The sequence below is a fragment of the Phyllostomus discolor genome, chromosome 3, assembly GCF_004126475.2.
Source record: "Phyllostomus discolor isolate MPI-MPIP mPhyDis1 chromosome 3, mPhyDis1.pri.v3, whole genome shotgun sequence".
Taxonomy (NCBI): Eukaryota; Metazoa; Chordata; class Mammalia; order Chiroptera; family Phyllostomidae; genus Phyllostomus; species Phyllostomus discolor.
The window spans coordinates 173,645,309-174,222,024 of NC_040905.2; the positions used below are offsets into that span (position 1 = coordinate 173,645,309).

The window sequence follows — 576,716 nt, forward strand, 5'->3', positions numbered from 1 at the left end:
CGGAATCTCCCAGGCTCCGGGGAAGCCCGGGCAGGGTGCAGGCGCGGCGTCGGTCAGAAGCCAAGCTTCCGAAAACCTCAGCAATGACCGCAGACTAAGACCAACAGAGAAGGTTCCCGCTGGTGCTTACGGCTCTAAGTGCCAGGAGGAGGCGGAGCGTCTCGAACCTGCAACCCTGGCGTCTGCAGGAGTTGACCTTGGGGCACATCAAGCGATGGCGAGTGTGGGCGAAAGGGGCGAGGAGCTGGAGTGCGGACCCGCGGGTGGGGGCGGCTAGTGTCTTTGGGAGCAGCCCCCACACCTGCCTCCCTCACTGCGGCGGTCCCAGCGTGGGGAGGGCCTCCTGCCGAGGTTGCGGTGACCACCGCGCTCTGGCCTGCTCCCTGCTCAGATCCGGGTTCCGACAGGTGAGAGTTTCACTAACTCCCAGCCGCAACCTCCTCCCAGCTGCAAGAGGAGTGGAGGGAAGCCAAGCGTCCGCCGCGGGACACAGCGTACCAGAGACTAGGCTGAGCTCTCTACATTACACACCCTGGTTTCCTAACCCGGCTCCTTCAGCTTCCCGGAGGCCCCAGCCCAGCTCAGGCTTGGTCAAAGCCCACGGTCAGCTCGGTCGCCAGGTGCGGCTAGCCCTTAACCCGCTGGCACTGTGCTTAGAGAAGCAAATGCTGTTGGGTTCAGTTAAATAAGAGAAGTCCAAGAGCGGAGAGTAAATATCCTGCCAGCCCTTCCTACACTACCGGACGAGGAGGGCGGAGATGTGCGGCATGGAAAACGGCAGGCTACTTTGCATTTATGTTGGGGAAGACTCCTGCTTTGTAGAGAGAGCTGAGACGTCTCCAGCAACACCTGCAATGCTCCCTGCCCCAGCCCTGAAGCCTGACAGCCGCCTGGTAAAGAAAGGCGTGTCCTCACAGCCACGTCGGCCTGGCTCCTGGATCGTCGGGAGCGCGTTTGAGCTGCATTTGATAAAAACTTAAAGATTGAAAAGCACCTCTTTGTACTCAAATAGCTCTATAGAATGCAGCTTATATCTGATTTTGTGTTCTGCGTCGTTTCTGAAGCAGAGAGCAAACAGGTTCACGGGGGCGGGGGGGGGGGGGACAGAAAAAAGGAAGGTGAGGAGAAGGGATCCTGTCGTTCACTGCGATGAATGCTTTTTCCCCCCTCTCCTCTTTTTCATGTCAGCATACATGCCACTTAAACCACTTTATTGGCGTTAGGTAATTAGCTAATGCGTCCTCTATTAAGAGCAAGCAGCAGTGCCTTTCACGAGTCGCACACATTTAATCAATTCAAGCACAGGAGCATATTGAGTGGAGAGAGTAGTAGGCGTCGTTAATAAAGAGCTTGGCACTATGATGCTATTTGGCTGAAGGTCTTATTTATTTTTGAAGTTTAGAGAACGTAGACAACTCAGGCATTAAAAATGAATGAGCATACCTTCTTAAATGCATGACTTTATTTTCATTTCCTTGCAGGCCTAAGTTGACAGTAACAGTGACCCCTACAGGAAAACCCGGACACTTCCCATAGATCCTTCACATTTAGTCATAGGTTTCTCCGCCCCCTCCTCCCCGCCCCACTTCACAGGTTCACCTACAATATGAGAATAAGACTTATCTTTTCAACCTAATAGTTGCATCATAATTGTTAGTATGTTTAAATGAGTGAAATTAGGGCAATGTTGAACTCCACATTATCTAGAATAACTGTTTCAAAGTTGATAATATTTCAAAAAAGATATGAAACATTACTTGTGGCAAGTCTGTATAACTTTTCTGGACTGATCAACTTGTTAGTATGTATCAGAATCCTTAAATGGGCTCATCCCTTTTAACCAACCTGGTATTTCTCCCCTTATGAAATAATCAGAAGTTTTCAGTCATATTTGACTTGGGGTAGTGAACATACAATGCAGTGCACGGATGATGTGTTGTGAAATCATGCACCTGAAACCTGTGTGATTTTGTTAACGAGTATCACCCCAATAAGTTCAATAAAAAGGAAAAAATGAATCATCAGAGAGAAGCCATAATTTAGGTGCAAAGGTTTTATTTCTAGTAACAACAATAACACAAAGCAAAAACTAAATGCCCAGCAACAGGGAATAAGTCCAATAAATTATGGTATAGCCATACAATGGGAAGTTGTATAGTCACTATGTCAATATGTCAGTGACAAATGTGTAAATAACAATACAAGATTTAGGGGGAAACCTCAAAATGTATTTAGTGAAAAAAGCACAATACAAACAAACAGTATGATACAAGCTTTATTATGGGCACATGTGCTCACATTTTTAAGAGAGCAAAAAGGCATACACTAACAAGGGGTTTGCTCTGAGTCATAGCTTTTTGGTTGGTTTTAACTCTCTGCTATAAAATTATTTTGGGCAGCTCTGTTAGTTATCTTGGCCCCACTTTCCTCAACTGCAAAATGAGAGGGATGAACCAGATTAGGCTCAAAGGGATCTTTGTAGCTATGTTTAGATACACAAATACTTACATTGAGTTACAATTGCCTACAATTTTCAGTACAGTAACCCAGTACAGGTCTGTGGCCCAGGAGCAATAGGCAGCCTGGGTGTGCAGTAGCCTGTGCTGTCTATGTTTGTGGAAATGCACCCAATGATGTTCACGTGACAAAATTGCCCAATGAGATGCATTTCTCAGAGTGCATCCCCGTTGTTGAGATGTATGGCTATATGGACAATGAAGCCTGTCTTCGAACACACACGACTTTGGGTGTGCAGGAATATCTACTGTTTTTAAATTTGAATTTTCATGGGAATTAGGTGCCTCCAGAACTTAAGAATAAAAATCTTTGCTATAGGAAGGAGATTTTATTTTGTTTTCCTTTTTTACATAAGTCTTCCTCTGCACTCATATCATTCTCCTCCAGAATGAACCAATTTTAACAATCTAGTATGTTTTCTTCTCTATTTTGTTATGCTCTTGTAATGCTTCATAAGCATAAAAACCCCATAAACATATATAAGCACAAACAGAAGGAGTTTGTCACCATTAGTTTAAAATGAGACCATATTACCCGAACTCTATATTTTCCTTTCCCCTCCAACAATACCTTAATGGGAATCTAAGTAAACTGATTACCTCAGATTCAGTCTTTCATACATTCATACGAGGGAGAACCAAAAAAATCCCAGAATTATTTTCTGAAGGGTGGGTCCCTTGTACTACAGGCTTCTCCCACTAGGTGAGTGTTCTGGGAACCCACCTGTGTCAGTGTACCAGCTGGTGTTGTTGTGAGAGGCTGTGTTTGGCTTCAGTGAATTTTTTTTGAAGACTCTCAACACATTTTCCCATTTCATGATGGGTGACTTACAAGTTTCCCTGCCCACACCGCACTGAGTGCAGCAGTTTTTGACCAAAAAAAGCATGATCCCTGTGCCCCACCCTCTATATTCACCTGATCTCCCCCAAGCAACATTTTTTGTTTCCTGCAATCAAAAAAGTCCTCAAAGAGAAACATGTTGCTGATACGGAAGAGGTGAAACAAAAAACAGCAGAAGCACTAAAAGGCACCCAAATCGACAAGTTCAAACACTGTTTTGAGCAGTGGAAAAAACACCTCGATACATGTATTGCATCAGATGGAGAGTACTTTGAAGGGGACTGCAAAACATGTAAGAATAAATACACAATTTTTTATAAATAAATTCTGGGTTTTGGGGTATCTTCCCTTGTATATTCATAGTATTTTATAACATAAAAGGACCATATTTTTTTCAGCTTTTCCCTTTTGAGAAGCATTCATTTTTATTTCCAATTTTTGGCCACTAAAAACAAACCTGCAATAGGTTCTCTGTATCTAAATTCACATGCACTAGTGCCCTTATTTCTATGGGATAGATTCCCAGGGGAAAAAAGACTGCATAATTGAAAGATATGATATATACATTTTTCATTTTAATAGATGTGACCAGATTCCTGTTCCAAAAAACTATAACAATTCATATTTCTGCCAAAAAATATGAATATCCATATCCCTACCAGCAATAAACATCACTCATTAATTTTTGGCACCCTAAAAAAATACAGACAATGCTAACATGTTGTCTTACCTCACAGTTTCCTGACAGCTCATGAATTTGTATATTTCTTCAAAGCATGTTAGCATTTGCACTGGCCACCCTGTGAATCGTCTACTTACATCCTTTGCCCATTTTTTAAATTAAGCCACTTGTCTTTTTCTTACAAACTGTAAGAACTCTTCAACATTACATATCAACTTTGCCATCTGAATTACAAATTTTCAAATACATTTTTGTCCTTTATAATTTTTTTAAAAATTTTGAAGGTTTTATTTATTTGTTTTTAGAGGAGGGGGAGGAAGGGAGAGAGGAAGAGAAACATCAATGCATGGTTGCCTCTCAATGTGCCCCCCACTGGGGACCTGGCCTACAACCCAGGCACGTGCCCTGACTGGGAATTGAACAAGTGACCCTTTGGTTCTCAGGCTGGTGCTCAATCCACTGAGCCACACCAGTCAGAGTTGCCCTTTATAATTTTTAGTGGAATCTTTCTCCATAGAAAATATTTTATTTTACATATCTAAATACCTTTAATTTCTTGCACAGCTTCCAAAGTTCCAGTCTTTGCAGGATGATCTCCCCATTTCTAGATTGTACATGCAGTATCTTAGATTTTCTTGCAAGCACTTTTATTATTTTCTTTTTAACATTTAAATATTTAGTCCATCTGGTGTTTATTTTTGTAAAATGTGTAAGATAGGAGACTAATTTTATTTTCTTCCAGATGGATAGCCAGCTGTACCAACATCATTCACTTATTGAACAGTCCATCCTTTTCCCGAAGAATTAGAGTGTAATCTTTGTCATGTATTACAGTTTCATTTTGACTGAAATCCATTTCTTCGAGTCTATACTGTTCCACTGAGCTATGTATTCCCATATCAATACCATCTTGGTTCGATTACAGGAGCTGTATGGAATATGTCAATATCAATGAGACATATCACCTGTCAGTGTTATCAAACACTTCTTAGTTTTATTCAGATATTCACTCTTCCACATGAACTATAATGTCATTTATCAATGACTTCTTCCCTGAATTTCAAAGCATAACCTTAACCCTAACTTCAACTCTCTTCTTGACATATTGGCTTGGATATCTAATCAGCATCTCCATCTCAATTTAACAGTCCAAAACCGAAACAAAACTTGACTTTGTTTTCCCAAATGTATCTTCCTTCTACTGTTTTCATCTCAGCACCCACCAAACACCTATTGATTGCCTCTTCGCTCCACCTCCCACACAGACCTTCGCAATCACAGATGAGACCTCTAGCCGCATCCTGAATTCTTTGGAAACCGCTGCATGCAGCCACCAGTTCTGCAATTAAGCAGCTGGGGGATGTCACACACATTTAATCTTTATGAATGAGGTCCCTGAATTGTCCTCTGTTGTGTTACATGTGGTCCCCAGGTATATTCATTTCTATTTTTGCTGCCATCGCTTCTGACCAAGCCAACAGCACCTCTGACCTGGACTAAAACAAGAGTTTGTTACTGGTCTTCCTTCTTTCTACTCTTCATCCTCTAAAATCCACTTGCCACAGGATGAGACAGTCAGAATGGAGCTATAAAAGTCCCAAACAGATCCCACCATTCTCTAGCTTAAAATCCCTCAATAGGTTCCTATTAGAAAACAAAATTGAATGTCCTTGTTCTCAACCAGGGGGCATAGGCCATTGCCTACCTCTCCAGCTTCATAAACATCCTCCCTCCTGTTTCAAATACACTCTACTCCCATGTATATATGACTCCATATATGACTTTCTTTAAGGATGGCTTAGAAATGGAAAAATGTTAACAAATTTGGCAATTGCCTGGGGTCTCTCACCTGACATTATAAACGGCTGCTCCTGCCCATCCACACAACACCAGGCCTTCGCCAGGGGTGTGAAATCATTGTCACCTGGGCCACATCAGCCTCGAGGTTGCCTTCAAAGGGCCGAATGCAATTTCAACTCCTTAACAGTTAAGGTAGTTACATCTATGCAGTTGTAAAATTATTTTGGCCCTTCAAAGGCAAACCGTAGGCTGATGTGGCCCCCAGTGACAATGAGTTTGACACCCCTGCCTTAGACAAATGAGACTGATGTCATCTTGAGCTCCTCATTGATCTTCACCCTGATTTATTAGAGTGGAGGCTTGTTTGAAAGAAAACCACACCATGTAGATCGTCTAAAATTAAAAGCATTTACACACATGCACACACAAGAGAAACAAAGCACTTGCCCTTTTTTTTTGGACATAATGCAGGCCTTTGCACTATCTGCTCTGCTGACTGAATCAGCCTTTCTCTAGACCTTGAAACGTTTGGTTTATACTAGGCATGTAGGTCTCAACTTAAATGTGACTGACTAAATGCAGGCTTCCTTGACCCCTGGGCCTAAAGGAGCCACTCCTCCCTGTCCCATCCACTTCGTATCATCACACCCTTATGTTTTCACTGCAGCATTGGTCATTGTCTGGTTTCTTCCTTCCATCTTCTTTATTTGTCTATCGCCTTCTCCCATCAGAAAAAGAAGGTGAGTCCCATGAGAGAAAGGATTCTAACTACCTTATTCACTACTGTATCCCTAGGACCTGTGCTGAGAAAGCCACATCATCTTAAAATTGTACCACCCAACTCTGTTCAGATCCCATTCTCAACAATGAGGTTCAGTCCTGGAAAAGTCAGCAATATGAGATTTGTGGCTGGACACTGGCCTGTTTTATACTATATTATGTAATACCAAGGAAAACAAGACACCCCTGTGGACCCTTGATTTGTGGAGGTTAAGACCCTGCCTGTAAGCAACAGCAACCCAGTGTAAATGGGTTAAGTTACAAATAGAATTTATTGGCTCTTAGGACTGAGAAGTTTAGGGACGGTCCTAGCTATAAGCTCTCATGGCTGCAGGTGCTAAAGCAATGCCATTAGGAAGCCATGTAGTGCTTGTAAGTATTTGTGACATTAATGAATGAATGACACCTACCTCGTTGGATTATTGGTAAAGCTTAGAAGAGGGTATGTATATAAAATCTTTGGTTCCTTGCCTGAAACTAGTATATTCATTCATCATAGACAGCATTACTTTTAAAATCATATCATCACCATCAAAACTTCATTTTCAAAAAGCTGTGGTACATATATACAATGGAATACTACTTGGCCATAAAAGAGAATAAAATCTTACCATGTGCAACAACATGAATGGACCTAGAGTATATTAAGCTAAGTGAAATAAGTCAGAGAAAGACAAATACCATATTATTTCACTTATATGTGGATTCTAAGGAACAATATAAACAAAACAGAAATAGACTCAAAGGTATAAAGAGACCATTTTGACAGTTGTCAGAAGCGAGTGGGGGGGGCTGGGTGGAAAAGGCGAAGGGATTGAGAAGGGCAGATGGGTAGTTACAGAATACTCACAGGGACCTAAAGTACAGCATAGGGAATACAGTCAATAATGTTGTAATAACTATGTGTGGTACCAGGTGGGTGCTTAAAAGACTAGGGGGACCCCTTTGTAAAATATATGATTATCTAACTACTATGCTGTATACCTGCAACTAATACAAGACAATACTGAATGTAAACAAACAAAAATACTTCATTTTCCCACAACAGATACTTCCACTATTACTCTGATACTATGGGTATAAGAAGGAAGAGTTCGCACAGCCATTTGGAACAATTCCGACCGTCTGGAAGCAGCAGCAGATGAGAATCACATAGCAAGGCTTCCCATCAGAGGAAGAGAAGCAGAAGAACGCCTTGCATTGCCTGTCCAGTCCAGAAAGGAATTTAGCCATTGAGTTCTTGCAAAAGTAAAAGTTGATTAAAAACATCTGAATCCAACATCCAGTTTTTTAAAGGTCTTCACAAATGGAACAAACAACAGAGTTCTCCTCTCCTAAATATTATATATTTCACTTAGTATTTCTCTTCATAACTTTAAGATTTGTAAACTTGGTAAATATTGGTCAGAAATATGGAGTTAAGAAGAAAATATATAGTTGCCTTCTATCTTGTTGAGTACTCGAGTCCCTCCTTGAGGCCTCTAAACATGAGGAAGTCCACCTGCCCACTTTACAGTGCCATTATGGTGGGTTCTGATGGCCAGCAATCTTTGCACACACCTTTTTTTCGAGAAGTGAGACATGTTCCCTCCTCTTGAAGCGAGGCGAGCTATGTGGCTATTTTGACTGATGAAGGAGAGTAGAAATGACACTGGGTCAGTTTCTAAGTCCAGGCCTCAAGAAACTAGCAGCTTCCATCTCCTGTCTCCTGAATCATTCACTGCTGGAGCCCTGAGCTGCCTCTTAAAGATTTGGAGAGATCACCTGGAGAGACCCTGTGACTAACTGGCTGAGCTTATCCTCCCAGCAATACCCACCCAGGCGTCAGGGATGTGAATCAAGGATCCAGGCCTTCCAGCCTAACCCAGCTAGAGCTCACCAAGGGACCCTGAGGCAATACCACGTGGAGCAGAGAAGCCACCAGCCAAGCCCACCCCAATTCCTAGCCCGCAGATTCCAATATATAATGAAATGGTCATTGTTTTAAGCCACTAAGTTTCAAGTAGTTTACTAAGCAGCCACAGATAATCTGAACTCTTTGGTAATATTTTATATAGTTCAATGGTTATTCATCTGCTAAATCAGATTATTTCTGAACTGATACAGGATGAAGTAAGCACATCAAAACTAGCCATGGGAGAGCCCTTGAAGCAAGTTAGACATTAAGTGGTTTGTTGGCCAAGAAAAACTATATTACAACAGTTTCCACTTTCTGGAGAGTTTACCTTTTTCTTTTGGGTGCCTAGAGTATACAGGCACTGTAATGTCAGTGAGCTATGGAAGACCCAGGACACGTAAGCAATCCAGCTTCTTGAGCTATGTATTGAACACTGGTATAATAACAATTGTGAGAAATGGGAGTTATCTTTATATATCTCATAATCTACTGGAGGAAATATTCAGAATTATTTGACCAGTGATTTTGGAGAAGGGGGTTGGTTGCAGGGGAAGAGCAGGCTATATAATCCTATGATTGTACTACTGAACTCTGCCCAAATTCCATTTCCACAATACAGTTTAGTCTTAGAAAAACCAACAAATTGTGGTGCCATATATATATGATTTGAAATTTGTTTTATACTGTATCATGTATAGTATACATAATATTATGTATATTCTGTAATAGCAAGGAAAACAGAACACCCCTGTGGACCCTTGATTTGTGGAAACAGGGCATGGCTTGTTGATTGCAAACAACAGAGAGACCTGATATGAACTGACCTTAGTGAAAAATGAAATTCATTAACGATTAGGGCACAGAAATTCAGGGATGGCTTTGGCTTTAGGATCTGCTAGACTCAGATGCTCCAGCACGTCACAAGGAAGCCGTCTCTCTCCGTGTTTTTGACTGGACTTGCCTCTGAACTCTCGTCTCGGGCAAGTCTCGCCCAGCCTGACTGCCAGAAGCTCCGCGCTTCTTGGTATCTATTGGCAACCTCGACAGAAACGAATATCCTTCTTTACAATATTCTAGCAAAAGTTCCGAGATTCACTCTGATTAACTGAGTCTGAGTCACTGGTTCCTCCCTGAACTGATTCACGATGGGCAGAGTAACAGAGTCCTCTGACTGACCAAGCCTAGAGAATACATCCGCCACTGAAGGGTGGAATTGATTTTGGTCATTTATTTTATTCAGCCCAATATATTGTCGACACATTATCACTTGTTCAGTATTACAATTTCTAGTGAATTTTTTATTTCTATTAAGCTGCTGTTTACAGTGTATACTTTATATTTATAGCAATCACCATTGAGATGAGCCACACTTCAAATGTTTTATAGCCACTAGCTATGTTTGACTGGGCAGCTCTCAAGATTCAATGAAGTATAAAAAGAATGGTAATGGAATGCAGTGGAATGAAATGTAGTGAAGAGGAGAGGAGAGGAATGGAATCGAGGTGATTGCAGGAGAGAGGGGGTATAAGGGGGTTAATGGCAATGGGGAAATCTACAATAATTTTTTTGAAGTTAAAAAAATAATAGAATAGAAAAAAATGCCACTTGGAACATGCAAGGGAAGAAACCTGTGATCCTATGGCCCTAGAGCCCAGAAGAGGAATCTGAAAATTGGTGTATCCTCCTGAGGAAGGTTCAGAAGTGGGCAATGGAGCTGGAAGGACCTGAGGCGGGGCTGTGGGGACCTAGTAGGTGACACCAGAATAAAACACCGCACTTAGAGCCAGGGAAGGGAATCTGCACATCTCTGTAGATGCCACAGAGAAGAGGTACCTTGACCCAAGGTGGAGAGGAAGACACTGTAGTGGAAGCTGTGGTCAGATGAGAACCTCGGGTCAGACCTCTCTCTGACCCCCACCCTCTTCCTTCCTTTGGAATTCAGGGTAAAGGAAAGACTTGAGACCATGAGTTGACTGAGAAAGATCTGATCTGAGTTTACCCTGAGTTGAAAAGCTTGTAGAGAGAATCTCAAGAAAGGAATTAAGTTTAGATTGAAAGAAAATAAAGTTACATACAGTGCATATCTGAGATTATTAGCCTGAAAACATTACGCCCCAAACAAATCTCAAAAACCCTTGTTTGCTCAGCAAATAGAACCACACTCCTTTCCCCTGGGGGGAGGGAACTTTGGCCGTCATCTCAACATGCTAAGATTTTGTTCCCCACCGCCCACAAGGGACAATTGGCAGTATCAGGAGACCTTGTAGGTTGTCACAACTAAGGAACCGAGAACTGGTGCAGGCGGAGGCCAGAGGTGCTGCTGAACACCCTATGACGCTCAGCACAGCCTCCCCGCACAGAAGGATTACCTGGCACAAAATGTCAGTAGTGCCCAGGAGGGTAACTCTGGACTATGTCATGCTGAGATTCTTCAGAAGAATGTGGAGAGAAGAAAAGCAAGTTTTTCCCTTCTGTGTTACAGGACACCTATAGTAGAAGGGAAGGCAGGCCCTGGGGCTGCACATAATGTTGTTTCTACGGTAATGGAGGTAAATAAGTCCTTTGTCCAAGTAGCAAGTCCAAGGATGAATAATAGGCTGAGTCTGGTTCAAAGGCTGAGGCTGCACAAGGCATTTCATTTTCCTTCCTTCATCTCCCTTCTCCATCTTTCTCCCCTCAAAGGAAGGTTTTCCCCAGGCTGAGGTGGGAACTGAGGCAGAGAAACTGAGGTGGTAACCTTCTCAGCCCTCTGCTGTCTCTGCACTGTACTTGCACTTTTTCACTGGAGTCCGTGTGCCTGAACTCTGTGTGTTTAAAATAGATTCACATGGTTTTCCTAGCAACAATGATGGGGATGTCTAATGACAACTTTGAGGCTGCACTGAACACTAACTCACCATTGTTTGTAGCATGCTTTTAATCCAAAAAAAAAGTAGGAGGTCATATTATGAGTGACAGTTATGTTTGCTTGGCATCCATTTTAGAGATAATCATTCACCATTCTATGAAAATTCAGTCCCATCCACCTGGTTGACACAGGACTGATATTGCTTCTGACTGAGGAGCACAGGATACAGTTCTGGCCTATCAGAGCACTCCATCTCCTCAACCAATAGATTGGTTTAAAGGTGTGCACATGACCCGAGCTTGGCCAATGAGAACACCCATCTTTTAACCACAGAGATTTGTCCAGGGGATGCTAAACTGAATCCCTTCCTGAAACTTCCCTGAGCCATGTGAACGGCTGTGTTCCGCTTTCTCTAGGATAACTAGTTTGAAAATATGAAATAACCTGGGGCCACTGGGGGTCATCTTTGCGAAGATATGGAACCTCTCCCCCTGCATAAAACACAAACATAGACAGAATGCAAGCCAAGAGATGGAAAGAAAGAGAACCCACCTCCTATGATCTGAACTCCTGAATCCAGATTCACAATTACTTGAGCCAGGAAGGGTCCCTGTTTTACGTTTAAGCCAGTGTAGATTGTCTTTCTGTCCCTTGCAATCAAATGAATCATGGCCAATGTTTCTGAAGAGGCAGATATTAGTGGGTGGGCAAAATTGAATACCTTGGATTCCATTAATGATTATTTTACAGTCTCCTAATGTTTTAATACCTACTTTATTATCTTTGTAAGATAATAATGGTGAATGGCCATCAGATTCTTTCTACTTTGTCACAAAAATAAGCTGAAAATGGACTAAGACATAGACAATATAAATGAGCAAATAGGTCTTTTTATAGCTAGCATGAGGTTGTGTTTTGGCTTAATTTTCTATCAAACTTTATTTCTCAATTATGCCTTTAGTTACTACTTAAATCTCTGTAGCCAGATAGGTTTGTTGGTTGGTTGGTTGGTTTTTTAATGCATGTGTTAGTAAACTTTTTGGGTGGGGGTGCAGCAAATTTACAAAATTTTCTAAATATCTTGGAGAATCTTTATCTGTCAAACTTCTGAACCAGCATCTGTACTTGTATCAAGAGTATTTAGTTTAATCGAAAGAAATAAGGGTATTGCTAAAAGGACTGGTCAGTCCAGCACTATCCCTGTAGAACTCAGAGAGCAAAGGAACCCTGGTAAATAATTACATACTCAAACTAAAAGACTTCGCCTCAGTCTGAGTGGTTTTGTTTGTTTGGATGATTATTTAAGAGTGACATGGTTTCCCTCCGGCCCTTGTCTTCATTTTCTTCGGTGCCTAATTCATCTGTACGCTCTGCCCTGGCTTGGAGCCTGAAGTCAGTAAGCGTCTGGGAAGGCACCGCTCCAAACGACCTGCTTGCCAGTGCAAACCCGTCTGGCAGGTTTATTGACTCCACTGTGCACAGAAGGAACTAGACCAGCCGGGCACAGGCTCCTCTGCAGGGGCCTGCCACCAAGTCTGAAGTTGTTCCTGATCTCAGACCTGAATTTGGCTTTAAGGCTATCTTCTCATCTACCCTGACCTAGGCTGTCAGTCAACTCATGCCTTCCTTCTTTCACTTGTGCTTATTAGGGTCTGGCCTGGGTCATAGAAATAAGTCAGTCACAGTCTCTCTGTCTCTGTGTTTCTTTCTCTCTGCCATTCTGACTTTTAGGGTATAATTCAGTTGTGATAAAATGTGTTGTCTCATACACAGCCCATTAACTAATTCAAAAAATACATTTCCAATTTATTTGTTGCTACAGAAGCAACTAAATTTGAAACTATATTTTTCTTACTTATTTGTCTGGCTTAATTAATTTATTTTTTAACTTTGAAAACATTTAAAAATTACAATTGACATTCAATATTGTATTAGTTTCAGGCATACAGCTTAGTGGGTAAACATTTATATCATTTACATACAAAGTGATCCTCCCGTGAGACTCTGTCTCTTCTTTGACGGAACTTCTAGTCTTGTCAGGGAGACAGATCTATCAATAAATGTACAGCGCGCCCTAACAGTGCTCAGATGTATACTCAGGCTCTGGGGTCACTGAGGAGGGGAACTTTCTGGAGTAGAGAATATTTCCTCTGTAGCAAACATTTTCTTGATGAGTATGCTAGTGTGTAATGTCCTTCCTGGAATACTTCTAAATAAAATAAAAAATTGATTCCTAGCTCTATGTGCTATATACGACTAAAGTTTCCCTACTTGTTACTTGGAAAATTTTCCAATGTGCAGAAAATTTGGAAGTGTGACACAAAGAATGCCTGTAAAGTCTTCACCGAGATTCACCAACTGTTGATATCCCCCTGCATTTGTTTTATCCTTTTTCTCGCTCTCTCAAAATCTGTGTTTGCCAAGCTGGTCAAAAGTAAGTTGCAGGCATCATAGTCCCTCTCCCCTAAGTAATGCAGCCATGTTGCTTAAGAACACGGCATTCTCCTACAGAAACCCAATATGATCATCACACCTAAAAATGTTAAAAATTTGATAACATAATTTAATACATAATACATATTTCAATGTACCCCATTGTCTCAAAAGTCCAGGATATAATCAGAGTTTATGCACTGCATTTAGTTTTTATCTTGACAGAGTCCTTTTAATCTAGAACCATCCTTCCAAGTTTTGTTGTTTTGCATGCTATTGAGTTTTTGACAAATTCCGTTCACTTATAGGATGCCTCGCAGTTTCCATTCATTTCATGGTTCTTCATTATTTGATTTCAGTTTAAAAATACAGTCAAGAATATTATAGGCCATTTGGATAGTTCTTTTAAAGTCTTTAATTATTTATTTGTAGAGAGAGGGAAAGGGAGGGAGAGAGAGAGGGAAAGAAACATTGGTGTGAGAGAGAAACATTGATTGGTTGCCTCTTGCACATGCCCGGACTGGGGACCAAACACACAACTCAGTCATGTACCCTGACAGGGAATCGAACCAGTGATCTTTCACTTTTAGGATGATGCCCAAGCAACTGAGCTATATCTATCAGGGCTAGATAGTTCTTATGTCATTATATTAGTAAGTATGCAGTGGGAATATGACTTAAATTGTAACCTTGTACATTAAAACAAATCAAAAATCAAGAAAATAGTCAATTTCTTTTCTGATTAATGAGAAAATCTAGTGATTTAAGACCTTACTATTCAAAGTGTAGACAGGACATCTTAGATATTAAAAAATCCAGATCTCTCCCCAGATATATTGAGTCAAAATCTGCATTTGAAACAATATTCCCAGGTGACTCACATGCACACTAAAGTTTGAGAAGTAACATTCAAACTACTAACGAGACACTAGAGCATGGATGTCTGGCATACCAGGTTTGTCAAATCACAGGGTAATTTGTGGCAGACACTCTTGGGACACATTATCCATTTCCTCTTTTTCCTAACAGGAAAATTTTATACCTAGCTGAAAAGCTACATTTTCAATCTCTTATGAAGTTCGAAGTTGCCATGTGACAGTTCTGGCCCATTAGAAGGAAATAAGAGTCGCCAGTGGAAGATTTACGAGAAGAACACAGACTCGCCTGGCACACACTGTTTGCCCTTCCCCTCCTTTCTTCCTGGTCCATGAACATGAAGGTAGGGGTGGAGATGCTACTTGTGACCCTGAGGCATTAAACCACATACTAAGGATGGCTGTGTGGCAAGACCCTCAGAGAGCCAGGGACTGCCTACCTCCTTACCTGTTTCATGCAGGTGAACTGAAGCTTCCAGTTTAAGTCAGTGAGTTTCCGATTATACACAGTAAAACTTAACCCTTAACTGATACACCGTTGAAAAGATTTCTTAACAGAAGATTTCGTACTTCTGGTATAGATTTTACTACCTATGTTTTCTTCTAGGATTTTTATGGTTTCAGGCCTAACATTTAAGCCTTAATCCATTTGAATTTATTCTTGCCTGTAGTGTAGGGAGGTGGTCCAGTTTCATTTTTCTGCATGCATCTGCCCAATTTTCCCAACACCATTTATTGAATAAAACATTTTTATCCCATTGCATGTGCTTGCTTCTTCTGCTGAATATTAATTGAATATAAAGGTGTGGATTTATTTCTGGGCTCTCTTTCCTGTTCCACACATTTATGTGTCCTTTTTAATGCCAGTGCCAGGCTGTTTTGATTACTATGGGCTTATAATATATGTTGATATTAGGTAGCAGGATTCCTCCAACTTTATTCTTCTTTCTCAGAATTGCTGTTGCTATGCAGGGCCTTTTGCGGTTCCACACAAACTTTTGAAATATTTGTTCTAGTTCTTTGAAATATGTCATTGCATGGACATTTCAATGATGTTAATTCTTCCTATACATAAACATGGTATACACTTCCACTCATTTGTATTTTCTTCACTTTCTTTCTTCAACATCTTTATAATTTTCCAAGTACTGATATTTTACATCCTTGGTTAACTATATTCCTTGGTAATTTTTTTTTGGTTCAATTGTAAATGGCATGGTTTTATTAGTTTCCTTTTCTGATAATTCATTATTGGCGTATAAACATGCAACTGATGTCTGGATATTAATTTTGTATCCTACTATTTTGCTGAATTCTTTTATGAATTTTACTAGTTTCTAGGTGGCATCTTTAGGGTTCTCTATGTACTGTATCATGTTCTCTGCAATTAGTAACAGTTTTTACTTCTTCCTTTCTAATTTAGATGTTTCTATTTCCTCTTTTTGTCTAATTGCTGTGGCTAGGACTTCCAGTACTATCTTGAGTATGAGTAGAGAAAGCAAACATCCCTGTCAGGTTCTTGATCTTAAGGAAAATGCTTTTAGATTTTCCCCCAGCAAGTATAACATTGGTTGTGGGCTTGCCATCTATGGCCTTTATTATGTTGAGGTATGTTCCCTCTATTCCCACTTGGCTGAGAGTTTTTAATCATTAGTGGATGCTAGATTTTGTCAGATGTTCTTTCTGCATCTATTGATATGATCATATATTTATCCTCTATTTTGTTTGTGTGGTGTATTATGTTAATTGTTTTGCAGATATCATACCAACCCTGCATCCCAGGAATAAATCCCACTTGATCACACTGTATGATCTTTTCGATGTATTGCCGGATTTGGTTTGCTAATATTTTGTTGAGTACTTTTGCATCTATAGTCATCAGGGATGTTGGCCTATCATTTTCTCTCTTTGCAGTGTCTTTATCTGGTTTTAGAATTAGGATAATGCTGGCCTGGTAAAATGAACTTGGGTGTCTTCTCTCCTCTTGAGTTCTTTGGAATAGTCCTGACTGGCTTCTAGCACTGGGGTCATACTTAGCACAGTGGTCTCTACCCAAGATTATTGACACACTGACTAAAAGAGCTTATTTTTTTAAAAAAAAATATTGTATTTATTTTTAGAGAGAAGGAAGGGAAGGAGAAAGAGAGGAAGAGAAACATCAGTGTGCGGTTGCCTCTCACACACCCTCTACTGGAGACCTGGCCCACCACCCAGGCATGTGCCCTGACTGGGAATCGAACTGGCAACCCTTTGGCTCACAGCCCACACTCAATTCACTGAGCTACACCAGCCAGGGCCTTTTTCTTTTCTTTCTTTTTTTTTTTTTTACTGATGATCTCCAATCCATCTGGAATTTTACTTTGAAATAATCAAAATGCTGTTTCAGATAAAAACAAACAAAAATATGTGAACTGACACAAAAAAGGCATATATTGTAATGTTTAATTCATAGGAAAAGTCCAGAATAGATAAAGGAACAGAGAGGGAGCAGACCAAGGGTTGCCAGGGGCAGGAGGAGTGGCAAGTGAGTCCTTCTGGTGCAGGGTTTCCTTTAGGGAGGTGGGACATCCTGCAAATAGATAGCGGTGGCAATGCTTGCACAGCATCATGAATGCACATCATGCTCGGGAATGGCATGATTTAAAATACAAACAATACCTTTTATTTAGAATTTAAAATGAATCACACCATGGAAAAACAAAGAATTAAAAAAGAAAAGGATACAACACCCCCCACACATACCTCAAAGAACCCCAGATAATAAAATTAAAGAAACAAAAAGCTGAATCACGTCATGGAGAAAAGAAAAACAACAATAAAAGCAAATAAAAGAAGAAAGTCAAGGAACAAAGGTAAAACAAATTTAACAGGTTCACCAGGCCGCTCTAGAGCTGGCCCTGATGCATCTTCCTGAGGCAGCTCCTCTGCGGCAGGAGCCAGGGCAGGTTCGAGGGAGGGCTCCTCAGGCAGGGGTGGTGGGGCCTCGGTCAGGTCAGGAGATGCTGCAGTGGGGGCCCAGCTCCAGAGCTTCAGCTGGAGCAGCCGCTGGATGTGGCACAGCCACTGAAGGTAGACACTTCTCCAGGTCTGGCACAGCCTCCTGGTCTGCCCCTGCATCAGGCTCCTGGGGCTGTACGACAGATGTTGTAGGAGGAGCTGGCTCTGCCTCCTAAGCTGGTGCTAGTGTTGCAGGAGGAGAGAGGGTCACCCACATGCCTGTATTTGCATGTACCCCCAAAGTCAGAACACAGCCAGAGCCCAGGACCCACCCTGGACACCCTCCCCACGGGCAGTCCAGCTCATGGGTAGTCTGAGGTCAGTCTTTGCTCCTGTCTAGCCTCTGCAAGTGCTCCCTGTGTTTCTGGCACCCACCTCTCCTCAGAAGCTCACATGTGCCTCCATCCCCATGCCACCCCCACTGCCCCCAACTTCTCACCCTTGGGCTCTGCCTCCTTCAGCTCCAGGTCATCCTGCTCTGTGTGTACAACGTGGGCACCGTGCTCCAGGCTGCAGTCAGAAATGGTGAGCTGGCTGTGGAGCCTGGGCAGCTTCGGGGATGATGTCCTTTTCCAGCAGTCCACTGGCCTTGGTTCCCCAGATCCCCAGGTAGCCACAGTCTCCTTGGGCCTGCTCTGGCCCTTGGTGATGCGGTACACCTGCCCCTCACTGGTGGACATGAGGTGGGGGTCTTCATTCACCACCTGGCATTCCTCCAGGACCTGGGCTGAGCTCTGCAATGACAGTGACCAGCAGCCTGTCCAGTGGCCTTAATCCCTGCCTGTCCCTAGTCACTGCTGCTTCTGCCCACTGGACCTTCTGCTCCCGGATCAGGCCCAGGCCTGTGTCTGCCCAGCCCTCCACCCAGGGGAAGTGAGATTCAGCTCCAGGGCTCAGGGTAAACCTTAGGCGGAGGGCACCACCCACAATCTAGGTCCACCCAGCCGGCCTTGACCTGCCCACCAGGTTTCTTTGCCCACCCCTCTCAGCCTATTCCTGTTTGGGCACCCCCTCCCCATGTGAACCCCCTTACACACAAACACACACACACACAAGGGGAGGGGACATAGGGTTGCTCCGGTGGGATCAGAATGGTGGCCTGGCTGGAATGAAACCACACGGAGCCACCCTGTGTTACCTCTGGGTCCCTCTGTGAGAAGGGCCACAGGCATCTGGGATGACTGTGGACCCAGCGATGACTACAGTGGAACATATTATCATCACTGCCTCTCTTGAGGCCACTGCCTCTGGACACGGGCAGACAACAGAAAACATCCTGTCGGGTACAGATGTCTATAGCCAAATGAGCCGGGTAGGGGCAGTTTTAGAATGTGGCTGCCCGGTTACCAGGGTTCCAAGCTCTCTTGGGCTCTATTGTCAAGAAGTGAGGTCACCGCTCAGTGAAGCTCAGTGTAGTGAGGTTACTGCCTGGACCGCTACCCCCAGCCCCTCCTCAGACAAGAGCACCGACTCCACTTTATTTTCCTGCACAGTTCTTTTTTATTGTGTTTTTTTCATTATCGTTTACCCCCCTAAACTGCCCCTCCCCACAGTCACCTCACTGTTGTCCATGTCCCCGAGTCCTTTTTCCTTTTTGCTCAGTTCCTCCATCCCCCAACTCCCACCCCCATAACTGTCATCCTGCTCTCCATCTACGAGTCTGTCTCTATTTTACTTGTTAGTTCAGTTTGTTCATTAGATTCCACATATGAGTGAAATCATATGGTATTTGTCTTTCTCTGACTGGTTTATTTCACTTAGTGTAATGTTCTCCAGGTCCATCCATGCTGTTGCAAAGGGTAAACATTTCTTCTTTTTTATGGCCAAGTACTATTCCCTCGTGTAAATTTCCCTCATCTACTGATGGACACTTGGGCTGCTTCCACATCTTAGTGATTGTAAATGAACATAGGGATGCTTATGTTCTTTCAAATTAGTGTTTTGGGTTCTTTTGGATGTATTCCCAGAAGTGGGATCGCTGGGTCAAAAGGCAGATCCATTTTTAATTTTTTGAGGAAATTCCATACTGCTTTTCACAGTGGCTGCACCAGTCTGCATTCCCACCAACAGCACAAAAATGTCTCCCTTTTCTCCCCATCCTCGCCAGCACTTGTTTGTTGACTTATTGATGAGAGCCATCCTGACCAGTGGCTGCGGGGTGATACCTTATTGTGGTTTTTATTTACATTTCTTTGATGATTAGTGATGTTGAGCATGTTTTCATTTGTCTATTGGCCATCTGCATGTCCTCTTTGGAGTAGTGTACATATCTAGAATTTTTAAATGAGCAGAGGACTTCAGTCAACGTTTCTTCGAAGACGATATGAAAAGATGCTCAACATTATTAGTCACTGGGAAAATGCAAACTGAAGCCACAATGAGCTACCACTTCACAACTATTAAAATAGGTATCATTTTTTTAAAGGAGAGTAAGTGTTGGTGAAGGTGTGGTGAGGTTGAAACACTTGTGCATTGCTGGTGGGGACATAAAATGGTGCAACTGCTATGTCAAACTAGTGGGATGTTCCTCAAAAGGTTAGACATTGAATTGCCTTACTACCCAGCAGTTCTGCTGCGGTAACCCAAGCATCCTAACTGGTACATGGACACTTTCCAAAGCACTTTCATGTTCGTCACCTCCTTTAACTCTCAGCACCTGAGGCCGGCGCAGAGTGAGGGCTGGAACCAGGTCTCCTGCATCCACACTTGGTCCCCTTGCCATGTTGCGCAGCCTCATGGAGGGAGCCATTTGGTGCAACCATAGGCTTTGCTATAGGAACAAATGTGTCAGGCCTTGACCAAAGTCAAGGACACTCTCAATGCTGGAAGGAGTTTCTTCATGATGCAGCCAAATGCTGAGGACTGGATCCAGAGAAAACAAATGAACAAGGAAAGGCTATTGTACATTAATGGGAATCAAACTGCATGATTTATTTGCTTAATGGTGGCTGAAAAAGAATATGGCATTTAACCATTCCCTTCTTCTCAAATGCTGTGTCAATCTTTTAAAATTCAACCAATGAGAGAATTAACCAGAGAATCGTTTTGATTTTCACTTGCTACTAGTGATGTAAAAATAAATCAAGAACAAGCCATAACACCAGTGACAAAAGACTACGCACTACTGTATGATTTCATTAGTGTGAAAGGCCCAGAACAGGCAAAGCCAGAGAGACAGAAAGCAGCTTGGTGCTTGCCAGGGGCTGGGGAGCGGGAGAAGGGGGAGTGGCAGCTGTAACAGGTACGGGTTTCTTTTGGAGGTTATAAAGTGTTCTAAAATGAGATTATGGTGGTGACTGCACATAAATATACTTAAAAGACACAGAATTGTGTACTTTAAACAGTGTATTCAATGCCTTGTAAATTATATCTCAATAAAGCTGTTAAAAAAAAGAACTCATAGGAACCATCATTGTTCTGTTTCATAACTCTATCTTCTAATGTTAATAGGAAACACAAATAACTTTTATTCAACATCAGCAATGCACCAGTCATTACATTATTTAATTATCCCAACAACACTCTTGGGCAAGCATTTTTGTTATCCCATTGTACCGATGAAGAAACCGAGGCTCCAACACATCCTGTCATTTGCTCAGTGTTACATTGCTACCTGGGAGATTGTACCCTAGGGCTAAAATCCAGACCTATCTGACCCCAAAATGTTGGGCTTCAATTTTTTGTTTATTCTCTCATTATTTTTGTTGTTGTTGTCATGGTATGTGTGGTAAAGACTGTTTACCAGAACAGGCAGACACCTGCTGGTTTCTGAAGCACCCTGAAATACATGTCTGGGTGAAGGAGATACTCACCGTGTCTACTAGGATTACTTTACCAAAGGCTCTCTTTGTGGGTGGGCAGAATGGCTGGATCGTTTCACTAGAGACTAAAGGGATAAAATGATACAGTGTCCCCGGCATGCGCCAGTTTTTTAAACACTCAATTCAGTTGCCTACGGTTTTTATCTGAAAGTCAGACTGTGGACTTTGGGTTCCACCTGAGCTCATAGGTCTGGGCACTTGGCTCAGATAAAACGGTGCTCTCAAGGTCCCTTTAAGCTGGACACTTTGTCTGGCCTCTGCCTACACCAAAAACCTGCAAGATCTCTTTGTGTTTCAGAGATTAGCTGCTTTGGAAATCACTAGAGAGCCTCCCCCATAGCGTGCATTTAAATGTGTGGGTTATCTTTTTTCTTTCTGCAAAATACAGACTTGGGTTTACAAGATGTAAGGGGTACTATTTGGCAGAATGTGAAATCCGCCTTAAATCTCCCCATATTTGGCAAAGAAGTTCTCTCTCCTTCAGCAGATTTCCAATTGCACTTGATAGATAGATTTCAGTTGTTCCTTCTCCCCTGCTATATAAATTCCAGAAGGATTATTTGGACTACATTTCAAACAAGTCTTCCTTGAACTTCAACCACCAAACACTGCTAAAAATGCACCAGAAACTCTAACTGTAATTCCTTGCCAGGGTTCAGAAACACCACTTGACACTTTTCAATGCCAGCATTTCCATTCTTCTGTCTATAGATTGTTCAGACTTAGAGATGCTCCTTTCTTCCTGTGTATGTCTTCTAATCTTTTTCATGGCCTCATTGCTGTCATTACATAGGGTAAGAAGAAAGAGAAAGAGAGGTGAGCTAGAAAAAAGGCGGGTATGCCCTGGTTGGGTGGCTCAGTTGGTTGGAGCTTCATCCATGCACCAAAAGGCTGCAGGTTCAATTCCCAGTCAGAACATATACCTAGGCTGTGAGTTCAGAGCCCAGTCAGGGAGCATACAGGAGGCAACCGACTAATGTTTCTCACATCGATCTTTCTCTGTCTTTCTCTCCCTTCCTTTCTCTCTAAAATCAATTAAAAATATGTAAATAGTTTTATATCTCTATCTATCTATCTATCTATCTGGAACTCAGCAGTTTGTTTAAAAAAATAGAGAGAGTTCATATTAGTGATCAAGACTAGAGGGAGACTCAGCCAGTGTCCACCAATGGGGAAACTTTTCAAGTGTAAGCCACTCAGTAGCTGCTGAATAAAGAATGTTCATTCTAACAACTAGTTGCTAAGCCAAAGATTTGAGGAGTAGTATGTGTGTGGTAGGGGGCTAGGAACAGTTTGATGTATTTGCTATCATTGAATAGAAGCCCCCTTATTAACAATCACTGTCTATTTTGCCTCATGAAGCTTTCCAGAGAGGCAATTCATGCTTATATTTTTATCCCTTATTCCCTAATACATTTCTGCACAAGCATGACTTCTTGAAAACACTGTAGACAGACCCCACGCTGTTTATCCCCTGGGATTACATGTTTTGGTGAGTTAAAGGAAGGCTGATTTTGCTGTATACAAATAAGGATAATAGTACAACAGACCCGCTGTGCCTCAGGGGTGAAAATCATTTGCAAATTGACAGTGGAGAGATTCTGAGAACAGAGTGTTTCAGACTCCCCACACTGTTGCTTGTCCGTGTATGTTCTCCCAGCACTGAGCAAACTTGTTAAATTCCCAGTTGTTCACTGAGGCGGACAATAAATTCAAGCAGGTATATATTTATACCTTTACAGAATTTTGATGAAAGTGACTTCTTTTCTCTGCTAGTCCTATAAAGCCAAACTTGGTAACCAAAGTAACTGTCATATAAAAGTGACCAGAAGAAACTACTGGAATTATAGAAGGGTGGAGCGCTTTTATTTTAGAGATGAGGAAACTGAAGCCAAGAGAGGTAAGGTGACTTGCATAAGGTCACAGACATGGAGAGTGGAGGGAAAGCCCGTGGAAGGGGCGTATTCATTTGACTGTGCTGATTCCTCGCTGGATTCCCGTATGGAGGCAACTGGGTCTTTCAAGCCATTTAAAGCAGACAAACACTCAAACCAGTGATCCTCGTGTCCGAGAAGGGCCTTGGGTAATGAAGGGAGGAAAGTGGGTTAAATGCGCACAGTGGGAAGGGGAGAACTGAGGAAGAAGGCCTGGAAGCAGCCCCAGAATGGTAGAGAGGGGAAGGGGAGCAAGCCAGGTAGCCGCCAACAAGGTCTGCTGGATCCCTATCAACACCCATCTGCCATCGCTTGTCCCTCACAAGATAGGGTTGTAGAAATATAGCCGTACATCAGAGATATTGCAGGTTCTGTTCCAGACCACCACGGGAAAGCAAGGATCACAATAAAGCGAATCATAATATTTTTGCTGGTGGAGGGTCTTGCCTTAAGTTTGTAAAGAAAATGCAACATTTATGAAGCACATAAAGCGAAGCACAGTAAAATGAGTTGTGCCTATATAAAAAGGCTAAAGAAGCCTTTAGGTCAGTGGCTGTGAACGTTGGCTGCGCTTTAGAATCACTTGGGAAGCTTTAAAAAACAAAAAAACAAACAAAATGATGCCCTGGCAGGTGTGGCCCAGTCGGTCGGAGCATTGACCTGTAACCGAAAGGTTACAGGTTCAATCCCGGATCTCGGCATGCATGGGAGCAACCAATCAATGTTTCACTCTCACATCAATGTTTCTCTCTCCCCCTTCCTCTCTCCTTCAAAGCAATGAAAAAAATGTCCTCAGTTGAGGATAAAAACAAAACAAACAGAAAAACCGATACCCGACCTGCACCCCAAACCAGTTCCAGCAGTGTGTTTTCAAGGCGGTCTCAGTGTGTATGCAAAATCGAGAGCAGCTGCTCTACATAAATCGTGTGGCCCCTTTACAGGAATGACGGGTGTGGTTTATCCCCTGATTCTCGAGGCCGACCTTCCGCCTGCCTTTCACAGGTCCTCAGAGCCGATGTCCAACGTGAAGCAGCGTCACCCATACGGGTGGGGTTCTTTGTTAGCCGCGATACAGTGACGTGTCGGACCTGTGCTGAGTTTGGGCCACCGAGGACTGGCTGCTTTTCTTTTTACCCGATTAACTACTGCTGTGTAAGAAATCACACCAAAAGTGAGTGATTTAAAACAGCAATGACTGTTACCTCTCGAAATTCTGTAGGGCATTTGGGTGATTCCTCTGTTGATTTTGCTTGCGTTCAGTGATGTAGTTGCTTTCAGCTGGAGGGTGGCTGGGCTGACAGACATGAAGAAGCCTCACACCCACCTACAGTTGCCATTGGCTATTGGCTGGGGCACCTCAATTCTTTACGTGGTGTTCCAGACCAGCATTCCAGGAGAATAAAGGACCTACAAGGTCTCCTAAGGGCAAGTTTTGGAAATCACATCGCTTCACTAATGCTGCATTTTCCTGGTCAAAGCAAGCATGGTGAGTGGCCCAGAGAATGTACTGGGTGGGCCAAGTCTGTAACATATTTTTCCATAAACATCATGGACTTTTTTTCACTTTCACCAATAACTTCATTGATTTGGATATTATTAAGTATTTCGACTGTCTCCAGCATGGTATAATGTTGATTGTTCTCAATGTCTCAATTTGATCACTACCAACTTTAACTGGTCTACCCCATCGTGAGTGTTGTCCAGTGAGAAATCCTCACAGCACAAAACTCCACAAACCACTTTTGACATGGTTGACCAGTCACAGCACCTTCTCCCTACACCACACAAATCTTTTCTTGTGTTTCAGTTGCATTTTTACTTTTCTTGAAATAATAAAGCATAATATGCCAAAAATGTTGCATATCTTCTTCCATCTTCAATATTAAAATGAAGGCACAAGAATTCACCAATTTTGATGTCTTGTTTTAAATGCACACTGAGCTGTCCCAATACAATCGAACAAAACTGTTTTGAATGAGGTTAAAGATAACTAAGCACTATTAGAGCCATCTTAGGGAACACAACAGACTTTTGGGCCAACTCGATAGATAACCTGCAGGCCTCTCACTACAGGAAATCTAACTGACTGGAGGCCTCAGCTACTATGCTTTGAAATCCATTGCTGAATTTGCAGAGGCTGCAGGCTGGATATTAAGTCAGACCTATTGCTGGGAGACATGGGATTTCTTTTCCAGCCAACTTTGGCTCAAGGATTCCCCAATGGCTTTGCCGGATATTTCTTAGACACTGTTACCCATCTGTCTCTTCCTCTCTCCTTCACTCAGGATTGGACTTGTGTTAGGTTTGATGGCTCTGAAAACTTTCTCTCCAGAATTCCCTTCACACAGGTGCTTCCCCTAACAAAATCTTCGCATGTTTACTCTTGCCTTGACTTGTTTCTCAGAAAACCTGTATTAACCCAGAAACTTCTCAGATTCAACAGGAGAGGAAATAGACACCCTCTGCTGATGGGAGAAGTAGCAGTCACACTACAGACGAACATGAAAAATTTTCCCACCATCTCTGCATACAATCTACCATGGTTTCCCCTTGGGAGCTGCCACCACCTTCACTCTCAGCATAGGTGCTTTGGTGGAGTTGATTCTATTCCCAGCTCTAACATGGGCATGTGATACCGATGGGGTGATATTAATAGGTGGAGTCTCTGTGAGGTAATTAAGTTCATGTGAGCCTTGTGGGTAGTGCCTCTGTGACATAATTAGTGTTGTTTTAAGAGGAGAAAGAGACTAGACATCACTCTGTCCACCATGTGAAGACACAGTGAGAAGCCAGCCATCTCCGAACTAGCAAGCAGGTCCTCACCAGACATCAACTCTACAGGTACCACGAACTTGGACTTCCCAGACTCTGGAACTGTGAGAAGTAACTGTTGTTTAAGTCACCTGTTCTATGATATTAGAACTGACTGAAGCTGACTGAAACAGGAAGTAAAAAATATGACTAATAATCTGCAAATTGATTACATGTTAAGATAATATTTTGGCTATATTGGCTTAGATAAAAATATGTAATTTTAAATTAATTTTACCTTTTTAGTTTACTTTGCTAACCAGAAAATATAAAGGCTCAAATCTGTGACTTGCTTGATATTTGCATTGGATAGCACTGCCTTCAAATACCACATTTTCAAGAAATTAAATCAATATTTCAATTAAAATACTTCTTTTGAAATAATTGTAGGTTCACATACCATTTTAAGAAGTAAAATAAAGAGATCCCTTGTACATGAATGTTTAGCAGTTTTATTTGCAAAAGTTTTCAGTTTTCCCAATGAAAACTGCTTGCAAATTTAGAGCCTAATCTCACAAGGATATTGACATTGTCAAGAAACAGAACATTTTCATCATCATAGCATCCTTCATGCTGCACTTCCAGCATCACACCCATTGCCCTATACCCCCTACTCTCTTGATAACCCCTGGCAACCACAGCACTGTTCTTCATTCTTATTTCTATAAATCTGTCACTTCAGTAATGTTATGTAAATGGAATTACACTATATGTAAACTTTTGGGGTTGGTGTGTTTTTTTTTTTTTAATGTAGCATAATTCCCCAGGGATTCATCCAGTTTATTGCATATATCAACAGTCTGTTCCTTTTTATTGCTGAGCAGTATTTCATGATCTGAATGTACCACAGTTTGTTTAACCTTTCATCTATGAGAAAAGACATCTAGGTTGTTTCCAGTTTGGAACTACAGCAAATACAACTGCTCTAAACATCCATGTACAGGCTTTCGTGTGAACCTATTCATCCCAGAGAGATGAATGCAGAAGTACAATTTCTGGGGAATATGGTAATTGCATGTTTAACTTCTAGGAAACGGCCACACTGTCTTCCAGGGGGACTGTACCAGTTTACATTCCCATTGCAAGGCACGAGTGATGCTGTTCCTCCAGTTCCTCCATGTGTTCCTCAGCATCTGGTGCTGCCACTGTTCTGCATTTTAGCCCTTCCGACACATGTTGCATGGTATTTCATTGTGGTTTCAATTCACATTTCCCTAGTGCCTAATGATGTTGGATATCTTTTCATGTGTTTATTTTCCATCTATGTATCTTCTTTGGTGAAACATCTCTTCATGACTTTTGCCTATGTTCTAATTGTTTGCTTTTTTACTTTTGAGTTTTAAATTCTACAATGTTATACATACTAGTCTTTGGTCATATATGTGATATGCACATATTTCCTTCAAGTTTTATCATTAGGGTCTTATTGTAAGCAAAAATTTTAAATTTTGATAAAGTTTATTTATCAGTTTTTTAAATGCATCATGCTTTTGCTTTCAGCCCTAGAAATTCTTGCCTAAGCCTAGATCCTGAAGATTTTCTTACAGCTTTACAGTTTACTTTTGAGTCTGTGATACATTTTGAGTTAATATTTGTATGACATATGAAACTGAAAGCTGGAGGTTTATTTATTTTTGCCTATTGACGGCCACTTGGTATAGCACCATTGGTTGAAAGGGCTATATTTTCTCCCTTGATTTGCTTTTGCATCATTGTTAAATATCAGTTGAGCATATTTATGTTAGTCTATTTATGGGTTCTCTTAATTCTGATCCACACCACATGATTTTAATTATGGTAGCTATATAGTGCCCTGAATCTTTAGACTGATTCTTCCCACCTTGTTTTTTACAAGTGCTTAGGTTATTCCATTTTCTTTGTCATCCTAGCACCCTATATAGAATAATCCTATCTACATCTAAAAAAAATCTTGCTGAAATTTTGGTAGGAATTGTATTAAATCTGTGGATAAATTTGGGGAGAGTTGACATCTTTCCTATGTTGAGTCTTCCAGTCCACGAACATGGTATGTCTCTATGTTTGTATCACCTTTGATTACTTTTATCTGCATTTGTAGTTTTCAGCATATACATTCAGTATATATTTTGTTAGATTTACACCTAAGTATTTTTAAGCAATTATAAATGGTATAACTGCTTAAAAGCACTATTTTAAATTTGTGCATCCGTTTCTAATATATAGAAATACAATTGATTTTTTGTATATTTATTTTGTATCCTGCCATTTGATTAACTCACTTATCATACCTAGGAGATTTTTGTAGATTTATTGGGATTTTCAAAAAATAATCCTGTCATCTGCCATTGGGATATTTCTTACTTTTCAATGCATATCTTTATTTCTTTCCAGCATTGCACTGGCTAGAATTTCCAGGACTGTGTTGAAAAAGAGCCATGAGGATGAACATATTTGACTTTTTCCCAGTCTGAGAAAAAAAGTTTAATGCTAGCTATAGGTGCTTTTAGATATTCTTTATCAAGTTGAGGAAGTTCTCTATTCTTATTTTTGGAGATCTTTTGCGGTGAATTAATGTTGAATTTTGTCAAGTGTTTTTATGCACTGATAGATGTAACCATGTAATTTTTCTTTTTTTAAACCTGTATATATGGTGAGTTAGACTGACTAATTGACTTCCAAATATTAATCCAGTTTTGAAATCCTGGAATAAACCTCAGTGGGTCATGGTATGTGATTCTCTTTATATATTGCTGAATTCTGATAGTATTTTGCTAAGGAATATGCTGTTATGCATTGAAGGTTTCTGCTGTACACACCCCTGAAATCCACATGTTGAAGTCCTAACCCCTAGTGTGATGGCATTTGGAGATGGGACATCTGGGAGGTAGAGTTAGATTAGATCATGTGAGTAAAGGCTTTATGATGGCATTAGTGACCTTAAAAGGAAGAGATCTTTGTTCTCTCTGTCCAGTCCCCTCCCCCCTATGTATCACAGGGTTTGTACCAGCTTGGATGGCAGAGAAATGCGAGAGATGACACAACCTGCATTCCCATCGCTCACAAGAATGCTAGATTGAATGTGTGGACTGAAAGGATCATAATGCTCCCTGGAGTTCTCTAAAGGCAGCAAAATTGGTTATAAGAAGGAATTTTAACAACAGGGTCATTTAATGCCCTTAAATTTTATACTCACGAGAAGAGAGGCTTATAACTTTGAAGATATAATCTGCCTGAAACAAACATGTGAGATGATTTGTTTGGGGACAGGAAGGAAACGTATCTACATTTCATTTCTACATTCTTCAATTGTCTTTGTGGTCTGAGCCCTAAAAATCCTCAGTGCCTTGGGGTCCTCTCTCTGTGGTGGCTAAATTCCATTAGAAAAAAGAGGACTTGGGGTGAAGAGTGACTTCTTGTCAACACTACAAATATTCCTGATTCCTTCTGTGACTTATGCCTAGCTTCCATATGCCCCCTAGATGAGGCCCAGTTTGGGAAGCTGGTATTTGAGTTGTGTATGTGGAACACATGTACTGTGCAAATTTTACAATAATAAAAGTCCAACTTTATATTTGGTAGGAAGATAGGAGTAACTCAAAAAAAGTTGGTTGGTAAGAGTAGGATTTCCTTCTCAAAGATCTAGACTGTTGACTGTGTCAGGGAATCTTTAATATCTTGTATTCAAGATAACTGATTTCAAGAGGCCAAACACGGTAGAAGCAATATGCTCAAGAAAAGAATGTATTACTTCTGCTCTCCACTTGGGTTTTATTTTATTCACTGACAGACACCAGGAAAGAAAGAGTTACAAGAGCTGCTCATAGTAACCAAGAGCGAGGCCTGTGTCACAGTGGGGCAGCAAGCCAGGACAGAGGAACCAAGTGCACGCTTAGTCCAGCTGGTGTTTCATCACCGTTCAGATATACTGATGTAATGCTTAAAGAATGTGTTTCACATAGTTTGCTTTCCACATCTTTTTATTTTCCCAAAACACATCTATCTCTTGGAGAATTCTCGGCTTCCAGCTTTTACTTTTGGAAAGTCTTGAGTTATTTAGCAACCACAACTCCATCTGCGGAAGATTCAGGCTAAGGCCCAATTCCTGCTCTCAAAGTTCTGACTGACACTCTTCCAAGCAACCTCAAGGATGGAATGATCCACTCTTGGGCCAGCCACCCAGTTGCTGATGGGAAAGGAAGGGGATAGTCATTGTAGCATTTGGGAGAAGTCTCAAAACCATCTCTGCTTGTGAGCTTTCAGTTTGAAGAATGTGTTGATATTCTTGTAGAATATCAAGGCTAGGGCTCAGTGGGATGCAAGAAGTGCTGAGAAGTATGTGTTAATACCCCTGAACTTGGAAGATTCCTTAATAAAACATTGCTGTAACAAGATTTTCAGTAAGGAGTTACTGGAAGGCTCAAGGAGGTATTTGCCATGTGACACAACTGTAACTGATTAATGCCACCTCTGTTCTGCGAGGGGACTCACCAGTTAGTATATTCAAGCTGTAGCCAACCATGCAAATTAGAAAAGGCTTTTGATCCTGTATTAGCTTCCTGTTGCTGTGTTAACAGATTAGCACAAATTTGGTGGCTTAAAACAATGTAAATTTAATATCTTACAGTTCTGGAGATCAGAAGGCTGACACAGGTCTCACGGAGCTACAGTCAAGGTGTGGGAAGGGCTGTATCCTTTTCTAGAGCCTCTAGGGGAAAATCTGTTTTCTCGCCTTTTCAAGTTTCTAGAGGCTGCCTGCTTTCCTTGGCTCATGGTCCCCTCCCACCATCAATGCCATCAATGGCCAGTTGAGGTCTTCTCACATCACATCAACACTGACAACTCTTCTGCCTCTAGTTCCACTTTTAAGGACACTTGTGATGACATTGGGCCCACTCAGATAATCCAGATTATCCCTGTCTTGAGGTCATCTGATTAACAGCCTTCATTTCACCTAAAGCTTAATTCCCCATTGCATGCAATATGCATATAACATGTTCACAGGTTTTGGAGATTAGGTGGAAGATGTCTTTTGGGGAGCGGTTATTATAATACCTATCATGATCCTACTGCCCTTGGAGGTTCTTGTCACAAATGTTTAGTAGTTTATAGTTGTATTTCCACTCAGATAAGCCCTCCAAAGGCATTCCTCACAGCCTAGTTTGATTTCCTAAACCATGTCTTTATCGTTGTCTGGAGCTTTTGTTTTACTTGCAGCTTTAGAAGGAGTTCCTTTCCATAGGACACACAGTTTTATTTCTACGGCTTGACAATCTGGGCATAATGTACCACACAAGACCTAGTTCTCTTCAAAAAAGGAGGTAGTACTAGTGAGAGAGAAGGGAATAGGAAAATAGAAACTAAATGTCTGTTTATGAAAGCCTTCCGTTTACCCAAATGTATGCATTTTTTTTCAGTCAGTATTTATTGAGTGCCTGCCATGTGCCTGGAAATGTGATTAATACTGGAAATGCATTGGTTAGCAAAAGCAGTCTAATGGGAGATAAAAATAGTAATCAAATAGTCACACAACCAAATGTAAGGCTTGTGTTCAACTAGTGCTATGACAAAGTGTGTGGCACTACCACAGACCGTAGTAAGGGGACTGGAGCTACCCACAAAGGCCAGGGAAGGCTTCCCTGAGGAAAGCAAAAATAATTCTGAGAGTTGAAGCTCATGTAGGGAACCAGTTTGCGTGGAATGGCAAATGTAGCCCAGCCCTATGGGAAAGCCTATAAGTGCATGGTGGCACACAGGATGCCAAACCCACAAGTCGGTTCTCCCATGGGAAATCAGGGCTGCATTATACCTAGGCTGCTTTGTGACTTGCTCTTGCTAAAACTCCCTCACCCTGAGTTCAGACAGCAAATGCTTACTGCATATCTTTAAAGTAACTTCCTAAGGTCTGTTCTAATTCTCTCAAGGATTGAAGTGTAACCAGACCTGTTACTCTTATTGTTCCCTGGCATTTGCAAGATTTTTTCCTTGTTAATCAGTAAGAAGTAATCAGTAACATCCTTCCCATTGCTATCTGTAAAAAGTAATCACCTAAAGCAAACCTAAGTGTAATGAATGAAAACTTTCTTTGATGTATACTATCAGAAGGCCAATAAAAGCTTGTCAAGGCAAGGGTCCAGGTGCTCTCCTCTTGATAGGGTAGCCATTCTGTCCCTTTTCCTCCACAGGACTCAGTAGTCCATGTGAATTTGTCTTGTATCTCATCCATAGCGCTGCAGATTCTGCGGGCCGGTGACCACGTCAAGATCAAAGGGAGGAGTTAATCTAGTGATGTAAGAGAAGAATACTTGGGGAAAGGCGACTAGCATGTGCAAACGTCCTGTAGCAGGAAGAGGGACGTGAAGAAGCCTGAAGCAGCAGGAGCACAAAGAAATACGGTGAGCTTGCTGCTGGAAGAGCCTGGTCCTGCAGATTATGTAAAAGGCTCTGTCTTTACCCTAAGAAGTCATTTAAAAATTTTAAGGCAGGGGAATATGGGATTATGTTTTGTGTGTATTAAAAATTTCTCTGGCTGCTTTGAAGAAAACAGATTTTAGGGGACCACTGGATGCATGTTAGGTCAATACAGACCAGTTAGAAGGTTATTGCCATTGTTCAGGTGAGAGATCTTGGTATCCTAAATGAGGGCAGCCATGAAAGAGACAAATGTGCATTAAAGCAATATTCGGCAGGTAAAATCCTGGTGACACGGTAATGGATTAGGTTTAGTTAGTGTGGGAGAGAGATGAGATACCACCAGACAGAGGAACGAGAGTAGGTTACACATTTGTTAACTTTGAGCTGTCTTTCATCTACTGATATGTCATGAATATATGATTCTGAAATGAGGCTAATAGACATTAACTTAGGAGCAATTGGCACATAGGTGGTCATTGAACCCTCCCTTCAGAGAGTTAAGAGAGGGGCTAGGAGTAAGCCCCAGGGTTCTCCAACATTTAATGGCTTGGCGAACCTGTGGGGGAAGAAAATAGAAGACTAAGGAAACAAGAAAAGCAGGGAGAGTTTTGTAACAGAAGTAAAGAGTTTATTTCAAGAAGCAAATTGTAGTCCATGGCGTTAAGACTCCTGAACTGTGAGATAAATGAAAGCCTGAAGACCGTCCTGTGTGTGTAGTGACATGGGATCGCTGCCAAGCTCAGTGAGGGCTCTTTCTAAGCACTAGAGGAGGAGGGTGAGGGAGAGGAGGAGCAAGGAATAAAAAAGACTATGGACACTTCTTTTGAGTGGTGGTAAGGAAGAGAAAAAAGATGGTACTGGTCATTGGAAGAAAATGAGGGGTCAAATATGAATTAGATTAAGTTGGTGGTGGAGGTGTACCGTCTTCTACATCTTTTTGACTGATTTTCTGTTGATTTGTTCTATCAGTTACTGAGAGAGGGGTACTGAAATCTGACAACTGTTTTTTATTTTTCTATTTTTTCTTTCAGTTCCGTCAGTTTGGCTTCATGTATTTTGAAGCTCTTATTAGATATTTACATATTTAGAATAAAATCTTCTGGATGAATTGACTTCTTTATGATTATAAAATGTTCCTATTTGTATCTGGTAATATTTCTAAAGTCTACTTTTTCAACTACTAATATAAACAGCTTTTTTACTATTTACATGGTATATTTTCCTATCATTTTACTTTTTTTAAAAAAGTAGACTTTATGTTTTAGGGCAGTTTTAGGCTCACAGCAAATTGAGCAGAAGGTGCAGGGATTTCTCTTTCACATGCCTCCAGCCCCCAAGCACACACCGCCTTCCCCACTGTTGGCGTCTCCCACCAGAGTGGTCCATTTGTTATAGCTGATGAACCTCTACCGATACAGCATTAACACTCAAAGTCCATAATTTACCCTAGGGTTCACTCTAGCTGTTACAACTTTAGTGGATTTTGACAAATATGTTAGGACACATATCCACCTTATAGAATCAAACAAGATAGTTTCACTGCCCTAGAAATCCTCTGTACTCTGCCCGTTCATCCTCCCCTGTCCTCTATGCCCTGGCGCCCACTGACCTTTTTGGTGTCTCCGTGGTTTTGCTTTTTCTAGGATGTCGTATAGTTGGAGTCCAAGAGCATGTAGCTTTTTTCAGATTGTCTTCTTTCTTTCACTTAGTAACATACATTTAAAATTTCTTTATCTCTTTTTATAGCTTGGTTGCTTAGCTCATTATAGAGCTGAAGATACATTTCTGTTTATGTTCACTTATTTCTTCAGTGCTTCCTTTCTTTATGTAGATCTGAGCTTCTAACCTGTATCGTTTTCTTTCTCTCTGAAGAACTTTTCTTGCAAGTCAGTTTTACTATCAACAACTTCTCATAATGTTTACTTTTAAGAAAGTCTTTCTCTTTTACTTTTGAAGGATAATTTCAAAGGATTCAGAATTCTAGGGTGGCCATTTTCCTCCCTACAACACTTTAAATGTATTACTGCACTCTCTCTTGTTCTATGGTTTCTGAGAAATTGATGTAATTCCTGTCTTTGCTCTTCTATAGGTAAGATGTTTCTCTCCCCTCCATCTTCTTTCAAGATTTTTTACTTTATCTTTGATTTTCTGGAGTTTCAATGTATTAATAAGCTAGGTGTAGAGGGGTGTTGTTTCCTTTTTAGGGGAGTATTTATCCTGGTGTTCTCCGAGTTTCTGGGATTGGGCTTTGGTATTAATGTCAGTCTTGCTCATTATTATATCAAATATTTCTGGTCAATTCTTCTGATGTTCCCATGACTTGTACATTGTAGCTGTGGCACTTGTTCCACACTTCTTGGGTGTTCTATTTCACTTTCCCCCCAATCTTTCCTCTTTGCTTTTCACTTTTGGAAGTTTCTACTGAGATATTTTCAAGCACAACTTTTCTTTCCTCCCCTATGTCCTTTCTCCTAATAAAAGTCTTCATTTTTGTTACAGTGCTTTTGATTCCTAACATTTATTTTGGTTCTTTCTTAAAATTTTCATCTCTCTGCTTTTGCCCATCGGCTCTTGAATACTAGTGGGTAGAGGCCAGGGGTGCTGCCAAACATCTTCCAATGCACCAGGCAGCCCTATAGCAAAGGATTATTTGGTCAAAATGTCAATAGTACAAAGAAACTTCACAAAGCACTTTTGACCAAGCACCTTTGATCGGTCACAGCACCTTTTCCATACACTGCACAAATCTTTTTTTGTGTTTTTACCTTTCTTTAAATAATAAAGCATAACACACTGAAAATGTGTATTTTCTACCATCTTCAATATTAAAATAGCCACACAAAAATTCACCAATTTTGATACTTTTTAAAAAAAAATGTACACTGATATGGTAACTGTGATAATACAATCTAACAAAATTGTTTTGAATGGAGTTAAAGACAACTAAGCACTACTAAAGCCATTGTACAGGGAAAAAAGAAGCTAAATGAACTTTTTGGCTATACAGATACCATCGGGCGTCGGTCTTTTAGTGAGCCCGTGCCTCTTGGTCCCTGAGCTGTGGGCTTCACAAGTGATTCTCAGTTTTTTCCAGACTTCAGCTCGGACTGAGGGCTGGATGGTACTGGGGTGAGGCCTTTTCTCCCAGGTCAGGCAGGCTTTCACGAAACTCCCATAGTGCAGGCTCTGGTAAAATAGTTTCTCTTGAGGGCAGAGGGCATTTTTCTCTGATCTTCACTGTGAGAACCTGGTGGAGTTCTAGGAAGTAAAACTCACAAAAGTCTAGCCCTCCACAGCACTGGGCATCTATAACCCACAGATTTGTCTACACCGAGCATCTGTTCATTCATCAATTACGTTTTGGTTTTACAGTTTAGGTTTTCCAACCCTGGTATGTGTCCCCACCGATGCTTCTGTTAACAGATTTCAGCTCCAGCAAGTTGTGATTCTCTGTCTTTCCAGTTTTGAGAGCAAGAATTATTAATATTTCAGCTTGTCCAGCATTTCATTTGTTGGCTGGGCTGGAAACTAGAAGTCTCCTCGTACCATATTCATGTTTATATTTACTGCGTGTTTCTTGTAAACAGCATTTTCATGTTGCTTTTTAAATTCAGTCTCATAATTACTGCCTTTTGAGTGTTTGTCATTTATATTTAATGTAATTATTGATAGAATTAGGTTTAAATCTATCCTCTTGCTGGGTTTTTTTTAATTGAACCTATCAGTTCTTTTTCTTTTCCCTCTTTTTTTCACTTCTTTTGGATTAATGAAGTTTTTTTTTTTATAAAGATTTTATTTATTTATTTTTAGAGAGGGAAGGGAGGGAGAAAGAGAGAGAAAGAGAGAGAAACATCAATGTGCGGTTGCTGGGAGTCATGGCCTGCAACCCAGGCATGTGCCCTTGACTGGGAATGGAACCTGCGACACTTTGGTTCGCAGCCCGAGCTCAATCCACTGAGCTACGCCACACAGGGCTGAAGTTTTTTTTTTTTAAATTTTACTTTGTCTTTTCTCTTGGATTATTAGCTACATCTCTTTGTGCTGTTTTGTAGTGGTTGCTATAGCGTTTATCATATGCATCTTTAACTCATTACAATCTATCTTCAAATGATATAAACTACGTCACTTGTAAAAACCTTAAAAGATTATACCACCATTTTATTCTCCTGTCTTTTGCTATTGTTGTCATACTTTTCACTGCTACACGTTATAAAGTCCACAATCTATTATTATTTTTGTTTTTAGGTTAATTGTCTTTTAAAGAAACAAAAAAAGAGAGAAAGGAAACACATCTTTCATGTCTCCTCACATATTCACCACTTCCAGTTTTTCTCAGTCCTCCCTGAGAAAGAGATCCGGTGTTCGTCTGGTACATTTCATTTGTTGGAAGAAATCCCTTTGATATTCATCATAGTGCAGGGCTGCTTGTAGCACATTCTGTCGGCAATTTTTTTGCTCCCCCAAAAGTTTGTATCTTTAATTCTTAAAGGATTTCTCCTATTGGATATGGATATCTAGGCTAACTTCATGTTTTCTTCAAACACTTGAAACAGCATTCCATGGTCATAACAGTTTCAGATAAGACGTATCTGCTCACTTTTATCTTGGTTCCTCTGGAGATGATGTGTCTGGTGTCTTACACTACTTTCAAGTCTTTCCCCTGTTATCACTGGTTTCCGGTAACTTTGATTATGATGGATCTTAGTGTGATTTTGTGTTTATCATTCTTGGGTCTGTTGAATTTTTAATACTATGAGTTTACAGTATTCATAAATTTTTTAAAAAAATTGCCATTATTTCTTTAAATATTTTTTTTCTTTTTTTCCTCCCATCTCCTCCTTTCCTCAGCCCCCACCCTATTCTGGAAATCCACTTATGTCAATTTGCTCTAAATGTCAGCCATGAATTTTTTATTTCAGGTATTGTATTTTTCATTTCTAGTATTCTCATGTGATTCTTCCTTTTTTTTCCTCATTACTTTAAGAGGTCCCCCACCCGCCCTGCCACCGCTGCAACCCCGCCAACAGATTTACTTATCTATTTACTTTGGAAAGGAATGGATTTTTGAGGAGAAAAACCATGAGGCAGAGAGATATGGAATAGAAAATAAATACAGATGTAAGCTGTTTTGTTAATTGTTTTATAAGCACAACAGTGAGCACACCAAATGCCATGTACAAAACAATACAATAAAGGTTCAAGGTCAAGGGCTTCCTTTAGGCAAGGCTGAGGATTTCAGCTCTGATATTCAGAATATGCCCTGCAGTCTTTGTCTTGGATGCATCACTGGGTGTGTGACAGAGTCCGTGCTTTAGCCAGGTTGGGGCAGAAAAATGGTGAATTGGCCCAGGCAGAAGCAGAGGAAATGTTTGGTTTCATGTGTCACGTAACCATCATAGTTGACCCCCGAGATATGGTGCCTGGTGCAGTTGTACTTCCTGTCAAACCCCTGCACTTGGGGCCCAGTGTCCTTCTCTGTGTTGTCCTTCTCCAGCGCCTGAGCAGCACTCTGCCCTGAGGCCTGTTGCATTACCTCCAACATACTGGCGTTTTTATTTTAGTTTAGTTTTCTATTACAGTTTACATTTAATATTATTTTATATTAGTTCCAGGTATACAGCATAGTGGTTAGATAATCATGTACTTTACCGAGTGAGCCCCCTGTTATTTCTGGTACCCGCCTGGCACCACACAGGGTCGTTACAATATTATCGACTATATTCCCTTTGCTGCACTGCACATCCCTGTGACTATTCTGTAACTGCCCTTCTGTATCTCTTAATCCCTTCACCTTTTTCGCCCAGCCCCTGAATCCCCCTCCCATCTGGCAACTGTTAGTGTGTTCTCTGTACTTTTGGGAGCTCGCATTTCCACTTCCATTTGTCTCTAGGTATTTTGAAGTTTCTTTTTGTATTTCTTCATTGACCCATTGGTGCTTCAGTAGTGTGTTGTTTAATCTCTGCGCATTTGTGCTATTTTCCTGTTTTCTTCTTGTAATTTCCTTCTAGCCTCATAACATTATGGTCAGAAAAGATGGTTATAATTTTTGATGTGATTTCAACCTTCTTAAATTTGTGCAGCCTAGTTTTGTGGACTAACATATGGTCAATCCAGGAGACTATTCCACGGTCACTTGAGAAGAATGTGATCACTTTCTATTTAAATTCTTGAGCATATTTATAATACTGATCCAAAGTGTTCGTCCGCCAATTCTGTCATCTCTGTCATTGCCAGGCATCTTTCCAATGACTGATTTTTCTTTCCTGGTTATGGATTCTATTTTCTGCTTGCTCACCTGCCTACTAATTCTAAATGGGACATTATGTACCTTATGATTTTGAGTGCTGGATTTGTTGTATTTCCTTCAGCAGTGTTATATTTTGCTCTAGTAGCCTGTTATTTGTGGGTCAGCTTAATCCTTTCAAGGTTTACTTCTTTTAAACATTTGCTAGGGTGGGTTAAGAGTAGCCCTTACTTTAGGCTTAATTTAACCATATTTGTAAGGTGTGCTCAGTGAGAAGGCTATGGTCTGATTGGTTGGAACTCAAGCCTCTACCAACTCTGTGCGAGCTCAGGGAGCTGTTGAGCTTACCGTTCCCTGGTAACTCCTTGCCATGGACCATGCACTTTCACTGGGTGCCTGTGTGCTTTTGTACTGAGCAACAGACCCGGTGCCGGGGCCTTGCTGCAGTGCCACTCCCTTCACTCTGGTAGCATGGCCACAGATCCCAGCTCCCGCAGCCTTTCTGCACTCCTATCCTTGAGCTCTACTTATGATTCCTGCTCCTTTACTCTCGTTCTGAAAGAATTTGTAGGGAGAAGCCAGATGATTGTAGGGCTCCTCTCCTTTGTCTTCTTTCTGGCAGGGATCGAGGCTCTTGACTGTCTGTCGTCTGACATATGAAAACTTTTTTTCCAGTTTCCTAGTTGTTTGCACTGGGAAGGTGAATCTGGCTTCATTTACTCCATCACAACCAGAATCTCCTTTATTCTTCTCACTTATTTTCATCGTGAATAGAATTCTAGGTTGGTAGTTTCTTCCTATACTTGAAAGCTGTCATTCCATCGTCTTCTGGATCTGATTATTTCCGTCGAAGAGTCCATTAAGGGTAATTCAGTTTTGATTTTTTATTTCCCTCTAGCTGCTTTCACTATTTTTTCATTTGTTTTTCCAGCATGTTTAGTAAGATATGTCTAGGTACATACTTCTTTTTATTGATCCTTCTCAGGGGTCATTGTACATTTTGAATTTGTGACTTCATGTACTTCATCAGTTTGGAAAAGCTCTACTGTCTAAAAATTCCTTCTTTACCACAGTCTCTCTTCTCTAATGGGATTTCATATGTACATCTCTATAGGTGTGTATGTGTGTATATGTATAATATATAATCTTCTCACTGACACCTGTGTGTCTCTACCCTATGTATTTTACATTCTTTTTTTCTTACCACACTTGATCCTATGTGTCTCACGGTCTGTTTTCAAGTTTACTGTTTTTCTCTTCAGCAGGTCCTTGAATAACATCGTTTTGCTATGGCTTTGATTAGAAAAAGAAATTCGATCCCCTGCTAGGCCCACCGTTTGTCTGGAGTGTGCACATCCTCCCCATTTCTGCACAGGTGTGCTCTGGCTGATGGGCCCAGCACGGGGGCAGTGTGTGCGTGTGAGTGTGCTCTGTGACGGAGTGTCGGCCTGTCCAGGCTGGGTTCCTGTCTTGCCTCTCGAGCTGCCAGGATGCGGTCTGGCTACTGGCAACTCTGAACTGGAATAAGCAGGTTGGAAAATATCTTGTTTTTATTAACCTTTCTTAAATGTATGTGTAGCTCCCATTTATTTCAATGCTTGATATTAGAAGTGTTTTGGGTCTTTATTTAGATGTTTGGTGATGTTTTTGTGACCAGAAACATGCCATAGGAACTTAATCCTTGTTTATATCAATTAGCCTATGGTAAACTTTGTTTCATTATATATTATTTCATTTAAAGTCACAGTTTTGGAGGACCTGTTGAGGATGCTAAGTGAGGACTTACTGTAATCTGCAAAGGAATCACATCCTAAATTCTTAATTAGGTTATTGACCTTTTTTTCTCCTTGAATATTCATTAGTTTCTTTTCATAGTTACCAGATGTCTTCCAAATCCACTATCTTTTTCTTGTATCCCATTTTAGTCCAAATTCATTTGGAAGATGCACTTCAGGCCCCATGCGTTTCTGGTCCATCATTGTCCTAAGGCTGTAGTCCTTATACCTGCCATCCCAACGTGAGGTACTTCAGCTGGACCACACTGCCTAGCAGGCACTGTGCCCCATCAGGTTTCCTTTTCACTGTAAAAGGCCAAATATTGCACTGTTTCTCAGCTTCTCCTCGGCCCTTCCTGGAACTATGAATGCTGCCAGAGGCAAATGGACCCAAACACAGGACTCATCTTGCTGGGTGTTTGTTTTCCTCTGTATCCTGGTCCAGTAGCTGTTCACTATCCTGTCAGCTTGTCTATGCCTTTAGGAAGCTGTTTTTAATATTCTATCCAGCTCTTCTAAGGTAACCTTGCTGGGATGTTGGAATTATCTAGCTTGCTAATTTTTTTTTAGAGAGAGAGAGGTGGAAGGGAGGGAGAGAAACACCAATGTGTGAGAGAAACATCAGTCAGTTGCCTCTCACACGCCCGCAATGAGGAACCTGGCCTGCAACCCAGCTGTGTGCCCTGACTAGGAACTGAACTGGTGACCTTTTGGTTTGCAGGCTGGCACTCAACCCACTGAGCCATGCCGGCCAGAGCTAGTCTGCTATTCTAAGAAATAAATGTCTCAAGGGTCAAGGTGAGGTTGCATTTATAGTGGAACTAATCTGTTCTATTTGGTCATTCTCTGCAGCTTCCTTCAGCTTTACAAATGCAGGCATGGAGAAATAAGTTAGTTGGCTTCATGTCTGCAACAAATAGACTAGTTTTTTCGGGAAAGAGTAAGTATAGAGTGTTTCCAAGTTTGTTATTTAGTTCAGGAATATGAAATCTAAACCTAGATAAGAAAGAAAGTGAAGAAGAGAGAGGGCTGATGCATTGGGAGAAAGGAAAGTGGTAAAAATCCTGAAGAAAACCCTAAGAATTGAGAAAAATTGAGTGGAAATATCAGGTTGGTCAAAAAATAGTCTATTTAGTTTTTTTCTGTAAAATAAGACATTTTTCATTTTCACCAATAGTTTTATTGATTTGGATGTTTTGAGTATGTCGGCTATCTCCCATTATTGGCTTCTAGTGGGTAGGAGCCAGAAGTGCTGCTAAACATCTTCCAGTGCATAAGGCAGCCCCACAGCAAAGGAGTGTTTGGCCACAATGTCAGTAGTACCAAGAAACTCTGCAACCCACTTTTGACACAGTTGACCTGTCACAGCACTTTGTTCATACACTGCACAAATCTTTGTGTGTGTGTGTTTCAGTTGCGTTTTTACCTTTCTTGAAATAATAAAGCATAATATACCAAAAATGTTGCATATCTTCTTCCATCTTCAATATTAAAATAGCTGCACAAAAATTCACCAACTTTGATAAGTTCTTTAAAAAATGTATGCTGATATGACAGCTGTCACAATACATCTAACAAAATTGTTTCAAATGGAGTTAAGGACAAGTAAGCACTACTAGAGCCATCATACAGAAAAAAAACTAAATGAATAGTTGAAAAAAAACAGTTAGGAAGCATAACTGTAGTCAGATGCTTGATTAGTGCTTTATAGGTAGAGAAGCTACAGATTCAAAGATCGAGCATGGAGATGGGTGGCTAGGGTGGAGTAGAGAAATTGATCCCTGGAGATGAAAATGTAGAGCATCTGAAGTCCAGGCTGCCAAATGGGCTATTCCTGTGTATGCTGAAGCCACCCAGGGTAACGTCAGGGGAGGTTAACAAGTGGTAGGAACTAGGAGGGAACCAGGCACATTTATTTTCTAGATCATGGATCAAAGTTTTGCAAAGCCTTGATAAAATCCTATGTTCTCTGTAAATGGCCTAATCATACCATCTGATATGATTCGTATTCACCTACTAAGACTGATGTATGTTTAGTATGATTTTTAATGATTTCAAAGCCTGGACTCATGATATAAGAGCCTGCCCAGTGACTGACTTGACTCCCATTCAGAACCTTCTCCTTAATTAGCTTCTCTCTAGAGTTGGCCATATGATGCATATCTGGCCAATGGGTGTCAGCAGAAATCTGCTCTGTGGTGTCTGGAAAAGCTCTTGCTTTCCTGACACAGGTACCCCCATCTTTTTCTTCAGTCTTCCATTGCATGTAGTAATGATGGTTGGAACTACAGCAGCCATCTTGTGACCATGAAGAAGAGGTCTGAAGACCTTGGGGAAGTCAGCCACATTGAAGGTGAGTCCTCAAAAAGTAAGCAGCACTTACTCTGGACTTCACTTACTCTGCACTTGGTGATGTGTGAGGGGCAAAATTGAACTGTTGAAGTCAGTTAAGCAGACTTTTGTCTCCAAAAAATTCTTAATATATGTGGTATATGACAGGTGTAAGCATAAAGATATAAGTTCATGGTAATGAGCTGGCTGCTTCTGATGCGCAAAACTGTGCCCTTCAGTCCATACCATACTGTTCAGTCCCCTGACCTCCTCCAACTGTAAACGAGAGTATGAACAGATTTCAGGTAAAAAATGCCCAGGGTTAAAATAATGGGAATAGATCACTTTCTCCCTAGTCTATTCCATTTTTGGTGGATTATGTGTAATTTAATCTATAATACTTGCAATAAAATTTATCCCCAATATTAATATTTAATACCAGTACATTCACAAGTGAGTTTATGGTAATAATGTCCTATTTAAAGTGATAAGTCTAAGTCATAAAGATGTCAAAAAGAAAAACTATCTTTCCTCTCTTCGGTGGCTCTGTGGGAGTCCCTAGTCCTGGCATTCCTGGCAGTCTTGGAGGTGTGAGAGCTACCTTGGAAACACTAATAAGTAACAATGGAGTCAAAGGTTAAGAAACTAGGAAGACGCCTCAGACTGCCATCTGAGTAACTGAAATGAGGGCATGTTTTAAAAATGTATAAATGAGCCCTGGCTGGCGTAGCTCAGTGGATTGAGCATGGGCTGGGAACCAAAGTGTCCCAGGTTCGATTCCCAGCCAGGGTACATTCCTGGGTTGCAGGCCATAACCCCCAGCAACCGCACATTAGTGTTTCTCTCTCTCTCTCTCTCTCCCCCTCCCTTCCCTTTCTAAAAATAAATAAATAAATAAAATCTTTAAAAAAAAATAAAAAATAAATAAAAATGTATAAATGATGAAGAAAAAGGGTAAGAAATTATTACACATTCCTGGTGGTTAGTTAGAATGGGAGAAGTCAGTTTTGTTAGAGATTTCCCTCAATCTTTCATATTTCAAACCATTAAATTAGTCTCTTGGTACCTAAGTCCTCAAAAGCAGTGGATTTTCTTTTTACCCTAAATTTTCCCCTCTTAGTTTACCTAAGTTGTTTTCCAAGTTCCAGACATACTGGTACATACCTATTCTTTCATATGGATATTTTTGAATAATTTTTCCCTTGAAATATATTAAGCCATCATTGGATTTTATTGTTGTTTTTTCTTTCTGGAAATATCTTCTCATTCTTTATAGAATTATGCCCAGAAAAAGTGTTTGGGTAAACAAAATCTGGTCTTATGAAATAACTTGGAATCCTGGCAGTACCTTCTAAAAAGATAACAGCATTTGATTTTGAATGCCGTCTTATTTAGCTTTGAACCATCTCAAAATTCACAGGCATGCAACCTCTACCCCCAAACTCATTCCTTTACAATCCAGTCCAAGGGCTGACTTAATAATTAGATAGCTAAATACAATTTAAGCACATTCCAACACTTCAGAACAATATATCCAGACATTAGTACTAACAAAATTGTGATATAATAGTTTTTGCATTGGCAGTGAGCCTCTCATTCTTAAGTCCTGTTTTATCAAAATTGGAAACACAGTTTCTGTGGGGGGGCTCCACCCACAAGGCACCCCCTGGCTGCCACAGATGAGAATAAGTCTACCAAGACATGATCTGCTTGGGGAGGAAAGGTGGCCAGTCTCTCAAAGGAGAAGTGCCAGGAGCCTGTTCCTCAATAAAAGCCTGGGCTTTTATTGGATTCATTTGCACAGGAATACAGATAAAACTCATTAATTATTACCAGGCAGTAAGGACCAAACAATAGAGAACAAAGAACTCTGAGGGCCTATTTTGAGTCAGGGTCAGATAGCTAAAAAGCTGTAAAACCTTGAGGAACAAACTTCTTGCTTGGACCCTTATCATTTAATTGAGGGCATTCTAAACAAATCAGGTTTCACAGGATTTTACATATTCTTTCTTAGGCCTGATCACCTGGGGAACCCACCCTTTCCAGCACAGGGCTGCACCACCCTCTGTCATTGTTTCAGACTTAGGTGGAGCAAGGCAAGTAAGGCAACCAAGAGATTAGGAGATTTTCTTGCAGACAATGAGCACTCAGGTTTTGTCAAAGCCGAGGGGCGGGGGTCCATCGCCCCCTTTTGCTGTAGCCCCCCAAAGTCCTTTCTTGGGGGCCTCTCATGTGATCGTGCCTGTCTTAGATTGTTCCCCCCTTTGGGGAATCTTACCCATCATTGGCTAACCAACCAAGCATTGGGGGCCAGACAGGGTGAAGTAAAAGGAGCAGAAGCAGCGCTCCTGACAGGGAGATAAGCTTTGTCTCCTCAGTGGCTTATGGTCCCAAGGTCACTCATCCAGCCTTAGCCTTGGAGGGGATTACAGCTTCTGAAATCAGGCAGGGTGGTTCCCAACAAGTTTCCTTAATTAATTTTTTCTAAGGACATGCCTTTATCAACCATCAAAAACTTGAGAAACTTACTTGTTTTAAAGAAGGCAGACACTCTTTCAGAACAGGGCCTAGATAATGTTCCTTTTTTTTTGTTATAGTTTTCAATATATGCTCCCTCTCCTCTGAATTTCCTCCTGGCAATTAAATATCACCATATGTGCCAATTGTCTGATGGAATAATCTTTCCTCTCTGCCTCTGATTATATTAGCACTGTCCACTGGGCAGGGGAGTAAGACAAAAGTGCATTCCCGTCTCCAAGGAGGCAGCTGGCCTGACCTGTCTGGAATCGATTAGTCAGGGCTGGTGTGAGGGCTCATCCTTCGGGCAATGGCCAGGGCTGGGCAGGTAGAGGAAAGGAGTAAAGAAGCCCTCCAAACAGAATTGCAATAAGGTTGAAATGTCTGCATTACTTTTCTTCAACAATTAAAAATTATCATCTTTGAAAATGCTCTAAGTGGTAGCTTCCAGGAAAAGGATGAATTTTTTTCATATATGTTATTGATATATATATATAGTCTCTCACTGTGGGCTCTGGTAGCAGAGTCATTTCATGCTGGGGTTCCAGGTGCTAATCTTGAACATCAGCTCTCAGCTGCAGTTCAGAGTGCATTGAAGGCCAAATGTTTCTTAGCTTTAACTGTGTTGCCTTCCTGACCAGTCCCTCAGGTGCTTCCCCACCCAAAAGCCGCCCCTGGATGGCCCTGTCATCTTAACTGGGCTTTCTTTAAGAGGTGACCCTGGAAAGCACAGGGGGAATGTGGAAGTGTGGCAGGGGAGGGAGGGAAACCAATAAAGGTTATGTGAGTGAGTGGGTTCCAGCAACAGCAAGTGGGCTCCAGCCCACTGGGACCCCCTAAAAGGGTGTGTTGAGCAAGCTTTGGGTTTGCCCACCAAGGATCAGAAACTGCAGCGTATACCCACCACTGCCTGTCCCTCACGCGTGGTGTGTCATTCCTGAGGAGTTGACTTATGGCTTCTGGTCTGGGACCAGAAAATGCTGGAGGGGTGCAGGTAGCTCCTGACCCAAAAGAGAACTGTCTGCAGTAACCCTGTGCGAGTCAGGGGACATGGAAAGGTGGTCACCTTCAATCAGTCTGAGAATAGTGACACAGAGCCAGCCAAGCTCCATACCCCGTGGAGTCGAGTATGTGGTTTTGTGTATGCATTTGTGTGGTGTGAGCCTAGAGCTGTGGGGATCCATCATCCTTCATGGCGAGTGAGCAACCCGCACAGGGAAACTCACCTCAGGAATGGGAATGACAAAGCCCGAAGTGTTGGGCACTGAATCACACAGGCCTCACCTTTGTGATTTAGAGATTACATCCAGCTTCTGCACCTGCCAGGAGGCCCTCCCTCCTGTTCTCTGCTGGAAATACAGCCCCTCATCACTCAAGATACTGAAGCCCCTGCCTAGACTCACCTGCCCTTTTAAAAACATTCCTAATGTGCCTGACTAGGTATTCATTCACACATATGGCAGAGCTCTTGAAGATGGCACCTGGAAAGACTGACATGACAAATTTTAAAGCAAACATTAAGCATGGATTTTGTGATCTTTTCTGTCTTGTGTCGGTATGAGTTCTTTTCTGTGAGTGGAAAAGCTTCTGATAACCAAGGGATACGCGAGTCCTATTGTATGTGCTCATGTATATGTGCACACATCTCTGTGTGCACAACTTCAACAAAGTCAAACCACTTTTAAGTTCTACATACAACCACACATATAGAAATTAGTTTCATAAAGCACTTAGGATTAATGATGTCACCTAACTGATACGAACATGTGTACAGGCTTTTTCTGTGTTCAGTAACACCAGAGCTGCTTGGAGATGTGGAGACAGTTCACGCGCACACACTCAATCTCACAAAGTGTTACATTAATCCAATATCCAAATTGGTTTTGCATCCTCACTCCCCGCAGCTTCCTGGCTATCCCTGCCTGCCATTCTTTTTAAGAGTTTATGTATTTCGTTCTTCTGGCCAAGCTGCCCCTTGGTATCAGCCCGAGAGCACAGGGGCAGGCAGGCATGTGCTTTGAGGGCAGTGGGTTGGGTGGGCGTGTCCTGCTGCCAATTCCCCAGGTTTACAGGGAGTCGTCTTAAAAAGACTGAGGGTGCCGGGCAGGTGCTGCTTAGGAGCACTTATTGTTAGAATCTTTTCCAAACTCTGAGTTCAGTGACATCACCAATCAGTAGCATAAAACTAGGCAGGGTGGAAGTATTAATTTACATAGACGAAATCAGCACACACTATACATCAGTACCACACTCCTGGATGTCACCCCTCTCCAACTGTCAACCATTTACCAGGATACCACTGGCAGTGGCCCTTTTGTATTCCAAGAAAAGGAAGCAGGCCCTTTTGCCAATGCTGTGGTGATCCTAGGTATATACTTATTGCTGCTGTAACCCCTGGTCTGGCCCTGCCTGGCACGCCAGGGCAGAGTGGCAAGCAGTATGGGATCCAGGCCAACAGGCCTGGTGTCCTGGGTGAGGCGCACCCCAGGGCAGACAAGACCACGGTCTGGTCAGCAGCTGTGTTTGCCTCCCAGCAGCTGGGTTGCGTGGTGTGCAATTCCCACTTGCAGACTTAAGTAAAGGGTTTGCCACACCCCATCTGCCAGCCTACCTTTCCCTGGCCCCCTCATTTCTAAAGATACTTGAACTACCCACCACACCCGTATACTGGGCCAACTGAGAACAGAGGGAAAGTCCCAGTGGCCCTTCTCTGTACAGTCCTGGGTGGGACAGGCCCACCGTCCTCTAAGAGCAACACCTCCTCCAGGACTGAGGAGCTTGAGCAGGGCTGGGGAGGCCCCGCCAAGGGATTCCTGCCAGCAGCTCTTTGTTATCATTTGGTTTAATTACCCTCTTAATTGAAGGGGGTAAGTTGCCTTATTGTACTCACGGGCTAATGGGGCAGAAAAATACTTCTGCATTCTTGGAGGAAACAGGATGTTTCTCTATGAGAGAAAATCAACACAGACCAGATTTCAAGTCTTGAGGCGTTAGAATTCAAAGAAAAAAGAATCTTTTCAGAACTCCCTGTGCGCAGCTTAGATTTTAAAGAGACCTCCATTTCATAATCAAGACTTTGTTTTGCAGTGAGCTGGGAAGCTTCCTTAAAATAGTCTGTTCTGTTCCTTGTAATAGCTAGATCTGCACTTTACTCAGTCCTGGCAGTGAAACAAAGGAACAATGGTGATGCACAGATAAGTTGAAAGAAAACAAACCACCTAGAAGCCCACCCTTCACCGTGGCCTTCAGCTCTCCAGCCCTAAACAAAATTTCGATAAGGGCTTTAAATAGGGGGTAACAGAAGAGTGTGGTAATGACTCAACATTATTAGCAAAAGAAAAGCAACTGGCTGATTTACCATCGGAAATTGCCCTGTACACTTTATCACTGAATGGTTATTGTTCCTCTGCATCAAGTTCCACCCTCACTTTTGGCTACGGTTTCACTGGTTCCTAAAGAGGCAGCCCTCAGGCTATCAGATGAAAAAAAATGGGAGGAGGCAGGGAAGATGAAGAGCCCCGCAGAAAAGCTTTCAGACCAACTGAGTTTTTCTTCTTCCAAAAGAATAGGACAGAAGGTAGTCTGACTGGGCAGGCTTGCTCTAGGAGTCAAAGGTCCAGTAAAAATATTTCACTCAGATCAAATAATGTTCAGTGAGTTCGTGTGTCTTCTGTGGACTGAGGGTCTTCAAGATGGTGACGCAAAAGGACACAGCTCCTAGGTTGCTCAAGCCCGGGTCAGAAGGCCACCGGGTGGGGGGAGCTGAGGGCAGCTTAACACCCTGCTTCTCCGAGAGAGGCTGTGGGACCGGATCACTCCAGGCCTGTTCCAAGTGACAGTCCCCAGTCACACCATCCCCTTAACCGGCCGATCCAGAAAGAAGGGAACACCATCTATTGGAAAGGGTCTCGAGGACGTGCAGGAATGGGATAGGAGAGCCTTAAACCATAAGTTTTTCAGTAAGAATGAAACTTTCTTTTCTAAAGTATTTAGATGGAGCAGTTTGCTGAAAAACACAAAATTCCCTAAGAGCTGGGCTGTCAATCAGAAAGACCTGATTAGAAGTAGCAGGACCAGCTTTTGTTTTTGTTATTGAGACCCTGCACGGTACAGATTCTCTAGCAAAGCACTTGCCACCATGAACCCCAACTTCACAAAATTGCTAGCCCCCCACCCATTCCCCCCACTACTTTTTAGCTGATTTCAAAAGCCTAGATGAGCGCTTCTAAAAGGCATAGACACAAAAGACACCTCCACAGGTCCTGTGCCCCTGTGGAGTGCGCCCTGCCCCTACACTGCTCACTGGGGAAACTCCAGGCTGAGCACTGCTCCTGGAGGCCAGCATTCTTGCTCCTTGGCAGACACACTCAGGTGGAGGATGGGCGGCCCTTTGGAAGTCTTTATTGAGCAGCTATATAAACTGATTTTTACAGTTCCTTGCAACTTAAGTCAGGGCAAGTTTTTTGTTTTTGTTTTGTTTTTTAATCAATATGAATATTCCTACTAAAGAAGACCGAAATTTCTGCTAATGTACAGAAGGGAAAAGACTCTTTTTTCTTTCGGTTGGTTTAATACTACTGAACCCAGTTTGGAGAATGCATGTGCAGTATGAAGTGTTTTAAGGAAAAGATTTATTCCAGTACTGCTCATAATAAAAAAAACATTCTGAGAGAAGCTTGAGCAACTTCAAAGGCAAAACTCAAGAATGAAGAATACTGTAGTACAAATTATGGCCAAAAATACTGTATTTTTAACCAGCAAGATCATTGGGGCATTATTATACAACATTAGGTGTTTTCTTTTTTCTTTTTTTTTTTGCAAAACTAGTTCCCGTCCCCAAACAGTAGACAATACATGCATTTGAATGACATTGTAAGAACAGTAAATATGATTTTTTTAAATACTGCAAGTTAAAAATGTTTTCTGACCAAACTCCCTAAATACATGGGTCTAGGAAGGGCTTCCCAGTGTGATGATGGGCAAGGAATCCAGCAAGAAGCTGCATTTAGAGAGTTCTTTGAGGAAAAGAAATCCACCAAAAACGTGTTTCTGTCAAAGTAACCTGAACAAAGTTACATAGTAATTTTCTATCTTTGTATCCCAACTTAAAAATATTCTGCCAAATATCATCTTCCCTGTTGCTTTACTGTCTACTATAGTTTCTACAAAAATCGGAATTCCCTTATCCATGTAAGATCCAATTTTACCCAATAGGTATCTTAATAACATGTAAATGTCATTTTCTATCAGTAGGAATCATGTGGGGAAATGAAGATACGTGAGAGCAAAGGGAACTAAGAAGGAAATGAATATCTGAGCACCTACTATGTGCTAGGTGTGTATGCATACTTGGAACATGATTCTAGAGGCAACAGTGTTATTGAAAGGGTGTCAGTAGTTGGGAAGAAGGCAGGAAATGGATTTTCTGTGAGAAACGAATGACAAGTTGAGACTCTGTACTAAGTAGCTACTGAACAGCAGGTGTGTGGCTCCAAAAATCTCTAGCTAATCACGTACAACTAGGCCATTTCTTTTCCTAATTTGATGGAACCAAAATGAAATCCCGAAGACACAGTTACCAGGACAGATCTATTAACACTACGTATGCTGGAAATATGTAGAGAGAGATAAACATACAATATTACTCACTTTAATTTTTGTGTGTTTCTAACCAAAGATACATCTTTGGAGGAAAATATTAATGTATACCAAGCACAGCTTATTTGTATCAATTGAGATGTTTTCAATTACCAATTAAGTGGTTTAAAACCCTTATTTAATTTTAAGAAGAGCAGCAATATACATTACAATATTTGGGTACACTTTATTTTTATATGGGTTAACATTCTGCTATATTTCATTTCATTCATTCTTTTTTTAAGAAACTGAAAACAAAGGGAAATTGAAGGTAATTTGAAAGTTATTTCCAACCAATATCTGAGTCTTGCAGTATTTCATTATGCAGCCCTTTCTTCCCATTATTTTAATTTTTTTTTTGCAAATAAGTCATTTTGACCCAAATCCAGCATAAATAGCATTTCACCGATTCCTAACTTAAGACAACTACAATTTACAATCATGTGGCAGTATAAATTTTAAGATTACAGTTCGTACACCTTGACAATCAAGATAGTCTGAAGTACAAAAAGTAAATTGTCCTTTAGCTGAATTACCTTTTTAAAATATTAGACCTGCTAGTGAATCTACAAAAAAAAATACAAGTTTCAGGTGTTCTTCAAATACCTTCTGTGGATGTCATCGGCTAGTAAACAACATAGGCAGGTTCCGAAGAGGATTTTCCCCGCAGTTTATTCGTGACATTCAACAGAGCTCTTTCTATGAAAATGTTTTTAAAAAAACACTAACGACTTTGAGGGGACGCATTTACTTTTGGATGGGTGTGCTATTTCCCTTTGTTTCAGATATGAGGCACAAACTTCTGAATTTAAGCTCTGTAAGGCATAGTACAAACCTCCAATTTACAAATGAGGATTTCTCGGTGGGTTGGAACTGCCGTGTCACGCAAAAAGGGGGAAAATCATCTGTAAACTGGTACACTGCGATGTGTTGAGTGAGTCATGAAATGGCTGCTTGCCTTGGTATGCTGAAGAAAGGTTTTTTGTTTTTGTTTCTGAATAAGACATGCCCAAGTCACCATAAAACTTGCCACAGGCCTCTGTTACCTAGAGCATCGACAGGAGTCCAGTGGTACACGCTTATAACGCTTGCAATCACAATATAATATAAAGCATGAGTAAACTTTGTTTTTATACAAAACTGAAAAGAATCCCTTCCCGCCCCGAGCCCCTTCAATAAAACCCCGAACAAAGAAACAAAAAAGGAAATCCTTTAGCTTCGACTGACTAGTGTGGATACAATTAGGTTTCTAGGCATCACTGCAGCTAGGGTGATCAATGTTTTCCTTTCTCAAGAGAAGGGATCTTGTCATGCACCCTAAGACGAACAGTGAGGCCACGAACCTCAATTCTGCATAGCAATTCCATCCCAATTTCATAAAGACAAATATAACAATCTTTCCCTGTTTTGCTCAGCTTCTTCTGAGCTTTGAGATCAGGTTTAATCGACTACAATCTACTATAGCTCTATTAAATAGAATATCTTGATTCCCTACAACTGTAACACTTATGATCTTGTGATGAGGTTTTCTCTATACACTGTAGGCCTTCAAATGTTGTTTACTTTTTTTGTCTTTTTCTTTTTTTTTTTTTTTTTTGCTGCACCAAATTTAAGGTCGCCCTTTCAGGCAAGCAGTGGTCTCTAGCTGTTAAAACATCTCCTTAGTGGGTCACAATAGCTTCTAAAACTGCCTTTCTAATAAAGGCCATCAGAGAGGTAATACTAAACTGTGCATTTGCCAAATAAGAATATGAATTGTATAAAAGCTCATATTCCAATCCTACATCAAATGGCAAAAGTTCTACAAAGTTGGTTTCCATGTTTGTATAAAAGCTCCAGCTGATTTTATGTATTTTGCTATGAAATTACCTTTGGGTCTTATAATCAGTATACCTCTGCTCAGGAATGTGCAAATGGTTTTAGACAGCACGATGCTAGTACCGCTCTGTACGACAGTAAGGTTTTTTTTTTCTTCTTTTCTAAATGGAAAAAAATAATATCCCTAGTCAGAAATAAACTGACAAATTTACATTCTCCTCTCTTAAAAAAGTAAATAAAATAACATTATTCAAAATGTGAATTAGCTATAAGACATACAATTACATAGATACATATCAATACAGCACATTCAATCCGCCAAAAAATTAATGATCACAAAGCCAGTATGGATGCTACAATATCAAGAGAGAGATGTATGTACAATGATTAGAGCTTTCATAATTGCACTATACCTACAGGCAGTCTGTTTCTGAATTAAATTACAGGTGCTTCTGAGCAAGGAAAAAAAGTAACCTGTGTTGTTTGAGGCTGGGAGAGTGAAGAATGAGAATATTTCATTACTGGTTAGTAACTCTGGTAACTCACCTAATAAGCCATTAATCTTCTCCCTCCCCTTTGTTGTTCCAAGAGAGTGATTCATATGGAAGTTTAGACTTGTGCCAAATAGTATTACAGTTAAAATGAGACCAGTGTCATGGCCTAGTTCTAACTTCCCAGCAAGTTTAAAACAAGCCATGGTTTATTTTCTTAAACCATGTTTCACCTAAAGTCGCTTGATAGAAGAGTTCATCAATGTATGTACTGTATTTTTTGCATTTGTTGAAAATTGCACATAGAGAACTCCAAACATCTCTCTCAGTAGGTTCAGTTACATAAATACACGTTTTACAGAACAATGAGAGGTTACTTTTGAGTTAAGTCCACAAATCTTCCTCAAGTTCAACGTAACTAGTCACCAGTATAAAAAGATCCAAAGATGGCAAACTAGAATAGCTTCAGATTTTGCAAACTAAAGTTTCAGAATACTATCAATCAATGTTCTTGGCAGACCTACTCAACTTCAAGAATGTAAAGAGAGTAAAAGTGGCTTCAAATGAAGAGAGACAAGCAAATTCCACGTTGCATCACAGCGGACACTGTCCACACTGCCGATTTGGACACTCGACATGGAACGTGAAGACCGAACAATGTGATTAAGGTCAAAGAAAAGAATGGACCGTGAGAATCAGATTTACAGTTACCAACTGTTTGGCAATTGGTGTTTCAGGTTCATTCTCAGCCAATCACTTCAGGCTTCACAGTCTTGTTCACCTGTGTGTTAAGATACCGGCCTTTATCTTTGAAGTTCTTCTTATTCTGTTTTACAAAAAGCCAGGTTTGGCAACACATACCCATAATAAAAGTCATCTAAAAATTGTGGCCCAAACACTAAGGAAAAAAGGGAGAAAAAGTCTTAACCAAAAGAAAAAATGAAGAGCAACCTATGAAAAAAAGGGCCTGGGTAGCAGCCATTGGGGTAATGTAGTGTCTGTTGGCATCTTTTTTGGCATCTGCAATTTCAAGAACGGGGTGGGGGAAAAAAGAAAAAGCGAGGAAAGAAGGACTGACAATGGCACGTGGCATTCCAAAAGAAAGAACTCCTCCTGTGTGTCTCCGCCCTCTCCTGACTGACTTCCACACGTTTCTCTGAGCAGCGACCAAGCTAGGGCTGAAGGCAGAAATCCAAAAGAAAGGAACTTAACCATGAGATGGGCTTCCAGCCCAAAGTGAGGCAAGACAATATATTTATATAAAAAGCTCTATGTGTGTATCCAGAGCAATCAATACATTTAAAACCATAGTATTAATACTTATAATCCTTCAGCAAAAACTACAAACTGTTAAGCTGATATTGATGGCTTAAATCGAATGACGTCCTGACAGTTTCATTCGAGAGAAAAACCTGACCAAGAATGGAACTAGGATAAAGGCCATTGTAACTAGGGAAAAATCAGGAGGGAAAAAGGAAATCAGCTTCGTTTTGCTCAATAGAAAAAGAGGGAGAGGGAGAGGGTGGGGGGAGAGAGAGAGAGTGAGAAAACTCTTTGTGAGTGCATGACAGAATTTAAAATACATTGAGTCACGAGATTTTGCCTAAAAAAAAGATAGAGAGGAAATGTGCTGGGACTGTACTTCAGCATCCTGTTTTTCCTCTGAATAGTTTAAATAAAATCATAATATTTACTACAAACTCTGTGGACACGCTCACACAGAGTCCAGGACGGCAATAAATTAGTATTATGCAAATTGTTTTCCACAGAAATACAGTCCCTCTTGTATAGCTTCAACAGCCCACCAAGGAAGGGAAGGGCGGTGTCGAGGAGGCACAATTAGACCAGATTGTACTCCTTCAGGTTCAACTGGAGGATGGTGTCCTTGACGGCAGCAAAGACAAAGCGGATGTTCTCGGTGTCTGTGGCGCATGTGAAGTGGGAGTAGATGATTTTGTCACTGTCTGGGTTCAGGTCCACGAACATCTTCAGGATGAATTCTCGAGCTGCCTGGGCATCTCTCTGGGGTCCTGTTGGGCAAGGGATGAGAGGAACAGTTTGTTAGTTGATGCATTAATGCATTTGCTCAATAAATACTTACTGAGTCCATGCCCATGAAGATGACATCTGTATTGCATCTTTTTAAAGTAAGGTACCTGTATCTTTTTTCAATTCCAGTTGACATATAATATTAGATTCAGGTGTATAACATAGCAATTAGACATTTATATAAGTTATGATGTGATCACTCCAGTAAGTTTAGTACCCATCTGACACCACACACAATTATTACAATATTGTTGACTATATTCCCAATGCCGTACTTGAGCATCCCTGTGACTATTTTATAACTGGTAATTAAGTACTCTTTGATCTCTTTACCTTTTTCACCCATCCCCCAATCCACCTCCCATCTGGCAACCATGAGCTTATTTTCTGTATGAATTTTGTTTGTTTGTTGTTTTTTAGATTTCACATACAAGCAAAATCATGTGGTCCCTGCCTTTCTCAGTCAGACTTATTTCACTTGGTATAATACCCTCTAGGTCCATCCACGTTGTTGCAAATGGCAAGATTTTGTTCTTTTTTGTGGCTGAGTCATATTCCACTATATAATATATATATAGAGAGAGAGAGATATATCTATATATCTATATATCTCTCTCTCTCTCTATATATATATGAACCACATTGTTATCCACTCATCTACTGATGGACACTTAGGTTGCTTCCATATCTTGGCTATTATAAATAATACTGCAATGAACACAGGGGCGAATATATTTTTCTGAATTAGTGTTTTGGATTTCTTTGGATAAATACCCAGAAGCAGAATTACTGGGTCACATGACAGTTGTTTTTAATATTTTGAGGAGCCTCCTTACTGTTTTCCATAGTGGTTGCACCAATTTACAATCCTACCAACAGTGCATGTTGTTTGTTGATTTATTGACGGTATTCTGGCAGGCGTGAGGTGATATCTCACTGTGGTTTAAATTTGCATTTTCCTGGTGGTTAGTGATGTTGAGCATCTTTATTGGCTATCTGTATGTCCTCTTCAGAGAAATGTTTCTTCAGGTCATCTGCCCATTTTTTAATTAGATTGTTTGGGTTTTGGTGTTAAGTTGTTAGGAGTTCTGCATGCAGATTTGATTGATTACAATCATCTTCCCCCAAAACAATAAGTACTGACAAGGAAATAGAGAATAAACAGATCCATTGGATTTCATCAAAATTAAAAACCTTGTATATTAAATGACATTATCAAGAAAGTAAAAGTGCAACCTAAAGAATGAGAGAAAATATTTGTAAATCACATATCTGATAAAAGGTTAATATAAAAAATATATCTATAGAATATAGATTTTTCCTGCCCTGGTCGAGTAGCTAAGTTGGTTGGAGCTTCGTTCCAAAGCACCAGGGTTGTGGGTGTGATCCCGGTCAGGGCACACACAAGAATTAACCAGTGAATGCACGAAGGGGTAGAACAACAAACAGATGTCTCCCTCTCTCCCACCTCTCATGCACTCCCTTCCTCTTTCTGAAAAATAAGTAAAAATTTAAAAAAAGAATATATATTTCTCCAGAGAAGATATACAAGTGGCCAATAAACACAAGATGCTCAACATCATTAATCATTAGAGGAATGCAAATCAAAACCACAGTGAGATTACTACTTCCCATCTATTTGAATGGCTGTAATAAAAAAAGTAGAAGATAACAAGTGTTGGCAAGGATATGGAGAAACTTGAACTCTTGTGCATTGCTAGTGGGAATGTAAAATGGTGCAGCCACTGTAGAAAACAGTTTGGTGGTTCCTAAAACAAAACAAAACAAAAACAAAAACAAAAACAAAAACCATACTATTACCACATGACCTGGCAGTTCTATTCCTAGATATACAAGGGATGGCAAAAGTAGGTTTACAGTTGTTTGTATGGAAAAAATACAGGAATACACTCTGTTTCCCATACTGACAACTGTAAACCTTCTTTTGCCCCACCCTGTGTATCCAAAGGAATTGAAAGCAGGGACTCTTACGCATACTTATACAACACTATTCATTGCATATTCAGAATAGCCAAAAGGTCCAACAACAGAGGAATGGATAATCACAGGGTAGTATACACATGCAGTGGAGTATTATTCAGCCACAAAAGTGAAGTTGATGGATTTCACAACATTCATGAACCCTAAAAACATAAAACCAAGTAAAATAAGCCAAACACAAAAGAACAAAAATAGCATGATTCCACTTACACAACCTACTTAGAAATGAAATTTTGGTCAATGATTAACAAAGCTGGTCTATTGATTTAAAAAGTGCTATAATTAAAAATGGTATTTTATATATGTAAACAAAATTATTTACTGTCCTTTTTCAATGTATTATGGTTAAGTTACTAATTTCATAGTAGTAATAAAAATGTAACTAAAACTAGTAGATTATTAGAGCTGGGAAAATTTCTCATTTTCATCAATGAACACTGTCTTTCTACCTTGTGAATGAATGAACTTAGATTTTGAACTTACCCCATTTGAAAAAAAGGGTCCACATATTTTTTTCTTTCTTTTTGTTCTAAAGAATATAAGAACTAGACTCAAATTCATTAAAGAGCACTTGGAGTGTGTTATGTTTTTAAGTGTAAGTTATGCTATTTGAATAAGCATAAACTACAAAGATATCATTAGAGATACCAAAGCAGGAACAGAATTCCACAGTCTCTGAACAATTTTGCAATTCAAGTGCATGTGGAAATGATAATTTCCCTCCCTAAAGAGAAATATAGAAATGGCATTCATTATGATTAAGACCTTGTAAGTGCAGAAATGTGGAAGTGTGAAATTTACAATACTATAAACATGTTTATTATAAAAACATCACTGCAGTGTGAGTGGCCTGGAGTTTTTTCAGTCTTAGCTCATGTTCCCAGGGCTTTGAGTCTCGGGAAATGACAGCTGCCTCTGCTTTGTGGATAACACAATGTATTTTTGCCACAGCCAAGTCCTATGTGCATTACGTGGTTCTGGGGGAGATTTAAACATCACCTTCAGATTTTAAAACATTCACAATGGGCATATGATGGAAGGAAAATACTCATAGTGATGAGGAATGTGAGGGAAATATGACGAGATCAGGAAGATGTTGCACAGGGGGAGGAGAGAGAATAAAGTTTTATGTTTTTTGCAAAAAAAAAAAACAAACCACAAACAGTGTATGATGTGACTACACGTGCTATGTGGAGCAGCTCGAGCCTCTGGGGGCAGGCTGTGCTGGGCCTACCCTCCACCATCCTGAATGCAAGCCACCATGACCTCGAACTAGCCCACAGCGGGGTGGCTACACATGGGGGGTGGCATCACTTCTCATCTGCGATTCTCACCGAATTCCGAGAAAGATTATGAATCTCTCTTTCCAGGGGTGTGAGGCAAGCGCGTGTGTTTCGTTGTAAGCCAGACGCTTTGTGCCAATCTTATTTGGGCTGATGTCGTGTTTAAAGAGCTAGCCTGTTGCTGCGAGAGAGCATGTTAACGACACACTTAGTTCCTTTTGCAGTTTCCTCAGGGAGCCTGAGGGATACAGTTTCAGGTATGCATGATTCGGTGGCAGGCTAGTGGCAAATTGAAAGAGGTAAAAGTGAAAACACTGCTGAAGCTAGGAATGTTTTTAAAGAAACAGCACTGCACAAAGGAGTGTGTACTTGGAGAAGGGGTGGGAACACACTGTTAACGAAAACGGTATTATCGCTAATCCCTGATAACACCTGCAACAGTTTCTCCTTTCTGTTTGTCAACTTTCAGAATCTTACAGGAATTTTGGGAAGGGACTTTCAGTTCTTTAAACGTGTACCTCTTCTGAGGGTGGCCCAGGGCCAGAAGCGCGGGCGCGGGGGACAGGGGGTGATGAAAAGATGAGGAAAACGCCATTCCTGATGTGTTTGTGTATGCATAGAAAGCTGGGAAGCCAAACTGAATCGTCGATTTTTGAAGTAATTACCTTTCTGAGGGAGCTCTCAGAAGTACAGAAACACTGTTCAACTGATATCCATCCCAGATATCATGTTGATGAAGCAATTTTTAAAACACTCTGTTCTCCTCCTGTTAAACACCCTCTATAATAGGCACTTTCAGTTTGTGCTCTTCTGTGGCAGGCGCTGTGCTAAGTGACTTAATTATATGATTCCATTCCATTCTTTTTTACTTAGGAAGAAAGCAGGCATCACGGCCAGTAAGTGGCAGGGCTGGAACTCGGTGGAGTGAGAGCCTGTCCCCTAACTGCTATTCTAACTGGATCAAAGTTTGGCAAACTTCCTCTGTGAAGGGCCAGGGTAAGTATTTTAGGCATCTGATCTCTGTCCTGACTATGTAATTCTGCTGTTGTAGCATGAAGGCAGCCACAGACAGTGCCTAAATGAATGGGTGTGGCTGTTTCAATAAAACTTTATGGGCCAGCGGCTGTGATTTTTTTCACCTGTTTTAGAGTGGCTGTGTGTGGCTGCATTTTGTTATCAACTGATCAAGTATTTCTCAGGATGGGCTGGATGTCATGTCCAGCTCAGGATTTTATAGTCTTGGAGAGGCAAGATCTGTTTACAAGAAGGAAATAAATAATGCAAAGCCAAATGAATACTGAAGTGAGTACTATTGATTCTAAATGCCAGAGGAAGAGCTTAAAGGACAGGTACCTTTCCTGAGGATGGTACTTCATCGGATCACGAAGCCTCTCAAAAGTAAACATTTCACTATGTGTTTGTCAGTCACCATTCTAAAATGTCACACATACTCTATGCATTACAGTCTATAAAATAACCCCTTGAACTTGGTCCTAAGGCCCAGGGGAATTAAGGGACTTTACTGTGGGTCTATATAAAGGGTCTACTCAGAATCTGAGTAGATTAACTTCAGGGCATGGGCTCTTGACCACAGAACTGTGCTCTCTCCAGACAGCGGTGGAGGCACACCATCTCCAAATGAAAGGCAGATACAGAGGGAATTATACTGGTTGATACACAACCAGTCAATGCTGATGGGTCACTCCTCACTCTCACAGACTTATTTTAAAACATGCAAGAAGTTGTTTTCTTTTCCTGTAAGTTGCACATCATTAAAAGACAGAGCAAGCTAAAACCCATCCTTCCTCAGTCACAACACGCACACTTCTGAGGGCAAGGACAGCAAGGGCGCCCCATGGAGGGTTAGTTCCTGCGCTCGTCCGGAAGGGAAAACGCCGCCCCAGCTCCTGGGCCAGCTGGAGGGCTGACTCACCGTCGTATTCCGGGAAGTAGTCAACTAGGTGGGAATACATGATTTTCTCCTCTAGAAGATCTTTCTTGTTTAAGAACAGAATAACTGAGGAGTTCTGGAACCAGGGGTATGTGATAATTGTTCTAAAGAGTGCTTTGCTTTCCTCCATTCGGTTCTGGGGAAAAAAAAAAACAAAAAACAAAACAAGGCATGAATTACTTGATTATTCAACCTGTGAACTGTGTTTATTTCAGAAGTCCAGTTCCGTCTTCCGTATGCATCTGATTTTTGTAGCCTTGAGCTGAGCTGTGGTAACTTTGGTCAGGATTTATGCCCATTGGTTCAGGACACGTACACATATGAGCTGTTCTTATAATGTAAACTCCCAGGGTGATAAGCACAAGAGAATAATAATAAATATGATGAGATAACTTCTTTGACCTTAAGAGAAAACAATCAAAGCCTAGAGAATCATGCTGTATCTGGAACACTATCATACATTTCACCAAAAAATTATTCATTCATGACTAAATACTTCCAATCTGAATTAAGAGCTAAATATAATACTAGGTTTCACTTTTGTGTTGCCTAATCTGTGTTTAACTCGAGGCATCAGAATTAATTTTATTTTTAAACAGCGAGGACAGTTTAAGGGACGTGGTCTGTGCCCCCACAGGGAGGGACATGGAAGAGTGAAGTGGCCACAGAACCCGAGGACAGGCCGTGGGCAAGTAAGCACAGTGGCCTGGCTGGTCTCCACGCAGTCACCTTGCCTGGGGTAAATGTGGTCTCAGAAAAGTCAGCTCACCCGGACCACGTTTGTTATGGACTGAAAGTGTGTCTCTCCATCTCTCCAAAATTCATGCGTTGAAGTCCTAACACTCACTGTGATGGTATTAGGAGGTAGACTCATCAGGAGGTGGGTGGGATTGGTGTCCTTACAGAAATGACTTTGGGGAGCCCCCTCACCCCTTCTGCCACATGAGGACAGAGCAAGAAGACAGACAACTGCCTATGAGCCAGGAAGCAGGCCTTTCCGAGACACCAAAACTGCCTGCCCCTTGACCTTGGCCTTCTCAGCTTCCAGAACTGTAAGAAATAAATGTTTGCTGTTTATAATGCACCCAGGCTATAATATTTTGATACAGCAGCCCAAATGGACAGAAACCATGGTGATCAGGTAACCAACCTGCTTCCCATGGGATAGAACCAGTGAAGGGGGAGAGCACTCAGCTGGGAAGTGCTTTACCCAGATCTTTGTTCCCCAGAAGGCATGCTACCTGCTCCCCACCTTGTACCCACAACGGACCATTCACTGTCTTCTCTTGTCATTTGCAAAATCCCTGTTCAAGCCATCAGTGTGTGTGTGGGGGGGGGGGGGGGCGCGGGAGAGGTCTCATACCTCTAATCTTTAACATCTCAAATCCATTCTTGAGATCTCTACAGAAAACACTGCTGAGTGACGCAGTCCCCTGCTAACACGACCGAGGCCGCCTGTAGGCCCACATTCCTCAGTTTGGCCTCCAGGGCTGTGCACCACCTGACCCCAGTGCACACCTTCAACTGGAACCCGTACACAAATGCTCTCGTCACTATACAACAAACTCAGCAGTGTCACTTTCACACAAGCATGACTGAACTCTCCTGACCTGTAATGCTGTCCTCACTCCTAATCCTTCGAGGCTCAGGTCAACCTGACATCCCCAAGAAATCCTTCTGTGAGCCCCCGATGGGCCGGCTCCCTCCTCACACGTCCCCAGCGCACGCTGGCCTCGTCCTGCTGTGCCCGGCACTCAGCAGACACACGCTGAGTGTTTGCTAGAAGCTGCGAGGACATGGTGGGGATGAGGTCTGTGTGCCAGAGGACCCGCGGGGACCGGAGTGGCGATGTGTAAGTCCAGGCCCACGTGAGGGCCAACAGAAGAGTGGGGGTCACACAGGAAAGGAGGATTTGACTTAAGAACAAATGTAGTTTTGAGGTGAATCTTGATAGAGGGAGAGATTACAAGGAGGAAAGGGATCTGTGAAGAGATCAGCCCTGTAAAGAGATCTGTGAAAAGGCTGCTTCCCTATTTCCTCTCAGACACAACTCATTGAAGAACACCTTATAAATCACCTTACTAAAGGTCATTATTATCTTAAAAGACCAAGATTAGTTACTATTTTAAAATGTAACCCATAATAATATAAAGTTTGAAATAATATAAAGTTCAAAATTATTATTTGTAGCTTATCAAACCTTGATACTTTAAAAATTCACATACATCCTTAAGATGGATGTTAGTGACTTAGGAATATACTCCTTCAAATATTTATTTCATTTCCATATCTCAACTAGGTAAATAAATACAATGACTCAAAAGAAAAATAACTCCAAAGCCTTATGAAAAAAAATTTGCAAGCCTGGTCTTCTGCATATGGTTTTCCTCCCTCAGTTATTTAGGAAAAAGCTTAGTGTATTTGACTTTGTCTCTTCATCAGGATCGCATTGTTATGTGTCCTGTCTGATGTCAACACTACCAGAATTCAAAACACATTCAGTGCCAAGATCCTGTTGTTGGATTGAGAGGGGAGAAGGGAAGGGTCAGGGTTGTGAGCTGGAGACTTTCGTTGGAAACAAAGGCTCTGTCTTAAACACTCCGTGTGACCTTGGGTGAGTGACTGAACCTCAGTATTCTCCTATCCCCAGGGTCAGGGAGGACAGAATGAAATAATACATGCAAAGCACTCAGCTGTGACCCCAAAGCACTGGCAGTAGCTTTCACTGGCCGCCACCAGCAGAGCAGGCAAAACGGCTGTGTAAGAACCTCTTGGTTAGGCAATGCTCTTACCTCCAATTTCTGACCTAACTGTAAATCCAACGGAGTCTCTTTCTATTCACTGGAATTGTACAAAGTGAACTTATTCATGATTTCAAGTCCAGATATATCTAATTTATGAGAAACTGGAAAATCATTCAGGTGTCTGCCAATTTCATTTATTCAATACTTGAATGTTTCTTCAAGTATATTAAAAATCTCTAAAAATGTTTAATACTCTTAACCCCAGAGCAAGCTAAGAAAACAACAGTTACAATATATAAATGAAGTCGTGGAATGAGCAATAATTAAAGACATTCCCTAGCCATCCCACCTCTGCTATCCAAATCAGACAACAGGAATAGAAATGAGAAGAACACCAAACTCAGCTGGACAGATATCATTTCCTCCATGATTTACTTAGTCTTTGCAAATCTTTGCAAAGTGATTATTTGAGATCAAATTTGGCACACGCTCTAGGCTTGAAGAGAGCTCCTGAATTATAATTCCTGCCTGTGAGCCTGTGTATTCTACCTGTAGAGGATGTTTAGAGAAACAAAGACATGGAACTGATTTGCCTGTTACCTCCAGCTCTAAGGTTCCTCGGTAATGAGATGAGATCATACAGCAGGCCCTTGAACGTGAACTAGCGCAAACCAGTGCATATTGTAGGAGGCGCGGAGGAGGAAAAAGAGAGGGACAGAGAAAGAGACTGGGAAAGGGTCGAGGAGAGGCGGTCACACACCCTTAGGTAAGGAGAGTGGAAAGCCTCCATGTGAGGGACAGAACATGACACATGGGTAACCTCTGACGCAGAAACCCACAGTCCTAGAGGTTAGAGCAAACAGGACTGCTTCCTTAAATATCTGCTAGAACTTTAGTCAAGCAATCAAGTAGCAACCTCTCAAAGACTACTTTACAACATGCTGATCTTTCTACTTGAAATTAGCCTATTCTCCATCTTACTAATTTTATGCTTACATGCCAGTGAGCCAAAGCCTATCCTTATATACATGAACTCCTCCTCTTTGCTCCTAACCCTGCTCATGCCTTGAGTATTCACATCATTGACTTTTCAGTTCACCTACCTTCCCCTTATTTTCTCCCATATCTATTCACACCTACTGTTCTGTCATCATCTCAGGCAGTTCCACTGGTGCCCAGGTGGTGATCACAAGGCCTGCAGGCCGAATCCAGCCCTCTACCTTGTTTCTACCCAGTGGCAGCACCGTCCTCTCGCTTAACTCTTAAGAAGGAGTTACATTTATACAGTCCTAAAATTACCTTCAGCCCTTTGAAGGCAACCTCAAGGCTGATGTGGCCCCCGGTGAAAATGAGTTTGACGCCCCTGCACTAGCGGCTCAAGAGGGATTACCACCTGCTTGCTCTGTGACGTGGAATCTCATGCCTAAAAGCAACAGTCCTCCCCTGCCTCTTAACTTGCTCTATCACACTGCAAACTTAAATTGCATGTGCTGTCACTTTCATTGTAACTTTTCTCCCTCCATGAAATATCTGGACACCAGATTATTTCCCTCAGCTGTTTCACTGGAAATTTCTTCCAGCCTGAATCTCATGAGGACCAATCTCTCCCATATTTGAAGCTCATCTAAATTGATGGCTATAATTTGTTTCCACTGGAGCTAAATGGAAAAGACTGTTACATTTTTACACATAATTAGCCCTAGCTGGGTGGGTCAGTTGGTTGGAATGTTGACCTGTACACAAAACAGACTGTGGGTTCAATCTCCAGTCGAGGCATGTGCAGGAGGCAACCAGTCGACATTTCTCTCTCATACTGATGTCTCGCTCTCTCTCTCCCTCCCCCTCCCCCCATTCCCCTCCCTCTGTCCTTTCCTCCCTCTCCAAAAATCAATAAACATATCCTGGGGTGAGGATTAAAATTTGTTTTTACACAATTAAGAGGGTTTACCCTCAGAGTTTAGACAGAAGAATAACATTCCAGCCTATCATGAACTGCTCCTGTTCCCAATCGCATAAAATATTTTTGCAACAACCAACCAGATGGCCATGCACCAAGGCAGCATCGAAAGAGCCAAGGACACAAGCAGACAGATCTGCAGAAGGTGGCTGATAACCTGAGTGGGTGGACTCTAATCAGACCACGATGGACCCATTGGCACTGTGTCAAGAGTCCAAAGACAAAACTTGGCGGAACAGGCATATGTCCCCATGGCACTGAGGCCACTGCTTGTAGAAAAAGCTGATTCGCTGAGGTCCACTTAGTATCTTTTTGCTAGATTTAGCTAGAACCAAACCCAAATTAACTTAAAATGGACAACAAAGAGGAAAAATACAGATTATCTCCATAGACATGAGTGATTCTTCTTTTTCTTAAGTATCACTGGTAATGCACAGTAAACATTTAATGTTGACTTCAGGGCAAAAGTTCAAGCTGAAAGATTCCATTTTTTTAACCCACTTGTTTGGAATTGTGAAGAGCATCAGTAAAAGAAATGGGGGTGTGGTCATTTCAAATTACAGTTATATGCAAACTCCTCCAAGACTGAGTACCAATTTGATGCCCCCCCCTCAATTTCCCTAAGGACCTGAGTTTCTGAAATTCTGATCTAACCTGAACAAACACAGCAAAAAAAAGGAAAGAAAAGAAAAATAAAGAATGGGAAAAAAAAGAACACAAGAAAAAAAAAAACCCACCCTCAACTGTGGAGAGTAAATTTTAGCTGGCTTTCCCCAAGCTATACTTGTATTCGTTCCCCATACATTTTTATTATTAAAACAAAGTTCAATGACCCATATATGGTCATGAAAGAAAATTTAGAGAACAAAAGAGAAGGAAGGAAATAATCCCCATGCTTAAATTGCCCACTTAAAACTATTGTTTTCTGTTAACTTTTATTTTTTTCTTGTTTATGAATTAGGTATGGTTTTGAAGGTTATTTTATATCAGCACTATCCAAAAAGACTTCTTTTTTTTGTACATATGCTGTCCTATTTAGAAGCCAACAGCTACATGTAGTTGGCTATTGAATGTTTGAATGGTTGTTAATACACCAGAGAAATGATATTCATTCATTCATTCACTCATTCATTACTCTCCTAATGACATTTTTTTTCATTGCTTTTTAGAGAGAGAGGAAGGGAGAAACATCGATGTGAGAGAGAAGCATCCTTTGGTTGCCTCCGTATGCACCCAGACTGGGGATGGTACGTGTCCCAGCTAGAGACTGAACCCACAACCCAGGCATGTGCCCTGGCTGGGAAAGGAGCCCACCATCTGTTGGCTATGGGACGGTGTTCCAACCCACTGAGCCACACCAGCCAAAGCTGAGAAATGAGATTTAATCTAAATAGTCACATGTGGCTTATAGCTACTATATTACTGCAATTTTAAAGGGCTGTGGTTATGTTGTGTATAAAATTTTATACACTGTATTTTGTTAACATTATGTCCTAAGAGTTTTCTGTTTTATAATTCATACGTATTTTGAATTGTTTCATGAAGTTTGAGCTTAACTAAATCCCTATAAGAGATTTTTAACACTATTATAAATAGCACTGTAATTTACAACATTGTGTATAAAGATTTTCATAGTTAAAATCTTCTTTATAACAGTCTAGCAAAGCACAATGGAAAATTTAAGGCTCTTGACACTGGGGGGGGTGGGTTGAACTAACTCACGCACCCTGGAGTCATGTGTGATTCTGCTCTTTTCACTGTTCCCCTCAAGAAGGGAGTTTTATCCTTTCAAAATCATTTTCATATCAAATTACATGAGGCAAGAAATGACACATAGGGTGAAGACATGATAACTTACTGTCTTGAATTGAAATTTTTAAAATATCAGTCAAGCTAATCATTTTGCAATATACTTGCTAACTTGCAGTATTTTCCTTGGTGAATTATCTGCTCATGTCTTTGCCAGAGAAAACTGTCTGTCTGTATTTTTTTTTGCTCTTAATGCTTAGTTATAGTTTGTATGAATTTTTTAAAAAAAATTTTAATTATAATTTGTTGATTATGCTATTACAGTTGTCCCAATTTCCCCCTTTGGCCCCATCCACCCAGCACCCCTCTACTCCCTGAGCCAATCCCCACACCAAACAAGAGGAGAGTGGATGAAGCTCAGAATCAAATCAGTGATTTGGAACATAAGTAAAAACAACAACAACAACAACAACCAGTGAGAACAACAACAAGAAAAAAGAATCCAAAAAATGAGGATAGTATAAGCAGCTTCTGGGACAACTTTAAGCATGCCAACATTTGCAAGGAGAAGAAAAAGAGCAAGAAACTGGAAACCTATTTGAAAAAATAATGAAAAGGAACTTCCTTAATTTGGTGAAGGAAACAGACATGCAAGTCCAGGAAGCACAGAGTCCCAAACAAGATGGATGTAAAGAGGCCCACTCCAAGACACATCATAATTAAAATGCCAAAGATTAAAGATAAAGAGAGAATCTAAAAAGCAGCAAGAGAAAAGCAGAGATTCACCTACAGGGGAGTTCCCATAAGACTGTCAGCTGATTTCTCAAAAGAAACTTTGCAGGCTAGAAGGGGCTGGCAAGAAATATTCAAAGTCATGAAAAGTAGGGACCTACAGCCAAGATTACTCTTACCCAGCAAAGAAATCATTTAGAATGGAAGAGCAGACAAAGAGCTTCCCAGACAAAAAACTAAAGGAGTTCATCATCACCAAACCATTATTACATGAAATGTTAAAGGGGTTTATGTAAGACAAAGAAGATCAAAACTATGAACAATAAAATGGCAACAAATATGTTATCTATCAACAATTGAATCTAAAAACCAAACTAAGCAAACAAGAAGAACAGAGAGACAGAATCATGGACATGGAGAGCATCTTGACAGCTGCCAGATGGGAGGGGTGTGGGGAATGGGTGAAGAGGTGAGGGGATTAAGAAATACTGACAGACACTCATAGAATACCCACAGGGATACTTTGTACAGTACAGTATACTGTAAAGTACAGTACAGGAAATGGAGTAGCCAGAGAACTCTTTATATACTGAAGTTATTGACCATTATTTTAGTTTCCCTTTTTGTCAAATTTTTAATTTTGGATATTTCAAAGAGATTTTCTGGAGCATTTTGAAATTAAATAGCCTTGATATTCCTAACTTAGACAATAGTTCTACTTTATAGCAAAAGTCAAATTTCAGTTTCCTAGTGGGGAACTTTTCCTTAAAGCCAACTTAGTTTCTAGTACTAGCTAGCTTGGCCAACATAAGGCACTGTTCAACCTGAAAAAGTGTTCTGCAAACTGTATTAGAGCTGTTAGCAAGCAGAGGTGTGCCTGAATGTCAGCCTCTGTTGTTTGGCTGTCCACCTTCTGCTTTCACAGCTGATGAACAGGGACTTGGTCAAACTGCTGAAGACTTTGGACAAAGAGATACAGAAGCAGACTGGGGAGGCAGAGGTAGGGATTAAAAAGAAAACAGACCTGATGACACAACTGTGTTTGGAAACCCCAAATACCCTGAAAAAGGTCCAAGGAAGATTTGATCTATCCACACAAACCAAGTACGTACATGTCAGTACATCTCACTGAATCTGAGCAAATTCCTGGTGTGTTTTTCCAAGAAAGTCTAAGTCTGGGGAAGATAGGGATGGGATGACATAAGCTAGGGCAACTCAGTAAAATATTTCTTTTATTGCCTCCAAAACTTTTATGGGTCAATTTGGGTCCAGAAACACGTTGTTGTTTAATTCTTCAGCCAACACAGTAAGATGTTGGTGTTAGGATAAGAATTTGGTTTGCCTGTGTCTAAAGAGAGAAACTCCAAGGGCTTGTATGGATTGCATTTTGGGGCCCCGTCAACTGGGGTACCACCTGACCTGACCCAGCCATGATCATATGCACACCAAAGTTCTCATCATTAACTCTTGGTACCCATATCTTTTCCCTCCTCTTTCTTCCCTCCCAAGACTGCAGGCAGATGGCTAGAATTTCCACTGAACAGATCCGGACAGTAGGTAACACTGGAGAACTGAGACAGGGAACCAGACTAGGTGTGAAACTAAAGGGTCTCAGTAAGTAGGTAAATTGATCATATGACAAGAAAAGTAAGGAGAAAGGAGGTGTAACTTCTTGATTTAAAAGTTTTCTCATACAAAATACAGGGATGGGCAAAAATGGGGTTATAGTTCGTATACAGAAAACAATACAATAATACATAGTAACACAAGAATAAACTGTTTCGTGTACTCACAACTATACATCTACTTTTGCCCATCCCAGTACATAAAATATTCTGAAAATAAGTTGATTATTAAATGAGGCAGGTGCATACTCCTAAAGCATTTTTACATTTTAAATGGTAATTTGTCATATAATTAATAAGGTTTTTTACTTTTAGTCCTATTTTCAGGAATAATATATTATGAAACTTTTCAGACTGATGTATTTTTAGCTCTATGCTATTTATTTCATATAAAACTTAAGAATGATAATAATTAACATTTATTTAGTGAGAATATATACCAGATTGTTCAGAGTACTTCAGTGTGTAAAACAGGTTGGCAAGCTCTTCTGCAAAGGACCGGGAGGAAGCGTCTCGGGCTTCACAGGCCGCGCCGTCTCTGCTGTAATCACTCCTCGCTGCCGATGTAGCGGGAAAGCATTTATGGACAGACAATTCCTGAGTGACTGTGTGTGGGGGGGGGCTCCAATAAAACTGCCTTTCAGACACTGAAATTTGAATTTTTACACGGTACAAAACACTTATTTTGATATTTTTCAACCACTTAAAAGTTGTAAAAACTGCTATTTGCCTGAAAACTGTACAGGAACAGGTGGAGGGCTGGGCTTGGCCTGGGGGCCACAGTCTGCTGACCGCAGGTGTGGGACGGCATTTAGTTCTCACACCAACTCGAAGGAGTAGGCATCGCTGTGATTCCCACTTCCCACGTGAGGAGGCCGATAAAAACACAAGTCATGAAACACGCCTAGTATTTAGTTAAGTAACTATCATAGCTATTTGAGTTATAATTTATTTTCCTTTTTTTCCCTTTCCACAGCATGTAAACATATGAAAGAGAAATCAATGTTTTAATTCAGTTGCTTAATTTTCAGTGTCAGGACAGTAGGTCTATTTAACCCAGGTGTCGCACACATGTAAAAATGCCTTTCCCGATGTTTCAATGCCCAACATCTGGCATTTTAAACCAATAAAACTATTGAGAAATAGTGCTCATTTGAAGATGAAGATAATAGCTTTCTTATTACTTTAAGTCATTTTTTCAAAAAAAAAAAAAATTCTACAAACGTTCCTAGTGAACAAGGTGCTAATAATGACCTGTGTGGACTTCCCCTGTCCCTGCCTGCATTTTTCACTCCCCCAGAGGACGGACAGTGTGGAAGAAGGGCAGGGAACATAAACATGAAAATCTCAATCCACTCGGCTTCTGTGTGTTTGCTAAAAGGTTAGATTATAGGATGTGGGGGTAAGCTTTTGGCAAAATTTCTGTTGTTTTGCATTATCTGCAGTGATTTATTAGACCCTTGTCCTATTATCAGTGGTTTTATTTGACAGTGCACACTAGGACACAGTCTGGCATCTTTTAAAAGTCATGTTTACTGTCTGATTAAAAAAAATCAGGATCCCCAGCTTGAATGGCTTTTTGGTAGGTACAAGAAATTCACCAGAATGCTTGTGGGCTGATTCAAATGATCCCTCCTTGGAAAACTATAAAGTGCTGACATATGAGTAGGCTTCAGACTAACAAGCTTTGAAAAACAACGGGCTTCTCCCTGCCTTTTTTAAAACCCCAGCATTCTGTATAATGTGTATATGACAGTAATTCATATAGAAGGTACAAGGTATTACAAAATTTCCAAAGAGCCTAAGTGTTATTTTTTCAACAAAAATGTACTGACCACCCCAGTGAAAAACCAAGGACTGGTTGTAAAGTGTTAAGATGAAAAGTTTTACTATTTTGCCCTTGAGAAGAGTTTTCTCCTCTTTGCTCTTTATTCTGAAAAATATTTGCAGATTGATTTTTAAACATTTTAAATAAAATATATTTTTAAAAGATTTTATTTATTTATTTTTAGAGAGGGAAGGGGGGGGAGAGAGAGAGAGAGAGAGAGAGAGAGAGAGAGAGAGAGAGAGAGAGAGAGAGAGAGAGAAACATCAATGTGTGGTTGCTGGGGGTTATGGCCTGCAACCCAGGCATGTACCCTGGCTGGGAATTGAACCTGTGACACTTTGGTTCGCAGCCCACGCTCAATCCACTGAGCTATGCCAGCCAGGGCTAAATAAAATATTTTCATAAAACATTTGCAATATAACCTTATTACTAACTTAGGCAGTCCGACCAAACCAATGCAAAACTATCGGTGTTCCACTCTTACAGAAAACTGTACTCTGGGTGTTCTGCAGGAAGTCAAATGTCTCTTCCATAAGCCAAGTGAGATGAGAGATGAAGTCCAACAAACACCTTTAAAGACAACTAACAGAAATATTAAATTCGCACAAAATCAGCTTCTTCTATAGTGAAACGAAGGAGGTGGAAGCGGTGTGCGTATGTGGATAATTCAGGCAACGTGAAGAAAGCAGACAAGTTGGAAAGACCTGAGGGAAGACCTGAAATGATCAGCACACGAGCAAAATGCCAGTAATTCACATAAAAAATCTGTGCTTCTAATCACAGACACGTGGTCCTTAGACTGCGTCAGGCGTTCCTAGGAGATCGAGCCGGGTGGGGGAGCACACAGCCTTGAAAGAGTAAATCCAATTTAAACCCTTTGAGATGAAGTAACTCTTCAGGTGCCTAGACAAAATAAATGTGTTGGAAAATCGAGGAACTCATGAATACAAATGGGCTGGAGACTAGACTATCCGAACAAAGAAGGAGGGAACAGGACTAATGCTGTGAAATGGAGCAGATGAGGGAAACGAATGCCGCAGACCTCAAACTGCCGGAGGCAGAGTGAGACAGCAGGAGTTCCACTACTGAGGACAGCCGTGTGCTGTAAGTGGCTGACGTTCCGTTTATGGCAGAGGCCCGCTTTGGCTGAGGGTCTTTTCTGATCAACTGGTAGCTATGCAGTGCTTGTTAAATATTTAGTGCATTTCTAAGGGTTTGTAAGTTTGCAAACTCTAAGTTTCATTAAACTTGAAGAAGAGCTGGTGAAATCCCCAATCTGTCCTCTCCACCCTCACCCACATTTTCATCTTTAATGCTCCTGAGCTAAGTCTGAACTACCCAGTGGAAGCTCAGAAAGTGAAAGTAGAAGGCATTTGGGGTGACAGTGACCATGTGCTCCTAATAATGGCTGCGATAACAGAAAATGAGCACAGGTCTTATACATATATTCCCGCTGACTTAAGGAATGTGATTTAATAACAACTAGGATCAGGGTGCAAGGTGAAAATCACAAAGACTTTACATTAGTCTTTAAAGTGTATTTTGAAGGTATCCACTGGTGGCCTCAACACCATCGTTCTGCACCATGAACCCGCCACAGCCTGCAATCGCCCCTAGTGGCAGAGAAGGTCACGCCTCCTTCAGTGAGCACCAGGTAAAGCTCGGTTTGGGTGTGCAGTCACGTAAATACTTCGTATCACTCACTGGACAGCACAGCAGGTGAGGTGTGCAGGAGCTGAGACCAACTGAGGGGACAACTGACCCTATTCCAAAGAGCTTTTTGCATAACTCAGTTTTTCTTTTTCTCTCTCTTCATCCTTTCCCCTTTGGAAGTGCTAAACACTTACATCTACATTTTCGTAAACCCACTTTTGATGCGACTCTACTATGTAATTCCACAGCATGTGTTCAATGGTCACACTGACCCTAAAAGTTTAGGGACTCCCAAAGATGGGACCTGAACCACTTAAGCCAATGTATTCTGTGGACGGTGCAAAGAGACTTCCAAAATCATCATGGATGCCAAGGGAGCTTTCCCATGACCCAAACTTTTGAAAAGACAAAATGGGGAACCGTGAAGAAAATCACATAACCAAAGATACTCAGGTAATGTGAGGACTTGAAAGAATTACCATCGGGTTCTAGGCTTAGTAGGTACTCAAAAATTGTTAAATAAATGGAAGTAAAAACTGGAAATAACAAAAACCCTTACAAAAATGCCAAGAGCAACTTAGATTTCAAAGAATTTCTTAGCAACTTCCAAGAAAAGCATATTTATTCGATTCCCTGAGTCTCCCCCCACCCCCCAAAATAAAACAATAAAACCTAATGATGAACAAACTGGGAAACAACTCCAAACCACAGATGTGGAGGGATTTCTGCCAAATATGTGATATCCGCACTGACCCCGAAGAGCTGCCAAAAGCCATTAAACACCTTTCCATCATTCAGTCAGGCTGAGAGTTGTGTGTGTAAATGCAGGCTGTAGAGACACTCGAGTCATAGCCTTCCACTCAGAAAACAGAGGACTGGTGGTGTGAACTGGCCCTTGGAGGAGCACACAAAAGGTGTATTTCCTCAACTCATGGCTCTAGAGGAGGCAGGACTGATGAGAAGAGCAGGTGGGTTATGCATCTTCATTCTCTCTGACACCCGCACTCCTAACCCCGCGAAGTGCCCGGAGAGGATGCGGCGAAAAGAAAGCTGTGTGGTGCCTGCTACACTACTGCAACACACCTAGGAATTCCAAACTTTTGAAGAAAGTGTCTAGCACAAAAACAAAGAACATAAGCAAACAAATCAGAGAGAACAGATTAATGCAGAAAAATTATAATACTTTGAAAAGGAAAAGAAAATCCCCAGAAAGATAGCCTTGAGACAAAAACAGGATTCTGGAATGAAAAAGTGAGTATCTGAAGAATAAAAAGAGCTCTTAAGAGTTTCCAAAAAAAGAAAAAAGAAAAAAAATCCATGAAAGCCAAAATACAAACAAAACTAATGGCTGGATGATGTGCCTAGGAAATTTTGGGGGTAGCAAAAAAAAAAGAAGTAAAAAATTGTAGACAAAACTCGAGAAAAAAAGAAAACAACCAATCAAGGCCCTCCTCCAGCCAAAAGAAGTTACAGCAAGAGAAAACGGAGAGGAGAAAATCTGAAAATGAGTACAAAATTAAAATTTCTTATAGTAAATTGAAGGTCTCTAGTGCCAAGGGCCCCAGAAGAGGTAAGAGAGAAGAAAATCTACACCAAACAGATCCTCTGTTAACTTTGAGAATATCAAACAAATGTTTCTAAAACTTTCCACAGAAAATGGTGTAGCCTATGAAGAATAAGGAAGCAGAGGAGTCATGGAGTTTTGAAAGCAAACATTAGCAGACAATGGAATAACATTTTCAGAATTACTTATACCTGAGAATTCGATACCCAGCCAAAATATCAAGTTCGAGGGCAGAATATGAACATTTTTTAGACGTAAGTGAAAATTTAAAACTATCTCTCCCCCTTGAACCCTCACTCAGAAAACCACAGAAGGATATGTCCTAGGACAAAGAAGAAAATAGACCAAGAAATAAGACAACGTTGTATCTGGAAACAGGGAGTTTAACACAGGAAAGAACTTAACTCCAGGATAATGGTGACACAAGGCCCCAGGATGACAAATGTGTAAGATGCAAGAAGAATAACCAGTCCTGATTAGGAAAAACAAAGGATTCTAAAAGGAAGTCTTCATTTAAAAAGAAAAAGCAATTGACATATTATTGGAAATGTTCACCGAGTTCTGAAGGACTTCGCAGATCTGTTTATGAAGCAGGAAAGAGTCAGCTAGTGATATACTCACCTGCCCACCTGCCCCACAAGACAGTTATTAACCCCCGAGAAAAAAGCTGACCAAAAAAATGACTGAAATCACAATTTACTATTTAGCTCATCAGGGAACAACATTTATCCTGTTCTGTAGCATAAACAATGAATTACAGAAAAAGATGTGACATAACTAGGTTGAAGGGATGGGAGAAGAAACGGGTGAGAGATTAAAACACCATGCTCTTTATCCACCATAAGAGGAGGGCAAACACATTTAGAGATATGAAGGAAATAACAGAAACCAAGAGATAAGAGTTGGGAGTAGTGTCTCTCATTATCAGGACTGTGGAGGCGTAGCTGCTGAGGAAGTACCGTTTTAAAAACTGTGGGTGTGTATATATGTGTGTGTATATTTTAATCCTCACCCAAGGATATGCTCATTAATTTTAGAGAGAGAGGGAGATACATAGAGAGAGAAGCACTGATGGGAAAGAGAAACATTGATCGGTTGCCTCGCATACACACTGCAACTGGGGATCGAACCTGCCCCCTAGATATGTGCCCTGGCTGGGGATGGAACCCACAACCTCTTGGTATACAGGACAATGTTCCCACCAACTGAGCCACCCAGGCAGGACAAAAAAACTGTGTATCTTTAAGTTTATTTGGCTTTGTAAATGATTATTTGATTTAAAAATAACTTAAAAAGATGTACTTGTTCACAGGCAGAAAATAAAGTGCTGGGAAGACACACAAAAATGGCGGCAGCAGTTACTCACATTTGGGAATGGAAAAGGAAGGGTGAGAAGATAAAGGAATCTGTACTCTCTTCGACACAGCCTTCTACTTAGGATTTTTAATAACGAACATGTATTATCTTGGTTATTAAAATAATAAAATTAATATTTTAAGAAATTAACTTTTACATTAAAAATATATAAAAATCAAAAGGCAAGACATCCAAGGAAAAGACAAGCCTACTGCTGGAAGCAACACACGGTGCAGAGCTGACAAACGTCAGGGACTTACTTTGTTCCTAAACACTCTGTCAGTGGAGACTTCCGTACTGAAAAAGGCCAAGGGAAGATTGGCAAGAAGTAAGACTGGTAAGGGGATTATAAGAGGTTACCCTAATTGTTCTAAATGACATCAAGACACTCTAAGGCAGGACATCAATCTCTAACAGTTTCAGTCATTACATTTTTGGTGAACATCAGTCTGTCTGATGACCAAGCCAGAAGGGAATGGGTCCAAGGATCCTGAAGGTGGACGGGGAAGCGGCACAGAAAGCGATGGTGCATGGAAGGAGGCTGGCCCACACTGGACTCGGGAAACCCTAGGTATTGCTGGAAGGACAACACACATCTGTCTAACAGCACCTCCTAGACGAAAGCAAGGGTAAGTGAGAAGGCCATAAGGACCAACCTTGCTGACTCTAGAAATGTGTCCAACCAAAGCTTATAATTCCTGCATGGGAACTTACTTCGTGAGCATCTGCTCTGTGCTAGGTAGTGGACATGTCACCTCAAGTAACTCATGCAACTTGTGAAATGAAGTGTTCATTTCTCCCACGGTGCAGATGGTACGAGCTACGGCTTAATTGTGCATTTCCCTGTCTATAAAGTCCATGTTTTTTTCCTACTAAGCCATTAGATAATAGCAACTGGTGAGGACCTTTTTAAAAAGTATTCTCCTTCAGAACAAGCCACACAATTAAAATGTTGGTGAAAATTCCTAAGGTTTCATTCCAGCAGGCCAGTGCAGCACAGAGACGGGTAGCTGGGAGAGCTTAGTTCCCCGCCTGGTCCCCAATGGCACTTCTGGAGAAGTCTGTTCACCCCTCTAGGCCTTAGCTTCCTAATCCAGAGATGAGATAAAATCCAGAAGAACTACTTCTTCTAATAGGATAAATATTTTCAACTATTATTTTATTTGAAAATGGATTACTTCAATATTCACCTTTTAAAAAAATCCTCACCTGAGGATATGTTTTATTGATTTTAGAGAGAGGGGAAGGGAGGGAGGGAAGGAGGAAGAAAGGAAGGAAAAGGGAGAGGGGGATAGGGAAAAGAAGGAAGAGAGAGGGAAGGGTAGAGAGGGGGGAGAGTGGAGAGGCACCATGAGATAAGAGAGAAACATCAATAGGTTGTCTCCCTCACACACCTCAGGCGGCGATGGAATCCGCAACCTAGGTATGTGCCCTAATTGGAGGGGGGGGGGGGATCAAAACCACAACCTTTTGGTGCAGAGGACAAAGCTCCAAATAACTGAGCCACCAGGCCAAGGACCGACTTTGTTTTAGATCTACATCTCACTGCAATTTAAACAATATTTTTTTTTAATATTAAAAGCTGACACTGAAAGGTACTAATAATCTAAAAAACCTAGTCAATGAAAGGAGAGTAAATGACTGAGTGAGGCTCCTAAATACCCTTGAAAGATCAAAAGATTCACTACTGTTCTGGGAAATGGATGTTTCTAGCACTCACTCCCCAGAAACTCCAAATGAACTTTAAGGACAAGTATCAAGCTTTGTAGAGCCCAATGCCTTAAGTAGGTACTACAGTAGATATGGGGCACCCCATTGAACAACTGTGGAGGGATCAGCTTCAAACAACAGCCTAACCCAGTAGGCTAAGCAGTAAAACCCATCAGTGTAGCTCAGCATTTTTGAAAGTTCTGGGTAATCAGAAAAATTACTTAACCCTTCTTGGCTGAGAGAGGAATGTCAACTGTTCTTGTCAAAAAGCACATGGGAATCAATGGCACAGCACGCATAAAACAAGTTTTCAATAAGATACAAAGGAAATGCAAATGACACACATGTAATAGGTGGATACCGGCTCACTGGGGCAGGGGAGAAGTGAACCAAGTGGTCCAGGCCCCACCCCTGGGAGAGTTCCAGGTGTTTTGTCAGGGCTTCTGTTACTGCAGTCAGACTCCGCCAGTGTCAGAAAGCTGTGCACAGGGATGGAGTGACTCAGGCTGGAGGAGGTTCAGAAGAAAGCATGAGAGGAGGGCAGGTCTCCTGCTTGGACCCTGGCTTCTGAAATTCCCATGGTGGGCCGCACCCAGCACTCCTAGCTTCTCCAATTCTCTGTGTTCTCAGCTCCAGACTTTGGGAAGGACATGGGGTCTCCACTTCCCACTCTGCCTGTCCCTAGGTTTTCAATACTGTACCTGGTTTTGACATTTTCTCCCAGGGCCCCCAGTCAGACCCTAATGGGGAAGAGACTCACCTGTATGGGAACAATGAGCTGACACCAGCTACACCTTCACAAAGTGAGGGCAATGGACAGTCACCTCAATGTACCCCTTATTGTAACTCCTTTAGCCAGGTAACAGAATATTTTCAAGGAAAACAGGCAGAAAGCTTTAAATATGTCAGCAGACCCTTCTCAACCTTCCTTTTCTCTTGTCTAGATTTCTCCGGACTGTGTCTATATGAGCATAAGCTTCTGACAGGAACTGATGCACTTGAGAAACATTTATTTACACAAATGATATATTAAGTACAGGTGATTTTTCTCTAGTCGCTAATACTTGGATGGATTTTCCAGGCCAACAGCTGTTCTCGTAATTCCATTTATTGTGTACACAATTGAGAGGAATAAATCGGCATTTCTTTAAAAAAATGTTTTTAAACTCATGATCACAACCCACAGTGAGAAACACAGTTTACAAAGTAATTTGGTAATACATGCATATAAACACACAAAGCTAAAACTAAAGTTTAATGAAATGATATTTTTCCTTATAATATGCAATGTACTCTATTTTACTCAGTTGAATTTTATCCTCCCTATGCTATTCCAGCCACTTATATTTTAAATTTTATTTGTATTTTTGATTTTAGAGAAAGGGGAAGGGAGGGAGAAAGAGAAGGAGAGAAACACTGATGTGAGAGAAAAGCATCGATTGGTTGCCTTTTGCACACACCCCTACTGGGGACTGAACCTGCAACCTAGGGTTGTGCCCTGACCCAGGAAGGAACCAGTGACCTTTCGGTTTGCTGGACCACACCCAACCAAGCCATGTGGGCTAGGGCTCCACCCACTTGTATTTTAAATATAAATGCTGAACAGCACCTATTACATCGATTTTGTACCCAGTAATGGGTCTTGAGTGCTGAAGAAAAAGGTTGTGGATAGTCTATTTATTCACTAATTTAGAGTGTCTTCTCAATCACACTACAATAGTAAATATTTTGCAAGACTGGGCTTAAAAAGTCCCTATAACCAAGTGAATAGAGTTTTGAAATCTTGTGGTAGAAGTCCTGATTGGCAAATAGTATTATATTACTCACATATAGTAAATCTTTAAAAATTATTATCCCCATTGAAAAGCAACTGCAAATTTTCCTTTTATAAATGCCAAATATTAAAAAACAAATCACAGAATTCTTTTCCATCAACATAAAAAGATTCCTAATTCATGAACTAACAACTTCAATTATACTGACCCTTGTTTTGTTACAGAGTTATTAAGAACATATGTTTTGGACAGTTATTTTAAATGTAAAATATGCAAAGCAAGCAAGTAAAACTACCTCTTCCCAACAGTGTTAATCTTAATGCAGTTTTACTTAATTAGCAAATATAGATGAGGCCTTAATAAAAATACTTTAAATATACAGAGGTTTTTGTGATAATATCCCATTATTAATTATTAGGTTGTCATCATTAAGTAACTTAAAAAAAACAATCCGAGTTAGTCTAGGTCATTCCCAAGACAGTTTGCAGAGGCTGACCCCATGCCTTCTATTCTGCAGCCAAATGGAGCAGCTCAATCTCCTCCAAAAATGTCTGTATTTTTTGGTTTTACTGACTTTACTCTCACCCTTCTCTCTGATGGGAATATCTTTAATCTTTACCTTCCTCTTTTGAGAAAACTGCCTATTTTGAGTCTCAGCTTAAAAGCCACCTTTCATGAAACCTCCCCAGTCATAAAGCTGGAAAAAAACCCTCTGAAAATCACACTTAGTTTGTGGACATCACTTGTGGTATTAATCCCCTTGACTTTCCATTACAATTATTCATGTTGCATCCACCCCGAAAGACTGTGAGCAACTTGAAGGGGAAAGGCTGTGTTTATTTCTCCCAACACCCAAACATAAGCTTGTTGTGGCAGGTGATGGGGTGAGTCAACATTTTGGATGAGGATGAAAAATGTCATATCTAGAACAGTGTAATAACATGTAGTTAACGCTACTCTAAGGTGATTTAAATGCATATGGACTCAGGAGTCTAATAAAGGCAGACGCAGTACTGCTTTGCCTTTCCAAGGTTTCCCCTTCTAGAATATTCCTTTACAAATTGGTTCGCCTTTAATAGTCTAAATAGCATGCATCACATGTAGTCAGCAGAATCCCTTTTACCACTTAAAGGTGATTAAGGGAGCTATTAGGCATCTGCTTTCCATATTATTCCAAGCATGGGAATCAGTAATATCCTACCTTTCCTCCCAAGCCACTGCTTAATACCTTGATTTTGGAAGGGTCAGTTCAGGTTGCTTTGTGGTTTTGCTTGCTAGGGTCTGCAGTACTTCCACATGTTCTGTGCAGGTATTGCCAAAAGAAGAGAAATAGTCTCGAGTGGTCTGAGTGGCTACCCAGACTGACTATGCAGGCCAGATAGTTCCGTACGAAGAATGCTAGGTGAGCCTGGCACGTAACCAGTGAAATGAACAGGCTTTTATATAATATAGTTGAGTGTGTTTCATGGTGCCCAGTGAAGACAAGACATGAGTATGTGTGGTTAGCCCAGGAGCAGGTGGAATTTTATAATGGGGGTTGGAGGACTGGGGACATGGTGGGGGGGGAGAAGAGCTGTGGCCTCACTTAAAGCAGTGGGTCACCCTTTGGAAACCAAGAGGCAGAACCTGTATCTGAGTCAACAGCTCTCCCCTCTCCTTAGTAATAAACAAGGAAGACCTTTCACTTCCTGTAAGTTCAATTTGATGGCTGTTGCCAAGACAACTAGGAAATGAGGCAAGGAACAGAGAGACCTCCAAAAGAAAAAAAAATAAAAAAATAAAAAAAAGTAGGTCACCGAAATAAAGTTATTATATTAATTCTCTCGGCCCTGCCGAGGGTGATGTAAAAATGAATGTGAAACGAGGTGCGACCGTCCTGACACGTGCCAGCTGCACACGCGTGTCCAGGCCGTGTGAGGGACTCACATCACAGAGGGCTTGTACACGCCTCCCTGCGGCGGGGCTGACAGAACGACGTTCTCTAGCTCTCATCACACACACCATGGGAAGGAAAAGCTCACTTCTAAGAATCGGTAGTCCCTTGTATAAGTGTCATCGCTCTGGCAAGCACGTGTCTGTGCAGCTGAGTTGTCAGACAACAAAACAAAATGAACACGGTGTGCCCAGGTCCTGAGGCAAAACTGAGCTAAGGCACCTCGGTGAAAATGTCAGGAACATTCAAAAGGACCACAGAAATTGGAAAAATTGAAGAAAGCGTTTCAAAGGTTCACTAACAGCCTTATTATAAAGTGATTCTATCTGATACTAAGGAGTGTCTCACTGATGCCCTGGACAGGTGGAGCTGGTCCTCGTTAAATGTTTGCTGAATCAGTGGAAGGGCCAGGCTGAGAGACGCGCTGATGTGAACGAGTGCTTTACACTCCCGCCCGAGCACTGAAAACGAGTGGGAAGGGAACACCAAGTGCATCCAGACCCCGTCTCCTCTGTGTACAGCAGATCAAAACGCAACCTGCAGAGGTTGAGGAACTTGTCCAAAACCCACAAAAGCATTTCTGGTAAAGCCAAGCTGAGAATTCCGTTTTCTCACCCTGAAGCACAGAGCTCTTTGTTTCCTTGTTTTGCTATATGGAGCTGCCTCTCTCTGTCTGTTGTTAAACTGAGTAACTCTGAATTACTTGTGCAAACTCGCTGGGTTTCTACAGAAATTATCACTGCCTACAAATTTTGTCTTCCTCCCAAGTGATTTTAAATGGAGGGCAATTGCAAATTTAGCTTTTTTATAGATGGAAATTTAGTGGCCTTTGCTGAGACTTTGTTTCATAAATGGGTAGTGGGGAATTTTAAGTCACACTGCTCAGACATGTACGTACCTGAGACACCCTTTCTTCAGTGTGAGCATCAAGAGATGGTATACTCATTTATATTCTCTCTCTCTCTCCCTCTCTCTCTCTCTCTCTCTCTCACACACACACACACACACTCTCTCTTAAAGGCAAAGGTTTCAGGATACAATATAAAACAGCTGCAGAAGGCACACCTTCATATTCACTTTTAAAAAGTCATGTTTTCTTGCCTTAAAGATGATAAATAGTCCCTCTGTGGAAGTGTCAGGCTGCTCACTTTGCCTGTGGATGGCTGCACATGGACACCTCTGCCTTCAGAATGATGAGGGTTAAGGCTAAGACTGTCTCTTTAACTGAAGAGCCTAGATTCAAGGATATGTACAGTCACCCAGACTCCAATTCAAATAAAATGAATTTTTCTGGAAGGATTCTCGGGAATGTGGTGATATGATTGGGGCTGATAAGGAGAGGAAGTATAATCTGATAATTTGAACAGTACTTGTGATATCGGCTAAACTACTTTTCTGTTCCCCAGAGAAGTACAGGAATACTAATTCGGTGCCTGATGATCATGTTTATTATTCTTTAGCATGCCTCCTAAAATCATTACTGCATAATATGGATGATAGAAAAGGCACTGGATACTCTCCTTTGAAAAGCCAATATATCAGAATTAATTAAAAAGTTCATGAGCCAGTGGGATATTTAACAATGTTGAATTACTCTATGAATTTACTAAATGCAGCAACAATTTCCTAATTGAAATAGTAAAGCAAAAATTTCCAGAGCTTTCCGGTCATGATGGCATCTTTCTCAAATCACTTTCCTTTCTTCTGTGTGGGGATTGATTTCACAATGCCAAAGTCAAGGGAAAAAATTTCTGCTGGAAGCGAAAACCTTGGTCTCTTCCCCGTAAGCCCTGACAGACAGAACGCTGAGAAGTAACATTGGAGGAGTGTGGAGAGACCAAATTAAAAGGGGTCTGTTTGCTGGCAACCTCTCACCTTTTTGTTTGCTGGCAACCTCTCACCTCTTGTTAGGCACCAGCCTAGTCATGCTTCCTCAGCACTGAGTCCCTCCAAGACCTTTTGGTCCTGTTCCCATAGCACTGAGACAAACTGCTGGGGGAGCGCGTTATCGCATAGCAGTGTCTCCTCCATCGGACTAGGAGCTTCTAAAGAACAGGAGTGGTATCTTGTAGACTAGGGCATCCTAAACATTCTAGCACAGCTCCTGCAACACTCCACAAATATTTCTTGACAAACAGGCATTTTATATAAATCATCTCACTGAATATTCATAACAAGTTCCAAAATCACAACAGCTATTTTATTTTAATGACCCCAGCAAAAAAGAACAAAATAACCAAACCAAAACAAAACAAAGTGAACATTACTGAGCTGCAGAATTCCTTTGTTCTTTCCATGCCTTAGATTTATGGTAATAACAGGACCTAGATGCCACATAGTCTTGGGCAGTAGGCATGTTTGACCAGGTAAGTGATGCTTTTTGCTACATTAAGTGTCTTGCACTGGATTGGGTGACCAATAAGAATCACTAACAGGGAAGACAAGTTCCAAGACCTGCCCGGTATTTCAGACTAGGAGACCTACTTCAAGGGCATGTTGCAACCTGAATGGAAACCACATGGTTCAGTTGTGGATTTCGGAAAAGCCAAAACTGCATACAGTAAGCAACCTGACTGGGAGTCCGGTCTGCCCCTACGGCAGAGATTACTCACTATCGATCCAAATGGATTTCTCCCCTTTTCCTATAATAATAGAAGTGGAGCCAGAGAAATGACTTCCCAGCTAGACTTTGTGTCCAAGCATCTCCTGAATTTCTATGGGACCAGATGACTAAGTTCTTACAAGTGGACTGTGAGCACAGTGATGGGTGCCGCTGTGCATCTGGGACTTGAAAAGGAAAAAGGAGACATAGACAACTGTGTGGTGACGGTGGGGAGGAGCGGGTAGAAGGGGACTAAATAAAAGGTAATGGAAAAACACAATAAATTTTTTTTTAAAGCTGGCATAACCCTGCCATGCTGTCCCCTACTTTGAGCAAACTGTCACTGATGTGTCAGTGACTCAGCTTCAATGCCCCGCAGGAGAACCCTGCCTGAGGGAGCGGTGGAGCGATGGCCTGAGGGAGCCCTGACTGGCCTGGAGGAGCACAGCTGCTCTGCTGAAATGAACTGCTTCCTCAAAGGAGACATGGATGTCTACATTTTCAGGACTCTGGTGCAGCAGCTGAGCTTTTCCCTAACTAGTAAATTCTCTAAGGAAAAATCTGAATTAGGAGGAGATGGTGGCCTCATCTCTCCTTCACATTTCTGAACCTCAAATGTCCTTATCTGTAAAATGAGAAGGGTAATTAAAATCCTTTCTGGCTCTAAAATGCTATGATTCACCATTATTCTCATTCCCACAAGACCAATCTGATCCCATTCTACCCTGCACCTGGTTCCCTCCAGTTTGCCTCCCCGCTCTCCCACCCTGCCCTGTCACCGCCCTCACCCCCTCCAGGCTTTCACTCCCACTGATAACAGTGCACTATCTTAGCTCAAAGCTTTGGCCATTTACAGAGGACCAAACCCTTAAACTCAAGGACTGAGCTCCTATTTGAAAGTTCAGGTACCAAGTGGAATTGATGAGATTTTGGAAAGGCAAAGACTGTTCCTGAAATGATTCCAGTAAAACGGAACCTTCAAGTTAACCTCTGCTTGTCTGAAAACATAAACATGCTGAAAAATTGTTGTAACTGTATTCCAACAGATAAGAACCTAGCCTCATGAGTACTACAGACCAGGCCCCCATTTTTTTTTTTTGAAGCCAGCAAAGGAACCACCCTCAATGACCCAGGATCACATAATTTCTGTCACGGCTACCCTAATATTTAGCAAATAATGATCAACTTTTTATCAGGTTAAACATCTCTTCCCCGTATTTCTACAATTACTCCCACATCCACTAAATATTTTTCTCCCTTTCCACCTCCTCCCCAGCTCATAAATACTTCCGGTTACTTCTAATGATTATTTCTAATACTTTTTATTACTGATGATACAACTTTCACATCTGTATCTCTTAGAGCCCAGTATCTGAGCTTCCTGCCTCAGGTCTCCAATTCTTAACAGCACAGAAATACCCACTGTAATATTTTCTCCCACTGCTACCAACCCATCAGCGGTCACCATAGAGCCCTCTCTATGTCTTGGATATCGGCTTGCAGAAGAATATCAACACTGATTGCATTTCTGTCTTCCAACAGCACTGCCAATTCTTAGCAACATAAATGTCCTCCAGTTTCACTCACTGTAACCAAATCTCCCGCTGGCACACTAGTTGTTGTTTCAGCTTCCAGGGTCTAATATCTAGCTTCAGCAGCACTTGAAAGCCCTTCTACAGTGTCCCCCAATCAACATACAGCTCCCTGACATGGAAATACCATGCACATCTGAACTGCCTTGAAAATTTCTAAGCCCGAGAAATCTAGGTGTATCCATAAAGACAAAAGCAAAATTCTGAAAGATACAAGCATCAATCATCCCCACTACAACATTTCTTGATTAAACACTGAGTCTAAAAGTACTATATAAATTTAAGCCAATTCAAATGTCAAAGAAAAGTTTATCTGGAAACCTCAAGTATAAAAGATTATTTCTCTCCGGCAGGGGGGCCATCTGCAACTGCTTGTGCGTGGCCGTGCAAGGACACGTGCCCTACATCCGCACTCAGAATTCTATTTTTACCCATCCTCACGTTATCCACTTCCCTCCGGTCACCCTTTGTAATAACACCTCTTTCCTCCAATATAGGTTGCGTATGTGTTTGACATGATTTTCTTTAAGATTATTTAGCACAAGTATTAACATGTAAGAGTTAAACCAACAACTCAATCAAAAGGTCTGAATAACATTATAAATGTTCTAAGACACAATATCAAGGAATACATTCAAGAAACATATAAAGAAAAAGCAGATGTAAATTTAGATGGCACAAATGATATGTACGACACATGTGTTTTAATGGGTACTAAATGTTACAGTGCTAATTTCTAAACTTAATTGCTAGCTTTTAAAATGGAAATTACATATACATGGTAAAAAATCTGAACATAAAAATGTAGAAAGAAAAATGGAAATTCCTTTCCCTCAGATTCATGTTACCTTTCCATGTTCTTCTGTATCATTTCAGAAAAATGTTATGTATATACAAACATATGTATTTATGTATAACTTTTAGATAATGGAAGTATACTATACCTACTGTCTATGCTTTCCTTTTTTCACTTGATAATATCGTTTTGAGACTATTCTATGTTGGCCCAGGTAAATGCAGCTTATATGTTTCTTACAGAGTTTGAGTAATTTTCAGAATCCGTCATCTTCACATCCTTTATTTTTTCCAGTCTTTCTAACCTCTGCACACAGGCTTTGCACAGATAAATAAAACCACTGAGGCAAAGGACATGCACATTTTAAATTTTGAAAGATATCCAAAATGCTTTCAAAAGAGACTGCTGTATGTTTAATTTTAAAAACAAATCATCCTGTTTGTAAGGACTAAAAACAGCCCATTGAAATATACAGATAAAAATAAACAAAAGGACTCAACAGACTGGCCTTAGGGTATGAAACAATTTGGATACCTACAAGCCTGTACATTCTTGGCAGAATTCTGCACCCATGAAAATACGTGTTTCAGATTTCAAAGATCAGTATTAGTAACATAAACATGGTACTCAAAACAACATCATGCCTATTTTGTCAATATTGATCTGAACCTAATGCCATTATGTATAGAGCAAAAATCATAATTTCATAGCTCTCTAAAAGCTTTAAGTATTTTATTTAGCAAAGCATTATTTTGGGACTTTCAATTAATAATTAGAAAACATCTAGATGCTGAATGAATATAATAAATCTAAAATCTTTTTAAAAAAATTTCTGTAACATTCAATCATAACAAAAGCAAACTCTTTTTATTAGGCCGTTCTCAAAAACCCAAAGTGCAATAGTCCCTTGCCAATCAGAATTCTGAGATAACATGTTTTTCAATTTATATGCCAAGTATTTAAAGGCCCATGTTCAGTCCAGCTCCCTTAACAAACACCTGCAAGACTGGCTCTAGTTACTGTCCCCTCTGCGGCAGGCAGACCCAGATGCAGGTCTGGGGAACCGGCTGGGGCTGGAACGCTCCCTCCTTCAATACACAACCCAGGAGACCACCCTTCAGCCCCGGGCTAACTTGTGAAAAGGCCAGACAAGGACACAGACATTCTGTCAATACCTAAAGGATGAAAAAGGCAAAGCCTGGTGACAAAGGCAGAGGAGCTGGTTGGAAAACTCTAACAATGTAAAACAAAGCTCTAGGAAGCACCATGGTACTGGATAGGGTAATCCCAGAAAAGAGAACAGGGTTTTCGCCTCATTTTTCCTTCTAGAAATATTATGTGCTGTGATAGTTATATTCTATGTGTAAAGCCATTTAAACCATATTCCCCCCACGTCTCCTCTTTGTGAGGCAATGATCTTGCCTTTTGTGATTTTGCTAATTGCTGTACTTACCAGGCAGGTATGATGTTGGTGAAGGTTTACAGTACTGTGAAAATGAGGAGATACTATTTACACTCATTACTAGGGTAAATAAAAACTGTTACTCTGAACATGACTGAGCTGTACAAACACAGCAAGTTGAAAACGTCCTTTCTGGTGGGATGCTTGTGTAAACAGAGACACAGATAGAAAAGCAAAGCGCATGGACAATATAGGCCATCTACTTAGGGAAAAGACAGGTGAGAAACAATGTGAAGAAACAATGTGTGAAAATCTGGAAGTGATTAGCAGCCCAGAGCCTGCAAGCTGTCTAGGAAGCCTATGTGAACGTCCCACATCGGTGCTATTCATGTACTTTCTACAATAAGTTGCTACAAATTAGTTGTATTTTGTTAGTAGCTCTGATTTAACTGCAAGCTTATATATTATTGGTAAGAATTAGCACCAACACTAAAGAAAGTGAAAACTGCAAAAGTTAAAAAATAGTTAGCTGGTGTCCAGATTTCATCCAATGCCATGAGAAAAGGTAAATAGCAATTTCCATCATTTTATGGTATAAGAATACAAAGCTATGCTCTCAAACAAGAAAGTAAGATTCAGGCAGGGAAATATCAGGCTTCCAGTATCAGAATTCCAGTCTCAGATGAAATTTTTACATAATATCAACTTGAGGGTAAGCTGCATAGATTTAATGCAACCTCTTAATTTAATAGGGATGCTAAGAGTTGGATGCTATAAATGGTTTCCCCAAGGTTAATAGGTAAATTAGTGAAATTCTGTTTTCCTTATCTGTAGCCCAAGCTGTTCCCAACCCAGCTTCCTTTAGTCATGAAGAAGGCATACTGGCCTGGGCCCTGGCATACTCGTGGGCATTCTGGGAAGACGTTTGAATAGTAAGCAGTGACAACGTGGGGAATTAGACGAAGTGTGATTATGGATCAGGAGTAAAACCCCTGCATGGAAGCTTGGCTTCCTCAGTAACTAACAGGGGGTGTGTGTCCTTGGGCAAGTCACTTAACCTCACTGGATCCCAGTGTTCTCATTTATAAGGAGAAGGTTGAAATAGATGAACTCAAGCCTTCAGTGCTAACATTTTATCAATGTGATTAGTTTTTCAACTTAACACAAACACCTTATTTTTATGAAGCAGTAAGTCTTTGTCAGGACAACTTTGGAATTTACCTTAAGCTTTATGTGAATACTTCATGCTGCAGTTAGAGTACCCCCTAGTGGACATTTGGCTCACTTGACTGGCCAAGAGTTAAAATTTCAGTTTCCCCGCTAGAAAAAACTATCTGTTACAAAAATTAAAAAAAAAAAAAAATCATCGAAGGATTGGAAGAACATCCAAAGCTCATATAACTCATTCTCCCTGACTTTAGGGGGGGTCAAAAAATAACCATCTTTGACACATGAGAATCTCTTTATTCACTAACGTGGTTGAGTGCCATTATCTGGTGTGCTATAAAAATAGTATCTTCAAGAAACTGACTATCACCTATGGAATGAGAGAAAATATTTACAAGGCATATATCTGTAAGGGTTTAATATCCAGACCACATAAATAACTCTTACAACTCAACAACTACAAGAAAAAACATGATTCAAAAATAGCCAAAGAAAGAGACATTTCTCCACAGAAGAGATATGGATGGCCAGTAAGCACATGACAGCACCACTAATCATGAGGAAAGTCAGAACCACAGTGAGATACCACTTCGTATCCATTAGGAAGGTTATTATTAAAAAACAAAACCAAACCAGAAAATACTAAGTGCTAGATAAGGATGTAGAGAAATTAAAATATTTATATGTTATAGGTTACAGCCACCATGAAAAATACTATGGCAGTTACTCAAAATATTAAAATAGAACTACTTTCCCTGAATGGTGTGGTTCAGTTGGTTGGGTGTCATCCTGCAAAGTGAAAGGTCACTGGTTCGATTCCTGGTAGAGCACATGCCTGGGTTGAGGGTTTGGTCCCAGGTCAGGGCACATACAAGAGGCAACCAATCAATGTTTCTCTCCCTCTCTTCCCCTTTCTCTAAAAATAAATAAATAAAATCTTTTTATTACTTTTTACTGTTGTTCAGTTACAGCTGTCTCCAAAATGTTTTTTTAAAAAATAGAACTACCATATAATCCAATAATTCTACTTTTGGGTTGAAGAAAGACTTGAAAGCAGGAACCCAAATGGAAACTAGAACAAATACCTATATACCCTTTTTCATAGCAGTATTATTTAAATAGCCAAAATGTAGAACCCATGTGTCCATCAATGGATAAATAAATTTAAACAATGTGGTATGTCCGTACAATGGAATATTATTCAGCCTTAAAAAGGAAATTTTGATACATGCTACATGAATAAAACTTGAAGACATTATGCTAAGTACAATAAGCCAGTCTTAAAAAGACAAATGCTGCATGAGTCCACTTATATGAGATATCCAGAGCAGTCAAGTTCACAGGACAGGTGGTAGAATGTGGTCTGTCGGGAGCTGGGAGAAGGGAGAGTGGGGAGTTACTGTTTAACGTGCTCAGAGTTTCAGTTGGCCAAGATGAAGAAATTCTGGACAATATTCACAGCAATGTGAGTACCACTACACTGCACACTTAAAATGGTAAATTTTATGCATATTTTACTGTAGTAAAAAAAACCCTGGTTATCAGTCTAAAGTTAAAAATGAAATCTCTGTTCTTAGAGAAGAAAACTCTTGTTTCCTTAAAAACTCAAAAAAATTTTTTCTTAGTTACTTTCCAGTGGTTTAGAGTTCATGCATAAATACATTATTAACTTAATGAACATGACTGGAAAGAGTGAATTGTTCTTGATAATTGTGGAAACACTTTAAAAAGGGGGATGTGTAGTTTTCAGAATCTGGGAGGAACAAAATAAACACCACTGTCCCTGGTGATCTTTGACTAATAATGCACGTTTGACGAGACCTCTGGGTGTCTCTGATGTTCCTGAGTTTGACCCAGAAGGGAGAGGTGCTAAACGTGCAAATGTCCACTCCATTCCAGGGCTCAGTGTGGTGAAGATTCAGACAACGGTGTGGCATTCACGGCCAGGGATGCTGGCCACAAGTGGGTGTACACTAGTGACAGCTGGAGCTGCCTTTGACAGAAGGGACTGGAACTCTATTGGGAATGAACGACTGAGTGAATGCCCTTTGCTCTTGTTTTCGAAGAGGTGACTGCATGGGCCCTCTCTGGGGAGCTGCCAAAGGTATGGCTGTCCTTGCAAAACCTGATGAAGCTAACTGTTGCTTTTGGTAGGCCCTTCCCCGTGTCTTTCCTTTCTAAATACTCAATGTGCCCTGCACTTAATCCATCTCTACAAAATCTACCTTTGGAAAGACATATTGGGTAAATGAAAATTCCTTTACATATAAATACCAGGGGAAGCTTACTGTGCATTGGCATTTTAACAGGGTCTGACAAAAGCCAAATGCGTGACCCTCCAACTTACGAATTCTCGGTGTTGGTCTGCCAGCACAGGACTGGGGGGAAGGTGCATATGGCAGTCTTCTGGTTCTCCTGAAGCAGGGGTTTTCAGCCTCTGCACTATGGATGTCTTGGGCAGGATAATTCTTTGTTGGGGGTTGGGGAGCTGCCCGGTGCAGTAGGGTGTTTAGCAGCACCCCTGACCTCTTCCACTACATGCCCAGAGCACCCCTCCAACTATGAGATCCCCAAGGTGTCTCTAGACATTGGTCCTTTGCTGTTTCCTGGGGGGCAAAATAGCCTTCCCCCAGCCCTGTTGAGAACTGATCTGAACATGGCATGTAGGTGGTCAGCTGCTCTACCAATATACATCACTGATCATTCTTGCCAAGGAGTTTATAGTCTCACTGAGGAATTCAGATCTATTCTGAAAGTATTGGAAAGCGGTACAAGCCAGGACATAAGAACAAGTGCCCAAAGGTGTGAACAATTGGACAGTAATTCTTGTCAGATTTGCACAAGAATTCCAGTGCAGTTTGATAAAATGGAATGAGAATAGTAGTATCTGAAAAGGAACCTCTTTTTTTCTTTAATGAAAAAACTGCTTAAAAGAGAAGGAACAATATAGATCTCAAATTGGTCTGTTTTCACGGAATTTCATAAGCAAAATCTTTCACCTTTATCTCTCCTCAGCCCATCCAGACATTTACTCAAAACTGTTAAATCTTTAAAAAAAAAAAACAAAAAACAACCCTCATCTGAGGATATGTTTATTGATTTTAGAGAGAGAAATACTGATCAGCTGCCTTTCACAGGAGCCCTGACCAGGGATCAAACCCTCAACCTTGTGGTGCATGGGATGACACTCCAATCACCCGAGCCACCTGTCCAGGGCAAGACTATTAAATCTCCAAGTCAAGGTGCCCCTATCCCTACTTGCTCCTTCTACAAGGAAATAGCCCTAAAATATCCTCCAAATGCAGGGAATTTGTTGCATGTTAATGTTTTGAAGTTATAGCTTTTATACTCTGAGCCCCAGTTAAGCAGAAAATTTCCAAAGGGAATATTGTTAGACCCCTGGATTAGGGATCATTATCATCATAATTAGAATAACCACTTTTATAGCATTCACTATGTGCCAGGGACTCATCTAAACACTTTGCATACATGAAGCTACTGAATGCTTACAGTAACCCTAACACTGTTGAAGAAAATACTGTTATTATCCCTACTTTACAGCTAAATACACTGAGGCCCTGAGGGCCACAGGGTCAAATGGTGAGAAAGTAGCAGGTCTAGGGTGTCAATCCTCTTTAGAATTCTAAGTACTTTTTGCTAAAATTGCTAATGGAAAGTTAACTTTGAATAAGCCAGGATACTTATTTTCTTTAGGCCTGAATTCATCCAGCTGCAGAGGTTCAATAAATATTTAGCCCTGGGATTTTCTGCCGTGAGGTAGTCCACTAGGAGACAAGAATGTCCCCACCGCAGCCTGATACTGAAGCATGGTGCTGTGAAATACGGACCGGGCCTGCGACTTGAAGACATAAAATCAAAGGCTTTCCCCTCTCTGCCGCAGGATGCACCTGCTCTTCAGTTTCACCTGCACAGGTTAACTTGAACGGCAAGTAGAAGAGCAGTATACACGTTTTCTTTGAGGTGTACTCCTTTACATTGACAGGTTTTCTGAAGAAATCTCTCTCTAAACTTTCAGTGAAGGAGTCAGTTCTATCTCTATTACTAGAAATAGAGTTGACTAGAGTCAACTCTAGTTCTGTTTTAACATAGCCCAACACTCAGAGGAGCCTAAGTCAACCTGGTGGATTCTGCAACCTACGGGGAACTTCAGGTAGCAGTAGTCAGACTGGTGTTTGGCATCACGGAGACCTCCTCTCCTGAAACATTAGTTACGGTCTAATAATGCTCTGCAAGGTGTTTTGAATCAATAGTGACTTCTGGATCGCCCACTTGAATGGTGGCCAGGTGGAATGAGACACTAACCCAGGGAATCCTTTAATGCAGGCCAGTGATGTGCAGAGGCTGATAAAACGGTGTGTCGTCCCAGATACAGAGAATGGACTTAGTCTTTGTTCTTTGAAACCCACTGGAGTCATGCCCTGTATCAAACAGCTAGGCAGCTGTTATAAGGGGGGCACAACTGCTGGGAAGAAGAAACAGGAATTGCAAACGCCCTTCAGTGTTCACATAGCTCTATATCCCAGGCGGACAGAAAGTCTGATAAGGATGCCTGGGTTTCTTATGTGCTGACATCATGCTACTCAAAAGAGGAACACAGATTGTAATAATTCCAACAAGAATGACCCGTTCTCTTGCTATGAAAGGTAAGCAGAATCTAAGGAGATTGTTTACTTGGTTAATAAAACAGCTGCAAGCACTAGTTTCTCCTCAGGATGGGACTGAATAATTAGCAAAATGACTGGCACAACTGAGAAATTTCAGTTTAGCGTTAGAATTTAGTATATGGCCTGAAATATGAAGAATCCTAAGTTAATTTTAGTATTCAAAATGATTATGTATCATTCCACAAGATTAAGTTTAAAAATTTATTCTTTGTTTTTTTTTAAAAGGCAGTCCCTATTGATGAGAGGAGATAAAGGAAGACCACAGCAATCAGTGAAGGCTCATTCATTGTCTAGTAAAGACTAAAATGGTTTTTATCCAGTTAGATGTTGGTTCATTTTTAATGTGCTCAATGCCTGGGAAATCTGTGAAAAGGCAGGTAAATACTTCCTATCCCAAGACCCAAAAAAACAATCTCAGCCGAAACCAGAGACCAGAGCCTGCCAGATTCAGAAAGACAGGGAGCTCATTATCAGTGTCAACAAAAGGCCTTTGTCAGAAAAGTCCTCCCCGGGTGATTTTATTACTGTCTTTCCTTTTGGAAAGAGCTCTACTTCTGTGAGAGCTTGCATCTGAAATTCCAACCTGTGAATCATGTAAGCCGGATGGCTCAGCCCCCCCTAAATTCCAACATCTCTGGAGCTTTTCCTCTTGTTTGACAAGTCTCACAGCAAGACCTCAGGCAAGATGTCCCTATTTAGGGGGACAGGAACTAAACAGCACAGAAACTCTGGTCATTTTAGAGAATATGAATTAAAACAAAAGATTATACATGTTTCATATCTGTGCCAAAGGAACGCTTACTGAGCACGGGGCAATTTGGAAATTGAATCACAAAACACAGATAAACTGTTTTAAAATTTTTCTTTTTCAGGTTATGAAAATCAAAACATGGCTCTACCTGGTTGGTGCACGGTTTTTATAAGTATTTGGTTTTTGGGAGGGGTGGGGTGGGGAGGGCAGTGAGCCAATCCATTCCTCCAGTTCAATGGGCAACTCCAGGATGAGCAGAGAGGGGAGCACCTCCATACTAACATAACACTATAGGCTAGAAATTCAGTTTAATGAATACGTAACCTGAATGTGAGCTCTTTTAAATTCCATGCTGTCTCTTTCCTTTCAGCAAGTTGACAGCCTATTTAAGGGATGTGGGGGCATTGAGAGGGTGGGGAGAAATGGGGAATACATTAGCATGAGTTTGGGCTGCCAATGATTAGTGTCTGACCAACCTCACTGGGCAGGTCAGCCTGGCACCACTGGGGAAGTGAGGCAGGACATCAGCTGGTAATACAGTACGCATCAGCATGCTTCGAATTACACAGGAGAAACACATTTAGTGTCATTTCTTTAAATGAGAATTCAAACTAAGAGGCATCAGGTGATACTAAATTTAACAGAGAACTGAAGATATATCCCCCCGTAGGCATCGTGCACTGGAGCACAGGTGAGCGCTGAGGATGCCCACAGTACTCTGGGTGCAGGCAAGAAAATTCTAACGACCTATCACTCAGTTTAGTGCATACTGGGCGGGCCTGGCTACGTAATTCACAGGCCTCATGCAAAATAAGAACATGAGGCCCTTATTAAAAAATTAAGATGGCGACATCAGAGAATAATTAAACCAAATGTGGGCCCTGTGTAGTTGCACAAGATTGCACACCTGTGAAGCTGGCTCTGTTAGTGGAAGACTGTGTTATGTTAAAATAAAGAAATCGAGTGGACCTTACGCCATAGCTGATGATTATTTATCTTAAATTGAGTCACGTAGAGAAAAAATAAAAACCTGCCCTCCAGATTCCCTACCCAAAGCAAAACAAAACGATAACCCAGCCCTACCCTGGTGACTGGGAGGTGAGGAGCAGCTCCTTCCCCATCTGCCGCTGTGCTGCTCCGCACTCGCTAGTCTTCCCAACGCCTGGGGCGGATCCCAGGGCCGGGCGCACCACCTTCCCACTGGCGGCAGCCACTGACCAGGGAAGAAGAGCATTGTGCAGTGCAGACTGGGAACCTTTCTAGACTGGGATCCACACTGGCAAATACATTTCAGATTGTATTTAGCGTGCACACACACATAATATAATGGAAACAAGAGCTTCATAAAACAGTAATTCCAACTATGACTCCCTTTGATATTTTCTGTTCAATTTTATTTAAATCTGTTTTTTTTCATTTTGTAAAGATGCTATGGATGACTTAAATGGAATTCAAAACCCAATAATGGTTCCCACTTCCCAATGTGTTGAAACCCACGATTTGAAAACACCACTATAGTAGCTATTGTTTTCCTCCGACAGGTGTGCTCTCTTCCACGATGCCCAGTATTCTGGAAACCCAAGCTGCCTCTGACCCCTGGGTCAATATTAACTTACATGGAGACAATCAACACACTACATCCCTTAGATTTTCAATTTGGGAGTGAAAACTCCCCTTCTCTTGCATTGTTATGGTGGGAAGATGTGATTCAAGGCTGGAAGGGAGAGAGAGAGATGCCCAACAAAATGCCAGGTTCCAGGAGCCCCTAAGATAACTTTCTGGTTGCACGAGTTACTCTGTGCTTGGGCTACTTTGTAAGAGTTTTTGTGTTTTTCAACCAAAGGCATGATTAATATAAACACTATGATAAATAAAACATGTAAGCAGATAAATGTTATCTGAATAGCTGTATCTTAAAAGCCATACTGATTTCAGTTCCTTTCTTTGCATTTTAAGACCTTTTCCTTCTGTTATTCCAAAAAGAATTTTCTTAAACCAAAGCTTTCTGGTTTTTCAGCATTTGCACAGATAACAGTTTTCCCCACATTTTATCTTATTGAACAAATATCAGTTAAGTCTATTACTCCAGCTGGAAAGCACAAATGTCAAATCAAAGAGTTCTCTTATAGATGATGTTGTTTAGAAGTAAAAGTCATCACAGTGTCTCTTTCATTATGAAGATTATCGGTACTAAGAACTGTCATTTACTGAATGTCTCTGTGCTCCAATAATTTTACATGTTATCTACTCTAATAATCCCCATAACACTTTGAGACAAATAATATCCTCATTTTGTACATCAAAAGGGAAGCACAGGGATATTTTGTTCAAGATTACCCAGTCCGAAATGAGTGGAGATGCGATTCAAACCAGAACTCTAATTTCTCTGTTGTCTCTGGGGAGGATGTCTCAGTCAGACATCACCGTGGCCCAATGTCCTTTAAAAGAGATCCCTGTTCTCTTATTCTTGTTTTAAAGTAACAATTCACATGACAGGGATTGGCAATTCAAAAAACCTACCGGTTTTATTCATTTATTCTTCACTGGCTCGTGTGTGGAAACACATGGGAAATAGCCCTGAAGCAGGTTTAACTGAGGCAGCAGCAGAAGAAGCCTAGAGAAAGACAGCTACTCATGCCCCTGAACCTTACCTAATCTCTCAGAAGAAAATTCCATGCACCTGAAGCTCCATCAAACTCGCAAGAGTGTCCGGCCTGTGGGTGCTGCATGCAGCCCAGGATGACTATGCACGCGGCCCAACACAAAACCACAAATTTACTTAAACATCATGAGATTTTTTTGTGATTATATGTCACAATGTATTTAATGTGTGGCCCAAGACAACTCCTCTTCTCCAGTGTGGCACAGAGATGGCAATAGGTTGCACACCCCTGTGAGAATAACAAAGCCCCAGATAATGATCTTAAGCTTTATAAAAATGCAGATTCCCTGCTAAAGGGCAAACTCTTATTTTTTAAAAAAGGAAGAGTCAGATGGTACTCAAGAAAGACCCCAGCTGGTTAAACTTGGCCACCAAAGCGGTCCAGATTCCTTTGGCGCTGGGCCCACAGCATTTCCACTCACTTGTCCACAGCGCAGAGCTTTCATTGACTTTGAGCTTTAAATCCCCTGCATTTGCTCCTTCTAAGATGAAAAACAAGGGCTGAGATAAATCCTAACCTCATAAAACTGTCTCCCTTATTTCAATAACTCCCTGACTTGCATGATTTCTGCAGGCTGTCTCAGTTTGGAAGACACTCTGAGCAAACTGATGGACAATGGGTGTTTTCTAATATTGCTAAGCTTCTGAGGCTACTCATTTGTACAAATTTCTTTATTCACTTGTGTCTCCATCTTATCCTTCCTAAGGCAATTAGGAAAATAGAAGGTGACCAAAAAAGCTTACTTTTATTTAACTAGATGTTAATGGACAAACTTTTAAAAATTATTTCTTACCTTCTAAAATAGCTATCATTTCTTTAATCCAGAAAATTAGAAAATAAGTAAAAAGATGTAGAAAATTAGAAAATAAGTAAAATGAAACATACAAACATTGCCCCTAACCAGCCATTCAGATAATCTCTGCTACCAGCTCATATTAGCCTTCCAGACATTACATTTTTGTATGCATTGACAACAAAGACCTGTGTTACACATCTCTGAAGATTAGATGCATGCTTTCTATATTATTTTGAAATCATTTCTTTACATCAATATATAATGAACTTTCTAATATTAACTATACATAATCCATATTATCATTTTAGTATTTAAGAAGTATTTTATTATTTTAAATATGGTCTGAGTTTTTAACCAATTTCCTACTGCTGAACACTTCAGTCACTTCAGTGGTTTTCAACTATTCACAACTGTATACAATGCTGTGATGGACTATCCTCTACATGTCTTTGGGACATGGATCCAATTAAACAATTAGCATAAATCCCTTAAAGTGGAATTATTAGGTTAAAGGGATTATTAGTATAAGTCCCTTAAAGTGGAATGACTGGATTAAAGGGCATAAATTCATACATACAGAAATGTTCGTAACAGCACTGTTTGTAACAGCCAGAAAAGTGTGATCGATCCAAGTAGCCATCGACGGATGAATGGATAGATAAAACAGGGTCTTTCCATAAAACGGGATATTATTTTGCAACAAAAAGGAAGTACTAAAGCATGCTGCCACACAGGTGAAAACAAAAGGCCACATATAATATGATATGACTTACATGAATTGTTCAGAATAGGCGAAGCCATAGAGACAAAGCAGATCAGTGGTTGCTTAACACTAGGGGGTGGAAGGGAGAGTGACCAGTAAGAAGGATGGGGTTCCATTTTAGGGTAAAAAGAAGTCCCCACATTAGAGAGTAGTGAGTTCCTGATTCCAGTCTAGCATATATGAAGTCTGGAAGTTGCTGCTTCACCGTATCAACAACTAAAAATGGTGAATAATATGAAAAATTAACAATTCTTCTTAGAACTGAACGGGTCCACCGAATACAAGAATTTTCTTTCAATAAATATGTACAGTACTATAAATGTATTTTTCCTTTTCTCTAGCTTACTTGACTGTTAGAATACAGTAGTATATAATGTATATAACAAACAAAATATATGTTAATAGACCGTTTATGTTATCGGTAAGGCTTCTGGTGAACGGTAGGCTATGAATAGTTAAGTTTTGGGGAAGTCAAAAATTACACTTGAATTTTCAACTGTACAGGGGTCAATGCCCTTAACCCCTGCATTATTCAAGGGTCAACTGTGCATATAAATGAAAAAATTAGTGGCGACACTGTGTATGATTCTATGAATACACTAAAGTCCACTGACGTGTATACTTTAAAAGGGTAAATTTGATAGTGTATGAGTTTTATCTCAATAAACTGTTAATTAAAAAACTCAGCTTACTCTTTTCTACTTCCTGTATAGCTAGGCCTTCTGTCACCGTCCTTCTGAAACTCCCTTTCCTCCCCATGTGAGTCATGGCCTGCTGACTGACCTCCTGCCCATGTCCTCTGGCCACCGCCGCCCCCACCCTGCTGCCACCACCAACTGCCTCCACTGCTCGGTCCCTAGCCCTTGTGAAAGCACAGCCTTTTCTGCGGCCTCCCCCAGACTGAAGGCCGGACACCCCACTGCTGGTGTGCTGCTTCTATAACTCCTTTATTTCAGCAAAGAGCATACTTGACTTTAAATGAACATGTAATTTATATCCTTCCCTATATGTGTGTATGTCAATAAAAACATTAAAAATAATAAAAATAACTATCAATAATTGATCAAGCAGACAAGAAATTAGTAAGGCCATAACAATTTGCATAAGTCAATTAACAAGTTTGTTATAATAATAGACGTAATGTAGAACCTTGCACCCAAAAATATAAAATCACAATTTCAAGTGCACGTGGAACATTTATAAAAACTGGACACACACAAAGATATAAAGAGTATTCTGCATGATACATGGTGAGCTGTACCCTGTTATGTTTATGGGTGGTAAAACTCAATTCTGTGAAGTTGAAAAACTAACCTCAAATTTATAGATAGATTTACTAAAATTCCAACCAAGTTTTTTTTTTGAATTTGATAAGCTGAGCTTAAAATTCAAATAGAAGAATAAAGGACTAAGAGTAGCCAAGAAAATTCTGAAGAACAATAAGGGAGGTAGATTTGATGCACTATATGTAAAGATAATTATAAAGCTAGTGGTTATGTACCTTTACATTGGGCACAGGAGTACTAAATAGATCAACCAAACTGCCCAGAGAAGACTCGTGTGTGAAATAAAACCTGGCACACATCACTGGCGTCACTAATATCATGGGAAGGAGAACAGTAAAAAGAACTAACCAATAAAAAACATTTACACTTGCTTAAATGCCTAAGAGCTAAAAAGCAATAAAAAATTACGAGGCCAGAATCTGGGAAAGGACAAATCTAGAGAAGTGGACCTGTATTTGGTGGCACCCTTCCCACGAGATACTTGCTAATTCTGGAGGTGACAGCTGAGAGGCTGACACAGTGGGGCACTCGCGAACCATCACTGCTTTGCACGAGGGCTGTGCACTAGGAATGAGGGAATGGCCGCGTAAAGAGGCACACACAGGGACTACAGCTTAGCCCTTAGTCACCAGAAGGGTTAAAGTGAAAAAGATTGACAGTAACAAGGGGTGGCAAAGATGGGAAGTGACAGAAACTTTCAGACATTGCTGGGGGGAGTGTAAGTTGGTACTTTCACTTTGGAAATACTTTTGCCCCACCTACTGAAGGTGAAGATAGATACTCCCTATATGTCATGATTCTACTAGATGCGCACCCAACAGGAAAGCATGCCCACATGCACCAAGACACATTTATCTGAATATCCACAGCAGCATTATTTGTGATATCCCCATACTGGAAAGCTACTGAGAGTCCATACAGTAGAACGGATAAACAAATTGTGGTATTTTTTTCATGTAGTCAAATCCTACATGGTAATGGAAATAAGTGAATTATATACAATATACAATGTTTCTACCTTGCAAACATAATGTTGAGTAAAAGAAGCGAGACACAAAACTTTATGTACGTTCAAAATAGCACACCATCTAGATAAAATAAAACAAACCACACTGTTTGATTCCCTTGGTATAAAAGGTAAATGTAAATAGAAACTAAACAATAGTATTTGAGGATGCATATTTAAGTATTAAAATAAAAGAGAAAGCAGAGGAGTGACTGCCTTAGGGAGCAGCAGTCGCCCGCTGGGGAGCGGCACCAGCAAGGCTACAGCGGGCTCAGCAATGCTCTGTTTCTTGCCAGGGGTGTTGGATACACAGGTATCTGGGGACGTCAGTGTGCTGTACATCTTTTATCTGTGTACTGTTCTTTATGTGTATGTACGTATTTCATAATTTAAAAGGCTGAAAACCATCAGTGAAGATGAATGACGGCTTTACTATTCAATAGAATAGTATTGGGACAACTGAACAGAACTATGGCAAAAAATATTAAATCCTTACTTCCTATCATATACAAAGACCAAGTATAAGGTGTACAGAAAGCCTATGAAAAGCAAAACCTTGTAGCTTTTCACAGAAAATGAAGGACATACCTTCATTTTCTTGGGGAAAATAAAAAAATTCTTGAAGAAAAATAACAACACAACTAATAAAGGAAATGAGTGAATGGGCCATATTAAAACTCTTTTGTAAGAAGAAGTGAAAAGACAAGCAACACACTGAAAGATAATGTCTGTATGTGTATAACCTGCAAACAATAAGAATGAGAATATGTTTAAAACTGTGTCTATATCAGTTTTTTTTTAAGACCACTCCATTGGGGATTGGGGTAAAGGGGAGGATAGGCAAGGATAGGAAAAGGTAATCTGCATTAAAAACCACCTGACTGGCTGAGAAGCATGTGAAACACAGTAGGGCTTTTTCACATGATGGAAGTATACGATGGACTAAATAAATGATTTACGAGCCATGTGTAACAACCTGATAAAAATCTCAAAAACAATCCTGAGTAGAGAAAAAAACTGCAAAGTAAAATCATTTAAATAAAATTTAGAATCATGCATATCATTTAGAATCCAATATTAGCTATTCTTTATCAGCACATATATATGTATTGTGTTGGCCAAAAACTTCATTTAGTTTTTTCTGTACGATGGCTCTAGGAGTGCTTAGTTGTCTTTAAGTTCATTCAAAACAATTTTGTTAGATTGCATTGTAGCAGTTGTCATATCAGTGTGCATTTAAAAAAAACTTACCAAAATTGGTGAATTTTTGTGCAGCCATTTTAATACTGAGGATAGAAGAAGATGTGGAACATTTTCAGTGTATTATGCTTTACTATTTCAAGAAAGGGAAAAATGCAACTGAAACACCAGAAAAGATTTGTGTAGTGTATGGAGAAGGTGCTGTGACTGATCAAAAGTGTCAACGGTAGTTTGTGAAGTTTCTTGGTGCTATTGACATTTTGGCCAAATAATTCTTTGCTGTGGGGCTGTCTTACGTATTGGAAGATGTTTAGCAGCACCTCCGGCCTCTACCCACTAGAAGCCAATAGCAGGAGGTAGCTGACATACTAAAAATATCCAAATCAATAAAGTTATTGGTGAAAATGAAAATTGTGTCTTTTATTTTACAGAAAAAAAAACATGCAGACATTTTGGCCAACCCAAAAGTATAAAGGTGAAAAAATAAGCTAGGAATGACAAACGCCAGCTTGAGGCCAGTGGCTTCTTCTGGGGAGGGAGAGAAATCAATCAAGGAAGGTTACACAAGGTCTTTAATTAACTGTACCTATCATCTTCTTCCTGTGAAAATAAAGATTTAAAGCAAATATATAAAAATGTTAAGTTCTCTATAATTTTATAGTTTCCTGTTTCACTGAAATCGTGTACAAAAACAGAAGTAAACAAAAGCCACTTCCCCCACTATTCTCAGTTTTATTCTTACATCAAGCTATGTGGTTAAGACAAACGGTATTGGCCGATCACGAACCCCAGTATACGGCAGTGCCTCACAATGAGGGAGGCTTTGACAGCCCTTGTGAATTCTGGTATTCGGTTTACTGGAGGGATACTGTCGTGGATGTAATTCACTGCCTCCCACAGCATCTCCACGTGAGTTGCAGGGCCACTCAGGCTGAGTACCAGGAGAAGCTGACTTGTTGTAAAAACACAGTGAATCTTGTAACACACTATGATTACCTCCTTTCATTGACTGCTAAGAGACGTTTGACTAAATCCTGGACTACCACTAGGAAAGGTACCTGGTGGTGTGATTTGTATTTCTTTCCTTAATTTCAGCCTCCAATCCTTACTGCCCTTTCACCCAAATTTTTCAGGTGATTTGTGTTATCCTACTGTGTGTGCAGTTATGTAAACAAACATAAACATATAACCATAAAGGAAAATTATGATAGATTTTATTATATTAAAACTCACTACTTCTATCGATCAAAGGAGAATGGCAAGCTACAAAATAGAAGAAGATATTTACAATACATATGATAAAAGGCTCACATCTAAGAATATAAGAAACTCCTACATATCACTAAAAACAAGATAGATAATCCAAAAGAAAGATGGACAAAGCTGGTAAATAGCAGAGCCAAAATCGCAATCTGAAGTCTTACTTTGTTTTACTTAAAAAAAAAAAAAAAAGAGTTTCAGTTATTTGTAAGGGTATCATCACCTAGCAACAATGGCCATTGCTTTCCAGGAGTGTCCAACCTACAGCCCACGGGCCACATGCAGCCCAGGCCGGCTGTGAATGCTGCCCAACACAAAACTGTAAATTTCTTTAAAACATTATGAGATTTTTTCTTGTGATTATGTGTCATAATGTATTTAATGTATGGACCAAGACAACTCTTTTCTCAGTGTGGCCCAAAAACACCAAAAGGTTGGATACCTCTGGTTTATACTTTTTCTTGGTATAAAATCTTCCAAATTTTTTTCTTTTTGAGGGCTAATAACTATCCCTATAATTTCATATATATGTAATTAGTTGTGATTACAGAAATCAGATTAAACTAAACATACTATTTCATAATCTTTTTAATGTAAGGTAATTTACATTTTTAAAAGATACTATTGCACAGATTGTAGTAATAAGGGTTCAATGTAAAGTCTTTAAACGATTTCCAACACACGTGCACACAAAACGCATCTGTGTATGCCTCCTTCCCCACACCCTTACCAGCACTAAGGTCTCTGGTTCAAGGGCATAACTGGTGATCTGAAAACTTCCTCCTAGCTTCCGGCAAGCAATGCAAACAAAGAAGTAAAACCAAGGAGGAAACATAAATGGTGAGCAATGAAAAGGGCGAGGGAAGAAGTCTCAAATAGGGACAGGTAGCAAAATGAACAAAGGAAAGAGGAAATGGAAAAGGGGTTAAACATGAAAAAGTAGGGCGTCTTTCAGGAATATCTTTGCTAATCAGGCCATGAATCACAGACAAGTATACCAAAGGCTGAGAAGCAAAATGTAGTTTCTGATTTCATAAGCTGATCAAGAGTCAATAAAGAAGGGTCAGAGTTCACCTAACTGAGACTGGATATCTTAACCTAAGCTCTCATTTTTATCTACTGCTTAAAAGTTTCCTTTGGAGTTCAATTTTTCTTTCTCCTCATATTTTAGTCAGTTTTCCCCTTAAAGCTGAATTTGATCTGAAAAAAATTCCCAAAGTCCCCTTGGAGTTTTTAGAGTAGAACAAAATACATGTTTCACACTTTTAAAGAAAACATTCAAACTTTGGTTGTAGCTGAGTAACTTCAGAATGGCTTCATTTTAAAACCAAGTAGAGGAGAAATATCCAAAGGAAATTCGTATTTTAGACTGTTTTAAGATAGTTCAAAATCAAATAAGCAATACAGGAACTCTGAATTATGGGTAAACCCTACTGTCACCTATGAGAATAGTAAGAGCTTAGAGGCAGAGGAGAGGTGTCTCAAGTCCTTGAAAGGGCAGGATTTTCATTCTACTCCCAGGCCCTTGTCCACCTTTAACAGCTTCTCTTGCTACTCCTCTGAGTCTGTTCTAATTTCTGGAAGACACTGTAAAGGACAGGTGAGAAAGCTGGTCTGGAACGGCAGAGGATGGAGTCCTGGGAAGCCCTGACCATGGGTCTCAATCTCTCCATACTGGACCCTCGTTGTTCTGATGCAAGCCTTGATCTAACCTCACAGGGAGGTCAGCTGGTGAGATTCAAATGAGTAATGGTGTTGAGCAAGTTTTGAACAGGCATGAAGTGCTTAAGGTTATTATAAATGTTTACTTTCTTCTTTTACAATTTCTTAGAAAATATACTGAGCAATTCCAAGAATGAGGTTTGAAGATAAAAGGTTGTGAGAACCAATGTTGGGGAATCCATCTCGGTTCAAAAAGGGGGCTAGGGTATGAGAAATTCTTTTAATATTTTCATAAAACTAATGACCATTTCAAAAGAATTAATATAAGCAGGAAGCACACATTCAAAAAAGAACCAGAGGGGAAAAAATAGTCTTTGGGATTCTATAAAGTGGTTGGTCTGTAAGACAGACCCTGAGTCACTAAGAAAGCATCTTCGTATTATCAAGTGTTCAGATATTCATGTAACAGAAAACCAGGAAAATAAAAGACTAAAAGACAGAGTTTGGATACACACTGATAAACTGAAATATGTTATGCAAATGTCTTATTGTGTGCTCTGGGCTTTCAGAGGCACTGAAATAATATGTGCATGAAAAGATTACAGCAAAATAGTTGGCTTCCTGCTGATGTGTTATCACAGGAAAAATCAGGCAGTAAAGAGAATATGCAAATCAACACAACTCGACAACCCTGAAAATTCTCACCCACTATTTGATAATGTATTTCCTTCTTTGGATAAAAAAAAATAACAAAAGAAGTGCATTCCCCAAACTCTAGGAAGGCTGAGAATTTCAACAGACAAAAGCAGATCTACATAAATTTTGAAGATTAATAAAAAAAGTTTTAGAAATATTAAAAGCAAAAGCAGCAGTCCCCAATACTTCCCAGAGGAGCTCTGGCTGGTGGTCTGCAGCGCCTTCCCACAGTCTCCAGAGAGAAAGGGGGCTGTCTGTGGCCACTCTCAGACAGGCACCAGGGGATGTACCACAGAGTCTGCTTTGGATTAAAGTTATGAACTTCGGATTTCAAAACCGAAAACATAAATTATGGGCGTACTTATTTCAGTTTTGTCTCATCAAAACCATAAAATTTAAGAAAAGCAGAATTCCGCATTGTCCAATTTCCTTAATGATTTAAGAAAGTAGAGAGGCAATGACATTTTTATATATTGGCACAATTGGGGAAAAAAAGAATAATGTCACTATATCCCAACATTAAAAAAATACTTTCAACAATGTTTCCTGATTACCAATGCTGCCAACTGTGATGGCTACAGCTAGCATGGATGAAGTAATTAAGAAGCAGTATTTTTCTTATTATGCTCAAGATTATCTGCAATGCTACTATCAGGATTGACTTGAGGTCGAAAAAACGAACAACATAAAAATGACTTTTATCTCACAGAATTACACATTAGGTTTTAAAAATATTCACAAATGATTAGGGAGTCCTAGTGAAAAAATAATAGATTTGTTATTTTAACTTGTAGCATAATATATGTCACCAAAGGAATCAAAAGAAACTAGAAAAATATTTTTAGATGTACATAGTGCCTATACATTGAATGGCTCATTACTGTAGAAAATGTAATTATGGTTATCTGATCATCAAAACAATGTCATTTTATTCAAATTAAAATAATACACTTTTATACAAAAACCTTATCTCCACAAGCAACATCATATGAAAAATGGAATAAACGACCTGTAATGTCTAGATAACAGAAGAAATGGATTAACTAGAATTAGCTGATGAATGGCCTAGGAAATTTACCTTCTTTTCTGTTTTGCAAATTTTAAAGTAGTAAACTGATTAGCATTAAATCACAACATATATTTCTTTATAGATATAGTACATTTATCTCATATACAATGGGTATTGATAAACACATTTTTCCTGCTGGCTATAATGTAAATAGTGACAAAAATAAAAATTATGTGTGTTTCTTACATCTTACAGTAGCATATCTCTTTTATGAGGTCATTTAAGGCAAAGTTTGCTTTTTTAAAATTTCTGTATCTCTTTGGATTCCCTGGTACCCAGTACACACAGTACACAAGACTTCAAATTTTTTTGTCTTGATTCTACATTTAAAGACATCAGGAATGTTGTTACAGGTCTGCTTCTGAAACATGCAGTGTGTTAAAAAAACTACAACCAAGGATTGTGGAACAACGAACCAACACAGGCAGAGAGAGACAGAAAGGCACATGGCAGTCTCCCTGTCACCTGCCAGGAACGTGTTCCAAGGGGGACACTGTGGAAAGCACCAAACCCTACAGAGACTAGGTTTTTCCTGTACGTGCATACATACCTACGATCAAGTTTAACTTGTAAGTTGGGCACAATAGGAGATTAACAACTACAAATAAAAGAGAAAAACTGCAGCCAACACTGCAATAACAGTCCTGTGAACCGAGACTCCCTTATTAATTAGGGAACGTTCACCTTTTCACTTAAAGAAAGCACTTCACAGCTTCTCTCTGACACATCCAAGCTGCCAGCATCACTACCTTGTGCTTTGGGGCCATTTTTAAGTAAAATAAGGGTTACTTCAACACAACTACTGTGACACTTGGTCTGATAGCAGAGGTAGCTGGCTACTGAATGACTAAGGGGTGGGGAGCGTCGACAGCATGGATACACGGGACAAAGGGATGTGTCATGCTCTGGGTGGGTCAGTGTAAGATTTCATCAAGCCACTCAGGATGGTGCACAATTAATAACTTATTAATTGTTTACTGAGTTGTTTATTTCTGGAATTTCCCACTTGGTATCTTTGGATTTCAGCACCTGCAGTAACTGAAACCACAGAAAGCAAAATCAAGGATAAGGGGGGGACTATTGCATTGAGATAGCATAGGTAAAATTCTGATGGCAATTGATTTATTTAAGTTTTGATAAGTGACTTTCAAGCACGTTGCATTACAGCTATAGAGGGCAAATGGCCAATAAACTTCACTCTTAAAAAGTAGTTTTCTGATTGATTCAAAGGCTTGCACCCAGGAAAGATTCTGAAATGTATGAATCAGCTCTATATGAAATAATGGGTCATGAACTCTTTATCAATCTACATACAAATTCTACATACAAAAGAAATACTATGGGGGATTAGATGTGTATGTTAATGGAGATGAACTCTTACAGAAAAATAAAGTACTTAAAAGAACCAAGAAGCCAGAATTCTTGTATACCTAACAGATACACAGCAATAAAAGTACATCTGAATATGCCACATTTTATTTTAATCAGCTTTAGCGATATCTCACGTCCTTCTCTTTATTTCCTACCCTATTAGAAGGATATTTAATACTTGAACTATTGGCATGTCAATCTGCATCTTTGCCTCTGCCAGGGTATCGATGATATCGTCTCTGTTCCTCCAACACTACACTGAATTCCAGCTCAAAGTCAGTTTTCCACGCCCTTTAATTATACTCTCTACTCGACTCTGACTCATCACCAAGCCTTTATTATCCTCGAAATCCATATCTATACCTATTAAATTTCCATGTAATGGGGAGGAACTTGTATTAATGAATCAGTTCTCCAGACAGGCCTACCATTCACTCACTGATCAGTAGAGACAAAGTTATGCAATAGCATGTAGAATTCTTTAATAGCAGAAAGGCCACGTCACCAAGACACTTCATGGCTCCACAATGAACTGATTTAGGGCCCAGCTGCAAAGTCGCTCACTTTTGCCAAGAGAGGTTTTGAGTTTTCAGTACTCTTTGGGACCCACCCAGCACACAAACAACGATCTAGACAAAACGGAAACAAAACACAAACGGCTGACTCATTCCACCACTCCCCGACTCCGGCCTGCAGGAAGAAGGATACCAAACGATCTGATGATTAGCCTAAGACTTCTGTTATTTTCATTTTCAGAGCCTCTGCAGAATGTTAAAAGTACTAAATTGCATCTAATTAGACCTGAACACACAGATCTGCTCATACATCTGACAAAAGAGCTTACCTTTCTTTCTGAGTGCACCATGTGTACCATACAAGCTATTTTTGGTTCATTTTAAAATCCCCCAATAATCAGTCAAGAAAGCAATGAAGTCAGTTAACTCCATACCCCACACCCTACTTCCTATCATTTATTTGTATCCGATATTAAAATGACAAACCACTGCCAGTCCAATGAGCACTCACCTCGTTGTCCGATTCCACGAGAACTTGATCATATTCACTAAGCGCTACTAGAAACATGATAGAGGTGACATTTTCAAAGCAGTGTATCCATTTTCTTCTCTCTGACCTTTGGCCCCCAACATCGACCATTCTGCAAGGTTAACAATATTCATATTAATAGCATGAAAAGAAAAGAAAACAAATCAACATACATAGCTTTACTTACAAACTTAGGAAAAATATTTTCTAAAAAGAATGATCACCCAAGTAAATTCAATTAACTTATGGAACATCTACTAATTTTCTGTTACCTAACAATCAAAGTCAAGTCATTCTGGGTAATAAATCACTGTAGTTATCAGAAAGTTACCAGATGTGTACGAAAACTATAACTTTGTAAAAAATAATCCTGTGCTGCGCCAAGCAAAATGGTGTCTTTTTAAATCAAACATTGAAGAGTAAACAAAATGAGTTTTATTTGTATTAAGCTCTAATGGAAAATACTGGCTTCAGTCAGTTTGTGCTCCTATAGAATGAGGATGATGAGCCTCATATATTTCTCAAAGATGCTAGAATGACTGCAAACACATTTAAAAGACGGAAGATACTATGTATTTCAATATGGTTGTGTGTAATGCTTCAACTAAATCCAAACACAATTCCCTTGAACCTTTATCAGTAGGGTAAGCATTATGGGCTGTTTCCCCCCAGTATTGACAATACTTATATTGGGTCCAGTCATATTGGGTAACACAGATGAAATTAGCTTGTTGCACAAAACAGCTTGCTAACCTTCGATAAATACTGTATGTGCTACAAGAGGCCATCACATGAACTATTTCAAGGATTTGTTTTTAACACTTCAATTCTACACTGAGTTACTACTCAGGAACCAACACTGATATCAATCAATTTGAGTGATAAGGTATACATGAAAATAACCTAGTAGTACTTGGCACTAAATCTAAGTTTCTTCAAACTGTTGTTCCATATCTCAGTGAAAATGTGCAGGATGTTCACAGGTTAAAATACTTTCAGAAAATGAGAGTCTTGGGTACAAAAGTCTGTGTAAGGCTCTGTAAGCATTTGTTGAAAACTGCAGTTGATTCTGCTGTTCTCCTGCCTCTAAGCCTTAAACCTACACTAAGAAATCCAGGTTCTTCCAGGTGACTGCTTCTAATAGTATTCTAAGGCATGGAAGAGGTATCTGAGGGGTAAAACAATGGACCCAGGGAGCCTTATGAAGTATGGACATCAAAACTAGAATTCAAAAATTAAAATGCTAGCTCTTCCCTGATGCTGAGTGAAGAGTATGCAACTCATTTATATAAAATGCTCATTCCATGAAATCCTGTCACACTAATCTCTACAACACACTTTTGATGGTGGTGGGAAGTTATTTTTCTAAGTCACTATTGTTGTAGAGGCAAACATGTCCTTTGAAAGCTGGTGCACACAACAGAGAAAAAAATAAGATGTAACAGTAACCTGGTTTCAGAGGTCACTACTTATAAAATAAGAAAGAGATGAAAATCTCCATGACATGCTGTATGTTTTCTGAAAATATTCTGTAAAACTTCTGTAATATTCTGTAATATGGTTTTAAGAGGAAGAAAATTTAGGTGTCTCAAATTAAAGATCTCTAAATGCTATGAACTCAAAATTTAAGTAATCCAGAATCCTGAAGATATAAGGAACCCTAGCGATCATCGAATGCAACGGTTTATAACAGGAGAAAAAACTGAGGCTCAGAATTATTTCCAAAATGTTACCACCCGTTGTTGGGTATGCCTATTAGAAAGCAGTGTATGGCAGCCAGCTGCAACCCCAGGTGCAGAGAAGGATTACAATGAGACGTATAGTGCTTTGGCAGGGAAGGACCAGGGGCCACTCACGGGGGTCACAGGGCAGAGCTACATAGAAAGAGTGAGACTCATGCTACCCAACCCTGTAATGTATGTAGTTTTTCTTTCTTTCTTTCTTTCTTTCTTTTTTTTTTTTTTTGCCTCTTTTTGTACATAGTTTTTCTTCACTGGGACTCAACTAAAGAGGAACTCAACTCTCCCTGCTCTGTCTCCATTTCTCAAAGCACCCTGCGGCTTGTATTCCCACTAAAAGTGCAACTGAGTGATGGTGTAGTAAAAGATTAAATGAAAGTAATCAGTATTGTTTACTTTTTCCTCACCTTAAAAGAAAAAGACAATACCTCTGCTTAAATATTACTTGGAATAGCAGCTGCGAGGGAGGAAGTAATACATTTTCACTCTATTGTCCTACATAAACTTAGACTAGGTTAATCAATCCATATTCAAAACCATGTGTTTTGAAAAATTTTAAGCAACTTATATTAGGAACACAAAGCATCCCATAGTTTTACTGCTACTGAAATTTTTGCATTGGTTCCACAGGACTTGAAGGAAAAATGACCTGAAAGCTTCCATCAACATATAATTTCTATTATTAACAGGGTCATAGGATCATTCATTTCTTACATAAATCTAAAAATATACCCTCTGTCCTTATAGGTAAAGTGATTCCTAAAAACTTATAATCAGTACTAATGTTAGAGTAACTGATTTTGTTTAACCATCAGCAAACAAAGATTTCATTGATTCCCTGGTGATTTAATCTGAAATGAGAAACCCGCCCATACATCTTTCCTCTGCCTCCTCTTCCAGGACCACATTACTTCATTTGTGTATCTAATGACAATTGGTGTAAGGTGATACTGTTTTAAAGCCTACATATGATTTCGATATTTATAGAGTTCATCAAATGTACACAAGGCAAAAGAGCTCAAAAGCGGGTTGTACAGACTCAGTTACTACCTGAAAATGACACTTTGTAAGTCAAAGGGGTATTCGATGATCCCTGTGGTGGGGACTCGAACTCTAAGCACATCTTGTTGCGTAGGCAGGTAGGCGGGGTCGGCAACACGGTCCAAGTCATTGAGATAGCTAGAGGAGGGAAGACAACGAGAACGTCAGTGACACTGTCACGCCACACCTGCCTGCGGAAAGAGAAGGACAAAAATGAATCGTAAGAGAGAAGTGAAGAATAGAAAGAAAGATATCAGAAAGTGCCAAAGAAGTCTGGGAACTCAAAAGTCAAAGTCAACTTTCCACTGGTCAGAGCAAGGTTACCTGTCTGTGGATTACCTGGTCTCACTATGTTTTTTATTTCCTCTCTTACTGTCAATTATAACCAATACAAGAGGAAATGGGGAGAAGAAAATAAATCAAATGAGTCTTCTACCCTCCACTTGTTTAGAAGGTCAAACAGTTTTTGAATTATTTATATAAATAAGGCTTGTATAAATAAACAGGTAAGAATTACATATCACATCCGAAAGCCTTTTTGTTTTTCTTCCTTTTGCAGAACATCATAGCGTCTTCCTGGAATATATCTCCTTATTCCAAGAGCGAACACAGGACACCATATCCCAAATTCTGTTTAAAGTCTAAGTTGTTCACGATTCTCGAGCCACGAGATTAGCAGCTACTGAGGTAACAATGGCTGAGGTCACATATTCCCTGTGTTTAGGATCACCACCCCTAAACTTTAAATGTATCGGCTTATATTATATTTTTCTATTCCTTTGGAGAAAAACACATTATTTCATTTTTAAATACTTTTAGACTCACAAGATGCTGCAACAATATTACAGAGAAATCTCCTCTTCCCTGCACCCAGCTCCCCTCAATGGTAACATCTTAAGTTCCCACAGTACATCATCAAAATTAGGAAACTGACATTGAACCAGCACTATTAACTGAACTACAGACCTTTAGATTTCACCAGTTTTTACACACACACACACACACATTTGGGGGCACATAGCTGTATGAGACTTTATCACGTGTAGAGATGTGTGCAGTCACCACCACAACCCGGACACAAAATCATATCACCACAAAGGAACTGCCCTGTGTTACCCATCCCAGCCCTGGCCCCTGGCAGCACATATGTTCTCCACTAGCACCATTTTGGCATTTTTAAAAACACTGTATTCCATTCACTTTTCATTCTTTCGAAGTGTGAAAAATAATGTGCAACCTTGAGAATGACCTAATTTGATGTAACTGATGACACACAGGTGAAAACGACTGCTCTACGCAGCAGCTTCACGACTCAAAGAGTCACAGTGCTCCCTGCCCATGGGGTGGAGCATGGATATGGGTTCAGAACACAACGACAAGGTGTAAACACGGAGCACTTAACATGTGAATGAGATTTAAAGAAAAGATGGATTCATTAATAGAACTGAAAGGGGTTAGATCGGCAACACCTTTACGCTCATAGATAAGAGACAGTGAGTTCTGAGATGTGTAACAGAAAATGCCTGGTACAGAGCATGTTGTAACTCAGCAAACACAAACATTCCGTCACCGTGACCTACAGTGAGGACTTGGTCTCACTCGTCGTTATTCCTGCATTAGTGCCTGCAGGGTGCCTGGCAAAGCGTACTCGGTGATATCTGTTGGTTGCATGGATGCACGGATAGGTTTCCTGTGTTGAGATTTCGTTTTAGCGCTATTTAAATACCATTTGTATTAGTAGTGTTTTTTCATATTATATTATTAAATTTAAAACCGGTGTTGAAAGAAATGTTACATTAAGTCTCTAAGATTCGTTGGATCCTAAAGTAGTAGAGCTAAGTCTGACTTTAACAAAGAAATAAAACCAATAAAGGCCTATTTTGAGGCCTATCGATAATTTAAGACAAAAACATATCAGCCTAGAAATTCCTACACCAAATCAACTAATTAGTATTCTAGTGGCCTTATCCCAAACACATGAATGATTCTCCAACTGGCAATTAGCTCTCTACTGGCTGATCAAAACCAGCCTGCTATCTTTAATTATTATTAAAGACAATAATGGCTGGAAGATAAATAAGGGAACAGGCTGGGAGAATATGGGCATGAGAAGCAGGAAGGAAATATGAAAATGTACTGGACCCCAACTTTTGGTCAGTATCTTGGCACAGCCTTGGAGTTGCCCAGTAGGGTTAACAAGCCATGTTCTGGAGCTGGTTTGTGTCTCAATCTACATATAAATCAGACCACCACAGCACAAATGCACAATCAGCTGGCTAATTTGTATTGATGGGTTTTTCTGATTTATCAGCTCCTTAAGTTAAAAAACTTGAAAAGAATGCACATTTTGAAACCTACAAGATCATCATTTAAACTACTATATACAGAAATTTAACTCAGAGGAACCAGAGAACTTCTAATTTACACTGCCAAGTTTGCTCAGAAATATGCTGCCCAATAAACCATTTCTACTCATTTAACTCAATACACGGGAAGTCAGAACAGAGGGTGACTAATTCTTGTACACAAGGTGCTGTTGTGTTCCTGTGGTGAAGAAAGATCTTGACTTTCTGTTCTCAGAGATGAACAACACAGACTACTCACTGCCACTCTACTTACAAACATGTATTTGCACAGGAGAATTTAAAGAACCAGCACATGCAGTGGGTAAATATCTGTCACTCTGCACAGTAGGACCTGGCTAGTCTCTCTCCAATTCAGAGGAGAGACCTGAGCTCCCTGATAAACATGCTCAGGTAAGATGAAACCAGGGCACCCACTTGTCATTGAAAAGCACTTACAAGGGATGGCTATGAATGCGGCCCAACACAAAATCATAAATTTACTTAAAACATTATGAAGTTTTTTTGTGATTTCATGGTGCAGCATACTTAATGTGCACACCAAGATAACTCTTCTTCTTCCAGTGCTGTCCAGAGATGCCAAAAGGCCGGACACCCCTGGGAAGCTGCCCTAAAAATACCGTTAGCAGTGTCGCTCTGTGAGCTGGGCATTACTGAGATATCAGCCGAATATCTACAACATTTGTTCTTGCAAGAATATTTTTTTCCTCTTCACCTTTCTTTTGCCTCCTTTCAACGTCAGTGGGGTTCATAGAGAGTAACAACAACAGCATAACAACAATGAACTTTTACTGAGTGCTTGCTGCTTGCTGGGCTATGTTCTATCTGTTCCTTGCTCAGGTATGGACACATTTTTATGGCAAGGGAATGGCTGTTAAAGATATTCCATACATTTCTGATTCACTTGAAAATGAACTGCAGTTCTTGATTGACATTCTCTTTACTTTGCCTAAGTTGGATGGTGGAGAGAAAGGCTCACTTTACTTAGAGAAAAATGTTAATCTAATGGAACAAAAAATACTGAAAGGTACTGTGTCAAGGCCTGCTAGTTGCAACATATATTATCTAGAAGCAAAGCCAGACCCAACCCAAACACCCCAAAATAAGGCAAGAAAAACAATACAAAACAACAAATGCTCGAAACAAAAGATGCAAACTATTTTCTACTAGAGAAAGGTCTGGTAGACTCAGTAGCTACACCAGAAATAAAGATATGCTGCAGATAATTTGCAAAGCAGGTTAAACCTACAGGCAACAAAGGCCAGCCTTTTTCACAGTCAAGGAGAGGCCAGGGTGAAGAGCCTCTGCCTGTGAAAGTCCCAGCCCCGCGTGCGCCCTTACTCTGAGCTCACAGGACACAGAGGGACCCCCAGCACTCTGCATTTCACATCTGCTTGGGGGAAAAAACTCATTCTGTTCCTTAGAAATGGAGTCCTGGCACAGTAAGACCAGAGCATCCTCATTTGTTGATTCTCACATTCTGAGAAAAGGTAATGAAATAATCTCTTAACTGCACTGCACTTTCCATTGCAGCATCTCATATTCTGAGAGAAAATGCTGGTGGAATATTGGGAGGATGAGTTTACGTTGGATTATTCCATTCATTTAACCTTTTACAAAGAAACACAAGGTCTGAACAAATTTATATTGCAGAGTAAATTCAGAGAGTTAATTATAGCTATAATTGGTTTTGTAGAAATGATTTTGAGTGGCTGCTGAGGTCATTCTCAGGGTGTTGCTATGGTGACAGGCACACGGTACATTTCCAAGGCAATGTATGTTTAACAAGTGGCTGCCAGTAGCTGTCTCCTGGTGTCAGGGAAAGAGAGCTCCCGTGGTATACAGGAGATCTATTTAACTGTGGCGAAGACAAGACATGTTAAGTCCCATAGAAAATGGGACTTAATGACTTGCCACTGCTTTGAGACACGAATAACTGATAACTTCATAATTGATTAAGAAAAAAAGTAACATTTCCCCCCATATGGTTGCCCACAAAGGCCTCTGACACCCCCTGGAATCAGGGAGCATGATACTATTGTCCATGGCTGGTCACCATCACTTACTTAGCCAAGGGCCTAGAACATAGCAGGTGCACCACCTGTGACCCAAATTAAAACTACTTTATGGAAAATGCTGTAGTTGTTAGAAAGGTGGTTATACCTTTTAGAAGCAAACAAAGGAGGAAGGGGTTTGTTAGCTACCCATCTTCATGCAATAACCTCTCAGAGCTATTATTGGCCTGTATTACGTAAGAACTAAATTCGGAATTAAAATGCCTCTGATGAATATAAAGACAGCACAAAAAGGAAAAGCAGCATTTGTTTAACTTCATTTAGTAGATATGCTTCCTGCTCTTCTTTAGGTCCTGGCCACAAAATGGTATAATTTGTGTATCTGTTTTGTGCCTCTTAGTATCACACTTTCAGGCCTTGGAATTCACTCTCATCCAGGGTACATGAAGGGAGTGCATGGTACCTTTTCAACAGACAATTCTGACACAATCTCTTTAATGAAAGTAGTATTTTTCTGATGGTTTTCAGTGAAAAGCAAAGCAACAAAGAGACTCATGTAGTAAAATTTCAGCAGTTCCTTTCCTACCATGAGCAAAATGTGGAGTCATCTGGAATTCAACAACACTTTTTGACCATGACATTCTGTAGTTGCTAAGGGTTTGAAGATTCCCAGCATGTGATCCCTGCCTGCAAAAAGCTGACCAGCTGTGGGAAGAAAAGGATTTAGTGAAGGGGAAGAAAGGCAGCGTTTTATGGGGATGAGAGGAACAGTTGTACTTTTCGGACAGTCATTTTCTGGGAACCTGCTTGAACTGCCTCTAATCCTCTGTGATTATCCACAAAACATCTTTCTGTAGCATGGCTGATTTGAATGAAAGACTTCAGGAAATCAAGCACATTCATTTATAATGATACCTTGTAATGCTCATTTCTTTACACATTTAAGTTCAGGATCATCTCTGGCTGCAGAAAAAAAAATTCAGAAATGGGATATAATCCATTACTTTAAATGATTAAAAATATACGAGAGGAGCTTAACCATCACGAAAACAATATGTTCAAATAAAAATTAAACATGGCATTTTCTCTATGTTTTTAAAAGACATGCCAATTGTTCCTTAGTTTTGACAAGTTTGTCAATAACATTTTTGAATTAACCTTCAAATTTAACTTGTCCTGCAATTTGACATGGAATGAGAACTTATTATTAAAATTTTTCATTAGCCGCCCCATCACGTATGACTAGAAGGGTAATTGAAATTTAAACCAAGAATAGCACAGAAATTACAAATTCAAGTGGCTTTTTTAAAAATGAAGGGAATACAAATAAAACAAAGACAATTTTGCAAGTAATCTGTATCACATTACAGTTTGGGGTCAAATGATTTGTAAAAATTACAGACATGTTACAGACATGCAGTCCTCGGCAATTATACCCAAAAGAGGGAAAAATGGGCGTTCAGTAGAAAAAGAAACCTCTGACATTTAGTATAAACCCAACCAAACACAGTATGAGAATGGAAACAGCATCTTGGGGATTCATGCAGCATTCTGTGGGGATGTGTTAGGTTCTTCAACTCCTGTGTGTGAGGGCCTCCTAATCCAGAGGTGATATTTATAACAGATTTGCAGTTCAAGTCAGATATTAGGATGAAGTTCTGGCACAGAAAATATCATCTGGATAGAATTTCACATTTTTAATTATTGAAAAGAAGGTTAGAAAAACTAGGTTGACTTCATTAAAAAAATTAAGAAGACCTTATTGTAAGAGGAACAGTCTTGGGGGATTTGAAAGCTAGATCATGCTATGAGATCTTATCCGACACTATCAAAAGCAGAAGGAGCTAAGGAGAAACCAGAGATACCTGACAGTTGCTATGTGAGCACAGGATTCAAAGGAAGAAAGTACAAGAAGTTGTCAAAGTGAACCTAAGAAAGGGAGTTAAAGTAACAGTTCTGCAAAACTGTCATCCTGAGAGTCAAGTAGAGGTTTTGGTACCAAGACCTTCACTACCCGAGACCCCACTCATCTGACAGATCCTGCTGTTGAAATGAGCCTGACTAGTAACCTGGTTAGGCTGGTCAGCCAGCCGCATGGGATTACTCATCACACAAACACTTCCATCTCCTGAAAAGCTCATTCTGTGGAGGGCAAATCAACTTTCCTCTTTAACACCTGGCACAACATGATTAGTGTTCAAAGGCGGTGCAGCATTTATTACAGGTATTTTGTTCATAAGAAGTTATCTGTTTTTAATTCAAAATTCAAGTTTAAAACAAAGATCACTCAGTGGTAGCAGGTAGGTGACAATATCATGGTTCATGAAAACTACTCAAGGAAAAATATTCTATGGGATGAAAGAGAAGTCTAAGAGATTGTACATTTCTGTTTTTCATTCAGAAGAACTAAGTTAATCCAGAAAAATCAAATTTTAAAAACTAAACTAAATATCTCATAAGAAGACCCTATTACTGTATCTGGTAAACAGTTTCAGTATCTTAGGACTGAAGATCCAAACATCTAGGAGAGACCACTGATGACAAATGGCGAATGGGCTGAACAACCAAGTGTCAGGTAGGCACCGGGGCCAGGGCCAGGCCTGGGTCACAGAGACAGATTCTTAGGTCTGATGCGCAAACAAGTAAATTGGCCTTATAATTAAAAACAAAACAATGATGAGAGAGCAAGATAGATGGGTGGATAGATGAACAGACTGATACTGGATGAACAGACGGATAGATAAAGGGAAGAAGGAAGAGAGAAAGAGATTTTTTCAATTTGCCTTATTTGGTTCTGTTAGTTTATTCGTCTGTTATCTGATAACTTTCAAAGTTGTTGAATAATTTGGACACAATTTTTATATTTCTAAAACATCCAAAACAACAGCAGAGACTGCTTTTGATTCTAGTCTGCCTCTCTTGAGATGTAATGGCAGTGCTTAATTCAGTCAATTTACATATATTTACTGAAAATCTGTTGTAAGTTAAACTCTAATGCATTTATGTGTGCTGAGGGTTGGCACAGGGAGCTGGTACAAAATACTTAAAAAATGTATATATATATTCTTGGCCTTTGGGACATCAGGCTCCCTGGGAAACAAAGATAGCACAGATGAATCAATTAAGAAATAATTAAGTGCCAAATTGTGAGCTGCTAACTATGAGCACAGTAAGAAGGGAGAGATGATTATGAGCTGTAGTCACTAGAGAATAGTGTCGAGAAGATGTGGGGGATGAGTTATACCATGCAGGCAAGACAGAGATGAGAAGAAATTTTAGCAAAGACAAAATTTAGGTATTCTTTTATTACTTATTCATTTGACACTTTCACTGAAAGCCAGGCACTGTGCTTAGCACTGAGTGGGAACCACAAAGCAAAAAAGGAAGGACATGATTCTGTCCTCGAGGAGCTTATAGTCTACGGAGATAAAAATGCTGTAAGCAAGCACACTACAATGCAAACAGTATGTGGGCCACAACAGAGGTTCCAGTAGTCATAGCCAAGAGTTAGCCAGGAGCAAAAGGTTACTGATTAAAGCAGGTTTCTAGTGGTCATGTGACCCTAACTTGGATACTGATTCTATTGTATCAGAAGTTTCATTTTGACAAGGGTGATAAGGTCTGAGGAGCTGGTCATGCCAACTAACCTTATTAAACTAATTTTGGTCAAAATTCAACCCATAACTTTAAATCAAGAAGCCAAAATAATGAAGAAGAACATCAGGGTTGGCCAATCAGAGTGCAAAGGTTGTCTGGTAGGCAGGAAATAAGAATAAAGGAACCTAAATGACCTTAAGGGTTATACGAGGATAACAAGGTTCTTAGGCTCACCTGTAACCACGGGGGGGGGGGGGGGGGTCTCCTAGTCCATTCTAGTTCTAGATACAGCAACTATTTGTGGGCGTTGTTGCAGCTATCCAACTCTGCTGTTGGGTGCAACACCAGCTATGGATAATACATCAGCAAGTGAGCTTGGCTGTGTTCCAATAAAACTTCATAAAAATCAGCAGCAGGCTGTATTTGGCCTGCTAGTTTGCCAATCCCTGTTCCATAGTAATAGCACTCTGGTTTCAGCTGGGTACAAAGTCATCCTGAGTAGACAATGGAAAGGACTATAAGGAGAGATCACACTACTGAAGGTGCAAATGCCAAAATATGAGCAAGCAGCAAACTGACAATGTGAAGTATGTCTCCCATACCCACTGCGCCCTTTAGGCAGAGAGAATGAATGGGCACACAGGTACCAGGCAAGCCCTTTCCTTACTAGGCTCTGAAAGGTTAGAGAGTGGCTACGCTTATCTTATTTCCAACAGCTCCTTAGAATCATCAGTGTTCACTGTGGAAGACAAATACAGGGTTTTTTTTTGTTTGTTTGTTTTTTTATTAAGCAAAAGGTTATTTGGCTCATTAGATAACAAAATAAAACAAAAATAAAAGTAAATATGTCACTTGAAGTGACAGCACTGATATGCCATGTTATTACTGTCACTCTAGAAAAGAGCAAACATATTCAAGATCATTACCCTCTTCTAAAACAATACTTTATTTAGCCACGTAAAGAGTAACTTCTCTCTTCATTACATTTCCAGGGAATTTGGGGGTGCCAGGTTTTCACCTGACTGCACAGGGCAATGGCTTCTCAGTTAAAGGAAGTCCGCCATCACAGACTCAAAGGACTTCAGGATGTAGAAGGAAATTTTCAGGTTTCAGGCTTTTGGCAAAAACCTACTCTGTGTACAACTTATAAGACCAAATAATTCCTAATCTCACTTTACTGAACATCACCCCAAAGAGTTTAGTAGATCAGACATTGATTTCTGAGGCAAGCAAGGGTCCTACTTAGTCAATGTCCCCAGAAGTGACAGAGGAAATTCGACTGCTGGACCTGACCCAATGTTTTTGAACATACAAGGGTCTTGTCCACCTCCAAAAGCCTGCAATAGGCTTACACTTCTTTTTCATCATCAGATCAAGAGCAAAGTCAGAATGGCTGCGAGACACAGAGCCACCATACCTGGACTTCAAGTATTTGGATCATCTATAAAGAACTTTTTTGGCAAGACACCTCTTCTAGAAGGATTTGGCCCTAAATCAGGTGGATGAGCTAACTTACCTCTGAAACTCCTTTTACATTTTAAATTGAACATTCAAATTGTGCATTTAAAAATTAAGTTAAAAAATCTAAACATAAGTTAGATGTGAACTCCAATGCTACTTATGCCCAAAAGCCAATTCACTTATTTACGTTGGATTTATGGACTGGAGCATGTGGAAATTTCAAGAAGGTGCCTGAACGGACACACAGATACGGAGAACAGACTGATGATTGCCAGAGGTGATGAGGGTTGAGGGACTGTGTGAAAAAGGTGAAGGGACTAAGAAGTACAGACTAGGAGTTACAAAACAGTCAAAGTGATGTAAAGTACAGCATAGGAAATACACATATAGTCAGTCATACTCTAATAACTATGGATAGTGCCAGTTGGGTACCAGAAATATCAGAGTAGCACTCTACTTTATCAAGTATGTGACTGTCTAAGCACTGTGCTGTATACCTGAAATCATACAAAATAATACTGAATGTAAACTGTAATTTTTAAAAAAATTCAAAATTAAAAAATGGTGTCTGATCTACTACATTTCTTGGAGGGGACTGCCGTAAAGTGAGATCAGGAATTATTTGATATCACAAGGTGTACATGGACAGAGTAGTCTCTTGCCAAAAGCCTGCAGAGTTCGAACTTTTCTCATTATATGCCAATGTGATTGAAGTTTGTGTTCTCTGGCTAATGTCAGGGAGCTTTCCGTACTGTAGGCAGTGAACTCATTTGACCTGATGTTTCAGTATATTAAAGCAGGTGGTAAACCCCAGGGAAAAAAGTAAACCTACAGCCATCTGTTTATCATGCTCTTTACCTAAAGATATTCAGAGCCCTCAGGCTTTTTCACCAATAACAAAAAAGTTAATAAAGGAATTTGCAAAAACTCTTCAGCATTTTAGAATGCTTTTATTCTTGCATTAATTTAGAATTGGAAGAATGTACCACATGAAAGCCAACTGCCAACTTATCCCAAACTGCTTATCCATCGTCTGGAATTTCTCATCTCCTCGTTTCTATCAGTGCTGCCTGTCCTTTGAGCCATCTGATTGCTTATTATGATCAGCAAGTTGGCTAATCAAAGCAGAAAAAGGGAAGCTCAAATCATTTTATTGTGTCCTGCTTACTGGCTTTATTTTGACTACAGCAAAAAGTTACTGCGTGGAGTGAGGAGGGGTGGGGTTGAGACTGTACACTAACACTGAAATTATCTGTGACTCAGAACATCTTCCACGCTGTATGAATAACTGATGCCTTGTTAAACAAGGCTAAGATTTCTAGATGCAAATCAAAACACTGCTGGGTCTGTTTTCGTGTAAATTTGATATGAGTTTCCCTCTTGCCTTTATACTTATGAGATTACCTATAGGCAACACTGGTAAAAATTAATAAATAATTTGTACCTTTCTTGGAAAATGATTTATCTAATCATAGATATTTATCTATTAGTCTATTATATCTATCTATCATTTATCTACCTACCTACGTACCTATCTAGTCTGTCTCCCATCCATCCACCCATTCATCCTGTATGAGGCTGTATTTCACTGTAGTTAAAAGCTTGGGGTTTAGAGTCAGCACATGGAAATTCAGCTCCTACTCCTATCACTTACTAACTGGGTAACCTTGAACAAGTTGCTCAACCTCTCTGAGGTAAGTTTTCTTCTTCTGCTTAATGGGCATGATAAGAATTATCTACCACTTTGGATAGCTTTAGGGATTAAATGAAATAATGCATGTAAATGCTGAGCACAGAATCTAACACATAGTAAGTGTTCAGCAAATAGCAGCTATTGTTTTTGATAACAGAGCTTTCCAAATCCCAGACCTTCAAACACAGCAGGAAAAAGATATGACTTGAATGCTTTCAGTTCTGAAACTTCATAGTTCGTCTATAATGGCCATAGAAAGATAGTGCCTCAATCACAGTCATTGAAATACTGGAAATTACCTATCTATTACTTTATGGAACAATCATTTGTGAAGGTCAAACATGAGCAGTCACTGGTAGGCACTGAGGGGAGAAGAGAAAGTTTAGCACACATGGTAACATATAACATAGATATGTACGAAGTGTTAAGATAGATGGCATAGTGACTCACTAGCTGTGGTGTTGGGCAAGACTTTCAGTGGATGTGCTTTCTGAATTGGGTTTTGAAGGATGAATAGGAACTCCCCAAATAGAAAAGAAGAGAGGCATGCTTGGCCTTTGCTCTCAGCATTCCTGGCAAGGGTCCTGCACTGACTCTCACAACCAGCAGAGTCCTCGGAGAGAATAACTGCTCTGATGCAAACTTTAAACTAAGCATGTGTGCTGGGCAGGCCCCAATGCTCACCGTGCTAGAGATTAGATATCTACGTGTTCTCTAAATCTAAACTAAGGAACCACAACTAGAGACAGTCAGTATTCAGAGAATTTGGTCTTTTGTCAGACAGATTTCTATAACGTGATGATATTGTATAAGAAAGCAGGTCTATCAATGAAGCGTTTTTTTATTTTAATTATAAAGATAGAAAAACAGAGGAACCCCACTGAAAGGAAAGGGAGATAAAATAGTAAAGATATACCAGCAGAATGTACACAAAAAAGTCAGAAAGGAAAAGGTGGAACTACCTCAAATCCAGAGAAAGAAATTGAGTTCTTCGGTGCAATCATTAATGCTATCCCTGCAGTTCACAGAGCATCTGCTGGGACTATGCTGGAGAAACATTTGGAACACAGCGGCAATTGGATGAAGCCAAAAAGCCACCTGTCCTACCTTTGTGCTGGGAGGGTTTTCCTGGCTCAAGACAAGGAAAAGTGCCTGGGACTAAATGGGGAAGAATAAAGTGACTCTAAAACTCAGGCCTCCTGGCATATTGTGACTGAAGGCAGGTCAGCCAGGCTGCTTGGGAACTGATACTAAAACATCCCAGGGAGAGAACAGAAACACAGGGCCAGCCGACTCAGCTTTCCACATCCAACTCTTTACCTGACTAGCAGGAACAGATCGGTTCTATTCTCCTTAAAGTACGTAGGGTCTTCTTCTAGGGAAAATGAATGGGGAGAGAGGGAGAGGGAGAGAGGGAGAGGGAGAGGGAGAGAGAGGGAGGGAAGAAACAACAAAATACTTCCCTAGGTTTCATTTAGCTAAGGTGGCAGCTGTGCATACTTGACCAGGAGATTCCCAGTTTATGCTGCTATCAAAATTATTCATAACAACCCCTTCCTTCTCAAAATGTCTTGGTTTGGATGAGTAATGGTACCATCACCATCGGCTTAGTCTATGTCACAAATTACTATAACAAGAAGATTAAAATATATACCTTTCAGCAGAAAATGTATTTCAGGATAATCAAAGAGCACCATTTGAGGAGAAAACTTTGCACTTCATGGAAGAACGCTTAATGCAGACCAACTGATAAAAGCAGAAAGTCGTTTTTTCACAAATCCTAATGGAAGTACTAAATCAGACAAGAATTATCCAGTGGAATCCCAACTACTAGGTAAAGAGTTGATGTGGGACTGAATGCCCCTCAGTGACATCACTCTGTGTCTAGTGGCAGGAGGAAAAATGTAAGTTTATAATGGGGGGGGGGTTGGGGCCTGATAACGTGATGAGCCCTGACTTCACCAGTGATGGGCACCCTGGTGCACAACATTGGTTTTGCATTCTACTTGGAGGGTCTCTCTCAGGAGCAGGAGGCTAACGGTGTGCTCAGAGGGAGCCCAAACTCTGGTAAGCCTTTATTATAGATATTGGTGGTCTGGTGACCCAAATAGCAAGACCCTCTGTATAGGGAGAACAGATCAGGGAAGAGGAGGAGACAAGATCGATGATAACAGTAAAAGATAAGCATGAATATTATGAGAGGTGGAGGATTTATTCACAGAAACATACCTTTATAGTGGAGGATTTATTCATCAGTAAAGGCTAGGAGAGACATCATTGCAGCAAAGTCAGGAGTAAGGAGGCGTTGAAGGGGAATCAAGGATGAGAACAGAGGGGTAAACACACAGACAGGAGAAGACAGAGTGAGCAGGAACAGGGAATGAGGGATAAAACAGAACAACAATGCGGGCAGATAGATGAAATTTGAAATGGCAAAGGAAACAGAAGGACAGAGGGGGCAGAAAGTAAAAGACAGCTGGTCAAAGGTTGAGGGGGCAGAATTGGAACACTCAAGGGCTGAATGCATCTTTGTCATCTCTGTCCTCATGGAAACTTAAATGTTAGGCACTCAGGGGAAAGGAAAGGAGGGAGGGAGGGAGGGAGGGAGGGAGCGAGGGAGGGAGACAGGGTAGATGGGGCAAGGCAGGCAATCAGATGGCAGAAGAGAAAGACTGGGAATAGGAAAAGTGATGTGAAGAAAAGAGAAAGTAAGGAATGAGTAAAGCACACATTTCAGAAGCACACAATGGGGAGTAATATTAGATAATTAGATAATGAGCATTCTATATCACATTCCAGAATTAAGTAATTCAAATTTACTTTAAGAATACCAGAACTGTTTTGATCAGCAACCATTTCTGTGGCTGACCTGAACCATAACTTATCTTATACAAAGGCCTGGAACTAGGGTAAAAGCACGACCAACTTCATAGAAAAAAACAAAGCTGAATAGCTCCTGGATTTTCTATGCATAACTGAGTGAAACCAATCAGCCTAGGGGGCTCCTTACTTTCCCCATGGTCCTGCTCTCACCCAGAGGGTCATTTCAGCACACGAACTGACCTGAGGCAGCTGCGTATTTTCCACCCATTTTCCTGTCTGCCCAGAACCAGCACAACAGGCAACTGCTGGTTAACATAATTAATGTAGACAGAAATCTGGCTAAATACTACAAAAAAATACCATTTTTCAGGCGCCTCATTATCTAGATTGCTGACTGCATTGATTGCATTCATCCAATGATGACCAAATCTTTACTTTCTTTTCTGTTAGGCAAGATTTAATCTAGAAAACTCATAAATCTCTCTAGGATGCAAATCTCTCCCAGGACACATGATTTTGATTGACAGCTCACAAAATAACTTTGGCATGCATGCAAAATTAGATTCACACACATTTTCGTGCAAAGATAAACCGATCCATCACATAATTTTGGCTCCAAGAAAGCAATCAAGGTTTTGTGTCTGGAAACTGGAAACGAGGAAGTCTGATGTTTTAGAAGCCATAATTGAATACATCTGTTTGCAGTTCTTACTGTGTGTAGGTGTTTTCTAGCACATACATAGGATTATATATTTGTATTAGGAGTTAATATTATAAGATTTCAAGTGACAATGGGGTATGTGTAGTATGTGTTTGAGCATTGATGGTTTGATATTTGGGGGAAGAAATGAGTTGGTGAAATCAGATTCCTCGAGTTTTCAGTTGGTTTTTCACACAGAAAACAGTAAAAGAAGTACACTCCCTAACTCGTGATGCCAGTCCCTTATGAGGCTGGCCCAAGTTTAATATCTCTACTTCCTAACTTTGAAGTTTGAATTAGATACTTTATACAAGTCACGGAACACAGACATAAGTTATCATTGCAGAGCACCTGCACATGAAAAGTAGAAAGAAAGATCCAAAGGGCCTCTTGAATGAATACTCACTATTTGGTAGAGTCAGATAATTGATATTCTCGTCGTCTATCATAGCATTCCTGGATTCCAGGATCATTCCATAAACTCTTATTGCATCTACGTATGGATTCTCAAAAGCAGACACCTTCTCCACATCAACTTCTCGAACTAATTGTGCATGAGCCTGTTAAAAAAAAAATAGCAGTTTTAATCTCCTTTTCCATCACTGATCATTGCCTTTGGCCCACACATTATGCTGAACACACAATGAAAGATGTCATGCTACGCACACGACTGGTTTTAGGTGATAATAGTAATCTAAGAAATTAATATTATTAAGAGAAAGAAGACAGAAGTAATTATCTCCTCTATAGTTCATTATAATCAAACACATGACACACACCCAAACCACAGGCGTTCCGTCTTAGCGGAAACTCCATCAGGACTCGTGTCCACAGTTCATGGCGCGTGAAACCACTGCAACAACAGTGAACAGTGATGACTTACTGTGAACGACAGAGGCCATTCCCCCTCCATTCCTACACACCCCAACTTCTAAAATATTTATATCTGCCTTATCTACATTATAAGATTGAAGACCCCAGTCAATATTTCAACAAAGAAAAGGACTTTGTTACTTCATTATACAACATATAGCAGGAAAGAAGTAAGGTGATTAAAAAATGTTTTTCAGTAAGACTGAAATAAAAGGTTGTATGGTCAACTTCCAAATGAACCAGAATGTACCACTGCTTAACAATCCCAACTGAAATAGATTTCACGGATGTACTATATATGTGAATTACACATATACATAAATATGCAAATAAATATAATAAATAATTACCTTGGAAATTAGAGACAGATAATTAATCATTGATTTAGTCTTGATTTTGTACAAAAAATACAAACTTCTGAACTAGGTTAGTGAATGGCTATCATAATCACATAATGACCTAGTTGTTCATTTCGTAGAGTTATAGAATTATAATAAATCTAATCCATGTCAGACCCTGTCTAGTTCCCAACCTTTACCATCCTGCTCCACCCATAAGTGATAGGGGCCCCAGGTCATTAGTCTAATCTTGACTTTAATAAGGGTTTAAAAAGTCTAACATGCTAAGACTGAAGGAACCATCTTTCTTGTTAGCTCTGTTCTGACCTGGACAGTCAGATCTAGTGATGGAGAGGTGCCAGCTCCACAATGAATCTCAATCTTGGAACACAGGTGCCTAGAGTTGCTTTCTGTACCTAGTCCCTGCCCAGGAAATCTGCTGTGTTATCCCACCAGCGGTCCTGCCAACCTGGAGTCCCGTTCCTGATTTCCACTCCAGATGGGCCTACCTGGATCACAGTTCCCCACAAGATTCGCTCTTTGAAAACAATTATCCCTGGCTCCCCAGTGAATCCCTAGCTGTGCTCCACTTGGCTCTGGAGCCCTTGTTTTTCTGTGTTGATACCAAAGGCTGTACTGGACCCACCTTCTCTGTCTTGGGCCTGCTCCATCAGAGCTCCTCCAAACATAAAATGCTAGATGCAGGGGTCTCCCCCACCCCACCCAACAGGGATGCAGAATGTTAACTTTCAACCCTTGCCTTTCTGCCGTTGCTCACTGAATAGGGTCAAGCTCTAATTCTTTGTTTCCCAACATGTGACAATGATTATCCTGGCTAGAATCCTAGATTAGAGTACTCATCGCTGCGTCTGTATTCCAGGGTTCTCTGCAGGATTCCGTGGATCTTGGAGGGCTGCGGGGGGCAGAAACAGGGACATACAGGGTGGTTTCCTACAGGATGTACTCTAAAGACAGGGTTTTAAATCTGACTCTGCCTCTTCTTAGGACTCCAGGTAAATTGTGTAATCTTTCCAAATGCCATTTCCTGGTGGGAACACACTGCCCCACTAGCCTCACGTGGCTTTGTATTGTGTTATAATACTGTAGGGTCAGTGGTTCTCAAAAGGTGGTCCACACACCAGCAGCATCAACTGAGAATTTGATAGAAATGCAAATCCTCTGATCCAGTGTCAAAGCTTTTGAATCAGAAACTCTGAGAAGGAGAGGCTGGGCCACAGACTGGCTGTGGGAAACCAAACAGAAGAGGCCCACGGAGGCAGCAGTCACTCCAAAGGGCTAGGAAGCCATGGAAGTAAGTAAAACAGGCAGGAGAGATGCAATGAAGACTGCTGGGGGCTGTGGCATGCTGAGAAACACACTCGCTATTTAAAAAAGGCAGCTGCTACTGAGCTCCAAACAAGTGCTGCCATTGGGAAGGTAGGGCCGTTGTTGCCAGATTGGCCAGTTTTTCCAGGGAAGTCAAAAATCTAGCTTTTTCTGGGAAATATCTCTAATTTTAAATCTTAGCAATCTTTTAAAACATTAATAAAGCATATCTGTGTCCAAGTTTGACTGGGGGCCATTCATTTGCAGCATCTGTTCTAAAAGCGTCTTCTCCGTTTGCTCCCCTACTAAGCTTTACCAGTGACACCGCGTCCTGCGTAGAGCCCAGAAGACAGTGGCCGGACACTGGTCAAATCTACACATGCTAACAAGTAAGGGATTTCCAGAACTTTTCTGCAATAACCTTAGGCAAACTATTATAATATCCATAGGGATAAATGGTTGAGAACTTTCTCTGAATTGGCTAAAAGCTACCTAGTGACACAGGTTAGTGGAGGCAGTATTTAAAAATGAATTTGATACGTACTACACTAGGCCAGCCATGTCATTTGGAAGGAGTTCTGTTTCTGTATCTAGAGAAGTTAGCTTCTGCCAGAGAAAATAGTTTCCACATACCAGACACTTTTCACCATGATAATGAAATGTTTACTGGACCGCACTGCGACGCGAGGTAATACAGCAAGCAACCAGGGAGCTAGGCAGAGCTCCCACGGGGGGACAGTCCATATGGTGGCAACCAAACAAAACACAGGATTCCGTGGTGCAGGAACAAGAGGGAGTTCTTACGTTTCATCCTTCGTTTCAGCTGGCTGTAAGGGTATTTAAATAAAAGCAACACTCTCAACAGTGTATTGTAACTTTCCACTGAGAGCCTGCTCCTGTAAAATGAGACTACTCTCTATTGCCAGAAAACTCCAGCAGTTTCCTATCTGGCTATATCTGTGTGCTTTTTCTTACATCTGTAATGTCTCCCCTCTTGCTTTCTCTACCTTCCTTTGCTTTTGTTCTGGGGTTTTATCACATATCATCTCTCTGATTTTTCTTCTCTCCCCCAAAATCTAATCTTTGTGTCCTTTGAACCATGGAACTTCTGCATTTTCCTTTATGCTAATGGGTATGTCTTATTGCCCTCCTGTAGATTTTACACTGAGGGAAGGGGCTGTAGCTTACTGACTCTAATTTATTTTGGGACCCAAGACAGAGTAAGCAAACAAACATCTGTCTAATTTTATTGCATTTAGAAATACATATAAATACTATGCCAAGTCCTACAAGTCAAAGTCAGTTTCTCCAGGAAATTTTCCATCCATTACCTATTCTCACAGCACTACATAATCCTTAACGGCACTTATCTCAGTAGCTGGTGTACAAGTTATTTGTATGATATTTGTTAATATCTTCCTCCCTAATTGCAGTATAAGTTCCAAAACAGACTCAACATTGCAGTATCAAAGCCTAGCAGAATGCCTGATAAATATTTGTTGAATGGAGAATGCAAGGAAGGAAAAAAAAGAAATTGTATTAAACTGGAAATCAGGATATCTAACTTCTAGCCCTGACTTTACCTCTAACACTAGCCATCACCCTTAGGAGAAATTACTTTATCTCTTTATAACTTCATTTTTCTAGTCCATAAGATGGTTCAGTTGGAGTAAATTAGAAACTTCATCTAGCCATAAACCATATAATATGAACATATAATAAATATAGCTACAATGCATAGAGGACCAAGAAGCTATAAGTCTTATTTCACTGTCCCTCTAGGAACACACAGTATCACTTATTAAAATAAGACTTCACTATTTCCAACAGTACCTAACAATACAGGACAAATCGCAGTTCAGTCTGTACATGAGCAATGCCACATGTGGACTCAGCAAGTAGAACTTGGTGTGGACAAAGGAGGTCAAACAAGGCCTCGAAGAGAAGACAGGGTTTGTCTGACAGGTGGAGATGAAGACTCATGACATTTCCAAGGAGGAGGAAGAGACGGATAAAGTTCACTGGACAAAATAAAAATGGCACTTCCTTTAAACTGTGAAAAAAAAGTCTAATGAGGAGTTTTGTGTTAACTATTAATTCAAATTAACCTCCACAGTGAAAGCTATAACATAGATGATATCCCCTATGAACATTGAGGAATCAATGTTCAATCAAATCAATCCATTTCTCAGCATTCTGAGAAATCAACCTCCAGTGTTCATGGAAGTATACTGCCTTATTTTATTTTATTTTAATCATTGTTCAAGTACAGTTTTCCGTCCTTTACTCCCATTCCAGCCCACCCACCAATCCCTCCCCACCTCCCTCCCATTTCCACCCCCTCCTACTTTTTGTCCATGTGTCCTTTATATTTGTTCCTGTAAACCCTTACACTGCCCTTAATAACACACAGATCAGCACTTTGCCTGCATCCAGATCAGAATTTCTAAGTCATTTTTACTGACTCTTAAGCTTCATTGTTTAATTCCATCCTTGTTGTTTTAGAAAAGAGAATTCAAATATAATCAGCTATAATCAGCATTTATGTAAGAGCTTTCAACTGAAGTTCTCTAAGTTGTTCAAAATTATGACAGCATCTTACAAAATACACACAGAATTTTAAAACTGCCTATACAGATGACTCCAATGGAAGTTCAATCCTCTCACTTTTTTGGCAAAAAATATTCTGTATGTGGAAAGAAATTTTTTTAGCATGCTAGAGTAAGAAGTTAAATGAGACCCTTTTCTATTTGCCCAAATGTCAAATGTAAATAGTAGTAAAAATCACAATTATGTGAAACTAAACAATTACTCATAAAAACTATGATAAAACAAGTAATTTCTAATATAAATAACAAATCAATCCCAATTCACTACTTTTTATTTTGAACATTGTGCAGAGAAAAGCAAAACAGATGAGTTAATCATATAAACAAAATGTAAAATATAATTCTATTTCATTTTAAGTTAGAATTGTACACACTGGATAAAAATATTTAATGGTGAATGCTAGCTTTCAGAATGCTTACCAAGCTGGTGGCAAGCCTTTGAGGGAACATTGTGAAAACTAAGTAGCTACTCTTAGAAACTCTGGCAGAATTCTAGGGAAAGACCGCATGGAAACCGCAAGAGGTGCCAATGCGGTAATGTCTTGTTTTAGTGATTCGGGGGTCATAAAACTTAGGTAAATCTTAGACGTGTTGATATTTCCATGGTTGCTTAGGCAAAGGGAAGGAAGAACTGAGCTCCCACCATAGTGGGCCTTACGCTGCCCACAGAAGGCCAAGGCTTCAGATGAAACAGAAAGGATTTTATAGTCACTTTGGAAGGATTTTTAAAAACTCATTAACACCTCATGGTGGCTTTGGGCTGGAATGTCACACCTATTCCAGTTCCTATAATCCAGAAGTAGAAAAGCAAATGGTAACTCCTACATTTGTGGAAGCTCTTCCACACAAGTATTTAGCTCATTAGGCCTGCTCTGTTCGATGGGATGCTCAGCACATGGAAGGCCTCTAACTCAGAGAAAGTCCCAACCACTGTCCGTTTTAATTCCAAACCAAGGCTCACAGCGTCTCATTCTTTTTCCTTAGTCCTTATCTTTCTTTTGGCATTTGACTCTAGAGAAAAAAACCTGCAGACCCCTAAATAAACTGGAAAAAAAATGCCAGGCTTTTGTTTGTTTTGTATTTTTTTCTGCTGCTCACAGGAAGTACAAAGTAAAATGAGGGAATATGAGATCAGATTGCTGTGTTGTAACCCCACCTCCACCCTGCACAAATGAAGCATGACCTTGGGCAGACTATTTAACATCTCCAAACCTGTTTGCTAGTCTGTGAAATGAAGGTAATAATAACACTTAGAGGGTTCAAGTATAGAATGCAAGTGCAATATTAAAGGCAGAGCCTAACACCTAAAGGTACTAGTTATTTAAAAAGAAAAAGAAAAGGAAAACAGCACAGAAAGCATAAACCATGGTATACACACCTACTAGCTTCTGTGACTTGGGCAATTTGCACAAACCTTAATTTGCTCAAATGTGAAATAACATTCTGGAGGTCATACTGGATAATGAATCTCTCTGGCTCCTCAAATTTACAAGGATTCCTTAGCATAAAATTTCCTACAGAAAACTTGGATAAGAACTGAACACCTCACCATCTCTGACTTCATCACAATTTGAACAGCTGACCTTCATTAAGGTGCATTATACACAGAGTGACAGTCAATGCTTTTTTTTTGAATGAGCATTACTGCATAAATGACGAACACAGCAGTGTCCCACCAAGCTGCCGCCGGATGGGTTCACACAGCAAGTGATTCATTCCCACAGGACAGCCTCTGCATTCTTAAAATTCAACTCACTGCTCAGCAAAACTACAAATTACTACATGACACAGCCTTTTGGAGTCCCTGATGAAGATGATAAATCCTGTGTTTGGAATCCTTCAGAGCCAGGGATCTGCGGACTCTCTTTTACTAAGTGCCAATGCCCTCTTCACCCCAGTATCAGCAGACCACAGCCTTTCTCAATGAGAAATCCAGAGACCAGAGGAGAGAAGAGGAAGGCTGAACAACAGCTTGAGATCAAACCAGGTTTCCATCATAACTGTCACATTCCAGCCTGTGCCTTCAGGCAGATCTCTCAACCTTCCTGAACCTCAGCTTCCTCATCTATGAAATGCAGGAGGAAAATTTAAAACCTTGTTAGTAAAATGCCTTAAACAATATTATAATTATGAAATCTTGCATTTTCTCAAAATAACTGTTAATATTAATTATGTCAATGACTATTTACCATGTGTCAGGCAATGCACTAGACACTGATAAATCAGATAAATTCTTTTTTAAAAAGATTTTTTATTTATTTATTTTTAGAGAGAGGAAGAGAGGGAGAAAGAGAGAGAGAGAAACATCAGTGTGTGGTTGCCTCTCATGTGGCCCCCATTAGGAACGTGGCCTACAACCTAGGCATGTGCCCTGACTGGGAATCGAACCTGCGATGCTTTGGTTCACAGCCCGAGCTCAATCTGCTGAGCTACTCCAGCCAGGGCGATAAATCAGATAAATTCTGATAAATCAGAATTTATGTTAAATAAAATGTTCCATATAACAAAATATCAGATAGGACAATTTACCAAACTGTCATATATTATTCTATGTTTACTACAATTTTACAAATTGATTTACTATCCCATTATTAAGTTTGCTCTTCCATCATTCTATTTTTACTTTTAAATCTCCATCATGGTATTTGCCAAGGCAATCAACAATTTATAAGGCACAATGCCTTTCCCAAAAAACATTTTCTGAAAAATTATTTCTCCGTTTGGCTTTGTTTCACTATATAGGCTGTATTTGCTTATTCTAACATATACTGGATTCCTTCTTGAGAGAAGGAAATACTCTATTTTATTAAAGATTTTATTTATTAAGTTTTAGAGAGGAGAGAAGGGAGGGAGAAAGAAAGGGTGAGAAACATTAATGTGTGAGAGACACACTGATCAAGTGCCTCTCACATGCCCCCACCTGGGGACCTGGTCCCCAACCCAGTTATGTGCTCTGACTGGGAATCAAAACAGTGACCATTCGGTTCTGAGGCTGGCACTCAATCCACTGAACCGCACCAGCCAGGGCTCCATTTTTTTCAAAAATACTATTTTTCTTTTAAAGGACTCAATCTCTTTCTTAGCCCTACCACTATTATTTTCCATGTAAAATATTCTTCTATTTAGTTCTTTGCTTACCATTTTCCTTTGTCATGTTCGTCTGCCATGCCATAATGATCAGTATCAATGACCTGTGGGTCAGATGCTTGATACAGAGTGGCCAGCAGTTCCAGAGAGACTGGTTCCATCACACAGAACCCCACCCTCAGGACTGTAAAATCCAGGGACGCAATGTAAAATTCTGCACTATTTGAAATGCTTCATGATTATGATGATGATACCATAAATGTAAATATATACATACGTAATACTATAAAAAGTTTACTTTCAAATAAATTATACAAAGTCATAATGATAAATTAGAAAATGAGACTCTTTTAAAGATATATATATTCATAAAGATTTGAAATAATTAGGTATCCCCGTATGGTTGCCTTCAAAGAATAGTTTGAGGAATGTTAGTTACTTGGGATTTTAATGGCTACTTATTTGAAAATGGGTTCTAAACTCAAAATCAAAGTGGAGAATGATGGTCATAAAAAGTTACACAGATGCCTGTACTACAGAATTCGGGACCTTCAATACGGTAACGGTGCTGGGGACCCAGAGCACACAGTAGGGCTGGAGATGCCACTGTGTTTTTCCAACTTTTTTGATCATGGCAGCTTTCCTCCCTCAGTTCAGCTGATGAGACTGGTCTTCTCATGGATCATATTATGCAAAACACAGACTAGAGACTGGGACTCTCAAGAAAAAACAAGGGGTTGATTTTACGTAAATGCAACAATGAATTAACTTACTCTCCCTGACTCTGGCACCACAGGTAAATGCCTGCTTTACGGATTCACATCTTCCTTTATGAGATCACGGTTTGCACGGGGCTCATTTCTTGACGATAGTATGTCTCAGAAACCTAATCGTTTACTCCTTGCAGTGTCTGTGCTCCTACAATCTTATTAACTAGAAGAGCATGCTGCTGGTAGTCTGGGATTTTATTTTGTTTGACAACAGGAAAAACAGATAGAGAAGATTCCCCTGTTCATCTTGGTAGACTTGCAAACAAAGCCAGAAAAAAAGAAAAAGAAAAAGAACAAGCTCCTTAATGAAGGGTGGCCACGATGCTCCCGGGAACTCCAGAGTCCCGCACAGGGAATGAAATCTTTCTGGGATGTACGATGTGAAACCTGACCAATGCAGCTTCAGATCCTGTGGCCAGAACCGAAAGTGAAAAGGGCTCTCAGTCTCCAAACCTCACAGGAAAAAAAAAAGGTTCTTAGAACACTTACTCAATTATCCCTTTAACTCAGAGAGCAAGAAACGGCTCCAGTGGTTAAGAATGTAAAAAGAAAGGATAGCGATGGTGCCAATGTGTCCTATCCGGAAGGGTGATGAAACATTTAGGACCAGAGGAGCAAGAAGGAAAGGGAAATAAAGAGAACCCACATCTCACTAGGCATTTTTGTTTTTCATAAATTTTTTAAAAATTGGGGGGAGTAAGTTAGTTATATAATTTGTTGCTTTGAGAAAGGACCCAAATGTCAGAAAGAATACAGGTAAGAATCAGTTCTAGAACGATTCGTGGACCAGTACTGAGAAACCTGAAACTTGCTAAGTGAGCGTATGATGGCCTAGTCTACACACACCACTTCTGAGTCTGGAAATGGTTTGAGTTTTAAAGTTAAAGTACTAAAAGTTAATGTTGTATATCTTTGAAATATTTATTGACCAACATATCAGTTTTATTACATTGGTACTATTAAAATATTCTCAAATATAAAATTCTTCCCCAAAAGTAAAACTTTCATATAACTGTATAGGGTACAAAAAAATGAGAAGAATTTTTCTTGGTACATTCATGAACTTTAACCATGTTCTTAGCTATATCTATTCCTAATATCCTGTCCCTAACAGTTTTCAGAAGACTATGTATTTTTTTAATACGAACATATTATATACTTAACTATCTTATAAAAATGCCTGCAATATTCTTCAAAATTGTATTAACCATTTTAGGCTAATAAATTTAAGTTAACATTTTCAGATGGGTTCTTCTCTGTGGACCTTAACAATTTTAATTCAGAAATGTCCTCTCTTTTAGGGACTGACATAGACCTGTGAAGCCCAAAACAAAATCTGCTAACCGGAAGGTGTTCTTAACTCTATTATTTTTCATATAAAAATATGTAAATATTTCAGTTCAAATATTTTCATAGGAACTATATTTTTTCCTATGAGTTCATAATATTATTCTTTCACAAATACTTTTAAGAGATGAAACTCATGATTGGTAGATTATCACAGCTTGTTTAGACAAAATTAGGACTTATGTGTGAGTCATAACTAATTCCAAGCACATGTCTGCTCCATAAGCTTCTTAATTTAATAAAGGTTTTATTTATCATGACACCATGCATCCTCAAGAACTATATTCATGGCATTATCACAAAATACCTTTATTTTCAACATTTTTAAGGAATCAAAAGCATTTATCATTGAATTTTATGTGGTTGATGATACCACTATAGCCACAATGGTGGATGTTAAATATCAACAATTTTGTACAAGTTACATATTCTTGAGGCAATACCTCAAATTACCTCATTACCTCAAAATTCAGCATTTAATTTTTCGTTAAACATGCATTTTCACTTTTTTTGTTTAAAAAAGCTTATTACAGCTATAGGGATTTACTGCAAACTAAAAGCATGATCAAACAACAAAACAAACAGTAATGGATTTGTGCCAAACAATAAATGACAAGGCACAGAAGTGAGCAAGACTCTCAGTGCTGATTTTCCACACACACCTCACACCATTTCCTGCAGACCCCGCTCAGCGAGGGCCTGGTGTCTTAATGGACCTCACAGCCCACAGACGAGGGCACAGCGTGCCTGGCTAGTCATGTCACACAGACGGTAAAGATGGTGGCACCACAGCCTTCTCTCCTGTCCTAAGGGCCGAAAGGAGCTAACTGTCCCTGTCACTCTTGCCCAGGCTCACTCTGTGCTAGTGCGGGTGCCTATGCACCCTCTTTGAAAGACAGGTACAGTTACACTGCATCTGGGAAGGATTTGGAAAACCTTTCAAATTTAATCAAGTGTTAAAGTGAGGAATCTGTTCAACTGCACTGGCAGTATCTGGAAATATAAGATGAAAGTCTATCAAATCCAACCCTGGTCTTTCAGTGCAACTATTAATCAGAATGCTTCCTTAAAAAGTAAAAACTCCACCAAACACTAAACCTGCAGGATGCTAGGACAACAGGTGTAAATCACAAGCATCTCGGGCAAACCAGGACTCTGGACCGGCCTACGCATGGGAAAAAGACTTGGGATAGGGAAATCAAGAAGCCCAGGAGTTGGCTGATGGTCTACAGACCTACCTGGTCTAGTACAAACAAGTTTTTTTAACAGGGGCACCACCTAAAACTGAGAGAATTCCCATCAAACAATTAATTTCCTACTTCTCTCAATAAATGGAAGATCCAGTAACACTATGCCCATATTCCAAGAGGACAAGAGGCTATAGCCAAGTAGGCTACCATCTATGCCTCACTATTGTCAATAATGATGGGAGACAGCATCATTCTTCATGGAAGGGAAGAATATTCTATGTCTTATAATGCCAAAGCTAGCTAACTCACTTACTCACTCACTCACTTAAAGGCTAGAGCCTGGCTGGCTTCGGCTTGCCTGCCTGGCCCTGAAGTAATCTGATTTTGCACCCCCACCTCAGCCACAACTACCTTCTTTGTGTGCTCTCTGAGTAAGAGGAATTGAGAATTACACTGAATATGACTCCAACCAGTGGAAATTTTCTTAGCTTCCTGGTCAGGATACATTAAAAAATAATGTACACACAGGATGTTCCCATGTTTTCTGCTCCCCCGCCCCTTAATTTATACTCTAGAGAGGTGGTTACACTGAACCTCAGACATGTGTGTTTGGTGTTGTAGTCCACCAGGGGGACCAGAGCCCGCATTAGGGACCAGTGCTCCTTCATGGTCTGTGTCGTTAGGGGTCATCACTATCTCAAGGACAAGGCACTGGGGCTAAGGGCCTGTGGCTCTGCGGTCAAACAACTGACTTTTAACCATGCTCCCATTTACTTGCTTTGGGCCGCTCCAAGCCTCAGCTTCGTTAGTCCTAAATAGAGGAAACGATACCCTCGCCACAGCATTTTATAAAGCTCAAATGTAATACTACACATAAAACAGCAGAGGAACAAGCACGCAATAGGGGCTCAGTAAATAGAAGCAACTCTGCGTTTGTATCTCAGGGGTGATCCAAAGGGAATGATGGTGAAATATCCTCACCTAGCTCTTTTCTTACATTCAGTGAACCAACTCTTTTGAGGATTTCAACTTCTGGAAGCCTGTTCTAAAAACTATAAAATAATTTCTATGATTCCTTCCAAACTGCTGTATAGCACTATCAGTTTTATATCTTAAGGAAATGCTGTTCTAAACTCTACCCTAAATTATGGGTTACTGATGATTATTTTACAGTTACAATGGTTTTCCAACTAGAAGCATGTTGACTTAAAGTAATACAAGTTTTTTTCCTCCACAAGGAAATCCAAATCTCATTATATTGCATTCACTTCAATGTCATGTTTCAAATGGGCAAAGTCCACAACTTGATTACAACCTTTTCTAAGACACCCAAATAGATGCCTGTGAAGATTTTACCAGGGATTATACATCCAGAGATGCTCTTTCCCTTAAATTCTGGTGAGCTTCCCGTGAAAAACTAAAATGATGGGTGATATAGCGTGGGTCATGGAATAAAACCAAACCAAATCCATCTCGATATAACTCAAAAGGGCTTAGCATATTTTATTGCTTTTTCAGGAAGACAAATACGCATATTGCCTCTTATATGTATTCTTAGCTATATATCTATTTTTGAAAAGGTTTCATGTAAGTTCCAAATTTAGCTACTTCCTTTTGTTGTGCAATCTGAGCTACAGTCCATCTCTGATAACATTATAATCTTCACTCAAAGGCACATTAACATTATCCAAATGTTATTATTCTCATCTGATGGCATAGAAACCGTCTTTCAGAAGGAGGATAACCTTTCACTAACCTCTTTTATACTTGTGGATAGTACAAGGTGACCTTTAATTCCAGTCTCCAGCTTCTATGACACTATTATTTTAAATAGTATTTTAAAATTCCCTTTATTTGGTAACAGGAAATTTCAACCTTTGTAGAGCTTCACCATCTTTTATTAAACAGATCTCTTGCTATGAAACTCTGAGTTCAAGGAAGAAATTCCGAGAAGGCAGAGGATGGAGAGGAGAGAAAACAGAAGCGGCAGCAGGGAGCAAGTCGGTGTGCCCGCAATGAGGCGAAAAGCAATGGCACTCACAAAGGCAGAGGTTTCAGAATCGTTTGCCTGGGTTAATTACTGTTCTATGAAAATGCTCTTCTCTTTTTATTTTCCATTCATTAGTATTAACATAAGAAAGATAAATTATACAGAGATAAAAATCCAGAGGTGGGAAGGGAAAACATTAAGTAATATATTCAAAATTATAAGCAGAAAAAACCTGAGTGCTCAGCAGTAAACGCAGCCCAGAAGCTGTGCATTTACGAAGGAAATCATTCGTCACAAAGAGCAGTAGCCCCTAGTCAGAAAGCTAAGCAACAGATGTGATAAGGAAAGGATGTGGAGTGAAGCCTCAGTCTTCCAAGAATTCTATCCATCCTTCCAAGTAAGCCTTTCCTAATAGTCTCACCTCACTGGGCACTCTCAGTCTTCATACACCAGTCGTCGGGCACAAGGTGTATATATTGCTGGCACTGCTATTTGCTCCATGTTTGTGTACACAGAACTTCTAACAAGGCACTGTTTAATATTTCTTATATTCTAGCACAATACTAGGGCTATTCAATAAATACTTCTACAATGGAACAAAACTGCCTACTTTTCAATATATGTGTCCAGAAATGCGATCTAACAAGACTGTGGATATGAAGGAATAATGACAGAGGAGGTAGTCCAGGAAGTTGGGAGGCCTGGTTGGGTCTCTGGTATGATCTTAGATGAGTCTCCTAGCCTTTATCGGTTAATTGTTGACTTCTGTAACTAAATTACTGAATGAGAGAATGACTCTAATAATTACATGCTCAAACATAAGCTGGGGTGAGACAAAAGTATCTAACCAGTGGTACGCACGCACACTGGCAAACAGAACAGAGCAGGTTCAGGACTCTCCTAGTCGCGGCTCACATAGACCTTTTTACTGGCAGACTCCAAAGACCCCAGGAGCATCCCAGAACAGAGGCAGGGCTGCTGGGGTACCTCAAGGACCTAGAACAGTGGTTTTAAAATATTATAATTAAAATTTTTTTAACACTGGGCTTGGCTGGTGTGGCTCAGTGGATTGAGAGTGCCAGCCTGGGAAGCAAGGGTTGCTGGTTCGGTTCCCAGTCAGGGCACATGCCTGGGTTGCGGGCCAGGTCCCCAGTGGGGGGGGGGGGGTGTCCACGTGAGAGGCAACCACACACTGATGTTTCTCTCCCTCTCTTTCTCCCTCCCTTCCCCTCTCTACAAATAAATAAAATCTTTTAAAAAGTTTTTTTTACACTGGTACAGTGATATCAATGGGTAAGAGCTGAATAGTAACTCAGCCAATAAGTAGTATCTTTGAGACATAAATGTTAATTTTATTCAAACGTTATCATTCTCATTTGATGGCACAGAACTGCTTACTGAGCTGACCGATAAAATGAAAGTTGAAAGTCCTACCAACGCTTTGCTAATGTATCTTTTGATTCTGTTCCTCCCCATACTTCTAACTCAACACTTTTTGGAGGTAGCCATTCTTTAACTCCTGACTTCTCCTCAACAGCATTTGATTATTTTACAATGAGAAGCACAAACCATGCTATGTTCCCTGCTTTGCTTGATACGTAAAGCATGAAGTCCAAGGATAGACATAACCACTGTCTTGATTCACAGATGAGGAAAGGGTTGCTTTTACGTTCACAATAAAATTCCCTGTGACAAGCAACAGCAATCATGGTCCCGTGTAGGAGCCTGTGGCATCTGACGCAGCTACAGCTCGGGGCACCCAGGCAGCCTGGACAGCCCCAGAGGACGGTGCAGCCACAGTGCGCAGGGCTGATGTAACTCTTGTACTAAGGGTATGAAGTATTACTTAGTAGTAGTAGGTATCGGTACTTGGATGAACATTAGAATCTCCTGGGGAACTTTAAAAAACACTCATGTCTAGGTCCTGCCGTTGGGAGTGTCTGATTTAACTGGTCCGAGAAGTGGCCAGGCTTTGTCAATGCTCCTTGCATGGTCTAACGCAGAGCCAGAGCTGACCGCCACAGCGGACACCTTCTGGTCTGCATAGTAGGGGGCACACAATCACCCACAGGGTGCAAGACAAACTATCAAAATCTACATGTTTAATCTGGAAAGAAGAACAATAACAGGTTTTAACTGTACTCAGTGAATGGAGAAACAATGACACCTCACTCACCTGACGGCCATGTGGGGTGTCTAGGAGTCCTGAGGGAAGGGCAGGAGGTTCCTGAGGAACCCTGTCTCTGTCCCTTTCTGTGTTGCTACTTAGCTCCATTTATGTGTCCCCAGTTAGTGCTTCACTGATTCTCTTATCTTAAAGAGCAGATCCCTGGCAACGGTGTACAACAGTGAGAAGAGGGATAATCAGGGAAACATTTTCGGTCATGAGAGGTTTCCTAATTATGTGGTGGCAAACTACTTACAAGAATTGTATACCCTTAAAGAATGCAGATTTTTCTTTTACAAGGTGATGTGATTCAAATATGCTGACCTTTTTTTTTCTGTCATGACAAGGTAGTGAAGATATTTTAAAAAACATAAACACATTTAATATATCTCTTCAAGGCCAAGAGCATTTGAACAATAATGAGAGAAAAATTGCTAGGAAACTTGTGCTGTGAAAATGGGTATTTGGAAATGTTTCCATAGTGATGTGATTTTGCTGTCAAAACCAATGTAAGGTGTGACACTAGGAAAAAGAAAACTAACACATGTATAAACTTAAAAAAATTGGGGGGAAAATCTTTTACAGAAATAGTTTCAGTGGGGTATTTAACCCATTTGTTAAAGATGAATAATGTCAACCACTTCCAATTAATTTGAAAGAAGAGCTAGCTGGGATCAGTGAAGATGGAAATTTACTAGCAAAATTTGAGTTAAAAACTTTTGCATAATTGGTGAATAGAACTGAAAAGGAGCAGTGTGATTTAGTAGGCACAGCCAATGATATAGTACTTCATTTACAACCCCGTATCCTGTGTGATGCCCTTTTATTTATGAGACATTAAAAATAACAAATTAGCCCTGGCCGGGAGACTCAGTTGGTTGGAGCATCATTCCCCTATACCAAGAGGTTGCGGGTTTGATCCCCTTCCAGAGCACACATGGGAGGCAACCATTTGATATTTCTCTCTTACATCAATGTCTGTCTGTCTGTCTCTCTGTCTCTCAAATCAATAAACATATCCTTAGGTGAGGTTTGGGGAAAAAAGCATTAAATTAAACTGGACTTAGAACCAGATCAATGAATCACTGTTACATAGAATTAAATTTTTTAAAAATGTCTTACATTACAAAGAACTCAAAATGTTGTCAAGCATAATTGCAATAAAAGTCAAAATAATTTTTTTTCAATGGAATACATGATCAAAAAAGTTTGGCCCATACTCTGTATTCAGTCAGCCACTCCAAAATCAGAGAAGTGAAATGAGAGAAGTCTGCACTGGACGCTGCAGCCACTGGTTACCCGTTGAGATGGGAGTGTACTAGAGGGATGTGTAGAAAAATCAGGAATTCTGTCCTACAGAGTGAGCCATGAAGGAACTTCTGGAACTCTGCTAAAGACTAGTTTAGAGATGAAGCATAACTGCTTCAGCAGGCAAGTATACATTTCAGCAGTCAAGTTCCTGGGGAGAAACTGCGCCTCCTACTTTTATTCTCCCAGCGTCTCATAGTGTGGCGTTATATAGTGGGTGCTCAATAGATACTGTTGACAAAAGCTAATTATTTGTTGGTGGAAAAAGCGTACAATCTCAGCATTGCAACAACAGGATCCACTTCCACTAATGCAACATAAAATCACCATTCTTGTAATTGATAATGGGTTCTGCTGACATAATATCTACAATGATCAGCCACTGGGAAGTGGAAAAATTATTAATTAGTATCACCGCATTATAAAAAGCCTCTGTTAAATATAGTGCAGTGGAAAACTACATGACAGTGTTCTGCGCCCCAGAAGACACCCACTTTCAATCTGTTAGAATTATCTGTTTCACACTCCATGTATTAATATTTGGTTTAGTTGCTAAAATCACTGAGTATCTTGATCTTAATATTACTGTGTCTTGAAAAAATGCCCATGTGATATAGTGGAAACTGTTACATAGACATTAACTCTCAGATGATCACAAAAACACTCTTTCCACTTTTGCGAAATATCCTGAAAAGCAAATCTTTAAGGAAATGGATTAACTACACGCAATAAAGTATTCATGAACAGTTTTACGTATTCATATAACTCGCCTTCCGTTTCCTTACACTGCCAGGGCCTCCTGTGGCCTAAACTAGTTGTACGCAGTCGGCCCTCACCGGCTCGCCTCTCAGAATGCATTAACCAGCAGAAGAATCCTCCACTGGCCCCAGACCACGTGCTGCTCTCACCTGAGCTGCCTCTGCCCTGGGTAACTGAGGATATAGCACATGTAGGTCAAAGACATCCTTTGCAGAGATTTAAACCTATCCCACACCGCGGGCAGCATTTAGAGCATTTTTGCCCTGCTCCCCTTTCACTGCTTTTCCTATTTTTCAATATGGGGCACACAAAAATCTCATGCTTCTTAATGTTTTCCATGAAGTAGCCATCACATGCAACTGTTCTGGTCATTTTATTTTGCTCCCTGCTTGCTGATTCATAAGGGAGAGGAGCTGGAAAAGGAACAAAGTAAATCCACCCTAGGTTTCGCCTACCAGGACACTGTTTTTTTCCTCAAGCCCAGATGTCTAATAACAAAGTTCTTGCTCCGATTATTCACAACATTATTTGGTTTAAAAGTTACGACAGACTGGTACCAGGTCTGCAGAGTTGTATGTATATATTGCACTGCGGTGTAGCACCATGGTGTGTGAAGGAAGGGACACAGGGCATGTGGAAGAGGATTCTGGCAGGAGATGCCTGGGGGCCAAGTATATGGTTAAAAAAAAAAACGTTATCTAGGTAGGTGAGTACCCAGGGCACCCATAAAGTTACTGTTAAAACACATATTTAGTAGAGCACCTAGGAACCCCCAAAAAACCCAGATCCTGGGAGCACCCAAGCCTGTAATGACAGGTGTCACCTGTCCCCTATGTTAAGGTGAAGAGAATATTTATTTCCCCTCCTTTAAGACTATTTTACCTTTAACATTTTTCCTCCCATCATTTACAGGGTATGTGTGAAATACTTTATCCTATGTAATATCTAAGCACCTACTCTGTGCACAGCACTGTGATGGACATTTTAAGATACAAAGATGCAAATGGTTACTTGAGGCACTCATGAAGACAAATAATAGAAGGAAGAAATGTGGAAAAGAATGCAAACAAAGCAGAGTTCAATTAAGAAGTATGCCCCACATGCACATACTGAAGAAATACGCAGATCTTCCTGAGAGCTCTCTGCATGCCCATCCTCACATTTAAATCTGTGATGCCCAGAAGAGGAAGCTACGTGTGAGTAGTTACCTTGTACAGTTACATTATTTACTGTACAGAGCCCTAAGCCAAGGGGGCAGTGGGAACTAAAACCCTGCAGCATGCTGGTAGCCAGGTACATAGTGCCCAACACAAGAAAGCCTTCTGCATTTCACACGAAGGCACATTGCTCAGATAAGGGCAGGCCCGCAGGAAAGGTGCCAACTGTACCAGCTCACAGATATTTCCGTTCTTTGCCTCCAAATAGCATTTATGGCACACACACTACACAATTTAACAGCTAATGATATACTATTATATGCTGTTCTTGTTTTATTTTATATTTTTAAATATCATCTAACTAGACTTTCCCCATGGGGTAGTAGCATGTCTCTCCCTTGGGCAGTTCAGTTCCCTGGGGCTCCCTTAGTTGGTCCCAAATTTCTCTGTTTCAGATACCTGTTTGGACCATAAGTAGCATAAACTAGTGGATTGGCATCCAGTCACTTTAGGTTAATGGCAGACAATTCCCCCGGGTTGTGTGAGAAAAGCTTCTCATTGCTCTCTCGAGTTATCTGGTTCATACCTTTGCACCTGACCATGTAGAGACATGAAATCATTCTTGAAAAGGTAGGTGTATATGGACATAAAGCTGAGTTTCTCAGCTTTAACTATTAATTTAATTTATTTTATTTCATTCTTCTGATGCTCATGCTGAAGCAAAACTGGGAATTGAGAAGTTTTTCTGAGAATAAGTCTCATAAAATATAACAGTGGCTTTGAAGCACGAGGAAGCCAGCAAGCTCCATTTCCTCTTTAGGCAGTGAGTCTGGTCAGACACACACCTATTTTTAATCCTGCATCCTACTGCTAAGCAGGCAGTTTGCTCAATAAGGCAAACTGCAAATGTTTTATGTAGCTCATACAGTTGCCACTCTTTCTTCTGCAGAGAGGGCTCTACATAAGGAGAAGCTGATCCAACAGGTAAAGTATGAAAGACTTGGCTGTTGTAGAAAAAAACATTTTCTTCCCACATCTAGGCAAAGGCGGTTTCCAAAATTCCTACAGTCTGATAAAATTAAAACCACATGGAAAATGGTGTCGAGGGCTTTTTTAAAAATAGAAAACATTTTTAAATATGTAATAATACATTTAGAACTGAGGTACTGGGAAGCAATGAATACTATCATTTTAAAATGGAGTGTCAAAATTCTCTGTGTTAAAAACAAAATAAAGTAATAATAGTTGTACATAATGACTGAGTATGACATTACAACTATGCGCTTGTACCTGCTGAAATAGAGCAGTTTGAGGTTTTGTTGTCTTAGCCCTTTAAATACAAAGCAGGTGAGCTGTGATGGACAGAGCTCTGTATTTCACACTTCCTCATTTTGCTCCCCTGTAATTTATGACTATTTTTGGGAAATATGGGCTGAGAGATTATTCATGGCACACATTAGGAACTGTTAAATAAATGTGGTATACTGCTTTTTGACTCATTTGTTTAAGGTTTGTGATTTTCAGCAGGCCTGATTTTGTAACTTTAGGCCAACTAAAATTGAGAGTCCATGGCTTGAATGGCTTTTGGCAAATAATTTTTTAAATATACTATCACTTCACCTTTTTTTTTCTTTTTTACAGAACACTGTGGAGAGCTAATCATTAGCAAAAGTTAATGCACCATATTCTGCAATTCTGGTTGGTTTTAGAAAGAATTACAAACCTTACTTTGAGACAAAGCCTGGCCCACATGTGTTTAAAATGACCTGAGGCATCTGACTCCTGGCACACATGTTCGCGAGACAAGGAGCTTCCTTGAAGACGTCACAGGTCACAGGTACAGGAAAGGCAGTCTCTGGGATGGCCAAAACCCCACCTCCAATCTGCTTTTTTTTAAACCTGACTAGGGCGATGGGAATAAGGAAGATCTACTTTCGCGTCCTTGAATTAATTGAGTTTCAAGAACATTACATAGGCAAGTTCAGTTATGTTAGTGATTATTTAAGTTTTTAACTTCAGATTAGCAAAACAACGCATTACTGGGTGATGTGGTTCTTTTTTCAGTTGTTAAACTTCACCAAAAACGACAATTTGTTTATACACTCTTCAGACTAATAGCAACTAGTGAGGAGAGGGAACCTAATATTAATACTTGAAATGTAATTAGTGACTTGAAGAACTGGGATAAGAATATAACTTTTATATTATCCACTGACAGTTCTTGGAATAATGAATTCAGTCAACTTGAGAAAAGAACACGTAGTAAAATCCTGTATATATTAAGCCCCCAACTAAAATTAAATTGTGAAATTTATGCTTACAGACCACACTGTGAATGTTATTCATCTTGATGATGTAAAAAATATTGCTATAACCATCACATATTGAAAGATGGTAGAAGGAGGGGCAGGTTACAAATGGTGTCCAATTTCCTATCTTCAACAGCAGCAAGAAAACAGATGAGGCCTATGTTAAATGTACAGTTTTTAAAACCCTAATGATTTCAAAATTATTGTTTTATAATCTTCCACTTTCAGTTGTAGGAGGAACTACTAGGAACTATCCTTTGTGAAGAAATGTTTACCTAAAATTTAGCAACTTTTTTTTCAGTGTCTCCTTAATTTCTTTCTACTTCTTATATGAGTAAAATTAAGTTAAATAATTATATATAATATTTATATAGAAAGACAATAAGTTTTTCTTTCTATGCATCTGGAATGATGTTCACCAAATGCTGACAACAGTTGTTTCTTAGGGATTCTGAGTAACTAAAGTTATTTCTTCATAATGACTGACTTTTAAAAAAGTGTGTAATTCTTTGGAAAAAATTATTAGACAAAAAGTATCAAAATAAATTCTAAATGTATTAATTGACATGAAAAGATGCTAAAAACACAATTGGAGCCCTGGCTGGTGTAGCTCACTGGATTGAGCGCGGGCTTGGAACCAAAGTGTCCCAGGTTCGATTCCCAGCCAGGGTACATGCTTGGGTTGTAGGCCATAACCCCCAGCAACCGCATATTGATGTCTCTCTCTCTCTCTCTCTCTCTCTCTCTCTCTCTCTCCCTCCCTCCCTTCCCTCTCTAAAAATAAGTAAATAAAATTTAAAAAAGGAAAAAAAAAACACAATTGGAACTAAAAGGTAGACTGTAACATAATAAAACACTATTTTTATTTTAAATATCTACATGCATAAATTCCCAAAAGAAATATGGCAAAATATTAAGGGTGATTATATCCAGTGAAATACTGAGTGATTTTAATTTTTAAATTGATCGTTACCAGCATTTTCTGATTTGTCTATACAGAACAGCACTACTCATGTAATTTGATATAAATAAGCGTATACATTCAAAATAGGATGCCAATAATTTTTACTGGGGTGTAGCTAAGATTTTAAATGGAAATTCTGAAAAGAAGATGATTTCTAGAAAGGACTTCTTGATTCAAATGAAAAAAAAAAAACAATCCTATTGTGAAAGAAAGCTTTAATTTCTGAAAGCTGACTCTGTAAGAGATATACGGGCTGAACCCTCTTCACAATGACCGTCTTTGGGGTCCATACTGGCTGAGCTGGAGACTGCCCTTCTTCCTTTGAGGCTCCAAAACTTCCATTTCTGGTTCTCAGGCTGTCTCTCTTCCTCCAGGCCTCCTCTGGTGAACAGAACTATGTTATAGCAGGTGAATAAAGTTCTTTCTGAACCATGTGTTAACCCAACGTGGAAGTCAGACTTCATTCTCAAGAAATCTCATCAAGAGTCTCAACTTTTACAGTAAAATGGGATGGCCATTCAAATGCTGCTTTATTTCAGACAATCCTTCATTAGTTTATTTGGCACTGAGATAACTAAAGGATTTAGAGAATAATTTCTGAATGGACTGAAATCTGCCCCCCACATACTGCAACATTATCCGGGAATGAAGAACTTACAAGCTACCGAAGTTCTGGCTGAGCATGCTGGAGAAAGAAGAGCTGGAATTTGACACGTTCAAATTACAGCCTTCATACACAGACCAGACTCCGCTTAGGACTACTCATTTGATTTTGTTTTAAATACAGGTCTCCCCCAACAGATCACATTTCACATTCTAGCAAGTGCTGCCGCAGAGTAGTCGAAACCATCCTGGGACTGCCAGGGACAGCGAGGGACTCACGTGCTTCTGCCTGGCCCGAAACCTCACTTGGGCCTCAGCCTGAATGAAGCTCCACGAACTGACAAGAACCAGAAGGGCAGGGAGGTACAGTTTCAATGCTGAGAGTGGGCTCCACTTTACTCAGAGAAAACATCTGATTAGATCTGGAGGCAGCAAATTTTTTTTATTTAAAAATAAATACCTTACTCTGTGTCGTGGGTTACAAACCCGAATGTTATTCTCGCCTTTCTGATAAGACTAAGAAAGCTGAAAAAATACACAAGAACTATGCATTTAATTAGAACATTAACCAAAAGATGCCTTCCCCAATACGTTAGCATTCCTATGCCCAGTTTATGATGACAGGAAGCTTTGTTTTTTTAACATGGCTGAGATTTCTGAGAGGGCAAAGTTCAGCTTTTGACTGTCTTATTTTCACCAGTAACTGAAGAGTACAGCTTTTCTGAATGACTCAGTGATTCATCTTGAATTCATTTTTCCTGTCTGGGAACCTGGACATTTTTCTCTGCAAATACCCAAGAAGCACATGTTTCATTTTTTAAAAGAAAATGGTACATTTCTTCCTCTGCCCTTTTGGATGCATACTTCACTCAGTGAATGGCTGACTGAATAATGATTTTTTAAAAAATACATAATCTGATGATATGAAAGAATTCATGTATTTCTAAATAGAACATTTCCTTCTTTTTAAAAAGCATGAATGGATTAGCATGTAGTTAGGTGCAAGTCGTTACCTCTGTTCCCATTCTCGGTTGGATTGGGTGTTTGGTGCAGATGTGTGCATTTCATTATGTTTTATAACTTACATATTATGTAAGTCTTATGTGTGAATCAAATATTTGAAAAGAAAAAAGTGAATGGGTGAAAGTGGATGGGATCAGCCTTTATCATTAATGTTAGGTCTAGGTCCTGTCAATGTGCCAGTCTCAGGGGAGGGGGCAGGCACATAACTGGCCCATGCGCCTCAAGTTGGGAGGCGCAGTCCCTTCATCTTTGAGCCCAGGCTCACAACTCATACTCTCCCTTTCTCTTCAGGGATGGCAGTGGAGGGAGAGGGGCAGAAGGTGGCAGGCACGAAGAGCAGGTCAGACATGGCTGCTTGCCAGTACTGTGAAGGCGCAGCCACTGTACTCTGGTCAGAGATGTGAGTGGGAGCAGCACCGCCACTTCTGCAGTGGCTGTTGAGCCCCATCCTGTTACTCATGCACCCCCAGACATCACGCCTCATGCGTTCATATTTTTAAAAAATCAGGCCCAACTGACATGGACCGAAGCATGCGCACACGCGCACGCACACACACAAAGAATTTTCAGTAGTATTTTCTGCCCCCTATGGGAGTTTATGCTGACCTATAACAGAAAAAAAAATCTCTGTATATACAACACACATATTAGTGAAACATTCTTAACTGCTTTGTGGTGACAGAGTGGCATTAAAAATAGACATTGGAAACATTAAAGTAAAAAATCATCCAGCATCTCACGGTAATCTGCATTGTTTCCTACAAGGGCAAATGGGATGAAAAAAGCCCAAAGCTTTCAGCATATATTTAAAACAGCATGGCCACAGACCAATGATTGGCAATGGAACAATTACCATTCTGCAATTTTCACAATAAACTGGGCAAAATCATTGCAATTTGTTATAAATGTTCTTTTCAGGTATATTTCTCAGAATAGGCATTTTATTTTTTTATTCTAATGTTCCTTTTCCCTCCTTGCCTCTAAGTTGCATTCTAGAATTTCTATTTAAAAGGCATCTACAACAATCATTATTTGCTTTAGATTTATCAAGTGTCATATCAATTATTAAGTATATACGTAAATAAAATTAAGTGAAACAAACCACATGTGAATTATGCCAACTTTTTAAAAGACAGCGTGGCACTGGTCAGAGTCCTCTGACATTGCCTTCCTTACATGACAACTATGACTAGGCACCTTCGGTAACAGTGAGATTTCATGTTTAAAAAGCAAGGAGAAACCGAGTCAGAGATAAGTTCTTAGTAGGGATGTATAGTGGTTTCTTGGGGAGGTAAAGAATTATATTCTCTGTTTTAAAGTTGGGAGTGCCCTCTATTGTGCAAACCCATGGCTTTGGTTATGTTATTCAGGAAGCTCTGCATAATATAAGCAAAATCATTAAAAAAGAGAGTATTTGTATTGCTTAGAAATCACTTAAGGACTATATGACCCTGGAGTTTCATTTTCAATAAATCAAATCTCCCCAGGGGGAGTTCTACACCACAACAAATGATACTAAGTTTAACCCCTTGGTATCTCCCCCAGCCCTGAACACACACAGATGTTATCACAATTCAACAACAGGAGCAACAACATGCTCCAGCCCTGTCCTCAGGCCCGCTCTCAACTGCCCTGGGGAAGGGGCCCACGTAGCTCCTACTGTGAAGTAGATGGAGCCACAGCCCAACTCCAGTGCTCTGATTGTGGTGAGAAAGCTGGATTAAAACCATCAAATGAATTTCCTTTTTCTAGCCTGATCAACCCTGATGGGACCACGTGAACAGAAGGGCACTCAAAAATCAACATTCCGCCCTTGCTGGCGTAGCTCAGTTGATTGGGCGTGGGCTGGGAACCAAAGTGTCCCAGGTTCGATTCTCAGCCAGGGTACATTTCTGGGTTGCAGGCCATAACCCCCAGCAACTGCACATTGATGTTTGTCTCTCTCTCTCTCCCTCTCTCTCTCTCTCTTTCCCTCTCTCTCTCTCTCTCTCTCTCCCTCCCCCTCCCTTCCCTCCCTAAAAATAAAGAAATAAAATCTTAAAAAAACAGATTTCATTTAAAAATCAACATTCCTCCACTAACAAAACGGATCTGGTTTTCGCCAAAACCAATTTAGACAAGCTATTAGGTAGAATTTAGGAAGAAACCCTATTAATATTTGGTGACAGAAAACACCTTGTTTTGGAGAAAAGAGATTTTTCTTAATTCTGATTTCTAGTCTCTAAGTATTGGAGATGTTTTGTTGAAGACTGCCCAGAGAGAAAGAACAGTCGAAAGATACGTGTCATCATGCTTTTAGCATGCTTTCCAAGGTGGGAGATGCTGGGACATGGGAACACTCGCCTGGGCCCCCACATGCTGCTGACTCCTGGGCCCTGGGAGTCTCTCAGTCATGGCAGGACAGCCCCTCGGCTGCCCAGGCTTAGGGTCCGAACAAGCTGAGCTGCCTTTGGGGCTCCTGGGATACTCTGATGAGTGTATACATCTTTTGCAAGGCTCCTAAATTTCTCTAAATAAATAAAAAACGAATAACAAAAATGAATAAAATCTCTAAAAAAAAAAACCAAACTTAAGATGGAATCATAAAACTCCCTTACAATCTACCTGGCATAAAAAAGAGATGTAGGTTAAACTGGCAAATACAGGAAACATTAGAAGATCTAACAAGTTCCTTTGTGGACATTATTTTCAAAAGCAGTTTCACCTGACCAGGGTTATGTCCTCACATAAATGCCCAAAATGACTTAAGGTAACCTCCAGCTCACCACATAATTGCAAGAATAAATCCACCCCTGCATCAATCCTTCCCTCCTAGTCTCACAGATGACCTCGTCATCCAGACACACAATAAGGAGCAAAGATTCTTACTATAAACTTTTATAAGGTATAAATCATATGGGATGGATGAAGAGTGAGGGGTATGAAAAGTCACCCCACTGGAAGAAAGCAGTATCTTAGAAGGCGTAGCACCAGGAAACCCAAGAGCAGAAGGGCCTAGACTGGTATAAACAGGAAGGTTCTAAAATAATGTCATTGCCAAGGAAAGGCAGAGCCGTTTGCCTGGGGCGGGATCTACATTACAGGGGATCTAAGAGAAACGTGGCTTGGCAACACTGCAGACCGGCAGAGGCGGGAAAGGAGGCTGGCGCTCTAGCTGAGCACCACATCAGTGTGCATTACTCTCTCGAAAGGGAGGCCCCTGTCACAATGTGCTCCAGGACCTAGGGAAGGTCACAAACCTGCAGCAGCCCGGCTAAACACAGCTCGGAAGTATGTTTTTGGCTATATTCTGTTGATGTGCAAAATATTATTTAAAAATACTGAACTAGCTTCCAATATTAAAAATGGAAAAATTTCAGCTAAAAGTTCCAATTTCTGCCTTCTCTTGAAACGGCAGGAGATGCCTGGCAGGTCAGGACCTGCAATTCCACAATAGCTGCCTGAATCCGGGGTGCAGCTGTCTGCTCCCAAGGGTCGCACACCCTCAGTCTGGAGGCTGGCGATCCAGGAAAGGCCAGAAAGACCTCTTCGATGAATGAGGCAGACAGAGAACTAGCTAGAGGGGTAAGTCATCTAGAGAGCAGAGAGATTATTGGACTGTTTATCATCTTATTTTCTCCCTTATATGAGAAGACGCAGCAGAGTAAAGCACATACCCCCCTTTTAATTTAAATACTGTGAACAAGGCTCACTCCTTGGTCAATCTTCCTGCAGACAGCAGCATCCTTAAAGCCTACCTAGTATAACAACACTTTTATGATGCTTTAGAGTTAGCAAAGCACATTCACACACATTTCCTTTCATGGACCCCTCAACCACAATTTTGCTTGCTATACTAGGCAAGTGGTCTTCTTACATGTTCGAGATGAGGAAACGGAGGCTCACAAACTTGGGTGAAATTCGAAATGGTCTTTTGCCACTAAACCCACAGACTCACCACTCCTCAGCAATGACCTAGCCTGTACGGCAGGGAACACGGGACCACTTCAACTTGCCTGGAGCCGTGGTCTCGCAGACACCACGCTGGCTAGTGATTTAGGAGATTTTCCCCTTACTAGGATAATCTCTCCCTAAGCAAATCCATCCCCTAAAACTCAGACAGCCAGGAGTCTGCTCAGCCAGCAAGGCAGTGGTCAGTATGTCCAGAACCATCCCTTATTTGTTCACGAAAGTCCAGCAAATATTTTGGCAAATAAATTCAGAGAGCCGGAAACGCTAATTATTAGGCAGAGACAAACCCACAGTAATAACATAAACAACAAAGTGCCTTTTCAGCACTGCTATTCAATGTGCCTTCCTGTTGCCAGTGCCACGAAAAACACGCCGGGAGTGGCCTGGAGGAGATGGAAGGGGAAATGACTCCTTTAAAGACCACGTCCTGTGGGCAGGCTGTGGCCTTACCATTTGCTACAGCAGATATCAGAAAGGAAGGGTGGGCAGTGTAATTTGTAAGGAGAGAAAAATGGCCTAAGAAATGGGGTTCCTAAGGAATACTGCTTAGGTGGGGCGCTTCCAATTCTGTAGTGGATGAACTTTTTTGTTTTCAGGTTGGGAATGAAGTGAGCAGGAGATAAAGATTCTGCTCAACTGGTTGCAAAGCATGTGAACTGGTCTCCTGTCCAAACAGGCCTGTCTAGATCCTCCACATACACTGTGTGTTTTGTGCCCCGTGCAAAGAAGAGTGCAGTGGGGTCAACCTGGGGCCTGGAACCCTGCAGGCATTCTGCTCACCAAGCTGTGTGCCTTGCTCAGCTAGGAAAATGCCCCTTTTTGTAGCTGGATGCCCTTTTTTATTGGCACAAAGATATGCCATGTGCTGGCTGCAGCCCTGAGCCTGGGCAAAGGTCTGCCCATTTTAGCTTCTGGCCATTGGAATCCACATCATTTTGTGTGTCAGGCAACACAGTCGTGTTGGATATCCTGGATTTGAGTACCAGCCTTGTGCAGCCTCCTGCAAATCGAATGATTTTCTGCTTTATTTTCTCCAGCTAAAGCAATGAAAACAGCGCCACCCCCCACCCCTGTCTCCTTAAGGTCATTGTGAAGCCACTGACAAAAGTTTAATCACATGTCCAGAAACATCTTCCACAGCACCTTCTTCCTGTATATTAACATCACCGTCTTCTTCCCCATTTAAGTTCAAAGTCAATAAAAGAATAAAGATTACAAATTCATTGATGTGCTAAGTGGCAAAGGGCCACAGGCCCACTTTAAATAGGGCAACTTCCATTTTCCAAGCAAATCACCCACTCCCAAGTATCTGAGCCCCAACCCCTCTCACAGACTCACAAATCATTTCACTAGAACACCCTTAACAAACAACTCCGTTGCTGGCATCTCCAAGGCAGCGAATCAAAACTCAAACCCCCAGTTGGCTTGCTTCCTCCGACTGCTGGGATGCAGATTCCTGGCCAACTGCAGAAGAGCTGGCAGATCCACACCGTTTTCAGAGATGGCTTGGCCAGGGTGGACACAGGAACAATCGGTCTCATCACCATCTGAGATGACAATTAATTAGTGTGGTGGGAACAAGGAGCAGTCTCTCCAGGGAGACCAGCCTTCGCCCTTCTGAGGTCTGTGGCACTGGCCTCTCATCAGAGCCAATGTCTGTATTACCAGGTCACTGGGGACAGCTTCTGGCCTCCCTTAGGGCAACCTATAGGGGCACAAAGGACGAAAAACCTTCTGAGGACTTCACTGTTGAAGGGAAAAAAGGAACACCAGTAACATTAAAAATCCAACTCAAAACCAGAGACAAATATTGATCAGCAAAAAACAATCAAGAGAACACTACTCTAGATGTAACAATAAAGGAAAAAAGGAGAAATGTTTCAATGAGAAGTGCCTCAGAGCGTGGCATGCAGAAAAATGTGTGGTGACAGGAATCCAGCCCCATTGAGGAAAATTCGAGCTCAGTGACAACATCCTCAGCAGGCTGTATTAGGCACTTGTACCAAGTACATTGCTCAACATGCTGTGAGTGAGAATGCATGAGTCACAGGATAGCACCCCCCAACTCCAGCCGACAGCAAAGGGCATCACTTATTTAACTGCAGAAGAGGATGATGAATGACTCCCAAGGGCTCTCCAGAAAGGAACATAACATCTCATCACAGAGATGGGTGAATTAAAACAAGACTCTCAAAACAAGCTTCCAAAAACTATTTTTGAAAAAAACAGAACTGACAAGGGAAGTCACTGTCATCACAGTCAGATCCACCACCACCTGAAGCTCTGGGACCCTCTGCCTCGCCACCCGCTCCCAGCCTCCAGGGCCATGCCACAGGAGAAGACCTTCAAACAGCACCGCACTTCTCGAACAAAGAGTAGGCTTATCCGAGAGCAGCATCCGACCAAAATCCCCGTGACAACAGAACGATACAAAGGTGAGAAGCAGCTTCCTATCCTGGATAAAACCAAGTCTCTTGTACCTGTTCATGTCAACGTGAGCGAACTCGTCAAGATAATTAGAAGGCACTTACAGCTCAATGCTAATCAAGCATCTCCCCGTTAGTGAATGGGCACAGCACTGTGAGTGTATGAAGTGAGGAGGATGAAGATGGACTCCTGTATGTGGTATATGCTTCTCAGGAGACATTTAGAATGAAATGGTCACTGTAAGACTGGAAAAATACGCTTGTTCTGGAATTTTTAACCCCCTTACCAATGAGAAAAAAAGGGATGTTACCAACTACAACTAATCAGCTCATCTAATCATTAAAACAATAGTATCCTGCCCAGGAGTTTCAGAAAGTTGGTTTTGTGCTTCAAGCAGCAAAACGGAGCTCCACATGAGCACACTCAGTTTTGGAAAACTACTCAGTGTATCAGTTAACATGGGCTGTCTGGTTTTCAAACTTAAAAGCTTGAAAAAAAATATATTGCATCCTAAGGTACCAATAAAATTTTTTTTAAAATTGAATTATTTAGAAAAAAGGAATAGTTTTTTACTAGAGATTTTATATGCTCCACAGAGTACTTCTGTTCCTAAGCTACAGACAAAGCCGGATATTGGAGTAAGGTCAGGAGTTCATTTAGTAGCTATACAGAGTCTAAAAATAAAACCTTGACTTAATTCTGACCTGCCAGACACCTTCCCTGCCAGTGCCTTGTTTCCTCCCTCAGCCGAACTGAATTAAAAGGGTCACCCATATGGGCTTTTCAACCTGTAACTCTTGTCTCTCGGCTCCTAGCTGTTGCAACCTCCCTTCCCCCACTCCTGCTTCACCACCACTGTGCAGGTCAAGATGATCAAATCCAAGGGGCTCTTTGCAGGTCTTCTCTTACTTGTCTTCCATTCAGTATTCGCTAATACCAACCACTCTGTCTGAAATTACGCTCTCTTGTGATTTTCTGGTACTACATTCTCCTTTTTCTATAATACCAGTCACCTTACCTTTCTGGTTTGGCTTTTCACCTGAGCCCCAGGTCAGTACTTCCAAATGTCTGCTAGGCCCCTCCACCGGATGTCCACAGGCACCTTCTGTTCCAACATGTCCCAAACACACTCCTTGTCTGCTCCCCCCAACCCCCTCCCCAAAGCTGGTCTTCCTCTTTATCTGCCAGGGCTAACGGTACCCTTATTCACCCAGTCACCTCAGGCAGAAACTGGACAATGTTGGCTCCTCCCCGTCTCTTGATTCCCACCACTTCCAATCCACCAACCATTATTCAATCTCCTTCTTACCCATCTCTCACACTTTTTGCATCCTCTCCATCTCTACTTGTGCTGCCCTGCATCTGGATCTCATTCTCTCCTACTTGGACCACAGCAAGAGCTTCTGAACTTATCTTTCCGCATTCAGGGAGCTCTCTTTGAAATCCACTCTCCATACTGCTATCAAATGATTCTTCCTGAACACAAACTCAATCACATCACACACCTTCTTGAAAATCCTCCCCTGGTCTCCTCACCTTCCACTCTGCACCTTTAATCTTAACCAAACGGACCTCCTTTCAGTTCCCCAAGCCTGGCAAGCCCATTCATACCGCCATGCTTACTCTCTTGAGGTTCTCTTTGTCTTACGTGCCTTTTTGTCTGTCCTTAAACACTGCTTCCTGTACTTCATGACACAACTCAAATGCCTCCTTTTCTCTAAAGACTGTCCTGACCCTCCTCCTCATGCCCATCCCCAGGCAGGCACTCCTGTCTCTTCACTTGCAGCAAATGTGCATCTCCACGCCCCTGTCTGGGTCACATGGGCTCTGGGAGTGTCCTGGGGACAGAGACTACCACTTGTCTCCTCTCCGCTATGAAGCTCCTAAGTAAAGTCTCTGCACCTTGTAAGCACCAATACATTTTTCCTAGGAAAAAAAATAGATGTCACTCTTTCCTAGAACTTCACTGGTGTGTGTAATTTCCTAGCCCTTCCTCCCATTGCAAACCTATGTTTGTTAATGTGCACGGATATTTATTTCACCCAACAGGGACATTTCCACTGTAGGGAAAGAGTGACAAAGTTGTATGGCTTACCTACAAGCTGAAAAGCAAAGATTCAGAGACCCAGGTTTCCAGATAAAAGACCCCCTTTCCCCCCTCTATGATCAAAAAAAATTTCTGTAATAAACCTCCCTCAAAAGAGGATGTCTATTGTTTAAGATATGCCTACTCCTCTTCTGCCACAAAATTTTAAATGTTCAATGACAAGTCTTCTGATGTGTATCATTAGCTTGGAATTCTGGGTATTTCTGTGTGGGGAGCCAAGATCTGTGGTTCTCTAGAAGGTATGTACATAGGACTGATACACTAAACTCATTTGTGCCTATATATAGACATCTCTGACAGGGACCCCAATTCAGCACAACAGGTAAATGATACCAAGCCAATCTTAATATCACTGTTCCAAGTGCCCTGCTTTTTGTTTTGATCTCCATGTGTTCACATATACAAGTTTGTCCAAGTACCTCTGCTTTAGTAACTGTGTCTCTGCCAGATCCCCCTTGTCAATCTCCAACTTGGTAATTCCCTCCCGGTCCCCTCCACCCTGGAGGTTATTACAAACACTGGTGGCAGCAGGTAGTGGGAACCTTGCTCCACCTACTTTAATCGTTGCTGCCCTACTTCCACTTGCTACAAAGAACCCTACTCTCCACTCCATCATTTTCCAGCCTCATGCAATGTTCACCCCCACACCAACTGAGCTGGCATTTCCCCTTCAATGTATTGTTTCAGTGGAAGGTTATTTTTTCTGGCTTAAGAGGCTTTCTCTTCCAGCTCTGGGTGAAAAAATCAGCAGAGATTCCTGTTCTTATCAACTGAGTGCTTAAGTCAACAGAACAGGTGCCAGAGTCAACAGGATATGGAAAACGAGATTTTGCTGAAGATTATTTGTCATGGGCTCTACTGCCCTGGCGACACAGAATTAGGAGTTCACACTTTGTAAAAAAAGCAGAAAGGGGAATGAGCCAGAACTTCACCAAGGGGGCAGGGCCGCTTTGCCTGTGCCAAAGTGACCAAGTAGGGTCCATGATTTTGTGTAGCCAGACAGAGCTTCCTCCTCTCTCTGGCAGAATGCTCATGTTTGTAAACCCAAAGAAAGAAACACTCCATTCTGCCCTGCCCTCATTTCAACAGATTCTCAGTGTCCTCTGTGCCACCTGACCACTTCACCCACTGAGGACAGTGCCCCCTTTGCCTGGACTCCGAGCTCAGAGCACAAGTGCTTTGGAAGAGAGATGAGGAACAGGGATGGAGTGGAACTGTATGAACTGTGCAGGGGTAGAATAACCACAGCCACCAAGGTTTCCCAACCCTCTCTGCCCTGCCAAGCCCTGGAAGCCCCATGCCCGCTGGACGGGGCACGCTGCTCCTGGCTCTCGCACTCTCTGCCACCAGCAAGATTCAAGGGGTTGGCTGTTCCAGCCCTTCACCGCCATGTGAATCTACACCCTTCTTCCAAATACACATGTCATCTCCAGAAAGCATCACTGGTCAACTCTGGGGCGATGGGAAGACTCCTCGCACAGTGCTCTTTCTCCTGTTCTTCTCCTTTGTCCTTCAAAACATAGCGCCTTTTGCAGGCTGCTCAGGGATCTCAATATCTATAAGGAAATCTCACAATTTTGAATGATATGTCTGACCCAGAATTTACAATGATATTTTCTAGAAAGAGTTGAAAGAACTTGACGTCAACCCCTCGGATTAGGACTTTGATGGCAATTTCATCTCCATTTTACCAGTAGGGAAATGGAGACGATAAAATTGAAGAATTTACATGCTGGCAGTCAGTGATGAGACTCTCAAAACCATGGCTCTTTGAGTGTACATTTTCAAGCATGTACTAGTGGAGGAAAACTTTCCAGCAGGCCATATATTTTCCCTCTTCTCTTCCTGTAAATATTGATGGTATCTTAGAAAAGGACAAGAGGGAGAGAAAACTGGGTAGGAGTTGTTATCGATCAAAGTATGCCAACAGGAAGAAAATTTCAGAAGAGTACCCTACATGCCATTTTCCTACTTTATGGTCTTTCCACCCTGAAAAACAGAACTTGTCAGTAGCTGTTAGGAGTCAGATCTGAGCCGACGTAACACTACCGTGTGGCTCCAAGCATATTTAAAATTTTTAGTTCCTCATCGGAAAATGAAGACAGGGGAGATTATCTTAAAGGGATGCTATGGGGATCACATGAAATGATGCATATAAATAGAATTAACAGGGCCTGGCATGAGGCAAATGGTTGTGAAGTAGGTTAGTTGTTATTATGCATACTACGAGATGAATTGCAAGCAAATCCTTACTTCGGTAATTGTGAACGTAATTTTCAAAACCATTCATTCACCATGAAAGCAAACCATAAAAGCCATTCTCTTGACTAAGAACTTGACAGTCTTCCTGACAACACAGTAGAGTCACAATAATTCTAGACTTTCCATCAAGCCCTGAGAAATCTTGATCAGTGGCAATTTCACAGTGAACCTATGATATGCACCACCATAAGTCACGGAGACAGGCATCCTGGATGTAATACAGAACAGTGCGCCACGGCTACTCCTGAGTGCCCTATTATTCCATTAAATTTCAATTTAGGATCTCTGTAAAATTATGACAAAAAACCAAGGCACTATTTCATTAGAAAAAAGCAATTACCTTATATCCACCCTGTCCCATTTCTAAGAATCTTTTCCACTATTACATAAACCACCTAAATGAATTTTGGAGCGCCTCCAGGCAAGAGGACAGAGCTTGCAGAGATCTGCTGATACGATAATGACAAGTCGCTGCCATAAGGAAAAGAATGAGTTAGGGGTTCAAACTGTTTTAGGCAGAATCTCCTTCGTTTTTTTATCCTGAAACCCAACTATAAAGGCACTATTGCATATGGGTCACATGTCTCGCTTACATCCTGTATATATTTTTAACTCTAACTTATACACATAACTACATAGTATAGGGGAGTGTTGAGTTAACTTCTGGAAAAGGACTCGGTTTTGTTTGTGTTAAGTTATTTGTAGCCCAGATGAATGTACTTAAGACTATTATAAAATGCAATGGCTAAAGAGAAATGAGAATTTCAATCACGAGAAATAAGACAAAAATTCCATGATTAGACAAAATTCAACTCATAGTCTATGCTTATTTCTTAGAAATTACTGATCACATCAACTTTAACATCAAAATTCTGGAAATTGCTACGAAAATTATCAGGAAATATTCGGAAGAAATGACAACAGGAGGGCCCTTCACATGGCCAGACTAAGCTCAGGTGAAGTGTCAGTGACATGCAGGCTCAGGAGTTAAGTGTGCACTCCCTGCTCCAGACATGGGGTGCCCATGCTCACTCTCTCTTTTAAAATGGCCCCTAAAGCCAGAAACAAATCAGCAAGACATGAAAACACCTGTTTTCTCTGCCCTGGACTGCTCTATTCATTCATGAACAAACATCCAAATGCCTTTTAAAGAGATGAGGCCAAGGCAGGCATTTTCCCTCTCTCTCTAGACTAAGCCAGTGCATCATACAATGTGAGCTCTGTTGGAACCATGCACCTAATGCAATGTATAAGCACAAAGGTGCAGATGATATAATTTATAGGTGGGTATGATATGCAAGATAGTGGTATCAATTTTGCTTTTCCATTAAGAGAGTATAATTTGAACATGTAAGACTTGTTCTCCTAGAAGCTCAATGTGTTGAAATAGAAAAGTTTTATTTATTTGAAAAAGAAAACCCTATACATTCAAAGAACAAATAACCAGTCTTTCTGGGAAATGGATACTTCAAAAGTAGGAACAGAGAGTATTTGATAAAGCTCTGCAAATAGTTCAGTAGTTATTGCCTTTTTTCCCAGAAATGACTTCAATAACATAATATGAAAGTACCATTTGCCTCTGTCCCAGCCTAAAAGAATTTACACAGACTTATACCTAAGAATGGTTGGTTGGCACCTTAGTGACAAAAGTTCTCTGAAAATACAAATAGGAAACAAGAGATACAAAAATTAATATAATGAGAGGATGAGCAGGAAAAATCAGGACCAACAAAACAGAAGCAATTAGAGGATACAAATAAATTAAGAGGCACAGAGAACCCTGTTAAAGACCAACGAACAAGATTTTTGTTTTTGCAAAAAGTTGCCTTTCATAAAAAATAAAAATTTATAAAAGCCAACTAAAGTATGGCTTCTTGGCTAGAGATGGAAGCTATGGTTTTAATTACAACCCCAAAGAATGATTTTCTAGGCTTCTATTTTGATGATGCTTGGTATACCTATAAAATAAGCGTATTATTTCACCATTTTTTTCTCTTTACTGGCTGAATTCTCTTTTGTATGAAAACACAGAATATGTCTACCATTGGAATAAAGAGCACATAATTACACATGCAGAGACAAATATGATTATCCACAGCCAGAAAGCAAACGCCACCATTGGTAATGTTAATTTATTAATACATTTAAGGGCAAAGCTACTGAGTTTTCATTCCCTAGTGGAAGTCACCTCCACTACCTACCAATAAAAAATACAATACAATGAACCCTAGGGAGAAACCTCTGCCACTTGCTATAAATGTCATGAATGTGTGGACAACAGTGGGACAGTTGCTAGCTGGAGGGGGTATAAGGAGACTAAGAGGTAATGTAAAATACAACAAAAAAGATTAAAAAATAAGATTAAAATGTCATGAATGGCTATGAGAAGTGAAAAACTAGTGAATCAATCAGAAGCATCCGTTGATATTTTATGATTTCATTGAACGCAGAAAAGCATTTAGTTCAGTTCTTATATTTAATACATACTTCTATTAAAATATACATACAATAAAACTTCCAGTCTAAGGAAAAATAACAAAAGCTACAGCTTAATTCCTGGCACAGGGCTTGGCTCATGGGTCCTGTTTACCAAATATTTGTTGAATGAATAAATAATCTAAATACCATTTAGATTTGCTTTATATTTTGGCATGGGAAGTGCCTGCTTTTCAGTGGCAGGCGTTCCTGTGCCTACACAAGTATTTCTGTTCTCTGACTAATGTGGGCAGAGACTATGACTTAAAAATATGGTTTACCCTATAGTAAACCTCCAACTCTGGAGGAAATGAAGAGGTGTCTAGTTCTCAGTGTTGTGAATGCAGATGCACCTTCTCCCTTTGAAGGCCAAGTGCAATAAACCAGAGTAGAGGAGACAAACATTTTATATTTGAGAGATCAGTGTGTTACATTATATAAAGAACTGGAATATATATATATATATTCATATATATACAAATAATTAAGTGGATTAGCTCAATCTTTTAACACACTGACACCTGGGGTTTCTTTTTTCTGGAGTAAGTGAACATCACTGTTTCATACAGAAATATTTTATATTTGGCAGCATGTAAGATCTAAGTGATTGTTTTCTGATGGAGAACCCCGTGAAATGGTTGAACCTTACCCCAAACTTCCACTTCTATGGTATCCTAAGATCATTATAGAAGCACAAATTAAACTCTCAACATGATTATGGCAGAAAGGAAAGGACAAAAAAAGACTATAAAAATTGAGGCGAGTTCCTTATATAAATACTTTAAATTGGTTTTATGGTATATACTGTGAGTACTTCCTAAATGGGTCTGCTCAGCAGGCAATTAAAATTATTTCTGGAACAATCAGGCTGTGTGTCAATTAAGCCTTTATGACCATTTCATTATTTTACCTTGAAAACCATAAACATGAAATACATAAGAGATTTAAACATAACTTACCACCAGTTCTTTTAAATATTTGTTTAACTGAAAGAGACTTTTGTGAAGAGGGTGGAAATAATCTGTGGCATCGTGGTGTCAGTACCATCTGGACCCACACCCATTCTGACTTCTCTCCGTCACTGAAGCCCTCCCTCCATCATCATGGAAAACTGAGAGCTGCGCTTCTTGATAGTATGACCACCACTACCTCTAAAACCACAGAAAAGCTGAAGAGGTAAGCAAGGCACAGTAGACAAAGCAGAAGAGCAAAATTCAGACCCATCGGATTCAAAACCCAAACCCAAACATGGAACTGGCTGGGCATAACTCTTGCTACCTCAGTCCCTTTCCTTTACCAAGCATGGACTTCTCTGTTGTGAAATTCAATCACTTTCAATAGTCATCTTGAACTTGACCCACATCTCTCAGCTTTGTGAGATTAGTAGTGTACAGTTCCCTGAAATACCATATTTAACAATATCACACTTCCTATCTAGATCTCTGTTTAACCTACAGGGATCCAGGTCCTCTGTAGTTAGCACATACACTGTATTCCAATCCAAAGGAGGGGTGGAAGGGCGATCTACCTAAATTCCTGCCCTGAACGTTAATGCTTACTAATAATGAAAGAACTTTATACTGTTTTTAAAAGACAATTTTATTCTCTGCTGTTTAACTTAATGAAAAAACAATTTATAGATAAGGCATGTCAAGAAGGCTAAATAAAGGCTTTTTGTGTGTGTAGTTTTGAGTTTAGGTTACATGTTTCACATAGCATTAGGCTTCTTTTTATTTCATTACAAACTCCCCCAAAAGCTTTTTTAAACAGAGCTGTCAGCTCTGTTTGTTCCAGTCTCTGATTTACAAAGAGCCCATGGATAAGAGCAAGAACCAAGTTGGAAAGCTGTAGGATTTCCATTACAATCCTGCTTTTGAACCCACTCTTCCTGCTTTCCAGCGCAGGGCTCTCTGACCCCAACTCTGGCAGGTTGCAGGTGAGGGGGCATGGGAATCTGGTGGCGTGGGGGCAAGGGTATGGTTTTCAGCTCATGGGATTAAATCCCCAGACCCAACAGTAGTGTGGATTCTATGCTTCCTCTTCCAGCACTGAGATTCTCATTCCAGAGACATGTAACCAGGGCCATATAGCCTGGGAGAGCTTTTCAACACAGTGTACACATAGCTTGTCCCACTTGAGGACCATTGCTCTAAATCCATAGCAATGAGTGAGTCAAAGAAGGTAGGGTGTTCTGCTAAAGTCAGTCTTCCTCAGTCACTTGGTGTGACCAAAACTACCTTTTTTTTTTTTTTTTTTACAGTCAGACCAAGGCACAGAATCTCCCTTTTCACAATTCCTTAATCTCCCTCTTCTCCCAGTCAATCCTCTGCTCTCAGTGGGCAGCTGACATGGCCCTTTCAGGTCCCCTACCCATGGCCTTGTCTCAGTCTTTGTCCTCCTCTACTGTATGGGACACCATTAATTACCTCTTCCTTCTTGAAACTGCTGGCTGGTTCTCTGCCAATCCCACTAGCTACTCCTCCTTCCTCTCCTTGGCCATGATCTCTCCTCTGGATGGCCCTAACATGCACTCACTCCCCTGGAATTCTATACTAGCTCATCTCTTCATCCTATTTAGGTCATTCCTGGAGCTGCAGATGCCAGCTTCATGCAAGTTAACACCCAAGTCTCTCAATTCTCCAGCCCATTCCCTCTTAAAAGCTCAGGAACCTACTCTATAATAGCCTGGAGGCATTTTAACTCCTCTAACCTGGAGAGAATGATGGGGTACCTCAGGTCAATTAACTCCTTCCCTTGGCCTCCTCCTGATTTTCCTGTGCCTGTTACTTTCTTTACATCTGTATGTACACTTGGATCTCCTCACACCAACTATACATCTCAGTTCCCTGGACTGTTTCTGCCCACTGCCCTACCCACCAACCAGTTAACAGAGTCCCGCCTCCTCCTTCCCAAGATGGTCTCCCGTGAACATCTCAATCTCACATTACCTGTGTGAGTGTCTGCACCTGCTTAAAGGCTAACTCCTGGGACACGTTTTCTCCAGTTCCCTTTGAGCACACGGCCTCTCTTCCTGCCATTACTATCCTATAACACAACTGTGACACTTCCCACACTGCTGATGAATAACAAAATGAAACCCAGGAGCTAAGAGCTCCTGCAGGTATATCTTTGCAGTATATTCAGAATGGTTACCCTAGTCTATCCCTTCATGGGTTGTCTGCTTTGCTTCCATTAAAGAAGAAGGCAGATGTGAAATACTAATTTAATGATATCATTTAACCAGTCCCACACTTTGATCCACTTATCTGTCTGGCTATGTGGCAGGAAAAGAAAACCCCATGAAAAAGTTTCTATGCTCTGTAGCTTCTTTGATAAGCAGCGCTCTCTGTAGCACTTGCAAAATGTCACAGTGCCTTTGTTTTTATATGACGAGGAGCTGACTAGCAGCCATCACCAAGGTAACAGTTATCTCAAGGCCAAAACACTGACCTTCGCTTTAACATAAAGATATCAACTCTAAGCCCTGGCCATTATAAGTTCCAGAGTTATAATAAGATCCAATGCTCAAGAAAATTAGCTCCATTCAGCTTTTCATGTGTTTACAGATTTGGACTGACTGTACAACAGCATTTTTTCAATGGAAGGCAAGATTTTTAAATGATACTTCAAAGCAGTGTTAGGCTGGCACCAGCCATACAGAATGCAATGAAGTGTGAGGCTGACTGTGCAGGATGAAGCATAACTGCATGAACCCACCTTGCAGCTATTCTGGATCTTCAGAGTGAAGCTCTCACTGGCCTCAGAAAGCCACTTTGCAAGCTAGCAAAATTACAATGTTTTATGCTGGATTTAGTAAAGTATGCAGTGGTAAAAACATTTAACTACTTGAGCAAAGAAAGAAAAACCCCAAATAAACGCACAGACAGGCATCTATAATTCATCCTCTACATTAGAAAGGTCAGGAAAGAAAGGATTAAGTGTGGTTTCATGCAACAATTTTCAAAGAAGGCTGACTTCCTATTCTTCCACATTGAACAGAAGCCATAAAGTATTCCTAGGCTGAGATTTCATATCAAGGTTGCCCTGAGCAGAATCAATACCTCTCAGGGGCCCAACCCCTGCCCCAGGGGCATCTAGGCTGAGTTAGGGAGCTCTGCTAGAGTCTGGTGTCCAAGTGCTGTCTCAGGCCTGATCCCCACCTTTCTGACTGGTTTCCCTGCCAGACAATGCAAGCACCTCACATACATCACCACCAATGCTGCCAGTGGCCTAGAGAAGTAGATATTATCCTTAAATTACAGATGAGGAAACCAAGTAACGTGCCCGAGCTTCAGGATGTTGGTTTGACTCCCTTTTCACTAGCAGTGGATCTCAGTGGTGGCTGAGTGTCCCCCTGAGGGTATTCTGGTGGCTACAATGAGTAGGGGATGCTACTGGCATTGAGTGAGTGGGGACCAGGGATTTTTAACATTCTATAGCACACTGGACAGTCCTCATCCAAGAGAGGATTTCCCTGCCCCACATGCAACAGCACCCAGCAAAGAACAATGCACCACAATGGAGCATGCAGAGAGAGACGCCACCTTGAAGGGCCTCACTAATTCATGTCATCAGCAGGCTGGGGTGGCATGGGGGCCGCAGGGAACATCCACTAACACTGGTGTCCACGTGAACATACATGGAACTTTTCTTCATTAACAGCATGTAGCTAGCAAAAGATGGAGCCATTTAAAGACTTTACTAAACACTTGAAGATAAAAAGGAAACAGCAGTCAAATCCTGCATTATTAAACCACATTAACATGGCTTCTCCTATCCCAGCTTCTAGCCTTGACGACAGCCACCTCACTTTCCCTGACTGCTCAAGACACTACAGCAGGACAGTCTTCTGGGATGCGGACAGTTCTTGTGGGGGACAGGTTCAGTTCCCCCTGCGGATCCCCCTTCTCCCTTCTCCCCTGCTCTCTGTGGGGAGTGTGCTGCATCCACAGTGCCCCTGCACCTCTGGCTTTCCAGTGGCTTTAGCCAATGAGGCGCACTGGCCAGAGACTGGGAGGAAGAGCATTTACCATATGTTGCTGTCTACAATGCACACCCACGTTTTGTGTGCATTATACACGGGATCATTATGTCCATAGTAGGGAATCATTATACCCATGTTTTCCCCTCTCAAAAATATGGGCAAAGACTGTGCATTATACACAGCTAAATATGGTATTTCCTTGGCTCTTCCCATGCAAGGTTACCTCAAGTTCATGGCTCGGCTGAAGGTAACAAACCTACGCCTCTCTCACTCTGCAGTGGACAGAATAATGGCCCCGCAAAGGTACCCATCCTACTCCCCAGAACCTGTGAATGTGTTTCCTTACATAGCAAAAGGAAAATAAGGTTGCTAATCACCTGATCTTAAAACAGGGAGGCTTCCCTGGATTATCCCAACATAGTCACAAGAGTCCTTCAAAATGGACAAGGGAGGCAGACGAGGTCCGAGTGGTGCCACGTGAGGACTTCGCCGACTGCTGGCACTGCAGACAGAAAGAGGGGCAGCACCAAGAATGCAGGAGTCCTCTAGAAGCTGAAACAGGCGGGAAAACTGGTTCTGCCTCAGAGCCTTTATACAGGAAAGCAGCCCTGCTGATACCTTGATTTTGGGCCACAAAACTCATTTCCCACTTCCGACCTCCCAGAGCCTTGTGTTGCTTTAAGCCAGTTTGTGGTAACTTGTTATAGTAGCAGCAGGAAATTAATGAAAGCACTTTTTTCAGGTTCAGGTAACTAACTACTCATCCTCCGGTCAGGCCCAGGCCTCTGAATCTCCGTGGTGGCTCCTCCCCATACCTTTCCTTGGTCAACGGCCTCTCACCAGCACACTTGGCGCACTCTGCCGGCACCCGGGCTGGAACCAGAGCCCTGCACTCCCCTCCCACCACGTTATCTGGCCTTTTTCTCCTGAAAGAACATCCCTTTTCACTCTTAGATCCAAATGGAGCCCAATTTGTCAAAACCGAGGACTCCCCTACATTTGTCAGTAATCTGTCTGTTAATTTATTTCTTTTAACTTAACAGTTCATTTTGCTCCTCCACATTTCCACCCCTTTCTGAAAGGCCACCAGGCCAACCTCCCCTTCAGCGTCAAGCATCAGGTCAGTTCAAAACGGTGACACCTTGCACACTCTTCTTCTTCAGAATATCATTTCAAGAAACTGCATAGACTTTATGGTATTATGAAAATAAAAGGGTTCTTCTCTCATTCTTACCCATACATTTCTGTAAAATTACTGAACTTACATAATAAGAAAGGTATCTGCTTCATATACTCTGTAGTCTGAAACTTTAGGAACTTTCCGGCAATTCCAGCCTTGGTTAGACAAATGTTATTTATTTCAGGATAACCTAATTAGACACTGTAAATACCAAGGAGCCAAGTTGTTGAACGATACACGGGAAAAACAGCATCGCCAACCACGCAGAACATGTAACTGTCGGGGAGAGATGGCAGAGTGGCCGGATGGGCAGGGCGGCAGGGAGTGGCAGAGGGACGGGGCCTGACTGCACGCACGCAGGGCTCCATCCGGGTCCAGCTCTGCCCGTCGTGGGCTCTGGGTCCTTCGTCCAGTGAGCTTTTCCTCCGGATCTCAGCTTCCTTCCACCATAATAAAAACAATCAGATCTCCTTCAATAATCACTCCAGCTCTCACGGTCTCTGGCTCTACAAGATACTGAGTTGGAAAGTGCTACCAAATGATAACAAAGAGTGGAGTAACATGTATTATAACTAGCCTTAGCAATGCTCACTCAATCAATCAGTCAATAGTTAGTGAAGACTTACTCTGCCAATACTATTTCAGGGGCTGGGGACAAAATGGTAATTAAGATACCCGTCCCTAGTCTGGAAGCACTTACTATTCAGAAGAGAAACATATTCAATAGTTAAAATTGTTATATTAGACATTTACATGAGGTTCAATAGGGGCACAAAGAATTGGGTTTGATTTTAATATTCCTGGGAGGGACAAAACAGTAACACTCCTGGAAGGGGTGGGAGCAACTGTGCTTGATAAATTCAGCATTATAATAATTACTTACCATTAGAGCTGGTAAAACAAAGGTGGGCAGTGATTCAAAACAACAACAAAAAATAAAACCTCATCATCACAACCAAAATGGCTAGTCGTGATATCCGGTCAATCTTTGCCAACTGCCGTGGCTGAGCCAATTATCAGTTGCACGAACTATCGATGCAGTCACCACATGGACAAGATACATCTTATCAGAACTTCTCTAGAAATGTCACACAGTAACTGAAAAGCCGCATTCAACAATGAGTTATAAAAGGAATATATAAAAACCTGAGTAGTTCTTAAAATGTAAATTAAGCATCACTATCTGGAGTTAAAGATGAAGGAGGCATATTATCTTTTCTATTGAAAGAGAGTAGTCTATGATATTATTTTCTAAAGTTAATTAATACACTGTCTTGAAAAAATAGATTCATGCTTTTCATTTTAAACAGAATTAAAAATATACTCCATATTGGATTTTAAAACAGGTAGCCCCTGAGCTGGGAGAATGTGCCGTCTGAAAACAGAGCTCCTCTGGTAAAACAAAGTGCGTTCTGAACATCCTCTCTGTATCTTTCCTCTGTGCAGACATCCACGTTCATCACCTTCCCTGGGCCCCATTTCAAGCCCAAGCACGGGCCCCACCTCTTCCATACACCCTTGCCTGAGCATCCCTGGGAACGTTACACCCGGACAGCACTACCTGCCTGTGCCACTCATTTGGGCTCTCAACACCTAAGGGCCTTTTCTTGTTGGCTTGAGTATTCGCTTGTGTTCCCCCAACTAAACTGAAAATTTCACAGAAGCCTGCACCAGATTCCAAAATTCCTTGCTAGCAGCAGATTCCAAATTCCTTACATCACACATACTGTTTTCCTTTTCTAAACTACTTTCAATTTATGTTATTTTACTCCTTGTAAACCACTTAAAATCCTTTTTGTATCAAGACTGAGTATAAACAAAGAAGTAAAGGATCCCCAATAAGGACCAGAACTATGGCCTAAATATGGTGGGTGATTGAATTATTGATTTAAAATGCTGCAGTCAAATCACTGCATTTAAGATTATGTATTTATCTGAAACAAACTCCAAAGTGAGCAAGTAAAGTCAAGCGGAACAAGAGCATCCTTGGGCTCAAGTCCATGGTGCAAACCCATCTCCAAGCGGCCTTCAGAAAGACAAAGGCAATCTTCTTTTGTGAATGGGAAGAAAACTGACAACAACTGGGTAGGAAGCAGCATATGCACCAACAAAACATTCAGGAAAATATTCCTGATTCTAGACGGAAGTCCTTGCTAGGAATTAAAGGTGCATGACAGGAGAACTGGCTCATCTGGTCTGGATTGTCTCTAAGCAGTATTCTGGTAGATGACCAGAGATAGATTTAAAAATGCACAGAAATAATTAAAGCCTTTCAAATTTTCCATCATCATTAAATCCCTTGAGAAGGACTCAAGTAGCCTATGGGCACAAATCACTTATCAAACTAGACTAGTAATTTATCTTTGAGATGTAAATCTATATAAAATCTACCGGCCCCAAGCATAAACATTATTACACTTCCGTACAGCCAATTTTGCTTAAGGGTAGTTGACACTTACGAGGTACCTGACCTCTTGTCACAGTAAGAAGCACCAGCATGTATCATGATATACTTTTGTCGTTGTCTTTGTCTGAGCTGGGAGAATGTGCCGTCTGAAAACAGAGCTCCTCTGGTAAAACAAAGTGCATTCTGAACATCCTTTCTGTATCTTTCCTCTGTGCAGACGTCCACGTTCATCGCCTTCCCTGGGCCCCATTTCAAGCCCAAGCACGGGCCCCACCTCTTCCATACACCCTTGCCTGAGCATCCCTGGGAACGTTACACCGGACAGCACTACCTGTCTGGTAGTCTGAGCTCCAGCATGTATCATGATATACTTTTGTCTTTGTAAGTATGTATCATAGCCTGTAGTATGTGAATACATAATATCTATGTATTGACTTAGTAATAAAAATAGTAGTAAATTATATTACTGAACCAATTCAGTCTGTGAGCACTTCTATGGTAACACTTTTCAAAATAACCCACTCCGTCCAAACCAAAGGAGTTCGATGTTTTGTTGTTCAGTGTACATGGCCACCTACTTCTTTTCCATCTGCAATAAGCTTTTCAAAGAAAAAGCCAACTCTCACTGAAATGGGCCACACTTTATGAATTATGAGTCAGAGGATACTTAATGACTTGTGGCATAGTTTGATTTAAGAGACTACCTTTAAAGGAAACTACCTGTTTCCTTTAATGAGGAAACAGTTTATTAAGTTTCTTCTTAAATAATGAAATTTCCCAAAACCTAACTCTTCAAGAAATATAAATGCTAAACATATCAACATCATTTTCAACTGTCTCACCGCTGTCTTTGTCAGTGTTTACTGACATAAAATCTTCTTTCTAAATAAACTAATCATGTAAGTAATTTATTCATTCCATCATCATGTTGATAGGGAAAAACAAAACCAAAAAAAGAACAAAGACCTGACATTCGGGAGAGGAAATTTAGCTGTATAATTTGTAGAACAAGTATAATTAAATGAAGTCAGAAAATTGTATTTTCTACTCTTCAATGTTAAGCCATTTTCTTCCACAATGGGAAAAACAAGCCCCAACCCTAAGGATTTCAGGCGAAAACATGGAAGGAAGAATGGTAAAATTAACAGGTCATGGTTGCCTGTGTTTATCACAGCATTTCAGGGACATATAAAATATTTATAAAAGAAGACTGAATGTATAGTAACATAAGCACTTGGGTCGAGAAGGCTAAATAAGTATAATCCATTTACAGAGAATTTTGAATTATCCCATTAGAATAATTTAGTTACCTGAATTGGTAAACAGCATATTTACTACATACATATGTAGAGAATAGGATAGAAATAGAATAGAAATTACATCTTCTTGAATACGACTTTAATGACATCACTGCCTTGCTGAAAAATCCCCAACTGCTCTCAAATGCTTCTAGGATAAAATCCAAACTTCACCGCGCAGCCTACAAAATGCTCCTTAATTTGGCCACTTCCTACCTATACGACTGTAGAAGCACTACTCCTCAGCAGGGCCATGATTCACTCCACTCTGAATGGGCCTAACCGCCCTCTCTGCGCTCAAACCCGTCCCCTTCCTGGAATGCCCTCCCCCCTTCCCAAAACTGAAGGCCTCACACAAGGTCGCCTTTACCACTAGCCTTGTTGGACCACCCAAGCCACAGAGAACACTAAAATGTTTTCAAATTTCTAATTAGATAGCTAGCTATATAGCTAGCTAGAAAAAATTATGATTTGAATATCTGTGTACACAGAGAGAGATTATCTTCTAAGTAGTGTCATGATAGTAGGGGATTTTGTCTTTGAGATCTCTGAATCACCTGCAGTCAGAAACACAGCTAGAACAGAAAAATAATGACTTCCCTTCATCGCTTGGTTCTTTTTAATAATCACATGCTGACATAACAGTTTTTAAGACTAGGATAAAATATGACCTTCTGGCTATGAGAGTTTAATCAGCTAATGGAGAATTTCTGAATAGTTTCCTTGGGGGATAGTTCAATTACATGATATTGTATATCATGTAATATATGTTATATGTAAATAAGGTTAGAGAAAGCAGTTTGAAACGTATGTTTGAAACATCAAAGAAAGTCTGAAGCCTTTTTTAGGTGCTAGCTCTTTGCTCACCCATGGTACAAACTTTACTCCAATCATAAAACCTCAAGCTGTCTACTTGAAATGGATATATTTTATTGAATGTAAATTATATCCTAAAGTTAATATTTAAAAAAAAAATTTAAGTTCAGGCCCTGTCTGGTGTGGCTCAGTGGACTGAGCGCTGGCCTGCAAACCAAAGGGTTGCTGGTTTGATACCCAGTCAGGGCACATGCCTGGGTTGTAGGCCAGGTCCCCAGTAGGGGACGTGTGAGAGGCAACCACACATTAATATTTCTTTCCCTCTTTCTCCGCTCTTCCCCTCTAAAAATAAATTTTAAAATCTTTACAAAAATTTTTAAGCTTAGTTATGACTCCCCTTACAATACATACCATATTACATGATCTACATGGTAGCTAAGAAACTAAAAAGCAGTTGACAAAAGACAACTCAGTTTCTTTTTTTCTTGTGATACCATTCTATTTTTCTAAAGACAAAACCTTTGGGGTCTTCAGAAGTAAATCACATCCCTTCGCCCAGCACTGTACTCATCTTTCCAACTCACAGCCACTGCTCATTATCAGTATTATGCTTAGGGACCAGGGGTGAGAGCAGCTGCCCCAGTGATTTGCTCAGATGAGATGGGTTAAATGTACAGCTCAGAAAAGTTATTTTCCAAACACCCAGATTGGTTTAAATTTCTCCTTCCTTCTCTAAAGCACAAACAGAATTTTTGATTTTTGATTTTGCGGGAGGTTGGAGGTGGGTGGGGGTATGTTATGAAATCTCAGAGCGGTCTTTAAGAGCCATGGGCATTTATGATCATTCCTTGTGAAGTCTCCTTCAAAGGCAAGGCATTCCAGTGCTGCTTTTTGGTGGTGTCCTCTCTCCCTCACTTTTCTTTGTTCCCAACATCTGACTCCATGATGAACTCCAGATAGAGTGATGAAGATGTGTCAGTTGTGCAAAGGATGCTATAAAAATAGCACTCTTTTCTGATCTCTAATACAACTGCAGAATGTTACTGCCTAACAGGACAACTGGAAACCTATGGTTCTTTAACATCAGAGACCAGTTGCCATTTTAAAAAAAAAAGGACTCCTATAGAATGACTTGTGATTTTCTGATTATGTGAGTTCAACTGAACTCTCTCCCCGGGGTGTATGTGCGTGTTTGTATGTGTTTACATAAATGGCCATGTGCAAGAGGCAAGAGTGGAGACTGAAAGTTTGGACCAAACACTGCTATGCCCTAAATTATTTCATGTTTGTTAAATGTAAAGTTATACTTTACTCCAGGGCTAACACAGACCACATTTTAGTAGTTCCTCCAAATCAAATAAAAGGCAGCTTGTGTGTCCAGAATTTCCTAAACAGCAAGCAAATGTTATCACTTGTTTGTCAGTCTTATAACTTCCTTCTGTATTAGATTTGACTACATTACATTATATATGACTAAATATTCCTTGAGCACCCACTCAGCATGGAGCTAAGGAACTAGAACTGTGAAACGGAATGCCAATGCACTGTGGTTTGGTGGTAAAGTGTGCACTTAAAGTAAAAATTACATGTGGTCAAAATTAACTGTGAAAATTCCTAAAATCACTGTCAAATTACTCTTAAACTACTAGGATCTGAGTTCTTGGTAGCTTAACAGCCAAAAAAATAAAGCTGTTTTTCCTATAAGCACTTCAGCTGTGGCTTTCCCTCCCCTGGGTGGATGGCAGCTGGGGCTTAGCTTCGGAGGGGTCGTATGTGTGAGCTGACCTTGCCATATGCTAAGTCTGTATATGATACAGCTCTAGCGTGTACCACACAGTTTCTGAGTTCAGGAAACACATACTGCAAATGTAATCTCACATGAGGCACACAGATTACAAAGCACATTTTAACCCACTTCAGCACATTCAGTTCCTGACCGCGAATTTGTGTGGCTGGCATGGAAGAAACCATCCTCCACTTCACAGATGGGCAGACTGACGCCCAGAGAAATGGAGACAAAGTCCAAGATCACACACATGAAGTTTCTGACTGTTGGCCCTGTGCATTTTATAGTATATACCAAGCCTCTTTACATGTACCATGCACAGACACATGAAGAGAGCCTATATGGACAAACAAAGCAACACAATACATCTGATGGTCATGTACACTGACTGGACACTCTCCCGGGGGTAAGAACAAATGCAAAAAGAACAGAAACTCCAAGGTGAAATCTGGCAGAAGGAAGATCTGGCTTAGAGGAAAGTAAAAGGATATTCCAGGTCATGAGAATGGTCCCACAAAGGCACTGGAGGGAGGGAACAGCAAGCAAATTTGCTTTGCTGGAAGGAGGAATGTATTGGAAAGTACAAGAGAATAAGGTTTTGTATTCCTCCCTTGGGGTCTAATCCTGAGGACGTAACAACACTCCAATACCCCACTTAGCTGAAGCTAGCTGGAAAACAGAAATGGAATTGCAGTAACAGTGGTGAGCAGATGTTTGCCTGAACAATGAAATAGCTTTATCTGTTTCCACATACAAGGTATAACAGCTGATACTGACTGTGGTTGGGTACAAAAGGAAATGAACCTTATTATACTTATTATCCATTGCAGGCTTGACTTTACCCCCAAGGGAAATAAATGCTTATGTATTCACTAAAAGGGCTGATGGCAGAGATGCTTATTTATTTTGTATTTATTTGCAGTGCTCCCAGGAGTTGAAAATTTCTCCCCAAATTATATGTAGGAATCAAGTCATGAAGCTGCTCTTCTCTTACTGCAAAGAACGCATTTAGGACTTTGTTGGCAGGTATTTTTATTTCAGTGGCATTTTCTGAGACACAAGGATAAGGACAAGGTAGGAAGGGCCGGGGGAAAAGAAATGTCTGGAGAAAGACGATGAAAGGCAGCCACAAGCACTACTTCTGGGCCAGGAGCAAGTGGATGCAAGATATCCAAAAGCATCTGTGTGCCCAGGCATTACACAAATTAAGGGCAAAATCCCTATTGCAGTGGTGTTCAGATTGAAGATGGTGGGTGGTGTGTAGATGCATCTAAAGCCCTCCATCATTCCTTTTTCTTAAGACAGAAAACATCCAGGCTGCAAGATGTGCTTCACATCCTACCTGAGGCTCAGACTTGCCTTGGGTATGTCCATAAAGAAGGTAAAATGAGTTTTTCTTCACGGCCTCCCTCCCCTTTTCCGGAATCTTGTACCTGTTTCTGGCCTAGGCATGAGCTTTTGGGACAGTGACCCAGGTTCCAAGGTGCTCTTCCTGTCACCTCATCCCATCATCCATTCCAGCTCAATGGATCCTATCTTGACACACTACTAGCTCAGGGATTTGCAGATGAAACTAGATACCAGGAACTTCAAAAGAAAGGAACAGGTCATTTCAAGGAGATAGCCTTTGGGGCAGGGGACTTTCCCCATGTCTCCCAGCGCCCCTTGATTTTGGTACCCACCATTTCTACCTATGTTCAGGGTGGCTGAGAGAAGCAATCCATCTAAAGCTTAAAGTTCAGTGTGATTTCTTTGACCCACTAAGATTACTGAAAACCAAATTCTCTGGTTAGTCTTGAATAAACAGCAAAGGCAAAAGTAAAAGATGACTTCATCTCTGCCTCAGAAAACTAGTGTCCTTCACAGCTCTCCAATCTAAAAACAGTCACTGGGGTACCCTATATCCTAGAAGTACTTTCATTTGTCTTAGAAATTAAATCTTCTACACAGCCTAAGTGAATCTCTTCAGTCAAAGGGCAAGGGGTTACATTAACCCACATCTTGGCTATAAGAATAAGTGTAAACATAAATATAATGTAACTTTTTACCAGGCTCAGCAACAAGCAGCAGTGCTACCTTATCCCCAAAGAGGCAGGAGCACCAGCCAAGCCCACAAGCTCTTGGGTCGAGAGTGTGAGTGTTCACTACTGGCAGGCCCATCTACTCTCATCTTCTAATTACTTGATGGATTCGCTTCCCGCAAGTATGATCTCTATGGAGCTCTTGGAAATGGGGAATTGCCTTGGAAAACATCCACTTTCACAGATCAGAGCCCACTTTAATGCCGATAAAGAGCCTCAGAAGCTGAACTCATAAACTGGTCACCCCTTTCCTGGTAATTAGGAGAATCACACAAGCCACACTGCCGAAGGCATCACCTTACCCTTCAATCATGCAGACAGTAGGAACTTCTCGGAGTGATGAGGCAGGAAGGCCGTGATAGACAGACAGCAGAGTTCATGGAAGCCAAGTAAAATAAAACAATCTTAATCCCAGTCCAACCACCCACTGGCCACCCCACAGTCAGACTGACTAGTTTAACTCACATTATTATTTTTCATTGTGGGGGGAAGAAAGAGGTTGGCTGAAAGAGGAAGAAAAAAAGAAAAACTTACACATAGAAAGGCACGTGACACACAGCAGTTTCTCAAAATCCAGCCACCCACGTAACAACCGCACAATTCTCTGCCATATCTGTATAGCACCAGGATTATTACCTAATTCATATTTTTAAAAGATACCTTGTATCATGGCTATAAGTGAAAAATAAATATATTCTACAAGGCCTGTCCAGAAGGTATCCAGCCATGTAATATGAAAAATAGAGACACTTATTGATGAAGATACAAGGTATAAGAAACATTGTACACAGGATAATGATGCCTCAGTGTCTTTCAAAGCAGGCACCTTGGGACCTCCCACAGTTCTCCCAATTGTCATCAGCTGCCCCACTGTATGTTTCTGAATCTCATCAACAGTCTGAAATCTCTTCCCTTTCAAAGGTGATTTTAGTTTTAGAAAAAGGCAGAAGTCACAGGACACCAAATCTGAGCTGTACGGGGGCCAAGTCACCTGGGTGATTTGATGTTTTGCCAAAAAACTCTGCAAGAGGCTTGATGCATGAGTGGATGGGACACATTGTCATGATGAAGCTGCCAGTCACCACTGCAGCCTTCTGAATCATCTAAACAGTTTCGGTGGAGGAGTGTTCAAGCTTAATGCAAAATTTGATGCAGATCCATTGCTCTACTCACTCAGTCATTTTTTAACATGACAGCCACACAGTATGCATGCTCACTCAATGGCGTCTACTGCTTCCCCTGACTAGCACAGTGCAGTCATCATTGTTCATGCATGGGCATTCCAGTCCACCCTCCTTGGCTACCAGGTTACATCGATGTGGCACAGACTGCTTTTGTTTATATTAACAGTGGCTGGACTTTTTCTGGACAGGCCTCGTATATGCAACCTTCCAATAAACATCTAAAATATAACTATTGATTTTCAAAAACCATCAGCCCCGAATGTGGAAAGGGAACAGGTACAGACTCCAAAGAACTGGGCCCCAGTGAGCAGAGGCACAGAAAGGAGTCTGGTCGCCTCCCCCAGGGAACACGGGGCAGGATGCAGAGCTCTGCTCCTGCGGCAGCGGTATGAACTACCTACTGAGGAAGGGGGCTTCTCAGACAGGTCCGGGTTAAATTTCAAGTGCCAACCACGGGACAATCTGGATGAGTTTAGGCAAGTTACTTAATCACCCTATTCAACAGACTTGCCACAAACCACCTTTTCACGGTGGTGGTAGAGAGCAAATGAAATAATGTACTAGCACTTAGCACTTCTGCCCAATAAAAGGTATCTATTATATTATATCTATTATAGTTGTTGCTACTGCTGCTGTTATTTTAACTCTAAAACGAGGACAGGCACACATAGCTCCTCTACAGGATTATCCTAAACCCATTATTTTCAGCTAAGGTGTATTAAAGAATTTGCTTACTAGGTGCCAGGCATTATGCTAAGCACTGGATGTTAATTCTCATTTGATCCTTATCTTTTTTGAGCCTTCCAATAACTGAATAAGGTACGTATTATTAACACCCCTACTTTACAAGAGAAAAAAGTGGGACTTGCCCCAGGTCACTGAGTAATAAATCAGCTAGCTGGCTCCCACTCTAGTCTCTGTGAAAGCAATTAAACGCTGTGGAGAGCTGTAGGAGTGTGAGCTATCTACAACACAAATACCCTCAACTTGACTTTCATTACTTCTTAACCACATAATATAACCTTAAAAGGCCAAAATTCTCCACAAAGAGTAACTGAGAAAAAAAAATCAATCGAAATAGATCTTCACGTCTATTATAGTATGAAATGAAATGTAATAAATCCTTTCAACTAAATTTATTTTCAACATACCAGCCAAAAAACTCATACTTGGAAGCACTCGAGATTAACCGTTTTCAATACTGACATTCCCGAGGAGGATGAGAACATCGATGAATGGGCGGCTGCGACTGCCCTGTAACGTTTTCCTCTCATAATGCTTGCAGTGCTTGTCTTACGGTCCTCCAAAGGATATCCATCCTGTGGCAGCTACTCAAATGTTCTGTGCTCTCATGGGATTTGTTTATATTCCCTAGTTCATTTTATAGAAGCTGTCCTTATGAGGTTATTATCAAGATCAGTTTTTCATGAAATTTGTTTTAGCATCATGAATACCAAGTACAATGGTCTTCATGACAGAAAAAACTCGGCAGTTCTTTTCAAGGGGCACTTGAAATTTGGAGCAGAACCACAATTCTGTACATTTGAGAAACTGCTGTTTTTCCAATTTTTCAAATTAAGGGACCCTGCCACGTGGGAAAGCACATGGGTGAGGAATAAACGAACACACACAGGTGAGTAATAAAAGTGAGTAATAACTAGAGTAACCTGCTTTAAGATTTTCATATGAAACTATTATGATCCCATTTCATTTAATCAAACAGGAATAACCTTTTTATTAAGACGGGGGCAGGAGAAGAGGGGCTTAAACTGCCCTGCAAGCAACACACCTCACTACAACACCTGCTTCCCTGTGGCCATAATTCTATATTGCCCTGCAGTTTAAGCTATACTAGCTCCAACACCTGTATCCCAACTACAGGCGATCCTTGAACAACAACTGGTTTGAAATGTGTGTGTCCATTTATACGTGGATTTTTTAAAAAATAAATAACTACTGTTTTCAATCCACACTTGGAAGTCCTGGTGTGGAGGGCCAACTGTATGAACTGACTACCCCATTTTATATAGGGCACTTGAGCACCTGAGAGTTTTAGTCTGGAGAGGGGCAGGGTCCTAGAATCAACCCCCCGACACCAAGAGAAATGAAGATTTGGAGAGTCAAAAGTTATACGTGGAATTTTGACTACACAGGACTGATGCTCCTGATCACAGTGTTGTTCCAGGGTCAACTGTACTCCCCTCTCTGAACATTCAACGCCATTTCAGTCCATTCCACTGACCGAAGCTTACTTTCTAATTCTCTCCCGCAAACTACTTGCTTTCCCCTTCAGCCTGGTCACCACACTTTCAGTGTCCTTTTTTCTCAGGAGCCTGGGTGTGCCATGAGGACAGAGGCAGGAGAGTCTCATTCTCCTCTCTAACCCCAGCACAGAGCAGTTTTCAGAACATGGCATATGATCAATAACTGCTCGCTGAGTGAAGGGCTGTTTTTGTTTAGTCTCTACCTTAACTTACAGTTTCCAAGAGTATTATTTGAATAAAGTTCTAGCTTGCTGGTAGGAACTTTGAATAAAGTTCTAGCTTTATTGGTAGTTTTTTTTAAAAAAACTGCAATCCAACTCAAAATTTTTAAATTCAACCTAGGGATAACAGCCCAGGGAAATGGCAGAAAGAGAAGGAGAAAGAGAAGATTGATAAGCTATGTGCTTTTAATTGACAAGAGCTGGCCTGAATGCCAAATCTGTGCCTTACAGGATATGTGGCTTGGGCAATTTAACCCTTGTAGGCTGGGTTCTTCATCTCTAAAATGGGGACCATAATATACAAATGGTTTGGGGGATTTAAATGCATTGTACATAAAATGCTAGCAATTTCCTGGGCCATAAACTGCACTAAATGTGTTGGTTTCCTTGCCTTTCCCAGAGTCCCTTTTCAACCTCTAGTTATTTAATTTAAAGAAATCACGATAATCAAACTCCTAAAAAAAAAAAAAAAAGGATGTAAAAATTAAGGCCTGTTTCAGTGCTATTAGGCTAAACATTTGAGGTAGAAATTTTGATGTTTATGAGATTTAGGGTGTATTTTAATTTAAGATGAACAAAATAATGAGTCTGAAAAGTAATGGCAAGTGAAGAACATCTGAAAAATCTGCAAGAGATTTATCTTATTCTTACTGGACACATGCCTTTGAGTAATATCTGTTCAGGTTCATTAGAAGACCAAATTGGAGCCCTGATGATCATTTTCTTGACAAATAACCACTCAATATCTAAGAGATATTTGTGGAAAGGCCTAAAATATATTAAAAATTATATATAATGCCTTTATTTATTAAAAATGTGTTCTTGCCACGTTGCCACCAAAGAAGCAGATCTGATAGAGTAAGATTTCATGGATTAGGTTGTATCTATAAACAAATCAGACCACACTTGAAAAAAATCTCATTTAACCCAGTCACTGAGTTTGAACTTAAATTCTGCCCTTGCGGTTCTACTATGTTGCTGAGTTTAAAAACGCCCAGTTACAGGTGTTTTACCAGCTACATCTGGTTTTTATGATTGGTGCATCACATTTTCCTTCAAGAAAAATGCAAAGATCAGTAATCCGTTTAGTGTCCAAAGCGTGCCACACAGCTCATTGACAAGCAGAAAATCAATGACCACCTCAAGAAAGGGGGAGAGGAAATTATCTCATAACTGATGGAGTTTAGAAGTGTACTTATCAGTCAGTCCTTCTAATGCATCAGGAAGCCTGATGGAAGCACAGTAGCCCTGGGACAGACCTGCCATGCGACAGAGAGGGTACAGCTTTGTGGACCAGGCTCACAGCAGTGCACTGGCGAGTTCATACCAGCTTAAGAACAAGCCCTGGTACCGCCTGTGCCTCATTCCCTCTGCGGTACATTGGGAGAGAGCTGAGAGAGATGTCCTGGCTGATCCTTTTGCACTTAAGAATTCATAATAATTTTTACAGTTCCACTAAAATCCAAATGAAATTATTTTTACCTTTTTGCACATAGTTTAGACTACCACGAATAAGCTTGGATATTTTACCAAAACCGTATTTTCATTTTCAAAAGCCTAATTCATTAATTTGATGGTATTCTAAGTTTTATTTAGCTGAGTGTGACAGACAATGGGCATCCATCATGGAGAGTGTTTTGTTTCTTCTGGGATTGACTGTTTACCTTTAGTTCATCCTTGTACCCTTGGCGGTGCAGGTGGACATCAAGTGTGTTTTACACTTTTCATTTCACGAAAAGGACATGCTACCTAGGGCCTGCCGGTGCGTGACAGGCCTATGGCTGAAGACAGTGCTCTACAGGACCACAGGAACTGGGCTGAACACATTCTGGGTTTGTGTGTATTGGATGTGCAACAAATAGCTTGATGGCCAAGAGAGACCCTGAAGTCCTGGACCGGGGGCACGGCCCTGCCAGGCTCACTATACGGGTCAGTCAGCGTGCTCACTCCCTTCCTCCTGCAGGTTCTGACCCAAATGTCAGCATCTCATTGAGGTCCATTAGCTCCCTTCATTCTTTACAACATGTCCCACCCCTCCTACACATACTACTATCATTTCTGTTCATAACTTCATCATCTCCTAACATGCTATGTGAAAGGTTGTGTTGTTTTTCTGTACCTCCCCCCACCCCCCGCCACACAGCTACAGACACACATACAATGTCACCTGCGTACAGGCAAGGGCTGTATCTGAGGTACTTTGAGCACCCCGAACACCTCATGGCATGTCAGAGGGTCTCAACACCTCTGTGGTAAATGAATGAATGATGTCTCCTCAGCTGATTTTTTTTAACAGATACAATAATACATGGCTGACCCCTTCACTCACAGCCCATTTTCTGCACAATGATTGTCTTTCAGTGAGTTTTTGTGAACACCAACCAAAAGTGCACAGGGTATCCCTACTGTGAGAACTGCTGCTGGCCAGATCAGCTACCAAGAATTGTTTTAAATAGTGTTGTGAATGTATGGCCTGTCTTTATACATACCAGTTTTGTGGAAAACAGACCCTGCTAAGACATAAATCAATTTGCCATTCTTTTCCCTTTCCCCACACGATGCGCAAAATGGGAGAGCAGAAATGCTGGTCCCCATCTTATACTTAAGTGACCTAAATTGAACCCAGAATTCTAGAAAAGTAAGCCATCTGGGAGTGCGATGTGGTAAAAGCTTCTGACCCAGCAAATAACACTTCTGGGAATTTACCCAGAGGTTGCGATCAAGCAAATATAAAAGGTTTTCGAGAACTGCACCACAGCATTGCTTCTGCTAGTGAATGACTACAAACAAGGTAAATGTCTGACCATTTGGGCGACGGTGCAGGCTGTCTGCAGGCACACAATGCGACCCCACAGCCACCACCACAGGGCTGGAGAAAATGGTCCAGTGACATGAAAAGGCATTCACAACGAGGGTCCCAAGAGTGGCATACTGAGATCCAATTTTTGATGAGAGAAAAAGGAAAAGCCTAAGAAAAAAGATTCCCAGTCTTTTTTCCACAAGTGTTCGTGATTCATGGTCTTGGGAAGTGACACCTGACAGAAATTTCTCTTCTTTTTTGCTCATCTGTATTTTCTATATCTTGTCATTACTTTTGTAATAAAGAAAAACTATTTTTAAAGCGCCTATTTGCAGACAAGAGGCATAAGAACATCAGACTGCGTCAACAGTGAAACAAACCGAACATCTGACTTAATGATTTTCAGTCTGGTAAATCTATCGTTCTTATCATTCAGTTATCAAAGCCATGCTTAACAGAGAGTTAGCGTCCTTCTGAGAAAAAAGCAAATTCTTGCAATCAAAATGCAAAGATTTGCCCTGGCTGGTGTAGCTCAGTGGATTGAGCTCGGGCTGCGAACCAAAGTGTTGCAGGTTCAATTCCCAGCCAGGGTACATGCTTGGGTTGCAGGCCATAACCCCCAGCAACTGCACATTGATGTTTCTCTGTTTCTCTCTCCCTCCCTCTCTCTCTAAAAGTGAATAAATAAAAAAAGTGCAAAGATTTCAGTTCACAGCTTATTGACCTAAGAAACTACTGTACAAGAGAACAGAAGTGATTAATAACATCAATTAAGATATTTAGGTGACCAGGGAAAAAACACAGTAGCTGGAAAGAGAAGGGGCATGTTTTGCCCATTTGAATTCCATCAGTTAATGGAAATGCAATTACTATCCCCAATATCCACCTCAAAGTACAAACACAGCCTTTACCCTGACTCGATCCACAGAGTGCCTCCTGCCTCTGCCTAATGTGCTAGCCTCACCTTTGCAGTGGCTCGGGAAGTGACATCATGCTATACTGTATATTAGAGTCTCAGGACCTTTTCAGCAGCATCTAAACATCCGGAGAATTCACTACCTGAAGTCTCATTACCTAATTCACAGACAAGAAATGAAGAACTGGGTAGACTGCTTTTCTAAGAAGGCTGACAAAGAATGGTTCTTTGCCATAGAGAGAAAGAAGGGGCTGGTTCTTTCTGATGCTTGGGTTTTAATATACATGCTTCTGCACTGAGTCTCTGGGTCACTTGTCAAACCAGGTACTAACAGTGTTCAACTTCTGAGGAAAATTTATTTACCTTCCATATTGTCCTACTCCCATCCTTGCTACCTCAACTCATTCCAACCGCATACTGCCCAATTCCTGCTGCCGGCCTACCCCCACCAAAATAATTTTGACAACTTGTGAAACAGCCACTACCAAGTTTGTTTAACACTGTCATAGGCTCTCCAGATTTTGGTGTCTTAGAGAAATGAGTTCAGCTAGAGACAAGAGGATGTCTTTGACTTAGCAATAGGCCCCCAAAACAGACATGGAGGAAGACTTCCCTGAAGACAGATAAATCTCTGGATGGATGGTTGCTCTAGGTGAGAAGCAAATCATACAACTTTGCAAAGAGATAGCTGGCCCAAAAACATGTCCAAAACTCCTAACACTTCTGTAAATTCCTAAGTACTCTAAGGGTTGGAACTGGGTGCGGGGATATGTGTGTTCCCTCCATTAAGTTGTGTAGGTGATAACCTCTCACACTTGCTTCTAGCAAGTTCCTGTGGGGGTGTAAAACCTTTCTCTCCTCCTATCTTCCTGGAGAGCCAGATGCCTCCAGGATGCTACATACCAGCTGTCTCTAATCAGTGTGCTGGCCATTTGGCCCAAAATCTCCACTCTGCTATCCTTCAGAGGAAGAGAACAGGCAAAGAATTACAAAATGCAAAGGGGGCTTACTTGAAGTGGGGAAAAATTTAAAGCATGAAAAAAAACAATGAATGAAGCAAGCTAATACAACAAAAGTGAAACTTTCCATAATGGTGAATAAGGAGTTAGGAATCTCAGTTCTTTCTGGCTGCAAAGACTGCAGATGCCTGGAGAATATTTTCTGCACCCTCCCCCACTGCCATCCCATAAAATGATGCGAATCTCTCCTACTGTATAGCACCTCATGCGATGGATCGGTGGTCTTAGGAAAGGCCACTGTTCCCCCAACAAGGGCAGGCTGTGGCTGTTCAGTCCTGAGGTATGTCTGGCACACAGTTCTCCTGCTAATACACCCTAAATTCTTGTCAGCATTCCCTGAACTGTAAGTGTCTCCTTTTACTACGGAAGGACTGCTGCCCCAAGGACACTGTGCGTTGAGAAACGTCAGAATTAACCAATAGGAAGCAGGGCTCAGGGTCCAGAGAGGGAAACTTTGGGGAGGAAGTACTACTCTCTCATTTGGGGCTTTGTTACCACAGTTCAGTTCTTTAATGAACACTGACTGTGAAGATTCCCCCCAAAAGAAAGCCATAAATGCTCACAGTCTTTTACACAGTGGCTACGACTTCTACTCTATCGCTGGCTGTGTTTTCTTTAAATGGCAAAAGACTGCCATTCCGTTCTGTCTTCTAAGCTGTGCAGAGAGCAAAAGTCATGGCAGCTGTTTCCAAGAAGGGAGGGAGTTTTTTAAGTGGGAGGAATTCAATAAACCCATCTGTCAAGATGTCTTACTCTTGAATCAGCCCTCTACAGGTTGTGCACTTTAATACCGCACTGAATCGGACCTTGTTTTGGAAGAACGGCAGGTGTTTTACAATAGGGAGTTCATTTACAACAATGAGATGCTATGTGTTCAACATTTCAAAACCCCATTTTCAAGAGTTGGCCTCTTACCCGTGCTTTTGTCTTACAGCTAGCCACACTGCTGACAGAAGAAAGCGCCACTCCCTGGTGCGGTAGCCCTCAACCTTGTGACCCTACATGAGAATCACCTCTAGGCAGACCAAGTTTATTACTGTGAACCTCAACTTCCACATCTACAAAACTGACATAATACTTACATTGTAGAACAACACGCAAAGAGCCTAGCACTCCCCTGGGCATACAGCAAGCCCTCAATGAAAATGGCAGCCACTGATTTTTCTCTTTTTGGAGGCGGCAGGCATAGTGGAAAAAAGCACTGATATCAGACAGCCAAGATTGAAACTCACTGGTTCTGTAATCCTGGAAAAACACACCAACTTCTCCAAGCCTTATTTGTAAAATGGAGAAAACACCGGTACCTATTTGCTGGGTATCTAAGGACTCAGTAAGATTACATAAATCTCCGGCCCATGACACGCTGTCTAAATCTAGGGGTCACAGTAGCACCAGAGCCAGAGTAGATTTCAGGGATGGTGTAGTCCCACATCTTCATTTTATAACTAAAAAAAACTGGAGCTCAGGGAAATGAAGACATGTGCCCAAGGTCTTGGCCTTTTCCTAAACTCCCCAGTGCTGACTTGCATGAGCACAGTCACACAACTTAAGCGTAAATTCTGCTCTTTCTCGGGAGTTATCAGGCTCACGGAGCCAAGAATGCCCAACAACCCAAGTGCAGAGCGAAACAGAGATGACGAAAACAAAATCCCAAGAACAAACTGAATTCTAAGAGAGCTCTGCGGAGGGCTTAGCAGGTTTTCATGAACTATTTTCTTTCTACTTGTGAGGGGTTAAGGAAAAGAAAACACACACTACCAGAGTCTTCCCTCTGAAGCACAGCTTTCCTGAGGTTAACTGTATTTTAATAACTGAGCTGGGGAAAAAAGAAAAAGCATAAAATGTATAAATTGGAATATATTAACTTTTCCAGGAGCTATGGTATCCTACACTTACAGCCCACAAAGACTATCCTTTGCCTTTGTGATTCTGAAAATACCAAGTCCCCAAATCTAAAGCCCCTTTTCTAACTTCCTAAAATCATTCATGATTTTAGACAACTTATATATCCCTACAATTAATTTTTTAAAAGAGAGAGAAAGAGGGAACTTCTAGGAAGACAGAAAAATTAAAGGATGAGGACTACAACACTGAGCTTCAATAATAAGAAATAGATATTTGGTCTTCATCCCTATTCTTGGCACAGAGTTCCAAATATTTTTAAATTTCCTAAATGATAAGAACCACAAAGGTGAGAGTCTTTTGTTATTCATAACAAGCCTCTCTGAACCACACCAGAGTTTATGTTAGTAAGTAATTTTGGGAAAACACCCAGATAACTATAAGATGGGGCTGGGTGTTAGAGTGAACCAGTGACATGATTAGAGAGTTGGGACTTTCAGCCCCTCAAATGAATCAGTCACCACTGGCCAATGACTGGATCAACAGTACCTATAGAATGAAGCCTCCATTAAAATACCTGAAGCACAGGGGGTGATGAGTGTCCAGGTTAGTGCACACACAGAGGTGCTGCAGGTGGGATGCACCTGGAGAGGGAGGGCAGGGAAGGTGCTGTGCCCTTCCACATACCTGGCCCTGTGTATCTCTTCTGTCTGAGTGCTCTTGAGTTACATCCTTTTATAATAAACTGATAATCTAGTAAGTAAATTTTTTCTGAGTTCTGTGATCTGTTCTAGCAAACTGTCAAACTCAAGGAGAGGGGATCATGAAAACATCTGATTTACAGAGAGCTGGTCAGAAGCTCAGGTAATAACCTGGATTCGTGATTGGCATCTGAAGTAGGGGTAGGAGGACAGTCTTGTGGGACTGAACCCTTAACCTGTGGGTCTGATACTAACTACAGGTACATGGTGTCAAAATTCAGTTCATCTACAACATCCAGCTGGTGTCACAGAATTGATTAGTGGGGGGGGGGGGGGGGACCCACATTTGGTGGCCAGAAGTACTGAATGCAAAGCAGAGTACAGAGAAGAGAAATGAGGGTTTTTCCTTTAAGGACACAAAGAAATGCTATTATCATCTTGATAATTTATCTTTTGTTGAAACTAGATTCAAAGTCAATAAATGCTGATATTAAAAGAACATAAAGATCTTCCCCTTGAGGTTTAAACTTTGACTATGATTTAGTGACCTACTAAAATGCTCTCATATACTACCCTCAGCATTTAAAAAGAAAGGCAGTACCATTTTTATTTGTAAAATTAAGTAAATCTGGAGAAGCTTGTCAAAAAACATATTTACACAATTTCATTAAATTGAACTTTTTTTTTAGCAGTAATTATATTCTTCCAGAAAAGAGAAACATCTTAGTAGCTAGTTGCTAATATTCCAACCATTTCTTCCCGAAAGTAGGAGCATTACGGATTGCTCCAGGGCGGAAACAGTGCCCCATAGATTCCTGGAATAAATTTTGAGTGCTTTTTAAAAATGGATTCCATTGGCTTGAAACAAAGGGGGCTGATTAGCAGGAAAGATTTTGGTCGGTGGTAAATTCAAATATGTATCATCCTATAATAAGGTGTTTACAAGACAAATGAAAGAGTAAATAATGTAAAATAAACTTTACTGAGAACTGAATACAGTCTGTGGCTGTACAGTCAATCACAACAAAGAAAGTGCTGCAGAAGCGACTACCCCATGCACCTTGTATCTGCCTGACTGAAACTATGGGTAAAGTTTAGCAAAGCTACCACTTTGGCCATCCCCATGCACCTCCCCCACCAAAAAAAAAAGAAAAAAAAAAAAGAATAGAGAAGCTCTTCCCTATAGAAGCTGTTTTAGGTCTTCCATGTTTGGAAAAGAGCTTCAACTTTGCTTTAACAAATAAATGAATCATGATGCCTGAATACTGGAAGATACACTCAATGTTACTAAAAACTGAAGATTTTCCTACATTTCAAGGTAAAGGTCTTAAGGCAAACTTACCTATTCTTTCAGTCTATAATTTTAAGCCAAAATGAATCTAATATTCTTTTTTTGCCTTTATCAAAGAGAACAGGTTTTAGGGTTCAGCCATAAACTGATTATTAGACTTGAATTAAATCATCAGACTGTTTCCTATTTGCTTGCTTCAGTCCCTAAACTTCTATCTGCCCCAAAGACAAGACCAGTTTTGCAGGTTTATTTGTAGTTTTTAGCCCACGTATATAGGTAAGGAATGCCAGCCAAACTGGGGACATTTGCTGGGGTGCACTTAGTCTTTTCTAGACATCACAGCTAGAGCTTCACAGAATCTTAATCCAACAGTCCTCCCAGTTAAAGAAGAATTGTTATCCTTATTATTATATAAATTCCTACTAATATACCATTAATATATTATATATTGTTATATCCATGTTCGTATATAACTTTAATAGTACTACATATTATAATAATCATATATAATATATACACAATATTATTTTTGAGGGCTTCTGAGGTTCTTTTACTGAATTTCATGTCACTATTGGCATTATTTCATCCATACCCGTTCAATAAGCTTTTACTGAAGACTTATTATCAGCCAAATATTGGCTCTTTGGCTCATGTAACAATTCTGTGTCTTAATAATCACTCTACATCAGTAGCTCTGAGTGATCTGGGGGCCCCTGGGGACTGCTGAACCCTGGAAGAAGGTCCAGAGGCACAATCACTTCCACCAGAACACCGAGGCCCGCTGTGCCTTACGGCTCACTCCCTCTCCCGCCTGTGCAGTAGAGTTCTCCAGGGGCCACAGGCATCCAACGATGCCATCGCTCTAATGGCTAATGGAATGTGTGCTGATGTTTTTGACAGTGTCTCAATTTTAATTTCTAATAAGGTAAGTATCAGTAGACCTAACCCAGAGAAACAAAAGCCCACACTGGAGTCCACAGTAGTTTTTAAGAAATTAAGGAAGTAATGAGACTAAAAATCTGAGATTCCATTCTAGGTAGCTGGCATTTAATTCTTCCTGCTAACTATAAAGACTTTGGAACACTGATTTTGGGGTAGCTTCTGGAACACTTACCCTTCAAAATTAGTGTTCCCAGAGAAAATATATAATAAAGAAAGTACAGCAATAATAGCTACACTGAATAACTTCACTGGGGGTGGTGAGGCAAAGGCAGGAAGGGGGCAAGTGGTTAGCTGTTTAAATGTCCAGTAAGTGTCACCAATCTTCTCATACCTCAATACGAGATGGCTCTATAATTAAACCTAAAAAATACTGGCAAGTTACCTTGTGGTTGGAGTTCTGCTTGCCTTCAAAAAAATATAAAAAACCCTCTATAATTAAACCTAACAAATACTTACTTGGGTTATCTTGTGGCTGGAGCTCTGCCTGCCTTTAATAATAATAATAATAAAGAATATACCTGAATATAAAACAAATCAGCACTGAGTCTACTTATTCTATACAAGAGATACTGATGAAGAAGAATTCAGCTTTCTAGAAAGAAGTTTTTTGGCCTGGGTTTACGAGAAAGATGAAGAAAAGAATTGTTCCCGTAAATAAGAAGAGCAGAGTGGGAGCCTCTAGATTATTCACTAACAATTAGCCCAGCAGAGTCCCTTGAGTGCCTGATACCATCACAACACTAACGCCACCTGCTCCCTCAGAGAAGGCAGAGAATGGGGGAAGTGCATAAGATTCATCCTCAGCATGGAGTACACAATCAAACTCGAAAACCAGAGAAATTTTTATTCTGTCCATAATCCTGAATTCCTCTGTCAGCCTACATCCTCTATGCCTTACATTTTCTTTAAAACACCATGTATCCTATCTTCAACTAAGCTCCTCAGAACAATGTTTGATTCCTTCCACTTTACTGAAAATATACATATTGAATTAAACATTTCAAAAATGTACTTAATCCTATCTAATCTTTTAAAAAGCTGTTTATTCATTTCAGATCTGTGACTAGCATCTTGCCTTTGTAAATATGGCATTCCGGGCATTTTCAGAATATTTTCAAAGAGGGATCATTCCCCTGATGCTTATGGACATGATGTTGGTCCTTCCGGATCCCATGTCATGCTGCAAGCTCATTTCCAATTTGCTGTCTATGCTGGACCCTTGACATTGGGCAGAAACGTTTCTTGCTTTTTTTCCTCTCCCCATTATTACCATAGTCTCTAATGAGTTTTGCTTGCTGTATTAAATTAGCTTGCTTCTCTTTGTCAAAATAAATCACCATTTATTTCTTACCCAATGAGCTTCGATCTCTACATCTATTCTTTTGTTATTTTTCCTCAGAAACTTAAGTTATCATAGGCTATGATGTTTAATAAATGGCTATGTCATCTCGTTTTGGAGCTTATGTCTTGAACTTCAGAGTAATTTTCCAGTTATGAGATAATGTTTTTGTCAAAGTCAATTTGTATAAATTTTACATAGAGAAATTCTACAATACATGAAATCCTGCCTACCTACTGAACTGAAAAACAAGTAAAGCCATAAGTTAGTTGTTTCTTGTATCTATTCCTAAAACACAAACGAATCCTCCAGATAGACTCACTGTTTTTTTTTTTTTTGCTTGACAAGCTTTCTGCTTTGTTCCTTAGTTTTTTACTGTAACTTTTATTCAAAATGTGTTTTCTTCTAACACACAATATTCTCATGGAAATACAGATACAATTCACTATTTGCACATATCTTTGCATTGGTTATTTGGGTAGATAGGCAGAAAACTAATACTCCTAGAATCCCCACGGCCCCTGTGTCATGTGATTTGACTGGTAAAGACTAGAAATTCACCTGAGCCACCCCACATTAGTTAAGCTATGCCTAGGTAAGGTTTAATAGCAGTCATTTCCTAAATGCTCTTACTTCATTCTGAAAATACAGGGGGCAGAAAAATAGGAGAATTGGAAACAAGTCATAAAACAGTGTTTAAGTAGTAATGAAAGTGTAACAAAAATGCACTGAGGGGAGATGATCAGGACACTCACACTCACGCTCAGTTCCCAAAAGAGCCAACATCTCTGTGCAGAAGAACCGGGGGCCCAGAGGCTGCTCAGATGAGAATATCTCATTCAAAATCACAGGCGTGGGGGCGGGGAGGGGAGGTGGAGGAGGGTATAGGGGGGTAAATGGTAATCGAAAAAATATAAATATTTTTAAAAAGTCATAATAAAAGAAGAGAATGCTTTAATTTCCATGATCTGTTTTATCCTTGTTTCAGAGTTTAACTTTCTAATTCATTAACACTCAAACATCACATGCACTTAAACTGGTGCTTCAGCAAAAATGAATAGCTTTTTAAAAATATTTTATTTATCTATTTTTAAAGAAAGGGGAATGGGAGGGAGAAAGAAAGGGAGAGAAACACCGATCTGTGAGAGATATATCAACTGGTTGCCTCTTGCATGCCCCCAACCGAGAACCCGGCCTGCAATCCAGGCATGTGCCCTGACTGGGAACTGAAACCAGCGACCTTTTGGGTTGCGGGCCAACGCCCAATCCACTGAGCCACAACAGCCAGGGCAAAAAAGAAAAAGGAAAAACAGCTTTCCTTATTTTGATTTTTTCGGTAACCATTTTGCCATTTTTAAAATCTTCATACATATTCTCAATCAAGTCATTCTTATCTTGCCAAACCTCACTGGCTGAACCCAACACACATCCTCTCCCTTGCTATCTTTTACAACAGCAGTTCTTATCTTTTCTCCTAATAAGTAATTTCTGTATATTTTTGCTGGATTCTTTCCCTTGCTCAAAATAGGGTCTTTGCTGGGTGGAAAGTGGGGGTATAAGACAATAAGGAAATGGTTATTTTAATCTTAAATCTTAAAAATACAGCAATTTACTCACCTTACCTCAGTGTACAGATTTAGAGAAAATTTAGTGTTCAAGGGAATTTTGCTGTGCTTCGGACACCCACCCTGCTACTGCTGCCTTTCCGCGTGAGAGCTGCTGGGGGTTGGCAGGGGGGCTCCAGCAGTGCTCTGCCTCAGGGCCTGCCTTCCCCCGTCTGGGAGACCCACTCTCTGCCCCTCAGGGTTGGAAGAAGGGGCCCACTCTCTTTCCACATTGCTTGCTCTAATGGATATGTCAGCTCAGAGCTTTAAAAACACACTAGTTCTTCTAATGGGAGCTTCTACACCAGTAACACAGAACATGCCAAAACATGCACTGCTGTTCATTCTTCAGTGTGATTTGGTTAGAGCAGATTCCAAAATTCCTTTCCTCTCACTTCCCAGATTTTTTTTTCCTTCCAGCACATTTTAAACTCTGAGCAACTGATTCTTGTGGACAAACCCCTTCGAACCAGAGCTTTGAAGCCAGGTCATTGCCCCAGGCATGAAACGAGATGAGCAATAGCCTTTTAATTACTAATTTCACCATCCCAGCCTTCTTTTCACAGCTAGGGTTCTGGACCCAGAGAGCCCCCTGCCCTTGCTGTGCTTTGGGCATTGATTTTGTTATTTAAAAACTTCCTGGATTCTACTTCTACTTGTTCTTCTTTGGCATCTAGAGAATCTTAAATCCAGCCTTATAAATCGATTTCAAGTCCACTGGGTTCTCCAGAATGTTACTGGACACACTTGAGGCTTCTATCCTCACCTCATCTTCACAGTCAGGCTTTCTCCTGTGGTCAGTGGCAAACCCTTCTCCTCCCTCCCAGCCCTGCTGCAGGCGCTCCGCCCATCCCTGGCTCCTTCTGCCACTCCAGATGCCATGCAAATAAACACGTGAAATGGGCTCAAGATCCTCGGCCACCACAACCGATCATCAGTGCAAAATGGATGGGAAGAGGGGCATCCTCTTGCATCCAGAGGCTCAGGGCTGGCTGCCACGCTGTCAATGCTAGTTTCTTCCAGGCCAATGCCCTTTTGCATGGACAGTGTTCAGAGTGATACGATGTTCTATCTTACAACAGGGAATTTTGTAATCACAGCCCATTCGGTGCTAGGAAGTCCCTCAGTGTTGCAAAGAGTGATTTTTGTTTTAAACAATAGTTATGAGCAATGTTTTGTTAAAAACTGAAGCTAAAGAGTGTTATTGAAAGGCAACATGACCTGGGTTTTATTCTATGGCATTACTGATGTGGAAATGAAACATATGCTTGCTATTCTTACCGGACAATGCTTCATTTATGGGGTTTAGATAAGAATCTATGAGTAGATTAAAAACAATGAATGATCCCTTCTGGAAGTAATACAATTATTTAGTTAACACAGATTTCGAAAAGAAAGAAAACCTCTTGTCATATTTTGCAATGTTCTTTTCTTAACCTCTCAAATAGAAGAAAAATTAAGGAGAAGTAAATAGAATAGACACATATTTGAACGTAGTTACAAGAAAATTCCACTAAAATGGCAAACAGTCTTCTTGTTCTATGCAATTCCGAATTATTTGAGGGTGAGCTGCCCACTTTACGGATAACCTGTGAGGCTTAGAAACCAGCTGGGTCATGAGGTAAAGAGGTGAACTAGGAGGTCACACGAGTACTTAGAGTACAAGGTTCAAGTAAACATATAGGTTCTTGTTTATTTGGTACCTTGTGAAGAATTCAAGGAAATCTGGCCCTGGCATTTGAGCCATTAGACTTCCCAGGCTCAGCATTCTGCAGAGGTGAAATGTGGTCTCCAGCAGGGGTTCCCCATCCTGTCTGCTGCCCCTTCTGCTCCGCTCCTACTCAGCACACTGTGCTGAGCTGCCATGACCTCGGACTTGTCCGCAGGGTGCCTCCTACATACTGGGCACGGAGTGAGGGTGTCACAGTCCTCCTAATCCTCATAATGGCCTTCGGAGTAGTCTTTATGTTTCCGCATTTCAGACTCGATGAAAACATGGCCTCGAAAAATTACTCAAAATGGCAAACAGGAACAACACTGGCATTCCAATCCAGGTACGCTAGCCTCTAAGCTCCAGTTCCTTCCAGAATGCCATACCACTTGAGTGCTATTTCCCTATGTTAACTTTACTGTAACGAATAGTAAAAGTAATATTGCTGTTGAGTAGAACTGTTTTGTGATTTTGTGATAAGATGGGGAGAAAAAATAACAAATTACTTTTTTCATTGCTCATATAAGCATTATTTTCTAGATATATTTAGTAATAAACTCAAGAAGAATAGTAACAAACATTTATGAGTACTTTGTAGAAAGTACTCCAGCTATGTTTATTTCATTTGACCTTCACCCTGTGAGTTAGGTATTTATTATCATTTTTTCTTTAACCAATGAAGAAACTGAAGCACACAGAATGTTACTGGTCTGCCCGAGATCATGGCTGGTAAGCGGCAGCACTGGTATCTAAATCCTGGTGATGAGGAATCTGACTACCAGGCCATCCTGTGGCTACCTGACCTCCAAGCACTGACTCGGGTTGCACTGACAGGGAAAGGAGGTGCCAGAGCAGAGAGGGGAGGATGGAGACATTTGGGGAGACCAGACCCTGGGTCTCAGGGCCTCACACCCTCAGAAGAGTAGGAGCAGACCGGCACAGCCTTTTTGTGGGAGCAGAGCACTTGATACCCTTTCTTTCCCCTTATGGGAGGTGACAAGGAACAGAGAAGACCGGACAAAGAGCAAATACTGAAAATCCTTACATCAGGAAACACCTGAAATTGTGCGATTTGTTGTAGAATGGTAGAACATAAGAGGCAGTGAGGCATCTTCAGCAGAATCCTGCTTTTGCAGATACTAATTTGAGGGCAGAGAGTTATTAGCATTTCTTTAGTTAATAAATCCATTATCTCCACTTAAAAATATAGGGATTTACAACCAAAGAAACTGAACTGGAACGTCTATAAATTATTTAATAAAACTCAGTAGCTATTTCCTTCTGAAGAACTTAGAATTCAGTCACTTAAAAATACCACTATGAAAAATTTCAAACAAACAAAAGTTTAGGGAATGGTAAAATTAATCCCCACAAACCCTTCAACAATCACCAAAATCTTACCATACTATACAATTAACTTCCCTCATCCCGCCCTTTAAACTTGTTCTGTTCAAGTATTTCACAGAAAACCCCGTTTGTCCTAAAGCTGCCATGGATTCCTGCAAGCTTTAACAGGCATCTCTAAAAATGAGTATAAATGCATATAAAAACAAATTTTTGTTAACCAAAGTGTGCTTTCTCAAGGCTGACAAAACTAAAAATAATTTTTTGTTATCTGGCCTGTCCATATTCAAATTTTACTGGTTACCTAAAAACTATCTTTATTTTTACTTATTTTGTTCAAAACGGGACCCGAACAAGAGACACACACTGCATTTGGTCTCTTTAGTTCCTTTTAATCTGGCACAGCCCCTCCTCAACTTCCTCTTCTTACAGCGATTTAAGGAAGAAATTAGCTCCATTAAAACCATTTTTATTCATTTCAGGCTCCCAATTATTCACTATGCACATCAGAACACAGTGGACCTGATTGATACCTTCCAGCCTCAGAGTAAGTTCTTCAGTTCCCTTGCTTTCTGTCTTCAAAGAAGAAAACAACGACATGACACATCATCGGGGCAGCTGTGTTTTGTCTTCCAGAAGTTATCTACATTACTAACGACTAAACATGTCTGTTATTACAATGATACTTAATTGCAATGGGAAGCACACTGAAGTCCTATTTGAGAGACTGGTAGGAATCCAGCCAACCCACCCCTTTGCCCCGTTACAAAGGAGGCACCAGTGCCAAACCTGGGTAATTCTTTCAAGAACAGAGCTGCCCATTGTTAATTATGGAGTTGGGGAATTAGCAGGCTAACAGACGACTGTGATGCAGGGGGAAAATCAGTTTCCTCTATCACAGAATGTACTCGGCTCATTTTCTCTGTCAGGGGTTTTTAATTATTTATGATGAAGCTCCATTGCATGTTTTGTAATAATAATGAAGTCTCAGTAACACGAAACCTCACTGCAGCAGGGCACAGCTATTAAATCTTTGCTGGGAGCAGGGAGAGGGAGCCAGGGCTTCTTACCAGCTCCTTTTTGACTGGTAATGGCTATCAGTTCTGCAGACAAAAAAGGGAGAATTGGCCAACTCTAAATGGCAAATCCAATTTTGTCAGCTAAGCCCCCAGAGGCCTCTTTGCAGTTGTCAGCTGCAGCTCTTCCCCACTCTGCCCTCACTCAGCTTGCCTTCAGCTCTGGGCTTGAGCCAAAGGCTGCTGACCCCAGGCCGAGGCCCCAAGCAAAGCTTCCTGTGCTTAAGTCCCCTGAGAGTCTCTCTCATAAAGGCTCTCTCCTTTTTATGGTCCTGGTTTATACTCTATGAACTGAAACACCAAAAAGAGGTGTGTGTGAATGAAGTGAGGCCACTCAGGATATGGGTGGCTGCCGCAAGCACCCAGGTTGGCCAAGCCCACAGTGTGAAGGTGGAAGGCGCTGGGAAGTCCTCCTTCCCCCTCCCTGGCACTCCATCATTACTTGTTCAAACCTATTACCTCGTTTCAGAAATTATCGTGATTTAAAAAAAAAATCACTTTAAAAGGCTTTCTCTGAAGAAAATGCAATCCAAGACATGCTTCATTTAGAATAAAACAAACAAATGTTTAGAAGGGTTAGGAAGGGAAAAACTATCCAGAATTATCATGTACCCTGCCTCTTAATTACCTGGAGGACAACTGTTCTGTCTCTGGATAATCTAGGCCATTCTGCCTCCTCCTCTGCAGTGTGAGGTTATTATCTCACAAGCTGCGCATCTGTGTTACTCGGTGCTCATAAAAGGCACAGCACATCACACACTTGCTATCATCTTCTCCAACAGCATATGGGTTCCTGGGGGACAGGGAGCATGCTTAAATCAGACCAGAGGTTTGCACACAGTAGGCACTCAATAAGGAACGGTTTTAGCAAAAAAGTCCCAGGGAGGCTTATTGTCCCCCTCACCCATCCAGACTCCACTGCCTGCCCAGGGTATAACGTAGTGCTTCTGATGACAGCACTTACTACGCTACTTGTAAATTGGCCATGGCCTTCCCTGCTTGTGCCCCCAGCTAGCGGTTCAATAGCTCAAGAGCATCTTCGTCGTTAGTTATATATAATGCTTATCACCAATGCCTGCCACATGGGTGTTTGTTAAATATCTCAAAGACTAAATGAATGAAGGAGGCAGTAAAAGACATCTACAGCCAAAAAACAGCTACTTTTTTTCAAGTAAATTATATACAAAATAAAAATTGAGTTTTGATTCCATACTCAAAAATCAACTTCTCTGTTGACCTACATTCCCTCTCTTTGAAGACAAAAGTAAGGGAACTGGAAAACTTCCTCTGATGCCAGAGGGTATGAGGAGCTTATTGTGCATCCATCTAGTATTGTTTGCTATTCACTTACAATATATACATTTCAGGGCATTTACTTCCTTCCTTTGTGTATTTTTATAAAAACAGGGTTACATTATGCATAATACTTTGCAACTTGTTTTTTGAAAAAGACATGATAAGTATATCATGCATGACTTCCCGGATTAGTACATACAGTTCCACTTCACTGCTAATTTCAGCTGCATGGAATTCCTAAGAGTGGCCATACCATAACTTATGTCTTCACTAATAGATATTTAGGTCATTTCCAAGTTTTCACTATAGGAACAATGCTGTACAGAGCCTAACTCACAGCTAATGTCTGTGTGCACGTGTGTACGTGCACGTGTGAGCACCTAGACCCTGCTTTATACTGGACTCTGTACTAGCTAGGCCCTCAGGATACAATGGTGAGCAGGTTCTAACCCGCTCTCAGGAAGTTCAGAGCTTGATGAGAGATGAATGTCCTTCAAAGAATCACATGAACAAATATGTAATCACAAATGGGATAAAGGCTCAGAAAAAAGGAGATGACAATTATATGGGAGCGTCTCACAAAAGAACCTGGAAGAGCAGGGAGACGAGCGGCACGTGCAGAGGCCCCATGCAGGAGGAAGTGTGGCAGCAACACGGACGTGGAAGGCTTTCTGTCTGGGCCCCAGAGAGCACCGGAGGAAAAAAGTGTCTTTGCACACCACTTTATGAGCATTTCTGGCCCATATTTTTAACAACTATGTCCTGAGCACACTGCATGTAAGAACTGTGCTAGGTGCTGCCGACTCAGCAGGAACAAAAGATCTCTGCAGAGCAGAATTGCTACCTGAAACAGAACACATAATTTAAATTGTGTTATATGCTGCCAAGCTGCCCACTTTGGGGTTTGTTCAGCCCTTCCAGGGCCCACTCGGTCACTAGGTCAGCAGACTCCTCAAAGCTATTTCTCGACTTAACTGGGTTCCTTGGCTCAACATAGCTCTTTACTAAGTCAGTGAGTGATCCTGGGGTCGCTGAGCTGTTGGAGGCCACGTGGACTCCACCTTCTGACAGAGCCACACATACAAATACCACAGTCACAAAAGACACTTCTGGCACTCCACTGGGGGACACTAAGATATTTTATTGCAAAAGAAGTTTATTGCTAAATGAGATTTGGGACCTGGCTGGAGATTTAAATTATTCATGTTATCCCTGTTCTCTTATCGTGGAAAATTAAGTGATGACTATGGGATCTACTACTCAGTAGGGCAGCTGATAGCATCTACCTGTGGCTAGCTTTGGGCTGCTCAGCAATTCTGCACAATTCCTCTTGGGTTCATGTTCTTTTCACTACTTCCCAATTACCTGCACCTCGAGCAACTTTTTCCTTCATTTTTCCACAATCCTAATCCTCCTGCTTTACTCACGACCCTCGTTCCCAGCAGGTGATCCCTCCTACTAAGTCTGATGAACTGATCAGGGCTGCAGTCAAAAGCTGCCTTTTCTACTGGAAACTTTGAACTTCAACGATTCTTTTCACTTCTAACAGTTTCAGAGCAATAGGTAACCTGCTTCTCCTGAACTGTTTTATGTTATGTTCTCCCTAGTGTCAACAGTCTCCCTCTTTCCCAGCAAATTTCCACTGACCCACCCACACACTCAGGTCTCGTCTTAAGTTAAAAAACTAAACAAAAAAAACCTTTTTGAATTCTGCTTCTAGCTTGCTCCTCAAAGTGCCATTTCTCTCCCCCATCCATCCTGTCGGCCCTGAGGGGACCCTCATCATCTCTTTCCTGGGTGTCCCTCCTGCCTGTAGAACAGGGCCACATGCCACACTCTGGCCTCACCTGCATTCTGAAAACACAGACTTTCTGCTGCCTTCTTCTCCCATGCTGGGCTCTGGATAGCCCCCAAGACAGCTGAATTTAACCTCAGTAGTGTGGAAAATGAGGATCTTCACAATCCAGTTCCCCTGTACCTTTCCAGCCTGACAATCCACCACAAATCTTGCCTCTCTCTGCCACCTTTGGTCCATCATATTAACTTATTTCACAGCTCTATTTTACTTCCCTTAGCTCCTCAACATGAATCTTAGAGTTTTTGCTTTAATAATTTTGCAATTTGGCCCACACTTCAGTATTACCCCCAGTTCATAACCACAGGAGGAAGTAAAATTCATAGCTGTTGCTGACCTCCAGGCTGACATCATGGTCTATCATGTGGAGAAATGATGTGAGCAAGGCCAGGAAAGAGTGGCCAGTATCTGAGCTGGTCAGGACCGGGACTGGAAGGTATCATGAGCAATGTGGGTCAGAGGTCATAGGGAGAGAGGTCAACTCAGGGTGACAGGGTCAGGCACTTCTGAATGAGAAGGAGACTGGATACAAGAGACTCATTCAGGTCTGAGGAACTCGAGGTCTGTCTCCACCGAAGTGGGGATGGTCACAGACACAGGATTTGGGCAGCAAGAATGGAGCGGACGGTCCGGCTGCCTGACAAAGGCCTGGATATTAGATTCATCTACAGATGTTGAATACCCACTTTGCAACCCTGGGTATTATTTCACCTTGAAAAGCCTCAGTTTCCTTATTTGTGGACCGAAGAGAACAGTAGCACGGAGTGTGAAGAATAAAATGGGACACTAAGATGTCCTGGGACATCTGGTACTTGGTAGGGACAAATAGCTGTCTGAGAGCAAAGCGCTCATTAAATGTTAATTCCCTCCCTTTCCCCAGGGATCAGGGTGGCTCTTCCGCTCAGGCTCTAGCTGGTTCACAGGCAGGCAAGTGACCCACCCTGGGAGAAGCCGGGTGGGGAGCAAAACAGTTACTGACACTGGCTTTTCTAGGCCAAACTTATCATTAAAAGCAAGTGACTATAACTTATGTTTAAAGGAGAGAAAAATGTTGTTCAAAAGTAAACTGTCATTTTTCTCACTGCAGCTCCAGGGCCGTAAGACTTGCAGAGGTCACCTAAATATCCGTGCCTCTGTTTCCTCACACCTAACAGCCAGGGGTACAGGTATCTTCCCTGTTTCAGGAAAAGACTAAGACAACACAAAAATCCCAGCAAATCATCTTGAAATTGAAGGCAAAATGTAAATGCCCTTACAAGGACAGTAATGGGATGGGTGACTTTTGACTCTCTGTATCTATTTGGATAACATGGCAAACCAGGTCAGACTTGCTGATCTCAGAGCGGAGCCCTTTCCCCTGCTAGGCTGAACGTTTACTGGAGCAGGTTCATAGAAGATTAATGATATGTCTTGCTTCTACAGGGACAGAATGCCTCTCCTATTACATTTTGGCATACTTTTGCTTTTAGTTTAGTAAACAGCTGACTGCAGAGACCACAAATAATCAATTTCCAGAACACAAAGGGATCTGGATGATGGAGCTGATGGAAGTTCACACTTGATTACGTTTTAAGAATAAGGCTCATAAAATAATTAGTGCTTAGGTCAAATAATTAGCAAGTCTTTTAGGGTGACCCAAATTGCAGCTGGTGTAAGCTAACATTCTTTTACATTTGTCTGACTCCAGAATGTTGAAATATATCAATGTGTTGGAAAACAATGCAAACTTTTTGCTTTCTTGCATGAATTGTTCAGAACAATGTTTGTGATAGGATCTCCCAGGAAGCAGCTAGATTCTATACAGGCTCATTTCAAAAAAAAAAAAAAAAAAGGCACACACAACATAAACTGTAAGGAAATGAACTGCAAACTTAATAAAATATACAATAGTGAGATAACGTCAACAGGAAAATTTCTAGTTTGCCTGCAGCATTCTACTGCTCACCTAAAGAAAACTAATCTCCTTCCTAAAATGATTTGTCATTAAAATGCTACCCATATGTGTTTCCTCCACATTCAAAAGTTAAGAACGGCCCTTATTTCCCGTACTCATTCTCTATCACCAGGAAATAAAATTTGATCAGATATGAAGGATGACAAATGTTCCTCATTCATTTAAAATAAAACTCTGACTAATACTGAGTTATCAGATATATTTACGGCACTGCTAACAGTACCATTAGTAAGAATTTTATGATGATCTGTATTGCTATTACAACAATTGACAAGTATAATAATCACTTCTGTGGTTATTACTACCATTATAATAAATCTAACCAAAATCAGAGCTAGGCTACTTTTCTCAAGACCTGCCTGCTCAGGTGTCTGCTGGTAGCTGGGCTTGAGTATCTGCCTGGTAATTAAGCTCCCCAGGTGATTTCAGACTTTATGAATGTCTGAAAATCACTGCCACAAGCTTAGGGGAAATCTTTTCAGACCTATAGAATGAAAGAATGAAACATCAAACTTCCTCTTCCGAACAAGCAGAGGGACCACACCACTTTACATCTGTCAGAAAATTGCAGGATGTAACTGCACAGGATCATTGGACATAGACTTACTTAATGTCCCCAAAGGTTGATGGTATGACTTGGAGAGATTTCAACCTAAACCCTTCAGATGAGAATGTCATTGAACACTCCCTTTGCATTCAGAAAATTTCTGTCCAAATGGTTCTTGAAAGAGTCCTCACCATTTATACTATTATACTTGTCCATGCTAAACAAGGGGACACTATGATAAGCCACAGCTGAGAATGAGCACAACACACTAACCAGGGATTAAACACATATCTGGCCTGGAGCTTGCTGACACCTACAGTGACATTTGTTCTTCATCACAACTCATTTTTAAAATGAAATAACCAAGCAAGTGGTCATACCAGACATAAATTAATATAGCCCCATTTTATATGATTTTAAAATGTCCCAATCTCTGGAATGAATCTACAAGAAGGTCTATGTCCAATTATGAAAAGAACATCATTAATATTTTTTTAAAAAGTAAATTAAAATATCACTTTCACTTATTAGATTGGAAAGACTTAAAACATCAATAAAATTCAAAGTTGGCAAGAATGTAACATTATAAAAACAGGCATACTCAGACCCTACACAGTGAAGTGGTATGATCTTTCAGGATGGCAATTTAGCAATCTGTATCAAAAGCCTTAAAAGTATGTATACATTTTGACCCAGCAATTCCATTTCTAGCAGTTTATCCTGTAAGGATGTTCATTATAGCACAAGTGAGAAAGCACAACAGAAAAAAAGTATCTGTGGTATACATCTAATAAAAGCAATCTGTATTTATATATAGGTCCACCCACACTCCCTTATCTGTAATCTGAAATGTCAAAAGTTCCAAGAACTGAAAGGTTTTTTTGTAATTCATTTAATTTTATTCATGGTCATTAATGACTTGCTGCAAGGCTATTTACAATCTTTATTCCACTAATTGCAAATATTAACGTATTTTGCTACTGACATGTCAACAGTGAACCTGTATTTATATGCACATAATTAAATCTTACCGTGTTTACATATCATAATGTTCACCCTGGCTTTCTCACATGGTAAAATTATAAGTGATTTTTACTTTCCTCCTTTGCTTTTATATGTCTGAAACACACAGACAATGTTATGTAGTAGAAAACAGTTATAGTGGCTGCAAGAACTCCACATGCTCTTTCTCATAAGGAAATTAAATAGTAAGTGTCCTCATGCCAAAGGTGTTTATGGAATCAAGTTCATGAGTTGCCTTTTGGGAACTATTAAGCCCAACTATAGTTTTAAAATTCAGCCCCATAAACTTACAAACTGAATGATTTGGGAAACACATTTTAACTATTTTTTGCCTGTGAAACTAGAATACTACTACCTACACCTTATACTTTTGAGCAGACAAATATGTGACATTGCATCAGGTCTAGATCACGGAGCAAAAGTTCTTTCTCTCCCCTTTCCTTCCCCTACCCTTCTCTTTTCCTCACTGGACTGGCTGCCCCCTCTAACCTGCAAACACCCTGTAGTCAAGATAACAAGATACCTTGGCTAGCAGGGAATTATCAGTGCTCCTTGTTCTCAGGAGTAACAAGGACCGTGAACCCCTTCACTTACTTTCCCCACCGTCACTCACCTTCTAGACTGGCTATCTCAGGTCCTATCAGAGGCCAGGCCCCTGCTTTCGGGAAGCCCCTGGTGTACCTGATAATGCGAACCCATGCCTCATTCTGGGGTCATAGCCTCTGCAATATCGTTAAGCAGTCAACAATTTCTCCTTAGCACACGCGGCACTTTACCCAAAGGCCTGTTCACTTCCCCCTACCCAGCACTTTTTGGGAAGATTCAACAACCACAATTTAGTGGACACAATACACTGATGTTATCACCCTAAAAGTTACAGACATTCTCTCTCTATTCTTTCATTAATGCCCACATCAACTATATGAAATGGGTACCATTTGGCCCTGTTAAGGCCAAAATTCCTAAAACTCTGCCAGTATTGGTAACACCAAATTTTCCATTACAACATGGAATATAGTATCAAGGTCAATTAAGAAAAACTGAATCCAATGTATTTTAACACTGACCTTTAGTGAGGGTTTGGCTGCAATGTACTATAACCAAATAGCTACACGCTCTTACCCCACTTTGCCATGGCAGGGCCTGTTAACAGACAGTAAAAATAGCTTAAAAACGTCGAGAGTGAAGACAAGGCTAGTCTTCAAAAATGCACAAAAACAAGCACCTGAAAAACTGAACTCCTACCGCAGAACCACTGACTGTTTACCACTTCCCAGACATGCCAATGTCACTACTGTCCGCACGGCCTTTCTTTTAGTTCAGAACCATCACACTTCTTACCACAGAGGGGATATGCACATCGAAAGCAGCACACAGCCTACCAACACAATCTAACACTTCTGCTTGTCTCAGCAGTGATGCCAAGTTTCTTGATATATGCCAGTAATACCACTCCTTTAAGTCGTTTCTCATTTTAAACTAATAATTTCTTACAAAATTGTAAGAAAACTGCATAGTCACCTTACAAAATTAGTGGTGGCAACAATAAAGGCATTGTCTTAGCAAATTCACTTTAAGAAACATGAAATAAACATGTTTGAAGTATAAGTTTACAACATAACCAGCCAAAATTAGTAATCATAGCTTTTAATAACATACTTTTTTTAATCCCTTAAAAGACAGGTGTCCTTATGTAACAGGACACAAAAGAAGTCATTATTTTTTTAAGTATACCTGCTTGCTGATACTTATTTGCATACATACATATGTGTTCGCGAAGATCATGAGTATGTAACAATATACTATTTAAAAGCACAATTATGTAGCAAGTAGAACTTATTAAGGGCACAACAATATAAGGAAGAATGAGAGTACAGTTTCTTAGAACCAATAAGATTTTTGGCTTGATACACATGACTTAGATAAGGAAAACGCCTGCTTTGCCAAATACTAAGAAGGCACTACTCTACATGTCTGCAAAAGCAAGAGGTAAGCCTGGAACTGAAATTCTTGCTCTGGTGGGGTGAGAATGAGAAGGAAAAGCAATAGCATTTCTCATCCCCTCACTAGATCGCTTCAGACTTCATTAGGCATTCACTTTGCTTGATTCCAACAAATACGTTCTGCCTCTCTAATTGAAAGTAGATGTACTGGTTTAAAATCAAGGGGAAAATCAAGCATTACTTGGTTTAAAATAAAAAAGAAAGTATTTATGTGATGCTTTGCCAGCAGTTAACGAAGAACAGCTAAATGACCAGGTTCACAACTTCCTACTCAAATGTGTTAATCTATGCCACATGTTATTTTATCAATATATGGCGGCTGTCAGTGCTGGACATCCAAGGTCTGAGCTGCTGAGAGAGGTTTAGGGGGAAACTGCCTAAGCAGAGTTCTGTCGTGTGTTTGGACAAATCAGTAATGTTCCTTAGAGCACTTTTTAAAAAACAGCCAAATTGGTTAATGTTAATTAGCACATAAGAGATACATTCATTCATTTATTTTACCAGAGTAGAACTTTGTGCCAAATACTGGGCTATTTTAAATAATTAAAGCCCTAGCTCCACCCTCAAGTGTGAATTTTCACCCTTTCATCCAATTTAACCAATGTGGATTAGCTGAAGACAGACACATGAGATGAGATACTTCCAGATGAGATGGGCTGCAAAGTGGAAGCACTGGGGAAGTGAGCTAAGGAAAAACCTTCTCTAAAGAGAGTCATTATACATGTACAATGTGCAGAGGATGCTGGTCTTCCATCAGTTTCATCGCCACATACATAAAGTGTCCGAAAGTCCTATCTAATACACAAGATAACAATCACACAGGAGTGTGTGCGCATATACTCGTATATGTATATATGTATATGTGTGTGGGTGGATATATAGGTCTGGTTCTGCCTGTGCGTAATATTCCTACTTCACCTAAATGAATTGCTACCCAATATCCCCATGAAAACATAAATGAATAAAAAATTAACATGAGAGTATTAAAATACTGTTAACAAAAGGGCAAAACCAGCTTGCATTACCTTCTTACCTAACTATAGCCCTCACACTAGCCACAATAGATGGTCTATTTCCACAAAAGTTGGAGACCACAAAACAAGGAAACCCAGGTGAGCCTGTGCAGTCCTTCTAATAAGCTATAGGTAGTGAACATATAAAATCAGACGGGATTCTGGTGTCAAATCATCCAGATCTGGGTGGTGCAGGGCAATACTGGCCAAACACGAGTTAGGGGAAGGGTACTTGGTAGAACCCCGCTGCATTCACAGCCCAGCCCCCACTCTAGTTAGAGGAATACTAAAGTGAGAAAGAGCATGACCCCAGTGAATAATGATGAAGCCACACAGCAGCTCCATCACCCTTCTTAATACAATGTCATGTTGTTAATCTAGCAGTAGACGTCCTTATACTGAGCTAGGCGGCCAACAAAGACCGAATAAAGAAATAAACTAAAAGCCCCAAGGAAAGCAAGATGTTTGCATTGTAGAGAACAATTATAATATTTGGATTCACCCTGGGAAATCTACCCCCTAGTAAAAGAAATGTTCTTCCTTAAAGGTACCTTTAATTTAAAGTGAGTACATAGAGTCCTTGTACAATCTTGAAGAAGAAATCTTGAAGAAATTTTGAAGATAAAAGCTGAATGACTTATATCATACAATATAAAATTCACCACAAAGCTTAGTCATTAATACAGTGTAGTAATGACACAAAGGCATACATAATAGACCAATGGATCACAATAGAGAGTTGAGAAACAAATTCACACATAGATATTTACTTGATCTGTAATGAAGGTGACAGACACTGCATTGTACTGAGTAAAGGATGTCTTTTTGATAAATGAGTTGGATTAATTAGCTATCCATATGGAGAAAAGAAAAGGTGACCCCTCCCGCAACTCACATGTACTCTACAATTCACTTGAAGTGAATGTTAAATCTAAATACAAAAAGCAAAACAAAGAATTTAGAAGAAAAGATAGCAGATTATCTACATAACCTTGAAGAAGGCAAATTACTACAAATGGATACAAAACGCACTAATCAAAAGGGGAAACAAATGATAAACTGGCTTATTACAATTAAGAACTTCTTTTCAAAAAAAGAACCAAAAAGAAAATAAAAATCAAGCCACAAAAGATATTTGCAATACATTTACTCAACAGAGATTCATATCCTTAATACACTGTATAAATAACTCCTACAAAACATTCAGAAATCAGAAAATCCAAAAGAACAAAAAAGGCAAAAAGTCCATTACGTGTTTTTCCTTAAAATAAAAGACTTATTTTTCATTTTCACCACTAACTACTGATTTGGGTATCCTGAGTATGTCAGCTATCTCCCGCTATTGGCTTCTAGTGGGTAGAAGCAGGAGGTGCTACTAAACTTTTCCAACGCATAACATAGCCCCAGAGCAAAAAATTATTTGCCAAAATGTCAATAGTCCCAAGAAACTTCGCAAACCACTTTTGACACATTTGATCAGTCACAGCACCTTCTCCATACACTGCACAAATCTTTTTTAGTGTTCCAGTTGTGTTTTTACCTTTCTTGAATAAAGCATAAAACATTAAAAATGTTGCATATTTTTTCCATCTTCAATATTAAAATGGCTGCACAGGAATTCACCAATTTCAATACTTTTTTTAATGCATGCTGACATAATAACTGTCACATACTATCTAAAAAAATTATTTAAAATGGAGTTAAAGCCAATTAAGCTCTACTAAGAGCCACTGCATGGAAAAAATAAAAACTTTTTAGCCAACCAAATATTTTATGAAAGATAAGCAAATGGCTGTTAAAAATACGAAAGGGTGCTCAACTTGCCTACTTATCAAACAAATGCAAATGAAACAACTATGTGATACCACTATCCAGCCATCAGAATAGCTAAAATGAAAAGACTAAGAATAAAAAGTGTTGTCAAGGACATGGAACAACTGGAAGTCTCATGCTACAGGTAACAGGAGTGTATATTGGTGCAATCATCCTGGAACATTCTTTGGTAGTCTCTATGTCCTGAAACTGACTCAGCAATTCTAAATCCTAGGTACATACTCGAAAGAAGTGCATGTTTATGTTCACCAACAGGCAAGTACAAGAATGCTGTATATTGGCATTATTTATATTAGCCAGAAACACACAAAGTTTTATTAACAATAGGATATATAAACAAACTGTAGCATATTCATAAAATGGAATATTCTACAACTGTGCTGTCCAATACAGTAGCTACTAATAACATGTAAATTTAAATGTAAATTTTTAAAAATTGAATGAAAGTAAAAACTCAGTTCTTCAGCCACACTAGTCATATTTCATGGGCTCAATGATCACATGTGGTTAGTGGCTACTTTACTGTACGGTACAAACATAATGCATTTTCACAAGGTTCTGTGGGGCACTGAAATTTCAGAACAACGAGAATAAATACATTACAAAGACAAGTAACAACATGGGTAAATTCCACAAATGCTATGTTGAGTGAAATAAACCAGGTACAAAGGAATATATACTGCATACTTCCATTCACACAAAGTTCAAAACTAATCAATGTTACTCGAAAGCCAGATGATGACGGTCCCCCTTTGGGGGCTAGAAGTCCTGACTGGGAAGGAGCACAGGGAGGCTTCTGCACTTCTGGTCATGCCGATCCAGAGCAACAGATCTAGATGCAGATGTGTTCACAATGGTAAAATACATGGACTCAACAGTGGCGATGTGTGTGCTTTCCTGTATATAAAAATTACATGTACCCCCACCCAAGAGAAAAGAACACAGCTTTAGTCTTCTGCCAAGCCTTTCTTTGCTGCACAGTCTCCTCTGATGAAACTGAACTCAAGATTCTTGTCATTCTGGATAAGTAATAGCATGCCTTGGATTACAGATTAATTTTAGCCAAGAAAAAGGAATTTAAAAAATCTCATATTCATTGTCTATTTTTACATGACTGTCATGGATATAAAATGAATAAAGAACTGCAACGGGGCATGGATAGAGTAAGGAGAAGAAAATGTGGCTAGGACGTGTTTGTAAGGTACTGAAAGAGAAAGGAAAGTATTCAAAGTGACAATGAATGCTGATATAGGTACTAGGGCATCAGTGATGAGTCAGCTCCTAATAAAAGTCCTAAGAGAAGGAAGAAAGTGGTATTCAGCAAAAAAGGTGGCTGCCAGACCAAATCAGTCATGAGAAGTCTGCAGATTCCTTTAAACTATTTACTAGCACACACACACACAAAAAAAACCCTCTCAAAAATGTATGGAATCAGGAGTAAAAAGTTTCCCTATGAAAAAGTGCAGGCTGTCTTTGTTGGCTAGTTGACAACAAGCCAGTTAAAATAACCATCACTAATAATACCTGCAAAACCTGCATCTGATTTTCAACTTTATCTGGTCATGCTATTTAAATTATTTTCTATTTGTTTCATTCTAATAAAAATGGAAGGGTCATAGTTTTCATTTTCTTCATGGTGACAATTCATATTATAACTTCCAAACTGTCTTTTAATCACTGATAAAACATTTTCATATACATTATCTATTTAACACTTAAAAGAAACCCATCATCTGCCCCATTTTAAGATGAGGAAATTTAGGCACAGGGAGGAGATGTGACAGACCCAAGGCAACTCAGCTACATGATTCCTTCATGTACAATTGCTACTAAATCACTAACTCCTCACCCTCCTTTTGCCCCCCACACTGAATAAGCCCTGAATAAGCCCAGAACAAGCGGCTGTACTTTAGGACAGGCTTAGCAAATGCTGAGCAAAATTGAAGGGTTTGCTTCTACAGAGAATTCACACGCCAATTTATTTTCTAAGTTGATGGTGTGCTTTTGCAGTGGATAATTGTGATTTGTACCAGCATCATTCCCCTTCTTCTACTAATTGTACCCACATCTCCCTCAGGGGCTGTCAATCAAATTGCCCAGCCTTGTCTAGACAGCAACAGCACAGAATCTAGATTAGGCCAATCAGCCAGGTTTTCCCAGGAATTTGAGTCTTGAGTGGACTGACAGAAGATTGAAAATGGTCAGAGTTCATATGTCTCACAGATGAGTTCTTCAGACCTGCCCTGGTTTCCAATAGTTAGTCCTTCGGTGTCTCCTCCATTCTCAGGGACCTCACCGTCCCCCAAGTTCTCCTGCTTCAGTTCACCAGTGTCGGCTTCTGTTGCTTACAACAGAGAACCTTGACTGATACAACTCTTCAGAGGAACAGATTAAAATATGTACTGATTAACTTCTGCTTTTATACAGGAGAGAAATGCCAACATGAAATCAAGCTCTTAGCATTTTGTAAACTAAGAGAATTCCCTCATGGTGAAGAAAGAAGTATAGTAGTTTCTTGTTCATCTGATCAAAGGCAGGGATAAGTTGGCAAGTTCTCCAGAATCTTGGCTACATCTTTCTTTTGAAAATGGCTTCTGGGCTTGGATTTCTTAGGAACCACAGAAAATTCAGAAAGCTCTAAATGTGTTTAAGGAGGTACTTGCCTTGAGACAAGTCCTATCTTATTAGAGTGTACGGAGGAGAGGACAACAGGTACTGTAGCAACATGTGCCTGGGCCTGTGCACCCAGGAGAAAAAGGAAACCGTGCGAGGCCTGCACACTGCTGGCCAGGCGCTCAAAGAGCGCAGTCACGAGTCTCAAAATAGGAACCAGAACAAAGGAGGTGACGCTGGCTCCCCAACACAAGCGTGAGGCTCAGATCTACTGAATAACTTCTTGAAGAAGCACCACATCAGATTCTTTTCTCTTCCTGGGATTGGCAAAAGGCCTGCTGATACTTTGAAATAACCATAAAAACACCTTGATTTCACAGTTCACAGAAATTCCGAGGCAACAATAAAGGGATACCAGGATCTGTATCTGGAGAGATCCACTCAGTGAACAAAAAGCTCCTACAATGTTTGTGGCCTGTTGTGGAGGAAACAATGAATCATAAAACCAGAAGCTCACTTACCGAAAGGCAATTTGCAATGTGACTGACAAAATAGAGCACATGCATGTAAAATACAGCAGTCGATGAAGGAAGAATGCCCACTGCCAGGTACAGACAGCAAGTACATAAAAATCAAGGGTCAGAACCTTATGAGCTACTTCCCCAGGTAGACCTTCAAGGTAGTTCTTAGCCAATTAAGCACAGAAACTGTTCATCTCTTCCTTTTTATTAAGAGCTGATTTCAGCATCAAAGCAAAGATCAGAAGAGTACATTTATATAAGGCAGAAAAACGGAAAATAGTAGTAATGAAAACTCTCCCTTTTGGAAAGTAAGGAATGATGCAATAATCTCACCATCAAGTGCCTTTCACCTAGTGGCACCTTAAATGTAATGTCTGGTTTGACTAAGTGACAAGTATTTAGTCCCTTTCAACATCAGCTATCAACAGTTGTATTTAGGGAAACCGCAAAGTGCCATTTAGGAATAAACAAACCCTAGCTCATAACATATCAGAAGTTCTCTCATGTGTGCTGAGTCAAGCAGCTCACCTACAAACATAACTTGTTAGGCAAAAAAATCCAAGGCCAGGATGGTGCATACACACTCGGGAAATAATTAATCTTTATTTTGGTAAAATTTTGAAATTTATCAAAAGCCATTCCCAAACTGGTGATCCCTGGAGCACTGGGTAAGGTCTACGAAAAGTTACGGGGTGCCATACCACCTCTCAGGGCAGGGGTTGCAGTCTGCACTCCCCTGACCCCCGCACTGGCATCCCGGCCAACAAAAGGGACTCTGGAGTCAGTGCAGGGACACACAGGAGCGAAGGAGACTACAACATTCTGGGGTGGCATTCGTAGCTGGAACCATTTTCAAAACAAACAAAACTGGACATAGTTTTCCAGTTCAGAACAAGCCATATCACTTGTAAATTATGTTCTGCCTTATAAAATAGATGAACTTAGAAGCAAGTACAAAGTTAGGCTGGACAGTACTGGAAAATCTTTGCTTTTATTCATGTTACTACCATAGGTTAGGGCCATGTGGCAGATGGAGCAAAGAAGCTTTTCAAAAAATGAAATGGTTATTTTTTTTATATCTTTTGTACTACAAAATAATATAAATCACAATGCACTGCTTTCCAGCAATTGCTAATAAAATGCACACTAACCCCTTAAACTATAAAATATAAAGCATACTGTAACCAAAAACTTCTGTAGAAAATTCTAACCAAAACATAAAATATTATTATGAAGTATCATAAACATGAGAAAATAAAATTCAGATTTCTTAGCCTGGATTCAGAACCTTTCACAAGCACATCCTCTACCATATTTTAGTTCTCATTTTCCACTTCTCCTCTGGAAGAATTCTACTCAAGGTAAACTGGCCAATTTATACACTGCATGCACATTCCTTTTTCTGAACATGCTCTTCAGCCATCCCTCTTCTCCTGGGAGCCCCTCCCTCGTCTCTTCCCGAATTGTCAAGTTCTGCCTAGCTCTGGCTAGACTTCTCTGCATCCCTGACAGCACAGGCATTTATTCTGTTATGCAGATAAACGATTCTGACACCTATCTGTTGATGTAAATAATCATCTCAATCACTTCAGAGGTGAAAGAAGAGATTTTCTGTTGTTTAAGCTTACAAATGATTCAACTGTTCACACAACAAGAAATTTTTTGAGCCTCTACTATGTATAGGATACAATGCCAGGGACAATGAAGAATACCAAGATGGAACTAACATAATGTTCACTTTCAAGGAGCTCAATAGAGTCTAGTCAGGAAATCAGAGCACCACCAAAACTGTCATAATTAACACAAGCTAGACAATTATAAATAACCCATGACAGGTTCTGCTGAAGGAGGGTGGGAATACTTAGTACTAGGGGGAGAGCAGAGAAGAACTCTGGGAGGCAGCCGCAGAGGGGCTGAATAGGGAGGAAACAACAGAATTCCTCAACAAGCATTAACAAAGCCAAAGGGCAGGCCGAGCTCAGGAAGCCAAATGAAGCAAGGGGAGTGTGATGCATTAGAATATAAATGTTGCAGTGAAAATGGGACAAATGTGAAAGTAATTTACATTATGACTTAGAGGGGATTAAACATAAAAGGATGTTTAATTCACAGGTCAGCATAATGTCACATTTTTAGGAAGTGTGTTGAAAAACCAAGAGACATAGGAGATTTCACAGGACAATTATGGTATTTCAGAAAAAATCATATTAATATAATTTTTATGAGGTTGATTTCTCACTGAATGGTATTCACAGTAAAGTCTGCTTAACTAGAATTCATACAAAGAGCTCAAATAACACACACTGTTAGGTATTCTTCAAGGTGTTTTTTAATAAGGCATAAATTCCACACCATTTTCTACAACTACATGATTTTACAACAAATGATCTTCATATGAAAATCTAACATCAAGGCAAGAGCCTGAAGGATTCTTCCAGAGCATCCAAGAAAGATGACTTTTTTGGTATTCTTTAGGGAGACTATTATAAGGTGTAAATTGGCAACATGTGTCTGTTGTCTCACACACACACACACACACACACACACATCAATCACAGCACACATACAGTAACTCAGTCAAAATTCATCAGGTCATCACATTATCCACCAATTGTACTTTGGAAAAGTCACTGGCATTAAAAAAGTTTTTTGTTTCCTTCAACAGAACTGTCTCACAACTGCAACAAAACAAGCATGTTGTCTATTTCAGAAATTCATTACATGAGCTTTCAGGGAAAAAATCCTGACCCTTTTCAATTCAGGCTCAGATATCCGTGCAGTCTCATCCGGTTCAGGCGTGATGGCCCCAGGCTCACACATGCTCCCAGATCTTTTCACTCTTGAGAACAGAAACAGGAAGGAGTATTTGTGGAGGGTCTCTCCATTATTTGTGGACAGACTCTTGTTGCCATAGAAAAAATAAGTGTGAAGATATCATTAGATAAGAAACAGCCAGTTAATTTCAAGGAACTGTTCAAGAAACAGAAATGCCTGATTTGAAGATGATTCATATAGTTAGAAACTTCTAGACACTAACAGAAGTGAAGGTACACAAAACTGCTTTATCTTATCTATAATTCATTTTTGTGAATTAAATCTGTTCTTCAGTCACACAGAGCATGCCAACAACTCCTTGCTGTTAACTACTGAACCTGGTATATGGGACTATCCTCCAGAGTACATTACTGATAATACTGACAGAATGGAAGTTCTGATGAAAGACCCTAAACAAACTGTAGGTAGAAATACAGTGTTGTGTCAACAAGAGGTAAGATTTTGCTGGCTGACTATAAGACCAGCACCCATATGCCCTAAGGAGCAAGACTGCATCCAACAGTGGAAGTACTGGCGGATGAACAGAATGGAAGAAATCAGACTATAAAGACATTCCCACAAATTCCAGAAAGTTCCCTTCCCTCGGGATGGGGGCCCTGCACCGGGGTCACTCCCTGGTGTAGCGACAGTTGTTGCCTCTGAGCTTCCGCGGGGCACCTGCCGTGCCACTCAGACCTGGGGCCGGCGCCACACGCAGCAGCAGCCTCGCTGGAGATCCTGTATCTGCAGCATCCGCAGGGTGGGCAACGACAGCATGTGTTTCCACCCAAGTGTAAACCTGGTCTTCTATTTCAACTGGGAGAGTGTGCTGGACACGGGACAAGTGTGCTGGTTTTCTAGAAAGCTGCAGATTTCAGTGTTTTTTTCCTATCTCTTTAGCAAATGATTTCAGAAGTTTCCATGACTTTAACACAACTACAGAGAAACATGTCTGAAAGGTTACTGGATATGGCAGATGGACCTATTCTGAAATAAAATAAAGCCTGTGGTACTTCTGAAAGGAAGTCACAACATCCAAAATTAAACTGGACAGAATGGCCTTCTGCTATTTTCATTCTGTTTTCAAGGAAGCACAAGGAGTGGGAGGTTGAAGCAAGGCTACCGCCTCTTCTCTGCATTCCCTCACTTTGGTCAGCTTGTCTTGAACTTACAAACTGTCTTCTCAGTGCAATGTGCGCCCCTAAATTTTAAACCTCCATCTATTTGTCATCACACATCCAAGTACGTCCTTTGTCGATGACTAAGAACACAACTCCAATTTTTTATATATGTGACTTTAAATATTTAAGAAAAACAACTAAAAACAACTTACTGGACCTTTAGAAGTCCCATTTAGGATGAGGTGAAAAATGTCCATTGCAAAAACCCACCAGGCATCCATCCCAGAGGCGCACTGTGGCCTGCTTGGCCGGTGGTTGCCATGCAGCCATGCCTACCTTATTGTGCTCGTACTTATAGGGGATCTTGAGGGTGTCCATGGCTCTGATCATGGCCTGCATGGCCGTGAAGATGTTCTGGTACACCAGCTTGGTGAAGCCCCTTTTGTCTTCATCAGAGTATCCCGAACCGTGGATGATTCTCATCTGCTTGATAAACGTACTCTTGCCACTCTCTCCTGTCCCTGAAAGATGGACAACAGAAATTCATCAGACCATGACACCTTCCCAGTCTCCCAGACCACTAAACTAGAAACGGCAGCTTGGACTTGACGTCCCCCAGCAGCCTGCTCAGAGGAGCATCCCAGGACAGCAGAGTGGCATCACCAGAGGATGACATGCCACCATAGTAAGCACTTGGCAAAATTAGAGAACGAGAGTCCATTTCAGAGGCAGAGGAGCTTAAAAAAATTACCTGTCACCCCTTTGGAAGCCAATCAACATGAATTTTGATGGTGATGTGTAACCATGTATCTTCTAAGAAACACAATGGTAACAGCATCTTCTGAATAGAATAACACTAGATAACGCTCTCTTCCCTAAGGAATACCCGAAACACTCCCAGGAGGCTAGGTTGTTTAGCCAGGATCTGGACCTGGGAATGACAATGCACTTACACAAATGCTGCTCAGACAGTGGTAAGAGAAAAACACCTGAAAGTTTCTAGATACTTTCTCTTATTTTAAAATGAGGTATGCAGAAAGCACAGTATCCAGATAAGAATGAAGATGTTTCTGGACATCAACTGTATTGATTTCTAGGGGTGCTGGTTGGCAGAATATAATTCCAGCTGTGAATACTGAAAAAAAATATCTAAAAAGCAGCATCTCTAATAGAAATAAAGCTATGAAATCATTTCTCATTATCAGTCAACAATTTATAGAAAGAAACTAATACCTTTACTTTCCCAAGCAATACAAAGTATGTAGTAAAAAAAAAAAAAAACAAACTTTAGATTGCTTCTTTGTATATTATCCCTATCACTGGAGGCTTGCTCTGAGAGCCCAACCACAGACCTAATCATCTAGTGAGAATCTCTGTGAGTTTCTTCCCACAACAATAACAGAAATCTCAGTGTGTGAGGTTAATGGTATGCAAAGAAAAGGAAAGCAAATCGGGCAACAGTACCTCTTTCTCCTGGCCACCAGAGAAACTTCTGTGTACTCATCCCCCAAAAGTGAAAAAATAAAAACACAAAGTAGGAGACGAAATATAAACTACATTGGCTGGTGTTTCACTGAAAGCACGCAAGAGTAGTTAGTCTGTACTTGGCAACCCTTTGGACCTACTCACTAAGCCCCTGGGCAACACACTATCACAGACTTCCAAGAATGTGAAATCAGTGAATTAATGGGAAGGAAATTAACAGTTAAGAAAAAAGAATCCCAAAATCAACTTCAAAGTAAGATAATTTCCTGTTGCTCCAGACACCCAGAGTTCCTCTCCCAATTTTCTCATCTTGCTTGGTGCACCAGGAGGCCAACCAGCAAGGATTTCATAACATTTCTCTTGTCCTCAGTCTTCCACTTGGATTTAGTCCATGAGAGACACCAGGAGACCAGAGAGCAGGAGAATGAGGAAGCAGCATTTATTCCCCCAGCTCCCTCACTGCAAGAGCACCAAGATATGCTGTGTCCCCTCTAAGAAGGCCCAGCCCCAACTGGGTGGCCCTCTCCAGGTCCCTATAACTCCTCAGTCACCCAGCTGCAGTGTGCCACATCACACTTGGGACCCTGACTGCTACAACACCAAAGAGAAAGACAGGGCAGCTTAATAAGATGAAGGAGCAGGAAGGCAAGGGAGTGGAGGGTACCCTCTTCTTCCTCTCCCTTACTTTATATATCTTATTTATAAAGCACTGGCTCCTAATCACTAACTCACACTCTTAACACTCTTCTGAAGGCCAATCACAATGAAGAAATCACAGGGCCCCAAACAGAATCCAGGCTCCTGACTCTCCCCAAAGTACTAATAAATCCAGCACTGGTCCCCCAGAACATGCACGTGCACCCGTTCTTCTGTCCCCTCCCAAGTCCCATCTCACACAGTCAGGGGAGACAGTGGCCTCCATCTCCTGAATATCCTCTCCTCTCTCTTTCAAGGAAACCAGAGAAATCTGTGTTCAATCCATTCAGCATTGCCAAACACTTTGAAATATACTGTCATTTTAACCTCTCAAAAATCTGTGAGGGAGATGTGTTCCTCCTCATTCCATGCAACAGAAAAGGCCTTGGGAGGAGAGGCACCGTGGCCAAGACGACACAGCTAGTAGCAACCAGCATGGAGGGCTCAAGCCCAGCCCTCAGCTGCCCAGTCTGGATTTGTCACTACAGGTGACCCCAACAACATGGGTTTGTGCTTCGCAGTCCACTTACAGTGGAGCCGTTCATACCCCACCATTCGAGGGTCAGCTCTGGGGCTGGGAGTCTGCGTTTGCAGAGGGGAAGCTGTAGTTCTGCATGGAATGTCAGTGCCCGAAACACCCGAGATGTTCAAGGTCCCACTGGTCAGAGCTGGTCACAGCTGCCACAAATTCAGATAATTAATTTCTACTGCCCACAGTCCAAAAATGTCTCAACCTGGCTTTGTCCACAGCCGGCTTTTATCCATTTAACCTGATTTTGAATTTCTGAATGCTGTTTTATTAATGGGGACCCATTTTGAATCTTGGTGCCACATTCCAATTGACTGGCCATCCCTGCCAGTAAATTTCACTCTCGAGCTTGCTGTTCACACTTTGATTTAATTATACAAATGCAGCAAATTCAAAATGAAGCCAAAGCTTCACTTAGGAGAAAAAATCTATGTGATGTAAATGTTGTAGGCAGAATGATAAAAGTAGTTAACTAAAATAGCATTCTGTACTAATACTGGATTTGATTCAAAAGAAAGTATCTAACTTTCTTGATGGTATGAACTAAACCATCAACCAAGCCAAAAAAAAAAAAAACCAAAAAACTCAACTTCTTTATTCTGCAGAGATTTTTATCACGGAAAAAATAAATGACTGCTTCCTAACAAATGTATAATCCAAAGAGCATGGATTTCTCCTATTTTTATAGACGCATACAATATTCTCAGCAGTTTGAAAGGGACATTTTAACAGTCTACTAGGGATTAGTACAAAAAAGATATTTGGTACAATAAAAAGCCCCAGCTATTCCCAAATTACATAAAATTATGTTTTTTTCTAAGGCCACATGAAAGTATAATGAGAGACTTCACAACTCTGCAACTCTGAATGAAAGAAAGCAGACTTCCCCGCCAGGAGACTGCTTCATGAACGCAGTGATGGCTAATCTCTTTTCACTGCACAGGGCACAAGGAACTCCTGCCCTATCTAAAGAAACAGAAATCTGTTTCCAAAGCCACTTATAAAACAAAATCCAGCGAGGAGCCCTGACATAAAATGTACCTGTCGGGGCAGGGGTTGGGGATGTTTCACTTTTGCTAATTTGAATATATCTCCTACCTAATTAATAACATTAATAGACATATCAATACAGACAAGGGCATGAGTCCCACAAAACTCCTGCTTTTCTCATTCAGTGGCTGAAACCCTCCCCCCAGAAAAGTCATGTGTAGTTTTGGGCAAGTACTCTGCCTTTTCTTATCCCAGCTCATCAAAACACCCAGAAATGAGACTATTTAAGAATCATGCTATTAAAAAGACCATTTCATACAGCATGCACAATTGGCTTTGAAGGATACTTAACTTTTTTTCCTCCCTACACAAAATAAAGCACAGAGATCAATCCCCGGTTCACTTCACATGTCCTTCCATCGGCACATCAAATGTGAATTCACTACCCTACTGTGGAGCATCACTTTGTAAGCAGTTAGAATACAGCATACCACTAGCTAGACATACAAACTCTCACACACAATCTGATGCTTCCATTTTAGGCTTTGCCAAAATCTTTCAACACAAGAGGATTTCCACATCCAGCCTTGGCCACAAATCCATACTTACTCCATGTATCCTGCTCACACCTGTGGGTCCCTCCATCAAACTCTCCTGTGAAGCTGGGAGTTTCTCCCTCAGCCACAACCCCCACAGGTTTATACCACCAGAGGTTTTGAGGCTTTATTTCCCTGTACTGGAACCCTGGGTTGTACCGTCTGTCTTGCTCCCCAGTTGTTCCTCCTAGTTTATCCACACGAAAATGTGGGACCTCCCACTTCACCTGCTGCCTTGCTGTGCGTCCTCTCTGCCCTGGCTGCGCATCTCCGCCCCTTCTACCAGTCTGAATATTTCTTCTTTAACTCCTTGGTTGTCAGACTTCCATACAGTTCAATTTTCTGGCAATTCTGGGTTTTTTTGTTTTTAAATTTGTTGTTGTCCTTCTTTTCATTATTGGCCAGAAGAGTAATACATTAACTTCTTAATGACAATGAATTATTATTTATTGTTGAAAGCTATCATAGACTCACTGGTTCCTTCCTTCCCACATAATTTGGCTTCTTGTACCACAATTTTATCAAAAGAGCCATCAAATACAATCCATGTAGAACTGCTCTGTACCCCTGACACTTCAGTTACTACTGTCACCGCCCTGAAGAATGCTGGTGTCCCCAGTTTCCAAACGAGGGCCCAGGAAAATGATCACTGAACACTGCACTGTCAGGAACTTCAAAGGCCCTCATGGTCCATTCTCTTTATCCTGAAAAAAGGTAGAAAATACACCTTTCCCGGGCCTTTTACAAAGGCCCGGAGACACCCACACCACTGCCACTATTTTTAGGCTCTCAAGAATAAGAAGAAATGCAAAGCGGAGTTATAAAAACTGTGGTATTTAAAGTTGTAGAATGAAAATACTCATTTCATCCTGAAGGTGCCTCTGATGACTGAATTTGGTTGGAGATATCATCAAACCATCAGAAGCCTCCCTCTGAAGCCTTTAATGAATGTGTGGGCTCAGGCCAAGTGACCTGGTCCTGCCCTCTGGATTGGCCAACACCCAGACAGAGAACGGTGAAGAACAAACCCAAGTCTCACAGAGCTCAATTATAATCCAAGTGCTATACTTTTAAGGTCCACTGGTTTGGGCCAAGAGTCTACAATATGGAATCTCAGCACCACCAAAGCTGGACTTGGGCTACTTCCACAGAAACTTGGATACAGCAGAACCGGAATTTTCAACCCACAAGCACATCATCAACCCACACCTGCAAAAAATTAACAGCACTGAGATAAAAATGATTTAATAACACTGAACCAAAATACGATCCATGTGTTGTCCACGTTCCAGGCCACATACTATAAAATGCATGTATTCAGCCCTCTGCATATTTTCTTCCATTTAAATTACAAATCTGAACCTCAAACTGAGTGGCTCTAATACCCAAGTCACCATAACTTTGTCTCCTTTAAAGACTGTCCTTCGAGGGCAAGGGTTGGGGACACTTATCCCTTTAACCCCAGCAAGGTCTGGCAGAAAGTCATAGTTTTAAAAGTAGCATGCACTTAGTGAATGTAGTCTCTCTAACTGTGAGTGAAAACTGAGTAGATGGGTAAGTGGGCAGTAATCAGGATTATTAACAACAACCTATCCAGTTAAGTTGTTTTTAAGAGAATGACAGGCAAACTGCACTGAAAATGCAACTGTTAAAAATATCCAGAAAATCATCTAGTCCTGGGCGTCTCAAAGTGGTCAAGTCCTCCTGGGAAAGTCCCTGATAGTGCTTCCAAGGTTACTCAAAGGTGAAACAGCATTTTCTTGCAAAATCCATTTTACCATGGAGTATCCCTGGCAAACATCTCTGTATTACATACTGGCATTGGTTGGTTCTACAGTCTTCTGAATTTACTAAACAAACAAACAAAAAAAAACCATTAAAATGTACACTTTAAAATGGTGGATTTTATGGTATATAATTATACATCTAATTTTTAAAAAATTTAAAAACTAACATGAGTACAGTTTGGTGAAGAGAAGCTCACATAAATTTTCATGCTAAAACTTTTACAGGGAGTGACTTTGAGCCAACTTGCCCAACCTCCTCCTATCCTTTCCTTCTTGAGGAGTGAATGTTTACTCTCTTCTGACTCTTGAGTGTGTTTCAAAGAAAAAGTTTGAGAAGTACTGAATTCACTTACTTTACAAGGAGGGAAAGTGACTTGTTCAAGGATTCTGCTGGTTGATAACTAATTAGGAAGAAGATGCTAGACTCTACCAAGGTCTCCTATCTGCCCGGGGCTCCTCATCTTCTGTCCTCACAAACTTGCTTTTTATAAATCTCTTTTCAAACTCATAAAAGTTATAAATGTGCACCATGCATTAAATGGAGGAGTTACAGAGATTATTACTGGAAGACTTTCTAATAATGATAGAAATGCTTATTTTACACTATTAATCCTAGAACATTTATTTAAATATTTAAAAATAAAAGCCAACTCTGACCTAAATAAGTATTTATTACAGAAAATTCAGAAAAACGAGAATTTTCAAAACTGCTAAAATTTAAACATTTTATTATATTTCTTTCCAATCTCCTTTTCTAGGCAAATGTACTTTTTGTGTTCTTTTTCTAAAACTGAAATAATGCTGTGTTTTTTTTTTCACTTACCATATTATGATAATTATTCCAAGATAGTAATTATTCTTCAGAAAAAGTTAATGAATGTGTGAAAGACAATCATAAAGGTGTGTGATTACTGAAGAATTCCCCTGTCAAAACACATTGTGAGTATATCTTATTTTTCAATTATAAAAAATGTGATACACATATTCACAAAAGATGAAGAAAAGTCTTTGCCTGAACTTTCACCTCCTTAGAACGACACACAAATGGAATGAGGTGAATGAGTCACTGAGGGTCCGACCCTCACAGCTGCACCAGCTGTCACATCCATCAGAGTCTTCTTCACCCCACCCCTACCGTTAAAGCAGCACTATCCTTTTTACCACTTACGATGTGGGAAACAAAAATAAACTTTTGTTTTAATTTACATCTTTCTTATGAAACTTGTTTCCTATTTAAGTCATCTGCATTTCTTCTACAAACATACCTCTTTTTTTACATTTGAGGACTCTGTCTTTCTTATTGATTTCTCAGAACAATTGAGTTTTTAAAAGAAAGTTAATCCTTAGTTACAAATATTTCCCTGACTTGTCATTTTCTTTTCATTTACTGGCAAAATTTGGTGCATTTAAAATTTGTATTTAATTCATCTGTGCTTTCTTTTGTGATTTCTTCAATTGAGTTATGGCTTTAAAAAGTCCCACAGATGTATTTTATTCTAGCTTTTATGACTTTATATTTTACACTTAATTAATTACAAATATTTTTATGTGTGGTGTACAGTGATTTTTTTTAATAACCCCAAAACATTGTCCCATAAGTCATTCTACACTTTAAAGCTATTTGTCAAAGAAACATTTCTAAACAGTACAGAGCGTTTGATCCAAACATGTGGTTTTTCATGTCCCCTAATGTGCCCCCAAACCGTGATCAATGAAATGTGTGGAACATACTGAATCTCCAAAAGCACCTCACTGATATTCCATCTGCTCCCTCTTCCTCCACCTCCACCTCCCTACCCAGCTAGCAGATCAACCTCTCCCTTGCTCATTGCATATTTAAAGACCTCTCAAGAATGGTAGAGAAAATATGCAAAGATGTCAACAATGCTATTCTCTCTCTCATTTCTAGGTCCATTTCTACCCATATGACTGGCGTATTCTGCAGGTGCTGCCTGTCCCAGTGCCTCCTTTTCACAGCTCTGTGACCTTGGGTGAGGTACCTGCCCTCTCAAACCCCGTTTCCTCGTCTATAATATGACTACTGCCTGCTTTACAGCTCTGCGTGAGTTTTCAGTGAGTTAATCCAAGTAAAGCACAGTGTCTGGTACACATAAGGACTCAATAAATACTAGCTATAACTTACAATGCAAAATCAAGTGGGAAAATGAGAGAATAGTCTGATACAGGGCTGCGGGAAGTGGGGCAGGGCAAAATGTAGTAATCAAAAGAAATGGCATTTTAATGCAATATTTTTAAAAATCAAAATTAATGCCAAAATAATTCATGATGAACAAAATATCACAATTTTAAACAAAAACAGGATTATAACAGTGTTGTGCCATTCTAGCATCTGAGAAGCTGCATTAAATACTGGATCCTTGGCAAGTAATTTACTCATCTTGCCCTAGTCTCAGCCCTGATTCTAGTTCTCCAACCACCAAAATACTTAAAGCCATAGTGCTTGGAGATTTTTAGCTTAAACTGTTTATTCATAATTTTATTGGGCGTATATTTCCATTCCAGACATTCTTCTAGGCACAGGATACAGGACACACAGTCCCTTGCTTTCACAAAGGCAACATGCAAGTGTGAGAGGCAGATGACATTAGATAAATAGATGAATAATAAAGTATCAGAAGGAGGTGAACGCTGTGCATTAAAGATTTAAAGAATAATAAAATACAGAGTGACAGAGCAGCTACTTCAGTTTGGGAAGCCAGAGAAAGGCCTTTCTAAGAAGATGCTTTTATGCTGACACCTGAATATTCAAGATCTAGCCACAAGAAAATTAGAAGGAAAAAGCATTCTAGGCAGTGAACCAGCTGAAACAGAGGTCAAAGGGGGAGCAAGCTTGGCTGGCAAGTGGGAGGTACAAGAGGGCCAATATGGCTGAGGAACATCAAGGTGGTGGGGAAAGAGTCACATGGGGCATAATATTTCAGGAAACCAGTTTAAATTTTATTCTAAATGCACTAAACAGCTTTGAAGAATTTCAACCAGGGAAGTAAAATGGTTTGATTTACGCTAAGTAAATAATGAATTTTAAGGCCAATCTAGTAGGGTAGTTCAGCAATCCGAGAAAGAGATAATGGTTGTTTGGACCAGAATGACTGGAGACACACTGGAGAGAAGCCAAATCATTTAGGAATTAGCCTGAAGCAGTGGAAAGGGAGGAGACATGAGAGTAACTCCCAGATTTCTAGCTTGAGTAGCTAAGTGGATGGAGATCCCAGACTCTTAGAGAAGTCTGTAGAAGAAAACATTTGGGTAGAGAGAAGTCTGTTCAGTTTGCAATGCTTATTCATTCCGACCAAAAGCACTTTTTGTATACCTACAAGGTCCAATGACTTGAGGTGGAGAAGACACATGAAACAGAAGAGACAATTTGTGTCCTACGCTCTCCAGGCCTCCAGTAAAAAGGCAAGGACACAGCCATGAATGACGTCCTTATGCTAATGGATGAGTCAGAGCAGACTGCAGAACCAGCACTGTAATTTCATTTCCTACGAAATGAAGCTCCTTATGTAGGAAAGATATGAAACTGTTTAACCTCTGAATTACACACACACACACACCAATTACTTATATTTATAAAGTAGCAACATTGCTACATGCACACTTCTTTAGAAAGAAAAAGGATTTTGTTGAACATTATTTAAAATGCATAAAGATGCCATAAAAATACCAGGCCATAATAATAACAACATTCTAAGAACCCTTCAGAATAAATACCTACCCACAGATTTTTCAACATCATTTCAGATAATAAAGAGCCTGAGAGTTAGTGTTCCAGATTTTTCAGTTATACATAATCATAAGCTTCAAAAATGCACTGGGTGGGAAATAATAAGATGCACTTTGGAAGGCACGCTGAAGGCCTCAGTCAACCAGTAAATAACAATATTTCCTCAGGAAAGAATGGCTCACGGGGCCCTCCCTATGGGAAAGCAACAAATTAAATTTGTATAACAGGAAAAGGTCCAGGTTGAGCTGAAATGCCATTTTCGACCTCATTTCACGTTCATCAGGGGACGAGCTACAGGCAGGTGCGTGGTGTGGAATGAAAGAGCACCAGCAGATGTGAGGGGCCCCCTGAAGCCAGCCACACTGGAGACAGACGTCTGCATATGGTCATTTGGTCTGAGAGCCAACGATGAGGAAATTGGCCTGGGTAACCTCAAGAGTTCCCTGTGGCTTTCAGATTTTATGATTAAAAACCATTTACTATATTTCTCATAAGGCAGAAAAAAACCAACCTATTATTTACTGTGTATTCAAATACTAATTCAAAGGAGTTGACTAAAAACTGCCAAGTTAAGTTTCGTTTTTGTTTTGTTTTTGCTTTTACTCATGTGGCTTCTTCACTTTGCACCTCTAAAAATAATTACCTTCTGAGGTAGAGGAATCAAGGTGCTGGAGGGAGGGAGCAAGTACTGCTTCATTTAAGAGGAGCTGCGATCTGGGCTGTCTCACAAAATACATGGGTGTTCAGAGTGAAGAATACTTCACGGTTTTTTAGTTAATATCACCCCAAAATTCCAAATAATGACATTAGGAAGACTGAGGAGGTCTTGGGTATGTTCCATATCTGCCTAGTAAGCACAAAACTATGACAGGATCTTTGAAAGAGACTGTGTTATGAAAAATACAAGTTAGTGATTGAGCTCATCAAGGGTGGTTATCAAGCTAGTAGGAACTTACAGAAATTCACTGTTCCTGTAGCGTCTGAGATTTAAATAAAATGAAAACTAAACTCAAAGAAATATTTCCCTTTTCTGAAAAGAAAGAGCAAGAATTAAAAAAACCACACACACACATACAAGCAAGCCAAACATATGCATTGTTCACGTATCTATAACCTTCTCTTGGGAGGAAATGTTAACATTGATCAAACCATAGTACCTACTGAGGGTCTCGTGACTAGTGCAAATACCACCAGCAAGGGCTATTGAAGCTAATCATTTTCAAAAGGATAATTTGGGAGGATTCAACAACTACCCCATGGAGAAATACACTAGAAAATTATTTGGGTTCTCACTTCCCCTAGAAGGATAAAACAAAAATAATTGTTAAGATTCCGCTTCTTTAAAGAGCAGGAACATTTACCAGTGGAGGGAGGAACATTTATCACTGGTCCAGGAACTTGGAGGACAGGGCCCTGAAATGCTCTTGCTCTCCCCGAGGTAAGCGAGTCCAAAGCGATCCAGTGACACACCTCCGGCATTCACGCGCACTGTCCAAAGACAGGAGGCAGCCCACTAACTGATGTCAAGACAATTCCCCCAGTCCATTAAAGAGTCACCCCCCGATTTGTTTTATTAATTTAAATCCTGCACTCTAATTTATTTTGCCTGATGGCCATATGTTTCTCCAGCATTCAAGCCAGTGACAATAACCAACATGCAACACAGTGGTAATGGAGCAAATTCTCCCTTCCACTTTTTGCCCGTTTGTTTGTTTGTTTGTTTGTTTGTTTAAGTAGCAATAGTCATCCTGAGTCTCAAACAACAAGGGCCTTTGTCCATACTCTTAACTAAGTTGCCCATGGAAAATGCAACCTTCTTCCTGAAAGAATACAAGTTACTCTTTGCTCAGAAAGATCACGCCTAGAAATGTATAACCAGCAGGCAGGAGAAAGAAAGGACATCCTGACACCGAGATTTGTTCCTTGAGGAAGTAAAAGCAGAGAAAAGCACATTGGTGCATTTTATTAATGTTTAGTAAGCTTGCACATATGATGACTTCCTACCATTTGACTGAAAAAGGGGAAGTGAAACTAATTACCCCTTTAATTTAAATCGAGCCTTTCCTCATACCAAACAATCCATGGAACTGTTCCAAGAAACAAAAAATTAGAGTTAAAGGGAAAGAGACTCTTGGAATGGGTCTTGATTTTAGGTCACATGACCCAACAAATGTCCAAATTACTAATACATGAGTATATACAATGATGCAATTTCTTTAACATTGACCTAAAAACACTTTAATATAACATTTGAGGCTGGGTAATAACAGTAGTTTAAGTAAAAACAAAACAATCAGTAATCAACCACTATTCTGTACAATATTCTCTGAAGTACTGAAACACAAAAAGTCACAACAGTCATTAAAAAAATGCTTGCATCACCTGGACAGTGCTTGCTTACCTGAACTAGTAAAGAAGTTGGCAGAAATAAAATCGATGGAACACAAAATATTAAAACAAATTTTTAAAAAGAAATACTGAATCACTAACACTAAGCATTGCTAAGTATAGTGACATTTTAGGCACTCAACAGAGCCATGTATATAAACACACATGCGCACACACACATACCATTGAGTCAGAGCTCCAAAACCCAAATGCATTAGTGTAATGCTGACACTAGAATAATCACTTTTACATCCCCTTGTCTTTCTACGGCTTTCCCAAGTATATTCACCATTGACTTTTATAAGAAGCCTGTTAATATACCACATATTAAATGGCGTGACAATATTCTAGGTATTCCACAAACAAGAGTTGAGAATATAGGTGAGGAAACTTCCCCTGACTGTGTATTCTTGTTAATAAACATTATTGCTAAGGTGATTAAGTCATTACTTATTGCTTGTATTGTCCTATAACAGAAATAGGAATTTTATAATGTACAAGTAACACACTTTTTAAATGACAGCTTTATTGAGACATAACTAATACACCCTACAACTTACCCAATTGAAATGTATAACTCAGTGGTCTTCAGTATAGTCACATAATCATTATCACAGTCAATTCTAGAATGTTTTCATCTCAGGTAATAAAACTTTAATGAGTTGCCAAATACCTAACTAGTGAAAACATCAGACTACTTTGTTAGGAAAGCTTGCAACTAAATGCACTCCCTCTCCTTCTAAAGTACATATTTATATTATTTTGGCTTTGTTGTAGTTGCTTTGTTCTTTTTCCACTTAACACATGCTAAAGAGTTTGGATTTGATTCAACAGCCTATAAGGAGCAATTGAAAATATTTGAGGAGGTGTTAACTCCACCATGGGAATACATTAAGAAAACAGAGGTACATAGCATGAGGGGATAGTCTGGATTTTACAGGCGAGTCAGGTAGACAAAGAATGGAAGAGGGTTGCAACCCAGCATCAAAAAAGCAGAAGACACTCTATAAAGGTAAAAAATATAGGACATGGAATAAAAATGAGTATCAGGGCTAACAAGGAGACCTAATGTCCCACCTGGTGCATATTACAGGGTCAAGAGCTAGAGATGTTAAAGTGACATTTACCTTACACGGGAGACCCGGGACCTTCCATCTTACACTAAAGAGAAAAGCGGCTTGCTTGAAATAGCTGTGCCCTCTCATAGGTAAGGCCTCACTCTGTGATCACAAAAGACAGTAGGAAGACTAATTCCATACTGAATGACTGATCAGGTCAACTTATAAATATGTATCACTTTATCAAAGTATTAGTAAGTAAAACAGTCCCACAGAAATGGGAGACCTGGTGAACACACCTTTGTATTAGCTTCTGGAAGCAATTCTACAAAAAATATAAACTTCCATACTACACAGTGCATTAGAAGTAGAAGTGACCTGGCTGGCGTAGCTCAGTGGATTGAGCGCAAGCTGGGAATCAAAGTGTCCCAGGTTCGAGTCCCAGCCAGGGTACCTTCCTGGGTTGCAGGCCATAACCCCCAGCAACTGCACATTGATGTTTCTCTCTCTCTCTCTCTCCCTCCCTTCCTTCCCTCTTTAAAATAAATAAATAAAATCTTTAAAAAAAATTTAAAAAAAAAGAAGTAGAAGTGAAAAAAAAAAGAACTGAACACACTGGGAGAAAATATTTGCAAAAAATACACAAAGAGTTCAGAGTAATATGTATAAAAAGCATTTGTAAATCATTTTTTAAAAAAAGAAGAATTTCTAAATAAAGAAAAAGGCATCAAAAAAACAAACTTTAGTCAGTTAAAAAGTAATTTAGCCTCACTAGTATTAAAAATATTAATTCACATAACAATACTTTTCACTTATTAAATTGGCAAAGACTTTTAAGTGGTAATACACAGGACTAAGAAAAATAGGGGGAAACTTGCATTCTATGACCATACGGGGAAATTCAAAGAGCAACAGCTTCTCAGGGAAATTCAGGAATAGCTGTCATGTACTATAATGGTGTATAGGCTCCCCTCCCCCACCCCACCACCATGATTCCATGCTTGCGGTCTTTTCCCAGGGAAGTAATTCTAAATTTTGCAAATATTAGCTATGTAGGATATATATCCCACAATTGGTTAAAAACATCAAAAAATTAAAATTTAAAACATTCAACAATAGAGGATGAATAAAATAAATGAGACTATGCAGCCATGAAGATTGGTATTACCCTTAATATGAAAATGTTCATGATACATGAACATTTAAGTGGAAAAAATGGATTACAAATCCATATACAAACACCATACCAGTTCTTGAAAATTTTCATACACACACACACACACACACAGTCTTGCGACCTTCTCAATCCACTCTCTCAGCACTCTCCCTTCTCCTCTGCGGCATGCCGCACCATTCCTGTCCCCTCGCTCCCCACAAGCACACTGTCTTTGCCTCTCTCTCAGAAACTCCATGGGCCCTTCTTTTGCTTTTGTAGCTTGTCTTCTGATCCTACACAGCCCAGCAGGCTCGCTTTTACTACCTCTGTAACTTTCTAAATAACCTTTAATAATCTGAGTTCTTGCCCTAGCTGGTGTGGCTCAGTTGGTTGGGCACCATCTTATAAACCAAAAGGTCAGTGGTTCAATTCCCAATTCCCTGTCAGGGCACATGCCTGGGTTGTGGTTTGGTCCCCAGTTGGGGCATATACAAGAGGCATCCAATTGATGTTTCCCTCTCACATTGCTGTTTCTCTCCCTCTGTTTCTCCCTCGTTTCCCCCCTCTCTAGAATCAGTAAGAGGAAAAAACTTAATAATAATAATTTGAGTTCTTGGCTCTGAATTGTTTCTTTACCAAACTCAAGAGCTATGATCCAATTTTGCCATCAACATTGCCAGTAACAATCTATATACAGAAAGTAGGGTGAACAGATTTACAATAGTGTTAAAAGTAATTAGCTCTGCATGGGTGGGATAAGCAACTTTTCCCTTTTTGTTTTTGCTATATATATTTTTTAACATTTTATTTATTTCTTTTTAGAGAGAAGGGAAAGGAAGGAGAAAGAGAGAGAGAGAAACATCAATGTGCGAGAGACACACCAATCAGTTGCCTCTCACACACCCCCAACCAGGGTCCTGGCCTGCAACCCAGGCATGCGCCCTGACAAGGAATTGAACCGGCAATGTTTTGGTTCACAGGCCAGCACTCAATCCACTGAGCTACACCACCCAAGGTTAACTTACACATTCTTACTTCTACAAACTGAATCATTATTTTGTAAAAAGAAAAAATATGTTAAAAAAAGAAACTGGAAAAACATACTCTACCCCTTATAGAGGACTTTATATCACGGATAAAACAGAATCGATGATAGAGCTAAAAGAATACTGATCTTTAAGTCAGAAGACATAAAGAAGTAAGGTGGTTTAGTGCCCTGTTTGGACTTCCCCAAGACCCCACATTCTGAGGAGAAAAACGAGATAAACTACACAAGAAAAATCTTAAAGCATGTTCATGTATTATACAAGGAATGATTCTACTAGATGGTCAGCCTTGAGCAGAACATGTACTTTGGGTTGTTTTTCTTACTAATTCCGTAGTCCATCAGACTGCTTTCTGAGTATTATGGCGCATTTGCAAAATGGTCGGCTGAACAGAGTATAAAGTGAACTGACATGCTGGATTAAAACCCAAACCCTCACTTCATTAGACCTTGTTCTACTCAAAGGAAGAAAAAAATAATAAGACATTTTTAATAGGTTTCCTGGAAAACTCACACAAAGATAGGAAATGCATCAATCCCCACTACATATATTAATAATAGTCCTTGATCTCAGGACCTGGAACACAGTAGGAGTTCAAAGAAAAAAGGTTGATCAATAAATATTTCACTCCCAAAATTCATGCATACAACTATAGGGGTTCAGAGCTAGTCATCCCCAGATGTGCTTCTGTGGTTAAAAGGACTGTTGTGAGCTAAAGTCTCAGGAGAAACTTCTGTCCCTCCCCTGAGTGCCTGAAAAATTTGAATGAGGGACCTTGCCCATAATGGGAGACAAATTCCTACTTCCTCACCATCTGCTCTTCTTATCATTCTGCCCCAGCTCAGAATGGTGTGTACACCTCACTTCCCTTCCCGTTTCTGAACCTCTCATGTGTGTGGACCGCTGAGTCTTTTGTGTATATGAGATTCCCAAACATTCAATAACATTAAATTTGGTTATTTTCTCTTGCTAATCTGTCTCATGTCTACTTGACTACAAGGCCCACCCAAAAAACCTTGAGGGAAGAGGAAAGCTCCTCCTGTCCCATAAAACATTTTAAAAAATAAACACTGAAATTTACAAAAATGTTACCAGTAGCTATGTTTGGGTTGTGAGAATGCAGGCAATGCCATTTTTTTCTTTCTGTTTTATACATTTTTGGAGGAGTAAAATTTTGAATTAAATTGCAAGCTGTCTTTGCAAATCCCAGGACTCTACTGCACTTGGACCCAATCGCTAACCAGCTGGTTACGTAACTGTGAACAAGTCTATTTACCCATCTGGGTTTCAGGGCCTTCAGGTTTATCAAGGAAAGGGCCAGAATTCATGTGACTACTGATTAAAGACATTCAGACTATCCAGCATAAGAGGAGACAATGTTTTAAAAGTGATGACTTTTTAATGGACAGGAATAATATCTATGAATAAAACATTATTTGTAGTAGTTCTACTAGTTACAGTTAGCACATAAGGCTAATAACCTCAAATAACAGCTATCTGGCATTGTAGAATCCATTTCTGACCTTGTAAGCTCTCAAGCCAACACAGATGTGAAGATGATTCTAACATGCAGAACAGGGGTGTCAAACTCACTTTCACTGGGGCCACATCAGCCTCAAGGATACCTTCAAAGGGCCAAATGTAATATTAGGACTGTATATAAATGTAACTACTCCTTAACTATGGACAAGGAGCTCAGCGCTGCTGCTGGGTAGAAACAAGGTTCCCTTCCAGATAAAACAAGGTGGAGGGCCAGAATCGGCCCTCGGACCTCGTGTTTGCAACCTGTGCTGTAGAACCACAGAAATGGCTCCCCCTCAGGGATATTGGTTCAGGAGCCAAATATAAGCCTCAAGATCATTTTAAATAAAGCCAAGATACAAACCACAAAAGAGCCCCAGCGACGTTAAGTACAGTATATGCTGTCACAGGTTCAATGCCTCTGGAGTACAGGAGAGTACGATGTGTCATATTTCTCAAGCATGGTATGACGTAATGGGCAAAGAACACCAGGAAGGCTAGTCCCATTTCTGCCAGTACAATGTCTGACCTTGAGCCGTCACATAAATATGAGCCATAATTCCCTTTATGTACAATAAGAGTCAGACTAGAAAAACTCAAAAGTGCCTTCTATTTCTATCATGATATAAATCTCTAATACATACATTTACGCACAGCCACCCTTAACTAAAGCTTGGTTTTTGCCACAGTGCAAATCGGGGGTGGAGCTGGGGGTGGGGTGGGGAATCAAGTACCTTTACCATGAGAATGACTAATGTCTTATTTTAAGATTGTCCCACATCATGTTAGGCAACTATCCAAGTAATGCTTTAAAAATTATTCTGATAGCAAGAGAATATATTCATGCATATAGTAGAGGAGAAAATAGGCCGCAGGAACAAATGATACCTGTTCAAGATCTAATGACACATACAGACATGTAATATTAGTAATACAGTATCTGTGGCGATCCTAGTGATTTGTCTTATTCTTTTCTCTATTTCTTAAAGTTGGTACACTGAACATATTTTTTAAATCAAAAGTTATAATATTAAATGGCACTTCAGAATTATTGTAACCAGACTCACAAAGCTTCAACTGAACAAAGTAATCTGGGCTCCATTCATCTTCTTTCTGTCATAAATTCATTCAGAAGCCAAGTGCTGGGCTGGCCAAAAAGACCATCACTTTTTTTCCTGTATGACATTTCTAGTAGTGCTTAGTTGTTTTTAACACCTTTCGAAACAATTTTGTTGTACTGCACTGTGACAGCTGTCATATCAGCATGCATTTTTTAAAAAAATTATCAAAATTGTTGTGCAGTCATTTTAATATTGAAGATGGAAGAAAATATGCAACATTTTCAGCATATTATGCTTTATTATTTCAAAAAAGGAAAAAACACAACTGAAACACAAAAAAAGTTGTGTGCAGTGCATGGAGAAGGTGCTGTGAATGATTGAACACGTCAAAAATGGTTTGTGGAGTCTGTTGGTACTACTGACATTGTGGCCAAATAATCCTCTTGCTGTGGGACTGTCTTTGCACTGGGAGATGTTTAGCAGCACCCCTGGCCTCTACCCACTAGAAGCCAATAGCAGAAGATAGCTGACATACTCAAAGTATCCGAATCAATAAAGTTATTGGTGAAAGTGAAAAATGTGTCTTTTTTTTACGGAAAAAGTACCGGACTTTTTGGCCCACCCCAATATATTCCCCAAAAGAGGCTATTTTTTGAAGTTGTGCCTAAGGTCCAAGTTGTCACCATTCTCCTAAGGCTCCTAGCCATCTCTGTGTCGTCAATCTGCCTTACCTTGTCTACCCTCTTTAGATCAGATCCCAAACCATGCTTCTTTCCTCCCTCACTGAACTCAACCATTCTGCAACCCATCTTTGAGGCCCCTTCTGGACCAGCCAGTGACAAAGTTGTTTGGGAGCAAGTGGAGCTTCATGGAGCTTCAACTGTCATCTCTTCTGTTGAAGCATTTCTCTCATGTCTGCTGGTCTGCTCCCGTGACTGAAATTTAGCTTATCCAGAGTGGGACTAACCAGAGTGCTGTCACATAATCAACGAACATCATAAATATGACGCACTGCCTCTTTAACTAACCTGTGATTCCATACCTACCTGCTGATGACTGGAGTGAACAGAACACCTAAATAATTCAAGTATTCAACATCCAAATACCCCCTTATGCACCCAATTCCTGGGAGGACCTTAATTAAAAGGAGACGTGGGAAAAGAGAGAGAATTACTGAGCACAGGAGAGATGTTTCATCCCAGAACACGGAGGGGCTTGGCCTACCACAGCACAGAACAAAGCACAGCAGCTGGGGAAGCTGGGGCCTACCTGTCAGCCTTCCAGTTCCTTCCGAGTCTGTCTTCACAGTGGGACTTCCTTATTTGTTTGAAGTATTGTAAATTCCCAGAATATCAGGCACACCCATATGCGAATGGAAGTACAAAAACACACTGCAAAGCCAAACACCAACGGTTCCTTGGCTATTAATTGGAGGCCACCCATCAGATAAGGTTAATTTTCTTTCACATGTTTAATATGGCACCTTCACAAAAGAGATAAGAACACTTTAATGAAAATCTACTTGCCAGCCTTGTTAGCTCTCAAAACAGATATGAAATGGCTGTAAAGTTGCTTTACACAAAAAAGTAGGAAAATAAGTAGTAAACCGAAACCAGATTTTCTTAAATTCCACACTGCTTTGTTACCACTAAACTAAATTTACTGCCTTAGGTCATGTTTGTCTGGGTTATGATCACATACAAAACTTCAGCCAAAATTGTTCTCCATATTTTATTCATGTGGCTTTTCAAGAAAATGCAAAATGATCTTTATGTTTATTAGGAAGATAGAGAAAGCCTCCCCACTTTGAAAAATGCTTAATTACCTAGATTAAAGGTAAGCTGCATACTCAGAAATGAAAAATAGATCCTCTCGGGGGGGGGGGGGGGCCTGGCTGTCCTAATTATACATAGATGATCTAATTAAACTGCCATTCACAATTCATTAAAGCTATTAATAAATTGTAAATGGGAAAAATGGATATTATAGTTAAATTTACAGGAGCGTTAAAACCTATTAAACATAGTAACAGCCAAGAACTGGCAGTGAAATTTCACAAGAACATGAACTCTAGACCTCACTTAGTTAGGGAGCCTTAAATGCCTCTTCTAAAGGCTCCAGACCTACACCCCCTCATGTATAAATGAGGAAACTGAGGTCCAAGAAAGATAAGTGAATTGCCCAAGTTTACATCCTCTAATTCTCCCGGCATGTACACGGTTGCCACACTTCCTGAACTGCATGTGTTTCTTGGTTCCAAACAGAAAATGCTAGCATGCCTTGCTGCTGCCAGCACTGAGGAGGGTTAGGATCCTGAAGCAGTTCACAGAACAAGTTCCAGAAGGAAAGTGAAGTGACGCCGAGGACAGAGCACCCAATGCTGAGGTGGTAACATCACCAACGACAGAGTAACAACCATCCCACTTGCCAGCTGGTATCGCATGAAAGGAGAAGAAGCGTCAGAAACTACAGCAAACAAAAAATCTCTATGAAGTCTGATGTGTATAGAAAAACAGAGTTCCTAGGAATTTCAAGGTGAAAAAATATCCGTATTACTAGTTTACCTATTAACAGAAGAACACTTTTACTTTACACAAGATAGTATCACTGTACCAAACAGCCAGCAGAACTATCGTTATGTCAGTAAAAGGATTCAGAATTACTATATTTTGGGATATAAGATGAACTGGACCATAAGACACACCTAGGTTTTAAAGGAGGAAAATAGGGGAACAAATTTTGAAACAAAAAATGTGGTAAAATATTTAATAACCTATGACCCCGCTCCACAGCCTCTCCCCTCCAGAGTCAGCTAAGCTACATTCGGACTATAAGACGCACCCACCCTTTCCCCCCCAATTTGAGGGGAAGGTGCATCTTATAGTCCGAAAAATACAGTAACAGAATACATTCCTTTTCCAGCTATAGGAATCATGTGCTGCTTTCTTCTTAGGATTCCACATTTTAAGGGAACCCCAAAATTACCTAGGTAAGGAAAACACCACTGAAGACAGCTCACGCTGCAGTGTTAGTGAGTGCCTGAACCCCAACCCTTGCACCCCGACCTGAGAGTATGAACCCATGCGCTCCCCCTTGGGACTCCTGAAAAACTAGTCTCTTAAAATGACCCAGAATCAAACGAAAAAATAGGACACGCTGTGTGTTAGTGGGCACTGCATTCGTTTTACACATCAGCAGCGTGTTTATGATAACTTCTAAAGTACTTGCTAAAGAAACTGCTGGAAAGCACTGCACGGGCTCTCAGGACAGGCAGATCCAGGCGCCGTGAGGAGCTGTGTGGCTTGGGGCAAGTTATCTAACCTCCACTGTCACTTTCATCATCTGCAAAAGGAAGAGAAACATGTCTATCTCACAGGGTGTTTTTGCAAATAAAACACATGTAAAGCCCTTAGCAGACTGGTTGCCACATAGTGAAAATCTTTAACTATATTATGGTAAATAAAGCCCAAAGCGGTTCACTAGGTGGCCTCATCTCCCATCTCTGTCTGCACAGTGGCTACACTTTTGGACCACCCCCATCTCCACGCTCCCCCATGAAGCAATGCTCTTTCACACCTGCAGGCTTCTTTCTCCTAGTCCCTTCTTCCCACATGCCTTCTCTGCCTGGCACAGTCTCCCTCATTCTTGTCCTTTAAGTTGGCCAACTCCCCTGAGGCCAGCTGGCCACTCCTTCTATGTCTATTATGTGATTACATTTGGATTATAATGAATTATGTAACAAGAAAGAAATGTATTTACTGGAATGGGGAGGGTGGGGGGAGACAAGGACCAGCAAATCTGGGGCTATTTCCATCAGGCAGTGGGCTCTCAGCAGGGACCAGGCTGACTGCATTTCCCGGGGAGCACAAACTTTGGGGATGGTCTCAAAGTGAACAGAAGGGAGGCAAAGATGCAAAAGGCATGAGATGTGACTCCGCCCTGTGTTCGTGATGTCCCCATCTCATGTCCAAAGTTACTAAACCTCACAACAAGTTGAACATGATTGTGTGTGTGCATGTGCACACAAGGGAAGACAAGAGACAAAAGTGTGCCATGACGATGTGATGATGTTTGGGAAGGGCTCTGAAATGCCTGAAGCACTCAACGCACATTCAGGCTAAGTTTTACCTAAATTTCAGAAAGGCAGGAAGCCTCCATGTACCATATGAGTTGTAAATATTTATATGCCCATTTATTTCCCCCATTATGAAGATCGCATGGCTGGAGAGATCATAAGGCAGAGTGTTTTAGAGCAGTGCTTCTCAAACCTGACCAGGCATTAGAATCACCTGGGGATAGTATTAGAATGCACATTCAGATTTTGCTGTGCTGGGGCGGAGCCTGAGATTCTGCTTGTCTAACCAGGTGCCACATGATGCTGATACTGTGAGATCATGCAAGCAGCAAGAACTCTTGAGCACAGGTGCTAAGAGCCAGAGTGCCTGTGTTCGCAGCCTGGCCCTGCTGTTTAATGGCTGTGTGACCTTGAGCAAGATACTTCAAGCTCTCTGGGTCTCTTCTACCCCCCATGTGTACATCAGAGTACGTACTCATAGGGTAGTTACTGAGAATTAATGAACATGTACGAACATGCCTAGAAGAGACTGTGCTAGATATTAGCTATTGTTGTTATTACTTATTTCTATCTCCTGCACCCACAAGAGCAGAAATTCAGAGAAAGCAGAAATCAATGTTTTCGAATGAAATTTTTTAAATTGAGAATATGAACAATAAAAAAAACTCAGTGTGTACATTAAACTCTCAGAGAACACTACTGTAACAAAACATGGACAGAATTTAAATTAGTCATTTTAAGCCGATAAGGAGGTGCATCCAATATCTTCCATCTCTCAAAATCTCAGACTTGGTTTCAGCTCACTATCCAAACTCGAGGACACAAGTGTTGGTACTCACTGGCCAGAGTGGCCTTTCACCCTTTTCTAGCCAGGGGTGGGAAGCTGAGTCCTAACAAGGGGCTACCCAAAAAGGTGGGGGCCAGAGAGTTGAGGACAAAGGAAGGTATGGAGTTAAAGGTCTGAAGTGGGGGCAGATGGCCAGGGTTCAGCCAGGAGGGAAGCCTCAGCCACACAGGCAACAGCCATCTCTAGCAATGGTTCAGGCCCTCAGCTGCAAGAATTAGCAGGGAGTCCAAGTGGGTTTGGCACAGCACAAAGAATGATGGTATGGTCACTGCTACTTACTGAGAATCCATTGTGCATCGGACCCTAGTCCTAGTCGTCCCATTCATCCTGACAGTGACCCTAAAGGTTAAGTTTTATTATCCCGTGTGCAGCCTAGAGGCCTCCCTGCATTGTTTGAGGGACTCATTCATTACCCATCCATAAAATGAATAATCCATGGCAGCTGACCCTGGAACCTCAGGGCACAGGAAGACACCCAGCAGGAGGAATGAGACAGACTGCCATGGCACTGTTCCTCAGTGGGAACCTCTGCAGAGCTCAAATTCTGAAACTCCGGGAGGGACCCAGGGAACGGGGAGGAGCCAGAGGTCAGCATGGACCACACCACAGGGCAGCAGCAGTGCCAGCTACTCAAATCTAAAGCTTCCGGCTGGGCGGGGCCACCACCACCATGTCACCCCAGGTCACAGCCCTGGGAAGCGGGTTTCGGTGAGCTACAGGAGGGAAAGGCCAGTGCCCCACCTGTGGGGAAGGTGGGGAGCTGACACCAGGTCCCACAGAGCTTGGAACTTCACTGTATTTTTAAAGAAAAACATGAGACTTGTACTCAAACTCCCTTTGAGGGCAGGAAATGTTCCCATATTTTCCATATCTTTATTCATAACCAAAAATCAAAGAGAGCTCCACCTTGGCTCAGAATCCTGTTCTCTGCTTCCCTCTTGAATTTCCTGCAATCTGGTTTTTGTCTCAAACCCTAGGAAGAAACTACCCTCAGAAAAACCTCCAGCTTCATGTGGTCAAGTCTCACCCCATCTGGTATAAAACAACCCTCCCCCCACCACTGCTTCTTCCTGTACTTTATTTCTTACAGATGTACCTTCCTATTTACCCTGACTCTTTTGTATTAAAAAACCTCATCATATCTGGTTTAAACTACATGCTGTAATGTTCTCACCAGGTCCCCTTCCTGAAACGATGCTCCTCTGTCAGCAATTATAAACGATTCCATTAAACTTACATCCATGCGCTGGTCAGCTCCAAACACATCACCGAAGGCTACAAAGGGAATCGCCCAATTCAGGGAACTACATCGTTCCCTATCTGCAATAGGTTACATGCTTGCTCATGTCTTCTCTGCACTGATTCTTTCTTGATTTGTTTCTGTCCCTCCACACTAGAGGGCTGTCACTATGAGATCCAGGGAAATATGGTAGTTATACTGTATCTAAATCCCACTTCTGAAAGCCACACCAGCAGCCATGTGTTCCAACAACCCTTCCCTGTGAGACATAGAGCCACACTCCCAGGACCATCTGCATGCCACTGCCCATCCGTTCCACACCCTGCTTACTTCAGTATCTGCCTTCTTGTGTATTAAAAACATCTGTGCAGATAAACCAGGAAATGTGCACAAGCGGTTGTCTCAAGGCAGGGAATGCGGGAAGGGAAGGCAGCCTTCTCCCCTCATCTTCGCTATGTGAAATATTTTATCACATGCATACATTACATTTATTTTTCACTACCTTTTATAAAAGCACCACATAATGTGTATAAATATATGTATGTACAGGAACAGGCACTGCAATGTTCTCATGGATGGGAAAAAAGGGTGGAAAATAATAGGCAGAAACTGGAAACATCTAAATCAATCAATAAGGTCTTGGTGCAATAAGTCAGATTACATCTATAAACCAACAGTTGCCGGCTATGGAAAATACTTTATTGTCAAGGGAAAAGACCACAGTGTATTGTTTTTAAAAAAGGTTATAAAGCAACTCTTTTAATCTGAAAAAACCTCCATCCTTTATGTAAAAGTAAAAGTACTGTGGGGCAAGATGTGTGTCTTTTACCTCCCCATTCACCTACACAGTACAAAGCACACCGATAAAATGAGAACGCTGAACGTACCAGACTTTACCAGAATCATCTTCACTCTGATCAACGAGCCTTTGCTGAAGATGTTTGGACTCACCTTTCACAAATACCTTCTGAATCAGCTTACAAGTTATACAACATGAATTAGCCTCTGGGCCTTATTGTTTACTTACTTAGCTATTTATCTAGAATGATTTTATCTAGACAGTCCACCTCTTCATGTAAAGCCCAATCTGTTCTCAGTCTATGGTTGGAATGAGCCCCTCACTCAGATACCAGAGAAAAGGTTTCCTTGAGAGGATGAGGCTGCAAAGATGAATTTCAAGGCCCTTTGTACCATGTAACCATACAATTTTCCACATTCAGTTTGTGGGAAAGACACTTAAAAGGCTTATCTCAAAATATCACCAGATCCTAAAGATCTGAATGATCTCAAAGGAAGTTTACATTTCAAAATTTCCTAAAGAAATAGGTTCGGCATCCCCTGTGCCCCAAGACCAGCCAACGTGACACAAAGCAGGTGTATGCATGCGGACGCGGGCCAAGGGGGCGCACTGACCCCCAACTGACTCGCAGCCTCCTCACCCCTCCTCCCAACTGCCTGCCTCCAGGCCCTTCCACGATCCTTAGGAGCAGCCACGAGTGCGCACAAAAAAACAATAACCACAATGTCCAATTCTCAATTTGTTAAAAAGCCTCTGGGCCAGGATGAAATTATAATGCCTGTATTTTCTATTTCTCTATCCCACGTAATGAAGAGGAAAAGCCTGCCTCAAGTCAGGTTGATTCAAAGCAGAAAATACATTCATTTTTGTATTTAAGATGTTTGTGTGGTGGTATTGTTTTCAAACTTGTAATGGGGTAGAACATGACCCCACAAATCTACAAAAGAGAGAACATAAAGAAACCTTTCAAAGAATTTTCCCAGCATATGTCAAATCTAAAATAAAAATAAAACAGCACGTAGGATATAGTTTTATAAAAAAATTATCTTTCCTTCCTCCCACCCTTTAGTCATTCTATAAAAAAGATATCGATAGTACACAAAAAATAAAAAAGAATCTAAGCATATTCACAGAAATCAGCTATGCCTTTATTCCAATGGACTCCTAAGTTTATTATATTTTATTTTCAAATCATTAACTTAGAACAGTTAGGAAATGAAAAATTAGGATTTCAGAAATACATTAAGTTTTAACTTTTATAAAGTTAATCTTTAAGTTACTTATCAAATTTCAATACAACATAACCAGTATGCATTTAACTCAAGTTTTCCAAATTCATGCACCATACTAAATGAAGAAATGTGTCACTTGCCTACTAAAATGCCACATTTGTTTCATTCCATCTATTGCTTAATAATTCATAGGTAAATGTCTAAGAAGCCCATTAATAAATAATGAGCAAAACCAAAATATTAGATGTCATGCTAGTGACTCAAACCAAAAGACAAGCTTCGACTGGGAAAACATGAAAAGCACTTCCAGTGGAGAAAACAGAGAAATGATAATTATAAGAACCCAATCAAAATGAACATTTCCCTATAATTCACTACAGAGAGGTTTTAATAAACATGAAAAAATATTTATAACTTAATGGACAAAATCATATACCCCAACAGCAGTTGCATCAGGGAGCGCTCTCGAGTGTCACCTCTGTTAAGCCCACCAGACAGACACCACTGCTAACAATCTGCGGGTAAGGTCAGATGAGGCTCAGCGCTCCTCAGCTGCTGTCCAGGGAGTCGCCCCAGCCTGTCTGACACGTGCTCTCCCAGGGCCCATCCCAGCAGGTGGAGGGCTGGGTGTATTTTAACAAGTTCTTGAGATGCTTCTGATGTGTACCAAAGTGCAAGAACCTCTCATTATTCCCTGCTGTCTCTCCACAAAATCATCTCTGGGTGTTTATTTTTATTTCCATGTTTATGATATAAAAAATAATAATAATCTGTATGCTTTGAAAATCGCTGTTTTTAAGGCACTATCAGAAAGCCGGTGTCAACGAGGCGAGAAAACTGCTGCAAGGAGAAAGGCGAGGCCTCCCCTTTGCCCTCTCACAGGAGGTGTCGGTGGAGGCCCAGCCAGCCTTGCAGAGCGCACATCTGACCGCCGCAAGGGCCTGTCTCTGAGAGGCCCTGCCAGGCACTGAAACCCTGCACACCTAAAGCCAGATGCAGACCTTCTTTTCTCCCTTAAAACAAAAACAGAAAACAAAATATGAACAGAGAGTTCATGTGCGACTGCTTTGTGAAGTAAAATAATCCTGTTACAGCATTTAATCAGCTTTTGTTTGAACGGCTATCAAAACTAAGGAAGTAAATAGAATGCAGCTGGCTGGCAACGAGACAGAAGCAAGTAACAACTGCAAGGAACTCCTGCACCACTGACCTAGCTTAATACCTGCTATGGCACAGGCCTTCCCTCAAAACCCTCTTTGGCTCTTGGAATTTATCCTCCCCCATCACATTCTCACTGTTAAAGAAACAACCAATTAAAGTGTTATCCCTCACTGTCAAAATATTTGTTTAATTCTCTATTCTCATCAAACTCAAAAATCTGGTCACAAATATTTTGTATTCCACTTAACTGAGTGGCACAAAACATTATGCTTTCTTCCAGAAACAGGTTTACGATGTCTAGGAGAGCCTGTAACGAAAACTGCTTCACTTACTTATCACCTTTGTTCATCAACATGATCTTGAAAAGTTCAGTTTCATTCTTTGCTTGCATCTGATACTGAAAAATGGTATTATCATCACAGAGGCAGGGTTCAACTGGGTTTCGATGAAAGAGCCACTGTAACTAGATTTCCACCCTCTCTAGAATAGGTAGGTATTTTATCTTTTCTTTTCTTCCTCATATGTTCAGCTCAGCCATATGCCAAATGGTTTCAAAGAATTCCAGTTTGCAGAAAGTCATCTTCCTTTCATTCAGTAAGTGTCAAAAAGAAAGGTGTGTCTAATGCATCATCACCTTGGCCACAGTGCCACCATCATAGGACTTAAGAAACAGAACTGAGAGCATCTGAATTTTCAGACTTGTGTTTCAGAAGCATCCTGCAGTTTGATCAAACAGAATACTGACCCCGAGAGTCAGGCTCAACAACACTGTTGAGCAAACCAACTGTGTGACTTCCCCTGCATCTCAGGTTTCCTGGACAGTTTAAGGTTCAAGGTCACATCCTAATTACCTACTCAGATCAGCACTGAAGAAAGCTTGTCATATTTCAAAGACTGTTAAGAGTTAAAAGGACAGCCCTGGCTGGTGTGGCTCAGTGGATTAAGCGCCGGCCTGAGAGGCAAAGGGTTGCTAGTTCAATTCCCAGTTGGGGCACATGTCTGGGTTGTGCGCCAGGTCACTAGTAGGGGGTGCGTGAGAAGCAATCAAACATTGATGTTTCTCTCCTCTTTCTCCCTCCCTTCCCCTCTCTCTAAAAATAAAATCTTTAAAAAAGAAGTTAAAAGGACACAAAATATGAATCTCAGAGTTACAGAGGGCCTTCAAGATTGTCTACCTCAATTCCTCATTTATTGCAGACACATAAACTGAGGCCCAGGGCTATTAAGAGACCAGATTAAATCCACAGCAAGCTAATGGCAAAACCAGGCCTGGTAACAAGGTCTCTTGATTCTTGCCACAGTTTGCTATTAAGCTTAAAAAATGCACCCATCATCATTGTGTTAACCAGCAACACAGTAACAAAGCCCTTCTAAGGAAGGCAACAGTGGTGTCCTGAGAATACTTCCTATTAGCGCTCTGGATGGTATGCTTAATTTTCATTAAATTTAGTCCAAACCATTGCATGATTTCTGTTAAAGCAGGTCTCTCCTACATAACCACAGAATAATAGCTGGCCAGCTAATAAGCCTGAAACAGTGAAGACACAAGCATGACATGCTTTACTCTATCAACGCTGACGATGTTCAAATTCCACAGCGATTGCTTCAAAATAAGTATGAGGCTGAGGGGAGGCTTTCTAGAATCTTTACTCCTTCTGAAGTCAAAGAAAAATATGTTTATACTTTGTCTCTATTCATATTCAAAGCAAATCTGAGTAACTGTAATAATAAATAACAAATGCAAAATTCAGTAAACCGTTCAACAATTTTGCTCATTAATTTTTCAGAACATTTAAATCAGCCCTTCCCACCTTCCTGGAGTCTGTGGAACCTGCGGGAACAGGACTTCTACAGCGACAAATACACCTGGGAAGGCTGTGGTCCAAGGTCATTTTTGCCAGCTGGAAGTGGGGTATCTGGAACCAGAGGGAACACACAGCTCTTCTTAAAATCGAAGGTGTTTTTGCTCAAGATGAAACTGAATTCTATCCAGGTGAGAGATGTGCTCATGTGCACAAAGCAAAGAACACCACAGTGACTCCTGGTGGTAAACGGAACACCACCCGAGTCACCTGGGGAGAGTCACCTTGTGCACACGGAACAGTGGCCTGGTGCATGCTGAATTCCAAAGCAACCATCCTACTAAAGTCATTGGACACAGAATCTGTGTAATGCTGTAGCCCTCAAGGGTTTAAACTTATTGAAAAGTACATAACCAGCACCGACTGGTGTGACTCAGTTGGCTGAGGCTGCTCTGGCAAAGCGAAGGATCCCGGCTGGGGCACACGCTTGGGTTGCAGGTTCTGTCTCTGGTCAAGACGCAAAGGGAGCCAACTGATGAATGTTTTCTCACATGGCAATGTTTCGCTTCCTCTCTTCCTCCCTCCCTGCGCCTCTCTCTAAAATAATAAAATATTTTTTAAAAAGTAAAAAATAAATAAAGAGTTTAAATCAATTTAGAAGTATAGCTAGTATAAATATGAAAGGAATAAAACAAGTATTTAACTTGCCTACTTCAAATTACTTGGCTGATGAATTTTATGGATTAATCTCAATTTCTATATAGGTATGGTAAACATGCAGGTTTCCATGGTCATTAAACCTAAACTTTAAGATATAAAGGAATAAAGGAAATGCTCTCTAGTAGTGACTTTGCCTAAAATAGTCAGTAAACTCTTTGATTTAGTTTTGTCCAAAATCGTCATCGCATAAACCTGTTGGAGACACCCATGACAGGTAACCACTGCCCCCACTCAAAACCGAGACGTGACGTCCCCCTTCTTCTGAGGACCATTCCTTGGCCACCTTCAGTGGGTCTATAAATAGCCACATCCATGCCAAATAATACATGTCCCGTGAAACGTTTTTGATTCCTTTTTTTTAACCAAAGGCTGACATTTTTTATTATTTAATGGTGACAACATATGCATCAAGCACTTCCTACTTAACAGGACTTGTTCTAAATAAAGTGCTCTACCTGCACTCGCTCATTTAACCCTGACAGTGATCTCCTTAGAAGGCAGGTAATAATACTCTTCTACACAGAAGCCCAGCATCATTCCACCTGAGACTTACTGGACCCCCAAACTGAGGGAGAAATGTGTAGTCCAAAGACAGAGAATTTGAAGGTAACCACTAGGGGAAAAAAATGGATTACTTGTACAAATTTAAATCACTACCACCCTGCCATAACACTGAATGCTCCTGTTACACATGACAAAGGTCCAGTTTCCTCTCTCATGTCCCTGGAATGCAGCAAGAGCTAAGGAAATGGTTTCAAACTCCAAGAGCCATGTTTTCCTTGTAGTACAAGGATCCCTTGCTTCCAAAGCCATACATTCCATGAAAAGATCAATTTCTAGGGCAGACGCTGTAACCCTCTTGGGTTAGCACAGCTCAGTCACAGAGTCTCTTTTCAACACTCTGAATTCTAGTTTCAACCTCTCCCAGTGCGATAGTGAGTACAGAGCCCGAAGAAGGATGAGGAAGGAAAACACACACCCACCCAGCTCAGTCAAAGGAAGAGAACATGTGCACACGCACTGCAGGTGTGGGAGTGGAGGGGGCCCTCTGCCTGCAATGCAACATGCACTCGGCTGTGTTCAACATTAAATGGGACCCCCTGCATGCCCAGTGCTGGGCACCAGGATACACTCTTTCCTTAAAGGCAGAAGGTAAGAGTAATAAAACACCTGAATTGCATGACAGGAATTGGATGAAACAGGAGAATGTTACAGAGTCATACAGGGAAGCATCATTTATTCTGGTCTTGAAGTAGGAATAAATGTTTCTTAAGTGGTCTGGGAAGATGGGTAAAGAGGGATAGCATAGGTATCACTCATACCCTGATATAATAACGTTCCAACACAGTACTCTGAATGAAGACAACATCTAATAAAGTAATCTTGTGAGAGTACATTGGGGAAGATAGAAATATATGTTAGCAGTCTAAAAATAAAATAATAATAATATCTACAACGGATAAGGCCTATGTCCCAGTCCCTGGGGGCATGTATCATGTAACTATTTGCATACAAGAAGGGGCAGAGTCACTCTTGCATGGGAAGCAATTAACGAGAAGTGAACGCTCCGAAGGCAGGGGAGAGCATGGGGAATTCGTTTGTTCTTTTCCAACTAGGTCAGGTTCACAGAGGTGATGAGATTTCAAGAGTAACTTGAATGAAAGAAAGATCACATATCTGCATGCTGAAGAAGTAAGGAAGGAGGAGGCTGGAGGCATCACGGAGCCCCCCTTATCTGACACGGCATTAGTCTGGCCCCTCCATCACAGGATGAAAGAGGAACAGTGTATCCATCAGTAGTGTCCAACGTTTTGGCGTCTCTGAGACACACTGGAAGAACAGGAGTTGTCTTGGGCCACACATTAAATACACTGCAACACGTAATCACAAAAAATCTCATAATGTTCCAAGTAAATTTACGATTTTGTTTTGGGCCTCATTCATAGCCACCCTGGGCCACGTGGGGCCCGCAGGCCACAGGCTGGACGCCCCTGCAAGTTTGATGGAGCTTCAGATGCATGAACTTTTCTTCTGATTTATCTTTTTCATGTCTCCATTGTATCCTACTGCCAATTCAAAGATAATAAAGATTAGTTTGAACAACTGACCAAATAAAATGTAACTAAAAACGTATATCTATCATCCCAAGCCATAAAATATACTACTGAAACAACAATAAATAACTTTCAGACTGTGCAATATTGTGGATGACAATGGCCTATTCACTAATGTGAGAAATTTAGGATTTCCTTTAGAGGTTATGGAACTGACAATATGTAAGATGTATATGTAAGATTGATAAATATTCTTAAGTAACTACCTTAGGTCAAATTATTTGCTAAGGTCAGGGATTTATTTTTTAACTAAGCCAGGTTTTCTTAGTCAAGATATTTGTCACTAAGTTCCTCTAAGGTCAGTTACAATCTAATGCTAGTAATAAGCAGCCAGGTAAGGGAAACACAGGAAGCCATGGGTTCAGGGCAACAGGAGTGGTAGGGATTGCGGACGAGCAGGTAATGAGATGCAAACGGAAGTATGCAAAACAAAACATGCCTGAACGCTGATTCCAACCCATAGGCTAGCAGTTTAAAATCTTTGATAAATGCCTCAGTTTTTTTTATGATACTCCTTTTCCCAACTCTAGGGTATTCAAACTGTTATCAGTGATTAATACAGTTCAGTGACAAGAGAAATAAAGAAACACATGGTCACTCTGTTGTAGGTGTAATACAAGCCTCAATGTCACTGCTTTTAAAGGTGTGGTGCACAAACACCTGCATGGGGACCATGCAGGGAGAAGGCCCCAGAGTTCAACCTTGAGTAAGTTTCCCAGATGACTCTCCAAATGCTAAAGAGAATCCTCACAGCCCCGTAATAATTTACTTATTTTGCACAATTTTTCTGTTCTATTCACATTGGTTAGCTTCTATCATTCCAAAGCCTTGCGCTTGATTTAAATTGTTCAACTTTCATTCTATAATAAAATATTTTCTTTTTTTCTGGTGTATTCTAAGTCAAAGAATCATTAGTTTGGGATCATCTGTTTTATCTCATTTTCTATACAAAACTTTTATTTATATAGGTTTTATTACATCTTTTATACTTAGAGATAATGTGAAATTAGTAAGTATTAAATGTATGATCATCAAAATCTTGATAACATACACATAAATCTTGAAATAAAAAGAGAGACTGCCATCACAAATCAGTATTTTACAAAAACAGTTCACATAAAATTTTAAACTACCACTTGCAAAGCGTAATTTGCCTGAAAGCACGTGTCTGAGGAAACACCACGAGTCAGCTGTGTTTACCCCAACCTGACAGCACAGCACTTCCCCGCCGCTCACTGCTGTGTCCCCTCGCTCATCTCTTTACCTCTCTGCATTAACGCAGAATCACTGGCGTTCTTCCATCTTCCTACTCCCTGCAAGATTTACTATTTCACAACTACTCGAAGGAAAGTTTATTTTTTAAAAAGTTAAAGGAGTCTCTCCTTTCCAACTAACCACTGACAAATCTAACTATACGCTAATCAACTTTTCTATGGCAAAATTTTTGAAACTAAGGCTGTCAAGATTTAGACCCAAAGGAAAGGGAGCACCACAATTCTGAGAATCCTGTGTGTTCAGCCAGGGCCCCGCCCTCTCAGTGGTAGACCCTGCAGGTGAAAGCCAAGTGCGTCTGCTGGACAGCCTCCACCCTCCCAAAGCAGGGCAAAGGTGGAGAAGTGGAGTCCTTGCCCCTTCCTTCAATGCCATTCTTACTTGTTATGAGGAATAACAATGAACTGAATGTGATCACTATCTTTGTCTTCTCAGTATTAAAGAATGGGTATAACTGGTTTTATTACTAGTAGAAGGAAGTTTTTCTTCTACTTAAAATGCTCTATCAAATCACCCTGCCCTTTCTTTTCAAACCTTTATCCTTCATTTTCTCTACTCCCTTCATTTCCTTCTCTTCCAAACCCCTCAAAAGCAAGAGATGGGCAAAAGAACTGACGTTGGTCAGTGAAGGTAGGCATCTCTTTCTTTTTCTATCCCAATCCTAACTTTATTTCAATATACCTAACTTGACTGTCCTAAGAAGTGTATGTTTAATACTTTTGAATATAATTTTCACCTACATTTTAAAGTGTACCTGGATTTTGTTTTTATTCAGGTACAGTGAGGCCAACATCAGCAAAGGCTGCCACTGAAAAGACATCTATTACTCCCAGTTCCCAAGAAGAGGGGCACGCCACACCACACGTCCCACCAGGTAGGGCCAGCTGGGAAGCACCAGGGCCAATCAGGAGGCAGAGGGAGCAAGGAAGGATAGGCCAGGGCCTTGACTGTAGTTTTCACAGAAGGAATGGACAAGACAGGGTGGGCAGACAGAACCAGCCAGTATGAATAATTTCCCTGGGCTCTGGAGTGTACACCTCCCCTCGTTGCCTGGTACCAGGTCCTCGAATGATATTAGGGCAAGAAGATAGGGGCTCGAGCAGTGAGAGCTCTAAAGCAGGTAGTTGACAGATACGGGCCGTGGTTGTTGGGTCGGTTCTCACAGGAAAAGCACGCCCACAGGAGAGCAGTTTGCTAACTCCAGGAATTAGCCCACTCTTGAAGGAGCAGTCTTTCCAGGATCTGCAAGGCCTCAGGTGCCAGATCATTGAGAACAGAAGAGAAAATACATTGAACACAAAATGTCTCTCGTAAAAGATTCGATAACCAAGCTAATCTAAGAATACAGAGAATTCAAAATATTCTCTCAGCCCATTACATTGACATTCCCTTCACTAATACTTAGAACAAGTAGAAAAATAAATAAAAGTTCACTTTCTTTCCTTCATTTTTCATGCCTATTTCTTTAATGCAGTACTAAGGAGTGCAGGAAGCCTGAAATTATACTGTACAAGCAAGTATTTCATAAAAGATGTGTGAGATCATTCTCTGTATGAGATATCTTCAATACATGTCATTGTTGGAAGCACAGTTCAGGATCCAACAAACAGAACAATTTAAAATACTGCTCCCTTCTATGCACTACAAACAAAAATAAAATACTCTTTCCTTTAAAAGTAATATCTGGTCACATATTTTTATATATAAAATTAAAATGACAAAGACAAATGCTTTCAGAACCCAATCAATTATACTAGAGTTCGAATTTACACTCATTACTAAAAACAAACAATGGGAAACAACTAGAAAACCTAATAAAATACACAAAACAATTGCTTTAAGATGCAGGATAACAGGCAACACAGGGACACAAATAAGGGAAGTGGTACAACTGCCCCAGACAACTGCCTGAAGGCAGTTTTACACAGCGGGGAGAGGACAGTGGTGGGAGTGCAGGGAGGCTGAAATCTGCACGGCAGAGTATAGGGAGGAGAGAGCGAGAGAGCGAGAGAGAGAGAGAGAGAGAGAGAGATCTGCAGATGTGCACCCCCTGGATTTCCTGGCTCAGTAATGCTCTATGGAAGAGTAGGGTAACACTCCGTAAGATCTGGGAAAGAAACACTGGACAGCAAAGTCCGAACATCAGATCTAGAAGAAAACACAGGAGAATACTGGCGATCCTGGCTTAGGCAAATACTTCTTAGTTATGATACTCATTGTATATCCGTAAAAGAAAAGAAACTGATAGAATGGATTTCAACAAAATTTAAAAACTGCTTTTCAAAAGACACAGAATAAAAGGGCAAACCACAGGCATAAAGAGAAAATATTTATATCTGGACAAAGTATATATCTGGACCTAAATTCATAAAATATTAAGAACTTTCAAAACTCAGTAAGAAAACAAGTAATTCAAATTGGAAAAAAATGGGCAGAAGATGTGCCTCCTTCACCAAAGAAACAGACTGCAAATCAGCACATGAAAAACTACTCCCTAATATTAGTCACTAGGGAAATGCAAAAAAAAAAAAAAACACACACACACACCAAGATATCACTTCACACCTACAGAAATGACAAAAATTAGAAGGACTGACCACACCCAACACTGGCAAGGACGCTAAGCGATAGGACCTCTCCTACACTGCTACTGGGAGTGTAAAATGTAACAACGGCTTTGAAAAACAGCTTGGCAGTTTCTTAAAAAGTTAATCATATACCTACCATGTGTTCCAGCCATTGTACTCTCAGGTATTTTACTCAGGAGGGTAAAAGAAGCACGTGAATGTTCATCGGAACTCTACTGTGGTGGTCAAAACTACAAACCATCCAAACATCCATCAGCAGGTGGATAGATTAAGACATTGTGGCATATCCACACAATATAAAATGTCTCAGAAAAAAAAAAGGAGCCAGCTATTGAAATATACAACAATATGAAATAATCTCATGGTTTTACTAAGTGGAAAGAAGGGCATAAGTGGACATACTGCATAATCCCATATTTGTAAAACTCTACCAACTGCAACTTAGCCCATCATAAGAATCAGAGCAGCCGGGACAGTGGGAAACAAGCAACTTTTCGATTTGGTGGATGTGTTCATTATCTTGATGGTGATGAAGTATATAAATGACAGAATTTATTAAATTTTATACATGCAATGTGACAGTTTACTGTATATTGATTATATCGCAAAAAAAAACTGTCATTACAAAATGTTACAACAAACTCTAATCTACATCATATTTTACTGGGATCATATTATATACTGGCCTATCTACATCATATTTTACTGGGATCATATTATATACAAGCAGAATTATTTTTGCTGTAAATGTTCTCTTTTATGATAGGATTTTCCTAAGTTGCAAAGCACAGCTTAAACTTTTTAAAGGTTATTACAGTTCCCCAAAGAAATAAAATTCATTTTCCTTAGGCCTGGTTTACTACAGCAAAGCCTCACGATAGCACAGATGCTGAATCTTATTACTAGCCAAAACTTCACCCGAGGGAAAGTAAAGAGGGCATTAATACACATTAAAACAAAGTTTACTCATCATAAAGTCTGGAATTTCAAAGCTAGGAGACCCATGAGGGGGAAGAGGTAATGAATTTGTGGAAAATAATGTGTAACTGCAAACTGCTTCTTGAAATGTCCGGTTTCCAGTTCCAACCCTCGGCACTGGCGCTCAACTGTGGACCCCACCACCCTCCAACGGTCTATGTTCTTTCTCCATGGCTGGACATGCTTTCTGAGCAGAGGCCAAAGGCCTTTTCTTCCTCCGGGGCTCCTTGCCTTGCTCACTGCCTCTGCCACAGTCAACAATGGGCACTCCCCAGGTCTTCCTGGGGTCTGGGCGTGGTCAGTGCATCAGCTGCCACTTCTATCCCAGCTGCACAGTTTCCTCCAGACGCTCATTCTTCAGCATTTTCCCTACGGGATTTTCTTTCTCAATTCTTCTTTTTATCTCATCTTCTTTTCATAACTTTTCCATTCATGGAAAGAGGATGCAACACGGGAGTTGCCGACTGAGAAGCTGCCCCTGCTCCTGAGAAAAGAGGAATACCATTCCCAACCATGATCCCTACACACCACCAAAGGCCTGTGACCCCACGCTGCAGGTTTTCATATGTGAACGTCACCAGCACAATTATTAGGCTTCTGCCACCTGTTACACCTAAAACCAGCCCCTCTCCTCAAAATCTAGGTCCCAGTCTTGCTGGCACGGGCGCATCCCAGCTCTGCCCACCACTCGGGAGCACCCTCTTGTTTCCCTTTCGTAGCCCCCGTGAAAAGGAGCGAAGTACCCATACATGCTAGGACACGGACAAACTTTATAACCTGATTATGACAAGGGCGCAAAAGGCCACATCTTGTACAAATCCATTTATATGAAAAGTCCAGAACAGGCCACTCCACAGAGAGTAGACTGGTGGGTGGCTGCTGGGGGTGGAGAGAGGGAGAAACGGAAAGGGACTGCTTTTGGGATGACGAAGACGTTCTGCAACGAGACAGCGGTGACAGCTGTACAGCTCTGTGAATATACTAAAAATCACAAACTATATACACTTTATTTGTTTTGACTGTCCACTTGGGTTTTTTATTGTTATTTAATCCCAGTTGTCCCCATTTACCCCCCCCATTTCTCTCCCCCTGCCCTACCCACCCCCACCTCCCACATTCAACTATATACTTTAAAATGGTGAATTTTAATGTTATGTAAATTATATCTTCATTTTCAAAAAGATATCTCAATTACTGAGATTGTATAAGGACAGACACAAAAACACCAAGGATGCCATCTGCTTAGAATAAAGTATTCTAGGGCCACTTCAGATAAAAAAAATTAAGTCCCTATGGGTTACATGAACCACTACATTAAAAAGGTGAATTATTACCCTTTCTTCTCTGTAGAAGAACCAGGGAAAACTAAAGATGCCCTTAACATTCCAACTCTTATACCAATGGCAATGTTTATCAAGATGTCTGAGTGCTCATTACCATACAGTTTCCTTCCTCGTGGACTCTGAAGTCTATCTGGAACAACCTAATGCAATAGCAAAGGAAAACGTCATTTAAATTAGGCTATTAGACGAGGCAGTGACATTAGATGCATTTAATGTATTTCCCAGACACTATCTCAAAAATGCTTTCCATTTCCTAATCAACAACACTGCTCTGCTCTAACAGATCTGGCCATCAGATGTAATTGGCCTTCAATTACATTCATTCCAAATTAATCTTCATAAGTGTATGAAACCAAAGGAAAGACAACGCTATTCGCCAAAGCAGAAACATGGATATGCCGGGCTTCTTAAACAGAACTCGAGGGGGAAGACCAGAGCCAGCGGTGACCGTGTGAGTAATTCCTAAGTGTGGGGGGTTTACGGGAAATCACCTGCTGTAGGCAAGTGCATCCCACTCTCACAGAGCCTGGGGGAAGTGAGGCCACCTGCATCTGCACCCCAAGAGGACAGCATTCTTCTCCCCAGCGAGGCATAACTGCAGGACACACGAGTTTACTCCGAATAAAAACATGTTGGACAAACCATGGTAGAACAGCCTTTTTCCCCATGAAGAAATTACAGTATATTTACTTTTACAGGTTCGCTTAGTCTACTCCCCAGGTCTTTTATTTCTGAGTGCTGGGAGACACAGTAATTCCTCCACAAGGCAGCCAAGCAGCCTGTTCAGTCAGTCTCATTCGACCCCTTAAATGTACTCCCCGCTTTGGCCTTGCCACCTGCAGGTGGGAAATACAACTGGGGCTCTCCTAATGATTTTACACCCTGTGATTCCCTGTAATTTCCTCACACACCCGAATTACCATCCAGGGCCCTAAAGCAGCAATTTAAGAATTTCTTCTGGCCTTAAAGTTAATGCAACCATCAAAGTTTCCAACTTAAACTCAGGAATTAGTTTGTTTATTGCCCAAAATCTGGCCTCCCTATACAATTAGTCTGATCTGCCGGTTTAACACTGCCTGATATTGAAGAATAAAATTAAGGCCAACTTGAAAACAGGAAAGTTATAAAATGTGGATGTCCACATCAAGCAACAAATAACTGAGATGCCCAATCCTTCATTTGGTGAAAGAGAAAAGTGGCAGAAGGATAATACTAACACAGATATATCTATTTGTAAAACATGTAGTTTTACTAATACACTAAAAATATTCAATGTCACAGAGTAAAATGTTTTTTAGCAGTTTCAGTAGCACTGGAAAATATCCTAGCTTACTTTTTAGCCACATTAACCATTCAACTCTGTGAATTTTCCAAGAAGTCTGAGGCAGTTCTTTGTTTAAATACACAAAGGCATCACATTCATGTACGGAGCACCTACGAAATGCAAGGCAAACGAAGTAATGTGTTCTTGGTCTCAAGCACGTGGTCACAGACACGGGGAACCAGTCACCCTGTTCCCCAACACACTGTCAAGTTCTTCGTGAAGTCGGAACTCGGGGTTTGGGTAGGGTGTTATCCTTCTCCCCTTCTGCTGGTTTCGTATACATACAGAAGAAAAAGAATACCCCACCTTCACTTTTTTCAGAAAAAAACAGTAAAATAAAAGGGGGAGTACGTTCTTCTTCCAGATGTCCCACTTTCAGACCCATCCAAACCACAGTGAATTCACTCCTAGGATGCCTGTGTCCCGTGCCCAGAATAGCCAGAAATACAACAGGTGACCAGTAATTTCATTAAAAAAATTTGGACCTAGCAGGTGTGTCTCACTTCTTGAACAAGCAGGTTTTTCTGAGCTATCTTTCAAAATCTAGAACATCAGAATCTAGTAAATGTACTAGTATAGAGCTTTTTTTTTAAAAAAAAAAAGCCCTCTGCTTATGATTTTTCAGGTTTCAGCGATTCACCTTTGTCAAACAGAACTTTCCACAACGACTCCTGGTATTTAGCCAGCCTTGGTCTACATTCTTTGGCAGTGACTATCCGCATGTGGCTGTTGAGCACTGGAAACATTGGGCAACTGAAGGACTGAATTTTTTATTTAAATTAATTTAAATTTAAATTGGCACCTGTGCCTGCTGGCTATCATCTTCACACAGGTGTAAACAGGCAGGTCTGGTCCCTGAAAGACTGGGACATGAAAACAGACTTGGGTCCATTTCCCAGCTCCACCACTTAAGACCATGGACCTTGCCCACGTGCAAAACAGCACGTTCGAGGGAGAAGTGTCAGCAAAGTAAGCAAGGCCCCTTTTCAGTCTATGCTGGTTTCCCTGCTGTCACTGGCAGAACTGAAGAGATCTGCCCCCAAATTTATGCTCCTACAGAGAAAGCCACCAACCAACCAAAGCCTGAAATGGTAGATACCAAATTGCGAATGGCAGCTTGTTTCTGGGAAATGGGGTTGAAGTTTTCCATTTCTGTTTTATATACTTCTATACTCCCTGAACTTTTTTCATATACACACACACACACACATAAACACATATATATATAAACAAATTTTACTTTGATTTAAAAAATACACACAGAGAATTTTTAAAGTGCTGCTCTAAGGTTTTAGCTTTTTCTTCTGGTATTCCCAAAGACAGTATGTGGCAAGGCAGATACAACAGATGCTGGCTCACAGCCTTGACCAGGTAAAAGGGACAGGAGGACGGACCGGGGGCCAGTCTAGGGGCCTCTGAGGCCCAGCAGGATGCCCAAGGCTTATCCTACCGACAACGCAGCCAGTGAGATTAACCAGGTTTGCCTCCGTGCCTGCACAGCTGGAGTTTCTCCTCATCCAATCCCGCCAGGGAGACGAACCCTCTTCCGGTCATGAGCTAAACAACCAGCAGACAATTTCCCTTTTTGCTTTATGAATTTACCTATTATCATTAAAGGTCAATGACACCTTTATACACCGTAATATGAGACTACATAGAGAAATAAGTCATCACATAAGTCAAAGTTGGACAATCAAATAATCATCTCAATACATATGTACTGACTCTGTTCCTGATATTAAAACAAAGTAATTCTAGTAAACCAGGAGTAAAATACCTATCTGTAATGCAATTTTTAAAAATCTTTCTCAAACTCCCAACAGTTAAACACTAAAGGTATTCCCATTAAATTCAAGACCAAAATAAGGATTCCTACAATGGTGACGATCATGGATGTTCTAGTCAGAATATTAAGGAAAGAATTAAAAGAAACAAATACTACAAAGGAAATAAAAATTGTTATTTAGGGATTATATAACTTCTTTTCTTTAAAAAGACAAGAGAAACAACTGAAAAATTCTATAATAGAATTAAGAAAGTCAAATATTCCACAAATATTAATCTAGTATGCACCATGGTTAAGTCCTGAAGCAGGTGCTAGGGATACAACAATAAAAATAGAGACCCAGGGTGCATTTCGGAGCATAACAGAAAATAAAATGAAAATACAAGTTTCTCATACTCTTTGTTCCTATGTTCACAAACTGTATAAATGCAGGCGACTCAGTCCCCATTTTCCGGAAACTCAGGAAACAGGCTGCAGAAGCCTACTCACGTCTGTACAAAAACCCACAGCTTTTCCAGAATCCGCAAACTCCAGTTACAGTCTATTCACTACAGCAATCAAAAACAACATATAAAACATCTAACAGGAAACATGTAGGACCTACATAAACAAAAGTAAAATATTTCACTTACTGAGGTAAGAGAATGAGAGGGCATTTCTTTAAAAAAAAAAAAAAGGAAGGAAAATAAAAGGCACACCGTGTTCCTAGATTGTAAAAGTGCAGGTTTTCCCCAAATTAATCTATACATTTAGCACAATCACATTTAAAATACCAATGGGATTTTTTTAAGAAGCTGACAAAATGATTCTAAATTTCATTTGAAGGATAAATGGGTGAGAATAACTAAAATTTTTTCTTTAGGGAAAACATGAACTTCAAAAGACGTCATGACACCATCCACGCATTTTCAGGCAGACGTGGACTGACAGCCTGGCTCTGCAGCGGACGGCTCTCCTCGTCCCGCCTGGGCCCCTCCAGATGCTGGCGTGGATTCTGTAACATGCAGCCAGTGTACGGCTTTATCTCTGTATGAGCCTCATGCCAGAGCAACTCCCCCAAGACCCCTGAAGCCAGATGTGTGTGCAGCCACTAATGTGTAGGAGAGACAACTGCCAGCATAGAGAACCGAACTTCCCTAGGAAGGGCTCAAGAGCACACTGAGAATCACGTCAATTCTTTGATGAAAAGGGGGGGTAGAACCTAGTGAGGATGCATTTTCTGCGTCTCCATGCTCAATATTAAAGATTTCCAGGAAACACAAAAACTGAGCAATAGATGAAAGACTTTATTGGGCTACTACAGATAACATGGTCAAAATTTAATTTTCTCACATGACAAATACTATAGATTCAGATTCCTATGAAAATCTAAAATCAAATCAATATTTTGTGGTTACATTTACATCTAGCTTAATTTTTCATTCATTTTGAGAATAACTTACCCACCTATTTCCTGAATATTATCTCCCCCAAGGGCTTTCCAAGTAGATGAAAATTCAGCCCACAGGAAGAATAAGGGGTTAGGCCTGTTTTACAGACAGAGTAAGAGACTGGAGAACTTGCCATATATCACAGAGCAAACAAGCTGCAGCTGAGACTGGGGCCAGGCTTTCAATATCTGGGTCTGAAACAGGGACCCTTCCAACTCCCCCCTCCCTTTCCACGGCCACAAAGCTAATGAGGTCCAGAGGGTCTTAAGTCATGAGCTTCTATCCCTGTGGGCACCATCAGCTGTATTCTGTTCTGAAACTAACAGGCTAAACAAACAGGCTCAATGCCCAACCCTGATCAGACAGCAGCCCTTTAAATTTTAATATTGATGGTTCTAAGAGGGACCAATGATAATAACGAACACATGTGTACTTACTCTTTGCCAGACACTGTTCTCAGGACTTCAAAGATACTCATGTAATCTTTATAGCATGGCTTATGACAAAGACACCAATACAATCATACCCCAAATTACCGATGACAAAACTGAGCCATAGACAGAGAAGCCAACTAACTTCCCGAAGGCCACAGACTGCTAATGAATGAGCTCAGGGGTTCTGCTCCAGGGCCTGAACTTTCCACGGAGGTGCAAGGCTGCCTGGCACCACGCCTGCTAACACAGCACTCCATCTCTCTGCATACTTCAAGGCCAGCTAAGAGCACTCTCTGTAACAAGAAAATATGCGTATGATGGCACAACTTAAATTACCAGTAACAAAGTTTAATTAATATAAATTGCAAAGCATGGCTAATTGTTGTTGTTAAATCTTTGTACTTTGTTATATAGCTAAAATTATGCTCATATAGTGTTTTAATTACTCACACGATACAATTCTATCTCCAAAACAATAAAGTTGACCATCACCAATGAAATCTTACTTTCGTGTCAGCCCACTGTGACAACCCCTCTCCAAATGGCCACAGCCTCCCTGGGATAGCCCTTTGCACACACTGTCCTGTACCTATTTATCTCGTTAACCAAAATGCAAGTTTCCTGAGGGCAGGGGACATCCTGCAAAACCTTGCACAATACTTTGTACATAAGTACTTAAAACTAATGTTACAGAATACAGTGGAATAAATATTTTTATTGTGGCAAATAAAAAAAAGCATTTAAATCCTGTATATAAATCTCAGGCAGCCATGTTTAATCATTTTGACAATTAACTTCTCCTGCTAGCAATTTCTCTAATTTGTCATGGTAATGGAATGCTGACAGAGAACTAGGAACTGCAGTGAGACAAATCAGTGAAGCCACGCAATTGTCCTACGAGTGATCACCTACTTCTAATTTATATATTATATTGTATTGTATTGTGTTATATCATATCATAATCATATCATATTATATATAATAAGAGCATCTTTAAAATGTTTTGGGGACAAAATGGAACATAAATAAGTGCCCAGCAGCTCATTTTCAGCAATCAAAACAAAACAAAATCGGGAGACAGAAGTCAGTCCTAAATGGGGGGTGGGAGTAGAGGGTGGTGTCCACTCAACAGGCTTATTTTATTTTTAAAGTCTAGACAGTAGTTTTAAATTTTTTTATTAGTTGGCAACATTTAAAATCCAAAAGATTTCACATAAAATCCAGATTCCTTGTTTTTCTTGAAAAACTGCAACCTCTGGCAATCCTTTAAGCCTGCTCTCTGTACATGGCAACATCTGAAGCTGAACAACAACTTCGATGGGCCAGGGATTTCAGTTTGCCAGAGTCCCCAGCCAGAGGGTGCCACTCATTTAAAACCACCCTGCCTAAATTGCCATGGCATTCGACTTTGCAGCCCTGGACAAAATCAACAAGAAATCAATTCCTGACAAAGAAGTCCACAGCTACAAGTATTAGGCAGAATTTTCTAGCTGCTGGGGATCCTCAGATTACCCCCTTTACCGCCTTTATTTTATAAAATGAGATTAGTTAGAAATCTGGGTAGGGAGGGGCAAAAAGGATAAAGGCATCCATTTACAAAACCTGCTAAGCCAGGATACCTTACATCCTTGAGATGTTGGCACTAATTCTTTAGTAAGTCCTTTCCCAGCCTCCATTCCACACCCAAACTCCATCACCAAACTGCTGTCCCTGGGGCCATATGGACTAAGGCTAAAAGCAAAGGTGGCACAATCCAGTCCCCATTCTCCTGAGGATCCGACCTCACCGAGATGTCTTTCCTTGACCACCCACCTGGAGGCGCCATGAACACAACAATCTACTCCTCTCAAGCTCACACCAAAACCAAGCCCCTCCTTGAAAAACAACAGTTGCAGCCATTGTTCAGTCCAGGGGCATTCGGAGTGTTCATACAGAAAGTCCAAATTTCCCCTTGCAGGAAGTTCCTGGAAGGAAGTCGGTGCCCTGAAGCTCAGCCACTCCTCAGACCAGAGAAAACAAAGCAACACAGGCATCCAGCATCCATCTCTTCTCCAGAAGGGCTACAGCATCCTAAACGCAGAATCCTGAGGCAATGGCAGCCTCAGTGAGCTCGGGTGCAGGCTTTCTGGGTAGGCTCTGGTCAGCAGAGCCATTCAACTTGCACTTTTGAGGAAGCGCGGTGGGTGTGGGGCCATGTTCTGATCAGGATCCAACCAAGAAAGTTGAAGATTCGAATGGGATTGTGGATGTCAGTTATTTGTTGCCCTTCCCCTATTTACTACTGTCCCGATTCTTTGTAAACTAGAGCACCCCGCCATTGGCAACAGCGGTACCTGCTGGCCAGGTACACAAAGAAAGTTATTCCTGTCACTGTATACCCACCACTGCTGAAATTCTTTTCTATTTCTTACATTGTTTTAAAAATAATGTGTGTGCATTTAAATTTTTCCCAAACAAAAGAAATGGCCATAAGGAGTAAGTACCCCATATTCTCCATTTCTACTCTCTTCCATTTATTGTTTTTACGGTCCTTGGGTGCTTACCAGTTTAACCAAATAACAGGAATTTAAATCTCTTTTTGATTCGTCAACCTCAGAGAGAATCTAACTCATTCACATTTCCTTTACCTCTAATTCCTCTCCAGTTTTTTGGATTATGTTGTATTTAGTTCTTCAGTTGGGTGACTCTGTTTCTTGTTTCAACAGCACTACACAGCACTTCCTGACAGCCCACCACATGAGAGAAGGAAATCGGCATCCTGACATTCCCCACCGTGGCCCCTTCCCCTCCCACCCCACAGCCTTGGACTGCTGCCCCACAGCCTTGGACTGCCGTCGGCTCCTCCCTGCTTTCTGCGTTGCCAGGCTCTGAAGCCTTGGTTTGTTTTCTCTGTGGTTGTAATTACATCTTCCTTGTCTTGTGCGGAGATTAACCGACAAACTATTTAGCAACACTGACATTATGATCACGCACATACTACTTCCTGCAGATCCAACAGCAGTGCTCAACTCCTGGAGAAGGAAACAGAATCCTGCATCGGTGAACCTGGCAAACCCTGTCGGTCAAATGGGTTTTCTTTTCTTAGATGCCATTAAATGCTCAAAGCTATACCACTTTAGCTTATTTTAATTTTCACATTTGTAAAAAAAAAAAGTATATGAAATGACTATTTGATTACCTGCCAGTTCTAGTCAATATTTATGTCCATGTGGTCTTTTTTTAATCAAAACTGCAGTATATGGCCTCAATAGTAGAGTGTTCATCCCTTTCTAATAAAGAAATGCACATTACTGCAAAAGCACATGGGAACAGTTATTGAGCTAAACAATTAAGCCAATAAAAAGCACCCTTGTGGCCCCAATGTTCCAAGGCATATCCCCAAGGGGAGAGATGACACCAGGTGAAGAGATGACTCATTTAGTTAGCATGGCTATTTTCTCTTTTTTCTTTTCCTATGTGCAGGCTGGCTATGTTTTTTAGCTTCTTGGCTATCTGATTTTTGTTATTGTTTATGTGCTTAAAAATAATAGCAACAACATGTAAACAAAAACATACATAGTCTTAAATTATTTACCTGGCAGTATTACAACACAGAGAATTGGTCATAACACCTAGCAGAGAGTAAATTGCTTGTTCCAAGACAAAATGACTTCTGAAACAGGCAAAGTTACAGGAGAAGTAATGTTGCGCAGCAGAAAAAGCAACGGTTTGTGAGTAATACAAAGCTGGGTTTTAATCCTGGATAAACTACTTTCCTTGCAGCCCTCGGGAGAGTTACTGAAACCCTCTGAACCTCTGATTCCAAGTGTTTAAACAGGAAAAACACCATTCTTGTTGGAGAGGTCCTGTGAAGATGAAATAAGACAATGTGTATAACACAACCAGGACAGGCCCTGGTGCTTATAAATCAGTGCTTAGTAACAACAGATCCAGGCTCAACTCTTTCTCAAATTAGCTTTAATAAGTGAAGATGGGGCATCAACCTGTATTTATTCAGGTCCTAGGAAGCAATAGAAGAATAAGGTATTATTAAGAATCTAGTCATAAAACTAAAGAACAAAATGTATAAAATGCAATACTAGGAAAAAAATCGTCAAAGATAATGTTACTACAGAAATCTCTTATAATTAGACATCCTGGAAGATATTTTTAAAGGCCCCTTCTTTGATTATAATTCTGAACTAGACCTTTGTACATTAAGATGTTTTACAAGCAACATAAACCATATTGTAGACAATTAAGAAATCATTACAAAAGACACTACTAGTAAAAAATAATTAAAATCCATAATTTATCATTTATCCAAATTTATGGGGTTCTAACAAAAGTGAAAGGCTTTGTATGAACCACTCTGTACGTTGATAACAAAATTATGAACTCTAGAACTCTGGACGACAACCACCCCCACATGCTGTTGTGCACGTAAGAACCGTCGTGCACAGAAATACGGTGTCACAAAATGTCTTCCCCAAAACCATGCAGATATTTCGAGATACATCCCTCACAGTCATGTGGATTTCACTCTCTTGAAATTTTAACGTTCCCTTCTTTAATTTGTTTGCACCTGCTTAACCCATGCTATAGCAGTGATGGAAATTTAAAATTATTTCTAGCCAAAATGGTATTACTAGATTCCTCTATGCTTACAAAAATAGTTTCTACTTCAAAGTGAGTGGTGAGATGTTAGGAAGGATGTGGACTGCCATCAACATGCACAGTATTTTCTGTGTGTATTTAATTGTCTTAGTGTGTAATATTATTAGGAAGCCTCTTCTTGCATTACGTCATTGGCCTTTCACTGTTTCTTCATAAGGTTAATGTTAAACCCACTTTGTATTTCTACTCACTGCCAATATTCTGCCATACAATACTACTTCCTTTAATCAGTCAAGATAGAAGAAAAAAGGTATTTAAAATGCTCTCTTTTAACCATCAAAAGATGGGAAGGGACATAGAAGTCAATAACAAAAAAAATACAATTTAAAAATGGGCAGAGAATCTAAAGAAATAATTTTCCAAAGAAGACACAGATGGCCAACAGGTACATGAAAAGCAGCTCAACATTACTAATAGCAGGGAAACGGAAATCAAAACCACTATGAACAGAGTAGCTACTATCAAAAGGACAAGAAGTAAATGTTGACAAGGATGTAGAGAAAATGGAACTTTTATGCACTATTGATTGGACTGTAAACTGGTGCAACCATCATAGGAAACAGTATGGTGGGTCCTCAAAAAATTAAAAATAGAACTGCCATGTGGTCCAGCAATTCCACTTCTGGGTATTATCCAAAAAAACCAAAACACTAACTGAAAAAGGTATATGCACCACCACCCCTGTATTCATTCTCAGCATCATTTACAATAGCCAATATATGGAAACAACCTAAGGTATATATGGATAAAGAAAAGGTGATGTGTGTGTGTGTGTGTGTGTGTATAATCTCCATATATATACATATATAAAATATTATTCATCCATAAAAAAAAAAAATCCTGCCATTTGCAACATGGATGGACCTTGAGGGCATTATGCTAAGTGAAATAAGCCAGACAGAAAAAGACAAATACTTATGATGTCATTTATATGTGGAATCTTAAAAAAAGAATTTAAAAAAGCTCATAGATACAGGGTGGGTGAAATGGGAGAAGGGAGTCAAAAGGTATAAACTTCCGTTTGTAAAAATAAGTAAGTAATACAGATGACAAGTTAATAACACTGTACTGTAGAGTTGAAAGTTGCTTAAGAAAATAGATCTTCAAAGTTCTCATCACAAGAAAAAAATTCCTGTCGTTACGTAGACTGACTGATGTTGAAAAGACTTCTCGTAGTGATTCATCCACAATACTGTATACAAATACTGCAGCATTGTGTTGTCCACCTGAAACTAACACAATGCCGCGTGTCAATTACAGCTCAATTTAAAAGGAGGGGACACCAAAATCAGTCCTATTGTTTATAAAGGTGGTATTTTCAACTATTTTGGAAATTCCCTTCAACGTACACCTTCTGAGCACTTTCTCTGTATGAGGCAATTGACAAAGTCCTGTCCTACGGAAAACAGCCAGGAGCCCTGGTGGCAGGCGGTGAAGAGAGCTCCAGTACCCCAGGACACATCAGAGTGAAGTAGGTATGAAGGCGGAGGCACAAAAACAACATTTACTGCAAATCAGAGAATTTCCTGGCTGGTTGTCCACCCCAGGTTGTATGTTCTGTTTTGCAGCCAACTAAAAGTTGAAAACAATCATCCCCTAGCTAATCTTATCTTAAATCTCACTTCTCTCAGATCTCATGGTTACTTCTCAGATCCCTAATCTTCAGGAAAACTATTAGGCCCTTCTCAAGAACGTATTGTGCCGTTACTCCAGTACCCCTTTTCCCACAGCACAGACACCAGAAAGCTGCTGGATTCTCACTCAGCTGCTCAATGTCACATTGGTTATACACCCACATCACTTCCACATGGCTATCCGTAAGAGTGATGACACCTCACGGAAGTATGGCCCTGACAAACTGACAGGGTAGTGCCGGAGGGCAGTGCTGTGCTTCTGTGTGGCCTCCTGGAGGCTGGGCCACCTCTGCACCGTCTCAGGCTGACTCCTGGCACAGAAAGGTCACACAGCCTCTGCAACATGACTGCCATTACTCACTCGTAGCGTTTCACACACACCCATTGTATCTGCCTTTGGGCTTGCGGAAGGTCTTTGTTACAGAACATTTTCAGCAAAGCTGTGTCACTGTTCTCGGAAAGAGTTTTAGAAAAAGGAAATGACTCTGGGCCTCATGAGGAGTGCGCTCAGACTCCACCTGTGACACATACCACACTGTTTAAAGAAGCAGGGAACCGTCTGACCACTGATGCTGGCGAAACGCACATGTGCACATGCAGAAGTGAATCCTCCTATCCAGGCAGTGGGCCGGTTAAAGACCACTCAGTTCTGGTAACGGAATCACGGGCTACTGAAACCCCACCCCAGGAGTGTTTCACAGGGAAACTACATCTGCTCATGGGACTGGCAAATGTAAGAGACAGACATCACAACATGGAGGAAAGGGAAGACCACAGCCATGCGTTCGAGTGATTACACACAAACACTAGGATTTTCTGAGAAGTAATGTGAACCTACTGGAAAGCTTTTGTCCAGGTATCTACAAACAACAAAAACGTCATTAAATATTCATTGCAGAGTAGTGAAAAATGTATTGCCATTAATGAATCCTCTACCAGGATTCATTGTTTGATTCTGTGTTGTTGGCGGGGGGGGGGGGAAGCCCAAACCAATACAAGTGTTACTAAGATGTTTTTGGAAGCATCATCAAAAAAAATACATACATGGGTCTCTAATTAGTACCTACGTGATGAACCAATGCTTGAATTCTTCAAATACCTACACACTGCTGGGCTGATGTAGAAAAGACTGATGAAACTGGGTAAACACTGTGTCCTACACAGTGACAGGCATTTTGTTTTTAAGCCAGCAGCTAATTCCATGTAATAGCATGAACTCACATGAAGTACATACTTATGGAGTGCTGAATATCAACATCCTATTTTCATAGAAAGCAACCACATTTTTTAAAGGGTCTTATATGAGAAGGCCAAACTGTTAGTAGCCTGTTCATACTGCTAAAAATCGAAGAGAATGTATGGATACGGCTGTTTTTTCCCTCCCAAATTCCTCCTTGGGTAGCCTCAGGTTACCTCTGTAACCTGCTCCAGCTGACCCCGAGAGAACCGGAGTGGCCTTGCGCCTCTCTCAAGAGCTGTTTTCCTCACTCCACACGGCTGCTGGCTGTGTTCTCTGCTTGCTCTCCCAAGGCCCTCCTGCCTGTGCACTGGATCTGGCTGTTCTACGAGCAGCTAACCCGTCCTCATTTTCTTACACTTTACGAAAACCCAGCAAACGTATTCATTAGTGTCTTATGTGTGTAAAATCAGCACTGCTGGCATGTCTGACCGTGGCTTTGGCCCCGTCCGAACTCGGTGACTCTATTCCACTCCCTCAGTGGGGAAGATCTGTTCCTGGGAGGACACCTCAGGGACAGCAGGGTGAACGGGATCCTGCTCGCAACAGTCATTTTGCTTGGCCTCAGGGGTACAAAAATAAAAGAGCTATCTTTTATCTTTTCATCCAAAGACTATTTCCCTCCCCTCAGAAGACATACTGCATCACTGCTGTACATGCAGATAGAATTTTGCAGGTAAAAAAGCAGCAGCAGCAGCAGCAGCTAGTGGGAGCAATCACATCCCAGCAGGAAACAACAGGAAGCTGCTGAATCTCAGGTGAAGTACGTGTAGAACTGACTATTCTGCAATGCCTTACGGACCTGATGAAATAACTAACCAACTCCTTGGAAAACATAAGATTCCTAAAATGATAAATTCATTTTATTTTTATTTTCCTTAGAACTCTTTTAAAACTTCATGTGTCTTGAATATCTTTTTAAAACATCATGGGAAAAAAATTCCCTTCATACAACATCTCTAAAACTTGACCCATGGAGAACAGGTAAATGATCAGCCTATTGTGAAAAGAATTAGGACACAATTTTTTTAAAAAGTCTGCTGTGAATAACTTTTTAGGTAACATTTATGAATAAGAATAGGCTAGAGGCCTAAGGCGGACTTGTTCAAATGTTGCAATTATCACAATAATGTGCGGGTGAAATCATGGTAAGTATGTGGTCCTGAGGATCTGTGGGAACTGAGCTGGTTCCCAGCACCCAGATAGGGTGCTGATCCCTATCTGGACCCTAGAGTTTTGCTTTCAGAAGCTCTGGGCTTGGGCCCGGAAACCTGCAGCTTGAGCAGAAGCATCCCAGTGGTTCTGGTGCAGGTGCTCTGAAGCAGGGCACCTGCTTCCACACTTGGAGAGACTCTGCTTTCAAGGGCATAAAGCAAAGCCAGCGAGAGAAACTACTTGGCTTATCACTGGCATTGACAAAGGGACAAGTTCCCAGGGCAATGACAGAGCAATCCTCTAACACAGCCAGACCTAACGGCTGAGGGGGAAAGGCAGAAAACTGCAAAATTAAAGTACCATCTGAGCGTCCCGATGCCGTGGCAGAGAATGGCAATTCTACAGCGTGGACATATACTACTTGCCCCAAAATGGTTTTCAAAAGAGCCTGTGGAGTTTTGTTTTGATTTGCTTTTCCTCCTATGGAAACCCAGATCCCATTATATAAAGAAAGAAGATGAAGAAATTAATGGTGAGCAGACATTTTTGCAGAAACTCATATTCTACAGAGTAAAGGACAGCTGTATGCCATTTAAAATATTCCCTACTATTACCAAGTACAAGGGGTTGCTATGACTGGGTGTTACTTGGATTACTGCAAGTAGGATTTTTTAAAACCAGCTGTCATTCAATTCAAATTTAAATGAACTCTGATCTTCTTAGTAGGGCATGAACATAAAGACTTTTTTCTGTTTTTTTTTTTCCCAGAACAGTTTGACTTTATATAGCCTTTCTATTTGAAGCTCAAAAACTCCTTAACCAAAAGGCATAAGCCACCTTGACTACTGCTGCTATTTCCTAGCACTGCCACAGTTTAAAGTCCCACAGCAGTATTTGCTTATTCTTCAGCCATGTAGATTACAGCACCACCGCCCTGCCTGGAAATCCTGGTCACACCTGCTGCTTGCGCGCACACTCTCCATGGAACAGAATCCTGTTGCTCCAAGCAACACTATTAGCCTAATATAAACAGCCATTCTCTTTCTAAGTAACCTTTGAATCTCACTGAACTTCCCAGCATGTGGTATAGCCTGTTGCAGAAATCTGGGTTTGACATCTGAGTCTCATCGTGACTGATGCTAGTCAAGGCAGGACTCTCACACCCAGTCACAGGTCAGACCTTCGGTATCAGTTCCTAGGAGAGGTCCACACTGGCCCCTCCCACCATTACTCCCTCTCACACTGCCTAATTTTGTTCTTTTTCTTCAGAGTTTTAATCGTGGTTCTTTAATTATCTATTTCCGTGTGTGTATTGGTTAAAATATGTTTTACCTACTTGTTTGGAAGTCCCAAGAGAACAGGGATCTTATTCTGCTGTGTGTCACCGTATTCCTAGCACTTATCAAAGTACCTGGCATATCATCAAAGAAATTTTTTTTAAATGATGCAAACTATTCGAGAAACCAAAGGTGCAAAGGTCCACTCCCTTAAAGCTGGTTACTGCCATTGCCACATGCATCTTCAGTCTGCCCACTTGTTTTTCCTTCCTTGAGGTACTTCGTTTTCTCTTCTTCGCCTGTCATCATGCTATTGGAGTAGCAAAAACAATACTAATTCCAATTGAAGCTCTGCCTTCATTTGGCTTATCATCTATAAGCAGCACCACACAAACTACAAAAATGTCATTATCTTAAGTGCTTCTCTGGGTCTGCTGAATCACTGGCACATGAAATTGGCACATGAAGCTACTGGTGACTGCCTTTAAGACTTCTAAAATGCTTGAAGTCAAGAAGGCTGAAAAACTTTTGTTGCAATTGAGAAGTATACCAAGGTCCCTTTGGAGGGATATCAGAGTAAAACATGCTAAACATGAGACACTCTGATTCACTCTTGGTGGAAAAAGGACTGGGGACCATTAACAGTAAAAGCATCTATAGGAGCTTTTCCAATTAAGGGATGCCATGTCCTGCAACTCTCTCTCAGGACTTCACCTCCTTGATCAGTCAGGGCTCTGTCTTCAAAGGAGTCATTCATTCACTCATTCCTTCAGCCAACAATATTTACTGAGCTTCTCCATTAGGCCTGCCTCCATTCTCAATAGTTGGGGTCAAAACCTCTTGTGCAGCTTCTCAAGAAGCCAGAGATTGACATCAGGCAAATAAATGTACAGGATCTAAGACAGTACTGAAAACTCCTAGGAAGAAACACAAGAAAAGGACAGACTTGGGAAGTGCTATGGGAAATAATAGTAAGAGAAGTCCTCATACAGACAATTTAAGGTTTATAAGAGAGGAGGGAATGTGCTGTGCTGAATCCAGGTGGAGGAGCTAACTGTCCAGGATAAACATACCTCAAGGGCAAAGTCCCAGAAACAGGAGGGAGGTTGTGGGTTCAGGAAACATCAGAGAGGACTGGAGCAAGGAACGGAGCCCAGAAAGAGGAGAGCAGGAGACAGTGTCAGAGAATGGAGGGAAGCAGGAACAGAGCAGGCAGAGACCAGTAGGTCTTCCATGATTTTAGCTTCTACTCAAGGGGAGACAGGACTCTCCCAGCTGGTTCTTAGCAGAGCAGTAATATAGCGGCCTTGTGCCTGAATGGGATAACTGACAGCTGTGGGAAGAATACACTGGGAGGAAGGCAGGGCAAAAGAAAACTTCCTTTAATACCTGCACACTGGAAATCATTCCATGTACATTGTATCATTTTTGTGCTACATGGCAACCAAAAGGCACTCTGGAGCCCAGCGATTCATGTGCTGAAGGATCTGATTGGGCACTTTTCCATCAATAAAGGACAGAACTGTTGCTTTCTCATCTTTCTTCTGTTGAAGAAGCATGGTATATAGAGCAGAAACATGGGCTTCAGGGATAGGCAGACCTGGTTTCGACTCTCATCTGCTTCGCTTGTAGAACGGGAAGCACGGGCCAACTTAGGTTTCCTCCTTAAAAAAAGAAAAAAACAAACTACCCACTGAACATGGAGCCTGAGTGTGCAGGTGACGAATGAAGGATGGCTGTAACCACTATTATACTGAGGATGCTAAGAGACCCCAAGGCGTCTGCCAAAAATCCACATGCTCCGTAAGGTCTTTGAAGAGTAGTAGCATCTTCCTCATTTACTAATCTCAACTGCCAAACACTCTTGAAAGTACAAACACCAGAGACTTTTTCAAAAGCTGGTGCAAATGAAAATACTTGCATTTCGTCAGGATATTAGTTCATGAGATTTTGCAACGGAGGCAGCAGTTGTACTAAAAAGATCAAAGATAAGTGTTAGCTATGGACATAGAACGCCATTGTTCTTGGTGAGGGAGATAAATGATGTTCAATCCCAACCCTATGCCAGATGCTACATAAAAATTCCTGAATAATTGGTGTGTTTGGTAAATTTTTCAAAGTAAATACTTTTTTTTCCCAAAATCTATCCTGTTTACAAAAGAATGAGTAATTTTTTTAGTAACCTAGAAAACCAAAAGTTTCATTGAAAAAACATTTTTCATAATGTTTTTCAAAAATCGGTTCTTTTCCATCATGTTCTGTTTACAAGGGCACATACTGTTGGTTGCCTACCCAACATCCACTCCCCTTTACCTTGCTAGCAAAGTCCCAATTCTGTTAGGGCAACTGTCCCTCCCTCACACACTTCAAGGGATAGTCGGTGGCTCTGCCCTCAGTTCAGGCGTGAATCCCGAATCCTGAATGGGACCATCACTGCATCCAGGGTCTGGGTCCCCTTGCCAGCGGAGCGAGCTGACCTTTCAAAGCAGGTCTGACTCAGAGACTCAAGGAAGGACTAAATACTAATTCTGGAGGTGAACTATGTGTTGGAGGGACTTTGGGGAAGTCTGCCTTGCTCCCAAGAAAGAAACACCCTAGAAAAGAGACCTACATTTACTGCACCTGGATATGGAGCTAGAAGTCCTGTGACTGGTTTGCTAAATGTCTATGGCAGAAGAATCCCAGAGAAGCCAGAGGCCCAAGCTGTTACATCTGGAGCATTTCCTACCTCTGGATTAGCTTGTTATGTGAAAGAATTAACTTTCTCGGCCCAAACAGTGTGGCTCAGTGGACTGAGTGCCAGCCTGTGAACCCAAAAGTCACTGGCTTGATTCCCATTCAGGGTACATGCCTGGGTTGCAGGCCAGACCCCCAGATAGGGGCGTGAGATAGGCAACCAATCCATAGATTTCTTGCACACATCTATGTTTCTCTCCCTTTCTCCCTTCTTTTCCTTCTCTCTAAAAATAAATCAATAAAAATTTTTAAAAATACAAAGAATTGTAAGAAAATATTTTAAAAAGAATTCATTTTCTCCTTGCTGAAGACGATTAGAATCAGGTGTCTCTGCTACCAACAGCCTGATAAAACTTGTTTTAATGAGTGATTACTAATTTTCTTTTAACCCGGGATCACAGTTGAAATTATTTGGAAAAATGACAACACACTGGTACAAATGAATAAACAGATGACCTTTCCCCTCATATTTACTGCTTTTCATCATAAGTGTTAATATACATTCCCTTCTGAAAATCGCTTTAAAATCTCATAAATGTGAGATTTTCTTAAAATAATGTCTTCATTTTTATTAAACTTACACATATTCTGGTTTGGTCACTCACAGAAGCAAATGAAAACTGTTTGCCCACATATGCTTATGGTATTTTGGTAACTAGAAGGTTGGAAAGATTTACTGCAACCTCCAAGCTCTGCTTTCATTCTGTAGCTATTCAATGCCTCAAGGAACGGCAGGGGTTTTGTTGAAAAGCGGTCTGTCTACGAGCCTTTTTGAGTCCTTCCCAAAGGCATCAATCCAGTTTCTAACACTTTTCCCTACACAAGTGTCTCAAGAGCCCTGTGGGGTGTATGTTTGTATGCATGTATACATACAAAAACATGCATGCGAGAATCTACCATTATTAGAAATTCTTCTGTGGAGACAACTTAAGTATAAAACGGTACAGGAATCTAACATTTTTCCTAAGCACTTCACTAAATGACAGCTTTCCTGCAAAACAGATCCACGAAAATGGAGTGTAGTTACAACACGCCAATAAACAGTGTTTCCTCCCTTTCAGCTCAGAGATGTTTATTTGCTTGCTTTCCTCGACACACATGACCTAAGAACACATTCCTTGCATAACTGCATATTGGCCTTTTTTACATGTACAAAAGAAAATCCCTGCTGGAGTCACTCAACTCAACACCAAGTGAATTTTCTTCAAAATGTAGTTACCAGAGTCCTAGCAACGTCCAATTTCAAGGCAACTTATATAATCAACTGGAGAAACTGCTTTTCAGTGTCCACAACAGAAGCTGCATGAAGTGAAACAAAAAAATCTGGGTGTCAAAACTGCTTCCACACCAGTTTGAGAACGTTCCCTATTCACAGATGACTAATCACTTAGTCAGAAATCCCTTCAAAGCAAAGTGGGAGGGGGGCGGGGTTTAAGTGAAAGGTGGATGTTCAGGTGGCTTCCGGGGCTCTTCAGGCTAAACCAGTCACTTGCAGGGATGTACAGCAAAAGTTGGCCTATTTCTGTTTGACCGTAGCACTGACGTTTCTACCAGAGCAGAAAGAATATATTACATGTTAGAAACCATAGGGAAATGGTTTTTTCTGGCTTCCAACACCAGAAAAAGCATTAAGTTGAACACATTTCAACAATAAATACCACAGTCCTTAACTGGGACCGTCATGCCAACCAGTAGCAGGAGACAGAATCACTGAGACTCACCATCTCAACATCCATCCTCCCATCTCCCCTGTCCCTTTGCCTTTTCAACTCGTTTCAGGACTCCCTTCCCCATTGAATTGTTTTGCTGCACTTTTTCCTATCATTTTCCTCTGCAATGTAGAACCATGTGAAAAACACTTAAAATGGGCCAGTCGATTATTTTCATTTCTACAAGTGAGAATTTTCTGCTGAGCTTCTGGCATGGATGTCACATCTAGACCAGTCGTGGATTGGAAAGGCTATGGTCACCGAATTCTGTGCCACCTCACAGGCATGGGTTTTATTCTGAAAAGGAGGAATAAGAAACACTGAAACTTTATTTTTTTAATTTTAAGCCTCTCAAACTTTTGAGTAGCAGCCAAAGGCTTGAAAGTATAAGAAAAATTCCTAAAAAATAAAGACTAAAAATTCTTAACCCCAGTAACCTCTACAAAAGTATGGGAATAATTTATTGTCTCTATAAGCTCTTCAAAGCTAGCAGCAGATTGAAAACAAAGAAGGGAATAGGATGACTTTGGGTGGAATTAATTTTTATTCTAATTTCAAAACATTCCTTAACCTCTAACAAAACACATTCCATTCTTGTTAGCTTACATGCCCAACCACATTAACGGTAACCTTATATATAAAAATGGTGCCTTTGTTTGCATTAGAAGCCCACTAAATTCAATGCAAGTCAAGGTCATTTAGCTCTCAGTATGCTCTAAAGATCTAAACTACAAAATTCTAATGCAGAAATATGCTTTGGTATCCAATCTTTTACATTAGTTGTCATACAATAACTGTTGATAGATATTGAATTTTTTAGCATTTATCTTTAGCATAAGCAAAGCAAACAACAAAGAAAATTAAATACACTGTTGACTTATGCGTGTATTGAGCTAATGAGGAAAAAAACACATAAAAGTGCAGATAAATTTCTAACTTATTATCAGATAGCCATCTTTCTAATATCACTGGAAATCTTTCAACAGACAAAAAATTACATTTCAAAACTAGTTTAGCTACATGGACACATAATTGCCAAATATCATTGTAAAATGCATTATTTAGAATTATAGTTCATAAAATCATTTTTAAATTAGTAAGGTATGAAAAAAATTGTAAAATCCTTATGAAGTGAGGAAACGTGTAATTTTCCCGTAAGGAAGCTGCTATGTAGAGTCAAACATGTTGAGTTTGTTTTAGACAAGGTATGTCTGTAGTTATTTCAGAACACCGGGAATACGTTAATACTCTTTAAGGACTAACAGCCCTATTATTCTGCTTGCTTTCCCTTTATGATAAAGAATCTATGAATGGGTTACTATCCCTTCAGAACTGTGTGGGATATTTTAATCACCTTTCCTTCTGGGCTACTATCATTCTCGATTCCCGGATGTGTTACTCATTTCTAGTACCCATATTAACTTCATTTTTACCAACTATTTCTATATCCACTTACAATACACCTCAATCACTAACAACACTCCACACTCAAAACACATCTCTCTCCCTGAATTCAACATGAACCAATTTTCTGTTCTTGTCTAGACTGACTTCTATGTTTCCCTGCATGTGAGGTGACTTTTATTCCCTTCCTCCTTTTCAAAATCATTAACTTACCTCCTATGAGGACTTCTATAGATCTCTACTGGACAAATCTAAGGAATCCCCAATATTATAAGGAGATCTACAGTTTCTTGGTTCTACGCCTAAATATGGACCACATACGACTAACCCTGGGATTAGCTGAAATTTCTCCTCTTCCAAGAAAGACAGTCTAACATTTGGATATCCTTATTAATAATAAGTGCTACCTGGTTTGGTGGGTCCCCACCAATCAAGACAACCCACTTCAGACTTTAAATAAGTTAGAAATGTTCTTCTACTACATTAAATTACCAATAAATGGAATCTGTTTATTACAGAAGCTCATGTTACTCTATTTCAATGCTCTAAAATGAAAGTGAATGTTACACAGTATTTACTATGTGCCAGACAAATTTAAGTACCCTGCACAAATGAACTCATGAGCTAATCCTCACAGCAATGGCAGTACAGGTGAGATAGGACCATTAATAATACCCCCAGTCACAGATGAAGCAGCTGAGGTAAAAAGAAGCCTCACAGCCTGTCCAAGATGCTACGGCTGCCAAGTGGCAGGTCCAGGGACAAACTCCAGTTCTAGCACTCTACAGTCCATGCTAACTATTGTGTTATGCTACTTCTCCTAATTTTTATAATTCAAAGAAATATTAATATGACCAAGGATGGTACAACTGGGGTAGATGATGGCTTTCTACCTGCATATAGAAAGAAGGCTAAAGAATTTACTTGTAACGGAGGTATCAGCTTATCTAACAGTTCCTCTGTCCACCAGCACACAGTCCGGGGTCCACTCAAAACGGCCCTTCTGAGGAGCAGAGTCTGGTACGGGGCCCCAGAGTCTGCAGACTGGACAACGGCCAGGACACAAGAGCTCCTGAACATGCACCAAATGTACCTTGCTGTTCCCAGTGCTACTTCCTATCTACTTCCCCTGAATTAGCTGGGACTTGAGGTCTGTTGGGGCTTTATCTTATTTTATGTTTGATAAGTTTACAACTTAATGAAAAATGCTCTGATTTTCACTACAAAAGGGACAACAAGCACAAATACTGTCACTGACGTTGTTTGCACCCAGCTCTCAGAAACCAGCGATGGTCACATAAGGATTTTAAGATGTCTTTCCTTTGCCCACACACATAAAACTTCATTTTGTAACCCTTCTACTTCACAAAAAGGATCCAGACTCAAGGCTACACTTGTTCCGATCTCATTAAACTAGCAAATAAGCAGCGGTTTTTACAATAACTGTCAACCGTTCTTTCCTTCTATGGACGTGAGTCAGACATAGACCAACGGCTGTATCAGAATAGTAGGAACAACAGCTAATACCGAGTAACTTTCATCAAATATTTACTACTGCTGGGCCCTATGAGAAGTATGTAACACATATTATATTTCACTTATTCTTCAGAACAAGCGCTGTGATTATCCCCCATTTTACAGAGGCAACTGAAACTTAGAAAGAGATAGTGACTTTTATCCTTTATCACATGGACAACAAATGTTGATGTTAAGATTCAAACCCAGGCTAGGTGGTAACAGCGTCCATACCTTTTGCCAACATACTCCATGCACCCTAAAAGATGGCTTGGGAGTTGTCTCACCACAGCAGGTAAGAATAACATCAAAGGAACCTGTCTGAGTCTCCCCAAGGCCTCCAGAAGAAGCAATCACCCTTTTATATAAACTAAATTGAAAGGGCTGGAGTTCCCCTCCTACATTCAACAAGCATATCCACCTCAGCCTCTTGTATTTCCAGAGATTCCTGAGGGCTCAGCTTCTCTGTGTCCTCTGGCTTTGATTTCCTACTGCCACCAAATTCTCTGTCTCTGGGTTGCCTCTTGCTTTTGGCCTGCTCCACTCTTTCCCCATCAGGTGTCTCACCTCACCGGGTTAAAAGAGCTCAGTACAAGGTCCCCTTTGTGTGATCAAGAGCTGTGTCTGATCCCAGTACAGCCTCAAGCAGGAGGCTGCTGTGCCAGATCAATAAATGCAAGACCTGACAGAGGAGGCTGCGAGTCAAGGCTGGAACTGGCCTACATCCTCACTCGAGACCCAGATTCGCCCTGTCATCATGCCAAGCCATTAATCACAAGCACCCTGCGAGCAAGGGCGGTCCCCAGGCACCACTGCATTTCATCCCGAAGGGCATCTCAACAGGAGAGTTGGAGAGGCTCCTGTACATGATCATTACACCACTAGTAAATACGGTTAGTGACTTCCTTAAAAAGAGATTGAACCACATCATCAGGTGACTTATGCCAGCAGAACTGAAGGATCTCTCTCTCTCTCTCTCTCTCTCTCTCACACACACACACACACACACACACACGTGCACGCGCACCAGGGCTCAGAACCAGAAGACCAAGCCCTCCCTCCGACTGTGTAAAGCCAGTGGCCATTTACTGAGCAGGAAGGGCAGGGTTAAGCCGCCCGGCTTCCTGCTGAGCTGCCTCCCGCATTCCCACTCGCTGATAATGAGGTCCCCACTTGCTGATAATGAGGATACTCACAGTTCCCCAACAGGACCAGGTGCCACGTGAAGAAAAACGGCATGGGCATCTCCCGTGCTGCCTTTTTCGTCAGCAATATTTTTATAAAAAATCTGTATGTTACTTCCAAAACAAATTTGAAGTGAGAATTTGGCCTCCATGATATACTCCAAACACAAACTGCATAAACCACTGCCTCACACTGAACATCCTTCTCAGGAAATCAATGATTCTCAGCTATCATTGCTTCCAGATTCTCTGAGAAAAAAGGGACAACAGCATCCCTGTCCTCCACATTTCCTGCTACATCCCACACCTGGACTGTCACTACACACAGCTCCGCCACCAGAGCCCAGAGCACTGGGTTTGAATCTGATTTCATGGAAAATTCACTTGGACCATTACCTTTATGGGAATATCTTCAAATTCTCTGATGAATGGTTATTTAGAAATTACTTCCTGCAATACATATAAACAAAAAATATGCCACATAAGATAGAATAAATCAAAATGTTTACGAGACTCACAAAACCACTACTGAATAAAATGATCAGTATTACTTTGTACTGTGCGAAACCAAAGACGAAAGCGTTCACTAACTCTCTTTAGGAATCACTGCAATACAACTTGAAGAAAAATATAAATTTGTAATAGAGGAGCATCAGTCAACTACCTGTAGTTGTTTAGCATTATCCCCATTCTGAAAATGAAAACAGAATCAACAAGCAAATAATACTGGCTTACAAGATTCAATCATCTAACAAAAGAATTTACTGCATCCGGGAAGTGAAGGCCAGCTCAGATAGCTGGGAAGGATCTGAAATAGAAAGCAAATTTTTCTGATTTAAGTACTTCCCTTCTCTTCTGCTAAACAATCTCTTTAGGCTTGAGAGACAAATGTTTCTACATTTTTCTAACCCCAGTCTCAGTATATCAACAGCTGACAGAGACATTCATTCACCCAAGAGTCTGCTGTCACAGAAAATGTTCTCTCATAGTGGGTAGATTACATAATGACAATCTGCACAAGAACTAAGGAATGGGGCCTCCAAAGACCAAATTGGTACAAAGACCTCCTTTTCTTGCCAGGTGACTGAACAAAAAAAGACTTAAGCAAGCCTTTGGGAGCTATTTGTTTTAACAAATATTTGTCACTTGTTTATGCCGGATCTGCTGCTGTGCTAAAGAGCCAAGGCCACAGAGATGAAAAGGAACAGCAAAGAAATTATCAGTTCTTATGAAGCTCTCAGCCAACTCTAAAATCTAATTTCATGCACTACCTGATCAAAAGTCACCAAATACGAAAAATCGGAAGTCAGTACAAAAAGAACAACTTCGCATAAGTGGGTTAGTTCCCTAGTGGGGAGAAATGTTATTAAAGTTCTAATAGAAGGTAACACTTAGTAAATAAGTATCTAGCCTTCCTTGAGCCAAAACGGATTAATCCTTCATCAGTTTTAGATCATAATTTTAGAAAAAAGTTAGATAATATGCTTAGAGAATATTAAAAACACATATTTAATAGAGAAATTTGCCTGTAGAACAAGATACTTTTGTTCTAGGAAATCATCTATAAAGGTTCAATTATTAGAGAACATAAACTATTAATAACCAAAATCTAATATACCACCTTTAATTACAGTTGAGGGAAGTAAAAAGATTAACATCAATAATTAACAATAATTAAAAATTAACATCAATAATTCATTATTGTTCCTCAATTGAAAACTACCAGATGATTTATAAGGAAACCTGACATAAGGCAGATGCAAAATAGGCCTACATTTTATGTGAACAGGACTTAAAGAAACACCTTGGTCCACTGGTAAATCTGCTAATGAGCCAACAGTTCAGACATAGAAACTAAAGGAGCTTTAAGGTGTGCCTGCACACCTAACATTAGGACAGATTATGTAGCAGCTGTTATACCACATTTTCGTTTAGGAAAGACCTTGTGGCTGAGGATGGGATTGTGTCAATTCACGTGAAAGTGGCTGCGGTGAAATAACTACAACTCTAATGAGAAAGCTTGTTTGGTGATCTGTACAGGGGACAAAGAGAAAGCAAAAATGAATATATAATTACAGTGTGTCACCTCGCTGGCATGGATTACACCAACAAGCATAATAATTTACTAAGATTACGGACTGATAATTAGCCTTCCAACATGAGGCAAATAATACATAGTTCCATTAGCAGTAACTTAAGATTATTCTAGAAAGTAACGATAAACGTTTGCTCCCTTGGAGACTTAAGCAGGAAACCAGCAAATTCTTACTATTCATCTTTTAATTTGGTGGAATTTACTAAAATAACCCTACAGAGAAAAAAAATGTTTGAGAGCATGTAATGAGCACTTAAGAGCAAGAGACATTCAAAACATTTCATAACTAGAGTACACTCTATCAGAACACACCAAACAATTGTTTGGTCTATCAGAACACACAAAACAATTAGAATAAAATGGGTTAAAAACAGAAAACAACAAAATAATGCTGCAATAATAATTGTGTCTTGAGTATCATATGAGCATGTAATTCTGTCAGAATACAGAAAATAAAGAAATTTAATAAAGGCATTTATGTCTTTTTATATATATAATCCTCACCCAAGAATATGTTTTTATTGATTTTTAGAGAGAGGAAAAGAGAGAAAGAGAAACATCAGTGTGAGAGAGAAACATTGATTGGTTCCCTCCCATATGCGTCCCAACCAGGGATCGAACCCGCAACCCAGATATAAGCCCTGACCAGGAATCAAACCCACAACCTTTTGGCATACAAAATGATGCTCCAACCAACTGAGCAACCCAGCCAGGGCAAATAAAGGAACTGGTGTCTTAACTATTTCTATAAAACAAGAAACTAAGGGTCTTGGGTTTAGGTAGGTTATTATAATGCATTCAATAAGTAGAGCTGCTATCAGTGATCATAAGTACATCTCGGTCAGCTGAACTATAAAAATAAACATTTTGAATTTTCATACTTCTTTGCACATTTGTTTTCAAAAAGCCACAGGTTGAGCTGGAAGACCTAAGTTTTGCTGTGGCCACAGCACCTATTAATTGGAGAGGACAGGAGAAGAAAACAAATCTACACTGAGATCCCCTCATTTGCTCAGCCCCATCATCTTTTCAACTTTTCACAACAAGCCATCAGAGAATATGTTATTACCCTTAGTCTACAAAGAAAGGAGCTGTAGCTCCAAGGCCTTAACAACTTAACCAACATTAATGAGAATAATATGTATCAGGACTAAGATTCAAACTACACTCCACAGGGTCACATACTATCTCCAGGCCAGAAGATGGGGACTGTGTGTTTATTTCATGACAATTTCCTATGTTTCAAATGCGATCCCAAACCTGGAAAGACATCATGAAGCATCATGATTGTATATTTATCCAGTAAGGATTTGTCTATATGGAAAGACCGGATACCAATTTTCAGTAACTAACACTTTTCTCTTTGCATTCTTTTTACTCCTGCAGTTAACCATTCCATATAACATTCAGTCAGTGATAAGAATGTATCAGAGGGAAAGGAAAACACGTGTCCTTCCCAAATGTACTGATTGAAAAACAGCTTCCTTATCACACTCACTCTTTCCTCTCAGCCACCTCACAGAAAAGATCTATGGAAAGAGTTTATACCGGTTGCGAAAGACCAGAAAGAACCAAAGTCAACAGAATTATGAAATTAATATTTGAAGTACGTGGATACTCAAAAAGAATACAAAAAAGACATGCTTAGAGAAAAGAATCAAGAATCCTGGTGTGGTGGCTGGTTTCACTGGAAGACAGAGGTGTCTTCTATAACTTTAGGCCCCATCTGGACACCAAACACCAGACCTTGGGTGATGAGGAAAACAACGGCTGCGATGTCCTTGATCCCCTGAAGTCTCCTCTGGGCCAGCCTACTTTTCAAGGATGAACCAGAACGCTGTCCACTCTCTGTGACACTCCCTCATCACGCCAGCCCGAAGCCCGCCCATAAATTCCTGCATGTGACAGGATTATACCTTTCCAACTAGGAATCTGAACCCGCAATTTACACAAGCTAAGAGGAAATAAATAAAATTAGGACAGAGTGGGGGGAAAAAAATCAAAGATATCCAACTGTCACTGGGCAGCCCCACACACAACTGGTTTTCTATCATTTTTATACTGACTGTCTTTTATCCCCACCTGAATAAATTCTGGACAAAGAGAAAGTCTTATACTTCTTTTCAATCAACCGCAGAACCAGTTTTACAGGAGGTCTTAAATCCTTACTGAAAACCACATATAAGACCTCAGAAAAATTCCATATCATAGAAAGTGTTTTAAACACTGGATTTTATAAATCAAAGGAAAAATGAAATTTGGGAGCAAATATTCCTAAGAAAAAAGGGCTTTAGCAATTTAAGAGGAAATTTAGCAACCAAGTCAAAGATTTGTCTTAACCTTTATGATTACAAAACCAAACTTTTATCTCCCACGTAGAAAATCTGTTCAGATATGAAGATGTAAAACAAAAGAACAAAAATTCCTGAAAAAATGAATAGCATCTTCAAGAGGGAAAATTAAATCAAGTAGAATTAGCTACCCCCAAACTTTCTTATCAGAATCCTTCCCTTAGCCCTTTTGTGTTTTTGCCTTAAAACTGTTTAGGTCCTAAAAAAAAAATTGTTTAGGTCCTTAAAGGGGTCATTTTTGCCTTCTTGCATGCGCTCTCCTCGCTTACACCTGTTAACTCTGGTCTATAAGGTGCAGAACACTGTTACCTCCAGGAATGTAGGCCCAGAAAGGAGGCTCTTTTTCTGGTGGTGCTTCAGGTCTCAGACCGTCCAATGAAGAATGACAAACCAGACTGTGTCACTGGACTCCACCATGAACTGCATTTGTAATACTTTGCTTTAGTGGAGAGCAGCAGCAATCTACTCCTTCACTGCACAAATTCACAACCATAATGTGTGTGAGGTGCTGCTGGAGAAGAAGGTGAAGTACAGATCCCACTTTTGGGCATTGGGGGAAGAGAAGTGCATCAATAACCATTGTTACAAGATGGACCTGACTCTGACCCACCCAGAGCAGACTTCCAACTGCGCTCATCTGCACCTCCCTGCCCACGGGCTTTCTCCAACTCAGGGACAGCCACTTGACAGGCGAAAGGTGGCAGGAGAGCCCTCAGCTATTGACCATCCAGAGCTAGTACCCCAGCTCCTTCAGGTGGACGTCACAGCATCACTATTTTCCAAAATGTGGGTTGGCGACCCGTGCCAGCTGCATTACCTTCACCCAGGAGCTTGTGAGAGGTGCAGACTGTAAGGTCTCAGCCAGGTGCCCAGCTCAGTCCCAAGCACATTAACACTGGAGAAGCCCTGCTCCGCACTGTCTCCCAGAGCTCCTTCCCATGATTGAGCTCCCACTGCCACCGTGATGGCTGGTTGCCAGACAGCTGGTTGAATGAGGCCCCTCTATCAGCTGCCTTCTCTTAGCTATCTCTTAGCTTCACTTCCCTCTCCCACCAATACTTCATTCACGCGCTTACCCTATAAACACAGACACACGATAAAGATTAAGATGTTGTGGAATTTTAAGAGAGACTCCGACTAGTACAGAGATCAGAACTGTTGAGAAAGAGGTAGCATTGGAGATGTGCTTTGCACAGGCAGAGGGAGGGGATGAGGCGGGAGGAGGTGAAGGAAGAGTAGCAGCAAAGATGTGAAGATGGGGAAGGGAAGGAAAAGCATTAGTGCTTGAGTTTAGCCAGCATCAGGTACATGAAGGCAAAGAGCAACAAATAAGGCTGGAGAGGGAGGGTGAGGTCACGGGAACCTGACTGACAGATGAAGATACCTGGCCTTTATTTGCAACTAATTGGAAGTAATTAACAATTAGAACAGAAGACAATCATAAACAATATAAAAGAAAAATCATCTAAAAGCAATGTGAAAAATGTGAGGGTGGAGAGTTCAAGTCTACTTGCTGCCCCACCCCCATCATCTGTCACTCTTGTAAGCTCAGCCCTCAGGGGAAGTGGGAATTTGCTGGGTCCAGTTAGGAGAAAGAGACCTGATTTTACTTGAAGAGTAAATGACTGAGTGTTCCATGAGTGCACATCTGACTCACGGCAGTGACCAGAATGGCTTATGGAAGAAGAAAAAATAATATCACTGCATTTATTTGGAGAGTGACTTGATGTTTTCAAAGAGCTTTCACAAACATCATCCCCTGAGCTCCTCCCAACACCCCGGGTGCAGCCCTGGTGCACAGCCAGCCTGCGACACACACACCCTGACCCAGAGCACTTCACGTTAACCAGGTCGAGGTCTTCAGGAGCTGATGATGACGGGTTCCTTGTCAAGGGTCCCCCCCTGCCCACCCCAAGTGATTCACCTGGTGAATGCAAAGGACTTAACAGACAGTACTCATCACTGTGATTTATTACAACAAAGCAAAATCAGCAAAAAGAAAAGATTCAGGAGCAAAGTCTGAAAGAAACTAGGCACAGGTTTCCAGGGGTCTCAGTGCAGTCTTCCCAGTGGAGTCTCAAGGACGCACTTAATTCCCCCAGCAAAGAGTTGTAACAGTACCTGGGAAATGCTGTCCACCAGGGAAACTCGCCTGAGCCTGGAAGTCCGGGGTTTGTATCAGGGGTCAGTCATGCAGGCACCGTCCACCTAGCACTACCCAGAATTCCAGACTCCCAAAAGAAAAGCAGGTATTCAAGGTAAACCACATTGTTTGTACAAACAATTTAGGTACCATGGACCACTCTAATCAGTTCTGAGAGTGATGAGAACTCTCTGGAAAGCCAAGCACCCAAATGCCAGCCACTGGCCAATCCTGTGAGCAGGGCTTTCAAAGGAGAGCAGACAGGCCTTCTGTGTTAACTCTTTCCCACACAGACTCACAAATGCATTCTTGGAGCTTTAGTTCTAATTATGCTATTGATTTAAAGCTCCAGCTACTTAGCAGAAACAAAGTACCACAAATAGGTAGGTATTTGGGGGGTTTTCGGAGGTTGGGTATGTTAAATATAAGGATATGGATACATATCCCAGTTTTACTTGGAAAAATGTGTTCTAACCTGTCAGCTAATTTCAGGAAGTAATACGATATAAAATAAATCCATGATGTGTGTATAAATAAGAAATGTAATTATACATTTCTAATTGGCTGAGATTAGGTCAATAAAAAATGCTGTATATAACTCCTGTCCCCATGAAATCCCAACTCATTAGGATCATCTTCTTCCAAATATATCTGGAATCAACCCCCTGAAAATATGTTATTTTTGAAACACACAAAAAAAAAATCTTAGAGGGAAAAACTCTATCAGACAATAGGAATAAACTGACTATGCCTTTCTTCTCTGTTCTCAGCATGAGCCTGATTGGTACTGCCAAAACAGTAAGTCACCTGAAATCTCGGGACTAAAACATTTAAACTGGGATAGTGCTTTTCCCCTTTCATTTTTATCATGCTTTCTGAAACAAGGCTTACCTAAAGGTCTTCTAAAATCTGCCTTTTGTAAACTGCACAGTTACGATGGGAGTTGAAATGTTTACATGTGTGCATGCTAACCTACAACCACCTAGAGTAACAAATAAGGGCAGGTTTGAGACTCCCCTTCTAACGCACAAGGAGATGATTTTTGCAAGGTAACACACAATTTTCTTAACCTTGGAAATAATGGCCTTGGCTGGATGGGGTAAAAGATCACATGAGGTGACTGAATGCATTTCTTGGTCTGCCAGGAGGAAATTTTGTTCTTTGCTAGTGAGGTTTAGCATCGTCGCCTGTGATGTTATTATTCCTCGTGAAAATGACAGAGAAGCCAAGCATTTTTTGCAACCGAGCCAATGCAGATTCTCCCTGCTGTGCAGTCAGGACTGACTTTGCATTCACAGGCCAGAATGCATCTGTACCAAAAAAGCCCTGGTGCAGAAACCAAGTCTATGTTTTCAAGATCAGTGAAGTTGCCTCTAACCTATTTATCACTTAGGGACTAAGACGAAAGAAACAATTATAAGGGGAAAATCATGCCAAAAAAATTAGTGTTCATATTTGTTCCTTATCTTTCATTTTCAGCTGGAAAAGAACACTTCAAAGCACTGTATAGAGGAATCCAAAAGACATTTTGTTTTGGTCTTTTGCAAACAAAGAACACTTATGAAAATGAAAACATTCATGCCAGAATATTTAAATTTAAATACAAGAAATAATACAGTGGTATAAATACAGATTCTGATGCTGATAAATTTATTACTGCATTCCCTTGCGGGAGCAAGCCACCCACCAGAAAACAAGGGAGACGGGGAAAAAAATCAAACTGCCTCTGCACCATCTGAGTTACCATGGGGTCTATAAATTTATATGCAAGAACTTACAAAAAAACATTGGAAAAAGCACTCTTGTAGCTATGCATTATAATTCCATTTTCAACAGATAGAGGTATGCTTCATTTGCTCCAAGTAAATGTCAGCATAACCACATTTTTTTTCTTAAAAGGAATCTCGACCATTGAAATTACACAAGAAGCACACTTACAATGAGGCAGCTCCTAGAGCAGCACTTTGGGGAATCGGGGATGCTTCTCCATACAGTCCCTGTCTTGGGAGAGGCCACACATCTTGGAACATGGCCATAATTTGTACATACGCAGTCAGCACATTTTTAAAGACTCAGGTTTGGCTCGTCAGGCTGAAATCTCCAGAGAGGTATGTAATATCCTGTTAGCCATAACTGGGTTTATGACAGCTGTTGTAAATCCAGGTACGGCACAACTTTCAAACACAGCTTTAAAAGCCAAAAAAAATTTTAGGGTAATTCTCACGGGTAAGGGAGAAGGAAACAAAATGACTCAGGCACTGCAGCAGGCTATAACAACTGGGGCTAGAACAGAACACATTCTGGCAAATTACTGAATTAATGAAAAAATAAATTTACTCCTGATAATACTGCTTACAAGCAGCAAGTCCACTTTTCCAACAAAGGAAGGCTTCAAACAATGATGTTAAAATGCATCTGAGCGGCCTGAAGACCTACCTATACGCACAGGGACAGAAAGACTGCCCCTCTAAAGGTGACACACTCAAATCCTCACACAGCCACATTTTCTGTTAAAAGTTCTAGAAGGAGGCAATATGCTCAGCTGACCCCTGTTCAGAAGTCAATAACTACGCACAGTGAACAAGGGCCTTCTACCCATGGGTAAACAGCCACATGGGCACAGGCCACTCAATTCGGGGGTGGGGGGAAGAAGGGCAAGATTCCCTTCTCAATTTTTGGCTGAAGAAATAGACTTATTATTCACCACCAACTCCTCTACCACCATGACCAACACCATCTAGCTGGAAGAACTGAGTTAATTTCACATGAAATAATCATACATGCATTGAATAAAACAACTTCCACTCAACTATCAAATTTCCTAAATGAGAAAAATTAATGTAATTGGTAAAAGTGTGAGCATGATGTCAAATCCAGTAGAATAAAGCACAGGCTTCCCCCACTATCCTGAAATAGAGTGTTCCTATGACACCTTCCATAAGCCAAAATGGTGTCAAGCAAAGTAGCAAATACCATTCATTTCTATGGAGTAAATTCTGAGCATTCCCAGACCCAAAATTCAACACACACAATGTCTTTATTTCATTGACCATAATTAAAACACTTAATTACATCCAGTTTTATGCTAAGCATAACACCCTTACACGCTCTCTTAGGCTCTTCTGACACCTTGGGACACATCTTGCTAACGCACAAAACAAATAGAGATAAAGCACAAACGCAGTTCAAAGCTACAAGGCATGATGCTGACTGTGGTTCCAGAGAAGGAGCTGGACAGGGCCAGCCCGCTGCTGGGTGCACACTGGGGGGTGCACACTGTCTCTGTAATGGCTCGGCCGGCTGCCAAACCAATGCTGGACACTGTTTCCACTCCTCACCTTTTTTCATAAAAGCAACAATCCTCTTTGGATTTCTCTCCATTAGTGAAAACAGGTACAAATGCAGGTCTTTCATAAAAGCAAAGTGGCATAATACAAACTTTCAAAAAGCAAGGGATACCAATACACAGAAATAAGTTGGCTTTCTCTCTTTAAGAACCAGTTGCCTTATTGGGGGAAAACAGAGAGCAAGATTAAACCAATTTGGCTGTAAAGCATATAGGTACCAAATGAAATGTACTTCCCACAAAATATTCCTTTTTTCCTACACGGAAATTAGAACCCAGAGGACAAGGAATAAGAAAATGATCCTTCCCTCCGTAATGATCATGACCATTATAGACTGGTTGACAACCTAAACTTCAATATGTAAGGAAAGATTAAAACAAACTACCCACAAAGTACAATGTCACGGGTGCCACCACCCAACCCAGCCCCCTACAAGGCTGTGATGTGAAGACCCACTCAGGCAGGGCAACCTGATTTCCTTTTATGATAGGAGATGAGGCCACAGATGAGGAAGGTAGAGCAGATGTGCCTTCCCCTGATTGATTTCTCTATTCCCTTTTATATCAATACCAATTAAATACTGAGGTCAAAGTCAGGTAGTATATTTTTGGGTTTATATCTTTTAGGTAAGTAAACAACAAAGTAATAACCAAAAACTGAATCAACTGGAAATTCATATTAAATAATGGACTGTGGAATCTTATTGTAATAAATAGGTTCATCTTGCTTTCCTCTGGGAATTAAATGGGTAGGATTACAAATGCTAGAAGTTAGGGGGGAAAAGTTTAAATGATCTTGACCTTGGAAGGATGTTCCCACAGATTCAGGATAAAATTCAATAGAAATAAGTACTCTCAGTAATTGAAAAAAAATCCATGCAAATACATGATAAAGGGAATGCAAAAATGAACAGGACTGTATCAGATCATGAACGGCCATAGGTCAAAAACAAGGCTAGTAATGTAATACTGTATGAAAAGTAAATACAAACAATCAAGGCACACTGGTAGAAAGCACACTGGTTACAGAAGCCCTCTGGACTCAAAATTGCTATGTTTCTTGGGATGATTTATTAAGGCAAAGATTTCTGGGGTTTCATGTATCTCAGTTCAGAAGAAGATGCAGAAATATTACCTACTGTGACTTCATAAAACCATGCCTCAAATGCTGGGTTCCATTATGGATGTCTTTCTAGGGGAAGAAAACAAATAAGAGGACAAAGGACAAGATTTTATGCCTGCCTTATGAGAAATGATGGAAAGAACTCAATGTTTCACATAAAGAAAGCAAGCCCCAGGCATGTCATGAGGCCAACTTCGCTTATTTGGAAAAGTAGACGTGGGTTCCAGAGTCCCAGTGTCCCCAAGGGATGCAACCTGAAACTAGCCTCAGCACAGATTTCAGCTCAATATATGAAAAATTTCTAACGAAGACAGATGACCAAAGAAAATTAATTCCTCTTAGGGGATGATGTTCCCACCACTGAATGTAGAGGGGGGAAAACCAGCAATAACAGAATGTGTTATGGAGGTAGCTCAAGCATGGGGCACAAGCTTGGACCTTAAAGCACATTCTTAACTGAGATCCTATAATTACAACTCTCTATGAAAGACTTTACATGTGATAATTACAGTCATCAAGACTCATAAAGCAGACTTCCTGGAAAGATGGCAAACTGCTCTAAAAAAAAATCCAACAACAATAACAACTTCCTTTCTATCTTTCAAAATGTACAAAAGTGAGGGGAGAAAACATCCTCATCTACATTAATAATAGCAAAGGACTTAGAGAACAGAAGCAATACACACAGATCGAATAGAGAGAATCTGCTGGGGGTCTGTGCTCAGCTCTTCTGTCTGCATAACAGTGCATGGTATTGAGGGAAGCAAGTGGCAAAGACTCTGAAAGACTCCCTGGTACCCCTCAACTTTGAAGAGCAAGCTACATCATTTTGGAACTTACATTCCTACGGATATCAGCAATGGACAGACTAAAAAGAAACCAGACAGCCAACTCATTCCAGTTTTTCCTCTGATCAGGGAGGGTAGAGGGCTAAAAGTATGCCAACTTTACAAAGTAGTCTAAAAAATGCAGAGAAATACACCCAATACATACAGAGAACAAAAATCCCACCAACTGGGAAGCACCATTCTGAATGACTTCTCATCAAAGTGGCTGGCTCACCCAAAAGAGGAGGAGCAAATGGAACTGGTTATAAAAGACAACAGAAGCAGCAGCAAAGCTCTGAAGCTGCCCACTGCCACAGAGCCTTCCCTACCACCTTACTCAGAAAACTAAAGAGCTAAAAATAGAATATATACAATCATCCCCCGGCCCTCCAGCTCAAGTGCTAAGGGAAAAACACAAACAGACCCAAGACAAATAGGGAAGGAAGTCAATGAGATTCCACCCACACTATTTTTGGACAAACAGTAGGGCCAGACAAAATTTGGAACATTCTTAAGAAAATATGAAGACAAGGCACAGAACATGCAAAAAAGAAAATGAAGAGAACTTTAAACGATTTACTCTAGGAAACAGAAGAAAAGATAAGAGTATAATTGCTTTGTACTATTAAGAAAATTTAAACTATGGACATTTAAAATGGGATATAAAAAAATAAAGTATAAAGAAACTGTCAGAGCTAAGAAAATAAATAAGAAGAAAAAATAATGATGTTGCAGAACTTAAAAATACATCTGAGCTCTGGCTAGCGTGGCTCAGTGGACTGAGCACTGGCCCGTGAACAAACCAAAAGGTCACCAGTTCAATTCCCATCAAGGCACATGTGCGGGTTGCGGACCAGGTCCCTAGTTGGTGGCCTGTGAGAGGCAACCGATCCATGTTTCTCACCCTCTCTTTCTCCCTCCCTTCCCCTCTCTCTAAAAAATAAATAAAACATTTAAAATAAATAAATAAACTTGAAGCATCAAAATCATATAGCAGGCACTTCAGTAATTCAAAACATATTTGTTAATACTTGACATTTATATATCAACCACTGCCAAATCAATGCTACAGATTAAAAAAAAAAAAACCACTGGAGCAAATCACACAAGGAAAAGGATGGAGAAATGAAACAATTAGAGGGAAGCTGACAGTGTTGGTAGAGAAACAAGAGAAGCCCAATATATGAATGATTGGTGTACCTAAGGAAGAAGAAAAAAATTCTTCTGGAACAGAGAAAATATTCAACAGTTAAGTTGGGGGAAATCTTTAAAATAAAAGAATAAATATACAGGTGGAATATGTTTGGAGAGTTTTAGAATAAATAAAAACTAGAAAACACTGATGCATAACTTGGTAGTTATTAAACTTCCAAACGAAAGAAACAAACAAACATCCAAAAAAAAAAGCAAATCACAAAGAAAAAGAATGTTCAGGCTGACTGCAGACTTCTTCTCATCGAGTTCAGAAGTCAGGAAACAACGGAGGAACATCCACCACGAGGCAAGCAATGTGGATGGAGAAGAGCTGCAACCCAAGAATTCTACACCAATGCATGCTGTTAGTCTGTAAATGCCACAGAAAAATATTCTCAAACACACAAGAACTCAGAAAATACATCTAAGGACCCTTTAAGAAAAAGTTATCTAAAGGTATAATACAATCAACTCATAACTGAATGAAAATCAATAGAAAATATATAATTAAAGAAACTGAAAGAAGAAATGGCTGGTGTTAGGCATTTATTTAAGCCAGAATTAATACTAAATATATACTCTTAACTGCAGATACAAATATAAAAATTTCGGAAAGAAAACTGAAAAATAAATAAGCAATATACAACAAAAATAACACTCAAATGAATTTCTTCAGGCTTACCTACAAATGATACCCTGTGATTATCCCAGGTATTGAATATGAAATAAAAGGATGAAGCGTTTTGAAAAGTGTGAAGAGGAATTAACTTTATGTGTGTGCAAAACTATAAAATCATCTTTGAAATATTAAAGAGCACATGCGCTGCAAGATCAAGCGCTAACTTGACGCCAGTAAAGATGAGCAGAAAACACGGACGAAGGGGACACACGGGGAAGGAGACGAGCAAACCGTTCCAGGGTTAGGAGAGTACATACACAGAATCTTGAGGGGAGCAGAAGAGACAAAACGGGGACTAAAACAATGAGCACGAAAACAATCTGGAACACCATGTAGAACTCTCATTCCATCTGACACAATAGCCTCTTTATGTTCAAACTCAGATAATTTCAGTTGCCTGTATGATTCACCTTTCAATGACTTCCAATCACTTACATGGCTACACTTGACCCTTCAGGAAAATGTCCCTAGCCACGGACAAGTTTATGTTGTGCTTATGAGAGTTGTTTCATTCGATACGTTCAGGGTTGTCAGAGAAGCCTGTTAAAGAAAATAAAATACAGGTATAAAATAAAACGTGTTAATATTACTATGAACCATTAAGATTTAGAGAACCAGTTTAAGTCTGGCATTGCTAACTCGTCTATAATAGGAGTAAAAAAAAAATAAAATGAGAATGTACAAATAAAATACCAGGGAAAGCAGAGAATGGAAGTAATATAATGAGGGGTTGGTAAATTACAGCCAGAGTGACAAATCCAGCTTACTGCCCATTTCTGTAAGTAAAATTTTATTTGAACATTAGCCACACTCGTTCATAAACGAAGTGTTTATGGCAGAGCTCAGTAGTCACAATGGAGACCATATGGCCTGAAAAGCTCAAAATATTGACTGTCGGACTCTTCACATAAAAGTGCAGTGCCCCCACCCTGCTAAGAAATAATAATAATAAAAATAACCCTGGTAACCAGTGAACAAATTTCTCCACTGCATATGGGAGGGACATGATAAATAGTGCTTTATCTCTGAAGCCAATAAACTGAGAAACACAACTCGAAGACTACTGCTAAAAGTTATGTAGAATACCAATCGGAAATTAAAGGCAGATTACATAGCTTTCAAATTTTGAAGTGAAAACACAACAAAAAAATCCAAAACAAACCAAATAACAAAGGAAAGAAGAGAGGAAGGAGGGAGGAAGAACTGGAGAGGGGGCAAGAACTGCCAGAAATCAATAAAAGAATCTGAAGACAGAACTCGGATGCAAAAAAAAACCCCAAAAAACTCTCAAGTTGAGGTTTAAACAAACATACTCTGAAGAGCAATAATGAAGAGATTAAGGATAGTTAAATATAAATGGAGAAGCAAGTGGAAATAAAACAATTATATTAACATCCAACAAAACTGAATTAAAGGTATACAGGCATTAACTTACATAAAAAGGTATTTTATAGTGATGAAAATTTAATTCTCATGGACATTTTTTAGGTACCTCAAAAAAGAGTACTCACATACATAAAGCAAACATTTCTGGAAATTGGAGAAAGTGTCACAGACACTAGAGCTATGGAAGGCTTCAGCTCAGTTCTCAACACCTGGCAGAATCACCCCATAATATGAAGGACATCACCACAAACAGCAATAAAATTAAACCATGCATGTATATTTATGTTTTATTATCATACATACACATTTTATGCATCCACAGAACAAAAATCAACTATGTATTAAACTAAAGTAAATTCTAAAAAAGTAAAAATCTTTCAGACCACGTTCTCCTGTCAGTCATGTTAAGACTAGGAATAAAAAACAAAGGCTGAAAACAACCACGCTTGGAAAATTTTAAATTACCTTAACCCTAGTTCAAAGATCAAAATATCATAATTTTAGAATGTCTGTAAAAGAATGATATGAGCGCTACACAGCAACAAGAAGAAAAATTCAAAGCTTTAAACACTTTAGTACAAACCAAGAAAACATTACAATCCATAATCCACGAATTTTAATTCAAGAAAACAGAAAAAGCACAACCAAATAAACCTAGAGAACCTGCAAGAAAAAAGGTAATAAAGATATGGCAAAAACAGATTTATTTAATAAAGGTGTCAAAACCATTCAAAGTGTCTCTTCAACAAATGACGCTGGGGCGGCCAGAGAGCCCCTTGTCAGAGAAGGAAGTCGAAGCCCTGCCTCACCCCATACACAGAAATCAACTCAAACCGGACCTAAGACCCCACCATAGGGCCTACGGCTACCAAGTCTTGAAAGAAAACATAGAGGTAAGTCCTTGTGACCTTGCATTTACCATCGGTTTCTAATATGTGACACCAAAAGCGCAAGCAATGAAGGAAAAAATGGATACACTGGACTTCATCACAATGAAAAATTCTGTATTTTGCTATAATTTTGCACATATCCAAACCTGTCATATAATCTTATTGGTTCCATTTTCTTTTTCTCTTGAAGACATTCATCCTGACACTCCATTCCTCTGCAGATAAAACAGCTAATTCTCTAGATGTCTAAGTTAATAAAATTTAAGCTAAAAGTGATTTTTAGGATATCTAGATAAATTAACAAACTGAAGTATTTCAATCTTTTGTAAATATGCAGTTTACAAAAGAAAGTCTGTATAATAAATTTAATTCAATACAATATAAATGCATACATGATCTTCCCCCCCCCATTTGGTTCACAAAACCATAATAATTCAGAGAGGTACCAAAATAATCACTAACATAAACTGGAAGTGGGAAAGTAAACCAATAAAAACTTTCGCAAAGGCAAAGTGGTGACGTGCATCAAAATTTAAAATAAGCCTATCACTTGGCTGATGGCCTAATTCTGAGGACCTTCACTGAAAGGGCAATTGTATAAGCTTATAAAAATGTATCCCCTACAATATTCATTATAACACTGGTTATAAATTTTTAATGGAATCAAACTAAATATCCATCAATAGGGATCAAGTATAAATGGTAGTGTGCTGGCAAGTATTTAACAACTAGTTCTGTAGGGGGAGGAGAGGGAGACCCTGATTTGCAGCATTTACCAACTTCTGCGGTAAATACTCTCATGAGGGCTGGTTTTAACCTACCAAAATGAAGTTACTAAATGCAGAGTTAAGAAGAAATGTGTTAAGTGATTTTCATGTGCCAGGGCAAGCTACCTACAGCATACCACTGAATGATTCAAAATACAATGGAACAACAACAAAAAATACACTGAATGCTAAAAAGTCAAAAAATGTGATGGAAGAGATTTATAGACTGGAACCTTGGTTCTCAAACTTAATTCATTCTGGAAAACTGTCCAAGAAGCAATCTATTCAAAAACCAAATCTCCTTTGTTGCCTGAGAGACAGACATGTGACTGATCATACAGGTATCAGCATGAAAGGGTTGTTGGGCAGAGAACTGAGACTCAAAGTTTTGTTAGACTACCAAGACAGTTTTTCCATTTGGTCAAGAACCAAACTGTTCGAAAACCAAGATGTCCGAGAACCAAGGTTTGACTGTATTAACATACCAAGATGCCCATTACATATTATTGGACAAAAAAAGGCCTACTGCAGCATATGTGGTGTAATCTGTGATAGTGTCACTTTATGTGTGTATTTCATTTTCATTTTCAAAGAGAAAGAACAATACAACACTCAATCTAGTTCTACCCTTAACAACAGCAGTAAACCTGGCAGATTAAGATTTTGTTTTAAAACAGAATAGCAAAAGACCAACAAATGATTTGGCTTCAAAGTAATTAAAAATTTCTGTATTAAATAATAGCAAGAAAAAGAAAAACAGCAGACTGGGTTTAAGTTATTTGCAGTAAATATTTTTAAAAAGGCTAATTTCATTTGTATGTTCAGGGCTCATAAAGAGGCTAAGGAAATGACGAGACAATTTACAAAATAAGAAATTCAACCAGAAACAAACATATGGAGAATGATCATTCTCACTAGTAATCAAATAAATGCCAATTTATAATTATGTACCATTTTTGCCTAGCATTGATACCCTCACATCGCTCATGACATTGCAAAATATATACAGTCATTTCAGAAAAAAATTTAGGTGTATAGAATCAGGAGTCATAAAATCTATCATATCATCTACCTAGAAACAACAGGCCTATTAATCTATTCTAACAAAAGTGTGCGTGTCTGTTTTAAACATTCAATCTCCACTGGGAATTTCATCACAGCATTATTCTGAAAACAAAACATTGGGACAAACCTAAAAGTCGAGAGAAAGAGAAATAACAAACAAACAAACAAAAAATATATATATACACTCTAATAAAATATTATATAGCAACTCCAAATATCAACATGAAGTCTACAGAGCCACACAGAAAATATTTATCACATAATGTTAAAGTGTACGATACGATCACACCTGGGCAAGAAACACAAAAATAAAACAGACTAGAAAGGAACACAGGAAAAAAATCATGTTTCTTATGCTAGATTAGTACATTTTGAATAAATTTATAAGTGTTAAATCCTTTTTTCAAACTTTGTATTAAAAAACCATTGTACCATTTGTAAATTTTCAAAATCAATGAAAAAACACACAAAATTTATTAACAGAATGGGTTGTCATTCTTTCAAAGGTTAACAGGAAAACAACATACGAGTATTTCTTGAGAATTTAAGAAAATTCATAAGTACAATACAAATACTTCTTGACTCAAACTTTGCCTATGAAAGTTTTTCTCATTAAGCTTTTTTATTATTTTAGAAAGCAACCATATGACCAGAAGACATATATCTTGAATGCTCTTCCTTATTTCATTCCAAAAAGAGAATAAAATACAAAATAAATTCAGCAACAGCATACTGCCTGAAGATACATTATATATAAAAGAATATTTTTAATAGGAAAAAATAAATCACACGATCCTGTGATCCAGAACTAGGGATGCTCAATGCCTTAATTAATTCTGGGAAGAATACATTGTAATCTGAGTAGCAATTCACAGAGAGACTCTAGGGATTTAGAAAAACCCTAGACAAGAATCTCTGTTCCCATAGTCAACATGGCCTGAAGTGGAAAGCCCTAAAGAAAATGTGTTTCTCAAAGGGCATAGCTGGTGATTTTCCTGAAAATACATTTGGAGTCAAGATTTCCCTGAAGAAATATTAATGAAGTCCTATGATTTCCTCCATTAAAACGCAACTTTCTGCCAAGAATTGTATGGATAGGGAAATACGAATTATTTATCCAAAACTGATCGAGCAATATACAGGTCAGCTATCCTCCCTCCCAAAAGATGGAAAATTATGGGGCTCATCATTACAAGGGATGTTATGTGCCCGGCGTTTCTGAGTTACTTCTAGTGTGCTCTGGATGATACTTCTAATGAGCTGAGCTGTGCACAGCTTAGACAGTGGCCCAATGATAACAGCAGAAGCTAGAATGTGCAGAGGACATCCCCATCCCTAGGCCTTGAACACATCGAGGGACTTGCATCTTCGGAATCCATGTCTGATCCACGCCTGGCTCCAAGAGAAGCAACCGTTACAGTAACTCATTAGTTCTTGACCCATTAGGAAGTGGTTGGGAATTAAAAAAAAAAAAAGATTGATTTCAAGTACCATTTTGTTTCAGTACTCCCTACCTCTGCTCTCAAATTATTCAGAATTATTCAAATTATCCAAAATATAGTTGCCTACAGTATGAGTCAAGAAATCATCTCGAGTTAATTCTATCATGAACAAATGTAGCCCATTTTGAATGTTGTTCAAAATTGAAAGTACGTGTTAGGGACCTTGAATAATCTGAGGAAAAAGTCCACTCCCTGGGCTGGGATGTGATAGCCTAGAAAGTAAACAGCTAGTAAGAGAACAAAACCAGAAGATAGCAGCCTTCTGCAGCTAAAAATTACAAACTACTTCTAAACAGACACACCTTGTTTTATCGCACTTCATTTTATTGTGCTTCACAGATGTGGCATTTTTTTACAAATGGAAGGCAAGAGCCTCCACCAGCAAAACTCCCTTACTGTAGTGGCCTGGCGCCAAACCTGCAGTATCTCCAAGGTATGCCAGTATTATAACACATATCTCCACCTGGGTATGACTGCACTAGTCAAGAATATCTCAGGATACTACTTACCCAATCTTTGCCTTGGGCAACTGAAAGGAGCTCTATTGTAGGAGGGAGCAGCCAGATGGAAGCAGACTTCCTAGACAAGGATCTCTCCAGAGACATTCTAATAACCTATCACTGGATCAGCAGAGCTCTCAATCCAGTAATAGATGCATTTCTATCACTTTAAAGAGCTGACAGGAGGGAAAAAAACCCCACCACAGAGTCATATTGTAAATTTTCTTTTTCATATGTGAGTGGGTTTTTTCACTGCTTGACATGATATCTGGGCTTAGTGTATCTAACAACCTCCAGGAGCGAAAGAACAGGAAAGCGCATGCAACAAAACCCCTCCCATACAACTCAGGCTTCTATACTTGCTCATCTCCCAACCCTCGCTCTGGGAGAGGAAGGAGAGGAAGGGCAGGGTAGATGTAACAATGATAAAGAAATTCGGTAGGGGAGTGGAGCTGACCAGGGGAAGCTGCTTGGCCTGGCTCTTCCTGATCAAAGACACAAGCCAACACACAGGGCACCTCTCCTTTGCTCTCCTTTCCTTCCCCCCAGAGCCCAGTGAAGATCCAGCGGCCCTGCCCTACTAGAACAGCACACTCTGCCCTGCCCCGCCCCACTAGATCCCCCATGACTCTCCTTTGCCTGTGACTGGTCTCCTTTCCCCCTGCACCTGTCCAACTCCAAATCTGAAATCAAGGTAAGTGAGCCTGAAGCCGATAAGGAGAAGGCCTTGTGCCAGGAGCCAAGCAGGGATCAAAGAATGCCAAATGCCTTCCTGGCACGTCCAGTAGAACTGGGTCTTGTTAACAGTGCAGCTCTTTCAGCAAGAGCAGAGTGAGTCTAGCTGTTCCTGCTTTGGTCTTCTCCAGAAGGCAGAGGAGATATAGGGAGTTGCTTTCTTAAAGTTTTCTAACCATGGCCATGACAATTGAGAACAGTTCAGAGGCCATAGCAAAATAAATTGTGTGTATAAATAAAAATAAATCTCCATGTAGAGAGACACACACACACAGATATTTTCAAATAAAACAGTATAAACGTTCCTTACTTTACGTTACGTATGTGGTTCAATATTACCTGTTTTTCTAGTTTCAATGAAAGGCCCAAGGGGAAAAAAATGGGCACAGTAATAAAAGAAGAAATGGATACAAATGGTCCATCCAAGGATTAATTCTAAATTTTTCCTGGAAGGCCCTGGATAAGGGCCTACTGGCTCCAAACACGAAGCAGTCCCCCAAAGGTGCCCCTGTCCGGGTGAGGCACTCAAAGTGCCCAGGCCCGAAAGGCCAACCTGCTCTCACTGAAACTGACAGAAGTAGCCTGGGAAGCAGAGATTCTTGGTAAGCAAATGTGAAGCACTGTTTAAAGCCCAATGAAGCAGAAAAATAAAAAGCAGTGGTGAGTCTCAGGTAGCTAGCTTCCTAGGGCAAAAGAAAACCCCCGGACCTGGGCAGGACTGCACTGGGATGCTGAGCCTCCCGGGCTCCACCTCAGTGCCTCCCAGGATGTTGCCCTTCCTGCAGGAAGCAAGAGACCCATGCTGATATGGCAGGAGGCGCTGGATACCCTTCCGTGTGAAAGCAGTGAAACAAACTATCAGCAGCATGCCAGGCAGGGGGAGGGGCAACTGTGGACAGACTCGCTGATGCCTCCTCCTCACTCGGTTTTCCTCACCATCCTTCTGCAGGGCACTGTGAGCTGCCTGAAAGGCAGCAAAGTTATTCCCAAAGGAAAAAAGAGGAAGTGAGGGAGGTTAGGAGGAGACCCACCAGCCCTGGCAAGGCCTCCTTGGACATCCCATCACTTCTGGAGAGAGCCTGGGCTCAGGCCCGGCATCCAGGGCTGAGTCGGGACAGAATTTGGCCCAGATGGCCAAAGCTGCAAAGGGGAAGCAGAGAAAGTTCCAAAGTTCAAATGGTCCTTAGATTTGCTCCAATCTCTTCATTCTGCAAGTTTCTACAGAAACAGTAAAGGAACAAACAAACTAAACAACCTCACGTTAGAGGAGGTAGGGCAGGAGTACTTAACCACCTTCCAGTTATACAGGTCTCAGAAAAAATACACACGTCTAAACCACCATGCAGAGCCAGAAGGAGTAGGCGATCCTTTAGCCAAATCAATTTTCACAAAGCCAGTCTGCCAGTGTCTGTGCACGACTTACCAATTTTCAAAAATACTCTATCACAACAGTTAGAGTGACAAGAGAGTTAAACACTTAACAACCACCCTGGCACTCTTTTAAGGGCAAACTAGGAACAAGAATTAAAGTCATCCTGTATTATTAGAACAAGTCACAGGAAATGGGTCAGCTCTTTAGGACAAGAGGAAAACTGTCTTTGCCATCTGCAGAGAAAAACATATAATGCAGGAGCTGGGAGGAGCCCAGGCCCTAAAAGATCAATTCACATGGCAAGAAAATATCATTGTATCTTTATCAGTAAAAAAAAGAAAAAACCAGAGTCCTAACCAGTGTGGCTGAGTGAGTTGTCCAGAAAGGCGAAAGGTCACTGGGTTCGATCCTCAGTCAGGGCACACGAGTGAGTTGCTGGTTTTGTCCCAGGTGAGAGCCGTGCAGGAGAGGCAACTGATCCATGTTTCTCTCTCACATTGATGTTTCTCCCCCTCTTTCTCCCTCCCTCCCTCTCTCTCTCTCCAAAAATAAATAAAATCTTAAATCTATAATAAAATAAATATAAATAAATAAAATAAAAAATAAATTAAAAGAAAAAAAACACAAACCAGAAAACCTCCTCAGACTGACTGGTTATAATGACAAAGGCAAAAGCCCCTGCTGATGTCTTCCTCCCTATCTGTATGGAAATACAATTAGATGTTCTAAGGCTCTTAAGTCACTGAGATGGGGACTTCTAAATCATTAAATGAGGAACCCGAACTATTACTCAACACGGGCCTTCAGCCCTTTCTCCCCTTCCAGCAAATGCCCTGCCGCCCTATTTTGAAACCCAGTGGCCCACGACAGTATCTCACACCCGCTCACCAACTCTGCTGGTGATCACCAGCAATCACAAGGCCCCACCCCATGGAACTGATAGGAGAATCTTACCTCTTACACGATGACAATGCACTTTGTTTTGCACACCAAAGTGTTGCTAAAGAAAGTTAATCATCTACCAAAAGCACATTCACAGGTGTCTTTCTTTTAATGTGTTACAAGCCTCCAACTTCCCCTGTCACGACTCAGCCACAAGATGTTTGAAAGAAGCACCAACTTGGAAGTTCCCTAAATCTTAGACAAATGTGCACACCAGAGAGGCCAAGGAACCCCTCCTAGCCTGTGTTTAAGGAAGCTGTGATGAGAGAGTAAATGGGTGGATAGGATTCACACAGAAGGATTTCTGAGGGGGAGGGGCTGCAGCAAGTAGAAGACTGAATAATGAATGGGTAGGTAAGAAGCTGACTTGGTTCTCTGTAGAAGCGACAATCTGTAGTCAGCTGCAGTTACCAGGAAATAAATGCGTGAGAGATGCCATCATCACCCTGCTGCCTCTTCAGCAGAAGAAAATGTAACAAAGAAATTAGAAAAATAGAAGAGGTGAAAAAAGTTTTTAAAATATAAAAAAAGCAAATGAAACATTCTATTGAAATTGTTTAGCAAGTGGTGTGACCAAAAAAGTCAAATTCTGAAACAGGCAATTAATTCATGATTTTAGTTCACTGAAGGGAAAAACACGAGTCTTTCTCTTAGAAATATACACGAGTGCCCTGGATGGCGTAGCTCAGTGGATTGAGCGCAGGCTGCGAGTCAAAATGTCGCAGGTTCAATTCCCAGCCAGGGTACATGCCTGGGTTGCAGGCCATAACCCCCAGCAACCACAAATTGATGTTTCTCTCTATCTCTCTATCTCCCTCTCTTCCCTCTCTAAAAATAAATAAATAAAATCTTAAAAAAAAGAAATACACATGAGTATCTTTCTTAAATATCACCATTCACTTCCTGCAACAGAGCCAAAAAGTCTCACTCTAGCTCTTTTTCTTTAATTTCTGAATCAATTATTGTTCCCATCAGTGAGGTGCAGGAACACAAAGGCACTAACAACATTCTAGCTCCTAACCACACCACAATCCACTACACACTTCCTGGAAACAAGTATTTTGTTTCTTAAAGCAATCAAATGGCTCACAATCCAAGATTAATTCTGTAATAAAGGTGTGTGGAATTTTCAAATTTCAAAGGACCTGGTGTGTGTAACAATTTTCCATTCAAACTGCTTGATAAACGCTACTGGCTTTTCAACCCAAAACAATGTAAGAATGTTCAAATGAATCATTCTCGCTGGAGAATGAAGGAGAAGCAGGCATGGAGACAAAGAATACTTCAATTTCATCTTTAAAGCAGAATTCCTTTCACTGTGCCCCAGGTGGCCCACAGAACAGCAAACAGGCGTGGCAAGTGGAGAACATACAGATAATACCCATTAGAAGAAAGCAAAAAATTAGATTCACTTCTTCTATCTCTTCTACTTTCTTTTGGGAATCCTGCTGCCCACCTCCTCTCGCCCTCCTATGCCCTATATAAGACCCAATTACTGACAACGTAATATGTGTAAATCCAGCCGTGCATTGCCACACGCACACTGAGATACAAAGAAACAAGAGCCACTATCATTGCCCACCCCCCACCCCACCATGGAGCTACCAATCTAGTTAGAGAGGCAGGGCAGGGGGTTTCTAACAGTTTCTCATAGTTACAGTTAAAGGGGGAAAAGTACCATATATGCTCCAAGGAAATATATCTATAACTCAGGAGTTCAAATTCTTAAGATCATCTGCTTTCCCCAGTTGTGTAATCCCCGGAAAGCTTCTACAATGGCCTTCAGATTATTTTGTCTTTTTCTTTGTATTAAGAGCCAGTAGAAAAGCCCAAGCCAGGAAGGATAATAATACTCAGAAGGACATGTCAGTCCGAGGGCGTCAACTGTGAAACAACAAGAAATGTGACAAGTGCTTGTAGCCTTTCCTGTTGGCAAACAAGAAATGAGGAGTGTCCCATATAGCGCGTGATCCTGAACATAATAGGTGCTTAATATTTGTTCATTTGACCAGCATTCTGTATGTAGCTGTCCTTCTTATGGTATGCCTGGTTAAAAAAAAATGGGAGGAAATATTTATTTTCCAATAACTGGCAAGTGTTTGATGAATACATGAATTTGAAATCTCTTCATAACTTGACTTTTAAATAACACTCATTTTGTTCTTAAAATTGAACCATAACAGCTTTTAACAAAAAGACTCTGCCTTGATTTCTGAAATCACAGCTAGGTATGAGGAAGGGTCAACTCCAGAGCTATTTAGAGAATTCAGTTTTTGGTTCTCAGCATCGCAATACGGATGTTTGCTTTTGTTTGCAAAGTCTAGATTCATGACCACCTAGGATTTATAAACTCATTTCCGACAGCATATTTAGGTCCTTTTTTTCCTTTTTACTGCATGCTAGCTGAGAAATCAGGCAGATTTTTACATATCAGTAATGTAACAAATCAAAGGTGACTGTCAAACAACTTCCTATAATTTTATTAGGAACAGCTGTTCACACAAAATACTGTTTGGGTCTGATAATAGCTCTTTCTTTAATGTTACTCCATTCGGCAGAACGAGAGAAAAAAAACACTCCCTGTTTACTGCAGTCAGTTATTGCCACAGGTTTAATTACCAACAATCACACATCTTACCTTCTATTGCTATTTCACACTTCCCTAGGATTAATTCTGCAAGGATCCTAACATTGCCTTAAAAGCCACGATAAAAAAGTTTCTTTTTGAAAAATGGCACAGCCCTCCCCTTCAACTAGAAAACTAGATTTTAAATTCGTTGCTACAAATACTTGTCTTCCCCTCAACCCAAAACATAAGAGTCTGGAGGAAACAAACTCCCTCCCCGTTTGGGGGGAGAAAGCAAACTTAACCTTCTTAAAATGGCTTCTCTCTCTTCCAAGATGTACCCTTTGAATTCCTACTTTCCCTCTACATTACCCAGTCAACATTTCCATCAATATCAACAGAATGAATAACATCCCCTTAAAGAAAAATTAATATAAATGCTGGGATAAAATCATCTTTGGAATAGTGCCTTCATCTCTTTTCAAGGATGAGTTTGCCTGGATCCTGAAAAAAGAACCGGTTCCCGTTTTGCACTAAGTTAAGCAGAGCACAGAGCCTCACAACCGCAACAAAAAACTGTCTCGGGTTTTTAAAATTTCATCTGTAATAAAAATAATAACTACATTTAAGAGGCATCTCTAAAAACTGAACATAAGCTATCTCTTATAAAATGCAGCTGGGGTTTTTTTTTTTTTAATAAAAAAGAAGCTATCAAACTTATTTGTAGTAAACAAAATGGCTACTAAATTATTCTCCCGTTCTCTTTTCTAAACGTACGTAAAAATAATTGAAGGGATATACATGAGATAATTTCACTGGTCTGTAGGGTTTTAATTTGTGCCAAGGCTCCCATACAAAGAACTAGCACAGGGGCTGACAGTTAATATGGCAGCTCTAGACAATGAATTCACACGGCTCAACGCAAAACCTTCTTCCGAAAGGCTTTGTTATAAGTCAGCTAGTGATTTATAGGAGGGATGCTCCCACTTCACTCTTCAGATATAAACTATAAGCACTTTTTTCCAGGAAAAAAAAAAGGAAGAAAAAAAGGAAACGAGTCCAAATAAATCCTGACATTTAGAAACACATTCAACATTTGAAAGCTCAAAGAGTAGCAAAAATAAAACCAGTCTGGTCATAAAGCAGCCTCATAAACACCATATTTTGGCATTTCCAGGGAGATGCTGTTATTAGGGCCGCTTAGAGGGGTGCTTTCATTTTGTGGTCTGGGTAGCCATCCTAGACAGCCACTGACCTCTAGGTTAATTCAGGCAATCAACATCCCCATTCTTCCTCCAGCGAACTCTGTGGAGGGGTAGTGGGGAGGGTGTTTTTATCCAGACCTGTGTGAATGAGCCCTCCATATAGTCTAAACTCGTCAGGGCACTCCCAGGCTTCTATGCCCCTTCCTGTGCAGTACAGTTTTCAATGCATATACGTACCTCTCAAATTTAAAATGATCTACTTGCAATTCCTAAAATTCTGTATTCAATAACTGTGGCTCTCCTCTTGTTGTTGATAAGTAAATCTTAAAAATCTCTTCAGTCACCACCTGTACTCTGACAAGTGTATCACAGAGAAAAGTGTATGGCAAAAAGAGATAGAGTTAAACTAGCTTCTACACGACACCAGGCATGGAATGGTTTCCTTTTTATTTTCTTTAAACTTTCTTTTTTTTTTAATTTTATTTTAATCATTGTTCAAGTACAGTTTTCTCCCTTTTACTCCCAATCCAGCCCACCCTCCCAACCCTAAACTTTCATACTTAAAGCATGACGGGTATTCCCAAAGGCATCCAGCAAAGAACTGTAACACGTTGGTTTGATGCGTGATGTTGCATTTTACACTAACACTTCCTATCCTGGAATTCATTTGTATTCATTTGGCTCAAAGAGTTACATACAATTTTTTTAAAAAGATCATGAGTTTATCTGCCACAAATTAAAGACATTACATAAAGAAATTAAAGACATAAAGACATTACAAATTAAAGACATAGAGACAATGTGTCTCTATAATGTATTCATTATTTTATGATTTCTATCAGGAGGATCATAAGTAAATTTACTCATTCAACAAATACTGGGAGAATTCTATAAGTTAGATACAGTGCTAGAAGCTGGAATTTCACAGTGGCCGATAGAGACACAACCCCTACCTTCATAAGCTTCCAGTCTATAATAGACAGAAAATCTATCATCACACCTGTAATTCACTTAGAAGACCAAGAACATACATTCTTCCATCTAAGACTGGCCTAAACTATGCCTGTTTTCAAAAGGTGAAATCCAAGAAATAAATAGGTTTGATACATCTCCTTATTGGGTGATTATGATCTGAAGAGTAAAGATTTCAAAAACATACAAAATCAGAACAGGTAAATAGGAAAAAAATATTTCTTCAAGAAATCAAAAAAATTTTCAGTATGAATATCTGTGACTAGAATCAGACATTCAAAGCCACTTCTTTTATGTAGACTTAAAGACACTGATCTTATTGATCTATAGTGTGACCTATGTACCACCAATAGAAATATGTAGTTAATATTCATGAACATTAATCAATTGAAAATATAATGTATTTTACACCTAGGAAGTACATAAAAACTTCAACTAAGTTAAAGTATTCTCTTGCATACATGTGTAGAATACAAAGTTTTTAAAGGTGTCAAAGAAATAAACACTAGTAAAAATGAATTTAGAGAATGAATCAGTTAAAGGAAAAAAATTCAGAATTAAATATGATATTTTATGGTAGTAAGTTTAAAGTTCATTTTTATTTTTTTAAGATTTTATTTATTTATTTTTAGACAGAGGGGAAGGGAGGGAGAAAAAGGGAGAGAACCATCAATATGTAGTTGCCTCTCCCACATCCCCTATAGGGGACCTGGGCCACAACCCAGGCATATGCCCTGACTAGGAATTGAACTGTTGACCCTTGGTTAGCAGGCAGGCATTCAATCTACTGAGCCACACCAGTCAGGGCTGAGTTCATTTCTAAAAAGAATGAAAAATCAGTATACATAAGTATTGCAGAATTTGGAACATAATGGTATAATTGCTGGATATGATTCAAAATAGCCCAAATTTTATTGCCATCCTTTCATCAAGGCAGGTAATCACTATTTTTGCTTTCTACAATAATTTCTCCATACTATTAATATATAAAATTAAATAATTATGTGAACTAATGCAAGGGTCTCTGGCCATATAAATCAGTTTCCATTAAAATGGTGTCAGGAATATTATTTATATATAAGGGCAAATCCTCAATTTCAATAAGCTAGTTAAAAATATTGGTGACCCTTTAAACTGTAAAATAATACATCTATAACCTCCTTTGGATAGGTGTCATTTAAATGCGTGAAGGAATATCAAGATTCATGAAAACAGCAGAGGTCAGGAGTTCCTCAGCGGGAACTCCACCCCAATACTATCCCTTGTTCATATCAAGTATCGTTTCTCTCCTGGACTGAAAAACTCCTGAAATCAATCACATGCCCAACCACACACACAAACTTACATTTAGCATATAGCATTTACTACATTAATAGCGTAGATATCATAGAAGTTATGTTACCAAAGCAACACACCTAGGACATGAAGCTGTAGCAAATCTTATATGACGTCTAGGCATCATATTTTTAACAGAAAGTTGTAAAATTTTTATATGTTACTGATAAATGTAGGTCCTAAATGAAAGTCATATTTTCTACTGCTTCTAATAGGCCATATTGGGGGCTGGGGTGGGGGTGTACTAAACCCTACTCAAGTATCTAATGAGACAAAAAAAATTCCACACTACCACCACTTTAGCAGTGAAATTGTTTTACTTTTTTTCCTATCTCCAAGTTCATTTTTTAAAACACTGCATGCTATTAAAATACACAGTATGTGATTAAGCATCCATATATGTGTATTTCCCCACAAGTCCTCCTAGACATTGAAACCAGATCCTCCGACAAACCCCCTTGGCTCTAACTCAGAGCTGCTAGGAACCCAGAGCTGTCACACTTCAGGCAACAGGCCTGGCTTGCGTGGATTCAGAGCCAGACAGAAACAAGTCAAGACTGTAAACAGAGAAAAAGAAAACAGTTCTTAAGGTTCTCTAAAATACATGATTTTCCTTAATTCTGCACATAAATGCCTTATATACATTTTTTTTGCCCTATTTTCTTCCCAACAGTGAGAATTCAGGAGACATTCAACTACATGTTTTCAGTCACTAGAAATAGCCCAAGATGAGAACAAAAATTTAAAAAGATCTTCCTTTTCCCATTGCACTTCCCCATCCTTGGCTTCATTTCCTAAAGCCCACTTATTCAGCGCTTTTGCCTTCTGTTCTTTATAAATGTGCACATTTATGTAGTCTAGTTTCACAATGAAGACATAAAGCAGGACATGTGAATTCACTATTTGTAACTATTTGTGATCGTTATATCTTGTTCCTGCTTGTAAATGATCCCACATATAAGCAGTTCAGTACAAAAGGCAATTGGCTCCTTGAACCAGGAGATGGAATACTCATGAAAGAAAATGAATGTTTCTCAAACCCGAATTGACAATACATTATTTTCCTCCAGAAATGTATAAGAAACGTATTATACACGCAAATATCCTGGACACAAATGCAGGCATTTTTCAGTCCTGTAACTGCAAAACTGTTTGCTCTTCCCACCACAATAGCTAAGAGTTATGGCTTGCTGGCTTGTATGTGACCCCGATCGTTTATTATGAACATTCTCTCAGAGATAATAATCAATAGAATTCCGGATTGAGAACCACCATTGTCTTACTAAGTTAGTGTTAAGGAAGAATGTTAAATTTTTTTTAGAGATTAAAGAGAAATTTTTGCTGTAATTTCCCGTTTTCCTTCTAGCCCAGATTCTAAACATACTGAAACACTGTCCGTTTTAAACAAAAGGTTTTTATTTGTTTCCATGAGAGTAACTGAGAGGCGCACTGGTTTTCGGTATTAACTATTGTGAATACAGGCCTACATCTGGGTTACCTCATTACAAAAAAAGATACCGTGGCTGTCAACAACCACACAGCACAGCGCTCACCTACCCCTCATCTTCATCTGGAAGGAATGGTGCAGACAAGAAACACGCCTGTCACCATCCACTAGTCAACAAACTCTTCTGAGGTCCCTCCTTTCGATGATCAGGTGGCTAGAGAACAGCACTTGGGTAACACATTTGGGCTTGCCTCCGCCCCCCTTCGGCCCCCCCAATACACAAGCCTCCTTTCTTTGGAGAGCCAACCACTGGGCTCCTACATCATCACTCCTTGGAAAATGCAGTCGCTATCGAGTCTGTCCGCCGTTCCACCATTCCCTCCGGACCCCAGAACGCACTGATAATGGTTGCACACAGACCACCTAGCCAAAAGCCATCCCCCAACGCGCCCAGACTCTGCTCGCACCCTCGGGCCACAAGCACACAGATCCTCACTCCGCCACCCCACGGCACGCCGCGGCCTCGACAATGGAAGTTCAACCCCTCTGCTCACCTTTCCCACCCCCTGCGTCCGCCCCCCACCAAGTGTTTTGCCATTCAGCCGGTGCACAGCAGATAAAGGCGCACCCCGAAGGCATAGCCCTCATGAATACCCAAAGGCACAATCTGAGGACCTGGGCAGGGCAGCCCGACTCCCGTGTGCGCGCGCGTGTGCAAGCGGGGGCGCGCGCCGGAACGGGTGCGGGTAGTGGCCGGGGGCGCGCCTGGGGAGGGTAATGACCAGCCTGGGGCTCCGGGGGGCGGGGGCCACTGAGGGCAGCGACCCAGGAGCCCGGGGTTGGCAGGTGGGCAGCGCCGAGGTCCGGCGGGAGGGTGTGCAGCTGCCGGCCCCGGGCGGTACTCACCGAGCAGCAGCAGCTTAAGCTCCCGGCGGGCGTCCCGCTTGTCCCTGCGGAGCTGCCGCTCGATCTCGTCGTTGATCCGCCGGGCTTCCTTGGCCTCCTCGCTCAGGCAGCACGCCATGATGGACTCCAGAGTCATTCTTCCAAAGTGCCTCCTCTACAGCCCAGCCGGCACCCCTTGCTCACACGCACACACACACACACCCTCCCGCCCTCGCTCCCCCGAGGCAGCGGTGGCCGTAGAGCCCCCGCCGCCCGGGCGTGCGTCCGGGACGAGCTCCGGGAACTGCCGCGGCCAGGGCCGGGGGTGCGTCAGGAGCGGAAGGTTGGGGCCGCCGGCAAGAACAAGGCGGGCGCGGTAGGCTGGTTCGGGGGGCGCGCAAGGAAAGGCCGCCGCGCCCGGCCTCGCTCAGACGCCCAGGCTTCCTTCCCCGGCAAAGGACGGCCCGCCTCGCCCCCCGCGCCGCCGCTGTCGCCGAGGCTCCCCTAAGCCCTGCACCGGACTACGAGAGCACATCCACCGGGGCGTCTCCGCAGAGAGCGGCCGCCGAGGGCTCCCAGTGCCCGGCGCGCCCGCTCCTCGCCGCCTCCTGACACGGCTCCTGGGCGCCCTCCGCCCTGCCCGCGCCCACCGCCCGCCGGGACGCCGCGCGCTCCTCTGCCTCCGCCTCCACCTCCGCCAGGCGCCCACCCCCGGCCCCGATTGCCGAGCGCGGAGCGGCTGCTCAGTGCTCGCCCTCCCCCTCGCCACACACACACATTTTCTTCTTTCTCTGAACTGGAGCACAGATCCGGGAGGGAGAGGGAGGCGGGCGGAGGAGGCGGAGGAGGAGGTGGTGGAAGAGGAGGAGGGAGCAGGGAGGCGGTGCCGCCCGGCCCCTCCTGGAAGGCTCTCCAGGGCTCGCAGCCGCAGCGCGCGCCTCCCAGTGCGGCTCTCGCCTAGCCCGCGCTGCTGCCGGCTGGTCCGCCCCCTCCGGCTCTACGGGCGCCTCCCGCTCCCGCGCCCTCTGCGGGTCCAACGGGCGCAGCGGTCACGGCCGCCTCCGCAGGGGGCGGGGCCGGGTTGCTGTGGCTCTGCCCGGGCCACCGCCAACCTGCCGCTGCCCGCCGGCTGCCGGGAGTGGTAAAGCGGGAATATGGCGGCTTCTTCTAGTCTTTCAGCCCACCAGCCCCGGAACGCGGCCTCCGCCCTCCGGGAGGCCGCGGGATTCGACACCCCGAGCTCCTCGCACCACTGCGGTGCGGCTCGGAGAAGGTAGCCTTGGTGCTCCGGGCGCTCCTGCCGCCAGCTTCCGGACAGTGCCGATCTGCCCGCGGAGCCACTCCGCAGCCACTTCTCTATTCTTTCCCTTTCCTATTTCTAAAACGCCATTCGGTTAGGAAGTATCTCGCCCACCTCTGACCCCAGTTCAATCATGGAAAATAAGATACACTCAGTCGTGGTGTGCGACTCGGGAAGAGAAGCAGTTGTCTTAGGTTTGGGATGGGGGCCGGAGGGGATTGATAGACGAAACTGTCCACAAGGTTACTGGACATACAAACCTAAATCCTAAGCAGAAAAGTGAAGCTGCCCAAGTTTCCAAGAGCTTCTGATAGCTTCCAACTTTTCATGCCGTTGAGGTTGTTTATTGGTTTGTTTGTATGTTTGTTTTTTACACATTGTCTTTTTGAAAAGGTACAGGATGTTTAATAGACAATCAAATTTATCCTCTGGACAGAGACTGAACTATGGATAACTTGAAAAAAATGCAAAATAATGAGGAAAAACTAGAGTAAAATAGATAAGTGGGAAAGCCAAGATCGCCTAGCAAAATGTTATTCTAGTATTTTTCCAGTTCCGATTGGGAAGTTTACTTAACAATGTTGTTTGCATATTTTGGTGTGTTATAGGACTGAAAAATGGGCCCCAAAATCTCCTTGCTCATTCAGGTTTTATTTGATCTAATAGCTACAAGAGGTAAAACTCACTGCTTCCTACCTTAATGGAACCCGAGATCTTGAAAGTAAATTGTATTTTATGAAGGGATCCCTTTTCAGTATTTCATGTTTTCTCTGAGATGTCTCTGCTGCAACCTGCTGATCCAAAGTATAAAGTCAAGTCGTGACTGTGCTGTTGCTTGCAGGTCAAGAACCCATATAGGGTTCTTGGATGACAGGTGTCTGACTACCTTCTCTCATTTGCCATTACCTCTACCCCTTGACTCACTCCTTCTCTCTCTCTCCCTCTTTCTTTCTCAGGACTTAGATAAAACAAGTCATGAAAACATAAGATCTACCTTTTAGGCTCCCTTTTTAAGAGAATATTTAGTCTAGAAAATGGTTCAATTTCACCTTGGGCAAGAGAGCAGCAAGGACAAACATCACTCGGTTCATGTGAATGCCTACAGAAAGCCTCTACACTTGCTGTGAAATTAAAATTTAAAATTAAGTGACTAATGAAATTAAAGATTGAAATTTAATATGCAGAAATTTTAAATGGCTTTGGAGGGAAAATTATAAATTTGCACATATGTACATATGTGTATGTATATGTGTACATATATGTTTCAGAGATATACAAAACACCAGAAAGTCAAATGATAGTCAGGAAGCTTCAAGTGTTTGGGTTTTCTAGCCAAGGATTCTCTGAGATTTTGGAGAATATGTCTCTAGACTGTGCAGTCAAACTACAAGGTAACTGAATTCATTTCATTGCATTTTAACTGAACTGACCTATTTTTTAAGGAAAGGAATTAAACTGTTTCAATCCACTGTAGATACAGTCAAAGTCTATTTTGTCACCCCTGAATCCCAAGCATCAGGGACACTCCTTGGCATTAGTAGATATTTGAATGGATAAGACAAATCAATAGGAAGATGTTTCAAATATTGGGAAGAAATCAGGAAGTAAGGAAAACCAACACATTATAATGATAAAGTTGTGTATGTTGTCCAGAAGGAAACAGGAAAAGAAAATTCCCAGTCTGGACTGAGAGCTAGGCTGGAACATGGGAATCTTTGCATATAGATCAGGAAAGCATTTGCCAAGCAAATATTCATACAACCTAAGTCAAGCAAACAATCCACGTAGAAACCACTGAAGTTGTTGACCATGTTCTAGAGGCAAATACTCTTTAAAATATGCAACTAAAACATGGATGTTACAAAGTCCTAGTTCCTTAAATCAACAAACACTCATCTATTGCCTCCTATTTGTAAATAAAGTGAAAGTGCAGGAAGAGAGAGATACTAAGATGAATACATTATGATCCTGCCCTCGATAGGCAGATAGTCTTAAAGCGATATGTGGTTGTGAACAGTTATAACAAAAGACAAAATGAAATCGATTTGTATTAAAATCAGAAAAGAAGTAACCATCTAAAGATATAAAAAGGAAGGAATCATTCATTCTGTTCCAGAGAACTGGAGAAGATGTCACAGGAAAGAGGACATTTGGGTGCATCTTACCACTAAAAAGTAAATCAGTAAGTCCAAATCACCCCAAACAAAGTGCGATGATAACCCATTTTGAGAATTCAAGGGCAGTTACTAGATAGATGAAAAGCAAACCACAAAACCCTAGCAGCTTGAACACTGAAGGCCAGAGGAACATGGGAAGTCTGTCACCGCTTCTGTGGTCTCCTGATTCAGATACCTACCCCCATGATCATATCACCCTGTCTTTTGGGATCTGAAAAAGAAAAATGGCCAAAGGCATAGTTTAGTTTCTAGGAGTAAAAAGGTTGCACTCTTATAGAAGGAGCTCCTGGGGAAGGAAAAGCCTGCACTCCTCCTGTTCCCAGAGTCACTTAGCCTGGCTCTTTCACAGCATATACCACACCACATCACTGTAATTGTCCATTTCCTTCTCCCTCTCTCTCTCCCTCTCTCTGTCTCTCTCTCTGTCTCTCTCTCTCTCTCTCTCAATTAGGAGCTGCTCAAGAGTACAGACCTTCTTTTTTATAACTGTTTTCAGGATACCTAAAAAAGTGACTATCCTAGAACAGACAGGAAGTGATAAATAAACAAATGGATACCGGAACCTCCATCAACAACAAACACTCACAGCCTGCCTGTCCCAGGCAGTGCACTGTGGCAGATGCCTGAGGTATACAAAGCCCTTAAAGCCTTAATAATTTATCTGGGCAGACAGTCCACATGCATAAAAGAATAAGCAACAACTAGAAATGAGAAGCACTTGCTGCTGACGTACAGTATAGAGAAAGGATTGCTAGGAGTTCAGAAGAAGGAGCAGTTATCCAGGCCACCATTCAAAGCAACTCTAAAGAATATGGCTAGATACAAGGCAGTCACCTGAAAGGCCAATTAAAAGTCATCCTGAGACTTCCGGCAAGATGGAGGAATAGGTGGACGCACCGTACCTCCTCGTACAACCAAGATTCGAAAACCAATAATTTACAACAATAATTTACTATCAGAATAACACCCAGATCCGGCAGAGGATTTATCTGAATGGAAGTCGGGCAGCCAAGAAGTTGAAGTAGACGTGTTCATCCAGACTAGTAGGAGAAGACAAGCCGGTGGGCGCGGGCTGGCTTGGGTCGGCGGCGCGCAGAGGTCAAGGGAAGGTTTGGCGCGAAATCGGCGCAACAGCCACCCGGGGGCGCAAGAAGGCAGCGGTGATCCCTGAGTACGCAAGCTGCGGCTGGCAGACCCAGAGGGGCGGCGATTGTGGACCAGGGCAGAACTTGCGGCCCGGAAGCCCAGACAAGCGTCTGAGTCCAGGGGAACGGAACTACCGCCATTGTTTTCTCCCGCCCCGCTCCCGCTCCCGCTCCCGCTCCCGCCCCGCCCCCACATTAACCGTCACAATCTAGCGACCGGGGTGCCCAGCCCCAGTGAGCACCTAAGGCTCCGCCCCCCACCGTAACAAGAGCAACCAGACCGAAAAAAAAAAAGGAGAGACGGGAAAAAAAAAAAACCCATGTTTTCAACAGAACAGATCAGTCCCCCAGGACTCATCCTTTTGAGCGACCAAGAATTAGCCAATCTATCAGATGCACAGTTCAAAACACTGGTGATCAGAAAGCTCACGGAACTGGTGGATTTGGGACGAAATTTAGATGAAAGAATGCAGATTACCATAAAACAGATGCAGGAAGACACGCGGAGGGGAGCCAATAGTGAAAGGAAGGAATATGAGTCTCAAAACAATACAGTGGACCAGAAGGAAGATAGAATCAGCCAAGCAGGAAAGCATGATGAAATAAGAATTCAAAAAATTGAGGAAAAGATTAAGAGCATCCAAGACACCTTTAAACGTTCCAATATCCGAATTATAGGGGTACCAGAATCAGAAGGAGAAAAGCAACAGATTGAGCACGTATTTGAACAAATAATAAAGGAGAACTTCCCCAATCTGGCAAAGGGAACAGTCTTCCAAGAAATCCAAGAAGCTCAGAGAGCCCCAAAGAAGTTGGACCCAAGAAGAAACACACCAAGGCACATCATAATTACATTAGCCAAGGTAAAAACGAAGGAGAGAATCCTAGAAGCAGCAAGAGGTAAGGGGACAGTAACCTACAAAGGAGTTCCCATCAGACTGTCAGCTGATTTCTCCAAAGAGACCTTACAGGCAAGAAGGGGCTGGAAAGAAATATTCCAAGTCATGAAAGACAAGGACCTACATCCCAGATTGCTCTATCCAGCAAAGCTCTCATTTAGAATGGAAGGGCAGATAAAGTGCTTCTCAGATAAGGTCAAGTTAAAGGAGTTCATCATCACCAAGCCCTTATTTTATGAAATGCTAAAGGGACTTATCTAAGAAAAGAAGATAAAGAAAAGACATGTATAGTAAAAGGACAGCAAATTCACAAATATCAACAACCACACCTAAAGCAAAACCAAAAGAAACTAAGTAAACAATTAGAACAGGAACAGAACCACAGAAATGGAGGGCACATGGAGGGTTAGCAGCAGGGGGGGTGGGAGGAGGAGAGAGGGGGAAAAGGTATAGAGAATAAGTAGCATAGAATGTAGGTTGAAAATAGATAGGGGGAGGGCAAGAATAGTACGGGAAATGTAGAAACTAAAGAACTCATAAGTATGACACATGGACATGAACTAAAGGGGGAAATGTAGGTGGGAGGAGGGTACAGGGTGGAGGGGAAAGAAGGGGGGAAATGGGACAACTGTAATAGCATAATCAATAAAATATATTAAAAAAAAAAGTCATCCTGAAGCATTGCAGATCCTACAAGTGCTGAAAAAGAACTGCTCTGTGCAGAGCTTGCTGGCACAGCTATCTGGCCAAACAATAAAGTGGCCTTGCTGGTGATGATGATGGGCAAGCAGGCCCAGGGAGACTCAGAGAGGTGCAAATGGTGCCACCTACAGGACGGTTTTCATAACAGCAGAAAGATGATGATTCTTCAGTTGAAACAAAGGTTTTATACAGGCATGAAACAGAGCGCCTCCTGAAACAGAAAACATGCACAATGCAAAGCCAAATTGATATTCTAGATGTAACTGATGTGTCTATAGTACCTCAACGACATCCTTCCATTACTACCCTCAGAAATGTGCTCAAGTGAGCCTCTGACTAATCAAATGCACCTATTTAGTGTTATCAAAGGTCAGCATTTTCACAGGAAGCATTGTACTCACAGTACAAAGGCCATTCAGGTGCCACCAGACTGAAAGGCCCTAAAAGGCTGGCCACATGGGAACCATTTTTAAACTGAGTAAACCAGTGTTTCAGCCACCCAAAGCCATTTACTAATGTTTGATGAATGAATGAATGAATGAGCGAGCAAATGAATGAATATATACTAAAATCAGATAATAAGATATTAGTTCACCCAAAATTATGATCCAAATCCTAGCATCCAAAGGATCAAGGGTAACTTAGCTATTATAGGAGTTTCCCTTCTGTCCTGAAGTTACTACTAGTTGGAGCCACCTGTTCTCTAAGACTCTCTGCCTTTGCTCGACTTCCACCTAAGACCAAGGGTGCAAACTAGTGGTTTTTGGCCTGAAGAAGTGTTGCTTTTGACTCAAGGGTGCTTTTGAAAATTTGGAATTAGCTGTTAGAACTTAAGCATCAAGAGATTCACAGAGAAATCAGGGTTTCAGTCTCCCGGTCAAGATCTGGCAATCCCAGGTCTATATTCCCACATGACAGCCATTGCCCCATACCTGATTCACTCTGCACTGCTGTAAAACCTAAACCAACCTCCACTCCTCATTTAGTAACATGCTGTACCTGTGATCATTCCAGGTGGGCACTCTAAGGCAGGTAGCAGGATGGGGATTGGATTTTGGAATTAATCAGAGAGTTGAGGCACTTGATTTCTTTTAATTCTTTGTTTCCATGTTTCTAAATCAAGTAATCATTTATCCCGTTATACTCATCTCCCTTTGATGATTTCTCATGTAAAGTCCAAGAAGGGCAGGATTTTTGGTCTATTTTGTTCATTCCTAAATCTGGCACTTAGAATAGTGCCTGGGATGTAGTAGATGCTTAATAAACATTTGTTGAATGAACAAAAAAGAGATCCTCCAATCAGAGAGACTACATATTGGCCACATAGCAGTTTGCTCCTTTTCTTTTCTTTCTTAGCCAGATGGTATCCACAAAAATTGGCTCCCTCTCTAAACATTCCTTGGCCCTGTGCTTCCAATTCTGCCATCACTAGGATATCAAGACAGCTGGGGATGCAACATTTTTGTTTAAAATCCAGATGGAACATGTATTAATCCATCTAAACCAACTTTAAAGGAAGGTCGATATTCCTGACACAACTTCATTTTTCACTTCATGCAATATGCATGCTATGAATTAGAGATCATGACACAATATATAGTCAAAGTTAACTGCTCAATGTGTGATAAATTAATGAAACACCACATGTTGATGAAAAATACATAAGTAATTAAAATGTCTGTTGTGGTACCTTCTCAATGATTGAAATGGTCTTCATATTAACATTTCATTAGTCGCTATCCTTGTAAATTTTTCAATCTGCCATTCTGAGTTCTATCAAGATAGAAGAGAGCTAATAGCTTTTGAATTTTAAATAGGAATATAAAATATCTCTTCCTGACCACCAAATTAAATATAATGGTATCTCTCATTTTATTTTTCCTTTCTTTCCATTCTTGTCTCTTAGGTCTATGACAATTTATTTGAACTACAAAAATTTCCAAAAGCTCCTTTTAAATTTGTCAATGTACTTCCTTATTTTTATCCTCAAATTCTTTTTTTAGTATATTTTATTGATTATGGTATTACAGTCATCCCATTTTTTTCTCCCCTTTATCTCTCTTTGCCCCATATCCCCATTCCCTCCAGCATTCCCTCCCCCCACTTAGTTCATATCCATGAGTTGTACATATAAGTTCTTTGGCTTCTCCATTTCCTATACTATTCTTAACCTCCCCTTGTCTAGTTTATGCCTGCCAGTTATGCTTCTTATTCCCTGTACCTTTTCCCCACTCCCCCCTCCCCCTCCTTCCTGATAACCCTCCATATGATCTCCATTCTGTGATTCTGTTCCTGTTCTAGTTGTTTGTTTACTTTGGTTTTGTTTTTTTTTTAGGTTCAGTTATTGATAGTTTTGAGTTGTTGTCATTTTACTGTTCATAGTTTTGATCTTTTTCCTAGATAAGTCCCTTTAACATTTCATATAATAAGGGCTTGGTGATGATGAACTCCTTTAACTTGACCTTATCTGGGAAACACTTCATCTGTCCTTCCATTCTAAATGATAGCTTTGCTGGATAGAGTATTCTTGAATGTAGGTCCTTGCCTTGCATGACTAGGAATAGTTCTCTCCAGCCCCTTCTTGACTATAAGGTTTCTTTTGAGAAATCAGCTGACAGTCTGATGGAAACTCCTTTGTAGGTAACTGTTTCCTTTTCTCTTGCTGCTTTTAAGATTCTCTCCTTATCTTTAATTTTGGGTAATGTGATTATGATGTGCCTTGGTGTGTGCTTCCTTGGGTCCAACTTCTTTGGGATTCTCCGAGCTTCCTGGACTTCCTGGAAGTCTATATCCTTTGCCAGATTGGGGGAGTTGTCCTTCATTATGTTTTCAAATAAGTTTTCAATTTCTTGTTCTTGTTCTTCTCCTTCTGGCACCCCTATGATTTGGATGTTGGAACATTTAAAGTTGTCCTGGAAGTTCCTAAACCTCTCCTCATTTTTTTGAATTCTTCTTTCTTCATTGTGTTTTGGTTGAATGTTTATTTCTTCCTTCTTCTCCAAACCATTGTGTTGAGTCTGGTGTCCTTCCTTTCACTGTTGGTCCCCTGTGCATTTTCCTTTATTTCACTTTTCATAGCATTCACTTTTTCCTCTATTTTGTGACTATACTCAACCAATTCTGCGAACATCCTGATTACCAGTGTTTTGAATTCTGCATCTGATAGGTTGGCTATCTCCTCGTTGCTTAGTTCTTTTTCTGGAGTTTTGATCTGTTCTTTCATTTGGGCCATATTTCTTTGCCTTGGTGCTCCTGCTATGTTGTAACAGGTAGAGACTTAGGTATTTGCCAGGGTGGGGCAACCCACTATGCTACATTGTGACACTGTCTGTGGGATAGGGATCAGAGAGGGAACAATGCTGCTTGCTCAGCCCTTGCCCCACCTGTCACTTCCCCCACTTCCCACATGTGAATTGTGCCCTTTCAGGTGCTGCCCTGGTGCTGATTCCCGGTTGGATGGGTTTTGTACATTCTAGCACCCCATGGGCCCCTCCAACAGACTCTCCTGTGAGACTGGCAGCTTCTCCCATGACTGCAATCCCCACAGGTTTTTACAGGCAGAGGCTCTGAGGCTTTATTTCCCTGCACTGGAACCCTGGGTTGCTCGGTCTGTCTCACTCCCCAGTTGTTCCTCCTGGTTTTTCTGCATGTGAATGTGGGACTGCCCACTCCAAAAGCCACCACCTTGCCCACCTAGTCCACCAGCTGCCACCTTTCTCTCCACCTGGGCTGTCTACCTTTACCCCTCCTACCTGTCTGTATGAGTGTTTCTTCTTTAAATCCTTGGTTGTTGGATTCCAAAAAGTTTGATTTTCTGGCAGTCCTGGTTGTTTTTGGTTTTAAATTGGTTGTTGTCCTTCTTTTAGTTGTGTGAGGAAGTGAAGCGTATCTACCTTCGCCTCCATCTTGGCAGGAACCCTTTCTTTCTCATACAGATTCTTAACAACCAGATTTGGGGTGAATACTTTGGACCATATAAAACAGGGCATAGAATAGGGTGAGGTGAGTGAGGCACTGTTTTTTTGTTGTTGTTCTTCTTCTTTAGTTTTTGCATTTTTAAAAAATTTGTCTTAATATATTATGTATCTTGATTACTGAGATGTTTGGTGCTCTCTCAGATTTTGCACCCAAGGCAAATGCTTCACTTGCCTCACCCTATCCTGGCCATGGTGGAGAAGTTATACATGAATTGGCACACAAGTGGAGAATTTGTCACTCCAGAGTAGGAGTCTGCTATGAAGGATTATCTATTCTTTACAATTTCAAAATATGATTTCTGCCTGTAGAACTGGAACAAAAGAACTGGGTTAGGAAGCCATTGATTGTCTAAATTGAAGCAGAAACTTCCACAGCCTCTCCAAAAACACATGGTATCAGGAATATCATAACACCCCTCCAAAACAATGAGAAAAGTGCAGAAAATATTACATATTTTCAGCTCCCTACTTGGCATACATTAAGAAGCAAAGACCATAGTATCAAGAGACTTAAGAAGCCATGTGATTCAGAGAATTTATTTTAAATCCTGGAAATATTTCTTAAAAACAAAGTATAATCAATAGTGAATCTATAAAAGGTAAAGGTACAGGTGTGCTGATTAGGGAAGAGTGACATGGAATCCCCATACTTCCTCCTCTTTCCTCTTCTTTCAGGTCATTTTCAAAACATTTGTGCTAATCCAACTGGCACATTTTCCAGCAGGGTCATACCTAGAGGGTCGAAAAATTTGTCCAGATTCTGCATCCAGGAAGTGCAAAAGCAGTACTAGAACTTGAATTTGCTCATTCTCAGTTTTTTATTCCTGATGCCCACCGTCTTTAAAGTAAATGAGTTCTGGGGAAAGTTACATTTGGTCTCCAGCTTTCCTGGTCTCAGAATTCGTCATCTTTTTGGAAAAGGTCAGTGGTTCCTTTAATGTTTTACCTATTCTCAAGAAGCCCATAAGCTATTGATAATAAATCACAGCACCCTTGCAGAAGTATTTGCATGTTCAACTACTGTAGATCAAAACCCCCAGTTCAAGCACATTTCTGACCCTTAGCTGCACATTAGAATCACCTGGGGAGACTTTAAATAATACTGGATGCTCTATTCTCACCACAAATATTTGGATTTAATTGGTCTGGGGTGAGGCTTGTTAAGTATTTAGGTTTTGGGGTTTTTAATGCCCCCAGGTATTCCAATAAGCAGGCAAGATTGAGAGCAACTGAGTTATAGTAATAAAACTAATTACACATGTGCAGGCCTCAGCCAGTAAGTGCATAATGCAGTCATAATTACCTACCCCAGCTGGGAAATATGACCAGTCCTGCCCGACACAGGGCCTGTGCTAAGCTCAGGGCTCACCAGCACCAGGCTTGTCCTGTACCCACCCACTGTCCCACCAGACCTTTAGATACTTATTTCCCTTTTCCTTTCATTATTTTCTTAAAAGTTTTTCCATGGTGAATGTCCTGGGGGTAAGGGAAAAGCTCAGAGAACACAGGAAAACATGTAGAAGAAAATGAATGTTTTGCATAATGCTACCACCCAAAGATAATACTTGTTTACATTTTTTGTTAGGTTGTAAGTCCTTTCTATTCCGATGGATAAAGAGGATGATTTACGAATTGAAATGATAATAGAGTACATACTGGTATTTATTTTTTAAATTATACAGGCATATGGACAAATGCCCAAATGCAACAAAATTTGACACAAGAAGTCTCCCTCCCACTGCCAACCCATCTCTCACCTTCCCACCAGTGCTACCAGTCTTTTGGCAGACTTCCAGAAATATCTAGGCACATACAGAAATATATTTATTTATCTTTTAGTTACAAAAATTGTTGCATACTATACAATCTAGTCCGTAATTTGTTTTTCCTATTCACATTATACTTCAGAGATGGGTCTGTATCAGACACTTTTTTCTGACACCACATAGTTTTCCATTGCAGATTTCCCACAATCTCTTAACCAGTCCATTTTTGATGGGTATTTGTTTCAAGTTTTGTGCTACTTTTAAAGTAAATATTTCTACATTTAGTTCTTTGTTCTTCCCATGAATTTATTATTTATTAAATACGCTTCAAAATTAGTTTAGTGCTGTTTGGTGTTCCACTACGTAAAATTATAATGATCTGTTCATATAATACTGAATTGTTAGATATTTATGTTGTTCCCAATTCTTTATCACTATGAATGATGCTATAATAAGCAACCCTTGTATACCAATCTTTGTGTGTATCTCCATGTCCCTCGAATAAATTCAACAGAGTAGAATTATTTGTCCAAAGCATATACACTTATACAGGCTTTTGATATATAGTGCCAAATTGTTCTCTAGAGAGTGGGTAACAATTTATATCCTATCACAAATGTACGAAAAGTCTTATTCCCCATCTTTGTTAAACTACAAGTACTGATTTTGAAATTATGGGGTTGATTTTGGGTCAAAATACATGTTACAATTTTTTCTAACTATAATCTTTCTTCATCATTATGAACTACTCTGAGACTTTTTTATAAACATATGCTTCTATCTAAAAATCATTATAAACACTACTTTGAACAATAATCCACATAAACAAAGCTAATTTTTTTAAACTTTAAAGTCCTTTTATTTTAGGGAGTTTAAATTATACATACAATACATAGTTCAGTGAAAAATCTACTTGATAGTACATCCACAACATTCCAGGCTTTCTTTTAACACAAATCCACGAGACCCATAGTTTGGCTACATCTTGAGTCTGTTCTATATGTATTTCCAAAACTTCATTCTAAAGATGTGAAATGACCTTTTAAGTCTGCGACTAGCAGTGTAGCTCTGCCCAAAGCAAATAAAAACTCCACTGGCTAAGCCTCCCCTTTCATGCACAGGGAGCCAAAGTAAGGATCAGCTTGTTCAGCTGCATAAGGATTAGACCTCAACAGTGACATTTTGCAGGGATCAGGGGAAGGATGTTACCAATTACTCAAGAAAAAATATTGCTCCCCAGGAAGATAAGACATTCTATTTAATATCTACCTTGTCGAGCCACTGGCTACATGTTCACTTTTGCTACTGTACTTGTAGGAAAAAGTACCCAAATATAGTACATTACAATTGGTTTGAAAAACTAAGAGCCAGATTCAGTAAGGGTAAAGCCATTTGATGGGGATTCTTTCAAATGACTCATTGCCTAAATCTTTTTAAAGCCATCACACACCATTTCTCTTGGACTCTATGTCCTGCCAAGTGATTAATATCTGAAGGACTGAAATCACTCAAATGCACCTAAAATTATAGTTAGAGCTTACCTGGAGTGCACGCCTTGTAAGATTTTTTAAGTCAGGTCTGCCTGGAGAATTCTGAGGCGTGTGGTGGAATGTCAGTGAGAGAGCAGATTGCTCAGATGCCTGTTGTTGCCTCTGAAATGCCATCCGAACCATGTCCTTGTGCCAAAGGTATTTATTCCAGTGCATAGCTTCCCACAGCGGTGGGCGCAGGGCTGCCAGTCCTTCTTGCTGCAATTATAGGACTATGGGTTCTAAACTTCTTCCAGGCAGGAATATAGAAGAAGAAAGGTATCTGAGAATTCCAGAATATTCTCTTTTCTTCTCCATGAAGAATACTTCAGTCTATTGCCATACCACCCTGAATGCGCCCGATCTTGTCTGATCTCGGGAGCTAAGCAGGGTCGGGCCTGGTTAGTACTTGGATGGAGGAATACTTCAAGGGCAGGTTGATCCATGGAGGATCAGTGCCCTGACTATATAGAAGGCAAAATATTTATAGGAAAATAATTTATCTCATCAATACATCTTATTCCATTTATTCCAATTTTATTTATTCTTAGGCCACATTTGTCAATTTGATAAAATAGTCATGTCTTGCAAAGGCTGCCTTTATGTCACTGAATGACTTCAAACACTGTGAGCCCCTCCTGATATGTCTTAGGATTGGGGTTGACAGGCGTGGCATTAGGGTACCAGGGGCTACTTGTGCAGCAGGAAGGGAGGGAGGGTCATGCTAGTTGGTCCACTGAAGCCTGACAAGATCAATCCCACTGTAAGTCCTGTCCAAGACAGTTCAGTATTACACAGTATCCAAGGATTACAGCTACATGAGATCACTGTTCAAATAACTTCATTTATTTCATCATTTTTATTCATTCATGTATTCATGCAACTCCCAGTTTGTAGCAAAGCAGGACACAGAAAGAGGAAGGAGTCTGTGATTGGAAGGCCTGGAGTCAAAAGCAGGAAAGCTGGCATCCAGGCAAGAAGGGTGGAGCCTGGCTCTAGTTCCTGGGACCAGCCAAGTGCCCTAGGGAATTAGGTTCAAGGGAGGTTGGCAGAATAGAACTCAGGGGCAGGGATCAAATCTGGTGCATCGCCTCAAAAGGGGTTTCATCACAGAGACCTGATGCTGATCCTTCCAAAAGTGGGCTCAACAACAGTAAGTCCAGATTGGTCCTGGGAGCTGGAGATGGGCTATTTCTGCACTGGCCACCAACGGTCCCAAAAGATATTGTCTTTTCTTCCCAAACAGAAATCAGCTCAGTGATTTTCAATTCTAGATTTCATTAAAACCAGTCTCCAAAAACTATGTTTCTTCAAAGGTAATCATTCACAATTTTTTGTCTATTCCTCAAATACTTTTCTGGACTTAAAAAGAAACAAAACATGCCAATATATTGTTTTAAATTAAAGCTTACTTGCAGGTGAGTTTTTTAAAGAAAATAAACATAAAATTTTAAATTATTAGTATTGGCCCTGGCTGGCATGGCTCAGTGGGTTGAGCATGGGCCTGCTAACCAGGGAGTTGCTGTTTTGATTCCCAGTCAGGGCACATGCCTGGGTTGCCAGCCAGGTCCCCAGTAGGGGGCGCTTGAGAGGCAACCACATGTTGATGTTTCTCTTACTCTCTTTCTCCTTATAAATAAATAAATAAATAAATAAATAAAATTATTAGTATTGGTTCCAGGATTTTATAACATACATCCCAGAAAAAACATTTCTGGGGCCCTCTATATTTTGTTTGGATTTTGTTAGTAATTAATAATTTTGTTAAAGTTTTTTGTGAAGAATGGAGCAAGTCAAAAAGAAAGAAGGAAAGAGAAAACTTGTTATGAAACCTGAGGATATGTGATTGCAAAGAAAGGACATGGAATAATAGTGTCTCCTGGTCTCAGGATAATAGTTGAGCCCAGGTCAAAAGTAGAAACCATATTTCTTTTCATATTTTAACATTATTTTCCAATTAGAAAATAACACATGCTTATTATAGAAAATTTAGGAAATATAAAAAATAAAATGAAGGAAAATACAGTTACTCTGAAACCCAGTATGAAACAGGTATATATAGAGGTAAATATATATAGATAGATATATGCCATCTGTCTATTTTCTATGCAAATACAAACATGAAATTTTAAACACAGCAAGGATTAGGTAGCACATTGTTTTGATTTTTTGCTCTTTTGTATTTAGTAACCTAATATATTTTCTCATCCTTACATATTTTATAAAATGATTTTATTTCATCATGTGAGCTTATAATTTATATTCACCTTCATCCCATTGGTGCATATTTAAGTATTGACTTTGCCCCCTCACTATTATAAACACTGCTGTCACCAATATCCTTGTCTAAGTCTTTACGTGCATCCCTGAAATGCCATCCCAGTCAGAAATGTAATGACTGGGACAGAGGATTCAGTCATATTACAGACTATTTCTTAAAAAGATTTTATTTATTTAATTTTAGAGAAAGGGGAAGGGAGGGATAAAGAGAGAGAAACATCAATGTGTGAGAGATACAATGATTGGCTGCCTCTTGCACACTGCCAACTGGAGACCTGTCCGGTAACCCAGGCATGTGCTCCAACCAAGAATCAAACTGGAGACCTTTTGGTTCACAGACCAGCACTCAATCCACTGAGCCACACAAGCCAGAGCTATTATAGACTATTTTTATAGATATGCTTCAAAACCAGAAAGTTATTAAGATATAGAGCTAAGGTGTTTCTTTAACTCCTAAATCTATACCACCTCCAGACCATGGTCTGTTTGTCTTCATGTCTCCTTCCTCCCACCTGGCCTCTACTGATCACACTATGGAAGGAATGCTGCCAGGTAGTGCAAGGCAAATAGAGCTGAGGGGGCCGAGACCCAGGCCTAAACCCTGGCAGACACTGGGTGTGCAGTGTGGGAGCCATTCCAGCATAGGACTGACAGAGAAGGCACAGCTGTGGATCAGATACAGCACCCTCGGGCCCAGCAGGATCTGTGGCAATTCAGGGTTACAGAAGGAAGTTCTGGCAAGTGGAAGGAGCCAGCTGTGTGGAATCTAGAATGAGTGTTACTGAGGAATTAGGTAGGGAGGAATGACACTTAAGATCTGTCCATGAGGTTAGCCAGGCTAGAGTCCAGAGGCAGAGATTTGGCCTGCAAGATCAGGAAGTGGCAAGAGTTAGACCAGGAAGCAAGGAAGTAGGCCTAGGCCTGGGATCATGTGTATGGAACGAGAAAACATTTTGAATTGGGACTCACATAAGTGAATACATGATCTTGAATACAGATCCCATTTAGGGGAAAGAATGTCAGTTAAATTAGGCTATTTTGCTGCAGTAACAACAAAAGCCCTAAACATAAATGGTTTAAAAGAAAATTTTATTTCTACCTTCTGCTACATGTTCATTGCACATCAGCAAGAGGGCTCTAATCTACATTGTCCTCTCTCTGGACCCCCAAGTTAGTGATCTGTGTCCTCTACAAGTGTGGCCGTGGGGCCAGAGGACTGGTTAGCCCAGCATCAGTAATTAAATGGTTCCACTCACATTTCCTTGGCCAGAGCAAGTCACATGGCCATGCCTAACTTCAAGGGACCATACGCTTAGACAGAGGTAATGAACTGGAAATCTTAGTGAGCATTGGCAGTGGCTGCCAGATAATAAGCAGAGCGAAGTTCTAAAGAGGAGACATTCTAACAGGAGGGAAGATTCAAGATGTTTAATTACAGCTTACCTGTAGACCTCACTTCTCTTTCATCTGGAAGCCAGGGGGGACTTAGGTTTCTGCAGACTGGGAGTCCTGTTCCAACTGACCTTGAGAAGGAGCCACAGAGACATGGTGGGCAGGGATTCTGAGAGAGGGTGCAGTTAGAGAAACTCCACAACAGCTGCTGCTTAAGTTCATGACCAAATAGGATGAATTTTAGTATGTCTAGGCTTTTAGGGTTGCCAGCTTACCTGTTTCTCAAATTTGTACTTTTAGATAGTTAGTAGAAAACTGATACTCCCCAAATAAAATTGTCATGATTTAGCCCTCCTGCAGGGTGGGAAGCAGGAAGCATCCAGATATATAGTAGTAAATGTCAAAGAGCTAGATGACATTATGAGACAGGTTTATCTGATACATTTGAGGACACTTGTTTAAGGTAGGTAAGTTTTCACCCAAGCAGTTTTTTCTGGAGATGATGACAAAATGATGGAATTGTTTCTGGAGGAGATTCCTAGGCTCTTAACAACCCCCAAGTATTTCTGGAACACCTGCTGTGCCTTTGGGACCATGCAGGGTACAGCCTCTGACCTTCAGCTATTATGCCAGCAAGATGACAGGAGAAAGTAAGCCCTTACTTGGTATTTATTTAAAACATAGTCCAAATTTTGGAGGATCTTGTGAAGTTTCACAAATATGCTAATTTCATATTCAAGTGAATATGAAATTCAAGAAAGAAGCTGGTGGTTCTTCTTTTCATAACAAGCTTTTCTAAAGGAAGAGATTTCTAAATTAGAAGTACTTTATCCAATCTAAAGTAAGGAGAGAGGGATAATCAATTTTTTTTATTATAGCACCATGCAAATGTCATGTCAGCACACACAGAGTGTGTTATAAACACTTTCCAACACATAACACATTTTTGCTAATTAACAATATGCAGTCTACAAGTCAACCTTCCTAATTGATTTGCAAAAGGTTAGAGTTATCAAAACAGGCTTCAGAGTCAACACCACGTTTAATTCTTGGACGGATTCTGGTGAAGTGCAAGACCTGAATAAACATGTGGTTCAGTTTCTGTCTGCATGGGATCACTTAAATAGCTGTATGCCTAGTACTAAGCGCTTGCACATCTTAACAATGTGTGACAATGAAGACCTCTAGAACTTACATAAGATTCCTTACAATGTCTTGTTTCCTTTGTAAAAACAAAACAAAACAAAAAAATGTTCATCTACAGAACAATTATAAATCCTCCCCTTGCAAAAAAAAGGATATATATATATAATAAATAAAATATGTGAAATTATAGCAAATTTGCAATGTTAAAATAATGTATTTCTAGGAAAACTTTTATGATTAATTTCTTGAAGTCTTTGAAATAGAAAAAGATAATGCCCTTGGAGGCAGTCTTCTATTTGTTGGTGGTCAGTTCAACTAATATGACCAAAAGCAGGAAGTCCTAATTTATCATTTACTTTGTTATTCATACAATGTTTATGTGACAGACCTCATTCATACTAGAAAAATAACTCCTCTCATCATTTAGGAAGACTCACGAAAGGGTTAGAATGGTGATGTATCTGTCTCTCAGTGACTATCGCAAAACTGAGGGCAGTCAAGTCTTGTCCTATGTGTCCTTATGTCCTTTTGCTGGAATTGAGAATGCAGCCGGAGTTAGGACCCTTTTAACAAGTTAAAAATGAAGCAATTAACATTTCATATGCCTTTGTACTCAAATAGCTCAATGGTTTGGAGAAAAAGATACAGCTTTAAAAAATTAGAGATTTTTAAATATGGTTAATTCTAGTCAAGAAAATAAAATACTTTTAACAGCCTAATGCAATAGGACTTTTCTTAAATATTTGTTATTATTTTAAGAAAATGGTCCTGATTTCTTATATTCTCAGCTGAGCCTTTAAATTTCTTCCATTTTTTTGGTGCTTTTAGAAGGTGACTATTTTAATTTTGATTTTTTGGTTGCTGAATAGAAACCCACCTCCTATTTTCCCATCTTGCAAACTGTACTGATGCATTTTGCTTGGTGGAGATTTATTTTTCTTTTTTAAATAACTGTCAATCATTGAAGAAACTAAGTAAACAATTAGAACAGGAACAGAACCACAGAAATGGAGGGCACATGGAGGGCTAGCAGCAGGAGGGTGGGAGGAGGAGAGAGGGGGAAAAGGTATAGAGAATAAGTAGCATAGAATGTAGGTTGAAAATAGATAGGGGGAGGGCAAGAATAGTACGGGAAATGTAGAAACTAAAGAACTCATAAGTATGACACATGGACATGAACTAAAGGGGGAAATGTGGGTGGGAGGGGGGTACAGGGTGGAGGGGAGAGAAGGGGGGAAATGGGACAACTGTAATAGCATAATCAATAAAATATATTAAAAAAAAAAGAAATAAATAACTGTCAATCATTGTTGAGAGTGTGAAGAAATAGGCATTCTTGTATCTTATAAATTGGCATCACTTCTCTGAACAACAATTTGGTGACACTAGTAAAACTTTAAAATAAATAAATAAGTAAAAGCCTGAAAAACATGTACATCCTTTAACTTAGTAATGACATGTTTAGAAATCAATCAAAGAGTCAAATGTTAGGGAATTGGCTAAATACATTATGCTAGATCCACATGGTAAAATATAAAGTAACCATAAATAATCATCTATATAAATGTACCTAAGATAGTAGTACAAAATATAATGTGAAATAAAATACATTGTAATAAAAAGCAGACTATCAAACAATGTAAACAGAATGATCCTAATTATGTTTTTTATATTATATATATATATATAATAGAAGCATGTGTGTATGTGTGTGTGTGTGTGTGTGTGTGTGTGTGTTTGGAAGGCTGCAACCAAAATATCAATAGCTGTATCTTGGAAAGGGGTTGTGGGTGATTGTATTTTATACTTTCTGCTCTTTTGTATTTTTAAAGTTTCAAAAATAACCTATTTTACTTTTGAAATTAATATATATTTAAAATGTATTTATTAGATGTACAGCAATGAACGTACTTAATGACATTATACTGTATAGTTACAAATATTTAAAATGGTAAGTTTTATGTTATGTATATTTTATCAGAATAAAAGTTACATTTATTAGAAAATCTAGGTGTGCTTACATTTTGAGGTGACTTTTTAGATACACCACCAAACATATGATCCATGAAAGAAAAAGTTGGACTTCATTGAATTTATAAACTTCTCTAAGAAGGACACTGTTAAGAGAATGAAGACAAGCCACATATTGGGAGAAAATATTTACAAAACACATATCTGATGAAAGACTGATATACAAAATAGAGAACTTTTAATACAAAAAGAAAATAGATAACCCAACTTACAAATGAGCAAGAGATCTGAACAGACCTTTTCATCAAAGATAGACAGGTGGCAAATAAGCATATTGAAAAGGCGCTCAACATCGTATGCCATGAGAGAATGCAAATTAAAAAAATGAGAAACAACCTATTAGAATGGGTAAAATCCAAAACACTGACAACACCAAACGCTGACAAGGATGTGGAACAAAAGGAACCCTTATGCATTGCTTCCATGCATTGCTGATGGGAATGCAAAATGGTACAGTCATTTTGGAAGACAGTTTGGCAGTGCCTTATAAAACTTAAGACTCATACAATCCAGCAATTGCATTCCTTGGTGTTTGCCCAAATGAGTCAGAAACATATGACCACACAGAAACCTGCACATGGATGTTTATAGCAGCTTTCTTCACAACTGCCAAAACTTGAAATCAACGAAGACTCAGATAAATAAACTATGGTACATCAAGACAATGGAAAGAAATGAGCTATTAAATCACAAAAAGACATGGAGGAAATGTCAATGCATATTGTTAAGTGAAAGAAGCCAATCTGGAAAGACTGCATACTGTGTGATTCAAACTCTATAACATTCTAGAAGAGGCAAAACTATGGACACAGTAAAAAGATCAGTAGTGTCCAGGTCTTCAGGGAGGGATTTTTAGGTCAGTGAAATTATCCTGTGTTATACTGCAATGGTGGATACCTGCCACTATACATTTGTTAGAATCCATAGAATGTATAACACAACAAATGAACCCTAATGTAAACTATGGGCTTTAGTTAATAATATACCAGTATTGCCCTGGCTGGCATAGCTCAGTGGATTGAGCGTGGGCTGCGAACCAAAGTGTCACAGGTTCGATTCCCAGCCAGGGTATATGCCTGGGTTGCAGGCCATAACCCCCAGCAACCACACATTGATGTTTCTCTCTCTCTCTAAAAATAAATAAATAAAATCTTTAAAAATAATAATATACCAGTATTGTCACATAAACAAAAATACATTAAAATATTATTTATCTTGAAAAGTATACTTATTAATCAAAATAAAGGTCATTGTTGTCAGTCACAACTCTTTAAAATATTTATTTCCATTTCCCTAATCACCCCTCAGTTACTTAGTTTCTGGGGGGTAGAGTTCAACTTTCTATTTTAATAAAATCAAAATATGCACAGCACATGTAGGCTATCATCTAAACTAATAAGATAAGCAACTATTAAAGCCGCAGTGACTTGAGGTTCATTTTTACATTCAGCAAGTTTAAGTCCATCATAGGTGATTTTTTTTTAAACTTATGTATTAACTGAAAATGCTGCTTGCTGATAAAACTTGCTCAAACACTGTTGCTGAACGTATGAGTCACTGAATACACCAACACAACAGAGGTAACCACACATTTGAGGACTGCAACGTCCCGGGCACTCTCTGAAAAAAAAACACACAGAACTAACAAAACTCGCATTTCAGACATCTGAGAATCTGGACACTTCCTATCAGTGTTTTGAAGAGTTTCATTAATATCTTGAGACAAGTGTATCAAAACTTTGGCATAATTTAATTTCAAGTCACCAATTTTGTTCTTACTAACATCAAAAGGTTCTGGCTACACTGCCAGTGCCAGGTCTGCTTAATCTGATTTAAGAGTTTAATATGACTCGACACTAGAGGCTCACACTACCCCCAAATTAACACTCCAAGGTAGTAATTTATGGTCTAACAGCAACCTCTGCAAATTTCCAAGCACATAATTTTCATATTATGTAATCCAGATAGGATCGCTGATTCATTGAAAGGCCCAAGTCCCATCATTTCTACATTTTTATTAAATAATTTCACTACTTTGAATAAATAATCCATATAACAGTTTGGGAATCTAATTTCTCAAGATTCCAGTAAATGTTTCAGAAGAAACCAGGGCAAAACACTCACATGCACAAACCTTACGAGTTTTGTTATTTCTGATGATAATACAACATCAGGAAAGAGAAAAAATAAGATGCCAACGACATTAGTTTAACATAAATCCATTTATTGTTCTCTGTGAAGATATGCACAGATTTAATTTTTCCAACATGGAAGCAAGCTGGGATTTCAGGACTGGGCCTGGGACAGGGACAGAGGAGGGCTCTTCTACCTGATAATGGAGACAAACATTAGTTGTATGGACAGCAGTCTCAAGAGTGTTGTGGCATTGTGGCTAAACTCAGTCTTGATTCACATTTGCTCACCTCAAGGGACCTGCTCAGGTGTGTGGATTATAACTGAAGGGGATTATTACTACTCAAAGATACTTAGGTTCATGAGGCTTCTGAGTTTTAATAAAACATTGCTCGTCAGGTGAAAAAATATGAGCCTTGGAGTTAACTTCTGAGGGACGGAACTGGAACTGGCACTTGGGGAAGATCCCAGGCACATGACATGGAATGGAGCCTAAGAACCTAATCCCCTTAGGGAATCCAGAGTGGAATCAGATAACCACAGCAGAAAGCCAGTCCCTTCTGTAAAGCAAATGCCCTAGCTCAGAGCCACACTACTAATCTGCACGGGACTGTAGTGACCTCATGGTTACATCACTGTTGTGGCTTGGCTCTCTGGACCTTGACAAGTCCAAGAAGCCAGGCAGTGACCGTCATGTTAACTTTGTTTTCAAGCATCTCTCTTTGGCGTTACAATACTAATTTAGTCCATGGAGAAACACAGAGTCATCAGACTTGCAAACTGTCATGAGAGAGATTATTCCCATTAGTTACCAGCCCTCAGGTTTCAGCCTTGCCTGAAGCTGTGCATTTTGAAATGCCAGCTACTTTCTCTTATGAGTTGGCAAGTCGTCCAGCCTTCTGTTTGATGTTGTAATCAGGTAATTGATGTTATAGATCAGTAGATACTCAAACCTCTATCCTACAGGGAGTGCTGACATTGGCATGAGACAGCTTGTTAAATTTGGCATTCTATATTGCACATTTGGCCTGCTAAACAAGTATTATACAAAGGGAAGATGCAGCATATTTTAGGATTATAGAAGTGCAGAACTGAAACAGACACTAAACGGCTCACCCCACACTCTCATTTTACTTATATTCCCCCAAACACTGTAAAAGCCTAAAGGTCAGGGACAATGTCTTCTTCATTTCCACCTAATCAACACAACCCACTTCTTTATACTTGTCATGCAAAATATTTTAGATATTTTTACATTATAGTCCTTCTGAGAGGAAACACTCCTGTTTATTGCAAGTATGTCTTTGTTTCGCAAGTCCCTCATGCAAAGCCAAAGCCCCCAGGAGTGTGGTGCTTACTATGTCTAAAGGGTTGATCTTGTTTACTATTGCCTCAGAATTAGGGAAAATTAGCTGGTTCCCCAATGGGTCTGTCATTGCCCCAGAATATCAATGTGGAAACAGGAAGAGTAACGGGTCCCATGCAAGACCTCATTTATTACACTAGCCTTCCCCAGTTCTCTACAAGTGCCACATGCAAAGGATGGGCCACTTATTTCAATTTTATAAGATTGGTCACTTTGGTAAAAGGGTACCTGTATAGAGCCAGAGGAAGATATATAGGTCCCCTGGACAGAATGTTACCGATTTTCTCTTCTAGTGCCTGCGTCTCCGGCCCTTTAGCGTTCAGCTGCCTTTGGCCAGTGAATTGGCTGCTTTCCTGGGTATGACAGATTGCTAATTCTCCCAGGCCAATTCACAGCCTGAAGATCTCCTTAGCTAAATGAAGGAGAAATGTTGATGGCAGCTTTGCCAGTCACTGTTTTAAGTGCTGTTGATACTTCTGAAATAGTAAAAGGGCAGGGTCTCATTGGAGGAATCTTTTCTTATTTTTTCAAAGACTGTTCTCTCATGGACACTTTTGGTCGTGTCCCCTCTCACACTGATTTCTATTTCTCTGCAAATATCTCCTCTTTTCCATTCACTGGCTCTAGAGGTGGGCACCTTTGTCATTTTTCTAGTATATGGCCGTCTCCTTGACCATCACCATGGGATGAATCACTCCTGGGCATAGTGGACGGATCAGGATTCCTTCCTGAGGATTTAGAATTTAGAATTAGGATTTAGATTTCCATCTCAGAACTGCATTGGCCACTTAAGTTGAAGTGATAAAAACTCTCGGGAGCAGTGGCACAATTGTCTTTAAACATGTAGGCTTCCTGACACTTATAGCCAAAAGTACTATTGATTTAGAACAAATCTATTTCTAGAAATATAGAAAAGAGTGAGAAGGGAAGCTAACATAGGGATGTGTCCAGTCGTGTGCTAAGAAATTTGTATTTACTGCCCTGGCTGGCATTGCTCAGTGGATTGAGCACGTGCTGCGAACCATAGCATCGCAGGTTCGATTCCCAGTCAGGGCACATGCCTGGGTTGCAGGCCATGGCCCCCAGCAACCGCACATTGATGTTTCTCTCTCTGTCTCTTTCTCCCTCCCTTCCCTCTCTAAAAATAGATAGATAGGATCTTAAAAAAAAAGAAATTTGTATTTACTACCCTGAGAATATTTCTCTTAATAAAATAAAAATTGGTTCAATAATATAATCATGGATCAATGTCCTTATCAGAACCTTGATATATCTTCAAGACTTAAATATCAGTGCCCTTTAAATACAGCTATAGAGTGTGAACTGTACCTTTCTCATTCTAAACCATTTCTGAAATATTTATTGCTGTGGACAAATGCTGACTTAGGCTCCCCAGTATCCATTTGTTGATCTCCTGGTACCTAAATCCCTGATTTTCCTTGGGGAGACTAGCCTCTATGGATTTAGCCATGATTAAAAATGATCTATCCCTAGAATTCACAGTCACGTGAACCAATAAAAAATCCCTTTGCTAAAAGCAGTTTGAGCTGGGTTCTTGCAATGTGCACTTGAGAAGGTCCTGTTTCATATACTAACAGAAAGCACCTGCACACGTTACCAGTAGGCTCACCTATTTCCCCTGTGAACTCTTTGATTCAGCTCTGAGGCTTCCCCTAGTTCCCCACTCTCTCCCGCCCCACCCTCAACAGGCCCCCATGTGTGAATGTATGTGCGTGTGTGTTCCAGCAGGGCCTTGGTTTTGAAATACACACCATTTAAGAGACAATATGGCTGGTCATTTTTCAGGCTTGGTTAACGAAAGGTGGTCTAACTGCTTGGCTGAAAACCGCTTTCTCAATTTCTGTATCTCTTTCTCCTCAGAGTAGAAAGTGCTGTCAAAGATATATCAAGGCATGAATCTTGGCATGTCATCAAAGTAAGAAAACGTATAGTTTATAGTTCATTTTCACATGTATTATTTCATTTATCTTGAATGTGTAAAGGAGATGTTGTCTTTATTGCTGTGATGAGAAAACAGATTCAAAGAAGTTGAGGGACTCACTAGTAGATCCACAGCAATGGCTAAGTCTCACTTTAGCCTTTGCTAAGAAGAGTGCTTCCAATATACCAAACGCCTTTTGTGGTTAAATCCAATGTTGGAGACATTATATTACATTTGCATTTCATATATGTAGAAACTGAGACAGGGATGTCAAAGAATATGCCCATGGTCATACCACAGCTATTCTATATCGGCTAATCAGCAAAATCAGAACTTGAGTTCTTCTCATCAAGCCAAAAGGCTTTTGTATAGACAGAATCACTAAATGTAGCAACATGGCAAAACCTAACAACTGAAACAAGAATGAACTTGACTACATGGGGAACCCATCAAACTAGAGTCTGGAAGCATCATTTTTCTTAGCACTCTAATAGTGATGCATAAGACTTTATGCATTTTGCATTAAAATTTCATTATTTTAACTAGTTCAAACTAAAATAATTTCCAAGCTGGCACAAATGATTGAAATATTTTAGAATTTTCAGATGAAGTTTTAGTTAGCTTTTGCAATATTCCAGTTCTTTAAAAATCAGTTAATACTCTGTACCCCCCAGTCTTGCCATCTTTAAATCTAATTTTAAATCAAATTTAAAATTATTATTAAGCTTACCTTTGAAGAATTACTTCATAAGCAACATGTGACATCTGTATAGATCATAAAAGATACAATGGTATATTTCAAACACTAAAAACATTCTTGAAAAGGTTAACTGGACCACAGGTGAGCGTGTATGTCTGTGTGTGCATGTCTGCGTGTGTAAACCTGTGCAGCTTTAAATTTTCCTGAGCAGCAACTGCCCAGCAACTCCTCCTCTCAGGAGGAGATCTGGGTTTTGGGTGATATTTTTTAAAGTAGGATTATAAATGATGCCTGTCAGTCAGAGCAATTTGACTTAATAGTAACATCTCAAAAAAAAATCAATAACTTGTTGTTTTTGACCAAGTTTTTATTATTACTTTTTTGCTACATTTCCCCATTTTTCCATTTATGAAAAAAGATAATGACACTGATTTTTGTACATTCATACAAAAAATGAATTTATCATAAAAACCTCCATGGTAGTCCTACATGGGAATGCCATCATCCAGAAAAGAAAGACTGGTGGCAGCCAGCCAACCTGAGAGTCTCTTAGGTTAGACTTGGTACTTCGAAACTCCCGTCCTAAACAGTAGAGGCCCAGGTGCAGGGAGATCCCATACCCAGGGCTATGGCTCGAATTGGGTCAGCCAGAGAGAAAGGTCAAGCCAATGAACTGGGCAGGGAAGTAAAAACAAGAAGGAGGCAAAAGCACAGGAGCAGGGACAGCAGAACCGAGCAGACCGCCTGGGATGGATGCTGCAAGGAGAACCGTCACAGAGGGAAGGTTCCCAGGGTGCGGGGCCTTAGGGGTCTTTCTCAGGAAGAAGGAAAATCTACTAGAGTGTGGGTCACGGCACTGATCAGCAGTAGAATTTTGCTTGAGTTCAAATAAGGAAATTTTTGTTTCCTATTTTCAAAAACTGTCACTTTGGAAAATTTCAGACACTTGGAACAGTAGAGAAAAGAGAATGTTAAATCCTAAGGTACCATCACCCGTCCTCCACAGTTGCCACAATTTTGCCAGTCTTCTTTCATTTATCCTCTGCTCACTTATTCCTTTATTATTTTTGCTGAAATACTTTAAAGCATATTCCAGACGTCAGGTATTTCATATTCTTCATTATGCATCTCTAACTGGCACTTCACGAAGCATCCTAATTGATAAGTAAATTAAAATGTTAACATCTTTAATGTTATATAATACCATGTTTATATTAAAATTCCTTGATCGTCTCAAAGATGTTTGGCTTGGTTCAGGATCCTAATAAGATTCACGTGTTCATTTTGGTTGTTTTACCTCTAAAGTTCCTTTTGTTCTAGAGAGGCCCTCTTGCCCAGCTGCCCTTTTTCTGTCTGGTTTTTTGGAGAAACTGGGTCATTTGTCCTGCAGAGCAAGGTCCAGAGGGAAACAGGGGAGAAGCCTGGAACTAGACTGATTACTTATGTAGAAGAAGCTGAGATTTTTAATCCAGAAGATTTTATACTCACAAAAGGATAAATCTGAAAACATTTATTTAAAAGCAATTATTATGAAAATTTTGTTTTTAAAAATCTTACTAACCAAACTAGAATGCTGACTCTGCTGCCAGTTCCGAGGTCATTACTAAGTCACTACTCCGCACGCACACGGCTGACACTGGATTCACAGGGCCTCCGCACGCAGCGTGGTTCAGGGTCCGTGCTGCGCAGTGCCCCGCAGTGCCGTTCACTGAGAGGGTCTGTAAACAGGTCTTTTCCTGTTACTGCCTCCTTTTTTTTATAGTATTTATTATTTCTGGATTAAAGTGATCAATCAGGAATGTTGCTGTATACAATTTAAAATGATTCTCCCTTGTAAAATGTTGACATGTAAAGTTAGTATTCTGATGTCCTCTATGATGAGAATAACTCAAAATAAGGATTTTCTTTATACACATCTGGCCCAAATGGACATAAATAAGATTAAATACAATTCTTAAGCATTTATTAATGTAATAACAAGGTTATAATATGCAAAACTATAAATAAAAGTTTATCAATTTTATAGATATTAGAATTATGATATCTAATCTTGAATATTCTACCTTTTATTATTTAAATTTTATAGGTCTTTTTGGTTAAAAAAATACATAATGTTTTTCCTAAATGTTTCCAGCTAATGTAATCTCTTAATATTCTTATTAAATATCAATCTATTTTCCTATTCACCTAATTATTTGAAAATTCCTATGTGCTTTTGTCAGTAATGTTAGTAGCTTTAAAAGTTACCATTAATTATCATTCTGTGTTAACTTACAGTAATAATATGCATTTATTTCAGCTAATAGAATTTTAATATATAAAACATATAAAGGTACGTTTCACTTCAATTAACTTGTTGAATGAAAGCAAATATTTAGATAGTCACCGAAGTTTGAGTGACGGGTCTTATTGGCCTAACTGAAGTTGTCATGCTGATCATGTGTGATGGCAACTTAACCGAATACATGCTCACTGATCATGGTCAAGTTCAAGAATATGAGAAATGAGAGTAAAAAGTACTCAACTTGACAAAGCCTTCAGCCTTACAAAGGCAAAGACTGAAGCCAGAGCCAAAGAGCAGATTCTAACAGAATATCAAGCAGAAGCCACAGAAGCCAACATAAGTGTAGCCCTAGTCATTATCTGAATATATTATTTTTTTGAATAAACTTAAAAATAAATTACTCTGTAAAAACTCTTAGACATTAGGACAGAAAAAGCAGCTACCATGTATTGAGAGTTTAGTATCTAAAAGGTTATTGTGCCAAAAACTCTACCTTCATTATCCAGTATACTCCTCCTGACCACCATGAGGTCAGTACCATTTGCTGAGTCCAGCTCAATAATGAGGAACTAAAAAAGAAAAAGTTATACTTTTGAGAAAAAGTTATACTCATTGTGGGAGATCCATACCCAAGACCTGCTTTAGTTTAATATGTGTGAAGTTCAGATCAAGAACTTGTCATGAACTGTGGCCTCCATAGAGGAGAACGGAGAGAAAGGAGAATGTGTACCCATCCCAGACATCTGAGTATCCTCAAGGCCCATTGCCTAGCTGATGATGGGTAGTGTGAAGACATGGAGAATGTGGTAAAGGCAAGAGATGGAAATGACGAGAATAGTGATCACGAGATAAGAGGAAGATTTAGGAAGCAAAGCTTCTATTTCTTAGATGGGTTTTATGCTATCTGCCTTTATCCATTCCGATAGCTGTTGCCCCGGCTCCCACTCTCCTCATCTTCCTCTAGGACTACTGTACAAAACTGGATATGAAAATCTTAAACGCAGTTTAGTGAGTAGAGATTGCACATAAAGCAAAAGTTTCACAGTGTCAAAATCACTCCTAAACATTTCCCACAAAAAACCAGCATGTATGGTTTTGTGTATACAGACTAAATCTATGCACACCAAAGTCTGAGAACCACTGAGCTCACATAAAGAAAAAGGAAGAAAAAGAAAGTTCATAGGTCTGGGCAGTCAAACCAGGCTTTCTTTAAAATGACTATCAGTTTCCTTGGCTGATGGGAAATGGATGGGGAAGTCCAAAGTGTCTACTCAGCTTCATTAATACTGAGGCTCTGTGACTTGAATGCATGGTAGAGATTTCCCTCTTCTGTCATTGTTAGGATTTAAAAAGCCACATCCTACAAGAGTATTCAGTTCTAACGTCTGGGTGTAAATTAAAGCTACAGATCTCTCAACTGCCTAAATTTTCTTTCTAGAATGCAAATCTGATCACATCATGCTCCTTTATAAAATCCTTCCATAGAGTGAGTCACTGATCTCTGATTTCATTGCCAATAATTACAGGGACAATAGGTGGGCCAAAAATCAACTTTTCTCCCAGCTGAGGGGCATTTCATGGCCCATTCTCCTCTACGTACAAACATGTGACCCATAGTTTGGGGTTGGTGTTTTGGTTAAGCCACATGGGCAGTGTCCCCTAATGTTTGCAGCCTCAGTCAACCATAGACGGACTAATCCAAGGCCACTTAGACATCAGGAGAAGTATACGAATTTCTATCAATCGGACTCAAACAAGGATGTGCCATTCTGAGTATTTGTGCACTTACCAAGGGAGCTGCTACTTATGGTAATGGGCACAAGTTTTTTCAAAATCTGGCCCCTGTCCACCTTCTGCATTCATCCTGTGCCACTACCACGTTCTCACATATCCATACCACACTGAGACACTTGTCCCATATATAATACCTCCAGTCTGTTTTACATTCAGCACTTCATCGGCAAATCCCTTCCTCTGTCTTGCTTTCTAGAACTTTTCTTTGATGAGCCCCTTGAATGACTTCTCTACAAATTATTTCTTCCTGATATACTACTCCTCTCTAAAATACAGTTTTTTCACAACTCATTTAGGTCAACTATTGATGCGGACCACAGCTCACGGGGTCCACGTCCTTATGGATGAAAATGAGACATTCACACAGATTACTGAGTCCGGTGGAGGAAAAGGGACAACATTGCTTTTCTTTCAAGGGGAGCAAAAGCCTCCACCCTTGCTCCAAGGAGCTTTTATTGTCTTACTGGACACATTACAAAAAGGTCCTCATTAATTATGCACAGGCTTGCTTTAGGTGGTTACCTTTTACAGAAAACAAAGGAGCCAATGCTGCTAATCACATCATAGAAGAGGGATATTTGCAAATGAAAAGGCAAAAAAGTAGTTGGATTGGTTATACTCATCCTTGGAAGGTTTAGCATGGATTTTAGGAAGTTGCTTTGCAGTAAATGTCCTCAATTCAGGGTGAGGGAGTTTTAGCAAAAAGCAAGACTTATAGTGGCATAGGTACATTGCGGGCCTGATTCCCCATGGGAAAACCTATCCGTGGGCATGGGTCCTGTGCATCTTCGGGTGGGAGCTGGGCCCATGCCATGCAGAGCAGCCTCCCACAAACTATTACTCTTTTTAATTATAATGTAATTATTTACAGAAAGAAAGGAAAAGGGAAGGAAGGAAAGGAGGGAAGGAGAGAGGGAGGGGGTAAAGGAGGTATATGGGAGGAAGGGAAGAAAAAATGAAGGGAGAGAAGGAGATAGGGGAAAGGGGAGAGATCGATTAGGATGGAGAATAAAGACTCTAAAAAATGTAATATGTGAGGCAATCTTTTCCAAAATGGGTAGTGACAGAGGATCAAGAATATTGCTTCTCTGGCTACAGCCCCTTACTGTCCAGGAGGCCTTAAAATCTCTAGAACATCTGAAAGCACAAGTCTCACTCCTCAAGGTTTATTTTACTTCCTGTTCCCATGCCCAGTCAGGCTTACCTGACAAATTCATCTTTCTGTTATCATAATCTTGGCTCTATTTTCAGTGAATTCCCATCCTGGCCTTCTCGTGATGAGGGCTTTTAACTCTGCTCTGCCCAAGTTCCATCATGAAGCATCTACATCAGTTTGATTATTCGGGTCACCGTGCTCTTTTCCCTCCCTCTTTATCTCCAGGAGTGGGCAACAAGAGGATTTCTTTGGCAGAACAAGTGTATATTTGCTTCGTTATTAATTCCCTTCCCATCCCCTCCCCCACCCAATCCAATCACTCACTCAGCAAGGTGCTTGCCAGGGACTGCATAATCTACTTAGACTAGAGATATGCTGTCTTCCTCTCACAAAAACCCCACAAAACTGTTCTTATCTTATTTCCTTTGCTGGTTTCTATCTTATTCTTTTGTAACAATTTTCTATTAAAAACATTAACCATACAGCAACAGCCAAGCAACAGGCAGCCACAGCAGTTCTAGAAATATCTATGTGGTGCTGAGTTTATTTTTAACCTTTCAGGCAAAATTTTGCCCCTCTCTTGTCCAGTGTTCTCAGAAACATTTGACCTCACACATTTGGTTAGGGTGCTTTATTCTCAGGTTTCTGTTTCAGGTTTTGTCCCCCTGAAAAAGCCCTGACACAAGGCTAGCTAGCGTTCGGGTAGTCTGTTTGAGGTAGTTTCCACACAGTAGCCAGAAGTGGCCCTAAGAGCGGATTGGGTCTTATTGTGACCTGGTTTGGGAGCGTGCAGAAACAATCACCTTCTCCTCATAGTCACTGGCGGGGTGCCGGCAGCCTCCAGGGGTAAACTTATATTCAACTTCAGTTATTTCTTAAATGAATGCAGCTAAAAAATTTAAGTTTCACCAGAAATGTTTTAAGAGGTAGTTCTTTGAATGGCAGCCTTTTCATAATTCTACTTTTTTAATCAGAAAAAAGAGCAAGAGAGAGAGAGAGAGAGAGAGAGAGAGAGAGAGGGGTGGTGGTGGCGGTGTTATGTTCACTCTTATTAGCTTTGCTTTGCTTAAGACAGAGGTATGAGCTGACCTCTGCAGCATCCCAGGGTGCTGCCCCAGGGCCCTGAGTCCTGCTGGAGGACAGAAATGGCCCGGCTTCAAAGCCCCCTCTACTTCCCCGTTTCCACATTATTTCCATTCGGTTGATGTGCTGCTGATGACCATGTACTGTTATTTTAAAGGTAGAATCATATGGGTCCTTTTCAATTTTAATTTTTGCAGTTTTTCAGTGCCTAAAAAAGAATGTTTACTATAGAAAACTCAAAAAGGCAAAGAGAATAAAAATAAAAATAGTCTAATATCACTTATGGGTAATCACTTTTAAAATTATGGTATGCCCATATAGAAATATATGGATCTTTATACAAAATTAATATCACATTATGTATTTTAATGTGTAACTTTGTTTTTATCCCTGTTAGGTGTAAAATTTTTCACATAAGCATTGATTTTGAAAGATTTCAGTTTATATGCTGAATGTTTTACTAATGCTACTTGACAGTTGCAAGTAAAACTATTTTATATGACAGTGAGGCATTCACTTACCTTTTTCTAATGGATCTAATCACAGATAAAATCAACAGTCAATATTTTTGGTAACCAAAAATTATCTCTAGCTTAAGAACCAGAAAGTAGTATTTTTTGAAAACAAGACTTTCTCAGCAGTTTTGCCTAAAGATTGGCCTTTTTACCTTGTGAACATTTCACAACTTGATTCATAAGAACCTTTACATTGACCATTCACCTAGTTTGCTTTGGAAATATACAAGAGGTGATGGATTTAAGCATTAAGCAAATGCTATTAATAAAAAATAAATTTCATTTATCCTGGGAACAAGAGGTCATACTCTTTATTTGAACAATGTTAGGTAGCTATAAGTGGAAAGAGAATCACAGAGAAATTCCTGATTAAAAAAAACTTAAATTCTCTTCCTCCTATACAAATGTACCCATTTGCATTGAGAGACCCCTCCTTCTCAAAGGAAAAGCTGTTCTGAGACAGGCACATTGTGTTTTCCGTGGAAAATTATTCACTTTTGTTCAGTGACATACATCTTATTTTTAAAAAGATTTTATTTGTTTATTTTTAGATAGATGGGGAGGGAGGGAGGAAGAGAGGGAGAGAAACATCAATGTGTGGTTCTCATGTGCCCCCTACTGGGGACCTGGCCCACAACCCAGGCATGTGCCCTGACTGGGAATTGAACCAGCAACCCTTCAATTCTCAGGTTGGCGCTCAGTCCACTGAGCCACACCAGCCAGGGCTGTACAGTGACATACATCTTAAAACACAGTCAAACATACGAGCTCACTGAATTCTCATAAAAAGCCTGTGAATTGGGAAGGCTGGGGTTAATATTCCATTTTATAGAGTTTGGTAAGCCAACTGCTAAGATGGCCCCCAAGAATCCCACCTGGTATTCATTCCCTTGGGTGATCCTCACCCCTTGAGTGTGGGCTGGACCCTGTGACTTGCTTAAGCAAAGATGATGGGATGACACTTTCTGGTTGGGTTAGAAAAGTATGATTTCTGTTGAGGAGCAGATTCCCTCTTGCTTCTCAGTTTGCATTCTTGGCTGAAGAAAGCTGCCATGCTGGGGAGGCCCATGTGACAAGAAACGGACTGAATTCTACCAACACATGTGAGGTGTGAAGTGGATCCTTCTCCAGTGAAGCTTTGAGATGACTACGGCCCAGGCAGCTCCTTGATTGCAGCTCTTGGGAGGCCCTAAAGCACAGAAGTGAGTTAAGCCATTCCCAGATCCCTGACCCATGGAAACTATGAGATAATAAATATGCATTGTCTTAAGCACTTTGTGGCATTTGTTCCACAGAGAAAGATAACTAATAATACTAAGGGTGTACTGATGCTGAACACAATCTGTCTGTGGAAATAGTAAAATACGGCCACAACTTCTTTAACACTTCTGCCATCCAGAGGTGAGCTCTATGTCTGTGTGGTTGCTTCTGACCATAGCATACACTGAGAGTGATGCTATGTGACTTCTAAGGCTGAGCTGTAAAGGGCCATGCAGTGTCTACTTTAGATAAACCTTTTTTTCAGCCCTGAGCTGCTGTATAAGAAGTCTGATTACCCTGAGACTTCCATGTTGTGAGGAAACCCAAGCCACCTGGGGTGGCCTCAGGTAGGCACTCCAGCCCACAGTTACATCTGAGCCCACACAATCCCACCCAGGCACCAGACAAGTGAGTGAAGAAGCTTCTAGATGATTCCAGCCTCAGCCATTCAAGTCTTCCCAAATGAGTCCCAAAACATTGTGAAGCAGAGACCAGTCATGCCCACTATGCACTTTTTGAATTCCATTATTATGCTCAGAAATGTGGTGTCTTCACTCTACTGATGTTGGGGGTGGCTTGTTACACTGTACTGGGCAGCTGGAACACTGCCCAATGTCACACAGCTTGTAAGTAGTAGAGCTGAAACTTAGATCCAAGTTTTCTGATTCCTACTTCAGTATCCTTTCCTTTCCTTTCCTTGCCTTTTTTTTTTGTCTAGGGTGCTCATGTTTCTATCCACTTGTTATGAAAGAATCTCTCCTGCAGCAGTGGTCAACTTTGGCAGCATAGTGGAGTCACTAGGGAAGGATTAAAAATATGGACATCTGAGTCCTGTTCTCAAAGGTGCTGACTATTTGGTCTAGGGTGCAGCTGAAGTGTCAGGATTTTCCTAAAATGTCCTAGTTTGTTCTAATATACCCCCGCATTTGAGACCCATGGCTCCACACCAACACACTTGTCAATGCAAAAGATTATACCTGGTAAGAATCAAATCAGCTTTTGATGACCCATCCTAATGAATGAAGCAGAGACAGAGAGAATTTGAAAGAGCAGATTAAACCCTAATTCCATTACCTGTAGGTTATGCATGCATGTGTGTGTACATGAATGTGCACAGGAGCACCCCGGTGTGTGTGTATTTAGGAGGCAGAAGACTAGCTTTCCAACACATATGTGCCAGGCAGCACACTAAGCACTGGGGTTACCATGATGCTGACACTCAATATGTTTGTACTAAAGGAACTTACTCTCCAGGAAAAAGGAAAAAAAGGGGGTGGGCCTTGGAATCTAAGAAACCCTAGATTTTGGAAGGATTACCATTTCTCCTAATAAGACTCAGCACAGGACAATCATAATAAGTAAAGCATGATGAAGCAGTGCTGAAACATAAGTGCTAAAATTGGCTAATCTCATTAGCTAAATGACTTGATTCTGGATGCTAACCTCATAGCTCTCAAAAATCAAAACTGTGTGTGCCAGATAAAATGACAAATATCTACAGACCACAGAGCTTTGGGGTCACTTGCAAATCTTTAGAACAATAAAAGTTTAAGTTCTTGACTATGAAGGTCTACTGATTCCTATGAACTATATATTTTTAAAGACTTTATTTATTTTTAGAGAGAGGGGAAGGGAGGGAGAAAGAGAGGGAGAGAAATATCAATGTGTGGTTGCCTCTCACGTGGCCCCCATTGGGGACCTGGCCCACAACCCAGGCATGTGCCCTGACTGGGAATCGAACCAGTAACCCTTTGGTTCTCAGCCCATGCTCAATCCAATGAGCTACACCAGCAAGGGTTGAACTATAATTTAATAAAGATAAAGATATAAAACAATGGTAGAGTAGCATAGAAGAAACAATTTTTGTGATTTGTTTTAAACAAGAAGGTTTAAGAAACTTGAAGAAGAAATTTCCAAGGATGTGTGTTTTAGAGTGCCTACATACACACAGAATTACTCTACATACAAGCCACACATTTAAAAGCTATAAAATTATAATTATATCGTATTATAATCACCAAACTTGCTAGGAGACCAGAACTTAATTTTATTTCCACCACAAAAATTATAATTATGTGACTTAATAGACGTACTACAATGGCAATCAACTTCTAACATATAAATGCATCAAACCAATATGTTGTACACTTTAAATTTATATAATGTTTTGTCTCAAATAGATTTCAATTAAACAATTATGATTTTTTTAAATTAAACTATTAAATTGTTCTGGTTTGCAGTGATGAAAAACATTGAAATTATATAATCAAACAAGGTAAATTCTCAAGCAATGGAAGAAAATGACTCACTGGAATATGAAGCTAACAACTGAATAATATGTGTTGAGGGGAGAAAAGTGGTGTTATCACTGAAACCCCATCTAAATGTGATGAATTCATACAACCATTTAGAAATATATGATGTGTGCATATATGTGCACACATGTGTGTATTTCTAAAATTATATATTTTATTATCATAAAGAAATAGGAAGACAAATCAAAACTGGAGAAAATTATACATTAGCTGGGACATGGCTGAACCATGGTTCTAACTGCTAATGCATTGCTGCTGTTCAAGGAAACACAACTCTGATAAAAAGCACATTCTCCTTTTAGTGGACACCACCTCTGTGTGGGTGTGTGCCAATGGAATGCATTACTTCTATCCATCTCCTCCAGTTTTAACTCGGCAGGTCAGTGTGTTTCCTTGACTGGCTGCCTATTAAACTAAACTCAGTCATTTGCAATGTGCTTTTGCTAGGTATTAACCTTAAATTGTGTCCAAAAATCATCCTACTTTGCCACCCTCACACTTTCATTTCTTGAAGCATTTAAGAAAAACACTTTGCTTTCTTATTTCCTACTTCAAAGAGACTGTCCACATTTGCACTGAAAAAAATGGTAAGCAATAAAACTCACCATACTGCTTGAGCAAATCTTCATAGGAAAGTACTTTTTGAGCTGCCCCTGGAAAAATCCTGCTGGAAATGGTCAAAAGTTTCTAAAACTCATGCAGTACAAAGGCTTCAGAATATTTATATCAGAGTTACAGAATGAAGAAGTAAAACTGGCAAAAAATTAAATCATATTACAAGATAACAATATATGTCCAAAAATTGCTTAAACAGTTGGCAAGTACTTGGTATACATACTTTAGTCTATTAATTTAGAAAAGAGAGACATCTCCATGATATGGCGTAAACTTGAACTAGGTGGACTTCGGCAGAACATTGAATTTTGTGGACATTACATATATGGAAAGAAGCAGCAGCAGAAGTAAAGAAAAAACAACAAACCCTGGCTGGCATAGCTCAGTTTGATTGAGCGCGGGCTGCGAATCAAAGTGTCGTAGGCTCAATTCCCAGTCAGGGTACATGCCTGGGTTGCAGGCCACGGCCCCCAGCAACCGCACATTGATGTTTCTCTCTCTCTCTCTTTCTCCCTCCCTTTCCTCTCTAAAAATAAATAAATAAAATATTTAAAAAATTTAAAAAAAGAGAAAAAACAACATGTAAGAAGACAATACATTAATTTACTCCCTTGCAGAAAGGAAAGAAGTCATTCAAAAAAGTGTTTGTGGTTTGATATAACCAACTTGGAGTAAATTCATGTAATTTAGCAATTTATAAAATTTAGTAATCTGTAAACATCTATTCCAAAGTTAACTGCAGTATTCTGCTTTTAGTGGCTGCCACTTTCATTTCTATTCATCTTCCTCTTCCATATGCTGTGCATCTGGCAGTTTCACAAGAGGGCTGGTGTTGGGGAGCCAGCAGGCAGAAAAAAGCAGGGGGAACTGGTTGGATGTTCTGCTAATGACTTGCTGGTAAGGAGAGAAGAGATGCTATGGTCCATTGATGCCTTCAGCTTTCTATCTATGCTAAGTGCATTTCCTATTTTCTAGGCAGTTTCTCTGAAATAAAAATTTATTTTTAAAAAAGAAGGTAAAGAGCAATAATTTACTTTATAGAAATAATAACCAATGATAGAATTTAGGAGCTGAGCCATACATAGTAACTTTCAACTCCCCTGATCTATTTTACAGAGGAGAGTTGATTTAAACTTCCTTTACACATATCTAATAATGTTCAAGATCAAATTCACATAGGAAGCAAAAGGGAGCAGAATAAATAGAGCACTAACCTAGAAGGTGAGGTTCATCGTGCTTAATTTGAGTTCTGTCTTGAACTAGAGTGTGGCTTCAGGCACATTACAGTTACAGTCTGGGCTTTCAACTTCCACGGGTCACTTTCAGCTCTGACACTCATGATCCTGACCTCCATGTGTATGTACAAAGTAAGGCAGCCTCAGGGAGACAACCCTCAGCTGACACCTTATTCAGGCCTATGGAAAATATACTGTATGAGTTCGTGTGCCAGTTCTTGGGTGTGCATGTGGATTGTGAAACAACTAGACAAATATTTTTTTAAAAAAAGATTCAACATTCAGGGCCAAGTTTCATCACGTATACTGTTCAACAAATCAATCATTCATATTTGCATAGGAATAACAGTGGGCCAACCCTAACACCAAAAAAGTTACAGAAATCCTGCCAGGGAAAGATGACATTCTAAATACGTGCATGCTATATGAGGCGTTATTGGCAGATAGAATCTGATGTAGAGGAAGAGGGGCCTGGGATTTTCCTACAAAGGTAACTGAAAGATTATGAACTAAAGCAGAAAAAATTTTCAAAACTAAAAGAAGAAAACTTATGGTTCCTGATGCCAATTGATATTGAATAAATGCCATCAGCTGTGATATACAGACCTGGCTCCGAGAGCCACCTGTTGAGAAAGCACTGAAGAATAGTGGCAGTTGTTCCATTAACAAATTTGGGGAGAAACTCAATCACCCTGAAAGTCCTTTTTAATTCCACCACCAGTTTTCATGAACAAATTGTCATTCATATTGTAATGTCTACTTTAATGTGAAAGTTGTAGTAGTTCCTTTTGTAAGATATTTTCATAACACATATTTAATAATCACTTATAAATGAAAACTCAATGATTCGTGGGCTATAATGATTTCTTCTCTAAGTCATATTCTCATCTTAACAAATTATTAAATGCATAAAAACCTCACATCCTTCATGCCCTGCATATAATTTGATTTAAAGTGATTGAACATTAATGTGCAATGTTTATTTTCCTTTTAACCATTTTTAACACCATTGATTGTGACAAAAGTTCAAGAAAATGCGTCTACATTGCCCTTGAGTTTGATGTTACTTAAAAGATTTGTGCCTAAAATTTTAAAAACTAATGGCAACCCCAGCTATTCTTCTAACACAATAAAAGAGCCATTTTAGGAATTAGTCCCTTAGGGCAGACATATATGGTCAGAGAATTTATTTTCCAGAAGATAACGATGGGTTCTAGGTAGAACAGAAACCTGGAAGGAACTAGAAAGTGTTGTTTGGTAGTCAACAGTAAACTGCTGATCGAAGAACCGAAGCATGACAGTGACTTATGCAACAATTTGTCCTTCCCAGCTCTCATGGACACTCTTGCCAACAATCAGTAACATGGCTAAAGCTGAAACTACTTTGTATATTTTTTCTATATGTATATGTGATCAGCTAAACAAAAATTTGAGCCTCGACTGGATCAATTTCTAACTACTTTATTCTAGGTCAGAGTCACAACGTTGTACAAACTCAGGAGGCACTATTCACATTTTATTCAATTATAACTCATAGTAGACCATGTGAATTGTGCCATCTTTGAATTGTATAAAATAGTTTGCCTGATACAGTTCGTAAAAATTAGAAGATGGAAAATACACATCACTAAATTTCAAGTTACTAGTCTTTTTTTTTCGCTTTTAGAAAAACCGGATTTCAAAGGCCATACTATTTTGGAAAGATACTCTGTCTTAGATGGTTTTAGTTTTTTTTCCTTTTCTTTTCTAGCATTCCCTTCTTTTGGCCAAAGGTTCTTCCCCTCCTTCAAGCAATTTTGGTGCCATTATCAATCACCATTTATTACAGTGGTGGGCAGCATGAAGGTTTGACCAATCATAAACCTGTACTGCTTGGATTATAGTGATGGGCCAAAGGTAATCATGTGATCCTTGCTGGGCTAATCAGAGTTCTTCCCTGAGATCTGATATGTGGACGAAGAGCTGTAGAGATGTAAGCCTGGGAATGTTGGCAGCCATTTTCCCCACTAGAGGGAAATCCTGTCTTATAAAATTAGATGAAAAGATTAAAGCCAAGTGGAGAAAGGTAGAATAAAGGGATGAGAGGCAGAGGAAAATATTTCTGAGGCCATCTACTTGATTACGTCAGTTTACCCCTGACCTCCGTTATGTGTGCAAATAGCTTATCATTTATTTCTTTAATGTAGACTGAAATGAGTTTCTGCTGCTTGTGTTTGAAGGAGCTTTGATTACCAGAGCCCATAATTGCAAATTTTTCATTCCTCTCAGGAAAGTTCTCTGAGAGCTGACTTAGAGCCATAAAGTTCTATATTCTCTCTCAAAAAGAGAAGCAGAAAATTGTATTTATTTTTTTAGAGATTTATTTATTTATTTTTAAAGAGGGAAGGGAGGGAGAAAGAGAGAGAGAGAGAAACATCAATGTGCAGTTGCTGGGGGTCATGGACTGCAACCCAGGCATGTACCCTGACTGGGAATCGAACCTGCGATACTTTGGTTCGCAGCCCGCACTCAATCCAGTGAGCTACACCAAGCCAGGGCTAGAAAATTTTATTTATTTTAAAACCAGATCTCTAGTGTTATGAACTAAACCCATAATATTAAGGCAATATTTCTTGGCAATACTCAAGGTTACCAACAATATATAACAAGTGAAGTAAGTGAAATTTAAAAAATTTCTTCTACATTAAAAACCCTGAGCAGTTATTGATAAGATAAAGGACATGAGTTATTACCACCAAGTAATATTCACACTTTGCCACATTAGGCAGGTGTAATTCAACTCATCTTTTTGCTATGAAATGACTTTTTTCTTACATTAAGTGCATAAGCAGATAAAAAAATCAATACGTGAATCTTAGCTCTAATACTAGTTAAGTCAATAATTTATTTGGTGAACTTGAATAAATTGTGTAACCTTCCTGAGCCTCCGTTTCCTCACTGCCAAAATGGAAACATAAAAAAAAAATTCTATGTGTTTAGATTTCCTGTTTCTTGCATTTGACTGTTTCTTAGTCATCATATATTTTGATGTTCACACTGAGCTAGCACAGAAGAGACATTTAACAAATAATTGTTAGGAAAACTGGTTTAATTAATAAATACTTATTACCTAATCGGTTGCCATGAAGAATATATACGATAATATAAAAAAAGTAAATGTGACAATACCTGACTTATCCCAGTTGCTCATAGGTATTAGTTTCCTTCTCCGCCTTCATCTTCCTGGTGTGGCATCACCGACCATTTAGAGCACTTGATGCTATGTCCCCTGTTTCCCTCCCTGAGCCTTCTTTACTCACAATGTCCTGAGTTCTCTATAAGACATCTACCACGCTTCATCCACTGGCTCCAAAGTCGGCTTCACAGTGTGGGCCATAGCATAGCACTGCCATGCTTTGCTGTGCTTCCTATGTCCCTAGGTGTTTTTTCATATTTTCTTGTCTTCTCTCCTACTTAGGTCTCATCTCCTACAGTGTCTAATACCAGGTATGACACAATACACATTCATTAAATGGGATGCTAATGATTATCTGGAGCAAATTGAAGTCTTCCCTTCCCTATGTTACTTTGTGGAAACTTAAGGCATAAGCGCTTTTATTTTGAATTTGCTTTCTTCTGCTCATGTATGGCTGATTCTGAACTCCCTGTTTCACTTGAGGATAAACCACCTTTTAAACAGGATTAATACTGGCTAATAATATCACACAATTTACAGTTTAAAATGGCTTTTCACATATGCCATTTCACTTAGTCTTCACAACACATTAGTTTCACATGGTTTTTGGGAGTGCCACTGAATTAGGTTGGAATCTTGACTGTTTTCACATAATAGCCATGTGGTTTTACATGAAACATTTAATTTCTTTGACTCTCAGTTTCCTCACTTGAAAACTTGATAGGAAAACAGAATTATGCTTCTTCGGGTGATTGTGGGAGTCAAATGATGTACATAAATCATGCGCCATGATCAAAACTTAACCAAGGGAAAGCCATCTAATAAAGGTATTATAATTATTATTTTATGAGAAAATCAAGGCATAGAGTGCAAAGGAAGCAATCAGAAGATTTTGAATAAAGAGTTTAGATTTTAAATGCTATGTTCCAATCTACTTCTTTGCCCTTCCAGCAAAGCAGCCTGCAAAAAGCTTCTTCACACTTTCTTTAATTTGATATTTGTAACAACCCTAAGTGGTTTCTGTAGAAAATCACTCTTTAACTCTGTGGGGAAGTAAGTGAGTTTTAATGGATGAGTTTTCAAGGCTGTTCAAACTAATCGAAAAGGTTGGTTGGCATCACAGCCCCAACAGGAAAGAAGTGGAACTGAAATACAAAAGAATAATGCATATGTAAACCTGGCCTAGGGAAGATGAGGCTGATGGTGCTAACCCAGGGCAGATGCATTTCACAGCAACTCGCAGAAATTGGAATCTAAACTCACTTTCACCTGATATTCAAAGGCAGGTCCTTTACTTTTTAAAATTTTAGTTAATTGTCCAAAAAGGTGCAAAGCAGCTCCAGAAAGAAACAAAGACAGATTTTTTTACTCCCTCAATTCTCTTCATGCTTAGAAGGCTAGTTTGCTGCTATTATTATTATTTTAGAGATGGTAATATTTAATACAATAGGTAGCATTCACTGAGTGCCTTATTAGTGGTAAACACTATGAAAGCTATTTTGGCGCTACTTCTTTCAACAACTTTGCAGTGTAGATATTATTATTCTTTTATTATAGAAGAGAAAGATTAGAAGAGTTTTCTGGCTACAAAGTAGAGAGTAAGAGTCATGGGTAGAAAAGAATCTCTGGTAAGAGAGAAGCTCTAGCTCACCCAGCTGGAATTGTCTTCCTCTCCTCTCCTGACTCCTTTCCCCTTCACTCCAGTACCTTTCCCTCCCTTCTTCTCTTCCTCTTCCTCCCTCCTCTTCCTCTCCTTCTTAGTCGTGTATCTTATCCATCTCTATCTATCTATCTATCTATCTTGCACTGTTATGGAATGAGACATGTGTGTAATTACCAAGAGTGCTGTGTATAAATAAAATAATCATCCTAATTGATGTGTTGTGTTCTTATCTAAACAGAATGTCCTTTTCTCCAGGCATCTCAGTAATCCCTGGTTATCCTTGAGGCCTTCTCTTGAAAATGGCAACAAGTCTCATAACTTCTTTGATTCTGGGAAGTGATTCCCAGGACCATGTACTCATATTTCCTTCTGAACTGCTTCTCTGGCCTCCCCTCCATACCCTCCGCTGGCTTCTGGGCAGTGCATATTTTTAATGACCTTTCACTCTCTTCTTTAAGCTCTAAGGAACCCCTGTTGCAATACTCCATGTCCAGATTTTACTACAGTGATAATAGAGGTGAATTAGACCTCAGGACAAGAAACAGGCAAAAATTGAGAGCAACCATCACTGCTCTTAGAATCCATGCTCTTCTCTGCCAGCGCATCTATTTTGAGTTGCCACTTTTCACAGCTTCGTCAACCACTGTGTCAGCTATGTGGTAGGGCCTGTCATTCCTGTGTAGACTTTGTCTTAATTATTTCCCTCATACCAGAGACCAATTTAAAAGCCACTGTTACTTCATCATGCAGAAGAATTGAGCCCCCTTTTTTATTCAGTATCTTCCAGCCCTGCTAGCCTGGAATCTCTCTTTTATCACCAATAGCATCTTCATAAAAGAGGGATAAATTTTCCACTAAGGTAGTTTCTGTTTTGACCTTCAGAGAATATAAGCTGCTGTCAGTTTTTCTCTTTTTCTTCACTGAATCTTTGTTCCTCCCATATACACATTATCTTTTAAGTATAAAGACCAGAGATCTCATTCTACCATAAAAACCAACACTGAATGAACAAGAAAGAATATAGCATATTGTGTTCTTCCTGAAAGTAGGGAGTATGCCCCTCTGGCATATCTTCATGAGGTCTCATTAATATTTAGACAGTTTTAAGGCTGTAAGGGAAACGATATATCTGGGAAGTTGATGGAAGTTACCCTCCTTCTTGAAATCTCCATCAGTCTAATGGGCTTAGCCATTATTCCTGAATAGGCATGCATCATTTGTTCAACAAATATTCACTGAACGTATATGAAAACATCACAGGCACCATTAAGTAACATTAACTTAATGGTCAACAAAGGACTAAAAGCCTTTGTGATGGATGAAATGATACAATTTTGTTCTAAGGGCTATGGGAAGATGAAAGAGGAAAACTACTAACTCTGGCTGAAGAGTTCAATGAAAAGTTCAACTTCATATTGTCAGAATCCTTCCTCTTCTTTATCCCATTGTTTTGTCCACTTCATTAAATCATACTGTAATTTGAAAGATGCATAAGCTAGACTTGAAATTCATATGTATTCATGCCCTGGTTCATGTAAATTTTGAAGAAAGGAGAAAGGAGGTCCTCTCTAAAGTTGGGCAGCATGGTGGCCTCAGCCTTCTACCCCAAGATCATTGGTTACATCATCAATTTTCCATAGAAAATTGGAGTCAGTGACCAAATGTTCTTGCGGAAGAGGCTGTATTAGCATAGTGGAAAGATTCCACTATTGACCCTAAAGAGATCTGGATTTTTTAACTCTCAAGTCATTAACTAGTTGAATAAGGAAAGTAAGCCTCAGTTTTCTCATCAATAAAATAACAGATTAAGTGATCAGATGATTTTGAAGATCTATTTCAGATAAGAGATCTTGAATCATAACTATCTTCAGAAATATTACATTTAACTACTTGTCAGGTCTACATGAAGAAGAAGTAGTGTCGCAGGTTTGATTCCCAGTCAGGGCACATGCCTGGGTTGTAGGCCATGACCCCCAGCAACTGCACATTGATGTTTCTCTCTCTCTCTCTTTCTCCCTCCCTTCCTTCTCTGAAAATAAATAAATAAAATCTTTAAAAAAACAAACAAAAAAGAAGTCAGTCTCATTTATCTGATTTATTCATTTGATTATTCATTCATTCCTAGCATACTATAGGTAAGATCATGAATTTTATGGCCAAATAGACTTTAATTTGAGATTTGTTTTCTCTACTTTCTAGATAAATGACCTTGAACAGTGAACTTACTAACTTCTTTGTGGTCCTGTTTCCTCATTTCTGAATGAAAGTAATATTACCTTCACCATAGGGCTATTGAAAGGTATATTAGAGTTCTTTACGGAAACAGAACTAACAGAATGTGTTATATATTTTGTGTATTGTATAGATAGATAAAGATATAGATTATACTGTGAACCAAAGTGTTGCAGGTTCGATTCCCAGTCAGGGCACATGCCTGGGTTGCAGGCCACGGCCCCCAGCAACCGCACATTGATGTTTCTCTCTCTCTCTCTTTCTCCCTCCCTTCCCTCTCTAAAAATAAATAAATGAAATCTTTAAAAAAAGATATAGAGATATAAATGGTGATAGAGACCTAGACCTAGACATTTTAAGGAATTGGCTTACATAATAGTGAAGGCTGGCAAGTCCAAACTCTACAAGCTAGGCTGGCAGAATAGAGAGAGACACAGGAAAAAATTGATGCTGCAGCTTGAGTTCAAGTGCAGTCTTCTGGCAGAGTTCCCTTTCTCTAGAGGGAGATCAGTCTTCTTCTTAAGGCCTACAATTTTTGAATGAGGCCCACCCACATTACAGAGGGTAATCTGCCTAAATCAAAGTCTAGTAATTTTAAATGTTAATCTTATCTAAAAAAATACTTTCCCAGCAACATGTAGACATGTTTGACCAAATATTTGGGTGCTAAATTAACACATAAAATTAACCATCACAGAAAGAATACTGGTAATTTAGTCAACAAATTTAACACGATGTCTAACACAGAAAACAAATAACAAAAATTAAATATTATTATTACTGCTGTTACTATTCTTTATTAATACCTTTTTTTTTTTGCTGGTCCTGAAGACATAATTCACAAGATGCAATTTTGGTGCTCAATGAACTTACAGTCTAAACATGGATCTTAATAAGTTACCTGACCATACAATACAGTGTTCTGAGTAGTACTGAGAGCAAGAGCACTATGAGAGATACGGGTACTATGAGAAATACATGAAAGGGCCCTTAACTCAGAATGGGTTGAGGGGCAGAGATAACTTAGCAAAGATATAAAGGGTAAATGATAGTGTAAATGGAGGAAGAAGAAGCAGATGCATGTCAAGGAAATAAGTACATGGAACCAAATATTGCAAAGAATGTGATCTAACACAGAACTTCAAGTAGATTATCATTATTAGACTCACAGTATGGAAGAAGCAAGTGAAGACAATAAAGGCAGACAGACTGACAGGGTTAAGCTTTTAAAGGGTTCTTATCAAGCTCAGCAGTTTGGACTTTATCCCCAAAGCAATAATGACCTAAATTATGGTAATGATATTAGAAAAGGAGAGATGAGACAAATGTGGGAGATCTCAATAGGAGGAATGGATAAGGCTTGGTGATTGATTAAATATTTGAGGTGGGGACAGGGATGACAGCTGGGACTTAGGAGTGAGCTGGGCTATGTTTAGAAGCTGCTATAACTCTTTTGGATTCAAGAAAAGATATTTTGAAGAAAGTTGGGTGACTTTACTAATTTATACTTTCTGTTCTGCATTTTCCTCATCTGTAAAATAAAGATGGTGGACTCAATGCTCTTTGAAAGGCCTTCTCTCACTCTAAAATTCTACAACCCTGTGACTACTTTTGAATTTTGTACATAAATACATTATTTTTGGAAATGCTCTTCACAATGCCAAGTCTATATCTTTGCAATAAATAGCATCATCATGCTGTTATTCAACTATGATTTTGCAATTTTTACAGGATGTAACAATGAAAAAGATCAGGAAATCAGATAAAACATGCTATATCTTTTATAACTCTCTGTTTGAACTGTCAGGAAAATAGGGTTGGTTGATGCTGTAGATCTTAAAGATTGGGCGAATTGTTCTAACTGAAATCAAAGTCGATAAACACATTTCTATGAATAGTGAAACAAACCAGACAGCTGATTGGTTTAAAAAAATGCATGGGAGAGAGAAATAAGCAAGCTCTTTTTTTTTCTATTGTGTGTTTGCAAAAAAAAAAAAAGTACTGACTGCTCGGGTTTTGAGCACTTGGCTTATCTTTGAAATCCAGGGTTTGCTCTACAGCTTACAGTTTATTTGGTGGGCTAATAAAGGCCCTGTAGAATGTGAGGGAGAGAATGAAGTCCAGTGAAGATGTGAACTGAAAATAAGTCCATCTGGTCATTATATTCCTTCTCAAACTGAACTTGAACCATTATTGAGAAGTCTTTTTTAATAAGAACTAAATGGTGAAAAGATTTTCAGAAATAATCTGGTATACGCCATTCAGAATCTGGTTGATAGGTTATTGGAGTTCTTTTTATCTGAAAAACTTAAGGAGCTAAACATAGATTGTGTTTCAGCTATCTGATTTTCTGCTAGAGTTCTGGGAATAGGTATCTTGTGTAGTAAATATCGTATTTGAAATAAGTTATGATTGTTTAGTTTGGCCTGCAGAAAACCATTGGAACACAGTTTATCAAAGACTCAGAATGCACATTAATGTAAATGACACTTAGTCAAGTGTGTGGGTTGGGTAGTGTCTATAACTTGCTAGACTACATCTCAAAAATAATCAACAAATTTGCTTTCAACTACTTTTTTTCTCATTTTATTGCACCTAATTCTGTAAGTAATCATTATAAACCATATTGTGACTCTAATTTTTTTTTAGGGGAGAGGATTGATGTTCAAGTCTTATTTTGAGAAAGTCTGTCATATAATGTTACCATGTTCTGTTATATAGGCTTGGGATTGATCTAAGGGCTAGATAAATCTGATAAATAGCTTGATCTCACAATAATGATAAATATTATCTTTATTTCATCATTGGGTCAACAATTGGATACTGACTCATATTCTTCCTTGATTTAAATCTAAACCTGAGAGTTACCTCTTCCTGAAATAAATTCTAAAGTAATCCTTTCTGTTGTATGGCTATAACTCTAATTTAATGCTCTTTAAAGTATTTGAATTACAGACCAATTTTTTTTCTAACAAATGCTACCACAGTGTAAGTTTACTTAAATACTTTAGTAATTTTAGACATCTAATTCCAAGACAATTAATAAATTCAGAAAACCCCAGGATTAGTGAACCAGGTTAGACTTAACCTGAATAATAATGCTTTACAACATTTTGCTGATGTCATAGTCAATCCACTTTATTAAAAACCTTTAAAGACATGAACAGTGTTTATTTTTCAAAGTGTTTCAAGTATTCACTGAAATTTCTAGTTTCTGTTGGTACCCAAATAAGAAAAGTCAGCCAAGGTGAGGCATCTGTCCAGATACATTCATGCCAGCATTTGGGGGCCAGTATAAGGGAACAAAATAGAATTAAAGATCCTTCCTGAGTTGGCAAGGAAAGGAAAGGAGTGGATCAGAGTGTGAGTCCAAACTCGAGTCATCACAGAATGTAGAGAGGCAGGTCATGGAAATCGAGGTAAATGAGCAAGTGTAAAGAGCAGGAATAAGGAACAAGAGAAGAAAAAGAGGCAAGTCAAGGGCCACAAATTCTGCTGAGCCAGAACCAAGTGGGAGCAAGGCAGGACCTGGAACACCAGTGTTCCACTGTGACCACAGCCCCTTGCATAAGGTTCAGGCTCTCTGTCATGGACTCGTAGGCAGGCCAGGCTCAGTTCTGCATGAGCCATGGGATAGTTTTCCTGACCTAGGAGCATTCCTAAGTTGCTTGTAGGCCCAACTCTGATGCCTACTATGGCTTTAAAGGGTAGAGACACCTTCTCTCAGGAGAAAGAAGGAAGTCAAGGACCATTTATATTTATGAGTCCAGAGAAGAGAAGAAAGAACATAAAGCATTCCCAAAGAGGTCTAAGAGGGTTTTCAACTCACTTCTATTTTATTTCTAAACCCTTTCCTTCCTCCTCCCACCAGAACTTTGCTCCTTGGTACAGAGGCTTAAATTTATCCTCTGGGTCCATTTTCTCCTTGAACTGTATCTAAGGTCTCCACCTTGGGGAGGTTAGTGAGGTGGTAAAAGAAAATACAAAGTTTTGAATGTTCCCTAATGATTTGCCTGTGAGGTTCACATTCCACTCCACTTTGATCTTCCCTGGATTAACCCAGCTACACTACAGACCAACCAGAGTTTACATGGCTGCTGCCTGGCCCTCCCAAAGAAACGTCATCAGCATATACCAGAAGAAAACAGTTTTTGTAGTCTGTGCCATCAGCCATCTAATTCATCTGGGATCAATGACATGGACACCTCAGGCCCTCACGTCTCTATGAGAATGATACTTCAAGTAGCTGCAGAATCCTCTAAAATGTGACAGGACCTCACTTCAAGCCACATTGTACACTAGACAAAGGAACCTCCCATAGGCTCTTTCCCATCTACTAAATGTTATCAAAATGAAACAAAGCAAAAAATAGTTATCTGATTAGATTTTACAGCAAAATCCAGATAATAATAATATAGTAACAAAATGTGATGTTATAGTATGAAGATAGCTCAGTAACACACACACATACTTTCTCATTACTAATTCAATCCCCTTTTAACACAGAGAAATTAAAGCCCTGAAACAAACAAACAAACAAACAAACAGCCAGAGATGTCCCGTTCAGATGCCAAACTCTCTTCTTTTAGCACAGTAGCCAGGGGTGCTTCCATGAGAACCAGGTTGCTCTTCACAATCTCCGAAGTTAGAGAATTCCAGTTTAAAATCTCTCATGTGTATCACTTCTCCAAAAGTCCACAGTAAAACTGAACACATCAACTATCACAGCAACAGACTCATATCCATACAATTTAGACAAGAAGATTGCCCACTAAGTTTCAATTTTCTTATACCAAAATGTTATAGAACGTGACCTACAGAAATTAAGGAGTTATTTAACAAGGAGGGGAATAGTGGGCACAACAAGAAAGGCATCACTATGAAACTAAAGCAGCTCCATTTTAAAAGGTATTTTTATATATTGAGGTCCCTTAGAATAGTTAATTTGAAAAATAGGTTCTGCTCTCTGTTAAGTTTTGAAAACTATGGCCTTATAAAATAGTATTTTCCAAGCTAAAGTAGTGCTCCCAGACAGTAATAAATAACTCCTAATCTAGAATCATATTACTTTTACAGTTGTTGATTTTGGTAGAGTTGGAGGAGAGAGAGGCTGGGGTAAAAAAAAAAAACAAAACAGGCAGAGAAAAAACAAACAGAATCCAAGAAAAGCATCACTGTTTTTTTTTCATCAAAGTGCAATCAACCAGTCTATGCCAATTGCTCAGCGACTAGCAATTTTACTCCTAGATATTTATTTGAGAGAAGAAAAGGACCTAGTCCACCAAAAGCCTTGTATGGGAATGTTCATTTATTCATCATAACCCCAACCTGGAATCATCCCAGGTGTCCATCAACAGAACAAATGGTGGGATGTCCATGAATGAAACTACTGAGCAATAAAAATGAATGAACTTTTTTTTTTTGTGATAGCAAGGATGGACTTGGAGATTACGATGCTAAGTAAAATAAGGTAGGCAGAGAAAGACAAGTACCATGTGATCTCACTTATATGTGGAGTCTAATGAACAAAATAAACTAATGAACAAAATAGAAACACAAGCATGGATACATGGAACAGACTCACAGCTATCAGAGGGGAGGGATTTGGGGGGCTGCACTTAAAAGAGTGAGAGGATTAACCAAAAACATATATATATATAAAACACATACACACAGACAACGATGTGGTGATAGCCAGAGGGAAATGGAGGTGGGGGCTAGGTGAAGGTGGGCAAGGAATAGGGAAATGGGGATGAAGGAGACTTTGCTTGGGTCAATGGGTACATGATGTGGTGTGCAGATATTTTATTGAGTTGTATACTTGAAACCTGTATGGTTTTGTGAACTAATGCCACCACAATAAATTCAATTAAATAAATAAATAAATAAATAAATAAATAAATATTTTTAAAAGAATGAACTACTGATTCATACAACAGCATGAATAAATCTCAAAGCTATTGTGCTGAGTAAATAAAGTCAGACCAGACACAAAAGAGGATACACTGTATGATTCCATTCATATGAGATTCTAGAATATACAAACCTAATCTATGACGGAAAAAAAAAATCAGAACAGTGGTGGCTTCAGGGAAGGCGACAGCCTGGGAAGGAGCACAGAGAAAGTTTCTAGAGTGATGGAGATATTCTACATTTTAATTATGGTATGGGTTATGTGAGTATGGTGTCTGTCTGGAAAAGGTCCAATTGCTGTTAGTAAAATGAGAACAGTTTGCATGACATTGATGTAACCTGGCAGCCAAGGAGAGTGAACTGGAATGTACATGCGTGAATAATGACTTCAATGTACTAGTCAGTGGGGTGGTAGACACCATTGAGTGAGCATGTGTACTGCATAGACATCACACTGAAAATGATTGAGCAAGTAGAGGAACAAATATGCATCAAGTTTTACGTTAAGCTTAAACATTCCTCTGCATAAACTACTCAGACGATTCAGAAGGCAGTAGCTGTGGGCAACTGGTGATTGGCAGCTTATCATGACAACACACCCACTCATGTATCAAGTCTTGTGCAGAGTTTTTTTGTGAAACATCAAATCATCCAGGTGACTCACCCCTGCTATAACCCAGATTTGGCACTCTGAGACTTCTGGCTTTTCCCAAAACTAAAATAACATTTGAAAGGGAAGAGATTTCAGACCATTGATGAGATTCAGGAAAATACAATAGGGCAGCTGATGGCAATTGAGAGAACTGTGTAAGGTCCCACAGAGCCTACTTTGAAGGGGATTGGGGCATCATTGTCCTATGTACAATTTTTCCTTGTATCTTGTATCTTATTTTAAAAAGTCTCTACTTTTCATAGTACATGGCTGGATACTTCTGGAACATACCTTATATATTGTCAAAACTGATCAAACTCTGAACTTAAGAGCTGTCTTACAGCTCTTGAGAAGATTTTATCTCAAGAGACTTAACTTATAGGGAATATTAGATATGGGAAAATTTATAAGAAAATATAGAAGAATATCTGTATGAGCTCAGAGTAGAAAACAATTTCTTATACAAGCTACACAAAGATCTATATGGAAAATATTGACAAATATCTTCATCAAAATTAAAAGCTTATATGAAGAGGAGACATATAGCCCTGGCTGGCATAGCTCAGTGGATTGAGCGCGGGCTGTGAACCAAAGTGTCGCAGGTTCAATTCCCAGTCAGGGTACATGCCTGGGTTGCAGGCCATGACCCCCAGCAACCCCACATTGATCTCTCTCTCTCTCTCTCTATCTCCCTCCCTTCCCTCTCTAAAGATAAATAAATAAAATCTTTAAAAAAAAAAGAGGAGACATATAGAAAAGGCCAATTTAGAAATGATCAGTAAACACTTAAAAGGATGCTTGGCCTCACAAGTAATCAGGTGAATGTAAATTATTTTTTAAAAACTATTTCATACCTATCAGATTGGCAATAGTTTCAGTCTTGTGACCTGCTGAAGCTGGAGGATTGTAAATAATACTGTGCTGTGGGATTGTCCATCAATTCAGCCATTTTAGTGACAAAAAAATTCTAGTACCTAGGAACTAAATTTTTGTTATATATCCCAGAGAAACTTGTACATGGGCCCAAGTAGCATGTGTAAGGGTGGTTACTGTAGCGGTGCTTATATTAATGAAACAATGGGCTCTACCTTAATGTCCATTAATGAAGAGATAGGTAAGTAAAAGGTGGTATATGCACATGATGCAATGTTACATGGTAGTTAAAAATAATAAACTAGATTGACATGTATCAAGACAGATCTCAAACACATGTTAAACTAAATATAACATATTTAGTTTATAAAGATATATTCAGATCCAAATGCATAGAAACAGGATCCAATTGACCCCCACAAAAATCTTAATATTGGCTACATCTGGGGAGCAAAGATAGGAAAAACAATGAAGTAGTGGTTGAAAAGAACTTCATCTAAAATGTGTTGTTTAAAAATAACTGGAAAAAGCATCCATATGCAAATAAATAAATCTTTTTTAAAAAGATATTTTATTGAGCTATTTATCTTAACTATTACAGTTCCATTTTCTCCCCTTTATTCCCCTCTGCTCTGCACCCCCCTTCCACCCACATTCTCCCCCCGCCCCTTTAGTTCATGTCCTTGGGTCATACATAAAAGTTCTTCAGCTTCTACATTTCCTATGCTGTTCTTAACCTCCCCCTATTTTGTACCTACTATTTATGCTACTTATTCCCTGTATCTTTTGCCCCATTCTCCCCTACCCACTCCCCACTGATAACCCTCCATGTGATCTCCATTTCTTTGATTCTGTTCCTGTTCTAGTTGTTTGCCTAATTTGTTTTTGTTTTTGTTTTTTAGGTTCAGTTGTTGATAGTTGTGAGTTTGTTGTCATTTTGCTGTGCACAGTGTTGATCTTCTTTTTCCTAGATAAGTCCCTTTAACATTTCATATAATAAGGGCTTGGTGATGATGAACTTTTTTAACTTGACCTTATCTGGGAAGCACTTTATCTGCCCTTCCACTCTAAATGAAAGCTTTGCTGGATAGAGTATTCTTGAATGTAGGTCCTTGCCTTGCATGACTAGGAATAGTTCTTTTCATCCCCTTCTTGCCTCTCAGGTTTCTTTTGAGAAGTCAGCTGACAGTCTGATGGGAACTCCTTTGTAGGTAACTGTCTCCTTTTCTTTTGCTGCTTTTAAGATTCTCCCCTTATCTTTAATCTTGGGTAATGTGATTATGATGTGCCTTGGTATGTGCTTTCTTGGGTCCAACTTCTTTGGGACTCTCTGAGCTTCCTGGACTTCCTGGAAGTCTATATCCTTTGCCAGATTAGGAAGTTCTCCATTATGTTTTCAAATAAGTGTTCAATTTCTTGCTCTTGTTCTTCTCCTTCTGTCACCCTTATGATTTGAATGTTGGAACATTTAAAGTTGTCCTGGAAGTTCTTAAACCTCTCCTCATTTTTTTGAATTCTTCTTTCTTCATTGTGTTTTGGCTGAATGTTAATTTCTTCCTTCTGTTCCAAACTGTTGATTTGAGTCCCAGTTTCCTTCTCTTCACTGTCTGTTCCCTATGCATTTTCCTTTATTTCACTTTTCATAGTGTTCACTTTTTCCTCTATTTTGCAACCACACTCAACCAATTCTGTGAGCATCTTGATTACCAGTGTTTTTGAACTGTGCATCTGATAGGTTGACTATTTGTTCATAGCTTAGTTGTATTTTTTCTGGAGCTTTGATCTGTTCTTTCATTTGGGCCATTTTTTCTTGTCTCAGCATGCCTGCTACTTAGTAAGGGGCGGGGCCTTAGGTACTCACCAGGGTGGGGCAACACCCATCACTGCATTATAGTGCAGCAAGCCTTTTAGAATGCAGTGGAGCCTGCCTGCTTTCCTGGTGTGTGTCTGTATTTTGTATTTGTATGGTTTTTTTTTTTATTTTTAAAGCAAGAGTCAAGGATGAGAATGAGAATATCTACTGCATTATATAACCAGTGGCAGCCATTGTTCTTGCCTTGTGCTATCCTTAGGTTTAAAGTCAGTACTTTATGTCTCAAAAAGAAAATCCATTGTACAAGGAATAATGGAAAGGGAGCAGAAGTCATTTGTTCAAATAAATGAATCTTGATTCATTTCTCATACCATATACAAAGGTGAACTCAAAATGAATCATAAACATTTAGGTGTTGATTCTAGTTTGTGACCTAGATGAGTTAGTTCTTATATATGACACCTAAAAGAAAAATGTTTTTTCTTTTTTTCAAAAGAAAAAACATTTGATAAACTAGATTTCATCAAAATACAAAACTTTTGTTCTGTGAAAGATACTACTAAAAGTAAGACAAGTCACAGACTGGTCTTGGGAAAAAATATTTGCAAATCACTTATCTGACAAAAAATTTGTCTCCAGAATATGTGAAGAACTATCAAAATGCAACTATAAGAGAGCAACAACTGAGTTTTTAAATAATTTCAACAGACATTTTACTAAAAAAGATACATGGATAGCCAATAAGCACATAAAAGATGCCCAACATCATTAGTCATTAGGAAAGTGAAAATTAAAACCATGATGAGGCAACACTACATCTATCAGAGTGGCTTTAAAAAAAAAAAGAACTTGACAGTTCCAAGTGATGACAGTGTTGAGGGGCAACTGAATTCTTGGATATTTTTGCTGGAAATGCACAGTTGTACAGCTACTTTGGAAAACCCCAGGCAAAGAAATGTAGGTGCTGCAGTTGAAATCAGGCAGCCTATGAGGAAGTGGTAAAGGCAAGTAAATATGGGTGCAGTACTCACAGCATCTGTTTCTACTCCCATGTAACTGTACTTCAGTTCCCAGTTTACTGAAGGCTCTGTTGGGTTCTTGTGTATAGGCAACCATAAAGATTCATCATCTTGCATATCCCACAGTGCTTTTTCCAAAACTTTGATTAAGAAACACAAGAAAGAAAAGAAAAAAATTGGGTGTTTGCCACTCATTCCAGATACAACCAAACCCACAGCCTATAGACAAACACCCTGTGTATTTTGAGATAAACCAAGAGGAGAATGGTCAGGGTGTCACACTAGATTCCACTCCCCCATCATGGAATGTTACCTGCCGGATATGAATAATACTTCTGTAGCTTAAGGTTCTGAAATGATTTTAGTGAAGAAGAAGGAGGGGTAGGAAGAGAGGAAGGAAAAAACTTTGTGAATCTTTGTGGTCTCTCCTTCTCTCTTTTTCTCTCCCTGATAACTTATCAGATAACCAAGATAGCTACTAAGTGACTAATGGTCAGGTCATATATACAGAGTAGATACACTGAACAACAAGATGACTCATGTTCTGAGGGAGATGGAGTGAGACAGCATGATATTTCATCACGCTATTTGGAATGGCACAAAATTTTGAACTTATGAATTGTTCATTTCTATAATTTTCTGTTTTATATTTTCAGACCACAGTTGACCCCAGGTAACTGAAACCATGGAAAGGGAAACCATGGATAAGGGGTAAGTACTGTAAATGATTTTTCAGAAGTGTTAGAAATAAAAATAATAGGTAGTATTTTTGAACTCTTACTGACATCAGACATTGTGACATCAGTCATTCACATAAATTATCTCATTTAAGCCTCTGAGGCAGGTGCTATTATTATCTGCATTTTACAGAGGTGAAAGTTCACCTGTAAATCCAGTGGCATGATTGATCAATCCCTCCTCCTCAGTATATTTTCTTTACTTGGCTTCCAGGACACTGTACTTTTTCATTTGCATATCTCACTGTTTATTCCTTCTCAGCCTTCATTTTAGTCCCTCTTCTTTACCAAAACCTATTAATTTTGGAGCACCCCAGGGATCATTCCTTGGTTTTCTTCTTTTCTTTTAAAACCTTTGTTAATAAACTCCTTTATCAATACAATGACTCCCATATTTTTACCTCATGACCAAGCTCTCTTTTGAACTTTAGACTCACATGCAGCTGCCTGCTTGATATGTCCATTTGATGCCTCACAGGCATCTCAAACATAATATGTCTAAAAATGAAGTTCTCATCTTCTCTTACAAACAGTCCAGCAGAGATCTTTCCCATTTCAATAGATGGAAATTCCATCCTTCCAATGGCTCATACCAAAAACCTTGGTATCATTGTTGATCCCTTTCACGCACACCACTTCCCTCCACCCCCCATAACTGCCACCCCAGTTTGAGTCGTCATCTCTTGAGTGGATTATCACTACAGCCTCCCACTTGGTCATCTGGTTCTCAGACTTGCCTTTCAAGAGGCTATTCCTTCCCTGGCTGGGTAGCTCAGTTGATTAGAGCGTCATCCTAATACACCAAGGTTGTCAGTTTGATCCCTAGTCAGGGCACATACAAGAAGCAACCAAGCAATGCATAAGTAAGTAAGTAAAACAACAAATTCTCTCCCACTCTCTCTCTCATCAATAAAAATAAAAAAGTTATTTTTTTAAAAAAGGCAGCCCTGGCTGGCATAGCTCAGTGGATTGAGCGTGGGCTGTGAACCAAAGTGTCACAGGTTCGATTCCCAATCAGGGTACATGCCTGGCTTGCAGGCCATGACCCCCAGCAACCACACATTGATGTTTTTCTCTCTCTCTCTCTTTCTCCCTCGCTTCCCTCTCTAAAAATAAATAAATAAAATCTTAAAAAAAAAGGCTATTCCTAATACAGAACCCAGAATGATCTCCCTAAAATGTAACATAGAGCATATCATTCCTCTGTTTAAACTCCTCCCAGGGATTCCCATTTCACTTTGACTAAATGCCAAAGTGCTTAAAGGGGCCAGTGACACCCTCTACAAACAGGTTCTCATCCTTCATTCATTCCACTCCAGCCACACTGGTCTTCATGGTATTCCTTATACATTCCTGGATTGTTTCTGCTCTAAGGCATTGGCCTTGGCTCTTCCATCTGCCTGAAACATTCTTCCTCCAGAAATCCACTTAGCTAACTACTTCACCTCTTGCAACTCTGTAGTCAAATGTCACTCTCTCAAAGGTGACTTACCTTATCACCTTTATCAAAAATGACAATTTGTCCCTTTCTTCATGCTCAAGCCTCTTTATGGTTGACTTTTTTATGCTTGACTTTTTTCTATATCATTTTATGGCTTTCCAACATTTTACATAATTTAACTATCTACTATGTTTTTAGTTATTTTTTTCTCCACCCTACTACAAATGTAAACTCCAAGTAAGGAAGGATTTTTGTCTGTTTTATTGACTAATATATCCCAAACACATAGAACAATGCCTGAAATAATCTATTTGTTGAATGAATGAGACATGGTGAGGTTATATACCTAGTTCTAAGTATTTTAATAACCCATTTGAGAAGTAAACCTGAATAATAAACACTTGTTTTCTCCTTACAGAGAGGCAGAATATAGATCCATGCCATCTGTTTCAGCAGTTTCTGGGGGGAGGAGTGCTTAGCACCAGCACTTATAGCCCTCCTTAAAGAAGTAACCTATAGCAATGTGTTGGGTGTACCAATCACCTCTTTTGCAGTCAAGTCAAGTTCCCACCAGTTGTATCACTTGCAGAGCTGGGCATTGTCTTCTTTACCCAATTTACTCAGAGAATATAATGTTGAGTTACAAGCAATATCTTTCCTTATAATGAGAAGCACTATTGAGTCTGTGGTGTGCTTTTTTACATCTATTTGGGGTTTGAAGATGAGTTCCCAGAAGTTGTAACTCACACACACACACACACACACGCACACAGAAAAGCAATGTGAAATTCTGTGAAATGAATTTTCTATAATGAGGTTACTGAGTAAGGCTGAGCTGCCATCAGATATACTTTGATAAAAGATGCAACAAAGACTCTGCTCAGTGCACTCTGAATTGCCAGCAACTGTAATTCTCACAGAGAAGCAAGCGACAGCTTTCTGCAATAACTTCAGGGAGCTGATCTGCCCACAGTTGGATCTCACCAGGGTGAGCAGCACAAGGCTCTGGGCCATGTGTTCTTCATGTCCTTTGCTTAGTTAGTAAAATCCAAGCTGACCAATTGCAGAACCCATCTCTCAGCTCCGATGGTAGACTGCCCTCCAAAACTTTGGGTATCTGAAAGAAATCCAGATGATGTTCTCCCTGTCCTCTGTCACCAACCCAAATCCTGCCCTGTCTCACATCTTATCTTCCCCAGTCCTCCCAGCATGATAATCACATGGCTATTCCCAACCTGCTGTCCTTAGAAAAAGGGAAAGGGTAAAGACTACATCACTCAGAGCCTAAAGCCTTGGTTTCCACAATTCATTTTTTCCCCTGAAAAACCATATTTCCAAGACCCAATATCAGAAAATAAAAAGAAGGGGGCACCCCCCCTCAAAAAAAACCAACACTCTGTACCTCCTGGAACATTTATCACATTTGCCCACACAAACAAGTATTGTACTTAGATTTATAGCTCCATCTCTAAAAATTGGACAATTTACTTTAGTGACAAGAGTTAGCTAAACAGAATACTTGAAGATAAAAAAGATTTTAGTCTATGCCAATGATTAAATTATTTCAATTCTGTGTTTTTTGGTTGCAAAAATGAAGTCAGCTAAAAAGTATATATAAAAATAATAAATTTCAATCACAGCAATCATCTTTTCTTGTGGAAATCATTTATCCACAGGAACCCACTTTAAAATTGGGCATATTCCATGGCAGCCTGTATTTTCTGCTTCACAGTGGATACCTGGTATAACTGTCACAGCAAGGTGACTTTGTAGTAAATGTACCTGAACTTGTTGAAATCTTGCTTCCCTTGATATCCAGGCCACCACATTCTCCAGGTTTTCCTTTCACCTCTCTGGTCATTTCTCAGTCTCACTTCTGGTCCCTCTCATTACCCTGTTTCTAACCATTGAATTGACTTCCACAGATTTAGTTCTTGAACATTTTCTCTACCTTCATTCTCTCCAGTGATTATCTCAGCCAGTCATTACAAAGCCATCTACATGCTGATGTCTCCTGCTATCTATCTCCAGCCCACAACTCTCTCCTGAAATCTAGACTCTTCTAAAAGAAAGGCTTAATTGACATCTCCATTTGGCTATCTAACAGGCATATCAAATTTAACATTCCCCAAAGTAAACTCCCAATAGCTTCCTTATAATTCCTACCCAACAGTCTCTGTCATTTCAGTAAATGGCAACTCCATCATCCAGCTGCTTAATCTAAAATCCTTCTTTCATAATACCCCACATTAATTATCCAGCAAATCCCTCTGGATCCATATTCAAATTGCATCCAGGATTCAAACACTTCTCACCACCCCCTCTGCTGGTTGAAACCATTATCATCTTTTTCCTGGATTATTGCAAATAGCTCCCTGATTGATTTTCCTTTTTCTATTATTGCCCCTTCTACAAACTATTCTCTACACCAGTGGTTCTCACAATATGGTTCTAGACCAGCAGCATCAGCATGACCTAGGGACTTGCTAGAAATGCAAATTCTTCTGTACCACACCAGACCTACTTAATCAGAAAATCTGGGGACAGGCCCAACAACAAGCCCTCCAAGGGGACTGTGGTGCATACCCAAGTGTGAGACCCACTACTCTACAGAACTCTTCAGCCAGAATGATCCTTTAAAAATGTAAATTACATCACAGTCACCTCTCTCTTCAGAATTCTCCAGAGGCTTTGCAACTCATTAGGGTAGGAGTCTGAATTCTCATAATGGCCCACAGGGCCCACCATAACCCTTTCCCATTCTCACCATGTCTATAACCACCTCACTCTTCTTTCTTCACCCACTGTGCCTGGGCTATTCTGGCCTCTTTGCTCTGCCTCAGACCCTTTATACCTGTACCTTCCTCTTCCTGGAATACTCTTCCCTCTCCTTCCTTACTACTACAAGCTTCTCTTCCTCCTCTCCTTTTGGTCTCTGTTCAAATATCGACTCATCAGAGGTGCTTCCCCAGCTACCCTCTTTAAAATAACAACCCCCACTCCTTATGTTCCTTTCTCCCCTGTACTTGACATTATTTTTCTCCATTGTGCCCATCACCATCTGGCATAGGCTATACATTGCTTGTTTATTTCTTTAATGGTCCTTGTGCCTCTCAGGACACATGCTCTATGAGGCAGGTATCTGTACCTGTAGTATCTAGTGCTGTACCGCCAGAGCCCAGAACAACACTAGCATATGGTGGGTCTGCATAAATATTCATTGAATGAGTGAATGACGGTCAAAGCATTCCTCCGGGGAGATGATACATTTATTCCAAAATATTGCCATTGCTCAAAATAATTTTTTTTGAGAAAAGGAAACCAGTGAGGGAACTATTTGCAATAATTCTGGAGAAAGATAATGATGGCTTCAGTTGGAACAGGTGATAGCACAGGAGGTGGTGAGAAGCAGTTGGCTTCTGGATACAATTTGAATATAGATCCAATGGGTCAAGGTCAATTTACAGGTCACATATGGAAACCAGTCTCAGTATTTAAGAGAGACTGCTGCTTTAAAAAAGTAAAAAATACAGTTTCTCAGCTTTATCACACACATTATTCACTAGTCCCAGAGTCATACGACATTTGGCTATTGCAGAAATCAAATTTCCCCTTGAAAAGTGAAACAAAGAATCACTGCAGACATTCAGAGGCTCTGAATGCAATTCCCTATATGATAAAAGAATAATTCTGATTTTTATTGAGCATATTTTTATATTTGTGTGATTTAATCCTCACAGTAATCATCTGAGGTCCTTGTTATTAACCTCATTTTTCAGAGGAAAAAAATGAGGCTCAGAGAGAGGCAAGCTAATTTCCTCCAAGCTCGCAGCTGCAGAGTGGGGGTACTGAAATGCAGGCCAGTTCACACATTTTCATGATGGGTAAGAGCAATGTTTTGGGAACAAGTGTACATGCTTCCTAGAAGAGAACAGTCATTTGGGGCATTTCAGTATGTCTCACTTTTATCTCTCTCAGCTTCATAGGCACATCTCTCAAACACAGCTTCCCTGGAGGGTCAGAGCCCTGCAGCAAATACAAGATGTCACCAGGATGAATATCACCAGGACGTTCAGGCCAGTTCTATTTTCCAATTGCTCTGGCTGGGAAACGAAGCCTCCTTTCAATGGCCAAAGCCCTGGGTCAGGTGGCACAGTTCCTCCAGACACTGTTTCCAGTGTCCCCAGAGAAACCGTTGCCATTGCCATGGGGATTTGATGCTTTCCAGGGCTATGCAGCCAGCATTGTCACAGGACAAGGAACTATTGTTCCAGTAGAAATAGAGGGTGTTTCTCACTGGGGATTGGGGTTTGAATAAGGATTCACATTTCAACAATGCCTCCCTTTGTAAAAATGGGTGGGGATTTTTTTTTCAGGCTTATGTGATTTTTTTTTCAGACTCAGATCACAGCTCCTAACAACTGTTTCTCCTACAGTGTTTCTGAAGAATGTTAGGTATGCGCTCCTGGGTGTCAGACACTCACGAAATAAACATCTCATTGCATGTTCACATGAAGGTTCTGTGCTGTGGGAGCAGGTTCTGGGATTGCCATGGCAGAGGGTAGGGGGTGGGGCGAGCGGTGGGAAGAGGGGGGTTCACAGATGGGAACTGGCACCCCTGGAGAGTGGCATCTAATGCAGCAGACACTTTAGATATGTTATCCTAAGTAATCCTCACAAGCACCCAAGCAGATATTATGCAAGTTTTACAAATGAGGAATGTAATTAGGTGACTGGAGCAAAATCACACAGCTGGTGAGAGTGGAATCTGGGATGGATTCCCAGATCTCACTCCAACCTGTTCTCTTTCCATTTCCTGTTCCAAGCTCCCTTGCTGACCTTTTTAATCTTCGAGTTTCTCAAATGAGCTGCCTGTCAGGAAGAGCCCAGGAGGTGGTGCTTGTCAATGCCTCCACCACTGGGCACACCACATACTAGGGAAAAGAAGTCCTCATTCAATCTTGCAGACAGGTTATTGTAAACTAATTTTTTAAAATTTTTATTGTATTTTTTCCATTACCATTTAGCCCCCTTACACCCTGCTTCCCCCAGATATCACCACACTATTGTCCATGTTCTGAGTGCTTTTCCCATTTTGCTCAATCCCTTCAACCCCTAACCACTGCCACCCTGTCCCTACTAGCTGTCATTTGCTCTCCATCTATGAGTCTGTCTTTGTTTTGCTTGTTAGTTCAGTTTGTTCACATATAAGTGAAATCATATGGTATTTGTCTTTCTTTGACTAGCTTATTTCATGTAGCATAATGTTCTCCAGGTCCATCCATTTTGTTGCAAAGGGTAAAAGTTTCTTCTTTTTTACAGCCGAGTAGCATTCCATTATGTAAATGTCCCATAGTTGTTTTATCTACTCATTTATTGGTGGACACTTAGGCTGCTTCCATGTCTTGGCACCTATAAATAATGCTCAATGCACATAGGGGTGCTTACATTCTTTTGAATTAGTGTTTTGGGTTCCTTTGGATATATTCTAGAAGTGGGATCACCAGGTCAAAAGGCAGATCCATTTTTAATTTTTGGAAGTATCTCCATACTGTTTTCCACAGTGGCTGCACAAGTCTATACTCCCACCAACAGTGCAAAAAGTTTCCCCTTTCTTGACATCCTCGCCAACACTCGGTGTTTGTTGATTTATTGATGATAGCCATTCTGACAGTTGTGAGATGGTATCTCATTGTGGTTTTAATTTGCATTTCCCTGCTGATTAGTGACATTGAGCAGATTTTCATATGTCTATTGGGCATCTGTATGTTCTCATTGGAGAAGTGTCTATTCAGGTCCTTTGACCATTTTTTAATTGGGTTGTTTGGTTTTTGGTGTTGAGTTTTGTAAGTTTTTTAGAAATTTTGGGTATTAACCCCTTTACAGATGTATTGGCAAATATGTTCTCCCATTCTGTGGGTTGTCTTTTTATTTTGTTGATATTTTCCTTTACTGTGCAAAAACTTTGTAGTTTGATGAAGTCCTGTTTGTTCGTTTTCTCTTGTTTCCCTTGCCTGGGGAGATATATCCAATAAAATTTTTCTTCAAGCAATGTCCAAGATTTTGCTGCCTATGTTTTCTTCAAGGATTTTTATGGTTTTGGGCCTAACATTTAAGTCTTTAATCCAATTTGAATTTATTTTTGTGTATAGTGTCAAAGGTGGTCTAGTTTCATTTTTCTGCACATATCTGTCCAATTTTCCCAACACCATTTATTGAATAAACTATCTTTAGCCCACTGGAGATGCTGCTTCCTCTGTCGAATATTAATTGACTATAAAGGTGTGGGTTTATTTCTGGGCTCTCTATTCTGTTCCATTGATCTATGTGTCTGTTTTTATGCCAGTATGAAGTTGTTTTGATTAATATGGACTTGTAGTACAGTTTGATGCTAAGTAGCATGATTCCTCCTACTTTGTTCTTCTTTCTCAGGATCACTGTTGCTATGTGAAACCTTTTGTGGTTCCATCTAAATTTTTGTAATATTTATTCCAGTTCTGTGAAATATGTCATTGGAGCCTTGATAGGAATTGTGTTGAATCTATAGATTGCTTTGGGCAGTATGGACATTTTAGTGACATTAATTCTTCCTGTCCATGAACATGGTATGTGCTTCCTCTTATTTGCATCTTCTTCAATTTCTTTCTTCAGTGTCTTATATTTTTCTGAGTACAGGTCTTTTACACCGTTGGTTAGGTTTATTCTCCTGCTTTGTATGTATATTCTCTTGCTTTGGGGTGAAATGCTCTGAAGATATCAATTAAATCCATTTGATCTACTATGTCATTTAAGGCCACTGTCTCCTTGTTAATTTTTTGCCTAGAAGATCTATCCATTGAAGTCAATGGGGTGTTAAAGTCCCCAGCTGTGCCTGTATTTTTTTGATCTCTCCCTTTATGTCCATCAAGATTTGCTTTACATATTTAAGTGCTCCTATGATGGGTACATAAATGTTTACTAGGATTATATCCTCTTGTTGGATTATTCCCTTTATCATTATGTAGTGTCCTTCTTTGTCTCTTACTATAGTAGCCTTGGTTGTAAAGTCTATTTTGTTAGATATAAATACTGCTACCCCAGCTTTTCTTTTCTTTTCCATTTGCATGAAACATCTTTTTTCCAACCCTTTTACTTTTAGTCTGTGTGTATCTTTTGATCAAAGATGGGTCTCTTAGAGGCAACATATATATGGGTCTTGTTTTCTTATCCATTAAGCTACCCTATGTTTCTTGGTGGGAGCATTTAAGCCATTTAGATGTCAGGTGATTATTGATAGATACATATGTAGTGCCATTTTATTGTTAGACTGTTCTCCTCTTTTTTTTTTCTTTCTCTTTTTCTTCTTCTTCATAAAGCAAGCCCTTTAACATTTGTTATAGTACTGTTTTGGTATTAACAAACTCCTTCAGCTTTTTCTTCTCTGGGCAGCTCCTTATTTCTCCTTCAATTTTAAATGACAGACTTTCTGGGTAAAGGAGCCTTGGTTATAGGTCCTTGCTTTTTACCTCCTTGAATATTTCACACCACTCCCTTCTGGCCTAAAATGTTTCTGTTGAACAATCAGGTGCCAGTCTAATTGGAGCTCCTTGTAGGCAACTACCTGCTTTTTTCTTGTGGCTTTTAGGATTCTCTCCTTTCCTTTAAGCCTTGTCATTTTAATTATGATGTGTCTCAGTGTAGGCCTGTTTGGGTTCAACTTGTATGGAACTCTCTGAACTCCCTGGGCTTGTGTGACTTTTTCCTTTACCAAATTAGAGAATTTTTTAGTCATTAGTTCTTCAATTAGGTTCTTGATCACTGCTCTCTCTCTTCTCCTTCTAGTATTCCCATGATGTAGATGTTTTTATGCTTCATGTTGTCCAAAGTGCTTCTCAAGCTCTCCTCATTTCTTAAAATTCTTTTTTCTTTTTGCTACTCTGGCTGGGTGTTTTTTTCTACCTTGTCTTCCAAAACACTAATTCTGTCCTCTGCTTCATCTAACTTATTGTTTATTTTTTCCAGTGTATTATTTATCTCAGATATTGCATTTTTTATTTCTGACTGGTCTTTTTTTTAATGGTTTCCATGTCTTTTTTCATGTTGTTGAGTATCCTTATAATCATTAAATTATCTATCTGTTAAATTGCTTGCCTCCATTTCTTCTAGTTCTTCTGGAGAATTCTCCTGTTCTTTCACTTGGGGTCTGTTTCTTTGTCTTCCCATTTTGGCTGCTTCTTTGTATTTTCCACCTTCAATATTAAACTAATCAATTGTCAAAATGATTGGTTGTTACTCTATTTAAGCTGTAATCAGCAGTTGGCTTAAGCACCACAACATGAGGCTAAGTAATTCTTGTGGGCAGAGCTATTGCTGCCCCTCAAGCTGATGCCAACTTCAAGAGGACTGCTCTACCTGAGAAAGATGGGTTCTGCAGTATGGGGAATGACTCAGCACAGGGATCCTGGTAGCTGTTCCTTTAGTTCTCTCCCCCAAGCCACCAGCCCCAGACTCTCCTCAAGTGTCTCTAGTTCACTGCACTGTCCTTCTGCTAGAGCCCAGGGTAAGTGGCTGCAAATGAAATTTTGTACATTGGCCCATTATGAGGCTCTCTGTGTCTCTAGCTGTTTTTCTGTGGCAGACAAAAATGCTACTGCTTTTGATAGCTGTATATTATCTGGGTTCCTTTCTGGCTCTAGTGCTATAGGCTGGGGAGCCCAGCTTGGGGTTTAGACCCCACACTTCTTGGAGGGAACTCCCTGGCCACTGAAACATCCCTTTGGAACTTTAGCTTCTGCGTGTGGGAGCTCAGCCTTAGCTCTTGTGCCTTTTCCACACTCTCTACCAGTCACATTGTGCTGAAGTGGTTTCCTCCATCTGGCCGTGGTTATAAAGCTTCTCTCCAGCTAGTGTTCAGTTAGTTATTCTGGATGATTTCTCTACAATTTAGTTGTAATTCCAGGTTTGTCCTGGGAGGAGGTTAGTGTAGCTTCCATTTACTCCTCCACCATCTTGGAACTCTGAAATTGAGATTTTAAGAAACTGACATTAAAATTGGTAAAGGACCAGTTTTACCATAGGCTAAGAATTAGTTCCTATAGCATAAATCAGGTCACAAATATATCACCAAGCTTCAAAATAAAAACCCAAAACACTTCTAATATTAAACACTGAATTAAATGTGAGCTATGCCGACATTCAAGAAAGACGAATAAAAACAAGGAAGATAATGATTCTCCAATCTACTTACTCCAGTTCCTGGTCTCCAGTGGCCAGTGCCTCTTCTGGCAGCTCAGGACACAAGGTGGAACCCCACCCTAGGCAGGATATCCTTCCATCACACCCACACCTGCACTTACTCAGACTGAGACAATTTAGATATGTCAATGAATGTCATGAACACATCTTTGGGATGTAAGAAGAAAGTGGAGTACCTGGAGAAAACTATGCACACATGGGGAGGACATGCAAACTCCACAATATAATGGCTCTGACAGGGAACCAATTTTCATTTATCATAAACATTATAATAAAAAGGCATTAATTGAGGACCTACTGTATTCAATAAAAATTAAAATTTCCCTTCTCTGTCTTCTTTCTGCATCATCTCATCTTATCTTTTTTTCTCTTTTTCTTCTCTCTCCTATTCTTTCAACTCCTGTTTTTCCCCTTTCTCATATATCCTTTCTCTGTAGAAAAACAGATCTGTAAATCGAAAGATCTCATTCCCAATGGCAGTGTAAGCTTTTTAAAGATTCCCCTAAGATGTTAATAAACCAACAAGGGTAATACAAGGTCCACGTGAGGAAAACTATCAAATTTTATTGACTATCATAAAAAAAGACCTGGATGGATGGAAAGTTACACATGTTTCTGGATGAAAAACTTGATATTCTAAAGATGTCAACTTCCTAAATTAACCTTTAAATTCAGTGCAATCATAATAAAATATTAACAGCAGACTTATTGAACTTGGTAAGCTAATTTTAAAATTCATATGGGAGAGAAAATGCACAAGAACAAGCAATAAAATTAGAGGATAAAAAAGGAACAATAAGGAAGGACCTGACATTTCAGTTATCAACGACACTACATAAAGTTTACATTAAACAATGTTGTATTGCTTCAGACTAAAGACAAAGGTAAATGAAACTGAAAACACAGGTCAGAAACAAAGGGACATTTAGAATATAAAAAGAGAGCATTTAAGTCAGAGTAAAAACAAACTGTTCAAAAATTATATTGAGAGGGTTGAAAATTCTGAAAAAAAATTCAGATGCCAGTAACACAGAATACATAAAAAATCCAAATGGATTAAATTCTAAACACTATTATTTTTTTAAATCCTATCAGAAAGAAACTAGAGTAAAATATAATACATTAGTTTTTATAATTTTGGGGGGGTGATAAAGGTCTTTCTAAGAAAGACAAATGTGAGGAGATATTAATAAAAGGTCTTACTTCAAAAAAACTTAAAGATCTGTATGATAAAAGACACCAAAATAAAAGATTCTAGTGAAAGCCTTTATAAATACATAAAACAAAGTTTAATACATAAAATCTATTCAATGCTCCTAAAATTATTAGAATGATATAAAATGTAAAACTGGGTAAAAGAAAGGAAGAGATAATTCACACACAGAAAAAGAATGATGGGTAATTTTTTAAATTTAACCTTAAAAATAATAGGGGAAATATAAAATAATTGAGGTATATTTTGTAACCAAATATTTAATAGATTTAATAGATTGACACAACTATTATCAGTTGGAAATTAGTGATTTTAACTCACCCATTGTAAGATTGTAAATTGCTACAACTCTTTTGATGAAAACTTAGAAATACCTATCAAAATTTAAAATAAGCATATCGTTGGAGTTCTAAACTCGACTTCTAAGAATGTATTCTTCTGAAATATTCACACATGTTCATAAAATAAATAAAAATGAATAGTCATTTTTGCTTTATTTATAATAAAGAAAAATTGGAAAAGGGCAGCAATTCCCTCAACTAAAGAATGATTAAGTGAAATATGGTACATTTATATTGTATAATACTATATGATGATTGAAAAAAAAAGGAGGTGATTTATATTCACTACATAAAAGAATTCCAGTACATATAGTGAAGTAAAAAAGCAAGATACCATGGCCCTGGCTAAGTGACTCAGTTGGTTGGAGCATCACCCTGTATACCAAAAGGTAGTGGGTTCAATCACTGGTCAGGGCACAGAGCTGATTATAGGTTCGATCCCCTGTCAGGCACATATGGGAGGCAGCTGACCCATGTTTCTGTCTCACACTTATGTAATAAAGTCATTATTCTACAGCATTTCTTAGCACATGAGTTTCTTCTAATTATTTTGTACTGTTTTTTCTTCCAATTAGGTTTTTCACCTTCCAATTATTTTGGCCTAAAGTTCACATGCTAGCAAGCTAGAATGAAAACTGTAAATGATCAGAAAAATATAAAAACAGGAAGAATGATTATGCATGTTTTGAAGAACAGCCAAAGAAAGTACTTGAGCATTTTGAGCAGAATAAACTGGTGTTAAAATCAAGAGACCTTATTTACCTCTGTCATTCTGCACCAGTCATTCCATATGACCTTGGACAAATGTATGACCTCCTAGATATTTTACAGATAGTTGTTTCTTTATCTGTAAATTAAGTGGATTGGGAAAACAAAATTTTAAAACTCCCATCCATTGATAAGATACACTGATTGTTGGGAGTACAGAACAATTAGCAAACAGAATTCAGAAACGACAAAAGCAATAACGTTAATAGCTATCATTTCATGAGCACTTACTGTGTGCCAAAAACCAGGCTATGTGCTCTGTATAAGTGATCTTGTTTGATTCTTAGAACAAGCATTTGTGGTAGAGATTATTTCCTCCATCCTGTAGATGAAGAAATTAAGGCACAGAGAGAGTAAATAATTTTCCCTCAGGCATACAACTAGAAGTGAGGAGTCTGGCTTTGAATCCAGGCCTAATTGGGAAGTTTGTGTTCTTAAGCTAATGGCTAACCAGAGTACATGTCATTTTAAGGCTACCTTTGCATTTTACCATTCTCCTGTTGGGTAGGGGAAGAGGGAGGGGAGAAGGTTGGCAATACAAGGCATTTAAGAGTCTCTTATTGCTTCAGAAAAGGAATATAACTAAAAGCTCTTCCATTCTCCAGAATGTTCAGTTGTGAATAAGGCAATGAATTATTATGCCAGACTAGAAATGTATAGCGGTGAGGGCATCCTGAGAATTCCCACTAAGATGAGAAATGATTTGGGCTGCTGAATACAGATGAACCTTCCAGTTTTGAGCCTTAAAAAGACACTTCCAGGTCAGGTTTTCTGGCTCGCCTGAATGCCAGTGATTCACTCATTATGTGATTAAGTGATGGGCTCATGTTTCCAAAGCCAATGATTCAAAAGCTTTCTGTGGTATTAAACTGAAACACATGAAAAAACAAAAGGCAATTAGAAGCAATCAAAGCATTCAGAAATTAAGATTGAATTTCTGCATTTGCTAAACTCTTCATCAAGGAAATCAGTAAATTTGTTAAAAAGCCATAAATATGCTACACAGAGAAGTAAAAAACCAATCAGTTTTTAACTGTACATGTTTCCTAAATGCTTAGGATATGTAGGACTGAGCCATTTTTCACTTGTCTTATTATATTGTATTTATTTAGACATGTGCCTTTGAACATTCTCTTGAGTGATATTTCTCTTTCAGTTTTGACAGATGAATGGGTATTGTGAGGAAAGAAGAAACTTTCCCCTTCTAGATTCTTTCAGCTGGTCTAATAATCAAATAGACATGAGACAGATTAACAAGAGAAAGTGACCAAATTTAATTATACACATATGTTTGGGAATAGCACATGCATGAGTGAGTCAGAGACGCCTCATACGTGAGAGGTTCAAAGACAGAAAGCGAAAATGAGGTATATGCCACTGTGAGCTCAGGATGAGATAAGAAGGCACCTTGTGGATTCAGAGATGAGGAAGGTCATTGCAGAATCATAAGAGCAGATGTTCAGTAACTAGAAGTTTGCCCTGCCCTATACAGAGGTCATATAAAGTTATTTCTGATGATAATTCTTATTATAGGAAAGGCCCCTAATTTAAATTCTTTAAGGAAGAGGTAAAAGTTTCTTATGAGCCCAAAGGGTCTCAGTTGCATTCAGCTCAAAATAATTCATATCCAAAGCAGGGAGGCCTGTTCTGAAGGCCTTCAGTATGTGAGTCCTCGGGGCCAGAAAAACCCTTATAAGCACCAAAGAATAAAAGCCACACTGAATTATTCTTGCAAGTACTTTCAGCAAATTGCAATGGGAAGGCTTCTCCTAGTTGGGTGCTGGTGTATAAGATGTTTGAAAACCCGTTAAGTCACATTCAACCAGGGGGACCTTAAGGTTTGTAAGTATAGCATCATACTCAGCCTCTAAGAACCTAAAAAGTGACACAAAACAGGATTAGGAATTGTCTTTCTGTCCAAGTAACCCTTTGGCTTTTTCAGTTAGTACTTTGCTTAGGGCCAAATTCCATATCTTTTAGAATATGAAGTAGGGGATTTTACCTTTCAGTCAACATCCCCACCCCCCACTCCCCCAACCCCTTAGCCATTCATGTCTTTCTACTTCCTTAGTATGGCCCAGCACACCTCTTTCAGCTTCTTTAATTTATCAAAGTTTTTCATGCCTAGAGCTTTTGCGCCTAGTTTTACCTCTGTCTGAAACACGCTCACATTTCTTCTCCCTGTCCAGCTGGCTCATCCTTTAGATGTCAACTTAAAAATCAACCCCTTTGAAGAGGTCTTTCTCACTATTCCTTTAAATATGTCCCCCTACCTCTCTCTATCTGGTTCCATTACTTTTTAAAAAAAATCATAGAATGTTATTTACTTATTTATTTTAGAGTAATCATAATTGTAATTGTATATGTAAAAAACCATTTATTTCCTTTATTATTTCTAACTTTTCCAACAGGACTGTAAATGTTGAGAGTAGAGATTATATTAACATATCACTGTTGAATTTGTGACCTTAAGGTACACACATACAATATGGTTTCTAACTCAAAAGTGATACATATTCAAACACATAATAAGAAGAAAACTACTGACAAACATTCCTCATGAATATAGATGGAAAAATTCTTAACAAAATATTAGTAAATGGGTCTCAGTAACACATAAAATCAATCACATGTCATGACCAAGTGAAGTTTATCCCAGAAATACAAAGTTAGTTTAACATCTGAAAATCAATGAATAAAAAGCATATAACATAATTATAATATTATTACTATAATTAATATACTAATATAATTATATTAATAGTGTGATGAACAAAAACCATTTTACCATCTCAATAGATACAGAAAAAGCACTTGGCCCAATTCAGTAGCTGTTTATAAAAGGTCCTTAACAAACTTTTTTATTTACCTTCTCTGAAAAATCTACAATTAAATTATACTTAGTGGTGAAAAGCTGCATTCTTCCCCACTAATATCAGGAACAAGGCAAGTATGTTCATTCTCATTACACCTAGTCAAGATTGTGTTGGAGATTCTAGCCAATGCAATCAGAAACATAGATTGGAAAGAAAGAAGTAAAACTGTCTTTATTAGCATATGATATGAGCTTGTATATAGGAAATCCTAAGGAATGTGCAACAAAAACCCACCAGAATTAATAATCTAGTTTAGTGAGGTCAGAGTATGCAAGATCAATACACAAAAATTAATTTTATTTCTATAAGCTAACAATGAACAATCTAAAATGAAATTAAGGAAACAATTTCATTCATGATACTATTAAAATACTTAGGAATATATTTAATGAAGAAATACAAGACTTGTACAGTGAAAACTATTAAGAATTGTTGAGAGAAATTACAGAAGGCAAGTACATAGAGACGTTTTTTGTATTCATGATTTAGAAAGGCTCACTATCATTAAGTTGGCAGTTCCCTCCAAGTTAACCTGTTGATTCATTGCAATCCTTACCAAAATCCCAGTAGGCTTTTCTGTAGAAATTGATAAGCAGATTCTAAAATTTATATAAAAAATGCAAAGGGCTTAGAACATCCAAAAGCATTTTGAAAAAGAAGAACAAAGTCAGAGAACATAAGACTTAAGACTTACTGTAAAACTTTGGTAATCAAGAGCATAGTGTTAAATAAAGATAGGCTTAGATCAACGGAACAGTATAGAGTTCAGATGCAAACTCTACATGTATGGTCAACATATTTTTGATAAAGGTAAAAGCTATCTTTTTAACGAATGCTGCTGGAAAAAAATGCATATCTAAATTTAAAAAATTAACCTAGCTCCCTTTCTCATATCACACACAAAAACTTATAACAAATTTTAAATCTAAAAAGTTGTTAAAAAAAACAAACACAGGCCCTAAATGGTGTCACTCGTGCTAAAAGCCCATGATACCAAACCTAGATTTATAACCTGATCTAAGTGCAGTTTCAAACTCTTCCAAAAACATAATGTTAATCAACCAGTGTGGAATTCTCTGGTCGAGCACCAGTAAGGTATTCCATCACATAGGCCCTTCCTCCCCCCACCCCAAAGAAGAGGTAATCTATACAATAAAAACCTTTCCTCTTCTCTCCCCCCAAAGAAAAGATGTCCCATCCCAAAAATGATCCCTTATTTTCTTTCCCACAGAGCTTGAATGCCCCACTTCCTTACTATAAAATTTTTCCATTTGTGCAGCTCCTCAGAGCACCCCTCTAGTCACCCAATTCACAAATTACTTAATAAAGCCAAGCAGATCTTCAAATTTACTCCATTGAATTTTGTATCTGAACAGACTACTTGTGTAACTTTGTGCCAGAGGAAGCAATGTCATCTGTCCATACCAAACCCAGAGCACCTTAAAAGCTTATCATCAAAGGAGGGAGCTCTCCTTAGGGATGAATCTTGTTTGGAATTGAATGGCCTCCAGCACTTCGATCATATACGACAGAAAGAAAACCTCTCCCAGGCTTTACCTAAAGTGCACACATTGAAATAGCCCCTGCACATTTTTTTGCCATATCACTATATTCTCTGGTATGACTGTTTGTTTGATTCAATTTTTCAAACTTTAATAGATTTATTTAAAATGGAAGATATACGTAACTACCACAAATGGGAGTACAGAAAAGTTGCTTTTAAAAAAAGAAAGCAACCATTAAAATAAATATAAATTAAATCAAAATCATGTTTATCTAGCCCTTGGTTAAGAATTATAGCTTGAGGCCCTGGTTGGTGAGCTCAGCTGGTTGCTTGTAGGTTCCATCCTGGTCAGGGCACATAGCTAGGTTGCAGATTCAATCCCTGGTCAGGGCGCATATGGGAGGCAACTGATCAGTGTTTCTCTTTTACATCTGTGTTTTTCTCTCTCTCCTTTCCTGTCTCTTAAATCAATGAGCATATTCTTGGGTGAAGATTTTAAAAAAAAATTGTAGCTTGAGGAAGGTTCTGGGAAGGTGCTGAAGATATAAAACTACAATACCAAGCCTTTGATCTTGCCTATTTAAAGAACTGAAAAAAATTCAAAAGGGGTAATATCTATACATGATGTGGAATCATCTCTTACTCCACTGGTTGTATTATCTAGTATGTGTAAAGATTAGATAGGTTGCTTCAGTATTTTGATCAAGCTTCATTTAACACATTTTTAAAAACATTTTACTGATTTTTTAAAGCTTTTATTTAGTGCTTCCCTTGCTCTTAGGTTAATATTCAAGCAGCTCCCATAATTTGCTCCTTCTTCTTAGGTAGTAAAATTCCAAGGGTCATACTAAATAACAATCATATTCTCACTTTTAAAATTATGTCCTTTCTCTGCTACTAGAGCTGGCTTTAGCCAAGATGTGAGTCTTATCACATGGTTTTCTTTAGTTTAAGCCAAAACCTACTCCCTGGTCTCTCCTATGCCTAGATCCTACTTCTACTCTCTGGAGACGTTCTAAGTACCATCCTTTCCTCTACAACAGTCTCTTGTAAAATTGAGCATAGAAATTTTCTCTTTTGTTTTTCATGTCTTAAGGCCAAACTGCCTCTTCTCTCAATGGTTTCTTACCATAAAACTTTTTCTTTACAAACTTTAAAAATGCAGAAAAGTTGAAAGACTAATACAGTAGCCAACTATAAACCCTTTACCTAAATTTTCTATCTATCTTCCCTATGTATCTACCTATCTTATATATACATATTTCTTATTTTTGAGCCATTTGAAAGTTGAAAACATCAGGTTTAAATATCTTAGCATGACAACATCTATCTCCTAAGAACAAGGACATTGTCTTCAAAACCACCATATCATTATCTCATTTAAGAAAATTAGACCAGTCTGCATGCTGCAGAGTAGGGGGACCATTTTAGGCCCTGAAGCTCTACATGTTCAGCTGGTGTTAGCAGGATGAGCTCAATTGGCACCGGGTATGACCTATCAGGCTCTACATTCTCTCCTGATGGAAGAGTTTTTCAAGTTGAATATGCTATGAAGGCTGTGGAAAATAGTAGTACAGCTATTGGAATCAGATGTAAAGATGGCATTGTCTTTGGGGTAGAAAAATTAGTCCTTTCTAAACTTTATGAGGAAGGTTCCAACAAATGACTTTTTAATGTTGATCGGCATGTTGGAATGGCAGTAGCTGGTTTGTTGGCAGATGCTCGTTCTTTAGCAGACATTGCAAGAGAAGAAGCTTCCAACTTTAGGTCTAACTTTGGCTATGACATTCCACTGAAACATCTTGCAGACAGAGTGGCCATGTATGTACATGCATATACACTCTACAGTGCTGTTAGACCTTTTGGCTGCAGTTTCATGTTAGGGTCTTACACTGTGAATGATGGTGCACCTGATGATTGACCCATCAGGTGTTTCATATGGTTATTGGGGCTTGCTATTGGCAAAGCCAGGCAAGCTGCAAAGACAGAAATAGAAAAGCTTCAGATGAAAGAAATGACGTGTCATGATGTTGTTAAAGAAGTTGCAAAAATAATTTACATAGTGCATGATGAAGTTAAGGAGAAAGTTTTGAATTGGAGCTCAGCTGGGTTGGTGAAATAACTAAAGGAAGACATGAAATTGTCCCAAAGGATATAAGGGAAGAGGCGGAGAAATATGCGAAGGAATCTTGTAAGGAAGAAGATGAATCAGATGATGACAATATGTAACATTTACTTCAGCATTTATTTTAAATTTCTAATATAGTCCCCATGTAACTATTTTGCCCCTTGGATTAGTACATGCCCACTGACCAATTTTCATTAAATTTCTGTCTTGTAATCACTGAAAAAAAAAGAAAAGAAAATTAATAGCAGCCCTGACTAGTGTGGCTCAGTGGATTGAGTGCTGGCCTGTGAACCAAAGGGTCGCTGGTTTGATTCCAAGTTAGGGCACATGCCTGGGTTGCAGGCTAGGTCCTCAGTTGGGGTGTGCAAGAAGCAACCGATTGATGTATCTCTTGCAAATCAATGTTTCTCCCCCTCTCTTTCTCCTTATCCTCCCCTCTAAAAAGCAAATAAATAAAATATTTTAAAAAGAAAATTAATAGCAATTTAATAAATTTAGTAATATGTTATACACAGATCATATACAATTTTCCTGACACTCAAATAATGCCTGTTTAGCTTTTTTTTAAATCTAGATTTAAATAAAGGATCTTGTATTGCATTTGGTTTTCATGGCTCTTCAGTCTCCTTTAATCTAGCAGAGTCCCTCCAACTTCATGTGAATCCCATTACATTGCTCAAGTTAAAGTTCTAATCAAGCCATCTTGACCAACCTCAACCTGAGAAGCCACAGCCCACAACTGCCTCCAGATATAGAAAGGCAAAAACAATTTAAAGGAAGACAAATGCCTCATTTCCTTTGAAAGCTCTTTCAGCAGCTGAAATATACGGGTGCTTCCTGTGGTAGAACAGACCACACCCCAGGCCCATTTTTTTTGAACACCTGACAGGCTAGATCTTCCTCATCTTGGAGTTACATAATTCCATTTTTGAGACTGCTTACGAAACCTTCCTGGTGAATTCTTTCCTGTTGGTTTGGATCATTCATGAAAATAGTGGAGACCATTTTGAAGGTTGAGTCTCATTTTCATTCATAGCAGCTGTCATTCTGACTGGTGACATGCCCATATATGATGAGCACAGCATGGAAGCAGGAGAGAAGAGCTGGGCATAGGAGTTTCTCAGGCAGGACCAGCACAAGGCAGAGTGGCTGAATGTGGAGACAAATGCAGAGTCTCAGGTTGGCAAACAACGAATGGCAATCTAGGATCTCAACAATCTCTGTTTTATTCCAGACAAAGGGCCGGCAAGAAATGGGAGAATTTCAGAAGATTCCAAGGTGGTACTGATGTCTTCAGAAGTGAGCAGTGAACCTGGAAGGGAGTCTGACGTGGGAGACTCAGAATCCAGGAGGCAGGTAGAGAGCAGAAGGGAAATCTGTGCCTGAGCAGACAAGAACCTTGGCCCCAGACAAGGGTTCAGGGGCAGAAGTCCTGCCCCCAGAAAGGGAGCTTCATAAAGCAAAGCAAGTCTGCACTGGAGAATTTATTTAAGTAGGAGGCTAGAACTGGCTTTTATAATGGAGACAGAAACAGTATGTGAAAAGGGGTTATGCCCAGGGGGTGATGGTCCAGGTCAGCAGTAAGCACTGTATCTTGAGTCCAACATTCAAAAGATGACATCCAAAAACCAATAGTGGTTTCAGCTAGGAAGTGTGAATGTGTCTTCATTCCCTCTTCTTCCTCAATTAAGTCAGCTTAATCCTCACCTTACCTTTTGGCTCAGAACCCAGGTGAAAAACATAACAAACAAAATCTCAAAGTCCCCTGAAATCTTTACATTAATATAACCTTTGTATTACCAGACATCATCAGCCATTGCACTTTCAATTGGAGTAAAAATTAATAATATACTTGCTATTTCAGGGGATTTCTTGTTTTCTACTCTCTCCAGGCAATTCTCATGTATAAATTGGCTCATGAGCTTCTGGGGGTTAACCCGGCATTTTCTGTAATACTCTTTCAATGCCATCCCCTGAAGCCTATAGATTTCCTCCTGGTGACCAGAAATGCTCTATTCTCATCTCTAGTACTATGGATCTTGCAGGCTCTAAGAGTCAGAAGAGGCTAAGTTATGTTGTAGTAACAGATGATTCCCAAATCACAATGGTTTGCAGCACAAAGACTTAGTTCTCATTACACTTTGTGTTCATTATAAGTCAGTGTGGCTTTGCTCATAATGCCTTAACCTGGAACTCAGGGTGTTGGAACAGCTTCTATCTGGAACACTGCCAGTCTCATGATTGAGCAAAAGGAGAAATGGCAAACCATACATTGGGTCTAAAAGCAACGGTCTGGAAATGACACATGCCACTTCTGCTTACTCTTTGTTGGCCAGAAGAAATCTTAAGGACTGGCCTGACATCTGCAGTATAGAGAAGTATAATCCTTCCCTAGGATGGAAGTGCTCAGGAACAATAATTCAGCTAACCACATGTGTTACTGATGTCAGGCTATATGCTGCTCATGTGCTTATGAAGATATATCTACTTCTCTACCAGAATATAGTATATACCATTGTACAGGGATAAGAAGCTTCTGAGTCCTTGGCTGGGACTGAGTTTCTGGCTGGTCCATGGGCCCCCTAATTCCTGCCCAGGCCAGGATTCCAGCATTTGTCCTTCTCTTCATCCCATCACAGAACCAGCCACTGTGGCCTTTGGGTCTGCCCTGGAACCAGGCTTAGGTCAGGTCCCACAAGGTTAGAACAAGCATGAGTCACCTCCTCTTCCCCTCCTGCTCGCAGCCAGAGGCCTTCCCTCAGGCTCCTTTTTGGTCTTTAGAGTGTCTTCCTTAAAAACCACTTTTGTGTTGTTTTATTATTATTATATTCATCATTCTGGCCAACCAGTTCTTAACACACTGCCAGCAGATTCATCTTGTGTTTCTTTCTGAAGTGACTTTTTTTCTGTAACATTTCTTTTAAACCCCAGTTCTCTCTAGTTGGCCTGCCTGACACTGCTGTCACAGGTTCCTCTCATTCTTTTCAATTTACTTCTCTGTTACACAAATTTTCCCAGGCCTCTCAATGCTGAGTACAAATGAAATCACATCACAGTAATGACCCAAATTGCCTTGACTCATCTTGCCCACTTGCTCATGTAGGACCTCCTGACCTCACCAAAGCTCTCTCCAGTTACTTCTGGGCGTGCCAAGATGAGGGCCAGGGTCAGAAGTCCTGTTCCATTCTTTCGTGTAGGCCCCTTCCCCATGAATGTCCACTCTTGGTGGACCGAACTTGGCATTTAGGCTATTTAGGATTCTTTGGCTGCAAGTCACATAAACCAATCTGAGATAACAATCAAAACAGAGAATTTATGATAAGAATGTTAGGCATTCTTTCAGAATATGTGGAATACAGCTGGCCCTTATTAAAGTTCTGATAAACCAGAAAAAGGAAACCACATTGGAGATATTCTCCAGTGCTCACTGAACCCTAAATCCAATTTCTGTCTGAGAGGACCCCATTTGCTCAGTTATGATCAGGAGTCTAGAACTAGATTTCAAGTAAAAGTTAAAGGTGAGAGTTACTTATTGAAATAAAAGAGCCTGGAGATTCACTTAGTGATTTGTCAGCATCAAATGGGAATGGGGAGAGAAAGATTACTCTTGAATTTTCCAGAGCTTCCTTAACAAAGTGGGTGGCTTAAACCACAGAAATTTATTTTGCCATAGTTCTAGAGTCTGGAAGTCCAAGACCAAGATGTTGGCGGGTTTGGTTTCTCCTGAGGCCTCGATCCTTGGTTTGCAGATGGCTGCTTTCTTGCTCTGTCCCGACATGACCATTTCTCTGTGCATCCGTCCCTGGAGTCTCTCTGTACATCCTGATCTCATTGTGGTTTTGATTTGCATTTCCCTGATGATAAGCAATGTTGAACACCTCTTCAGGTACCTGCTGGCCATCTGTATGTCTTCTTTGAAAAACTATCTATTCCATCCCCTTCTCTCTTCCCATTTTTTAATCAGACTGTTTGTTTTTTGCTGTTGAGTAGTGTGAACTCCTTATATATTTTGAATATTGACCTATTATCAATATACAATTTGCAAATATTTTCTCCCATTCAGTAGGATACCTTTTCATTTTGTTGATAGTTTCAACTGGCAAAAACTTTTTATTTTTGCTTTTGTTGCTTTCCTGTTGGTGTCAAGTCCATAAAAATCATCACCAAGACAAATGTCAAAGAGCTTACCACCTATGTTTTGTTCTAGGAATTTTATGGTTTCAGGTCTTGTGCTCAAGTCTTTAGTCTATTTTTAGTTAATTTTTGTGTCATATAAGATAGTGGTTCTGTTTCATTCTTTTGCATGTGGTTGTCCAATTTTTCCATCACCATTTATTGAAGAGACTATCCTTTTCCCATTATATATTCTTGGCTTTTATAAATTAATTGACCATATACGAATAGGTTTATTCTTTGTTTTGTTTTGTTTTTTTTAATTTTGGACCTATGAGTTTAATTACCTGAGAGACCATCCAGATGGAAATATGTGATAAATGGATGGAAACAAAGTTCATAAACTTAGGAGAAATGCAGGCATTTTTAGACCAATTTAGGTTTAGACATTCACCTGATTGGCTATTTTTAACATTTAATAAAACTACTTTTACCATAATAAACAAAATAATGTATTACAACTGACTGACTTCCAGAACTAACTAAATTATGTTTTAAAACATGAGTAAAATTTTTTCATGTTTCTTTAAATGTCAAATTTTCTTTGGCAAATTTATCCAAAATACTAAATTTTCATTTTAGAATTAATATTTTATCTAACAGAGTGCCCTAAATTGATGTTCACCAAATACCTTTCTTTAAGCCCTAACGGTTCATATCTTCTCTTTAAAATGTATAAGTATTTTTTAAGATGTAAGTGTCAAAGATATACTAGAGAAGAAATTATGAATTAAACACCTATAAATTCTTCTTCATTTCTGTTATAGTGTAGCAATTTATCATCCAATCCATAGTGGTCTATCAACTGAGTAAGGCTGAGTTTCTTGTTCTCCTCAGACATAGCTGACTGCAACTCATAAAGCAACAGTTGGCTACAGTGTCTCCATTTCTTTATTAACAGCTGTAACTGAGACAGGTCATTCTTTGATCTATACATTTTAACTAGTTTTAGCCTCCGAAGAAGGTCTTCTTTCTCCCAAATCTGCCTCACCAATTTTGCCTTTTCTTCATTTAATCCTTTTTAGGGAAGATTCTCATCAAAATAATTTTGCAGACCACTGCAAGATTCAGTATCAAGTGACTTAGAGTCACATGCATTGATATTCTTAAAGGTATTTTTCAAATATGAACTTTCTTCAAATTCACTGTCTATGTGTTTAAAATTATCTTGAAATTCCAAACAGCTTTCTTCTGTTGATGATGGTTTCTCTGAAAAGGTCTGATTGTTTTCCTCATTCTCTACTTTAAGACGTTTTACCACAGTGTAACAGGAATTAAATGAAGATCTAGTTTTCCTTAACCATTCTCTAAGTGTTGCACTCATAGGTTGTTTTCTTGAACTACTTGTGTGGGGAGATGGTACACTGGCACAGCCTTGTGGAGTGCCAGGTAGAATCACAGCTGGGTCTGAAGGACTTTCCATCTTGAATATGAAGTCTTGGTTTATCTCTTCAAAACCTGCCATAGAGGGGTCGAGGAGAAGCAAAACGTTGGATAGTTAAGAACGCTTTCATTTCGTTTTGCCAGCTTCATAATGAAAGGAAATATAAGTGAAATCTTGACGCGTAGGACATGAGTTTTCACACTACCCTAAACCATGAAGGCCGGGTGATTAGAACCAATGACCCTCCAGGCCTGAGGGATAAGGAGCACAACTGCAGATGAATGTTAGTCTGTCCGTATCGTTTTAAGTAGCGAGAAAACCCTCCCTCCACCATCCCCAGAGCACAGAAAACCCCTATTCTTTGGTTTTCTATTCTGTTCTATCGATCTATGTATTTCTTCTTATGCTAGCATTATACTATTTTGATTACTGTAACTATGTAACATAGTTTGAAATCAGGAAGTGTGAAGCCTCTAGCTCTCTCCTTCTTTCTCAACATTCTTTTGGCTATTCGAAGGCCTTTGTGGTTCCATGTAAGTTTTAGGACTGTTTGTTAAATTTCTACTTTTAAAAAAAGTTATTGGAGTCTTTGCTGGGTAGTTCAGTTGGGTGGAGCACTGTCCCACCCAACAAAGGTTGCAAGTTGAATTCCCAGTTGGAGTGTGTATAGAAGGCAGCTGATCATTCTTTCTCTTTCACATCAATGTTCTCTTTCTCTCTCTCTCTCTCTCCCTCCATCTCTCTCTCTTCTTTCCCCCTCACTCACTGTCTCTCTCCCTCTGTCTCTAAAATTAATAAAAACATATCCTCAGGTAAGAGTTTCTTAAAAGTGATTGGAAGTTTGACAGGGATTGCATTGAAGCTTTAGGTTGCTTTGGGTAGTATTGACATTTTAACAGAATTAGTTCTTCTACCTTAGGAGCATGGAATATCTTTCCATTAATCTGTGCCTTCTTCAATTTCTTCCACTGATGTCTTACAGTTTTCAATGTACAGGTCTCTCACCAGCATGGTTAAATTTATTCCTAGGTATTTTATTATTTTTGATGTAATGGTAAATGTAATTCTTTTCTTAGTTTTTCTTCCTGATAGTTTATTATTAGCATATATTGATTTTGTATCTTACAACTTTACTGAATCTGTTTATTAGTTCTAACAGTTTTTGGTGGAGTCTTTGGGGTTTGGTATAAATAATATTATGTCAGGTGCAAATAGTGACAGTTTTACTTTGTCTTTTCTAACTCAAATACCTTTTATTTCTTTATTTTGTCTAATTGCTCTGGCTAGGACTTTCAATACTATCCTGAATAAAAGTGATGAAAGTGAGCATCCCTGTCTTATTCCTTTGTAATTTTTTTATTAGATACTGGATATTGTGAATTTTATATTGTTTTAAATTGAATGTTGTATTCCTTTAAAAATATTAGTATTTCCAGGCTGTAAGGTCAATTCCTGGCAGGTTAATTTGATCCTTTAAAGGGATTTTTTAAAAGCCTTTTTAGGTGGAGATAGAAGAGACGTTTTTCTGTCCCATTTCTAGAAATGGGAGCTAATTTAGTCCCATTTCTAAGGTGTATATCCCTTTTGGGTTCTATAGTAAATGCCCTTTGTACTCAATGAGGTCTTTCCAGTTTGGTTGTCAAAAACTCTAATAATGTGTGAGCCTGGGGACTGTTCATCTTACAACTCGCCATTAACTGTTCCTTCTCCTGAAGCTGTTCTTTTCCAACTTTATGGGGTCTCAACCTATGCATTTGCATATTGGTATTTTGTCAAAACATGAACAAAGCCCTATATAGATTTTTGGAGTTCTTCCTCTGTAAAGTTTTATCCTCTCTGTTACTCTGTCCTGCAAATTTTAGTTGCCTGAAATCTAATCTCTGTCTCCTTAATTCAAGAAGTCTGCCAAGCTCCTGTGTCATAGGCTAAGAATTATCCCAGGACAGAAAACCTAGGCACTAGTAGGGCTCACTTTTTAAATTTCTCTGTTCTTAGGGATAAAACCATCTTACCTTTTGTCTAATGTCTGAAAATAGGTATTTCCTATATTTTTTTCATTTTCCCACTTGTTTATGATGGTAAGGTAATTCCAGTTTTTTACTATCTCATGGCTGGAAGAAGAAACAGGTAGGCTTTTTAAATAATTAATCAAAAACACTTAAGCTGAGAAACTTAGTTATTTTACTTGTGTACTTATCTATGTTTTTGTTCAGAGTTCAAAAATTATAAGGGCAATAGCTTCTGTATATTCAAAAACTGTCCCAATTAAGGAGAAAAAATTTCATTTTCAGAATTCCTTTTTCCCTGGACATTTAATTATATTTTTTCCTGTGTTTCAACAAGATTATTTTCAAGTTTCCCTTCCTTCATTCTAATACTCTTCACATTGATAATACTCAGAATTCTATCATGTCCACATTGTTATAATTTCTTCATTGTTCCTTGGAAGTAGGTCTACATTTGAGGTTCACTTCATTCCTTTCATCACCCAATTTTTTAAAATTGTATTTATTTATTTATTCTTAGAGAGAGGGGAAGGGGGGAAGAGAAACATCCACGTGAAGGAGAAACATCAATTGCTTGCCTTTTGTGCGTGCCCCAACCAGGAACCAAAGCTGCAACCTGGGCATGTGCCCTGACCAGGATCAACAAGCTACCTTTCACTTTGCAGGATAACACCCAACCAACTGAGCCACACTGGTCAAGGCCCACCACCTACTTTTAGGGAAACTGATTATCAGGGCATTATTTACCAGTGCTCTATTTTTAGAAGGAGGCTTTGAGTAGACATCTGTCTATTCAGGAGAAGCTCCCCACCCCTACATCTCATCTCTTCGCCAATCTTGTAATCTGCGTGAAGGAAGCATTTTTAAGGCAGTTTGTAAAATGTATTTATTCTCTTATAAAATTCACTCCATCTATTCCTCTCTGTTTAATTTCATCCAAGTGACCACTGAATCCATTTTACTGATGGGAGGATGTATAATTGGTTTTAGAATATAGCTCTTTCTAGGTAACAATGTCTCAGAGTTCAATGACGATTATCTGTTATTTTTCCCAGAATCTTTGCCCTCTGTAGGAAGAGTAGGGCAACAAAATTCAGGCAATATTGTGAACAATCATCAAACTCCCAGACTAGGAGAAAAGAATCTCAGGTTCAAGGAAAGATGGTATGGTAGTATAAATGAAATAGGGGAGGAGTGAAGGCAGCTGTATCTCTTATTTTGGGTCATCTGGTAAATATAAATACAGCCTATATTTCTGTTATTGATTAGAATTTTGAGGTTTAATTATTTTTGAAAACTACAGTATATTATCTGTAACCATAATTTAGCATTATACACATATTGGCTCCTTCTGGGAGTATATATGAAACTTATGGAAAAGGAATGTACACACCTGAATGAAAAATGGCTGGTTGTACGTGGCTAAATATCAGATATGAAAGGACCAAGTACTGACAAGCTGCTTACAACACTGATTTATACAAAAGGCAGTCAGAACAGAAAACAAAAGTAGCTTCAAAAATATAGATTTTTTTAGTTCCTAAGCCCAGCAGTATGTACATTCATCACCAGACATAATTGACAGTATCTAAGCATCTTAGCTGACTCATGTGGATATTGAAAGGCCAAATAAGGCCTTTACTTTCTCTTAGACTTTTTGCTCAAATCCAGAAACATAGGCTCTGTGTTACGAACAACATATTGGAATTAGAATGGTTTACTACTCCCATATCATTAAAAGCAAGTTCATGATTCTTTTTTAACTACTCTGAGGGGTTTTTGTAGATAAAAGACAGATTTTTTCTAATGTTTAATAAACTTTATTTTCTCCCTCTTCATAGAACATGCACATTATTTTTATGAAAGACTAAGTTAGACCTGAAATAATTGATTATATTGATAGTCTGCCTACATTAAAATTATTCAGTAGCATTTTCCCTAATCATTATGCATGTGATGCATATGTAACATACACACACACACACACACAGAGCGAGAGGGTAAGAGTGAGAAAGAGCGAAATCAAGAGCAAGAGACAGCCAGAAAGAGAGAATTGACTTATTAAATTAGAAGCTCTATATTTGAAACACTAGTGAATTATGTGAATATATATCATCCTAGTGTCAAAAAATATTGACATATTATCTTGGGAAAATGCTTATAAAAACGATACATGAAAAAGTAGGATACTAAATTATATTCTTAAACATGATCAACTATGTAACCTAAATTCAAAAACATGTAGAATATTAGATGTAGCTTCTGGTTAAACATTATATACTGAATGAAAGCATTTCCTTGCCCTCTCCTGAAAATACAGCAAAATGACAATAATAGAGTTGTTTTTTTTAAAAAAGACAGAATAAACCTAAGAGGTCAAAGAAAATGTCATTAGAAATACCAGAGCATGAAAGATATCATTTAAATTTTGGATCCTTAGAAGTAGATATAAAAGTGGTAACTGACTTGGAAAATGAGAGAAAGCTAAAGAAATAAAGGGAAAACAGAAAAGAAAACCATTTCATGCCTTCACACCCATGAGGGACTCAGGAATTGGTGAAGTTGATTATCTTTGATAGTGGAGGTATAGAATTGCTAAAAAGTCTATTTTAAAAACATTGAGAATCTCTAGGTCTCCTTGCTGCTCTCACACAGCCAATTCCTGGCAAAAGGCTGAAGATTATTAACTATTGACAAGAGAGGTAAACTAGAGAAAGTCAAGCTTCTAAGATAAATTACTGGATGGTGAGTAATAGAAGAAAGAGGAATATTAAGTGACAATCCCATTACCCCCACTCACCTACAGCAACACTACTTTTTTATATTGAAGACTGGATTATTCTTTATTCTAGCTTAGGAAAAAATATCTACAAATATTGACAATTGGGGAGTTCTTCACAAAACAGCCACACTGTCTTCTAGCACAGTCCACCACACCACTTGCACAGAGAGCTTCTAACCAGCTCTCCATGCCATACTCATTAACATATTTGCAAAGCCAAGAATTACCAGCTATTTGGAGAAAACCCCTAAGAGCAAGCACAGAGAGCAGACAAAGAGTAATAAAAAGAAACCCCAAGGGAAAATAGTCAATACCAAAACCAGAAGAAAACTTAAAATCATTTACATCTTCAGAGATATGGGAGAAGTTATAACATCCAAAAGAGGGTCAAGTTGGTATACTGAAATTAAAAATATAATAGCTGATATATACAATTCAATAGAATGGTTGGAGAGTAAAGTGGGATATCTTCTGGATATTAGAACAGAAAAATAATGAGGTTGAAACTTGGAGAGAAAAGATAAGAAAATAAGAGACCAGACAAGAGATTATATTGGGTTGGCCAAAAAGTCCATCTAATTTTTCTATAAAATAAAGGACACATTTTTCATTTTTGCCAGTAACTTTATTGACTTGGATATTTTGAGTATGTCAGCTATCTCCTGCACGGTATAACACTGATTGTTCTCAATTAATGTCTCAGTTCGATTGGTATCAACTTCAATTGGTCTATCTGACCATGAAGCATCAGCCAGCAAGAAATCTCTAGCATGAAACTTCACAAACCACATTTGACACATTCGATCAGTCACAACACCTTCATACGCTGTAAAAGTCTTTTTAAAAATATTTTTAATTTTTTATTGTTGTTCAAGTACAGTTGTCTCCATTTCCCCCCATCATTCCCCTCCCCACCCCTTCCCTTCCCGCCTCCCACCCTTGATCCTACCCCCTTTGTCTTTGTCCATGTGTCTTTTATATATGTTCCTTGATAACCCTTACTCTATTTCTCCCATTATCCCTCTCCCCTATCCCTTCTGGCTACTGTCAGTTTGTTCTTTATTTCAGTGTCTCTGGTTATATTTTGCTTGCTTGCCCATCAGTAAATGAATGGATCAAAAAACTATAGTACATTTATACAACAGAATACTATGCAGCAGAAAGAAGGAAGGAGCTTCTACCCTTTATGACAGCATGGATGGGTTTGGACAACATTATGCTAAGTGAAGTAAGCCAAGCGGTCAAAGACAAATGCCATATGATCTCACCTAGAAGTGGAATCTACTCAACAACACAAGCATGAACAAATCTTTTTTTTTTCGGCATTTCGGTTGCATTTTTACCCTTCTTGAAATAATAAAGCATACTATGCCAAAAATGTTGTGTATTTTCTTCCATCTTCGATATTAAAATGGCTACACTAAAATTCACCAATTTTGATTAGATTTTTAAAAATTCACATTGCCATGACAGCTGTCACCATACAATCTAACTAAATTGTTTCAAATGAAGTTAAACACAACTAAGGACTACTAGAGCCATTGTACAGAAAAAACCAAATGAACTTTTTGGCCAACCCAATACATCTAATAGAAAAAGAAAACAGAGAAAGTAAAGAGGAAATTATAAAGAATTATACAGGAAGAATTTCCACAAATGAAGAATGAAAATTGAGAGTAGAAGAACCTATTGAGTGCTCCACATAATGTATGAAAAATATGTTTCATACCAGGATACATCATCACAAAGTTTGGTGAAGAAATGAATAGGTATTTCTGACTTGATAAAACAAATTCAAATTACGATTTTCTCAGATAACTTGAGGATTGGTGATAACAAATAATGAAGCAAGGAGAAAAATCAAGGCCAACATTAACAGCACTAATTCAAAAAGTCGCACAATAAAGAAAATGTAATCAGAGTTCATTGCATGGCTCAGTGATGAATATTACCTGTACAGTCATAATAATATATGTACTGAATATACATATTAGAATGCAATATAACTCCATTGAGATTATTACGAGAGAGGAAGTATGTATTTGAGGCAAGGAGTTGGGAGGAAACAAGACTATAAATGCTCATCTTCCATGGGTGAAAGTCAATAGATACCCACTTTAAAAATAAATCAATAAAAGGAGATGACAAAGCAGTAACTAAAATAATTCAGAGTGATTGCTCCCGGGGAACAAAATTTGCAGATAGATTGTGGAGGAGGAGATGGCTGTTTTAACAAGCATTATAGATATATTATTTTGTTTAAAAAGTTAAAAGAATGAAAATAAATTACAAATGACATTATGGACAAACCTAACAGTTATTGCTGGAGGATATAAGATATGGGTAATTTTTATATCCTTCTTTCTAATTTTCTCTATTTTTAAAATTTTTTGTAATTCACATAGGCATTTTTAAGAGGAAAGATAACATGCTTCAACCCTTTAAACAACTATATTTTACTAAACTGGAAAAAGTGTATCTTTTTAAAAAAATATATTTTATTGATTATGTTATTACAGTTGTCCTATTCCCCCCCTTCATTCCCCTTTACCCTGCACACCCTCTCCCACCCACATTCCCCCCCCTTTAGTTCATATCCATGTGTCATAAGTTCTTCAGCTTCTACATTTTCCATACTATTCTTGCCCTCCCCTTGCCTATTTTCTTCCTACCATCTATGCTACTTATTCTCTGTACCTTTTCCCCCCTCTCTCCTCCTCCCACTCCCCTGTTGCTAACCCTCCATGTGATTTTCCTGATGTAGTTGTTTGCTTAGTTTCTTTTTGTTTTTGTTCTGGTGTGGTTGTTTGCTGTTTGCTGTTTGAAATAATTGTGAGTTTGCTGTCATATTACTATACATGTTTTTTATCTTTTTTTTTTTTTTTAGATAAGTCTCTTTAACATTTCATATAATAAGGGCTTGGTGATAATGAACTTCTTTGGCTTGACCTTATCTGAGAAGCACTTTATCTTCCCTTCCATTCTCAATGAAAGCTTTGCTGGACAGAGCAATCTGGGATGTAGGTCCTTGCCTCTCATGACTTGGAATACTTCTTTCTTGCCCCTTCTTGCCTGCAAGGTCTCTTTTGAAAAGTCAGCTGACAGTCTGATGGGAACTCCTTTGTAAGTTACTGTCTCCTTATCTCTTGCTGCTTCTAGGATTCTCTCCTTCATTTTTACCTTGGCTAATGTAATTATGATGTGCCTTGGTGTGTTCCTCCTTGGGTCCAACTTCTTTGGGACTCTCTGAGCTTTCTAGACTTCCTGGAAGTCTATTTCCTTTGCCAGATTGGGGAAGTTCTCCTTTACTATTTGCTCAAATAAGTTTTCCACTTGTTACTCTTCCTCTTCCTCTTCTGGTACCCCTATAATTTGGATGTTGGAACGTTTAACGATGTCCTGGATGTTCCTAAGCTTCTCCATTTTTTTGAATTCTTCTTTCTTCTTTGTTTTCTGTTTGGTTGTTTCCTTCTTCCTTCTGGTCCACTCCATTGATCTGAGGCCCAGTTTTCTTCCCATCACTATTGGTTCTCTGTATATTTTCCTTCATTTCACTTAGCACAGCCTTCATTTTCTCATCTAATTTACAACCAAAATCAACCAATTCTGTGAGCATCCTGATCACCAGTGTATTGAACTGTGCATCTGATAGGCTGGCTATCCCTTGGTCGCTCAATTGTATTTGCTCTGAGGCTTTGATCTGTTCTCCCATTTGGGCCATTTTTTTTTTGTCTTGTCATGCCTGTTACATAGTGAGGGGCAAAGCCTTAGTTGTTCACCAGGGTGGGGCATCCCAGTTGCTGGGTTGTGATGCTGTTTGTGGGGGCAGAGTCCAAGAGGGAACAATGGTACTTGCTCCACTCTCTGTCAGATTTCAATCCCTTCTGCCACTTCCCCCAAGCAAACTGGGCCTTTCTGGTGCTGATTCCCATGTGGGTGGGCTTGTGTACATTCTAGGACCCTGTGGGTCTCTCCAACAAACTCTCCTGTGAGGCTGGGAGTCTCTCCCTGTGCCTCAACCCCCCCAGGTGTCCCTGATCGGTGCCTTGAGGCTTTATTTCCTGGCACTGGGACCCTGGGTTATGCAGTCTGTCTCGCTCCCCGGCCTCACCTGGTTTATCTGCACATGAATGTGGGACTGCCCGGTCAGCCAGCCACCTTGCACGCATGCCTTGCTTCACAATTGCCGCCTCACTGGGTCTGCCCATTGCCACCCCGCACCTGGGGTGTGCCAGGCGCTGCCTGCGCACCCAGGGTCTGCCTGCTTCTGTCTTGCTTGCCTGGTGCCACCGCTTTTTGTGCCTCAACCTCTCTTGGCCCAGCCATCCAACTCCGACTTGCCTACTGGTCTGGATGAATGTGTCTATTTTAATACCTTGGTTGTCGGACTTCCACACAGATCAATTATCTGTCAGTTCTGGTTGTTATTTTGTTTTTAAATTGTTGTTGTCCTTATTTTGGTTGTGCAAGGAGGCACAGTGTGTCTACCTGTGCCTCCATCTTGGCCAGAAGTCCTGAAAAAGTATATTTTTAAACTGTTTGTCAAACTAAATCATTCATGATATTAATAATGGGACATAGCATCATGCTAATGAATATAAGAATGTTATATATGTGTGTGTGTATATATATATATATATATATATATATATATATATATATATATATGGTGACAACTCCTTTTTTTAAACCATTGAAACATAAAATGGAAATAAACTATTCACATGTGAGCCAAAAACACACCTAGTTTGGATCTATACAAAAATTTCTAAAAGCTCTTTCATCTTTCAAAACACCATTAAAATTAAGCAAATTTAAAGGGAAAATAAATAAAGCCTAATCAGCTTTGCGATCATCCATATTTACCTCCACTATCTTTTCCATTTATGGGACGATGCTCCAGCCAACTGAATTATCTGGCCAGGGCCCTTCACTATCTTTTATCAGTGCATAAATTCATGTTTTCACTTAGTCATAGTCTGTGTATACCTGTGTAAACCAGTCGTGGTTTTCCAAAAAGAAGTGTTGCTAGGTGTGGGATTGATCTCAGGTGAAAGGGCTTCAGGGGAGGAAGGTAAAAAATATGGTCTGATTCCTTGAGGCTTCCAGTTTCCTCATCTATAAAATAAATCTGATAATTAGTATATCTAAATCTCCTGTGACAGTGCCCCAGCTATAGTAAGCACATAATAGATATTTTTCCTTCCCTTGTCACACTTTCATAATTTTTAAAAGCACCTAAAATAATGCTTTGCACATGATAGATAGTAAGTCATCTGCAGTATAAAAATGTCATACTTTCAAGGTGAGTTTAATGTGACTGTTAGCTTTCCTTCTTTCAAGCCAAGAAAACTTAGACTTTTATAAATGATTTATAAAGGACTTAATATTTTGAGTATATGTTTCTCTGAACTTCCTCCAAGTTCTCCATTGTGGCAGACACCCCTGGGTGCCTATCCCACAGCCATGTGCCCATGATGCCTCTTAGCGGAGACAGTTTCCACCTTAGGCTGAAGTTTCCCAACACCCACTGCTGCTGGAGAATGGACAAGTGACTCAATGGTACCTGAGACAAACAAGCTGAGATCGATTTTGGAAATATGTTCTTTCTTGATAAAATAGAAACTCTCTCCTTCCTGCCTTCATTACTGGAGAGCATGAAGCTTGGAACTATCAAAGCCATCCTGTGCCCATGAGGAGAGGATAGAACAATCACAGAGAAGCTCAACATTTCTCACCCATCTACAAATTCTAGTTATGTGAGACTGACTATTTAAGCTACTTTTTTCAGGTGTCCCATTCCTTGTAGCCATAACTATCTTTCAAATATACCCATGAATAAGCTTAAATTGTATAATCTTATAGTGGACACTACATTCAACCAATGCTGGTGAAATGGGTAGATTAATGCCTACTTTTCTGTTTTATTTATGTACCAGCTAATCAAGAAATATTCTTTTTAGCTAAGCCAAGTCAGCATATTATCCATTCTCTATATTGAATTGCCGTCCAACTTAAGATAGCTTTATTTGTCTGATTCTAAACTAAAACCTATTATTTTTTAAAGTCATGAAATTCAGAAAGAAATTTAAAAAGTAAAAATCATTCTTAGTTATACTTCTTAGGGAAAATCATAGTTAACATTTTGCTGTGTTTCCTTCCAGACTTTTTCTAACTGCAATGACTTTAGTTTTTGTTGCTCTTTACTTATGTTATGACGGAATCAGATTACTCTGGAGAGCACATCAGTGGTGCCAGGTGGCTGTCAGAATCTTGACATTCGTCTGTTTGCATAGTCAAAGAAGCAGCAGCTTGTTAGCATACCCAGAAGCCCTAGCCTGGTGATCTGATGTGGAATTTGTCCAGCCCCCTCTGGAGTGGTAATCCAGTTGATACTAGATGGACCGTATTCTTTTATTCTTTTTTTGATCAGATTGATTCTCATTAAACAGAGCACATGTTCACCAGGGGTCTGGAAGTTCCCACAGCAAAGGATACTGTATTGACTCAACATACTAACAGTTTGAAGTTGGCTGGGAAAAGAAAGTTACTTTCCAATTCACACTAAGAGAAATTGGTAAATCAAGGAGGGTGATAGTCAGAATTGCAGAATCTTGGGAGAAGATAGTCCCAAAATGTGGGAAAAGAGCAAGGAGAGTAAGGATGCCTGGGAAACAACACAAGATGTGTTAGGAGACCATGGCTTGGGACAAATGGCTTTTAACCACTTGGCTGAAATTTATAAGCTGCTTCTCCATAACTTCAAATGATTGAAGTATGCCCAAACTGTATACTAACTATTGTGATATTTTGAAGCTCTTTTAACTACATTTTGTTTAGAAACAGACACTGGCAGCTGTGGCAGTGGGTGGTGACAGTGGGGGCTGGAAGAGGAGAGGGTGGAAGCAAGGTGGAGTTGGAAGCTTGGGTACATCCCTGAAGCCTCCTCAGCTGCCTTCAGACAAGAGAAGGAAGGACCTTCTGTGGTCTAAGGGGAGCTGAGGAGCCTGGTGGGGCTGCTCCCTCACCTCACCACTTGAACACCCATTTCTTACACCTCAGCTTCTAAATACTCTGAGCCTAAATACTCCCTCAGTGACTGCAGCCTTGGCTTCCTGGGAGTGACTGTCATCTCTTGGACCTGGACCTCCAGAAGAATGGTCCATTAGTTTCTTATATTTGCCATAACAAATCACCAAAAACTGGGTGACTTAAAACTACAGAAATATGTCTCAAAGTTGTGGAGACCAGAAGTCCAAAATCAAGATGTCAACAGGGCCATGTTCTTTCAAGACTCAGGGAAGAATCCTTCCTTGTCTCTTTATTTTTGGTGTTTGCCAGCATCCTTGCCATTCTTTGGTTTTATATGAACCACTGCAATCCTTCCCTCTGTTGTCATATGGATATCTTCTCCCTGCAAGTTTTCACATCTTCTGCACTGCCATCTCCTTAAAAGGACACCAGTCATATTGGGTTAGGGGCCCACTTTACTCCAGTATATACACAGGGTGCAGCATAAGCACGTTTACAGTTGTTTGTATGGACAACAATACAATAATTAATAAGTAATTCAAGAATAAACTCTGTGTTTCACATACTCACAGCAGTTAACCTACTTTTGCCCTACCCTGTATGTAGACATGTATGTATATATGCATGTGTGTATACATTGAGAGGAATGCACCATGCAGCCTATAAGAGTGTCCAAAAAGAGATGCTGGTTGTATGTTTTAGAGATCCCTGTTTTAGGTGGGTTTGTTTTTTTTTAGATCCCTGATTTTTATGGAATACAGTTCTATAAAATTGTCTTGAGATTCCTTGGCTCTACATACACTTATAATGGACCCTAGAAATTCTATATTGGGACTGAATTCTGATTCTGAAGAATTTTCAAGGTAGAGTCACTCCGTGATTGATACTAGCACACTGGTCAGCAAGAGAGAAGTGGAATTAGAGAACAACAAAAAGGAAGAAGAGGACCATTGCACATGAAATTGGAGCAAAAACAAAACAAAACAAAACAAAACAAAACAAAACAAAACAAAACAGAGAGTTAAGGAAAATACAGCCAGGACTGAAATCCAGAACAGGGAAGTTGCCAGGCACAGAGATAGCTGCTTTTCTCTTCTCTCCACTGGACCCATGGTCATTAACTTCTGTTCTTCGTTGTGTCTGCTTTCCCCTCTCTTTCTCTGTTTCTCTATTTGCACAGTTCTATTTGCACATAGCACACAGTTTCCTTTCCTTGCATCATGTTCAGTTTCACCTAGAATCCTTGTTTCCCAACTCTATTTCCTGTGAGAGAGAATCATATTGGACTGGAGGCATAGAAAGTAAGATTAAGTACACAGGACTGCTCCTTTTGTATGGCAGTGAGAATGTAGATGGTGAATGTTGTATAAGAGATCTCGAAAAGGTAAATATAACACAACCTGGTGATATATTTGTATAAAGGGTAATGGAGAAGTCAAAGATAATACCCCGATAGTGGCCTACAACCAAGATTGACAGAGTAGCATCTATCTGGTATATAACCCATGGTAGAGAAGAGAGAAAGGAGGACATAGTAAAATGTAAGCTGGCTGCTGAGGCTTCTGTTTGAAGGAGATAAACCTCGCTTCTCTTCCCATGTCATTGACCAGAACAAGCCTAACGTCAATGCAGTGGAGTTGTATAACACCCTCAGAGGAGGGTATCACATCCTTGCAAATAAAATCATCCATCACAATAGTGTTGCTATTCTCTAAGATCAATCTGGAATATAAAATATATGGAGTAATAATGCCCCTAATATGGCATTGGGCAGTTGGGGTGAATAATAGCCCCACCAAAGGTCCTGGACTAAAAGAGATTGCAGATAAGCCAAAAGGTAAAATAGTACTCAGTGAAAAGGTGGAGGATGTGGAGATGTTTGTCACATGAAATAGAGCTTCCTGGGATGGTAGTGGAAAGGCATGGAAGAAAGGGGAGCTCAGTGGGAATCAAGTCATACAGGATAAAACACAAAGAAGTATGGAAGTTCAGAGAAGTCCTGCAATGAAGACTTTATGAAGCATATTAGTCCACATAGTAGCCCTCCCCATTTTTTCTATTAACATCAAATAAATAGAGCTTCAAAGAATGTACTTTGGGAAACACTGTTATTGGCAAAGTGAAATTATAAATTAAAGAAAATCCAGGGTAACACCTTTCATCTGTACTCATAAGCACAGAATTTGGAGAACTGCTTCAAACAAGGAAAAAAAAAACTGGTGGAGAAGTTTTCAAACTTTTTCTTTCAAACCAAAGATTACATAGAACCCTAGTATATAAAACAGAGAGAAGCAGGGCTGTTCCAGTTTCATCAGAGCTGAGAAGACTAAAGCCCTACCTTTGTTAATCCTCTGCCACCCTTCCCACCTCTGCTTCTGAGAAAGCTTCATGGAAGGAACTGGAGAAGCTTTGGCTGAAAAATCTATAATGTAAGACAAATCCTTTATTATTGAATGGGAAGACAATGGCACAGAGAGTTGCCCAACTAGTAGCACAACTGGATAATACAGTCTCTAGCCCCTCTAGGCAGAGCATGGGTTCTGCTGCATTGTGCTGCCTTATGTCTTTGTCCTTCTGCCACTTGTGTATCTTCTTGTTTCTGTTTCTCTGCTTCTCTGTTTCTCTGCAGATCCCTAATATCAGCATCAGTGAACATAATGAACTCTGTTCTTCTTAAGAATCTCTTTGGGAATAGGCATTACATGTACAATCATTTAGCCCATTACCGGTGTGCTAAATAATAGCATCTAATGGCATGAATAAGTAAATGTTTCTCTATCCAAATGTCAACGGTATTAACAGAAAGTGACTTGGCCATGTGCCAGATTCTGTCTCAAAGATTAATAGCCATTTTAAAAACTTCCTGAATAATGGTTTATCCCAACCTCAGAATAAGATAAAAAACAATTTTGAAATTCTCAGCAGATTCAACTATTGAAGCTTTGGACATGAATATGCATAAAAGATTTTAGAAACATCTTATAGGTATTGAAGAAGCAACTGACAACATTCAAGTTTTCGCATGTTTCTTTGCTAAGGCCTCATCTTCTTATTAATGTGCCCTTGGGGGATAGTATTACTATATAAGCCAAAACTTGTATATTAGACTTTAGAAATAATAAAAAACAAATAAATGGGACAAGTGTCAATAGCAGAAAGTGCATTGCTCATAGCCTCCTGAAACCTCCCATGTGGTAATGCAGGAATTACCTTACTAAATAGAACCACCTAATATCAATCGAGGTTTCTCTTTTATATACATTTCTAAGGCTTTACTTTCTTACAAGCGACAGGATCATTTGGTTTTTACAAAAATGAGATCACACTATGTTTATTATTCTAGAAGTCCATTTTTTAATTTAAAAACATGGGAAACTTATTTCCAAATATATAGAAAGTTACCTAATTATTTTAATAACTGCATAATATGTTATGGCACAAATCTACCCCAGTTCATTTAAAACTTCCCTTCTTATAGACAGTCAGGCTGTTTTCTTGTTCTGATTACATCAGATGTTTACAATCTTTACTATCTTTGTCATCATGAGGAAAAAGACCTTGTTGTTTTAATTGGCACTTCCCTGATCAACAGCAAGGCTGAGCTAATTTCTTCTGTTCCTTGGCCATTTAGAAATTTTTCTTCTAAATTGATTGTGCAAATATTTGTCCATATCGCTAATGCACTGTTTATTTTTCTTACAAATGCATAGAAATAGTCTGTATATTAGAGTACAGCCATGTGCTTATCTTGCCTTTTAAATGTGTTTATAGTTTCCTTTACTGTTAAGAAGTTTTAAAGTTTAATATTGTCAAATTTTCAATCTTTTCCTTTAAATTTTTGTTTCTGTGTCTTATTTAGAAATCCTTTCTGATCTGGAGATCATAAGGTGTTTTTTTTTCCTAAAAGTCTTTGAAGTTCTGTGTCATCACATTTATGTCTTTGATACATCTGGCATTTATACTCATGGATGGTGTAAGGCAGGGGTCCAGTGGTATTTACATGTGGAAAACCAATTCCTTTCAATGTTGATTCTCTACCATCCTTAAGGGATTTTCCTCAAATGCATGTTCAAGGCTGGCTTAGAGGCATATCCATATTCAGAAAATAATAAACAGATTTTCTTTTAACTAAGTGAAGCTGACATTGCACACACCACTGTATTCCCATTCCAATGACCAGATCTTAGCCATGCAGACATATGTTGCAATAAGTGAGGTAAGGAAAACAGCTGTTAGCTGAGCAGCCATGTGCTAAGGAAGAAGGTGAGACTGGATTTGAGTCAACATCCAGAAGTCTTCACCAAGATCCATCTCTTTCATCTTTGTTAATAATAAAAGGACATTTTATTTAGAAAAAAAGTAGTTTCAACTAAAATAAAAAAACTGTTGCTGCTTGCTATGGTCATGTGACCATAAGTAGAAGTTGATTTCTGGGACAGTTCTTTCAAATAAGGACAGCTAACTTGTTACACACGTTTTTCTCCTTCCCATACCCTATTTACTACCTGGAATGTAATGTTACTGTTGCAATTCCAGAAAGCATTTTGGAACATGAGGCATACCAAGAAGGAAAATCAAGCACTCACGATGGCAAAAGACAAAGTCGGAGAGTATCTCTGTGGTTGATGACTTCTCAGAACTACTGCACCAGCCCTGGATGGCACATCTCTGAATTTCTTTTACATGAAAGAAAAATGAACTCCTATCTTGTTTAAATTTTTATTTTAAAATTTCTGTTAAATGAAGCCAAGCCACTTAATTTACTTTCAGTTCTTGTTCCTTCTACACTATTTATCTTATTGCACAGCACTTTTTGTGTAATGATAAATAGTGGGGTGAAAACTGGAATAGCAAAAAGAAAAATAAAAAACCTAGGAATAAACCTAACCAAAGAGGTAAAAGACCCATATTCAGAAAACTACATAACACTGAAGAAAGAAATCAAGGAAGACACAAACAAATGGAAACATACCGTGTTCATGGATTGGAAGAATTAACATCATCAAAATGTCCATACTACCCAAAGCAATTTACACATTTAATGTAATACCTATTAAAGTACCAATGGCATATTTCACAGACATAGAACAAACACTTCAAAAATTTATATGGAACCATAAATGACCCCAATAGCTGCTGCAATTTTGAGAAAGAGAGTAAAGTAGGAGGGATCACAATACCTGATACTAAACTATATTACAAGACCACTGTAATCAAAACAGCCTGGTACTGGCATAAAAACAGGCCCATGGGCCCATGGAACAGAACAGAGAGCCCAGAAATAAACCCAAATCTCTATGGTCAATTAATATTTGACAAAGGGGGCAGCAACATAAAATGGAGTAAAAATAGCCTCTTCAGCAAATGGTGTTGGGAGAACTGGATAGCTACGTGCAAAAAAATGAAACTCGAGCACCAACTTACACCATACACAAAAATAAATTCAAGGTGGATAAAAGACTTAAATGTAAACTGTGACACTATTAAAGTCCTAGAGGAGAACATAGGCAGGAAAATCTCAGATATTTCACACAAAAACATTTTTACTGACACGTCCCCTAGAGCAAGGGACATAAAGGAAAGAATAAACAAATGCGACCTCATCAAAATAAAAAGCTTCTGCACTGCTAAAGAAAACAGTATTAAAATAAAAAGAGAACCAACTGTATGAGAAAACATATTTGCCAACGATACCTCAGACAAGGATTTAATCTCCAAAATATATGAAGAACTTACACGATTCCACTCTAAGAAGACAAGCAACCAAATTAAAAAATGGGCAAAAGACTTGAACAGATACTTCTCCAAGAAGGACATACAGAGGATCCAGAGACACATGAAAAGATGCTCAATATTGCTAGCTATCAGAGAGATGCAAATTAAAACCACAACGAGATACCACTTCACACCAGTCAGAATGGCCATCATAAACAAAGCAACAAATAACAAGTGTTGGAGAGGTTGAGAAGAAAAGGGAACCCTAGTGCATTGCTGGTGGGACTGCAGACTGGTACAACCACTATGGAAAACAGTATGGAACTTCCTCAGAAAACAGAAAATAGATCTACCCAGCAATTCCACTGCTGGGACTATATCCTAAGAACCCTGAAACACCTATCCAAAAGAACCCATGCACCCCAATGTTCATAGCAGCACAATTTACAATAGCCAAGTGCTGGAAGCAACCTAGGTGCCCATCAGTAAATGAATGGATCAAAAAACAATGGCACATTTACATAATGGAATTCTATGCAGCAGAAAGAAGGAGCTCCTACCCTTTGCAATAGCACGAATGGTATTGGAGGGAATTATGCTAAGCAAAATAAGCCAGGCAGTGAAAGACAAATACCATATGCTCTCACCTTTAACAGGAACCTAAACAACAAAACAAAGAAAACAAGCAAAATATAACCAAAGTCACTGAAATAGAGGACAGGCTGACAGTGACTAGAGGGGAGAGAAGAGGGAATTTCAGGGGAGAGTGGGAAGGGTTTACAGGAACAAATATAAGGACACATGGACAAAAACTAGGCGGGTGGGGGTGGAAATGGGAGGGAGGTAGGGAGGGATGGGTGGGTGAGCTGGAATGGGAGTAAAGGATAGAAAACTGTACTTGAACAATGATTAAAATAAAATTTAAAAAAATTGACATGCCTGATTTTAAAGAGGGCATGTCTAAAATTTCTCTATTAAAACTAATGTTTGCTGTGATATTTTGGTACAAACCTGTTTATTAAGTGATAGGAACTCTGCAAAGAGCTTTTAATGATGAATGAATGCTGGATTTCAATGACTAATTTTTTCTCTTTATCTTACTAAGATAGTCATATGGTTTGTTCTTTATTTTTCTTTTTTTGTTAATTATATTTTATTGATTATGTTATTCAGTTTTCCTATTTTTTCCCCTATGTCCCCATCCACCCAGTACTGCCCACTCCCTCAGGCAATTCTCCCCCACCATTGTTCATGTCCATGAATCATGCATATAAGTGCTTTGGCTACTCCATTTCCTATGCTGTACTTTACATTCCCATGGCTATTCTGTAACTACCTTATTGTACTTCTTTGTCCCCTCACCTCTCCACTCATTGCCCCACAACTCCCTCCCACCTGGAAACCGTCAAAACACTCTGTGTATGCATGATTCTGTCTCTGTTCTTGTTTGCTTAGTTTGTTTTTTAGATTCAATTTTGATAGGTATGTACATTTTATAACTTTCTCGTTCATACCTTTGATCTTCTTTTTCTTAAATAAGTCCCTTTAATATTTCATATAATAATGGCTTGGTAATGATGAGCTCCTTTAGCTTTTCCTTGTCTGGGAAGCTCTTTATCTGCCCTTCAATTCTAAATGATAACTTTGCTGGGTAGAGCAATCTTGGTTGTCAGTCCCTGCTTTTTATGACTTTGAATATTTCCTGCCAATCTCTTCTAGCCTGCAAAGTTTCTTTTGAGAAATCAGCTGACAGCCTTATGAGAACTCCCCTATAGGTAATCAATTTCTTTTCTCTTACTGCTTTTAAGATTCTCTCTTTATCTTTAACCTTTGGCATTTTAATTATGATGTGTCTTGGACTGGGCCTCTTTGCATCCATTTGGTTTGTGGACTCTCTGTGCTTCCTGGACTTACATGTCTATTTCCTTCACCAAACTAGAGAAGTTTTCTTTCATTATTTTTTCAAATAGATTTCCAATTTTTTCCTTTTTCTCTTCTCCTTCTGGCACCTGTATGATGTGAATGTTGGAATGCTTAAAGTTGTCCCAGAGGCTGCTTATACTATCTTCATTTTTTGATATATTTTTTTCTTCTTGTTGTATTTTGGTTCCTTATGTTCTCAATCATTGATATGATTCTCAGTTTCATCCACAGTACTGTTGTTTTCCTGAAAATTGTTATTTCAGTTAGTGAATCTTTCATTTCTGACTGGATCTTTTTTATGCTGTTGAGGTCCTCACTAAATTCCTTGAGCATCCTTATAACCAGTGTTTTTGAACTCTGATAGATTGCCTTTCTCCATTTCATTTAGCAGTGTTTTTGGAGTTTTCATTTGTTCTTTCATTTGGGCCATGTTTCTTTGTCTCCTCATTTTGGCAGCCTCCCTGTGTTTGTTTCTGTGTAGTAGGTAGAGCTAATGTTGTAGATGTCCGGTAGGGTCCAGTGCTACAGCTGCCTCTATCACCCAAGCTGGGTTCTCAAGATGTGCCTTTCATGTGAGTTGAGTACACTCTCCTCTTGTAGTTGAGCCTTGGTTGCTGTTGGCAGATCAATGGGAGGGATTTAACCAGGCCAGTCGGCTGCAAAGATTGGTTGTGAATGTGACCCTTTTCCACCAACCTATGCCCTCTGTGGAAGATTAGCTGTGCAGGGGCAAGGTGGTATGTTCTGATGTGGTCTGCGGCTATCCACTGGGTGTGTGGGCCCTGGGGTTTCCCAGGTGGTGCAGACCAATATCAGCCTCAACTTGTGTTTTACCCAGGGCCACCCTGTCTAAGTTATAAAGCAATCTGAGATGGCTTCTACCCGTGTTGGGCTTGGAGATTGCCAGGCATAGCCACGCTGTGAATCTAGGCTGGCTGCCACTAGTGCCAGAACTGGTGCTCACTGAAGCCAACTGTTGCTTGTTAGAGAGGATTTAGGAAATTGTGAAGCATGAGCCAACACCAGTCATTCATATGGAATACCAGCTTGGATAGTCCCATAAGTTGGGTGGGTCAAAATCTCTGGGGATCTCCAAGGCAGGTCAAACAGTGTTATCCAGGTTGATGGAGTCTCAGATATGGCAACAGCTTGCTGGCTCTGTCAGGGGAAAGTTTAGAAAAGGGACAGTGGTCTTTGTTCACCTTGATGCCAGATTTTTCAGTTTCTCCCTGTATGCCACGGGTGCCTTTCAAGCTGCTACTCCAGTATTGGAGCTCAGAGGAAGTGAGTCTGAGTAGGTGAGTTCATGTGTGGGTTTTTTAGGTGGAACTGCTTAGGGCTCCAGTAGTTTCTTCCACTGACTCAATCCCCACTGCTTTTTGCAGCCAGAAGTTGTAGGGACTTTTCTTTCTGGCACTGGAACCCTGGGCTAGGGGTCCTGGTGTGGGGCTGGGACTCCTTGGTGCCAGGACATCCCTCCCAAATTTTTATCCACCACAATTGGGTGAGGGACCAGCTCGTTCCACATCTGTGCCCTTCCTACCAGTCTGGATGGATGTGGTTTCTTTAAATCCATAGTTATCAGATTTCCATTCAACTTGATTTCTGATGGTTCTGAGTGACGAATGTTCTATATTTTAGTTGTAATTTTGATGTGTTTGTGCAAAGAGGTGAGCCATGTCTGTTTACATCACCATCTTGACCAGAAGTCCCATTTCATTGTTCTTTAATATGTTAATGTGGTATTTGCTATGGATTTTTAAAAAATTTCTACATGCTACATGCTGTAATGCCTGTCTCAACCCCTTTTATTATGTTCAAACTAATTTATCCAACATTCTCTTTGAGATTACTCTTGAATACCTAACAGGCATCTCATTAAAAAGGTTTAATAGCTAATACTTAAACAGACTCCACACATCCTCCTCTCCCACTGATTCTCCCACTTGGCAACTGGCACCTCCATTCACTTAATTTCTCAGTCTCGTATTTGAAATAAACCTTATCTACTCTCCTCCCCTCACATCCCATATCAAATACATCAGAAAATCATACCAGCACTGTTTTAAATATACACCTGAATTTTCCACTCATCAGCACCTCTCTGTCTTCTATACTAGTGCACATGGCTTAATTAAGTCCCTTGGGAACTGATTCTGAGATGAAGATTTGCATGCAGAAAGTTTACTAGGGAACTCCTTTGGAATAAACAGTTGTCAGTGAGACATGAAATATGATTGAGCATAGGGAGAATTACATTGAAAGAGAGTTGCAACAAAGGTCTTAGGAGTTCTGGAGCTGGGATGGAAGGGGAGTAGACTTTAGACCTCAGGGTTGACTGTCATTGGAAGCAAGCCTTCTGGACAGTGGTGTTATACTGAGTATAGCAGGCTCTCTTTGACAAAGGGCAATTCCTAGAGAGGATTTAATTTAGAATCATCAGGTACCAACATTCCTGATATCTGGGGAAATGAATTCCTCAATTCTGAAAGGGGGATCTTGGTGGGACACCACAGCATCCACTACGCTGTCGCCCCATCAGCTCTCTCGGTCCTACTGCAATAGTTTCTTAATCATTTCCTGCTGTCCCTGATCTACCAGATATAAAAAATTATATATAAAATGATAGTAATAAAAAAGAGATGTTGGCACACAAAGGGAAAAAAGTATAGCAGAACAGAAAGTCAAGAAACAGACCAACACAAATGTGGTCACATGATTTATGACAAAAGGTCATGTGATTTATGACTATTTTTTTTAAATAGTGAGGAATCAATATCTACGTGGAAAAAATCTTGTTCACTATATTATACCATGTAAAAATTAATTCTAAATGGATTGAAGATCTACATCTCAAAAGTAAAACTTGTTTAAAACCATATAGCTTCATGATGTTAAGTTGCACAAAAATTATAATTTATAAGTGAAAACATAGATTATCGGACCATAGTGAAATTGTGAAATTGAGCTCATCCAAAGATACCATGAAGAGAGTAAAAAGGCAAGATAGTTCCTCTGCTTACTTTCAGGAGTTTCAGTATATCACTACTGCACAGCAATTTCAGTACCATGTGCTTTGATGTGATTTTCTTTATATCTAACTTTTTGGATATGTAGGTTTATCCTTGCCAATAAACTTAAAAAATTACAACCATTTTACTTCAAAGTTGTCTTTCTGCATCTTCTTCTTCTGGAACTTTATTTTTTTTTTTTAATTTCATTTATTTATTTTTTCTTGAGAAAGGGGAAGGGAAGGAGAAAGAGAGGGAGAGACACATCAATCAATGTGTGGTTGCCTCTCATGTGCCCCTTACTGGCAACCTGGCCCACAACCCAGGCATGTGCCCTGACTAGAAATTGAACCGACAACCCTTTGGTTCACAGCTCACACTTAATCCACTGAGCTACACCAGCCAGGGCTGGGACTTTAATTATACATATCAGAGACTGCTTGGTATTTTCTCACCGGTCATTGAGTTTCTGTTAATTTATTATTTTAGCTTTTTATTCTCTCTATGCTTTATTTTGGATAGTGTCTATTACTAAGTCTTCAACTTCAAAGATCTTTTCATTTGGAGTATCTAACAAGTTAGTCAACCCAGTAATTTTTTTTCTTTTTCTTTATTTTATTATTCTTTTAAATTTTATTATTGTTCAAGTACAGTTGTCTACATTTTCCCCCCACCACTCCCCGCCCCCACCCCAGCCATCCCCACCTCCCTCCCCTGATTCCACCCCCATCCCCTGGTTTTGTCCATGTGTCCTGTATAGTTGTTTCTGAAAACCCTTCCCCCCCCCATTATCCCCTCTCACCCCCGCATCTGGTTATTGTTATATTGTTCTTAATTTCAATGTCTCTGGTTATATTTTGCCAGCTTGCTTGTTTTGTGCCTTCTTTTTTTTAAAAAAAATTAATTGTTCAAGTATAGTTTTCTGCCTTTTACCCCCATCCCAGCCCACCCCCTCAGCCCTCCCCACCTCCCTTCCATTTCCACCCCCACCTTCTTATTGTCCATGTGTCCTTTATACTTGTTCCTGAAAACCCTTCCCCTTTTCCTCTGAAATTCCTTCCCCTCTCCCTTCTGGTCACTGTCAGCCTGTTCTCAATTTCAGTGTCTTTGGTTATATTTTGCTTGTTTTCTCTGTTTTGTTGTTTAGGTTCCTGTTAAAGGTGAGATCATATGGTATTTGTCTTTCACTGCCTGGCTTATTTCGCTTAGCATAATTCTCTCCAATACCATCCATGCTGTTGCATGGAGGGTAGGAGGGTAGGAGCTCCTCCTTTCTTTCTGCTGCATAGAATTCCATTGTGTAAATGTGCCATTGTTTTTTGATCTATTCATTTACTGATGGGCACCTAGGTTGCTTCCAGCACTTGGCTATTGTAAATTGTGCTGCTATGAACTTTGGGGTGCACAAGTTCTTTTGGATTGGTGTTTCAGGGTTCTTAGGATATAATCCTATTTCTTATCACAGTTGTTAGTTCTAGAACGTCCAGTTTTTCAAAGCAGTTTATATAAATTTCTCCTTATATTCCTTATTTATCCCCTCATTATGTTTGTTTTTCTTTTAAACAGTGATCTTGTCTTAAATCTTTGTCTGCTCATTCCATCATCTCTGTCATTTCTAGGTATTTTTAATTGATTGATATTTTCCCTCATTATGGGTCAAATTTTCTGATGTCATATGTCAAAATATTTTTGTTAATTTGGGGTCATTGTTATATTAATATTTCAGTGTGGGAAATGTCACACTAAATGTGTACTGTAAATTTTTCTTTCACCTTATGCAGAGTCCATATGTGGAACTTCAATGTCTTACAGAAGGCATGTTTGATTTCTACCTTGACACCCATAAATTCAAGCTCTGTTTTTGGCTTCCCAGGACCAGTGGGCATATATTTTTTTTTAGTTCTCCTTTTCTAGGAGTGGCAGCCCTATAAGAAACCTGGTTGTATCCAAGATTTATCCTTTTCAGTGAGGCTGTTTTATTGGAACCTCCAGGGAATACTATTCACATGGGAGCTGAACTTAAGGATCCTACTCACATTGTGCTCCGTTTCCTCTAAGCTAGTGGGGTCTCAATTCCAAGTGTGTAGTCCCAAGAGACTATGTTTCATCTGAGCTCTCCCACCTGCTAGATGCCCTTTCATTGTTTTGAATTCTGTTAAGTATTTAATGTTTTTTAACTGTATTTTATCCAGTAGTTTGATGTGTTGTGCTTGATAGAAAAGGGTCTATATTAGTTCAGTCTATCATGTCATCAAAACATTTTATTTATAAACATTTATTATAGCTTTATTTTTTTTACTTTTATCTTTAATACGTACTTTCATATTTTACTTTTTATTTTGTTTTTAAAAATAGCTTTATTTCATATTTTATATTTTAATCCACCTACAGTTTATTTTTTCAAATAATTGGGAGTGTGGCTGTTCAGAAAAGCTATTAAGTTTTGTCTATTAATTTTGTATTCTATATATGTTGCAGAACAAATATTTTTTTGTTGTTATTGATTTTCTTACACTTTTCTCTGTATGCAGTCATATAATAATGTTTTCTCTTACTGGTACATCTTACATGTAGAGCTCTTACCAGATTTTTTTTTCCTGTTGTATCGCATTGTCTATGATTTGCTATGATGACTAGTAGTGATGTTAGTAATCACCATGCCTAACTTTACTAGAGATAATTCTAACTCACTATTACCTTTTATCAAATTGCAGTGGATATGGAGAAACACTGCCCAGGCCTCCTTTCAAGAATGGACTTGCTGCTGAAGATAGCAGTTCCTTCAGGGTTTTCCTCAGCTTCAGAGAGCAGCCTCAGCCAAAAGCACACCATTACCAGGGTGCCCCATATCCAGTGACTGATCCAGGGAGGGGTACAAAGGCCCAAACCTATAGGTCCAAGACAACACTGCTGACTGGCTTGTGTCTCTGTCCAATCCCTGCTCTCTACTATCTTCCACAGGGATTGATCCCTAATAATATCCTACACACTAAATTCTGTATTTCTCTCTGTATCTCTGTATCTCTGTATTGACAGTAAATAGATCTCTTGTAATTGTGTATTTCCAATTAATTTGTAATTTTAGCTTTTTAAAATCTAATTCAAGATCCACTTAGAAAGGAATCCTAATTTTAGTTGTATCTGTGACTTACACACATATAGCTAACTTTGAATATTAATTTTTATATTTTGATTATCATCCAAGAATGTAACCTAGTATATTTCTCCCGAATTTATTGAGATTTTATTTGTAGCCTAATGTTTGGTCTAGTGCTACATATTTTTCATAGCTATTAGAAAAAAATGTGTTTTCCTGTTTATTGGAATATATTTAACAATATATCTACTAAATCACCCATAACTGAATACTCAAATTTGTAAAGCTTTATATTCTTATTTAAATTTTGAACATTTGATGTATGAATCATGATAGAGTTATGTTACAGCTTGTACTACTGTCAAGCATTTTTCATCTTCTCTTAGCATTACTAGAGGTTATTTCCCTTATGTATTTTTGTCCTATGTTAGTTGAAGCTTGCTTTATACCTTTTATCTCCTTGGAGAATTCTACCTTTTCTCAGTAAACCCTTCTTAGTTTAATTTACTCTTTACTTTTAATCCTGGCATGTTTTACTAAATATTATCATCTGCTTTATTTTTGGTAGCCTTTACCTAACATAACTGTGTCTTTCCTTTCATTTTAACCCTTCTGTTTTGTATTATTTTGTTTTTAACTGGGTACTTTTAACCATTTTTGAAAGGCAGTGTTTTTCAATATGGACATTTTATTCCTCCTGGGTATGAAACGCTGCATCCTTTTTAGATCTATGCAAGTTGGCCTAGAAAAGCAGGGAAATTAGAAAAAGATAAGATAGGAATAATTTGGCATCAATAAGAGGTAGTCTTTTCACAAGAAATTAGAAAAGTTTTGAGTGGCCCATTTGTCCATGTTTTAAAAGGGCTAACAAGCCAATCTGCCCTTTGGATAACTGGCCAGGGACAAAGACATCCTGAAAAGGGGCCTCATCTAAAAAGCTTTGTGAAGAGAGTCTTAGGAAGGTGTGCTCTTCCGGCTGTGGGGAACGACAGCCTCCCAACTTCCTCCTTTTGTTCCAAGGCCAGAGACGAAGTGAAAATAAGTGGGTTTAAAAAAATATATGTATGTAGAATGCGGTTAGAGCCTGATGTCAGAGTAGAAAAGAAGTTTAAACAAAGAACAACAAAAATATTATTTGAAGACAACTGCAATATACAAGTCCATTTTAGGGCTCTGCCAAGCTTCCTAAAGCCATATTGCTGCTGTTGAAGCATATCATAGAAAATACTAAAGTAAACCAGTTTGATAGAATTGCTTATTTTCCCTCATACTGTTTATATCTGGGGCCCCATGTTCTCCAGTTTCAGATTGACAAAAGCCTGCTGGGAATAACTCATAATGACTAAGGGCTTAGCCTCCTTGTTTTGTTTTGTTTTTATGCTAACAAAAAAAATGGCTGCTGAGCACAGATTCACATGCCTCTGTATGGTCAAGTGCTTTTTGTGTCCATGGGCGCCTGAGGCCTGTTTATTTTGGGAGGTGTATTGGTATTCATTTCCAGTAGAAAGCAGCAGAAGAAAGCCAGATCCTTTTTTTCCCACAGAAGGGGAGCAATAATTATTTTTTAGAATATTTAGGAAGGAAGATCAGTGATAAGCAGGAACATGTCAAGGAGTATTACATATCCTGTTTTAGGAACTTGGTAAGTGCTTAGTGAGAAATCAGAAAAGCTGTTTTTGTTGTGAGAAAATGGCAATTTGAAAGTAATCTATTTCTGAATCTCAGGGGTAGTACTATGAGACTATTTTGGTCTGAGCTCTAAGTACAAAGGAAAGGGGAAATAAGAAATAGGGAAAAAGAAAGGCTGAATTTAGAAAAGAGCCTGTTCTGCTGAAGAAATGCTGGACACCGATCCTATGCCAGGCAGCAGACATTTTTATGCAGGGTAGTTTGAATTACCAATAGTTTCCCAAGTGGAAGATCAGTTAAGAATTGAATCACATAAGGCATTAGATATGAAAGAATATGGTACACTCACTTATAGAGGACTGGCCTGTTTTCTTTCCGAGTTTTTAATTTTAGACACATGCTCTTCTAAGCTAATGACACTGAAGGTTCCAGTGGCATTTCATTACTGAGCATTTCTTCAACACTCACCTGCATGACTGCCAAAATAAATTTATCTAAAAAGATGAAGTTCTCAACCACTAGGAACTTGTGCCCCAGACCAAAAGAACCTATCTGAACTTCTAGCCAAAAGAATGATGGACATATGACTCATGGCAGCTCACATGACTTCTGCCTACAGACAACAATTGCCCAGTCTCTGGGACAGAGGGATTGCAGTAGTTCATGCCTGAGACCCAGGTGTGTAGAGAATGATACACCCCCTCCTATGCCAGGTATAGATCTAGTCACTTAACACAGCAATCCCTCTTTGAGTAATCTATTCTATGGGGGAAAACCACCAACATTTAAGTCCAAAACTGTTTATTGTAGCAATATTTATAGTGGTAACAAGACTGGAAGCCACTAAGGGCCATCATTGGGAATGGTTAAGTGAATGTTGGTACTTCCATTCTATGCAATCTTATATAGCTACTTAAAAGTGAGTTAGATCCACCCTGGCTGGGGTGACTCAGTAAAATGAGCACTGGCCTGTGAACCAGGGGGTCGCCGGTTTGATTCCCAGATCAGGGCACGTGCCTGGATTTTGGGCTGGGTCCCTAGTGTAGGGTGTGTGAGAGGCAACCACACATTGATATTTCTCTCCCTCTCTCACACTTTCTTCCCCATCTAAAAATAAATAAAATCTTTTAAAAAAATGAGTTAGGCCCTATCAATTGATGGCAGAGTAACTACATCCTTAGAATGCTTACGATGTATGTGTCAGCTCTGTGTGTATACCTTACAATCTTGTAAGATGAGAACTATTATTTCCCCTACTTTATTTTACAGATAAGGTAACTGAGCACAAGCATGGTTAAATAATTTGCCAAAGATACCAGAGCTGGTTAGCAAGGAACCAGGATTTAAGCCTGATCAGTTTGACTCGAGAATCTGTACTTTCTGTACCTACACACAGCTTGCTTACAAATTGCAGAGAAATGGAAAGACATTTGAATAATAACAAACAAACCAAAATTACATAGCACGTTTATGTGTGTACAAATTTGTATGAGCATGAATAAAAGCAGGGAGGGATGCAACCAGATTTTTAACACAGATTAACTTGGGGAGGCAGATGTGGGTAGGGATGGATAGAATGGGAGGACTTAGTAACTATTTATGCACCTTTGTTTTGCTTTTCAAGTTGTACATAGCACATGTCTAATGGTATCTCTGGTCTAACTGACAAAGTTTTTTGTACATCCACAATACATTCCAGAATTTATCCAAAGAACATTTGTTAAATATCTTTATGAGCCAAGCACTAACCGCGGCATAGGGATACATAGATTATGAGCAGATTCAGCCAAACGCAGGAGACAGGCAAATAGAGCACGTGATACATGTTATGACAGTAGTTTTTTTTTTTTTTTAAAGGAAATCAATCCAGGCAGAGACCAGGTGTTGGGGTGAGGGTGAGAAGAATCATAATCCTAAAACACTTCCCTCAAAAGTGCCACCAGATAGCCTTAGCTTGGCAATCTTTCACTTCATTTGAGTTCACTATTTGTCTTAGAGAAACAACAAGATAGACCAACAAGGCAGATAACATGGGCTTTAGAATCTGGCAGACCTGGGTTTGAAATACTAACCTGTAATTTACTAGTGAAACCTTGGGCAAAGTGTGCTTAATTTTTCTAAACTTCAGATCCTTCATCGGTTAAAGGCTTATAATCACAACTATTTTCAGCCCAAGGTGAATGTTCTGGGTATCTATTACTGCATTAAAAACCTCCCAAAATGTAGAGGCTTAAAGTAACACCATGTATTTTGCTAGTGAATATGCAGTGTAGGCTGGGATCAGTGGGGATACTTCCACACTGCCTTACACAATATCAGGTGGGATGGCTTGACCATGGCTGGAAGATCCACTCTCTGATTCACTCTCATGGCTAGTTACTTGGTACTGGGTCCTTTCCACAATGCTTTTTTTCCATGAAGCTCTTGGGGCTTTCTCCATGAAGCTCTTGGGGCTTACATGTAGCCTAGATTCTAAGAGCAAATGTTCTAAGGGACAGGAAGCACAAGCTGGCAATCTCTTCAGGTTGGGCTCAGACATTACAAAGATTCACATCTGTTAGACTCTATTAGAAAAAGCAGTCACAGAGCCCACTCTGATCCATGGGAAAGAGTGCATTGGGAAACTCTGAGGAATGCACGTCTATACAACTCATGGCCAGAGAAATGCTTAATGCAAAGGAATGTGAGTTCTGGTAGTAGCAATTTGGGCCTGTGTGAACCAGAGAGATAAGGTTAAGTGGATATGACTAAGGCAACAACAGCACACTACTTCTACCAGACCTACCCCAGACTGTGAGCTCCTTAAGTTATGGGAATCTTTGACTGTGGAAACAAAATAAGTATTCAATAAGTGATTAGAAATGAATAAATGAAGGAGTGAATGAATAAATGAGTATAAAATATTGGCTTTAAATGTAAACAAAAACAAACAAAGTAGAGCCAAAGTGTGAGGGTCAGCAAAGTATAACCAAAATCCAGCCTAATACCTGTTTTTATAAATAAAGTTTTATTGGAACATAATGGCACCCATTTTCTTATATGTTCTTTATGGCTGCTTTCTCACTACAATGGCAGAGTTGAGCCATTTGTGGCAAAACCTATGGCTCATAAAGTCAAAAATATTTTCCGTCTTTTTCCAAAAGAAGTTTGCAGACCTCTGTAGTAGAGTACTGAAATCTGAACAGTCTACACCTACATCTCTTATCAGTTCTCCCTTATTTCCTGTTTCCTTTCCTTTATTATTATTCATCTATTGCTTTGTAGTCAAGGCTTTGCTACAACTTAAGACGGGACAGACGGGATCTTAAGATCCTAAGATCCAGAAAAGGAAACTCGGCTTACACTATTTCTATTATAATAGATACTGTTACCATGAATGGAGGGAGAGAAGAGGACAGTTATAGCAGGGAATCTAAATAAAATATGTTATTAAATTATTCACTTAACTGCCCTTTTTTTGTGACAGACCTTGACTGTATCATATTTATATCACATTTAGCTGCCATTTTGCCAAGGAGTCTCAGATAGTTACCAACAGGGTTGTTTGTTTTTGATAACAAGCAACAAAAACAAATTCTAGGTAATTCAGTCAGTAAAGAAAGGATTAAAAGACATTGAGATTTCTTTTAAGGACATAAAAGATAGAAGACTTCATATCCAAGAAAGTTGAAGAACCAGGTCAAGAGGCTATATAGCAAGTAACAATACCCAAAATCTCTAACACTGAGATTTAGGGTATCTCTAATGAAAGCCATAAAGGCCACACTGCCTCTGTGGCTGGACAAGAAAACTCTCTTTTACTACTTTCATCACCCCTTCTGGACCTTGGACCTCACTCTGGGAAATAGCACTACTGCCTCTGGGAGCCGGAGAGGGCACTCCAGGATGCCACCATCTTCATAAGTCATCATGCATAGTCCTGATTCTCCGCATCACCTGTAGCGGAGTATGAGTCTGACTCAGTGGCACCCAGTTGGGAGTTTTAAGTCACGTGCCTGAATTTTAGCTTCAAGGGGGTCAGAGAAAGTGAGAATCTGGCTTCTATGGTTAGAAGTCATCTGTCCCAAACTCAGAGTATCCTGAACTTTCGCATTTTTTTACTTTCTTTCATGTTCCATGTCCCAATTACAGCAAGAGCTTTGAGAGGTGATTCGCTTGTTAACCGTTTTTTGTTGTTCACCTGTAACAGTGCTTACAAAAGGTAGGCTGAATGAAAGCAGTAACTTTGACTGTGTTTTGCTATGAGCACATATCTGGTCTGGGTCTCAGTGGGCTTACCTCACTTATCAATACAACACTCACTGGCTGTGTTAAATTTGCTATTTCCTATTTCTCAACTATTTCAAAGGTTTACTATTAAATAGAGAAGAGGGATGTAGGATAAAGGTAAAGGGCTTTTTTAAAGTATGTTTTTTTATTTATTTGTTAAACTGTAACAGGAAATGTGAGCATGTTTTGCCACTGATAGAACAGAGTTTGCACAGAGGACAAGGCTGAAGGTGCACTGATAGGGGACAACAGGTGGAAGGTGAAGTTTCATATTATGATGGTGCTTCAGCCCAGAATCAAAAAATGTCCAAATCATGACTTGTTATTCACTGCTCTTTCCTATGAATCCCCAGGGGAGGGAATCAAACATGAGGAATAATAGGCAAAAGGTAAACACATGATTACTTTTTAAAACATTAGACGAGACAGAGAATGCAAGACTCTCTCATGAAGTCTAGGTTCAAAAAGCTGGCTGAGACCTAGAGACCTAAGGCCTTCTGTTGCCCCGTATGTAAGCAACACACTGAATGCACTTGCAGAAAATAGGATGGCCTATGCCCTGGCCCACTTATTTACATAACCTCGTGGGAAAAAGAAAGTGAAGAGCAATGTTTTACAACCTTGGCACCATCGAAATTTTGGACCAGATAATTCTTTATTGGGGTGGAGGATGCTAACCTGTGCACTGTAAGATGTTTAGCAGAATCTCCTGACCTCTACCCACTAGATGACAATAGCACACCCCCTTCCAGTTGTGACAATCAAAAATGTCTCCAGACACTGACAAATGTTTCTGCTGGGGGGAACCCCCTAGCTGGGAACCACTGAGGAAACAATGCTGGCCAGTGTCTGGAAAGCAGACTCTGTTTTCTGTTCTGAGATAGGAAGACAAGAGACTAGAGCCCACATGGGGATAGGCTTTTCAAATGCAGTAACTGCACCCACAAGTTAAAAACAAAAAAGCACCCAGTGAATGTCCAGAGATTTTACCATCCATGCTGATTAATAGCTCTGTCTTTCTCAGGGAACCAGTACCAAGTGGGCAGAGACAACTGAAGTGCCTCTTCCACTTCTGTTTTCATTTTTGACTGTCTCTTAACCCCTGGGGTTGGCAAACAGAAATTACGGGCCACTGATGTTGGGCTATCCTTTACTCATACAGGATGTGATAGTTAATTTTGTGTGTCAACTTGACTGGGCTAAGGGATTTCCACATAGCTAGTAAAATATTATCTCTGGTGTATCTGTGAAAATGTTTCTGGAAGAGATTAGCATTTGAATGGATTGATTTAAAAAATACTGCCCTCATCAGGGCTGGTGGGCATCTTCTCATCTGCCGAGAGCCTGAAGGGAACAAAAAGGTGCAGAAAGGATGAATTTGCTCTCCTGGGTGAGGTGGGACCTCCATCTTCTCTGGCCCTTGGACATCAGTGTTCCTGGTTCTCAGGCCTTCGGGTTGGGACTGGAACTATGTCCTAGGCCTCCTGCTGCAGAGCAGCCTCCCTGACCATGTGAGCCAATCTCTCATAATGTCTCTTTCCATATATAACTACATATAGAAATTACAGCCAATTATTCTACATGTGTCCCCACAGGTTCTGTTTCTCTGGATAAACCACACTAATACACACAAAGGGGAAAGGATTCCTGGGATGCCAAAACTAAGAAAGGCCCAGGCAGCTCGGGAGAAGTTGGCGACCTTATCGAAATCCCACATATTTTAAAGTAGTGGAGCTTCCTTCAGACTTGGAACAGTTACCCCAACATTAATTACTTCATCACTTTTCCTTAGAGCCCTCCTAGAATCTTTTAGTTTAACTGTTGTCCCCAAAAGCCTCTAAAATGAGTCACCACAGTACATTAAGTCCACTTAAAGGCCACAGGTCACTCAAAACAAGAAGTTCGCTTTCTAGCCTACTTTCCATCCCTATGTGCAATCATGGCATTCAGATCAGCTGGCCAGAGTCTAGACCGCAAGTCTGAACCAAACAATAAAGAATACCCCAAAACTGAAAAATGTGAATCTTCTCCCCTTTAATTCACTAGAGAGAAACTGAAGTCCTAGAACAAAATTCCCCTCCGTGTGTTGAAGTTTAAGTCTGAAAGAAATTACAGTCCATTGTTCTCACCATCCTCCTTTCTTACTTTGTTCACTCTCAGTTGGAGTTGCTTCACTCACACGGAGTCTCAGTTCCTTTTTTCACAGCTGTGGCCTGGGATGGGTGGAGTGCCCTCAAACCTCTCTAAAATTAGATGAATCCCAACCCACTCCACTGTCTCCACACTCTGGTTTTCTGAAGTTTTTAAGGGTCAGCAGAGCATATAACACATGAATGGATCAGCCCACACCCACGAAACACATGAATGTCAAGCCATGACAGCAGTTTATTTCCAAGCAAAGTTATTTCCCTAGATCCCAGCATATGGTATAACCCAGACCACACTGCTGCTGGCAGTCAAAGAACATAGCAGAGCCTTAATGCGTTCTTGGGCAAGGTGGTAGGGAAAGAAATGCGAGAATTATAGAAGATGTGTTTCATGTTCTTTCTGTTCAAACTGTAAGACCAACACCTGTTTTATATGATGACCACATTCCTTTTTGAGTTTTGAAACAAACCTGAGTCTGGAGGTAAGTGTTTAGGTACAAGCTTTGGAATTTCCTTTTCAGCTCTTACACTCTTAATAATCTCATTGATTTTTTTCTCTATTTCTACCTGACAAATAAGGACTTCCATTTCTCTTTGGAAGATTGTTTAAAACAAAATTACCCTGGATGCCAACCTCCAATCCCACCCCATCACAGCTGAACCCACAAACTTGGCTCACATCTATGATTTTAGTTTATAAAATTAACAAGGCAGAAGCAGCATGAGGTCATGTGCTGGTAGAGACCATCATGGTCAGCGGCTGGGATAGTGAATTCCAGGATTTAGAGACAAGCCACGTGAACCTAAAGCTAAATTTCACAGTGATTTTTCTTCCCCTTACATCCTCTTCAAAATAACATAAAGAGAATCTAGATTTGGAACTACCATTCTAGTGCCATCTACCCATGCCAAGCACTAGGAATTTAAATCCAAATGTTTCCTACATTGGTGTTCTCTAGTCCTCAAGAATTGAATAGCTTTTACAGTTTAAAATACTGGAGAAAAGCACTGGCTGGAGTGCCTCAGTGGATTGAGTGGTGGCCTGTGAAACAAAGGGTTGTCAATTCCCATGGTAGGGCACATGCCTGGGTTGAGGGCCAGGTTCCCAGTAGGGGGCACAGAAGGTACAACCACACATTGATGCTTCTCTCCCTCTCTTTCTTCCTCCCTTCCCCTCTCTAAAAATAAATAATTTTTTTTTTAAAGTTAAAAAAAGTAAAATAAAATACTGGTGAACAAAAATATCAAACACAAAACAAAACATCTCCATGTATCAGTATCTAAAATGTCTGTATATTGAAGGTCTGTGTATCTTGAGATGAGCATTTTGTGACCACAAAAGTGCCTCTTTTCCTAACAATCTATTATCTCAGTTTACAATGTCAGCCCTCACAGGTGCACTAACAGCCTCAATCTCCCTAAATGGTATTTTGGCCCAAATACTAGTTCTTATGTAGGTATCCACATAAATAGTCATATCCACAGTGATATCCACACTCGGTATCACTGGGTAGCTGTTCAGAGAAAGAGGAGTCTTGTATGTGACAATGATAGAATTATTGTCAAGTAACCAAGAATCCTGCCCTGATGCTTTCCACTCCTCCTTGTGGTATTTCAGATCAAATATATACAAGAAGCAATAACCAAATGGGAAACAAAACAGCCCTTTATTAATAACAGCAAGAACCATATACAACCATAAACCTACCCCTGTGTATCGCAAGCCTGAAGCTATGTTCAAAAACCCTTAGGGTCAGGGCTGGAATCTGAGGCTTATCTTTCCTGGAACTCCCAAGTTCTTCATGTTTATCTTTCTTTTATCATTTACCTCCCTGCTCTGTGCTTTACGTGCTTATCTCCTCCTCATTACTGAGATTCACTTGAAGGCCGTGAAGGGAGAGGCTGTCCATGAATACCATGCAGTGCACAGCACATTGCCTTGTAGAGACAGGCACTGACACATGCAACTGTGTTTGCGTTTCTTCTCATTGTTATCTGTCACTGTCCAAGAGGAGCTGATTTCCTCAAGCAGAACCCTGTGCAAACTTGCTTTAATAAATGTTTGAGAATAAAACTGTTTTTGACCTTTTTGTTAAAAAATTAGATTATGGAAAATGCTCCCTTGCCATGATCTTTCTCCATTAAAATCGCAGTTGTTTGCATTTAAGCATACATAAACCTAACACATCATTAAAGTGAAAACAAAAAGGCATATAATATCTACAAAGAAAGGTGCAAAGTATGTACAGGAGACGTACAGTTTCCCCCCCAAAATTAGCAGGGAAGCATTCTCTACAAGAAATGTAACATCTTGGCCATTCTATCCTCAATTCTCTGTTAATGCCAACAGAGATACCTTTGTAGCTTCTTCTCAGGTCACAGACCCAAGAAAAGATGAAGGAAATGGAGTGGTTAAGAACTATTTAGCTACACAGCATTACATACGAATCTGTCCCTGCACCACTTCTTTGGTCTCTAGGTAGTTCATCAAAGGTGCTGACTATGAAATGGGCTGACCTCACGTCATACCAGGACAAATGGGAGGGAATTACATAAAACTCACAAAAACATATGATGAAAATATAATTTTGCTCATTACATAAAGTGATTTAAAATGCACATAAACAAACACATTTATTTGTTTTGAACATTAACTTTCACTAGTACAAATGTAAGTTTCCTTTATTGTCATGTCTGGTAAAATACGCTTCTGAGATGCCATTCTGAGAGATATTGCAGCATATTCCCCAATAAAAATGGCTCTGAGAAGTTCATGATTAGGCCTACTGAAACAGATAAACGCCATTTTGATTCTTAACATTCATTCCTAAGATAGCAATGAAGGGAGACGGTCCACCAACCGTCTCTGGGCTGCTCCCACTACTGATTTGGGGACTTTGAGAGTGTGATGTTTTTAGAAGTCACATCTACACCTGTGATCTGGATATATAGAAAATAAAGCTATTAAGCAATGTACCTGAACTACAATTCCCAAATCTGTGAAAAGGAGAGGTCAGATCATGAGATAGAGCACAGAAAGGAAATCAGTCTCCTGAGAGTGATTCTGAGACTCATTAATGTACCTTATCATTGATTCTGCAATGGAACCAGCAGCAGTAGTCCCAGCCTCCCATTGGGAAGCAAATAATTATTCACTGGGAAAGGTAATTCAAATAAGGTTCTTACAGAAAGTAAAATAGCATATGTAAGCAACACCATCAGATTAAAAAAAAATACCCTGAGAACAAAGGGAATAAAGTATGTAAGAAAAGCATATAAGCTGTAACAACATAAAATTTCCCTATTTCCCTCTGCTAGTTTCTCCTCCCAATTCCTAAATACCACTAAACTAAAAAACAGAAGTGATAAGCATCACTTCAAATAACACAAAACAAAACCCTGTTCATGTTTGCAAATACATAGAATAAAACACATAGGATTACAAAGGATATGAATAATATTGAAATACAGTTGTCAAGGTACTAAAATGTTTATGGCAATAAATGAGGTCTGTCCAAAAATAATCCAACCATTGTTAATATGAGAATAGTTCACACAACATCTATGCAACCTGGCAGCCATGGAAAGTGGACTGGAATGCGTATGTGTGAACAGTGACAATTTCACTGTACTAGTCAGTGGGGGCGGTAGACGCCATTGAGTGAGCATGTGTTCTGTGTGGCCATCGCATTCAAAATGAGCGAGTAGAGCAGTGAAACTGCATAAAATTTTGTGTTAAGCTTGAACGTTCCTCTGTGATTCAGAAGGCTGCAGCTATGGGCAACTGGTGATTGACAGCTTCATCACAACCACGTGCCTGCTCATGCATCAGGTCTCATGCAGAGTTTTTTGGCAAAACTACAAATCACCCAGGTGACTCAGCCCCTCTACGGCCCATATTTTGCACCCTGTGACTTCTGGCTTTTCCCAAAACTAAAACCACCTTTGAAAGGGAAGAGATTTCAGACCATTGATAATATCCAGGAAAATACAACAGAGCAGCTGATGGCTATTGGGAGAACGATGAGGTCCCACAGTGCCTACTTTGAAGGGGACTGAGGCATCATTGTCCTGCATACAATGTTTCCTGTATCTTGTATCTTCTTCAAGAAATATGTCTATTTTTCATATTTCATGGCTGGACAGATCTCATATGTGCTTCTTTAATAATCAACAACAATATTTAGCAGCAGGTCTACTAACTACCATAATTTTATAGTAAATTATATTAAAAAGACATCTGCGACAACTTGAACTTGATATGTACATGAGATTCTCCCCTCTGAGGTCCCCGGACACATTTATTCCATAGTCAGTATGAAGGCTATCATATCTGTTTCTGATAAAAGGCCCCCTGAGGAGAAGCACTGAGATGGCCTCTGACTATTTCAGTCCTTCTCTCCAAGATCTCTGAATCTGAGGATGGGGTCTAGTCATTGTGACTGTGGAGTTCTTTATGGACACAACCAACCATAAGAGATCGAGATTCCTTGAGACCTCTCATAAAATAAGACTCAAGACTCTTTCAATCCCTCTCCCAAAGTTCACCACAGACTAAAGGCTGTCATTGAATTTAAAACCCTTGCTAACATGAACTAGCGAATACTCAAAGGCTGGAACGTGCACTGCCACAATGATTTCACTTGCAATAAATCTCACCATACAGAAAGCAAACTGGGATCTCCAATGCCAGCCCTGGGAAAGTTTGGGATTGGGGGAGCAGTGAGTTTCCCCTTGTGAGCAGACTCCTGTCCATGACATATTTGCTTGTGGGAGATAGGATTTCAGGTCACTGGAACATGCCTGCATCACTTCCAGGGACCTGGGTTTACCTTGGTGCCTCCAGTCTTAACTCTGTTACAGGTCTTCCTCTGGGAGTGTTGCCACCATTGTCTCTGTTTCTTCCTCATCTCTGATTAGCTCTCACTCACAAGAATTCAGGCAACTCCTGGAGTTTGTGGTGAAACCTAACAATTTTTGCATGGAATTTCCTCCCATTCCAGCCTACCCTTACTTCTTCAAGCAGTGCACCCCTATCCTTCATCATGAATGGCCAGTTGTAGATATCCCTTCGGTATGAACTAGTAATTAGAAGATTCTTTCCTGTCATGTTGATGTACAATTATGATTACAATGGACTCCCAGTGGGTTCTATGAACCATTCCGCATGGTCCAACCAACTGAGAACATAGAGGGAGCACTAAGAACATGCTGATGGCAGGTGCCTGGGGCAGTGGCTCCCAAACTCTGCTGCATGTTACCAACACTTAAGGAGCTTTAAAAAATGCCAAGTCCAGAACACACCACATGCCAAGTAAATCAGACTATTTGAGGTGGGAGCCAGACATCATTAAATTATTATCACAGCTGTGAAAAAATGGTAGACAAATAAAATGATTATCTCACTACATCTTTGGGTGGTGACTATGCATCACTCTTTTTCATTTTCTAATTTTCTTCGCAATTTTAGACTTTTGTGACAATTGTCTGGCTTTTACAGTACATAGTTAACCACTTTTGCTTTAATAAATAAACATTTAAATAGGAATGGAAACAGAGTTGCAAGGCATCATACTTTATGGAAAAACAAAAAAATTCCGCTGAGCTGAGAAGTGTGGGGGAAACGATGAGCAGAGGGAGTGGGAGCATCTGAAAGGAACTTGCTTTCCTGCCACTTCTGGGGAAGACTTGAGCTTCCGGTAAAGCCCATGAGAGGACGGCACTGCAGCTCTTAACCTCAGGTTCATGGGGTGTTTGAGTCTTGGTGAATCCTGCAACTTCCTGAAATTGTGTGCAATTACTGAGTTTCTCTGAGCATTTTTCTGGTAAAAGACTTGATTGAGTAAAGCAGATTCTCAAGGAGACTCACCACCCCACTGCTTCAGATCTTTGCTGGTTGAAAGTGGGATCTGAGAATCACCTGTGTGGGACACACCACGGGTTTTGTCAAGAATGTAGACTCCAAGTTCCACTCCAGGCCCATTGACTCAGAATTTTCAGAAAAACAATAAATACTTTTTAAAAAATTATAAGTAAGTCCTAATTAGTCCAGGGGTCATACTTACACTAAAAAAAATCAGTAATTATTACCTACACATGGATAAATCTCAAAATTGGTAAATAAAACGGTCAGGTACAAAAGGCAATGTATTATATGATTCCAGTTATTTGACACTGTGGAAAAGGTTAGCTTATGAAAACAGAAATTTGAGCAGTGGTTATGGGGGGTGGAGGGTGACTGAGGGATTGACTAAAAAGAGGCATGAAGGAACTTCTGGGGGTGATGGAAACAGTCTGTATCTTGAGTTGTGGTAGTATTACACAATGTACACATTTGTAAAAATTTATAGAACTCTAATATCTAAAAGAGTGAACTTTATTATATGTAAATTACACCTCAATAAACCTGCCTTTTAAAAAGTTTGTTGTTTATCTCTAATTCAAATATAACTGATATTTTTATTTGCGAAATCTGGCAAACCTATCTGGTTAGGGAGTGAAAGAAACATTTTAAAAAAGAACCTTCAGTAATTCTTAGGTACACTATACACAGACATGTCGTAAGTGCAGTGCTGAGCTCTTTTGTGAACTCAATGCTATGCCACCAATTACTGAACAAGTGAGATCATATCACTTGTTTACTAGACTTGACATAGACTCTGGTTTCTGCATAAAGGATTTTTACAGGTACTGAAAGCAGCCAGGTACTTTATACTGAAGAATGCCCTGTTTTGCAGTTAACAGTGGCTAGCAGGAAGGAATTTTTATTTGATCATTCCAGCCTGGCAATTTCAGACAGTGGTGGTTGGTGCCTCTTTGTGGGTTGAAAGCAGGAAGTCTGAGTGAAAAGTTGGTAACGAAGAGGCAGTGTCTGCGTTTCTGTTTCAGAAGGGGACCTGCAGACTCTTAACAATCATCTTTTTCTAAAAGAACACTGCCACCTAGCAACGGAATCAAGTATTCTTCCCAGGCTCCAGACAAAGAAATGACTCCAGCTAATTTTCGAGTAAACACATTTGCAAATTGGGGTTTTGGTTGCTTTCCACTTACCATTCAGGGAGTGTTCACTTCCCAAGGAATGCAGGGGGAAAGTCATTTACCAGTAGAGTCTAGGTTTGTGAAAAGCAAGTGGGAAGGATCTTTAAAATAGGACAGTAATACAAATAAGAACTGCTAAGTATGAGAATAAAATAAACAAAACTAAATAGACTTTGTCAGAAGAAATTTTTTCTGCCAAAAGCTGTGTAGATGAAATTCATCTTTATGTTGTAATTCATAAAATGTCCATGTTTCTGATGTATGCGAAAGGCTGAATAAAAATTACCAACAAATAATACATAGAATCTCACATATAAAAACAACATGACTCAGAAACATTAAGCTTGGCTTCCACTTGAGATTCCAGGATCAACCAACCACTCCCCACATCTAGCTGACCCTGCAGTCTTCACACTCATCCCAGGAAATTTCACACCATATGTGTTTCTAATAGGGGATAAATCTTGCCATCAGAAGAAAAGAACTTAGAAATTCCCCAAGCATTTGATGTAGGCCATTTTTTTTCCTGGTCTTTTCTTGCTTTGCAAGGCAGCTAGAGCTAATTTAAAAAACCTCTTTCAGTCTGTCAATTTAATAAGTATGTTCTTGTGAGCCTTAGCAACAGAATTATGCTGCTGTAATAAATATTTACTGTCTCTGACTTGATGCTGAAGAATCCTGATTCCAAAATAACATAGTCTTACAGTTGGTTACTATGTATGAATGTTTTACAAATTTGTACAACCCCCATCAATGAGATATTTTATATGGACTAAAACGTTTGAACATTTTAACATTCCAGCAAAGCAGTTACCTATTGCTTACTGAACACTTACAATGAGCCAGACAGTAAGCTACACGCTTACATAAATAAGGTATCCTTATACTCACTTTACAGAAGAAGAAAGAAAACTTGGAGAAAAAGTAATTTGGTGCAGAGCACACAGCTAGTAAGTGTAACAGCTACACTTCAATGCCAGTGGTTGGAACTCCAGATGGTGGGAGAGGTGTCTCACTAATAAAAACATAATAAATACTTGGCTACATCTTTCCTTAAACCAGGCTGAAACCAGTAATCTCTACAGAGCTAGTTAACCTGCTTCGGCTGTGTCCTGAAGGAAGAATGGTCGAACCCAAAAGAAACCCACAGCCAGGTCCTGAGGCTACGTTCTCAGGACAGAGGGTTACCCTAGCACACAAGGCTCCAAATGTCTCCGGCAGGGCAGTGGACTTTGGGTGGTGTTTCAGTAATCAAATGCTGTGTAACAAACCACCCTAAAAGTTAGTGACTTAATAGACCACCTACATTTATTTTCCTCACAAATCTGCAACTTGAGCAGGGATCAGTAGGGACAGTTTACTTTTGCTCCACTTGGCATCAACTGGTGCAGATTGGAATCTGAAATTGGAGAAGCCTGGAGGCTTATTTGCTTATATGACTAGTGATTAATACCAGCTGTGGGCTGGAACTGTCAGCCAGGGCACCTATGTGGCCTCTTCATGTGTCTTGGGCTTCCTCATAGAATGCTGGCTGAGTTCCAAAGGTGAGCATCTTTAGAGAAGAAGATCTAGACAAAAGTTGGATTGCTTTTAAGACCTAACCTCAGAAATTATTTAACCTTACTGTTGTGGGCTGTTTCCAATTGGGTAGGTCCTCCAGAAGGGAGAGATTTTATATATGTATGATGCAGTGTGAACAGAACTAAAGGACTGAGCTTCGTCATATAAAGGGATCACTGAGTACCATGAACAGAAAATAAAAACATCCACAACAAGGCACGTCCACAGGGAATTTGAGAGACCCTGGATAAAAAGGGAACACTTCAGGTGTCAGGAGGAAAACCGCATGAACCAACAGGAGGGAAACTGGAATTGCTTTGGATTTCTCAACAGCTGCCTCGGAAGCCAGGTCCAATGAGGAATGTTGTCACAGTTCTAACTGACAATGACCTCCAACCCTGGATTCTCTACTTTCACAAACTACTAACCCTGAGTGAAGGTGGAATCCAAACGTTTTCAGAAATTCAACATTTTCAAAACTGATCTCCTTTTCACTCAGCATCAGGAAGCTCCTGGAAGATATGTCACCACTAAAACAAGAGGGAAAAGCAAGAAAAGGAAAAATTCAGCACCCCGGAAATTGGGTCTTTGGGTGGCAGCTTTGCAGCAAGTTCAAAAGGCAAATGGTCCATATTGAATAAGAGGATGTAGGATTGTTAGAGGGATGTGGTCAGGGGGATAAAGGTAATGACTTAATGATGTGGGTACATAGGAAATAGGCAAGAGGTTTAAGAAACATGGGAAACTTGATTAATTAAAAATAAAGTTTGTAAATTAGAAAAATACTGTTCTTCACAAAGAACAAAAAAATATTCCAGGGGAGTTAACGCAGTCAGAATATACTATAATATGTAAGGTCTATAATTGATGATTCAATAAGATGTTGACTAAAAGCACACTATTTTAAAATAGGGAGATGGATTTTGCAAGAAATGGCTCTAGTGAGTGCAAAACCATTGCCTTTGGGAAGTAGGGCCAGAGATGGAAGGAGACAGGGGAGAAGAGACTTAGGATTTTTGTTGAAGGATGTTTAGCAAGATTGACATTTCAAAGTATATGCATTACTCTGATAAAAAGTTTTTTGAAAAATCACTAAGATAAATGAGTATTCATCAGAGGTCTGTGAGATCTGAAGTAGACTTGGAACATTGTAACTGGAAGTCAGCAAAAAATGTGCTCTGTGATCTCCATTTCCATGAGTTTAACAGAACTAGGTAATCCCTTCCTTCCATCATGAGACACCTAATGCTAGATAAATGAGAGCAACCATACCTTTGAATTTCCTCCTAAGCTCAAAAGAAAAAGTGATGGTCTTCAATAAATTTCTTTTTAAGCAGTGAAACAAGCGGTATGCCAACATGGAAGCTCAGGTACCCTACTGTATGCCCCAAGCAGAAACCTGGAGATAGACATGCGGGTTAACCCCAGGAGGGGGCAAGGCCTGGACCTCACTCACCTTCATACTGCTTGCAGCCAGGGCTGTCTTCATGAGCAGTCACCCTGGGCTTGGCACTCAGAAGCATCTTGTGCTTGGTTTAATGCTATATAGTCACTGTCTTGAAGTTTTTAATTTTATCTTTCAAGTTATAATTTCTAAGCGAAGGCTATGATGCATGTGAGTAAATACAATATTCATATCCACTGTTCCTTGCTGCCCCATTCATATACAGCAGCTGCAATGTCCCACGTGTACAGAATTCAGGGGGACTCCCGATGACTGGCAGTTCAGCAAGACTCAAGGCCTGTTACCTGGATGACTGAGTAAGTGGAGGTGCCAGTAGCCCTGAGAGGCCACCCCTTATATTCTAATCAGAGTGATTCACACACAGAAAAGGCAATGGTGTTCTAAGAATAATGAACAATCAAGGGACCTACTACATCCTTCCTTGCTCACTTATTTCCCCGTATTAGCCAATTGCTTACCCTGAAAATGACGACATAGAAGGAAAGGGAAAAATAGAACCACCCATAGTTCCTTTCCCTTTCAGTCCTTTACACATCAGTAAGCTGAAGGTGGAGAATAGTGGTAGAAACTGCATGTATTAAGACATGAAATTAAAACAGCTAGGTTAGTTTAGGCAGCATTTCTACAGTATGGGTAAGAAAGACCTATGCATGTACAACATACAAAGTACAAAGTAGGTAACTGTGGTGATTTTGCACACAAGTGAAAACAACATTTCATATAATAAGGGCTTGATGATGATGAACTGCTTTAACTTGACCTTATCTGGGAAGCACTTTATCTGCCCTTCCATTCTAAATGACAGCTTAGTTGGACAGTCATATTGAACGGCGTTCTTATATGTGCATTAAAACTTACATTGCACAATATACATATGAATGGTAAAATTCATGCTAATAATGTAAAATTTTCATTTTTCTTTACGTAGAACAATAATGAATAGCAAGCAAAAAAATGCCAAGTTGTCAGACTTTGAAAAAACAAGTTTTGTGTCTCAGCACCGCTACCACCACATGTCCTGCTTGCACAAAAGGGGCACCACCGTCCCATGTGCCTGGGCGTCATGAGCTACAGAGCTGTGCCTGGACATCTCTTCAAGCTAATTTAGAGCTAGGGTGGGGAAAAAGTTTGAGATAAGAGGTCATCCACCTCACCTTCCAAAAGGTACCCACTGTTTTATGGTTTTTAATTACATAAGTGACCTCAACTGGGTCCCTGGGAGCAGACTCTGAGAGGGGGAACTGTTCCAGGACAACTCAGGGGGACCTGGACTGTCCAGAAAGAAAGCTCAATTTCAAGTCCTGTCCCTTCAAGTCAATAAAGTCATCTGGGCTGAATCACAGGGGAGCTGTGTAGGATCAAAAGTATGCCTTCGAGTTGCCCAAACAAGGGCTAGTTTGAAGGAGCCCTCATATTCCTCTTGTCAGCTAGTTGACTGCAGTGTGGGGAGGGAACCACAAAACTCGAGCCACTTCTGCCTCTCCAGGCCACCAGCAAAGCTGTTTCCGATAGCCTGAAGGAACCCTAGCAACAAGGAGACACAGATACAGGCTGTTGGGGGAAAGCACTTTAGGTGCCAGGGAGCACGAAACATCAATATGAATACATTCTAATAAAACTATGTGAAACATCAGAAATGCAGCAAACAAGAAGTACAAGTCTTCCAAAGCCCTCCAATCTGCCCACCCCCCATTCCTGAGAAAAGTAACCCTTGATACAATGTGATGCTTATTCTTCCAGGTCACTTTCTGTGCTTTTACATTCAATCCACAAATACTCATGAGCACCCACTCTGTGTCCACTACGTGCTGCAGATAAATAAGACAAAAATGGTCTCTGCCCTCATATATCCTATATTCTAGTGGGCGCAGTACTTGTCTGATTGTGCCGTATATTCCCTGTTCTCTTTGCAATATATCATTAATACTTCATGACACCAACATAGGCAAACTTGCTGCATATTTTACTGGCTAAATACCATTCCATAAAATGGATATAGCCTAATTCATCTATCTACATTCCTGTTGATTAAGCACTGATTTCTTAAAAAATAATAATAAAAACCAAGAAAACCTGAGGAGAAAATAAAGCAAAAGCCTTTTTTAGACATTTACATGGGTATATTCTGTGAGGCTGAAAGTTACTGTTTTAGGGTGACGTATGGAGACACAGGCACACCTCATTTTATTGTGCTTTGCTTTGTTGTGCTTCGATTTGCTGCACTTCATAGATGTTACGTGTTTTTACATTTTGAAGGCAAAATTTCACTTTACTAGAATACTCACTTTATAATGGTGGTCTAGAATTGAACCCTCAGTATCTCTAAGGTATGCCTACAGAGCGGTCTGCCAGAATTAAACCTAAGAGAATGCTTCAGGAATGTTCTGTCTGGGTGTAGATGAAGAAAAGTCTGGGAGTCTGGCCAAACAGCATGAAGCCCACAGGAAAGTGAAGAAGTTAACAGAGGCTGCAATCAGAAACCGTTATAAGTCTTTGGGGGAACTTCAAGTCATTTTATATTAGGTGTATGTTGTAAGACTTCTGGTCATTAGTTTGCCATGCAATCCCTAATGCACACTAATAATACAGATGAGAAAAATGAAGACCAAGGTCACACAACCAGTGGGTGGTAAAATATCTGAATTTGACTACTCAACCCATATTTTTTCCAAATTTGTTAAATTGTCAGATTTGAATTGGCAGAGTGTAAACTGGGTTTGCATTTTACTGCTTGGCCCAGCGGAGGAGAGACTGATGGTTAGGGACAGTGAAAGTTGCTCATAGCAGGATGGGCCCCTAAAGGAGAATATTAATATTTTAAAGCAAATTTTAAATAGAACTGTAACATACATCCAGAAAACGTACAGAAATCAGAAGTATTGATACATTTTTATAAAGTACACCTGTGTATCCAGATCTTAGCATTCAAAACTTAGAACATTCAACAACCCAGAGCCCCATGGAGATTCACCGCAATCCTGATCTCTGTCACTGCAGTTCAGTTCACCTGATTCATAAAAAGGCAGAGTCTCTGCCTTTTTATTGGACTGTTCAGTACAATCACATTTAATTTTATTATTCATATGGTAGGATTTATATCTGTCATGTTGCCTGATGTTTTTGCTTTTTGTTCTTGTCATTCCTCTATCCTTCCTTTACCGCCTCCTTTTATATACAAAGTTGATATTGTACAGTGTAATGTTTAATTTCCTAAATCATTTTTAACTATATTTTTTTAGTAATGAATGCTCTAGGACTTCTGATATATATCTTACCAGAATCTACTTCAGATTTATACTGACATCATTCCAGTGAAATATACAAACTATACTTTTATATAGCTCTATTCTTCTCTTCCCTTTTTGTCAAGAATATATTTTATAATTATTACATGATATAATCCTTTTATTTTTTATCTTTTTATGTTTTTCACTCTAATTAGAAGAAAATTTGTTTGATCCATCTTGTAAGAACACTTAAAATATATTTACTAATAAAGACAACCAACATTCTGCTTGTACTTTTATTGGCATTTATTTTATGCTTAATTTATTCCTTGGACCATAAGTTTTGTTTCTTCGGTTTCTTCTGGGGTATTTTTCTCCTCTGTGCATCCTCCTCTTCTGGTTTAGGAACAACCTGTTCTTTGTCAGTAAGGGTCATCTCAGTGTGGCAGCGAGAGCATGTGTGCAGGTTAATCCCCCCGTGATATCTGTTAAGTTCTGTGCCCCATCTTGGAAGCTGTGTTTGATGTGCTCAATGACCAGGGAACCTACATCTAAGCCCTTAAGTTCAGCGTTACTCTCTGTATTATTAAGCACGTGCCACAACACTCTTTTTGGCTACTGACCCTATGTCCAGCCCCACTGTTCTGCCCTGGGCGCACATACCAACTCCACCCTTGTAACGACAGAATGGCGCACATTGCTTCTGTAAAGTGACATTCTGCAGATACTTGGTGGCTTTTCAGATATGCATACCCCTGATGGCCTGGGCAGTTTCACTCAAATTCTTAAAGTGAACATGAAGATTTGAACCTCTTGATTTGCATGATTTTGTGAGGTTTTATGGGTCAAGTGAATAGCTGACCATATTCACAGACCACCTCAGGCTCCTATCAGGAACAGCTATAATCCTGTCTTCTAAAGTAGATAACAGAAGAAAGGAGAGCAAAGAATTTATAAAGTTTGTTAGATTAATCTATTCCTATATCATTTCTCTCTTAATTTCTTCCTATGGCTTGAAGTTACAATCTAGTATCATTTTTACTCTAATACAGCTTTGTTCCCATTGTCAAATGTACTACTTTTCTGTTTTATGCACACAATCCAAACATAAACATATCGTTTATGCACTTGTTAAATCAGTTAAAAGAAGGAAAAGAAACCAAAAATTATATCATCTTTTATAATTACCTACACAACTGCATGTATCAGCGTTACCATCACAGTCCTCCAGGAATGTTCTGTATAATGCAGGTGTTAGTGAAGAATATGTGAATCTCAAGTTTTAATTTGTATTGACCTTATCATCAACAATTCTTCTCCCAGCATCGCAATAACAATAGCTGAGTTCTGAAGTGTACCTTCATCTTTTCTTATAGAAGTTGTTCCACAAGTCCAAAAAGTTTTCAAAGATGAAAAAGTTCCCATGATGTTTATCAAGTTTACAAACGCCAGTGAGAATGCTATGGTAACACTGTCCAAGATACAATATTCTTCTGTGAGATAACCCAACTTTAAACATATGAATGTACTCCAACTATAACTTAGATCTGTGATGTGTTTTAGCCAATGGGGTGTGAGCAGACATGAGTCAGCAGAAGCTTTAAATTGGCTTGTATAGTTAGGCTCATGTCTTGTGTTTCAGTGACCATCCTGAGGAGAGCATGCACTGGGAGCTGCTGCTCCACAGTTGCCCTGTCTTCCTCCATGGGGTCCTGGAATAAGACCTGTGGGATAGATCTCAAACTGCCCTAAATCATGGAGCAAAACCAGCCACCTTCAGCTCTAAAACAAGTCGCTAAAGCTAACCCATAGACATGAGAAAACAAAATTTTTGCTTATGTCACTGAGTTTTGGGGTGGTATGTCCCATGATATTTTTGCAGCCGGAGCTAATATGACATCCTCCAAACCATTGCTATGTAGATGGCTACCACTGTGCCAGCTGCATACAACTCAGAAATTTTGAGAATTCTTAAACTCTTGGTGTGTCTCCAATACAATTCACACAAAGTTGCCCCAAATAATTTTGGTAATGTGTCACACAGACATCTCTCTAAACTTCTATTAAATACAATGCAAAGTTCTCTCTATTCATTTTCTGCCTTTATGTAGTTAAAATGCTTTTTATGAATCTAAAAGGATGGAAAATTGTAAAACAACATCTTCATGGATAGCTGTTATTCACAAGGGTAAAATTACAATCAGAATGGGCATTTTGCTAACTGTATAGTACTGATGCCCTCAGTGCCTCTAAATGCCAAGGGAATAGAGGCACTTAATAACTATTGAATCCTTCTCTCACCACTTGAGAGAGAGAACATGTTGTTCTAAAGTGGTGGCGGACGCTCTTAGCAGCTCGATGCAACACTCTGTGACCTTGGATATTGTGTGGCTATGAAGCAGTATATTGTCTCAGTGTAACTACAGAAACTTTAAAGTGGAAAAAGAGAGAAATAGCCAAAGAACATGTTCTCATGGTGATCCATTCATTCATTCATTCATTCATTCACCAAGTACTTACTGATCAGATTGACTATGTGTATAATACCATGCTGAAAACTTCAATGACTTCAGAGATATATCCCCACTCTCAAACAGCTCAGACACCAGACGGGCAGATAAGATGTAGAGACCTTACACCAGTTCCAGATGTATCCTATTAAGCTATTTACAAGTTCAGAGGATAGAAGAGGTCCATATATTGCTTGGATTCTCGGAGAAGGAGGAATAAGGTTAATGCTAAGGGAAAAAATGTTATATAATAAGTAGAGCTGGAAAGGGACAAAGAGGTAGACAATTAGACCCATGAGAATAAAAAGAAGTGTGGAGAGTAAAATTAAAGCTAAATTATAGAGGGTCTTAAATATCAGTCTTAAGAGTTTGGGCAGCCCTGACTGGTATGGCTCAGTGGATTGAGCACTGGCCTGTGAACCAAAGGATCACCGGTTCAATTCCCAGTCAGGACACATGCCTGGGTTGTGGGCCGGGTCCCCAGTAGGAGGCATGAGAGGCAACCACACATTGATACTTCTCTCCCTTTCTTTCTCCCTCCCTTCCCCTCTGTCTAAAAATAAATAAAACCTTTACAAAAAAAGAGTTTGGGCAGCATTACGTTAGCAATGGATATCATGGAAGGTTTGGCAGAGGGCAATGGCATAATCAAAGAACTTTGGCAGGTGTAGCACAGACAATGAACCCCTGTACGTTTGCAGGCCTGAAAGGAGAACACTGTGGGCTGGATTACTGATAATGAAAGGGAGTGGGGCGCGAGACAAGGCTGCAGCGATCATGCCCTCTTTGTGCCCAGGGAATGCAGTGTCCTATAGACTAGTGCACTCAAAGTGCCAGTGCACAATGAGGTACAGAGCTTGTTCTAGAACATAACTCACTCAACACACTGCTTCCTTCACCAAGAAAGTCTTGCCTGCTGAACAAAACAGATTTGCATCTGAAGCAAGCTCCTTATCTTACAGAACAGTAAGTTTTCAACCAGCAAACAGTCTGTGGACTTCACATTGAGTAGTGTTGGTTTAGACCACTGTGAGGAGGTTTGTCTTTATCCTAAGTGCAATGGGAAGTCACAGGAGGATTTGAAGAGAAAGTGGCAGTGGCTATATTATGGAAAATGGGTTGGAAGGCAGTTAGCAGAAAGAAGACAAGGAAGCTTGTGTCTGAAACCTTATTTTCTTGGTGAAATAAGAGGTATCCTCTTCAGGTAAGAGGGCAGGGACATAGAATAAAGTCTAGTAATGACATGAAAAGAGTGAAGAAGATTTGGAAGAGCCATTGTAAATATCTATAATTAAGGGACAGTAAAAGAGAAATGGGGACCACATGTCACTTAAAATAAGACAGCCTATTTTGTGGATATAGCGCTGGGACCAGATCCAACAAACTCATTACTCTTGAATGCAAGTCTAGAGAAGATGATTGTTAGAGATGAGCAAACAACATTAGCATTGAGGACCTAGGGAAGGTAAGTTGGCTTGGAAGTCTGGGTATTATGCTGTCAGGAAAAAATAGGAGTATAGTGAATAATAGGTAAAATGATCCTACTAAACTATACTCTAGTCAAGCATTCACTCACCAGACCCCTGAAGAAGGAGACACCATCTCTTGTATTGCATGTGCCTGCAGGGAAGCCAAAGCATTTTGTCTGAGGCCAGGCATGAACTTCTTGTCAGAGGGTCCCATATGTGTTGTGCAGAGGCATCTGTTGCTCATTGTATTCAGGGAAGCACGTGGGTAGAACCTACCAGATGCTGAAAGAACTAAAGCCATAGAAGCCAAAAGAAGGACTATTAAACTATAACTAAATGGAAGTACAGAAGAGATTATCAGGCAAGTCTTGGAACAAATCTTGCCAAACAGAAAATAAGTAAGCTTGGGGAAAATAAATTATAAATTAATATCCTAAATGATTAATTAAGATGATGAAGATTTTCCTGAGCTACATCCATAGGCAGTGGCTACAAGGTGCTGGTAATGACTTGTAGGGAGAAGAGAGGAGACTGCTCCTATAGTCATTGTTACTGAAACAAAGTGGGTCTGCCTGCCCGCTGCCACCAATAGGCAAATCTTGGAGGCAGAGGTTGGTGAGAAATGAAAGAGATTTTTATTCAAATACTGAACAACCTGGGACCCAGCCACCCTCCGCCAGAGCAAAACCAAAGGCAGCGTCAAGAGTTCCTTCTCCCATTTAAAATACCATCCCTTGGAAACTACAGGTGGCCACTGAGTGGTCATCCAGGCAGCTTGGCTTTTCTCCTGGACACTGTCAGGCCTCAGGCTCCCTCCTCAGAATCCACGTGTGTGGCTAGCTTCGCCACTGGCCATGTGGCTTCTGGGGCCAGAAGGTGCTGGGAACACACCAGCCAGTACACTCACAAGGTGGGATAAGCACAGGTCCCTTCTTTCCCCTGGGTTTACATTTGTTTTCTACGTGGGACAGAGCAAGTTCTTTCTCAGCCAAACTTCCATGTGCTCCAGGCAGGTCTGTCCCCCAACCAAGCCCTTCTTTTTCCCAAGTTTGTTACCACCCTCTGCCGCCATACTGACCTCTATGCTGCATAGGCCTGCCTTCCCCTGTTTTCACCCCCAATCAGATGCTGGAAACAGGTAGGAGGACTTCCCTACTCAGCCATCCAAGTGTCTCACTACCCTTGCCCATGCTCAGTGAAATATTCCCTTCTGTCTCCATCTTGACCAGTGGCAAGGGTACACCACCAGGACATCAGTATCAATCACTCAGTACCTCCTATTGACCAGCACTGTGCTAGACACAGGGAATATAGGCATGAATGAGACACGGTCCTTTCCTTCAAAGGAATTACAGTTTACAGAAGGAAAACCATCTAAAAAGATATTTATTATTGGACATATGAAGTATTATAATATAGGGATGTCAGGAAGCAGAGCAGCTGGGCACTAAACAAGCAGGAGGAGAAATGAGGATTGGGGAAAGAAGGCTTCCCAGGGATAGTGGCCCCCCCACCTGAAGCTGAGAAGCAAGTAGAAGTTAGCCTGCTGAAGGAGGAAAGCCCCAAAAGTCAAATTTTAGGATTCTGAAGAACTAACAAGTGGCCTTATTCAAATTTAGGAGAGCTTCAAGAGGAGAAACTCACATACATGGGCAAAGCAGCTGCTTGTTCCCGGTGGTGGTGGCCAGGAAGAAATTTACACCCTTCCCAGGACAGGGTCTCTTTTTTATAAGAGGTTAATAGTAAAACCATATGGTGGGCAGTCACATACTCACCAGAAAGAACAATGCATTTCTAAGTTAAGAGATAGCATCAGGCAGTTATCACACTCTCTACATTCATTGATCTCCTCCCTGGGGGCATGACATTTATCTTTGGGCATTCCAGTTTTCTGGGTAGTCAGCCAAGCCTGAGGCTACAGAAAATTAAACAGTTGCAGAAGGTTAAACAGAGAGCCTAACATTTCCCAGATACCTTTACTGCTGGAGCCATATTGCATCTCTGACATCCCTTATACCTGCTAAGGAAGGAGTGGAGGAGGAAGGCCCTAGGTCAAGGAGCAGCAACTGTAAAGGCCCAGGTAGGAATGATAGAACATTAGAAACTCCAAGCAGTTCCATGTATACAGAAAACATTCCAGGAAGAATGTAGCAAGAAACAAGACAACAGAGGTAGTCAGACCACAAAGGAGCCTATATGGCAAGTTAAGGAGTACAAATCTAAGGCTGGGTCAATGAGAGGTCTTTGGCTTTCTCCAGGCAGTTTGATGTTTGGAGAGAGAGATCTTTGTTAGAAGCCTCAGCCTACAGTGGGTAGTTAAACCTGAGCAGGAGATAAGATCACCCAGAGAAATGTCAGAGGATTGGGCACTATGAATGGGAACCTGAAAAACACCAACATTTAGAATGAATAAGCAAGAGATACCTAAAAGTGAGACAGAGAGTAAGGAATTAGAGAAGCTGGAATCAGGTGACTTTGTGGGAAACAGAAAAGAAAGAGCTTTAAGAAAACCATGGACTACTACCTTAAGTGATGCTGAGGACTAAAAAATGGATGTAGCAACAAGAAATCATACTGAAAATTGGCAACAATTTAACATTCCATCAACACGATAATAAATTATTGCATTTTGCTGCATGTGAATCCTATACAGCAAGGAAAGTATATAAACTAGATCTCTTATAGCATGGATGAACTGAGCAAAGGTAACACTAAATAAAGCAAATAGCAGAAGAAAGCATATCGAATGTTATCTGCTGTTTAAAAATACTTACAAATGCAGCAGAAATACAAAGACATATATTGTAACGATGAATACCAAATTCAGAAGAGCAATTACCGGGGTCAGTTAAAGAGTGGTCCAGAGAGTGTTCATAGGGCCTTCAACAGAAATGATAACATTTCATTTCCTAAGCTGACAGAGGAGTGTTTGCTATATGTCATGTACCACTTAATGATGGATACATTCTAAGAAATGCATGTAGCCCACAACACACCTAGGCTATATGGCATACCAGCATTTTATATGCAGTCTTTTACTGAAACATTGTTATGTGGTGTACAACTGTCTTATAATTTAGCATATTGCATGTAAAAATCATTATTGACTTAGGGTATTTTAGTGGAGTGTACATGTTGTTACTGGGTGTGGGTATTCAGAACACAGTGAATGGAAGAGTAATGCTGTGAACACAATGCCTAAGGCCTAACTGGATGACCATCATTATTCCAGACACTGGATTCAAATACACACAGGTTCTGAGGCCAATGTTAAAAGATAAACTTTGGCATACTTAAATTTTTTAGATTATTTGAGCAAAGATCAATTCAAATCAGGCAGCACCAAACTGGAAGTGATTAGAAGTCCTCGACCAATAGAAACTGGGGAAAGATTTTTATAAGAAAAAGTAGAAAGCAAAACAAGGCAATTACTGACTGAGTGTAAATTAAAGCTTAGTTGACTGTGATTGTCCTTAGCTTTTCAATTTTCCTAACTTGGGGCATTTACAGGCTTATATTTCGGTTTGCGTATGTAAGTCTCCACCACATTAATACCACATCAGTCTGACGGCTTCCTTGTTTAAGTTAACACCAATTTTCTGAGTTCTTCCACTTAGCTTTAAATTACTTAACTTCCTGCGCCTCAGTTTCTGTTTTGTAAAATGGATATGCAACAGTAAATTCTCTGCGAAGTTGTTAGGGAAATTTAATGGTTTCATATGGACTCAGCGCTTACAATGATGCCTAGAAGACATATGGTACTAGTTACCAGAGTTAGCCATCATCACCCTCCGTACAAAACAAAGAGATTAGTAATAACCACAGTAATGTCCTGAATTCATGGAACACTTTACAATTTGCAAGCAACCATGTGAGGTAAGTAGGGAATACATATTAAGAGTTCTTTGCACGAAATTAACACAGACGTGAAAGATTTAAAGGACCACAGTTCCTACAACCCCAGACACTTATGAGGAGTTCAGACTACTTTTTAAAATGCATTGCCACATCCGTATTTCGCTTTTAAGCGGACCAATCGGTAAACTATTTTTGGGAATCCTGAATTCCTAATACACTTACCTTTTGTACCACCCTCGCCTCGAAGGTCCCGCCCCTTGGCCCCACGGAGGCGGGGCCTGCGTGAAGACGCAAGGCGAGCGCGCTGACGTCTTAGCGCACTGCCCCCGTGGGACCCGCCCACCGGCTTGAACCGCAACCCCGCGCTGTGGAGGGCGGTGGGTGAGGCGGGAGCCAACGGCCGGCCACGGGGAGCGGGAAGCGGCGCGGGAGCGCAGCGTTGAGGGGCGGCTTAGGGGGTTCCCCGGGTTCTGCCTCTTCTGGCCGAGCCGCTGCTCTTCTGCACCCCGCGGGGCCACAGCTTTCGGGCTGTGGGCGCGCGAGGAGCTGGGCGGCAACCAGGGGCTCCCAGACGGGGGCGGGCGTCATCTCCACCTCCAGTCCCCCAAGGCCTCCCCGTGGCCATGATCGACTCCGTGAAGCTGCGCCGCGACAGCTCGGCCGACTTCTTCTCGCACTATGAGTACCTGTGCGCGCTGCAGGACTCTGTGCCGCTGCCCGCCGTGCGCTCCTGCCTGCGGGAGGGCGTGCTGGACTTCAACGCCGACCGCCTGCGCCTGGTAGACTGGACGCCGCTCCTCAACACCCTTAAAATTAATAAAGATCTGCCCCTGATCTCTATCAAGAGCTTCTTCCAACCGTGGCTTGGCGAAACAGGTTTGTAATTCCCGCTTCTCGTAGTCCCAGTATCGGTTCAGGGAAGCGGGATTTTAAATGGTGCAAGGTGGAGCCTGGGCACTGCAACCCCGGTGCCCAGTGCCGGGTTACGTGTGCCGGGGAGGGGGCGTGCGGCCTGGGAGTCTTACCAGCTTGGTGACCCTGGGAAAATCCTTTAAGGTCTCTTTTCTTGTCCGTGGCATGGATTTTAACAGGACCTGCTCTGTATGGTGACAGCAAGGATTCGCCGAGTTGAAGCTTGTAGAGAGCACTAAGCACAGTTTGGGACATCATTTAGGACTCGACAGATGTTATGGTCACCTAGTTTATTGAATGACTTTGCCTAGAGTAGAACAAAGCAATAAGGAAATTGATACATCCGAGCTTTTTGCTCTGTTTGTTTTACGACAGGGCTCTCGGGGAGGGGGTGTTTTCTTTCTTTTTCTTTTTATTGTTCGAATACGGTTGTTTCCATTTTCCCGCCACCACTTTCCCCCGTCCCACCCACCCCCGCCTCCCTTTCCCTTCCCCGCTTTGGAAGGGAAAGGGTGGTCAAGGAACATGTATAAAGGACCCATGGGCAAAGCCAAAGTGGGTGTTTTTATAGGAGTATTGTATAGTGGGAAGAGCATAGGTGTGAATGCAGCCTAGGGCTTGAATTCCAGAGTTTAACTCTTGTGTGACCGGGACGGGTTACTTTTGAACTGCATAATTGTAAAATGACATGAAAAACCACCCTTTCCCACGGGTTCTTAGAATTAGTAAGTTATGTTTGTAAAGTATCCTGGCACTTGTCTCCACAAAACGCTGCTGGAGACAAGGCCTCTGTCCTAGAGGAGCTTTCCTTTTACCCTGGGAGGCTGCAGGTGAACACAAACGCAGTAGTCAGTCCTCTGGAAGAAGTGAGTTCTGGTGCTACAGAGTGTAGCTATTGGAACGAAGGTTCAGGGCAGGCTTTTTGGAGGAGCCATCCTTTCTAAGTATGTGTAGAAGCTACTCAGATGACAGGAAGGAACAGCTGTGTCAAAGATTGATAAATATAAGAATATCTGGCAAAACTAAGGTACAGGACTAAAACTTCTGGTTGAGAAAGAAGTGAATTAAGGCGGGAAACCCGGTGGGGTCAAATAGGGAGGGGCCTTGTTTGTCTTGTCAAAGGGTTGGATGTTTATCTTGAAGGTGGTGGGAAACACTCAAGGATGATGGGATAGACTTTGATTTGGAAACTCACTCTGACCTCCATTATGGAAGGCAGTTTATTGGGAGGAGGGTGAATTGTAATCTAAGGGCCCAAATTAAGTGTAGAGAGGAGAACTGGATTACAGAGGTCAAAGACAATAGATGTGACCTGGTGACCAGTTAGAAGAGGGAGGGCAACAAGTTTGGGTGACAGTCTAAAGCAGCATTTTTCTGTGAGAGGCAGAGTACCAGAGGAAGGGATTCGGGGTGGGGAAAGGGTCTCCATCTTTAATTCTTTAAGAGCGGCTTGTGGGGCATCCAAACGTGTCTCTGCTAGACACGTCTGGGCCCGAGGTACAGATCTGGGCTCTTTGGGAAGACAGATGTTTGAAGGCCTGGGAGAGACGGAGCTTACTCAGAAAGAAGATCCTGAAAATCATAGACCTGAAAAATGTTTTTCTTTAAATGGACACACTTGAAAATGTTCATAAACTGAGAAAGTCAACAGAAAGGGAGGGTGTGAAGATTTAAAAGAGGGAAGGATTTTTTTTTTTATTTAATTTTTTAAAAAACCTAAACGCTTCTCACGTATGTGCTGGGTCGTTTTCTAGGCACTGGGGTTCGTGCCATCTGGTAACCTCTTCTGCAAGGACAGTGTAATTCATCCCCTGGTGAAGAGAATTCAGGTTATTCTCTGCATCTTATTCAGGTGTAGGAACTGTTCTGTACCTCTGAAGACTTTACTTAACCAAAGTAGTAACTTTGAAATCAAAAGAAATTACAGTTGGAAGGGACCTCAGAGTCAAGACCACTGCATTTAATCCTGTTTTATGTTTTACATTTAGATATTTACAATACAGTAAGGAAAATGTATTAGAGAGACCATTGTCCAGAGTTCCTTTACTGAACCTCATTTATCGCTTGCATCCAGTGGATCTAGGCTGTGTAGATTTTAACCTCCTAGATTTGCTTCTTCATCCTTAATTATGTTTTTCCTCGGGCTATTGCAGAAGCTACCAGCTGATTTTGCTGCCTGTGAGTTCAGTTTCTCTCAGTTCATCTGCCTTTTCTTCTTCAGTTATCTTCTAAACTGAAAAGATGTGCTTAACATGATGCTTATAATGGCTCACGTCCACAGGATTAATGCATATTGGTTGCATAGCTTGGGTTCCGCACAAAGGCTTGAAATCTGAGCTGTGCTCTGCCAAGCCTCACAGGACTAGTTAGCCCTGAGGAGGGGTTCTTTTTCTAATCTGTCTGAAGTAGATACTTTTTTCTAATCCTTTCCTTTATCTAATTGGTCCTTGAGCAGTGGGGTGCCTTTTCTACCCTGCAGTCACCTGTTCCAGTGGCAGCCCTCATCCCCATCACCCATGGGATTAAAGCCACTCTCTCTCCCAGGCATGCTTCAGGCAGCCTCTCTGTTTTTATTTTATTTTATTATTTATTTTATTTTTTAGAATAAACACTTTTATTACATGAACTAAAATAGGAGAGAAGAGGATTTATTTGCCTTTTGGGGCCTTGATTTTCCTCAGGTAGAACTCCAGCTCCTTGCCCTCCAGCACGTAACCACCTGCCGGGCCACACTGGCCTGGTCCTGGAGCCGTGCATTCGAGAGTCTCACCCTGCTGGCACTGCTCCTCTAGAAGACTGATGGTTTTGACATTCTTTTTCCTTTCATCATATTTCTTCTGAATTTTCTTTGATCCTTTTTTGTTTAAAATCTCTTGCTCCACAGGAGTCAGCGTGGCCCCTTCTTGCAGCCCAGGGACAGTGGCTAATGGGACTCGTATCACTGTCGTTATGGTGTGTCATTAATGAGCACGATGCAGTTCTTTATGAGCATCTTGGTATGGCCCAGTTTGTTGTTGGATGCCTTATGGACAACATCTACAATCCTTGTTTTGTGCAGACAACACTCTGAGCCCAGGAGTAGTTGCCCACGTCCAGCCTCAAGGCTTGGTACTTGTTGTTGGCTCCCCACACGTGGACTGTGTGTGTACGCAGCAGGAGCCCATCTTAGTGTTGGCAGCAGGGCCTCCCGGCTCGCTTTTTCACTTCTCTTGATGGGGCTTTCTCTTGGCGCCCAGTCTTGTGGCCCTTGTGCCTGTTGTCCGGAGAGATGCCCGTGGCTTGGCGCCAGCTGGAAGGAGAAAAGGCGAAGGGTCATTTCGATCTCTTCCCACCTTGTACCCCTGGCCTTTACTCGTCCCCACCTGTAGTACTGTCCATGCTTGGCAGGTGTTGGGCTTGGAAGTCTTTGCACATGTGCCCCCTCTGCAGTTAATGCACCTTCCTTGCTAACTGAGTAGTCGTTCTCATCTTTCTAGATGATCAACCTCAAGGTTATCTTGAAGTCATCACTTATATATAACTTTTTGCTTCCATAGGAACTTTTTTTACTCGCATAGTTTATGTTTTTATATCTTATGTGGTTGAAGTTTTGAGTTTATATGTGTCCCTCCTTAAAGAGGGCATTAAGGATAGGAGTCATTTCTATGCCTAAGCACAGAGCAGATGCTTTTTAAGGATGATAAAATGTATGGTTGAAACCACTAACTTTACATTACTTTTGCTTCAGTTTCTGACAGAAATAAAGTTTGCAGGAGTCGAGTTCCTGCAATAAGAAGCAAAGATGTGACCTTCCAGCTTTGTAAAGCTCTTAAATGCTGTTTAAGTGCATCGAATGCTCTAAAGAACCTGGAGCTAAATGGACTAGTTCTGAGAGAGAGAGATTTAATTCTTTTAACAAAGGTAAGCCTTTTCCATTGGGTCCTGAGAACATTTGATAGTTGCTTTTGGGGGAAACTAAACCAATAATTTTTTTAACCTTTTCTCCCCATTTAAGGGATTGAATAAATCAACTACTTTGGTGCACCTTTCTCTTGCAAATTGTCCAATTGGAGATGGAGGTTTAGAAAGTGAGTTTCAATCTTACTTAAGTATCTTCTCATTGGACTGGTCTCATGATGCCGTACACACCATGTTAATTCCTGTTTGCACCTTTTCTTGGTGCTGCCTCTATCTGAATTGTCTCCTGTGCCTGCTCAAACCTTTGTCCAGTCTCACTTTACCATAAAAGTTCATCATGCCTGATACTTTCTGAACTAGTTTTACTTAAGGTTGTATTAAGCCACAAGCTACACAGATACATGTTTTGTTTTTCTGTGTTTGTTTATCTTTTAGAAATATTATGGAAAGGGTAATAGCAAGATATAAAGAGAGAAAATCAGCATTATCTTTAAATAGTTAAAACACTTATGTGCAATCATAATTATAATGCACCGTGGTATGTGCTAAAATAGGAAATATATGCTGAGTACTATGACAATATATAAAAGGCCAGCAAACTCAGTGTAGGTGGGGGCATATCATGGATGTAATCACAGAGAAGGTGCTCTTAATTGGGGTCCTGAAGAATTAGTGTGTGATCACCATGTCCAGTAGTGGTCTGGAGGGATAAGGAAGCCTGAATTTCAGTTTGAGGGAACAGAATTTGAGGCCCTCTATCTTATCTTATGTTGCTCTAGTATGTTGTATAGCACCTAATAAAATTCTGGGGTTATAGTTGACATTTAAATTGTTGATTGAGCCCTGGCTGGTGTGGCTCAGTGGATTGAGTGCTGGCCTATGAACAAAAGGGTCACTAGGTTGATTCCCAGTCAGGGTACATGCCTGGGTTGCAGGCCAGGTTCCCAGTAGGGGGCATGCAAGAGGCAACCATACATTGAGGTTTCTCTCCTTCTCTTCCTCCCTTTCTTCCCCTCTACTTAAATAAATAAAATCTTTTTTAAAAAAGTTGATTGATAATCAAGATGAGGTTATAGGAAATGAAAATAGGAAGAATCTTAGCTTTTTTAGTTTGTCCTCTGTCTCAGAAGGTAGACAGTATTTTACTGAGTAATTTGGAATAAAGTCTGCAATATTCAGAGTTTAGTTTTTAGCATCTAAATAGAATTTAACTGTTGCTGTAAACTGGAATAACACTTTGTTACTGCCATATTTTAGAATGCACCAATCCATATCCATTGTCAGTGAAGATCATAGATAATGATTCTTAGAGTATAGCTATAAACCTCCAGTAGATTCAGAAAAGTGAGTAAATCAAGATGGACTACACTCTGTAGGCTCTTCATCTTACTGTGTGTGTTTTTTTCCCTTTAGTTATTTGTCAAGGTATAAAGAACTCTATCACTCTTAAGACAGTAAACTTCACGGGGTGTAATCTGACATGGCAGGGAGCAGATCACATGGCCAAGATCTTAAAGGTGATTTTATGCTTAAACTTTCATGAAAACATTATGTGACTCAAGCACATTACTATTTTGATACAATATGGCAGTTAGTTTTGTCATTTGATACAGGTGGTAATTGCAGTTCTAGTTTTGTTGAAAGAATATGATCAGTTTTCAGTTTGGGGTTCTACATTTAGTAACAATGGTCCATTTAATCTTAGAGATTAGAGATGTAATATAAACTCATTATAAATAATGCTTTTGTGTATTTTTAGTTACTGAAAACATTTATTGTGATACTATGAAGAGAGTTTATATTATTACAGCTTTCAGGTGACTTAAATATTTATTGTTAACTGCTGTAATTTATAAACAAATAAAAATCACTACCATAGCATTTTGTAAATATAGTTTTTAAAATAACACTTTAACAACTTACAGTGGTTTTAACTACCACATTTAGGCCTAAAATTCCTTATTAATAATGTAAGGTACAGCCCTTTATTAATAGGTTGATGGTACAGGTCAGGCATAGATGGACTGTGGCTGGTGAGCCCCATTTGGCCCACCAGCTGTCTGTCCTTTACTCGTCGCACTGAGTAGCTGCAACAGAAACTGTATAGCCCACCAAGCTAAAAATGTACCTTTGGACCTGTACAGAGCAAACCCACTGACCCCTGGTATAGAAGACAGCAAAAAGCAAGGATTCTGAAACCAAATGGCCTAGGTTCAAATCCCAGGTCTCCCATTTCATAGCTTTTGACTATAGACAAATTACTTCTGTGCCTCATTATGTGGATTAAATGAACTAATTTTATATAAAGTAGTGGCTGGCACATAATAAACACTATGTAAGTGCTTGCTGTGATTTCCACTGTTGCTTTAATAAGTTACTGCTAATAGAAAAACAACACTAATGATTTTTTGTTTATAATGTCATAGAAACTGGGTCTTGTTCTTTAAGAATATAGTAAAATTTCTTTCTTTTAAAGTTTTCCCTGTTGCTAAAATTTATTTTATGACTAGAGAGAGCTTATAATATGTCTTTCAGACAACTCATGTGGTTAAAATCAAACCATCAATTTTCTAAGGCATGTCAAACTGGCTTTGCATATTCAAGGCCTCTAAAGTTGGTGTGCATACCCCAAGTAGTATGTTGAGATCCATTGGGTTACAAGAAGAAAATATTAGAACCTCTATATTTATTTTTTTATCATTTAAAAAATATGCATAGTACAAATGTACATAAAATATATGCATGGACTTGCATGTATATAATTTATTCAGATAAGGAAAATTAAATTCATGGAATGGAATTGAGTTGTCAAAGTTTACATAACTAACCAGCAGCAGGTCATCCTGTGCCTGAAGTCTAACTAATCACTGGCAAACTAGAACCTGGGTCACAGGACTCCTAAACTACAGTCGAGCATTTAACCTCTCTAGTTGACTCTCCTGGAATATATACTTGGTATGTGTGCGTAAATCTCAAACAGGATAAGCCACACTCAGTATGCCTACCTTGCTCCCTTATTCAAGCTACTTAATTCCGTCTTATTAAACCTTTGAAGTATCAGACCATGAGAAGACATGAAGAAACCTGGGCAGAGAGTCTTCGTTATAGGAGACCTGATCTCGACTGTATGGCTGGCTTGAGGCGCATCACTTTGAATTGTAACACGCTCATTGGTGACTTTGGTGCAAGTGCTTTTGCAGAATCGCTTAGTGAGGATTTATGGCTTAGAGGTAAAAATGTTGACTCTTTTAATATTAAAAGTATTTAGCTTTTGGCACAATACTGTTGTCTTGTTTTACTTTATTTTTATTGTTGACATTATTACAGATGTCCCCATTCCCTGCCCCCACCCTTTTCCTACCTGTACTCAGCCTCCACCCTTCCTTTCCCTGTGGCCACCACCACACTGTTGCCTGTGTCTGTGTGCCACGCATAAATGTTCTTTGGCTCATCCTTTCACATTCTTTCATCTAGTTCCCACTCCTCTCCCCTCTGACAGCTGCCAGTCTGTTCCATGTGTCCATACCTCTATTTCTGTTTTGTGTGTCAGTTTCTTTTGTTGATTAGATTCCACATGTAAGTGAAATCATATGGTAATTGTCTTCTCTCACTGGCTTATTTCACTTAGCATAATAATCTCCAGGTCTATCCATGCTGTCACAAAAGGTAAAAGTTCCTTCTTTTTTATGGCCATATAGTATTCCATTATATAAATATACCAACCCTTGTTTATCCATTACCTACTGATATGTGTTTGGGCTGTTTCCAGACCTTGGCTATTGTAAATAATACTGCAGCGAACATAGGGATACATATACTCTTTGGAATTGCTGTTTCAGAATTCTAAGGTTATATACCCAGATGTGGGATCGCTGGGTCAAAAGGCAGTTCCAGTTTTAATTTTTTGAGGAAATTTCATACTGTTTTCCACAGTGGTTGCACTAGTCTGTATTCCCCATTTTTTCTGAAAACTTTTATTATGCTTTTAAACTTTTTTGAAGAGTTGTGTATATTCTTTATAGAGAATACAAAAGTAATAAGAAAAAATTACCCCTAATCTTAGTAATACCTAGACATAATCATTGTTTATTTTGGTATATGAACTTTCCGTCTGTATTTTTTATAAATTTACTTGTACATTTAGAGATTATGAAAATAGAATCATAGTGTACCTACTCACATATCTGCTTTTTACACTGAATGACGTATCATGCAACATTTCAATATACTGATGTACAATGGCTTAATCAATTCCGTGCAGTTGGATTTAGACAGTTTGTGTGTTTTCCTGTCGGAAACAGTGTGTAGTGAGCACTCAGTATATACATATCTAAATGTGACGGATTTTTAAGACTTTGGGTATATGCTGCTAAACTGCCAGCCAGGAATGTTGTGTCTGTGTATAGTCTGCTCTGACAGTTTATGTGAGGCTTGCTCCTTCGAGAACACGGGCTTGTGTCGCTTTTAAACATGGTAAAGCTACAAAAATTAGTACCACTGTTTTTTTTTTTAAATGCGAGTGGGATTACTTCAAATTTTATCATTTTTTTCACTTAGTGTAGTATAAACACCTTAACAATCAGTAAATTTGCATCTACCACATTATCTTTAGTGACTGTTCAGAGTTCCATTTATATAAATATGCCATAGTATACTTAGCTTATTCATTATCAGTTTGGCTAATTGAGTAATTATATTCTGTGTCCATTCTCCTGTGGTAAGAGTTTGTAAGTGTTACATCATATTCTGTTAGATCCATGTATCTGACTTCTTATTTCTGTGTGTCATGAGGTTCTGAAAGACCAGTTATTTTAATGTAAGTGTGTACACAACACTTTTTTTTTAGAAGGCTCATATGATAGTTTCCTCATATGTATACTTTTTATAGCAGAGCTTTTATGATGATCCCTTTGGTTTAAACGAGTAGACTATGCTGCCGCAGAACTGCAGGTGTTCATGATCATTCATTCTGTTCTTGGACCTGTTACTGAGAAAGAGTTCTTGACTGTCATTCTTTCATGACAGGCTTTTAGCATATTTAACATGTATTTTATCATATAGCCACACATTCTTGGACTTGTCATTATTTGCATCCTTAAACTTTTTCTTTGTCTTTTTAGTTCTAAATCTAATAGTTAATACATTTTTAATTGATTTCCCATTTTAATTAGTTTTGAGAGTAAATTGGAGCTCAAGATCATGATGAAAAGAGTGCAGTCCGATTGCTGAGCCCTCCCAGTTTTTGCCTATGAGAGCTACACTGCCACTAGCACTCTTGCTGATAGGAACTGCGCTTCTCATGTGGTTTTTTGCCTCATTGATTATGCAGTTATTCTTTAACTCTAATTGTAAAGCATGCTGGGTGATTACTAAAGTCAGGATAATCATGGCACGTTCAAGAAGACTTTTTTATTGGACTTTAGTATTATGTGTGCATATGCTTTTAAAAAATTTTTTTCAGTTCCTAATATTAAACACTACCATGACTAGCCTTGTGCAGGAATTGCCTGTGCATGAATAAGTGAGAGCTGACTGTATGTTAAACCTGTACAGAACCGGCAAATGACCTTTTGTCTTTTGTCACTAGCACTTGACCTGCAACAGTGTGGCCTCACCAATGAAGGAGCCAAGGCTTTACTAAAGGCCCTTGAAACCAATGGAACTCTGGTCATCCTGGATATAAGAAAAAATCCACTCGTTGGTATGTCTCCACATTTTTTTTTTGATTAACAAAACAAAAAGATTTATTCATGTATTGACAGTTGTTAAAACCTAATGTGTTTACTTTTCTAATCTTACACTTTTCTAATACAAAGTCTTACCCTCATGGGACTTACATGCTAGTGGAGAAGTTTAGATAGAAATGAGTAAACAAATAAGTGGTATTATTTCATACAGTAGTAAGTACAAAAATACCTTAAGGTGAGGAGACTGAGCGGGGCACGTAGCACTGTATTAGATAGGTCTGTCCGGGGACAGTTCTGCTGGAGAAGTGACAGGGGAGGGGAGGAAACCTGAGTGACCAGAGGGGCACGCTGTGGAAGATCTGGGGAAGTGCCTTCCAAGACAGCAGAGCAGTGAGTATGTGGGTGGCAGGGTGGATGGAGTAAGTAAGGAAAAACGGGAAGACAGCACGGCCTGAGCACTGAGTGAGGGAGAGCATGGTATGCATGAAGGCAGGGAGCTAGCCTTGAGGGCCAGAGTAAGGACATGGATTGTTCTAAATGAGCAAAGTTTTGAACGGGAAAAAGGTATGATTTGGAGAGCATTTCGATAAGATAACTGTGGTACAGGGACTAGACTTGTGAGGGGATAAAGAAGCGAAACGGGGAGACCAGTTAGAAGGCTGTCACAGTGGTCCAAATAAGAGAGGGTTATGGCTTACCTTAGGTGGAAAGTTGGAGCTGGTGAAAAGTCATTGAATTCAGGCTGTGTTGTGAGGGTATAGCTAATAAGACTTGGAGATAAATTAGGTGTGGGGTTTGAAGGAAGTAGTAATGAAACAAATCCCAGATGTTTGTGTGCAACTAGGTGATACCACTTACTGAGAAGGGGGCTGAGGAAAAGAGCAGATTAGAGGGAATGTTGGCACTTTGGTTTGATGCTCAGGTGCCCCTTAGGTATCTAAGCGTATGGATGGTACCTAGACTCTGCCTTCTGTCCAAAGGTATCTAAAGTGTTTAGATTTGATCTTTGCTGCTTGCAAAATAGTAGCCATCAGGGGGCAGTATGTGAAGTGAAATACTTTCATGTTAGGTTTTTGAGGAAGAAATTAGACTACTCAGAGGCAGGAATAGGTATACAGTTACATTATGAGGGTTTTATATTTAATTTTATGGGAAAAGCAATAATTGGTTGGCTTTTGTTTTTAAATAGGACTAGCCACTTACCGGGAAACAATTACTATAACTTCAATTTATTTTACTTTAGATCATTCTGTGATGAAAGCAGTTACCAAAAAAGTTCTCCAGAATGGAAGGAGTGCCAAGTCAGAGGTATAACATGGTTTACTTCTTAGGCCAAAAATGTCTCTTTTATTGATTGTTTTTTTTTAACCAATGAAATAAAATTATCAAGGTAATTTCTAGCATCTTAACTTGTTAATCAAATGAAATGGCTTTTCTGTTTTTGAAATATTGTGTGAATCTTTAATTTGAAGTCTTAGGACCGCAAATTGTAAACTTTTTATTAGCTTAACAAAAAGCTAATAAACCAGAAATTAGTAATTTCTGATTAAGATCAAACCCTCATAAATTACCTTTTTCTGAAATGGAGTATTTATTATTCCTCTTCCAGTATCAGTGGATAACTTCTCCATCAGTGAAGGAACCATTCAAAACTGCTAAACAGAAAAAGAAAACTATAATTCTGGGAAGTGGTCGGAAAGGAAAGGCAACTATTAGAATTGGTAACCCTTTTTATGTTGGCTTTTCAGCGCTATTAGAACTTATGCTTCCATGTATTCTGGTGTGCTGAAATTGAAGTCTTTTCTCGTATGTTTATGGTAACAACCTCTATTAACTACATGTATTTTGAGGTGACTATGATTGTTCTGATGCAGATTATGAGAATTTGTGAACTGTAGAAATGATGAATTTAAGCAGGAGATGCTAATATTTTCATATTTTTAAATTAACTGATTTTCTTGTTTGTGCTTCATAAAAACTTTGTTATATATATGTTTTGAATATATTTCCTGTTTGATGATTATTTCTAATACTTCACAGTTGAAATTTGGGGAGCACTTAGTTGACAATTTTAGCATTGACGTTTTTGATTGGTGATTTTTTAAAAATAATTATTCTTTTGTGCTATAAGAAACGAAATTTTTTCCAAGTTCTAGTTTTACGTCTTGCTCTCCTCTTCCTTGGATATTCCTGTGTAAAGTTGTTGAGTGAGGTTATACCTTGTTTCTTTCACGAGTAAAAAAAAACTTAGATTATATATAATGCTTATAAAAGAATGCTGCAGGCAAGTTTTTTGACCATAGACGGAACATTGTAGAAAAACATTCTTTTTGTTATAATTTATATTTAGTTTTTCAAATAATACTTAACCGTTCAAATAATATTTAATACTGAATTTTAAAATCAAGCCTAAAATTTTGTGTCCAAACATAATTTTTAAAATCTTCTAATGAAATCCTTGAACAATGACATAAGTTTCATATTCTTGTGAACATAATTCAGTTCTGATATTTTTGTATTGTTTCTAAAAACACCATAACTTTTATTTCTAGAACAAGTATCTTTAGTTACAAATACCCTTCTTGTGTGTGTGTGTGTGATGAGAATGAATGGCGAAATGGAATTACTTAAACAAAATCTAATATGAACCTGACCCTTTATTGAGAGTAAATTTACATTTTGAAATATACCATAAAGTATGTTCAAAAGAAAGTGAAGTAAATTTTTTGTATATATAATCTTCCAATTTTCTAGATAAAGGTTTGTGGTGACTTTCATTATATATCAGGTACGTGAAGACCACCAAACAATTACCAACAAATAATCTTTTATTTGGATGCTACCTGAAAAAAATGTTTAGACTAAAATGTTTATTGATTTATTTGTTTGCAATATATACCCTATCCCTACTTTAAGGTGAGGGAAATATAGATCAGGTCTGGACAGTGGTGTGTTCTGCTTGTGACTCAGCAGAGGCAAGACAGAGGTTTCACTGACAGGTCTATTGGATTGCTTTTTTATTTATTTTGCTTTTGTAATTAAAAATTTTTTTCTATTACAGTTTACACTCGATATTATTTTGTGTTAGTTTCAGGTATACCACATAGTGATTAGATAGTCATATACTTTACAAAGGGCTCCCCCTGGTATTTCCTGTACCCAACTGGCACCATACATAGTCATTACAATATTACTGACTGTATTCTCTGTGCTGTACTTTACATCCCCGTGGTTGTTCTACAGCTATCAACTTGTACTGCTCAGTCCCTTCACCTTTCTCACCCAGTCCCCTAACTCCTCACCCCTCTGGCAACCAACAGTCTGTTCTCTGTGTCTATGAGTCTGTTTCTGTTTTGTTTGTTCATTTATATAGTTGTGTTTTTTTTCAATTGTTGTTCAAGTATAGTTGTCTCCATTTCCCCACCACTACTTCCCCCCACCCCAGCCATTTCCACTTCCCACCCTCAATCCTAACCCCCTTTGGCTTTGTCCATTTGTCCTTATACATATTCTGTGACAACTCTCCCCCCTTTGGATTCTACATATAAGTGAAATCATATGATATTTGTCTTTCTCTGATTGACTTACTTCACTTAGCATAATAACCTTGGTCCATGCATGCTATAGCAAATGGTAGGATTTTGTTTTTGCTCATGGCTGAGTAATACTCCATTGCATATACGTACCACAGCTTTCTTACCTACTCATGTATTGATGAGTACTTGGTTTACTTTCTTAGGTTAGCTATTGTAAATAACTCAGCAGTGAACATAGAGGTGAAATATATTCTTTGGAATTAGTGATTTGAGTTTCTCTGGATATATACCCAGAAGTGGGATTGCTGGGTCATAAGGCAGTTCCATTTTTAATTTCTGGGGGAACTTCCATACTGTTTTCCATAGTGGCTATACTAGTCTGCATTCCCACCAACAGTGCATGAGGGTTCCCTTTTCTCTATACTTGTTGTTTGTTGATTTACTATTGATAGCCATTCAGACAGGTGTGAGAGGCAATATCTCATTGTGGTTTGAATTTGCATCTCTCTGATGATTAGTGACATTAAGCATTTTTTCACATCTGTTAGCCATCTGTATTATTCCTCTTTGGAGGAGTGTCTATTCAAGTTCTTTGCCCATTTTTTTTGTTCTGTTTTGTTTGATCCTCAACCAATGACATTTTTTTCCCATTGCTTTTAGAGAGAGAGAGGAAGGGAGAAGAGGTTTAGAGAGAGGGGAAGGGAGGGAGAAAGAGGGAGAGAAACATTCATGTGAGAGAAATTTGATTGGTTGCCCCCTGTAAGTGCCCAACTGGTGACCAAACCTGCAACCTAGGCGTGTGCCCTGAACGGGAATGAACCTATGACCTTTCGGTTTGTGAGACAATGACCAACCAACTGAGTCACACCAGCCAGGGTTGTGCCCATTTTTTAATCGGGTTGTTTGGTTTTATTTTTTGTTTTTGCGGGTTTTTTTGTACTGAATTGTGTGAGTTCTTTATAAATTTTGGATATTAACCCTTAATCAGATTGTTGATGTTTTCTTTGCTCTACAAAACTTTCTAATTTGATGTAGTACCATTTATTTTTTTATTTTGTTTCCTTTACCCAAGGAGATATATTAAAAAAATAGGTTACTAAGAGAAAGTCCAAAATTTTACTGCCTGTGTTTTTTTCTAGGAGTTTTATGATTTTGAGTCTTACATTTCAGTCCTTAATACATTTTTAATTTATTATCGTGTATGGTGTAAGAAGGTGGTCTAGTTTTATTTTTTTGCTTGTATCGGTTCAATTTTCCCAATAGCATGTATTGAATAGACTATCATTACCCCTTTGTATGTTTTGCCTCCTTTGTCAAATATTAATTAACCACACAGATGTGGATTTATTTCTGGGTTCTCTATTCTGTTGCATTGAACTATGTGTCTGTTTTTGTGCCATAACATTGTTGTTTCAATTACTATGGCCTTGTAGTAAGTATTGGATGCTACCTGAAATTTTTAAAAATTGTTGTTTGACTTAATACCACTGAACTGTACACTTAAAAGTGGTTAAGATGGCCCTAGCTAGTGTGGCTCAGTGGATTGAGTGCCCACCTGCGGGCCAAAGGGTCACCGGTTCAATCCCTGTTTGGAGCACATGCCTGGGTTGCCGGCTGGGTCCCTGGTTGGGGGTGTGCGAGAGGCAACCACACACGTTGATGTTTCTCTCCCTCTGTCTCTCCCTTCCCCTCTGTCTATAAACAAACAAACAAGCAAATAAAATGGTTAAGATGATAAATTTTATGTTTGGTGTATTTGACCACAATTTTTAAGTATATATTTAAAGATTTTTGCTTAGGTTTTATGAAGGTATTGATTTTGTATAATAATGGAAATAAAAATAGAGAGCACTGCTAATTCCATTATACTATCAAGCAATATTGACATTTTCATTTTTCTTCATCTATAAACATAATTCTACATTGCTTAAATATAATTGGCCATTATTTTTTTAACTCTGTATTAAATTAAATTTTATGTGATTTCTGGTTGTACTTTTTAATGCATTCACAAGGTTTCATTGAGTTACTGAGTTGAATGGTTAATTTTAATTGTTGAAAAATTAGAAATAACCTAAATATTAAGTAATTTTGTAAAAAACATCTTCATAAATACAAGTTCTTTTTTTACTATTAAAAGATTTGTGTGTTTTATTCTCCATTAATTAACTTGTTTGGTCAATAATATTTAAGTAATAGTTGTTAAGAGTGTTTTATTAAATCCAAAGAAATCTTATGATTTGCCTACCAATTTTAATTTCCAAACAGTGATATTTTAGTAGTCAAATAGTATATACAAAGAAGTTGAGATTTGAGGTATCACACTAATTATATATTATTATTAAAAGTTTATATCATAATGTAAAGATTCTTAAAAGTAAATTGGTGTTTTCATATAATATTAGAAGTAGAAATGTATATGTAAAATACTTACATATTAAAAATATTGGAAATTCAACGATTTTAGTACCTGGTGGTGTAAAAGGGTATCATAGGATGAAACTAAAGCAATTAAAATATTTTTCCTAACTTAGCATGATTAAACAGAGTGGAAATATGACAAGTTTATGAACTCACTGAGCTATTTTGAGAGTAATTTTATTTCTTGGGTTTTTTGTTTGTTTGTTTTTTGTATTTGCCTCAGTTATGTGGAGACATGGAGGTAAGCCAAATCAGTGTCTGGTCCTGTAGTTAGAGCCAGGTAAGGTTGAGGATTAAACAGTTGTGAACTGTGTCACATTCCTATTATAATAGCATGTGCAGAAAGGAAAGAGGAACTTTTATTAAAATATTTTTTCTTCTAACAAGATAAATATAAATTCTTTTGGTTTTAATTATAAATATATTTGCATTCATTTCTGAAATTAAAGGAAAAGGTATACACATACAAATCACATACACACAATGTTATTAGAGAGTAATTAATTAACAAAAACATAATACAGTAAGATGGAATGAGCTTCTATATAGTTTGAGAGATAATGTGAATTTATCCAGAGAAATCACACGGGATCATGTGATTATCAGTCAGCTACGCTGCAGGAAATATTTGTCCCATACTAATCACATGTACTTTATTTCACATGCCATCCCAATGTTCCTAAAGTAGATCTTCTCTAATGAAATAGGTTTGAGGGATGAATACAACTATTTTAACAAACCTATCTTACTTGTTTTCAGCGATAGTGAAAATATTTTAATGTGAATTTTAATATATGGTTTGTTCTAAATAAAGTATTAACATGTAGACTACTTTTTGCTACCAAATACTTCATATAAAGATACTTGACTCTTTAGTATTGAAATGTTGGGTAAGTCTCCACATTTCACTCTTTTACCCAATAGGTTTTATTTCTTTTGCATTGTCTACATGAAATCAAATGAGCAATGAACAGACTTATAGGAGAGTAACATTGATTATAACACCCAGGAATTTTCAGCCTTGTAACCCGATTATTTTTGCATAGGAAAATTAATCTTAAATTGAAATTTTGGTCTGTTCAGGAGATTCTGTTTGGCAGGAATCATGGATGTATCTCTATCTTTGATATTCAGAAATGCCAAGGATATTCTGATATTCAACAAACAATGTTTATGCATGCTACATAAAACATACCATATATCATTTTTCAATTCTTGATATATTTTTATTTACTTTTACATATTCTGCACATTTCATTTATTTTAGTTAGAATACTAACCTGTTACCATGGAGAAGTTGTATTTTTAAACATTTCTGGCTTATGTAAAACATTTTTACAAAATGACTCTATCTTTAATGGCCTTGGATCACTCTTAAGGGTCGTTTGTATTCTTTTAAAAGTGTGCCGATGTGATAATTGCTCTGTAGACCCTGAGTGCATCTTGAGTCTTTCTTGTAATGCTTTTTCAAACATAGGACTGGCCACAAAGAAACCTGCAAATAATGGAAGAAAACCCAGCCTTAGTAAAGAGTGTTATGCCCCCGAGCCTCTCCCACCTGGCGTGTCTGGTTTCCTGCCCTGGCGCACTGCAGAACGTGCCAAGAGGAACAGGTAGAGTGTTTTTATTCCCTATCTTTAGTCACTCAGAATTCTTTATTTTGATGCTTCTATTATGTGGGGGAGTCTCTGGCTGTTTCTCTAGTGGATAAAGATATCTCACACAATGGTTTCTGCCTAGTGGACCTGTAAGGAAGAAAAACTAAAGGTAATTATAATCAGGAGTTTTAAAGTTACTTCTTGAGTGTCAAAAGAGATATAACCCAGTGGAAGTCAAGAGGAGACTAAAATGATCTCTAATCGTGCAAGTGAGAAGTTTCACTAAAGGCTGGCATAGGTGAGCCAAGCCCTGCCTGCATCACAAAAGTGGGACTGTGGAGTGTAGTAATGGGAAGAAAGACACTGTAAGCATGGAAATAGTGTAGTGCAGAGTGGGTAACAAGTATGGATTAGACTTGATCTAACTCAGTCAACTGGCATAACGCATTTTGTGAGTCACAGATTTAACTAGTTTTAGCTGATTATTTACTCAAGGAATAGCCGTTTATAGTAATTTTTGTCATACAAGTGTAAAAGTCTTAAAATTGTTGGAACTGTAATTTTAGGCTTGTCAGTGAATCAGATTACTAGAAGTCATTTTCAGATGATATGGTATATTCAAGAAATTGGGAATTGACAGTTGGATAGGAAAACAGAGCATTGATTTTAAACGGGACTTGAAGTAGATACTGTGTAAAATGTTAAATTGCTCACATTAAATTGATTGTGTGTAGTGATCAATTATACATCATTGTCTCCATTGGACCACTGATTGTACTGTTTCGCAAATGGTAATGTGAATTATTATTGTATAAACTGCAGAGCTGAGGCCCCAGTCTTTGCCCATAGTTTTATAACTTAGTGGTTTTATATCTTCTTTCAGAGACACTTAGTAATCTCAAGTTCATCCTATTCATAAGGAATAGTAAATTAGAGAATCATAATATTACCAAGTAAAGAAGTAAGACCGGAAAGTTCAGTCATCCTGAACGTAGGAACTGACGGTGCACCTCTGCAGCTCAGTTATCACAAAGCCAATCTGCTAAATTCTGTTAAAATTTTCTTCATGGCAGAGCCTGCCAGGTCCTCATTTTGAACTTATGTATTTTTATACAAAATTGTATGTGGATATTGTACATAATCCTGACAAGTTTTATTAATGGGTTAACTGATGATGTATTTACATTAAAATATAATTTAATTTGTTGATATCTCTTTAGGGGTTTTCCATTGATCAAAACTCGTGATTTATATAATCAGTTGCAGGTATGTAGTTATCATACTTACAATCTCTCAGGGACTGAAGGTGGAAGGTCATTCTCTTTGCTTTTTAAATGGGGCAGAACCTTAAACATTTTTCCCTTCCTGAAGTGAATTTACTTAAAACTGCGGGTCAGTCTCCCAGTGCCACTTTGTGGTTGTGTGGATGTGGCATGCACTGACACCCCTGTGGTTTCATCTGTAAACGAGAAAGCCGTTTCTGTGGTCCATAAATCAGCTGTTACCCAGGGAAATGGGTGCGACTGCCATTACTGACCCAATATGTGGAGCTGTCATATTCAAGAGTTTCCTTATGTTTTCAAGAAATGTTGTCTGAGGGCTATATAAGTTCCAAATCCTAAAGCCAAAACAAAGCAGCAAATCCCTAAGCCTCTGCCCTCTCCAAACACTGCTCCCTCTCTCACCAAGACCACACGGAATTCCTGCCATGCTGCCTCATTATCTTAGAGCAAACGAAGGAGTATCTGTACAAGGCAGCCCTCCTGGATTGAGACAGGAGCGCCACCCTCAGTGTCCGTGCTGGCCCCACATGCTCACCTTGTCCTGCCCCTGGGATCTGCCCACACTGCAGGGTTCACTGCTTGTGATGTCTTAGTGCCTTGTCCCCTGTGCAGTTATGTGACCCCAGCATGCTTCTTTTTGGTCTCTATACTTTTCATGGGGTTGCGACCAGGTCCATTTTAAAAATTTTGGATATATCATGCTGAACAACATCCCAGTGGCAGTGAAACTTGACAGAGGAGTTGCATTAGTATTACACAAGTTTTGGCTTAAGGATGTTGGAAGATGAGGCTTTGATGGGTTACTTTAAATTGTGTATGGGCATGTGATTTATTTTTTAAAATTCTAGTGTTTGGCTTTCTAATTAATTTTACTTCTTTTTTATCAGTCCCCTCCTGATGGATTTTCCTTCTAAAATTACTTTTTTTTTTTCAGACTTTGTGTCTAGGGTGGAGAATAAATTTCTCATCTGCAGTAAAAAGTTGATCTGAGAAAAAAATGTTTACCCTGGCCCCTCTGTGGCTCATGTGCAAGATATTTAATAAAATAATATAGACAATTCTAAATATTAATCCTAACCATGTACAACAGAATTCTCTATAGTAACAGAGCAAAAATAAGTTCCTCTCATTTTACTTCATCATTGCTTATTTTAGACTAAGGGGCAGTGAAAGACCTAAATAATAACTTGATAACTCAGATCACTTTTTAAAAATTGTTATTTATTCACTTCAGAGAGAAAGGAAGGGGAAGGAGGGAGGGAGGGATAGATAGAGAAGGAAAGAGACATGTCAATTCGCTGCCCCTCCTACCCCCTGTACCCATTGGTCGATTCTTGTATGTGACCTGATGGGGGGTCAAACCCACAATGTCCTTTAATATTTGGTAGCTGGTTTATGTTATTTCTTACACTTCTTGACTTGTTTCTTCAAGCAATTAGATTTTCCCGTGACCGTGACAGTAGAGAGTCCTTCCTCCTCAGAAATTGAAGAGGTCGATGATTCTTCAGAAAGTGTTCACGAAGAGCCTGAGAAAACCAGTCTAAAACAAGAAGCATTACAGGTACACAGTCACCACTTGCACGACCAGCGAGGAGGTTAGGACAGCTTGCGCGAGGCTTCTGCTTTCCCCTCCCGTCCTTTCCCTCTCACCGGTTCCTTAGCTTAGGCCAAGGTGAAAGATGGACGTTTGAACTCTAAGAAATAAAAATCAAAACATGCCAACCATAATATATTTTCTTTTTCTTAGAACCGTAAAATATACTAGATTTAGGGAGAGCCTTAATGATCATAGTTCTGAATGAATGTAGTCAGACAATTCACCATTCTCATTTTATAAATCAGGAAATTGACTCTTCTAGCTGAATTTTCTTTCTATAAGATGATTTCATGTCTAGCAAAAGTTTTGATATTGATAGTCTCTTTTCCTAAAATAAGAAACCCTACATTATATTGCTTAATAAACCTGCCATTTAATGTCATTTCATAGGTCTGTTTGTATGGATAGAGAAGAAAATTGGATTTTTATGACAAATTTTTGCACCTCAAAACTACCGTATTTTATTTCAACTTTTACGCAGAGTTGATAATTGGTTGGAAATAAGAAAAATATCATTTGGAGGACCCTTATTTTTTTGTGCTACAAACTCCATACTTAATTTTTAAAAATTATTTAATATGGTTTTAGTTATAAAACTTGACAGATTTAAAACTAGTTATCCCATTAGGACTATGGAAATTACTATTTGGTTTTCAAAAAAGAACGCCATATTTTGTTTTGTTTTTTTTTTAAGTTAAAACTAATGATAATATAGAGAAATTTTAAGATAAATACTTAGAAAATTATGAAACGTTGGAGTGGCGGGAATCTGTTGAGCATGTAAAATTATCCCTTTTATCTTATAAATGAGCACCTACAAATTGTAGCCTCAAAATTGTTTATTCTGAGTCACAGAGTAAAGACAAGACCCTGGAGCTTTTAATCCCCATTCGCTGCCACTTTAGATGTTGTATTCATTCCCTTCACCAGGTGACTAGGAGGTTGTATTTGGAAAAGCGATTATAGGTATTAGGGGAGACCAAGAAGGCTAGAAACTGTAACTAGGGAGTAGCTGATTTAAGATGCATGAGGACCCTTTCAGCTCCCAGATACCCATTAAGAGTTAAAAATTAAGCAAATTATATATATTAATACAGTGGAAAAACTACAAAGCAATAAAATTGAATGAACTAGAACTACAGGCAACAGTGTTGATGAATTTTTAAAACCAGTGTTGAGTGAGTTAAATAAGATACGAAAGACTACGTGCACTATGCTTCTCTTTACATAAAGTTAGAAGTCGGTAAAACCAAACGATATTGCTAGGTATGTATGTCTATAAAGGAAATGACTGTCAGGAAAAAAGTATTTAACTCTGGGAGGAGAAGAGGGGCTTATAATAGGGAGGAATGTGAGGGACTTTTAAGATGCTGACAAGTTTTTCTTAAAGACTCAAGTGATAGTTATAAAAGTATTCTCTTTATTTGTCACACTGACAATTTCATTCTTTGCAATTTTTAGTATTCATTATGTCACAGTTAAAAACCTGCTTAAAGAAACAGATGCCTCTAGAGAGCTGGATGTGTGAGTGGGAACAACGTGGGGGTAGAGGGCCTACCATTTGCACAGTCAGATAGTCAGATATTTGAGTCTAACTCAAGTTGGCCCTCCACCAAATTACATGGATTCCCAACCACCAACCAGTAGACCCTTGAATAACTTGGGTTTGAGCTGTGCCTGTCAATCGGAAATCACGTTAGGGGAACCCACACACTCCAAATGCAAGTTGTTCAAGGGTCAGCTGCTTTGTTTTAAGCCCTTTGCTACTGTTTGCTTTCACATGTTCATCATTTAACCCTGATTGAACATATTCTATGTACTAAACACTCTTCTAGGTTTTATATGTGTGTTAACTCATATAATTCTCATAAGAACTCTATGATGTGGGAACTTACCCCCATTTTATAGATGATTAAATTGAAGCCAAAATTTATTGAACTTGTCAGAGGTTAAATAGCTAAAGATTAGGGCTAGGATTTTGCCCCAAAGAATCTGAATTTTTTAAATATAATCTAAAAGAAATGTACCAATTATAAGCAGAGAAAGGCACATGTAAGGAAGACAGCAAGTTTTCACCTGGCTGCCCAGCTGGAGGAAAACACACCTGTCCATACACACAAATCTTGCACTGGCAGAGCTGTTCCTTATTCAGCAAGTATTTACTGATTGTCTGCTTCTGTGCTAGGCACAGGTGCTGGGGATAAATGCTTAAAATACTCTGTTCCCTTAAATATCTTGCACTTTGAGTGAAGAAGTAAGCCAACAGTTACAGTAGAGGTTATATACTAGTGATACATTGTTATTAGCAGTATGAAATCTTAGGAATCTTTTGGAATCTTTTGGAAAACAGTTTGGAGAGTGGTACCACAGAGCCTTAAAAATGTTCACATGCTTTGATCCCATCTCGTTTTTATTGATTTATTTCATTAAACTATAATGCTAGATATAAAAAAGCCTTTATGCATAAAAATAATTATTTTGTCTTATAATATTGAAAAATTGTGAAGAACTTAACTGTTTAACCATAAAAGAATGATTTAACGTAGACTGATAAACCCTCTCAATGGAATATTACATGTTCCATTAAAAATATCAAGGTAATGGCTCCCCTGATTATACAAGAAATGATTGATTCAATGTTAAATGGAAAAAACTTGAACTTAAAACCTGATATACAGTATAATGGGAGCTTTGTTCCAGAAAAATATCAACTAGCCAATGAATAGCAGGGAAGGAGAGCAGATGACAGGAAGAAAGGAATAGGATACCATGCAATTTACTTTCTGACATTTTAGTTTCATATTTTCTTTCAAATAACATACTTTGTAGGAGGAGATGTTTTTTCCTAAGTTTAACATTGTGTTCTATTTCTCTGCACTAGAGGGAGGTACTGCTTAATGTAATTGGACATGCTTTTTAGAACTGGTTAGGAGTCTACTGTCTCTGGTTGTGGTAGGATTTGTTCATTAGTTTGGGTTTTTTTGTAAAATTTTTATTGAGGTATAACACATATATAGCAAAGCACATAAATCATAATTGTAAAAACAGTGAATTTTTACTGTGTATATAAGTATACACTCATAGCACTCCCGTCAGCATAAACACATCTACAGCTTTTCCAAAGGCTCCCTTGCTCAGCTTCTCCAGTCAATGTATTCTCCCTCTCCAAAGGGAGCCACCATCCTGACTTCTTTCATGTGGTGGGGTTTTTTGGTTTTGTTTTGTTTTGTTTTTGTTTTTTTAGAAATCTCTGAAAGAGTTTTGAATTTTTTTCCCTTTTTCCTCATTAAAAACTTGGCTAGCTTTAACTGGTAATGAAACATTTAAAAACTTGAAGTTATTAGATAAACATCCCTGTGACATCATATTGGTAGATAAATCTTTGCCCACATGTCTGATGAATTCCTTCTGGCAGATTGTTGGTGTGTACTAGAAATTGCTCTTCAGAAAGTAGTTCCAGGTTTCCACTCCCAGTGATGGCACATAAGAGTTCCTTCCCTCAACACACACATCCCAGGGGCAAATTAAACTAAGATGAAACTTCTTGTTCAAGTTATTATTCAAAAGCCTTTAAAATAAGTAAATATACCTTGCTATTTTAAAAATACAGGTATTCTGTTTGTTTATTGCTGTGTAAGAAACCACCCAAAACAGTGGCTCGAAACAAGAACGATCAGTTACTTTGTTCATAAGCCTGTGGTTTGAGTAGTATAGTCACTTCTCTATTACTGCAAACTTAGTGACCTAACACAATACTTATTTATTAGTTCACAGTTCTCTGGGTCAGGAACCCAGGCCCAGCATGACTGAGTTCTCTGCTCAGGGTCTCAAAAAGCTGAAACGGGATGCCAGGCCATTTTATCATCCAGAGACTCTGAAAAAGAATCTCCTTCCAAGCTTATTGAGCCCATTCACATAATTCACTTTCTGCAGTTGTGAGACAGAGTTCCCCTCATTTGATAGGAAAGCTTGCAGGCGTTTGGAGGATAGTCTTAACTCCTAGCGATCATCTTCCTGTATTCTTCGCCACAGCATTACACTTCTTCAAAGCTGGCAACAGAGAAAGTTCCTCTTGTCCCTTCTGTACTTCAGGTCTTCAGAAAGAGCTGAGTCCCATTTAGTGGGCTGCCCTGTTCATCCAGAATAATCTCCCTATTTTAAGATTAACTGATTTGTGGAACTTTAATACACCTGCAAAATCCCTCCACTGCAGCACCTAGGCTAGTGTTTGATTAAGTAACTGGGAGATTTGTGCACTTCAGCAGGTAGGAATCTTGGGGGTTCTCTTAGAGTGGTATACACCACAAGCAGTGTTCCCACTGCAAGGGTCTGTGTGTTGTTCTTGGAGTTTTGGTAAGGAAGTTCACCAGTGTCCCTTCTATTTCATTGACTTTGGTGAATAGAAAAATTGCCACTTCTGTGAACAGGAATGGCACCCACCCTCCTGAGTTCAAACATGGCTCTGCTCTTCAGTTGATGATGGGGCCTTGCGGGGGGCACTACTCTTCTCTCTGCCTCAGTTTTCCCATCTGTAAAATAGTGTGGAGTTAATAATTGTCTTTTTCTTATAGGGTTTTGATGATTAAATTATTTAATGTCGAACTTCCTAGAATTGTGCTGGGCATATAGTAAAGTGCTTTAAAGGTGTTTACTTTTTTAAAAAATGCATTTGAATCTGCAGTTACATAATTCAGGTGTGTTGAGTATGTTAACAGGGCTTCCTTAATTAAAGCAACCCACAAAAATAGAATTTTTATTTATTTCTGACTCAACTAAGTTATACACATAGATGCCTTTTATTTGAGCTGCCACAAATCTATTTTGGAAAGAGTGGGAGTTAAATAAATCTTAACATTCTTATTCGATATATATTGGTAACTAATTTTACTATCATAGTATGGTATTATGAGTAATGGGCTATAATCCCAAAATCTGGGTTCACTTCTGGCTCTGCCTCCAAATCCTTGGTGAGATCTGTACCTGCAAAGACTTAGGGATCTCATACTGTGACTGCTCTGTAACACGCACTCTACATCTTCACACCAGGAGAAACTGGAGGAGTGCCTGAGGCAGCTAAAGGAGGAAAGAGTGATAAGGCTCAAGGCCGACAAACGAGTTAGTGAGGTAAGCTAGAGTTTTTTATACTCGGAGAGTTTTTTGCCTTCATTTTTATTTGATTTTAAACTGTACACACAATTTGTAAACTTTAAAACTGTAACATATTGCAAACTGGTTATACAATTATAAACCTTTGTATTTATTTATAGTTAGTGGTCATATGATCTATAATATGATCTATATTCCAGAAAGCATATTTTTTAAAAATGTAAAAATCTTAGGGTTTTTGTATCTGTGTACTTTTATATGACTTTAGCTTATTTTTCATTCATGATGTTTTGATTCAACAGAGCACTTATTAAGCTCATAATATATATACAGTAACATAAAAGACATAAGACTGTTTACTGACAGTGAATTCGGAAAGTGAACCATTCAAATAAATAAGTTATTATAAGATACTGAGAAACTGCTAAGAACACAATGAAAGAATTACAATTAGACTAATGTGTGTGAAAGCCAGGCATAAACTATGACAAGTTCTACATAAATATATTATTACAAGGAGAGTATAGGGGGAATTTCATAAAATGCATACACTGAATTGGAGGATGCTTATTCATTCAATAAATACCGAGTGTCTGTTTATATGAGACAAAATGTGTATCCTGAACAAATGGCCTTCCTGAGAAACACTAGAATTGGGCTTACACGTGGTTTTAGATGAACAGATGGTGAGGGGAGGGCTGTGCAAAGGAGGAAATATTTTTAACATGCCAAAAAGAGTGTTGGTAAACATATAGTTAATAAATCGGATATGGCTTAGGACTTTTAAACTTACACAATTAATATTTTTCTCATTAAAATTAATCTTTAACATTCAGCAGAATTACATTATTCCTTGTTCAAATTTGACGCTGTATTTTATTTTCTACTTCAAGGGAACCCTTAAGCAGCTAATTTTCTAATGTAAATGAAGATCCATTGTGAATTTAACCAGCTAGAAATGTGATCTTTTGAAAGATCATTAATAAAACAACAACTGTTTTATTTATATACCACCTAAGTGTTATATAAGAAACTTTATTAGGTGGCTCTGAGTTTTTATTATGTCTTTTACTGGTGGAGAGTTAGATTAATTACAAATTAACTGCGTTTTTAAATGTTTTAGATTTGTTACTTTCTTTTATGACAGTGAGACAAAATCATGTCAGACATTTCCAATCTTCTTTTATAGCTGGAACATGAAAATGCCCAGTTAAGAAACATAAACTTCTCTTTGTCTGAGGCCCTTCAAGCTCATTCATTGACAAGCATGATCCTGGATGACGAAGGTGTCTTGGGCAGCATTGAGAATTCTTTTCAGAAGTTCCATGCTTTCTTGGATCTCCTCAAAGATGCTGGGTTAGTTCATTTCGCTCCATGCCCGTCATCTCCTCACAACTGTAATGGTAGTTTGCTGAGGAACTTGAGCAGTTTTCTTCACTTCCATTGTCATATTCAGTGTGTAACTGTGTGTACTGTACTAAATTTGAGGCATTAAACTTTAAAAGAAATGCAAAATTGTAGATCTGCTTTGGTAGAGAGCCCATTACAAAAGAATGACCTATAGGTGGAATAATTAGTAAGTATAGTTTTTGATCAAGAGGAAATTAAAGGTAATTTGAATTGAAAATATTTCAGAAGGCATAGGAATTTCCCCACCTTTTTTTCACTTTGAAAGAAAGAAGGGGATGTCGATCATCGATGGTGTATGTTTTGTCAGTGAATGGTTGGTGTTGGGAAGGAAGGAACACACGTTGTTGGAAACTGAAGGAAGGACGGGTGATAAAAAACTGTGGGGGGAGTGAGGGACTGAAGACCAGGTGTGTGGGAGATGCTGAAGCTGCTAGTGAGACCGTGTTTAAAATGGAGTGCTGACAGGTAAGGGAATACAGTTGAATCGTGGTTAACACAGTGTTGAGGGGAGAGAGATACTGAAAGGGTTGGTTGGTCTGTGTGGTCCCAGAGCATGAATATGGAGAAATGTGAGAATTTGGGAAAGAGAGAGGCTTGTAATCTGAAGTAGGATATTGGCTCTTAAGATTACAAAAGTATTTTTTAACTTTAGGTATGGAGAAATTTAAGCTGCCCTTATGTGACTACAGTAACCATTGCCTTTTCCTCCTCTTGTCCAGGCTTGGGCAGCTTGCCACAATAGCTGGTATAGATTCGTCAGATTTTCACTTACTAGGTCGTCCCCAGCTGAATTCTACTCTTACTAGTCCACCTAATGAAGAAAAGAAGGCACTTGAAGAAGAAAAACCAGACTCAAAGCAGAATGCCCTTGGACAAATGCAAAATATCCAAGTAAGTGGACAGAATAAAACTTAACAATTCTAAGACTGATTAGCAAAAAGGGAGTCACCAAGTCAGAGAAAATAATAATCTTCATTCACGTACTTGGGAGCTAGAAGCTTCTTTGGGGTCCTTTCTGAATCTGAAATCAGTAAATTTGTGTCCATTTCATGATATCATTTGTTATATATAAGAAAACTGAAAGTTCTTTTGAAAATTTATGATTGAAAGCAAACTATCCTCAGTGAAAGAAATGAAGCATTAGAGAAAATATTCCAAATTTTAAGTTGTGTAAATGTCTATTCTATTCATATTTCATCTAGGTTTCTATTTGTATGCAGTCAGCTTACAATGAAGGAACACTAATGAAGGTACAAGTACTGATACAGATAATTACATAAAAATAAGCGATCCAGGAATAGGCAGTATATTATAGTTAATCACCCTGTTGGGGGAGTGGAAGGGGGAAACCTGTCTGCTTCTCCTCAGCCCCTCCTTGGAGTCGCCATTTCCCTCTCAGCCAGCCTGATACTGGCTGTGGGAACCACAGCTTGAGAACACAGTCTCGTCACAAATGGGGTGCTGCTTACATGTGGCCGAAGTATAGAAAAGAAACTACTTTTCTCAGGGAATAGGGTTTTATTATAGCTAATGAAGGAAAGAGAAATGGGTAATTACCCCCAAACACAAATGTCTGAAAACATAGTGGACATACCATGGTTATAGCAAAGTTAAGTTGGGAATCACTTGGCAAGATACAGCTAGAAAAAAACTAGCTCTAAAATCTTGTGAATGATCAGTTGACTACCTTAGTAATAAGGTCAGAGTAACACTGAAGTTTAGGACTCTATTTTTAATGGTAGGCTTTGTTCATTACTGAAATTTTGTCTTGTCTTTTTTTTCTTCCCCTCTAGTTTCAGAAAATCACGGGTGACGCTAGAATTCCTTTGCCTCTGGACTCCCTGCACGTTCCAGTTTCCACTCAGGAGGCTTTAGAAACGTCCAGGGACCACGCGGGGGTGCACGTCACTGAGCGGCGGCAGGAGTCTTTTGAAGAATTCATTGCTAGAACGTGTTCTCCTTTGGCAGATGTGGTTTCTGGGCCTGGAAGTCAAAGAAAAGAAGACGAGTTGTCTAGAAATAGCAGATCTTCTTCAGAGAAAATGACCAAAACAGGTGAATATTCCAAAAAACACTCTGCTAAGAAACAACCTGGAAAGGACCTACGTTCCGACTCTGACTCACCTGTAAACCAGAAAAGCAAAGGAGCAGGGCAGAATAGCTCTTTGGTTAACGAACCAATTAAAAGTGAGTCTTTGAAAAAACACATTTCTGTCAAGAAAGAAAGTAGAATAGTGACTGTTTCATCCAAGACAAATAAAAGTAAACTCAATCTGTTAGAACATTCCGAAAGTGATACTCTTGAATCTGATTTTGAATTTGAAGAAAGCATTCATACTCTATCACGCCTGACATAGGTCTAAATCTTCTGAAATTATGTTTTTTTGCCTTAAAATTTTAATAAATTTCTCATGTTTTCATTATGGCATATGGTGTTTTAAAATATAGGACTGGAAGCCATTAGAGAAAGATTTATGTATTTTCATTATAATGAAACTCTTGGTGTTTATTTCTTTTTGATACTTTGCACCATTCATTCACTCAAGTATTTGCTGAGGGCTTGATATGTACAATACCATTCTAGGCGTTACTGTTCCTAGCAGTGAACAGAACAAAGCCTTTACCCTTATGGAACTAATTCTCTGTGGAGTGAGGAAAAATTAACAAAACAGGGTAGGGGGACTAGAGAGGGATGGGAGTGAATAAGTGAACAGTTTTACCGTTTGGTTAAATGTGAACACATTATAAATTTCATGGCCAAGAGCCATTGATGTATCCTAATTCATAATGTCCAGAGCAGCCTACATTTACCAAGTGCTTACCCAGGTTTATTGATTACAGCAACACTGTGGGGGGGCGGGGATTAGTCTCTTGCCCATTGTGTAGATGAGGTGGCTGAGACAGGTTATGTGCATTGCCCCAAACCGCTCAGTTAAAGGAAGTGGCAGAGCTGAGATTTGAATCAGTACCCATGCTCTTAATCACTTCGTTATTCTCTTTCCTTGTTAAGAGAGGAAGGGCTTAAAGATGACAGTGAGAGAAAAGCCAGTGAGCATTGGAGTGCCAGGGGGTAGGCCTATACGCCTGTCCCTTCCCCCAACTGGTTAGGATTTTTTAAAGGCAGAGTATATAAGAGTATGTGAACATATGCCTCTGAACTAAAGTATGTCTCTGGTAAAACATGTGTAAATAAGTTTTTAGTTCACCCAAGACTGGCTTGAAAGGTAAGGAAGATCAGAGAAAGCTGGAGCATCAGATTTCTTCCAGAAGGTCCTGCCTGATATCAGAAAAGCTGCAACAATACTATGAATGAATACTGTGTTGTTCTTTAACCATTAATTTAGTGTTATGGGAACAGTGAATAAGATGTAGTCTTGGCCTTTTAACAATAGAGAGAGAGAAGACACACAAGCAGGTATCTTAATACAGCATGTTTCATTCTATGCAGAGAATACTTAGGGAATTTAGCCAGTGTTTGGAGAAGAAGAGAGGTGTAGGGCCACAAAGGGTTACCTAAAGAAGTAATATCTAAACTAAGTCTTAAAAGACTGGTTGGAAACTGACAAATGAGGTGATGAAGGGAAGAGATACTCCAGGAACAAGGAACAGCGTAGGCACAAGTACAGAGCCGTGGGTGTGAGAGTGGTGTGTTTGGAAACCACACCTACACGTAGTTTAGAATTTGGGATGTCCTCAGGCAGTGGCAACTGAGGCTAAAGTAGGCAGCGGGAGAGTGGGTGCAGGTCTTAGAATCCATGTTGCATGGAGCTGGTTCCTCTTCAAGAAGAGTGAGCTAATAGGGAGGATTGAAGAATGGCCATGACATGTTCAGGTTTGCATTTTAGATCATTAGCTTCCATATCACACGCCAAATTGAAGAAGCATGGAAATCAATTACACCACACTCTTCTGAGGAGCGTTGGTTTCTAAATGGGATTTAAAACGCCCCCACTTTCTCTCCTCTCCCTATTGAAAGGGTTCCATGGGCAAACGGGAGACCTTGGCTCACAGTTCAGCAGGTTTCTTTACTACTCCTCAAGGCTGTTGCAGACTAACGTTCATTCTGAATCTCCAAGACAGGCACATGGTATGTAGCCCTTCACAAAGTAGATTGGGATATAGAATCTGCTCTAATAGAAGTGTCTGACAACTGGTTCCAGCAAACACCAATTTGATAAGTTCTTAATTAGGCAATAGCAAGAGGAAGAAAGGGTCTGAAGTAAGGTATAGGTGAAAGGAAATAATAAGCAAGTCTTGGCTATAGGAAGTAAGGAAGAAGGAAGGCGGAGGCTGGTCTCCCCTTTGTGTCACCAAGGTTAGGTGGTATTACCCAGTTTGGAGACAGTGGGTAAGGAACTGTACGGAGGAGAAGAGTTATTGTTTGGATATGTTGAGGTTTTTTTTAAAGATTTTATTTACTTATTTTTAGAGAGGGAAGGGAGGGAGAAAAAAAGAGAAAGAGAAACATCAATGTGGGGGCCATGGCCTGTGGCCCAGGCATGTGCCCTGACTGGGAATCGAACCTGCGACACTTTGGTTCATAGCCCACGCTCAATCCACTGAGCTATGCCAGCCAGGGCAATATGTTGAGTTTCAAAGCACCTGTAGAATTCAGGAAATCGTGTAGATAACTGGACGTGCATGTGTAGCCCCTTGCTTTAAAAATTTTCAAATAAAAATTTTACATGATTTACATGTAAACAGTAGTTAAAATCATGGAAGTGGGTGAGATTACAAAGAGCTGTGGGGACTAAGTGACTGATAAGCAGAGAAAGGATTCAGAGGAGAGGTGATAGAGCTTCAAGAAGGAGGAAGTAGACAGTGTCACACTGCGGAAAATGGAAGGATTTTGGCAGCTTGGGTCCCTGGTGAGGGCCATTCAGTGAGGTGGTGGCACCGAAGGCCAGACTGATCATGGTAAGTTGAAGGGACAGGACTGCCTGAGGGAAGGGTGAGGACAGTGGGTACAAGCTACTCTTTGAAACAGTTTGGATGGGATGAGGAAACAGCTAAAAAGTTTTTAGAATCAGAGGAACTTAAATTTTATAGGTTGAAGGATGGAACCAATTAAAGGAGACAATGAAGGTGCTAAATGATTAGAGAAATACTAAAACAAAAATAACAGTTGGGAAACCAGAAAATGAACAATGTAGAATTTTCAGAAGATGAAGAGCAGCTTACTAAAGGATCGATCAGTTAATGGAAGAGTGGAACAGTTGAGCCTTCCCACAGCTGTGAAGCACTGGTTCTGGAGTTGGCCACCAGGCTGAGAGAGCAGCGCTCTGAAGTGGGAGTCCGGATACAGAAAATGGAGAAAAGGGCATTCTCCAAGATGACTAAAGGAGAGACTGAAAATAAGCTACCCACACTCACACTCTGGCCGTGGTCCCTTTGTAATCATAGAGGGGCCTGTAATTAGAATTTGTGTTCATTGAAAGCGAACCAGAACTCTCATTTGGCTGAGGAAAAACACGTCAGAGTTTGGCCTTAGACCCTCATCTATAAACATGGACAGCCAAGAATCATCAAAATTGAGGGAAACCAGTAACAAAAGGAGACATCAAATTAAAATATTAATTAACTTGTTCAAAGAAAGTAGTTACTAGAACCAAGAAATTTAAAAATATAATCAAGGTCTTCATTAATTCATAAGGATATTATATCCATAAAGAAAGGGTGCTAGACAATAGAAATAGAGTTTCTGGAAATTAAAAATGTGACTATAAAAATAAAATAGTAGAGGATGGACTAAATAGAATTGATTCAACTGAAGCTTAAACTAATGAGTTGGAAGATTTGTAAGAGGGAACCCCCTAATATGCACTGCAAAGGGGCGAGAGACAGAAGTTAGGGAAGGAAAGGGAGAATCCTAGAAGAACACTGATTGCTGGACGGTAAGTGCACAAATGTACGTTAACGAGATGGCACAGATTCAGTATTGGACTTATCAGCGACTAGAAGAAAACTTTGTCTAGTAATTAACAAGCAAACTGAACAATGAATCTATGAAAAAAGATTTTAAATCAAAGAAGCATGATTTCATGTGCCTTCCCTTTATAATAACCAGAGATGCCTATAATCAGAAATAGTCTAAATAAATATTAATGTACATGTGAATATAAAGTGAATTAAGATTCTAAGTTTTAACATGAGTAGATGGTAAGGCAGGATATATAGAAAGTATGTTTAGGAGTTTTCTTAAAAAGGATGTAATGTTTAGTTGTTGGTAGAAAAATATATTAAAATATATTTAAATCTAAAGGTGTATCAATAAAAATAGGTGATGCTGCAGTAACAAGCCCCAAACCTTAGGTTTTAAAACAACAGAGATTGATTTGTGTCCATGCTATCTATGTGCCTTTGACATACTGGCGAGGGCCCAGTTCCTCATCACCTTCCACCTAGTGTGGAACATTGCTGGTGGCAATACCCGGGTGGGGGCAGGGAGAAAGAGTGTGATGCAACACACACTGACTTAAAGTTTTGGACACATGTAATACATGCCACTTGGGTTCACATTTTACTGTCCAAGAAAGGCAAATGGCCATGCCTGAGTTCTATAGAGCAAGGAAGTACAGATGTACTTTGTGCCAAGAGAAGGAGAGAACCAAAGATATGTCAAACTACACGGCCAGGGACGATAGGTCTAAAAATCCAAGGAAAGGCAGGAAATGAGAAAGCTACACAGAGAAAAAGAACACGAGGCAGCAAGACCAAATGCTTTTCCCACAGTGACTGTCAGTAGGTTAGATTCCAGAATTCCTTAAGCTTGAGTAAAAACAAAATCCAGCTATGTGCTGTTTGCAAAAGAAAAAAAAATCTAAAAGAAACAGAAGTATACCAGGCAGATGCTAATAAAAGTAGATGTGGTTGTGTTAACTTCAGATTCAATAGAATAAATAGAACCCAATATGAAAACCATGGAATAGGACCAAAATAGAAAAAGAAAATGTTTCTTTTTGGTTGATAAGAAGTATAGTTCTGTAGAAAGATTTTTAAAAAAGTTATCTGCAACATGAAAATGCAGTTTCAAAATTTATAGAACAAAAACTTAGAAGCACAAGGAAAAATGAACAAGCCAATTATGAGAGAAATTTTAATTCTACCACTAGGCTCTTTGTAGAACAGCTAAAATTTTAAAATACAGAAGCAAGTGCTGGTGAGGATGCAAAGCAACTGGAATTCTCAGGTTGCTGGTAGGAATTCTAAACGATGTGTCACTCAAAATCAGTTTGCAGTGCCTTTAAACGTTCAACACACCATATGACCCAGCAGTCTCACTCTTGAGTATTTGCCCTGGAGAGAAAAAGACTCATGTTGACACAAACGCCTGTGCATGGATGTTTACAGCAGTTCTACTCATAATACCAAAATGCCTTCCAGCAGGTGAGTGGGTAAATAACAGTGCTTCCACTCAATGGAATACTACTCATCAATAAAAAGGAATAAATTATTAATACATGTAACAATCTGGATGAATCTCAAAGTCATGTGCTAAGTGAAAAGCCAAAAGCTTACATCTTTAGGCAATCTCAAAAGCTTACATACACCGTGACTCCATTTATATGATATCCTCAAAGGGACATGACTGCAGTGATAGTAGATCGATGGTTGTTAGCTGCTGGGGTGGGAGGGGGTTTGATAACAAAGGGGGGGGTGAAAGGGAGTTCTTCAGTGATGAGCTGTGTTGTAGGGGTAACATAAACACATGTTAAAATTCATGGAATTGTACACCCCCCCTGCAAAAAAAAAAGCCATTTTTACTATCTAATAATTTTAAAACAAAAAGCTCAGGCTCCTCCTCTTCCCATCAAAAATTCAAGATAGGGAAGACATCTAACATAAGGAAAATGTCTAATGTATTTTGTATCTATCATTAATACAAATTCTTCTGGAAAACCTATGGAGCACTTATTAAAATGATTCATATGAGGGAAAAACTTACAGAGATTATATAAATCATGTTCTCTGCATAATGTAATAAAACTAATAAAGGGCCTCTACACTGGAAATTTTTAAATTATTTTAAATAATTCATAGGTGAAATCAAATTACAGACTATTTAGAATTAACAAAAATTACTTCTCAGAACCTGGGGAATTCTGCCAAATCAGGTGCTAGAGGAAATTTCATAAATTTTTATTCACTTTTCAAGAAATAAACTGAAAATAGGTGAAAAAAATAACTTTAGAAGCTAGAAAAAATTATAAACCAAAAGGAAGTAGAAGTGAGGAATTTTAAAAATTAATTAAAATAGCAAACAAATTTGATCAATAAAACTAAAAGATTTTTAAATAAAAACTAATAAATCTTCAGAAAATGGGAGAAAGAAAAATTGTAATAAGTAATTAACAAAAATATATACCCAGCATTAAAAACAATTTTAGTACAGCACAGGGAATATAGTCAATAATATTGTAATAACTATGTATGGTGCCAGATGGGTACTGGAAATACCAGGGGAACACTTTGTAAAGTATATGATTGTCTAGCCACTATTCTGCACACGTGACACTAATACAAAATAATATTGAATGTAAACTGTAATTGAAAAAAATTAAAAATAGAATAAAAGGGGAAAAATAATCTTTAGAAAGATACCTATGAACAGAAACTTTCAAATTACACGGGAATACAATTTATAGTTTACTTCCAATATAACCATTTAATAACTTCATTCCAGTAAATCTGAAAAACTAGAAAAAGTCTGAGGACTGCCAAAAATATAGATTCTAAAAATTGACAAGAGGTAGAGATTGTAAATAGACCAAACATCCTAGGAGAAATCGAAAACCTAGTATGAGAACTTCTTTCAAAAAGGCAAATATTATTAGACAAAATTTCCAGGGACACATTTATTTGTAAACTGTGCCAGAGGACAGAAAAAAGATGTAAAGCTTCCTAGTTCCACCCATGTGGTCAGCACAATCCTCATACCCAAACTGCACAAATACAACCCAAAGAACACTGTAGGGCAGCTTCACTTAACAGAAGTGCAAAGTCACTATAGCTCACTCAATTAACTGATTAAAGAATTGCATGCCATCTCCAATGCTGAAAAAGCATTTGATAAATCAAACATCCTCTAGTACTCGTAACAACCTAGAAGTAGAAGGAAGCTTCCTTCGTTGAACTTCTGCAGCTTGGCCAAATATACCTGCCAGAAATTTACAGCAAACTTTGCGAAGATTTTGACGTGTTCTTACTAACTCAGAAAGAAAACAAAAATAGTACCAAAAAGTATACACAATGGAAAGTAAGACAAGACTGTTGTTTGTAATAAAGTATTTTGGACAGAAAAGAAACCCACAATGATCAACTGGCATACTACTACAATGAATGAGGAAGCTTAGTAAGGAGGCAGTTGGAACACTAATGTCAAAAGCTTTTGTATATACCAGCAATAACCAATTAACACATTTATGGAGGAAAAGATCCTATTCATCTAGAAACAAGGTTAACAAGAAATGTAAGGCCTATGTGAATAAAAAACAGCTATACTGAAGGTTATGGAAGAAGATGCACCCAAAAAGGAGAGCACGCCACAATTCTCTGAGAGAAGACCCGATGTAAATATGTCAGTTCTACCAAATTAGAAATTCAAAGCAATTTCATACAATCATAGCAAAGTTTTTTCAATGGCTACAACAACCTGATTATAAAATTCATCTGGAAGACATAGAGCACAAAATACATTTTGAATAGATATCAAAGCAATCCATGGGGCCAGGGTAAATGAAACAATGTGGTATTGGCACAGGAAAAATCAATAGGTTAAAAGCACAGAACAGAACATCCAAGAACAGAGCAATATGTATGTATATAGGAATTTAATGTTTGAAAAATGGCATTACAAATAAATAGGAAAGGATTGAACCATGATGAGATTATTGACTATTTGAATAACATTTTCTTCTTTCATACTATGGACAAAAAATAAAATCCCAATGAATTCAACATGGGAATGTAAAAACAACTAGAAGAAAATATAAGAAAAAAATGTAACAAGCCCTGGCTGGTGTAGCTCAGTGGATGGAGCGCGGGCTGGGAACCAAAGTGTCCCAGGTTCGATTCCCAGCCAGGATACATGCCTGGGTTGCAGGCCATAACCCCCAGCAACCGCACATTGATGTTTCTATCTCTCTCCCTTCCCTCTCTAAAAGTAAATAAATAAAATCTTTTAATTAAAAAAAAAATGTAACAAATGTTGGGTGAGGAAGGCCTTTCTAAGCAAGACACAAAACCCAATCTCCATGAAGAAGGCCCTGGCTGGGTAACTCAGTTGGTTAGAACATCATCCCCATATGCCAAGGTTGTGGGTTCAGTCCCTGGTCAAGGCACATATAAGAATCAACCAATGAATGCATAAATAAGTGGAACAACAAAGCAATGTTTCTCTCTAAAATCAACTTTATAAATTCATGAAAAAAAGACTGATAGGTTCGACAGCATTTAAAAAATGAGATCTGTACAAAAATTAAATATAAATAAAGAGAAAAGATTCTTAATATAAAACGTACCTACAAACCAAAGATGAACAAAGGATATAAAATATTTATATAAAAAGGAAGAACTATAAACAACAAACATAAAAACATTTAACTCCATAAGAAATCAGGCAAATGAAAATGAGATACTATTTTTCAATCAACTGAAATGGCAGAGAATAAAGGATTTATTGTTGCTAGTGCTGGAGAGAACGAGAAGAGCTGAGCACTGTCATTGTTGAAGGACGTGTATATAAGTAGACACAGCTCTTTGGGTGGACAGCTTGGCAGTGTATGTCAATATTTTTAAAATTGTTAGCCTCTGGTTTGACAGCTTTGATTCTAGGCACCAATCACAAAGAAATATTCACACCTGTGTCCTAAGAGAACATATGTTCAGGTATAAGAACGTTTACTGAGATAAAAGGATGTATGTTGAGGCATTTTTTTGAGATAATAAAAATTAGAAACAGCCCTGGCTGGCGTGGCTCAGTGCATTGAGCGCGGGCTGCGAACCAAAGTGTTGCAGGTTCGATTCCCAGTCAGGGTACATGCCTGGGGTGCAGGCCATGACCCCAAGCAACTGCACATTGATGTTTCTCTCTCTCTCTCTATCTCCCTCCCTTCCCTCTCTAAAAATAAGTAAATAAAATCTTTAAAAAAATTAGAAACAACACGATTGTACATGAACGCAGAAGCTGTTGAGTTGGCACGAACCAGGCCCACCACACAATGCTCTGCAGCAGACAAAATGGTTGCTGTTTGGTGTGGACGTGAAAATACTTGTAAGACACAGTGGTAAGGAAAACAAGTTGCATGATAATATCGCACACTCCTGTTCACACACACGTAGTACACCTGTGTCTGTGTGCGCACCTAGGAAACAGCCTGTGGTGGTGCACAGCAGGTGGCGGACAGTTTCCTCTGCCAAGGCCGGGGGATTGCAGGAGGAGAAAGGAAAGGGGCTTTTCGTGTTCCACTCATTTACTTCTAGGCTATTTGACTTCTTTAAAATCAGTAAGTTTTTATAGATGACGAGTAATTTCCGGAATCCTTCTTCATCACAGAAAACTTGAAAGAGGCAAATACATAATCTGTCATTCCATATGTCCTGTGTCCATTTAACTTTCAAAATGTATCTGTCCTAACATCTGAGCAAAAATTATCTTTAGTATGTGACTTTCTCTCCAAGGCTTGTGCCCCTCAGGCGTTCCTACATAATGTATTTAAACTTTTTTCTTAACCACAGCCCACAAGTAAAAATTGTTATTTTATGCAAAGTGAAAGGTAATCACTCTGGCCCACACCTGCCTCATGTGCACACATAATAAATGAAAGATTTCTTCAAACCATTCTTACTGTACTTCCAGTGATTCACTCTGTGTTCTGTTCTGTCTCATTCCTTTAAAGAAAGTCTGCTGGCAACCCACAAAGTCGTTTCACAATCCACTAATGGGTCATGTCCTGCGGTTTGAAAACACTGGCCAGAGTGTTCCAAACATTTATTTGCTCGGTTTCCCCCTGACAAAACTGCTGTGCAAGTTTTTCAAACATTTGCTTTGTTATTTTATGCCTGAAAGTCATTCTCCATCTGTGCATTACTTCCAAAGCCCAGCTTTCCTGGGCTCTTTAACTCTCTGTAGTCTGAAGGTAATTTATGGTAGATTCCCCATTTTAAAACCCTTTCATTACACTAAAAGCCTGAGTTTTCAAATTGGCATGTCTATAGGACAATTTTAAAATATAATTTGGCCAAACAGTTAAAAGACAAGGAGACAAATGTCTTGTGACTTAACGGCTGTGACAAGGCGATCGATCTCTCAGTATGGGGGCCTCTCACAAAGGCACATAACACACAACAGGGGTCAGAAGGGCTCAACCTCATGCCCACGCTCTCTTCATACAGTTTGTCAATTTTAAACCAGTGTGAATTGAAAAGAAAAAAAACAGATAAGGAGAACTCCTATGGATTAAATAATCATTAGCTTTGTTCATGAGAGACCAGTGAGGATTAATTGGTTTATTTAATGTCTTAGAAAAATAAGCCCTCAAGGTCCTTGAAATTTGAAGAAAATGGAAAAAGAAAATGGAAAAAAATAAAATAAATAACTTCACAAAATCTTAAAACCAGTTAATCCCAGGTCAGTATCCGAAATGATAATATTTGAGTAGGATCTGAAAACTCTCAAGTCAGGTATATGGGGGGGCAGGAAAGATGTTTAAGGGTACAAACTTACAACAAGTAGTAAATATTAAGTCCTGAAGATCTAATGCATGACATGGTGAATATAGACAATACTATATGATAATTATCAAAATTGCTGAGCAACCAGCCCTGACTGGTGTGGCTCACTTGTTTGGGCGACGTCCTGGAAAGTGAGAGGTTGCTGGTTCAATTCCTGGTCAGGGCACAAGCCTGGGTTGCAGTTCGTTCCTCCATCAGGGCACGTAGGAGGGGCAACCTATCAATGTTTCTCTCTCACATCGATGTGACTCTTTTTCTCTTTCTTCTCCCTCTCTCTCTAAATATAAAATCTTTTTAAAAAATTGCTGAGAAACTAGATCTTAATTATTTCAACCACTAAACAGAAGTATGTGATATAGTAGAGGTACTAATGCTACAATGGCAATCATATTACAATATATAAATGTATCAAATTGACATGTTGTACACTTTAAATTCGCACAATATATGCCAAATATATTTCTATTTACAAAAGAAACCCCACTAAAATCCATTTGCTAAAGTCAGCTCTGTTTTCTTGATACCAAAGTCAAACTTCACCTAAATCTTTGCTAAGAATGGAGTACCTTGTTCTCCAGATAGGAGACACTTTCATACATTATTCTAAGATTCGAAAACCTATAGGGTGTCAAAGGTGTTCTCCGTAGGCTGTGTGTCAGTCATACCCCGGTAGAGCATCCAGTCCAGTGCACTGCTGGCTGTTTCTGTACTGAGTGCAGGAACAGCAAACGTGAGCTCTGAAACAAGCTTTTTCTGGGTTTCCTGGTCATTATGGACACTTAGGCTTATATCAGTTTCTAACATGCTCTCTTCCCCAGTTTAGTTAAATAATAACTGTAAGTTTAAATTAGCTAATTTAAATTCTGTAGACTTTTCCATTCATTTCTGTTTTTAAAAATTAAATATTAGAGTTTTTAAATTAAGTAACTTTTTGCAGAAATCACTCATTTTAGAATAAAGTCCAAGTCTTTAACGCCTAGATTTTGAATACAATTGACAAAATACAGTTTCTATTTTCTCTCTCTGACAGATTTTCCCTGAATCTTTTACTGAGGGGTGAGGGGGTGAGGGGTAGTAGTTAACATTTTAGACCTCTAACTTTAGGTTATGATAAAGCTTCAGGCCCAAGGCTCTCAATTGTCTGTGATTCTACCAGGCTTTTCAAGTATTTCCTATTTAAATCCAGACAGGGACTGAACTTCCCACTAACCTGGGTTAAATCTCCTTCATGATTTACAGAGAGATTATAGTCACTTAGGGTTTTTCCATGTTTATCAGCTTTAAACCCAGAGTTATTCTCCACAATAAAAAGATGCCTCTCTCCACCTGCTTACTTCTCCATGTTCACCAGCTCGCTGGAAGGAGAGGCGGATGCCACGGGCCTCAGGTTAGGCAGCATGGGCCTGGCAGGCTGTTGCCTCCACATGGGTAGCTGCTTGTGACACTGCTTTGGTCCCGCTACTCTTCGCCTCACAGGCTTGCCAGTGACTTGAGCATAAGTGGGCCTCCTTCAGGGGGAGCTCTAAGAGGAATTAAAAACAGCTTCATTATTTCACCGACTTCTGAGCCCCATTGTGGAAGAGGCCAGGTGCTTGCTGGAGCTGGGGAAGTCTCACCTCCAGGCAGGCAGAGACCCTCCTCAAGGGGGGTTTCCCCCTAACTGGACACCTGATCTGAGAGATTCAAAGAAACTCTTTTCTTAAATATTGTTACATATATCGGGTGCATAGGTTCAAGGTCACGACTAACTTGAACATTATGGCTTAACATTAGTCACGTACAAGTGTGTATACATCCAATATATGTAACAATATTTAAGAAAAGAGTTTCTTTGTGTCTGTCAGATCAGCCAGGACCTCCACAGTTAATGGTTTTGAGCAGAAGTGGCTTCTAAGGAAAAGCGCAGACCTCTGCCAGCATGGGACTTCTGCCCAAGAGGGGAGGGTGTCATGGCCGCAGAAACCCATGAGAGTGGTTTCTCCCAGTTGGGTTTACACTTACAAGTCATGGACTCCAGACATCCTGGAGATGCTGAAGCCAAGATTGCTCTGCATTGGAGACAACTGCAGAAAACACCAGCCTCCACCACCCACCCCTGAATGAGGCCCCTCTGACAGACTACGAACTGAAAAGAACTTGGGGCAAAAATAATTTCTTTAGAGCTCAACCTTCAAGAAAAAGGATATTTATTTTTTTAAGACTTTAATTCCTCCCTTAGAATTTAATAATGTGAGGCATTTCATACAGTTCAAATCAGAGCATTTTAATATTGCTGGCATTTATTATGTGGGGTAGTTTTATACCTTCATTTGAGTTCATTGCGTTTTCCCCAATGATCTCTGCAGAATGTCCTACCTGGGCAAAGGTATGATGGAAAACAGATTAGGAAGTGGATTTCCAGGCCACGGTGTTGGTGGAGCCTCAAGTGAATCTACTCAGTGTTCTATTGGGACCCATTTCAGAGTCTCCAGGCCCCCCTGGCTGAGCTCGGGAGAATTCACAGAGCAGTGGCGGACGGGTCAGGGAGCGGCCTCCCAGGGTGCTCCCCTGCACTCCGCATCCTCCCCGGGGAAGGGTAGCTGTGGTTTGTGCAGCGCGGAGCCTGTGTGTCTTAGGAAATGGAAATACTGGGGAGGCAGGGGAAAGACCTTTTCCCGGCCTTTATGTATCAGTCACCCTAATTCCACACAGATGAGTATCTACCTTCTCAGAGCTTTGGGGAACTGAGCTTTCATTCTCCTTGTCAGATGCCCTCCTTTCTCCCAGGATGGTGAGGTGGCTTGCCCCAGTTGGCGAGGCTGGCAAATGGTCATCATGCAGGCACGGCCTCCTCCCTCTGGTTCTTTTCGGGACCCTGCCTGTCCCCAAGCAGCAGGCAGTCTTCCTTTAGTCTTGTGCCTTTTCTGTAGTAATTCACCGGAGCCTTCTCTGTCTCTGTGGCAAGTTGGGCGTGACAGGCCCACCATTGCCTGGAGAGGAGATTTAGTCTGGTGGGGGGAAGAGCAAAGGGAAACTTCTCAGGGAATTGATTTCCACTCACCGTGCCCAGACCACCTTGAAAAGTACTGGTACTGATATTTTCATTCCTGTCAGTGTTTATTGGGCTTCTATGAATAAGTTTCAGCTGGGTTCCAAACTTTGGAGGGAAGAGGGGTAGGATTAATTTGTATTCTTTTTATGTGTCAAGAAACATGACAATTAGGTCCCACCTCCACTGCTCAGTCCTAGTAGAGACTGACCTCCTTCCTCAGTTGCAGTTAAAAATCCTGGAGAAACCACCTCATACCCTTTAGGATGGCTGTTCAAAACAATAAAAAATGAAAATAACAAGCATTTGGTGAGATTTGAAGAAAGTGGAACCCTTGTACTTTATTGATGAGAATGTGAAATGGTGCAGGCACTATGGAAAATACTGTGGCAGGTCCTCAAAAAAATTAAAAATAGAAGTATCCTGTGATCCTGCAATTCCAGAGGTCTGGCCAGAAAGTTTCCAGCCATGTAATATGGAAAACAGAGACATTTATTGAAGAAGGCACTAGATACAAAAAACATTGCACACAGCACCATGATGCCTCAATCCCTTTCAAAGTAGGCACCTTGGGACCTCACACAGTTCTCCCAGCATCTCTTCCACTGTTCAAAACACTCCGCAAAATCCTTTGTTGGAATCACTATCAGCTACCCCATCGTATTTTCCTGAATCTCACTGATGGTCTGAAATTTCTTCCCTTTCAAAGGTGATTTTAGTTTTGGGAAAAGCCAGTAGTTTTTAGAATCCTCAGATCAGCTTCTAGTTCTCACACTGTTGGTCTGTGTGGATCGCAGCCTGTACACGTTCAACATTCTCAGGTGCTCTGCTTGTTGTAGCCTTCCAGAACATGGGTCACTTTCAACAGATTCTCGACCATCTTTAAAGCATTTGTGCCACACTTTTATTTGCAATGCACTTATCGCAACATCCCTGAAAGCCTTCTGAACCATACAAATATTTTCCACGGGGGAATGTTCACACTTTACGCAAAATTTGATGCAGACAGTTTCGTTGCTGTACTTGCTCAGGCATTTTGAATGTGATGGCCACACAGCACACATGCTCATTCAATGGCGTCTACCACCCCCACTGACTAGCACAGTGAAGTCGTCATTGTTCACATATGTGCATTCCTGTCCACTCTCCTTGGCCACCAGGTTCAATCGATGTCACACAAACCATTCTCATTATGTTAATAATGATTGGACTATTTCAGGACAGACTTTGTGTATCCAAAGGAATTGAAAGCAATGTCTCAAAGAGCTATTTATTCCCCCATGTTCATAGCAGCATTATTCACAGTAGCCAAAATGTAGAAGCAACCCAAGTGTCCATTGACCAAGAAGTGGATAAACAAAATGTGTTCTACTCACGCAGTGGAACACCATTCAGCCTTAAAAAGGGAGGGAGTGCTGACACGTGCTACAACAGTCATGAAACCTGACGGCCTTATGTTGAATGAAATAGCCAGTCACAAGAAGACAAACACTGTGCCATTACATTCATGCGGAGAGCCTAGAGTAGTCATCTTCACAGAGACAGAAAGTGAAATGGTGTTGCCAGGGTTGGGAGGAGGGGAAGGGGGGATGGAGAGCTGCTATTTAATGGGGACAGAGTTTGAGTTTTGCGAAATGAAAAGAGTTCTGGAGATTGGTTGCATACAAATGTGAATGTACTTAACACTACTAAACTGTACACTTAAAATGGTTGAAATTGTACATTTTTATGTGCATTTCAGCACAGTTTTTTAAACTCCTGGGGGAAGATTTTTGATGCACACCTTTGGATGAGGGGATAACTCTCAAAGCAATTACCTGTGCAATTACACAGGCAGAACACCTGAGCCTCCACTCACGTTGCAGGGGGAGCACTGAACATCCACATCCATTTGGAGGCTGCTGGCCTCCAAATACCTTTAAACTCGGGGACATTGGAAAACCTGAATGCTGTGGCTGAAAAATATCTGTGACACAGAAACTCAAAATGGAACTCAAGGGTCACTGAAATTTTTGCAGAAGAAACAATTGCATAGTTTTTTAATAGTCAAAAGGAAAGGATGGAATATTTCTCCTGAGTTGTTCAAGCTCAGAAGAATAAAACTAATAAATCAGAACGTCCATGTGAGACCACAGGACAGAAAGTGTAGGAAAGACAGGGTTTTTCCCCCCCCTGAATCTCTAGGATGATAAAGTATTCTTGCATAATAAATATTTCCCAATGGTATATGGTCTTCTGAGTCCAGCCATTTAAGGTCACATGCAGTTTGCAGCAATAAGGATTCAGTGATTTTAGAATAAAAACATGTTTCTTTTGCAATATCATCTAGCACTTTGGTACAGGATAAAATGTTAATCATTGACCTGCTGTTAACACTTGGATTTCTGCTGTGCTGGTAGCTCATTCTAAGTAGTCTGCCTGCACGGGTCATGAACTGGAATGTCTGGGAGACAACGTACATCAGCTAAGCATCTGAACACTGACAGGAGTTAAGGTGAGGTCACCTGGCTGAGCTGCATAAGGGAGGGGGCAGGTGAGGGGAATAGAGTGCACCTTCCCAGATCTATGTCTTTCTTCTGCCCGGAGCATCCCTTTTTGGGCTGCACTAGTCCCACCTCACTTCACTACCGTGGTCCAGTAGATGCTGCCAGTCCCACTGCTCTGTGTCCCTGAGAGCAGGAAGGGGTGTGACCCAAAGGCCCTGGAGTCCTTCCCAGGTGATGTTTGAACTAGAAACAAGGAAAGAGGGTTTCTTCTTCTCTCATGGCAAAGATGGGACAGCCCCTGGCCATGGTGTCAGGCCTGAGGAGAAAGCCCGTCTGAGAGAAGGACGGGATGTGATGACAGAAGCATAGACAGGAGAGAAAGACATGCACTAATGCACACCTCACAGCATGCAGGGATCCTGTCCAGGCTGCACCGGAAGTGAAGCCTTACCCTTGTCTGCCTGCCCTGATGTTTGGCTCCAGGTGTCACGAATGGATTCTCTTCCACTCTGCGTAAGCTGAGTGGAGACGAATTTCTGACACTTGCAACTGAAAAAGTCCAGGGAGGCATCTAAGTGCTCCCAGCACCTAAGGTGAAGGGGCTATCCTCTGAAGATGAACTAGTGGCAGGATCGGGCTACTGCCTTCCCTTCAGGAGAAGACAGGAGTAGCAGGGAAAGGTATCTTGAACACTGAAGCAAAGGAGAGTGATCTGGTTTCTGCTCTTACCATTAATGTTCTGTGTGATCGTGAATGAGGTACTTTCTAGTTCTCTGTAAAATGATGGGCTAGATCACAGGTGGCAAACATAAGGCCCGCGGGCCGAATCCGGCTCTCCACCTTGTTTTATCCGGCCAAGCACCCTGTCTCTGCCCACTGGCAGTGCTCAGCTCCTCACCCCTGGTTAAGGACTAGTTCCATTTACACAGTCCTAAAATGACATTCGGCCCTTTGAAGGCAACCAGGAGGCTGACGTGGCCCCCAGTGAAAATGAGTTGGACACCGCTGGGCTGGATAATACGATCCACAGGGCACTTGCAGCCCTTCTGCTCTTTCAGATGCCTAAGTGCCAATTTGATTTATGCTATTGAGTTTTCTCTTGATTTTGTCCCCGATTCTGCCTTCAGTTCTTTGCTCGAGTCTTGCTCATTTCTTTAACACGGTTTAACTTGGGGACCCTCCTGAGTTGGCTAGAGGCACTAACAGGAAAAATAGTGCACCCTATATCTCCCCAGTTATATTGAGCACTCACATATTAAAGAAAGAAGATATCTACTTATTGGCAGGACACGCGCAAAGAAAGCAAAAGAAAGAAGAACTTCAAATTGTCCATGGTGTATTTTGTTTAAAAGGTTGGGTGCTGTCGCTAGCTGATGTGTTATCACAGGATGACAGTGGCCAAACATAGAAGGGATGTGTACCCAGGAGCAGAGTTCTGCTGTTTGAAGAATGAATGGTTTGGGTTGCTATGATGGAAGACGCTAGGGAAAATGTCCTATGTAGGTCTGCATTCCCTCAGCATAACCAGGGAAGATCCTTTTAACAGCGTGGGGACTCTTAACAGAACAGTGACTATGGTTCTGAAATGAAATACACGAGGGTTTCTGTGCTTCCTTCAGGGAATATCTTGTCTGTGTGGTGAGGAAAGAGCATAATGTGGTATCTCTCGAAAAAGCTAAGTCTCTGAAAAATGTGCTTGCTTTGTGCCTCTGAAATGTGTGTGCACATGTGTGAGCACCCTTCTCCACAAAAAGTTGAAACAGATAGTGGTTGTGTGGGGAGAAATAACAACAGGATCAAAGGATTTCTTGGAATAATTATGCTTCCAGGGGCTTGGCTGAACTTCTCTGCAAAATCCATGGCTCACCACCTGTTAGGGAGTGGGCTTGACCAGAGCGCGGAACCCTAGGACTGTCTGGGCTATTGGAAAGTCTCGCGCTTAGGCAGATGGCGAGTTCTGTGTTTGTACTGGCATTGTGTTTAAGAGAGGATGAAGAAGAAGCTCATTCTCCAGCTTCTGTCACTTGGTATGCTACGATTTCTGTTTTCTGGAGATAAAAAGAATCAGAGTAGAATTCTCAAAGAGAAGAGGCATCCCCAGTCTTGGTCGGCCCTAAAAGAGCTGGATCTCACAATGTCTTCTGAACATGTGAGGCATGAACCTGAGCACTCTGGCCCTTAGACGGGCTCCCCTGCCCCACCTTCTGTTACTACATCGAACAGCGTCTTGTCATTCGCAACTGTTACCTCAGAAATGGAACATTGGATCTTCTCACTGGTTTGTGTGTGTCTTCTTAAGTCTAAGCAGAGGAAGAGGAATAAGCTGGATAATTATTGGCCTTTTTAATTTGTCCTGCTTAGTTATAACAAGGAAAGAGTGTGTGTGTGTGTGTGTGTGTGTGTATGTGTGTGTGCATGCTGTATACGGGCATGCATCTATGTGCATATGACCTTTTATTTCTGGCTTCTAAATAAAAGTTTGCTTACTACCTGTTATGTACAATAACAACACAAAGTGCATGGGAGTGTATATGGTGTACTGCCTTTTGCACAAAAGGGAGGGCGGAGTAAATATGTATTTGTATTTTCTTATATTTGCTAAGAGAACCAGGGAAAGAAACAAAAGCAACTGAGCGATGCGGCCACTAGGGGAGATGGCAGGGCACCTAGGTGAGTGGAGGACAAGGACATTATCTCTGCACATCTCTTAGATGTTTGATTTTTGAACCATGTGAATGTTATCACCAACCCAAAAAACATTTAGTACCTAAACTAGAATTGGCCTTGAGAGCTGAGCACTCTCTGTCTACGTTCTGAATTTCTGTAATGTCTGAACATTTTAAAGTGATCTTGTGTTACATTTGTCTCAGGGGAACTTTTTAAAGAGAAAACCGTTATGGGACAACAAATGCTATAAATGTGTTTGCTATGGAACGAGGCCTAGGAAGACAAAGGCAAAGTATGAGATGTTTGTTTCTCCAGGAAAAACAGTCTAAAAATATGTTGAGTTCAAAAAGTAGGGCAGAAAAGAGAATCTCCCGACCACTGGGTTTTCTGCATAAACAGGTCTCAAGGTTTAGACTGCAAGCCGGGCAGAAAGCTTCTCCTCTGAGGCGCACTCCCAAGGAGGGTTAAAATGTCCCTATGGCACTCAGCAATTACAAGAAGACTGAAGGCCAGGTGAACAGCAGCAGCTAACTTGGTGATGAACAGATGGGAAAGGGCAGGAAGTACCTTGGGATGAAATGGCACCATAGATCTGCAAAGGAAAACAGAAAATCTTAGCCCAGGCTACATAAGATGCCACAGATCAACTCTGGGGCTGGCGGGGGAGCCGCAGCAGCACAAAGTCACCTGAACGCTTTCTGGAACTCCTGCCTGCTCTTTGGAGAGTGTTTTACTGAGGGAGCGGCAGCACCTCAGGGGGCAGGGTGAGGCGGCAGGTCCTGGCTTGCGCAGCTGCTCCCTCGGCTCACACCCTGTGCTTGTTGGATCTCATCTACTGCTCAGGTTCAGCTTGTGTTTCTCCGAGCTCTCTCCCTTCTTAAATAATTTAATATACTTTATGGACATCTTCACGCCATTTTAAAAATCAGGGAAATGTGTGTAAGAGGGTTATAGTCTCTGGACTAGAAATGCAATGGCTGGGTTTCAAAGCAAACCTCCTTGGTTTGGATTGACCAGATTCTTGGTGACCTTAGACAAGTCCTTGATCTGGGTTTTCGTTTTGATTTTTTCTCTCTGAACTGGGAAGAGGGGTTAGCAGCAGGGCACAGGAGATAACACCTGTGGAGCCACAGGCGCAGAACTGGCCCAGCCCGGCAGCAGCACTTCCCCACCCCCCCGCCCCCCCTCCCCGCCCCCTGGGCCCCCTTCCTCATCAGAAAGTGGAGGAGTTTCCCAAACTCCTGACATCTGCAATTTGGATTTGATACCAAAACCCAGCAACATAAGTAAGTCACGCTGAAAATATATTTGGACATAGGCAATAATTCCATGTTGTTGGGAAGAAAGTAAGTGCCTTTCACTTTACTTTTCATAAGCACACTCATGGTCATTGTCTTCCCTCTGTCACCTTAGAGTGTAGAATGTATACAGAGTTTTTGACACCCAAGTTCTGCATCATCAGTATACCTGGTTAGGGTTCATTAAGCATCTCTATTTGCCCAAGAAACTTTGTTTTACAACTAGAGGTTTGAGACTCACGGGGCCAACCTGGGCACCAATTCTATATTACCTAAGAGGTTTTTTGGCAATCCAAGTTACAGGGATGCTAGGATAGATGGTATCGGTATGAAGATGATGATGATTCTTTCATCATTCCCCAGTCCCCGTGTGCTCATCCGGGAACGGCTTTGTGCTGATTTGCAGGAGAATGTGATTTTCCTCCTCATCGCCCCAGGACAATGCTGACGGAGGATGCCTTGCAGAGTAGGTGGGGAGATAATACCAGGTGACATTTCAAGATTCCTTCCAACTTCCGCGAGTTTGAGAAACAAATGTATACTACTCCCTCACCCTGCTCCTCCAACCACCTCTCCTTCCCCCATTAAAACACACCTTCAGCAATGTGCAACTCGCCAAGGCCTGCTTGAATTTGGGTAGCTGTGCAAAGCCAGAGGCGTGCGAATGGATCTGGCACCAGTTGGATAGAAGTAAATGATTCTGTAATCTCCCACTTGCAGCCTCACTCGTCAGTGAAAGCTCTGACCTAGAATTCTAATCAGGAGGTGACATGTTAGCACTCGGGACTGCAAGCAGCCGTTCAGCCTCAGCAGCCACAGGCACTCAAAAGTTACAAAGTGGCGACCCTGGATCTCCAAGGTTTCTTGGTGGTTTAGGCCTATCCTCACCCCACTCTTAAAATAAACAACTTTTACAAAGACTAAGTTTATGATGTTGATTATAGAAAACTCCAGAGAAACAATAGACACCCACAATTCCTTTCTCCTGGCAACTGTTCTTTGTCTCCCTCTTCCTGTGTTGAACATTCACTCCCAAAATAGCAAGCACAGACCCTGCCTGATGCTGGGGACTCCTCTCAGCTCTCAGAGATGGTATGTTTTAGGGTGGAAAATGAGTAAGTACATGAGTAAGTATTTCAGAGGCTGGAAAATTACGAGAGAAATGATCTGAGAAATACAATGAGTAACTGGAGAGTGAGCTGGGGGCTACTTCTGATAAGGTGTCGGGTAAGACGTGAGGAGGTGGTGTCTGGGCCGCAGATGGAGGATTGGGCGGAGCCAGCTTTGGGGAGGCTGGAGGGGGAGAATGCTGGGCCCGGCAGGAGCTTGAGAGGGTCCTTAGACCGAAGGGGCAGTTTGGGGGTTGGACAAGTCAAGGGCTGGGCCAAGAGTCGACTGAGAACCAGGTCAGGTGGGGTCTTGTGGGCCTACCAGCCATTGCTCTAAATGTAACGGGAAGCCGTTAGAGGGCTCCGAGCAGGGCGGGCACAGATCTACCACACTTCATGGATGCTTGTCAAGGGCGACTTGCTGCTGTGTGGAGAATGGATTCCAGGGGGGCAACGTGAATGCAAGGAGGCCAGGTCCGCAAATTTAGAAGACACAACAGAAGTTTGGACTAGGTGGCTGGAGAATGAGAAAAGTGGGTGGACTGCGAAAAGTTTTGAGACAGAGCAGATGCGCTAAGAGACTAAACATGACAACGAGGAAAGAAGAAACCTCTGAAACCTTGCAGACTGGGGTGAGGATAGTTCACAAACAATGGGAAGCAGTTTCCTATCTCTAGAGGCAAAATCTTCAATTTTGGGAGAACTCTTTTTGTTTCAGAGAATTGTCACTCTGGGTCCGGTATTTATAAATTCATTCTTTCTCTCAGCAAATCATTACTCTGCACTTACCTGGGGCTAAGCTCTCTTCTGGTTACACAGCAAACCAAACAGAAAAAAAGCCCTGCCCTGAGAGGGATGGCGTTCCACCACTCAGACAATACATGCAGTAAATGGCCTGACTGTACAGCATGGCAGGCAGTGGTTCTTGCTTTGGGCCAGAGAGAGAAATGTTAGAGGGTAGGAGGAATCAAGAGCACTTGGAGTGGGGGGAGATTTTGATGTCAAATATTGAAATCAGGGCAGACCTCATTGAACAGATGATGTTTATCGAGCATAAAAGATTATATATTGTAATAATATATAAAAATGTAAAAGGATGTAAACATATCAAACACCAGAAGCTCCAGGAGGGCGGGGCCTGCATTCTTCATGGCACATGGGAGGAATACAGTGTACTGACACTCAAAAAACACGAGGGTTAGACACCGCCTCCCTTGTGGTAGAAAATTTGCATGTGACTTTGAGCCTCCAAAACTGAGCTAATAGCCTACTGAAGTAGTTCACTAATAGTTCACTGAAGCCTTACTGATGCCATAAACAGTCAGAGAGACACATAGTCTATATATTATATGTTATATACTGTATTCTTACAGTAAAGTAAGCTAGAGAAGAGGAAATCAGAAGGAAAATACATTTATAGTACTATGCTGAATTTATTGATCCTCTAAGTTTATGTTGTCTGTTTTAGGCTACATGGTTCATCTGAAAGTTTTTTTCAAACTGTTGACAGAAAAAAATCCATAAATAAGTGGGCTGGCACAGTTCAATCCGTGTTGCTCAAGGGTCAACTGTGTTTGTTGAATGAATGAGTGAATGAGCCTGAATGCATCTGTTAGGGTTCATTTGTTAGTGGATTGGGAGGTTTGGGACTATAAATTGTCTATGTTTGAGTATCAAGGTGGGTTTTTTGGGGGGGAATAATCATTGTTTTGGGGGCTGTGGATAGATAGAAAAGGTTATCTGTTGTGACGATCAGCAGCTTTTTCCCCCATACTAACCATATTCCTATGCCATGAAAAAGTTTTACTATTGGTATTGCAGTTCAGCACACACACAGACGAACTCATCTTCCCCAGGTGTCCTTGCCACACCCCACCAGCCACATTGCCCACTTTCCTTTCCTTCCGGTTCATTTCCATGACTACAGAAAGGACTTTCATGCAAGGCAGCTTTGAATTTGAATTTTTGTTATTTTTTATTAATTTTTGACACCTTTGTGTACCACACATAAGCCAAAAAAATAAATCAAAGCACAATCACCGTTTATTTCTCAGGCAGTGTATGTGGTGCTCTGGAGTTGGGAGTCGGTTTGGGGTGTGAGAAAGAAGCGGGCAGAAGGAGGACTTTCTGAGGGCTGAGCTGGCTCCACTGCCTTGCCCCTGGCTTTGCTCTATCTCCTTCCTCTATCTTAGCGTTTGCTCTGGCCCCCATAAGGAAAAGGAAAGGATAAAACCACCACCAGGTTATTAACACTACAAAAGTTATTCTAAACTGAGACTTAGTGATTTCCATACTAGGGACCGTAGACTTTGGCCAGGTGATTAAACCAGTGTTCTGTGGCCCATTTCATGTTTCCACGTGGAACCCTGGAGCAAGGCGGCCCAGGTAAAGGGGCTGATCCAAAAAATGCACATGCATATGACCAGGGCCAGCTCAGCTGGGAGTGATGGACAGTGTGTCTTGAAGAAACGGTGCCAAAAGTTTTGTTCCTTACCTTGCAAAAAAGAGCAATAAAATCAGAACATTTTCAGGTTTAAAATATTCTGATACTTTTTCCATATCAGAATCTTTTTAAGATCTTAAGAGATAATAGCAGTGTGCAGTCCCCCGTGCAACTTTGCCCACTGGTCCACAAACTGCACTGCTCTTAATATGACTCTTTTAGAGACTTTACTTGGAATGCTCTTTGTACTGAGCATTTAAAAATGAAGCAAAAGGGCATAGGGAAGGATGAATAGGCAGAGCACAGAATTTTAGGGAACAAATCTATTCTGCACGATACTATAATGGGGTATACATGTCATTATTACATGTGTCCAAATCCATAGGATGCACAACACCAAGAAGGAACTCTAACATCAGTTATGGACTTTGGGTGATGATGTGTCAGTCAGCGTCAGATCTCTGATTGTAACAAATGCACCGCTTGGGGAGGGGGGATATATTGATAATCAAGGAAAATCACTGTAACTTCCTCTGGATTTTGCTGTGAACCTAAAACTGCTCTAAAATAGTCTATTTAAAAGGAAGTTAAAAAAAACTAAAGTAAAATGGATATACTTTGAAGACACTGTGCTAAGTGATATAAGCCAATCACAAAAGACAAATACTCTGTGATTCCACTTACAGAAGGTACTTAGAGTAGTCAAATCCAGAGGCAGAATGTAGGATTGTGGTTGCCAGGGGCTGGGGGAGGGAGCGATGGGGATGGTTTAATGGATGCAGAGTTTCAGCCTGGGAAGATGAGTAAGTTCTGGAGATGAGTGGTGGTGATGGTTGCACAACAGTGTGAATGCTGTTGGGGTCAGTATGAAGAATTTAACGGGATTTTGGCTCTCGTTGGCTGCATAAACTGTGATGACTTCCTTGCCCCATTCCTCATTTTCTCTGGGAATAATGAATGGTAAGGGGAAAGGATCTTTAGGGGAAAGGGGCAGCAGAAATGATCTCCCTTCATTTAAAACCGATTTCTTCCCTGCTCAGAGCTGCCCTCTCTTCTCATTCCCTGACAGCACAGATCCTCAGACTGGAGATGGCAGGAGAGCCCTGTACCTTTCCTACATGGTAAGGCCTCGATAAAAAGTACTTGTGAAAATTGACAAAATATATATTTCACAAAGAAGCTTTTTTTTTTAAACCGCTAAATGAGGATTTACTAAAAAGGGAAGAGCCTTCTGAAATGCAGGGGTTCCCAGGGCTGTCTTTATACATCTGCACTGCAAAATAAACAAGGTGCCAGAACATTTTGAGATTAAACTACACTTCCCTCAGTGTTTCCCCTTTTTCCTGTTTCCTTACTCCAGCAGGGAGGTGAGTCCTCCTCGTTGAAGGAAGAGCAGAAAGCTATAAAATGGTCCTTAGGGAGCTGGTGGCCTATGTGCTGACTCAGGAAGGCAGAGAAGCTAGGGGTGGTCCCTCACAATGTTCATCTGTATAGTGTCTTCTGAAATTTTAATTTGTACACTTTAAAAAATTGGGACACATCGCATAAAAATCTGGGTTCCTGGTTTTTCTTTAAAAAACAAAACCAAAAACTTAAGATGACTCAAGCAACCTTGTTTGCCCACATGGCTACACCAGCTGGATCTGAGCTACAGCTGCTGCATTTAGAATGGTGTATTAATTGGGATAACATGAGCCACTAGGACAAACAGCTCCTCAGATTTCAGTGGCATAATACAAAGAAAGTTGATTTCTCACTCATGTGTAACAAGCCCAGAGCAGGTGATTCACAGACCAGAGCTCCTTCTCCCTATGACCACACTGTCCCCTGGGGGAACTTGGGATTTGGATTTCAGCCTGTGGAATGGGAAAAAGCACATGCAGAAGCACACTGTTGCTTGACTCCCTTAGTGTGAAAGTGACATCCTTTGCTTCATTCCATTGGTGGAACCCAGTCACGTGACCCACCTAGATGCAAGGGGAGCTAGGAAAATTTGGAGCCTGGCTGACGGTCATACTCTGGTGATGACTCTGTTCCATTGGATGAGGAAGCACCAACATGTGGGCATGCACATTCCAATTCACCAGTCTCACCGCCATCTTTTTATCCCTGAGTGGTCCCAAGAGCTTTGGGGTTTGCGGCCCTGGCTTAAGGACAGAGTGTGAGGAAAAAACATAGAAAGTGATGAATTCTCCCTAGGATGAAAAAGAGATTTCCTTGGGCTGGGAGGAAGAGAGAGAAACAGATCAGGGGGGCCCTGGGAAGAAGGTCTGTGTGCTTTATTTCCTTGTAATATCACCTAGGAAACTGTGATATCATGGGAGGAAGGATTGCATGGTATGCTTTGGCAGATGGGAGACGCTAGCCACCCCCACCCCGCCCAAATACCCTGTGTCCCTCGGAGAACACAGAAATAGTAAAGAGCTACTTGACTGAAGTAGCCATGTAAACCTGGACAGTAGAGACAACTCAGACAAATTTTCTGGGGACAGAGGACCAAATGGCTGTGTGATTCCCTCTTCCCCACACCATGGTACTGTGTACCCTGGGGTTAGGGACCCTAGTAAGGAGGGAGGCTAACTCCCTCAATCCCACAGATTAGAGGATAGGGGTCTACAACCAAGTCATTATATAAAATTGCCAATGGGTGACAATTTTTGCACATGAGTTTATGGACTGAGGTTCATACCCTTATTAAAGTGAGAACCACAGGTCCAAAATGGCATCACTTGTGCTAAAGGTCTGTATACCAAACCTAGGTTTAATACCTGATCTAATTGCAGTTTCAACTTCTCTAAAACGTCTTAATCAATCAGTCTGGATTTTCCTGGTCAAGCACCAGTAATCTGTCACATAGGCCCTCTCCATCCCCCAGAGAAAGAAGAGGCAACAAGTATGACAAAAATACTTGCCATTCCCTTTCCCACAACAGAACACAACTGGGTCTAAAAATACTCTTTCTTTTCATTTGTTAATAGTTCCTTTGCCCCATACATCTTCCTATTAAAACCTTCCACTTCGTACAACACCTTCCAGTGCCCTTCTAGTTGCCAGATGGGATGCTGTCCAAATTCACGAATTGCTTAACAAAGTCAATTAGATCTTCAGATTTACTCAGTTCAATTTTGTTTAACACCTTCCATGAAATTTGGCAATTTGCAAAATGAAGGTGCTGAGGAAGGCAGTGACCTTGTTCATTTCAGCTTTTTAGAAACTTTGCCCTCCAACTCCCAAACCGAAGCATTACCTCTGTTCCGGGGCCCCATGCCTCCCACATACCAGGAAAGCAAACAAAAGCCAAAGCCCTGTTAGCTTACAAGCCTTTTAAAGGGGTAGTTGACACTGTAGGCAGTGTTTCAGAAAGCCCCAGAATAGGCACTGTACTCCTGGCACATCAATTTTGCTCAAAGATGTAGGAAAATATTTTTATATTAAAAGAAACTAGATTAAACTGTGGAGTAGAACGCCAAGTTCACATTAAAAAAAAAAAAAAGATAAATTCCAGACTTCAGAGAAACTTTTTTCTTGCAGGGAAGAGGGCCTCCCTGTTTCAGAACCCCATGTGGGTCTCCAATGGAGTTCGAGAAAGATACTATTGTAGAAACGTTTGAGCAGTGCTGGCCCTGAGCCCAGCCTGGCTCTGGGCCTCTCCCCTGGCTTGGACTGCAGCTCCCCAGGGGTATCGTGTTCCTGTTAATATCTCCTCACGTTTCTAAACTCACAGCTTGTTGGCGCTGGCGAACTTGAGAGCTATTGCCGGGTTCCAGCTCGCTGGTTTCACCAGAGAAAATGAAGGATCAGCAACTTGAAAGGACTTGCCTGGGGACACCCAGGTTTTCCAGGCCAGGGATCCTCTCAGAATCCTTAGCTGCTTCTATCTTTTAATCCTGCAGGAACTCTGGACCCCAGTGCAAGCACGTGCAAAGAACCTCATCACCTACCCACGCACCCCGGGCCCATTCTTCACCCTGTAGTACCATCCTTGGGAGTCCCGCCTTTCCACTGGAGTATCTGGCGCTGTGGGGTGCTTAGAAAAGTCTGTAGAATTAATGACTGCTGCTTCTGAAACGAACGCATCAGCGCCCAGGGGCTGGTGGAGGAGACGTGCAAGGTTGGATGGGAGAAAGGGGGTGCATTTACTTCCATCTCCTCCTGCGGCCAAGAGAAAGGGTCTGGAGTCAGAGTTGGAGGACTGAAACCGGCCTGATCTAGGGTACAGGAGCAGGAACGCAGGTTGGCAGTGGCAGCCTTTTCCCTCCGCCCACGAATTTTGGGCTGGGGCGCAGCTGAGCCTTCTGGCTGGTGCAATCTCCCGCACGCCTTGCATTGATCTAAGAAAGGGTTGAAACAGTAAACCCGAGCCGGAGCAATGGCTTCCGGCCGCGGCTAGTGAGCGCGACCAATGGGAATGCCAGCCCTATAGAGAGGGCCAATCAGAGCAGTTGTCTGCTTGCGGTGCGGGCCAATCTGAGGCGCCAGCCGGGCACTGGAAGAAGGCAGAGGGTCGGCACTAGTGACACACTCGCGCAGCCCACGCGTTCTGTTCTCTCCAACTGACTCCCCGCCTACGCCGCAGCAGCATGGACGCTCCGAAGCAGGTGGTCAATTTCGGGCCCGGGCCTGCCAAACTGCCACGATCGGTAAGTCCCAGCGACCACGCGGAAAGTGCAGTCAGAGCGAGTGGCTGTGCATCTCTGCTCCGGTAGCTGTGCATCACCGCACTGGGCGCTGGGATCCCCATCCCTGCCCCTAGTACCCCGGACGCTCTAAACCAGAGTGTGTCCAGTTCAGGATCTCTCGCAGGGGTGCTTCTGGAGAAAGGCAGCTGGGGGAGGAAGCTCGGGGAACATGCCTTTGCAGCTGCTCGGAGGTGTGCACGACTCAGCCCGCTGGGGCATAGTGGCGCGTCGCTGTAGTACAATTGGAGACTCCTGCAGACTACTTTCTTAGGCCCCCGCGTGGGCTCGGCGAAAAAGAGAAGGCCCCTCGCTCTGCGTTCACCTCGCGGGCAGTGTTGCAAGCCAGGCAGTATTGAGTGGGTGCATGAATGGATGCTGTGCGAATGAATGTGAATGGGGATCACGTTAACTGGAAGGGATTGCAAACTGGAGGGCCACACATGCCCCATCGCCCCCTTCCCCCACTCCCCTGCCCTGTGAACAGCATTTGGATTAGCCGGCACTTTGAGAACATTGCTTTTCAAAAATGTACGATAAATTTGGAAGCCTTCCAGTCCCTCCATGTCCACCCCCAGAACCTACCCTTCCCTAAACCCTTTTTCTCAGCTGTTTTGCGCGTCGGGTTTTTGTTTTTTGTATAAAACCGGCTTGTCCCCAAAAAGCATTAGAGTATTCATATTCTGGTAGTCTTTGGTTTGCTAGCCTAGTTTCCTTTACTTTGTTCTGGAGCCAAAAATGTTTGAAATCCTCCCCGCCCTCCACCAGATCTTTCTAGTGCAAGTGGCGCTCTCTCCCTGCCTTCCCAACCCCCAGCCAGGTCCCAGGTCCTTGGCTCCCTCGGCCCCAGCCCGTGGCAGCTGTGAACACAGCGAAGTCTCTGAAGTGCCTTGAATGCGTTGACAAGCTGCCAAGGCTGCTGCTGTTGGATTTTTATTTTTCTAACCAAGATGATTCTGACAATATGTTGTAGCAATAGGAGGCCAGTTACTTCACAATTATCTTTTGTAGAACCGGGTAGAAGTCTCCTGGGGACAGAGCCTCCTCTGTATCGTAAAAACAGAATCTTACAATTTTAGAAGGGAAAGGACGTTTTACTTTTCTAAGGACAGCGCTCACAGTAGCTGAGAGAAAAAGACATTTTTTCTCTGCTATTGCGGTCCGTTTTAGGACAGAGTCTCTGCTAGAGCTGTGGAAATGTTTCCTGTACCCTCCTCACCCTTTTCCCCTTTTATTCTTTTCGGTTCAGAATATGGTTCCCTGTGCAATTTGTTATGCATTAATTATAATGACAGTTGTCATCAGTAATGCAATTATTTGTTATTTATTTTCTGGGGAGGATTTTTGCCCTCTGATGTGCCCTGTAACCCTGGGAGCAGATGTTGCTTTGTATGTAACTTGATTTAATTGAATTAAAAGGATTAGAAGCCCTGGCTTGCAGAGCTCAGTGGATTGAGCTCCTGCTGTGAACCAAAGTGTCCCAGGTTCCATTCCCAGGCAGGGCACATGCCTGGGTTGCAGGCCACGCCCCCAGCAACCACACATTGATGTTTCTCTCTCTTTCTCCCTTCCTTCTCTCTCTAAAAATAAATAAATAAAAATCTTAAAAAAAGGATTAGAGAAACTTTTCAAACTTTGATTTAGTCCCTGTGGAAAATTCGTATATTTTACAAAATGACCAAGTACATACGTGATTATAACTAAAACAAAAGCCTCATGAAATAGCCTAATTAACTACGACATACACAATTCGTAGTCTATTCTGTGCTATTCTGTTCAGTTTCATTTAAAAAATTCTTTGTGACCCACAAAAGCATTCTGCAGCTTGAAAAAAAAGAATCTCCATTGGATTAAGAGGACAGTGCTTTATGGATGGAAGTCTTAAAACTCTTTGTAATGGTTTTGGATATAAACTTATGAATATCTTGAAAGAACACTATCTATAAGAGAAATATAGTCTTAAACAGAAGTTCAAAGATGATTCTATTACAGATTGATGTTGCTGTTTACTGAAGGGGAGGATTCCCTAAAGTTTATTTGATCAGCCAGTGCTAATAAGCATCCAACAGTTTGCAAAACAATGACAAATTCTTGAACTCCCTTTTCAATGGAATATTTTTGTCTAATTCTTTATTGTTCAGTATTGTTTCTTTAGGTAAGTCACATTCCAGTTTAGATGGTTTTATGATGTCCTCCTTAACCTGTATCTTTTAAGGAAACCGTCTCTGATAGCTGGATGCTTCTATAGAAGTCTTACCTCACCATATTTTGTACACATTTTTTGAGCTTTTCTTTCTCTCTTTTTACTTTGTGGCAGTTCTCACATACACAGAAGTAGAAAGGGAATAATATAAAGCCATCCATTGACCCGCCTCTGAGATTTAATAGTTATGGACATTTTTCCGATCTTGTTTCAACAACCTTCCCTCTCACTACCCCACACATAGGCACACACACCATCTTTCTCCTCTCCTTCCCCAGGATTATGTCAAAACCAATGCAGATATCAGTCATTTCATTCATAAACGTGTCAGCACGCATCTCCAATGAGGGCTTGCAAAATAGGTATTTTCCTTCTCAGTTTGTAGTTACTTGCATTTTCTATGCCTTTGGGGGGGAAAAAAACAATGGGTCTTCTCCCTAGCTGGGAGAGATTTAGCTGTGGCCCTCACTCCGCTCCCCTCTCCCTTTCCTGGTGCTGGGATTGGCCCTAAACTGGGTCCTGCTTTCTTCGTTGCCCCTGTGAGGTAGAAAGTGGTCATGGGACTGCAGGGATCCTGCAAGAAGGGCCAAGGGGCTGGCCAGTGCACACAGCTGTCACCCTCTGGAGCCTCAGCTGAGGTTTTTCATGGGCAAATTAAACACAAGAATATCACCCTCATGGCTGAGTTGTTGGGACCAAAGATGAGTACATCAGTCACTCCTGGAGGAGTCCTCATTCACAGCAGGTGCTTCCTAATTCATCCCTACCCCACCCATTCAAGTCAAGCACCTACACCAATTCTATGGATAATCCAGTTATCTGTTTAATTTGGGGCCTAGCTGACTTTTTTTTGTTGTTCCCTGAACCCAGAACTTGATGCATTTTGTACTTTTACTTTAAGACAGTGGCAAATGAGATTGTGGAGGGGACATATTTTAGTTTTTCCCAGCAGTTTTATCTTGACATTTAAAGAATTGCCATCAGGAAAATTTTATACCTGCTTATTTTCTTTTAAATCCAAGTGATTTTTTTTAAAAAAAATCTAAGCTAATTCATGCCTTTGAAAAAACTGTGTCCTAGCATCAATCATTTATGATAATTTCACACCCAACTTTTGTGAAAATTGCATCTTCTGGGCTCTGTGGGAGGAAGGGGATTGGCTGTGGGTGGGGACAGAAGCTTCCTGATCTCATAGGTTCTGTGGGTTTGCCCCTCCCCCCAGTTTTGTTTGTCCAGAAGAGCTGTGCACAGAATGTTTAAATCACCTATTTTCTTTTATTTTTTCTAGGTATTGTTAGAGATACAAAAAGAACTATTAGACCACAAAGGCATTGGGATTAGTGTTCTTGGTAAGATTTATTTTTGGATTCTGTGAATGTCTAGGTTTCAAAGAGAACTAATTTAAATGCATCAAACCCATAATTTCTACAGGGTCTTTCTATAAGCTTTTGTAGATATATTTTTAAAATTTAATAATTTTAGTTACATATTTGATGGAAATGATTTTGGAATCAACATAAACATAAATGCTAGTGAAATTTAGTACATCTCAGCATTTCCTAATTGGTTTTGTTATTTGTAGGAGCTGAGATCAGAAAGTTCTTATTATAGCCCTGGCCAGGTGACCTAGCTGATTGGAGCACCCGCTCATACATCAAAAAGTTTGCAAGTTCAATTCCAGGTCTGGGCACATACCTACATTGTGGTTTTGATACCTGGTCCAGGTGCATGCAAGCAGGAACTGATTGATGTTTCTCTCTCACATCAGTGTTTTTCTCTCTCTCTGTCTCTCTCTTTCTCCCCATCCCCCTCCTCTTTTTTTTCAAAATCAATAAACATATCCTCAGGTGAGGATTAAAAAAAAAGTTCTTACTTTTTTGCATATCAGTGTCCCAGACATTTATAGGAAACTTGGTGTGCAACTCTGCTTAACTCAGTTTCCAAACATTTATAATATTGCCTCATGTTCATTTAGTTTTTACTATACTTACAAATGAACTGATTAAAAGTTTATAAATATATAAGCTTTTTATGTAGATCTTGCCAATTAATAATTTCATTAAGTTTTTCTCCTTTATATGACTGGGAAAGAAGACCTTTGAATTCTGAAACTTACTTTCTTTTATTGAAGTTTTCTTTCTTTTTTTGTTTTGTAGTTCCAAAGACGGTATAGTATTAAGAGACCATAGGGTTAACTGCATGCTCATTGCTATTAAATATTGTTCCTGTGTGTGTGGGACATGCACTTAGATGTCTGTGAGGTGAGCTCATGGTGTAGACTTTTGTCCTATTGTCCCGAAGGGCAAACATCACACATATGTCCATGTGTGTGAGAAGAGAGGTTGAAACTGCCACTCAAAAAATCATTCTGCTGTGAGGACTGTTCAGAAAGTAGCCACCCACATTATGTGAAAAATAGTTATTTATTGAAGAAGATACACGATACAAGAAACAGCATGCAGTGACGCCTCAATCCCTTTCAAAGTAGTCACCTTGAGACCTCACACAGTTTTTCCAGCATCTCTTCCACTGTTCCAAACATTGCAGAATCCTTGGTTATAGTCGCCATTAGCTGCCCTCATATTTTCCTGAATCTTATCGATAGCCTGAAATCTCTTCCCTTTCAAAGGTGATTTTAGTTTTGGGAAAAGCCAGAAGTTGCAGAGTGTCAAATCTGGGCTGTAGGGGTGTGAGCCACCTGGGTGATTTGATGTTTCTCCGAAAAACTCTGCACAAGATGTGATGCAAGAGTGGGCACATTGTTGTGAGGAAGCTGCCAATCACCAGTTGCCCATAGCTGAGGCTCTTGTAGTTGTATTGCATCTCAACTGATGAGGAACATTGAGGTAGTACTCCTTATTAATTGTTTGGCCTGGAGGGGCATACTTGTGATGGAGAACACCTTCCTAATCAAAAAAAAATGTTAACATGATCTTGATCTTGCTGCAACCTTGCTGCGTCTTCTTCAGGCATGGAGAACCAGGCAACTTCTGTTGGGACAGTGGGACCTTTGTTTCTGGATCTTACCCATAGACCCACGATTCATCTCCAGTTATGATCTTGAGAAGATCTGATTTGATGGTAGCAGTTTGAATCAAGTCATCAGCAACTGCAGCACAATGTTCCTGCTGCCCTGGTAGCTGAAGCCATGGAACGAATTTTGCCACGACACATTTCATGCCAAGACCTTGCATCAAACTCTCAGACACAGTTTTTGGAGTCCCCAGATCAGCTTCTAGTTCTTGCACTGTCAGTCACTGATCTTTGTTGATTGCAGCCTGCACACTTTCAGCATTCTCATGTGTTCTGCTTGTTGCAGGCCTTCCAGAGCGGGGATCACTTTCAACAGATCCTCAACCATCTTCAGAGCACTCGTGCCACACTTTTGTTTGCACTGCACACTCATTGCATCATCTCTGAAACCTTCTGAATCATCTGAATAGTTTTCATAGAGGGAAGTTCAAAGATTAACACAAAATTTGATGCAGATTTGTTGTTCTACTCGCTCAGTCATTTTGAATGCGTCGGCCACACAGTACACATGCTCACTCAACAGTGTCTACCACCCCACTGACTGGCAGTGAAGTCATCATTGTTCACACATGCGCATTCCAGTCCACTCTCTTTGGCTGCCAGATTATATCAATGCTGCACAAACCATTCTTGTTATATTAACAATGGCTGGACTTTTTCTGGACAGCCCTCGTAAAACTACAATGCTTGCAATTTGAAAATCAGTTTGGATTTTCCTCTAAATGAAGTGAGCCTTGGCCCATAATTTGAATGCAATGTAACTGATATTTCTACTTATTCTTTTACTTGTAAATTTTGTTCTTTCTGAAGTTACTTGTGTTCATTTGGTTTTCAATTGGTACTTATTTTGTTATCTTTCCTTCCACAGAAATGAGCCACAGGTCATCAGATTTTGCTAAGATTCTTAACAACACAGAGAATCTTGTGCGGGAACTGCTGTAAGTTTAAAATTTTAAAGACCAAACTGTTTCTTTTGCTTGATAATATGTATGCCTGGGTGTCTATTACATTATTTTCTACACTCCGCTGTTTAGAATGTTCGGCAAGTAAAAACAGTCTTGTTAAGATTCTCTCAAATTCACTAAGTTAGTACGTAATGCTTGTTATTTGTTACCCATCCTGCATTTATGTGTTTTTATTTTAGGTAGTGTGTCCAGAGATTTGCAATCATTATATCTAGGAAAGATTTTCCAGGAGTTTAGAAGTTCAGCTGTCCTAAAAGGGGTTTGAATGACCAAGAAATGGCCATCTTTGTCAGCATTGTTAACCACAGTGCAGTTCGCTGGTTCTGGAAGTACGGGTCTCACACAACCTGTCAGAATCGCCTTTTCCCCCTGGTTGGGGGAAAGTATTAAAAAACTTGAATGCTAAGCCCTACCCAGGCCTGCTGTCACTTTTAATAGGCTCTTTGGGTTATTTTAAGAGTTTTGAACTCCAGGAACTGCTGCTCCAACACACTCTCCTAGGTTGTTTGTGCTGCTTTTCTTACCCAGAGGAAACCTTGAATACATTGCTATGTAAAGGAGAGACCTTATGATATCAGTGTAGTCACATAAATGAATATAGTAACCTTGGAAACACACACCTTTTTTCCTGCTCACAAAACTGGTGCACGTTCAAGATAGAAAGCTTAGAAAAAACAAACTCACAAATTAAACTGGAATTACCTATAACCCCCCTCGTCTGGGGTAATCATTGTTAACATTTTAGGGTTCATCCTTGTGTTCTTTCATTAACAAAATTGGAATTGTACTAACTGTTTCATTACTATCCTTTTAAATTGCCTTGATAAATGCCTGGTGGGGGGCTTGGTGCTGTTTTTGTGAGGAGCAGTAGGAACCCATTGCGGGGTGAGTGTTCACAACTGTGACCACCTGCTCGGCTTCAAACGCCAGCTCTGCCCGCTGGGTTACAGGCCATGTCCTCCATGGAGGGAGTGCTGGGGACCTTGGCCCTATGTGTCTTTTGACCCGCGTGGCTATGAGCCTCTTCAGACTGGACTCCCAGTTCAATTTATGGGCCCATCCCCTTATCTCCTGCCAAGTTCCTGCCTTGTATCCCTGTACCTAGGCCTCTGTCCAGTGTCCTTTCCTCCAGTTCTTGGCCTTGTTAACCACCCTGCATGTGAAGAACATAGCCCTGGAACCCTGCTGTGGGTGCCAGTCCCCCAGCTGCTGAAAACCTCACGGGTAGAGCCTCCTCAGGCCTGCCTGCATGCTTTGCTGTCCTGCTGAGCACGGAGATAGGCAGGCATGGCTCAGAACCAGGTTATTTGCACACCACCTGTTTCCCAACACCCTCTCATACTGCCCTGGCCTTTGGTGCTTGTGCCCCTGCTGGGCTCCGTCCCCTGCTGTCTGCCTTCAGTCTGCCTGCTCCTAAGCTCCGACCTCACTCAAAGGCTTGGGTCCGGGTTCCATTGCCTAGTCCTTCTGGAGCAGGCTGTATTGTACTGCTGGTAATCATCCAGCCATCATTTGATTTTCCATGCTGGAGTCAAAAAATTTCACTCTTAATCTCGATGTGTATTGGGTGCCTCATTATGTGATTAGACCTAAAGCATGAGCAAAGATCCTTCTGTATTGCTTCATAGCATGAACCAGCATATAAATTCTTTTAGGACTTTTGGTTGCAAGGGACAGTAGCCCAACTCCTGGCCTAACCGTAGAAAGGAATACATTGGCTTTCTCTCTTTCTCACCCGTGCCCTTCCCTCCTCTCCTTTCCTCAGGTGCACTGCTATCTTTGCTTTCTTTCCCCTGAGCTCCACAGTCCGTTCTTTTGCCTCTGTAACTTGGTTCCTGAGTCCATGTAGCCCACCTGGCTGACTCTACCTCTGTGACTTTCTAAATAAACTTTTGCTTATATTTGGGAAAAAAAGAGGAATATATTGCCTTGCATGATGGAAAAGTCCAGGATGACTTAAGAGCTCAGATGATGCCAGGAAGGTCTTTTTCTCCGGCCCCTGGCCCTGCCTTTTCATGTGGTAGCTTCATCAGGTGGCCACTGTTGGTTGCAGGGTTGGTTCCTACCAGGTAGAAACAGCTCTTCTTTTCCAATATTTAATCAGAGTAGTCAGAACCAAACCCCAATGGCTAGCTTGGGTCACGTGCTCATCCCCTAGAGCTGGGGTTGGTCACTCTTGAACAGTGTGGACTGAGAATGGCAGTGGGATCATACCCTAAAGGAGCAGCAGGGGGTTACTAGCTTCTGTCCAAACAGTAACCATAGGCTTCCACCACAGGGCCAGTAAATAGTTGTCCAAGAAGTGAATAAATGACTAGATTTGGAAAGGTAAAGTGGTAGTGGAACTTTCCCATTTTTCTGGTGGTATCTCCATCCACGTGCCAGTAGGGAATCACTCATTCTCCAGCTTGGACCCTGTGAGTCTGTAGTCACTGTCTCCTGTGCTTGTGCCCAGAGCTGTTCCAGACAACTACAAGGTGATTTTTGTGCAAGGAGGTGGGTCTGGCCAGTTCAGTGCTGTTCCCTTAAACCTGATTGGACGGAAAGCTGGAAGATGTGCCGACTATGTGGTGACAGGAGCTTGGTCAGCAAAAGCTGCAGAAGAGGCCAAGAAGTTTGGGACTGTGAATATTGTCCACCCTAAACTTGGGAGTTACACAAGTAAGTGTGGGAGCAGAGGTGAACAGTGGAATGTTCACTGGCATGTGGTCCCTCCTCAGATACCCAGTTACTCCTGCTCAGGACAGTCTGTGCTGGTTTTTATTGTTTTGTTCCTCCTTCTTGGTAGTTAGTTGGATACCATTTAGATCGGATGGCTGTACTAGTTAACACTACTAAGTGGCTGCTGCCAAAAGCGCATTCATGAGCTCACTTGGCTGAAAAGCCCAGGGTCTGGTTTGGCTTTAGGTATGGCTTGATCAAGGGCCTCAACATTAATTCCAGTCCTGGTATCCCTCACTGTCTCCTGTAGTGGCTCCACGGTCAGGAAAGCTGTCCCCTCAGTTTTAGAAGATGGTTGCAACCCCTGTTGACTTTATATTCTCCAACTTTCAGTGCCTGAGCTCAAGCATTCCCATGACAGTGTCATGTCTCATGTGCCCTCTTCCAAATCAGTCATGTGACAGCACCTGAGTCACATTGTACCTTTGGGGCTTGGGGTGGAATTGATTCCACTGCAATCACATGGGATGAGAAGGAGGGAGGCTGGATCGCCAAGAGGAAAATATTAGACTATCAGGGGACGTTGGATTATAAGAAAAAAACCCAAAACTCACCTGCTGTATCTGAAGATTTAACAGTCAGGAGAGTGAGACTGATCATCCTTTCAGGATGAGGGCAGTGATTATAGATGCAGGATGGAGAGGGTGCTTTTACTTGTGAATGCTTTGGAATCAGTCTTTCGCTGCTAGGAGAGGGGAGTTATTCCTGGTTGACTCCATCTACATGAGGAGTAAAAGTGTAGTGTCTTCAACTTGTCTTCTGTGATAGAAATTCCAGACCTGAGCACCTGGACCCTCAGCCCTGAGGCCTCCTATGTGTATTACTGCGCTAACGAGACTGTGCACGGCGTGGAGTTTCACTTTATCCCTGACGTCAAGGATGCGGTGCTGGTTTGTGACATGTCCTCAAACTTCCTATCCAAGCCAGTGGACGTTTCCAAGGTAGAGTGTAAAAGAGGGGACCCCAGCATCCTGGTTTCTGCGAGAGCAGTTGAATGTACGTGTATTCTAGAACAAAAAATGGTTGGGGAGCTGTGGGCCAGCAGAGACCCTGAGGCCAGGGCAGCTCCCACTGAGCAGGCCAGCAGGCACTTGATATTACTGACCGTCAGATGTGTAATTCCTGACATTCCCAGCCCTGTGTCAATGACGGCCTCCCAGGGTCACACTCGAGTCCTTGGGGGAATTGATTTGCCTTTGACAGTGGCTCTTAGAAAACTTTTTAGTCAATATATTGGGAGTGGATTGCTGTCTTCGAGGGAAGATGCAGATTACCCAAGCTCAGGGTACAGGAAGCCCCTTTGCCTTGTATCCGCCCCAAGTCCAAGAGCATTCGGACATAGGTTTTGAGTGGCGCACCACGGTGGGCAGTGGGAGGAGTGTACCCAGGTGCCTGCAGCAAGGGGGCATAACATCTGTAAAGCATTTTTAAAAAATGACTAAATTGTAATCTTCCTTTTAAAAAAATTGAGGTAAAATATACTTAACATAAAATCTGTCATTTTACCATTTTTAGGTGTAGTTCAGTGGCATTTTAAGTGCACTCACACTGTTGTGTGATCATTACCACCACACATCGTCAGAATTTTGATCTTCCTAGACTGAAGCTCAGTACCTGTTACACGCTAACTCCCTCGTCCTTCCTCCCTCAGCCCTAGTCACCTCCGTTTGTGCTGTCTGTATCTATGAATATGACCACTCTAGTTACCTTGTATAAGTGGAATGATACAGTATTTGTCCTTCTGTGTCTGGCGTATGTCACTCAGTAGAATGTCCCTGAGGTTCATCCATGTGGTAGAATGTGTCAGAACTTTATTCCTTTTTAAGGTTGCATAATATTCCATTGGACATATATTTTGGTTATGGCCTGGTATGTATCATTAGTTACCTTTTACTGCAAATTCTAAACAATGTCAACTGTACTCCTCCTGGGCCAGGCTGTCCCCTCTTCCCACTTGGGACACCAGTTGGTTTTCGTTAAGTTTTCACGGGGAGACATGGGAGAGGGTTCTATATTGTACATGACAAAATGTCCTGAAGTACCTTTAAAGATCTGTTTCTAAAATTTCTTCTCTCTCAGTCAGCTTATCTCATTATGTTTCAGCATTCTTCTGATTATCCCTTTATATGAATGCAAATAGATTAGAAATTGTGGCTTTTTTGGTTACCAAGGACATTTTAGCCTCCCTATTTTAAAGACTATCTTGGGTGTCAGTGGAAAGTATGCAGAGTGGATATGAATATGTATGAGGCCTTTACAGTGATGAGCCTGGGCCAGCCCCTTACTGGGGAGAAGGCCCAGGCAGACTGTAATCTGCAGGCCTCTGAACGCACGAGTGTCTCAGATGGCGATTCCTTTAGGGGAGAGAATATGCTCTGAATAGGAATAGAACAGTCACTTCCTCATAAAAATCATGTTTTAGAAGGCAGTTAGGAAGTTTAAATACTCTGCAGAAAAATGACCGAGTGCGCTTACCATGGTATGTTTCCTTGTTTTCAGTTTGGGGTGATCTTCGCCGGTGCGCAGAAGAACGTCGGCTCCGCGGGGGTCACGGTGGTGATCATCCGCGATGACCTGCTGGGCTTCGCCCTCACGGAGTGCCCGGCCGTGCTGGAGTACAAAGTGCAGGCCGCAAACAACTCCTTGTACAACACTCCTCCCTGCTTCAGGTGACTCCGCTGGGCTGCCTCTGGGCCAGTCGAGGGGGTCTCCTTTCCATCAACGCAGAGGCGACTTTAAAGTAGTGTGTTTCCGTGAACTGGTGGCCTAATAGCCTCAGTATCCTATTAGGAATTGCTGACCGGCTCACGTGTCCCTCGTTACGCTCTGTGCACTGTTTGGTCAGTCAGTCTTCTAGCTTTTTTTATTGGGGCAGGGGTGTTTCTGTTTGATATTGGTAGCTTTGGTGGTTCACCATTAACCGCAGCGCTTTTTGCAGGTGAAATGCTGTGGCTGCATTGCAAACAATCAGTGAAAACTGGGAGAAGGAATTTCAAACACTGGGTCTCCCCTGCTTTTTGTTTTTCTTTCCCTATGGCTTGCTCCAAGGTAGCTCAGTGCTTGGCAGCAAACGTTCTGTCTTGAGACAAACACCTTCCTGGTTTTTCGCTCATTCTGCAGGGGTCCTGTAAGCGGCACTCCAGGCCTCTCAGCCTGCCCATGATCTCTTAACTCCCAGATTCAGGTGGTTTGGTAAAGCCTTTGTGACACATGGGATTTAACAATTGCCTGAGAGATCTTACTACTAACTAGCTATGTGACCTTGGGCAAGTCACTTAACCTATCTGTGCAGTGCGTCCCTTCAGAAGTAATACTAGTACCCTCCTCATTGCTGGTTGCTGTGAGGATTAAATGAGTGGAGATACATACATTCAGTGCAGTTAGTGGGGGCCTGGCACTTGATGTTTTATAGGTGTTAGCTGCTGCATGGGTACTGTTGTTTCCACTGTTAGTTCCCAGAGCCTTAGAAGGAGAGGGAAGAGCCGGAGTTGATGGGTTTATGTTTCCAGGGCAGCTGTGATGTAAAGTAGTAATATATTATGTGAATGACTCTTTAATCTCCTAAGCAGTTTAGGAGGCAAGTACTGTTGTTATTGTTCTCATTTTGCAAGTGAGGAAGCCAAGGCTACTCTTGTAGGGAGTGGTGGAGCTGGGATTTGAGTCCAGGCAGCCTGTCTCCAAAGCCTGGGTGTGTATACCCTGAACCTTCGTGCTCTTCTCAAGCAAAATCATCAGTGTGGACTTGTTTCTGATTGAAGGGTACCATCTCAGGAAGGCAGGTGGCTGTTGGAGTTCAGCTCTCCCACTGCCAGTTTTGTCTGTGATACGTGGAAGCTCATTCTGTGTCCCCTGCTATCCTCAGGGAACGGGGTGTTCTTGTGTGAAGTCTCCTGGTTGCTTGTAAACTCCACTGGGCTTCACCCTGCTTGAAAGTGTTTCTAAATATCTGTTAGGGATGGGGCAGTGGGGGCGGGGGCATTGCTGAATCGATTGCTCACGTCAGGGGTTCGAGGCAGTGGAAACACAGTGCTTACTGGCCAGCCTGGAAATGACAACTGGGTGTGCTGTGTGCTGAGGGCAGAGTTGGGGACCCTTAAGGGCATGGCTCCTGGAGATGGGGCTTGGGAGCCAGGTCACACAATGGCAGGAGTTGGCTCTTACCTGTTAGGAGGTGGGGCCAGGGCCTGACTCTCAGTCAGGTGAGTCTTTCAGGGGCCACCGCTGGCTTTGGGAAGGTGGAAGGAGACGGGGAGAGCACCTTTGTGGCCTGGAGGAGCAAGGGGAGCTGTCACTCTCCTGCTACCTTCTCCAAGAGTTACTGTGAAACACACTTTTAAAAATGTAGTGAAAACATGAATATGCTGTTTGTTAGTATTGGGGGGGAATCAGTGGGAACAGTGAGAATGTAGGCTTGGCTGTGTAATGGGAGATGAAAGGAAACACAGAGAAAGTCCTAGAACAGGAACTTTTTTCTCGGGTCACTCTCCAGCCATGGCCCTAGGCCTTGACCACTCGGGCAGCTGGTCACCTAGGGGTGGATGGGGAGGACAGAAAGGTGGAGGGCAGGAACTGCCTCCCTAGCACTTGCCTGCCTGAGGGGTGTGCTGAGCCCGAGACAAGGACAGAAAAAAGGCCAAGTTTCTTCCCCAGACAGATCAGAGTGGTGATAACTGTCCGTCCTGGGCAGGATAGTTAATATGTGATTAGAATCATGTAAATGGAGAAGATGAAAGAGCTTGGGTTAAATGGATTCTGCCTGAAGACAATTCCTGGAAGTTGCTTTGCTTTCTTTTATCCCCAAAGAAGAGAAAGAGAACAAAATAAAAGTCTGTGTAATTGAGCAATTACCCTGAATTTCTAACTTGAACAATGTAGAGTTCATCTGCAGAACTTAAACATTCAGTGTTAGAGAATGGTAGCTCCTCCAGCTGAGAGCAAACTTCATGCACAGAGACATGAAGCTTTGTGCAAAACATCCTCCCCAATCTTGAATGTCATCTCAGGCCTTCAGAAGACTCCAGAACTTCTTGTCACACAGAAATTCTTGAAAAGGTCTGAGTTTGAAAAGAAGCTTTTTTTTTTTGTTCTTTTAAAATCGGAGCCAAGTAACTGCAGGCCCTGGGAAGCTCATGTGAACTGTGCTGGATGACTGACCGGCATGCAGATATGGGCTTGTAGCTCTGAGCAGTGAATTGGGGTAGAATAAAGGACACTCGGTCGTTCTGTTTAACCCTTTAGTGGAACACCTACCTTGAGCCCAGTTAGTGGGTAAGCAGAAAGATGTCTATGGTTTTTTTCTAACCTGTAACAGTTTTTACTTCCTGTGATTAAGTGAACCCATAAGTATAAGTTCATTTTAGTTGTAGTATGAAGTAGAATAATAAGAAACAAACTAACCCCACTGATTCAGGCCACCTTTCTTATCTGAAGGGGTTTAGCCTTGTTCATCATCAACTCCAGAAGTTCATGTGCAGAGTTAGAGTCTTTAAAACAGCAGGGAGAGTTTTCTGGTGACTTCTGGTATGATTTTTCTAAGCCCTAGTGCACAGGGAGTAGTTTGTATTGCTTTTAAAAATTTATAAAAGTAACACATGCTCTTAGCAAAGGTTTCTGAAGTGACCAGAGCCCGCTGGGGTGACCACTAGTAATTGCTGGCTGTGTGTCCTGACAGACCCCTACTGGGCATAGGACATACACAGAGCCATATAATTGGTGATGAGAATGGAAGTTCCCATACACCCTGCTCTGTGAATTCCTTTATTCCACCCAACAACATATGAACATGGCCGTATCTGCTCCAATGGCTGCCCTTTTTCCCCTTTGACTTGCTGTATGGTATTCCATAGAGCAGATGTTCTGTGGTTTCTGTGGTCATGTAACAGGCAGGCTGAGGTGGCAAACCCATGCTCTGTGTTTGCAGGTGGCATTTTGGATGTGAAAGTATAAGTCAGCTCCTAGTGTTGCACTGCTAGTGGGGAGAGTCGAGACCAAGTTGCAAAGCTGTGTGAGCATTCTGGGGCCCTGTATTTTGAAGATTCTGGATTGCAAGGGGTAGAGACAGGAGTTCATAATGAACTGAAAGCTGCGGTAAAGTCACAGGCGCCAGACATCCTTCCATTCTGGGGATGTCTTCTGGTCCCTAGGGAGCCCTCTGCCTCTTGGTGAGGCTTCAGACACCTAGGCTAGGGGTGCTGTCTCTGGACAGCGTGTGAAATGGGTGGGTTTTCTGGCGACTCTGCCTGCTCCAACTGCATTTAGGTGAGCCAGAGAGCTCGGGCAGCAGGGCTGAGCATGCCAGCAGCTGAGGAGGCAGTGTGTTGCTGCCAAGGTCCAGCTGGGACTGTGGACCTGGCCTGGGCCTTGCCAAGGTCTTTGGCTGTGATGGTCAAAATAGTGGCTGGGGGACCCTGGGATAACAGAGCTGCAGATAAAAGCAAACTGTGACCTCAGGAAGATACTGTCCGAGAACAGGCAAATGGGTGGTTTTTCCTTAGATCTTGTGGCAGGGTGTGATATCTGTGGTTGGTGGGGAGCAAGCAGTTTTGGGGGATTCTGGAGGATCTTACAGAGCAGAGGGGTTGGCAGGCAGCATCATATCTGGAACACACTCATGTCCACACACACACACACATACACACACATGCAGTGATGCCCTGAAGCAGCTGCACTTGGCAACTGTCTATGATGCTTGGTGCCAGCCTGGCTGCCCCACGAGGAGGGGAACTAGTGGCTCAGGGTCCCAGAGAACCTGGGGAAGCTGAGGCCTTTGTTACTAGTGAAAAGTGCTTGGGCATTGCAGTCAGACTGACTATGATTGGAATCCTGGCTTGATCAGCGCCTTGCTGGGAGACTTTAGCCATGTTAAGCTCTGAGCCTCAGTTTCTTCATCTGTAAAATAGGATAGCGGTAGCTTTGACCTCAGGATTATTGGGATTGATAAAAGGGAGAACAACCATAAGATCCCTGGTCTGAAGTAGACCTCAGTAATACTCATCGTCTTCTCTTACTTCTTTCTCTTTTTCCCCTCTGATTTTTCTCAGGCTTTATCCAGAGAGCTATAGCTGAGACTGTATTTACCCAGGGTCTGTTTTCTGCCTTGCCCTCCCTTCCCTTTCTGCCGCTAGCTACTTTTTCTCATTTCTCCCAGATCTGTCTGGAGAGCTAGGATGGAAAACCTTCTGGAAAGGCTACAGCATGGTTGTGGGTGCTGGGCGGCCCAGTGTCAGTTTCTGCTGCTTTCTGAGGGTGGAAACACCTGGGCCCTTCACTCCCTGGATGATTCAGTGAATAGTCTTCCCTGGGACAAACGTCTGGCTGTTAGAGTGTTTTAAGGAGGGGCTTTCAGATCATTGGGGAACCACCCACCACTCTTCAACATCAAGTGTTTTTGGTTTAGTTTTGAGCAATGAAAGATACTACTAACGACCACTTGCGTGGCCCACCTGCCATGTGCTAGGCCCTCTGCTAAACACTTCACCCAACCTGTCTCCTGCAGTCCTCATGAGCCCTGAGGTCTCACAGGTGACAGAAATGTGAAGTATGTGGTTCCAGGCTCCATGAAGGACCGAGGTTTATTGGTTCCTCCTGGAACCAGGGATACAAATCCCACCCTGTCTGCTATTTCTGATCTTTGCTTCTCCTTGCTGGAGTGTTGACGTCCTATTTTCTGATGAGCATCCTTCTAATGTTCCCTGGGCTCTTCACCTCATGTCTCACAGTTCCACCAACACATGTCTGCCTCTTTCTCCTCACTCCCAATTCAGAGAATGCCCGGGAAGGCTCTGATTTGTCTGGTAGGTCCCCTGCCCAGCTGTGAGACCAGGGGAGCAAGGGATTCTGCTGGATCTGCCTGTCGGACAGGAAGGTGGAGCTGGGAAGAGCAGGGCAGTTAAAGTGCCACGTGTCCACCAGAAGTTGGTGGGTCTCCCTGGTTCCAGATGAGACAGCTGAGGCTTAGGTTCCCGAGGTGACTGATAATCTGTGTAATCTGATTATCAGACTGGGTAATCAGATAATCTGTGAGTGAGTGGCAGTGCGGAGACTGGAGTCTGGACGGTGACTGTGCGAAGCCTGTGCTCTGAGCGCTGTGCCACGCAGCCTCCTGCCAGGCGCAGGGCCCCATGCCGTCTATGGGGCGGAAGAGCTGAATTCCTTTTGCACACAAGATAAAACAGTAAAGGGAAAAAGCTGTACTGGGAAATACGGGCAGAGGACTCTGGCGAGTTTAGGAAGTGAAGGATTAACAGTGGGGTGGGCCCAGAGGCCTGAGGGTGCCTGTGGTGGGACAGAAGGTCAGCAGGTGGAGGCAGGGAAGTGTCGTGAAGGCTGCATGAGGCCTTGGGTTGGACACGTAGGGGCTGGTGTGGCATCCAGGGAGCAGTCTAATTAAACCTCTGCTCTGAATGGCTTTCTGGAGCCTGGAATCGGGTTGATCTTGCCCTTGGTCTACACAGGGGCCCCCTTTCGTCTTGTCTGTGTCTGCTGCCATTTTAACAGTTTGCTCAAATGCCTTTCCACTTTTGCAAAGCTGAACTAAATGGATTTTTTGTTTTAATCTTTATTGCAGCATCTACGTCATGGGCTTGGTCCTGGAGTGGATTAAGAACAACGGTGGTGCAGCAGCCATGGAGAAGCTTAGCTCCATCAAATCTCAAATGATTTATGATGTCATTGATAATTCGCAAGGATTCTATGTGTAAGTCGACAGATTTTATTTCACATTTTGCCTCTTGTGAATTTTAAAATGTGTACACACCAGGGGCTTTTGGCAAATGGATGCATTCACCTTTCTCTGGGACATTGGCGGGCTGGTGGCTGGGTGGCTCTGCATCCCCACTCCAGGAATCCCAGCCTCTGTGACCTGTCTCCCAGTGGGCGGTGACATTTTTTACAGTAAGGACTTCGCCCAGGCTGATCCCCTGTTCCCACTGCCTGCTTCCTCTGCGTGCTCCCTGGCGGAAAAACACACAGACTTGCTGGAAGCTCTCGACCTTATCTAGGAACTCATGGCCACGGGTTAAATAATGAGGCCTGAACTGGAGGAGGAAGCTATTGCCTTGGCTGAAAGTGAAGGAAGGGCTTTTAGATGAGCTTGAGCCTTGGGCAAGAGTATAATTAGGCAGAGAAGAGGGGAGAAATATTTTTGGCAATTTTTAGGAAGTTCAAGAAATGACCCCACAAAGGCACCAAGGGAAGAAGGTACAGTGTATTTGGGGAGAAGAGACGGGGCTGCCCGGAGGGATGGTCTGTGCCAGGACTAGAAAGTCTGGGAAGATCTGAGGACATGCTTAATCTACTTGTTCATTTAGTCACTCATTCATCCATCCATCCATTCCACGCGTCTATCCATTCCTCTGTCTGTCCACCCACCCATCCAACTACCATCTATGCATCCATCCTTTTGAGCACTGACTCTGGGCTAGCCTTGTTCTAGGCTCTGGGGAAACTTAGAGCAATAAGTTGTCTTTCTTGACTTCCAAACAGTGCACAGATCCTGAATGTGAGTGAAAGCGCTTGCCAGCTATTGTGGAGGGGAAACCAATTTTTCTATTAGCTTTTGGCTCCATATATTTCTCAGGATATGTGTAAAATACCACCTCACAATAAGGGAAGTGATACCTCTGGAGAAAACCTAGGGAATTAAACACACACACACACACACACACACACACGCCCTGAATTCTTTCTTTCTAAGGTCCTGTAACTCCAAACACCCAACCTGGGCATTTCCCAGAAGGCAGCCTGCCAAAGCCAATGTGCCAGATGGGTCCTATTGTGGGGAATCTAATCACCTTCCCATTCAAAACTCGACCCAGAGCTTGCATCCTTTTCAGAAAAAAACCTCTTCCTGGGAACTTCCATCTACTCTCTGGGCCACCTGCCCAGAAAATGTCATCCTGGCTCATGACATTCCCGTGGGACCGGGGTACCCAAGCCAAGGACAGGCTTTCACTCCGCCTCGCCTTAGTGTTTGCAGCTGGATGCTCTCCAGTTGTCCCTGCACTCACTTGGGTTTTCAGGAAATTCTTCACTTCTCTTTCAAACTCTGGAAATATGGCCTCAAAGGGGAGGTAGCCACTTCAGAGAGCAATACCAAGTGTAACCTAGTATTAGAATTTACCATTTGCTACCACCTTTGCTTCTCATTTGTGTCCCCTATTCTGTGCCCCCCTGACTGGTAAGGCAGCCTCTTTAATGAGCACAGTCCTGGGTAGTTCCCTGGGAGTTGCACCAGCTCTGCCAGTGACCTTGGCAGGAAGCTCCAAGACCAGTGAAGACAACCACAGATGTTCCTGTGCTCATTCCATGGGTTAACCACCCACATCGTGCTGCCTGACTCCAAGTCGAGCTCACATAAGCAGTATAGCATTTTGAGCTTAGAAACCTTGTTTTGCCATTTAACTACCTAGCATGCAGACTTGAGCAAATGACCTTGCTCTTCTAAACTCATCTGTACAGTGGATGTAATGATGGTACATACTTCTAATGAGGATTAAGTAAAAATGCATGTGAATAAAGAGTGTATAATATAGGGGTTAAGTACATGTGCTCTTGCACTGGTTGTACAAAGTGCTAGAAACAGTGCCTGGCACAGAGGGAGCATTCCTTAAGAGTTAGCTCTTACCCTGGCTGGTGTAGCTCAGTGGATTGTGTCCAGGCTGAGAACCAAAGGGTCACTGGCTCGAATCCCAGTCAGGGCACATGCCTGGGTAGTGGGCCAGGTCCCCAGTGGGGGGCACATGAGAGGCAACCACACATTGATGTTTCTCTTTCTCTCTTTCTCCTTCCCTTCCCCTCTCTCTAAAAAGAAATAAATAAAATCTTAAAAAAAGAGTTAGCTCTTAATATTATTATTTTGTGGTTATTATGGAAAATACTTAGGGTATTCCTGACATGGTGCTTATATTAGATGTTAACTTTAATATTATAAAGATATCCAGACCTGGCTGGGTGGCTGGGTTGGTTGGAGTGTTGTCCTGTACACCAAAAGGTTGCGAGTTCGATCCCCAGTCAGGGCACATACCTAGGTTGTGGGTTCGATTCCTGGTTGGGGTGCGTATGGAAGGCAGTGGATCAGTGTTTGCCTCCCACATTGATGTCTCTTTCTCTCTCTCTCCCTCCCTCTCTTCCTCCTTCCCCCTTTTTCTCTCAAAAAATTTTAATAAATATCTTTGAGTAAAGATTTAAAAGAAAAAAGATGTCCAAGTGACAGAATCCGAATCCATACCTGAGGTCACCTTTCTTACCACCTTCATGTGGGGTCCAGGCCTGAGGAGGAAAGAGAGAGGGTAGAAGAAAAATGCAGGTGTCCATTTTCTGTCATCCCAAACCCCTGACTGCTTCTCACTGCTCAAGGATCCCATCCAGTGCCCGGCAGAGCATGCCTTCGGGGCTTCCCACAGTTCCTGCCCTCCCTCAGCTGGAAGGCCGACACTGCAGTCTCAGCACAGAACCTGCCGAGGGGCCCCTCGCCTTCGCAGATGCAAGTTCTCTGCTAGAGTGCCTGTCCTTCGGCTCCTCCCGTCCCAACCGCTCCCCTGTCCCCTCCTCTGGAGCCTTTGTGCCTTCTCAAGGGCAGAAAGAATTCCGTGCCTGGCTCTGCTTCCACAGCCCTTTGCTGCTACCACACTTCTCACACGGAATTTTAATTCCCTACCCAGCCATCTCGCTACATTGGGAGCAGTTAATTCCCCTGAATCTTTTTTTCCTGTCCTCAGCCTCATATCAGAGAGCATCATGTAAGTATTTGCTATGTACCACTTTCGTCTTTCATTTCTAGCTTTCAGAACATCGGTGCTGTCACGGTAATGTCTGCTGTCACACTTACTTGGGTGATTACGCAGGGTTGGCGGGAGAGCTGGGGGGTGAGCTCAAAACACAGATTCTTCATGCTTCCCCCTTTTTGTTTGTTTTTTTTCCTTTTCTTAAATTAGCTCTGCTTTTTGCTGCTTCACCTTTATAATTGGGCCCTCATGTTGGAAGCCTGAGGCAGTAAAATATCAAGAATGTATCCACTGAATTTTTAATTTAAATGTCAGCCATGACACCTACCACTTCCTGAGAAAGGGGGTCCCAGAATTCAGGCTCCAATCCTAGTATCAGATATTTGGTTTCCCTCCTTGGTCTCTTCTTCGTGTTAGGAGCGCACTTGAGTCCTATTAACTTGAACAGGAATTACAGATGTGCCCTCGGGGGAGAGCATAACTTTTAATGGGGGCTTCCTCACACTGCTTTTATTTGGTGTTTAATTTTAATGACTCCCATGCTGGAGAAGTGGAAGATTAAGACAGGACGTGCCTGAGAAGATGGAGAAAGAGGGTTGTTCCATATTTTACTTTCCTTTTACTCCAGACAAGCATGTCCGTTCCTCTTTCGTTTGTCTCATTTGGTTGTCAATGAAAAATCATTTTGGCTGCTTATTTTCCCAATCAGGAACTGAAGCCACATCCTAGATAAAAAATTCCCTCATCAGTATTGAGAGTCTGCATAAGTCCTGTGCAAGGTACTGGGAATAAAAAGATAGATTGAGTTTAACAGATGCTTATATTGCATTTACCCTGTTCTAGACGCTGTTCTAAATTGTATCAGTTATCTATTTTTGTATCACAAACACCGCAAGGCTGACTTAAAATGACAACTGTTTTCTCTGCTCGTGGCTCCTTGGGTCGGCAGGTGGGGCTGGGCTCAGCTGGGCAGTTCTGCTGCTGCTCTCCCCTGGGGTTGCTTATTCAGCTGAAGTCATCTGGTGATTCACGTGGAGCCAGTGGTCAAAAAATGGCCTCGGTCACATGTCTGGGAGTTGATGCTGGCTGTTGGCGGAGCCTTACTCCCAGCAGGCTAGCCTGGGCTTAGTGACGTGGAAGCAGTGTTTTAAGAGGCCGGGCGTAGAAGCTGCATGCCCCATGCGATCTAGGCATGGAAGTGGCATAGCATCACCTCCGTTGCAGTCTCTTGGTCAAAGCAAGTCACAGGCTAGCCCAGATTCAAAAGGTTGGGAGAACTAGACCCAACCTCTTGCTGGGAGGACTGTAGAGAAATGTGTGGCCATTTAAAAATACACCACAAAAATTTTCTAAAAATATACGTAATTCTCACCTCAGCCTTGTGAGGTAGGCTCCATTGTCCTTTCTACTCTTCAATAGATGAGGAAAGTGAGGCACAACAGAGAGGTTAGTAACTTACTCAAGGTCACACAGCTTGGGACAATGCAGTACAAGAAGAACTTTGAAAACTACTGTTCATTATCTTGAAGTCTTTCAGCCACAGTGAGGACCAATACATTTTATTCTCTGCAGCCTTGTAGCGAATGCATCACTCATACTGCTGTGTGACTGCCATATGTTTGTTGGAAGCTTCATCCATGTTGTACCACTAAATTGTCACAACTAGTCTGAAATGTAGCCATTGTTATTCCCAACATTCAGATAAGGAAATGGAGGCCCATAAAGATTAGGTACACGTCATACAGGAGAATGTTGGCTCACTGGCCTGTCTGCAAGAGGGGTCTCCCTAAGTTGGGGGTGTCCAACTCATTTTTACTGGGAGCCACACTAGCCTCAAGGTTGCCTTCAAAGGGTCGGAGGTAATTTCAACTCCTTAACAGTTAAGGAGTAGTTACATTTATACAGTCCCAAAATTATTTTGGCCCTTTGAAGGCAACCACGAGGCTATGTGGCCCCCGGTGAAAATGAGTTTGACACCTCTGCTGCCTGAGTAGATTATAAATGTCCTGGGGCACATTTTTAAATTTTATTTTATTATTTTTTTACATCTTAAAATCCTTTTTTTTTAAAGATTTTATTTATTTATTTTAGGGGGGGGAAGAGAGAGAGAGAGAGAGAGAGAGAGAGAGAGATTCAATGTGCGGTTGCTGGGGGTTCTGGCCTGAAACCCAGGAATGTACCCTGGCTGGGAATCGAACCTGGGACACTTTGCTTCCCAGCCCGCGCTCAATCCACTGAGCTATGCCAGCCAGGGCCGTTTTTTTATTTTTTAATCTCCTGTTTGCATTAAGAAAATGTTTGAGCATTTTTCTGTTCATTTGTTAATGACACTTGCACATTTTAGAAAAGTTGCTGGAGTAATAAACATGTTTTTCAGATGTCCAGTGGAGCCCCAGAATAGAAGCAGGATGAATATTCCATTCCGCATTGGCAGCGCCAAAGGGGACGATGCCTTAGAAAAAAGGTTTCTCGATAAAGCCCTTGAGCTCAATATGATCTCCTTGAAAGGGCATAGGTGAGTACACAGCCAGACTAGAAGCTCATCAGAGCATGGGTTCAGTTTTTCTTTTTTAAAGATTTTATTTATTTATTTATTTTTAAAGATTTTATTTGTTTTTTTTTTTTTTAGAGAGAGGGGAAGGGAGGGAGAAAGAGAGGGAGAGAAGCATCAATATGTGGTTGCCTCTCACTTGGCCCCAACTGGGGACCTGGCCCGCAACCCAGGCCTGTGTCCTGATTGGGAATCGAGCCGGCAACCCTTTGGTTCGCAGGCTGGTGCTCCGTCCACTGAACCACACCAGCCAGAGCTGGTTTAGTTTTTCAGATGCGGAATGAAACGAGTCTCGGAGCCCGCACAGCTTGGAGGAGCAGTTATTGTAACTTGGTGAGAATACCAATTGTCACAAGGATAATCCTTCTTGTTGCTTATAGAGCCCTTAGCACGATTCCCTTGTGGAGAGCATGGTGGAGCCACAATTCCAGGGACTGGACATTTGTGGTAAAATTACCCTTGAAAATGTCTTAAATTGATCTTACAGCACAGGGGTTACCATCCACATCTGATGAGGCAGGTGCAACCCTGTTTGGTGTAAGAACAGATCGCTGGTGCTCTCTGCAGATTGCAGATGGCAGTAGGTACAGATTGCAGCTGAACATTAGAGAGAGTAGTTAATCTTGCTTGCCCTGTGACAAATACACGTCCTTGTCACACAAGAGGCAAGACATCTACCTTGCGGTGGTTGCCAGCTCCCTGCTTCCTGCTGAGTTCATCCAGGTTATGTGGGAGCTTGGTGGACCTTCACTGCATTAGGAAGAATTTGCTAATGATTAGATGGCTGAAGCTCCCAGCCACCTGTGGGGGTGACTGGAAGGAGGGTTTGTTTTGATGCTAAATTAGATGCTTTTGTTAATGGCAGCGTCTTTGGTCATTCTAGGTCTGTGGGAGGCATCCGGGCCTCTCTGTATAATGCCGTCACGATTGAGGACGTGCAGGAGCTGGCAGCCTTCATGAAGAAATTTTTGGAGATGCATCAGCTGTGAATACATCCTCTCCGACATACACTGTACCCCCGAACCATGTCTAAATTTGAAAGTAACTCGATGGCTTCAAAAACTTAACCGTGGTATTTTTCTCAAAGGAACATGCTTATTGTAGATTTTTCTTTTGTTTTTCGAAGAACAGCAAGATATCCACAGCTCTGCAAAGCTCGTGGAACAGACACCTTAATTTTGACTGGAACCAGAAGCTTTTAAAAAAACCTTTAGCTTTTCTAATGATTCCAGCTTATGTTAATGTCTTTGCTGCTGCTTTTTCTAGCTAGATCTCAGTATTCAGACTTGCCTGTGGACTTACACAAAGTATTAATGTTTCAAATTTGTAGCATTGAGGGTGGGTGAGGTTCCTTAGGTGCTGAATTTGCTCCTTTCCAAAATGACAACAGCAGGGGCTCCTGGGTCCTACAATTGTTAATTCAGGTCATCCTTGACCACGTGGTGAGTGTTTAGGAGTTCTAGGCTAAAGGGCCAGTTAGAGATCTTTATACTGTTACTCTCATAAAGAGATAAAAATGACATACCATATGTTTATACAGCAAGCTCTGTTTTTAATACCAAATAGTTTATATCTCTATACATTTATATTTCTAATGATGTAGTACTCAGTAATATATGTAGAGACTTTGGGAATTTGTTAGAATCCTGCATCATATATAGCAGTATATTTTCAATGGTTTTGTCTCTTTCCTTCCTTTTGAAGCTGCTTCAAAAGATTTAGAGGCTCCCCAATTCACTTTTATTTTCCTTTCAGTAGGTAGAAGAGAAGGATGGTTGGTTGGTGCTTTACTTCTCAGTTATGCTGTTAAACTAAAAAAATCTCTGTTAAACTTCCTTATCCTTTGTTCACTTGACCGTTCTCACTGCCGTGTTTGACCAGAGTGATGCTGTGAGTTCGGGGAGATCCTTGCTGAAGAGACTTTTCTTTTCCCCTGTTGTTTATCTAGTGTTTATGTTGAATACATGACGGACATTAAAGTTCTAAAACACCTAAACCTTTTTCAGTGAATTTCTTTACCTGCTTTTTAGACAGGCTGTTCTTTTTTAAACTTTATGATGGGAAAACTCCAGTCTAAAAATAGCATCTGATAAGGGTGTTTAATATAGTTCAACCAAAAGTATAAGACGAGTTCAGTGCATGCGTTTTTCTAAAAATGATTCAGTGCATTGTGCTAGTTTTCTGTTGGCTTTTGGAATGGACATTATCAGCAACATCACCTTCCAACACACTTCATGGTGTGAGTCCCATGAATTCTGTTCTCCTTGGGCCAGAAACACACCAATAGGATGGTTTGAGCTATCATTATTCTTCCTTGAATTGTGTAATGAGGACTGTACTGATCTCTCAGCCTGGGTTATTTGGATTCCCCTGGTCAAGGCTAAACCTCCCAGTCTTGGTTTTCTCATCTATCAAAGGAGGATTGAAATAATTCCCCCACTTAACTTAGGGATGTTTAAGAATTTACAAGGGCTCAATGTAGGATGTGAATTATAGCCATAGCAAATGTTTAAATAGCAAAAGACAGCCAGTCCATGGAATCCAGCTAAGTGTTCACATATAATAGAGTCAACCTCTTTTTCCTCGTCCTTTTTTTTTAAATCTTCACCTGAGGACATGCTTACTGATTTTAGAGAGAGGGAAAAGGGGAGAGAGAGAGAAACATTGATGTGAGAGAGAAGCATTGATTAGCTGCCTTTCGCATGCACCCCAACTGGGGACTGAACCCACAACCTAGGTATGTGTCCTGACTAGGAATCAAACCCATAACCTTTCAGTTCACAGAGTGATGCTCCATCCAACTGAGCAACACCAGCCAGGGCCTTCATCATCCTTTTCATGTGATGGTTGCAAGTTCCTGTGGTTTGTACCAGCCCCAAGTTGCTTGATATCCACTTATTTCCATCCCCATTTCTGTGGCCAGCTCTGTTGTCGGTCCTCAGCAGACTACTTTGGCAGCTAGTTGGACAATTAATTCCCTTGGTGTTCCTTCTTGATACAAATTCCAGACCACCTGCACAGCAGCCACAGCTTTGTAGCATCATGACCTTTTATATTTATGGTTCTTAGAATGTGTCATGCATTTGTCTATGCTACGACATGCTAGCCTGGAGGTCCTACCCTCACTCATCAGGATCAACCTTCCTTCAAGACACCTGTCAACCTTCCAGCCTTGTTTGCATCTCCCATAGAACGATGCTTTTTTCCTTTTCTTACGTGGGTGACGCATTTACCCCATCACAGCACTCTCATTCTGTTCTTTATTGCACTGGGGTGTCTGCTTATGTGCCTTCTCCACTAGAGCAGCAAGGAAGGAGCCATGTTTCTCTACCTGCATCTCCTGGTGTCCTGCCTTGCCCTGAGGAGGTGCTGAACAACGGTCTGTTAATGAATGAAAAGTCTAACAGTCATGTTGGTCTTCCTGAGTTTTTGCAAACAGCCTGGAGTAAAAGGAAGAGTTATAATCTCACGTATATGGTTTTTTAAATTAATTTTCAAAAGCTTAGTATAATATTTAATTTCCCACTAAAATAATCAGATATGACTGGTTGAGTGTGTAAATTTCAAATATTGGAGAGCTGCTAGGCTCAACTTTATAAATCTTCGAGAGCATTTGGAAAATGGTCAGCAACTGCATTCATCCAAGTACGTGGGGTAGTCACTGTTGTCTGGATACAGATTGCTGGGAGATACTCATTGCATGAAAACCTTGACCTTTGTATGTCTCCAGTGAATGAACTGATGCCTCTGCTGACCATGTGGAGAGAGGTGGAAAGGGAGACAAGGAGGCCCCTGGGTCAGCAGGCTGCGGGAGCCAGACCAGCTGGCCTTCTGTTAAGATCACAAGTTGGGCAGACAAACAGGCGCCTTGGGGAATCTAAGGTGTGGTGGCCTTGTGTTCCTTTTGGACCCTCCAATTTGTGTTTCCCCTGAACTGGATTGGAAGTTTGATTTTCCTCTCAAAGTTCTTGACAGCACATAATCACACTAATATTCAAGTGAGAAAAAACAAAATTGTTCCCATGTTCTTCATGTTTATTTTTGTATACTGCTTTGTCTTTAACACTGAGGGTCTGTTCTTTACACAAGAAATGAAATTGTGTTCTGTCCCTAAGTCTTCATTCCCCTGCGAGGCTATTTCAGCATCTAATGCTGCCTCAGCTGATGCTGGAAGTTTTGCCAAGCCCCTAAATGAACTCTGTGGTGTAATAAGTAGTTATTTCCTTCTTCCCCTAGAGTGGATGGAGCCACTGAGACCCACCAAGACCTGTTGCTAGATGTTCCGTTTTGCCAAGGCATTAGCAGGTCTGGCCTTGTATCGCTCCACGATTAACATTTGTTGTATCATGTTCTTCAGAAGGAAAATAAACGAAGAATTTTCTCACATTTGACTGGAATGAACATAAAAAGTGAAACACTACTGGGTCTGCAAAGAAATCAATCACTTTAATTGGAAAGAAGATTCCTTGCCTCCATTGGTAATTGGGCTGTTGGTAGTTTAAATCTGAATCCATGACAATTTGTGATAAATTGGCTCCTTTTGGGCTAAAGGTAAGAAGTTCTAATTACCTCTGGATTATTCCAAAGTGAATGGAAAAACTTGATCAAAGAGATATTGGGAAAGAAGAGAGGAAAGCTAGCAGTGAGCATAGATACTGAGTTTCTTTTTAAGCTAAAGGGTGAAGTAGTTCATTTAATGTAACAAAGGCAAGAGCCTATACTCTGGCCAGGTAAATCAGTTGGTTAGAACATGCCAAGGGTATGGATCCGATCCCTGGTCAGGGATCGGATCCCCTGAATCAACCAGAATCACATACCAGAATCAACCAACCAGTGAATGAATAAGTGGCACAATATATCGATGTCTCTCTCTCTAAAATCAATAAGTAGAAATTAAAACAAAACAAAGCAAGAGCTTGGGTATTTGAGGTCCCAAAGATGTAAATTGGATTTTCTAAGGAAATAGGGAATTCAGCATATTAGAAAACGTATTTGATGTTTATGTACATCAACGTTCTATGCTTAGGTTATAGAAATTAGCCTTATTAGTGGATGAGAATATTGAAAATTTTGGGCCTCCCTTGGGGAAAATCTGGATTTTTGTACTTTGAGTGTTGAACGTATAAGTAATAGGCACCAAGTTTAAGAAAATCCAAAATGTTTTATTTGAATGAAAAGATAATTTAAGTTAGTAGACGTGTAGACAGGGCTCTAATTGACAAATCTGTTGACCAGGCCACTGTTGGTATCTTGGCCTTCATTTCTGTAGATCAACTAAGAATACCTGAGGAACAGGCTGGATTTTGGGTTGATGCGCCAGGTTATAATACTGTTTTGAATTGAGTGTGTTTATTTTATATATTTACATAGGTATAGATATATAGGTATAGATAGATACAATTTCAAACTTGGAAAAACGTTGCAAAAGTAATGTAAAGAACTCATAAATGCTTTATCTGGATTCATCAATTATTAACATTTAGCTTCATTTGCTTTGTCATTTACTCTCCATACTTACATTTTTTCTGAACCTCTTAAAGGTAAGTTGGAGACACTGTGCCCCTTCTAAACAGTGATGGCTCCCTAAGAGCAGTGACATGTCCTTACATAACCACAGCACAGTGATCTCAGCTGGAGATTCAACACCAGTGCTGCTCACTCGTCTACGGTCCGTCTTCAAATTTTGCTACTATCCCAGTAACATCCTCTATAGCTTTTTATTTCTTTAGCTCAGGAACCAGCCCCACACTGATGCGTGACATTCAGTTCTCATGTCTCTGTAGCCTAATATGAGACAGTTCTTCGGCTTCATTGTTCTTCAGGTTATTGGCAGTTTGTGAGGAAAATGGGCTGGTTGTTGTGTAGGATGATGCCCAGTTTGGGTTTGTCCTCTGTTCACTCATGACTGTTCCGGGTGATCCAGTTTTGGCCACGGTTCCGTAGCAGTGACACCACGTCCTTCTCGCGGCGCCTAACAGGCGAGGGACCTGAGGTCTGTGTGTCTCCTTGGTGTCTTGATTAAGGTGGCGTCCCTGAGGACTCTCTGCTGTCAAGTTATTTATCTGTCCCTTTGTAGTAAATAAGTGAATTGTGGAGAGATATTTTGAGACTATCTTGTTCTTCATCAGACTTTTCCCTTAAAAGGATAATATAGGTAGGTTTATTTGATGTGGAAGGTGAAGTGATTTGCTTATTTTCCACCAGAGTTTTACAGCTTACTTCCTTCTCTTTCAATGGACAAAGAAATCCTGAACTATAAGCAAAGGTATACAAAAAAGTACACCAGGGAGTCAAAAGCCAACAGTTAGAGGATGTATGTATAGTCCATGCTCTGTATCTATATAGAGAGCCCTGAGAGTAACGAACACATTTTGAGAATGTGAACAGTGTAGCTGAGTGTGCTTTTTGTCAGCCAGGAAAGCAGGGAAAGAGTCTCCTGATCTGGATATAGGGAACAACTTGTAGAATTTTCCCTCCCTGTTCAGTCAAATGTGTTTTTTTCCTCTGTATTTTCAGAAGCACAGACCTTTGGCAACACAGACCTCTAATAGCTAGATCATGAACCACACAGTTCGATAACTTTGAAAGATGTCATATAACAACCTAAGTAAAGTTTCTGATGACCCTAGCCTAGCAAAATAGCCCCCAAGAGAAAAATAACATCTTGGCTTACGTCAAGCCAGGTAAAAAATCAAAGGCATCTTAAATGCCTGAGAAATAAACCTTGTCTTTAAAATATAAGAAATGTAAGAAGTTATAGGTCATTCTGGGTGGGGTAAGGGGGTGGGGGGATAATAGTTATTCAGCTGAGTAAAGGGTGCCTAGAGGCTGAATCGTTTCTTCCTGTTCTCTTCTTTAAAACCATAGTTTCTTTAGATTGAAAATCCAGGGGTTGAAGCAGAATTTTCAGGAGTTTTTGGGAAATGGCTGGTGAACAAGTTAGTAACCTCAGGTAGCAAGCAGTCTGTTATAAAATATATTGGTGAAAATACTCTGAATCTCTGATGCATTTAAATCTAGGACAATTTTACACATTTTCTAAAGAAACATTTAAGTTAAAGCTCCAGCTGACTGTCACCTGATCACTTCCCCCATCAAGCAATGCCCAGGTCTCCCAGCAGCACATTGTCCAGCAGGTACTTATTCCGTGTTTCCCCTGAGCAAGGTTCTTGTGGACCCAGGGACAAGCAAAAATAACCCAGGTTTTGTATCCATTAGGGTTTTGTTGGTTACAATAGATAGAAAACTCAGGCCAAACTGGTGAAAGAAAAAAGAATGTATTGGTTGATATGACTAGAAAGTCCAAAGGCAGGGCCAGCCCAGGTCTGGTTTGCTGCAGGGGCCCATGATGCCTCACCTTTGGGCCTCCCCATCTTGCTTCATGACAACCAGTGTGGTGACGTCGCCTGTGCCGGCATCTCTTCCTTCTCGGCTACAGCGCTCAGGCTTACTTTGCTTGGGTTGCCCTCGGTCAGGCTCTTGTTCCTGAACCAACTACTCGGGTCTGGAGGAAGGACGTGCTTCCTCCAGATGGCTGGAACACATCAGGGCCCCTCATTGGAGCAGCGTTGGTGGCCAGCTCCACCTAAACCGCAGGAAGCCTGTTCAGTTTGCCAACTCAATTCTGCTTTCTGTTGCCTCGTGGAGCTCACAGCCTGGTGGAGGAGGCAGACAATATACAAGCTGATACAAGATAGGAAGTAAAGAGCTGTGAGACTCTGTCCGGGGGATATAGTTCAGACTGAGAAGTGGGAAGTGACTTTTGAGTTGAGATCCAAATGGAGGAGCAGGAGTTAATCAAGAAAAGAGTTTAGGGAGAGATGAGCAATTTGTGCTTTTTGGGGGGATGTTTATCATCTCATTTTCTCTTTGGAGAGTTCGAGCTCAAAATATTGAACAGCCGTGTGGTACCTGAGAGAGGCTGCAGTTGCTGAGGCTGGCTGCAGGGGGCCACAAGCTCAGCACCAGGATAACCCTCTCCATCAGCCCACTAGTGCCTGGGGCAGGATTCCCTGCTGTGGTCTGAGGCCAGCAGGGCTATTAACCAATTAGTATGAAAATAGGCAAACATGTAATTAACTGGCTGCAGAGATATGTTCCTGTTGGATTCTAGCCGTGAGTGTGTTACTCTGGGCCTCTTCCTACTGTTTACCAACTATCAATCCTTCCCTATGTGATATTCAATAAATCTTGACTAAACATAGAGGTGACCATATTCATGGGGGAATAATGAACACTTATGCCTGATTGGTAGTGATAAGATTTCTCCCCAGAGCAAATTAGCAAATGCTTCTCTAGATTCTGTGGAGCATCGTAGGCATTGACTTCAACTAAAGGCTTCTGGATGTTGCATTAACAACTGCCTGAGGTTTGTGAGGTGAGGGGACCTCTGCCCAAAGTTACACATTGATTCCATTGTTCCTTTGGAAGCTCACGTGGAAAGATAAACTCAGAGTCGTGTTTTGTTTGAGCCATCCAATACTTGTCAAATTAATGGACACATTACAACTCATGAGACAAAGTATTAACATCTTGATTCTTGTCTTTTGAAAGGGTAGAAAATTTGGGCCAGCATTCCACATGGCAGCAATTGTCTGGACCCGGTGGAGGCTGCCTCTTTAGATGGCGGGCTCTCATTTGCTTTCTTCTACCCTGTCCGTGTCTTTCGTATTCGTTACCTACCTGGCCCTGGGGTACTGGGTCTGCAAACAGCCACATTTAAGGTTCTATGAGAAAACCACCCCAAAGTAAGAAGAGCAAGACATCCGGTCACCCTTGGCACCACCCTTCCGACCTCTTCTGCCGATACAGCCCCCGCAGCCGGAGCGCAAACTTGAACAGCTGTGTGAAGGCCTCTGGAGACATCCAGCGCCGTTCCAGAGCAGCTGATGTTAGTCTGTTAGCTTCGTGCAGGCTAAAGCATTAAATAATCATTTCCAACTACACCTATTTTTTTTAGCAAGAGAAACTAACCAAATTTAATGCTTGCAAATGTGTGGGAGCCCCGTACACATGAGAGAGTCAGAGGACGCACATCTGGGAGAGGCACAAAGACAGAAATGGGGGTTGAGGCGGATAAGACGACCTGAGCTGGGGGTGAGGTAATGCCCCCTGGGGGCTTCAAAGGGTCATTGCAGGATTATAAGAACACGTTTAATAAATGGAAGTTTGTCCTGCCCCACAGATAGGTCAAAAGAGATCATTTCCGATAATCTCTTATTAAGGGCACGACCTCTAATTTAAGTTCTTTTGATATTAAAGGAGAGTTTCTCTTGAGTTGGTGGCTAAAATTGCCTTCAGCTCAAAACAATCCACATATCACAGAGGCATATTTTGGGGTGACTAGTTCTGAAACCCCTCTGACAATTCCCTGGAAGTTTCACATTCTAGAAGTTGACTTGGTAGACTGTTCTGATAGCTCTCATTAAACCAGTCTCAGTCTTGAGAGAAGTTCAGTTCAGTTAAAGCTGTGTCTCCTTCAGGAGGTGGTGATGCTGGTGGGCTCCCACATTTAAGGCAGTGGCACAAGCAATCAGACATTTAATAGGAGGCTTCTCTGTGCCAGTCAAGGGGGCTGAATCCATCTCACTTGCCCCTGCCCTCCCAGAGCTCCCCTTGGCGGCTTCAGCCTGCCCTGGCCTGGCCGGTCTCATTTCACAGAAGAGGAAACTGACTGCATCAGCTCCACCTCTTATCATTCCCTTTAGTCACAATTTCCTCCAAGTTCTGCTCCCCACAGCGTGGAACCCGGAACCCACCCCTTCCAGCTTGGATGAGTAACGTCATCAGCTTCCTTTTAGTCTCTGAAGCATATCTCCCGTTTAGGCCTGAAGGCCAGCCCTATGGAGATTTCAAGTAAAACTACCACCCACGAGTCACTTCTCCATCCATCCAAGTCAGTCACATTTACTTACTCAATTAGCCAAATGAGGAACAGGATTGACAGGATCATTATCCTCAAGGGACCTGGAGCCTAGTGGGAAAATGTGGACGTGCAGTTGTCACACTGTGGGATAAGTGCTCACTGGGAAGGTGCCAGATAAAATGCAGGATGCCTGTTAGAATGGATGGTTTCCTTGCAAAACCTGGCAGCCCCACCACCAGGGGAGAGGTCAGGTGCGAGGGAACACCCACAAGGAGGACCTGGGGGGCTTCCAAGAAGAGTGCCATCAACGTGGGAGTCAGAAGAAAGCAGAGGAGAGGGGAGTGCTCCGTGAAGAACATGCTGTCGGGTACCTGTGAGGGCCTGGACTCCAGCAGCCCCAGGAGATCCAAGGGCACGAAGTTCAGGTTGGGGCATGGAGGGTGGAGAAGTGTGTCAGGAGAGGGGAGCCTGGATAGGCATCTGTGTCCTGCCAGGGAATCTGCACTTGATCCTAAGCTGAATGGGGAGCCATTGTGGGACTTTAAGCAGCCGAGTGACGTAAGAGCTGCATGTGAGAAAATTCCTGGCTTGAGTGTAGTAGCTGATGAGAGGGGGCTCCTGGGGACAGGAGAAGGCGGACTGGTGCCTGCCGCAGTAATGACAGTCTGGTGGTGGCTGTGAGGAGGAGAAATGGATGAGCTACTTAGAGGGTGGGTGATTAGATGTGGGCGATGAGGGGAGGGGAAAGGCCAGGTATGAGTTTTGTAGTGAGTGGAAGATGGGTCCACGAGATGCAGGGAGAAATGGGTATCACACTGTCATTTGCTTGTGTGTGATAGATGCACTCCCTGCCTTTCCATTGCCTTGCTTGGTGTCATGGGGCTAAGCCTCATAGGAGACTTGGTAAACCCTGTCTCCTATCTCTTCTTGCCAACTCTTTTCCAGGTAGGGTCAGCCAATGGAAAGCATCAGCAGGAGGTTGGAGGGCAGCAGGAAGGATGAAGCCTGGGTATTTCTCCCTTCCCCCACTGCTCTGTTCAGGCATCCTGCCCCTGCCCCTCTAGGCAGCCATGCCCATGCATTTCTAGCACTTGCCTGGCAGCCCTGGTGCGAGCTATGGCAATACCACCCCCTTCCTTGCCCCTCCAGCCATGGAGTGGCTGTGGCTCCTGCTGTTGTGACGCTCTGGGCTGTCCCACCATCCTATCTGGCCTTTTTGATTTTCCATCATCACATGAAGTTTGCTAGACCGAACTGCCTATCATGGGCTGTTTTTCTGAGTGGACATGGAGTAATATGGACTTGCTGAGTTTGAGGTGCCTGTATGAGACATTTAAATGGAGGCATTTAACAGAGGTCCCATGTATAGGTCTAAAGCTGCAGAGAGTGGGCTTGAATGGAGACAGATTAGGTTGTGATTGAAGCGAGGGGCATGGATGAAATCCTCTGGGAGGTGGTATGGAGGATGAAAAGTGAAGAGCAGAAAGTAGAGCCTCAAGAAACACCACAAAGAAAGAGCAGCTCAGAAAGAGACAGAGGCCACGGCGTGAGAGAGAAAATGCTCAGGAGGGTTGGGCAGCGCAGAGATTGTTGTTGAGGCCTTGCAAAGAGGGCTCTGCCATGAGTGGCACACATAGGGTAGCTTAATTGTTCTATGTGCAGAATAGACATCAAGAGATTTCAGAAGCATAATTTCTTGATATCTACCTGCAAAAAAATAAAAATAAAAAAGGCATTGTCACATAAATAAGGATTGAGAAGTATTCCTTTGGACTTGTCAACAAAGAAATCATTGGGGGCTTCATGGGGAGCAGTGTTGTGGGTGGCAGGGCATTGCGGGCTAATGTGCAGATGGGAGGCGGACCTATGGGCAGGTCAAGAAATCTCATGGTGGAGTGAAATACTCGCGAGGTGGCAGAAGGATGCTGAGAGTAGAATGGAGAAGGGCATTTCCCCAGGGGACAGTCTTGGGACTACTCACCTGTGGGTGGGAGGGGTCCGCAGAGAAGGAGAGTGCAAAGATGGGGAAGAGAGGATGGCCTCCTGAGCTCAAGGGACGGGCTCATGTCTTCACGTGGCCTCACCGACTGGACGTTCCCTTTCTCTACTTCGCATGGCCACACCGACTGGATGTTCCCTTTCTCTACCTTGACTCCTTGTGTCAGCCACCCTCTATTCACTTGGCATCTGCCTCTTGTCTCTCAGTACCTCTGGGTCATACCTTATGTGAAGGTTCGGTTCTTAAATGAGACAAATCAATTACCAATGATAGTTAACTTTCTTGAGAAATCTGCTAGGCATGGACCATTTTGGAGACTGTTTCTTAAAAAGCCAAAGCACCCTAGTTTTCCTCTAGCATTGGGAGAGATTGCTGTTTCTTTGAGAACCCAGCAAAGGGGTTGACCCGCACTTAGGAATAATGTTCCTTGAAAAACACAAAAGCTGAGCTACCTGGCTCTGAGAGGCCTCTGAGGCCTGCATCTTCCTGAGAGATGGCAGATTCACACCTCACATCACCCTCTGAGTCTAGGCTATGAGCTCATTGAGTGGGATGGTAAGTAACATCACTGACATGTTTCAAGTAATTTATTGCTCTTTTTTTTGATTCATAGCAGACTTAATGGAAATTTGTATAAAATGTATAAGTTAAATATCCATATGGTGGGGTTAGACTGTATCCTTTTTCTCCATCTGCCCTCTTAAGCTCTTGAGAGTTGAACTTCAGGCCATCATTCCACCCAGTTGGTCCATAGAGTGTTTCCTCCTCCTTCTCATCTGGTCATTGTTGACCCCTTGCTCTCTTCCCCACTCCCGGTGGTCTCACTTCTCTCCAAGTAGCTATTAGATCCAAGGAGGTTGGTTCACTTTGAGCAAGTAACTGTCAGTTTGCTGGATTGGTGAAAATAACCCTGAGGTATTTATTACCAGAGCGGGGTCCAAGAGACCTGGAGAAGTAGCAGGTCTGCAGTGCCCCAGAAGTTCAAAAATGCGTGCACTCGGGTCCACGTGTGGCTCTAGACCCGGCCTTGCCTTTCTTTATTTTCCCTGTTGACTCCACCCAGGTTTCTGCCCTCCTTGTCCCTTTCGGGGGTCAGTACCAACCCAGGGATAGTCCCAAAATGCCTCTACTTTCAAGACCCAATTACGCTTCATGTCCCCTGCTTGGGTCACCCTGGCATTTGTTATGACGCGGAGAATGGTTTCCTGCCTTAGACTCTCTTCTCTGGCATCTTTCCTTGTTGGTAATGTTGGGGGTGGGTCATCAAGAGGATGTGACCCCTGGCTGACCCTTGAGTTGGATCCTGGCAATCAGAGGCTCCTCACCTTTTCCCTGTCTTTGGAATGCACCCCCTGCCCACCATTGCCACAGTGGGAAGCATTTCCAAGGATGCAGTCTTGAGAGAGCCATGTGTTGTTGAGACCATCAGGACAGGATACATGACTGAACCCTGTTAAGGCCTCTCAAAATACTGGTGGGTGGTGTGCAGATCTACTCATTTGGTCGCTCAAGACAAGTCTTGTAAGTTCCGTTCCGTTGTTTGGTAAAACCGCCACCTAACAACCTGGAGTGGCCTGGCCCTGCCTCTTTTTTGTCCCACCCAGCCCCTGTCCCTTACATACCCTCCCTTCCCTGCCACTCCCAGGCCCCCGTACTGGGCCAGTTTTCGAACCAACAATCATTTTTTAAATCAATCATATGACCTTTATTATTTAAAAATTTCACAAAGTAAAATTTACCAGCTGCCACCGCTCCTAAAAGGCAATGGTAGTCTTATATTTACTGTGAAGTTTTGAATTACCTAACTCCACCACTAGGAGGTAGCATCACCCATTACGTTCTCTTTTTTTTTGTAAAGTATACTTTATTGATTATTGTATTACAGTTGTTCCATTTTTTCCTCCCCTTTATGCCCCTCTGCCCTACACCACCCCCTCCCTCCAGCATTCCCCCCCCCCTTAGTTTATGTCCATGGGTTGTACATATAAGTTCCTTGGCTTCTCCATTTCCTACACTATTCTTTTTTTAAAAAAATATTTATTTATTTTTAGAGAGGGAAGGGAGGGAGAAAGAGAGAGAGAAACATTAATGTGCGGTTGCTGGGGACCGTGGCCTGCAACCCAGGCATGTACCCTGACTGGGAATCAAACCTGTGACACTTTGGTTCACAGCCCTCGCTCAATCCACTGAGCTATGCCAGCCAGGGCTTCATTTCCTACACTAATCTTAACCTCCCCCCATCTATTTTGTGTCTACCAATTATGCTTCTTATTCTCTGTACCTTTTCCCCCCATTCTCCCTCCTCTTCTTCCCTGCTGATAACCCTCCACGTGATCTCCATTTCTGTGATTTTGTTCCTGTTCTAGTTGTTTGCCTAGTTTGTTTTTATTTTTGTTTTTTTTTAGGTTCAGTTGTTGATAGCTGTAAGTTTTATTGTCATTTTACTGTTCATAGTTTTGATGTTCTTTTTCTTAGATAAGTCCCTTTAACATTTCATATAATAAGGTCTTGGTGATGATGAACTCCTTTAGCTTGACCTCCTCTGAAAAGCACTTTATCTGCCCTTCCATTCTAAATGATAGCTTTGCTGGCTAGAGTTATCTAGGTTGTAGGTCCTTGCCTTTCATGACCCTGAATACTTCTTTCCAGCCCCTTCTTACCTGCAAGGTTTCTTTTGAGAAATCAACTAACTGATAGTCTTATGGGAACTCCTTTATAGGTAACTGTCTCCTTTTCTCTTGCTGCTTTTCTTGCCTTATCTTTTAATCTTGGGTAATTTAATTATGATATGTCTTAGTGTATTGCTCCTTGGATCCAACTTCTTTGGGACTGTATGAGCTTTGTGGACTTGAATGTCTATTTCCTTCACCAGGTTTGGGAAGTTTTCCTTCATTATTTTTTCAAATAAATTTTAATTTCTTGCTCTTCCTCTTCTTCTTCTGGCACCCCTGTGATTCGAATATTGGAACGTTTAAAGTCATCCCAGCCCTGGGTGGTGTGGCTCAGTGGATTGAGTGCCAGCCTGTGAACCAAAGGATCATAGGTTTGTTTACCTGTCAGGGCACAAACCTGGGCTGTGGGCCAAGTCCCCAGTAGAGGGCACTTGAGGCAACCAGAAATTGATGTTTCTGTCCCTCTCTTTTACTCCCCCTTCTCCTCTCTAAAAATAAATAAAATTAAAAATAAATAAAGTTGTCCCAGAAGTTCCTAAGCCTCTCCTCATTTTTTTTGAATTCTTGTTTCCTCATTCTGTTCCAGTTGAGTATTTATCTCTTCTTTTTGTTCCAAATCGTTTATTTGAGTTCTGGTTTCCTTTCCTTCATTGTTGGTTCCCTGTATATTTTTCCTTATTTCACTTTTTATAGCCTTCATTTCTTCCTTTATTTTGCTACTATACTCAGTCATTTTTTGTGAGCATCCTGATTACCAGTGTTCTGACTTCTACATCTGATAGGTTGGCTATCTCCTCACTTAGTTCTTTTTCTGGTGTTTTGATCTGCTCTTTCATTTGGGCCATGTTTCTTTGTCTGGACACACCTGTTATGTTGTAACATAACAGGGGCGGAGCCTTAGGTAGTGCCAGGGAGGGGCAACCCCCTTCCTTGCAATATGATGCTGTATGTAGGGGAGGGGTCAGAGAGGGAGCAATGCAGCTTGCTTGGTTCTCATCCTGCTCCCATTTCCCTCGCTACCCACAAGCAGATTGTGCCCTTTCAGGTGTTGATTCCTGGGTCAGTGGGTTTGTGTATGTTCTAGGACCCTGTGGGCCCCTGAACAGACTTTCCCATGAAGCTGGGAATTTCTCCTGCTGTTGCAACCCCCACAGGTTTTTATAGCCAGAGGTTTTGAGGCTTTATTTCCCTATGCTGGAACCTTGGGTTGCACAGTCTGTCATGCTCCCTGTTGTACCTCCTGGTTTATCTGCACATGAATGTGGGATATCTCGGTCTACCAGCCACACTGTGTTGCCCACCTGTTCTGCCAGCCACTGGCTTGTGGCACATCCTCTCCACCCCAGCTTCCTGTCTTCGTCCCTCCTACCAATCTGGATTAATATTTCTTCTTTAAGTCCTTGGTTGTCGGACTTCCATACAGTTTGATTTTATGGCAGTTCTGGTTGTTCTTTTGTTTTTAGATGGGTTGTTATCTTTCTTTTGGTTGTGTGAGGAGGCAAAGCATATCTACCTACACCTCCATCTTGGCTGTAAGCCCCAACAGAGAATCTTAATGCTTTGTTTTCTCCCAAGGATGTACAAATCAAATAATGCTTTTGTGATCAAATTATACAAAAGAACCAGACATACATGTGTAGTTTCTATGATGTCCTTAAGATACTAGTTGGTGTTAAATTGTTGGTATTTTCTTGTTCTTTGGGCTGTTTTTTCATCTATGTCTATTTTTGTTCAGATGACTACTAATTTATAAAAATGTGAATTTGGAATATGTTTTACTCTCAATTTCAGTTTGTATCCTTTTTCCAATGACCACTAGAGTGCTATTTTTAATACATTCACACAGGGTTTCACAAGAACAAAATATCATTCATTTGCAGAGCAGTCTACACAGCATATGCATACCCTCTTCATTCTTTCTCAAAGCTCAGCTTATTGCAGTTGCACTTGCTCTCACTCTTGTGGGGTCAGCTAAGGGCTGGCTGTCAGCAGGGCAGGGGACTGACTGAACCACAGGTCTTTCACCTCCCAGCAGGTAGCTAGTAGGGCTTGTGCTCATGGTGATGGCAGGACTCCAAGAATTGCAGGGTGTCTCCAGGCCTAGCTCCAAACTGATGCACCATTGTTTTTGCTGCATTCTATTGGCCAAGGCATGTCCCAAAGTGAACCCAGATTCAAGGTTGGGGATACTGACTCTACCTCTTGGTAGGAGAAGCTATATAGTAACATTGCAAAGGTGAGGTGACAAGATGACTCTCTGGAGGCATGTTAGCAATTTTGGAAGATGGCTGCTTTCTTCCTCAAGGAGGTAGTCAGAAAACCACCCTTTTCCAGACATCCCAGGTCCCTATAATTCTCCATATCTGGTGTGGTGGTCCCTAAAAATTCCCAATCAATTTTGATGAGAGGGCAAGTTGTGACAGGTGTTGTCTCTAAATGAGTGGTTCTTAGTGACATTACACCGTCCCTCATACATTATTTATAAGGTTTTCCTGTGTGTATGTGCCATTATATTTCTGTGTACATTTTCAGAAATAAATTGCAGGTCTTTTTTCTTTCGCACTCTCTAGAGAGGTTATAGAGGCAGTAAAAGTGTCCAAATTTGTGAGAAATTGGAATAATCAAGAGTTACCTAGATGGAATGCTACTAACGATAGCAATTCACGCTAGAGTACCTTTCATATGAGACACTTGGTCTGTTAACAGATTAAAAGTAGTAAAAGACACCGATCTAGAGAATTTTCATTTTCTTGTGCCTTGAAAACTCAGATTTTCATTGGTTTGAATGGGCCTCAAATACATTTTTTATTACTAGGGGCATAGAAATCTCTAACAGTGTTCTTAATAAAGCAAGGTGAGTTAGAAGGGATCATCTGATGAAGGGTAAATGTACCATACTCTATTTTAAGAAAAATACAATATAAAAGTCTTGCCATGGAAGAAAATCTTTATATGATCTTTTAAGAAAACCTCAAGAAAAATAGAGACATGACACTATATTAAATTTAAAGCCGGTGACTTATAAGCAAAGAAAAGCAAAGATAGTCTGATTAAGGGTGTTGCATTGTTCTGCCTTTTTTTTTTCACACCTCACCAATTTCTGGGGCCTTTTTAGATCGTAAGCCTTTAGGGCACAGAGCACAACTCCATCTCAGTGCAGTACTGAGCAAATGCACCGAGAGGTTCTCAATAAACAGGCATTAAGTTCTAAGTCCAGAAGGGCCTTGAGAAGCCCTCTCTTTACTTCCTGGTAGTACTGTTTTAACTAGATATTTTTTTTCTTTAAATTGTAAAATTGAGAGGCTCCACCACCAGAATTCACTTCTCCACCTTGCCTTGTGCTCTGCTGTGGGAATCTGTAGAGCAGACCCTGGCCCACCCTCCTGACCCACGGTTGGGGTTGCTGTGGTATGACCCTGTGCCATGTTGTCAGCCCCCGAATCCCAAACTGCCTTCACTCTACCACTCTGCTTCCTGGCTTTCTTGACAGGGCTCTGGACTCAAATTTGCCTTGACCATGTTCTTGTACAGGAGCTCTGGTGCTTGATCATTCTGATCCTCAGTCTTCTTTGCAGATTCTAGGGAGGATTAAATGAACTCATGTAATAGCCAAGTGACTGAGGCCAAGTGCCTATAGGATGAGTCTTTGCTTCCTTTTAATTAATTGCAGAGAAGAACAGGTCTTGAAGGATGGCATACTAGAGCTCCAGCTTGGTTTTCTCAAAATGTAATATGCATATGCATCCCCTGCCAATATTGTTAAATGCAGGTTCTGATTCATGGTTCTGGGGCGGGGCCTGGATTTTGTATTTCTAATGAGCTCTCAAATGATAATAGTGCTGCTGGATTGTGGGCCACTTTGGAATGGCAAGGCTCTACCTTCTGTCTTTCTCCGGGGAAAAAACGTCTGCAATGTAAATACCATCCTACTTCCCTCTCCAGCAAGAGGCCTGCACCACGAGGTCATAGTGAGCAGAGAGCTGTAGGCTGTGAGTCAGGTCCAGGCTCCTGGCATTGAGGGCAGACGTCGGGTTTTAAAAATGCTCTCCCTCCCTCTGCCCACCCTCTAGATGTGTGATCTTGGGTAAGTTATTTAACCCCTCTGTGATGGTTTCTCCATCAGCAGGATCGGAACAACCAGCACCCCCCGCCCCCCCCCCCCCCCCCCCCCCGCCAGGGGCTGTTATGGGGATTAAATGAGATAATAGATGCATGCCGCAGCAGTACTGGAGTTTAGTAAAAAGTGTGCCTTATCTTCACTTATATTTCTGTGAGGAGACAGGTATTGTTAGAAGATAAGGTGTCAATAGGGGATCAATATAAAAGTATATAGTTTCTAAGACAAAAGCTGCTACAAAAATGTCAGCTTCCTTCCCTCCTGCAGTTGAGATGCTCAGGAAGGAAATGGGTAGAGTGAACGACTCTGTGCTAGGGGGCCTCTCGCCTCCCGCAAACAGGGTCAAAGGACCTCTTTGAGGACCAGTGTGTTGGTCCCTTCTCTGTGGGCAGTTTCACCTTTTATTGCAAGAAGAGAGATGGAGCACACACCAAAACAAACCTATCCTTACTTGGAAACTTCACAACTTTTTAAATTGGAAAAACTCCCGACCAGGAGAAAGGAGCCAGTCAGGATGGACTTTAATTGGCTATTAGTGTGCTTACCGGGTGGTGGAAATTGCTGGGCCTTTGGCTTCAGACCGTGCTGGGCACCCACTGCAGGCATTAATAGCTCATTAATGCACACCCTGTCACTGCTTTATTTCCTAATTAATACTGCTAGCTTTAGGGATAGGGGAACATAGCTATAAAATTGTTTTATCTATTGCTTCAGCAATGAGGAAGGGAAAAAGTTATTAGCACCTTGTGCCTGCCACATTCACGGTTGGGCTAGAAAATCAGAAAGATCAGCATGGCTCTTATTTTTGTAATCTTCACCTCGGGGGGGGGGGGTGAAGGTCAGTTCAAACCCAATGCCAAGCTGAGATCAGGAGGCTTGAATTTTGGTGGTGTAGTCAGCCCTCTGGTTTCTTCAAGTATCTAAGAGCCTGGGAAGTAGAAAGAAATGACCAAGTTTAGGGTGGATTAGCCTCATTCTCCTGTGAGGCTTGAGGAGAGGGGCAGAAGAGGAGGAGGACAGAAGAAGCAGCGGGCAGGCAGGTTGTGCACTATACAGCGTTATAGACATAGAAGGTTTCCATATATATATATATATATATATATATATATATATATATATATATATATAATTGTTATGACAACTTTCTGACAAATGGAAATAAGTGGTTTGAGGAAGTATCTTTTTCTGATTCTCTTATAGGATAGAGAAGTGCTTCTTGATGGAGGTGATTTTATCTCCTAGGATATGCTTGGGAATCTCTGGAGACAGTTTTGGTGGTCACAAGTGGGTGGGTCTTGTGGGTGTGTCACAAGTGGGTGGTCACAAGTGGGTGGGTCTCTACAGGAGTCTAGTGGGTAGAGGCCAGGGATGCTGCTAACCAGTCCTACAGTGCACATGGCAGCCCCTACCACAAGGAATTAGTACCTAGCTCAAAATATTACTAAAACTCAGGTTCAGAAACCTGGTCTAGAGAGAAAGGAGAGCCTCCCTGACTCTCAGCCTGGCCTCTGTTCCCTGCTGGTGCTGGACAAATGGCTGCTGGAGAGGAATGAGCCATTTCTAACTCTGCATCCAGAATGCCCCACCGGTCCAGTGTGCCGTGTGCCTACAGGGGACATCATGTGCAGAGGAACACAAAACTACCTGATGGCATGGCTATGTCCCCAACAGGGCTGTGGATCGAGGTGGCAGCCATCATGAGAAGACCTTCCTGCCAGGGCCCCTCACTTCACCAGGCTCAGGTGTCTCTTCCTTCTGTCTCATGGGCCTCAAGATGAAACAGCTTTTCTCATCTCTCCAAAGCTTCCTACCTTATTTCTTGCCTCTCAGGGGTGGGGTGCATTACTCTCAGATTTGCCTTCCATGCTGTCTCCTAGACCCGTTTTGGAAAGATACAGGCAGAGAACAGAACAGAGAATTCCTAGGTTGGTGACAGGTTTTAAATCCCAGCTTTTGAAGTTGCCTGAGGTATTGACTTGAGCAATTCTCCAAACCTCCCCATGCCTCAGCTTCCTTATCTGTAAAAGGGAATACAGATGAGAAAAACAGTGCCTGCTTGACAGGGCTATGGTGAGGATTGAGTTAATACATGCAGCGTGTTCGGAGCAGTGCTTGACATGTAGCAACTAGCATGTAAGTGGCAGCTGTACCAGGCCTTTTTCCACATTCACTTTTTGGGTGCTGTATTTCTTTGCTAGGGCTATCATAACAACAGAAATTTGTTTTCTCACAGTTCTAGTAGTCCAAGATCAAGGTGTCAGCACACTGGTTTCCAAGGGCTGTGAGGGAAGGATCTGTTCCGGGTCTCTCTCCCTGGCTTGCAGATGGCTGCCTTCTCGCCGTGTCTTCCCACGGCCTTCCTCTGCAGGCAGCCCTGGTGTCTCTGTGCATCCTAATCTCCTCTGACAGGAACACCAGTTCAGATTCTATTGGGACGCATCCTAAAGGCCTCATTTTCACTGAGACCTCTTCAAAGACCCTTACCATTCTGATATCTAGAGGGTTGGGGCTTCAATGTATGATTTTTGGAGGTAATCAACTCAGCCCAGAATACCTGGCAAGGACGTGGTACTAACACCAACCTAGTCCTGACTGTTTAACTGCCATTCTAAGTGAAAAGAAAGGCAGGTGACTCTATCGGGCATCATACTAGTGAAATAAGTCAGGGAAAGAACAATACCCTATGATCTCACTTATACGTAGAATCTAAAAAACTTGAACTCCTAGAAAGAGAGCAGATTGGTGGTTACCAGAAGCAGGGAGCGGGGAGAGAGAATGAGTGAAAAGGGTGAAAAGGTACAAATTTCAAATTCTAAGATACTTAAGCCCTAGAGATATAATGTACAGCATGATGACTCTAGTTAACAATACTGTATTGTATACTTGAAAGTTTCACTAACAGAGTAGATCTTAAAATTGTCATCACAAGAAAAAAATTGTCACTATGCGAGGTGATGGCTGTTAATTAAATTTATTGTGGTAATCATTTCATGATATATGCATATATCAAATTATTATGTTGTACATATTAAACTAATACAATGTTATCTGTCAGTTACATCACAATAAAACTGGGAGGGGGAGCCAACACCTCAGGTATAAAGCCTCCTCCCTTCTTCCCCTTCACATTCAAGGTAAGGCCACAGGCCCAAGTCTTACACCTGCACTAATCGTATTTCTACTAACCTCATCGATAAGGGGTAGGTGCTTCCCTTCCCACACTTCCCTTTGCTAGCCATTTGGGGATATGGTAAGAATCACACTATTGGGATGATCCTATATCTCAGATTTTTCTAGAAAATCGTGGCTTCAAAATTCTGTCCCCCTTCCTAGTTAAGAGTACTCATATTTTTCATAAAACAAGTTTAACAATTTGGTTTAGAAAAACGGTGGCCACGGTGCCTACTATGCCAACATAGCAACTTGGAGGAGTGGGGAGGCAGTGGCAGGTGGCAGGTGAGCAAAACCAGCAGCCAGGAGGAGGAAACAGATGAAAAAGACCCAGAGAATCCATAACTCTAGGTCAAATCCCCAAATAATAATGGCTTATTGTAGCAGGAAGTACTGGCCTGTAGTTTACTGCCAAATCGATTCCTCAAATAGCGTGCTAGTAGGAACATTTAATACAAAACTTCCTAGTTGTAAAATGAAAGTATTAATATTTGTGTTTGGAGGTTATTTCGAGGAGTAATGCTAATATCAATAAAGCCTTTTAAAAATGAACTGAAGTAACTCAGAAAGTATTACTTTTCCTCTCAATCACTACCAAGCAGGAGCTCTATTTTAACTGAATCCTGGAAGTTGTCTCCGAATCCTGGAAGTGTTACAAGGATAGTCTTCATACCTGCCAAGTATTCCTTCACAACATGTGCAGACGATTCTGGCTCAGCTCTCAGGCCCATCTAGGAGCTGCTGCAGGAGAGGATCCAATCAATACACATTACCGCGTCCTCGCGGGTCTTTGGCAAAGGCCTATAGATTACTTTGTTGACGGCATTTGTTAATTGGACAGCAGACCGAGTGGCAAGAACAATGCTCTTGGCAGCTGGGAAAAGCCTCTCTAAAAATCAACAGATACAGGCAAAGCAATTTCAATGTGAAGGTTGATTAGAACGTGGCTTGTATTTTGGACAATAAACTCTATTAATGATAGTCTCCCTGTCATTAAGTATCTCTGCTGTAAGAGAAAACTGGGGCTATTAACTTCTCCAGATAGAACCAGGGGGAAGAGCGATCATTTCTTTTGTAAGCAGAAGGGAAGGTTCTGCTCAATAAAGATCAATTAAACATCTCTGTTAAAAGGCTGCTTGGAGCGGGTGCCAATAGAAATTGTAGTGTATTAAGTCAAGCTCCTCACTCCCTCCAAGCCTCCCCACCTCTGTAGGCTGCACTGGGGGAAATTTTAAGAGGGCACTGGCTATTCTGAGCTGTATAAGGCGACAGAAGCTCTCACATCCGTGGCTGAATGGTCTTTGATGTTGGGTGACTTTTCATGTGTTTAGCAGGGGCGTCCCCAGAGGACAGCAGGCAAATCAAACGCTCCTCTGAATTCAGCTCGGCATCAGTCATCCTCATGAAAGAGTAAAAAAAGAAAGAAACTAACAGTAGGTGCCCCGAAGGATTACTTGGTGGTCAGAGCTCCTAATTTCCAGGATGCAGGAAGAGCTTTGGGGGCCCTCAGGGGCCTATTGTATAAAGAAAGCCCTCCACAATCTTGCACTTGCCTAGTACTACGCACTTCTAGTCTCTGGTTTAGACTGTGCCCTCTCATGTAAATTCGATCTTTTCTCGGTCCGAATTAGCTGTGTTGCTTTCTGACACTTGAATGGTAATACCTGCCAGACAGTTAATTTTCCATCTGTCCCTCAAGATGTAAACCCCTTGTTTATCTTTCGATCCCCTATCACCATCCACCCCAATATCTGGTTTGATGCTTTGCATATGACAGGTGTGTTGAAATAAGAGGCACGTTGGTCCTGAATAAATGTCATTGCAGTAGGTGTTCTTGATAAGCATCTTCCTGAGAGGCAGGCTGTGCATACTGGCCTGAGTCCGGGAAGAGTCCAGACAGACGAAGGGAAATGGCTCTAAGGGAGCACACCCTTCTATGTTCAAACCCAGAGACTGCTGGGCATTACCACTCCCAGCAGTAATTCAGACATCAAAGCCCTGGCCCTCTATGAATTAGTTTTTTATTTTTTATTTTGTTATTGCTGTGTAACAAATTAGCACAAACTGAGCAGTTTGCCACACATAACCTTATTATCTCACAGTTTTTGAGGTCAGAAGTCCTGGCACAATGTGGCTGGATTCTCTGCTCTGTGGGGGTCACACCAGCTGATGTCAAGGTGTCAGCCACAGCAGGTCCTCCCCTGGGGCTCAGCATCTTTTTCTAAACCCACTTAGCTGTTGGAAGAACTTGTTCCTTTATGGCTATAGGACTGAGGACCCCTTTCTTGTTGGCTGTCAGCCGGGGAGCTCTCGGCTCCTAGAGGACACCCACTTTTCTTGCCACAGGGCCCCTGCATTGCCAAAGCTGACAATGGAGACTCTTGCCCACATTGATGTCTCCTCTCATTTTGATTTTGATTTCTGCCTCTGACTTCTAGACTCAGGTTTAAAGGGCTCAGTTGATTTGATCAGCCCTCTCTGGACAATTTCCCTATCTTAAAGTCAACTACTTTGAGACTTTAACTACACCTGCAAAGTCTCTGCAGAGTAGGACTTAAATTAGTGTGTGATAGGGTAGTTGGGAAAAGGTGTGCATTCACCAGGGGCTGGAAATCTTGGAGGCCATTGTAGAATTCCGCCCATCACATTCACCAGCATGCTGAGGCGAAAGCGTCCCTTACCTGCCTGTGCTTGACCGACGGATGTGCTCCCCTGTGCCAAGAGTTGTGCAGACAGGGAAGGCCACAAACCTGCATCTGGTACCGGAGGTGCTGCTCCCCAAAGAGTGAGGGAAGACATGGCCTTGACTTGATCCCTCAGTGAGGGTGCTGTTCACGGTGTCGGGAAGATTTTCATCAGATCAGTTGCCTGATTGAGACGTGGCCTTCCTAAGATGACAAGTAGCAGGCACTAATGTCCCTTTTAAAATGGTATTATAAATGGTCTAAGAGAGGAGGCAGCAAACCATAGCCCAGCCACCTGTTTTTGTCAATAAAGTATTGGACAACAGCCATTCCCATTCATTTCCCAATCGCCTCTGGCTGCTTTTGCTTTGCGCATCGGTGACAGACACTTTGGCTCACAAAACCAAAATACTCTCTGGCCCTTTACCTTGCTGACCCCTGCTCGAAGGCCTTTTCCATAGTTCTCTGGTGACAAGAACCACCTGGATCACTTGTTAAAAAGACAATTTCTAAGCCTAGCACAGACCCACTGAGTCAGAACCTGCAGAGTCGGGGGTTTGGGAAGCCACAGTGAACAAGCTTCCCAGATGATTCTCATGACCAGAAAAATACTGGTCTCAGCCGTGCCTTCCTGCCAGTTAGGGAATAGCCTCTAAAAGAGGCAGTGGGCGTTGCCTTCATGACCACAGAGTTCGAGGGTCCACCCCGCACGACGTATCCCAACTTTGCTTCTCACCGCATCTTGTCCTCTCGGGTAAGTTGTTTATAACTTGCAGCTTCCTCATGCGAAAAATGAGGACAATGCTTGTCAGTGTGTGTATATATATTGAGTGCCTAACACAATGCTGTGTAGTGGTCGCCCTTATTAAGAGGGACAGCGCTGTATAACAGCAGATGACCCCATTGCGGAAACAACTCATAAATAAGACGGGCCCAGCAGGGCTTTACGACAAGAGTCCACAGTGCATTTTTTTTCTTCACAAAGAAAACCCCCTTTAAAAGAGCCTTCCATTATGTTTGGGATGGTGTAAGACCCTTCAGAAACTCAAATTTTTCTTCACATCACTGAATATTGTAAAGGGTTAGGATTTATTACTTTATAGTATAACTGAGTTTGCAAAGGAATATTTAACTTTATGATTGAGGATGCTGGTATTTAGCAGGAAACCTTTATTATTTTTTCCCATTTCTGAGGCCAATGCTTTCGCCTGACAAGAGGGTGCAAATTCAGCCATTTCTGCAGCTATGAACAGAAAGTTTTTAGATAAATTGCTATGCCTTTGCAAGATACATCTTTGCAAGATACAGGACTCCAATAGTACTTTGGGCAGGTTAACAGGGACTTCCATATTTTACTGGAAGTGGCGGGGGCAGGGAATCAGCCTTGAATCTTTTAGCCCAGTGACCAAAGAATCATTCCATTGAGTTTGTTCCGCTACTCAGGTGAGTGCAATTTTTCCTGTTTTGATCTTATCTGACTTAAAGTTTACTTTTTGTGGGAAATATTATTCCTAATGTTATATGGATTAAAAATACTGTAATACTGGACCTTTTTTAAAGCGACTTTATACAGCTTATATAAACATACTAGGGTAGAGTTTTCTCCAGTGTTTTTTCGAACAGAATTTGTTGCATGTTATTCTTCTTTTCAACAGAAGAGGGAAGCAAAGGCTTGGCTAACCAGTGCACCTGAGGGCCAGGCTAGTGGGGAATGGGTCCATATCCATTTTAGAGGAGCAACAGGTCAACAAGAACAGGATGAATATTGCCAGCTATGATTTAGGTTTGGTGAAAAACCAAAAAAAGCACAATTGGCAAATGAATGTGTTTTGCTAATTTCTTAATTTTTTAACTTCATTGTTAAAAGAAAGTACCAGCTGAAAACTGAGAAAAATAAAGCCGAGGGGAGGGAGGATATATGGTTCATTTTTGTTAAATGTGGTGTTGGCAATACCCCAAAACATGGCTGGATAAACATGGTAGTAGTTCAAGGTCTGTCTGAACTAACTCCCTGAGCAATCTCCCAGGTCACTAGGCCGCCTGGCTGAGCTGCAGCCTGGTGCTCTTACTCCTTTCTGCTCATCTCAAGGGGAAGAGCCGGAAGTGCTGACCCCCATGCGTGTGTTCCTGCTAGGATTGTCCAACTCTGAGAAAGACTCCTAGGCTAATGTCCTCTGAGCAAGTGCCCCTCTTCCCCCAAACTGCGAGAGGTTCTATGGCTCACACCTGGTGCCAGTCAGCAGCTAGGGACCTGCCTGTGGGCCCTCAAAAAAGGCTGATGATAATGGGCAGCCACGTTGCCTACAGGCTGCCTTGATCTGTGTGGGCTTCTGCCTCCTGTGGTTTCAAAGAGGGCAAGGGGCGATGCAGGGCCCCATTTCAGTAATTTTTAACCTTTTTCATCTCATGGCACACATAAGCTTCTAAAATTTTGTGGCACACTCCCAAATATATTTTTTTGGCCATTTGACAAAAAAAAAGTATAATTTTTGTTCATTCACACCAGCCTCCTATTATTGTATTGGCTGTTAGTTTTTAATTTGATAATCTAAGGGAAAAGAGGTCAGTGCCCTTGGTCAGGTGTTACATGCTTTTAAAATTCTTTTGGTATACCAGTGTGCCTGCCGCAGCACACCGATTGAAAATCACTTTCCTATTTGATGGGACATATGAATATTTGGGCTAGGTTCACTTCAGAGACTCACTTTTGCCTGGTAGATAGTATGAGGGATATCAGTTTCTTCTCTGTGTGCGTGAGTGTGTGCACCTGGTGTCGTGGAGATACTAAGGAGTGGGGATCTCTGCAGTCGGTTGACCTGGGTCAAGTTTTCTGCTACTTAGCAGCAGTGTGACCATGGACAGGTCCTTTGCCCTTTCTGGCCTTTCATCTGTAGAATGGGAATCACAGTATTGGTCTCATTTTCTTCTGAAGTTGTCATGAAGAGCCAGTGAAATATGTATATGAAAGTGTTTTTGAAATGGCAATGTACTCTGTATTCAGTGTGTGTGGCAGATAGCATCTCAGTTTGAATCTATTTTATTTTTTTTTAAAGGTTTTAAATTTATTTTTAGAGAGAGGGGAAGGGAGGGTGGCAGAGAAGGAGACATCAATGTGAGAGACATCGATCGGGTTGCCTCTTGCATGCCCACAACCAGAGACCTGGCCTACAACGCAGGCATGTGCCCTGACCAGGAATTGGACAGGCGACCCTTCGTCTTGCAGGACAAGGCCCAACCCACAGAATCATGCTGGTCAGGGCTCAGCTTGAATTTAAATGAGATTCAGAACTATGCTATTTAACAAGGAGGATAAGCAGGGCCGAGACTGGGGTGAGGCAAGCAGGGTGGCCAGGGCGTTAAACCTAGGGAGGCACTCCCTCATGGGTGTGTTTCCGTGCTGGCCCTTGAGCTCTCAAGACCCTGAGAGTCAGTGCCTTCTTGAATTTTGAGCCCAAGCTTCCCTGCTTGCCTCCTCCCAGTCCTATCCTGAGTGTAACTAAAACATACCCCTGTTAAAGTGAATACATGTTCATTGTAACAAAGCCCACCAGTGCGTAATCTAACTTTGCAGAAGTCACCCTGGGACGAAATCTGGGGTGGCCCTTCCTTGCTATTTTCATCCATATGTGACTTTCAGGTAGGCTTGTTCTCACCACACGGTCAGCAGAGAAACATGCAAATGAAACACATATCTGTCCTGGCTGGGTAGGTAGCTCCATTAGTTAGAGCATCTTCCTGATCCACCCAGGTGGTGGATGCGACCCTCTAGTCAGGGCACATGCAAGAATTCACCAATGTATGCAAAATAAGTGGAACAACAAACTGATGTTTCTCTCACTGTTTCTCCCTTACTTTCTTCCTCTCTAATATCAATAAATAAAAATTAAAAAACCACAAATTTGATCTCCAAACCTCACTGGTGTTCTAGATCTTTGTCATGGGTTTATCTGCACTCTCTGAAGGGTTCTCGTGGCACAGCCGAACATGCTTAAACCTTACTTCATCCAGCTTTCTCTTCTGAGGCCCAAGTCTTTAGCAGCTGCTCCAGGATCTCCATCTCCTCTCTAACAACTCCAGGTACCTCTTTTCTCCCACTTCCTCGGTAGGCTGCCTCTCTTCACCCACCACGTCCTCCTTCATCTTGTCTCATGAAGTCAACACGGCCAGTGAGGACTCTACCACTTGTCTCTCCCTGTCTCCCAGGTCATTTCCTTCAAGGGTCTGAGTGGGAAGAAACCACTTCCTTTTAGGAACAGGATTGAGGGGGAAAAGGTTGTCGATATTTCCATAGGTTTGTTCCTGATGTATATTACCCATATGTATCTTGCCACCGCCTCCCATTCTTGAAATGGGGGCACTTACACCTAGTGTCTTCTGCTTGTCTTGTTTCACTTAACACTTGGTACATCAGAGAGACCTTCTGCAGCAATACTTCTGAGTTGATCTCAGTTTTTAGCAGCAACCATGAATGTGCCCTAACTAATGTAACCCCGTCTGTACCAGAGGATGGTTTTGTTGTTTCTACTTTTTTTTAACTCTTGCAAATAATCTTGCATTGAAAATCCTCCCACACTTTCGCTTCCTTGTACACTTAGAAGTTTAAGTTGCTGGGTCACAGAGGATGTGTTTTGACAGCTAATTATGAGAGGGATGATTGTGAGTATGGGACTGGATCTGTCCCTGGTGTTTTTCTTCCTGGCTAACTTCCATTGGTTTCACAGAAGAAAACCGTTTTCATTTACAGCTTAGGGGAGATAAGTAAAAACCGGAAGAGCTGTTTTTCTTAAATCCTCAGTAAAATCTTGTGTGGGGCACAATTATAACCATTTGGGAATGGTATCTCAAAACAGGGACAAGGCGTTTTCCCGTACTACTCCATATAACCCACCCTGCAGCTTTGGCCTGGCTGGGGTCCGAGGTCTGGGGATGCGTGGAGCAGGAGAGGGAGCTGCGGGGACGCAGCACCACCCTCTCTCCAGCTGGCTGGAGAGACGGGACTTGATTGCAGGCACAGGAACAAACAAAATCCTTGAAACTAGAAATGCATGAGGGGTATTTTACTGGAGGCTAAAGTCCTGCATGAACAGCGGGGAGGTTGGAGCCAGTGACATTTGGGTTATTGTTAAAGTGACTCCATGTGTAGCTATAGGCTGGTGCCCAGGGCAACTCAGGTTACTGTTGCTTTCCAGTGAATTTGCATTTTATGTCTCACACTATCTACATGTATCAGAACAAGATAGCGGCAATACAGCAGGAGCAAGTCATCCTCCAGGCAGTGCTTATCTGACTTCAGGGACCTCTGCTGTAACTCTGTGGCCCGTAAGCTGGGAACCACTGAGACGGGATATTGAAAAACTGAGCGCAAATGAAATCATTAGTTCAATGTCAAAGGGGGAGTGTGTTCTTTAAAGGAATCCTGGGGTGAGCTCTCACCCTACCTAAGGAACATCCTATTACTCCTACTCGGGATCCTAAAATGCTGCCCCAGTGTAACAAATTAACTTCCCCTTTTCTGTGATAAATCCCCACCGAATCCTGAGCCGTTTCCTGCAGCTCTGGTCAGGCCGGCACTGTCATCCCTATCAGTGAACGGCATGCCTATTTTGCGTCTACACCTTTGTGCATGTTTTTCTGCCTCTCTGCAATGCCACCTCTGCCCCTTTAGTAATCTGAAGCCCACCGTCTGTCAACACCCTTCTTAACGCCCTCTGCTCTGAGTCCCTTTAGCCAGCTTGGGCCTGGGGCCACCTCCCCTTTCGTAAAATACCAAAGCTTTTACACTTGGGGTCATACATTTGATGTGGTCTCCATTTGTGGGGGGGGTGTCACTTCATCTTCTCAGCTAGACTGAATTTCGACATTAGTGATGCTTGAGGTCTTCGCAGCTCCTTGAAGGAAGATGTGAAGACACACAGCAGTGTGATCATTTTTGAGCAACTTGCTGCATGATGGAAAAACTTCAAGCCAAGTGTTTTTTTTTTTTTTTCAAACTTGGATCTTCATATATTGGCTATTTCAAGTAGATTTAGAAAATCTACTCTTTCTCTTCCCTCCTGCCCCACCCACACACAGTGCCAGATACCCATCAGGCACACCCCTAATTGGTAAAGTGGAGAAAGCACCTGGTTTGCTGGAGCTGTGAGCTGTGACAAATGGGCAGCCCATGCTCTACAGACGGGACTCTCATGACTCACCACCATGGCTTTGAAGATGACTGTTTCCCCAGCTGTGGTGACCAGATTGTCCTCTACCTTCTTCCCAGTGCCCTGAAGACCTGTGTGAAATGCTTAAGTGAGACTGGACAAGGGTACAGGGGCACAGTCTCCCACTTAGAATGTATTCCTGTGAGGAGTGTGCCCACCAGGGTGGACAATCAAGTCAGATGCTCATCAGAACAGAGCTGATCTGCCTGGATCCCAGAGCTAATCTGGGATGAAGACCCTAGAGCCCAGGATCACGTCTGCCCACATTCCGGGCTCTGGTGCACTGCTCAGGAGACACTTGCTAGATGAGTGGTGTTCGTACTCCTGCTGGACTCGGCTCTGCTTCCTCCTGTTCTGCTTTGTATTGACTTTTCCTGTGTGAACACGGCTTTCCTGACCTCTGGGTTAAGAGTAGTTATTTAATGCACACAGGCCGATGGGCAAACTGCTCACTGGTAGGAGTTCAGGGGATTTGGTATCTTGGGAGGATTTATATCAACTACTTAACTGTCTGAATATGAAATTCCTTCATATTGGCTTTGTAATAGGATGAGCTGGGTCTCACATTTATCCCAAGAAGACAGACTTATCCAAATCATCTATATTTTAGCAGGCAGCACCACACTTCAAGCCTCAAACACATTTTAAATAATTCTTGCTATGCCATATATTTTAAGTATCATTAAAAGGCCATTTTCCTCCTTTAAAAATATGTGCAAAATATGTTTTATGAAACTTATAACAAGCCTATGAAAAATTGATCATTTTTTCCACAGGGATATGTTCAAATGATCTTCATTCTGCTCACCAAATGAAAAATCTAGTATGCGTTGTCATTTATCTTATTTACTCCCTCTCCTGAGCATAATCACCACGTTCCCAAACAAAGAGCAATGGGTTCCTCTCTTTGAGTAGTCAAATAATTTCCTGCGGTGGGCAAAGGGGCTGGTACATACCCAATCTAGGAAGCGTGGATTTCCCTTTCAAATGCCTTATTTCCTGTTCTGTGCCTCCTTTCCGTCAGCTCCATGGAAACTGGGTCAGAATATAATGTGCGGGCTGGTGATGGCCGTAGTAGGTCATTATAAGACCCAAGGAAGATGCAAAGAGAGCTTCATGGTCAAAGATGAGAATTATTATATTCTTTAGTTAGGGTTTGTTGTTGTTGTTGTTGTTTTAAATGAAAAATATGCCCCCACTTTCATCTTGGAGTTCTCTGGCTTTCCCTGCTACCAGCTGGTTCTGGCAGAGGCTGCCTTCCCAGCATTCACTCCCTCCCTGTTCCTCACTCTCCAAACCGTGGTCAGGGGGATAGGGAGGGATGGGGTACGGTCAGTGCTCGCCTGTGCCCTAGTCTCTTCTGAACTCCTCCCCACAAACTCTTCCATCTGGGCATCCTGGATAATTGTTAAGCCCCCAGAACAGACAGAGGGTGGGGGAATTGGGCACCTTGTGGGAGTGACCATGGAGTAGAGGCTGTGTCTCTCCCATAACTAAGGTGGGAATGAAAACAGGCTTCTAAGCTGGGGCATTTGTACACACAGCCCTTGTTTCACAAATAAGGATGAACAGGGCAACACATAGAGAGACTCGAGAGACTGCTGTGATGAATTCTGAGTACAGGGGAATCGGAGAGTCGAGGGAGGTAGGATTTGCTAAGAAGAAAAAGCAGGAAATGCAACATCATGACATGAAAATGTGCCTGTGCCTGATCTGATGGGAAAAAGAATGGAGTCTCCTGTGGCTGCAGTGGAGGGCGGGAGGGCAGGCAGGTGGGTGGAGTGGGGTTGGGAGGAACAATGTGGTGGTGCTTTGTGAACTTGGACTTTGAGACTGAGGCCACATGGCGGAAGCTCCCAAGTGCCATGGTGGGAGTGCACATTGAATGTTTGCATGTTGAGGGGCCACAAGGATTTTTGAGACTGAGAATATGGCTTTAGCTGAGGCTTTGGAATCAACTTAAAGAGAATTTGGAAGTTGTTTGGCGAGTGGCTTTACACCTGTGCTTTGATGACATCCCCCTGGGGTCTGCTCTGGTGGGAGGGCCAGGGAAAAGATGCCACGGGGCTGTGATCTCAGGCCCCTGCTCCCTCTGAGTCAGGCAGCTCCACTTCTGTTTTCCCTGCTGAGCTGCCAGGTAACATTTCTTTCTTTTTTTTAACTGTGGTTAAAAACCAAACAAACACATATAGCCCCGGCTGGTGTGGCTCAGTGGATTGATGCTAGCCTGTGAAGCAAGGGGTTGTTGGTTCGATTCCCAGTCAGGGCACATACCTGGGTTGCAGGCTGGGTCCCTGGTGGGGGGCGGCGTGCGAGAGGTAGCCACACATTGATGTTTCTCTCCCTCCCTTTCTCCCTCCCTTCCTCTCTAAAAATAAATCAATGAAATCTTTAAAAAAATAAAAATAAATAAACTCATAACAGAGAATTTACCATCTTAACCACTCAAGTGTTTGGGACTCTGAGGTACATTTAACCTGTTGTGACATACATCTCCAGAACTCTTCCACCTTGTAAAACTGAAATCCTTCGCCCTGGCTGGCGTAGCTCAGTGGATTGAGCGCAGGCTGGGAAACAAAGTGTCCCAGGTTCGATTCCCAGCCAGGATACATGCCTGGGTTGCTGGCCATAACCCCCAGCAACTGCACATTGATGTTTCTCTCTCTCTCTCTCCCTCTCTCTCCCTCCCTTCCCTCCCTAAAAATAAATAAATAAAATCTTTAAAAAAAACTGAAATCCTTTAAACAATGTTTCTTTCCCTCCCTCTCCCCAGCTCTTGCTAACTACCATTCTACTGTGTTTCTATGAATTTGGCTAGCCAAGAAGCTTTGTTTCTGTTTTTTTTCCCTCAAAACATTCATGCAGCAGAGAAGTTCTGAAGGCTTCTGACCCATCATTCCTCAAGACCCCTCAGCCCCACTCAGTGAGGAACTGGGACCCTGGAGGTCCTGGGAGTCCAAAGTGGCCGCAGAGTGGAGATGGTATGAACACAGCTACTTAAGCCATGTTACCAGGTTCAGATTGTGGTTCTGATGCAAACTGTGTGTGTGTGACCTTGGGCAACTGGGCAATTGATTTAACTTGCTGCCTTAGTAGTCTCATCTGCTAAAGGGACGTGATAGTAATAGTATCTGCTTTATGTTGTAAGGAATAAGGGAGGTAATCCAATAGAGTACTTGGAATAGAAAGGGCCTGGCACTTATATAAGTGTTTGCTATTATTCTTAATGTTAAGCAACTTCCTAGCATGACATAGTTCCCCCTAAGGAGAGCTCTTACTTAGGGCCTACCGCTAGCTCCCTTGGTGCGTGTCTCTTAAGTTTCCACTTGAGGCTGAATAGATAGCTTTGACTCCCATGCTTTCCTCCTGCACATCCCTATTTCTCACCTAGGGCATGCCATTGACCTTGGCAGATGCTCCATCAATATCTTAATCCTCAAGAGGAAAGTGCAGCAGGACATAGACAGCACAAGAAGGACGGTTATCCTGCCACACCAATTCAACAGAGGTTTACTGAATGCTTTTGATGTGGAGATACTTGGTTAGGTGCTAGGGACACAGAACGAACACACCAGGCAGAAATTCTTGCTCTCATAGAGCTTGTGTTCTCAGGGTGCCAGCCTTTGCCATACAGCCCTTCTAATAAATGAAATGTTTTTCTTAGATTCATCTAGTCCAGGAAGATGAAAAGTTTGCATAAAAATGCTCAAGTTTGGAAATGAACACTCGAGAGACTTATTGCTAGTGGTACCTTTGAAAAATGATTTGTAAAAATAGATACAAAAAACGGTTCAGAAATACTAGTGCTTTCAGGTTGAGACAATTTTTCAGATACAAAGTTTCCAAATCGATTTATCTCAAGTTCTTATTCAAGGGTTGTGCTTATAGTACAGTCCATCATATTTAGAACTTGCAAGGGCAGCATAAGGCTCGTTTTACCTGTGCTTCCATCAGATATGAGGAAGAATGTCAGATTCCACCTGCCTACACCCCCTCCTGGGCTCATCCTTTCTTCCTTAATATGAGCAGGTGACATTCAGACACAGAGGAAGCTGAAACAGCACAGTGGGGTTGAGACTAGTCTTTTGGGGGGGGTGGAGAATAGGAACTGTTGTCATAGTAGGTAGGATGCATTGAAGTTCATCTGCTGCAGGCTGGGGACAATCCATCTAGGAAGGAAAGATCTGTAATGCAAGCATTCATGCTGCTTGCTTCTCCCCTGTGCTGTGTGCATTCCAGCTATTGGGAAAACCTACGGAACTTCTTTCCTGGGATCTTACAAATGCTTCATTTACAGGCACTTCCTGTCTGTTACTGCCAGCCAGTCAAGTCTGGCAGGTGATATGCATGCCCCGTACCATCAGGAACTGCTGGGACTGACATGTTGACCCCAAAGTCATCAGACACAACCACTGGTAGCCATGGCCAATTGTGTGTTGTCTAAGCAACCTGCCAGGATCTCCGCTTCTTTCCTGCTCGAGTCCCCAGTTTTCCTCAGGTTGGGTGCAGACCCTTGATCTTAGGGAGTGGAGGTCTCCCTTCTAACCCTAAGGGGGAATGAATCATGAAGGACTAGGCCAGTTGTAATAATCCCACTTTGTTTGCCAGCAATCCTTGCAATTCTAAGTGGCCATGTGACATTGGCCAATGCATCTGATGGTGGTTTCCAGGAAAGATTAAAAACAGAAACAAAAATAAAATCCCAGATAAAAAGACAGAGTCTTATGAAAAGAAAGGTTTCTCGCCTACCGCTGCCCTCCAGTGTGAAACACTACTCTGAGGACACAACACTTGGAGCAGTAGCAGCCAATATACATTCCCGAGTGTGTGTTTTGTTTTTAAACACACCACAAAATCAGAAATTAGTTGAAGCCCTGATATTGGCAGGCCAGCATCCAAAGCGGACTGCCTGCTCCCAGATTTCCTGTTCGGTGACAATCTGCTATCTATCACAGCAGCCTGTTTGGTCTGGGTGTCTGTGACCAGGGACTGCTGGTTCTCGTCTTTGTCTTTGAGGTCGGATGCCCACATTGCTTATGGGTTTGCATGATTACCTCTATGATGTAACCAAGAGGGCACATGGAATGAATACATTGAATCATCTGACTTTTGACTCAGGCTCATGGAACTTTAGTGTTGAGGAGAAGCCATGGAGAACATCTAATCCCAAGGTTTCCACAGTAGGTTCTATGGAAATGCAGGCCTATAAGACACTTCCCCCCAGAAAGGTTCCTTGACCGGTGAAGTCTGGGAACCCCCTGCAACCCTATCCCCTTCTCAGAGAGGAACAAATTCTGTGTCTACAGTTCTGTGTGTTCTGTCACTGCCTCCATTCAGAACCCTCTGCTTGTTTGTCTGAGCCTGTGTGGAAGTCCTATTTCTGGTATCTCCACATTCCATTACCCTATTTTTTAAATTTTTATCTTATGTTTAAAAATGTTTATTTTTCAATTACAGTTGACATACAACATGATTTTAGTTTCAGGAGTACTAGGGATTAGACATTTACTTACCTTGAAAAGTGAGCACCCAGATAAGTCTGCTACCCACCTGACCTAGTACACAGTTAGTACAGTGTTATTGATGTAGTCCTACGCTGTACTTCACATCCTTGTGACTGTGTCATAACTGCCCACCTGTACTCCTTCATCTCCTCACCTTTTTCACCCATTCCTTTATTTTTATTTTTCACCTGGCCTCCCTTCATTTCACAGCTGAGCACATGCTAGGTGCTGTCACCTTTCCCGCTGCTGGGGACAACGGTAGACAAAACAGAAGATCATTGCCCTTGTGGAGCTTATATTTGAGTGAAGGGAGCTACATTAGTAAAGAATTCCGAAGAAATACATGCCATCTATGTAGGATTAGAGCTTTGGAGGAAAATCAGTCAGGGAAGGGAGGGGAGGTACAACTTTGAAGGCAGTGTTAGGGAAGGCCTTTGTGTGAAGGTGACATTTAGGCAAAGGCCTGAGGGTGGGTGAAGGTGTTTGAGGAAAAACTCTCCAGGGAGAGAGAACAGCCTGTATAAAGGTTCTGAGGTGGAGAGAGGGCCTGGTATGTTCAGAGAAGAGCGAGGACAAAGAGTGGAGGGGAGAGAGCATGGTTGGGGGGCGGCATGGTCAGCTGGGGAGTGGGAGCCAGTCATGTGATGCTTCCTTGACCCCTGTAGGGATGCGGCTGTGCTCTGAGCAAGGTGGGACACCTCAGGGAAGTTTTGAGAGGGGGAGTGATGTAATAGACATATATATTTTGCTGTGATGAGAGTGGACTGTGGGGGTAGCCCAGGAAGGGAAGAGGAAACCCATTAGCAGGTCAACGCAATAATCCAGCCAAGAGGTGACAGCTTGGATCAGAGTGATTGCAGGGCAGAAGTGAGAATTAACTGCATTCTGGATGTATTTTAAAAGTATGGGCAGGATGTGATGACAAATTACATATAGTTATGTGAAAAAGAATGGAATCAAGGATGATTGTAGATTTTTTGTTTTTCTCCTTAAACTGAGAAACTAGATGGATGGATTGCTTTTTACTATCATGGGGAAGAATGTGGGAAGAGCAGGTTTTGAAGGGGGAAACATAAGGTGCTCAGTGGGACAAGGTAAGTTTTAAATGCCTGTTAGCCATGTCAGTGGAGATGTTTAGCAATCACTCATGTATAGCACGTTGCAGTGCGCTTCTGAAGTTCAGGGACAAGCTACAGGCTGAAGATCTGCACTTGGAGGCCATCAGCAAATACATCATACTTAATGCAGTGAGACTGCATGAAAACGCCTAGGGGTGAATGTAGGTGGAGAAATGAAAGTGTGCAAGGGCTGAGTCCTGGGAGGCTCCAGGGTTTATGGAGGTGAGTAGGATCCTGAGAGGGAGTAGCCTGGGCTAAGAGGAAGAGTGTATGTAAAGTGCTGGGAGCTGAAGAAATTTCCAGAAGAACAGAATGATCAGCTGGGTCATGTGCTGCCAATTGGTAAATAGGATGAGGACCAAGAAGCAACCTTAGGATTTAGCAAGAGGGGAGCTAGGAGTGTAGCTAAATTACACCATAGCATTGCTGCTTTGGCATCCATATTGCTTGGTCAAGTGGCCCACAGGGACCTTAAACTGACACTAGTGCCTTCATGAAAGTATGAGCCCGAGATTACAACCCACAGAATCACAAGCAAATGCGAGTTCTTGATATGACTACCCCAACAGCCCTTGTGATCAGTAGTCTCCCCTGCCTTGCAAGGCCTTCCCCCTTGTGTGCCCCTTGAACAAGGCCACTGTGAAGCTCACCAAAACCCTGTTGTTTGTTTGAACTGGCCAATCTGGCTTCTGCTCAGGAACACCAAAGCACTCTATCTCAGGTCCTGCCTCTCTCTGCACCCTATCTTGACCTCCGCGTGTGGTCCCTTGGGGTGTGCTACATACCTCCACTAGGACCTATGAGTAATAAACTTCTCTTTTCTCTTATGGTTGTTGATCCAGGACTCACCAACTGGCACCCTACAACCCACCTAACAAATGTTAATTTAACAACAAAGTCCTAACAGGAGGTCATCAGTGGAACTGACAGGGACATTCTGGTGGAGGGGGAGGGGCAGAAGTCAGAGTGGAGCGGTGAGGAAGAGGGACAGTGAGCACAGACAAGTCTTGAAGGGGGAGTTTTGCTCTCAGAGGGAACAGAATGGGGACATAGCTGAAGGGGAGTAAGGGGGCCCAAGAGGAGAGAATATTCTATCGAAGCAAAAATTATACTGGACAAAGCTAAACAGGCAAGGAAGTTTTTATTCAAGGTAATTGAAATAGGGGAGAGAAGCCAGAACTCGCTTGAGCCAACTCACCTGAAGCAGGGGGTGGGAGGATTTGTAAGGGCTATGATGAGGGAGGGAGGGAGGGAGATAAATAGATATGTGGCATCTATGCCTGCTAACTGGCTTTACCCAAAGGAATATTAAACTTCTCATATCATTATGAGTGGAGGTAGTTTTACAACTTGGAGCAAGGTGCCCACTTAGGTCAGGCTCCCACCCTGCCATAGAAACTGGGTTATTAGGATGAATTCTCTTTTGATTGCATTTCAAGAGATGGTACCCTGCTCCTCTATCTGCTCTGTAGCCTGTACCATGTGCGAGATTGTGCACATCCAGGTCGGCCAGTGTGGCAACCAGATTGGCGCCAAGTTTTGGGAGGTCATCAGTGATGAGCATGGGATTGACCACACTGGCAGTGACTATGGAGACAGTGACTTACAGCTGGAGAGAATCAATGTGTAGTAGAATGAAGCTGTTAGTAACAAGTACATAGCTCGGGCTATCTTGGTGGGTCTGGAGCTAGGCCCAATAGAGGCAGTCAGGTCTGGACCATTTGGCCAGATTTTCAGGCCAGACAACTTCATGTTTGGCCAGGGTGGGGCCAGGAACATCTGGGCAAAGGGCTACTACACAGAGGGAGCTGAATTGGCAGACTCAGTCATGGACTTGGTGAGGAAGGAGTCAGAGAGCTGTGACTGTCTGCAGAGCTTCCAGCTGACCCACTCACTGGGGGTGGCACTGGGTCAGGGATGGGCATGCTGCTTATCAGCAAGATCCGGCAGCAGTACCCAGACTGCAGCATGAACACCTATAGCATGATGCCTTCACCTGAGGTGTCCAACATAGTGGTTGAGCCCTACAATGCCACCCTCTTCATCCACCAGCTGCTGGAACACACAGATGAAACCTACTCCATCGACAATGAGGCCCTGTTTGACATTTGCTTTCACACCCCGAAACTGACCAACCCCACATACAGAGACCCCAACCACCTTGTGTCAGCCACCATGAGCAGGGTCACCACCTGCCTGCGCTTCTTGGGCCAGCTGAATGCAGACCTGTGCCAGTTGGCAGTGAACGTGGTGCCCTTCCCATCCGTGCACTTCTTCATGCCTGGCTTTGCCCCCTGGACCAGCTGGGACAGCCAGCATCACTGGGCCCTGACAGTAGCTGAGCTCACCCAGCAGATATTCAACACTAAGAACATGAAGGCTGCCTATGACCCCTGCCACAGCTGCTACCTGACAGTGGCTGCCATCTTCCGGGGCCACATGTCCATGAATGAAGTAGGTGAGCAGATGCTCAGCATGCAGTACAAGAACAGCAGCTACTTTGTGGAGTGGATCCCCAACAATGTGAAGACGGCCATGTGCAACATCCTACCTCGAGGCCTGAAGATGTCAGCTACCTTCATTGGCAACAGCACAGCCATCCAGGAGCCATTCAAGCGCATCTCAGAGCAGTTCACCATCATGTTCTAGCGCAAGGCCTTCCTGCACAAGTACATAGGGGAGGGCATGGACAAGATGGAGTTCGCCAAGGCTGAGAGCAACATGAACCACCTGGTGTCTGAGTACCAGCAGTACCAGGATGCCACCTCCTACACACAGGAGGAGGAGATGGTGGTAGAAGAGGAAAAGGGTAGAGGAGGAAAAGGGTGAGGATGACACTTAAGAAATTCTCAAATACATCATGCCTCCTTAGTGAACTTCCGTTGTCCTCAATCATGCATGGACTTTGTATCTGTATACTGTGGCACTCAGTTTTGCCTCTGTCAAAAGTTCACACTGTTGTAGTAATGTGGAACTCCTCTAAGAATTACAGTGCTGTCTAAGTTATCTATACTAATGAAAAAGCACATGTCAAAAAAAATTTTTTTCCTAGTCTGCCTCTGCATTTGCACCTGTAGCCACCCTGTGTTTTTTTCTGAGGGCTACTGACACCCCGGCACTTGCGGCGGGGCCTGGACCATTTTAGAAAGTGTTGTACAGTCTTACCTTTTCCTAGCTGTTCCCTTCTTTCAAGTTACCTTTCAGGGCTCTCTCTTTCTAGGGCACAACTCTCCTTTCACCTCCTCTGTGGGACACTCCCCTCCAGGAGAATTATGCTTCACTCCTCTGTCAGCCCCTAGAGTCCACACTGCTTTTACAGCACCATCTCTGCTTCCAGGGCCTCATTTGATTTTTGAGTCCCCGAAGGGCACAGACATAGTTTATTCATGTTATTGGTTCTACCTAAAGAATGTCTCTCAGTAATCACATGGGGTAAGAGATGATGTGATAATGTTTCAGAGGACCCATCGTCCTTTCCTCCTAAAACACAGGTTTTATCAGCTAGGAAAAAGGCATAGAACATTTTATTTATAATATTTGGCATGATCTGCAGCTAGTGTTTATTTCGAGTACAGGTCTTACAGCAGTTTCCACTGCCTAAGAAGTGCAGGTGGTATAAAGGGAGTGATTGCCTATGTTTATTCCTAATGGCGAGAATTTGATTCTGACTACGTAGCCTTACAAGGACTGTATTTAATAACTCTGCTAGTAGAATGCACTTGCTGAGATGTCATGACTGAGGCATCAACTACTGTATGGATTCTGAGTAAAGCAGTTCATAAGTGATTCCTATTTCAGATCATGTGGAAATACACACAGAGGTTATGTCAGCGCCAGACAGCTCTATTCGCCAGCCGAGTGAGATGTGGAGGGGAGGGTGGAACTCCATGATTGATTACAGATTGATGAGTTGGTTTAATACCAACTCGTCAGAGAGCTTCAGCTACAGAGTGGCTGTATTGATTAAGTAACACAGCATTGCAGGCTCTGATGGTTGGGGTTTGGCGGAAGGTTTCATGGGGTATGGAGTTTTAGGGTTCAGCTTTGGAGCCCATGAGAAGAGCGATGCTTTCACCTGTTACTCTGCTGGGGGCTCGCTGCGATTATTACCTTCTGACCTCTGAATGGGGCTAGAGAGTGGGGGCGGGGGAAAGCCTTAGAATTAGTAGGAGAAAATGAACGTGAAGACAAAAACCAATAAGTGGTCACAGAGCTGCCAAGAGTGAAGGCAGTAACGAGACAGAATTAGTTCTTACTGACAACTTGAAATTGCCTGCAACATTATAAAAAAATCAATCAGCCTGTGAAAAGCAGGCTCACAGTGACCACTGGATGGTGTGATGTTTGCAATTTGTCTGGACACTAATTTAGAGAAGCCAGAGGGTTTTAACCTAATACACAGCTTTTGGCTGGTACAAAGCTTTTAAAGAGAAGGCTGAAAATTAGCTTCAACTAGGGTTATTTTTTTTCCAACCATCTTAAAATCACTAGAACTAAGATTAGTTGCTTACTCATTCCTTCAACCTAATATCTATTGCTTTTTTGCTGTCCTAACAATGTATTATGAACAGTTTTAGTGTCTCTTTTCCCTACTGTATCATCCTTTGTGAATTGTTTCTCTGCTTTTTTTCTTTTCTAGTGGCAAACTGGCAGGGGTGGGGGTGAGAAAAATTTAAATTTTTTATCCTCACCCAGGACGTGGTTATTGATTTTAGAGGGAGGGAGGGAGAGAGAGAGAGAGGGAGAGAAACATCAGTCATCTTTCTCTTGCTTGCGTGCACCCTGAGTGGGGACTGAACCCGCAGCTGAGGCACGTGCCCCAGCTGGCAATTCAATCCTTGACTTTTCCATCTATGGGATGACACTCCAACTGAGCCATACTGGCCAGAGCAGGAAAAATAAATTTTCTTGTACCCTTCTAAGTCCTTCTGGCTGGTCTAATAATTAGCATGACAGATTAACAGGAGAATATAGCCAAATTTATTATACCTGTACATATGGGGGTTCCCTAAGAAGGTAGGACTCAAGGATAAATAGGGCAGTTAAAGCTTATGTGCTATTCTGGACTAAGGCCAAGGCGGTAGAGGTCTGGGCTTCCAAGGTAAAGCAGGCAATTCACAGGTAGATGAGAAAGAGAAAGAAACATTTGGTAAACACTCTTATTGGACCACCCAGAAACAATGGGACCCAGAGGAGAGTCGAACAGACAGAAGTTCCTAGGCTCCTTCCTATCCGCAATGCTTACTTTATGTTTTGCTAAGGTGACAGCTCTCTGCCTTTAACCAGGTTTTTCTATCTGGATTCCTTTAGGCTGTTAAGGAGGAGGTCCAAAGTTTTCTTTTGAGGTTTTTGTTTCTTAGAAATGACCAGATTAAAATAATATCCCAGAGTTATGCTTTGGGGTGGCAAACTCTGCTTTCTCTTAACACTGTTATTGTGTCCCTTAAAATTTTGAATAAGTGTAGGAAAATATTAGCTTCCTTAATTCATCCTTCTAACAGATGTGGATGCTGAACACATATAGAGACTCTTCAAGGAATTTCAGTCTCCTGGGAGAGGCAGATGAGTCACCCCACAACTGAAATAGGTACAGAGAGAGGTGTTTGTATTGTGGTGGCTGTTGTAGCAGGGCAGAAATTGTATGTGGCTGCTAACTGTATCCCCAGAAACTAGCACATGAATGGAACTTTGTACAATGTTTAAAAAAAGAAAGCTCCCAAGGAAGCAAATGGGTTGAGAAAGGGAATTCCAGACATAGGGGCAAGCAAGTACAAAGTCCCAAGAGTATAAACACATCTTTAGGTATTATGTGATGGCCAGGTGGTAGGGCTGTAGGAAGTTAAGGTGTCAGTGGAGGCGGGCTCAGATCATGTAGGGCCTGGGGTGGAAGGGCATCCTCTGAAGGCTGTGTGGAGCTCGGGAAGTATGCACCCAGCAGGTGCTCACACGTGTTTGTCACAGGGCTGAGTGAATGAATGGAGGGACTTTAAGCTAGGGAGGCCTTTGGTTAGATTTGTGTCTTAGATTCTCTTGCTACTATGGGAAATGGTCTGGAAGGGGTAGGTCTAAAACAGGGGTCTCAACTGGGGGTGATTTTGCTCCCCAGGGGACATTTGGCAATGTCTGGAGGTAATGTAGCTAGTTATAACTTAGAGGTTGTCCCTAGTATCTAGCATATAGAGGCCAGGGATGCTGCTACATGTCTTACAAGGCAAAGAACAAACGTCCCCTTCCCCACAAAAGAGAAGTATTCATCCCAAAATGATGATGGTGCTGGGGTTGAGAAAGCCTGGTACAGAAGGAGAAAATCATTAGAAAGCACACAAGTTTGCAAATATACTGAAACTACAGCCATAATGTATAGAGAAAATGTAGTTTCTTAAATTTGCCTAGAGCTGATCTACCCTCAAGAGACCCACTTACTGGTTAGAAGGAAAAAAATCAGACACTCTTTAGTCTAAGGCAGTTTAGAACTTGGTATGATCCAATAATTGTAAAAAGTCCCTTTAGAGAGTGCTCGGTTTTTTGAGGATAATTGCAACATCCCCTCCTCCCCGACTTTCCAAGATTTTTTCCAAGTTAGTATCCAAATTTGTGGGAGGAGGGGACTCATGAGACCACATATGATGTCATGGAGCCTAGAAAATTCTTTGAAAAACTCAGGAGCCACTGCTGGGTTGAAGGAACTGTCATCCTATGGTTTTCAACCCAGAGAGGCTCAATATTTTTGGTTTTGTTTACATATTTGGGCTCCATGTGAGATTTTATTTGAGGAAAGAGGTTCTGCTAAAAAAAAATTGAAAACCACTAACCTGCCACACCATTGAGGTCATCTACACTGGAGTGTGAGTTAAAGGCTTAGGCCATTATCCTGTGATCAAAGCATTTTTATGGGAGCCATGGCATTTGTTTTTAGGTTTTGCTCCTGAGAATTGGGCTGCCTAAACCTTTTAGTTATGTCCAATTTTGTCATCATTGTGTAGATGTGTATACACTCTTTCCATCATGGTCAATGTATTTTTTACAAATGTAGCAATTTCTCATTGAAAATTGCCCTCCTAAGGGACCATAATAGATTTCATGGTTCTCCAATGAAGAGGGAAGGTGCTAACTAGCCGTGTGGCTCAAAGTACATCATTACAGTAACAACTGCGCTTGAGGAATAAAGAGCTGGTATTATAGCCTTAACATTCCCTTTTAATACCAATAAAAAGAAATTTTCACACTTGTTCTATGAATAAAGTTTCTTCAATAATTCCTTCTGTGTGGCTGAATCTCTTCTCTTTCGCCCATGAGATCAGAAGACAGCTAGATGAGAGAAGGGCTGAATAGGGCTGAAGGATTTATGGTGAGGATTAACAATAATGTCAATTATTATAAATATAATAACAGTCGATATTTTTTGAGCACTTAGACTCTGTTCTAAGCATTGCTCTCCGCACTTCTGATTTAACTGTAACCCTCACTATAGCTCTACAAATAAGTGCTAAGCCAGGAAACAGGCATGAAGAGATGAAGGAATGCTTAAGGCCACGCTTGGCTGAGTCTGATTCAGTCAAACCCAGGGGGTCTGGTTCCAAAGTCCAAGTGCTGGGTTTTCTGTGTTGTGTACTGGCTGTTCTCTCTGCCTTGATGCTTTCTGCATTAGGTTCATCCATCTGCCTGTAGTACAAAAGCAACATCATGTCATCAGTGTCCTTTAGCAAAGATTTGGAACACTTAGATCCTTAAAGAGCAAGGCAGAGAGCTACATATTGTGGGGGATTTGATGACAATTCTTGGAGTAGAGAGTGAATTGAAGCTCCAGAATTCCTCCACTTATGATCAGTCACATTGTCTTGGATGGTCTACCCTGGATTTGTGTGGCCTAGGGACGTGGTTCTAATAGGGCATTGATCATAAGTCTATGATGAACCTGGCACTATGTCAGCATTGCGGGGTTAGAGAGAAGTCTACCTACTTCTTCGTGAATGGTTTGATATATTTGAAGAAAATATTTTGTTCGTTTGTTTTAAAGCATCATCTCAGTAGCAAGTACCATGCTAGGCATTTTACATTGGTTCTCGTGGGATTCTTCTAACATCCTTGGGACGTCAGTACTCTCTGCATTTGATGGATGGAAAACCGAATCTTACAGGGACTGAGGCACCTGTTTAAGGTCACATTAGCCAGTAAAGGGCAAGACCAGGATCAAAACCTGGAGTAAATTAAAGAATACAATGTCAATTTTAATGAGATCTGTTTATTATGTATGTATCTCAGTGAATCCAGAGAAATGAAGAGCCAGTTAGCTCTGGGGAGCAGTGTTTTTTAACCACTTTCCATGGCATATTAGTTCCAGAAGATGTTATTTCTGTGGGGGGCAGGGGGAGAAACAGATAATTCTGTAGTCACATGTGAGACGTGGCATACCATTTTCCTCTTAGTGATTCATCAGCTTAATGTGACCCCGGAAATCCTGCAGAAGGAAGTTTTTTTCACTTGATTTAATCTATCCAGTATTTCCCAACTTCCTGAGGCATGGTGATCAGCAGAAGACCAGCTCGGGAGATTGTGGTTTCAAGGATGAAAACCTTAGGAGAAGCAAGCATGTGGGCAGCCTGCCATCAGATGGTTAAAGTACCATTTCTTTTGTAGTATCCAGAGCCTTTGTGGGTCATCTTAGGTGCCGAAGGAGAAGAGATCAAGGCCATATTGCCCAAACTCAACTTTGCTACAAGTAATTCTGTCTGTAAAGTCACATTTGCTACCCATGTTAAAAATTATTTTTGATTGAGATAATTCACATATCACAAAATTCACCCTCTTAATGTATATAATTCATTGGTTTTAGAAAGATTTCATAAGGTTGTACAACTAACATAGTGTCTAATTCCAGAACATTTCATCATCCCAAAGAAACCTCACACCCATCAGTAGTGACTCCCCATTTCCCCTCCTCCCACTGCCTGGCAACTACCTGTCTACTTCCTGTCTCTGGATTTGCCTATTCTGGACATTTCAAATAAGTGAAATCACACAAGTCATGGTCTTTTATACCTGGCTTCTTTCAATTAGCAAAATGTTTTCAAAGCTTGCCTATGTTGGAGCATGTATCAGTATTTCACTCCTTTTTAAGGCTGAATAATATTCCATCGTTGGGTGTGTGTTGCATCTGCAGTTTGGAAGCAAAGTGACAGTGGGAGAGGACCCAGTCCTCCCAGTGACTAGGGAAAGCTGTGAGGTGGATCCTCTTGTTGTTTTTCTATACCTGCTGCTCACATGGATGCTCTGTTTGTGTGGAGGAACTTGACCCTCAGACCAGGGCTGGGGAACCAGGCCTGGCCCATCACAGGTTTGGTTCCAGTTGAGGTATGTGACCCAAGCATGCTTGGGTTCATCAGAACAGAGGCCTGTCCCCTGGCTAGGGACACTGTGGGTCTGTATGTGAAGCTTCTTGTCACTACTTGCAGAGAATCCCCCCGAGAATGGACATACCATAATGGGAAACAGGTCTTGTAAATGACCTAAAACAACTGTATCACATAAAACCCTTGGGTAGTTTTTGACTGGTAACTGTAATTACCAGGAGGTTTAAGGTAAGTAGGGTTGACACCACTGTCATCTTGCTTTCCTATTAAAAGGTGAGCAGGTCTTGCAAATTCTATGACATATATAGATAGCTAGTAAATAAACATTTTAGTTGCTAGCAGGAGTCAAAATAGTTCAATCAGTTCATTCTATTAGCTTTATGAATTTCAAAATCCCTTCTCTTTTATGTCTGCAATAAAGAATCTGACTTCATTTTTTTCATGTTTGACTACTGACAACTTTTAAGCCTCATTCCTTTCTCTTCCCCTTCTGTTCCATATGGGCAAGCAGATCAGGAAGCCTGGGTGCTCCTTCTGTGGTTCAGCGGTGGGGGGAATGCAACTTCTGTGAGCCCTTCTCCTTCTGTGAACCTACCTCCTGCTCCCACCCCCAGTCACCATAACCCAGGTCAGCTTCCTTTCCCTCAGTCTCTACATCTGAATCCAGTTTTGGGCTAGGGTCCATCTTGTGTCTGCAGAGTGGCCGCATCAAGGTTTTTGTGTAGAAGATTGATGTGAGGCAGAAATGATGGCATCCCAGAGGCAAGATTCTTCTATGCTGAGTTCAGCAACAGATAACCAGAAAGCTTCCAAGCCTCTAAACCCCTGGCTTGACACATGACTGGTTAGGGATGAATCATGGGAGAGTAGGGGACACAACTAGTGGTAAAAGCCATAGCTCTGGTGGAAATGATAGATGCTGTTAGACAATTCACTTATCTTGAATATCTTTAATTTCAACATTAAGAACCCATTCCTAACATTCATCATGCTAAGTAGCCACTATTTTCTCAGTCACTATGTTAATAGGCAAAACCTCTGGTGTTGATAGAGATCTTCTGATACTTGATCTTTGTAGATACCCTGGATTCAGCTATGCCTGATACTTTGAACTTAACGATTATATGAGCCAATCAATTCCCTTTATGTTTTAGTTTAAGCTGGTATGAATTGGGTTCTGTCAGTCACTCCTAAAATACTTCTGCACAAAACAGAATGTTAAAAATGTGGAGTTGGGGGTCAACAGGAGTATGTCCACCCCTCCTACCTTGTTTCTCAACTTTCTTCAACTAAACAATTTCTGATATTTGTATGTTGAGAGACGGAAGAATTCCCTGATCTACCCTTCTTTTGTTCTTATGGTTGGACTGATAATAAAACAATAAAATTGACACAAGACTAGCTTAACAGGAGGAAAATAAGCAATCTAATATGTGCACATGGAAGGATCATGGTATGATGCTCAGGTTATAAAATGAGGCTCAAAGAAATGATCAAGCCAGGTACCTTTGTATACTATTTAGACAAAAACAATAAATTTGTGAGAAATCGACAGGACAAAGAAAGTTAATGCTCATTATAAAGGAATCTAAGCAAGGTCTGGACGTTTGTTAATGAGGAATTTAAAGTAGTAAATTAGAAAAGAGGCAATAGGAATTGATTACCCAGACTTTTGGCTCTCAGTTGTTTAGTTCTGGTGCTAAGGGGTGTCTTCCAGGTGCTGGGAAGTCACCTTTCACACGGGAGGTTTATTTCTGGAACCCAAGGACAAAGAGAGGGTCAAGGTGCCCTCCTGGCACCAGCTGCTCATCAGGTAACTTTAATTATAAGTAATCAATATGCCTTTTGGGGTATTTTGGGCTGGTTCATCTTGTACCCTGATATGTGTAACTTAATGTTTAAGAAAAATGGTAAAACCTTCAATATCCTAATCTAGCCTCAGTTCCCACTACCAGGAAATGTAAATCTCAGCTGCAGTGTTAAGGATTGTTCTAAATTTGAAAGCTGCTTTAGTGAAACCTTCTTCCATTTTACACCCCCAAGCCAAACTTCATGGGTGGGCACTTTGTTGAACAACTCTCGGAGAAGACTGGAGCACTGGGACAAAAATGGGAAGTTTTGCTCAGCCTTACAATACATGTTAACAGTGCAGGAGGCCCGAGAATCCTCAAAAATAAACATCACCACAAAAGAATGGTCTTTGTTTGCTTTTCATGCAAATCAGCATTTCCAGAGGACTTCAATGTTTTTAAAACCAACTGAG

At 40.6% G+C, this 576,716-nt stretch overlaps 5 protein-coding genes, 2 long non-coding RNA genes and 4 pseudogenes across 9 annotated transcripts in view; 7 read left to right on the forward strand and 4 right to left on the reverse strand.

Annotated features, from left to right (window-relative positions):
* GNA14 (G protein subunit alpha 14) overlaps positions 1-569 on the reverse strand; it is a 161,876-nt gene extending 161,307 nt beyond the window's left edge. The window contains exon 1 of the mRNA XM_028530548.2: positions 1-569. This exon is cut by the window's left edge and continues 521 nt beyond it. The gene's annotated coding sequence lies outside the window, so the exon portion shown is untranslated.
* Positions 570-51,292: 50,723 nt separating this feature from the next.
* GNAQ (G protein subunit alpha q) lies at positions 51,293-310,699 on the reverse strand. Its single transcript, XM_028526246.2, is given in 8 exon segments — positions 51,293-55,468; positions 60,705-60,858; positions 109,142-109,271; positions 111,949-112,077; positions 126,998-127,079; positions 127,082-127,151; positions 217,369-217,553; positions 310,091-310,699. Coding segments are annotated over 8 exon segments (1,077 nt in total). The 5' UTR covers positions 310,227-310,699; the 3' UTR covers positions 51,293-55,277.
* Positions 156,338-158,166, forward strand: LOC118499708 (annotated as a pseudogene).
* On the forward strand, positions 186,875-209,523 carry LOC118499709. Its single transcript, XR_004902228.1, has 4 exons — positions 186,875-186,885; positions 196,854-196,862; positions 205,784-205,789; positions 207,808-209,523. It is a non-coding gene; the product is annotated as an uncharacterized LOC118499709 (long non-coding RNA).
* Positions 310,700-346,448: 35,749 nt separating the features above from the next.
* LOC118499710 lies at positions 346,449-366,466 on the reverse strand. The gene is made up of 3 exons (XR_004902229.1): positions 366,164-366,466; positions 348,791-348,991; positions 346,449-347,625 (listed from the first exon to the last, which is right to left on the reverse strand). It is a non-coding gene; the product is annotated as an uncharacterized LOC118499710 (long non-coding RNA).
* Positions 366,467-385,671: 19,205 nt separating this feature from the next.
* LOC114502563 lies at positions 385,672-386,606 on the forward strand (annotated as a pseudogene).
* Positions 386,607-391,008: 4,402 nt separating this feature from the next.
* LOC114502570 (swi5-dependent recombination DNA repair protein 1 homolog) lies at positions 391,009-392,292 on the reverse strand. The gene is given in 1 exon segment (XM_036021770.1): positions 391,009-392,292. A coding segment is annotated over 1 exon segment (735 nt). The 5' UTR covers positions 392,032-392,292; the 3' UTR covers positions 391,009-391,296.
* Positions 392,293-447,015: 54,723 nt separating this feature from the next.
* On the forward strand, positions 447,016-476,555 carry CEP78 (centrosomal protein 78). Of its 3 annotated transcripts, XM_028520068.2 has the most exons (16): positions 447,041-447,564; positions 451,328-451,500; positions 451,595-451,667; positions 452,911-453,014; positions 454,553-454,727; positions 457,085-457,198; positions 458,428-458,492; positions 458,794-458,905; positions 464,619-464,754; positions 465,960-466,005; positions 467,455-467,583; positions 472,666-472,743; positions 473,915-474,081; positions 474,855-475,026; positions 475,338-475,385; positions 475,929-476,555. In XM_028520068.2, the coding sequence occupies exons 1-16, from the start codon at positions 447,312-447,314 to the stop codon at positions 476,490-476,492; spliced, it is 2,409 nt and encodes an 802-aa protein (XP_028375869.1). In that variant the 5' UTR covers positions 447,041-447,311; the 3' UTR covers positions 476,493-476,555. The 3 variants fall into 3 exon arrangements, with proteins under 3 accessions (XP_028375879.1, XP_035877664.1, XP_028375869.1); XM_028520078.2 differs by lacking the exon at positions 475,338-475,385 and having other exon boundaries at positions 447,016-447,564; XM_036021771.1 differs by lacking the exons at positions 452,911-453,014; positions 454,553-454,727 and having other exon boundaries at positions 447,039-447,564.
* A 27,805-nt stretch (positions 476,556-504,360) lies between these two features.
* LOC114505195 (phosphoserine aminotransferase) lies at positions 504,361-529,625 on the forward strand. Its single transcript, XM_028523086.2, has 9 exons — positions 504,361-504,538; positions 508,066-508,126; positions 510,679-510,748; positions 513,231-513,436; positions 514,265-514,437; positions 515,996-516,165; positions 522,063-522,191; positions 527,597-527,734; positions 528,654-529,625. Exons 1-9 carry the CDS (start codon positions 504,479-504,481, stop codon positions 528,757-528,759), a joined length of 1,113 nt encoding a protein of 370 aa, XP_028378887.1. The 5' UTR covers positions 504,361-504,478; the 3' UTR covers positions 528,760-529,625.
* A 9,615-nt stretch (positions 529,626-539,240) lies between these two features.
* Positions 539,241-539,345, forward strand: LOC114514590 (annotated as a pseudogene).
* A 27,232-nt stretch (positions 539,346-566,577) lies between these two features.
* LOC114490532 lies at positions 566,578-567,932 on the forward strand (annotated as a pseudogene).
* Positions 567,933-576,716: the final 8,784 nt, after the last annotated feature.

Coding starts and splice junctions, on each gene's coding strand:
- LOC114505195 (XM_028523086.2), top strand. CDS start 504,479: ATGGACGCTCCGAAGCAGGTGGTCAATTTCGGGCCCGGGCCTGCCAAA. Junction 516,166..522,062: donor AACACTCCTCCCTGCTTCAG/GTGACTCCGCTG, acceptor TCTTTATTGCAG/CATCTACGTCATGGGCTTGG. Junction 527,735..528,653: donor ATCTCCTTGAAAGGGCATAG/GTGAGTACACAG, acceptor TGGTCATTCTAG/GTCTGTGGGAGGCATCCGGG.
- CEP78 (XM_028520068.2), top strand. CDS start 447,312: ATGATCGACTCCGTGAAGCTGCGCCGCGACAGCTCGGCCGACTTCTTC. Junction 447,565..451,327: donor ACCGTGGCTTGGCGAAACAG/GTTTGTAATTCC, acceptor CTTTTGCTTCAG/TTTCTGACAGAAATAAAGTT. Junction 451,668..452,910: donor TGGAGATGGAGGTTTAGAAA/GTGAGTTTCAAT, acceptor TTTTCCCTTTAG/TTATTTGTCAAGGTATAAAG.